Here is a 576,716-nt window from a genome sequence, read left to right on the forward strand (position 1 = left end):
GGGAGAGAGAGTGACGACAGGGAGAGAGAGTGACGACAGGGAGAGACAGTATTTTAGGTTAAGAGGTCAAGTTGCTTCCGGGAAAATTGTGTCCCAAAAGAGACTCCCCCCACAGTGCAGGGCTGCTTTTAAGGGTTAAACTAGCTGGTATGTAAGGCTGTAAATCTCTTGGTGCAGCGCCTCATACCTTCCAATGTGATTAATGTTCTCTTCAGCAGTCTCCTATCCACACGTGTGCAGGCCTCCCTCGTATTGTGCTATCATTCCGGAGGCCCGTCAGCTGTCCTGTGGTGATGAGATGCACTCCCTGATCTATTGCCCGTGTAGCTGCAGAGGTGAAGGGGAGCCGCTCACAGCTGTTTCTGTTTGCTGCTGGCCCGGGCGGTTGTTTCCGGGAGCGGTCAGCAAGGGGGTGGGGAGGGGGCGCAGCAAACCCTTCACATAGGCAGCCCTGGCTGGGGGTGAAGATGACTGATAATGGTGGTTGCGGCTGGCCAGACCTGCGCCGCGACCACCGCTAGGCTAGCATAAATAAATGTTTTAAGTAAATCTTATTCAGCAGGAGTGTACCGCCCTCTAGTGGCTGCCGCCCATAGGCAGCTGCCTAAAGCTGCCTAATGGTAGCGCCGGCCCTGGTAGTAGTCCTTTTTGTAGTGATAGTCAGTGCAGCACACAGCTTCTGGTTTGTAGAGCATTACTGTACTACATTATGCAGTGTAATCACTGGTGCCAAAAAAAGCATGCTGCACTGCCCTGTACCCCTGCTGCTGCCGGCTGCTGTGTCTGTCACACTGTATGACAGGCAGCGGCACCGGCAGCATGAAGCCTCCTCCCCTCCCCTTGGTGATAGCTGTGTTGGGCACTGAAAAGTGGGCAGTGCTACACGGACTGAGAGGGCAAAGCTACACTGATGGGACGGAGCTACATGGGCGGAGGTGGCGGAGCGACACAAGACCAGCAGACAGACTTCCATAGATGAGGACATGCTGCCCCAGAGCCTGCCAGCCAGACTGTGATAAGTGAAGGAGAGTGAGTGAGAAAGTGTGTGTGTGTGTGTGTAATGTAAGTATGTATGTATGTATGTGTGTTTATGTATGTATGTATGTATGGGTGTGTGTAATGTACGTATGTATGTGTGTGTGTGTTTATGTATGTATGTATGGGTATGTGTGTGTGTGTGTGTGTGTGTGTGTGTGTGTGTGTTTGAGAGGGCAAAATTTTAATAAACTGCACTTCTGTGGGTGTTATGTGTAAGTGGCGCTTTTACTTGGGGAGTTATGTGTAAGATGCAGTACTACTGGGGCATTATGTGTAAGCTGCACTACTACTGGGGGTGTTATGTGTAAGCGGCACTACTACTGCGGGCGCTATGTGTAAGCTACGCTACTACTAGGCATTATGTGTAAGAGGCGCCACTACTGGGGGCATTATGTGTAAGCAGCGCCACTCTGGCAGCACCACTACTGGGGGCATTATGAATAAACAGCACTACTACTGGGTGTTAGGCGCGGCGGTCTTCGGCCGTGCCCTGACTGAGCAGCAGTCACGGCCGCCGCGCCTCTCTCCTTCCCTGTCCCCCGCACGGCGCCTAGCAATGCCAGGACGCCGTGCGCACGATAGCTGCCGGGTCCCTGGCAACGCAGGACGCCGTGCGTGCAGGGCTGCCGGGTGCATAGCAACGGGGACGCCACAGGTGGACCGCGTTCCCCGTTGCTAAGAATAGTTAATTAGGTTGCTCGTGCAGCAGGGCAGCTGCACGGCAACTAGTAATTAGTGTCTGGGGGCTGGTCCTGCTGGCCCTCCTGTTATTGGCCAGCAGGGCCTTTTTATGTGAGCCAGCACACTGCAGCCCCGCCGGTGATAGCTTCTTGTATGCTGTACCTGCCTTGCAGAACTCTGTTCCTGTCAGCCGTGTTTGGTGGATCTTGTTCCCTGCCCTCTGGTACTTTGGAGGTCCGAAGCCGGTCCTGGGAATCCTTCTAGTCCTTGCGAACCTGTTTCTGTCATCTGGGGTTCTCGCCCGGTTTCGTGAGTAGCGGCTTCTGCCGCGTGTTGCGGCCTATGCCGCTTAGTGTTAACTTCTCTGTAAATTGGTGCATTTGCAGAGGTTTCCGCTTTCACTGTCCTTCCCGGAACTCGGCGGTGCCGTGTGGGGAAGTGGACAGTGGTTTCTTTGTAGTTCTTTTCCTTTGGCGGCGTGCCGCACATACGTTTAGTTTTTAGGTAGTTATAGCCCCTAGCGTGGTTGTTTCAGTTAGAGGTCCCCTTGTTATTACCCTGTCTCAGTTCACGCCTTGTCTCTCTTTAAGACCTGAGGGGACATCGGAGTTGGGCAGACCTAATCCGCCCTTCAAACGCAGCTGCCATGGGCCCAAGAAACCATAGTCGTTCAGGCGTGAATTGATAACACGGGTAAGACAACGGAGGTAGGGTGCTAGGGGCTATTTCCTTCCCATTTCCCAATCCCAGCATTCCGTCTTGGTGCTCAGGACTCACTACATAAGATCTCCCCTGTCCTGAGCATCAGGATCGTAACACTATCACCGGCCCAAAAAAAAAAAAAGGGGGGTTAATTTTTTCCGTTGTATTGATGGGCTTGGAAATTCGGCCTCATGTATCCGGCAGGTTTAGGGCCAAACCCCAGTCAGCTTTTGGTTAACCAAATACAGGAATTAACTCAGATGGTTCAGGACCTTACTCTTCGGGTGAGATCGCAGGAAGATCTTTTGCGAGCCTCCCCGAGTATGGTTCCAGAACCAAAGATGCATTTACCTGACCGTTTTTCAGGTAACCGAAAGGATTTTTTTAATTTTAAGGAAGCTTGTAAGCTTTATTTTCGTTTAAGGCCCCGTTCTCGAGTCTCAGGGGGTCGGGATTGTGATGTCTCTACTTCAGGGTGATCCACAGACCTGGGCGTTTGGGCTAAGAGCGGATGATGCTGCTTTATTATCAGTAGACGCCTTTTTAAATCCTTAGGCCTCTTATATGACGACCCAGATAGAGAAGCATCAGCTGAGAGTCACCTGCGTGCCCTTAAGCAAGGCAAAAATCCAGCAGAGGTGTATTGTACCGAATTTTGCCGTTGGTCGAACGACTGTGGCTGGAATGACCCAGCCCTGCGCAGTCAGTTTCGCCTCAGTTTGTCGGAAGTTATTAAAGACAGTCTCCTTCAGTACCCCGCTCCTGAGACTCTAGGCAAACTCATGGAGCTCGCTATTAAAATTGATCGTCATCTCCGAGAGCGGAGGGCTGAAAGAGGAACAACTTTTAGGCCAAATCCATGTGTATATACTTTTCCTGAGGACGTCGAGGAGCCCATGCAAATGGGTCTCTCCCGGCTGTCCCCAGAGGAAAGAACCAGAAGGTTAAGTTCTGGTCTTTGTATTGTGGTGGTAAGGGACATATCGCACGTAACTGCCCGAACAAGCCGGGAAACGCTCTGACCAAGTGAATTGTGAGGGGGTTCACTTGGGTCTGTAGTTAATCTCCTCAAATAATTCTCTATTAGTTCCGGTAAAGATTTCCTTTGGCAGCCTCAGTTCGTTGGTGTCGGCCTTCGTCGACAGTGGAGCTGCAGGAAATTTTATGGATTTAGCTTGGGCTAAGGCTTTAGGCCTTCCACAGATACCCTTAGATAGACGTATCACCATGCACGGCTTGGATGGGGGTCCGCTTTCCAATGGGGTTATTACTCACTGCACACCTCCAGTATTGCTGACAGTGGGGGCCCTACATTCAGAAGAAATAGAATTTTACCTTACACATTGTCCGGCAGTTCCAGTAGTTTTGGGTCACCCCTGGCTTGCCTTTCATAATCCCACCATAGATTGGCGGTCTGGGGAGATTTCCCAATGGGGTCCTTTTTGTGTTAAGGAGTGTATTTCCCATCCAGTCCGGGTTGCGGCAGTTACCCCAGATCTTATTCCTTTGGAATATCAGGATTTTGCTGATGTTTTCTCCAAGGGTAATGCAGACGTTCTGCCTCCCCATAGGTCCTATGACTGCGCTATAGATTTAGTTCCCGGGGCCACTTTACCTAAGGGGAGATTATATGCCCTCTCTGGGCCAGAAACCACGGCTATGGATAATTATATCCAGGAAAGCCTGAAAAAAGGCTTCATTAGGCCATCGAAATCTCCTTTGAGTGCAGGATTCTTTTTTGTTGAGAAAAAAGATGGGTCGCTCAGACCATGTATTGGTTTTCGGGCTCTGAATAAAATTTCTGTTAAAAACACCTACCCTTTGCCTTTGATTTCAGTACTTTTTGATCAGTTACGCTCTGCCGTTATCTTCTCAAAAATCGATCTTAGAGGAGCTTACAATCTCATCCGAATAAGATCTGGGGATGAGTGGAAGACGGCTTTCAGCACACAGTCGGGTCATTATGAATACCTGGTGAAGACCTCATCAATGATGTTCTTCGTGACTTTCTTGGAAAGTTCGTTGTCGTTTATTTAGACGACATTTTGATTTATTCTGAGTCTATGGAACAACATATTACCCATGTGCATCTGGTTCTTCAAAAACTACGGGAGAATCATTTATACGCAAAACTAGAGAAATGTGATTTTCACATCACGGAAGTGTCTTTTTTGGGATATATTATTTCTCCCCAGGGGTTTTATATGGAACCGAAAAAACTCCAGGCCATCCTTAATTGGGCGCAACCCACGAATTTAAAAGCAATTCAGCGCTTTTTAGGGTTTGCAAATTATTATAGGCGTTTCATTCATGCCTTTTCTGATTTGGTCGCTCCAATTGTAGCCTTGACTAAAAAAGGAGCAGACCCTTCCAATTGGTCGCCAGAAGCGGAGTATGCCTTTCTGGCCATGAAGCAGGCCTTTGTCTCGGCTCCTATTCTCAGACATCCTAACCCGGAGCTCCCCTTTATAGTCGAGGTAGATGCCTCAGAGGTTGGAGTGGTGGCTATCCTTTCTCAGGAAGATCCGGAGTCTCAGGAATTACACCTTGCCTTCATGTCCAGGAAATTCTCCTCCGCAGAATCCAACTATGATGTTGGTAACCGAGAATTGCTGGCAGTTAAATGGGCTTTCGAGGAGTGGAGGCATTGGCTGGAAGGTGCTAAGCATACCATTACAGTGTTTACTGACCATAAGAACCTGCAATATATTGAGTCAGCTAAACGGCTTAATGCTCGGCAGGCACGTTGGGCATTGTTTTTCACTCGTTTCAGGTTTATTATCACCTTCAGACCCGGTTCCAAGAATACGAAAGCTGACGCCCTGTCACGTTGTTTTCTTCCAGTTCACAATAACCATCCTGCCACCACACCCATAGTTCCATCATCTATCATCTGGGCAGGCCTCACACAGGATTTATTTACACAGCTGGTTCACCTTCAACAGCAGGCTCCCAAAGCAACTCCTGCTGATCGTCTTTTTGTCCCTGAATTCCTGAGAGGCTCTGTACTAGCTGAGTTTCATGATAACAAAGTGTCTGGTCATCCAGGTATCACTAAGACCTTGGAACTAGTATCTCGTTCGGTGTGGTGGCCTAGTCTCTCTAAAGATGTTAAAGAATTTGTCCGTTCCTGTCAGGTTTGTGCTCAGTTCAAGGTTGATCGAGCGTTGCCAGTCGGGCAACTCATGCCTCTAGCCATTCCTCTCAGGCCATGGTCACATATATCCATGTATTTCGTGGTGGACCTTCCTCTTTCAGCGGGCCTTCAAATCATTTGGGTGGTGGTAGACCGTTTTAGTAAAATGGCTCATTTCATTGCTCTCCCCCGGTTACCCTCTGCTCAAGGGTTAGCAGTTTTGTTCCTCCGCCATGTGTTCAGGCTCCATGGTTTACCCACGGATATTGTCTCTGATCGGGGTCCGCAATTCATCGCACGATTCTGGAAACGTTTTTGTGCCTCTTTGAATATGAAACTTTCTTTTACATCTGGATATCATCCCCAGTCTAACGGGCAAACTGAACGTGTAAATCAGTCATTGAAACAGTACTTACGCTTATATTCGGCCAAACTTCAGAATGATTGGTCTGAATTTCTGCCGTTGGCCGAGTTTGCTTATAATAACTCTTGTCATTCCTCCACCAAGGAATCCCCGTTCTTTTCAGTGTTGGGTTTCCATCCTAGAGCAAATTCTTTTTACCCTCATGTTCCAGTCTCTTCGTTGACCCTAACTTCCCGTCTTAGAATTATTTTGAAAAAAGTTCACCTTGCCCTCAAGAAGGCTGCCTTCCGAGAAAAGATTTTTTCTGACAGGTTCCGGCGCCCATGCACGTTTAAGGTGGGAGATAAGGTGTGGTTGTCAACCCGCAACGTCAGGCTCCGACAGCCCTCGGCTAGATTAGGACCCAAATTTATTGGACCATTCCTTATCATTAAAAAGGTCAATCCAGTTGCTTTTCGATTACGTTTACCAAGATCACTAAAGATTGGCAATACTTTTCACTGTTCCCTTCTGAAACAGTATTTTTCCTCCAGGAGATTTCTTCGGAGGGCTTCCCGGAGTAGACTTCCGGTGAATGTGCAGGGGCAGCAGGAGTACTTGGTGGAGAAAGTTTTAGATTCTAAGATGTCTCGGGGCCGACTTTATTTTTTGGTCCACTGGAAAGGCTATGGCCCTGAAGAAAGATCTTGGGTGTTGGATAAGAATTTACATGCTCCTAAGCTTAAGAGGATATTCTTTCAGGAGTTTCCTCAGAAACCTGGCTCTAGGGGTTCTTTAACCCCTCAAGGGGGGGGTACTGTTAGGCGCGGCGGTGCGCCTGCTCTCTGACAGAGCTGCGGTCACGGCTGCAGCGCCTCTCTTCTTGTTTCTTCTGCATGGCGCCTAGCAACGCCGGGACGCTAGGCGCGCGCTAGCCGCCGGCTCCCTGGCAACGCTAGGACGCTGTGCGTGCAGGGCCGCCGGGTCCTTAGCAATGGGGACGCCACAGGCGGACCGCGTTCCCCATTGCACTAATCAGCATTCACCTGTTGTCCCCTGCTCGTGCAGCTAAGCAGCTGCACGACATTTGTTCATTAGGCTCTGTGTTCCTATTGGAGGCTTCCCTCTTATATGCCTCCTCAGTGCCTCACACTAACGCCGGTGATAGCTTCCTGCATGCTGCTCATGTTTGGTGAACGTCTGTTCTTGGTCTGCCGTATCCGGTCCGTCCTGCTCCCTGAGTTCCTGTATCTTGGAGTTTGCTAGCCGGTCCCGGGAATCCTTCTGGTCCTCATTTACCTGTGGCCGTCGGTTGGGGTTCTCACCCGGTTTCGTGAGTGGCAGCCTTGCCGCGTGTTGTGGCCTAGGCCGCTTTAGTATTATTTTTTGTACTGGAGCATTTGCGGAGGTTTCCGCTTCCATTGTCCTCCCCGGAACTCGGCGGTGCCGTGTAGGGGAGTGGACAAGTGGTATCTTTTGGTTGTTCTTTTCCTTGGAGGTAAGCCGTGCATACTTTTAGTTTTAGGTTAGCCAGTAGCCCCTGGCCTTGTTGTTTCAGTTAGATGGCCCCTTGTTATTACCCTGTCTCAGTTCACTCTTTGTCTCTCCTTAAGACCTGAGGGGGCATCGGAGTTGGGCAGACTTAATCGGCCCTTCAAACGCGGCTGCCATGGGCCCAAGAAACCATAGTTTCGCAAGAGTGAATTGACAGCACGGGTAAAACAACGGAGGTAGGGTGCCAGGGGCTATTCCCATTCCCTTTCCCTTTCCCAGCATTACGTCCTGCTGCTCTGGACTACTATATAAGATCTCCCTGGTCCTGAGCATCCGGGTCGTAACACTTTTAAGATGGGAGATAAGGTATGGTTGTCAACTCGCAACATCAAGCTCCGACAACCCTCGGCTAGATTGGGACCCAAATTTATTGGACCATTCCTTATCATTAAGAAGGTCAACCCAGTTGCTTTTCGGCTACGCTTGCCGAGATCTCTCAAAATTGGCAATACTTTTCACTGTTCTCTTTTGAAACAGTATTTTTCTTCCAGGAGATTTCCTCGGAGGACTTCCCAGGGTAGATCTCCGGTGGATGTTCAGGGGCAACAAGAGTTCTTGGTGGAGAAGGTTTTAGATTCTAAGCTTTCTCGGGGTCGGCTCTATTTTTTGGTCCACTGGAAAGGTTATGGTCCTGAAGAAAGATCTTGGGTGTTGGATAAGAATTTACATGCTCCTAAGCTTAAGAGGATATTCTTTCAGGAGTTTCCTCAGAAACCTGGCTCTAGGGGTTCTTTAACCCCTCAAGGGGGGGGGTACTGTTAGGCGCGGCGGTCTTCGGCCGTGCCCTGACTGAGCAGCGGTCACGGCCGCCGCGCCTCTCTCCTTCCCTGTCCCCCGCACGGTGCCTGGCAACGCAGGACGCCGTGCGTGCAGGGCCGCCGGGTGCATAGCAATGGGGACGCCACAGGTGGACCGCGTTCCCCGTTGCTAAGAATAGTTAAATAGGTTGCTCGTGCAGCAGGGCAGCTGCACGGCAACTAGTAATTAGGGTCTGGGGGCTGGTCCTGCTGGCCCTCCTGTTATTGGCCAGCAGGGCTTTTTTATGTGAGCCAGCACACTGCAGCCCCGCCGGTGATAGCTTCTTGTATGCTGTACCTGCCTTGCAGAACTCTGTTCCTGTCAGCCGTGTTTGGTGGATCTTGTTCCCTGCCCTCTGGTACTTTGGAGGTCCGAAGCCGGTCCTGGGAATCCTTCTAGTCCTTGCGAACCTGTTTCTGTCATCTGGGGTTCTCGCCCGCTTTCGTGAGTAGCGGCTTCTGCCGCGTGTTGCGGCCTATGCCACTTAGTGTTAACTTCTCTGTGAATTGGTGCATTTGCGGAGGTTTCCGCTTTCACTGTCCTCCCCGGAACTCGGCGGTGCCGTGTGGGGAAGTGGACAGTGGTTTCTTTGTAGTTCTTTTCCTTTGGCGGCATGCCGCACATACGTTTAGTTTTTAGGTAGTTATAGCCCCTAGCGTGGTTGTTTAATTTAGAGGTCCCCTTGTTATTACCCTGTCTCAGTTCACGCCTTGTCTCTCTTTAAGACCTGAGGGGGCATCGGAGTTGGGCAGACCTAATCCGCCCTTCAAACGCGGCTGCCATGGGCCCAAGAAACCATAGTCGTTCAGGCGTGAATTGATAACACGGGTAAGACAACGGAGGTAGGGTGCTAGGGGCTATTTCCTTCCCATTTCCCAATCCCAGCATTCCGTCTTGGTGCTCAGGACTCACTACATAAGATCTCCCCTGTCCTGAGCATCAGGATCGTAACACTGGGGGCATTATGTGTATAAGCAGCACTACTATAAGCAGTGTTATGTGTAAGCTGCGCTACTACTGTGGCATTATGTGTAAGAGGCGCCACTACTGGAGGCGTTATGTGTGAGCGGCACCACTCTGGCAGCACCACTACTGGGAGCATTATGAATAAGCGGCACTACTACTGGGGGCATTATGTGTATAAGCAGCACTACTTGCGGTGTAATGTGAATAAGATTGTGCATTTTAAACGGGGGTACTATTGTGAGACCACACCCCTTTTTGATGTGCACTGTCCCTTTGTAAAGTATGGGAGGGCGCAAATTTAGAGTTTGCAGGGGGGCGCCGGACACCCTAGCACAGGCCTTTGCTGCCACAAATATTTTTTTTGCAATTGTATTAATTTCTTTGTTAAATATGAGGGCTACTAATGCTTTTTGTTTAATACATGAGCATAATAATTTGATATTGGGACTGGATAGTGAGAAATAGCCCTTATTAAATAAAAGTGCTAGTTATTTGCTATCATGATTGGTTGTGTGGGAGAAATAGGCCAATTTATTAAATGTGAATTCTATTAATTTTGGGTGTGGCTGGGGGGAAAGAGGCATAATTATAATATGTAGAAACTACTGCTTAAATCAGGCATTTCCAACCTCGGTCCTCAATGCACACTAAAGCCCCATACACACTAGACGAGAAAGTTAAAGATATCGCTCAGAAGGGCCATTCTGAGTGATATCTTTTACTATCTCGTCTATTGTGTACACTCAATATCGTTAACGATGTGCGCTCATGCGCACCGTTAATGACCCCCTCCCTCGTCTGAACAGTCCAGCCAAGGGAAGACATCGTTAACGAGTGCCATGCTGCAGCACGGCCTCTGCTCCCCCGCCTCGTTGCTCCCTTCATGCCAGCACTTTACAATGCCAGCACCCTGCCGGGTTCCCGCTGCAGCCAATATCACAGGGTACACACATGGACTAGTGTAATATTCAGGCTTCAGCAGATGGTTAAATAAAAATAACTGAGGTACTAATTAAGTCACCTGTGCTCAAACATGGATATCAATAAAACCTGGACTGTTAGTGTGCCTTGAGGACGAAGGATGGGAATGCCTCGCTTAAATATTGGAGTTGGTTAGGGGGAGGAATGCCTAGAGCAGCGATTCTCAACTTATGCCCTAAAGTTTACCGGTCATGTCTTCAGTATTTCTGTCTGTGGAAGCAGATGGGATACTTACTGACCCAGCAAAACAGATGAACTCACCTGTGGATGATTAAAGACATCCACAAAACATAAGCTGTTTGTGATACTAGAGCACAGGTTCTCAAACTCGGTCCTCAGGACCCCACACAGTGCATGTTTTGCAGGTCTCCTCACAGGATCGCAAGTGAAATAATTAGCTCCACCTGTGGACCTTTTAAAATGTGTCTGTGAGTAATTAATACACCTGTGCACCTGCTGGGTTACCTGCAAAACATGCACTGCTGTGGGGTCCTGAGGACCGAGTTTGAGAACCACTGTACTAGAGGACCAGAGTTGAGAACTACTGATAGAGTATTTAATCATTGCTGAGCTCTAAAGTAGCAAAAACTCTCAATATATACAGTTTTCCAAACTCCACCATTACAGTCCAGGGGGTATATTTACTAATATTTGTGTTTTAGCCGTTTTTATGGGTGTTCGAACGCGAATGGTATCGGGTGCATTTTACTGCAACGTTTTGAATCCTGATCCGGTAATTTACTACGCTGCCGAGTTTGCAACATTCGTCTTTTCCGATGTTGATGTGATTCGTAATGTCAGGCAGTGTTTTACGGGAGTGATGAGTAAAACGCTGCCTGACAAAACACAAGGAATCCCGGCCGGATCTGTGAGATCTGTGCAGGGCTTCATTGTGCACCTTTAAAAAAAAAATTTAAGTGTTAAAAATCAAGAAAAAAATTGCATGGGGTCCCCCCTCCTAAGCACAACCAGCCATGGGCTCTTTGAGTCGGTCCTGGTTGCAAAAATATGGGGAAAAAATTGACAGGGGTTCCCCCATATTTTAACAACCAGCACCGGGCTCTGCGCCTGGTCCTGGTGCCAAAAATACGGGGGACAAAAAGCGTAGGGGTCCCTTGTATTTTTAACACCAGCACCGGGGTCCACTAGTCAGAGAGATAATGCCACAGCCGGGGGACACTTTTATATAGTCCCCTGCGGCCCTGGCATTAAATCACAAACTAGTCACCCCTGGCCGGGGTACCCTGGAGGAGTGAGGACCCCTTAAATCAAGGTGTGTCCCCCTCCAGCCACCCAAGGGCCAGGGGTGAAGCCTGAGGCTGTCCCCCCCATCCAAGGGCTGCGGATGGGGGGCTGATAGCCATGTGTAAAAATTTGAATATTGTTTTTTGTAGCAGTACTACAAGTCCCAGCAAGCCTCCCCCTCAAGCTGGTACTTGGAGAACCACAAGTACCAGCATGCGGTGGAAAAACGGGGCCGCTGGTACCTGTAGTACTACTACAAAAAAAATACCCAAATAAAAACAAAACTCACACACCTTGAAAGTAAAACTTAATTACATACATGCACACCTACATTCACACATACTTACCTATGTTCACACGAGGGTCGGCCCACTTCTTCAAGTAGAATCCATGGGGTACCTGAAAATAAAATTATACTCACAAAAATCCAGTGTAGATCGGTTCTCTTCTGAGCTTGTAATCCACGTACTTGGCAAAAAAACAAACCGAAAAACCCGAACCACGCACTGAAAGGGGTCCCATGTTTACATATGGGACCCCTTTCCCCGACTGCCAAGACCCCCGTGACTCCTGTCACAGAGGGTCCCTTCAGCCAATCAGGGAGCGCCACATCGTGGCACTCTCCTGATTGTCTGTGCGCTCCTGAGCTGTCAGTCAGGCTGCGCACGGCAGAGATACAATGTAGCGCATAGGCGCTACATTGTATCCAATGGTGGGAACTTTGCGGTCAGCGGTGAGGTTACTCGCGGTCAACCGCTGACCGCAACGTTCCCACCATTGGATACAATGGAGCGCCTATGCGCTACATTGTATCTTCAGTACGCAGCCTCAATCACACTACAGGAGCGCACAGCCAATCAGGAGAGTGCCACGACGTGGTGCTCCCTGATTGGCTGAAGGGACCCTCTTTGACAGGAGTCAGGGGGGGGGGGGGTCCCAGCAGTCGGGGAAAGGGGTCCCATGTGTAAACATGGGACCCCTTTCAGTGTGTGGTTCGGCTTTTTCGGTTTGTTTTTTTGCCAAGTACGTGGATTACAAAGAGGACAGAAGCTACCCTGGATTATGTGAGTATAATTTTTTTATCAGGTACCCCGTAAAGTCTGGACCGAGCCTCGTGTGAACATAGGTAAGTATGTATGTATGTAGGTGTGCATTTATGTAATAAAGTTTTACGGTCACGGTGTGTGTGTCCTGTTTTATGTTGAGTATTTTTTTTGTATTAGTACTACAGGTACCTGTTTCCCCCCGCATGCTGGTACTTGTGGTTCTCCAAGTACCCGCTTGCGGGGGAGGCTTGCTGGGACTTGTAGTACTGCTACAAAAAACAATATTATATTTTTTTCACGAGGCTATCAGCCCCCCATCTGCCACCCTTGGATGGGGGGGGACAGCCTCGGGCTTCACCCCTGGCCCTTGGGTGGCTGGAGGGTGGACCCCTTGATTTAAGGGGTTCCCACTCCTCCAGGGTACCCCAGCCATGGGTTACTAGTGATTTAATGCCAGGGCCACAGGGACCAAGATAAAAGTGTCCCCTGGCTGTGGCATTAACTCTCTGACTAGTGGAGCCCGGTGCTGGTTCCAAAAATACGGGGGACCCCTACGCCTTTTGTCCCCCGTATTTTTGGCACCAGGACCAGGCGCAGAGCCCGGTGCTGGTTGATCAAATATAGGGGAACCCCTGTCAATTTCCCCCCCCATATTTTTTCAACCAGGACCGGCTCAAAGAGCCCGAGGCTGGTTATGCTTAGGAGGGGGGACCCCATGCAAATTCCCCCCCCCAGTTTTTACAGTAAACAGACCCTTTCCCATAGATAACCATGCACAGATCTCACTGATCCGTGCATGGTTATCCAAACTCGACTGGAAAAAGCAGGTCTATTTTTTTGCTGCTTTTTTTAACGATTCGCAAAAAAATACACTCGCACTTGAGCATTCAGGGACTAACACCCAAATACGAATGAATAGTGAATACCCGTGTTTGTATGAAATAACAGCCGTGTTTGACCGATGGTCTATTCATTCGTATTTCTGAACTTTGATAATCAAACCATTACGAATAGCCCAAACACTGCCGAGATTTGTGCTTAGTGAATTCCCGTGTTGGGACTTAGAAAAAAAAGAACACAAATCGGACAAACTCGGATTTTTAGTAAATATTGGCCCAGGTTTTAAGAATACAGTATCAATGTTTGAGCACGGGTGACTTAATTAGTACATCAGTCAATTTGATTTAACCATCTGGACTAAAACATGGATATCCTTAATACCTGGACTGTAATGGAGGAGCTATAACTACCACTTTCAGTCATATAAGATTTAGGTTTATCCATCACTCTTCAGAAATTTGCCCCGATCACTAAACTGTACTTGCAGTGATAAGATATGTACAGTAGTATTTAGGCTACTTACCATTCTTTTCATGGCTGAACAGCTGCACCGAAGTATAGGTGTCCAAGCTCTCATACATCTTTGATGGATTGGAGAAATTGCCAGATCCCCAGACACCTGGGTTGGGGAATTGTGCAAATTCAACATGTTGAATTTTCCTGATTTGCCGATCCTCACCAAAAAATTATCAGGATTGGCAAATCTGGGAATTTTAACAAGAAGAATTTCCCTGACAGACCACTGGTCATCAATGGCTGCTGATCAGTCGGATGTGCAAAATGGATCAGATTTGGGAAACCATTGCAGATGTATGGGGCCCTTTAGTTTGCACAAGAAAGAGAATCAAAGGAGAAGATTATACTGAAGACATCTTTCCAATGGGGCTTTTCATAGGAAAGAGCTGATTACGCCACCTGACATTTCTACTGTGTTAAATAGGACTACTTTATATTTATGTAGAAACAGTCCTTTCCCGCATGAATATATCAAAGAATACCGTATAATACCCCAGCCTGTATCTATATAAGTTTCAGTATCATTTGTGACATAGGGGCCTTTTCATGGCCATAAGTAACAGGTGTGTCAGATGTATTAAGCCTGGAGAAGTGATAAAGCAGTGATAAGTACAAGGTGAAAACGCACCAGCCAATCAGATTCAATATGTACATTGACAGTTAGGAGCTGATTGGCTGTTGCCTCTTATAACTACTTTATCATTTCTCCAGGCTTAATACATTTGCACCACGGTGTTATTATTACTGCTGATCATTGTAAGAGAAAATCCTTTATCTTTATAATTTACTAGAAAATTATTGTCAAGGCGGCTGAGTGTTACTGACCCAGGAGTGTAAGGGTGAAGCTCCGGTGCTGGGAAGTATGTTATGTGCACATCAGATAGCAGGAGACATGTTTTTCCGGAACCACCTACCTTTTCTAGCATGTCTAGAGTTGTTGGTCAGATTTGGAGGAGGCAAATGACACTAAATAAGAAGTCCCTGTGCTCCTTACAAAGGTCTAGGGTAGTGGTTAGCAGCATCAGTCCTCAAGACACAAAGTCTAGACTCTAGATGAAAGGATACCCATGCTTGAGCAAGATGCTTAAATCAAAATAGGAGATACTAATTAAGTCACCTATGCTCAAGTATGGCTAACTTTAAAACCTGGACTGTTAGTGTGCCTTGAGGACCGAAGTTGGAAGACACTGGTTTACGGTGACATGGCTATAAAAAGATGTACAAAACAATAGGTGTGTCATATTGTATATTATGTCAACATTTAGAATGACAACAAGTTGACATTATGGTAGTCAAGCCCGGGATCAGGATCGGAGGGATTGCGGGATTTTGGCCAAAAATTGGCCGGGATTCAGTACCAGGATTGGAAGCCCCAATCCCAGGGAATTCGGGATTCGCCAGCCCTTGTTTTTTCAACGCCGGACAGCATCGAGTGTCCTCAGGAGGCTTAGACGCTGCCCAGCTCCCCATGCTGAGCTCCCCCTGTCCCCGGCTGTGCGCAATGTGCAGTGTAATGTCAACTGTCACGCTGTGCCACCTGTCGACCGGACCTCATTGCCTGTACAGCCCTGCACCTCACCTCTCTGCAGCAAGAGGACTCCTCTCCAGTTTGGATGAAGGTGAGTTATGTGGGCTGGGCTGTGCCAGGAAGGGGGGGGCACGCATTGAAAATAAACTAATCCTGGGATTGATCATTTTTCAATCCCGATACCTTAGTTGATATGGTCTGAAAGTCGACATGCAAAGTCAACATTGCTGGAATGTAGACAATGTGTACAATGCGATTTTGTATAGAAACTTAAGTCTAAGCCTAAGCCTAATTGAAGCCTTAGCCTAAATTGTGTGTCAACAGCCAGATGTCACGATCCGGGTATCTGGACGCCATTACTTACCCTTCAGATGCCTCCTGAGGCTGGCTCAGCGTTCCAGGACCGGATCCCATCCGTTACACTGATGTCCACATTCCTGCCTCCTCTCCTGTCACTCTGAGACGCGGTCACCGCGGCGCCATGTAACATCTGGAATGGCGTTCCCCGCGGCCTCCACCGCTGTCCCTGAGTTCCTGCATGCAGAGTGTCAGAGTGGCGATTACGTCAGCCGCGGCCTCCGCTGTGCCCGCGTGGTTTAGATGTGCAATCATCAGTCTGGCGTCTCCTGTCTCCTGTGGCCGGCGCCGCCATTGCTGTTTCAATTCTCACATGGATTACAAACCAAACTTCCCTCCAAGTGTCTGCATGGGCGCAGCCATCTTGGATTTTGTCATCTGATCATTTCCACCAATCTGCTGTCTGTATTGTTAATCTGCATAATTGCCTAGCCAACCCCTTCCTTGCTGCAGGTATAAATATGCTGTGCCTGAGCAAGGAAGGCGTCAGTGCTTTGGTTGTCTAACCTAGTTCCAGTTTGTCTCTCTCCTGTGGTTGTCTTCCAGGTTCCAGCTCCTGTCTCCAGACTTCTGCTATGGAGACCCGCACCAGCATTCTATCTGCGGTGTAGCCTGACTCTCCGATCCATTCTGGACTCACCTGTTTCCAGCTACAACAATCACCTGCTTCCAGCCCAGCTTCCAGCAGTGTACAGCTTCTCTTAAAGGGCCGGTGTCCTTTCTGCAGTTTACCACTCTCCACCGGTATTATTATTTCACCACTCTCAAACAATCACCTGCTTCCAGCCTAGCTTCCAGCAGTGTACAGCTTCTCTTAAAGGGCCGGTGTCCTTTCTGCAGTTTACCACTCTCCACCGGTATTATTATTTCACCGCTCTCAAACAATCACCTGCTTCCAGCAGTGTACAGCTTCTCTTAAAGGGCCGGTGTCCTTTTCTGCAGTTTACCACTCTCCACCGGTATTATTATTTCACCGCTCTCAAACTCCAAACTTCATTATTATTTCATCGCTCTCAAGTTCGTTTATTATTTAACTGGTTCCAGCCAGTATCCACTCCGTACCAACAACAGTCTGGTTCCAGCCAGTATCCACAGCAGCCGTTTTACCTTCAGCAGCCCAGCCTTTCCTGGAACATCAGCTGGTACGATCCTGGGTTCTCTCCATTGCTACAGTCAGGCCTGGTAAGGACTTTCCAACTAGAAGATTATAAGAACTGTCTCACACTACCAGTGCCTGTGGCCCTTGCCACCCTGTAGTACCCAGGAATTGTATTTATCCTCTGTTGACTTTTATGTTTCCTTTTACTGCTGCTGTGTTACGGAGTTTGTCATAATAAACATCATTGACTTTTATCCTGGTTGTCGTGGTCACGCCTTCAGGCAGTTATTCTACATGTTACTTACATGTCTAGGGGTCTGATACAACCTCCCAGGTTCCGTTACATCTCAGCCCCTACAACTGAGGCTGCCTCCCGTCAGCTCAGGCCCTCAGTTGTGACACCAGAGGGGTAAACGCAACAGGGTCCGAGTTGCCGGAAGTGTGGTACTTCGAGTGAGAATGCCTATATTTTTAAAGCGGCAATCATTTACAAGGCAGAACCAACCTGATTTTGCCATGTAAATGATTGCTGCTTTCAAAATACGGGTATTCTTGCCCATAGTCCCGCACATCCGGCAACTCAGACCCTGTACCCCTCTGCCTGTCAACAATCACAATGTTGACATGCTGAAATTGTTAACATTATCATGCCGATATAGTGACTTGTACACGTCATAAACATGCACCATACATACAGTTGTGTACCGTGATGCGTAAGATAAGTAATTTGGAATAAAAGTAAAAACAATGGAAAAGCTCTTTGCTTTAGCTGTTTAGAAAGCAAAAGCAGGGTTTGGTAGATGAGTAATACCCCTTTCACACCACAATCCCAGGTCACTGAGGTGAACATGGGTTTCAAGCTGTGTCCCAGTGGCTTGAAACCCATCCACACCACAGGCTGGTTATTGCTGGAGCTTCTTCTCTGCCGGCAGTGAGACGGCTCTCCATAGGGTTTGAACGGGACCCAGGTCGGACTAGTCACTGGACCCGGGTTAAGCGTTTCACACCAAATCGTGATCTGTGTTTTTGCGGTGGTGTGAAAGGGTTATTGTAGTTAATTTTTCCTCGATAGTGCAGGGAAGTAGAGAGCCTGGCTGGGCCCAGGTATTGTCCAGGGGCCTAATCACAGGAGACGTGGTCATGCACCCTTAGAAAAAAATACTGAAACAAATGGTATTTTAAGCGCCTCCATGGCCACACTGCAGCCCAGCACGCATCAGCGTGTGCTGGGCTGAGGAGAAGAGCTGCATCTACTGCCCCTCCATCAGTCCTAGTCCCAGGTAATTTGTACCCTCCCTCCCTCTCGACACTACTGTGTGTCCCACCAAATCAAGAAATGCACCTATACACCATGTACTATTCATATACTGTACCTACCTACTTGACTCCATTCACTGGGGGATATTCAATTGTTTGAAAAGTCGGTTGGGTGTCTGTTTTTGCAGTCTATTAGCTAGGAAAAAAGACACCCAACTGACTTTTCAAACAATTGAATACCCCCACTGTGTCATAATACCAGTTTTGCTCTTTTCAACTTATTCCCGAACTGCAATATCCGTTGCTGAATAATTACTGTAGCTGGCAGTACACGTGTTCAGACTCGCACATTGGTTTTCAGCAAACACTGGCCGTGATTAATCTGCACCTACGGCATCAGAAGCATGACATTTGTATGCATGAAAGACCCGCCATTTTGATAAGGAAGCAGACATGACAGTTAGCCATACAGTCATTCTTAAAAGCTTCGTTTTTTTTATTTATTATTTTTTTAATAATATTATCTATTTTAAATGGTGTCTTGTGTCAAATGTAACTGTTACAGGTATTTAATTAAACACAACAAATGGAGAACAGGTGTTAGGAAACATGGTAATAAATTAGGATATAACTTACAAAAGAAAAGCCAAACATTTTAGTAACAGTGTACCAAATTAATACGGAGTACAAAATAAAAAGCAACTAATCACGATAATACATGGGTAATTCCATTCTGTAATGTTAATGATAGCTATATGATGTTCACTCGATTAATAAAGTTGATATTGAAATTGACCATTTTTAAGATTTACGCACATTTAATAATTAAACATTTGCCAAAAGTGGAATGGAAGTTTTAGCACCAAAAAGATGTCTCTTTCTTTTTCCTTTTTTTTTTTGTACAATACTTCCAGTTCCTAAAACTAATCGGCCCATTAACCCCACAAATTTGTAACATAACTTTATTTTGTTCCAATGTTTAAAAAAATAATTAAAAAAACCCAGAAAGTAGCTTTTGTACCATGTTAAGATTCTGTAGCAGCAGCATAATTATAGTTTAATTTTATTACATTCTAATATTGGGAACAGTTTAATTCTGAGACAGACTTAGATTTTTTTGCCTTAATAACAGATCCAAATCTTTTTGTTTTTTATTCTAGACAATTCTCTATTATTTCTCGTTTGCTGTTGTTTGAAGGAGTTTCTCAAATGCCAACCTCAGTGTGGCTTTACTCAAGACACAAATACATGACTCCCAATTTTTAGCACCAGGGATAAAGCGAAATATATTGATAAAAACTGTTAGTATCAGTTTCCTTTGAGGTAATATTAATTTCATCCAACTTTAAACATAAGATAAACTCAATTAACAATTATAATGCAAGCAAACCCTCATGTTACAAATTACACTTTCTACTAGAAGGATAAAGGAACCCGAAGCCCCTCAACTGTATACCGCTACAACATGAAATGAATGATCAATCCTATTTGAAACATTGTACCAAAAAGTAGCATCATTACTTTCATAATGTCATAAATGATGTATCTGCCTGGAACGATTAGTAATGTACCTCATATTCTTTATTGTTTACTTTACTTCACATTAGTAAATACTGAAGTGAACATAACGCATCTCACTTTTATTAATACATTTATTTAGTACTGAAAAAAGATCGGTAAGTTCTCTTTGTGCTTGTTAGGGCGTGTGGAGGACACCATAATGCTATTTTGCATAAAACAATGGTGAGAGTAAGTACAGCGAAGATGACTGTGCCAGTATATGAGGAGCAGAATCTATGATTTGAGATAAAGAACTGGGCATAATCTTTTAAGCTGCTATAGAAATTCAGTTCTCTTCCTAGCACAAATGTTTACTGAAAACTAAGCCTGTGTGGAACCCAGAACATTTCAGTTCCCTAACACAGTACTGATCAGACCCTTCTAGCAAAGAGGGCTTTCTGCAATAACCATGTCTAACATTTACGTGATCACCTCAAATGACCAAGGGCTCTTGATTATTTCCAGAACTCCTTCCATGCAGTGCTGCCATCATATCGGCAAGAACATCCTTGCAATAGTAACTTGCCGTGCTGCTCAAGCGGTTTCAGTGTGCCATTACTCTGGGACCCCAAGTGTCAGCATGCCATTACTTTGGAACCCCAAGTGTTAGCATGCCATTATTCTGGAACCCCAAGTGTCAGCATGCCATTATTCTGGGACTCCAAGATGGGAATTCAATTGCGGGCGGGAAACTAAAACAACATTTTTACTGCAAGCCAAAGGGATGTGCTATTCAATTTGAAGGACAGAAATTAGGACATGGTGATTTCTACAGAAATCACTGCATCTTTTTTCAGCAACCTCCAGAGTCTGTTTTTTTTTCTAAAATAGTTAATTTTAGTAAAAATCACCAGGACTTACTCTGGCACCCCAGCATCACCCATCAAAATCGTGACTGTCTTGTTTTGGTTGAGAGGCATACGAGATGTGAACATGACTGTATGGTTTTCAAAGTATTAGAGGATTACTCTGGACATTTTGTCCCAATGTGTTTTTTTTCTAAAGGCATTTGGACTTGGAAGGGTTCACTTGCAATTTCATGACATACTTCATTAATTAATGTTTAGAAACACTACAAAAAATCTGTAATTGGCTTTAAAGTGGTTTACTGGGTCCTCTCTAGTGAGACTTGGAACTCAACGTAATAGAAACTATTGAATTGATTTGATGAAAAGAGGGACTGAAAACATGTCTCTAAGTTTTCCTAAACTAAGTGGTTTACAGAACTTTGTTACATATTGCTTCAGTGTCATGCCACCTTCACAACATTACATTAGTGTGTAAATCATGTTTAATCCTACGTACAGTTGGAAAGATGATGACGCGTGACTCAGAATACAGAATAGGAGGTTACGGACAATGGTATATAAATTTTTAACAGCAATTATATCACTAAACATGTGCAAGACTGGTGCAAAAATCTGATTGCACCAGGAAAACCCTAAAATCACCCCAAAAGTCACAAAATGATGCACACGGAGCACAAATGAAATAAAGTGCTTTAGGGAAAAGACATACTGTACAACTTTGTTTTGAACATGTACTATGTTAAATAGATGCTCCAATATTTAAGAGACAAGCTTAGATTTTATTCTGATGACACTAAATGGTCATCAATAGCTTCTCTTACAAATATTCATAAATGGTATATCTATAGCAGAAAGTGAGGTGCTTGTGTATAATCTCTGTATATATTATGTCCACTCTAGTGTCTGTAAAGGTACATTAAACTTCCAGACAAATAGGGTCCCCCTTCATTGAATTTTTATCTAGAAAGATCTTGTTATTGGATATATATCCGACTGAATTATGGGGCAGATGTTTTAAGCCTGGAGAAGTGATAAAGCAGTGATAAGTGGAAGCTGATAACGCACCAGCCAATCAGCTCCTAATTGTTAATTTACATATTGGAGCTGATTGGCTGGTGCACTTATCGCTGCTTGATCACTGCTTTATCACTTCTCCAGGATTAATACATCTGCCCCTACGTTCCTAGAACAATTAAATTTGTAATTCTGTTATTAACGCATTTAGAATTTTAAATTTACCTTCTTTAAGACTTAATCATTTATGGTGAAATGACAATGGTTTATTTGTGTAACTGGCAGCCATTCACGGTACAGAGTAGACTGTAGGGCAGGCTTTTTCAACCAGTGTGCCGTGGCACACTAGTGTGCCGCGATCAGTTGCAAGGTGTGTCACACGCGGAGCCAGAGCAGCTTCCTGCACCTTCAGAGTGAACTGTTGGCCCGGGCTCTTCTTAGAGGATCAGTCGTGCTCCGGCCATGACGTATGCCTTGAAGACGCGGCGGTGTGATATCATAGGTCACGGCCGCCGCGTCTCACCATCCAGCCAGCCCACCCGCCTGCATACACATCTTCCAGTTCCTGCCTGCATACACAGCTTTCCTTGCCCACCCATATCCACACCTGCCCGACCGCCTGCTGCTCAGTATTCGCAGCAATCCACTATGAACAACCCCCACCACTGTGGGACAGGGAGGAGGACAGCTGACCTGTAGGGGCTAATATTTTTTTTTTTTTTTGGGGGGGGGGGGGGGGTATTCTCCTATGGGGAAAAATAGGATTTATGTGGAGAGAATAAGGATTTATGGGGGGAACAATGTGAATAATTCATGTGGGGAGCAATAGGATTTATATAGGGAGCAATATGATTTATGTGGGGAGCAATGTGATTGTTTTTTCTGTGGAGGCCAATGTATGTCTGGATTTTTTTTTACTATGAGGACCAATGTGTGTTTTTTTGTTTTTTTTTTCTGTGGGGAACTGATGGTGCGCCTTGGCAATTTTAAAATATTGTTCGGTGTGCCGCGAGTAAAAAAAAGGTTGAAAATCACTGCTGTAGGGAGTTACAAAATGTAAATGGCAAATTGGTTTAGGAATTATTGAAAACTTCTCATTGAACAATGAACGGATAGAGAGAAGACACAGAAAAGTACAATAATCTAGAAAAAATATTTTTAAAACCTGTTTTAAATATATTTATATTACCTAATAAGAAAGATAGCACCAACGCCAACTGTTTCCTATATTTTTCACATTAGCAAAATAGCTGACTGCAGGCAATGTGTTATTTTTTTTTCTTTTCTTTTTAATAGACATTCAAACATTCTTTCTAAGCTGGCTTTCAGCTACTCTGAGTGAGTTTTATACCTGCCATATGTCCTCTATGCAGGTATTAAATGATGCACCTGTGAATACTGACAACTGTATACCATTATATACGTAATTTGCTTCACAGCGGTATTACAGAAAAAACTATGAAGAAGAATTCAGGCAGAATAACAAAATACACCTATTTCAGTTCTGATTTATAATTGCTTCTTAAATAACATTTCAAAGCCCGTTTTTATAACTTAAATTGTGGTGCTGTAAAATTGAGATAAAATAATTATAACTTTTTGCTATGACTTAAGAATTTTCTCTCTTTTAGGCACAACAGCTACATAAAAAAAAAAAAAAAAAGTTTTAAATACAAATTGATTCAGTGTCATTTTGCAAGTCCATCATAAAAATGGTTCAAGGAGGTAAGCTCGGTGATTGTGGTAATCGGGGGAACACAAACGTCCCATAGTCTGCTTTGTTAGACTGTTTCAAAGTGTTCCAATTTGGCTCTTCTCCTTGTTGGGGTGTCCAGCACTTTGGATAATAAATTCACTTCACAGAAGTTAAAAAATACTGCAATCCTGTCAGCTGCGGCTGACGAGTGGTTATGTTGTACACAGGGCTATCCCTTTTCAAGGACATTTATCTCATTCCCCTCTGTGTCTCTCTGGGTTGTGGACTCTCTCCACAACAGCGGATAACAATGCTCTCTCTTCCCCTTGCCATGCTGTGGGTCAGTGTCCTTGGCAAGTTTTGCAACACATTTGCCTGAAGTATGCGCGACTGCAGAACTTGAACTTCAGCACCAGCGGGCAATATGCCACTTTGTTCACATCTTTGCATTCTGTGGGGAAACAAAACATGAAAAGAATAATTAACAAGCCCCGGTATTAAAATGTTTTGTTTTTTAAATACTGTGAACCATAAATAGACTGGTTTTATATATGAAGATTTCTACTGTAATAGGTTGGACATTTATTCATGTACGGTATATGTGAACTTAAACCTGAAGTAACATTATGACAGAATGCAGCAAACCTTTTACGTTCAACGCTGTAAAATGAGGGAGAGGAGAAGAGGGGTAGCATCAATCAGAAGACACAATAAGCACAATAACTGTGACTGTAGCTTCTTATTGGTCCTCCCACTAACACCCACCCTCGGCAGTGGCATTAGTACCATAGGAAGAAAAGTATCGACAGTCGCTCTGTAGACGGTTACTTTAACTGATCCTGGAAATCATCTGGAGTTATGCGGTTTCTTGTTATAGGCCATAAAACTGTATTTGCTGAATACGCATCTACTTGTATATGATACAACATCCTTCACCAATCAAATCATTGTAATTGCTCGCACCCATAAAAATGGAAGAGAACAAACATTACTGTAAGAAGAAAAAGGGGATAGCAGAGCAGAGGACAGGTGCAACTGTTATCTTTACTAGAACATTCTTGTAACAATTGTTTTATCTTCACTGTTATTTAGGTTGCTATAGAAGCTTCTCTATATAATGTAAATTGCTTTATTTCTGCTGTATTTTGACCTCTATCTGCATTCTTAGTCATGTATCAGGCTCTGTTTATTTTTGTTGCCCAGGGACACGCTGCCAGCGTCGGGTTGCTGTGTCATGTGCATGACACTTGCACCCGGTTGGCACCCTGCAGTACCTGGAACGCTTCTCTCAAGCTGGAAAGGCTGTTGCTGGGTCCCCATTGCCGGCAATGAAGACCATATCGCTGTCACCATCTATAGATGGTGGCAAGATAAGCTTATGCTGTTTGTTGTCTAAAAGGAGGCTATAACCCCCTTCGTGAATGATAAAGGGGTCTCTTTTTAATAGGTGCCCTTCATTTGGAATCACATGGACATGCCTGGTAGAGAGTCATGGGCCGTTAGGGAGTTTATGGCACCCCTTCTGAAATGTCATGTTTCGCTGAACCTCTCAGAGAAACAACATAAAGAGTAAACACTTGATAATAACATATTTATGTATATTTTCATTCACGGTAACTATTTGCTGAATTTAACAAGTTGAATAAAACAGTGAATGTGGCATGCACAAAAGTTTGGGCACCCTTCCAGTAGATTCATTAGAGGCCTCAAATTTGGACCCATTAGGCCTTAAATTAAGACAGATGTAGACACTGCTAAAGTAGAAACAATGCTGTAACCCATCGAACCTCTCAGGATGTACTGCCCACTCTCCACAACCATAAGTGCCTCTATGCAGCTAAGGAACTGAAAATAAAAATAATTGACTCTTATAAAGCAGGGAAAGACAGTAAAAAGAAATCTAAACACTTCCAGCTTGCAATTTCCACTGACAGAAACATCATCAAGAAAAATGGAAGTTAAGAGGAACTGTGGTAGTCAAGGCAGGGTCTAGAAATCCCAACAAATCTGATAGGACGGCTCGTAAAGTGGTCCGACAAAGCAAAATGCACTTATCACTGCCAGGGACCTGCAGATGGTGTAGCTGCTACCAGAGAAGAGGTCCCCAGGTCCATAGTACGAAAGTTGCTGCCAGCAGTAAAATCTTTTGTATGGTTTCATCAAATGTCAGCACTCAAAGCCTGAAAAATTATGCTGCTCAAAGCTTCATGGACTCAAGAATCAAAAATGAAACTTTTTGGTCATTTGTATAAAAATAGGGGACACATTTGATGAAAACAGCACCTTGGCATCTGTGTAGCGTGACACAGAAAATAATGGCTGGATGGATGGAAGATTTGGTTCATCTAAAATACACCCAGATGTATCATCGCTTGGAAAGTGATAAAATGGAGAGTTAAAAAGTACCAGCCAATCATCTCCTAACTGTCATTTTTCAAACACAGCCCGTGACAAGGCAGTTAGGAGCTGATTGGCTGGAACTTTTTCACTCTCCATTTTATCACTTTCCATGCGATGATGCATCCACAATCCTAAAAGTTACTGCACCAGAATGAGTGAATCTGAAAATAAGAGATATTTCAGCAAAGCACATAAAAAATACCTCAAAGTCAAGTATTTATTAAAATTAAGGTTTTGGAACGGTCTTGACAGTCTGCAGACTTACATATTATTGATAATCTGTGAGGAGATGTTAAACTTACAGTGTATGCAAGAAGACATCTGAATATTTCTGACCTAGAAGACTTCTGCAAAGGAAAGTGGGGAAAGTATACAGCGGCAATAGAAAGCCTTTGAGCCGGCCACAGGGAACGCTTGGAAACTGCGATTTCGGGACACACTGTTTTGTATGTTCTTTCCGCACCAGTGTATTATTGCATTTCTACATTTTGTAATTTCCTGTCTCTATTCCCCTTATTCAGTTACTTTTTTTTTCTTTTCTTTTTTTTTTTACTATATTTTAATATCTTCTTAAACCGAACAACTCAGAATGCTACCACCAATAGCTAATGATATAGACCAAATCAAAATGAGAGAAAAAAAAAATGACAGTAGCAAGCCCAATGAAACATTAGCAGACACAGAAGCTCTGCGCACAAAGGCGCAGCTGCAATTCTATCCACCTCTGAAACAGGCACTATGGGGGTTTATTGAGAGATGGACGTAGATCATGCTTCCGCAGCAAGATCTGTGTCCATCTACTCACATGCTGGGGGCAGCCCAGCACAGGGCAAGGACGCCCAGCATGTGTGTGGCGCCACCCCACGATTTAAGGTCGACCCATGCCTGCGCCAATTTTTCTCGGAGCAATGCGTGTGACGTCACGCTGCCACTCCTAAAATGCTCCCGGCACGCTCTTGCAGTGCCGTGTACCCAACCATAATGCCCACCATAATAATCTTGCGGATGCATCCTTCGAGGATGTGCCCGCAATGTGAATGACTGTACAGGTGCAATGTGGCTGCTCCGTGTGCTCAGTTTGTGGATGTTCGACAAACTAGGATGCGTCCGCATCAGCGGCCAACTCTGAATAAGACCCTATATGTGTGTTTCTTTATTTCTACTTCTTTCTAACAAAACACATAATTGGAGCAACGGTACTTGAGCTTCTGCATGCAACTGTAGGTGTATCATGAGGCCCAAATGAGATGAAATGTCAGATAAATGTGTGGAAGTGTAAATTAACAGGGGCGGCCAAACACTACAGCAGGCTGTGCTTACTTGTGAAGGCCACACCATGTCCGCCCACAACAATTTTACAGTTTCACTCATATTTTGTTCTTGTTCAAGCGCACAGAGGAGCGCTGCAAAATGTAGTGTGAATTAACTTTGCAGCTGTAACGATTAGAAGACACAACCACCGAGTTTTACCACAGAATGTCGCACTGTATTTGTGAGCTCATGTTTGTATGGGATTTATTGTCTATGAATAGAGCAGGAAGGACGACTGCCAATTCTGCTTTATGTCTATTTGACAGTTGGCTTGAACGTTTGAGCTGCATTCTGATGCTCTGGCTACAGGTTGGTCTGGTCCTGCGAATGTTCTAATGTTAGTGAATGCTTCTCTAGTGAATGTTCTAATTGGCCAAAAGCTCTAGGTCCAATCACATCAACACTGCTTACACAGGAATAGGATTCGGACGAAAAGCAAATCTAACAGGTGCTAAATCCCCCACCTCACACACAGTTTTACATATCTACAAAGGGCATGTACAGTAGATAGCAATGACTTGACCATAGTGTAGGGCATGGGTCTTCAACCTGCAGCCATCCAGCTGCTGTGGAACTACACATTCCAGCATGTCCTGCCACAGTTTTGCTATTAAGGCATGCTAAAACTGAGGCAGGGCATGCTGGGATGCATAGTTCCACAGCAGCTGGAGGGCCACAGGTTGAAGACTCACGTTGTAGGGTATACAACAGTATCTGTGCAGGTGAATAAAGCAGAATGGTGGCAACACAAGATTATTTACCCTGCAGTTAAATAATAAATTAAGGTGACCTGAACTTTATATAAAATGCAGTGTACAATTCCCCATGTACAAGAAACAGCTAACATGTACACATATGGGGGGGCGCAGATTCAGTTGTTTTTCCCTGTGGCTGCCACTAGATGGCGTTCGACAGAGCAATTCATTTGTTGCTCCGCTCCAGCACAAGTGCCGCAGGGAGACACAGTTCTGTCCGTCTATTTGGGCACGACAAGTGCTATAATTAATGGGCGTGCAGAATAATAGAATTGCTTTATCAGGTGGTCATTATTTATTGTGGCTGTTATCGCCCCCAAAACGTCATGCATTTAATACGCACCTATGAGCTGGGAAAAATCCATCTTTCTTGCTCTCATGTACATTTTTATTTTTACTTCATTTTCATTTTGTGGAACCAAATGCATTAAACAGTACATAAACGGGCAGTATAAAATCCTGTAGAAGTAAAGTCACAACAGCACAGTACAGAAGTCACTCTTGAGCTATTTTTTCTTATTTTTTTTTAAATAAAATTGCTTCAATCCTTCATATATTCTCCATTGTTCTTATAACACGGCTGCTTGTGGCTTCAGTAATATTTAAAGTATTCGATGAAGAATGACTGTAGCTATGAAATAGTTTAGTCTACTCCAGACCCGTCTTGACTCACCATTTTGAAGGAAATGAGAACCAGTGATGTGCGTGTTTTTCGTTGTCTCATGTCTGCTTTATTAATTCTTTCTATTACTTGCTTTGCTTACCTGCTCTGGTACACGCACTGTTTACAGAGTTTAGACCAGACACTACCGGGCTCCACGCAGTGTACAGAATGGCAGCTACTGAGGAGATCCGCAATACTCACCCTCTGTGTTTGAGATCGGGCTGCTGTCACATTTGCTTTCACACTGCTGCATTGACGGAGGGCGAACAGTTTCCGGACAGTCGCTAGATGCTTGCCCCGTATATGAGAGACACTGTACGGTTCTCATCTGCTGTCCCAGACCGCAGTGTGCAGAGCACTAATGAATACAGCAAGAGGAGGATGTTATTATATGTACCATTAACAATGACTTAAGATGGATCCTTTGTACAGATGTGTCCACATAAACCCATCCTGAAATTGCACCAAATAACCCCGTATAGCGTGACACAGACTTGCCAACTTATCTGAGCCAAAATATGAATCCTACCTAGTACACTATAGGTACACTAAGATGCAAAGCTGAGGTAAAAGTAAACAATCTACAGTAAACAGGCAATCGATACGTCCAATAGGAGTGACCCGCGCCATGCATTGTGCTTAATCTGTGACTTTATACCAGTTCACTATAAGCAAAGTAAGACACAAAACTGATGGAAAAGTATGCAGTGTGAGTAAAAGGCAAACGCCATGCATTGTTATGCGTTATCTGCAGCTTTACACCAATTCCTTTGCAGCAAAAAAAAAATAATCCTAAATAACTAGGACACTACTGCAAATGGAAACTAACATATGGTGCAATGTCAAGGTGTATGAGGACCACATCGAAATCTACTTAACAACAAACAGCTTTGCTAAAAGGACCGTATAGTGGCCCTCATTCCGAGTTGATCGCTCGCTAGCTGCTTTTAGCAGCAGTGCAAACGCTAAGCCGCCGCCCTCTGGGAGTGTATCTTAGCTTAGCAGAAGTGCGTACGAAAGGTTAGCAGTTCTGCTATTAAATATTTTCATGCAGTTTCAGAGTAGCTCCAGACCTACTCCTACCTTGCGATCACTGCAGACAGTCTAGTTCCTGTTTTGATGTCACAAACACGCCCTGCGTTCGGCCAACCCTCCCCCCCCCCCCGTTTCCCCAGCCACTCCTGCGTTTTTATCTGACATGCCTGCGTTTTTACACACACTCCCCGAAAACGGTCCGTTTCCGCCCAGAAACACCAACTTCCTGTCAATCACTCACGATCAGCAGTGCGACTGAAAAGCGTCGCTAGACCTTGTGTGAAATTGCATCGTTTTTTGTGAAAGTACGTCGCGCGTGCGCACTGCGCCCCATACGCATGCGCAGAAAAGCCGATTTTTAGCCTGATCGCTGCGCTGCGAACAACGGCAGCTAGAGATCAACTCGGAATGACCCCCAGTGATAGACAGATACAACCACATCAATTTTAATTCTTTATGTGATCTGTAATAGAATCCCATTACAACCGGAATTGGTAACCTCTTTATAGGGACTGCTCCAAAATAGATAAAAATATATTCTTAATAAAATAAAAAATAAAATAAATAACTCCATACATACTAAACATGCTGTGGCTCAAGAAGATTTTAGATCTGTACACGTCACTAATACCACAATAATCAGTGAGAAACAGGTAAGAACTGAATGATGCCTAGATTACATAGGGTGAATGGTGCAGACTGATGTGAGAAGATAAAGCAAGACATTTGGCTTACATGAGCGCGTCAATTAAATAAATTCCCTTAAATGTTGAAAACCATTTACATTGAAAGCATCCAGTGCAACCCAAAAAGTGTAAAGTACACTATCAGTGAGATCAGCATTAAAATTAACTACAGTATACTTGGCTTTCACAATAAGTGCAATACAGATGATGAGCTTGGACATCCTGACCTCCTGGATGTCAAATGCATCTTGTAAGAATGCCCAGTCACTTCCCATTTATACCCAGTGGTGCAACTATGACTGATCACACGCAGGGAATGTGGACGGACTATATATAAAGTACACTTGGGGCTAGTTGACTGTTGTGCGTTCTAGCAACAAAATGAATATTCTTCAGAGGAAATATTAATGTCTTGAGAGTATGTCAGAGGTCAATACGCAGGAAGTGGTGGCTTATGGCTTGTGTACCGCTCATCGTCAATGGCTGCTCTTGTCTTCCTCTACACTGAGAGGCTGTGCAGCTCTGCTGCTATACCGTGATGGGGCATACTGAATACTTACATCGATCTGCATCAAACATTATAAGAGTCAGGGGTAGTGACTGTCCAAAATAAATATTTTCAGAGATCTGAGCAAAATAGTGCTCAAGACGCCATGTACTCCCTGCTTTGAGGTTTTCTCTAGAAGGTTGCTAGAACAGATCTGAGCAGTGGTACCTAACTTAATAGTGTTATTATTCATAGTGCATTAGATGTCTTTTTTAAATTCACTTTATTTGCACTCCCTTTTAGATTCAACTCATACTGATGTGTTCTTCGTTTTCAGTTACTATACTGTCCATGGAATAAATGACTAGAAATGTGAAACAAAAGTATATACAGTATACAAGATTTCATTCTGAATCTCATGAAGCTACTGTCGAACACAGACAATAGAACTCTTTATTTAAATGTTCTAAAGGCCAAAGCGCTACATTTCAGCGAATACTGATTTTGTTACTTACCTGTCCCCATTCTCCAGTAATCCATCGGGGAGGCGGACAGCGCCCCAAGCTGCAGCGTATACGGACTGGAGGCTTGCTTTCTTCTGGACAATTTGTGGAAGGAAAGGTTTTGGAGAGGTCGCTGCTTTTGCACTGAACTATCCGGTGTTTAAACCCAGGACCGCATTTGGGAGTACACTGCAATAAACAAGAAACACATCGGCTTAACGGTAATATCACGTTTACCTGCATTGCACGCGTCATGTATAAAGTGACTCTGCATGTTGTTTCATTAACACTCATTTGTCTTCTCTAGTACAAACTAGTGTTGGAGATAAACCTCCTACTATCAATCTCCTTCAATGGTCTGTTCGTTACCCTTTGTTTACCAATCGATTGGGAATCCCAGGAAGCAGACACCACACGCAGTTATGTCCACCAAAATGAGACTCGCTCTACTTTATTTAGCATGACATTATATAGAGAAAAAAGGTGCTTGCATGAACACTTGATACACGTCACATTTCAAAAACAATAATGCATCTCTTCTCATAACTCCTCTCAGGCTGACACCCTCCTACGTGTCCTTCAGGAGAAGTCTAAACACAAGAGACTGTCTAATAACATGTTTTTAAGACTTATAGCTATGACCTTGCTTCGCACAGAACGTACTAACTGTGAAATGTCAGCATTATTATGATTTAACCAGCAAAGCATACTTCTACTTCTCTACATCATGGCTTCTACTTAACAAAATGGCTGACACTGCTTAAGCTAAATACATCTATCTTCATCACTAAGCAGAGACTTTTCTTGAGAGCTAAGAAAATCTGAAGATGCAAAAGAGAGAGAAGCCTGAAATTATTGGATAGATGCATGAGAGCCAATGCATACAGCAAACTGGTCTTTAACATGAAACCTTTAGCTGTTCCACTGCTGCGTAACAACATTTCTCTGAGGATTTGTATTGTATACTATTAGGCTATGCCCACTTGTCTTTGAAGCACTTTGTTTTTCTTCTAGAGCTCTACAGATTTTTCTTGTAAATTGGGTTATGTTGATAAGCCACTTGTACCATCTGTTTGAGATTCTAAAAGTCCTATTGAAGCTGTCTTGTCATACAGTACATCTAATTTCTGACTTACTCCCCTGGTCTGCCTTTGCCAGAGATACTACATGGTCTAAGGTCAAACTCACCCAGCAGTTTAGCAATGCTAACATTGTTTACTGCATAAACAACTGACATAATAGCCGCAATACAAGTGATCTAACAGACGACACATTTCATTTATTCATAAAATAAACATTTTAGAACCGTTTCGTTAAGATATCAGATTGATCCTTTTTTTTTTGTGGCTTCACCTTTAAATACGGCATGAAAAGTAATTTCTAGAAAGAGGACAGCAGCGCTTGAGGCTGGTTAAAATGAAAATATGGGATGTGTAATATGAGGGAGATTACTGGGCGCTACAACTAGTAATGGAAGGCAGATTAATAGGACTCATTTTCCCTGGCTGCACCGAAGGGGAGTCACAATGCCTTATCCCAGGGGTAGGCAACCTGCGGCTCTCCAGCTGCTGTGGAACTACACATCCCAGCATGCCCGGCCACAGTTTTAGAACTTCCTAACAGCAAGCCTGTGGTAGGGCATGCTGGGATGTATAGTTCCACAGCAGCTGGAGAGCCACAGATTGCCTACCCCTGCCTTTTCCTAAACCAAAATCCTATTAACAACCAATGATCAAAGCATAAAGTTTCCAAATTACTTTAATGTAAAAATCACCAAATCTATTTTTTTTTTCAGTCTAAATTTGTAGACGTTAGAAGGTTCTTTCCTCACTTATCTAATTATGCATATTCCATGACTGTATTTATATATGTGTGTCTTTTTTTGAACAGCAGTTGTTCTGTCAATTATTGCATTGATAACAGCTGATTAGACCAATCTCATAGCCACAAGTTTTCCAAAGCTCAGAGATTGAAAGCAGGTTATTAGGGAGAGGCTGGGTGTCAGTGCTTCCTGAATGGCAGGATTCCCGGAAATTGGGCAAATATGTTTTTGTGCTAGAGGGGTGTCTAATAATATTACAGAGCTCTTCCTTAAATCATACAACTATCATAATTTCGCCGCCAAGCAATTACATTTGAAGTAATTTTCGTAAATATTAGATTCTTGTAGAAGTTCCATTTGCTTAGATAATGATCACTAATGCCTGATTCTGTGAGTCGCACACATCAGTGTCTGCGACATTGGGGGTCATTCCGAGTTGATTGTAGCTGTGCTAAATTTAGCACAGCTACGATCATGAACTCAGGCATGCGGGGGGATGCCCAGCACAGGGCTAGTCCGCTTCGCATGTCAGTGCCCCCCCCCCTCCCCGCAGAAGTGCAAAGGCATCGCACAGCGGCGATGCCTTTGCACTTCAAGAGTGGCTCCCAGCCAGCGCAGCTTTAGCGTGCTGGCCGGGAGCTACTCATCGCTTCCCGGCCCGCAGCGGCTGCGTGTGACGTCACGCTGCTGCTGCGGGCTACCTCATGGTCTGCCCAAGCCTGCGTTGGCCGGACCGCGCCCATGAAACGGCAGCCAAACGCCGCTGTTTCGCCCCCTCCCGCCCATCAACCGCCTCTGCCAGTCAATCAGGCAGAGGCGATCGTAGCGCAGAGACGGGCAGCCGGCGCATGCACAGTTCTGACCCGATCGCTACGCTGCGTAAAAATGCAGCGTGCGATCGGGTCAGAATGACCCCCTTTATGCTAATACCAGTACAAAGACCTTCCCTGGTGTACATCCGTGTGTCCAAATGTGCAGGGACTGGGATGCCCACACGAAGCGCCTATAGATGCTGCATTAGTCTAGTGTGTCTTTAGCCCTATGGCAAGTGCAGTTTTTCATGGTCTCCATGAGCAAATGTGCATCTCTGTAAGCAAACTCCTTTTGTGGCATATCCGTGACATTCCTGCGATAATTCCATATGACCCAACATCTCCATACTCCCGTGATAAGATAGCGACAATCCCATAAGACCCAACATCTCCATGCACCCGTAACATGCCTGTGATATTTCCATAAGACCCAACATCTCCATGTGCCCATGACATGCCAGCGACATTCCCATAAGACCCAACATCTCCATGTGCCCATGACATGCCAGCGACAGTCCCAGAAGACCCAATATATTCGCCTTTAAAGCCGCGAGGGGATGATCTAGAACTTGCTTTGGGGGAAGAGGTGGGGTGTTTAAGAATTAATATAGACCCCCTCCTCTCTCTGCTCATCACTCCTCCCACTTCCAGTCCTGCCCCTGGGCCCCTCTCATTTTCAGTCCCAACTCTTATGGATCCTGCACGTCCCTACACAATGGGAAATATCCATTGAGTCATGAGTTTACCCCTCTATGCTCTTCTACACCCCTGTATGCTCCTCTATCCTTCTCTACACCCCTCTATCCTGCTGTACACCACTCTATGCTCCTCTATCCTGCTCTACACCCCTCTATGCTCCTCTATCCTGCTCTACACCCCTCTATGCTCCTCTATCCTGCTCTACACCCCTCTATCCTGCTCTACACCACTCTATGCTCCTCTATCCTGCTCTACATCCCTCTATCCTGCTCTACACCCCTCTATGCTCCTCTATCCTGCTCTACACCACTCTATGCTCCTCTACACCACTGTATACGCTCTAAACTGCTCTATGCTCCTCTAAAAGGCAGATGTCATATATTAAAAGTAAGTCGCTCGTAGAGCGCCCAATGGAGCCTGCCACCTGAGTGTAATATTATGTGGTCATCTGGCCATAGGCGCAGCTCACTCTCTGCTCGGAGCTACACTGTTGCAACGGAACAGTGCAGTGTCAATAAAAAAAACAGACACTGTGCTGGCTGTACAGGGGGAGACCCTGTCTGCTACCCCCCCCCCCCCCCCCACTGCCCTGGTAGCCACCCCCATTACCTATCAGTCCAGGAACACCCTTTTCATTTCTGCTACCGTGCTTCTAAATTTAATCTGCAACTCTGTATGAAGAAAATTGGGATGCAGGTGCAGTGCGATTCGAAAAACATTGCTCCACTGCATCCAACGTCACCATTATAAATATATACAGGGTGATTCAAAAGTCACAGTACACCCTTTGGTTTCAAAAACTGTGCAGGAAATGGGAAAACTGAATACTCCAGTAAGGTATGGGTGAGGTAGGCTATCTTTTAGGGTATGTACCAAACATGGGTGCCATATTGAAATCAGCCATCTTGAATTTAAGTCAGTTTTTTCAAATGGAAAGGAGGTTGTGTAATATGTCAAACAACATTAAAATATGCTGAAAAGTTTATTGCTGAAAACAGATTTGAAATAGCAGTTATGGTTCAAAAGTACAACATTTTTTTGTTGCAGGTAACTGAAGATGACTTTGACAAAAGAGAAGAGAATTGAGGTCATTTTGATGTCTGGAGAACGAAGTTTCTGTGTCATAGCTGCAGATTTTAACAACCAGCACCCAGAAAGACCTACAATTTCACATAACACTGCAGGGGCCTAATTTCCATATTCTGAGGAACTGGGACTGTGGCTGACAAATTACGGATGGGTCGTTCAAAAAGTGCTACTGGTCTTTCTGGGTGCCGGTTGTTAAAATCTGCCGCTATGACATGGAAACTTCCTTCTCCAGACATCAAAATGACCTCAATTCTCTCCTCTTTTGTCAAAGCCATCTTCAGTTACCTGCAACAAAAAAGTGTTGTAACTTTTGAACCATAACTGCTATTTCAAATCTGTTTGCAGCGATAAACTTTTCAGCAAATGATGTTGTTTGATATGTTACACGACCCCCTTTCCCTTTGAAAAAACTGACTTAGATTCAAGATGGTCGATTTCAAGATGGCGCCCATGTTCGGTACATACCCTAAAAGATAGCCCACCTCACCCATACCTTACTAGAGTATTCAGTTTTCCCATTTCCAGTTTTTGAAACAAAAGGGTGTACTGCAACTTTTGAATAACCCTCATTACAATCTATAATTGAGAGCCAGGCTTCACTGTAAATGCCGATGTCCTGTCTAAAGTCTACTTTTTAATATTCATAATGAATGCCAGACCAGCCCTCACGTCCTAAAACGCAACCTGTTCAGCATAGTCTGTCTCCAGCTGCTTCATTTTCAGAACGGAGGAACACAACGTTACTGGGTTTTCCTCTTACTGGTATTGTCTGTGTCGCACCTACCAAGCTAAATTAAGAATTAAAGGAACATGTCTGACAAACACCCAGAATTCTATAATCCCAAATTCCATAAATTGATTTCTAAATAAAGAGCAGACTTGTAGCTGTTAACATTCCCAAAATATTTTGGTTCTTCTTGACCGCTATTCAGCCTGCACCTTTAAGTAACCAAGCCATGGCTCTGTGTCCCAAGTGTACAAATGTTCCAGACTAGAAAAACTTTATATATTTATCTAACGCTGAAAAGCAAGTGTGATCCCCCACAGGTCTGGTATGCATGGATGTTTTTACTGCACCGTGCCAGTACATTGGCATTTTCAAAACTGCTTTCATGTGGCACCCACTTACCACATTTTTTAGATAACAATGTTTTATTTAAATTCTTTTTTTTTCTTTTTTTTGGTTGACAGTTCAATCACACTCCTTAGTATTTTGGTAACCCAATCAGGACAGAAAAAAAAGAGAGGAATTTAAAATAAATCTGCCTTACGTGCGCACAGAATGCAGTTGTATTATTATAATGGGGTACAGTGTAATATAATGAATGACTTATTATGAAATGACAGCTATGTTTCGGAGTGTGCATGTTGAGAAAAGACAATCTGATCTGCTTTTTCTCAGACATGGATTTCATCAATAGCCAGAGTTATAGTTATCTCTCCGGTACACTGCTGTCAAATCGTTACTTTCAGAGTAATCTTTGTTTTCGGAGAAATATACATCTATCTGGGCTTCTAGGAAATACAGATCGCTCTCTCCTACTGTTTTCAGGAACCTCAACTAGGATCTGCAAGCCATGCTAGACTGCAGATAGGCTATTGGACATGTTTACAATCTGCTTAGGGGTCTGGGGGAGGTGGGCACATGATAAAACAGACGGCAATTGAAAAGGGGTTAAATGGTTTAAGGAGTTTTATGCTATTCACATGAAGTAAATTATTGGTATAGTATTAAACCAGCTTCCCAGAAGTGTTCTTCTGATAAGTGATTAGAAGATAGATTACTGGAAGCAGATGTGCGTAACCTTTCATCTGCTTCTGTGTACCTATGTTTTACTGTTCAGACGGTCCTAAGGACTGAAGCTTTAAATTGGTCACTGAGCTCCAAGGTGACTTCTAATGTCCTTGGGCCTAATTCAGATATGGATGGGGTGCAATCGCTAATGCTTACTAGGAAGCAGCAGAGATGCACTAGTATGGTAATGCAGCAGGAGGCGTCTGATATAAGTTGATGACTCCTGCTTGCATTAGTGATCCTTGCAACACAGGGCCAAATTTAGACTGGATCGCTGCAGCTGCAACAATCGCAGTCTACTCAGCAGGTGCAAAAGCATCGCCACTGTGTGATGCTTTTGCACCCTTGCGGGGGGGTAGGGCCAGACATGCGGGGTGGACTAGCCCTGTGCTGGGCGTCCCCCCCGCATGTCTGAGAAAATGTTCGTAGATGTGCTACATTTAGCACATCTACGATCAGATCTGAATGACCCCCACAACTGCAGTTCCTACAGAGAGGCCAGGAAATCTCTGTCTTCTGATGGAGAGCCTGGCCTCAGCACTCCCCGAAAATGCCAGCGACTTGTTTTTGTTTATGAAACGGAGGCCGTCACTGCCCCCTCCACACCCCCAAATATCTGCAGACTGTCAATCTACTGATGTCTGCAGCTATAATGCGTCCAACGACGAAGGACTCGTATTGCACATACGCAGTACAGGTCCGGAGCATGTGCAAAGTACCAAACAGTACTTTGTGCCTATGATCAAATGAGATTTGAATTAGTCCCCTTATTTTACAGTAAGGAGCTACATTATTCTTTATACTTATAAGGACTGTTTATGAACTATGGAGATAGCAATTCAGAATTTTTGTCTGTTTGCTCCGGCATCACGCAAAAACTAGGGGATGAATTGGGATCACATTTTTGCTATTGATAAAAAAGATCTTCCTAAGGCGCTGCAAAATGGAGCAGCAGTAGACAGTACAAATAGGTCACCAACCTACAAAGACAATATGTAACAGAAAAATACAGTCTCACTTTCTGCGCTCCAAATGTCCCCTTGTTTTAAACGATCCTCACAGCGATGTCATGATATGATTCAGCTGACCACACATGAGAGGCTGCACATCGGTGTGAAATACACTGTTAAATCTTGACAAAGACGCCGCAGAGCGTCGAAACGCGTTGATACAGTGCAATATTGATGTCCAAACCAGTTCATCCATTGAGGGGAGCATATGACATTTTTTTGATATCCGGATCATTTTATGTCAGTTGAATTCCATCTCTGTTCCCCTATTTGGTATGACCGGTTGTCCATTTGTATTTTATTTGTAAATTTTAATAAAAAAGGGTTTTCTTTGCCCTAATTGGCTTCCTCTTTTAATTTCATACCCACCATATGAGTGATATCCATACTCATTATACAGGCTAAAGAGGAAACAATATCCACGGAAAATAAACCTTTATGTGCTTTCTATCTCATATTTTCAAGTAAGCATACACGTAAGGATTTATTACCGTATCTCCACGGCATCACTTTGGGTGACCCCATAAGAAGGTGGACGTCTTATCTCTTTTCTGGGACCATCTTCATCACCTAGTTTTCCCTCTACACAGTGGAAAGAACTGTAGTGCCCATACAGGATTACACTATTGTATTTTGTTTCTCTTTTTTTCATGCATATCATGACATCGCTGTGAGGATCGTTTAAAACAAGGGGACATTTGGAGCGCAGAAACTGAGACTGTCTTTTTCTGTTACACATTTTTGCTATTGTATAGCTTAGTGATCTAGAAAGTAACTGAGGTATGTATGATCCCAATGTAAGATCATGGAGAGGAGCAATAAAGAAAACACCAGACGCTTCACACTCGCCGCATGCAGTGTGCAGGTTCAAGTGCAAAATTACGATACGTACATAAATATATATATATATATACATACATACAATATATACATATATTGCACACGCTGAAAAATGCTTAGTGCTGCAGATTTAGATCTCAGTGCCAGCTGCTTCTCCCATGGGCAGCTTTACGTGGCTTGCTCAAGAGAGTTAGTAGCCCAAGCATCTTTTTGTGTTAATCCCTGATGGAAAAACTGCAAATATTGATTACAAAGACATTCAGTGATCAATGTGTACAATATAAAATATACATCACAATATTAGATGGCACTATTGACTTTGTAAAATTATTTCCGCTAAACAATAACAGAAAGCCATGAACAAACTCTGGTGTATAAATAAATCAGTAGGTCCAGGGTCCAAACATACCAGCACACCTCTTCATTAAAGTGAAGTCCACAAAATTTAAAATCACATAAAATTGTTCTGTTGAAGTAATTGAAACTTGTTTTGCAGTTTAATGAAGAGGTGTGCTGGTCTGCTTGGGTCTTGGACCTAGAGCATTCTTTCTAAAAATGTGATGGCCCTACATCCGATGATTATGAGACATTGATATAGACACAAGCGTGTGTGGCTTTCTCTAGATTTATATATATATATATATATATATATATATATATATACACACACACACACACACACACACACATACATACATATGTATCTACATACATACATACATACATACATACATACACACACACATACATACATATATACATACATACATACACACACATACACACACACACACACAAACACATGCATACATACATATATTTTTGTTAAATAATGACTTGCTTTGACATATGCTGCTGGGCATGGCGTTTGATCCATGTCCAGATGTGAAGAGATAGTAAACCAAAGGCACACCTGAGGCCCATTAGTCTATACACCGTTCTATGCACATACTGATGGCTGAATAAGAAAGTGCACCTTTCCTTTCCCACAGTGGCGGCAGCCATTTAAGTTTAATCATAATTTATGAGACAGGAGCTTATAAATTCACTGGAAACCAGTGGTGCAAGTGTGCGGGTACGCTTAGGTACGGCAAACCCTTAAGAATTTGGCAGCGGGTACCACCCGCCACACACTTTGCACCCATGACCGCCATTACCACAATTAAAATGCGCCCCTGAGCAACAAGTCCATAATGCTTGGCAGCATGACGGCACCTCCCACTTTGTCAGGGTTACTGGGGGTGCAACGGCTACGTCATGATATCACATCATGCTTCCTCCTCTGGCGGCCGTGGCTGGCGTGAAGCGAGGAGCCTGGGTGCACTTTCCTGCGGCGTCCCTTGCTGGGTGCAACAGTGCAGCTGTTTCAGCACTGAGCGGCTTTTGTTGTTCACAGGCTGGGCATGTCTCTGGCTTCACTGTGTGTCTGGTTATTAATTTCTAATATAATGTGGACACTACTACATATTTCTATTATTATGGGGGTATTACTATATATTTCTATTATTATGGGGGTATTACTATATATTTCTATTATTATGGGGGTATTACTATATATTTCTATTATTATGGGGGTATTGCTATATATTTCTATTGTAATGTGGACACTACTATATATTACTATTATAGCAGGTGCACTACTACAGTATATATTCCTGTTATAATGGAGACACTACTATATATTACTATTATTATGGGGGTATTACTATATATTTCTATTGTAATGTGGACACTACTATATATTACTATTATAGTAGGTGCACTACTACAGTATATATTCCTGTTATAATAAAGACATTACTATATATTGTTATTAAATTGGTGGCTACTATATATTTTATTATACTGGGGGTATCACTATATATGGAGGCATTACTATATATTTCTAGTCTTGCCTCCAGAGTGCAAAGAAAAGGGGCTGTCATGTGGCCACGCCGTTAGTGTCATGTGTTCACCCACTCACAACACATTACCACACCCATTTTTTCGGCACTCAGTACCACTATGAAAAACTCATGCAGCCATTTTGTAACATCAGTGTTTCTGAAAGTACATTATGAGCAGTAGCATCACTAATGCACAAAGTGTTTCATTGGCTCCAAGTATTGTTAAATATCACAAAATGGCTACCCCCACTGTGCATACGTAGATGGCCAGCGCATTTTAACTAAAACCACTTTTAGGCACAGCCATGTTTAATGCTAACAGTCTACTGCAGGGGTTAAACTATTACCAATTCAGACTGTGGGGGAGATGTATGAAGCCTCCTAACGAGTGTAACAGTTGCCAATAGAAACCAATGAGCTTCTAGACAGCAATTCTAAAGTACATTCTATAAAATGATAGGTAGAAGCTGATTGTTTGATATAGGCAACTTCTCCATTCTTTAATAGGATCTCCCCGGTTATGTCATACTGCCTTAGTATATTTACTGCAGGTCTAAAAATGAAGAGCTCTCAATTTATTCTGTATCTGCTCATACATCAACCTTCAGGAAATAAGTGCTAAATGCATGAAAAACCTGAAAAAGTGTCCGTTAGGATGTGTAAAGACGGTTGGTAACTTGTTTCATTTGTGTAACAAGTCTTTCCTAGCCCACGGCATCCGAAGACGTTATTGTCAGGAATGTGTGTATCTGTAGTTTATGTAAGCACGTTCTACAATCTGCACAAGACTTGTATGTGCACCATACAGCATCACCTAAACTCCGCCATTACAGTCCAGGTTTTAGGAATACGGGCGGGATGTAATAGGGTCAGAGATTTTTTTTTTACGGGACAAACTCACACCTTCTTACACATTAAAAAGTGTGAGTTTGTCCCGCAACTCGCACAATGTAATAGCCTGCGGGTTTGTAAGCTCCAGTTTTTTTGCTAGTAAACGCAAACCGTGCAATTCGAGATTCATTACAAGATGTGAGGTATGACAGAAGCATGCACAGATCAGGGAGATCCGTGCATGCTTCTGTCTATTAAAGTTAACAAAGAGTTAAATATAAAATAAAAACAACGTGGTGAGTGGATGTTCCCGTGTCTCTTTTGCTGCCGAACTCGGACTTCATTACATCCCCCCCTTAGGCTGGGTACACACTTGCCGATGTCAGTGACATTGCGCAAGATCCCGCTGCAAACAATATCGTTCATACACAATGAATGATATTGTTTGCGTCTCGTCAGTGACAGCATGCACCCACATACAGGTGCATGTCGTCCTGTACAATGGTGGTCATTCCGAGTTGTTCGCTCGCAAGCTGCTTTTAGCAGCTTTGCACACGCTAAGCCGCCGCCTACTGGGAGTAAATCTTAGCTTATCAAAATTGCGAACAAAAGTTTCTCAATATTGCGAAAAGATTTCTCTGTGCAGTTTCTGAGTAGCTCGAAACTTACTCTGCCAGTGCGATCAGTTCAGTGCTTGTGTTCCTGGTTTGACGTCACAAACACACCCAGCGTTCGCCCAGGCACTCCCCCGTTTCTCCAGCCACTCCCGTGTTTTTCCCAGAAACGGTAGCGTTTTTTCGCACACACCCATAAAACGGCCAGTTTCCGCCCAGAAACACCCACTTCCTGTCAATCACATTACGAACACCAGAACGAAGAAAAAACCTCGTAATGCCGTGAGTAAAATTCCTAACTGCATAGCAAATTTACTTGGCGCAGTCGCACTGCGGACATTGCGCATACGCATTAGCGACTAATCGCTCCGTTGCGAGAAAAAAATAACGAGCGAACAACTCGGAATGACCCCCTATACCTTTAGATTTCAAGTTTAAAACTAAAGATATTGTACCTCGATAATGACCCGCGGGAGCATCCTTAACGATATAGAGTATACACACTTGCCGATGTATACGATATAGCGTCCGATTCGCCAGTACGGACGATATATCGGGTACACATCGGCAAGTGTGCACCCAGCCTTAATTTGTGTTCTAACATTGTACTTTCCAAGTAATGTGGATACACCGTAAACAATTGTTTCATTTATAGAAACAACTTTTTTTTATTAATTTATTTTTAATTGCATCTACAATTAAGCTAATCTCTACATATTAGTGTGCTTCATATTTACTGAAAATGAAATGATCACAGAGTAAACAGGAACAGGCAGACGGATGGAGTGTGTGAAAAGACCATTAAGTTCTTCTCTTTGGATGAATCACAGCTAAAACATTAACTACTGTGCATTGTGACAGAAAGGCTGGCAGTCTGTGACAAAGCATGCCGTTCTTACCTCAGACCAGTCCAAAGCAATCCATTGAGGGGGACAAGACTGATTATTACACGCTTCCTTCTCTATTGGCCGGTGTGTCAAGCAGCTGATGTCGTCCAGCGTCTCCTCTTCAGAAGGTCCGATCCGCCGAATGCAAAGCACTGTGCGTGTGCGCATTCCCCCATCGCAAGTCTTACTGCACTCCGACCAGTCACCGATAAACCACCTAGAGAAAGGAGGACACAAATGTAAAGGAGCTGGGATGTCAAGGCAGTGTCATACAGACTGGCAGAGAAGGATGGAACTTTCCCAAGAAAACATTAGAACATGACTAGGTGAACTTGTCTCATAATTACTTATTCTTTGTTTAATTGTATACGGGCCCATGGACTCACAGTTCTGTTACTTCTCTACACAGGTTATGATCAAACCTCTCTGTCTGCTCTAGGTCATACTCTTAGGGGTGTATTCAATTGGTGTCGGATCCTCTCTGACGGAGAGGATCCGACACTTCACTATTCAATTTACGACTTGAATTGAATAGACCCCATAGAACTTTGCAGATCTTGCCGTGCTCTATCTACAATGGAGTGACACATATCTGAAGCCATTAGGCTACAGCCTTAAGATGGGTTGGGTATGGGTGACCGGCGCTTGGGATCCCGCCGGGCACCATACTGACGCTGGGATCTCAGGGATTATAATGCTGATAGCAGAGAATCCCCTTGCAGGCTCGCTGCGCTCGCCACAGGTTCTATTTCCACTCTATGGGTGTCGTGGATCCCCACGAGTGGGAATAGTCCCTGCTAGTCAGAATGCCGACTGTTGGGTCTGTGAGGGGGCGGGATGTAGTCGTCGGTATTGTGATCATCGGTCTCCTGGCGGTCACATAACTACATCCCCTTAAGATACTGGGGCAGATGTATTAACCTGGAGATGGCATAAGGAAGTGATAAACCAGTGATAAATGCAAGGTGATACACGCACCAGCCAATCAGCTCCACATCCTACATTTGATATCGGCAGAGCGTAGCCAATGAAGTACGTCACGTGTCGTGCGCTGGCTTGGTGGGTATATGTAGTAGGTGATAGGCCAACTGCACACATATCACTCGTTGCTGTCATGGGTAAATGTGGTAATTTATCAGCGTTGTGGTAATTTATCAGCGGGCCAAGGGTGGTAGTATTTCTGAAACAGTGCAGTGTGTGAGCTGTTCGGGAGCTGCTGTGGTGAAGGTGCATCGTCACTGGACAAATGGCATCATTGCGAATAACAGATGTGGAAACTGCGGAGCACCACATGCCACTGATGTGAGAGGTGAACGTCGGCTAGGAAGGTGCGTGAGAGCCGACCGACACACTGCAGTGGAGCAGCTCACTGTAAAAATGAACCTGGGGGCTACCAGACGTGTGTATAAATGACAGTTCAGCAAACCCTGCTGCGTATGGGGCTTTAAAGCGGTTACTCTGGCTATTAGCTGGTGGTCATAATAATGTCACTCGACCGTGTATATTCTTCTATTAGAATGAGTAGGTCTTTAAATTTATCAGTATTTTAAGTGATTATTATTATTTTTTTTTTCTTGCTTATGTATTCAACAGTGATGTCCGCGATTCAAGCTTTGGGTCTCAGGTATGTGCAGGAATCTCAAAATGGTAGGGAAACTTTCATGTCTGCATTTATTTTGTCTACCGTGTATGTACTGGCTGTTTTATGCATGTCTTGTGTTTCCCACTGTCCGGTGCTATGGAGCACTGTGGTGTCTTACACATTTACTGTGACACTAATCTGTGCAATAATCTGAAATGTATATGAAAAAAATCTGTCATGCCGGGAGGGATATAGGTCAGGGTGGGAGAATTGCTTAGGTCACATGACTCTCACTTTGTCAGCGTTCCAGTGCATTCTAGAAACTGAAAAATCAACTGGAGGGCATGTGCATTTTCCAAGAAACGCTAACCTCTGCTCTGACTGCTCAGTATAGAACTTGCCAATAAAATGATATCATTGTCGTGTTCATGTATCACCGGCACAGGATAATGCTGACTGATGACTTCCGTTACACATATAAGGCCTGGCGTGTTCATATTGTCAGCAATATAGCATAAAATTGATTTAACCTTTTCACTGGTAGACAGGTTGTGACTAGGTTCCGTGATGGGTCTCTTATCACAATAAAGGAACAAAGAAAACATGGGAGCAATGCTGTCTAAAATCTGGGAACAAGCCAGAAGTATTACATTTGACATCTATTCTGTCATAGATAATATTTTATATTGTGTTTCTCCAGCTCGTAGATGGAAATGTGTAATAAACAGACTGTCAGCTTTATTCAATGTGTATTAGAGTATAACACTCTTCATTATCAGATGCTGACGGTACCAATGAGAAGGCAGACTGATACTATACTATGGTACTGTGGGGGTAATTCAGACCTGATCGCACGCTGCCGATATTCGCAGCGCAGTGATCAGGTTACTACTGCGCATGCACTGCAATGCGCACGCGCGTTGTACGGGTACAAACAGCGACAATTCCATTCGCACAGCCGTTCGCAAGGAGATTGACAGGAAGAGGGCATTTATGGGAGTCAACTGACCGTTTTCTGGGAGTGGTAGGGAATACATAGGCGTGTCCAGGCGTTTGCAGGGCGGGTGTCTGACGTTAATTCCGGGACCGGACAGGCTGAAGTGATCGCAAGGGCTGAGTAAGTTCAGACCTACTCAGAAACTGCAAAAAACTTTTTCGTCCCGCTCGGCTGCACATGCGATCGCACACTTGCAAAGCGAAAACACACTCCCTCGTGGGCAGCGACTATACGTTTGCACGGCTGCAAAAAGTAGCTAGCGAGCGATCAACTCGGAATGAGGGCCTATGTGCACTGCAGGGAGGGCAGATATAACATGTGCAGAGAGAGATAGATTTGGGTGAGGTGTGTTCAAACTGAAAACTAAATTGCAGTGTAAAAATAAAGCAGCCAGTATTTACCCTGCACAGAAACAAAATAACCCACCCAAACCTAACTCTCCCTGCACATGTTATATCTGCCCCACCTGCACTGCACATAGGGGGTAATTCCAAGTTGATCGCAGCAGGAATTTTTTTAGCAGTTGGGCAAAACCATGTGCACTGCAGGGGAGACAGATATAACATGTGCAGAGAGAGTTAGATTTGGGTGTGGTGTGTTCAATCTGCAACCTAATTTGCAGTGTAAAAATAAAGCAGCCAGTATTTACCCTGCACAGAAATAAAATAACACACCCAAATCTAACTCTTTCTGCACATGTTATATCTCCCTCCCCTGCAGTGCACATTGTTTTGCCCAACTGCTAAAAAAATTCCTGCTGCGATCAACTTGGAATTACCCCCATAGTTTTGCCCAACTGCTAACAAATTTGCTGCTACGATCAGGTCTGAATTACCCCCTGTATGTATTAAACAACGACACATCTGCAGAAACAGCAGCATCTTGTCCAGCCCAGCGCCAGATGCAATGTTACATGTCCAAGATTGTCTTACAGATTCATTGGGAACGTTATTGGAACCATATGATATGGTCACATATTCCAGAATTATTCCTGTAAAATAAAAATTTAAAAGAAATGAGATGTTGCCTTATATTGTACGTAGTGATAATAAGGCATAGTGGGCACCGAGCAGGGTAACTGGGACACACTTCAGTGATTGCCTGAATAGATGACACTATATGTAAGGAGTGCGAGTCCCTGGGGAGAGATTTCTGGCTGCGCACACCTGAGCTAGAGAGAGACGTTGCCCCACTAAGGTTCAAGAGAGGCTGCTTCCAATAAAATGATTCCAAATGTTTCTTGAGACACTTCATCCTTCACATGTGCAAAAGGAGGAATATGGTTTAGCTGGACAGATTTATCATGTTCAGGGACTGTCAAAATCCTCAGCTTTATAAATGGTAAACAGCCTTCAGCTTCAGACAGAAGCACTCCAGCAGAGACCACAATAAATCCTTAAATTAACAACAAAACCTTCTCTGAGACTTAAAGTCAATTCCTTGTTACTACAAAACACATTTTACTCTAGGACCCCAAGGGCCTCTGTTTGTGTGCACTGGACTCAGCCCCTCCCGATACAATCTGTCTCCACAAACATGGATTTTCTTAGTATAATCTTAAAGGGCTTTATAATATATGTACACATGAAGAGTACCTGTCATCTACATGTCTGTAACCATTTTCTGGCTCATTTTTTGTATGGATTTCCCTAATTCCTAGTAAACTGATAATCTGCTTTCTCAGAATACTGATTCAGTCCACATTATGACTGCCTGCATGAGGCACAGTAGGTACAGTATGATACAACAGGACTGCCTGCATGAGGTATGTTAGGTATGATACAATAGGACTGCCTTCATGAGGTAGTTACATAAATTACTAAAACAATTTACCCCAACCTGTTTCCCACCTGTTAATCTATCAATATAAAAACGGATTTACGAAAAATTTCTTTTACATTTTTATTTTACTGTGGTGAATTGCACTGTATGTCCCAGCATAACTCTGGAAGGCCTGGAGCAATTTACACCAAACTTGGTACACATATGACTTACAATCTGGAGAAAAATACTGTGGGGGGTAAGATATGTGACATGTAAAAATCCACAGTTTTCGGGGCCGCTGAGATGAATAGTGACACTCCTGATGCCGTTTCAGTCCAAGTTCAGCCCCCACCAGCATGGGGGGTGAGGAGGGGCAGTGAACTTAAACTTGAAGATTTCCATGCGGGCGAAGCCGTGGGCAAAAAGGTAGTATATATATACACACAAAGATATATATATATATATACACACAAAGATATATATATATATATATATATATATATATATATATATATAGCAAATACCACTGACTCATCTCATCACAAAATCTTCTGAACCATATGACATTTGGACAGTAGCTTGCCTTTGTGACGCAGGCACCCACTAAGAAGGGATTTTTCAAAATTACACCCACATAGGGGTTAAAAGGGGTGAGATGATTATTGGAAATTCCCACCTCACAGAGGAGAGTCATGGTGCCGGCAATACCAAGTCACTGAGGAGGGGGAGCACAATGCTCTGTTCCTGGAAAGCTTGATCGTCAGCAACTGCTTATCTGCTGTGTAAAGGGTACCAACAGCTCTCCCAGTGACCTTAAGTGCTGTGCAAAAATCTTTACCTTTTTACCTCACAGGAGGAGCCCTAAGGAGAGTGAGAAGCTAAGCAAGGAGACCTGGGGCCCATTGAAATAGAGTCAACCTGCAAACCTTATATATTTAACATACAGCAGGCGGAGCTTGGCCTGTCGTCCCAGCATCTACAGCACTGAGCATAGCAGCATCAGAGGCAGGACGGGGCAGAGAAGGAGGCGGATTATTCTCCACATCACCAGCATTTTGACAGCATCAATCCGGGGAAGCTCAGAGGTGCGGCCTGACAAGATTGGCATTATTCTTTACATTCCGTAGTGTAGCACGGGTATTCAGCTAGTAAACTATAAAATGGAGGCTGAGCTTCCATGTAAACAAGCCATTGTGGTAAACTTATGGGACTGTATTGTACTGATCTGGCAAGGTACTATATCATATTCATTACACTTTATAAGCATAAGTAACAAATAAAAAGTATGCAGTCAAAGAGTAAAGTAACAACACTTTTGAAAACACCTACAGGCAGTGGTGGCTTCAGAGGTGGGGCTGCAGCACAGTCCAGAATTCAAATAGGGAAGGCCCACCTACTGCAAGTGACATGTTATATGAAATACGTCTTTTATATATATATATATATATATATATATATTCCTTATTCGACTACGTTTGACCTCAAAAACTGCTGCACTGGAGGTCCCTGCACATAGGAGGGGTTAGGTTCTGGAACCCCACCGTAAAGTGAACATCATGAAACAGAACACTACTTTTTCCCATTGTAACTGCGGGTGGTCTTCAGGTTGCCGACTGTCGGGATCCCGGCGCACAGTATACCGGCGCGGAATCCCGACAGCCGGCATACCGACAGATTTTCTCCCTCGTGGGGGTCCACGACCTCCCTGGAGGGAGAATAAATAGCGTGGCGCGTGTAGCGCGCCACCGTGCCCGCAGCGTGGCGAGCCCGCAAGGGGCTCATTTGCGCTCGCCATGCTGTCGGTATGCCGGCGGTCAGGCTCCCGGCGCCGTTATGCTGGTCACCGGGAGCCCAGCCGCCGGCATACCATACTAAACCCGTAACTGCAGCCATAGGCGTGCTAGATCACTAAGAGGCTTACAACAGTGTAAATGTATAGCAATCTCTACATGGCGCTGTATTCTGGTTGAGCACATCGGGTAGAGAAGAAAACACAGAAAGGACGGAGTATTCGCCGAACACCATGAACATCTATATAACCGAACACCGCCGTATTAGCGCATCACCGTAAAGCAGGGCCCTCCTGTATTTATTCATTTATTTTTTAACTGCAAGATGAACATACTTTCATAAATCATTGCTTTCTACCAATAGTACCAGACCCTGAGTAAATTCTTAACTGCACTAACATAACTTCTCTGTGTCATACAGGTTTTGGGCATTGTTTATCTGTTGGCGTGGGCACATGTTTTTAAGTAAAAAATATATATATGTATATACGTTCTGTGGCCTTAATCACTGAAGTTTTAAAAGGTTAAGTGGGTTGGGGGTTAGGGGGCTAATCACAAGATCAAACTGCCCATTAACGTTAATAGAGGATTCATGGATGGGCCTCTACAGAAAGATACACATGACTAATGACTCTATTGCCCTCTGATTTTTAAAGACTAATTAAACAGTCCACACGAGACCTTATTGTGGATTTATAGTGTAAAGAATTTGCACTACAGAAAAAAAAAATATTTTTAACTCCATTATGGGCCTTTGTGATCGCATTTTCTAGTGGGCACTGAATATTTGTCTGAATTTATAGCAGAGAAACAGGTGACTTGTGTTTTGCAGGTGTTGCTGGAAATACTTCTCTCATGGTGATTAATAACGCTCCCATCTGACTGGTTCCCACATCTCTCTATGGTAGTGATTGTCCATACAGCCTAACAAGAGACTGTGCTACTTACTCAGGTGGACAAAGCTCCGTGTTACAGTCCCTCTGGTTCTCCGGAGGTTTGCTGTCCAAATCACAGTAATTATTCTGCACAACAGAGTTGTCATCCAGTCTTTTACACACCACTTCTTGCTTCTGTATACCTGAAAAACAAGGCTTTTAATCAGATTAAAAACACCACACAATGGTCAAGGTCTGCAGGAACATCATAGTTATGTACCACATTGGCTTTCTGATGCAATCTAGCCAGACAAAGGTCTGTTGTAGTACTTAGGGGTCTATGTACTAAGCATTGGAGAAAGATAAAGTAGACTGAGATAAAGTATTAGCCACTCAGCTCCTAACTGCCATGTAAAATGGCTTATGCTGATTCCCGGGCGCCACAAGGCAGACGGTAATCAGCGTTGGGACTGGCGATACCCGCGATAACCTCATTCTGCCCCAACACTCGCCCGCCTGCACCTCCCGCCCCCCCTGCGCGCTTCCACGCCAGTTTAAAAACACCCTCCCCAGGGTGTGTGTTTAAATTTAAATTTAAAACCCACCACTGAAGGTGTTAAGTGGAATTCATTGTTTTCCTTATGCACAAGAGTTGCTGCAAAGTTAATTGTAAAATATATGAAATATTTTCACTAGATAATTTAGCGACTTATAGATATTGTAGTCTAACCATTACTCAGAGAACATTTATTTAAAGAGAAATATAAAAAAAGAATGAATTTACTCAAGTGAATTAACTACTGTCATAACGGTAATGCGTGTAATAGTGGACACTGTTGTACTTTACCTGTACACACATTAAAACAAACAATTGTGCAGATCTTTCAGACAATAATTTTCCTCAAACATGTAACTCAATAAATATATAATATTATTCTTTTATTTCCAGTGACCAAAGCGCACAAATCTATAATAAACGCATTTCAACTGTGATAAAGAAGCTGTGTAATGGAAACACTGACTTTTCCACTACAGCTTTATTTCATCAGGATGACCGCAGACCAGTAACCATTACATAGCAAAATGTTCATGGCCCTGTCACTGTCTAACAGTGACCTACTCCCCAGTCACAGGCCAGTTTTCCTGGTGTCTCATCAACATACTGCAAATCCCCCACCCCCTCCAAAAAGTCATTTTATACCTGAGACTCCTCCTCCCCTTCCCAGACTGACAGGCAAATGACCTTACAAGTTCCTCACAGCTGCTCTGTTTGATTAACCACATGCTTTCAGCTGTACCAGGCTGGAGACAGGAACTGCACTGAAATTAATCAAGCAAGCAAGACACACATTTCCTATCCTCCAAATGCATGGTTTTCCTAGGCTTACCAGATAAACGCCCCTTGTTCCTTTCTAGCACACAGCCTCTAATGCTACACAACATATACTGCCCAATAGTATGTGTTTCAAAACTTGGACTAAATGCCACTTAAATTCAGTTTTAAATTCAATTATTTTTTGTTTATTTATACAGAGTCCACCAAAGTAGGAAAGAGTTATCACCATGGGGTATTGCATGTATGAGAGATGGACAGAGTATTACGGAATTCTATAAGATGTACAAGTGAATTATCTTGTTGCTGGAGCTAACAGAATGAATGCAGCAGTTGGAACAAGACCAAGATAGGGCACTGGCTAAGGCAGAGCTTGAGAGAAACAGGACAGGATCATAATAGTCGGGGTCAGGGCGGCCAGCAGACAAAGTGAGGTCGGTATACTATACAAATTCTAGATCATTGCTTGTGGCAAACAAGGTGGAATCCAGAAACAGGCCAAGATTGGAAAGCCACAATCTGGGTCACCAACAGAGAACACCACACAGGAACGTTGCTTGAGCTACCAGATATCGTGATGAGAAAGCCGCAGCACTGGTGAGAAATAGGCAATCCAGGAGAGGACACTGCACTAGGTTTCCATAGTGACCAGCCGAGAAGCTGTAAGAGCCCTGACATTAGAGTGCTGTAAGCCAGCAGTCATTGCTAAGTGACAGCCACGAGTGTGTGCTTGACAGGCCAAGTACATGAATGCAGTTATGCAAAGTCACTGGGGATTTGGAAACTCCCATAAGAAAAATGTTTCTTTTTAGTTGGTTTGTCTGTCTCGAACATCAGTAAATGGACATATTTCCATCATGTTAGCATGTTTGTGAAGGTAAAGTCAAATTAAAAGCAGTGAAACCATCAAAAGTTGTTGGGAAAAAAAGAACATTTATAGGCACGGTAAAGCAGTAAACCATTCTCTTCTGAGCAGCTAGATGGAGAAACTGGACAGGTTATTTAGTGCAGACTTACCTAGATCTGAGCGACTGTACTAATGTATAACAGTTGACTAATACAAATACATCACAGCTGTTAAATGCTGGATATGTACAGTACAGTATGGCTATCAGAATAGTCTCCGTGTTTATCAACAAACTTTGGATGCTGCGTTTAACCGTTTTGAAATGATAAAATACAAGCAGGAGCTGGATCTATCGTCTCCTAAATGGCGGAATGTACAGAAAAAATATTAATTACTCACAAACAGTAGTGATATATAGGGGGTGAATCAATTAAATATGAAGGCCGCAATGTGCCATCCCCATCACAGTAATACTATATTTTAATTTGCACCCCATAGAGAAGCCCAGGAGAAGTGGTGATGATATACCTACTCTATATGGTGAATAAAGTATGTATGAGCATGCAGGTACATTTAGCCTAATTGAATTACACCCATAATGCAGTGTTCACATTTATTTAACACATAGTGATGTACAAAATGTGTGTAGTGTGCCGGCCAAATGTAGAACAAGGCAAATATTTCAAAGAACAATTCTGAAAAGGTTACTCATGTGTACTAAGAAACTAATATGCTGTGTGACTCAGCAATGTGTTTGGTGAATAGGTTTTATTTTAGACTGTAAAAGATAAATTTGTTGAGTTAGCAATTGGTGGGCTACAAGGTGCCCCCTACTATAAATAATGAAGCAAATGCCTTCATGTTTGTGACTGGTATAAAACAACAACCTGACAATATAAAATGTCATTCTTGTATGTAAAGTCGAGCTAATCATATGGGTGTGGTATGCATCAGCTCAACACGAGAATGTCAACGCGGTCGTAATGTCAGCATGCAGCATGCCGACAGTGACCATACCGCCATTCATCATGTCTACATAGGTATATCGACACAACATCTGTGATGGCCCAGTGGTCACTTATCCCTTCTTCTTGTAGAGGACATACAGCAGAGGCAATGCTAATATATTTCTTAGAGGACATACAGTAGAGGTAAGGGTGGTATTCTTCATAAAGAACATACAGTAGAGGCAGTGTTTATATTCTTCTTAGAGGACATGTACAGTAGCAGAGGCAGTGCTTATATTCTTCTTAGAGGACAGGTACAGTAGAGGCAGTGCTTATAATCTTCTTAGAGGACTTGTACAGTAGTAGAGGCAGTGCTTATATTCTTCTTAGAGGACATGTACAGTAGAGGCAGTGCTAGTATTCTTCTTAGAGGACATGCACAGTAAACATAGAAACATAGAATTTGACGGCAGATAAGAACCACTTGCCCCATCTAGTCTGCCCCTTTTTTATCTCAACCCTTTTTGAACCTTAATTTTTTGTAAGGATATTCATATGCCCATCCCAAGCATGTTTAAATTGCTCTACAGTTTTAGCCTCTACCACCTCTGATGGGAGGCTATTCCACTTGTCTACTACCCTTTCTGTGAAGTAAGTTTTCCTTAAATTTCCCCTGAACCTGCCTCCCTCCAGTTTTAGTGTATGTCCTCGAGTTCTAATACTCCTCTTCCTTTGAAGAATGTTTCCCTCCTGAACTTTGTTAAAACCTTTGGTATATTTGAAAGTTTCTATCATGTCCCCCCTTTCCCTTCTCTCCTCCAAACTATACATGTTAAGATCTTTTAGCCTTTCCGGGTAAGTTTTGTGATGTAGACCATGCACCATTTTAGTTGCCCTTCTTTGTACACTCTCTAATGTATGTATATCCTTCTGGAGATATGGTCTCCAGAACTGAACACAGTATTCAAGATGCGTCCGTACCAATTTCCTATACAGTGGCATTATCACTTCTTTTTTCCTGCTACTGATTCCTCTCCCTATGCAACCAAGCATCTGACTTGCCTTTCTCATTACTTTGTTGCATTGCTTTCCTGCCTTTAAGTCACTTGAAATAGTGACTCCTAAATCCCTTTCCTCCTCAGTAGTTTCCATTATAGTACCCTTGATACTATATTTAGCCTTTGGGTTTTTGAGACCCAAGTGCATGATTTTGCATTTTTTAGCATTAAACTGTAGTTGCCACGTTCTGGACCATTTTTCAAGCCTAGCTAGGTCATCAATCATTTGTTTTACCCCTCCCGGTGTGTCTACCCTGTTGCAAATCTTTGTATCATCTGCAAAAAGGCATACTTTCCCTTTAATACCATTTGCAATGTCCCCAACAAAGATATTAAAGAGAAATGGTCCGAGTACAGATCCCTGGGGTACTCCACTGGTAACATTTCCTTCCAAAGATTGCACTCCATTTACTACAACTGTCTGTTTCCTATCCTGCAACCAGGTTCTTATCCATTTAACGGTTTTGTAATCCACCCCCACGCTTTCAAGTCTATTTAGCAGTCTGCGATGTGGGACAGTGTCAAATGCCTTGCTGAAGTCTAGATATGCTACATTTACAGCTCCCCCTTGATCTATTATTTTCATCACAGAGTCAAAAAAGTCAATAAGATTTGTTTGGCATGATCTCCCACCAGTAAATCCATGCTGTTTTGGATCCTGTAAGTTGCTTGATTTAAGATATTCCACTACTCTTTCTTTTAATAGTTTTTCCATTACTTTCCCTACTACTAATGTAAGGCTTACTGGTCTGTAGTTACTTGCTTTTTTCTTGCTTCCACTTTTGTACAGTGGAACTACATTTGCTCTTTTCCAGTCCTCTGGAATGGCACCTGTATTTAGTGACTGGTTAAATAATTCTGTTAATGGTGCCACCAGCACATCTTTTAGCTCTTTTAGTATCCTTGGGTCTATCCCATCTGGCCCCATTGATTTTTCCACTTTTAGTTTTGAAAGTTCTGTTAAGACCTTCTCTTCTGTAAATGTAGTTTCATCTACCTTATTTTTATGAATGTCCATGCAGCTTAACTGTGGCCCCCCTTCCCTTCTCCTTCTGTAGTAAATACGGAGCAAAAATAATGATTTAGGTGATCTGCTATTGCCTTGTCTCCCTCCACCAAATTCTCACTCTCTGTCTTAAGTCTTATTATTCCTCCATTTGATTTTTTCCTTTCATTTATATACTTAAAAAAAGTTTTGCCCCCTTTATCTACGGACTGGGCCATTTTCTCCTCAGCTTCTGCCTTTGCACGTCTGATCACTTTCTTAGCATCCTGCCGTCTGTCAAGATACACCTCTTTGTCATTATTATTTTGAGTAGTGGAGGCAGTGCTTATATTCTTCTTAGAGGACATGTACAGTAGTAGAGGCAGTGCTTATATTCTTCTTAGAGGACAGGTACAGTAGTAGAGGCAATGCTTATATTCTTCTTAGAGGACATGTACAGTAGTAGAGGCAGTGCTTAAATTCTTCTTAGAGGACATGTACAGTAGTAGAGGTAATGCTTATATTCTTCTTAGAGTACATGTACAGTAGTTGAAGCAATGCTTATATTCTTTTTAGAGGACAGGTACAGTAGTAGAGGCAGTGCTTATATTCTTCTTAGAGGACATGTACAGTAGTAGAGGTAATGCTTATATTCTTCTTAGAGGACATATACAGTAGTAGAGGCAGTGCTTATATTCTTCTTAGAGGACATATACAGTAGTAGAGGCAGTGCTTATATTCTTCTTAGAGGACAGGTACAGTAGTAGAGGCAGTGCTTATATTCTTCTTAGAGGACATGTACAGTAGTAGAGGTAATGCTTATATTCTTCTTAGAGGACATATACAGTAGTAGAGGCAGTGCTTATATTCATCTTAGAGGACATACACAGTAGTAGAGGCCATGCTTATATTGTTCTTAGTAGAGTAGTAGGTTCTTATTCTTGTACAGTAGTAGGTGCAGTGCTTATATCTTTCTTAGAGTACATGTACAGTAGTAGAGGCAATGATTATATTCTTCTTAGAGGACATATACAGTAGTGAAGGCAGTGCTTATAATCTTCTTAGAGGACAGGTACAGTAGTAGCGGCAGTGCCTATATTGTTCTTAGAGTACATGTACAGTAGTAGAGGCAATGATTATATTCTTCTTAGAGGACAGGTACAGTAGTTATGGCAGTGGTTATATTTTTCTTAGAGGACAGGTACAGTAGTAGAGGCAGTGATTTTATTCTTCTTAGAGGACAGGTACAGTAGTAGAGGTAGTGCTTATATTCTTCTTAGAGGACAGGTACAGTAGTAGAGGAAATGCTTATATTCTTCTTAGAGGACATATACAGTAGTAGGGGCCATGCTTATATTGTTCTTAGTAGAGTAGTAGGTTCTTATTCTTGTACAGTAGAAGAGGCAGTGCTTATATTCTTCTTAGAGTACATGTACAGTAGTAGAGGCAATGATTATATCCTTCTTAGAGGACAGGTACAGTAGTAGAGGCAGTGCTTATATTCTTCTTAGAGGACAGGTACAGTAGTTATGGCAGTGCTTATATTCTTCTTAGAGGACAGGTACAGTAGTAGAGGCAGTGCTTATATTCTTCTTAGAGGACAGGTACAGTAGTAGAGGTAGTGCTTATATTCCTCTTAGAGGACAGGTACAGTAGTAGAGGAAATGCTTATATTCTTCTTAGAGGACATACATAGAGGCAATGCGTATATTCTTTTTAGAGGACATACAGTAGAGATAATGAATATACTCTTCTTAGAGCACATACAGTAGAGGCAATGCGTATACTTTTCTTAGAGGACATACAGTAGAGGAAATGAGTATACTCTTCTTAGAGGACATACAGTAGAGGTAATGCTTATATTCTTCTTAGAGGACATACAGCAGAGGCAAGGGTATTATTCTTCTCAGATTTACATATAGATTTACAATGCTGCATTACAAGAGATCTCAATGAGCTAGAAATGTGCACTCTCACTTTATTATTGTAATATTTGATGGGTGAAACTGTAAATATGATGTGTTGCATAAATCGAGATTTTGGTCCTCCACATTCCATAAACTAATTACTTTTCAAACTAACTGCATATTATTAGTCTCATTTTTCAAATACACAGATTTGGTTTTGTGCCGGCCTACCATTGTACCAGTGCCTACCTTTTGGGAGTCAATTATGTTGGTCACCGGATGCATATCTCCCCTGGCTCCTGCTGGCTTCTAGATTTGACTGACTGTTTTCGGAATTCTACATTTTGTTTACTTCTGGGCAAAGGATCAACTCCGAGATCTCACTATTCCGTGATCAGGACAAAAGGTTAGCTTTATGTTTAGGGATGCTACATATATTGCCATCAAACAGACTTGTTTAATTAATGTCTGGTGTGCACAGGAAGAAATGCTTCCCCCAGATTAGATTAAATCCTTTTCTTACTTATTTTTAATTTTAATATGTTCCCAAAATGTGTGCCTACTGTTGGGTACTTCAAGTATACTGTACAGTGTGGTAGAACGGAATATTTAAGCAATATTATGCTAACAGAACAAGTCACTAAGTTTCCATAAAAGCTAAGCTCATCTCCTGTTCTAAGGCCTCCTTTCCTCTAGAGCTTGTCTGAGACCATGATTTCCCTCCAGATAATCGGAAAAACATTGCTAAATAAATTAATTCAAACTCTCAGGGAAATAATTACAAGCAGCTACACAACAAACACAGAGTTTTTCAATCCACCAGATTTATGGCTTATAATAAAACAGTGTCTTCTTGAAGTCAAAAGTTAAGTGATTATGTGACAGTTTCTCCTGCATGGATAGCAGATGTTCCTCAAAATTCCATCTCAGTTTCCATGACTTAAAATGTAAATTATGGGACACCTTAAACATCCATTTTAAAGGGCAGCCGCAAAAATAAATGTTGGTATAGGATTACAGTTCTGTAGAATAACAATGCCAAAACCTGGTGAATTGTGCATCAATAAAACCATAACAAGCTGGTTTACCCCAGACATTCCTTCAGCCAGCCTCATCAAGTCATGGCATGCTCATCCTTTGGCCAATATCTTTGCCTTCTCAGTGGAAAAAGAGGCTTTAGTATTTTATTTTTTTCCTATATACTAATTTATAAACACAATTTTCATTAAATGAGAGTTTAGGGGCATCATGATGTATCTTCATTTTCTGGACTTCATTTTCTTTCTTTTTTTTCAGCGCTGTCCTTAGGTCGGAATGGAAAAAGTTGCTAATGAATTTAATAGCAACATAAGGGTAAAAATGTGTTTAAAAAAATTTAGACAGTAACATTCAGATGCAGGTAGTGGTTCCATGGCCAATATTTGAAAATATAAAAATTCAATATTCTGTTAAAAAACAGGGGTACAGACGCAAGTAGATTTTATATGTCAACTAGCTATTTTCTTTTTTCAATTTGTAAAGTCTGAAGATTCAGACCTGATCGCTGGGCTGCTAACTTTGCTGTCCTGCGTTCAGATGGTCGCCGCCCAAGGGGGAGTGTAAATTCGCCGTGCAAGTGTGTGATCGCATGTGTACGCAGAGCTGCAAAAATCCAGTGTGTGCAGTCTCTGCGCAGTCCAGGACATACTCCTCCAGTGCGATGAGAATAGGCTGATCGGGGCCGAAGCTGAGGTCACACACCCTCCCTGAAAACGCCTGCATTTTTCCGGACACTACCCGTAAACGGTCAGTTACCAGCCACAAACTGTCAATCACCACAGCAGCGATCAGGTCTGAATCACCCCCAAAGCTTTAGAATGTGCTGTATGGAGTAAGGCTGAACCAGCCCAGTTCGTGTTATCGTGTAGCATAAACCTAAGGTATACATATATGAAAATTATATACCTCTATAAATGTGTTTAAGTGTTTTATAAACAAAGAATGACATGAAACCACAGACTGAATGCTGTACACTATGTATACTGTCGAAGGATTTAAGATGGCCCTGTCAGCCACATATAAACTTGGACTGATGTCTTTAATTCACCCAGGAAAATTCTACAACAGTACAACATCTTGGTGGGAGTTGTATCAAGCCTCGCAGAGAGATGAAGTACCAGCCAATCAGCTCTTCTTAAAATCAGCTCCCTTGTTACAGGCTGCGCTTGAAAAATGACAATTAGAAGCTTATTTGTCGGTACTTTATCTCTCTTGACTTTATCTCTTTCCATGCTTGATACATTCCCCCCCCCCCCCCCCATGAGCTTATTTAAAACTCTGGAGTAATATGCTACAAATATATTGTTATTGCGCATAGAAACATACTGTTGCGAGTGTTTAATACTGTACGTAAAAAAATACAGAGATGGACTATTTTGATTTCCTTACATAACGTCAGAAAATACGAATACACAAATGATGCTGACACTGTATATGTAGAAACGCCTGCAAAAATATCTGTATAAATGGTGATTTATGATGTCTGCTTATAACTGGTGACTTCTGATGTCACATTAATGTTCATTAAGAATAAGTATGTACTGTAAGGAAAACGCCTGCGCTACTGTAAATTAGACTGTATACTGCATGTGATCCAATAAAAGCGCTCGGCTTGCAGCCTTGTACCTTTGATGGTCACAGAACCAGGGCATTAGGGGTGGAGACGTTGAAGGGAGCTCCGCTAAGCCTGACATTGAGCATCTCCTTATGGTACAAGCTGCAGCGGAGCATACAGAGGGGATCGCTGTAGCGGCAGGGTGTTTGCAGAATGTGAGCCTAGCACATGAATGCACCTAGGCAATAACAGTTTCAAACACACAAAAGTGTCACATGTATGAAGACAGGAACAATGGGCCTAATTCGGACCTGATCGTAGCAGCACATTTGTTAGCAAAAGGGCAAGACCATGGGGGTAATTCTGAGTTGATCGCAGCATCAAGTTTGTTAGCAATTGGGCAAAACCATGTGCACTGCAGGTGGGGCAGATATAACATGTGCAGAGAGAGTTAGATTTGGGTGGGTTATTTTGTTTCTGTGCAGGGTAAATACTGGCTGCTTTATTTTTACGCTGCAGTTTAGATTTCAGTTTGAATACACCCCACCCAAATCTAACGCTCTCTGCACATTATATCTGCCCCACCTGCAGTGCACATGGGCCCTCATTCCGAGTTGTTCGCTCGGTAAAAATCTTCACATCGCAGCGATTTTCCGCTTAATGCGCATGCGCAATGTTCGCACTGCGACTGCGCCAAGTAAATTTGCTATGCAGTTACGAATTTTACTCACGGCTTTTTCATCGTTCTGGCGATCGTAATGTGATTGACAGGAAATGGGTGTTACTGGGCGGAAACAGGCCGTTTTATGGGCGTGTGGGAAAAAACGCTACCGTTTCCGGAAAAAACGCAGGAGTGGCCGGAGAAACGGAGGAGTGTCTGGGCGAACGCTGGGTGTGTTTGTGACGTCAAACCAGGAACGACAAGCACTGAACTGATCGCAGATGCCGAGTAAGTCTGAAGCTACTCAGAAACTGCTACGAGGTGTGTAATCGCAATATTGCGAATACATCGTTCGCAATTTTAAGATGCTAAGATTCACTCCCAGTAGGCGGCGGCTTAGCATGAGCAAATCTGCTAAAATCCGCTTGCGAGCGAACAATTCGGAATGACCCCCATGGTTTTGCCCAACTGCTAACAAAATTGCTGCTGCGATCAACTTAGAATTAGGCCCCATGTGCACTGCAGGTGGGGCAGATATAACATGTGCAGAGAGAGACAGATTTGGGTGGGGTGTGTTCAAACTGAAATCTAAATTGCAGTGTAAAAATAAAGCAGCCAGTATTTACCCTGCACAGAAACAATATAACCCACCCAAATCTAACCATCTCTGCACATGTTATATCTGCCCCACCTGCAGTGCACATGGTTTTGCCCATCTGCTAACAAATTTGCTGCTACGATCAGGTCTAAATTAGGCCCAATGACCCCTTGCTCAGAGATGTCTCCTCACTTATAAATGATACTAAACTTTGCAGCATTTTATAAAACACTGCAAGCATAAACAAGAGAAGAGGGGTTCTAACCTGGGTGTAGGGGTTCGGTATGTCTTTTCCACAGTCATGTAAAGCACCATGGGGCAGATGTATTAAGCCTGGAGAAGTGATAAAGCGGTGATAAGTACAAGGTGGTAACGCACCAGCCAATCAGCTTCTAACTGTCATTTTTCAAACCCGTAATGATTGGCTGGTGCGGTATCATCTTCCACTTATCACTGCTTTATCACTAGCTTATTACTTCTCCAGGCTTAATACATCTGCCCCCATTGTTGAAGATGCTAAGCTGGCAGAGTTACAATGCTTTAAACGGCATTATTTGCAAGTAGGCATGCCGTGTTGAACTAACATTGCCCCTGTTCTCATTGTTGACATTATTGGGTTGATTTAATTAGCCGCAAAGGGGTGGTGGTGGTGGGGGGGTTTAGGGCATACTTGCCTACCTGACCCTCTTCATGAGGGAGAAAAGGCTCTGTTCCTGGACTTTCCTGGTAATGTATGATTGCCAACACCTTTCTTATCAATTAACTAGCTCACCACAGGTGATGGCAATCATACATTACCAGGAAAGTCCAGGAACAGAGCATTTTCTCCCTCGTGGAGAGAGTCAGGTAGGCAAGTATGGGTTAGGGCACAGGTTCTCAAACTCGGTCCTCAGGACCCCACACGGTGCATGTTTTGCAGGTCTCCTCACAGAATCACAAGTGACATAATTAGCTCCACCTGTGGACCTTTTAAAATGTGTCAGTGAGTAATTAATACACCTGTGCACCTGCTGGGTTACCTGCAAAACATGCACTGTGTGGGGTCCTGAGGACCGAGTTTGAGAACCACTGGGTTAGGGGCAGCAACCATGTTCCTCTATTTTGTATTTTTTAATAAAGTTTTAGCTATGAATTTGAATAAGAACAGGACAGGCACCTGTTACCATACACTGCTCCACCAACCCACCTATTACACACCTAATTCAGGCATCTACAGCACAGGTTCTCAAACTCGGTCCTCAGGACCCCACACAGTGCATGTTTTCCATGTCTCCTCACAGAATCGCAAGTTAAATAATTAACTCCACCTGTGGACCTTTTAAAATGTGTAGGTAAGTAATTAATAAACCTGTGCACCTGCTGGGTTACCTGCAAAACATGCACTGTGTGGGGTCCTGAGGACCGAGTTTGAGAACCTGTGGGATAGACCATGGGAATCTCCTTTGCAAGGAAGGTTTAAAAATTTTATATGAATATTAAAGTAAACAGAAAATTACTGTATTTGCAATGCACATTACATTAGATTACAGCTGATCTTAACATCTGCTGCTGAGATGACAAGACAACTTGCTTATGTATGCAATTGCATGTAAATTGGATAAATGGACTGGTTTGGCTTTCATTTAACATGATGAAAGCAGATCACACTGAGGCTGTTAAAGCAGAGTACTATCAGATGGGGGATATGCTACATGCAGTTATTGCCGGCAGACACACTGCAGCTGGGAGCAGGATGAGCAGAGTATAAGTGAAAGGCAATATTAATTGTACTACTGCTACCGGTGCTATTGTTGGGTTTTTAAAATAACACAAATAGAAATGGTGGCCCATATTTATCACACAAGAAAAGTTAAGAATTGGGCAAAAACATGTTGCAGGTGGGACAGATGTAACATGTGCAGAGAGAGTTAGATTTGGGTAGGGTGTGTTCAAACTGAAATCTAAATTATAGTGTAAAATTAAAGCAGCCAGTACCGTGCATAAAAACAGTATAACCCACCCAATTGTAAATCTCTCTGCACATGTTACATCTGCCCCACCTGCAGTGCAACATGGTTTTATCCAATTGTTAACCAGTCTGAAGTGGCAATATACTGTGTATATATATATATATATATATATATATATATATATATATACACACGCACACACATACATATGTCCTATATGAGATACATGAGGAAGAAAGCCAAGTTATTATTTTCAAGTCTTAAAAAAACTAAGATGACTTCTACTGTGCTAACAGAGTCCCTACTGCTGAAAAGAGGACATCCTGTAGTTCTATAACACTGTATACACTTTATTAAGGTATGCTGAACTACGGGTAACACACCTATTAGTAATCATTCTTACAATGCCCCCTTTATGTTGTTGAGTTTCCAGATTCTTAATGGCTGGGGTTAGTCTAACTAGTAGCCAATAAGATTATCAGAATGGTCAGATCTGCACCTGTCCACTTACGTTGCGTGTGATGGGGCAGCGTCCGAGTTGGACGGATGCGCAGACAGCGAGTGTTTGCATATAGCACAAGTGCAGATGTGCGTTAATGCGCTTTTGCATATGTCTGTCCTATTGAGAGTCGGGCGGAACGTGGCTGGATCTGTCTTTCTGTAAAATAGGACATTATGGGGTGCAAACAATGTGAGCGCACGGAACCGCCCTGACTTGTGGGTGTGTTGTGGGCCTGTATTAATAGCTCTGTGCGGTTCTGAGTTGCGTGCATGGGGCAGGGAAGCCTGTTTATGACGGATCTCTTGCTCCTAGCATGGGGCTGGTACAAGTGCTGACACTTGCGGCGGATGCACAGCCCCCGCATGAGTCCTACGGATTTTAGCATTAGCACACGGCAGATAAGAGAAGAGACAAAAGCGCCTATATATTTAACATAGTGCATACATTCATAGGGGGGTATTCAATTGTTTGAAAAGTCAGTTGGGTGTCTGTTTTTTCCTATCAGAAAAAAACCAGACACCCAACTGACTTTTCAAGCAATTGAATTCCCCCCCATAATGTTTAACCTGGCAAGCACTACTATATATCTGGTAATGTTTTATATCTATACTATGTACTACAGATGAGTACATTCCCCCCGTGTATTTACCTCTGCTTTAGTACAGAGTTTATACTGATAATCTGTGCCTCATTGTCCCACTCTTACGGCTTGTCTCCTAGTATTACCGATGACTATATTTATGTGTAATCGTCATACAATTCATATGCCTAGAGCTGCATGTCACGGAGTTTCGCCCAATGAATTGCATATGTTCTCTAAACAACAAACATGAAACTGGTAATAACGGTGTGGGTCTGTGGGATTTGCAAGTTCAAATGAGCTGCAGTTTACTTTATCCACTATTATTTCATACCATGTATTTGAGCTACTGAACAGCTGTCCGACGGTCACAACATAAAGAGTCAAAACAATCTGAGCTTCCATTGCTTATAGAAATCCACTAATCTGCAATACCCCAAACAGTCGGCTCTTTGGAAGGAAGCATTATCCCGTCTCGGTATTTTGCCAAAGGTTATAGTTACAAAACAAATAAAGAATTCCATCGGGCCAGTATGCTTTTAGCAAAACGTCACAAAGGAGTCCGAGGCTTAAGGGCCAGCTGCTGGTGTTGTGTCTGTCAAAAATGACAACATGTAACAGTCCCACCCGAGCTATCCTCCTGGTGATGCTGTTCCTGTGCACTGCGGCCTGATGCAGAGTTGTACACAATACCAAATGTGGCCAAATATTGAGATTTTTAGCATACTGCTTATGCATCGCAGCCTGCATACATACAGTTTCTTATATAGCGCAGCATATTCCGCTGCGCTTTACAATTAGAACAACAGTAATAGAACAAGACTGGGTAAAAACAGACAGACTTATGGGGCTCATACATATAACCCGTAGGCCAATTACCAAGGAATCCAGAGACAACCACAGCCTCCCAATCTACACGTGAGCATATATGGTAATTCCTAAGCGACAGTGATGCAGTTTCCATATGGTAAAAGGATAATAAATCTTTGCCAGTCGCTAGAAATAGGGACCTGAGCCCCAGTTATCTTGTCCACTATACTTCATGCACCTGTGCTTCCTTGTATCATACCTCCTGCATGCTAATGAGTGTGTTAAATTACTTTCCTAATATGTTTTATATAAGGTTCAATATTATGCCTAGTTCCCTTACCTGTTATGACTTACATACAGTATAATGCTCAGTTTCCCTTACCTATTATAACTTACAAAACAGTATAGTGCTCAGTTCCACTACTTATTATAACTTGCATAACAGTATAATGCTCAGTTTCCCCTCCTATTATAACTTACATAACAGTATAATGCTCAGTTTCCCCTCCTATTATAACTTACATAACAGTATAATGCTCAGTTTCCCCTCCTATTATAACTTACATAACAGTATAATGCTCAGTTTCCCCTCCTATTATAACTTACATAACAGTATAATGCTCAGTTTCCCCTCCTATTATAACTTACATAACAGTATAATGCTCAGTTTCCCCTCCTATTATAAGTTACATAACAGTATATTGCTCAGGTTCCCATCCTATTATAACTTACATAACAGTATAATGCTCAGTTTCCCATACCTATTATAACTTACATAACAGTATAATACTCAAATTCCCCTCCTATTATAACTTACATAACAGTATAATGCTCAGATTACCATACCTATTATGACTTATGTACAGTATAATGCTCAGTTTCCCTTACCTTTTATAACTTATATACAGTTAAATGATCAGTTTCCCTTACCTATTATGACTTATGCACAATACATTGTAATGCTCAGTTTCTCTTACCTAAAATGACTTATGTACAGTATAATGTTCAGTTTGCCGTATGTATTATGACCTATGTACAGTATGATGCTCAGTTTCACTTACGTATTATACGTATAAAGAAAAATAACGGCGCAAAGTTATCAGAATACAATATTAAGAAATATTAAAGGATCAATTTAAGAAAAAATGCACATAATAATAATAATAATAAACAAATAAAAACAGTTAAAAAAGTATAAGTCTGTCAATCACTGGACATAAATTCATTAACTCAGACCTCTGGGCTTATGAGACTTAAAAGGGCAGTTCAATTAGAACGGCATATAGCCTTATAAAGATGTGTAATCCAGCTCTAGTACATGTATTACTGGCACTGTGGTTGTCCTTAGTAGGATCCTAATTAGCGATGGTCCCAAACTGCTAGGACTTCAACGCAGAGATCACTGGGAACCTTAGACTTGTTCTCTTTCTAAGCATAGTTCTTTTAAGGATGATCCACAGTTACCGGGTTACAAAACCTGAGATGATGCTCGCAGCACCAATTTAACCGGTGAACATAAAAACTTTCTACTGGTCACCATCTTGGATATGATGTATGCACAATATAATGCTCAGGTTCATATTGTACAGTATAATGTTCAGTTTCCCACACCTTGTATGACTTATGCACTGTATTATGCTCTATTCCCTGTACCTATAATAACTTCTGTACAGTATAATGTTCAGTTTTCCTTACATATTATGATTTATGTGCAGTATAATACTTAGTTTCCCTTACCTATTATGATTTCTGTACAGTATAATGTTAATTTTTCCTTACCTATTATGGCTTATGTACAGTAAAATGCTCAGTTTCCTTACCGATTATGACTTAAGTGCAGTATAATGCTCAGTTTCCCTTACCCATAATGACATATAATGTGTAGTTTCCCTATAATGACTTATGTACAGTATAATGCCCAGTTTCCCTGACCCGTTATGACTTATGTACAGTATAATGCTCAGTTTCCTTTACCTATTATGACTTATGTACAGTATAATGCTCGGTTTTCCTTACCTATAATGACTTATGTAAAGTATAATGTTCAGTTCCCCTTACCAATGACTCACAGTATGTACAGTATTATGCTCTGTTTCCCTTACCTTATACTGTGTGTATAGTATTAAGCTAAATGCCCCACTATTTTTACATTCATGTAAGTTTGAACAGGAGAACTTGGGCAGATGAAGATTTTCTTCGCAATATGCTTTATGTCACCATTGTACGGTGCTCAATGTCTTCATGGCACATTATCAATAAACAATAATCATTTTCCCTGCTATAGAATGCTGGCAGTAGTGTCCTTTACTGTCATGAGTGACTAACAAGGCGCCTGCTATCTGTACTGTAAATGCCTACAATCTCATCATCTGAGTGGTCAATGAGGAAGAATAATAAGTAGCATTCTACTCTTTTAGCTTGAATTTGTCACTCAGACAGGATTATTTAGCTTGTCAGAAAAACTGAAAATTAATAATTAAGGGGCCATGTTCTTTATTATCAGAAGACAATGAATTGCTCTACTTACTAGTCCATTCTCACAGGTGCCTAAGCCTTCAAGAGAAACTTCAGGCAACATGCCTTTGTAGACCAAACTCCCAAATAGTAGAATGGCTGAGGTCTCATGCCCACGACCCCCACACTTTGGAAGACAGTTCCCCTCCTCAGTACCTATACAGGACATCTCTACAAGCAAGAGCCTGGAGAATTTGTCAAACAAAGGCTAGGTACACACTTGTATAGACGGGCAATCGGGCGGATGGTTGGACCAAATTCCCATTAGCCTGGACCATGCCCAATTGCCCGTATACACCAGTCCGATGTAATGAAGGATGGAAAGATCACTATTCCATCCTTCATAACAAAGCACCTGGCCTCATGCAATATCTTCTGGTTGGCCATGCAGCATGTCCGACCGGGAGACGTACATATGACCCATGGGAGTGCACTGTAGTGGGTACACACTAGGCTGATATTGGCACGATTTGTCGTGCCAATATCAGCCTAGTGTGCAGTGATCGCAAAATACGCGCTATAGCGCATTTTTACGCGCTACAGGCAGTGAGGGACTCGGTTTTTAAAAATGAGCGGGTCCCGCAGGACGCGCTGTCGCTCACTGCCCTGTGCGCCTCAACCAATAAGGTTCCTCATTGCCTGTTTCTGCATCCAATCGCTGCCGGCAATGTCTCTTCTTCCAATCGCCGCCGACAGCGTCTCCCCAGCCAAGCCCGCCTTAGGCATTCCTCCTCCCTGCCCGCCAGCGTACCGCTCCAGAGACTGCACAACAGGACATGATTTGATTCCTGCTGGTCCTTGCTGGGAATATGGCAGAGACGCTGCAGCGGGCAGCGGGCTAGGATCTCTGCCTCCGGAACTTACTAGCAGCCGGGAACATCGCGGTGACACATGAGGTACAGCAGACACATGAGGGGCAGGGAGACTGTGCTCACTTGTGAGCAGCAAACCCACCTCATCCAGTACACGGCGTCTCTGGCTGCATGTAGTTGTGCTTGTAAGGAGCTAACAGAGGGAGGGAGTAGGCGGGTAACAATGCAAATGGTGGGGTTGGGGCAGTGCCCATCATACACTCCGCTCATACCCCCACTCTGCCCAATATACACCCCCCCCAGTACCCCCATAGTGGACAACATATATCTACCCTCCATACCTGCAGTGTCCAACATATGCATCGCCCATACCCACATGGTGCCAAGCATAACTACACCCCCACAGTGCCCAGCATACACACTCCACAGTGCCCATAACACCCTCCATACCCACACAGTACTCCTTACACACCCTTCATGCCCACACAGTGCCCATAACACCCTCCATTCCCACACAGTGCTCATTATAGACCCTTCATACCCACACTGTGCGCAGCATATGTACACCCCCCACCCACCAGTGCCAATAATAGCGTCCATACCCACACAGTGCACAGCATACACCCCCCCCACCCACCAGTGCCATTAATAGCGTCCATACCCACACAGTGCACAGCATACACACCCCCACCCACCAGTGCCAATAATAGCGTCCATACCCACACAGTGCACAGCATACACCCCCCCCCCACCCACCAGTGCCAATGATAGCGTCCATACCCACACAGTGCACAGCATACACACACCCCACCCACCAGTGCCATTAATAGCGTCCATACCCACACAGTGCACAGCATACACACCCCCACCCACCAGTGCCAATAATAGCGTCCATACCCACACAGTGCACAGCATACACCCCCCCCACCCACCAGTGCCAATGATAGCGTCCATACCCACACAGTGCACAGCATACACCCCCCCCACCCACCAGTGCCATTAATAGCGTCCATACCCACACAGTGCACAGCATACACACCCCCACCCACCAGTGCCAATAATAGCGTCCATACCCACACAGTGCACAGCATACACACCCCCACCCACCAGTGCCATTAATAGCGTCCATACCCACACAGTGCACAGCATACACACCCCCACCCACCAGTGCCAATAATAGCGTCCATACCCACACAGTGCACAGCATACACACCCCCACCCACCAGTGCCAATAATAGCGTCCATACCCACACAGTGCGCAGCATACACCCCCCCACCCACCAGTGCCAATAATAGCGTCCATACCCACACAGTGCACAGCATACACACACCCCACCCACCAGTGCCAATAATAGCGTCCATACCCACACAGTGCACAGCATACACACCCCCACCCACCAGTGCCAATAATAGCGTCCATACCCACACAGTGCACAGCATACACACCCCCACCCACCAGTGCCAATAATAGCGTCCATACCCACACAGTGCACAGCATACACACCCCTCAGTGCATCTAATACCCTCCATACGCAAATGGTACACCCCCACAGTGGCCATAACACCCTCCCTATCTACACAGTGCTTATTATACACCCTTCATGCCCACACACTGACCAGCATACACACCCCACAGGGGAACAGTACTAAATCCCGCTGGACAGGATCCGGGCGGTCGAAATACTGACGCCGGAATCCCGACCACACAATCCTGACAGGGGTGACGAGCGGAACGCAGCCCCTTGCGGGCTCGCTGCGCTCGCCACGCTGTGGGCACGGTGCCTCGCTGCGCTCGCCACACAAATTTATTCTCCCTCTATGGGTATTGTGGACACCCACAGAGGGAGAATATGTCGGGATTGTGCCGGTCGGGATTCCGGCGACGGTATTTCGACCGCCAGGATTCCGTCCGGCGGGATCTTGACCGCATACCCCCACAGTGCCTATAATACCTTCCATACCCAGATGATACACCCCCACAGTGGCCATAACACCCTCCATACCCACACAGTGCTCATTATACACCCTTCAAGCCCACACCATGCACCGCTTTGTGTACACTCCCCACAGTGCCCAGCATACACACCCCACAGTTCCCATAACACCCTCCATACCTACACAGTGCTCATTATACACCCTTCATACCCACACAGTGCCCAATATATATATATATATATATATATATATATATATATATATACACACACACACACACACACACACACACACACACACACACACACACACACCTCCTCAGTGCCCATAACACCATCCAACATCCCAACTGCTATCCACCCTTACCCCCCTCCCTACCCCCATCACTGCCCCTAGTATTGCCTGCCCCCAACCCCCTCCTTTCCCCCAGTATTGCCCAAATTTATATCTACCCTTCCCCCTCTATACCCTCAGCACTGCCTGCACCTAACCACTTTCTTGCCTGCCCTCACCCCCATAATATGTGATGGGACCCAGAAGTAGTGGCGTAGGACCCAAATTTCTTAAAGTGAGGGGTCCCTGGGACCCCAAATTTTTTTTGCTCGGCGCAATCACTGGTGTGTACCCGGCCAAAAGTTGATTGGAAGAGAGTGGTCCTATGCAGAGTATTTCCCTGGTAGGCCAGGTAAGTAGGAGTTACAAATGCCTATTGTCTTCTATTCCACTATAATTTTTGTGAAAGATCCTGGAAAAACAACAGGAAGAAAGATGTGGCAAATACACAGTGGGCTCCTAGAGCTGCAGGTATAGACCCAAGAGATGACCTGTAGTTCTATGATCAGCATAGATGGAAATGGATGTATGAATCAATCAATCAAACAAACAAACAAACAAACAAACAAACAAACAAACAGGTACAGTATCTTACCTCCAGCACAGGTTGCTGAACACTCAGACCAGGGAAGGTGATGCCAAGAAAATCCCACTTCATTATCTCCGCTGCCTGTTCGGGTGATGGGGACATTAAATTTATATCTGATTCCCATGTTCTGTTCTTGAAGGAGAATCTGTCAGAAAATGATGGGGAGAGCTTGTGAGACTCAACTGATCAAGGGGAAAAAAAAGTTTGTATTTTTCTGATGTCTTTAAAAAGGAAGACAAATCCAAACAGATAAGTGATTATGTATTTCTAAAGTAGATTTTTTGTAATAAAACACAAGTACACTTTTACAACCTTTGTTATTAATATTTTTATCTGTTATCATTCTGTGTGTATTGGTTCTTCTAGTCAAAACAAATTACCAAGTTAAGCAATTCTTTGCAAAGCCAAAAGAATATCTCTGACGTAGAGATCAGTGAAATTTCCTGCTTCCCTGAAAGAGTGAGGGTAACATTTACTGACCATATAAGGCCAGTTGTACAACTGCGAACATTAGTCAAAAGTATTTGTAATGTTCACTAAGGCAACGGGAAAATTTCAGGGAAAAGAACCCAGGCGTTTCTGAAATCATCTACTGTAATGCTGTAATACCTGCATCTAGCCAATATTAGCACAGGCTGCTGTATCCTAGCTATGAATCAAGACTCCATTGCTAGGACAGGCATTCACACTCCTGGAAACACTCAGTATTTACAATGTTTCGTTACCATCACTATCAGGCTTTCGCTTGTTGGTCCTAAGGCTTCTAGAGATTCTGGTTCATCGGTTGGGCGTTTGTAATGGAACGCTGTCCCAACAACATCAAATTTCCTCGGCCAGTCAATTGTCCAGGCACCATTTATAAAATAGTCGTCTGCATCAGATTTCAGAGCTGAGCAAAACAAAAACAAAAAAGAAATAAACATTTCACTACTAAAGTAAAGCACAAATAAAACCGTTATGCTTTAAATATAAAAAGCAACAACTATGTTTCGATTAGATTTCACCTCTTATTTAAATCCCTTAAAGTGAATAGAATCTCCCAGCCACGCTACAGCATTTGATGTGATTGACAGTGGATTCAGCCTATCAGACCAAAGAGAATAAGCTTGTATCTTAGCCTGGTGTTCTCCCTCTTCTGCCAGTTATGACTTGATTGCCGCAGAATCCCCCAGCTAATTGCAATATAAATGGCATTTCTTCAATGCTGCCTATGGCTTGCCATCCCCATAAGCTGGAAATATGCTGCGTTATCTTCACTTATCTGATATTGCAGTCTATCCGGCTCAAAAATTAGCCGATAGTCAACAATAATCCAACTGAGGACAACCATGCCACTATGAAGCGCATGTTAAATGTTGCTGGGCTGCTATTTGTCTGTGTGAATGGGCATCTTCCAAACTGATCATCAGGAAACATTAACATCCAAATCTATGCCTCTCCCCACTGTGCAGGACTTTAAAAGAAAGCCAAATTGGGGTAAAACAGTTACCTACAGCATGGGACAACATTGGCCTACAAGGGTAAAGTGCGTGCCCCTCTTATGTGTATTCCTTGCAGTTATGGTGTATTACTAAGTATCACCCAAATGCTGCAGGTCAGTGCATGATCGAGCCCTGCAGCATTACTAAGACAGAGGCGGGTCCTTATTGCATGGTGCTGAACAGTGTTGCCCATCAGGGATTCTCATTGATGCCCTACAGAACGATGGGAAAAGGATGTAGGGTTGGCTAGTATTTCCAAACAGTTGGGGAAGGGAAGATTAGTACATGTGTGGGTGGATAACATAAAATGTATAATATGTGCATGCTACAACACCACATTGTCTCACACTGCACTTTTATATGTGCACAATGTATTATTAGCAGTAATATGACACTTTCATCACTGTCTAATTTTTTTAAATTAAATTTTAGCATGACAACAGATAAATATGGAATATAGGGGGAGATGTAGCTAATTTTAGGAAGAAAGAAAGCGGAGAAGTTTCTCATATCAACCAAACATCCTCTAACTGTCATTGTATAGGCTTGTGTTAGGAAAAGCGGATGGTTGCTATGGGAAACTTCTTCACTGTATTTCTCTCCAAAATTTTGAGAAATCTTCCCCTTAGAGTTATTCTACTATTAAGGCTTATTTTGTTTTAAACACAATGGAGCTTGCTATGAAATAACCTATTGTCAAGGGTGGAATTCAAAACATCCTTTCAACCTTACCTATGTAGTTCTTTGACATAGCAACTTCTTTAATCTCAATGTGAACTGAACCTCGTGGAATTTGAACGACTTCCATGTAGCCTAGAAGGCAAAGTTTAGCATCTGAATTTTCAGCCAGGTAACATTTATACAATAATTTATTCAGCACTGACACTTATAAAGACTACAGATTCTAAGGAGGGCTCCTGAACTGCTCTGCTGTAGACCATCCAGAAACAGGACATCGTTAGGTAAACAGGACACTCATTTACCGTCATGAATCAACAGTTTTCTACAGCAGAACTCAAGAAACAGGATACAGCTAGAATCAGGACACTCAGCCACCGTCATAAATCAGGACACTTAGCCACTATCATAAATCAAGACACTCAGCCACCATCATAAAACAGGACACTCAGCCACCATCATAAATCAGGACACTCAGCCACCATCATAAATCAGGACACTCAGCCACCGTCATGAATCAGGACACTCAGCCACCGTCATGAATCAGGACACTCAGCCACCGTCATGAATCAGGACACTCAGCCACCATCATGAATCAGGACACTCAGCCACCGTCATGAATCAGGACACTCAGTCACCATCATAAATCAAGACACTCAGCCACCATCATAAAGACACTCATCCACTATCATAATTCAGGACAGTCAACCACCATCATAAATCAGGACACTCAGCCACCATCATAAATCAGGACACTCAGCCACCATCATAAATCAGGACACTCAGCCACAGTCATAAATCAGGACACTCAGCCACCATCATAAATCAAGACACTCAGCCACCGTCATAAATCAGGACACTAAGCCACCGTCATAAAACAGGACACTCAGCCACCGTCATAAAACAGGACACTCAGCCACGTCATGAATCAGGACACTCAGCCACCGTCATGAATCAGGACACTCAGCCACCGTCATAAATTAGGACACTCAGCCACCGTCATAAATTAGGGCACTCAGCCACCATCATAAATCAAGACACTCATCCACTATCATAATTCAGGACACTCAGCTAACTCATAAATCAGGACACTCAGCCACCGTCATAAATCAGGACAGTCAGCCACGGTCATAAATCAGGACACTCAGCCACCTCATAAATCAGGACACTCAGCCACCGTCATAAAACAGGACACTCAGCCACCGTCATGAATCAGGACACTCAGCCACCGTCATGAATCAGGACACTCAGCCACCGTCATGAATCAGGACACTCAGCCACTGTCATGAATCAGGACACTCAGCCACCGCCATAAATTAGGACACTCAGACACCGTCATAAATTAGGACACTCAGACACCGTCATAAATCAGGACACTCAGCACCATCATAAATCAGGACACTCAGCACCATCATAAATCAGGACACTCATCCACTATCATAATTAAGGACAGTCAGCCACCATCATAAATCAGGACACTCAGCCACCATCATAAATCAGGACAGTCAGCCACGGTCATAAATCTGGGCAATCAACCACAACCAGAAATCAACAGTAAAAAATTACACTTATCTGGTCATGGGCTATGGAATCATTAATGTGGCAACACATAAAAACAAATAAAACATTTTTTTTTATGGCATGTTGTCTCAAAAAAGAATTTCAAAATTGTATACAATCCTAATTCTAACTATTCACAAAAAAAAAAAAAAAAAAAATAACAGGCCTGTTGTATTAACAATATATGGCCCTAACTGTGTGGAGTTTGTATATTCTCCCTGTGTTTGCGTGGGTTTCCTCTGGACACTCTGGTTTCCTCCCACAATCCACAAATATACTAGTAGGTTAATTGGATACCAACAAAAATTAACCCTAGTGTATAAGTGTGTGCATGTATATGGGCATAGGCATGTGCAGGCCATTTTATTAGGATGTGCACCATTAGAGGGTCATGTCTATCACCGCCCATTAGGCGTGTCTATCACCGTCTATTGGCCCTCAAAGTTTAATACCAGGCATACTTTAGCAACTTAATTCCTTTCAAGATCTCATTTTGTTTCTTAAGCCTCTCCGTAGAATGATCCCCACTGAAAAAGCACCCCAGGCCTGATACAGCAGAGCTGAAAGAGCACCCCTGGACTGATACGGCAGAGCTGACATAGCACACATGGACACTCTCCACAGTCAGAGTGAAGATGGTGCCGATCACGGGGACCTTTATAGAGAATCCAGCAGCAGGAAGATGACGTTTGGCCTCTCTTTGGGATCCAAGTTTGGTGGGAAAACACGAGCCGGACTTGGATCCCGCCTCGGATCTCGATGTTCAGGTGGGTCCGGTATAGAGCCTTGCAAGAACTTGTGTCCTGCTTTCAGTGACCTTCTTTACTGGGATTAGATAATCTAAGCCAAACATTACTACCCAACACCCTGCAATGCTTCAGGCGGACACGTAATCAAATTATGCACATAAAGAAACATTGCGGGTCTACATCTTACAGGCATACTCTCTTGGAATGTCTGGGAGAAAAGGGAACTCTATCAAATGCCCTGTTGAAGTGGATGTGGAGTTTGATAGGTGTGATTCACTGGAAATTAATATTTGTTATTATCCTTTATTTATATCGTGCCACAAGGGATCCGCAGCGCCCAATTACAGAGAACATTAATGGAAAATCAAAACAGGACAATAGTGACTTACAGTTAAAGACAATATAGGACACGTACAGGGTAAATAAATACTGACATAAGTATCAGGGTGGTCGAAAACAGCGGGATTAGGTGCCATCGAAGATGGTTTAAGTAAGAGAAGGATAAGCACATGAAGGTTGGGGCCCTGCTCGCGAGAGCTTACATTCTAAAGGGGAGGGGCAGACAGACAGGGGTGACACAGATGGAGTAGACAATTGAGTCATTATGCAACACTCCAACCCCAAGGTTTGTGGCCAAGTTGCTGAAAATCTCATCACCAGCCCCTTGCATTTGCCAATTGGACATAACCTCCAAGATGTGGCAAAAGTAAGGTCCAGATGTTTCCCGTTAGTATATTACCCATCTTGTTTCAGTAGTCTTCCCGCTTATGGGTTACAAATGTGTTGCAGATAAAAAATAACGACCAGTATGGTCATAAACGGCATTTGTGCTGTGTGTCATGAAAGCCGAAGACTAGCTGGATTGTATCACTGTGCGTTACACAACAATCTAAAACAGATGATTGAGAGGCAAATGAGTCTCCTGGGTTAATTACCTCTTGTGGGTCTCTATGCATTAACATGTTTAATCTATTTTAAATATTGCTCCAAAGCTAAAGACTTTGATATTATTTTGAAAGGAACATTAATGAGCAACGGGGCATAAATAATACCAAATAAGCAATACGTTACAGATCACTGCCTAATAAATGTCAGGCTATTAAGAAGATATCCTGCTGAAATATTGCTGTGCTTCTCCACAGCCTGTAAATAACGTAGGGGCTATTACATGTGTCTGGGAGAATTCTACCCCTGAGACAGTTGCCATGTGCTGGCTCGCCTTATCTCTGTGAGGCACTCTACAAACAACGGTGCATGTTTAAATTATCCTATAAAAGCAGAAAAGCTGAGTTGGTTAATGTTTCTGAATCATTTATTTGGCACCATCAAAGCTTATTCAGATATTCCCAGTGTTGCTGTAATCTCCCTAGGCATACCTACAGTTCATAGCCTATTCCCAGCTACACGCATTCCTTTTAATTATATACATTTTTATTGTGCTTCTCGCTCTACGTTGCCACTAGTACAATGTGCAAAAGTAAGTTTTTTAACTGTTTAAAGATGCCGCTTCCTAAGTTGCTTTGTTCGCTATATTTAAAGGAGAAATAATATTGAATATGAAATACAAAACATGCCTGCGTTTGTATTTATGGTTATTGCCCCTTTCAAATCCTGCGGGCGAAGCCGTGGTGGCTTTGAAAAGTGCTGTTTAATAAGTTTACTCTATGGACTCAACCACCTACTGGAATACCAATAATCAAAGTTTATGCAGCCAAAGCAGGATCTATGGGGGTAATTCCAAGTTGATTGTAGCAGGAAATTTTTTAGCAGTTGGGCAAAACCATGTGCACTGCAGGGGAGGCAGATATAACATTTGCAGAGAGAGTTAGATTTGGGTGGGTTATTTTGTTTCTGTGCAGGGTAAATACTGGCTGCTTTATTTTTACGCTGCAATTTAGATTGCAGATTGAACACACCACACCCAAATCTAACTCTCTCTGCACATGTTATATCTGCCTCCCCTGCAGTGCACATGGTTTTGCCCAACTGCTAAAAAATTTCCTGCTGCGATCAACTTGGAATTACCCCCAATGTACAGTCCGTACATAAATACTCCAGCCGATTTCTGTAGTATAACAGCTAAATACTGCATTTATTACTAATGCCCCAGAGTTCCTGGTCCCTCTCTTTTCTATGCTTTATGTTACTTATAACCGTTGAACCAATCCTTCTGTAAAGAAAAAAATAGATATGAGAACCCCTGTAAAAGGCGCCCTGGAAGCTGCCCGAGCCGTGATTCACCACAATTGAATCTCACCAGAATTCAAAGTTTAAACAAATTTGACAAAAAGAATGTGTGGGACTCAAACAAATACAGGCGCTAGGATATTAACGTGATTGGTATTTTTACAATACGTTCCTCAATGTTCTTCTTTGACAGGACCTCCCTTTCACTTGTGTCGATGTCACCATGAAAAGAAAGGATTGTAAAAATGTGTGTCAGAGTCTTTAATAGTCCATGGTTATCTTTTCATTAACTGAACATATCAGACAGTGAAGAACGTGATTATTTCACCAGAGAGGCGTACCCCAACTCACTTTTCCAAAGAAAAGATTACACTCATAAAGGTATCTTTCATCCACCACTGTGTTAGACAGAATCACTCCCACGGTTAAACCCTTTTGCACGTGAAGAAGATGGGCATACCTCACTCACAATAAAGGAGGCTGTTTCAAACGCATCAAGGTTTCTTTTGCTGATAGTTCTTTCTTCCTCCTAAGCAAAAAGTCCTTCCCTCTCGTATGGGTGTTGCCGTGAAAAAAGATATATATATATATGTGTGAAATCGTTTTCACATGTACACCACTCATCTATAGTGTAGGTTAATAGGTGGTAAAGATTCTTTAACAGTCCATAAAATATCTTTTGCTTCTGGACTTATCCTACAGTGAAAGACGTGATAATTACACCAAAGAGGCGTACCCCAACTCACTTTCCCAGAGAGAAGGTTAAACTCATAAAGGTATCTTTTATCCACCACTGTGTTCGAAAGATTCACTCTCACGGTGACCCTTTTTACATGAGAAAGATAGGCATACCTCACTCACAATAAAGGAGGCTGCTTCAAACACGTAAAGGTTTCTTTTACTGCTGATACCTTCTTCCTTCTAAGCAAGATGTCCCTCCCTCTCGTGTGGGTGTTGCCGTAAAAAAGGGAATATATATATGTGTGATATCGTTTTAACCAGTACAACACTTCGCTACACAATACAATATTTTCTTTCCTCAATGCATGCACTCATCCTTAAAGGAATAGAGATCACTCTCCACGCGGGGGTGTACCTTGACTCACTCTTTCTATAGAGGGGAAAACGTCCATCAAGGTATCTTTTTTATTCCACCGCTCTGATCAAATCGTAAGCCCACTTTACCCAAAGGGAGGGAAGCGTACCTCACTCACACAAAAGAATGCTGATGGAAGCACATCAAGGTTTCTTTGTATTTAGTGAGAAAAATATCAGGCGTACCCTACTCACAGGAAAGATGGTTATGGGTAAGCTCATCTGGGTTTCTTTGGGAGACTGACCAGGATGAAAGAGAAAGTTCCTGTCTCCGTGTGTATTGAATCCACCGTAGTGGCAAGTATTCTCAAAAAAATGTGTTCCAATCACAATAGATCCATATGCAAAAAACACAATTTTTATTTGTTAAAAAATACCCCACATCTTCGGGGAGACATACAGCTAACAGAAGAAATTCTTTTTAAAAAACAGGAGTCTAAAAAAGGACTGTAGCAGCAAGACTCACAATAAAAAATAAATCAAAAAGAAAAAGACATAAAAATTTTTTAAAATCCGTATATACAAAAAAATCCTTGGAAAAGTACTTGATTCATACCTATGTAATAGATCCACACTCTCAGCTGGTACGCCTGATATTTTTCTCACTAAATACAAAGAAACCTTGATGTGCTTCCATCAGAATTCTTTTGTGTGAGTGAGGTACGCTTCCCTCCCTTTGGGTAAAGTGGGCTTACGATTTGATCAGAGCGGTGGAATAAAAAAAGATACCTTGATGGGCGTTTTCCCCTCTATAGAAAGAGTGAGTCAAGGTACACCCCCGCGTGGAGAGTAATCTCTATTCCTTTAAGGATGAGTGCATGCATTGAGGAAAGAAAATATTGTATTGTGTAGCGAAGTGTTGTACTGGTTAAAACGATATCACACATATATATATTCCCTTTTTTACGGCAACACCCACACGAGAGGGAGGGACATCTTGCTTAGAAGGAAGAAGGTATCAGCAGTAAAAGAAACCTTTACGTGTTTGAAGCAGCCTCCTTTATTGTGAGTGAGGTATGCCTATCTTTCTCATGTAAAAAGGGTCACCGTGAGAGTGAATCTTTCGAACACAGTGGTGGATAAAAGATACCTTTATGAGTTTAACCTTCTCTCTGGGAAAGTGAGTTGGGGTACGCCTCTTTGGTGTAATTATCACGTCTTTCACTGTAGGATAAGTCCAGAAGCAAAAGATATTTTATGGACTGTTAAAGAATCTTTACCACCTATTAACCTACACTATAGATGAGTGGTGTACATGTGAAAACGATTTCACACATATATATATATATATCTTTTTTCACGGCAACACCCATACGTGAGGGAAGGACTTTTTGCTTAGGAGGAAGAAAGAACTATCAGCAAAAGAAACCTTGATGCGTTTGAAACAGCCTCCTTTATTGTGAGTGAGGTATGCCCATCTTCTTCACGTGCAAAAGGGTTTAACCGTGGGAGTGATTCTGTCTAACATAGTGGTGGATGAAAGATACCTTTATGAGTGTAATCTTTTCTTTGGAAAAGTGAGTTGGGGTACGCCTCTCTGGTGAAATAATCACGTTCTTCACTGTCTGATATGTTCAGTTAATGAAAAGATAACCATGGACTATTAAAGACTCTGACACACATTTTTACAATCCTTTCTTTTCATGGTGACATCGACACGAGTGAAAGGGAGGTCCTGTCAAAGAAGAACATTGAGGAACGTATTGTAAAAATACCAATCACGTTAATATCTTAGCGCCTGTATTTGTTTGAGTCCCACACATTCTTTTTGTCAATCCTTCTGTAAGTCAGTGGTCAACAAATTTCCAAATGAAAATCCAATGTATAAGCAGGTTCTTTATCGTATGGAGTAAGTGCAGTGTGAAAGTGCCCAGCCAATGCTACAGTACATGCACCATCCAGTCTCACGCCAGCAGGCAACAAATATGGTACAAGTGTGAGCAACAATTCCCGACACACTATCGAAACACACTAAGCTGCAACACATCCAACGTAATCGGTACACGACTATATAACGGTTTAACTCCATATAAAGTGATACCGATGGATGGATGGATGGAGTACAAGCTTTATGAAGACACAAATAACATTACATCACTGAAGAATAATCTGCTGCATATACTTACCCCCTCTTGGCAGCGAATCATTGAAGAATCCCTCTATGGCTTCACAAGTGCTTCCATCTCCCCCACACACTCGGCACCTGTCTTCTTTAGCGTCGGAACCCAAAATGTTATCGCAGCCTACATGCTAAGCAGAAGGGGTGTAACACAAGGAAGCGTCAACGACTGACAAAGAAACAATGATAATACATACGTTAGTGTGCCTTGAGGACCGTGGTTGGGAATGCCTGGTGTAGATGCTCGGTGATATATGTATGCAGACCCCTTTATCAACAGCTTGTTTAGCAGTGCTCCTTGCAGTGATCGTGTAGATGCTCTGTGATATATGTATGCAGACCCCATTATCAACAGCTTGTTTAGCAGTGCTCCTCGCAGTGACTGTGGGAGTAGATGGTCGGTGATATATGTATGCAGACCCCTTTATCTTGTTTAGCAGTGCTCCTCGCAGTGAACGTGTAGATGCTCGGTGATATATGTATGCAGACCCCTTTATCAACAGCTTGTTTAGCAGTGCTCCTTGCAGTGACTGTGGGAGTAGATGCTCGGTGGTATACAGTATGTATGCAGACACCTTTATCAATAGCTTGTTTAGCAGTGCTCCTCGCAGTGACTGTGGGAGTAGATGCTCGGTGGTATACAGTATGTATGCAGACACCTTTATCAATAGCTTGTTTAGCAGTGCTCCTCGCAGTGACTGTGGGAGTAGATGCTCGTTGGTATATGTATGCAGACACCTTTATCAATAGCTTGTTAACAGTGCTCCTCGCAGTGACTGTGGGAGTAGATACTGGGTGATATATGTATGCAGACACCTCTATCAACAGCTTGTTTAGCAGTGCTCCTCGCAGTGACTGTGGGAGTAGCTGCTCAGTGATATATGTATGCAGATCCCTTTATCAACAGCTTGTTTAGCAGTGCTCCTCGCAGTGACCGTGTAGATGCTCGGTGATATATGTATGCAGACCCCTTTATCAAGAGCTTGTTTAGCAGTGCTCCTCGCAGGGACTGTGGGAGTAGATGCTCGGTGGTATACAGTATGTATGCAGACACCTTTATCAATAGCTTGTTTAGCAGTGCTCCTCGCAGTGACTGTGGGAGTAGATGCTCGGTGGTATATGTATGCAGACACCTTTATCAATAGCTTGTTAACAGTGCTCCTGGCAGTGACTGTGGGAGTAGATACTGGGTGATATATGTATGCAGACACCTCTATCAACAGCTTGTTTAGCAGTGCTCCTCGCAGTGACTGTGGGAGTAGCTGCTCAGTGATATATGTATGCAGATCCCTTTATCAACAGCTTGTTTAGCAGTGCTCCTCGCAGTGACCGTGTAGATGCTCGGTGATATATGTATGCAGACCCCTTTATCAATAGCTTGTTTAGCAGTGCTCCTCGCAGGGACTGTGGGAGTAGATGCTCGGTGGTATACAGTATGTATGCAGACACCTTTATCAATAGCTTGTTTAGCAGTGCTCCTCGCAGTGACTGTGGGAGTAGATACTGTGTGATATATGTATGCAGACACCTCTATCAACAGCTTGTTTAGCAGTGCTCCTCGCAGTGACTGTGGGAGTAGCTGCTCAGTGATATATGTATGCAGATCCCTTTATCAACAGCTTGTTTAGCAGTGCTCCTCGCAGTGACCATGTAGATGCTTGGTGATATATGTATGCAGACCCCTTTATCAATAGCTTGTTTAGCAGTGCTCCTCGCAGTGACTGTGGGAGTAGATGCTCGGTGGTATACAGTATGTATGCAGACACCTTTATCAATAGCTTGTTTAGCAGTGCTCCTCGCAGTGACTGTGGGAGTAGATACTGGGTGATATATGTATGCAGACACCTCTATCAACAGCTTGTTTAGCAGTGTTCCTCGCAGTGACTGTGGGAGTAGCTGCTCAGTGATATATGTATGTAGATCCCTTTATCAACAGCTTGTTTAGCAGTGCTCCTCGCAGTGACCGTGTAGATGCTCGGTGATATATGTATGCAGACCCCTTTATCAATAGCTTGTTTAGCAGTGCTCCTCGCAGTGACTATGGGAGTAGATGCTAGGTGATATATGTATGCAGACCCCTTTATCAATAGCTTGTTTAGCAGTGCTCCTGGCAGTGACTGTGGGAGTAGATACTGGGTGATATATGTATGCAGACACCTCTATCAACAGCTTGTTTAGCAGTGTTCCTCGCAGTGACTGTGGGAGTAGCTGCTCAGTGATATATGTATGTAGATCCCTTTATCAACAGCTTGTTTAGCAGTGCTCCTCGCAGTGACCGTGTAGATGCTCGGTGATATATGTATGCAGACCCCTTTATCAATAGCTTGTTTAGCAGTACTCCTCGCAGTGACTGTGGGAGTAGATACTGGGTGATATATGTATGCAGACACCTTTATCAACAGCTTGTTTAGCAGTGCTCTTCGCAGTGACTGTGGGAGTAGATACTGGGTGATATATGTATGCAGACCCCTTTATCTTGTTTAGCAGTGCTCCTCGCAGTGAACATGTAGATGCTCGGTGATATATGTATGCAGACCCCTTTATCAACAGCTTGTTTAGCAGTGCTCCTCGCAGTGACCATGTAGATGCTCGGTGATATATGTATGCAGACCCCTTTATCAACTGCTTGTTTAGCAGTGCTCCTCGCAGTGACCGTGTAGATGCTCGGTGATATATGTATGCAGACCCCTTTATCAATAGCTTGTTTAGCAGTGCTCCTCGCAGGGACTGTGGGAGTAGATGCTGGGTGGTATATGTATGCAGACACCTTTATCAATAGCTTGTTTAGCAGTGCTCCTCGCAGTGACTGTGGGAGTAGATACTGGGTAATATATGTATGCAGACACCTCTATCAACAGCTTGTTTAGCAGTGCTCCTCGCAGTGACTGTGGGAGTAGATGCTCGGTGGTATACAGTATGTATGCAGACACCTTTATCAATAGCTTGTTTAGCAGTGCTCCTCGCAGTGACTGTGGGAGTAGATACTGGGTGATATATGTATGCAGACACCTTTATCAATAGCTTGTTTAGCAGTGCTCCTCGCAGTGACTGTGGGAGTAGATGCTCGGTGGTATACAGTATGTATGCAGACACCTTTATCAACAGCTTGTTTAGCAGTGCTCCTCACAGAGGGCCTAATTCATACCTAATTCAATGGATCGACAATGCTATGGCCGACAGTCATTATGTCAACACCGAATGGTCGACATGTATTAGGTTGAAGGTATAAAAGGTCAACAGATGAAAAGGTTGACATTGTTTAAAGTTGACAGGTACAAAAGGTCGACACTACAATGGTCGACACACGTTTTTTGGGCCAAATCCTGTTTATTTCGTGTTATTTAACCATCATCAGTACAAAATCAAGTAAATGTTGACTAAACAAGTGAAAACCTCAAAAAACATCTGTCGACTTTTTGTACCCGTCGACCTCAAGTACTGTCGACCTTTTGTACCTGTCGACCTCAAGCACTGTCAATCTTTTGTACCTGTTGACCTTTTGTACATGTCGACGATATGGTATCGACCTACTGACTCTCGATCAATATACTGTCGATCTATCATATGGATACAGATTACCAGGTACTAGGAATATAATGTTCAATCTGTGTTCCAGAGACAAAATGAATGAATAACAAATGTGGAGGCAGTAACCTTGCACTCTCCGTTGATGCAGATATCCAGGGAATCAGCGTTGCAGCGAGTTCCATCTATAACAGCAGGGGCCCGCTCAGTGTAGAAATTATAGCCCTCAGCCAAACAGTTTAATGCGCACGATTTAACACCACCTGTGATTGCAAAATGGACAGAGATATTAATATTTTATAAGCAGCCTGTTACACTTCAAACCGCAAAACAGCCATCGCAGGGGAACACGTTACATTTAATATACTTAAGCCACAGCTATAATAATTTCTCTTCAACTTAAACAGTTGCATATTCAGGTTTTAGTACGAGCAGCATTGCATTCTGCTTTTACACAGCCTCTTACACAAATGACATCAATAAAATAGAACTCAGTAATTTGTTGAAGGTTTCCGTGAACATGCAAAAGAATTACCAACACCATGACAGCAATCATACATTAAGTGTGATTGCACCCAGTTTAATGACAACAGAACAGACTTGCAGCAAAATAATGAGTTGGCAATTATCTGCGTTTATAGCTTTATGCTACCTGTGTGATTTCAGCGCAACGTTCAATCAATTATGCCATAGGGGAGAATTCAATTTGCATCAATAATTTAACGGGGACTAAAAACCAGGGTAGCCTGGAGTTTTTTCACTTCGGACTATTCAATTACAGCCAGTTTTTTCCCCCGTCCGTTAAATTATTTGTTTTTGGGCATTAACACATAGAATCCCGGATAAGTTTCCGGACCTACAGTATATGTTAACACTGTCGCGGTGCCCAAAAACAGGCTATTTAATGCTCAGGCTCAACTTCAGGGACAATTGAATAGTCCCGGGGGATCAATTAGCCCATGGTAAATTACTGCGGCTAATTGAGTTGTCCCCTTAATGAGGCGGATTCTCAAGCCTGGAAATGGATTTGACAAGATATTGGTAGGGGACGCAGTCATGCACAATCAAGTTACAATTCTGATGGATGGTTTAAGGGGTACCCGGCAGTCTATTAGTATGGATATCCCACTAAGCAGATAGATAGGATAGGACAGAATCCCAGTGTGTAAGCATCTTCTTGATTTGTCTGTTAACAGTTACTTGTATAGCGCAGCAAATTCTGATTCACTTTTAAATTGGGAGCAAAGCCGTAATAAAACTGGGTAATAACAGACATACATAGAGGTAAGAGGGCCCTGCTCGCAAGCTTATAATCTTTAGGGAAACAGGCAATGATACACAAGAATAAGTGCTGTAATATTGCAACTGGTCCAGCCAGATTGCAGAGGTTCTTGGTGTGCTGTATGTTCCATTCACACAGCAATATTGGCCTAGGGTCATTAGGTTGTCTGAACCATATTAAGGCTACTGGTACATGAGCGCTTTGTTGTATGGGTTGGGTACGATATTACAGTGCTCACCATCTCAACGATCAGGATACCAGAAGAAAAATCCTGACGGTAAAAATGCTGATGAATTTTGGAGAGTATTGTAACCATAACCCACCCACTCCCACAGCCTAACCCTAACCGCCCCCTTCAGCAGCATAACCCCAACCATCCCCTCTCCCTAGTACCTAACCCTAACCCTTACCATCGGGATTTATCTGAATTTTCACCATCAGGATTCCGCTGCTAGTATTCTGACCGTTGGGGACCCATACAATTTAGCCATAAGAAATACATTCTACTTGGTACATAGCAACGATTTGCTAAAAAGCATGCCACAATGGCCTACAGTGCAAGATACACCCACAAAACCAATTCTGCCCCAGGCCCCTTATATTTATAGATCTTTCAGAAAGTTGTTAACCAAAGTTACATCTTGGATCACTCTGTGCTTTACACTGTGACTTATAAACTGGCCTGTAGATTTATAAAGCTCTCACATATGCAGAAAAAATCAATATATTTGAATACTGTGTAATAGCAATAGAGAGGAAGGTAGCACGACCTATTCAGCAGCACAATATTGTGGCTTGATGATAGTAACTTGTACTGTAAAGATCAGCATATCCATATAGTGGGTTGTCTAGCTGAATTTAGGGAAAAGTACAACCTGCTGACTAAATGCAGTTCTAGTAATACTGCACTGGTTACATTGCAAGTACTTGTCCATAAGGAACTTATAATGTCAGAGAGGCAGCTTTAGATCTTTGTGGAATATCACGGAATTGCCCAACGGCTTAGTCTTCTCAACCTCAAAACAATTAAAATCATGAAAGAATCTTCCATGGATTCAGGTCACCCAGAAAGCGTCAAGCCAATCCACAGAAGGCTGTGCAAATGCAACTGGTGGAAACGGTCTCATTCTAGGTAAGGTACTGATTAATTGTCCTCCTCATTTACAAATTCCTTACCCAATTGTGACCTGATCTGTCCTTTTTTGGCCATGTGTTTCACCTCATGTCACCTCATTCTCCAGTTCACCAGACAGTGGAAGTCAATCAGCGAGTTTTATAAAGACATTACGTGTAACCTCAGCCCACTAGACAAAGAATGTCACTTATGTAAACGTTATGGCTATAGAATTAAAGCAGAAAAAATTCCAGCCATCCAGTTAAAGGTGCAGTCCTCCTGGAAGCAGAGGTCTTCAACTACTGACAAAACAAAGGATAACAACTCCATACTCTCTAGTCCACAGTACCTACATCATGTAACCGAACGGGCTATGGGCACCCCAGGATTAACACTGCAAGAAATCTTCCCACAGCTATTGTATACAGAGCTGATTTGAGAAGGCCTGAAGCATAGTGTAGCCCAATTGGGGTAACCCCCACTCCCTTCATGATTGCCAAATGCCCCTAATGTAAACAGACAGTTCTAGGTTTTAATGATTTGTCTGCAGAAATTACTATCAATGGAAATGTTTGTACCAGTCAATACTCACAGGTCACAGAATCATTTCATTTGTTCTGAGGATAAGATGCAATTCTCACTAATACCTCTATTTATTTGTATTACCTTGATGATAGTTGTGTTTTAAATCTATACTAAATATTAGCATATAATTCCATTATAGTGAGCTCCTGAGGTCATGATATGAGTTGCAGCATTGAGCGTTGCCTTTAATTCTATAGTAGCAGACACCTACTGTAGCACATTTGTTTGCCCAGCCTGATTCTCAGATGGTAGATAAATAAAAGTGGGCAGAGGTTCGGAGTCGGCTATGGGGCATCACAGCAGAGCAGTCAGAGGACTAAAGTGAAGTGACGGGAAACAATATTTTTATTTTTTAAGACATCATAATTTAAGAAACACATTTCCTTCTGATTTCTTTGCTTTCCGCATATTGGGGGTAATTCCAAGTTGATCGCAGCAGGAAAGTTTTTAGCAGTTGGGCAAAACCATGTGCACTGCAGGGGGGGCAGATATAACATGTGCAGAGAGAGTCAGATTTGGGTGTGGTGTTTTCAAACTAAAATCTAAATTGCAGTGTAAAAATAAAGCAGCCAGTATTTACCCTGCACAGAAACAAAATAACCCACCCAAATCTAACTCCTTCTGCAAATGTTATATCTGCCCCCCCTGTAGTGCACATGGTTTTGCCCAACTGCTAAAAAATTTCCTGCTGCGATCAACTTGGAATTACCCCCATTGGGCCTGATTCAGATGCAATAGCAACTTCAGTGGGGTTGCAACTGAGCGATTATCGGCAGAATGTGCATGCGTCGCGGCCACAGTGCGTGTGCACCAAGGTACCTTTGTGATGCCGCTCACAAGGAGGAATCAGTTGCAGAGTGATTGACATGAAGAAGCTATTTGGGGGAGGTAACGGTGAGTGTCTGCAAAAATGCAGCCGTGTCGTGGCCACCATCTCATACGCATAAAACATGGTGCCAGCGTCGCAGCTCCTGCGGCTAATCTACACAGCAATGGAGGCACACAGGGAGTCGATGTTCCTTGCATATGCATTGTGGTTGCAACGGAGTATGCAGATGCTGAGCATGTTGCAATGGCTTTAGTGGGCGTCTCTGTTCACTTGTGGGCGGCTGCTGCACCGCCATACCACTGCAAAAGATCGCTATGGCGTCAGCATTGCAACTGCATCCGATTGAGGCCCATACAGCGCTGTACCGTCTATTCTGAAAGATATCACTGCAGCCCCAAGCTCATCATAAACTGACAACATAGAAGAGATTTATATTAATTATAAAACCCATTTAATCATTTATCACGTATGATGATTTTCACCATGGCCCAGTAAATACGTTTTTCAGTTACAATAAGTTCCACTTTAAATGAAACACTAGAAATGAGGACGGATTCCGGGTAAATTCCTGTTTTCTCTGTGCGCACTGTAAAGTGTATTCTGCGAATTATTAAGTCAATGGAAAAGCACATTAAAAGCATGACCTAATCTTCCTGTATATAAAGGATCTGGGACGCAGCACACTCAAATGTTACAACATTCAGACCAGTTGAGCTTACAGATCTTCTTTCCCTCAAGCAGACAGCACTGTGTCTGTCTAATAGCAAAAGAAAGGATTATGAGCTGAATCTTAAATCATTATCAGCTGCTTGCATGGCAGGCTTCGGGATTAAAATTCTGCTCTTTGTTCAGTATGCAACATAAGAGTGAGTTTATCCCCCATACAAATCAACAGGTCTTCTCTGGATGAACCCATGGAACTTGGCTAACATTCCTATTTGGTCACACACCAATTATCATAACCAATTATCACAATTTAGCACATGATCACAATCCCAAAACATAAAATACTGTTTTGTACTTGATTCGGGATGTGGTCAATTTACCTACAATCAAAATCCCGACGGTCAAAATCCCAAAAAGGCCAAAACCCTGACATGGTCAAAATACAGACAGTTAAAATACCGACAAGGTCAAAATACCGGCATTTAAAATGTCGACAGGTCAAAAAGTCAACATGGTTTTTTCCATTGAAACCGACTTGTTCATACTTTACCATTCCAGTGGACCTGGAGGGGGAATATAACAGTGTGCCAAGCGTAGCAAGGCACCGTGCCCGAAGCATGGCAAGCGTAGTGAGCCACGCAAGGGGACGCGGTACACTTATACGGTGCCCATGTCGACCTATTTCAACATACATAAAAATGTGTTGACTTTTTGACCCATCAACATTGTAAATGTCTGTATTTTGACCTTGTCGGCAATTTGACCGTAGGTCAATTGTTGTTGGGATTTTGACCGTCAGAATTTTGATTGCAGGTATTTCATTCCAAACCCCTTAATCAATTTCAATAACAAAAGCCTTATAATTAATGGCATGCCCATTTGCAAATACCCCTATATGTGGCAGGCAGGAGAGCAGCCTTCATATTGCAGGTTATGTAAAATGTTGGAAGATTCAAGAATAAATGCCGAAAAGGAACAGCTGGTAAACCTCAAATATTAAAGATGATGTGAAGATACAGGTGTGTCCACATACATCTTTCCTAAAAAAGCCCCGTTTAGGGTGTCACAGACTTTGCGTCTTCCTGAATACCTAGTACACTATAAGTAGCAAAACTAAGGACAAAGCAGTTGATGTACAGATGTGTCCTCTTACATCCTTGCTGCAGTCACGCTAAACAGACCTTGAAGTCGAGCCATGCCGTGGCGGGATGGTAGCTCGGCGCTACCGAGTCACACGGCATTCATGCATTATGTGTAGCGCGACTTGTAGCGCACGGAGCAGAGATGTAAGAGGACACATCTGTATCAGGCAGAGAAAATGCTTAATCTTTCTTTGCAAGGAAGTGGCTGAGCATTACGGTATTACTGAACTTCAAATGTAACCATAGGTGTTTGCAGGAGATAGATGCCTCCTGCTCAGATCTGTGCGTGCTGCGTCCAAAGATGCGGAATCAGATCACTATGGGTGCCCTTGGCCAGCCTGCGTCATCCGATGCTTACTGGGTGTCAGAACTGCTCTGCCGGGTCCAGGGAGTCTGCCTACGATGACAGGCACTGGATAAATGGTCCTAGACACTGCCCCTGCTCCACCCCACAGCAAGCCAATGAAGCTCAGGCTAAGGGGGAACTGTGAGCTATCGGCCAGGACCTGATCGGCACATGCGCAGACCTACAGCCATCAGGTTTGCTTACAGATCTAAATCAGGCCCTATATGAGAACTAAGAAGCAAAACTAAGAGAAAGTAGGAAAATTGAGGAATCGGTAATCACGCCATATGGCGGAAAGAGGGTAGGTGTATGAGGACACATCTGTAACATCCGACAGGTTGTCCTCCGCACCGTCCAATCGAGAGGAATCAGGTCACACACCAATCTATAGCAGTATGCATGTTTCTCTGATGCTAGTTTTCCAGCATTAAGGGGGACATGTACTAAGCAGTGATAAGAGCGGAGAAGTGAGCCAGTGGAGAAGTAGCCCATGACAACCAATTAGCTGCTCTGTTTATGCTTATAGTATGCAAATTATAAATGTTACGTCAGTGCTGATTGGTTGCCATGGCCAACTTCTCCACTGGCTCACTTCTCCACTTTTACCACTGCTTAGTACATGTCCCCCTAAGTTTTCAGATGTTCAGCATCCTGTATAGAGTCAGTACCAGTAGCACAATGAACCTGTAGGAGTGTCAGGGCAGGGTCCCCCAGCTGTATATTTCAGGTGCATGGACAACCCTTGTAACACTGGTTATTAGTGCTAAAATCTTGGCAGCAATAAATCAGAACCTGACTCAGAGTCATCTATGCACAAGAAGGTGCGCCGAGTCATTAGCATATTTTTGCGAGTCTGCCGACTACAAAATCGCAGCTGCGCATGCAAATGCACATCTCTGAATCAGGCCCTTAGGTACAGCTAATTCTTAAGGTGGGTGCACACTGATAACTATATATGCAGATCAACTGATCTGCAGATATATCTATGGACGGATCGGGCAGAATGCTGAGCATACACACTGCCCGATCTGTCGGGGACTGATGTCATGACCTGCCTGGGCATGTACACACGCCCGCCCAGTTCAGCTGTCAATCACCACGGGCGCCTCAGCATGTTTACGGGCGGTCAGCTGATCGCCTGTACACACACAGTGATGCGCCAATATATCGGTAGATATATTGGCCGTCGACTGTGCTGCAGGGCCAACGCGATGTGTCTGAGAACGACGGAGTTCACAGACATATCGCCCCTACACACTGCCCGACGGACCCGCGATATATCAACCGTTCAATAGAACGGCCAATATATCGGCCGGTGTGTAGTGATTATTAGAGTTTTGAATATGATACTATGGTGCAGATAAGCTAAGCCTAGGAGGGTGATAAAGTGGGCGGAGACAAAGCATCAGCCAATCAGCTACTAATTGCCATGTTGAAGTCTGTGTTTAAAAAATGACAGGAGCTGACTGGTTGGTAATTTATCTCTCTACACTTTATCACTCTCCAAGGCTTAGTACATCTGCCCCTTCATTAGAAAAGGGGTGTAGTGAGGTCTGAACATAGACATATCGGCCACAATAATACCTTACCTCCAGTGTAGGGTTTCCAGTTGTAATATTTCCCTCGAAAAGGCATATTATCAAAGTCTGCACACTGCTTTTCTCTGAAGTCACGAGACCCGGATGGACAAGGCTAAAAATAATAAAAACAAAACAAAAAACAACAGGTATATTATAATAATCATTCACTATGTCGTATCAGAACATCATATAGTGGAGTCGGGCCCAGTGATAACCAGTACCATCATTCAGACCTAATCCCTAGGGCCTAATCAATTGATTTTAAATGAAGTGTACTCAGTATATATGACTTACATTTTCAACTTTGTGCATTAGGAAAGCTTACATTGTTTTGATTGTACTTGATAGCTGCAGTTACTATTCTGTTATTCTTCCACTTAAACTGCTTCAGGCTAGAAAATATATAAATGGGAAACCAAATGGCCCAGTACCAAAAAAATATTTACAGGCTAATCTGAATCAGGCACAGCATATTCTTCCTAATTCCTCCAGGCGTATTCTACAGTAGCTCAAAAGCAACAAGGAAAAGAAAGCATCATAGCGCTCCTCGTACAATAATACATGTATAAAAATCCTTGGCAAATGAAAACATACAATGCATAAAAAAATAAAAGTCTTATCTGATGGAACAACGGACACTGGACACCTACAGCCATCATCACAAGTTCTAAACCACAATATACCAACGCGTTTCGTCCTGTCCAACACTTGTGGACAGTACGACTTCCTCAGAAGTCATACATTTTTTTTTTTATTACAGGGCCATTTGGTTTCACACATACAGTATATACAGTATATATATATATATATATATATATATATATATATATATATATAGTTATATGAACAGCCCGGCACTCTCTTAAATACTGAGATGCCCCGGTGCCCTCAGAGTAAATGGAACACTGTACAAAGAAAACTGCGGCACTCAAGGACTGCTGAAAAGTCACTGTATTAGATACAATACATCATTCATCGACGTTTCGGGGAATTTAACCCCTTTCTCAAGATGTGGAAGAGACAAGAAGAAAAAGAAAAACCCACTCACCTTTATAGGAGGAAGAAGAACCCGCCACAGCACCCGTGCGTGTAGACCCGGAGCTCCGTGTCCGGCGTGTGGGAGGCGCCTGGAGATGACGTGCCGTGACGTCCGTGCTGAGCGCGGAAGTCCGTTGCCTAGCAGCAGCAGACGCTGTACCCGCAGGCCGGAGGCTGGAGAACGGGGAGAGAGAAAGGACATAAAGCATAGCGCAATGCTCAAAAAACATAGTGTCTACATAAAAACACCAATCTATAACAGAATGGAGTAGAAATACCGACCCAGCACCATCTATGACTTGGATACATAGATGGTGCTGGGTCGGTATTTCTACTCCATTCTATGTTTTTTGAGCATTGCGCTATGCTTTATGTCCTTTCTCTCTCCCCGTTCTCCAGCCTCCGGCCTGTGGGTACAGCGTCTGCTGCTGCTAGGCAACGGACGTCCGCGCTCAGCACGGACGTCACGGCACGTCAGCTCCAGGCGCCTCCCACACGCCGGACACGGAGCTCCGGGTCTACACGCACGGGTGCTGTGGCGGGTTCTTCTTCCTCCTATAAAGGTGAGTGGGTTTTTCTTTTTCGTCTTGTCTCTTCCACATCTTGAGAAAGGGGTTAAATTCCCCGAAACGTCGATGAATGATGTATTGTATCTAATACAGTGACTTTTCAGCAGTCCTCGAGTGCCGTAGTTTTCTTTGTACAGTATATATATATATATATATAAAATATTTTCTTTCACGTTGGTGTTTGTTTTTGAGATACTGCACAAGGAGATGCTTGTTGTTGTTTGTGTTTTGTTTTTTAGATTTATTTAGCCTACAACAGGGTGTGCAAGTCGGGCTGTCCCTCTTACACAGTGGAGGGTTGGACTACTACATTCTAGACTGAATTTGGATTTATTCATTAGCACCACAGATTTGTATTATAACAGTGTAATTCTAATGTAATTTTACATAGCATGATTGTGGAGAAAGCCACTTTGTAAGCTTTCTCCACGGTGGTTCCCAATGTTTCTTGAATCACAGCGCCCTAGGGTATCAACGTTGGTTTTCATGGCCACCCACCCATAGGCTAGAAGTTTCTTATTGAGAAATACATTTTACAAAATTACATTCTGTAAATTGTGCTTGCCCGTCACCCTGAGCGTCAGTTATATGGCGGCGGACAGGGCTGCACTTCTGTTCGTCCACATATTTTATAATTGCCAGCCACCAGCACTGGTTTTGCCTCTCACAATGACCATAAATAATTTGATTTTGTCATAGACCACCAATCCGTGGCATCGCTGCAAGTGCCACAGCACCCAGTTATTAGGAACTACTCGGCTAAATCAATCTTCATGATACAGAGACTATAAATTCTCTAGGGATCATTACTGGTTCCTATTGAAATGAGCGGCTGCAACCTAATAAATAATGCTCTTAGGGCTTTTAAAAAAATGCCCACCTCTACTGGATATAGGTGTCAGGTCCTCTGAACGCCTTTAGATGGTCCCGTAACACTGTGCATCAACTGTTAAACCTCACAACAGCAAAAGAGTTGGCAAGCAGACTAAACTGTATCTTTAGTAATATTGGGCAGGCATAATACGATAGAGGTTATATAAACAGTTCTAAGTGTTACACCAGTTCCTCAACAGCTTTAATCTCCAATGCATGTCAAGGATCCCTTGGCAATTAATCCATCAGGTATCTCCTTATAAACACACATAAAAAACAGATGAAGAATCTCAAACGTAAACAGAGTTTTGGAGAAGCAGTTAAAGTTCTGCAGGGCCAGCTGTTTCTCAGTCTGTCCTGAGATGTGCCATTAGCCTCCTGCTAAGGGAATTATCCAAATGCTGTGCAACATAATGAAGCCCATCAACTACCAGTATAAATAATTTTATGAGGAACTCAGGAGAAAAGAGCGAGTTTCATGTTCAATATATACCTCAACCCACTAAAACTCTGTCCAGACCTAAAATCTGAAGCAGTGATTATTGATGAGGAGTGAAGTCTATGGTTTCTTTACAGGCAACTGTTGTTGGTATATGAAGAAGCACTGCCGTGCGGAGTACGGTGATCCCAGAGTGTCTTCTGCCAAGAGTTATCACGTCATTAGCCGGGGGCAATATTTAATGCATTGAGCTCTACCCTTTTGTGTAAAAAGATATATACTGTATATACACACACATTAACAATCTTATGCTCTATCTATATATATGATTTATATGTATAAATATAAGTCAGTCGCTTGTCCTGAGATGGATATGGACAGTGGGAGAGGCACCGTCCTCCAAAGGCTCTTTTTGCAGAGACAGGCCAGAGCAGGAGAGGGGACCAGTGACGGCATAGGTATTACACACACACACACACACACACACACACACACACACACACACACACATCTAACTGCAAGTCCTACTCTACCACCTAGACTTTTAAAAGCCTAGCCACTGCTATCACATCAGAGTCAAATTGAAAATATGCTTCCAGGGTTAAAAGCTCACCTGCCAACTAACTTATGTCTTTTATAGGTGAGACAGTCACCAACACCTCAATACATCAGTACATAAATAAATAATAATAACCTGTGTCAGCTGCTTCATTTGTGGTAATTTAGAAGCTGTGTTCAGACCGCCAGCTATGAACACGGTTTATTGGCACATGAGCGCGCATAACCTATGTTCATGTGCGTTCTGAAAGGTGGCAGGTATTTCAACCCTGGTAGCGACCCGGTATTTCAACCCTCGTAGCGAGCAGGGTTTAATTCCTTTTCAACCCGGCTCGATGTGCGGTGTGAACAGGAGCCGCGTCGATGTGACCCATTTCCCGGTAACTGTGTGTGTATTGGCTGCGCTTGGAGATCATGTGATCTCCAAGCGCCGTCACCGCTGACGTCACAAAACCAGCAATATGCCAGGTTGCAGACAGCGGTGGCGGGGCGCCTGAGGCTGGTCGCATAATGAGAGCTCTCGTGTCAGGCTCCCGGGTGTGACCCGTCTCAGGCGGTATGAAAGGTGTATAAGTGCCTGTGTTAGTGACATTTACATGTATGAAATGGGCACAGTAGCACAAAATAGTTACACTTGGACTGTAGTAAATTACTTTCACTGCATAGGTGTACTGAAAATAGTGGAGCACTCTTTGTGTCGGCAAGTGGGTCTCTTTTCCTCTGCTGTGCCATCTTTCCAGTGACATCTTTGGGAAGATGGTGCCATACTGTGAAGGCAATGACTGTAGCATTGCGCCAGAGCCTTTGCTCTCTTGTGCACAGGCGCCATCTTCCTGAATATCACTGGAAAGCTGGCTCCGCGGAGGAGGGACTTGCTCAGAAGTGGGAGCCCGCTGCTCACGATACACGTCCGTTTGCATTTTTATCAAAACAGCGTCCACCTCTGAATAGCCCCTAACATACGGTACGTTGCTTAGCTACATGAACATGGCATGGTGACGCGATGTGCGTGTATGACTAATAACACTGATGCAATAAAGTTTTATAAGATGAAACAATATTTTTACGTTTGCTTAGAAAACCATAAACGTCACCAGTGATCTGTGTTCTCAGCGGCATCTTCTTCCACTGCTGACAGTGGTGGGGATCGAGTTACAGCCATTGCCGCTAGACAATCTCTGAATCAGCAAGCTATGGTTTCCTCCCTATAACAAGTCTTGAGTGTTCTGGCTCTGCACAGTTGTTTCAAGCTTTATTTAAATCAACAGTCAAAACATTTGCTTAGACTGAACTAGCAATAGTCACTGGAGAAACATATTAATTCTATCGACGTGAGTTTTTGCAGATTTTGTAATACCTTTTATCATGCCTCAATACAAATTGTACACAGCTGTTGTGCACCAGCTCTTAAAGTTCATGCACCAGTGATTCCCCCTTCATATGATTATGCATTATAGAAAACTCATGTTTCCCTAGATGCAGTGAGGCTACTGTAGAAATGAGGGAGGAAAACAGGAAACTTGTCTAAATGGAAAAAATATAAATATCAAGAAAAGTCAAAAGGATAAAAAAAAAGCCCAAAAATGGTAAAGATTATTCTGGACCTTTTGGGAGGCACAATAGTATTGGGATGGGGGAAATTACAGGCTAGACGCAATAAATGAAACAATTCAACTAAAGATGGGCATATAAAGTACACGCCGATACTAAGGGGTATTATGTGCGGGTTCCATGAACTGGCGCAATCTTGCCGATTAAGGACCCTATTCAGTAAGGATTGCAAATTCTGCTTATTAGCAGAATTAGCAATCCTTTTGATGGCATGCTGGGGGCTGCCTATCGCAAGGCAAGGCTGCCCAGCATGCTAACCGCCGCTCCCCATCCCGCGCGACCACGCTGAAATTGGCAGGTCAATATGCTGACTGCATACATTACTGCTTACTACAGTAAGGAATCATCGGTCATCTTCTTGTGTACCTCTATAGGCTGCGTGGGGATCACATCACTGCTCGGTGCCTCCACAACAGATCTGAAAGGCTCTCCGATGCACTCCGCTGAGAAAAGAATGCTCCACTTGAGTGCTGTCCACTGGAGTGTAATGCTTGTACTAGCAAGACACGGCTTTTACTAGCAAGACACAACCAGTAAAAGCATTGCCCCTTTAAATATTGGGTAGAAACACAATCAGAAGCAATGGGTTTATCAACGCAACACTTCATGACTAAACCCCTTAGTGTGAAGGTTGTAAGGTATTATAATCTTTTATTTATAAAGCACTGACATAGGGCCTAATTCAGACCTGATCGCTGCTGTGCGTTTTCGCACAGCATCTGATCAGGTCTGAACTGCGCATGTGCTGGCGCCACAGTGCGCCGGCGCATGACAGACAGCTGACGGCCATCTCAGCCCTGCGATCACTTCTGTCTGATTGACAACCAGAGGCATTCGCTGGGCAGGGGGGCGGGACGGCGGCGCTTCGCTGCCGTTTTAGGGGCGCAGTCCAGGCAACGCAGGTGTGCCTGGACAGTGTGGGGGGTGGGCCACGGTGGCTGCGTGATGTCACAAGCACCCGCTGCAACCCGGACAGCAACGACTAACTCCCTGCCAGCGCGCAGGAGCTGCGCTGGCTGGGAGCTACTCTAAGTACAAAAGCATCGCCGCTGTGTGATGCTTTTGTACTTGTGCGGCGGGGCAGAGCCAGACCTGCGGGGTGGACTAGCCCTGTGCTGGGTGTTTCCCTGCATGTCTGAGTAACTGTTCGTAGCCGTGCAAAATTTTGCACGGCTATGATCAAATCTGAATAAGGCCCATAGGGGGTCATTCCGAGTTGTTCGCTCGCAAGCGGATTTTAGCAGATTTGCTCATGCTAAGCCGCCGCCTACTGGGAGTGAATCTTAAAATTGCGAACGATGTATTCGCAATATTGCGATTACACACCTCGTAGCAGTTTCTGAGTAGCTCCAGACTTACTCGGCATCTGCGATCATTTCAGTGCTTGTCGTTCCTGGTTTGACGTCACAAACACACCCAGCGTTCGGCCAGACACTCCTCCGTTTCTCCGGCCACTCCTGCGTTTTTTCCGGAAACGGTAGCGTTTTTTCCCACACGCCCATAAAACGGCCTGTTTCCGCCCAGTAACACCCATTTCCTGTCAATCACATTACGATCGCCAGAACGATGAAAAAGCCGTGAGTAAAATTCCTAACTGCATAGCAAATTTACTTGGCGCAGTCGCAGTGCGGACATTGCGCATGCGCATTAAGCGGAAAATCGCTGCGATGCGAAGATTTTTACCGAGCGAACAACTCGGAATGACCCCCATAGTACACAGCACTGCACAATCAGGAGATCATTAACACAAGCAAATTACAAAACAGAACGTAGAAATGGTCTTGCCTAAATGATCTTGGGGAACATGAAAAACAGAAGGTAGCTGAATAGTAATTGTAGTTAGTAGGGGAAATGAATGTGACTACTGTAATACTGTAAAGTAGCGCCATTATCAGCTCCTAATATTAAAGCAGCCACTGGCAGGTAGTGCATCAGTGATGGAATGTGGAGAAGCCCCGGACAGCGGAGACATGAAACATGGACCAGTCACCGTAGAAATCTTAAAAGACTCAGCGGCTGGCACTCATGACCGTCCTACACCATTTATTACAACTGATCCTTCTTCCTCTTCTGGTTGAAGAACAGGTTTTTGCTTTTGTGGTGCTAGATACAGTACTATTAGCTGTGTGGCAGGTGTTTTTCTTTACTGACGTTCTCGCTGATGGGAGAAAAACCTGGACAGTGTTCGCTGACAGCTGCGGTCACCATGGAAAGATGTAGATGGCAACAGCAATGACAGTCGTTATCCGCCCCTTAACAGGGCTCCGGCGTGCCTTGTGCCCCCCCCCCAGTGGGTGAGAGCTCCTACCAGCTGTACAGGCTGCATAGACTGAGCACCAAAAAACACTCTGGCCAGGCCTGTAGTAGCGATACTAGCTCCAGGGTGCTGTTTCAGGGGCCAGATACAGGTCCTGAGGGTCTGCGACATTGCTGCCCCCTATGTGACGACACTGCTCACACATCACTCTGGTTGCTCGCATTGGATCCAGCTGCTGACCTGAGATGGTATCCAGTGGATCATTGAAATAATTTTGTCCTCAATTAAATGACCACGCTCCTGTGTCTTTTCCTGCTCCCTTTATTAATTATGAGTAGTTTAAAATGTGTGGGGAGTTGAGGATGTGGGGGTATGGCCCCATGCTGGTCTAAATGACAGCCATATCTATATGCTGTTCTCCATAAATTTGCACCGGTTTACTCCAGGTGCCCCGTCTCCCTCCCACATTCCAAACACAAAGAGGGCTGGCTCCTGACAAAATTAACCCTACTGTTCATGGGATAGAGGATTTAGACCGTAAGCTCCGACGGGACAGGGAGTGATGCAAATGATTAAATGTTCTCTGTAAAGAGCTGCGTAATATGTTGGCACTATATAAATAAAGGGTAATAATAATAATCATCAGCCATGTGCCATGTGTTCCACAGCTTTCTGCAAAATATATTGTAGCATCTGACAAGTGTGCACAGACCTAGTGACGATGAAAACAAATGTCTCCCAACAAGCTTAATACAGCTGGATGATCCATGCCAACTGGACTCATGACAAAAGGACAGGCTGATCCAGACAGTTTTCTTTTTTTTTTTTTTACTTTTAGCAGCGGCATTAACAAACCCATTATATAGAACACTACAAATAAATAGCAAAAATGTAGTCGTAAAAACTAGATGAGTCAAAGTGGATAATCATTAGGTTGAAGAAAGTATAAGTTATAACAAGTGTTGGCACTTTTACTGTATGCACTGCACCGATTAGCAGAAGAGCAGCTTCCTAAGGTTAGTCTAGCTCTTCCTACAAGAGCAGGATCAAGGACAATCTCGTGTTCATCACTTGGTCTCTTTGCGTTTCTCATGTCCATAGTTTGGCAAGCATCCGATGTTTATGATGGTTACAAGACTAATTTCAAACTGGTCTACTCAGAATTAAGCAAGTTTGGGACACTTTGTGCAAATGAGAATACTGAGCATTGAATGCATCAGGTTTTCCATAGAGAAAATGACCGTACTGTTACTACTGAGATGGTAGGTGCTCAGTTTGGGCTAGCACATTTGCTGTCCTTTAAAAAAAATAAAAAGCAAAACTACAGTGGACTTTTTACAGATCACTTGAATCAGACTTAGGTTGTAGTTTAAAAAAGTTGACAGACATTCATGATGTTGACATTGTCGATAGGCAATGAAACAGTGAAATGTCGACATTAGGATTAGGCTGCAGGCAGGAGGGTTAGGCTGTCTTTAGTCTGCGTGGGGAGATTAGGGTTAGGCTGTGGATGAGGGGAAGGAGGGGTTTAAGGTTAGCACTTGAGGGAGGGTTAGGGATAGGGATTAGATTTATTGGAGAAATGCTCACCGGAACTCCAGAGGATCGGAGGTCTGACCTGGAAGTGACGGTCACATGACCACCAGGGCCCAGAAGACGCTGCTGGAACCACAGCAGCTCCACAATGAGAAAATAAGTCACCGCTGGGTCATCAGGATGATATGTCATCATTCTAACATGCTGATATTCCAACATTGTCTACATGATGACTGTAGATATGGTCAACATGGACATGTTGACATTTTCATGTCGATGTAATGAATGTTGACATTATGACTTTACGCATATCATAATCAACCCATCAGACTCTGCTACAAGCAAGTGTAGACGGTTGCGATTTTGCATGCAAAGGTAGCACTACCAAGACCTTCGTCCTTTACCTGGCCATCTCACCAAAGCTACCATGTCCCTGCTTCTTTAAAATAAAAATATCTACTTTACCTTTCACTGATGCGTTGCAAAGAGAGTCACTAGGGTTACGGCAGATATGCACACAAAAATCTAGTTGTTCAACCTAATCAACAAGTAACTGAATCAGGGGTACATACTGGACATATCCAATTGTTCTGGAATTGGGCCAAATGCCCAGTTTGCATTCAATGTAGTCATCAGGCGAACCAGATTTTCCTACATGCCCCAATCAAATCCAATCATGATTTCATCAGGCAAATCCAACAGTCTAAAATCTGAAACAGCCAGATTTCTATGTGTCTACTTTAAGTTTTAAATATCTTGCTCAGCTCTCCAATTCTCATGGCTGCTTGTAGAAACAGAAGATGGTTGGTGTCATAGGGAGCAATGATCCCTAGGGTTGTTTTATTTTCACAGCTGAACATTATATGCGCTCATGAAAAAAGAGCCATTACATAAGGGGTTGCCAGAAAAATAAAGAGAGGAGATATTTAATAAAGTTAAATCCCTAAATAGGAATAATTTGTAGAAGGCATGGAATGCATTACATAAAAATGATGTGTGCCATTGAATTGAAAATATTAATTAATTTAGCATTATCCTGTTATTTACCGAGCAAAGACTATTTGTCAAAGCATGACTACAGTATTGTCAATACTTACTTAATGATAGTTATACAGTAGTAACTGACTCACTATTGTAACATATAACAATATCCTTTCAAACTCCTTGGTAATTACAGCTTATTTGTGTTTTATTTCCTACCGCAGCATGTCAAGTCTGTGGATTTGGAAGGTGAAACGATCGCACTTTTGAAAAATATGAGAAACATACCAAAATGCTAAGGGAAGTCTCAATATTTGTGAATTACACCATAAGACTAGTAAAACATTGTGTTCCCTGAGCAGTATGATGCTGCCTTTGGTATGTGGGACTTAGCTGCAAAGGAAAATTACAGAGGAAAAAACAAGAAGTAATAATTCCTTTTGGGTATAGCCATTAAAATGCAAAGGTTACTTTATGAAACAAGAAAAACTCTCAGAAACGTAACTAGTATATTCCAAAAACAATTCTCTTTAAAGCAAGGGTTTTTAGTGTAATGTCTGCCTTTAAACTGATCAATGCTGAGTGCAAAGGCAGTGAAAATGACTATAGTTATTTACTAATATTGCTTTAACGTGTATATTTGCACTAAACCTTTCACAGTCTTCAGTAACTTGCACTAGACAGAATAAAGCGAACGCCTCTGATAGATTTCTGTGGGTAACTGCACTTTGGTGCTACATAACCAGTCGTATTAAAACTAATGTGTTTAACAGGCTAATATTTTTTTCCAAAAATGTTGCCACAATGTTCTATTTTGTAAAAATAATAATAATAATAATAATAATAATGAAAAAGATATTTATATAGCATCTCTCTCCCAATAGGGCTGCTTTACATTTGCCTTTACAACACAAAATACAACAAGGGACATTACTGAAATGGTTTCGTAAACAGGTAAAATTATTTATATAATCGCTATTTAAGGCTTAATTAAGTTTAAATAGCTATAATTTACATCATGTAATAATAATAATAATAATAATAATAATAAAAAAACACATAAATTTTGAGATCATTTCTTAGATAATATAGTTTTACAGTTTAAGTAGAGCACAATCGTGGGTATGCGGCAGTAGCGGTCCCGGATCTCCTCCTCTTAAGACTCTGGCTTCGAATCACCCGCTCGGTCACCTCCGCGTCCCGGCTCGCGTCTCCCGGGTTACAGTCCCGACAACATGTAGACTCGTGCAGGATGTAACAGCCTTCATTTGTATAAAACAAAATAATAAAACCATGTATAAAATATATATATACCAATCTAATCATTACATTTAGAAGACATTCCTCCGACTTCTAAATGTAATAATTAGATTGGTATATATATTTTATACATGGTTTTATTATTTTGTTTTATACAAATGAAATATTCTGGATGTCTGTATAAGTATTAACAGTGGATTGGGAATGATATCAGGTGTTGATTGTTATATTTAAATGATCCTCCATTGCAACTAGCCACGCCCATTGACGAAGGCTAGTGCCGAAACGCGTTTGGGGAGAGAGACACCGAGCCGCGGTTACAGCCTGCACAAGTCTACATGTTGTCAGCACTGTAAGCCGGGAGCCGAGACGCGGAGGTGACCGAGCGGGTGATTCAGAGCTGGAGTCTTAAGAGGAGATCCGGGACCGCTACTGCCGCATACCCACGATTGTGCTCTACCTGGGCGATGACTGATGTGACATGCTGTATTATTGTGTTTTTAATGTACGTTTAACTTTCAAGTAAACTGGGATCTCTTAAAAAAAACGTCATTACACTATCTACGCTCCTTTTTATTTCTGTTACTATATATATATATATATATATATATATACACTGCTAGAAAATAAATAAAGGGAACACTTAAACAACACAATATAACTCCAAGTCAATCACACTTCTGTGGAATCAAACTGTCCACTTAGGAAGCAACACTGATTGACAATCAATTTCACATGCTGTTGTGCAAATGGAATAGACAACAGGTGGAAATTATAGGCAATTAGCAAGACACCCCCAATAAAGGAGTTGTTCTGCAGGTGGTGACCACAGACCACTTCTCAGCTCCTATGCTTTTTGGCTGATGGTTTGGTCACTATTGAAAGCTGGCGGTGCTTTCACTTTAGTGGTAGCATGAGACGGAGTCTACAACCCACACAAGTGTCTCAGGTAGTGCAGCTCATCCAGGATGGCACATCAATGCGAGCTGTGGCGAGAAGGTTTGCTGTGTCTGTCAGCGTAGTGTACAGAGCATGGAGGCGCTACCAGGAGACAGGCCAGTACATCAGGAGACGTGGAGGAGGCCGTAGGAGGGCAACAACCCAGCAGCAGGACCGCTACCGCCGCCTTTGTGCAAGGAGGAACAGGAGAAGCACTGCCAGAGCCCTACAAAATGACCTCCAGCAAGCCACAAATGTGCATGTGTCTACTCAAACGATCAGAAACAGACTCCATGAGGGTGGTATGAGGGCCCGACGTCCACAGGTGGGGGTTATGCTTACAGCCCAACACCGTGCAGGACGTTTGGCATTTGCCAGAGAACACCAAGATTGGCAAATTCGCCACTGGCGCCCTGTGCTCTTCACAGATGAAAGCAGGTTCTCACTGAGCACATGTGACAGACGTGACAGAGTCTGGAGACGCCAAGGAGAACGTTCTGCTGCCTGCAACATCCTCCAGCATGACCGGTTTGGCAGTGGGTCAGTAATGGTGTGGGGTGGCATTTCTTTGGGGGGGCCGCACAGCCCTCCATGTGCTCGTCAAAGGTAGCCAGACTGCCATTAGGTACCGAGATGAGATCCTCAGACCCCTTATGAGACCATATGCTGGTGCGGTTGGCCCTGGGTTCCTCCTAATGCAAGACAATGCTAGACCTCATGTGGCTGGAGTGTGTCAGCAGTTCCTGCAAGACAAAGGCATTGATGCTATGGACTGGCCCGCCCGTTCCCCAGACCTGAATCCAATTGAGCACATCTGGGACATCATGTCTCGCTCCATCCACCAACGCCACTTTGCACCACAGACTGTCCAGGAGTTGGCGGATGCTTTAGTCCAGGTCTGGGAGGAGATCCCTCAGGAGACCATCCACCACCTCATCAGGAGCATGCCCAGGCGTTGTAGGGAGGTCATACAGGCACGTGGAGGCCACACACACTACTGAGCCTCATTTTGACTTGTTTTAAGGACATTACATCAAAGTTGGATCAGCATGTAGTGTGTTTTTCCACTTTAATTTTGAGTGTGACTCCAAATCCAGACCTCCATGGGTTAATAAATTTGATTTCCATTGATAATTTTTGTGTGATTTTGTTGTCAGCACATTCAACTATGTAAAGAATATTTCATTCATTCAGATCTCGGATGTGTTATTTTAGTGTTCCATTTATTTTTTTGAGCAGTATATATATATATATATATATATATATATATATATATATATATATATACACATATATAATTGCATAAGGTCGGTCCAGTCTCCTCAGTGTGCACGCAGTGGAAGTGGGGGCAGAGCCGTGGACTCAAAGAGAGCTGAGACGTCCCTCTGATATTGACGGTCGCTAGAACATTATCTTCTGGTAGCCTCCCAGCGTGTGTTTCTGACTGGTCGCATCAGAACCATGTTAGGGAAAGACCAGCAAGTGCACACCTCCCATTCGTCCATATTTCAGCGGAACGACACACTTCTCCACCTAAAACATATCACCACAGGGGGCGTGAACTCGGGTTACGCTCTTTAGCGCGCCTATCTGGAACTTCTAAAAGTTGGGTGGTATGTATGTGGTTAATGGCCAATAAGTGCACGTAAGCAGGAGTGAAAAAAAAATAAAAATCTCCCTACATATTTTGCATTTGTACATGCATTTAACTAGTGTTGTGGTGTGTTAGTTTAATGACACTTGAGCAGAAAGGCTTTGGAACATCTCTCTGAATTCTATCTGCTCTGTGTACTTTAAAGACTCCTCCACCCCATGCTCACATGGCATGCTGAGAGCTGGAAGCCTGTGTCTGTGTAACTGGCAGACATATTTTGTAACATCCAGGAAACTACTGAAAAGGAGATAATGGCCCTCATTCCGAGTTGTTCGCTCTGTAATTTTGTTTGCATCGCAGCGATTTTCCGCTAATTGCGCATGCGCAATGTTCGCACTGCGACTGCGCCAAGTAAATTTGCTAAGAAGTTTGGTATTTTACTCACGGCATTACGAGGTTTTTTCTTCGTTCTGGTGATCGTAGTGTGATTGACAGGAAGTGGGTGTTTCTGGGCGGAAACTGGCCGTTTTATGGGTGTGTGTGAAAAAACGCTGCCGTTTCTGGGGAAAACGCGGGAGTGGCTGGAGAAACGGGGGAGTGTCTGGGCGAACGCTGGGTGTGTTTGTGACGTCAAACCAGGAACGAAACTGACTGAACTGATCGCAGTGGCAGAGTAAGTGTGGAGCTACTCAGAAACTGCTAAGAAATTTCTATTCGCAATTTAGAGAATCTTTCGTTCGCAATTTTGCTAAGCTAAGATTCACTCCCAGTAGGCGGCGGCTTAGCGTGTGCAATGCTGCTAAAAGCAGCTTGCGAGCGAACAACTCGGAATGAGGGCCAATGATTGGTAGAAGAACAGCCAAGCAAAACAGCTATCAGATATATGCTTAAAGTGTTCTTAATGTGCTATTTAATAATCATTTAAAAGAAATAAACCATGGTATATGGGATTGCTGCTTTAATCAGCAGGGACACGGGAGACTTCTAAACTCCCACAGGTCAGTAGATTTAGTAAAACCATGTAGTGCAACGCAGCAGAGTGTTACGTCTATCACACAGCTGCTAGTGACATTTTTCATTTCCTGGCTTTTAGTCTGCATTAGGAATTTTCTAAATTAATAAGCATTGCTTCATAAGAATGCACAGCCTTCTAAAACACAAGAAAGAGTGGCCTGGAGGAGTAATGTAATTTTCATGTAAGAAGAACAGTCGGGGAAGGGAGATGAATTAGTTCATTCGAGAGAATTAGGAGGCTTTTTTTCCCCTTTTTACAAAGAGCAGAATCAGCAAAGAGTTATGTCTTTAAAAATTATTAAAGAGATGATGAATGCTGACACTGTGCATAAACGGTTGGAGAAAAACAGCAGGTTTAAGCAACACATTTGTCATGCACACGCTGTCATGTTCTCAGACGGATAAAGCTAGCATTAATCAAGTGTGGGGTGCCGAAATCCCAACAAGCACCTCACTCGGTCATAAGCGGTTCATGCCTCAGTCTAAAAACCCGACTCTGTGGAACAAGCCACAAATAAGGCAGCGGCTGCAGTTAATGTATTAAAAGTAAGCTCACAGAATAGAAAAACCTGTCCCATTAGAATACATGTCCGACACTCAATGGCGACTCTATGCTCACTAACATTGTGCTAGGCACAAACCAACAAACATCCATGTTCTTCTTCCTCTCTCATTGGACACTGCACATGTCTGGACAGCACCATCATGTTAATCATATTTTCTGCTACAGGCACCTAGTATATAGTAACTCAGGGTCGGACAGGCCCACAGGGGTACAGGGGAACCATCGGTGGGCCCTACTGCCTAGTGGTGCCCAACCTCCTTCTCTAGGGAAGAGGTTCCAGACTGTGCACTATACATTATGCATATGTTCCATTATAATGTACAGGGCTATGGTGTATTTTCTATCATGCATTGCTGTTATTAATCTGCTATATTATCATTGCATGCACCGGTGTGCACTGGCAATATTGACTATATATATATATATATATATATATATATATATATATATATCTATATCTCTATATCAAGGGCCCCTGCCCATGCAGTCTCTAATGGTTAGGTGAACCAATGTAGTGGTTGGCCACACCTCTATGCATGGTGCATGGGCCCCTACCACTGCATTCCCCTGGTAGGCCCTTCATGTCCCAGTCCGACACAGTAATAACATATACTATTTAAAAATAACTACATATACAGTAGTACTAGCATCATTATAAACCTTTGCATATTACCCTTACTAAATAAGCACTTAGGGGCTTATGTATTAATACTGGCACAATTATTAACGGTCCATATTGCTACAGACTTTTTCATTTTGATTTAAGGTTTTTGTGCGCTATGTACTAAGTGTAACTTGCATGGACAGCGGATGAGATAACCACCCTGCGAGTTATATCCTGGCCACATCGGGGGAGAGTCTTTCATATCTTTCCAGAGCCGTATGGAGGCTGCAGGAGAGATTACTCCTTCTGAGGATGGAGTAAACCAGTGATCTCAAGGATCCCCAACAGTTCAGGTTTTCCAGGTCTCCTCACAGAATCATAAGTGAAATAATTAGCTCCACCTGTGGATCTTTTAAAATGTGTCAGTTAGCAGGGCCGTAACCCAGGTGTGTGGGAAGTGCAGGGTAGGGGGCGCTGTTGGCAGCACTTGTCAATTATGAATTATCTAATTAATTTAACTTGCAGCTTCCCGCCTTTTTGAAGCCCAGCATCTTTTGACCGCCCTCGTCTCCTACCCCCACCCATTTTTTTGCTAATACCTATGCAGCATTCATGGACTTCCATGAATTCCAGGCTGGAGAGTTTTAACTATTTGAAGCTTACCTTGTGAGGGGGTGATCAGCGTTGCGGCTGGGAAAATCCATGTAGTGTGTTGTTTCAAGGGATGGGATGTGTAGCTACACACTACATGGATCTGCTCGATTATGGTGCTGGCTATTTTTAATTTTTTTTTTTGAAGGTAGCTTCATTTAGTTAGAAATCTAAATTTTTATGCGGGATCAAGTAGCTCGGTGAGTCGGGTGTTTGTCTGGGATGCAGCAAGTTGTGAGTTTGAGTCCTGGGGGAGTTTGGGAACCACTGGCATAAACCAACAGAAAAGCTTAGCTTTGATAATAATGGGGACTGTGGTCTATAGCACTTTTTGCAGACGTTTTCTGTGAAATATCCTGCATTAGGGCTGCTAGTACATAGTGGGGACACATAAATGTAGGCAGAAACTGAAGTCTCTACATCATTTTAAGGAAGAAAAAAAAAGAGAATATTCATAAATAGGCCCCTATAACCTCTAAGAAACATATCTTCTTATTGTTCTTTTCTGGAGAACTTGAGTGATTTGAACATTCTAGGACAATAAATAACGCTCCATATAAATATACAGAGAAACTGGAGAGAATTTCACTTTGGAGAGTTTGTTCTTATTAACACTTTACCAGATGTCAATCTCACCTTGTTATAACATAAATATGAAAATGGCGAACATTTCAAATGATCAAAATCCTAATTATTTCATTTTATACCTGTTCCAATTAAATTGCGGTATTGTAGCTTGGAATATTTATTTAAAGTTAGTACTATGGTTCAAGGAGTCAGAGAATAGGCTACCGAAACCAAGATCAGAAACGCAGTCAGAATTACTGAATCCTCTTTTGCATGAATTCATTTATCTTTTGCTGAACATACCAGTTATTATAGTAAAGTTGGGTGGTATCTGACAGCAGAGGTGAAAGGGTGCCGCACTTACTGTATCTGCCACTGCGCGCAGCCATGAATGGGTGTATAGGGAGGTATGAGATAATTTTAGAAGTTGTAATTAATGTATCAAACAATTCATTGGAATATTCCAGGAACTGGGTTCGTGACTATTAAAAATATATACTGTACTTTTTATTCTAGGGATGGGGCGTTTTACTAATAGTTTTAGGCCACAGTGCTCCCAAAACATTCAGGACAGACCATGGATCCGCGGAATGACAAGCCAGACCTCAAGTACAGAACTGAACAATCAGGAACCTCAAAAGGCCCATGATATTTAGGGTGGTGCACACATGAAAGCCACTAAACTAAATATGCTAAAGGATGGCTTATGCCAAGCACTAAGGAACAATAAATAAACAGGATATTAATCTTTTTTTGCCATAGTATTTAATGCCAGGAACGGGCTGGGCTGTCTGGTTTCCTGATCCTAACCACGTATGTGTGAGTAACTCTGAAGACCAAAGTAAGATATAAAGATAATGCTGGGATATGCCAGTGGTTCGAGGAGAACAATGAATAGTGGTGAGCGTAACATGTGCATACACCTCTTGGTGGGAATTTCCGCCAAACCTTCAAACTCCAAGCACTCACTGCTACCTACTGTGTCAAGCCTTTAAAGAGCAGGTGCCCATAGCAGCATCTAGTCTACACATTGCAGTGCCTGATAAGACAGTGTCATAGTTGTTGTTTCACTTATAATAAAGGGAGCTTCCACTGCTGGGGAGAGGTAAGGGGTGCACTCCTACATGGAATAATCCGATCATTTGTTGACCAATCCAATGTAACCAACAAATTGCTTTTATGTACAACTTCCAATAAGGGGCTCAACGCTAATTGCTGATTGATTGCTAAAGATCATTGTACATTTGCACCTTGTAAGTGAACAACACCTCATGCGTCACATTAACTGAAGCAATAACATAGGGCTGCTATTTGTTTGCATGCTTTCACGCTTCTGCTTTTCCCAAGTTCCAACATTTATTAAATTGGAACAACAGGCCTCTCATTCAACTATTTTATTTTTTGCAGTGTGCGGATGTAATTTCCTTTACCCCGGTGTTTAATGACATACCACATGCATAGAAGGGAAAGGGAGGAGAGTTGCGTTGCGGCAGGAGGAAATGCTGGTGCCTGCCAATCAAAGAGTTCTTACCAGTGAGTAATGCAGTGAACATTGCTAACAGTTACTTACATCAGTGTTACATGAGCGGTACCGCTTTCTCTCTCCCAGGCAATATTTTCCTCCACCTGAAGGCCTGTAAAAAACACACTGTGCATTACTTCTGTATGCCTTGCATCTTAACAATATCATCAACTGGACACTGTGATATTCAAATAGAACAACATTATTGTAAATCAGACTTCACCATGCACTAGAGGTGGCGGTAATAAAAAGACAATATGACCTTTTCTTATTGACTCTTCCAGCCCCCCCGCATGGTTGAAAAGGGAAAAGAGTCAGACTGGCAGAGACTATAAAAGACAAACACGTATCCTTGTGTTTCAGCTAACTCCCCGTCTCTGGGTGATATTTGGGATAATAATACTATAATGCAATTAAATCTAGCTGTACGAGTTGTGCTTAGCATGACAACGCAAAGGTGGTTTTGATTTTCTAAACTTTCTACTGAGAATAGACATATAAGAAAACTATTCAGGAGCAAAGCAGAGGTGGCCATTTACTTGTGACACTGTATAGGCAAACACAGGGGGAAGTTCCAGTTACCCGCAACACCCCAGCTAGATGCTCAAATAATGACCACCTAGCAGTAGTGTATAATACGAATTTGCTAGAGCTGTGATCACATTATTCAGCATAAGGGACAGAACAGAACTACAGCAGGGTCTCCCACCAAATCTGGTGTGTGTGTGTGTGTGTGTGTGTGTGTGTGTGTGTGTGTGTGTGTGTGTGTGTGTGTGTGTGTGCGTGTGTGTGCGTGTGTGTGTGTGTGTGTATGAGCGCTCAATCAGCACACCAGCCCTACTGCTGCATATAACCGATTATGGCCCTTTATACTGTATGACTGAAGTATTATATACACCGTCCTCGCCATGGTTTCATGGATTGGCCACAGGCATTCTAAAATCAAGCATTTAGAACCACCCGTCTAGAAATCCTGCATTTGCCCCTGTAAAAGGAAATGAACTGATATTGCACATGCCTTTTACATTATTTAGAAGAAAAATACTGAATGTATATGAGCAGGTCAAGAATAATCCAATATCTTTGGTCACTATTCACCCCTAATAAAAGGCAACAGATACTTCTGTATATTTAACCAACCATATATTCGTATAAGCATTACTTGCACAGATGACTAGTTTAATAAATGACAAGTCATTAGCTCACTGTAAGGCAACTTCTGTACCGTGAGCATGGTCTGTATAGGTTATGGATCTCATATCGGAGTTGAGTGTAAGCATATGCATCATACTGTATGCATCAATACGTGCCTTAAAGAAAAGGAGAGCTGATGTGATCGCTGGGCATTCTGGCTGCACTTGTGGCCAAATTAGTAGAGATTTTGGAATGTTTATTGGTGTCCCAGAATCCATTACCAATATATGATTACTGCAATTTATTAATCAATAATTATATATGTAGGACTTCAAATCTATCCTACAGTATGCCGCTGTTCCATCATTTTCTACAATCAATATCTGAGCATGTTGCAGCTCATGAATGACCAGCCTTCACAGATTGGCCAAAATGATAACATTTGCAAAAAAACATGAAACCACAAATCTAGACAGGATCCAAATGGTCTTTAGGTTGGCTCAGGCTTACTTTAGCTACTTACGCTGGACTGTCACAGTGTCTTATAGATGATGAGACGCCCCCACCGCAAGTCCTGGTGCACTCTCCCCATACTGACCACGGACCCCAATCTCCGTCTATGCTCTTCGGCCAGGTCCCAAAGCTTACGCATTCCCCCTGATAACACCACTAAAAAGAAACAACCCAGAGAGGACACGAGGGTTAGCGTAATGTGTAAAAGGACAAATAGATGCTCAAACAGTGTTCCAATACATGCCTTAACAATCTATGGGATACTAATACAACATTTTTTTCCCTCCTCTTTTCTCTTCTTTTAAAACGATGGGGCGAAAATAAATATGTAATCTGTAAATGTTCTACAATTATCACCGGAATGGTCATCAGCTCTCCAGGATGGGCTCTTGTGATCATCACTTTTAAAATACATTGTGCGCTCCAGTGGTTCCCACACGCTTGTGAATCACGGCACTATAGAGTATCAGCATTTTCATGGCACCCATAGGCTAAAACTTTCTTACTGAGAAGTTCATAAAAAAAATATTAACTTAAGAAAATTGTGCTTATCTGCACCCTTAGGTTAATTTATGGGGCGGTGGTAAAAATAAGAATTTACTTACCGATAATTCTATTTCTCGTAGTCCGTAGTGGATGCTGGGAACTCCGTAAGGACCATGGGGAATAGCGGCTCCGCAGGAGACTGGGCACAAAAGTAAAGCTTTAGGACTACCTGGTGTGCACTGGCTCCTCCCCCTATGACCCTCCTCCAAGCCTCAGTTAGGATACTGTGCCCGGACGAGCGTACACAATAAGGAAGGATTTTGAATCCCGGGTAAGACTCATACCAGCCACACCAATCACACAGTACAACTTGTGATCTGAACCCAGTTAACAGCATGATAACAGAGGAGCCTCTGGAAAGATGGCTCACAACAACAATAACCCGATTTAGTTAACAATAACTATGTACAAGTATTGCAGACAATCCGCACTTGGGATGGGCGCCCAGCATCCACTACGGACTACGAGAAATAGAATTATCGGTAAGTAAATTCTTATTTTCTCTGACGTCCTAGTGGATGCTGGGAACTCCGTAAGGACCATGGGGATTATACCAAAGCTCCCAAACGGGCGGGAGAGTGCGGATGACTCTGCAGCACCGAATGAGAGAACTCCAGGTCCTCCTCAGCCAGGGTATCAAATTTGTAGAATTTAGCAAACGTGTTTGCCCCTGACCAAGTAGCTGCTCGGCAAAGTTGTAAAGCCGAGACCCCTCGGGCAGCCGCCCAAGATGAGCCCACCTTCCTTGTGGAATGGGCTTTTACAGATTTTGGCTGTGGCAGGCCTGCCACAGAATGTGCAAGCTGAATTGTACTACAAATCCAACGAGCAATAGTCTGCTTAGAAGCAGGAGCACCCAGCTTGTTGGGTGCATACAGGATAAACAGGGAGTCAGATTTTCTGACTCCAGCCGTCCTGGAAACATATATTTTCAGGGCCCTGACAACGTCCAGCAACTTGGAGTCCTCCAAGTCCCTAGTAGCCGCAGGTACCACAATAGGCTGGTTCAGGTGAAACGCTGAAACCACCTTAGGGAGAAATTGTGGACGAGTCCTCAATTCTGCCCTGTCCGTATGAAAAATCAGGTAAGGGCTTTTATAAAGATAAAGCCGCCAATTCTGACACGCGCCTGGCCGAAGCCAGGGCCAACAGCATGACCACTTTCCATGTGAGATATTTCAAATCCACAGATTTAAGTGGTTCAAACCAATGTGATTTTAGGAACCCCAAAACTACATTGAGATCCCAAGGTGCCACTGGAGGCACAAAAGGAGGCTGTATATGCAGCACCCCCTTGACAAACGTCTGAACTTCAGGAACTGAAGCCAGTTCTTTCTGGAAGAAAATCGACAGGGCCGAAATCTGAACCTTAATGGATCCTAATTTTAGGCCCATAGACACTCCTGTTTGCAGGAAATGCAGGAATCGACCCAGTTGAAATTCCTCCGTTGGGGCCTTCCTGGCCTCGCACCACGCAACATATTTCCGCCAAATGCGGTGATAATGCTTTGCGGTCACATCCTTCCTGGCTTTGATCAGGGTAGGAATGACTTCTTCCGGAATGCCTTTTTCCTTCAGGATCCGGCGTTCAACCGCCATGCCGTCAAACGCAGCCGCGGTAAGTCTTGGAACAGACAGGGTCCTTGCTGGAGCAGGTCCCTTCTTAGAGGTAGAGGCCACGGGTCCTCTGTGAGCATCTCTTGAAGTTCCGGGTACCAAGTCCTTCTTGGCCAATCCGGAGCCACGAGTATAGTTCTTACTCCTCTCCGTCTTATAATTCTCAGTACCTTGGGTATGAGAGGCAGAGGAGGGAAACACATACACTGACTGGTACACCCATGGTGTTACCAGAGCGTCCACAGCTATTGCCTGAGGGTCCCTTGACCTGGCGCAATACCCGTCCAATTTTTTGTTGAGGCGGGACGCCATCATGTCCACCTTTGGTTTTTCCCAACGGTTTACAACCATGTCGAAGACTTCTGGGTGAAGTCCCCACTCTACCGGGTGGAGGTCGTGCCTGCTGAGGAAGTCTGCTTCCCAGTTGTCCACTCCCGGAATGAACACTGCTGACAGTGCTATCACATGATTTTCCGCCCAGCGAAGAATCCTTGCAGCTTCTGCCATTGCCCTCCTGCTTCTTGTGCCGCCCTGTCTGTTCACGTGGGCGACTGCCGTGATGTTGTCCGACTGGATCAGCACCGGCTGACCTTGAAGCAGAGGTCTTGCTTGGCTTAGGGCATTGTAAATGGCCCTCAGCTCCAGGATATTTATGTGAAGTGATGTCTCCAGGCTTGACCACAAGCCCTGGAAATTTCTTTCCTGTGTGACTGCTCCCCAGCCTCGCAGGCTGGCATCCGTGGTCACCAGGACCCAGTCCTGAATGCCGAATCTGCGGCCCTCTAGAAGATGAGCACTCTGCAACCACCACAGGAGAGACACCCTTGTCTTTGGTGACAGGGTTATCCGCTGATGCATCTGAAGATGCGATCCGGACCATTTGTCCAGCAGGTCCCACTGGAAAGTTCTTTGCGTGGAATCTGCCGAAAGGGATTGCTTCGTAGGAAGCCACCATTTTTCCCAGGACCCTTGTGCATTGATGCACTGACACTTGGCCTGGTTTTAGGAGGTTTCTGACTAGTTCGGATAACTCCCTGGCTTTCCCTAGGAATAGAAGACGTGTCGTCGGGATCAGCCACGGGGCAGAAATGAGGAGCCTTTTGCCCGCTTGCCCTTATGGGGCCGAAAGGACTGCGCCTGATAATACGGCGTCTTCTTATGTTGAGAGGCTACCTGGGGTAAAAATGTGGATTTCCCAGCAGCTGCCGTGGCCACCAGGTCTAATAGACCTACCCCAAATAACGCCTCCCCTTTGTAAGGCAATACTTCCATATGCCTTTTGGAATCAGCATCACCTGACCACTGCCTCGTCCATAACCCTCTTCTGGCAGAAATGGACAGCGCACTTACTCTTGATGCCAGTCGGCAAATATCCCTCTGTGCATCACGCATATATAGAAATGCATCTTTCAAATGCTCTATAGTCAGTAATATACTGTCCCTATCTAGGGTATCAATATTGTCAGTCAGGGAATCCGACCAAGCCACCCCAGCACTGCACATCCAGGCTGAGGCGATTGCTGGTCGCAGTATAACACCCGTGTGAGTGTATATACATTTTAGGATATTCTCCTGCTTTCTGTCAGCAGGTTCCTTAAGGGCGGCCGTATCAGGAGACGGTAGTGCCACCTGTTTTGACAAACGTGTGAGCGCTTTATCCACCTTAGGGGGTGTTTCCCAACGTGCCCTATCCTCTGGCGGGAAGGGGTATGATGCCAATAACCTTTTAGGAATTATCAGTTTTTTATCGGGGGAAACCCACGCTTCATCACACACTTCATTTAATTCCTCAGATGCAGGAAAAACTACAGGCAGTTTTTTCTCACCAAACATAATACCCTTTTTAGTGGTACTTGTATTATCAGAAATATGTAAAACATTTTTCATAGCATCAATCATGTAACGTGTGGCCCTACTGGAAGTCACATTCGTCTCTTCATCGTCGACACTGGAGTCAGTATCCGTGTCGGCGTCTGTATCTGCCATCTGAGGTAACGGGCGTTTTAGAGCCCCTGATGGCTTTTGAGACGCCTAGACAGGCACGAGCTGAGTAGCCAGCTGTCTCATGTCATCAACCGTCTTTTGTAAAGAGCTGACACTGTCACGTAATTCCTTCCAGAAGCTCAGCCACTCAGGTGTCGACTCCCTAGGGGGTGACATCTCCATTACAGGCAATTGCTCCGCCTCCACACCATTTTCCTCCTCATACATGTCGACACAATCGTACCGACACACAGCACACACACAGGGAATGCTCTGATAGAGGACAGGACCCCACTAGCCCTTTGGGGAGACAGAGGGAGAGTATGCCAGCACACACCAGAGCGCTATATATATACAGGGATAACCTTATAGAAGTGTTTTTCCCCTTATAGCTGCTGTTTTATTTATACTGCGCCTAATTAGTGCCCCCCTCTCTTGTTTTACCCTTTTCTGTAGTGCAGGACTGCAGGGGAGAGTCAGGGAGACGTCCTTCCAGCGAAGCTGTGAGGGAATATGGCGCCCGTGTGCTGAGGAGATAGGCTCCGCCCCCTTCTCGGCGGACTTTTCTCCCGCTTTTTGCTGTATTCTGGCAGGGGTTAAAATACATCCATATAGCCCTGGGGGTTATATGTGATGTATTTTCGCCAGCCAAGGTGTTTCTATTGCTGCTCAGGGCGCCCCCCCCCCAGCGCCCTGCACCCTCAGTGACCGGAGTGTGAAGTGTGCCTGAGGAGCAATGGCGCACAGCTGCAGTGCTGTGCGCTACCTTGGTGAAGACTGATGTCTTCTGCCGCCGATTTTCCGGACCTCTTCTTGCTTCTGGCTCTGTAAGGGGGCCGGCGGCGCGGCTCTGGGACCGGACTCCGAGGCTGGTCCTGTGTTCGGTCCCTCTGGAGCTAATGGTGTCCAGTAGCCAAGAAGCCCAAGCTGGCTGCAAGCAGGCAGGTTCGCTTCTTCTCCCCTTAGTCCCTCGATGCAGTGAGCCTGTTGCCAGCAGGTCTCACTGAAAATAAAAAACCTAAAACTAAACTTTTACTAAGAAACTCAGGAGAGCCTCCTAGAATGCACCCTTCTCGGCCGGGCACAAAAATCTAACTGAGGCTTGGAGGAGGGTCATAGGGGGAGGAGCCAGTGCACACCAGGTAGTCCTAAAGCTTTACTTTTGTGCCCAGTCTCCTGCGGAGCCGCTATTCCCCATGGTCCTTACGGAGTTCCCAGCATCCACTAGGACGTCAGAGAAACGGGGTTGCGCTTCTGCGTGACCACATATTTTATGATTGGCAGCCATCTGCACTTTAAATATTCTGATTTGGTTGTGGACCACCAACTCGTGGCATTTCATGTGCCCTGTGGCACCACAGGTTACCACGCCACCTAGTTTGAGAATACTACAGATTGTAATCTTGTGAGCCCTCTCTGCCCAGCCTTGTCTTAACAATGCTTTTTTCCCAGTTGTAAAGCGCAATGAAATATGCTGACACTATATAAGTAATTGTTAATTAAAATAGTAAATACTAGCACCTACTAAACCAGTTTTAATAATGGCCCTCATTCCGAGTTGTTCGCTCGCAAGCTGCTTTTAGCAGCATTGCACATGCTAAGCCGCCGCCTACTTGGAGTGTATCTTAGCTTAGCAGAATTGCGAACGAAAGATTCTCAAAATTGTGAATAGAAATGTCTTAGCAGTTTCTGAGTAGCCTCGACACTTACTCTGCCGCTGCGATCAGTTCAGTCAGTTTCGTTCCTGGTTTGACGTCACAAACACACCCAGCGTTCGCCCAGACACTCCCCCGTTTCTCCAGCCACTCCCGCGTTTTTCCCAGAAACGGCAGCGTTTTTTCACACACACCCATAAAACGGTCAGTTTCCGCCCAGAAACATCCACTTCCTGTCAATCACACTCCGATCACCAGAACGAAGAAAAAACCTCGTAATGCCATGAGTAAAATACCAAACTTCTTAGCAAATTTACTTGACGCAGCGCGAACATCGCGCATGCGCAGTTAGCGGAAAATCGCACCGATGCGAAGAAAAATAACGAGCGAACAACTCGGAATGAGGGCCAATATTCTTATATTAATCTTTTGCAAAAGTCCCTAAATTCATATGCCTAATACTGAATGAAAACAATACATTTAAGCAAAGCAAGTTATTAATAAAAGTTTGAAGAAGACTCCACAGGCGCTGTTATGTACATAAATAGCTTATTTCTGCACATACACAGAGCTATGTGTATCTCCAGATATGTGAGCCTTCGCGACAGTGCCGTAACTAGACATTTTAGCTCTGTGTGCAAGAAACGGCACTGACGTCCCCCCTTGTGTAAAATAGGGGCAGTGCGCGCAGTAGGCGCGCACAAAAAAATATAGGGGCGTGGCTTCATGGGGAAGGTGTGTGGCCACAAAATAATACCAATTCGTATTACGGTGCACAGTAGTTTCCATTATTCAAATTACGCTGCACAGTAGCGCCACTACACCAGGTAGAGCCCCTTTTACACATTACGGCGGACAGATTCCCCCTTTTACACATTACAACAAACAGTCCCCCTTTTTACACATTACGGCAGCCAGTCCCCCTTTTTACACATTACGGCAGACAGCGTCCCCTTTTTACACATTACGGCAGACAGCGTGTCCTTTTTACACATTACAGCAGACAGCGTCCACCTTTTTACACATTACGGCAGACAGCGTCCCATTTTTACACATTACAGCAGACAGCGTCCCTTTTTTACACAGTACGGCAGACAGCGTCCCCTTTTTACACATTACGGCAGACAGCGTCCCCTTTTTACACATTACGGCAGACAGCGTGCCCTTTTTACACATTACAGCAGACAGCGTCCACCTTTTTTCCACATTACGGCAGACAGCGTCCCCTTTTTACACAGTATGGCAGACAGTGTCCCCTTTTTACACATTACGGCAGACAGCGTCCCCTTTTTACACATTACGGCAGACAGCACCCCCTTTTTACACATTACGGCAGACAGCAGCCCCTTTTTACACATTACGGCTGGATAGATAGACAGACAGACAGAATAGTTGATACTTACCATCTCTCCGCTGGCTGAGGCAGTCAGGCTCCTCGGTGCTGGCAGCTTCGGAGGCAGGGGAGAAGAAGGAGGAGGGAGTGGGACTCGGGAGCCACAGCAGCGCAGTGTAATTGCTGGCGGCGCCGCATGTAGCTGTCCCTCTCCTTCCGCATTGGCTGGCCACCGCCGATGTGAATGCTGGGATGAGGGGAGGGAAGCGCATCCCAGCATTCACAGCAGCGCCGGCCAGCCAATGCGGAAGGAAAGGGACAGCTGCAGCGGCGCCGCTACCAATTACATAGCGCTGCTGCGGCTCTGGAGTCCCCCTCCCTCCTCCTCCCCTGCCCCGGAGCTGCTCCTCTCCTCTCCTCCGGCGCACACAGCACAGGCGGCTTGTAATGAGTCAATTTGACTCATTACAAGCCGCTGACATGGAATGCTGGCAGTTGCGCCCTCAGGGCGACTGTGCTGTGTGCCAGGCACACACGCAGTTACGGCTCTGCTCCACAAGCCTAGTTTAAGTCAAATCATCAATGTGTACTTGCTCTGTGGAATGTGAGCCCTGTTGGCCATTTTTGAAAAGCAGAACCGCCAATGTGGAATACGCTCCTCCTAACAGGCGTGTTCTGCTGGGCTCGCTTTGTGATCATGTGCAGATCAAGAGCACACAAGATGCGCTACGCAAACGCACAGCACTCACCCTGCATCAGCCTCACACTGTGGATCATGATATAACACAAGATTAGCACCCTCTAAACCAGGGGTGGCCAACCAGTCAGAGACAAAGAGCCAAAACATCTTGTTAGGTACGTCAAAGAGCCGACATCAAGCCGAAGGCGCGTTTGCAAAAATGGGGTGTGGCCTTGTGCCTGCTAGGCCACACCCCTGGTATAAAATACAATGAAAATGCCAGATCCACATAAAATATATTTTAAAGCCAGATCCAACATAAAATACATTGAAAAAGACACTTCCACATAAAATAATAAAAAATAAATAAATCCAGATCCACATAACATATATTGAAACAGCCATATTCACATAATACACTTCAGCTCCTCCATGTGTCACTCCAGTCAACCTCCTCCTGTGTCACTCCAGCCAGCCCATGTGTGAATGTATGTGTGAATGTGTCACTCCTGCTAGTACCCTCCTGTGTCACTCCAGCCAGCTTCCCCATGTGTCACTCCTGCCAGCACCCTCCTTTATCACTCCAGTCACCTCCCCCATTATGTCTCTCCTGCCAGGATCCTTCTGTGTCACTCCAGCCAGCTCCCCCTTGTGTCACTCCAGCCCACCCTCATACTGTATGTTACTACAGCCCAGTATCTGGCTCCCTCAGTTTTCAGTCGCCGTACTGCTGCTGCCTGTGTGTCTGGCTGGAGTTCACCGGTTTCCAGGATCTGTTGTGGCCAGGTGACTGAGTGTTGGGAGCCACATTTGAATAAAGAAAGAGCCGCATGTGGCTCAAGAGCCACGCGTTGGCCACGGCTGCTCTAAACTAAAGCCTCAACATTCTGCTTTACTGCGCTGTGCAACGGTGACATAATGACTTCCTTTGTTTTTATAGAAATAGATTATTTTCACAGCTTCACACTGATAATGTGCTTCTCGTCACCTTTCCTCCAAACCAACGCTCTGGCTGTTGACTCACTTTAATTGGAGCTGTTGCAATCTGTCAAAGTTTTGTTTACAGAAAACTCCTTTTTAGAAAGAAAAACAAAGTGTGAAAGTGTTGTGCAAATTACTGCGAGCGGAGGCAGGTGCTTCATCAGCAATCTACATGGGAGTGCTGACTACAGCGAGAGTTATGCTCACCAAGATATCTGCCATGTTTGGACCATGACTATGGGACAGGGACGTGCGGTGAGGTAAATGGCTCAGGAGGCACTGGCTAGTACCAGAGCCAGATTTACAGCCAATATATGGGCCAAATGGTTCATGGGGGTATTATAGACAGGTGCAGTAGTATATACTGCTGGAAGTTTGGCGAGTATTGATCAGAGATGTACAGAAAAGATAGGCAGAGGCGGCACTGCCACACCTGCCATAGACTTTTTACTCCAAAGATTATAAAAATCATTAGAATAATAAAAAGAAGATATTTCTAATATATTCTTTGTATTTGTCATATACTTTATATAGTCAATCCTCTGGTTTAAATGTTAGTATGGCAGGAAAGGCTCTGCCTCACCCCACCGCACGCCACTGCTATGGAGGTGTGGTATATTATGTCGCCATTCATTAGGGTGACATGAGAATGTCTGCATGTGCATTAATGATGCCATTACTAAAGGCCATTACTCACTTCTCATTCTTCTGGATATTTCTGCTGCTTTTGACATTGGTGACCACTCTCTTCTCAAACAAACACTGCAATCCCTAGGTCTTCACGACTCGGCCCTCTCTTGGTTCCTATCCTACCTACCTATCTAATCGCTCTTTCAGTGTCTGTTTCTCTGAATCCCCCTCCTCTTTGCTACCTCTTTCAGTTGGAGTACTGCAAGGCTCAGTCTTAGGTCCTCTGCTTTTCTCAATCTATACCTCATCTCTTGGTAAACTAATCAGCTCTTTTGCATTACAGTATCATCTGTATGCGGATGATATTCAAATCTATCTATCCTCCCCTGATTTGTCTTTACCTGTATTGGGCCGTGTAACTGAATACCTCTGCTGTTTCATCTTGGATGTCATCTCGCCACCTCAAACTTTCCAAAACTAATTAAATAACTAAAAAAGTTAATTATATTTCCACCAGCCAATAGCTTTTACCTATCTAATATTTCTATCACTGTTTAGAACTCTACAATCAACCCTACCCCACAAGCTCGCTGCCTAGGTGTCATACTTGACTCTGAGCTGTCCTTTGTTCCCCACATTCAATCTGTCTCAAAATCATGTTACATGCATCTAAAAAAACATATCCAAAATATGACCATATCTTATTTATTTATTACCAGTTATTTATATAGGACACACATATTCCGCAGCGCTTTTACAGAGAGTATTTGGCCATTCACATCAGTCCCTGCCCCAGTGGAGCTTACAATCTAGTTTCCCTACCACATGTACACACAGACATTCACGCTAGGGTTAATTTTGTTGGGATCCAATTAACCTACCAGTATATTTTTGGATTGTGAGAGGAAACCGGAGTACCCGGAAGAAACCCACGCAAGTACGGGGAGAATATACAAACTCCACACAGTAAGGGCCATGGTGGGAATCAAACCCAAGACCTCAGTGCTATGAGGCAGTAATGCTAACCATTACACCATCCGTACTGCCTTACACAAGACACTGCAAAAACCCTAATCCATGTTCTCATTATCTCCCGCATTGATTATTGCAATAGTCTTCTTACTGGCCTTACCAAGAAGGCACTCTCACCATTAAAATCCATTCTGAATGCAGCTGCAAGGCTAATCTTCCTCGCTAGACATTCATCGTCTGCAGACCCACTATGTCAGTCCCTCCATTGGTTACCTGTATTCTACCGTATTCAATATAAAATACTTTTACTTACACACAAGGCTATTAACCATACTACACCAACATACGTCTCTTCTTTATCTCAAAATATCAAAATATCTCCCAACCCGTCCCCTTCGCTCTTCACAAGATCTACGTCTCTCATCCACACTCATTACTTGCTCCCATGCACTATTGCAGGACTTTCTTCAGGCTGCACCCACTCTGTGGCATGTCCTACCACGCACAATATGACTCTCCTCTAGTCTCCAAATTTTCAAGCGTTCCCTGAAAACTCACCTATTCAGACAAGCTTATCAAATTCCAGAACCACTCACATTACCTTCATAAGGTTTCCTATCCAATCAATCCCCACAGTACAGTCCACACATATCCTCCACATATTTTCTGTTTCTCCACTTTCCCTTCCTCCTGACCCTGGTTCATCATTGCTGTGCTGTGATATCATGCAGCTCACCAAGAACCTTTGCAATCTGGTGGATAACTATGCAAGAGATAGCACCAATCCTTGTGTATCAATGCCTATATCCCCATAGATTGTAAGCTTGCGAGCAGGGCCTTCCTATCTCAGACTACCCAGTTTTGTCTAATCATTGTGTCTGGTTGTAAAGTGCAACAGAATTTGTTGCGCTTTATAAGAAGCGGTTAATAAATAAATAAATAAATAAAATTAACCACATGGACGCTGATGTAATGTTGACATTGCTGAAATGTCGACAGTATCTTCTTAGTAATACCATAGATATGCCTCAATATACTCCTCTATTTATTTTTAGTGCGATTCTGCTGAAAGTTGTACTATAAATATACAAAAATTAAATAATGGTTACTTGAAGAATGTATTGCATATAAAATAATATTAGAGCATTACCACATAGAAACATAAGTAAAATGCTTTGGAATAGAATAGAAACTAACCGCGACACCAACCATGGGCACTGCCTGCCTCACTGCACTGAGGATCCTTTCCCAACAAAGCATTATCTGTGTGGAGCTTGTATGTTCTCCATGTGTTTGTGTGGGTTTCCACCAGGTGCTCCACTTTCCTCCCAAAATCCAAAAACATACTTCTAGGTTTATTGGATTCTGACAAAGAAGTAACTCTAGTGTGCGTGAGTGAGTGAATGCAGGGCCGGTTTAAGGCTTGTGGGTCCCAGGGGCAATGAAGTTGTGTGGGCCCTTACTAATAAGATTGCTAACAAACACCCTTGACCCCCCTATGCGCAAAACTGGTACTGCTATGCCCTTGTGGTAACACACACACAACCACACACATATACGTTTAAAAATATTTAAAATATATGTATACATACGGTATATACACACACATATATATTTATATATATGTGGTAGGCGGACACAATGTATATATGTGTGTGTGTATATACATATATGTGTGTGTGTGTATAACATATATATATATATATATATATATATATATATAAATAAATACATACACATAAGAGAGGGTACAGTATAGACATATGAGGCTAGGTGGACTATGTGTGTAAGTATATATACAGTATGTATATATATATATATATATATATATATATATAGAGAGAGAGAGAGAGAGAGAGAGAGAGAGAGAGCGAGCACAGTGTTTGTGTATATGTATACAGTAGAGTCAAAAGTTTGGACACACTTTCTCATTCATTTGAGTGGGGGAGGGCACAGCATAGGGAACAACAGACCCCCACAGATTATGGAGTACTGCAGCAGCTTCCAGCGCACAGCCTCTATTCTGCCCCCCCCCCCCCAGTCCACCCACACACTAACCAGAAATAATCATGAACTCCCATCCACAGAGCTGAGAGCAGCGGCGGCCAGCACCCCCTCACCCGCACCAGTTAGCGTGAAAGCCGGTACATCCTCCTCTACGCCTCCACAGAACAGCAGAAGCGGCGGTGGGTGGCACAACACAACCCCTTCCAGCAGCACAAAAACAGCAGCAGTCTGCGCTGATGATCTGCGGTAAATACGTGGGGCCCAACCAGTAGAATGGAGATAGGAACATACGCTAGTTATGCCAATGTGTGGGGTCCCCTAATGTGCGGGGGCCCAGGGACGATCGCCCCTGTCGCCCCTCCCATAATCCGGCCCTGAGTGAATGAGTGAGTACACATATTGTAGGGAAAATAGTGGAGAAATTTCCCATAGCAACCAAAGCTTTTAGCTATTATTCTGTAGAATGTACTTGATAGATTCTATTTGTCAATGGTGGCTATGTTCAACTTCTTTACTTTTTAGAAGGTTTGATATTTTTCCCATTGTAAGCACCAGGCGGCTTGTAATGAGTTAATTGACTCATTACAAGCCGCTGACATGGAATACTGGCAGTGGCGCCCTCAGGGCAACTGTGCTGTGTGCCAGACACACCTGGCACACACGTAGTTACGGCTCTGCTCCGCAAGCCTAGTTTAAGTCAAATCATCAATGTGTACTTGCTCTGCGGAATGTGAGCCCTGTTGGCCATTTTTGGAAAGCAGAACCGCCGATGTGGAATACGCTCCTCCTAACAGGCGTGTTCTGCTGGGCTCGCTTTGTGATCATGTGCAGATCAAGATCACACAAGATGCGCTACGCAAACGCACAGCACTCACCCTGCATCAGCCTCACACTGTGGATCATGATATAACACAAAATTAGCACCCTCTCAACTAAAGCCTCAACATTCAAAGGGCACACCTACTGTTTCACTGAGGAAGACCCATCTAGACCTATTTATATAATAAAAGAAAAGCATATGTCATGAAAAATAACAGGGAAAGCTTTTTTGGAACTGTGTACCACATATAAAGTGGCGCGACAACTCCGTGAAATACACCCACCCGGACAAGATAGAGATGTAGTTAAACATTCAACCCCACATTCTTGGATTCATCTTGTTCACTGCTGGTAGCATGAAAGGCTCTTTGTAATTCAGCTCACTGCCAAACAAATAACAGCCGCTTGGGTGTTCTAAGAGTTTTTCTTGTGGTTGAATAATGAATGATGAAACGAGAGAGAGCGGGCACTTTTCATGTCTTCCCAACAATTGAACCCGTAGCGTAACCCCGGGCCACAGAAAAAGACAAGCCTCCAGCAGCCATGAGACTGCGACAAAGGATCAGAACGGTCTCACCAGGTCACATACAGTAGCACAACATCCAGGCAATTGGTTATGTGCAAATTTAATTACGTCAGCCTGGAGTGCACAGTGAGAAAAAAAAAATGGAAGGAGACAAGTGGACACTGAGGGTGAGAGTCGGTCATTGGGATCATGGCCAAGTTCCCAGATGAGGCAGCTAAGGGATGCCAGGGAGAGAAAAGCCGCCATTCATAAAACTCAGAACAAAGTAAGTGCAGCAGCAGAATAGACGGCACAGATTCATGAGAGAGTCCAGAACACACTGGTGGTAATATAACTGCATTACACTGCCCTGGTGCAATGGGAATAAAGGCATAGCCCGAGAAGTGGAGCAAACTACAACAAACTAACACAATGGGAAAAGACATAACTCTAACAGGAGCACCATAGAACTGCACTTATTTGAGCAAGGTGTTCCACAGGCGGAATACATAAGATTTACCGGCAGATGAGATGCCTGCTGTCAGGTTACAGACAGTGGCACCCCGTCTGTCGGAATCCTGGCAGCAAGTCCCCGGTGTGCGCCACGCTCCGGGCCCGGTGACTCGCTTTACTCGCCACAGGGTAGATTCCCACACAATTGGTGGCGTGGAACCACTAACCGAGTGGGGAAATTCTGCGTTTGACAGGCTTACGGCCGGTAGCATTTCACTGGCTTTCAGGATTCCGACGTCGGTCTCTTGAACGCCGGGATCTCGACAGCTGGTATATTAACTGCATCTCCCACAGGCATATAATGTGGCACAAGACACCACACTGCAGACAAGAATAAAGTATAAGCTTTAAACATACTAGGCCTGTTTCAGATGGAAAGTGAACGGTAGCCAGAATTACTGCCTTATGTTAATGCGACCATCCATCTCTCTATGTGAGAATCTGTGCGGTTTCACGCGTTCACATCACAGACCACTGATATTCCAGCCGCAGTCATAGCAGTCATCAATGATTTCATCAGGCTGGGTGCAACAGATCCATCCAATCATGCCTGAAACAAGCACGGAAGTTGGGCTACGCTGCTTTACTGTGTGTCCGCATGGTGACTGCCCAGAGATGAAAGCTAGTCATCTGGCCTCGTAGCTCCGGTGCTCCTTGAAGCTGCGGACACTACATGCGATGAACGAGCAGACCTAGTTTGCTGGTTTTTTTTAACGAATGCGCAGTCTGTGGAAATGCATCCGTCTAAGGGCAGTATCCAATTACCCATGATGAAACATCGGGAGCGAACAGTAGGAGTTTTTCATGATTTTTCACCAATTTTTTTTACGGGGTATCCAATTAGATCTCCTGCAAAAATCAAACAATTTCATGTGAAAACACACGGGTTCAGTGAAACCTATGTGTCTTCACCGCCGTAGACCCGAAAAGCCGTCGCTTATCGGGATTTTATTTCACCTGCCTGAAATAGGTGAAACAAAATACCGATAAGCCACGGCGACCCCTACATTCAGTGTCCCAGGATAGTCTCAGCAGCAGTAGCCTGGGACTGCAGGGAGGGCGCCTGGGAGCCGGAAATCAGTGCCGCCCGTTACCCCCGCCTGTGCTGCCTCGTGGCGCAGAACTGACTGCGACCCTCGACCCAGGCACCTCCCCCCCCGGTGGTGTTCTTGTGACGGGGGAGTGCCGCAACGCACAACCCTCCCTCATGTGATGGGGAGCCGAAGGTGTGCTGGCCGGTGCTGCAGCAGGTAACAGCATCCCAGATAAGCCGCAGCTCGTGCCAGCTTATCGGGGTTAATAGGATAGCCCCGGACAACATCATTACCCACAGTAATGTACCGCGGGTAATTGGATATTCCCCTTAAAATCAGTCCCACTGTCATTATATTGGTGCTTTTGGAAAGAGAGTTGTAGTAATGTCCCAAAATCGAAGACCTAAACAGCGCACAATGTTACTGTCCTTAAATGGAAAATGCCATATAAATAAAAAAAAAAAAAACATATTACTCATGCAGATAGGTAAATAAAAGGACACATTTATTATGCATCTATATATAACAAATCAAAAGTCAGGTCCCGTGCAACTCTGCTAGCGTTGGGTGTTTTTTTGTTTTTTTATTGCCTGAGGACGAGGAGACTGTTCTGATTGGAAAAATCTGCGGCTGCCACGTTGTAGCACTTCATATACAGAGTCAGAGACTCAGTTGCACACAGTATATGCAACCTCACCACATTGCGTTGTGACTAAGACACATTTTTTTCAGACGCCCAATGCTAGCAGAGTCACACTACCTGGCACGCTGAGAGGGGCTGTTTGGAGCAACTGAGGCAATGATGTATGAGGACACATCTGTATAGTCCACCATTAACATGGATATTACCAGTCCCTTCGCTCTGTAATAGGGTCTCTTGAAGATGGTGTTGATGAGCTGGAGGTGGAGTTGAACAAAGGAGAAATGGATCCACTGAAGGTGGCACACAGTTTACTGACAGTCCAGGTAATGTCTTCTATCTATTCCATTAAAGGGGAACATTTATGGACAATCTCTGAACTGTAGCCGAGCCTCGCAAACATGAACAGACATCAGCTTGTGTCTGTCCTCCCTCTCAGTCCGAACCACAAATCCCAACTAACGGAATATCCAGAAGACTCCATAATTTAATGGAGTTGTCCAAGACTCTCTCTAGTAAAGTGAGCGGAGTCTTGAAAAGACAGTTTGAAACATAGATTGTGACGGCAGATAAGAACCACTTGGCCCATCTAATCTGCCCCTTTTTACCATATTTTTACCTTAAACCTTATTTGATCCTTATTTCTGTGTAAGAATGTCCTTAAGTCTATGCCATGCATGTTTAAATTGTTCTACTGTCTTAGCCTCTACCACCTCTGATAGGAGACTATTCCACTTGTCCACTACCCTTTCTGTGAAGTAAATTTCCTCACATTTCCCCTGTACCTCCCTCCCTCCAGTTTCAGTGCATGTCCTTGTGTTCTAGTACTTCTCTTCATTTGAACAATGTTTCCCTCCTGGACGGCTGCGGAGAGGTGAGGTACGCTGCGGAGCAGTACAGGCGGTGAGGTCTAGGCGGCAGGCGGAGCAGTGTGACTTCTGACTTCACCTCACGCTGCACAGTGCACACAGCCAGGGGCAGGGGGAGCCGGGCAGCGTCTGAGTCTCCTGAGGATGCTCAACACTGCTTGGCATTGCAAAAAAACAAAGGGGCTGGCCAATCCTGAAATCCCCGGAATTAGAGCTTCCAATCCCGGGATTGAACCCCGGCCAATTTTTGACCAAAATCCCATTATCCCACCGATCCCGGGTTTGGCCACTATAGCCTGCATGTACCAGCCCCCAAAGCTCTGGTCGGTGGGAAAGAGCCCACCTTAATAAAATATTTTCTGTCGGTGTAGCTATAATGGGAATCCTGGTTTTGTGTCTCAATGTCATGTTCTCATCGCATTGCACCAATATATACCTCAATGGGGTAGGAAAATAATGTTCAGAAGTCATTGCACAGCCTAAATTGGACACCGATATAAGAAGATAACCTAACGGTATCATTATAGAATTGAACGGTCAAACAAATATTTGTATTATGTCTGAAAATATCTCCTCAATAAAATAAAGATACGACACTAGCACCTAACTGAAACTGATACGCAATAACGGAAATGATTTAGCAGCACCAACTAGAGATCTCTGTACAAACATATAAATAAGTATGCTTTAAGTAGGTCTTAAATGGCTTTTGTTACATGCAGTAGGGAGCAGTTTGCAAGCTATACTTCTGATTGTTAGGCATGTGGACTTAAATACATTTCATCACCCAATTCAGCACATAAGCTGCCAGTGACAAACACAAACCCGGATTAAACTCTTCCAAAACTGCTAGCAGCACTTTGTTAAACTAAACTATAAATGACCCTTGGTTACCAGCTGAAACCTAAGACTTTTTAAAGGGAGTTATTTTTCATCTCCTTTTGATTTATAGAATGTTTGCCTGGTGGATAAAGCAAAGTTCTCAATCACGTTCTAGATTGTTATGTGCATACTTCCGTATAACTTATTGTTTCAGATAAAGCAAAAATTACGAGCTTTTATAGACGTGACTATAAAATACAACAAATACTGTAAATAGCCAATAAATCTAAAAAAGTACTTCATTCAATACAAAAAGACTTCATGTAACCTCTAATATATTTGCTGAAAACAATACAACTCCACTTGGGATACGGTCCTTAGGTCGACCTCACTTAGGTCAACTCTCAATAGGTCGACCACTATTGGTCGACACCTGAAAAAGGTCGACATCATTTTTTTGTGTTTTTTTTTTTTAATTCTTTAATTTTTTTAACTTTTTCATACTTTACGAACCACGTGGACTGTGATTGGGAATAGTAAGCTGTGCCGAGCACAGCGGGGCCAGGCACCTTCGCGAGCCATGAGAGGGGACACGGTGCACTAATTGGGGTTCCCGGTCACTTTACGAAGAAAACGACACAAAAAAACCCCAACAACCTCATGTTGACTTTTTTCCATGTCGACCTTTTACCATGTCGACCTGCCAACCTTTTCCAGGTGTCGACCTAATGCCTGCCGACCTAATGAATGTCGACCTAAATTGGGTCAACCCAACAAACCCATTTCATTCCCAGTGTAGACCATGGAATCTACTTATTAGACAAGACAGTCTATATGATGCTATTGCAAACAATTATGTGCCAGGGTACAGCAATAATGATCCAAACTAAATCAATAACCATTAGTTTTCTAACAAGTTGTATAGCTAAAACAAAACAACTGTATACTGCTGCTGATCCACCTTCAGATAACTTGGCTTTATAATCTTTCTAACTTCCTTCAATGCTTTTCAGACATGTCATTATATCATCAAGCAGAGTTGTTTGTTTACATTACACCACAGTTCCAGGTGCTTTCTGCCTTGGATGCAATTATATCCAGGAAAGGAATTCTAAACAGCAGTACAATATTGTGTCCATACGAGGTGCCGATGGTTAAGGGGTGTGCGTCATCTAAAAGGGTCACCAAATCATCTATGAAGATAAGCCAACGTAACAGAAAAGAATGGATAACTGTAAATAAGCTAGACTTTCCCTGTGCCACTGGGCAAATATAATGAACTGGTTTGCATATGAAACTGTATCCAGAGACAGCTTTGTGTTTTATTGAAGGCCAACAAAAATAACTTGTCTGCTGATACAAAGGCATGGCTGAAAAGCAGAGATGGAATCTTTGGGGGGAGGCAATGCATTCAATGAATATTACAAGAAGGCAAGTAACAGGCCAATAAACTAAAGTCATTCACAGGTGGAAGACCCATTCACGTATAGTGAGCCCTTTGTATTACTGCCAGTGTTGATAACATGCTGACTGGACCAAGTTGTGAGATCCATACAGAAAATGACTGTTTACTGTTCTCTATAATACACTGTTTAATGACCAAACAATTCATTGAGCATCCCTTCCTAGAATACAGTATCCCAAGTCAGCATAGAAAAGCCATTAGAAGTGGCACAAGGTCAGGGCTTCTGTCAGCAAGGATTAATAAGGTTTGACAGCTGCCCAAAAGCTTTCATTCTCTTTATTTAAACATTAGGTTGCAAGTCAGAGTGCAGTATAATCTTTGCTGAAACTAGCCCAGCTAATATAGCAGGATTCAGTGCAAGAAAGAAGTGACTGCCGCCATTGTTACCACAAATCCAGTCTAAAAGCTCCACATTTGAGTGGCTGGATTAAAAGCAATGAAGCCAGGCTGGGCTGATTGGTTAAGATTGTTCCCTTAATAAATATTTATTTGTCAATATTTCTTTATTATCATTTATTAATATGAGCTGCCCTTTACTATTGGGAAAATAAGATTTTACTTACCGATAAATCTATTTCTCGTAGTCCGTAGTGGATGCTGGGACTCCGTCAGGACCATGGGGAATAGCGGCTCCGCAGGAGACAGGGCACAAAATTTAAAAGTTTGACCACTAGGTGGTGTGTACTGGCTCCTCCCCCTATGACCCTCCTCCAAGCCTCAGTTAGGATACTGTGCCCGGACGAGCGTACACAATAAGGAAGGATTTTGAATCCCGGGTAAGACTCAAACCAGCCACACCAATCACACCGTACAACTTGTGATCTGAACCCAGTTAACAGTATGATAACGTAGGAGCCTCTGAAAAGATGGCTCACAACAATAAACAACCCGATTTTATTGTAACAATAACTATGTACAAGTATTGCAGACAATCCGCACTTGGGATGGGCGCCCAGCATCCACTACGGACTACGAGAAATAGATTTATCGGTAAGTAAAATCTTATTTTCTCTGACGTCCTAGTGGATGCTGGGACTCCGTCAGGACCATGGGGATTATACCAAAGCTCCCAAACGGGCGGGAGAGTGCGGATGACTCTGCAGCACCGAATGAGAGAACTCCAGGTCCTCCTTAGCCAGGGTATCAAATTTGTAGAATTTTACAAACGTGTTCTCCCCTGACCACGTAGCTGCTCGGCAGAGTTGTAATGCCGAGACCCCTCGGGCAGCCGCCCAAGATGAGCCCACCTTCCTTGTGGAGTGGGCCTTGACAGATTTAGGCTGTGGCAAGCCTGCCACAGAATGTGCCAGTTGAATTGTGCTACAAATCCAACGAGCAATCGTCTGCTTAGAAGCAGGAGCACCCAGCTTGTTGGGTGCATATAGTATAAACAGCGAGTCAGATTTTCTGACTCCAGCCGTCCTTGAAATATATATTTTCAATGCTCTGACAACGTCCAGCAACTTGGAATCCTCCAAATCGCTAGTAGCCGCAGGCACCACAATAGGCTGGTTCAGGTGAAACGCTGATACCACCTTAGGCAGAAAATGAGGACGCGTCCTCAATTCTGCCCTGTCCGAATGGAAAATCAGATATGGGCTTTTATATGATAAAGCTGCCAATTCTGACACTCTCCTGGCTGAAGCCAGAGCCAGTAGCATGGTTACTTTCCATGTAAGATATTTCAAATCTACCGATTTGAGTGGCTCAAACCAATGGGATTTGAGAAAATCCAAAACTACATTGAGATCCCACGGTGCCACTGGGGGCACAACCGGGGGCTGTATATGTAGTACTCCTTTTACAAAAGTCTGAACTTCAGGAACTGAAGCCAATTCTTTCTGGAAGAATATCGACAGGGCCGAAATTTGAACCTTAATGGACCCTAATTTGAGGCCCATAGATAATCCTGTTTGCAGGAAATGTAGGAATCGACCCAGTTGAAATTCCTCTGTCGGGGCCTTCCTGGCCTCACACCATGCAACATATTTTCTCCAAATGCAGTGATAATGTTGTGCAGTCACCTCCTTCCTGGCTTTGACCAGGGTAGGGATGACCTCTTCCGGAATGCCTTTTTCCCTTAGGATCCGGCGTTCAACCGCCATGCCGTCAAACGCAGCCGCGGTAAGTCTTGGAATAGACACGGTCCCTGCTGAAGCAGGTCCCTTCTTAGAGGTAGAGGCCATGGATCTTCCGTGAGCATCTCCTGAAGTTCCGGGTACCAAGTCCTTCTTGGCCAGTCCGGAGCCACGAGTATCGTTCTTACTCCCCTTTGCCGTATAATTCTCAGTACCTTGGGTATGAGAGGCAGAGGAGGGAACACATACACTGACTGGTACACCCATGGTGTTACCAGAGCGTCCACAGCTATTGCCTGAGGGTCTCTTGACCTGGCGCAATACCTGTCCAGTTTTTTGTTGAGGCGGGACGCCATCATGTCCACCATTGGTCTTTCCCAATGGACCACAATCATGTGGAAGACTTCTGGATGAAGTCCCCACTCTCCCGGGTGAAGATCGTGTCTGCTGAGGAAGTCTGCTTCCCAGTTGTCCACTCCCGGAATGAACACTGCTGACAGTGCTATCACATGATTTTCCGCCCAGCGAAGAATCCTTGCAGCTTCTGCCATTGCCCTCCTGCTTCTTGTGCCGCCCTGTCTGTTTACGTGGGCGACTGCCGTGATGTAGTCCGACTGGATCAACACCGGCTGACCCTGAAGCAGAGGTTTTGCCAGGCTTAGAGCATTGTAGATTGCTCTTAGCTCCAGTATATTTATGTGAAGAGACGTTTCCAGGCTTGACCACACGCCCTGGAAGTTTCTTCCTCGTGTGACCGCTCCCCAGCCTCTCAGGCTGGCATCCGTGGTCACTAGGACCCAGTTCTGTATGCCGAATCTGCGGCCCTCTAACAGATGAGTACTCTGCAACCACCATAGCAGAGAGACCCTTGTCCTTGTCGACAATTTTATCCGCTGATGCATCTGCAGATGCGATCCGGACCATTTGTCTAGCAGATCCCACTGAAAAATTCGTGCATGGAATCTGCCGAATGGAATCGCTTCGTAAGAAGCCACCATTTTTCCCAGGACTCTTGTGCATTGATGCACAGACACTGTCCCTGGTTTTAGGAGGTTCCTGACTAGTTCGGATAACTCCCTGGCTTTCTCCTCCGGAAGAAATACCTTTTTCTGAACAGTGTCCAGAATCATCCCTAGGAACTGCAGACGTGTCGTCGGGATCAGTTGGGATTTTGAAAAATTCAGAATCCACCCGTGCTGTTGGAGCACTACTTGAGTTAGTGCTACTCCGACCTCCAGCTGTTCTCTGGATCTTGCCCTTATCAGGAGATCGTCCAAGTAAGGGATAATTAATACGCCTTCTCTTCGAAGAAGAATCATCATTTCGGCCATTACCTTGGTAAAGACCCTGGGTGCCGTGGACAATCCAAACGGCAGCGTCTGAAACTGATAATGACAGTTTTGTACCACGAACCTGAGGTACCCTTGGTGTGAAGGGCAAATTGGGACATGAAGGTAAGCATCCTTGATGTCCAAGGACACCATAAAATCCCCCTCTTCCAGATTCGCTATCACTGCTCTGAGTGACTCCATCTTGAACTTGAATTTTTGTATGTACAGGTTCAGAGATTTCAGATTTAGAATAGGTCTTACCGAGCCGTCCGGCTTCGGTACCACAAATAGCGTGGAGTAATACCCCTTTCCCTGTTGTAGAAGGGGTACCTTGACTATCACCTGCTGAGAATACAGCTTGTGAATGGCTTCCAATACCGTCGCCCTGTCGGAGGGAGACGTTGGCAAAGCAGACTTTAGGAACCGGCGAGGGGGAGACTTCTCGAATTCCAACCTGTAACCCTGAGATACTACCTGCAGGATCCAGGGGTCCACCTGCGAGTGAGCCCACTGTGCGCTGAAATTCTTGAGGCGACCCCCCACCGCCCCTGAGTCCGCTTGTAAGGTCCCAGCGTCATGCTGAGGCCTTTGCAGAAGCCGGGGAGGACTTCTGCTCCTGGGAAGGGGCTGCTTGGTGCAGTCTCTTACCCTTTCCTTTGCCTCGGGGCAAATATGAATGTCCTTTTGCTCGCTTGTTCTTATAGGAACGAAAGGACTGCGGCTGAAAAGACTGCGGCTTTTTCTGTTGGGAGGGGACTTGAGGTAAAAAGGTGGACTTCCCGGCTGTTGCCGTGGCTACCAAATCCGATAGACCGACCTCAAATAATTCCTCTCCTTTATACGGCAATACTTCCATATGCCGTTTGGAATCCGCATCGCCTGACCACTGTCGTGTCCATAGACTTCTTCTGGCAGATATGGACATCGCACTTACTCTTGATGCCAGAGTGCAGATATCTCTCTGTGCATCTCGCATATAAAGGAACGCATCCTTTAATTGCTCTATAGTCAATAAAATACTGTCCCTATCCAGGGTATCAATATTTTCAGTCAGGGAATCCGACCAAGCCACCCCAGCACTGCACATCCAGGCTGAGGCGATTGCTGGTCGCAGTATAACACCAGTATGTGTGTATATACTTTTTAGAGTATTTTCCAGCCTCCTATCAGCTGGATCCTTGAGGGCGGCCGTATCAGGAGACGGTAACGCCACTTGTTTGGATAAATGTGTGAGCGCCTTGTCCACCCTAGGGGGTGTTTCCCAGCGCGCCCTAACCTCTGGCGGGAAAGGGTATAATGCCAATAACTTCTTTGAAATTAGCAGTTTTCTATCAGGGGTAACCCACGCTTCATCACACACGTCATTCAATTCCTCTGATTCAGGAAAAACTACAGGTAGTTTTTTCAGACCCCACATAATACCCCTTTTTGTGGTACTTGCAGTATCAGAGATATGCAAAGCCTCCTTCATTGCCATGATCATATAACTTGTGGCCCTACTGGAAAATACGTTTGTTTCTTCACCGTCGACACTGGATTCAGTGTCAGTGTCTGGGTCTGTGTCGACCGACTGAGGTAAAGGGCGTTTTACAGCCCCTGACGGTGTCTGAGACGCCTGGACAGGTACTAACTGGTTTGCCGGCTGTCTCATGTCGTCAACCGACTTTTGTAGCGTGCTGACACTATCCCGTAATTCCATAAACAAAGCCATCCATTCTGGTGTCGACTCCCTAGGGGGTGACATCACCATTACAGGCAATTGCTCCGCCTCCACGCCAACATCGTCCTCATACATGTCGACACACACGTACCGACACACAGGGAATGCTCTGATAGAAGACAGGACCCCACTAGCCCTTTGGGGAGACAGAGGGAGAGTTTGCCAGCACACACCCAAGCGCTATAAATATATATAGGGACAACCTTAATAAGTGTGTTCCCTTTATAGCAGCTCAAATATTATAAATATCGCCAATAAGTGCCCCCCCTCTCTGTTTTTACCCTGTTTCTGTAGTGCAGTGCAGGGGAGAGTCCTGGGAGCCTTCCTCGCAGCGGAGCTGGGCAGGAAAATGGTGCTGTGTGCTGAGGAGAATAGGCCCCGCCCCCTTTTCGGCGGGCTTCTTCTCCCGGTTTTTTTGGAACCTGGCAGGGGTTAAATACATCCATATAGCCCCAGGGGCTATATGTGATATATTTTAGCCAGAATAGTTATATTACATTGCTGCCCAGGGCGCCCCCCCCAGCGCCCTGCACCCTCAGTGACCGCTGGTGTGAAGTGTGCGGAGAGCAATGGCGCACAGCTGCAGTGCTGTGCGCTACCTCATGAAGACTGAGACGTCTTCTGCCGCCGGTTTCTGGACCTCTTCTCTATTCGGCATCTGCAAGGGGGTCGGCGGCGCGGCTCCGGTGACCCATCCAGGCTGTACCTGTGATCGTCCCTCTGGAGCTAGTGTCCAGTAGCCTAAGAAGCAAATCCATCCTGCACGCAGGTGAGTTCACTTCTTCTCCCCTAAGTCCCTCGTTGCAGTGAGCCTGTTGCCAGCAGGACTCACTGAAAATAAAAAACCTAACAAACTTTTTCTAAGCAGCTCTTTAGGAGAGCCACCTAGATTGCACCCTGCTCGGACGGGTACAAAAACCTAACTGAGGCTTGGAGGAGGGTCATAGGGGGAGGAGCCAGTACACACCACCTAGTGGTCAAACTTTTAAATTTTGTGCCCTGTCTCCTGCGGAGCCGCTATTCCCCATGGTCCTGACGGAGTCCCAGCATCCACTAGGACGTCAGAGAAAACAGTAATAAAGCAAGACTGAGTAATAGCAGACAGACAGAGCGGTAAGAGGGCCCTGCTCGCAGGCTTAACGATCTATAGGGTACAATGCAGAGTAAAAAAAAAAAAATCAACTGTGATTGTCATGATGCCATGTTTTGTATTTACTGTATTTTAGCACCGAACCATAAAACACAGCACTATTTCTTATACTGAAAAAACAATCATTTTGTTAACTTTTCACAAATTTGATACAAAACCACTAATCTGGTGACTAGTATGAAAATCTGACCCCAACCTGGTAGCAGCTCATGTGAAAAACGGATTCCCCCAAACTGATGGCAAGAATGCAGAGTGCCCCAGCTATCTGGTGGTTAGTGTGAAAAAGTGACCCATCATCTGGTGGACAGTAAATAACAAACATTCTGGTCAAAGGCGAAGCTACCATAGGTGCAGGCAGTGCAGCTGCTATGGGGCCCAGAGCTGAGAGGGGCCACCTTCCCTGTCAAAGTTACATGTGTTATATACAAGGGCATAGCTACCATAGGTGCAGGCAGTGCAGCTGCTATGGGGCCCAGAGCTGAGAGGGGCCCACCTTCCCTGTGACAGTTACATGTGTTATATACATTTTTTACCATTGGGTAGTACGTAGGGGTTCTTTCAAACTTTTTCCTTGGGGCCTGCAATATATCTAGGTATGCCCCTGGACCTGCTCATTGCAGTGTGGTATAAAATGAACTGGAGGGCATTATGATGTTATATAATATGAACCGGGGCACTGTAATGAGGCACAATATGGGGTGCACTATATATCATAATGTGAATTGGGGGTACAGTGCGGTATAATGCGTACTGGCAGCTCTGAAATGTGACATAGGGTGAACTTAAGCACTACTACGATTCATAAAAGAAACTAGGGCACTACTATGGGCATAACATTAAATAAGGCTCTACTATGGTTCAGAGAATGACCTAGGGCACTATTATAGGGCATAACATTAACAACTGCTGCAGAGAAGTGTCTCTCTAGAAGCATTGGGACGGGGTCCCTTCAAAATGTTGCTAAAGAGCCCACAAAGTTCTGGCTACACCCCTGATTCTGGTGCTAAACATTCAGAGGTGGATTTAGACCTCATGGGGCCCTAAGTAAGACACCGATTTGGGGCCCCCCTTCCTCAAACAATTTTCAGTGTGCAGTACAGTAGTGTTGACTGCAATATATCCCCCCCCCCTTACTGATTATATTAGCCTAGAGGGTCATGACTGGTCACATACACAGTACTGCAGGACTGGAGACACAGGCGTGCGCAGGAGGCGGCACATAACAGCTGTCTAATCACTGATAGCCTGCTGGGAGAATTCAGCCAGCCCAGCTCTCGGACAATTTTCGATGGTCCGCTAGAAATGTCCTTTATACAGACTTGTAGGTGTCCCCCCTGGGTCCAGCAGAGCCCCCCTGATACCAACAGGGCCCTTTGGTTTCATTGTGGTAAATCCTCCTTTGCTAATATGCAAAGCCGAAAATCAATCTGGTAGCTAGTGTGCAAGGTAAGCCCCTCATTAGTATGCAAGGTTACCCCATCATTAGTATGCAAGATTACCCCCTCATTAGTATGCAAGGTAAACCTGCATTTTGTGAATTGATATACAGAACAGATCCGCAATATGGGGTAGTATTTCAAACACACCCCAGTATGCAAAACAGACGTCAATACAGTCAGTGGCTAGCATGAAAAAGATACCACCTAACTCCATATAGTAGCTAGTATGCAATTCAAAGCACACGCAAAGATAAACATAGATAGATACTTGCCCCTTTTTCAATGCTCCCGGTCTGACACAGGGTCCCTTCTGCGGCAGGAATGCTGTTGGTAACACATCTGTTACTTTTGCTCAGACACCAGAGCTCTCTACACACTTCCTAGGAAAGAAGGCAGAAGCAAGTTGGTCAGAATTATAGATACAAAGTCATTATGGGAATGGACTGGGTATTCGTCAGAACCACAGTGCCTGATATTTATATAGCACCACCTGAGCATTTACCGTACCAGCTTTGTCACCTTGTTAGTAAATTGTGACGTTAAAAACATGTCATTCCTATAGGACGCTTAAAATAGTTACAAACTATTGCGGAAATCGCTATTCAGCTATGTGCCCATTGTGCGCATGTCAGAGGACGGGGGTGGCATCGTAGCATTTTGGAGGTGATGACGCAGTGCTGTGGGGGCACAAACCAGACAACGGAGGCGTGTCCGGACCATTTGCGGGGCGGGCCGCAGCCTGCATGCAGCCGCTGCGACCCAAAAGATGGCGCCCAGGCGACTACCTTCCAGGCTAGGCTGCGAATGCAGACTGCTACCTATAATATGCAAGCGCTTCGCCTGCTAGAGAAAGGGGTTTTAGTTTTGCAAATCACGCTGAATCAGGCCCTTAGCCCATTGATTTGAGTTTGCTGATTTCTGTAACAGCAGTGTCTATTTGTTTAGGAATTCATTCTTTATACAAAACACTGACGAGTTGACGTAGAAAGCCAGGGTCATCTGTTCAAGCACCTTATCCTTATTCTCACCATAATTAGTCATCTGTCAATCATTCTATTGTCTGGCGCTGTAGTCAATGGAAAAGCCAAATTAGCAAGAGCCGACTGATGTCACCAAGTGTTTGGAACCACTCGAGTTGCTATTTTGGCTCATTTCCAACCACAGTTTACTACTCATAAAATGAGTCCACATCTTATTCTGTGACGGGGTAGTGGTATCTCTAAAATAATAATCTAATGGCCGCAATGTAGCACAAATCAATACTGTAGTTGTATTTGTTAATATAGTATGTATACTTCTGTTTTGTATGATTACCACTCAGTGAACCTGTATTGGTGGTGCCTTGAAAATAAATGTTGTTGATACACTAGTAATTCAAAATAAAATAAAAAATACACCCTGATTTATTTACTGCAGAGCAATTTTATATGACGTTGTGCCTATATTAACATACCGCAAATAGACAGTTGCCGACAGTCGGCAACCTGAAGACCACCTGTTCTTAGTATATCAATGTGCTCTTGCTCTATACAGATAAAAAAGAAGCACAGCACTGAAAGCAATGACTGAACCCCAATACCTACAGTTCTGGGGTGGAGTAAAAATGTTTCTATTTTAAACCAATTAAACGTATCTTTGTGGGGTTTTGCTGAATGGGGAATGACTTCCATTATATACACAGCCCCTTACCCAAAGTCACAGTTACGGAAATCTGCCTGTGTTCTATGTTGGCCCCATCTATGCAACTGCGCCGTCCCCTGGCCTCTGAGTACATCTATTTGTGAAAAAATCACAGGATCCATCTACAGTACATTCAGAATTGCATACAAGCCCATTATTTCCACCAGTTTTGCTCAGCCAGCAATAAATACCACCTAGCATTGCTGATTGTTGCATGACATTGTTGAAACATTAACACAGTTGCAAAATAAACAGTAAAACAGCGCCACAGGTGGTCACTTTAGGACGCAAAATGGTAGACATTCGTAGCCTTCCTGCACGAGTCATTTCTCTCTCCTATTCTCTTTCTCCTTCCCTGAACAAGCCACTTCCCTAGACAATGGGGTATAGTCAATTCATGTCAGATCCTTTCCGATGGAAAGGATCCGACATGTGAGTATTCAATGCCGCGGCCAAATCCTGTCGGATAGGGCCGTTACCGACAGGATTTGGCCATTCCCGACATGCCAACCCGACTTTTTTTTAAAGTCAGATTGACATTGTCGAAAACAGTGTTAAAACCTGTCGGATTTAGCCGCGTTTCCGACAACACATGTGGATTGGCGGCTTCACATGCTTTCCGACAAGTCGGGAATTCCCGGCTTGGCAGGAAAAATGTGCCGGCATTGAATAGGTCGGAAACTGCTGTCTTTCCGTCAAGATGGCAATTTTCAACATGAATTGAATATCCCCCTATGCCTCCCTTACTTCTGCTCTTGATTCTGTTGCTGCAGCGACCACTTTTCACCCTCACAGATCAACACCTTGACCCTGACATTCCAAATTCACCAGATATCTGAAAGAAAAATTCATGCACTGCCGAGCGACAGTGGAGGAAATCACTAAGGCAGACTTCCTCCATTTCAAATGTATGCACTCATCCTACAGTGATGCCCTTTCCCTCCCTAAACAGTCATAGTTCACGAACCTCATCACCTCCCAGTCTTCAAACCACCAGCATCTCTTTACCACTGTCAACTTTCTTCTCTGCCCACCCCCACCTTGACTCCCCTTTTCACTCTCTGCCCTTGACTTTGCTACCTAATTCACAACCAAAAATTGACACCATACGCCAAGACATCACACCAGACCTTCAACAACCCACCCCCTCGTTTCCCTGACCACTCTCCCCATCCATCTTACCAACTATGACTTTTTTCCCCTGTATCTGGAGATGAAGTCATGGCCCTCATCCGGTTCTCCACCCGTCTCTACCTTCCCACTAGAACCTATCTCCTCCTTCGCTGCCTGTTCCCATCTTGACAACTTCCTCAATATCTCCCTCTCATCAGGCACTGTCCCCTCTGCCTTTAAGCATGACCTTGTCTGTGATCCACCATATGCTCCTGCAAACCTTTCCCTCCATTGGTCTGCGTGGTACTGCCCTCTCCTGGATGGGATGTCTTCCTACCTCTCTGACCACCGTTCCGTCTCAGTCTCTTCTCATGAGTCCACTTCCCCCGCACCTCATCTAACAGTAGGTGTCCCCCAAGGTCCTGTCATCGGACCTGTCCTTTTTCTCTAGATAAGTCACTTAGGTGAGCTAATTAGCTCTTTTGACTTCCAATATAATGTATATGCTGATGATAGCATGGATGGTGCAATAGGCAGCACAGATGATGTAATGGTTAGCATATATAGATTGTAAACTTGCGAGCAGGGCCTTCCTAGCTCTATGACTGACTAACTTATTACCAAGTCTTGTTTTTTCACTGTTGTTTCCAATAGTTTTGTTCTATGTTATCACTATTTCCAGTTGTAAAGCGCAATGGAATTTGCTGTGCTGTATAAGAAACTGTTAATAAATAAATTACTGCCTCTCAGCACTGAGGTCCTGGGTTTGATTCCCACCATGGCTCTAACTGTGTGGAGTTTGTATATTCTGCACGTGCTTGCGTGAGTTTTCTCTGGGTACTCCGGTTTCTCCCACAACCCAAAAATAAACTGGAAGGTAAATTGTTTAAAAAAAAAAAATTAACCCTAGTGTGTATGTGTGTGCGTGTACATGTGGTAGGGAATATAGAGTGTAAGCTCCAATGAGCTAAATATTCTCTGTAAAGTGCTGCGGAATAAGTGTGTGCTATATAAATAACTGGTAATAAATTTAACTTTCGTCCCCTGACCTCTCCTCCCTCAAATCACCAACTGTCTGTCTCTCTGCTATCTTCTTGGATTTGGATGTCCCAACGCTATCTTAAACTTAACAAGTCTTATGCTGGCCATACATCAGACCAACTTTCCTACAAACACTAAAACGCTGCCCCACACACCTAACCAACTTTTTCCTCAGACTAGTCATCCTTTTCATCGGACCAGCCAACTTCTGTCCAACTTGTGATGTCACAGATGTAGGTGGACAGTGTCTGTCTACTTCTATTTTTTTATTTAAAAGAAAAAAATGAAAGAGAATCTAAAAACTTGTTTCTTGCTGTATGTGTGTGTGTGTGTGTGTGTCATACAGTATACTTTATAATTACCATACCCTGTAGTCTACCACCATTTTCTCTCACTGTATTCCCAACCCTATTCAGTCCTCGAAGGCATACATTCTACGTCCATATACCCAATGCTCCTCCTGTACCCCATATACTCCACAGTCCCCTTTTACCTACATTCATCGTTCTCTCCCAGGACCGACATATACGCTGTCCTCCCCCGTTCCCTAATACACTACATACTCTATTGTCCTTCCTGTTCCACCAACCTCTCCTGTACCCCAGTCACCATTATTCCCCTGTGCCCCCATACACCCCAGCACCAATTCCCCCCATGTACCCACCCAATATAATCCAGCCACCATACTCCCTGTACAGCCATATACCCCAGCCATCATCCTCTCCCTGTATCCACATAAAATACCAGTACAGCCCAGTGATAGCCTATGGGCTCTCGCCCCATATGCTGTGCTCTCAGGCTGCCCCTCCAGCTGTGGCTCCTGATTTCTAACATGTCAGCACCCAGTTGTGGCACTGCTCCCGCATCCCAATACCTCCAGAGCCCCCACTGCTATCAGGAGCCATGTCCCCTCTGCGCCTCGCTCACCACATGCCCACTTCATTCAATGCCTAAACCAGCAGCCGGATCCCCGGATGCCACCTCACCCCAATCACTACCTCTCTGTGCCACCTGTGGGTATCAGTTCCAACTGCACCGCTGCCACCCACCTGCAGCAGCACTTCTGGTCCAACTACTGTCACTTCTGGAAATCCTGGGCTGACAGGGGCAGCCCTGGCAGCGCCTCCTATCACGCTCCACTAGCAGTGAAGGATCCCAATGCTGAGAGGAAAAGCCCCTGCAGTAGGTGCTTGTCTGTCAGCAGGTGAAAGGTGGGGATTGGGGGGGGGGGGGGGCTGTTTGCTGTCAGTGTGTACGGGGGGGGGAGGGGGATTTTGGGGTGCTGGTCAACAGCAGCTCTGATCCTCCCCTCTCTTCGCTTCCAGGTGATCCCGGGCTTGCAGGGGCAGCCCAGCAGTGACAGGCAAGAAGTAGGCGGACACTGCCGCCCAGTGTACAAGTGCAACTACTTATCGTTCAGTTGGGGGGAATGCTCCCCTTACACTAGAATGATTAGTTGGTAAAAATCGAACTTGTTTGCTTTCCCCAACTAGTTGGACAGACCGTTTCCTGACATTTTTTCTGCGTGTGGGAGCAAACGGCTGATTATTGTTTGCTCCCACACTGATAGATTATCATTCCAACCAGCCAATTAGTTGGCTGGTTGGAACGATATCGTTCTGATGTATGGCCAGCACAAGACTGAGCTGATCATCTTCCCTCCCTCCCGCATAGCTTCACCTCCCACAATTTCATTATCTATTGATGGCACAACTATCTCTTCTAGCCCCCAAGTGCGCTGTCTTGGAGTAATTCTTGATTCCCCCTCTCCTTCAAACCACACATTCAGTGCCTCTCACACTACTGCCGCTTCCATCTCAAAAATATTTCTATGATCAGACCCTTTCTTACCCTGGATGCTAATAAGACCCTAATCCACTCACTGGTCATCTCCAGATTCATGCAAAAGAAATAAAGTGGAGCTCCAATGTTGGATAATTAAGCACAGTTAAAGTGCTATTTGTTTGTAACTCCAATTGTGGACTTCTGGATTTAGAGGTAAGCCAGTATTAATTTAGCAGGATTTTCTGAAAGTACAATGGGCCTAATTCAGACCTGACCACTAGGGTGCGTTTTTTGCATCCCTGCGATCTGGTAGTCGCCGCCTACAGGGGGAGGGGGTAGTCGCAGTGCAGGGGTGCGATCGCTTGTGCAGAGAGCTGCACAAACAAAAGTTTGTGCAGTCTCTGCACAGCTCAGGACTTACTCAGCCGCTGCAATGATCCGGCCCGGAGCTGATGTCAGGAACCCTCCCTTCAAACGCCTGGACACGCCTGCGTTTTCACGGACACTCCCTGGAAACAGTCAGTTGACTCCCATGAACGGCCTCCTCCTGTCAATCTTCTTGCGATCGCCGGTGCGATCGCTTTCATCGTCCATCCCGTCACAGTCCGTCACTCCCCGTCGCTGGCAGGGCCTTGTGCCTGCGCAATGCAGCGCTGGCGCATGCGCAGTTCATACCTGATCGCTGCTGTATGAGAACGCACAGCAATGATCGGGTCTGAATGACCCCCAAAGAGCAGCTTGTTAAATGCTCAGCAAACCCGCAGAGCAAGTGCTTTGCTACTACCTCCCCACCGCCAGTGTTGGCTCACCACTACAACTTGCTGGTCTCAGCACGGCCGGCACTCTGTATGTTGGTCCGAGGCTCGGGGTGGGAGCGGCGGTCCTGCAATGTCCACGGGGAGGGAGGGTGCAGCTCTCAGTTGAAAGCTGTGGCGGGTGATGAATAGCAACCTCAAGCCTGTGTGTGGTCTAAGCAGTGTAACAGAGGTGAATAAGTCCCTTTCTCCGTTATCACAATATGCACGGTTTCATCAGAAGGTCACCTTCTGATGAAACCGTGCATATTGTGATAACGGATAAACGTGTAAAGGGACTTATTCACCGCTGTTACGCTGCATATTGTCGGTTGCCATAGCAGCGGGGGGTGGAGCCGGAGCAGGGGCGGGAGTGGAGGCCTCTCCCTATGTAGTAAACGGGTCCCGGGTCGCATCGACTCGGGAACCCGTTTACACTGCCACTGACCCGGTATTCATCCTGGGAATAAATCATCTTATTACCAGGCGACCCGGGAATTCTCCAAGGACCCTTTCACATCGCACACAGATCGCAAAAATAACCCGGTATCGACCCGGCATATTGCAATGTGTACGGGGTATTCGTGACCTATTTTTTATAAAACACATAGGTCCAGGAACTTATCCTGGATCCTATGTGTTATCGCCTGAAAACGGGTAATTTTTCTATGGTAAAAACGGGCTCTAATTGAATAGATCGAAAAAATTTTTTTGCTGTAAGGTCGTTTTTAAAGGTACGAAAAATGTAATTCTAGCCTTCATCTCTCTCCACTTTATCACTTTCCAAAGACTGAAAGTTATGCTAATAAAAACTAATTTTTGGGAAGGTAGTAAAGCCTATTTTCTTAGAATGATTCCTGAAAGCAATATGCACTTTGTGGACCACATGAAATACATTTGTGAGCCGCTCGTGGCTGTTAGAATGGTCCTGAAATATAAAGTTATGGTAACTTTTTAGATGCATGATTTAAACTAATAGCATAGTTTACTTTATATATTTTTTTCGTTACTGTTAGGTAGCTTAATAAAACGTGAGAATAATAACAGGCAGTGGATAATAAAATATATTACTGTGCAGTATAAATCAAATTGCTTCCTGAAATTTATGCGATGACTCTTTCAACATCCAGGCAAGAGGCTGAAACGACTTTGAACAAAAAAATGTCTGCCAGGTGTGTACAAAATGCCTTGACAAGACTGACAGCAATTATGCATAAATAACGCAACACCGATGGCACAACCTACTCAAAATAATTATACTTTTAATGAAACAAGAACAAAAAAATAAATATAAAAGATCAGAAAATTAAATAAACTACATGGGTTTTGGAAAGTAAATAAAAATCCTGACATTACATGAAAGTGGCAAAGACAATTAACCAGTACATAACACGGTAAACTTAACATTAGTCAATTATAAACAAATGAAAAAAGAAAGTCTGGGACGAGTTAATTATAATGCCTAGAGTTTCTGTGCCCCGGAGGAAATACTCAACTTACTGCAGCCTTTGTTCTAGGAGAGAAGTCTTCTGCAACTGGCTCGATTCTCATTATCCTATCAGTAACATCTTTTAACAGCTGTTATGAATAAAACAGCCTGAAGCCATTGCAGAAAGTCGGCCCACAAAGGTCAAACGAGCAGCACATTTTTTTTTTCTTTAAGACATAACATTATCTGGTAGCATCACAGCTGAACTTACTGTAGTCGTTCCAAGATGTAGCACTTATGTTAAACACTTAGCAACCAGAAGTATTTTTAAAAACCGATGTATGTCTTAAAGGAAGGGAAACTCCAATTATATATTATGGACGATAGGTCATATGTTCTACTTCAACAAAGGCTGGTATAAAGTTTTGAATTTATATAATAATTTGCTATGGTCTTTCCCGTCTCCAACATGCATGCGCAGGGTGAGCCTGGGCGCACATTGCCTGTCCAATGGCTCCTACTGCAAGGGAGACTGCACAGACCTACAGGATGGAGCAGGGGGTTGGGAAAAGCAGCAGTCAGAGTGGGGAGTGAAACAGCAGAAAGTGTGGAGTGGGTGGAATATTAACAAGTAAATAAATTAGTAATCCACCCAGGGCCGGTGCAAGGTCTCTCTGCACCCTAGGCAAAGCTTAAATCTAGCGCCCCCTAACCTGCAAAGCCACCACCACCTCCCGTGAATTGCATCATTATACATATACAGAGAAAAGAGGCAACACTCAAGGACTTCGAAAGTGATAAAATATATTGTAAACAAGTCACTATATTTTGTGACTTTATTCACAATATACTTTCACTTTAAAAATCCTTGAGTGCTGTAAATTCTTTATATACTGTATAATACTGTATATGGGATCTGGTGAGGATATTTAACTGGGGTTGGGTATGGGATGCCGCCGTCAGAATACTAACAGCAGCATCCGGACCACCATAATACCAACATTTTGAATGAATTTCATGAACCTTGCCCCTCACCCTAACCCTCCCTCCCAGCCCTAACTCTCACCAGCATACTAACATTCAGGATGCTGGCTGTCGAGATTTCAGCGTTGGTATTCTGAAAGGTGTCAGGATTTTGGCGTCTGTATTCTGAATGCCAACAACCCGTCTGCTGGACTACATCCCTGTAATTGTATGTATATACATACATAGATACGTACACAGACATACATATATTTGTATGCTCCTTATTTTGTTCCAATCTCCCATCTGTAAGTTCATTACTAACCCGCACACAGAGACATCCTTCAGTTTTTTGCTAGATGAATTCAGTGGTGCCCTCCAGTGGCCGGCGCCCCTAGGCAGCAGCCTAAATCTGCCTAATGGTAGAGACGGCCCTGAATCCACCTCTAGGGTTTGACTATTTAAATGTCTTGAAACAAAGTCAGTCCCCAATTTATCAAGCTTTGGAGAGTCATAAATAGCACAGTGATAAAGTACCAACCAATAGGCTCCTTACTTCCATGTCACAGGCTGTGTTTGAAAAATGACAGTTAGGAGCTGGTTGGCTGGAACTTTATTACAGTGCTGTTTATCACTCTCTAAGGATTGATAAAGCTGGGCCTAGCTTGAAACGGGAAACACTTTGGCATACCTCCAATCAACACTCTTGATCAGTAAGGGATGTTGACTTAGACTAGGATGACCTGTCCAGGAGAGTCCAACACAACCCTCAATTGCCCTCGAACTCGATAGTTGTGTTAAGTAGAGCTTTGGCTGCCCAGCACTGGACACACTCGTCTATGTGAATACTCCTTGATCAGTACTGGATAAGATGACGTGGAGGGGCCAGACAGTAGCAGAGATGAGGTCAGACATTACGTTACTGGACACAGTACTTACAGAAAACACAGAAACATAGAATCTGATGGCAGATAAGAACCATTTGGCCCATCTAGTCTGCCCTTTTAGTGTGTGGATTATTAAGTATAAATAAATTCAAAAGAAGACCACATATTGGTGGCACACCCTTTAAAAACCTGGAATGACTAAAATATGATGACAAATATAGCCGAGGCGTCACTACCACATATGTAGCTCTCGCAGAGCCTACACCACTTTCAATGCTGTGTAATACAACAGACTGTCCTGTGATCTCCTTTGATCTTCCATACCTACCAAGGGGTGCAGTTGGTTTGCCGGCCGACGGCATACCGACAGCGTGGCGAGCGCAAATGAGCCCCTTGCGGGCTCGCTGCGGGCACGGTGGCGCGCTACGCACACCCCGCTATCTATTCTCCCTCCAGGGGGGTCGTGGACCCCCAAGAGGGAGAAAAGATGTCGGTATGCCAGCGGCCGGGATTCCGGCGCCGGTATGGTGGTCGCCGGGAGCCCGGCCGCCGGCAACCCGAAGACCACCCCTACCAAGTTTAAGGGGAGAAGTATCGAAGAGTCCAAATAGGACAAGTAGAGAAGATAGCAACCTAACTAGCTTATACCTACCTATTATTTATCTAGCATATGCTATCAAATGATAAGTTGATTGGCTGCTACATGCAACTTCTCCACTTGTCTTATTTATAAGAACTGACCCTACCCATATTGATTGTGAAAATGCTGAGTGGCCCAGTGACAAATTCTAGGCATATGCCCTGAATTACTCTCTTATACCCCTTTCACGCTGCCAATGTCGGATATCCCACCCGGGAATTGGAAGCGGGCCCTTCCCGGGTGGGATCCGGCATTGGCAGCTGCTGCAGGCTTTCCCGACCCAGCAATAAGCTGGGCGGGTTGCCACAGCAGCGGGGGGGGGGGGGGGGGGGGGTGGAGCCGGCGGCGGCGCTGGGAGGTGAGCTCATCCCCGCGCCGCCTCTCACTATCTAGCAAACGGGTCCCAGGTCGCATCGACCCGGGAGCCCGTTTACGCAGCCACTGACCCGGTATTCAACCCGGGTATAACACTGCTTTATACCCAGGTTGAATTGCCGAGTCAGGCGACCCGCGATTTCGGCTATGCCCCTTTCACACTGCACGCCGACCCGGCAATACCGGGTTATTTGTGCGGTGTGAAAGGGGTATTATATTGTTTGTTTGTATTTTAACAAGGCCATATGGAGAGCAATAAGAAAATGACACCACCCAAAATGCAGAATGAGCTGTAGAAATGAATGCACGCTACTGCCAACACCACCGCAGAGTGGCGGGTCAATCCAACAGTACAAGTGTACGGACAAATGAGGTTGGGATAAAAACAAAGGTGTCACCCTGGGGAAAGTATATGAGAACAAAAGGCTTTGTAATGACCCAATGGTTTAAAATGTACATATTATAATAAGAGGTCTTTAAATATCTGTATAAGCATCGCATAAAAAAAAAGAAGTAAGACATGTACTTATAATAAACATATTAGTCTCAATGACATATCTTCTAACATGACCTCTTTCACCATTTAACTAGCAATGTTTTCAATCTTTTTAGCAAATGCTGTAAGATGTGCTCAGTTAAATTAAGTTGTATGTGTTTTCTGGTTAGATGTTTACTGCAATTGCACCATAAGTGAAGTGTACCACCTGTCATGGTGAATTTCCATCATTAGTACAGTATGTAGCAGGGGTGGGCAATTATTTCAGCTGGGGGGCCGCTTAACACTTCCAGTGAATGTTTGAGGGCCACACACAAGGGCGGGGCCTAATATGAATGACAAATATTTGTAGGAGTAAGTCCTGGGCTGCGCAGAGACTGCACAAAGTAGATTTTTGCAGCACTGCGTACACATACGATCGTACACTTGCACGGGTGAATTTACACTCCTCCTGGGGGCGGCGACTACCCGAACGCAGGACAGCAAAATTTGCAGCACAGTGATCAGGTCTGAATCAGCCCCTTAGTCAGCAGTTGCTGCAAAATGAGACCCGTTATAGGGCCCAATTCTGACCCGGTCGCTGCTGTGTATTTTCGCACAGCGGGTGATCGGGTCTGAACTGCGCATGCATTGCAGTGCGCAGGCACGTCGGTCCGCCGCGCTGGGGAGCGTCGGGCAGTGATGGGATGGTGCGAACAAAGCGATCGCACAGGCGATCGCAAGGTGATTGACAGGAAGAGGCCGTTTGTGGGTGGCAACTGACCGGTTTAGAGGAGTGCACGGAAAAAGCAGGAGGGACCAGGCGTTTGGAGGGAGGGTTTCTGACGTCAGCTCCGGCCCCGATCATCGCACTGGAAGAGTAATACCTGGGCTGAGCAGAGACTGCACAAACTTCTGTTTGTGCAACTCTCCTACACATGCGATCGCTCCCCAGCACAGCGATTACCCTCCCCCTGTAGGCGGTGACTACCTGATCGTAGCAGTGCAAAAATCACACCCTAGCGATCAGGTCTGAATTAGGCCCATAGTTATATATATATATATAAAACTATAAAAACATAGTAATATATATATATATATATATATATATATATATATATATATATATATAAAACTATAAAAACACACACACCACAATATACATTACACCGCATACGTAGTTTTTTACAGGCAAAATACAAATGTCTAAAAACACATCCAGTAATAAAAAAATAAAAATAAAAAACTGCTGAAAACAAACAAACAAACAAACAGCATCCTGTGTAATGCTGTTATAAATCATATTCACAGCTGGTTACTAGCTCCCCCCACCCGCTTGCCTGAACCCACATAGCAGTCTCAAACCTCCCCTCTCCCTTAAACCCATATAGCAGTCTCTACCCCCCTTCCCCCACCCCTGAACCCATATAGCAGTCACTACCCCCCTTCACCCCCTCCCCTGAACCTATACAGCAGTCTCTACCCCCCTTCCCCTGAACCTATACAGCAGTCTCTACCCCCCTCCTCTCCTCCCTCCTCCTCCTCCTCTCCCTCCCCCCCGGACCCATATAGCAGCTTTACCTTTGATGCATTTTTTTCACAGTGGCAGATCTGCTGCCCAGATTATCCACCGCCTTCTGCCGAGATCCGCTGCCCGCTGCGCAGAGCCGCTGCTGCTACCCGCTGCCCTCTGCACGCTCCTGCCGTGGCTCCACCCCCTATGCCGCCCAGCACCTGATGTCACAGAGGAAATCCCGGTCAGCAGACCGGGTACTTCCTCAGCGGCGCAGCATCTCGGAGCTTCGTAGCGCAATGACAAGCGGCTCAGCCGGGCCGCTTGTCATTGCACAGTGGTATGGGACAGCGGGCCAGGCAGAATCGGTTCGCGGGCAGCATCCGGCCCGCGGGCCGCATGTTGCCCACCCCTAGTATGTAGACTGTAGGCTATCATTTATGAGTATGTGTGAACTGTGTGGAGTTTGTATATTCTCCCCGTACTTGCGTGGGTTTCCTCGAGGAAATCCAGTTTACTCCCACAATCCAAAAATATATTGTTGGGTTAATTGGCTCCCAACAAAATTAACCCTAGTAGGGAATATAGATTGTAAGCTCCACTGCGCCAGGGACTTGTGAATGACCAAATATTTTCTGTAAAGCGCTGTGGAATATGTGTGCGCTATATAAATAACTGGCAATAATAATAATGTCAAGATTTATATTATGAATCACGTTCAAAATATTTATATTGATGGCACATTAACTTTGTTTGGACAAACAGACTCTCCAGATACTGTAAATACAATGAGGTTATTCTATTTCATAAACATTGATATAAAATAAGGTATCCGTTCACATGGTCGACCATGCTATGGTCGACAGTCATTAGGTCGACCACTATTGGTCGACATTGACATGGTCGACATGGACACATGGTCGACACATGAAAATGGTCGACATATGAAAGGTCGACACATGAAAAGGTCGACATGAGTTTTTTTACTTTTTTTTCTTTTGGGGAACCTTTCCATACTTTACGATCCACGTGGACTACGATTGGAACGGTAATCTGTGCCGAGCGAAGCGAAGGCACCATGCCCGAAGCATGGCGAGCGAAGCGAGCCATGCGAGGGGACGCGGTGCACTAATTGGGGTTCCCAGTCACTTTACGCAAAAAACGACACCAAAAAAAGTTAAAAAACTCATGTCGACCTTTTCATGTGTCGACCTTTCATGTGTCGACCATGTGTCCATGTCGACCATGTCAATGTCGACCAATAGTGGTCGACCTAATGTCTGTCGACCATAACATGGTCGACCATTCATACCGGAACCATAAAATAAGATCATACTTGCCTACTCTCCCAAATACTGCAGAGACACCTGATTTTAGGCCAGTCCCCTGCAAGAGTGGGCACACCTCCCTCATCCCATCCACTTCCTAGTGGAAGTGGGCATAATGAGGATATAAATAACGAGAATCAGGGGTCCCGAAGAGGAGGCGGGGCCTAGTGATGTGTTTCTATGAAAACACTTTTTGGCTCAGCCCCTATGCAAATATACACCAATTGAAGCAAATTTCCCACAAGGGGGCAGGGCCTAATGACACGACTAGCCCGACACCATTGCCGCCCACCTGCATCTCCTCTCTGGGCTTCTCCCGAGGGGAAGAATATAAGTAGGTAAGTGTAAATAAGACTATTGGGGAAGCGGTTAAAGCATGATACACCTAGGATTAAAGCTAACAAAGTTCATCGAAACACAGAAGTTAATTCAGGTTCAGTAAGTGAACTCAGAGATCATTCATGTAAACTTAAACTTTACAGAATGGCGTAGTGGCAGGGTTCTGTGGAAATGGTTAATTAAGGTTAGGGATAAAGGGTTACCAAGCAGGGATTAATCAAAGCACATTTCTTAGAAAGTTCACAGTAGCAGTCACATTACAGAGTGACAAAAAAGAAATAGCTGGCAATTATATTTCTACTGGAGAGAGAACGCTTGTGAATTGACAGCAGGAAAGCATGCAGGATGTAAAAGGCTTTTAAATATTACATTATCGGTATAGAATCTCTCATCACAACATGAAGAAAATGATTCATGGATTTAAATTTGACTGGCATAGACTTGCAAACAAATTCCATACTGCTACAAAACACTTCTTAGGAAACACTGGTAAGTATGTGTTGTATACACTCGAATTCACCAGGTTTAAATAAATAAGATGTGTCGCAGAAAAACTATTGATGTATCATAATGTCCTTATCATCATTCCTGTTCTATATCCTGGACCTTTATTTAGACTTGTCCAGGATATAGCACAAGAGTGTTGATATTGTAAGTGTGTATCTTCAGTAAACTGATGTCATGTAAAGGAAGTCTTAGATTTTCAGCACTACTAAGGAAACCTCCCATGAAGTGTATTGCAGTCTAACTATGCATCAATACAACTGTTCTGTATGACCACCAAATCTGTGCCACACACGTCTTCTGGGCAGGGCAAACAAATGGACCACACTGTGACTGAACGGCTTAAGAGGTCAGCGAATCATAACATTTTACTTTCTGGCTGATCAGAGCCAATTGGCTACTGTTTCTTAGTGGTGATTGTTTTAATGGCCACACATAACAGCTACAGCCTGCAGCATATTTAGAAATGACATCTAGACAACACAAACAAAGCTGTGTCACTCTCATTAGAAATCATAAGTACCAAAAAGCAATACATTTAGGGGTCTATTCATGAAGGAGTGAAAAGAGTGGAGAAGTGAACCTGTGGAGAAGTTGCCCATGGCAACCAATCAGCTGCTCCGTACAATTGTATAGTATGCAAATTATAAATGTTACTTCAATGCTGATTGGTTGCCATGGGCAACTTCTCCATTGGCTCACTTCTCCACACTTTTCACTGCTTCATGAATAGACCCCTTCGTAGCTTAAATTCCAGTGATTGTTACTGAGAGTTGGGGCCAATGCACAGTCAGACACTAAAAGGGGAGTTGGACAAAATCACATAACACTGGTTGAAACGGGATTTCCACTCATTCTAAAATGACTACCAATGATGAGATGCCGTAGATGTTGTACATTGGTGGCATAGTACCTACGGCTAAAGCAGCTGCGGAGTGTGCATGTTTGAAGTTAAACCATCTTTGGCTCAACCATTGATCGTTTCCAACCATCGAAGGCAGAGTCGTCAATAAACATAAAAGGCACAAATTAACATAAAAGGCACAAAAAACACATGCCTATGTCTTGTGTCATATAAGGTTATTCAAGGACTGGAGCCAGAACAGGCATACTAGCTGTTAATGGACTTCAAGTGGGACCAACAGAATGAATTGATTTGTTTCCGCAATGAGCGGAAATCTCATCAATTTGACAGGAAACAAATTTAAAAAAAAAGAAGTTCTCTCATTTGGCTGTGAAAGCATTTGTTATGAAAACCTGAACCTAAGCCCTTTATTATTCCAAACCAATCTAAAAATCATATTACCAATTAAAAAGGAAACCTTATCTTAATGTAATAAGAACATCTGGAAAATATAAAGAGGCGGGAAAGGATGTAGACATTTATAGATACCATGACTACACCCCAGAAGATGGTGTTCTTTGTTTGGTTTTTTGACTGTCTACCACTAATTACTAATGACAACACAGATTTTATAAGCATTGTGAATAAGAGAACTGAAGTGTGTCAAGGAAAAATCATGAATATATAATTGCCACAGTCATAGAAAACATATTCTGTTTGAAATGCAGCCAGCGAATGTCAACATTAATTATGGATCTTGAGCCAGAGTTGAGAGGTGGGTGAGATACGACTGTGCTATTCATGCAACAGAAATCTCATTCTAATTAAAAAAAAACCTATATATTACATTTGACTAAAGTGAATTTTCAGCTTCTCCCTTAAGTTTCAATTCTAAAGAGTAGTAGTCTTTTTGATAGATATATATATATATATTTTAGTAGGGTTTTTTTCTTTCCCTAATTAACACTTTTTGGCAACATTATATGGTAAGTGCCCTCTCTCCACTAATGAGCACCCCAGCTGATACAAGAAAGAATGTGAGTGCAACCTCGGCTACTGATGAAAAAGCAGGAAAAAAGCCCAGAAAAAAACAAAAAGCAAAAGTTTGGCCAGCCTGTTAGGCAGCAAGACTTAAACATAAATAATAAAAACATAATAAATTTGCAAAAATCTAAAATAAAAAAATTCAAGTTGTAATTATGGGGTATTGAGTGTAGAATTTTGAGGGGGAAAATTAATGTATTCCATTTTGGAATACGGCTGTAACATAACAAAATGTAGAAAAAATGAAGCGCTGTGAATACTTTCCGGATGCACTGTAGAGCTCAGTTATTCACTCCAGCATTCCGAACTGTTATTATATAACAGGTAAAAATGAAAAAAAAATCCCAGATGCGCTGTCAAAGCTGCCAGTAAGGGATTGTCAATCCCAATTTAGAAATCACAATAAAACAAGAAAACTGGCGCTGTGTTGTGTCTCCAATAATATAAACGGATGGATAAATGAAAAATTATTTATTACCATTAATATAAATTGATTTTTTTTTTCAATTGAATAAACATGTATAAATACTGAGAAGTAAAATTAATGTAAAACTGCTCTCCTTCTAATCCACAATTGGATCCCGGACAGTTAATGGCAATTGCTCCCAATGGGTGCCGAATAGAAACAGCTGGTATTACCCGTGGTATATGGTGATATCCATTGATGGAAAGTTCAGCAGACAAGCTGTAGTTGTATAGCCAAATGTAAAAGTCCATATCTGGATCCTTTGCGCAAGTGGAGAAGGGCAACGGCAGTTCAATGGTCCACTGAACTGCAGTTACCCTTCTCCCCCTGCGCAAAGGATCCAGATATGGACTTTTACATTTGGCTCCCGGGATTGCACTTATTTCTTGGACCGATTTCAATTACAGTACCATTTGGAAAACACCCAGTGGACTCCACCAATACAGCTTGCCTGCTGAACTTTCCATCAATGGATATCACCATATACCACGCGTAATACCAGCTGTTTCTATTCGCCACCCATTGGGAGCAATTGCCATTAACTGTCCGGGATCCCATTGTGGATTAGAAGGAGAGCAGTTTTACATTCATTTTACTTCTCTGTATTTATACATGTTTATTCATGTTTTTTAAAAATCAATTTATATTAATGGTAATAAATAATTTTTAATTTATCCATCCGTTTATATTATTGGAGACACAACACAGCGCCAGTTTTCTTGTTTTCTTGTTATTATATAACACATATATATTTAGTTGAATCAGCTTTAATTGTAACTTTTTCTTTATTTCTTTAGTCAGTAGATACATAATTGTTTAGACCGGATGATCCCTAGTCTTACACTTTACAGACTGTATAGCCAATGAGCATGCCGCACCATTCTATTCTATGGCTCACGGGCACCCCTACTGTCTAGCTTCACTGACTATCCCTCTCACACACTGTAGTTACCATAACAACATGTGACCCTCCAGCCACTGCATGACCACACATCCCAGCATGCCGTACCACAGTGTTATTAGGGAATGCTAAAAAGCGACAGGACATGCTGGATTTGCAGCCTCACAACAGCCAGAGAACCACACCTTAAACATACATGTTGGTTAGTTATTAAATCCTCACATCATGCACCCGTATCCCTGTAACCCAGTCCATGCGTGTGCTCTTTAATACATTTGAGTAATCTAATCGCATCTTGGGAAGCATTTTTGGGCGCCAATATCATCAAACAGTAGCACTGGAAATGCAATTGTTGATAAATGGGCCCCATAGACGGGATGCAGTCATGATCCCGCCTGTCGGGATACCGGCAGTCAGATTACTGGTTCCGGAACTCTGAAACCTATTCAGAATGCCGACACCGGCATCCCGAATAGGTAGACATCCCGGCATCGGAAACCCAAGTCGGGATGCCGGACGTCCTGACACTGCGCCGCTGAATAGGTAAGCCGCGGGGGGAGGTTAGGTTTAGGCTGCCGGGGGAGGGTTAGGCTGTGCCCTGGGAGGGTTAGGTTGCGGGGAGGTTAGGGTTAGGCACCACCCTCCGAGGGTTAGGATGCACGTGGGAGAGGGTTTAGGCAACGGGGATGGGAGGTTAGGTTTAGGCACTTACAAGGGGAAGGTTAGGGTTAGGCATTGGGCAGGGAGAGCCATGGATAGGGGGGTAGGGGAGAGGGTATAACACCCCTTACCAACCGCTGCTGGCTTCTTCGCAATTGGGATCCCAACGTAGGCATTTCGACCATCGGGATGCCGGTTGCAGGGCTCTCCCTACTGCATCCCCATTATTATACCTGATCACTTCTTGTGAGGGCAGCCTCAAGGGATGGTGATGGTGGAAGCCTGACTAGTAGGGGAGATTTGCATATGACTGAGTTTAATTATTTATATTTTTCTGTTTCTTCTTCATTTAATTAAGGTGAGATTGAGGAATGCGCACCAACCGCCATCAGAGAGGGAGGCATCCTCAATGCCACCCATCAGGTACCCCACCACAGTAGGAGAGGCATGAGTCCCAACCCTCCCAAAAAGGCACAAGCCCTCATCCACCACAGAGAGGCAAGACAGGCACCCTCAGCACCCTGGACAGGATAGGCACCTCAAGCAAGACAGACGCACCTGGCACCCCAGGCAAGACATAAGCCCCCGGCACCTTGGGCAAGGCAGACGCCCCCACCACCTTGGGCAAGGCAGGTGACCCCAGCACCCCATGCAAGGCAATCACCTTTGGCAAGCAGGCACCCAGGGCAAGGCCGGTGCCTCCAGCACCCTGAGCAAGACAGGCACATCAACACAGATGCATGTGCCCTCACCATCACCACCAGAGACGCATGCCCCACCACCATTAGAGAGCCATGCGCCAACACCACCATCTTTAATTAATGTAAGGATGAGGGTTGCACCCCAACCATCACTGGAGAGGGAGGTATCCTCACTGCCAACAGAGTCAGGTACCCTTACCACAGTGGGAGAGGCATGAGTCCCCACCACAGCCATAGAGGCACAAGCCCCCACCAACCCTGAGAAGGCAAGCGCCCCAGCACCCCAGGCAAGACAGGCACCCCTGAACCCCAGGAGACAGGCATTTCCATCACCCCCAGCATCTTCAGCAAGACAGGCACCCCTGGCACCTTGGACACCCTAGGTGAAGCAAGACATGCACCCCTGGCACCTTGGGCAAGAAAGGCACCCTGGCACTTCAGATGAGGCAGGTTCCCCCAGCACCCTAGGCAAATCAGGTGCACCCAGCACCCTGGGCAAGACAGATGCCCTCACCATAGAAGCATACACCCACAATCATCTGAGCTGAATGCCCCATTACCTTCAGAGAGGCATGCACCTCCACCACCATCTCTAATTAATGTGAGGCAGAGGGATGTGCCCCAACTGCCAACAGAGAGGAAGGTATCCTCACTGCCACCGGAGAGTCAGGTGCCCCCACCACAGTGGGAGAGACATGAGCCCCCACCACCCCCAGAGATGGTGGGGGTCATGATTCTGCCACTGTGGTAGTGGAACGTGACACCAGCACACCAGGCAAGACAGATGCTCCCTGAATACCAGGAAAGAAAGGCACCCCCAGTAAGGCAAGCACCACCAGCACCTCAGACAAGACAGGCACCCCTGGCACCCTACCACCTCGGGCAAGACAAGCAACCCCAGCACCTTGTACAAGGCAGGCAACACTGGGAAAGATAGGCACCCCTGACACCCCGAGCAAGGCAGGTGCCCCCACCACCTTGGGCAAGACAGGTGCCCTGCCATAAAGGCATGCACCCCAACCATCATCACCTAAGAGACATTCCCCACCACCATCAGAGAGGCATGTGCCACCACAAACACCGGAAAGGCATGCACCCCACCACCATCAGAGAGGCATGCGCCCCCACCACCATCAGAGAAGCATGTGTCCCCACCAGCAACATTGGAAAGGCATGTGCTCCCACCACAATCAGAAAGGCATGCACCCCCCCCCCAGCACCATCACAGATGAATGCGCCCCTACCACCAACACTGAAGGCATGCACCCCCCGCTATCAACATTGGAAAGACATGTGCTCCCACCACCATCAGAGAGGCATGCACCACCACCATCGGAGAGCTCCTTGCAAACACATAGGAGGGAATTCAAATGTTTGAAAAGTCAGTTGGGTGTCTGTTTTTCCCTGTCTATTAGATAGGAAAAACAGACTCCCAACTGACTTTTCAAACATTTGAATCTCCCCCAATATGTACTATTTACAAACACTTTTTTTTAAATTAAAATGTTTGTTACATAATGATACTATATGCTTTCTGTTTTTTACATATGCCGAAATATTTTTTTGGGAACAACTGTTTCATTGGAAGCATCATTAAATGGGTCAGATAAGCATATATGTATAATATATATTTTTTAAATGGGTCAGATAAGCATATATTTAATCGGTCACAGAGGTAGTCTGTGACCGATTAAAAAAGTTAAAGATTAATAAGTCACCTGGTCCAGATAGAATTCACCCGAGAGTTCTTATGGAGTTGCATGCTGAACTAGCAAGACCTCTATATTTGATCTTCATGGATTCGGTTAAATCGGGTATGGTTCCCAAAGACTGGCGTATAGCGGAGGTAGTGCCGATATTCAAAAAGGGGAGCAAAGCTGAACCAGGTAATTATAGACCTGTTAGTCTTACATCTATAGTGGGGAAAGTATTGGAAGGTATTCTAAGGGACGGTATTCAAAAGTTCCTTGAAGCAAATAAGGTCATTAAAAGGAACCAACATGGATTTGTGAAGGACACATCATGTCAAACCAACTTACTTGGCTTTTATGAAACAGCAAGTGCGAACCTTGATCAGGGTAAGGAGGTGTATGTAATCTTTTTAGACTTTGCCAAAGCTTTCGACACTGTACCACACATGCGTCTTATCTATAAGCTACAAGAAATAGGGCTAGGGAGCACAATATGCACTTGGGTCAGTAATTGGTTGGATAATAGGGAGCAGCGCGTTGTGGTCAATGGATCATTTTCAAATTGGACTAAAGTACTAAGTGGTGTGCCACAAAGGTCTGTACTTGGACCACTTTTGTTCAACATTTTCATCAATGACCTAACAGTAGGTCTAGAGAGCATGGTGTCAATTTTCACAGACAATACAAAATTGCGTAAGGTTATAAATACGGAGGGGGATGCTGACTCTCTTCAGAACGACTTAATTAAACTGGACGCATGGGCAGAAAAATGGAGAATGAGTTTCAACACAGACAAGTGTAAGGTAATGCACTGTGGGGGCAAGACCAGAAATTACACCTACATACTAAATGGGGTAATACTAGAGGATTCTGTACTGGAAAAAGACTTAGGGGTTCACATATATAACACATTAAGCAGCAGTACCCAAAGTAGGAGTGCAGCAAAGAAGGCTAATAAGATATTAGCATGCATAAAACGGGGAATTGATGCAAGGGACGAGAGTATTATACTCCCATTATATAAATCACTAGTGAGGCCACATCTTGAATACTGTGTGCAATTTTGGGCACCATATTACAAAAAGGATATCCTGGAGCTAGAAAAGGTTCAGAGGCCGGCGACCAAACTAATTAAGGGCATGGAGACGCTGGAATACGAGGAAAGGCTTGCAAGGCTAGGCATGCTTACATTGGAAAAGAGGAGACTAAGAGGGGACATGATCAACATCTACAAATATATAAGGGGTTAATATATACAGAGCTTGGGAGGGACCTGTTTTCCATAAGATCAGAACAGAGGACACGTGGTCACTCGCTTAGGTTAGAGGAGAGGAGTTTCCGCACATTGAGGCGAAAAGTTTTTTTTACAGTAAGGACAATATGTGTTTGGAAATCCCTGCCTGAGAGAGTAGTAACAGCGGACTCAGTCAACACCTTTAAGAATGGGTTAGATAAATTCCTATTGGATAAAGATATTCAGGGTTATGGTGCGTAGGCACGCATTATAGTTAATATAACTAGTCTTAACATAAAAATAACTAGTCCTATACTAAGACTGCATAGGAGACCACTAATAGGTTGAACTCGATGGACAGTTGTCTTTTTTCAACCTTAGTTACTATGTTACTATATATTCATTATTTCCAGTCATAAGCAGTAGCACACATACAGCTTTCACACTGGAAATTAAGAAGCATTTGGGGGATTATAGGTAACCAGGCTTATAACCGATTACCAGTTCTTTTATCTTATTTATTATTTATTACCAGTTATTTATATAGTGCACGCATATTCAGCAGCGCTTTACAGAGAATATTTGGCCATTCACATCAGTCCCTGCCCCAGTGGAGCTTACAATCTATATTCCCTACCACATGTACACGCACACACATTCACACTAGTGTTAATTTTTGTGTTGGGAGTCAATTAACCTACCAGTATATTTTTAGATTCTGGGAGGAAACCGGAGTACCCAGAGGAAACCCTCGCAAGCACAGGGAGAATATACAAACTCCACACAGGCCATGGTGGGAATCGAACCCATGGCCTCATTGCTGTGAGGCAGTAATGCTAACCATTACACCGTCCATGCTAACCCAATCTTAGAACCAATTACAAAGCCCCTATAGTGTGCTATCACATAATTATGTTTTTGTCTGTATACCAGACTTTACCATGTCTCAGTAAAGTACTAAAAGTTGGGCTGCTTCTCAAATAAATTGGATAAAGTTTTCATACATAAAGAACTGGAAACAGTTTTTGGAACAAAAGAGCCCAAAAACTGCTCTGTATTGCTCACTTTACATTAAAAGATACAAGGTGTCATGTTACTATGATGAAATTCATCCCAAGTATTGTATGTGTCAGGGTACAAACTGCTTATTTAGCAGTCCTTTCACTGCACATTTTACCATGGCCGCTAGGGAACATATCCTGCAGGTGCGAAGTCCGAACTTTGCTGTTTTGTATGAGGACTACAGTGTAGAGGATTAATAGGGTAAGTATGGCCTGCCCTACAGAATGATGAGAAGACACAACAAAGGAAATAGATGCTTCTTTATATCTGGTCTGTCATGTTATGTAGGGCAAATATGGTAAAGCCTGCCATAACCTGCGAATCAGGATACCACAACATTGACCATTTAAGGATTTCCATCTGTGCGACAGGTCAAATATTAATTCATATGAATATGATCAATAACACCCTGAAGGCGTTGGGTATGGTATGTCGGCGGCCGGCATACCAACGCTGGGATCCCGGACGCCAGAATGCTGGCAGGAGGGCGCGTGCTGCGCTCGCTACAGGTTCTGTTTCCACTCTATGGGTGTTGTGGACACCCACGAGTGGGAATAGCCCCTGTTAGCCGAGATTACGGCTGTTGGCATCGTCAGTGGTTGGGATTTCGGCTGTTGGCATTGTCAGTGGTCGGGATTCCAGCGTTGGTATCCTGACCGCCGGGCTCCCGACTGCTAGCAATGTAACCGCATCCCCGATAGGAATGTTTAGGTGTTTTGAACAAATGAGAAGCTGACACTGTGTAGTTTAGTATTAGAGATTCCAAGGACTGACAGAACTATTAAAAAAAATAGAAAAGTAAGTGCACACTCCAAGCATCAAGAATACTGATCATTGAAACAAGCTTGATAAACGCCTACAATTAACATAAAGCTCAACTGAAGTTCTCAGCACAAATTTGGCCAAAATAAATGATGAATTGGTGTGATGGAAAGGACAGTCTGCACTTCCACCAATACTAGTGAAAGATAAAGAGGTCTAAAGTGCGTCAAACAAATATTGGTGAGAAGAAATAATAATAATTTTATTTATGTACTGCTATTTTTCCAATAGCACTCAAAGCGCTTGAAGTATAAAGTACTTTGGGGGTCATTCCGAGTTGTTCGCTCGCAAGCTGCTTTTAGCAGCTTTGCACACGCTAAGCCGCCGCCTACTGGGAGTGAATCTTAGCTTATCAAAATTGGGAACGAAAGATTAGCAGAATTGCGAATAGACACTTCTTAGCAGTTTCTGAGTAGCTCCACACTTACTCGGCATCTGCGATCAGTTCAGTGCTTGTCGTTCCTGGTTTGACGTCACAAACACACCCAGCGTTCGCCCAGACACTCCTCCGTTTCTCCAGCCACTCCCGCGTTTTTCCCAGAAACGGTAGCGTTTTTTCACACACTCCCATAAAACGGCCTGTTTCCGCCCAGAAACACCCACTTCCTGTCAATCACACTCCGATCACCAGAACGAAGAAAAAACCTTGTAATGCCGTGAGTAAAATTCCTAACTGCATAGCAAATTTACTTGGCGCAGTCGCACTGCGGACATTGCGCATGCGCAATAGCGACTAATCGCTCCGTTGCGAGAAAAAAATAACGAGCGAACAACTCGGAATGACCCCCTTTGTACAATTATTGGTGAGATATAAGGTAGAGATGTGCACGGACCCCTATGTTTTGATTTTGGTTGTAATTCATTGTGTTTTGGTTTTATCATAACCACCCTCAAGTGTTTTGGTTCGGATTCAGATTTCGGTTTGAATTTAAAATAGATTAAAAAAACCCAGCTAAAATCATATAATTTTTGCAATCCAAAACCTAAAATTTAGATTAAAAATCCAAATTCCAAATTATGAGAAGATTTGAACCGAGACTCTGGGATCTCCTCAAGAGATCTGTACCGGGATTTGGTTTGGTTTAGATCCATAAAATTTGGGTGGATTCTGGAGAACCACACAACACCTCTCTAGTATAAAGAGCTTCATACAAATACTCTCGAGAAAAAATGTGGTGTAAAGTGCTTCAAACAAATATTGGTGAGAAATAATGAGGTATAAAGTGCTTCATACAAATATTGGTGAGAAAAAATGTGGTGTAAAGTGCTTCAAACAAATATTGGTGAGAAATAATGAGGTATAAAGTGCTTCATACAAATATTGGTGTGAAATAATGAGGTATACTATAAAGTGCTTCACACAAATACTCTTGAGAAATAATGAGGCAAAAAGTGATTCATACAAATACTCTTGAGAAATAATCAGGTATAAAGTGATTCATACAAATACTGGTGAGAAATAATGCGGTATGAAGTGCTTTATACCACCTAGAAATCAAACTGCAGAGTACATTTAAGAATTACTTCACAAAACCAAACGTTCATACAATTATATTCACATATCATAATCATCTGTACCCATATATCTGTTCATTATCAAAAAAGTTATACAGGAAGTACCAGTAATCGTCAGAAACTCCAAGCAAGTTCTCCCATTGTTTTGCTTCATTAAAATGTTAGTCCCATAAAATAACTTTCAGTCATATTGAAATCTTACTTCAATTATTAGTTTTGAATACTACTTACACTGAAGTTTTATGCAAAATTTCTCAAAAGAATTAATTTAATACATTTAATGAAAGGAAATATGGTCATATTATCACACATATAGTAACAGTTCTATATGAAACAGAAGGGGAGGGGGGGGGGGGGTTGTGCAGAGTCCATTCCAACACAGTGGCCCTTATTCCGAGTTGTTCGCTCGCTAGCTGCTTTTAGCAGCATTGCACACGCTAAGCCGCCGCCCTCTGGGAGTGTATCTTAGCTTAGCAGAATTGCGAACGAAAGATTAGCAGAATTGCGAATAGAAAATTCTTAGCAGTTTCTGAGTAGCTCGAGACTTACCCCTACACTGCGATCAGTTCAGTCAGTTTTGTTCCTGGTTTGACGTCACAAACACACCCAGCGTTCGCCCAGACACTCCCCCGTTACTCCAGCCACTACCGCGTTTTTCCCTGAAACGCCTGCATTTTTCCGCACACTCCCATTAAACGGCCAGTTTCCGCCCAGAAACACCCATTTCCTGTCAATCACACTCCGATCACCAGAACGATGAAAATCTTCGTTAGGCCGTGAGTAAAATACCAAACTTTTGTGCTAATTTACTTGGCGCAGGCGCACTGCGAACATTGCGCATGCGCAGTTTGCGACAAATCGCTCCGTTGCGAAAAAAACTAACGAGCAAACAACTCGGAATGAGAGCCAGTATGTGAATGGAAACTCCTTTCATATCATACTTGCTAAGTAAACATGCCCCTGGAGATAGTCACATCTAGTCGGTCACCACCTATTTAATCAGTGTAAAGATGACAACTTCTTACCCCATATTTACATTGGCGTGATGTTGCTCCATATTGAAAGCGACACTGTTCATCTGCATCATACACCTGACCTGGAGCCACTGCAGGGTACACAAAGTCACGTTTTGGAGGTTCGTTGTCGAGGCATGTACCACGGCCTGAACTGGGTAACACAGAACAGGATTAGGATGGGTAGATTGGGGGATATACGGATCAGTCTCATATAACAGTAGTACTACTCACTGAGAAAGATATGAAACCTCTCACTGGCTCCAGTAGAAATAAACACAGAAAACAGGGGAAAAAGTAAATCATTAACCAACACAACTTGAAATATCTCACATACTTGAAGAGCCTAGAAATTGTTGATTCTGAAAAGACACCCAATTTCTTGGTATCTTCAAACTAGGGGGTTGATGTACAAATGTGTCCTCTTACATCTTTGCTCCGTGCGCTAAAAATCGCGTTACACATGAGTGTGCCGTGTGACTCAGTAGCGCTGAGCCTCTTTTATAAATTTTTTCCGCAAAAAATGCATCTTAGACGCACAGTAGTGTAATAGGACACACAAGCAGCTTCTGCTGATTAAAATGATATTCGGCATGCCTATATTCTGTGTGTAACTGCGAGTGTATCTGCATACAAAATGATATGCTATAGTGTTTGCTATCTCATTTGCAGTAAGCTCCGATAGAGGAAAAGTGGAGGTGTTGTCCTTAGCAACTATCAGATTCTAGCTATCAGACTACATAGACTGTACTAAATGATAGCTAGACTATGTGATTGGTTGCTATGGGAAATACCTCTACTTGTCATCAAGGTTTGATAAAATCTCCCTCTTAGCATGAACCAATCAGATCCAAGATGGGAACACAATGAAACATATACCTGTAATAATATGTATTTTGGATTTAGATAGAGTCGCAATTACACACAGGATAAGACGCATTTTCGTGGAAAAAAATGAAAAAAACGACGCCTGGCGCTACTGAGTCCCACCACGGCATGGCGCAACTTCAGGGGCTATTTAGCGTGATGTATGAGGACACATCTGTACTGTATCAAGCAGTACAGACTCAACTTGCACCTAATTGAATTGACCCCTTAATGTGATTTTTTTCCAAATAAAATACACTCTGAAGAGCCATTGTTGGACATTTATAGAAACAAGCGGCAGTGAGAAGTGTTGATTAGGGAGCAGAGAGAAAGGGTGCACACAGGGCCGGTTCGAGGGCCCTCGGCGGCCAGGGCAGGGGCGTGGCTTAATACAGGGGGCGTGGCCAGTTACGCCCCCTGTACAGTAGAAGCGCCGCTTAAATGCTGAGCGGTGCGCGATGACGTCATCGCGCACCGCACAGCAAAAGGTCCTCTCCACGAAGGGAAACTAGACGCGTAGCGTCTAGTTCCTTTCGCGGAGAGGACCTTTGCTGTGCGGTGCGCGATGACGTCATCGCGCACCGCTCAGCAAAGGTCCTCTCCGCGAAGGGAAACTAGATGCTACGCGTCTAGTTCCCTTCACAGGGGACCACAGCCGCAGAGCCGGGGGACACAGCGGGCAGCGGAGGGCAAAGCAGTGACGGATCTTGCCATGGTGCGGCGCCCTCCGGATGGCGCCAGCCCCCCGGGCAAAAGTCCTGCTTGCCCGTGGCAAGATCCGCTACTGTGTGCACAGTAGCTAAAACATAATTGTATGTTCCCAATTGCTACTGTTTGGGATTTGGGTTGTATAGGGGAAGAATTTGTAAGCAAACCATTGTCATACAATTGTCATTACACTATGTTACAATGGGGGAAATTTACTAAGCTCCCGATTTTGACCGAGATGCCGTTTTTTCATCAAAGTGTCATCTCGGTAATTTACTAAACTCAAATCACGGCAGTGATGAGGGCATTCGTAATATTTTGAAGTCCTAGGAAAAAAATCACGAATGAATACACCATCGGTCAAAACGCGGCTGTTTAAGTATGAATCTCGGTCATTTACTAAGAAGTGCAAAGCAAAAAAAAAACAAACACTGCCGTGAAAAATTACAACTCGTAAAAAAGTGCTAAAAAAAAACAGACCTTTATTTTTTATTCGTGATTGGATAGGCATGCACGGATCCATGAGATCCGTGCATGTATATCAGTGGGAAGGGGTGGGAAAGTGCTTATTTTTTTTAAAAAAATTGCGTGGGGTCCCCCCTCCTAAGCATAACCAGCCTCGGGCTCTTTGAGCCGATCCTGGTTGCAGAAATATGGGGAAAAAATTGACAGGGGTTCCCCCATATTTAAGCAACCAGCATCGGGCTCTGCGCCTGGTCCTGGTTCCAAAAATACGGGGGACAAAAAGAGTAGGGGTCCCCCGTATTTTTAAAACCAGCACCGGGCTCCACTAGCTGGACAGATAATGCCACAGCCGGGGGTCACTTTTATATAGTGCCCTGCGGCCGTGGCATCAAAAATCCAACTAGTCACCCCTGGCCGGGGTACCCTGGGGGAGTGGGGACCCCTTCAATCAAGGGTTCCCCCCCCCCCAGACACCCAAGGGCCAGGGGTGAAGCCCGAGGCTGTCCCCCCCCATCCAATGGGCTGCGGATGGGGGGGCTGATGGCCTTTGTTGTAAAAGAAAAGATATTGTTTTTAGTAGCAGTACTACAAGTCCCAGCAAGCCTCCCCCGCATGCTGGTACTTGGAGAACCACAAGTACCAGCATGCGGCGGAAAAACGGGCCCGCTGGTACCTGTAGTACTACTACTAAAAAAATACCCAAAAAAACACAAGACACACACACCGTGAAAGTATAATTTTATTACATACATACACACATACATACATACTTACCTTATGTTCCCACGCAGGTCGGTCCTCTTCTCCAGTAGAATCCAAGGGGTACCTGTTGAAGAAATTATACTCACGAGATCCAGGGGTCCAGGGTCCTCGGGGAATCCCGGTGTAATCCACGTACTTGAAAAAAAAAAAAAACGCAGAGCCGAGCCACGAACTGAAAGGGGACCCATGTTTTCACATGGGTCACCTTTCCCCGAATGCCAGAAACCCACTCTGACTGATGTCTAAGTGGGTTTCTTCAGCCAATCAGGGAGTGCCACGTTGTAGCACTCTCCTGATCGGCTGTGTGCTCCTGTCCTAACTGACAGGCAGCACACGGCAGTGTTACAATGTAGCGCCTATGCGCTACATTGTAACCAATGCTGGGAACTTTCTGCCCTGCGGTTGACCTAAAGTGACGTCACCGCTGAGCAAGAAAGTTCCCAGCATTGGTTACAATGTAGCGCATAGGCGCTACATTGTAACACTGCCGTGTGCTGCCTGTCAGTTAGGACAGGAGCACACAGCCGATCAGGAGAGTGCTACAACGTGGCACTCCCTGATTGGCTGAAGAAACCCACTTAGACACCAGTCAGAGTGGGTTTCTGGCATTCGGGGAAAGGTGACCCATGTGAAAACATGGGTCCCCTTTCAGTTCGTGGCTCGGCTCTGCGTTTTGTTTTGTTTTTCAAGTACGTGGATTACACCGGGATTCCCCGAGGACCCTGGACCCCTGGATCTCGTGAGTATAATTTCTTCAACAGGTACCCCTTGGATTCTACTGGAGAAGAGGACCGACCTGCGTGGGAACATAAGGTAAGTATGTATGTATGTGTGTATGTATGTAATAAAATTATACTTTCACGGTGTGTGTGTCTTGTGTTTTTTTGGGTATTTTTTTAGTAGTAGTACTACTACAGGTACCAGCGGGCCCGTTTTTCCGCCGCATGCAGGTACTTGTGGTTCTCCAAGTACCAGCATGCGGGGGAGGCTTGCTGGGACTTGTAGTACTGCTACTAAAAACAATATCTTTTCTTTTACAACAAAGGCTATCAGCCCCCCCATCCGCAGCCCATTGGATGGGGGGGGACAGCCTCGGGCTTCACCCCTGGCCCTTGGGTGGCTGGGGGGGGGGGGGACCCCTTGATTGAAGGGGTCCCCACTCCCCCAGGGTACCCCGGCCAGGGGTGACTAGTTGGATTTTTGATGCCACGGCCGCAGGGCACTATATAAAAGTGACCCCCGGCTGTGGCATTATCTGTCCAGCTAGTGGAGCCCGGTGCTGGTTTTAAAAATACGGGGGACCCCTACTCTTTTTGTCCCCCGTATTTTTGGAACCAGGACCAGGCGCAGAGCCCGATGCTGGTTGCTTAAATATGGGGGAACCCCTGTCAATTTTTTTCCCATATTTCTGCAACCAGGATCGGCTCAAAGAGCCCGAGGCTGGTTATGCTTAGGAGGGGGGACCCCACGCAATTTTTTTTTTAGATTTTACAGTGTTTAATTAAAAAAAAAAATGAACCCCAGCACGGATCACACAGATCCGGCCGAGATTAATTGTAAAAAAAGTCGGCAGTGTTTTGCTAATCACTGCCGTAAAAAAAAAAAAACCACGAATGACATCGACATCGGAAGAAAAGAAAAACCCGAATACGGCAGCTAGTCGTAATAAATTCAAAAAGTTGCAGTTTTACACTTTCGATGTCATTCGTGATTGAACTTTGACCTTTTTCCGAAAATTACGAATGTTAGTAAATTTACCCCAATGTACGCACTGATGATGCATGAGGGTTTTAATTGTTCCTCTAAAGGTATGTTCAACAAATGAGGCTGTAGTAACCTTATATATACAGATATACCAGCCATATTGTGTAGCAACACAGACCAACTACTCAGCAGAATTCAGACTACATTTAGGCATGGAAAGAATGTTCCCATCTCCTTATTAGTTTAAGGAGCCGTATGACTTTACTTTGAAGATGTATACTTAAACTCCTTCATCTCATAATAAATTCATCACTGCCTCCAGCAGTGTCATTAAGTCCCCAGCACAGTGTTTATTATTACTTACTTATACCCCTTTTCCAGCTAGAACCTGGGTCCTACCCGGGTAACTGAACCCAGGTTTCAAGCTGTCTGACAGCGGCTTGAAACCACGTTCACACTGCAAGCTGGGTCCGGGTTAGTGGTGGGTATTCTCTCTACCGGCGCTTGGAGATGATATCATCTCCAAGTGCCGGTGATCCGCCATTCTCTCTTGTAAAGGGACCTGGGCAGTGGTGCAAGTATTCAGGTACGCTCGTGTACGGAGTACCCTTAAAAGTTTGGCAGCAGGTACGCAGTACCACCCACTGCACACTTTGAACCTGTGACTGCCATTACCGCAATTATAATGCGCTGCCAAACAACAAAACCATGGTGTTTGGCAGCATGACGGCACCTCCCACTTTGTCAGGGCTACTGGTAGCGCAACGGTGATATCATTAGATCACATCACGCTTCCCCTCCTGGGGGCCGCGGCTGACATGAAGAGAGGAGCCTGGGGACTGAGCTGGGTGCCTTTGCCTGCAGCGTCCAGCTGTTTCCCTTCACTCGGCTCGAGTTACGCATCGGCACTGAGCGGCTTTTGTTCTTCACAGGCTGGACTGCTGGGCATGTCTATGGCTCCACTGTGTGGGGTAATGAATTTTTTAATATAATGTGGACACTAATATATATTTCTATTATTATTTGGGCATTACTATATATTTATTTTGTAATGTGGGACATTACTATATGTGTCTATTATTATGGGGGCATTACTATGTCTTTCTATTGTAATGTAGGGCCCTACTATATATGTCTATTATTATGGGGCATTACTATCTATTTATATTGTAATGTGGCAGAGGCATCACCGGGTCTGGTTACACCCGGTGCGCACTCTGCACCCTCTTAAGTGTGGAAGCATGCTCGCTGGTGAAAATGGGGCAAGGCTTAAGTCAGGTGCGTGACTTCAAGGGGGAACCCAGTGACATCACTCCAGGGGCAGCCTAGCATCATCCGAAGAAGCTGTGCTATCCCAATTGACCAGTAAATGTGCAGTATCAGCGCCTGGATCACAGGAGCCGAGCTCCTGTGAGTGTGAGAGGCAGACATTTTGGTGTCACCCCCTTCGAGGGTGACACGCGGCCCGCAACCCCCTTCTGACGCCACTGTAATGTGGGACACTACTATATATTTCTATTATACCAGGGGCAATATTATATTATATATTCCTGTTACAATGGGGGCATTACTATGTATTTTTATTAAATGGGGAGCATTACAATATATTTCTATTATACTGGGGGGCATTACAATATATTTCTATTATACTGGGGTTATTACTATATATTTCTAGCCTTGCCTCCAGAGTGCAAAGAAAAGGGACTGTGCTGTGTGGCTACACCCCTAGTGTAATGCAACTCCCCCTAGTGTCATGTGGCCATGTCCACTCATGACATGTGACCACGGCCATTTTCCGGCACACTCAGTACACTAAGAAAATGTTTCTACTTGCACCACTGGACCTGGGTCACCCATTTACACTGCACCCTTACCTGGGTAAGGGACCCTTTTCCAATGAGCTGCAACCCGGGCAGACAAAAAAAAAACACCAGAACAAAAAAGCAAGAAAAGCCATAAAGATAAAGGGTACTATTCATAAAAGGTGACGTGCAGATTAATAAATGACCATGATCTGAGGGTAGAAAACATCTGCATTTATAGTGCATTTCTCTACATTACTACTGCATAGTCTGGCTGTCAGTATAAAGCTTGAACCTCTTTAGAAATTAAACATAAGTGTACAAAAAAAACATATAGTAAATCATCTACTTTAACAAAAGAAAAATAACTGTTAATACTTTTACCCAAACTCGTGAATGCAGGCAGCTCAGTACACAATACATCATCATATCATTTGCAGTAAGTTTCGATAGAGGAAAAGTGGAGGTGTTGCCCTTAGCAACTATCAGATTCTAGCTATCAGACTACATAGACTGTACTAAATGATAGCTAGACCATGTGATTGGTTGCTATGGGAAAGACCTCCACTTGACATCAAGGTTTGATAAAATCTCCCTCTTAGCATGAACCAATCAGATGCATGATGGGAACACAGTGAAACATATACCTGTAATAATATGAATGGATTATAGTTACTTTTGAAACTGGGCACAATGCTGGAATCCCATTTCTCCAATAGTACAATTTACAGTACTTTTTTTTTTATCTGTTCCATAAGAATCATATAATTTATTTACAAGTAGTTCCCAGAAATGCATTCTGGGTAACTGTTACAGCTTCAGACAGGTCTAGTCTAAATGCCTGACTTAAACCCAGATTTATCAAGCCTTGGAGAGTGATAAATTGCATGGTGATAAAGTACCAACCAATCAGCTCCTAACTGCCATGTTACAGACTGTGTACAGACTGTGTATGAGCTGATTGGTTGGTACTTTATCACTGTGCAATTTATCACTCTCCAAGGCTTGATAATTCTGGGCCTTATTTTTTTATAATTAAAATGATAAAAGTTGTAAACACGGAATCCAACCCACTTACAGCTGTAGATGAAGGGCATAGCTCAATATTATATGCTGTGCATAGTTTTATCCAGTACATGTTCTGTACGTACCGTGTGGGATTAAATCTATGGACGCAGTCTGACAAATAAAGTGATATGCTATAATCTGCTTTGTTGGTTTATTTAGATTTTACATATTAAGTACTGCAGCTGGAACATCAACCATTTTTTTAAATAACCATTGTTGTGTTGGAAGGCATTCTGAAATTAGTTAAATTCTACTCTGCAGCCCGCACACTACCTCACAAGTGTAATCTTCTAAAGACTCTAAGGAGAGAGTAAGGCTGGGTAGACACTAAGCGATATATCGTTTGTACAGTCGATGAAGGATATATCATCCCGGCCATCGTCTCGTTTGTACAGAACCGGTCCTAGGCATAGGCAAACTAGGCAAATGCCTAGGGGTACAAGCAGCTTCTGCGGATTAAAATGATATGCGGCATGCATATATTCTGTGTCTGACTGTGGCTGTATCTGCATACGAAATGCTATGTTACAGTGTATTCCTAGAAATCATTGTAATGTAGCATTTCGTATGCAGATACAGCCACAGTTGCACACAGAATATAAGCATGCTGCGTATCATTTTAATCAGCAGAAAGGGCACTACTGTGTGATCTAATGTCAATAAAGAGCAATATGGTGTGGTGTATTGTGAATAAGGGGCAATTCAGTGTGATGTAATGTGAATAAGGGGCACTACTGTGAGGAGTAACGTATTTAAGGTAAAGTGGGACTACTGTGTGATGTAACGTGAATACGAGACACTATTGCATGATATAATGTAAATAAAATTGCACTATTGTGTGGCATAATTTGAATTGGGGGTACTATTGTGTGGCCTTGCCCCTTTCCAGCAAGAACACGCCTCTTTTTGGGGCACTGTTCCTATTTAAAATATAGGGGGTAGGAGCACCAAAATGGGAACTGCTATGGGTGATGTTGCTGAGAAAGGGGTGCAGGGCAGAGGCGGAACTAGTGGCAGTACTAGGAGGCACCAGCCAAAATCTTGCCTAGGGCATCATATTGGTTAGGGCCGCCTCTGCGTGTGTAGATCAGATATGTCTGTGAGTGACGTTGTTCACAGACATACTGTATCATGTTAGCTGTGCAGCTAGGCAGATGCCGATATATTGTTACATCTGCCTGTGTGTTTGAGCTACCGACTGACCCATATGCCGGCCGCAGGTACCAGAGACAATGATATCCCTACCAGTTCCAGGTTTTCGAACATGTTGGATTTTGCCAATCATCACACACAATCAACGGCAAAACATTGTTGACGATAGAGTGTTCATATATAGGCCCCTTTAGTAATTATGCTACCTGTTCGCACAGACAGAAATCCTAAAAACAGGAGCTCTTGTAGTACTGAATTTGGGTAACACTGGAATACAGCTAGTGTATAATAGATGTTTCAGTTCGATTCTATTTAAGGCTACTTTAGAATATCAGTGGCCCATGGGCAACAGTAACAGTATTACCATACCTCCAAGGTAAGGAGCTAAAGTTTATATGGAAATATGAAATGCATTCAACCATAAATAATACATACTATTAAGTATTTCCACTAGTACATTTATTATTACTAATAGTGAGGTTTTATTTTTTGGGGCATTTTTTAGATGGATTAAAGCTTTTTTTAGGGATAGTGAGCTTTGAAGAGTTCATAATTTGGACCAGATAGACAAATGTACGCCTGCATTCGCACTGCACACGCTTTAAAGATTAGTGTAAACATGGGCGATGCAGAGTCATACATATATTAATTGCATCCACATATACAACATAAGAGGCGTTAATGGCTTGTAATGGGGCTTAATAGGCATAGTTCAATGAGGGCGTGTTTATGCAAATGCATCCTATGTAGAGTGCGATGTAAGCTAAAAATGCCTATCTGCATCCTAGACAGCTAGTATAAGGTAGGGGATCCAGTCACATTGTCGACAGCTACCATGCTGTTAGGTTTAGGCACCGCTTGGAGGGTTAGGGTGAGGTTACGATTAAGTTGCAGGGGGTACGAGATGGTGCATTAGGTATTATGGGGAGGGTAAGGGTTATACACTAGGGGGTGGGGAGTTAGGGTTAAGCAACTGGGGGTGGGTGTTAGGTATATTGGGGGGGCCAGTCTTAGGCACCTGGGGGTGGGGGTTAGGCACCTAGGGGTGGGGTTTAGGGTTAGGCACTAGGCGGAGGTTAGGATTAGGCTGCAGGGGATAGCGGTTAGGCACAAGGGGAGGTTAGAATTAGGCTGCAGGGGGTGGGGCTTAGGTATTATGGGGAGGGTTAGGCACTAGAGGGAAGTTAGGATTAGGCTGCAGGGGGTGGGGGTTAGGGTTAGGTACTAGGATGAGGGTGAGAGTTAGGTGTGAGAGTTAGGAAGAGGGTTAAAATACTTACCAAAACCACTGCTCTGTTAGGGACTTGCCCAATTAATGAGGTCACCTGGACGCGGTGGGCAGGATGTTATTTATGGCCATAACTACGTGAAGAACCTCGCTCAAAATGCTACATTTTATTGCAATTATTTTTATTAATAAACCGGTAGTGTTTGAATTGTGCACCTGCAACCTTGTCTTTGTATAGAGTACTGAAAGGTCTCCGCAGGGTCACACCTCTCATTACTGGTGTCCACCCCAGGACCCCTCCCCTGAAACCACTGCTCTCTCAGAGGTCTGCACTGGAAGTGATGGTCACATGACTGGGACCTGGAAGCCACTGAGACCAGGTAAGTGACTGCTGGGCCACCAGGGATGTTAGGTCAGTATTTTATCATGTAGACATTATGAATGTCAATATTCTCATGTGAGCTTGAAGCATGTTGATATGGTAGCTGTCAACCTAATATAGCACACCCTAAGGTAGGTGTAAGCCTGAACAGAAAAGGACTAGTAGCATACAGGATGCATCTTGTGATGCAAACGCATAACTAATTTCAACAATGAACTCTGCATAAAGCGCCAATGTGTATAGCATGGAAAATGATATAAACAGCGGGATATAAAAATGGATGTAATATAAAATTTAAGACCAGGCATGATTTGCATTTAATATTTTTGGACGTTTTATATCCAGCAGGAAAAATTTACAATTTTGAAAACCCACCACTTAGTAGATATATTGTACCTGTAAGTCACTACAAGGAACTCATGTATCACACCCATCACTGTAATAATCACTCAGACCAACATAACCATCTAACTTTATTCTACCATCTGACCATGCTCCTAAACCCTGTGGTGTTGATTCATCTTTAATCCTGCAATTTTATAAATTTTTAATCTGCATATCCCCTAAAAAAAAAATATAATCCATGAAATTCATTGGTGCTGAATAAATAATCTGCGGCAGGCTGCAATAGTCTGTGCTGTGAAAGTTAGATTTATGCAGGTCTTTCTAATTCTGTGTATAAGGTTATCATAACCCGAGTCAGAGAATTTATATTTCCCACCACTTGGCAGGAATAACATTTTGTAACTCGTGTATTTTGGCCCTTTCTTTACAGAACTGCTTCAAGTCGTTGATGTTTTTGGCTGCCATTTCTTGTATCAGGTCATGCCACAACATTTCAATAAGGTTAAGGTCAGGACTCTCAGTCCTCCATCCAAAAACAAATTTTTTCTGCTACAGGCATTTGCCTCTTGCGCTTCTTTTTTCAGAAACTTCAATTGATGGGTCAATACCATGACCGGTTCCGGTTAAATTTTAGTGGCACAATCCAGATGTCATTGTTTGATCAATGTCTATGAGCCACCAGCAAATAGTCTCCAAACTATAATCTCCCCAACATCTTGCTGCACAGTTAGTATAAGGTGCTATAGACCAGGGGTCCTCATGTATCACCAACAGGCCATGTTTTGTGGAGGTCTTTAATAATTCACGGGTAAGTTGATCTATTTTGCTGGGTCAGTAATTATCCCACTTGCTTTCACAGACAGAAATCCTCAAAACATGACCAGTTGGGGGAACTTGGCGGTCAAGATTGAGAACCACTACAATGGAGCATTCTTTCAATAGCCTTTGGGAATGTCATTGGCAGACGTGAGTTAGACTGCAATCTTCATTTTGGGGAACAGTGGTTTCTTCCATGATACTGTATCTTCCCCTGCACATTATTCATGTTTGAGATGTTCTTTATGCTGGACACATAAACCCTGAAGTTAGCCATTGCAATGGAGAATTGCTGCTCAACTATTAATTAAGCTAAGCCGCTCCAGGTCTACAGCACATCATACTCTTGTGAGAAACCTATAGTGGATGACACTCATGTGAGCTGTAATGGAGACATTGGATTGTGTATGGTATATTTATATATTATCTGCATTACAGAGGATTTATGGAGCTAATGTTTACATAACTATACTGAAAAAAACATTCATATTAATATAATGGTTTGCTAGAGAGAACTACAGTAAGGAACACATCCCTTCCTCCTATAGGCAGAGGACAACCTTATAACTACATTTCTCCGCCTAGTAGTTCCTCATCACAATGTGCACTGTCATTAGGCTCTCTTCCTGGATCTCCCCCTTGGCGCTAAAGGTAAGTATGACGAGGAACGGTAACTCTAGCTACTCTAGTAAAAAAAAAAAGAAAGAAGTGGGAAACATTTTAAATCAATCAAGTGGGGTGTGAATGAGTACAAAGGAATGTTACAACAGCTAACAGTATGAGTCATTTAATGGAAACTTATTGTGGATGGAGTTAATCATTAAAGGACCACTATGGTTACATATAGGAACCCCTGATGTTACAACTAGGGGGCGATATTGAGGATTTAAACAACACATTACTTGAATAATTTTGGTAATGTAAAAACTGCAATGACGAGGAGCTAGTGCCCTCCGCTAAGGCCATCCAGTGGAAAAAAGATCTATGCATCTGATATTTGACACATTTGAAACAACTTCACCAAATTGAACATTTTTACATGCTTGTTTGCTAGTTTTCCATTTGTGAGTTCCAAAAAAATATCCAATAATACACCTACGCTGGCATACGCTAAATGCCAAGTCAGAAACATTGCTGAATCCAGTCCAGAAGTTGTGGTATGTTTTCCTGTGCCATGTCATTTGTTTATAGCCAAGAAGGTGCAAGGGAGATACAAATGTCTAGACTGGGGAAATGTAGTCTCAACATGGACAGCTAAGTCACTTGTTGGAACTGGGCACCAACCCTCATTCCCCGAGTATCTGATTAAAAATAATAATTATGACAAAAATCCCTAAACAAGTGACAAAATATAAAATTCTACTGAATCACAAATGCTTAGTTCCTCCTGTGTTTACAATAAAATGGTTTCCAAAAAAATGTTTCCACATAAACTCTCGTTTTCTTCCTGATACCTCAATGTTTGCCAAAATAAATCTTAGAGAACAAGCTACTTTCTACATTTTGGGATCATCAGCCAGAAAATTAATCAGGCTTTGCCCTACAGTCAACTATATTTTTGGCATAATTATATATATTATTTCTTTTTGTAAAGACAGAAAAGATTCCACAGAACCACATAAACCGTTTTCTTTATGTAGTGAACAGAATTAGAATGAGTCTTTTTGTCATCTGTACATCTTTATACATTAATTAGAAAACAGTCAAACTTTTATTATGCTTAATTAGTGATTTTGTCTGACCTTAAAAAATAAGGCCCAAACTAACAAAACATTATTAACACCACTTATTTTAAAGAAAAATAAAACCACTAATGACTGCTAATATATACCGAAACCTGACATTACCTGAAATCAGAAGAGAATTCAAACACAGAACCATAATCTGATGTAGGTAGCAAAATTTGACCAAAAAGGAATAGTTTGTGAGATGCGGGCTGTTTGGGAATTCCTGTAAGACTGAAAGTATTTTTAAACGGACCTGGGGGTAAATTTACTAAGGTGGGAGCTTTTTAGAACTAGTGATGTTGCCCATAGCAACCAATCAGATTCTACTTAACATTTATCAAGCTGCTTCTAGAAGATAATAGACAGAATCTTATTGGTTGCTATAGGCAACATCACCAGTTCTAAAAAACTCCCACCTTAGTAAATTTACCCCATGGTTTTGCCTTGTAAATGATTGCCGCTTTAAAATTATGGCAGACTTGCAGGAATTCCCGAACAGCCGCAGGCAATGACATTTTGCCCTTTATGCTTATGAAACCCTTTAATGAAAAATAAACGCAAGCATAAAAATAATATATGTATTCACGCATGTAGTAAATTACCATATGATATAGTATTAGTGATTTTTTTGCATACGTCACGGGTTGCATGCACATCTTTGCATAACTCAGAATGGTAGACCTCTCAACCGATACTCTGAGGCCCCTTAATGGATCTTTCTGGGTGGCAACAAGATGAGAACAGTTTTGTGGGTGTGTTCAGGTGTATCGTGGGCATATAGTTAGTTACTTGTTATCCTGAGTGCCAATGATAGTGATGACAGCTGCTCTTGTGAGTTGGAGTATGCAATTGTGTAGATGCATATGTCTTAGGATACAGGTGGATCATCACATCAGCATTCAGTGAGCAGCACTCCAGGGTAGCGTTTGTTGGAGGTCAGCCTTTTGCAGCGTTTGTTGGAGGTCAGCCTTTTGCATTGTCTCCTCTGAGCAGTCAGGATCCAGTACTGCCGAAGCCGCGTCACCACGACCTCCGACCCAGTCAGCCAGACTTGCTACTGAGCATTTGCTAGTCAGCTTCTTCAGCGTCATCCTCCATTGTGGAAAGATGTGACCCCACATGTCTCTCCTCTGCAGAGAGGGTGAGTTACACCAGAGACCCTGCAAGTGCCACTGTGTCACCACCACATGTTAGTGAAGCTATGTGCCTCACTGAGCAGCACACCACTGGTATTAAATCCCCACACAATCCTGGCTAGATCTGTTGAACCAGCTACATGCATTGTATGCCTATTGCATTAGCCCTGTGTTATTCAGCGACCTGTTCTATCTGACTTATAGACCACAACCTGGTTAAATTATTTATCATGTGGTCTGACCTCCATCACATACCGCTGTCACCTATATCCTCATCTATAGGTCCTGCCAATAGCGTTCGCATTACGTGTGTCTCAAAATCAGACTTGCGGGGAAATCAAGTACCTGCGGTAATTTACCAGAGGCTAATTGATCCCTCAGGACTATTCAATTAGTCCTGAAGGCAGCCCGCAGGCTTCAGTTAACAGGGATATTTTTCAGGTCTGAGAAGACCCAAAAAGAAATCTCCGATAAATTGCCTGTTTTTTGGTGTCACAAACCCGTCAACACATAGGCCCTGGAACTTAGGGCTTAATTCAGACCTGATCGCTGTGCTGAAAACTACACTGTCCTGAAATCAGATAGTCTCTGCCCAGGAAGGAGTGAAAATTTGACCCGTGCAAGTGTGCAATTGCATGTGTACGCTGTGCAAAAATTCCCCCCAGTCAGCGGACAGCTGCAAAACCGTTCGCATCACACTCCCCATCGAATGTCTTTCCCATCCTGTGCAGTGTGTGCAGTCTGTGCGTAGCTTAACACTTACTCCTCCAGTGTAAAGAAATCAGGCTGATCGGGGCCGGAGCTGACGACGCACACCCGCCCTGAAAATGCTTGGGAACTCCTGTCTTTTTCCAGACACTCCCAGAAAACTGCCAGTTACCACCCACAAACATTACCACCCACAAATGTCCTCATCCTGTCAATCACCTTGCGAACGGCGCGTGTGATTGAAATTTTCGCACCATCCTGCCGCTGTTTGGCAATGGGCCTGCGCACTGCAGTGTATATGCATGCGCAGTAGTTCGATAATCGCCCACTGTGCGAAAACGCTTAGCAGCTATCAGGTCTGAATGGGGACCTTAGCCCGGATTCTACGTGTTAACAATCGAACACAGTTAATTTACCAGGCGAGAAAAAGGGGCTACCACCCTTTTTCACACCCAATAAATTAACGGGTCTAATGTCCCTATCTTAAACTAAAGATGATGTTAACTGAAGTCAAGTGTCATAATGAAGCAACTAAAATGATGAAGGGGTTACCTTTTATCCAGAACCCACTGTAGGGATAGATTTGCAACCCACGGTTTCGTTTATTAACTAATAACTGTTGCTATTATAATAATTATGCTACGGTTGGAAAAAGTAACTGTATATGTATACAAAATAATGTCATTTAGTGATGCATATATAAAGTGATGCGCATTGTAAATTACCTGTCGTTGATCAACCAATAGTTTAGGTACCCTTTTTATAGAGACCTCACAGAAAGCAGTCTGAAAATCTCCGTATACTAACTCCACCTACGTGCTACTTTAATTTACAGATTTTATTTGTTAACATGAATACAAAGGTGACTAACATTCAACATGACACGTCACACTTGTGGTTTTTCAAAACCTTACATATGTTGTAACCATTCCATCACTTTCATTAGAGGGTAACTAGAGCTACAACACAGGATTTTAATATGTAAAGGATGCCTTGCCTGTCTTGGTTTTCAAGAAATTGTTCATTGTGAAAGTTCACCGTGCTTCAATTGTCCAAGTCTGGCGTCATTTTGACACTTTCCTGTTGTTGCCTTGTTAACTGTGTTATTATTCTGTGTGATAAGTTTTTAAAACCCTATGATTGTAAAGAGAATCATAGCAAAACATATACATTGCATTATTTTATTCAAAAAAGATTAACTCCCCAGAACATTTTTCCTAAGTGCATGAGCCTATAAGCAATAATCAACGAACTGACCTAAAGAAAATTAATAGTGAATATAAAGTACGTTGTAACAGACCTAAAATGTTTCTTTTGCTAAAACAGTAAAAAAAAAATCATATAATATTAATGGTTTAAAATGTGTTGAGATTTCATGACTTCTAGGTTTAGGTTTGTGAACAGTTTTATCAGATCCAACTTTTTACGGTCAACTGGTTAAACATTGTAAATCCTTGACAGATATATAGTTAAAACATTTAAATATAGAAAGCAAAGCGTACTCACTCTAGGAAACTGGTGATATATTCCCTGCTACAGGCCGACCAGGAGAAAGGGTTTGTGTTAGACGTAATGTGAGCAGCCATTAACTTGGCGGCTTCATGACCTTTGGTCCCACAGGAGTTTCCGATTCCATCATGATTCATGCCAAAGCTAGAACATACAAGATAGGACATACGGAGATAAGTGAGAGGGTACTGCGTCTGTATAACACCTTTACCAAGAGCCAATATCAGAGTCTCATCTTCATCTCCATAATTATCCGTAACTGCAGTAGTCACTACAAGCTCCTGGAAACATATACATATCTTTAAGTGTTTATAGTCTGTATGGAATAACATCAATATCTTCAAGAGGACATGACCTCGAGAATATATATTTGTACTACAGCTCTAAGAAAAATGTGAACAGCTCCGTCATCAACGTCTAAATGATGATTTCACTGCATATTTAAGAATACCACAGACCATAATATACATATTAGTTGCTGAATTATTTTATAGTCAGTAAGCTTGAGGTCAGAGGTTTACAAATATAAAAAAGTTAACAGGGGTGTATTGTTAAAAATAAGAGAAAGTCTATTAACAGCTGCCATCTTTTTTTCCCACGCTACCCACAGTGCACTTTGTTTCTGAAGTAGCAAACAGTGGGGGAGATTTATCAAAGCTCGGTCGGAGAGACATTCAGACCTGGTCACAGTGGCAAAATCTGTCTCTAACGGGCAAAATCATGTGAAGTGCACGGGGGGGGGGGGGGGGGGGGCAGATATAACATGTGCGGAGAGAGTTAGATTTGGGTGGGTTATATTGTTTCTATGCAGGGTAAATACTGGCTGCTTTATTTTAACACTGCAATTTAGATTTCAGTTTGAGCACACCCCAACCAGATCTAACTCTCTCTGCACATGTTATATCTGTCCCACCTGCAGTGCACATGGTTTTGTCCATTAGAGCAAAATTTTGCTGCTGCGATCAGGTCTTAATTAGGCCCATAAATTGGAGAGATTTAAAGTACCAACGAATCTTGTAACTGTCGTTTACAGGCTGTATTTGAAAAATGACAATTATACTCCTTTCAGACAGGAAAAACAACCCGGTAATTTCCCGGCACGCTGTCCAGCAGTGTCCGCCTGCTTCTGTCACCTGCACTGCTGGCTGAGCTGACTTTGTCATTCCAGGATCCCTGGCAGCGGCGGCAGTACTGTGGAGCAGGTTCAGGGGTCACACCGCTGCCCCCACCCCCGTGATCACGGCACCCCCACACCCCACCCGCGATGAGAATGGAGGGACGGAGACGTCGGGCGAGGGGGGCTGTCATTGAGGAGGCGGAGTTTGTGTCACAGAGAGATTAGTCACAGAGAGAGAGTGAGTGGGAGGAGGGAGGTAAAATCGGAATGGAAGAAAAAAAAGAGAGAGAGAAAGGAGGAGTCTCCGGAAAGCAGCCTGAAGTGCTTCAACAACTGGTGTCTTCCCCTTAGGACTGCGCCCAATTCTGCTATTACTAATATTACTGTAACGGGGAGAGGGCTCTGGCTACAGGGACCCGGGATAGTTACCCTAGGAGTCTGTACATCAGGGAGAGGGTGCAGGAGACCGGGGTGCATGTGAGGACAGTGGGGAGACACGGTGTAGGCTGCAGTTGATGTAGAGGGAGCAGGGTCTGCACCTTACCATATAGCTGCTGCACATACTGTTGGGATCGCTAGATGTGAGGGTGCCGCTGATTTTTAGTCATCGCTCCCTGTTTTTTCCCACTCTCCTATAAGCAGCGGGCTCTGTGCCAATGGCCCCCGGTTGCTGAGTGCAGAGCATCCTTTGTAGGAGAATCTTCCCTGGTCATGTCAGGCTCACGTACTCCTAAGTCCCTGCCCTCCTCCGGGCAGAAGTCCCTGCATGACATAAAGCACCCCCTGAGCTGCTCCCCTGGGGCTGAAGAAGATGCACAGGGGTGGCCACCAGGAGCTGGAATCGTTTGCACATATACCAATCGCACAGGTGACTGTATATCACTTCAAAAACCCCCAATATTTCATTCTAGGAATATTTATTTTGTAATTCGGGGGGGTGCTACCACAGGCAATATAGTCTATAGCAAATAACAAAAGAAAGCAAACAGGAACTCGTCCTAAAGTGGTGCACTAATTATATATAATATTAAAATATAACTTTTAATTCTATATTTTATAAACTTTAGCAAAATATTAAAAACAAGAATGGTGAAAGATAAGAAATTGTGATTAAAAATGTATTTGCTGCGCAATGCGTATCACTGTATTTTTCCGTCAATAAATTTGCTGTGATAAGCCAAAAGTTGCGTCTGCGTGTTCAATTTCTATTAGTTCCTATGGGCTGTCAGAATTTGCACCTTGATTGTCTCCTGATTATCAAAGAACCAGTTTCATGTACATGTACTCTGTATGTATACACAGTTCAAAGTGTTGCAACTATGGGGGTCATTCCGAGTTGTTCGCTCGCAAGGCGATTTTAGCAGAGTTACACACGCTAAGCCTCCGCCTACTGGGAGTGAATCTTAGCTTCTTAAAATTGCGAACGATGTATTCGCAATATTGCGATTACAAACTACTTAGCAGTTTCAGAGTAGCTTCAGACTTACTCGGCATCTGCGATCAGTTCAGTGCTTATCGTTCCTGGTTTGACGTCACAAACACACCCAGCGTTCGCCCAGACACTCCCCCGTTTCTCCAGCCACTCACGCGTTTTTTCCGGAAACGGTAGCGTTTTTATCCACACGCCCATAAAACGCTGTGTTTCCGCCCAGTAACACCCATTTCCTGTCAATCACATTACGATCGCCGGAGCGAAGAAAAAGCCGTGAGTAAAAAAACTATCTTCATAGCAAAAATACTTGGCGCAGTCGCAGTGCGAACATTGCGCATGCGCACTAAGCAGAAAAACGCTGCGATGCGAAGAAAATTACCGAGCGAACGACTCGGAATGACCCCCAATGTATCCATTCTATTTAGTTATATGATATCAGGGAGTACTGATTTGTATCAGTTATAAATATGTAACCATTTCATACATCTCCAAGTTATGTTTTTTACTTCTGCAAGTATTGATGTTATTATCAAATGCAGGTAGATCAGATCAAACAATGATATTATTAATAATATCTCACTTTGTGTCATATATGTTCTCTCTCTATTATATATGATCCCTGTTTGCACTAATTATATATTATATTACCCTGTGAAGAATAAATTAATAAAACCCTGCATGTGCATGTATTAGTTAATTTGTCACTACTATTGGCGTTAATATCTGCTACTAACGAGTATCACACAGTGACATTGGGGGTAATTCCAAGTTGATCGCAGCAGGAAATTTTTTAGCAGTTGGGCAAAACCATGTGCACTGCAGGGGAGGCAGATATAACATGTGCAGAGAGAGTTAGATTTGGGTGTGGTGAGCTCAATCTGCAATCTAATTTGCAATGTAAAAATAAAGCAGTCAGTATTTACCCTGCACAGAAACAAAATAACCCACCCAAATCTAACTCTTTCTGCACATGTTATATCTGCTCCCCCTGCAGTGCACATGGTTTTGCCCAACTGCTAAAAAATTTCCTGCTGCGATCAACTTGGAATTACCCCCATTGTTAATACAAATGATGCTGCAATCCCGAGGGGGTTAAATAATGACATCTTTATGTTCTGCTGATAAATAACGGCACTCAGAGATACTCATAATCAGAATGTATAATTAATATCAGTATATAGCAGCAGATACATTTTTAATCTCAATTTCTCAACTTTCACCATTCTAGTTTTTAAAATTTCGCTAAAGTTGATAAAATGAAGAATTAAAAGTTATATTGTAATATTATATATAATTAGTGCACCACTTTAGGGCGAGTTCCTCTTTGTTTTCTTTTGTTATTCACCAGGAGCTGGATCCAGCCCATCGAGTGGGGGACAGTTTTGAATTGTGGGGAATAGGTGGCTCCCTGTCTCACCTGCTGGCACCCACACCTCTACCCACCCCAACACACACACCCCATAGAATAGTGACACAACCTGCCATCAAATATATATATAGGTGTTGGCACTCACAAAGTAAAATCAACATCCTGCTGGGGTGCACCTCAGGCATATCCACAGAGTCCATCCATAGTAAGCCATGTATATCCAAAACTAGAGAGAACACTCACCAGTCTTCTTTATTTAAAGTTCCAAAATGTTTAATTAACTTACAGCATGGTGAACACAAAAATGTGACATTTGTGTGTTCACCATGCTGTAAGTTAATTAAACATTTTGGAACTTATACACACACACACACATACATACATACACACACACACACACAAACACATATATGTGTGTGTGTGTGTGTGTGTGTGTGTGTGTGTGTGTGTGTGTGTGTGTGTGTGTGTGTATATATATATATATATATATATCTATATCAACATCTAGCTCCTTCCCTGCCTGTATCCGCCCATATATATAGGAATACCAAGAATCACCTGTCCGCATCCCCCACCGCAGGTGGAAATAGGTGAGTATTTTTTTTATTTTTTACAGGTTCCCTAATGGATTCTACTGGACAAGGGGTCATGAATGGAGGCGTGGAATGTAGGTAAGTATATGTAAGTGTGTAAATAAACTTATACTTTCAAGGTGTGTGTGTGTGTTTGTTTGTGTGTATTTATTTCTATATTTCTTTTACTGTGGAACTACAAGTACCAGCGGGCCCATTAAATAAGTCAATTTAATAAATGTATGGTGGTGAAAGAAAAGCCCAGTTTCACTGAAATAAAGACACTTCTGCATGTTTTAAATTAAAAAAACAAACCCAAAACTGAAGCACTGTAGGCAGGCACTGTCTGCCTACTTCAGTGACATCACAGGTTGGACAGAAGTTGGCAGGTTGGTTGGTCTGATGAAAAGTTGGTTAGATGTGTGGAGCACTGTTTTAGTGGAACAGACAAGTTGGATGGTTGGAAGTTTGGAGTGTTGGAGAAAAGTTGGTCTGATGTATGGCTAGCATAACTCATTGGCCATGGTTAATGCAATGCAGTGAGCAGTTGCCACCCATTTTTCATGACCTCATCTCTGTGTGCCATAAAAAAGGTCCATTTCTTATGACACACAGTATATTGCAGTGCTGACCCGCTTTTAGTTAGAAAGTGGTCAACTTGTGAATAAAAAGTTAAAAACGGTCTAATGTGCTGTGTAAAATGGGGTTAGGAACCTTGACCCGGATCCCACACGGGTTGAAAAATCGGGGAAAAACCCGGGATTTTGAGATTTTTCTGTCTGAAAGTGATATTAGAAGCTTATTGGGTAATACTATATCTCTATCTAAGCTTTGATAAATCTCCCCAAGTATTACAACACAACATACTGCAACCGCATGTCCTGTGGTATAAATCATTCTGTCATTGAATGTTAAAATTATTAACTGACAGTAAAACCAGTGGAGAAGATCAATCAGCATGGAGTTAACATTTATCAAGTACATTCTACAAAATGATAGGGAGCAGCTGATTGGGTGCCCCAAAGCACCTAAAAACATTGGGGGTAATTCTGAGTTGATTGCAGCAGCAAGTTTGTTAGCAATTGGGCAAAACCATGTGCACTGCACGGGGGGCAGATATAACATTTGCAGAGAGAGTTAGATTTGGGTGGGTTATTTTGTTTCTGTGCAGGGTAAATACTGGCTGCTTTATTTTTACACTGCAAATTAGATTGCAGATTGAACACACCCCACCCAAATCTAACTCTCTCTGCACATGTTATATCTGCCTCCCCTGCAGTGCACATGGTTTTGGCCAACTGCTAACAAAATTCCTGCTGCGATCAACTTGGAATTTCCCCCATTGTACAGTATATATAAATTACAGTACATTTCCTTCATTTCTTTCCCCACCTTCACAACATCATCCTAATTATCACTCACCTTTTTTGGAATAGGCTTATTTTTCCCAACATTTTCAAATAAATATTTTTTCATCCAAAAACATTGTATTATATGTTACCCTTCATTGTTAAGAAGCAACCACTTAGAGCGTGCATTCCTAACCCCAGTTCTTAAGGCACACAAACAGTTCCGGTTTTAGTGACATCCATGCTTGACCACAAATGACTTAATTAGTAATTAATAGCTCAGTTATGTTGTTTACATAGTTACATAGTTGGTGAGGTCGAAAAAAAAGACAAAATGTCCATCGAGTTCAACCTGTATTATAAAATTATATATCAATTAGCTGCTGTAACCTTGGATATGTCTTTCAGTTAGGAATTTATCTAATCCATTTTTAAACTTATTAAGTGAGTCCACCATTACTACCTCCTCTGGTAGAGAATTCCAAATACTTACTGCTCTTACTGTGAAGAATCCTTTCCTCCGTTGGGTATGAATTTTTTTTTTCTTCTAACCTCAGGGGGTGCCACGTGTCCTGTGTAACGTTGTTGTTTTTTTTGGGGATAAACAGATCGCCTGATAAGTCCTTGTATTGTCCCTTAATGTATTTATAAATAAGTGTCCCCTCTCAGCCGCCTCTTTTCCAGTGTAAACATATCTAACCTTGTAAGTCTTTCCTCATAATTCAGTGACTCTAACCCCTTAATCAGTTTGGTGGCTCACCTGTGAACCTTTTCGAGTTCAAAGATATCTTTTTTATAGTGAGGAGACCAGAACTGTGCACAATATTCCAGGTGTGGCCGCACCAATGATTTATACAGTGGCAGGATTACACTCTCATCCCTTGTCTCCATTCCCCGTTTTATGCATGCTAACACCTTATTTGCTTTTGTTGCTGCATTTTGTCATTGCGTACTGCTACTAAGTCTATTATCGATGAGCACACCCAAATCCTTTTCAACTACCATTATCCCTACATTTTCCCCATTTAATTTATAGGCTGCCCAATTGTTCTTAGTACCAAAGTGCATAACTTTACATTTTTCTATATTGAACCTCATTCTCCATTTGTCTGCCCAGACCTCCACCCTGTCTAAATCATTCCGTAGAGACTCAACATCCTTGTATGAATTTATTACTCGACACAGTTTAGTATCGTCTGCGAAAATTGACACTATGCTTTCCAGGCTTACTCCTAGGTCAGTAATGAATATGTTAAACAGCAATGGTCCGATTACTGAACCCTGCGGCATTCCACTAAGCACTGTGGCCCATTCAGAGAACATCCCATTAATCACCACTCTCTGTTACCTGTTGTACAGCCAATTACTTACCCAAGTACAAATAGTGTTTCCTACCCCAAGCTCTCTCAATTTGAAAAAATGTCTCTTATGTGGCACTTTGTCAAAAGCCTTAGCAAAGTCCAAAAAGACCACATCCACTGCTTTACCCTAATCAATATCATTGCTCACTTTCTCATAGAAGCTTATTAAGTTAGTTTGACATGAACTGTCCTTCACAAAACCATGTTCAGTCCTATTAATAACCTTGGAGGTATCCAAGTACTCTAGTATACTATTGCTTAATATACTGTACCTTCCAGTATTTTCCCCACTATAGATGTCAAACTTACCAGCCTATAGTTGCCGGGATGAGTTTTAATTCCCTTTTTAAATATTGGGACTACCTCTGCTATATGCCAGTCCTTCTGTATCATTCCTGATGTAATTGACTCACTGAAAATCAAATATAGGGGCCTCGATAACTCTGAATTAAGTTCCATAAGAACCCTGGGGCGTAGTCCATCCGGCCCAATAGATTTATTTATCTTAATTTTACTTAGTCTCTCCTGGACCACTTCCTCATTTAACCAATTAACTATCAACGTGTCGATATTATCGCTTATGTTGTGTACTTCTCCCATCAACCGGTCCTCTCTCGTGAATACTGATGAAAATAATTTATTCAATAAATCTGCTTTTTCCCTATCATGATTAATCAAGACATCCAACTCGCCCTTTAGGGGTGCAATATTCTCCTTTTTTAACCTTTTACCATTTATATACTTTTAAAGAACTTTTTGGGGTTTGTTTTACTCTCCTTTGTGATTTGTTTTTCATTTTCTATTTTGGATGCTCTGATTTCTTTTTTGCATTTTTTGTTACCTTCCTTGTAGAACTGGAATGATTCCGCCTTCTCGTCAGACTTAAATGCTTTGAAAGTACGCCTCTTTTTATCCATTTGTTCCTTGACATTCTTATTAAGCCACATCGGTTTGCATTTACTACTCCTATTTTTGTTAACCTTGGGAATGAACAAATGAGTGCACTTATTGAGCACAGTTTTAAAAATATCCCACATTTCAGCTGTATTCTTACCATGAAACACAATTTCCCAATTGATGTCCTTCATTGCTTGCTTCAGCAAGTTGAAATTAGCTTTTTTAAAGTTAAAAGTCTTAGTTAGACCCTTATAGTGTTGTTTCTGGAAGCTGATATCGAATGTGATCATAATATGACCGCTATTTCCCAAAGTCTCCCTTACTTTAGTATGTGATATTATCTCCGCATTATTAGTTAGTACTAGGGGGGTCATTTCGAGTTGTTCGCTCGTAATTTTTTTTCCGCAACGGAGCGTTTAGTCGCTAATGCGCATGCGCAAAGTCCGCAGTGCAACTGCGCCAAGTAAATTTGCTATGCAGTTAGGAATTTTACTCACGGCATTACGAGGTTTTTTCTTCGTTCTGGTGATCGTAATGTGATTGACAGGAAGTGGGTGTTTCTGGGCGGAAACTGGCCGTTTTATGGGTGTGTGTGAAAAAACGCTACCGTTTCTGGGAAAAACGCGGGAGTGGCTGGAGAAACGGAGGAGTGTCTGGCCGAACGCTGGGTGTGTTTGTGACGTCAAACCAGGAACGACAAGCACTAAACTGATCGCACTGGCAGAGTAAGTTTCGAGCTACTCAGAAACTGCACAGAGAAGTCTTTTCGCAATATTGCGAATCTTTCGTTCGCAACTTTGATAAGCTAAGATTCACTCCCAGTAGGCGGCGGCTTAGCGTGTGCAAAGCTGCTAAAAGCAGCTTGCGAGCGAACAACTCGGAATGACCCCCCAGGTCCAGTATAGTCCTATGTCTAGTTGGTTCCTCGATTACCTGGGACAAGTAATGATCTTTAAGCATGTTTAAGAACCTGTTTCCCCTAGCTGTATTTACTGTTTCGGTGTTCCAATTTATGTCCGGGCAATTAAAGTCCCCAATGACAATGACCTCCCCCATTCCTACAGCTTTTTTGATTTGCTGTATCAATATCAGGTGGTTTGTAGCATGTCCCTATTAAAAGCTTTTTTGTATCTTTGCTCCCACTTGAGATCTCAACCCATAATGACTCCACGTTATCTCCAGTCCCCTCGTAAATTACCTCCTTTACATATGGTTTTAAGAATGGCTTAACATAAAGACAAACACCCCCTCCTTTTTTATTAGTCCTACCGGTATCTCTCCTGAAGAGGGTGTACCCCTCCATGTTTGCCGTCCAGTTGTGAGAATTGTCCCACCATGTCTCTGTAATGCCTATGATATCATATTGGTCATTAAGTGCAATCGTTTCTAATTCCCCCATTTTACTTGTTAGGCTTCTTGCTTTTGCAAGTATACACTTAAGTTTAGTACTTCCCTGATCTGCAAGTTTTGTTGTAGATGTTTCCTTAGGAACTGGAGTTTTCCTTAATTTACCATCGCTGTCTATTTTTTTCCTTCCCCCCTCTCCACCCCCATACTTTATACAGCCCTCTTTTCTACTCTCTCTAGATGTCATACTAACTCTTTCTTGTCCCTCACCCAAGGCACCTAGTTTAAAATCTCCTCCAACCTTCTAACCATCCTTCCCCGGTTCCCGGTGGGTGGGATCCCGGCGGTCAGAATACCGATGCAGGGATCCTGACTGCCAAGAATGCCAACAGCTGCGCCAAGGCTATTCCCACTCGTGGGTGTCCACGACACCTATAGAGTGGGAGTAGAACCTGAGGCGAACGCAGCGAGCCACCGAACCCGCAGCGTGGCAAGCCCGCAAGGGGCTTTCAAGCACATGCCCTGCTGCCGGCATTCTGGCGGACGGGATCCCAGGGTCGGTATTCTGACCTCCGGAATCCCGACGGCCGGGATTCCATTACCAACCCGATTTAACCATATGTGCTCAAGCATGGTTATCAACAAAACCTGGACTGTTGGTGTGCCTTGAGGACCAAGAAACACTTACTTCATGACCACTGAAAATCCGTCTGTCTGAAGCAGCATTTAATACATGGTCAATAAACAGTGTATTCTAATATCCTTATAAAATACAGCACAGTATGCATATGCCCTATAACAGCAGCACTGTGACTACATGTTTGTATTGACGTGTAGCGTGGTGTTCCTGAATAACTCACATTTTTCTGCTAACACTGACAATGTATATCAAAAACTCTATCTGTGATTACTGCATGCTTGCATCCGGGCCTGCTGCTTTGAAGATAACATACAATTCTATGTTCTTGGTTGATCCTATCATTCTAGGAAACAAGATAACCTTGAATAAAAGTTAACTAAGGACAAGAGGTCTGATTCAGATGTGATGGCAGGTGTGGCACATAACACAAAGTACTGATGTTGGGTTCTATGGCATGTGCAGGACCCATACTGCTTATGTGCAGTACATGTCTGTGACGTCGGACACAGATGGCAGCAGTCAGTAACAGTCTGCTGTCGTTTGGGGGAAGTGGCGGACACAATTTCCCAAAACTAAGGTGAGTTACCTCTGTTATTTGCTGAGTGTTAAAGCCAAGATCTCCATCAGAAGATGGAGATTTTCTTGCATCTTAGGAAAAAACTGCAGCAGCTGGCTTGCGCAACCAAATGGGTCATGCAGCCGGCCGTTGGTGTTGTAGGCGTCCTAGGACACAGCATGGATCACTAATGCAAGCAGGAGGCGTCTACTTACTGTATATCAGATGCCCCTGCTGTATTACCATACTAGTGCAAAAGATTACTATCAGGCCTCAATCAGTAGATATATGTGGCAATTATATTTTCCATCATGTAAGATTATATTTATTAAGAGAAAATAGAAAGGGAAATGTGTGCAGAGACCAATCGAATGGATTATTAATTCTTATGGCTAACGCTCCTTGCGTTTCACACTGGAATATATCTGTTTATATCAGCAATGGGTTTCAAAACATTCAAAGAGTGAAGAAACTACAGACTGAGTTGTTTTTCATCGATATTAAATGCACTTTTTGTCCCTTAAATTTCTCTCATTATGGGGGAGATGCATCAAGCCTTGGAAAGAAATCAGGTGGACAAAGGTAAAGTACCACCCAATTAGCTTCTGTCATTTTGCAGGCTGCGTTTGAAAAATGACAGGAGATGATTGGTTGGTACTTGGGGGTGATTCAGATCTGATCGCTGGGCTGCTAATTTTGCAGTCCTGCATTCAGATATATTCGCCGTGCAAGTGTGCTATCCCATGTGTACGCCAAGCTGCTAAAATCCACTTTGTGCAGTCTCTGCGCAGACCAGGACTTACTCCTACAGTGCGATCCCATCAGGCTGATCGGGGCCATAGCTAATGTCAGACATCCTCCCTGAAAACGCTTGGGAACGTCTGCGTTTTTTCCGGCCTCTCCCAGTAAATGGTCAGTTACCACCCACAAATGGCTTCCTCCTGTCAATCACCTTGCGGTCGCCCGTGTGATCTGATTTTTCGCACCATCCCATCGCTGACCAGCGATACCCTTTGTTGCTGTCCGACGCGCCGGCGCATTGCGGTGCAAATGCATGCGCAGTTAGTACCTGATCAGATCTGAATCACCTCCTTTATCTCTCTCCAAGGCTTGACACATCTCCCCCTATATCTTCACAGAATCAGCTACTGTGCCACTTGCAAAGGCATTAAGGTAACAGTCACCAGCGATAAATTGTGGCAAACAAAATAATAGAGAAATGAAGCATTATAGCCTATTAATTTTGGGAAAGATTTCCACAACCAAATAAAGCTGATGTTTGGAAATTGTGTTTTGTAATATGAACTATATACAAGTGTTAAATAAGTTCTATATTTGCATGTTTCCTAATAATATTGAAGTCTGATTTTTGAGCCTATATAACTTTAACAACCGCGGTGTCTAATCTCTTTAGTTGAATGAAATTATGTTTTATAGGTTTATAAAGTTGCTTTGAAGTTTTAAAAAAGTAATTATGATGCCCGATTAAAACTTAAAACTTGATTATTTGACTTTACCAGACAAAACAGAATCTTTTGAGTCATAACATCCTGTCACCGTGCTGCACCGAGAAGCCAGACAACCATAAATGCCTCAGACGCAATGTAGATTATATCTGTGTGCCCACATTAGAGATTCCTGCAGTAAACATATAATTATCATTGGGTACACCACATCCTCTTGTGTGTCCAGACTGTCATGTCATGGCGGACCAAGCAACTAAAGTGAGAATGTCTATCTGTCTGTGTGATGTATAGTATGCAGCCTGGCACTTGCCACATTACAGGTGTCACTGACAAATGCCACACCAATGCCAAGGTTCTGTGCAGAATTACAGTTCCCTAGCTAACATGTTATGCGATATTTCTAAAACCTGTTCCAGAAGAAAAACATGCTGTAATCTACAGCACCAAATCAGATAGCTGCTTTCATTTTCTAAAAGAATATAGATCAATGACAGCTAGGTGTATATTTACTAAAAGTTAATTTTTCCATTGATTTCCAATCGATGAAATCAATGTTGTGTTTTAGGGACTAAAGCACACATGTACTAACATTTAAAAATGTATATAAAAAAATGATGTTAGTAAAGGTTTGTCATAGCCCCTGAAACACAGCATTGGTTTAGATTGATTTCAACAGTTTAAAACGGATGAAGATTGACCCTTAGTAAATATTCCCCCTTAGAATCTGATTGGCTGCTATGACATACAGTGGGGTATTCAATTATCCACAAATTAGCGGCAATTTTGCGCCCGAAAATCTTTTGCGGCAATCGGCCGAAAATTGCCGCGAAAACGCTCCGTTTTTCGACCTATTCAATTCCGACCGGGTTTCACGTGAAAATTCTTGCAGTGAAAAGTGCAGGTGAAAATGGGGAAATCAGCCTGTACCCCAAAAAATGCTAAACTAACATAGGAAAACAGAAGAGAAGTGTGTTAGAGATCACATTAGAGCGTTTTGGGGGACTTAAATTGTGTGAAATGGCTGTTATATGCATTTTTTTTTAAAAATGCAAAAAAATTATAGAAAGCTATTTTTTTTTAGCAAAATAAATGCTCTCATTAAATTTGGGGTACATGAAAATGGGTATAAGTATATATTTGGGTCATTTTAGGGTACTTTAAAAAAAAGTGGAAACAGACTGATTACTCCCATCTGCAAGCCTAAAAAACACCTGTCCCACTCATAAAGCACCCCAATATACCTGTCCCATACCTTGAACCCCAATTTCCATGACTTTTTACTTTTTCACCCCAAAAATGACATGTCATTATTGGCCAATTAATAATAATTAAAAACTTCAACGTGCCTAATTAGTCATTAAGGGGGGTGTCCCAGGAGTTCTGTACCATATCCAAACATTTTTACCTTAAAATAGTGACTTTTCCCAACTTTTCACCTGCTTCAGAGAAGGTGAAGTGAAATTAGTGAAAAAATGATCACCGATAAATTTTCCAGGATAATTGAATAGCCTGTAATTGCGTTTCACGTGAAAAGTCCTTTTTTTCACCCGAAAACCGGACTTTTCACGTGAAAAGTCCGTTATCACTGCTAATTGAATATACCCCACAGTTTCCAAAGGAAAAAATTTTCATTCAATAATATTTATTTACTTTTTTTTTTTTTTTTTTAAATCATGACACTATTTATATAATATTGATGACCATTCGATTATTGTAGTGCACCATTTGCACTGAAGAAACTTTGTACCTGTACCCGGTGGAGTTGGGTGGAGCAAAGGAGTTCCTTTCCAAAGTAAGGAGGGGATACGGTCGTTGGGTCAACACAGCTTAGGTCAACAGTCATTAGGTCGACCACTGAAGGTCGACATGCATTAGGTCAACATGGTCAATAGGTCGACATGGTCATTAGGTCGGCAGGCCAAAAGGTCGACATGAGTTTTTCACATTTTATTTTTTTTTGCTTTTTTTCATACTTAACGATCCATGTGGACTACGATTGGAACGGTAACCTGTGCCGAGCGAAGCGGTAGCAGAGCGAGGCACCTTGCCTGAAGCATGGCGAGCGAAGCGAGACATGCGAGGGGACACAGTGCAGTAATTGGGGTTCCCCGTCACGTTACGAAGAAAACGACGCCAAAAAAGGTTTAAAAAAAACATGTCGACCTTTTGACCTGTCGACCTAGTACAAGTCAACCTAATGACCGTGTCGACATAATGCCTGTCGACCTACCATGGTCGACCTAATGACTGTCGACCTAAGTTGTGTCTACCCAACGACCCCTACCCGTAAGGAGAAGGCACATCGATGAGAAAGAGAAGAGGCTTTGTGTAGCACATACAGTGCACTTTGTAATGAAACACATAATCATTTATAAGCAATTTGTTTTTATGTATAAAAATGTCCCAATGGGCTTTACTTTTATCAGACAGGGCAAACCCTCCACTCTGTTTGGTGGATAGCACCAGCTATGTACCAGGGGAACAGGAAACCAGACATTTATTACACACTATTCACCAATCAGAGAACTGGAAGCTGCCTGCTGGGATGAAGGCTTCAGATTTACTGAGCAGATGGCTTCCAATGATTTCATTGGTGGTTCATGCTTGTCATTCACCAATCAGTGTGTCAATAGGTCCAGACACACTGATAGGTTAATGGTCATTTTAAATCCCCCTATGAGTGCCCAAAGCCATCTACTCTGCATCCCCAGCATTGTCTAAATTTTCTTTAGACCACCAAGAGACCGCAAATGACCAGAAGAAGGGTGACTGGTCCATATTGGTCTGCATTGTGTCACCACCAAAGATTTGAGGGAGTTTTGCATTATGAAGCGGACAGAGATTTGGGGGGCAGAGCCGGCCTTAGCTATAGGCATTCTAGGCAAATGCATAGGGCATCTAGAAAGACTATGGGGCATCCCAAGTGTAAGGTGAACCTGCCTCTCCCCTCCACCAGCAAAATGTATTGAAATAATAGAAGTGTAGATGGTGTTGTTAGCGGTGCGGGAACGGAGACGAGCAGTGCGGGACGGCGGGGGGAGGGGAGAGAGAGCAGAAGAGTGACACAGTGCAGCAGCAGCCAATCTGTCTGTTGTGATGAGCGTACAGGGAGGAGGGGCCGTGGGGGAGCCGAGGCCGACGGGGAGAGGCTACAGTGATTGTGTACACTGCTGCCCCTGCCGTCCCTTCTCTGTCTCCTCACGCTGCAGCAAGCAGGCCGACGGACTCCAAAATACAGTATGTGTCAGCATGTCTGCCCCCCTCCTAGCTAAAGTGTATGCCATGTCCCCCCCTCCCCTCCAAGCTAAAGTGTGTGCTATGACATTCCCCCCTCTCCTTCTAGCTAAAGTGTATGCCATGTCTCCCCCCCTCCCCTTCAAGCTAAAGTGTGTGTGCCATGTCATCCCCCCCCCTCTCCTCCTAGCTAAAGTGTATGCCATGTCTCCCCTCCTAGCTAGTGTGTATGTGCCATGTCTCCCGCCCCCCTCCTAGCTAAAGTATATGCCATGCCTCCCCTCATAGCTAAAGCGTGTGTGTGTGTGTGTGTGTGTGTGTGTGTGTGTGTGTGTGTGTGTGTGCCATGTCTCCTCCTCCCCTCCTAGCTAAAGTGTTTGTGTGTGCGCCCCATGTCTCTCCCCCTCCCCTCCTAGCTAAAGTGTGTCTGTGCCATGTCTCCACTCCCATATCCTCCCAGCTAAAGTGTATGCCATGCCTCCCCTCCTAGCTAAAGTGTGTGTGTGCCATGTCTCCCCCCTCCTCCTAGCTAAAGTGTATGTCATGCCCCCCCTCCTAGCTAAAGTGTGTGTGTGCCATGTCTCCCCCATCTCCTCCTAAAGTGTATGCCATGTCTCCCCTCATAGCAAAAATGTGTGTGTGAGTGCCATGTCTCCCCCTCCCCTCCTAGCGAAAGTATGTGTGTGTGTGTGTGTGTGTGTGTGTGTGTGTGTGTGTGCCATGTCTCCCCCCATCTCCTACCTAAAGTGTATGCCATGCCACCCCTCATAGCTAAAGTGTGTGTGTGCCATGTTTCCCCCTCCCCTTCTAGCTTAAGTGTGTGTGTGCAATGTCTCCCTACATCTCCTCCTACCTAAAGTGTATGCCGTGCCACCCCTCATAGCTAAAGTGTGTGTGTGCCATGTCTCCCCCTCACCTCCTAGCTATAGTGTGTGTGCCAGGTCTCCCCCTCCCCTCCTAGCTAAAGTGTGTGTGTGCCATGTCTCCCCACCTCCCCTCCTAGCTAAAGTGTGTGTGCCATGTCTCCCCACCTCCCCTCCTAGCTAAAGTGTGTGTGTCATGTCTCCTCCCCTCCCAGCTAAAGTGTATGCCAATTCCCCCATACTAGCCAAAGTGTGTGTGTGCCATGTCTCCCCCCCCCCCTCCCTTGCTAGATAAAGTGTGTGCCTCCCCAGTGTGTATGTCACCATCGCCCCTCCCCCAGTACGTTTGTCACCAAATCCCTCTTCTGGCCCCCGTATGTGTCACTATATCCCTTAAAGCCCCAATGTGTACGTCACCATGTCCCCCCTAGACAGGGACAGCTCGACGGCCATTTGAGTGGAGTTGCGGGACACATCACTGATCTGGCAGGAGACCTCCAGTCACATGAAGATGGGATCCAGACACAACCCACAGCTTGGCGGTGGTGAGCGGAGTTAAGCATTTGTCACATGTGCTCACACATATCTATCCCTCTGGAGCTTCCACTGAGAAAGCATGTTCCCTGGACTAGGGGGCACCGCCAAAATCTTGCCTAGGGCATCAAATTAGTTAGGGCCGCCTCTGAGAACACCTATCCTTATGTATCAATGCCTACTTCCCTATATATCGCAGGCTTGCAAGTAGGGCCTTCCTTCCTCTATGACTCTATGACTGTTATTACCCAGTTTTGTTTTATCCTTGTTGTTTCCAATTGTAAAGTGCAACTGAATTTGCTGCACTACAGGTGAAACTCAGAAAATTAGAATATCGTGAAAAAGTTAATTTATTTCAGTAATTTAACTTGCCAAGAAAAAGATGAGAGACATGAGACCGAACAATGCAGAAGAGCTGAAGGCAGCTATTGAAGCATCCTTGTCTTCCATAATACCTCAGCAGTGCCACAGCCTGATAGAATCCATGCCACGCCACATTGAGGCAGTCATTCTTGCAAAAGGGGCCCAAACCAAGTACTGAGTACATATGCATCAAAATTATAAAAAATAAAGGCTTCAAATATCTCACTTTGCATATAATGAGTCTATATAATATATTAGTTTCACCTTTTAAGTTGAATTACTGAAATAAATTAACTTTTTCACGATATTCTAATTTTCTGAGTTTCACCTGTAATTTAGAAACGGTAAATAAATAAATATAAAGCCACAGGAGATAGATTTGGAGGGGGAACTGCACTATATAGCCACCAAATGAATGTGAGTCTCCACTGATAAGCCACAGACAGAGCAATTTGACAACAGTTGCACAGCACAGCTAAAAGAGCCTCGGACAGCTGTCCTTCAAGCCAAATGTTGCCAATTCCCCCTGTGTTAACCAAACGCAAACTCAATTAAGTTCAAAAGTACAAAAATATATCAGAAAAGAAAACCTAGTTATTTATTTTAGTAACACTCTGATCAATAGAATGGAGTCTGAATAAAATAACAAAAAAATAATATTTTCATGTAGGCACAGAACATACCAGGGTAGATTCTAACAAGGTTATTTGAGATTCTGCTAAAGAGCAGAACGCAGAGGCCTGAACTGCACTTAAGGAACGTGTCAGTCCTTTAGGAATTTGGAAGGCATTTTATTGCATCAGGAGTCTTTAAAGCAATATTTCATCTCAGCCAAAATAATTTACTATAAGATTAACACTGACAAATTTGTGTATGCATGTGTTTTCTCTCTCCCGGCTTTTCCAGACAAGCCATTCCCTCCACCAGAACACTCAACTTGCAAAGTACAAATGTGCATTGTACTGAGGGTGCTTTTTTTCCTTACGATTATGGGGAAGATGTATCAAGCAGTTTAAATAGGTTGACATGGCACAAGTCGACACATGAAATTTTTTGAACTTTTTCATACTTTATGATCCACGTGAACTACGATTGGGAATAGTAACCTTGCCTAAAGCATGGCGAGTGAAGCGAGCCATGCAAGGGGATACGGTGCACTAATTGGGGTTCCCGGTCACTTTACAAAGAAAATGTAAAAAATATATAAAAAACCCATGTCAACCTAATGATCGTGTTGACATAATTACGTGTCGACCTATTTCAGGTGTCGACCTAGTCACTGTCGATCAATAATGGTCGACCTAGTTACTGTCGACTCTATGATCCACACCCTTCTCCACATGTCCTCTCTTTATACTGCTTAGTGGGGGTCATTCCGAGTTGATCGCTCACTAGCAGGTTTTAGCAACCGTGCAAACGCTATGCCGCCTCCCACTGGGAGTGTATTTTAGCTTAGCAGAAGTCCGAACTAAAGGATCGCAGAGCGGCTACAAAATTATTTTGTGCAGTTTCAGAGTAGCTTCAGACCTACTCAGCGCTTGCGATCACTTAAGACTATTCAGTTCCTATTTTGACGTCACTAACACGCCCTACGTTCGCCCAGCCACGCCTGCGTTTTTCCTGGCACGCTTGCATTTTTTCGAACACTCCCTGAAAACGGTTAGTTGACACCCAGAAACGCCCACTTCATGTCAATCACTCTGCGGTCAGCAGTGCGACTGAAAAGCTTCGCTAGACCTTGTGTGAAACTACATCGGTCGTTGTAATAGAACGACGCGCTTGCGCATTGCGCCGCATACGCATGCGCAGAAGTGCCGATTTTTTTGCCTGATCGCTGCGCAGCGACCGAAAGCAGCTAGCGATCAACTCGGAATGACCCCCAATAAACTGTGGTTCAAAATGCAATCCATTATACAAATGTAAGTACTGTGTGGTATAGGGTACAACAATAAAATGGGTGGTATTCATGTGACCGCCGGTCAGCTGATCGACAGTCACATGACCTCCTCCGTGAGCCCGACGGCTCACTATCCTGATGGTCGGCATGCCGACCAACAGGGACTATTTCCACTCGTGGGTGTCCACGACACCCATAGAGTGGGAATAGAACCCGTGGCGACCGCAGGTCGCCACCGAGCCCGCAGCGTGGCGAGCGCAGCGAGCCCGCAAGGGGCTTGCTGCACTCGCCCCTCCCCGCCCCGCCGGGATCCCGGCGTCGGTATGCTGCCGGGATCCCGGCGTCGGTAAGGTGACCGGCGGTCAGGAGACCGCCGGTCACCAGTACTACACCCCAATAAAATGTACCTTGTAATGGAAAAACTAGCTAAATTATGATAACATTTACTGTGTGAAAATTGGTGGATAAAAGCGGTGCTGTAACACAAAGTTTCTTTTTCTAAAATATCCTGGATAAAACACAATGTGATTTTTTGCTGTCTGTGAATAGTACTTTAAATTGGCACCAGCATGATTCCTTATCCTTTATGTTTTCTGTGATGTCTGTAGCTGTTTTCGTGTGGGTTCAAATTCCGCTGAGGTTCTAAAGCTGTGAACATTAGCAAATTGGCATCTAATTACAAGTCTCCGGCTACATTTCCAATGCATTTGCATAAATTTTATATATCCTTACGCATTTCAAATACAAACATGCTTATTACTATTGATATACACGTTGGAGTCACATTATTATGACCACCTCCTACATTTGACGTCGGCAGCGCGTAGCCCATGAAGTACGTCACGTGTCTTGTGCTGGCTTGGTGGGTATATAAGGTGTGCGATAGGCCGTCTGCACACATATCTCTCGTTGCTGTCATGGGTAAACGGGGCGTTATATCAGAGTTGCAAAAAGGATGATTATGGGCTTTTGGGCCAATGGTGGCAGTATTTCTGAAACAGTGTTCACGTGCTGCTGTGGTGAAGGTGTATCGTGACTGGACAAATAGCACCATTGTGAATAACCAACATGGAAACTGCGGAGCACCACATGCCACTGCTGTGAGAGGTGAACGTCAGCTACGAAGGTGTGTGACGGTCGACCGACACACTGCAATGGAGTAGCTCACTGTCAAAATGACCCTGGGGCTATCAGACGTGTGTCTAAAATGACAGTTCAGCCTGTCTAACTGCTGTCTGTGCTGCACACGGTGGTTATTCAGGCTATTAGCTGGTGGTCATAATAATGTGACGCAAATGTTTATGTAGCATATTGGGATGTCACAGCCAGAGCCGGCCATAGACATAAGCACCCTAGGAAATGACTAGGGCATCCAAGCCCAGGGCTGATGACGGTTTGGGGCACATGGCTGGCGGCTCTGGCTGCCACAATTGGAGCTCAGCTCTGATCAGGCGGCTCAGCATGTAGCAAACAGCGGGAGCAGGCAGTGGGCTAGCGGTGGTTATGACACCTGGAAAGCGGCTCTGGCTATTGCAATCAGAGCTCAGCCCCAATCAGGCAGCCCAGCATTCAGTGGGCTGCCGGTAGCAAGGAGGAATCAGTGGACAGTAAGTAAAATGGACGCTGGAGGGCTGCGGCGCATGGGCCTTTGTGGAGTCCAGCAGGCTGCACTGACTGCCTGCAGCCCTCAAGCAAGCACAGGAAGGAGCCGGGAATTGGCTGCCGGGGCAGACGCAGCTGCATTCTTATATTGTGCTTCAGCTTTACAGGCTGGTTAGCAGCTCTTAAGAGTGAGTTTTTTTATTAAATGTTTTGACTAATTAACAATTCAGCTCTGCAGATATGAGTAAGGGGTGCTGAGCTGACTGCTGTGAGGGGTGCTGGGTGTTGCTGGCTGGTACTGTGCTCTATGCTGCTGAGTGAGGGGTGCTGTGCTGGGTGAGGGGTTCTGTAGGAGGTGTGCTGTGCTGGGTGAGGGGTTCTGTATGAGGGGTGCTTTGCTGGGTGAGGGGTTCTGTAGTTGAGGTGCTGTGCTGGGTGAGGGGTTATGTATGAGTGGTGCTGTGCTGGGTGAGGGGAGTTGGATGAAGATTGCTGTGGGTAAGGGGTGCTGGGTGTCACTGCTGTGATCTGTGCTGCTGGGTGAGGGTGCTGTGCTGGGAGAGGGGTTCTATATGATTAGTGCTATGGGCGAGGGGTGCTGTATGATGATTGCTGTGGGCGAGGGGTGATAGGTGTTGCACGCTGCTGCAGTGATCTGTGCTAATTGGTGAGGGTGCTGTGCTAGGAGAGTGGTTCTGTATGAGGGGTGCTGTATGATGACTGTTGTGGGTGAGGGGTGATAGGTGTTGCACGCTGCTGCAGTGATCTGTGCTAATTGGTGAGGGTGCTGTGCTAGGAGAGTGGTTCTGTATGAGGGGTGCTGTATGATGACTGTTGTGGGTGAGGGGTGATAGGTGTTGCACGCTGCTGCAGTGATCTGTGCTAATTGGTGAGGGTGCTGTGCTAGGAGAGTGGTTCTGTATGAGGGGTGCTGTATGATGACTGTTGTGGGTGAGGGGTGATAGGTGTTGCACGCTGCTGCAGTGATCTGTGCTAATGTGTGAGGGTGCTGTGCTAGGAGAGTGGTTCTGTATGAGGGGTGCTGTATGATGACTGTTGTGGGTGAGGGGTGATAGGTGTTGCACGCTGCTGCAGTGATCTGTGCTAATGTGTGAGGGTGCTGTGCTAGGAGAGTGGTTCTGTATGAGGGGTGCTGGATGATGATTGCTGTGGGCGAGGGGTGATAGGTGTTGCACGCTGCTGCAGTGATCTGTGCTAATGTGTGAGGGTGCTGTGCTAGGAGAGTGGTTCTGTATGAGGGGTGCTGTATGATGACTGTTGTGGGTGAGGGGTGATAGGTGTTGCACGCTGCTGCAGTGATCTGTGCTAATGTGTGAGGGTGCTGTGCTAGGAGAGTGGTTCTGTATGAGGGGTGCTGTATGATGACTGTTGTGGGTGAGGGGTGATAGGTGTTGCACGCTGCTGCAGTGATCTGTGCTAATGTGTGAGGGTGCTGTGCTAGGAGAGTGGTTCTGTATGAGGGGTGCTGTATGATGACTGTTGTGGGCGAGGGGTGATAGGTGTTGCACGCTGCTGCAGTGATCTGTGCTAATGTGTGAGGGTGCTGTGCTAGGAGAGTGGTTCTGTATGAGGGGTGCTGTATGATGACTGTTGTGGGCGAGGGGTGATAGGTGTTGCACACTACTGCGTTGATCTGTGGTGCTCGGTGAGGGGTGCGGTGCTAATGCAGGGGTTCTATATGAGTGGTGCTGTGCTGTGTGAGGGGTGGCAGGTGTTGCTGGCTGCAGCTGTGATCTGTGCTGCTGTGTGAGTAAATACGTCATAAGCCAATGTGTTATTTTTGGTGTACGTGTATAAACACTAAGGGGTCTATTTACTAAGCCTTGGATGGAGATAAAGTGGACGGAGATAAAGTACCAGCCAACCAGCTCCTAACTGTCATGTTACAGGCTGTGTTTGAAAAATGGCAGTTAGGAGCGGATTGGCTGGTACTTTATCTCCATCCACTTTATCTCGCCCAAGATTTAGTAAATAGTCTCCTAAACTTGGGGTGGGATTATCTGCTAGGGGGACCCAACTAAAATATTCCCTAGGGCATCAAATTGGCTAGGGCCATCTCTGGTCACAGCGGATGTGAAAGTGACTGTTAGGCCACATAGACAGCCCTTCAACAGGTTCCTGAATTTATTGGTATCAACAGAGGTTAACAGTAGGAACTCAGTGGTAATACACACACCAATAGCAGTAGTATTGCTAATACCGTGATGGCAATGCAGTATAACACAGTGGTAATGCAGGGGTTAACATCAGTCATATTAAGCAGTTGGCAATAGAAGGTATCTGGGTGTCTCACCTCAGGGCCATAGTACTGCTGACACTCTTACACAGTAAAGATGCCTGCAGCCTGCACATGTGCAGTAGCACATCAGGTTTGAGGTTGCACCTCCCAGCAGACTCTGGGTACTAATGCCCGGAGTGTAAACAGCATAGGAGACAGCGTGGAGTGCTGCTCTACCAACAGTTATTGATTTAATTACTCTTGTTTTAACACGTTTTAAAGATTATTGTAGCCTTCAACCACACTGAAATGCAGCAACCATGGGCCAGACTAAAAAAGGTCACCACATAAAGATAGAACCTTCATCCTGATAGCATCATGATGTCCAACTGGCCATACAGTCAGTCATAACTCAAAAATATTTCTATTTTTCTCACAAAACGAAGCAATTTTTCAAATTACACATTTTTAGGAAGACATTTGGGTCTGACAGAGTAGTGGGTGTATACACCCACTTGGCACTGGCCACACCTCCTTTTCTTCTCACAGTAGGCCATTGATTATTTTCAGACCTAGACCCATGCGGCCCTTAATCTTGCCCTGCAGCAAGAAAGGACTTTTATCCTTGTTTCAATAATCATGGTTCTCAAAAAGAAACCTTGTTTCTGCATGGCTCTAATGTGTGCATGATAGCAACTTCTAAATTTGCCTTACACAGCCATCTGCTTCTCCGCCAGTATCATCATTCAGCTTGGAGAACATATGAGCACTGGCGATATCTAGGCACATAATCCAAGGTGCACACTGACACCAAGGCTGATTTGCACTACACCTCCACTCTAGCGCCCATCTAGACATTTACTTATACTCTAAGAACTTTTGAACATCACTTTTGTTTTCATTCCTCAGATAACAGATAATATCAGGAAATATATCATTGGTACGGCCCCATCTGAAATACTGTGTCCAGTACTGGAGACCACATATCCAGAAGGATATAAATACATTAGAGACTGTACAAAGAGGGGCAACTAAAATGGTGCATGGCCTACATCACAAAACTTAACCCGGAAAGACTAAAGCATGTATAGTTTGGAGGAGAGAAGGGAAAGGGGGGACATGATAGAAACTTTCAAATATACCAAGGGTCTTAAAGTACAGGAGGGAAACATTCTTCAAAGGAAGAGAAGTATTAGAACTCGAGCACATGCACTGAGACTGGAGGTAGACTGGTTCAGGGGAAATTTAAGGAAAAACTACTTCAGAGAAAGGGTAGTGGATAAGTGGAATAGCCTCCCATCAGAGGTGACAGAGGCTAAGACAGCAGAGCAAATTAAACATGCTTGGGATAGGAATAGGAATATTCTTAAAAGAACGAAGGTTCAAAAAGGGTTGAGATTATCTAAAGGATAAAAAAAAAGGGGGAAGACTAGATGGGCCAAGTGGTTCTCATCTGCTGTCAAATTCTATGTTTCTAAATAATGGAAAAAAAGAAAATAAGAATATGGTCAGAAATAGTACCTACAAGGCAAAGTGTATAATACAATGGTATTCCATCTAAATGTACTTTAATATCTAAATTGTAATAATTGTGACCCTAACAATTCTGTGTTCCAGGTAGATGGGTTCTTTTTACCTTGCATATAACAACAGATACAGTCCTCATACACCTAGCCCCAATACCCCATGTGGTGTAGCCATGCCGAGTGGTGTAGCGTCTTTTACACGTCTGAGATTGCACTGATTAGTTTGATGTACGACACTTGTATATGAGACTGCATCACAAAGCACAACGGAACTTGGAGTGAAAAAGAGCCGCTGCCACTGTATCGCATCACTTCCTATTCAGATTCAGACATAGTCGCATGCAGATATACAAGTGTTGCATATCAAATTAATCAGTGTACCCTTGTGAAGTGTTAGTGAATAAGGCAAACATTTGTGTAAAATAATGATTGGCGCAAGCCGAGTTGAGGACACATCTGTAAGCTCACATTTGTGCAATGGATTCAATTGCATCTGCAAAGCATATCCATTGTTATATCTAAGTGCCGTGGGAATTAATAATTCTGGCTGGACAGAAGGTGGAGTTTTTCTTCAAGACCAATTGATGGTAAAGGATGAAAATGTCAATGGTGTATATTTTTAGAGGGGAAAAAAATAAATTAAATGTTTATCCACCCACAAAAATAATACACTGGTAACTGGTTGTGGTAGAACATTAATATATGAATGGATTCAATATCGAGAAGCAGGAAGCCCACACTTGCACTTATGGTGGCTTCTTTATTGACCCATCTCCCTAAGATAGAACATGTTAGTGGACAGAGTATTAATAGAACATTGGAGTGTATGAAGCATTCAGTTAGCATCCTGAAAGTTCTACCTTTTATAGTATATTTTCCATGCAACGCTAAGACACGATTCTCATTTAATACAAACTGAACCACATCACAGAAACAAAAACTGTTTTTCTAAGCTTCACATTTATGACATTTCAGCCTACTTATGCAATAAATCATAATGGCTGAAACCCCAAAGAAGTATTCTGTTCACATTTACAGAACGAGAATGTTTTTCTAACAGAAACAGACACAAGACATAATAATCAAATATACCGCGTAAGTAGCTAGACAGGCAAGTGGTAATTATTCGCACAAGTGAAAAAATGAATGGCTGCCTCTTTGTAAGGTGAAAATACAAGCGGAGGATACAAGCTGCACACGGACGGAGGTGGTCGGATGTTTTTATGTGGTAATCGTATATTTTCGGAGAGTAAGAAATAGCCATCATGACTGCAAACGGCAGGCACACAAGCTTCCAAGAAAATGTACTACTCATTTAAGAGACAACTTTCTAGGACTAGAAAATGTAACAGTGCTGCAAAATTTCAGCTAAATTGTAATGTGACTTAGGGCTCCTATGTTCGGGCACTGGAATCTAGCGGCCAATAAACATTGTCCAAGCTTCCTAATGCTAATAGTCCTAAAAATAATGTAAGCGAATAGATGCGTACCGTGTGAATTCTGACAAACATTTGTTATGAAAAATGCTAGTGTTAACACTCAGCACAATTATAATGACATTCTGTGGGCATACTCGGACAGTACATAGTACTTTAAAAACACACTTTATAGACTTTGTGAAAGATTCATCAAGTTGGAGAGAGTGATAAACTGGAGACAGATAAAGTACCAAACAATAAGCGCCATTTTCAAACACAGTCTGTAACATAACAGTTAGAAGCAGATTGGTTATTTATTTATTCACAGTTTCTTATATGGCGCAGCATATTCCGTTGCACTTTACGGTTGGAACAACAGTAATAGAGCAAAACTGGAAAAAAACAGACAGACATAGAGGTAGGAAGGCCCTGCTCGCAAGCTTCCAATCTATAGGGAAATAGACATTGATACACAAGGATAGATGCTACCTATTGTCTAATGGTCCACCAGATTGCAAAGGTTCTTGGTGGGCTGTATGATATGGTCACCCAGCAATGTCGGCCAAGGGTCAGGAAGGTGTGAAAGTGAAGAAAGATAAAATGTGAGGTTATGTGTGGACTGTACAGAGGGGATGTAATTAGATTGGGATGCACTGAAGGTAATGTGGGTGGGTCTGTAAATAGATAAACTTGACTGAAGAGGTGATTTTTCAGACAACGTTTGAAGGTTTGGAGACTAGAGATGAGTCTAAAGGAGGGTAAAGATTGCTTAGAAGTTAATCACAGATCTGTCCGTGTGTATGCCCCACAGCGATAGCGATGCACGGCCCCCACACGTCGCTATCGCTAGTGCTGGACTGGCCTAGATCTGCAGGCACAATCTTCCACATCGCTTTTTTCACCGTTGGGTGAAATGAGCGACCTACCCCCCCCCCGTCCCCCTTTGCTCAACACATTGCTGAGTGGGGGGAGAGATGTGCGCTGAGCGGGGGGAGAGATGTGTGCTGAGCGTGGGGAGAGATGTACGCTGAGCGTGGGGAGAGATGTGCGCTGAGCGGGGGGAGAGATATGTACTGAGCGGGGGGGGGGGGAGAGATGTGTGCTGAGCGGGGGGAGAGATGTGTGCTGAGCGTGGGGAGAGATGTACGCTGAGCGGGGGGAGAGATATGTACTGAGCGTGGGGAGAGATGTACGCTGAGCGGGGGGAGAGATATGTACTGAGTGGGGGGAGAGATGTGTGCTGAGCGGGGGGAGAGATGTGTGCTGAGTGGGGGGAGAGATGTGTGCTGAGTGGGGGGAGAGATGTGTGCTGAGCGGGGGGAGAGATGTGTGCTGAGCGGGGGGAGAGATGTGTGCTGAGCGGGGGGAGAGATGTGTGCTGAGCGGGGGGAGGGGTGTGTGCTGAGCAGGGGAGAGATGTGTGCTGAGCGGGGGGAGAGATGTGCACAGAGCGGGGGGAGAGATGTGCGCTGAGCGGGGGGAGAGATGTGCGCTGAGCGGGGGGAGAGATGTGCGCTGAGCGCGGGGAGAGGTGTGTGCTGAGCGGGGAGAGAGATGTGCGCTGAGCGGGGGGAGAGATGTGCGCTGAGCGGGGGGAGAGGTGTGTGCTGAGCGGGGGGAGAGGTGTGTGCTGAGCGGGGGGAGAGGTGTGCGCTGAGCGGGGGGAGAGATGTGCGCTGAGCGGGGGGAGAGATGTGTGCTGAGCGGGGAGAGAGATGTGTGCTGAGCGGGGAGAGAGATGTGTCCTGAGCGGGGGGAGAGATGTGCGCTGAGCAGGGGGAGAGATGTGCGCTGAGCAGGGGGAGGTTGCGCTGAGCGGGGGGAGAGGTGTATGCTGAGCGGGGAGAGAGATGTGTGCTGAGCGGGGGGAGAGATGTGTGCTGAGCGGTCTGTGCTAGATCGCTCAGCACACAATCTCATGTGTGAACTGGCCTTTATTGTGCATGGGAGGTCTTTGCTGCTACAGACGTTTTGAAGCCCCATTTGTAAAGGAGCTTTGAACAGTATTATCTAGACTCCTTAGAAAATATTTCATAAGAGCCATATACACGAACCGCTCAGCACACATCTCTCCCGCAGCTCAGCACAGCGCGATGTATGCTGAGCGATGCGGGGGAGGACGGGGGGTGAAATGAGTGACGTGCTAGATTGAACCTGCATGCAGGCCAATCTAGCACTGGGGCCGCGCATCGCTATCGCCGTGGGGGGTACACACGAGTGATCTGTGCTTAAAATCGAAGCAATCTAGTCAGATTGCTCAGATTTTAAGCATGGATCTCTCTCTCCCTCTCTCTCTCTCTCTCTCTCTCTCTCTCTCCTTGAGTACCCCCTTTATAGCTTTGTGCTTTAGTGGTATATTCTACATGAAAGTAAATTTGATATCCAGGTGAAACAGAGTAGGTGTGGTAAATGAGGCAGGAAGGCGCTATGCAACCCCTCATGTTTCCCCATTTTGTATGATTGCTATAAGCTTTGCACATGATCTGAATTGTATGATTGTACCTACTCTGAGAATCTGCACATGTCCTGTCTTGACGCGCAAACTGTCCTCACATAATTTGTATGGTCACATCTTTTGTTATATTTGTTTTAATCTGTTCCTTTCTTTGCCTCTCTGGGGCTGCTGAACTTGTGGCACATTATAAATAAACTATGATGATGATGATGATGATTTGTAAGGCATCAAAGTTACTGGACATAGGGAAGACAGAGCATGCATAAAATAGGGACTTAGCATACAGACAGCAGGGATGGCAAAATATTGGGTGAGTTCCATGGGGAGGGGGGCACTGGAGGGGGCATGGCCATGCCCCAGGCCTGCTGTATATTACTATGGTGCACACTGGGACATGAAGTCTAGCATTGCTGGGGACGTGGTTGTGTAATGCCTGCACAAGGGCACCTATAGAGTTCTTAGCCTGGGACATTTGAACCCACTCCCTTATCACTGCTCCCCTGATACAAGCTAGATAAAATCACTGTAGACCTGAAAACACGTATATGAAATATTAAAACATCCAAGATGTTAGTTACTCACTCTAAGGGGCCCATTTATCAACGAGTGATAGAATGATAAAACTTGTTTTTTTTTATGATCAATGGTGCTCCAGCCAATCCCAACTGTCATTTTTCAAACATGTGACTGTTGGGAGCTGATTGGCTGGTGCATCATTTATCACACGGAACAAGTTTTATCATTCAAAATGAGTTTTATCCCTCGTTGATAAATTGACATCACACCCTTCAAATTAGATTTATGCTGGAAAACTCATGGAGTTGCATTTATTCTCTTCTCAAAAATTACAAGGAAGGGTCAAGGGACCCCATGCTAAATATAGATATGTACCCAATGCTGACTTTAACATTAAAAAAAGTATATGGCCCATCAATTCACTAGGAAATTCTCCATGCCTCAGTGATGACTACAACCTAGTGAAAGGTCCATTTCACAAAATGGTTGCGTCACTTATGTTTATGGAAAACATCCATGCAACAGTAAGTGGGAGATCCTACAGCATAACAGTTCGGAACATTAATTTTGACTATTATCATGGATCTCTTGATGTAAAAGCTTCACACAAGTCTCAATACACAAAACTTAAATCCATAAAACCCAGTTGATTATGGCTACAAACAGGAAATGTCTTATTACATTCCTCACCTGTTTATAACCATACAGACATAGCTATTCCCAATTAAAAAGGAAATATACATTTAAAAAAAAAAATCAAGAAGTCAAATGATTGCTGAACGTTCAGTTGTTACAGAAATGTTTGCACATTTAACTCAGCAACAAATGCTCAGACGTTGTTATACATAACCATAAAGATTCAACCGCTAGTAATCAAGTAATAATCGTTGCAATTAAGTATAATGCTTTAACCTGCTGTAAATTTAAAAAAAAAAGCACTGCAAACTGTTAATATTTATGTTTATTATCCAATATTCTATGTGAGGGACATTTAGAATGTATAGTGATTGTAACCTATATTATAAATATATTTAAAACTGCCAAAAATAATATCACACCCACTGTGTTTGCATCATGCTCCAGTTTTCACTGGACACCCAGTGGACCCTCTAACATTAACACCTCCCAGCTATGAGCTAACTACTTTCTAATTCCTGTATGCTGTTACTTTGCCATCTGATCCCATTTAGTGATTCCTTGACAGCTTCCTGTGTGGTACTGTTTTCAGTGTCAGACGTTCCCGCTGCAACCTCATTTCGTAATGTACCTTTTTTCTTTAGTATAACACAAGTCTACTGGCCTTTAGAGTTAATTTGTTCAGTGCAGCTATGACAATGGTGCAGCAATTGTGTCAGATGTTTCAGGAAAACAATATCACACAATTCTTTAAAATGAGTTTAAAAAGACATACATGTCACTGCCTGTTCTTCCCCCAGGAATTTCCTTACTCTCCAGACATAGGTTTCAACTCTTTCATTAATCAATCTAATGTTTTGCAGCAGTATGAAGACCAGACCAAATAACATAATGCAGACTACAGTATCTGAATATAAAATAACTGTGTCTCGAGCTGCCATTACCACCAGCGAGCTTTAAAAAAAAAAAAAAAAAAGACATATAAGGAAAAAATGCATAGTGTAAGGGCATTGTCGTTTAAGAATCTAGGTCAATTGATTTTTCATATGCTGAAAAGTTTATATTGAAGGAACCCACTTGTAATGTAGCCACAAAGTTGTTAGGAGAAGGTCCTACTATGCCTGGACTTCCTAGGACCTTTAGTTGCCTAGAATTTTGACAGCAGATAAGAACCACCAGGTCTGCCTTAAACGCACACGCACATACCGTATCCTTATACACTAGGGTTCTTTCTTTGTTGGAAACCAATTAACCTACCAGTATACCTTTGGATTGTGGGAGGAAACCGGATTACCCGGAGGAAACCCATGTAAGCACAGGGAGATTATATAAACTCCACATAGTAGCCCTATGGTGGGAATTGAATCCAAGACCTCAGTGCTGTGAGGCAGTAATGCTAACCATTAATAACCATTACACTATCCGCATTCCTATAATAAGCCACAATGACAACATGGAGCAGATAGGTGAATGGTTCAAATTTCCTGCACTTTGTATGTGTACATGAAACATTCAACTGGACATAAGTCATGCCCAAGATAACCAGTAGGAACTCTTTACTGATCACCACAAGCAACCTTTCCCCCCCCTACCATTGCAACATGGTTCCTGCTATTTTTGCTATAGGCTGTCAGGCACATTGAACTGAGAGCAGGTGTGCAGGTAATGGTGGTGTGCTGGAGAGGACCTCCAAGGTCTACACGGAAAGAAGCTATCTACCTACCTAAACGTGTAATTAAAAAGTAACAAATCACTAAATGCAAATATGTAAAGACGTACAGATCTATGTAAAGTATACACTCATGTGCCACAAAAATGGAGACAACTGTCTACTTAGTAACACATAATAGTTAGCATTACTACCTCACAGCACTGAGGTCATGGGTTTGATTCCCACCATTACCCTAACTGTGCAGCGTTTGTATATTCTCCCCGTACTTGCGTGTGTTTCCTCCGGGTACTCCGGTTTCCTCCCACAATCAAAAAATATACTGATAGGTAAATTGGCTCCCAACAAAAAAATTAACCCTAGCACAAATGTGTCTGTGTTTACATGTGATAGGGAATATAGAGTGTAAGCTCCACTGGGGCAGGAACTGATGTGTATGAGCAAATATTCTCTGTAAAGCGCTGCGGAATATGTGTGCGCTATATAAATAACTGGTAATAAATAGGTCCTCATGTCAATCGGATTACAGCAACAACATGACAGGGCATAGACTCCACAAGCTTGCTCAAGTACTACTGTATATAGATAGTGTAGACCAGTGGTTCCTAAATTCGGTCCTCAAGGACCCCTAACAGTTCACGTTTTCCATGTCACCCGGCAGGTACACGGTGTAATACCAACAATCACATTTTAAAAATCCACAAATTACCTGGATAAAGTGAACGGTTATGGGTCCATGAGAACCGAGTTTGGGAATCACTGGTGCAGACTATGCCTCCTGAATAATGGTTCACTATTCCCTAATATTTGTTGCTGGTGGAACCCTGTCATTAATGGCATGTTGAACTTCAAATCCGGTGAACGAAATGGCCAAATCAAGAGTCCAAACTCAGAGGAATACTCCAGCAGAAATAATCTGGTGGTTATAGACCTGTGCTTGTGGTGTACTGTCATGCTGAAGGAGTCCACTTCCGCCTGAGTAAATGCCTGACAGATCCGCTGATCTGTGATGTCTGCAGATGTATCAGGAGTTCTAATGCATGCCAGCTAAAAACACCACACACCATAACAGAGACACCACCGCCCTGGACTGTCTCTTGTTGGCATGCGGAGCCTATTGCCTGGTATTTTTTTCTCCACATATGTAATCATTCATCTGCCCAAAACAGATGGAACCATGGCTCATCTAACCAGGCTACACGATTCCAATCATCTTGTGTCCAATGATTGTTGCATGTGAAAATCCAAAATTCGTATATGATTTCGGAAATAGAGTGACCCATCTCCCAGGTACCTAGAATCAAACCTCATTCAAAGCCGCTTCACTGTGATTTATATGACAATGGATTGAAGATATTGCTACCTAAATATAGTACTTTAATTGCAGAAGATACCATTTAATTCAGGGGTAGGGGGCATGTACAGGGAATGGAAATGGTTTTTTACACAAGTGCATTTTATTTATTACAGTATTCTGAAGATGATATTATCATGATTTAAAAGTTTAATAAACTATTTTAATTATGCATCACTCTGCTTAAGAAACACATCTGTTTGGATCACCACTTGATCACCAAAAATTAACTGTGAATATTTGACCATATAAAAACTTATCAGCAGAGCTTTTGCAATAGGCTTTAATGCGACATTAAACAAAGATTGTGTCCGTAAGCATAACAGCATTTATGGTAAGGCCTGGAAGAGATAGAGGAGGGTGAAAATGTGACTGACACCTCCAGTGTAAGATACGGAAAAGGAAGCATTTTCCAGGGTAAACTAAATTCTTAAACAAGAGGTCATGAACTGAAAGCTGCAGGGGGTGAAATAGGAGCATAAAGCAAACCAACTGTGAGCTCTACAGACACTGCTAGCACTGGAGGGAAGAAAAGATTTCCTGATAAACACAATAGTGACACGTTAGTGCACAACTTATGGCAGCCGACTGCAATGTAAAAGCTCAGACTGTTCGTTTGTGTCTTGGTTGTGACTGCTACTGTCCCAATAGGATAGCTATTCACGCAAATAAATGATTGCTATGCACTAAGTAAATGTAACTTACATTTGTAAAGCTAAGTAAAGTAAAAGTAAATGTAACTAAGTAAATGTAACAGAATAATCCTAAAACAAAAATTGTACCCCATGCCCAAGACCCCACTGGATAGGGTAAGCGGGACTCTCACCACTACAATCCATTCTGAATGCAGCTGCGAGGCTAATCTTCCACGCTAGACGTTCATCGTCTGCAGATCTACTCTGTCAGTCCCTCCATTGGTTGCCTGTATTCTACCGTATTCAATATAAAATACTTTTACTCACACACAAGGCCATTAACCAAACGACACCAACGTACATCACTTTGCTTATCTCAAAATATCTCCCAACCCGACCTCTTCGCTCTTCACAAGAACTGCGTCTCTCAACCACACTCATTACTCGCTCCCACTCACGATTGCAGGACTTTGATCGGGCTGCACCCACTCTGTGGAATGTGGAATGCCCTACCACGTACAATAAGACTCTCCTCTAGTCTCCAAACCTTCAAGCGTTCCCTGAAAACTCACCTCTTCAGGCAAGCCTATCAAATTCCAGAACCGCCCACATAACTTTCATAAACCTTCCTATCAAATTGCATCCACTCTGCACAGTCCACACATATCCTCACATGTCTTCTCATTCTTCACTTTCCCTTCCTCCCGACCCCGGTTCATCATTGCTGTGTGACCATATCATACAGCCCACCAAGAACCTTTGCAATCTGGTGGACAACTATGCAATAGTATCAATGCCTACTTCCCTATAGATTGTAAGCTTGCGAGCAGGGCCTTCCTACCTCTATGACTGTTTGTTATTACCCAGTTTTGTTATATCATTGTTATTTCCAATTGTAAAGCGCAACGGAATTTGCTGCGCTATATACGAAACTGTTAATAAATAATAAATAGCACACACAGCTGCCCCCGGCAGTCTCATGATCACCATGTGTCATTGTCGACAACATCCATCTCCCAACAATCTACAGTCAAGCTGCTAGCCCTGAAGGAACTCAGACTGCAAGATATGGGGAGGGTGGGGAAAGATTTTGTCTTCAACTGCAGGGGCTGGAGGACATGCATGAAAGGGGAAACATTAAATCTTGCTTAATATATTGAAGTAACTATTATACTACTAGTAATATAAGAGGGGACATTTATCAAGCCATTTAAATAGTAGAGAAGTTGACCATACAGCAACCTATCAGCTTATGTCTATCATTTTACAGAATGTACTTGATAAATGCTAGCTAGAACCTGATTGGTTACTATGGGCAACTTCTCAACTTGTCTTTTTCTCTCTTTAGAAGGCTTGATATATCACACCCATGATATTTCTGTACACAGTGTGTAAAACAGGAGCTTGAAGTACTGTAAGTGCCTTTGGACAACTTGCCCTTACTATATCCTCTCCTCATCCATGCAGCAAACAAGAGAGTGAGGGCAAAGCGAGAGGGGGTGTTCTAAACAGGGATAGATCCAATAACTATATTTTGTTTGGCTGCTTTATTATTTGTTTCAGGCCTCAAGAGTCCTAGTGGATTCAGAACCCACAAAATGACTGACAGTCACCACTGTGTGGTATCAAACTACAAGTCTCCAACGAGCTGAGCCACAGAAAAGGAAATTCCACCATTTCCACCTTAACACAGGTATAATAGCACACGTAGTAATGATGTCCTCACATCTTAGACCTCCACCCTTAAGTGTCGTGTGTTCCGTGGGGGGCAGGTGACGTTACGGAGCCCTGTGGCTGGAAAACAAATCGCCACCGCTGCATCAACATTCAACTATAAGGAATATTATTTTATTAATGGACCAACTTGTCGCTAATAATTAAAATTGAAGGGCGGAAACTGTGAATATCAGTTTGCCTTTCACAGACAGGTAGGGCAAGCTCAGCAGTAGCTAGCTAAAGGAAATACTTTGGACATTTGTAATTCAGACACAACTGTACATTTAATAAGGAAAAATAATAATTAGGCAGCACTTGACTGATGCCATCAAAAGGGTGTAGTATGGTATGCCGGCGGCCGGGCTCCCGGCGACCAGCATACCGGCGCCGGGAGCCCGGACGCCGGCATACCGACAGTGTGGCGAGCACAAAGGAGCCCCTTGCGGGCTTGCTGCGCTCGCCACGCTGCGGGCACGGTCTCCCTCCAGGGGGGTCGTGGACCCCCACGAGGGAGAATAGCTGTCGGTATGCCGGGTGTCGGAATCCCGGCGCCGGTATACTTTGCGCCGGGATCCCGACATTTGGCATACTGAAGACCACCCCATCAAAATAATCATCTCTGTTTAAAGAGTACTCTATATTACATAAGTGAGGACTTACCGATTTACAGAAGTCATACAAAGAAATGTGGACGTTTTTGGAGGAAAATAACCAATAAGCCACACTAATCCCACCTAAGGTGTGTATGACTGCAATGCCGGGACTTCTGTGCCCCATATGCCCCAAACAGTTTATTTCAAAGTTTTTTCCGCAATCTGTACACAATCTTGTGGGACTTTTACTAAATATATATCAGAGGGTAATCATAGAAATTGATGCCAGCAATCCTGTTTCTGTGGTCATTTTATAAACTGCTTTAGCTCAACATATACATCTAACAGGATGAATCAGCCAGTGAATACAAAATACCTACAAATTAACAATTTTAGGTTGGGGGGAAATTCTGGATAATTCAATTATTCCCCCCCCCCCTCCCCCGTTTTCATGCAAAAATACAAAGGATCCTGAATCAAGTTCCCAGATCCATGTGCTTTCGCGTCATAAAAAAGGGTCAGTTATCGCGGGGGGGGGTACTTTTGGGGCTATTTCATTAACCCCCGAGGGATCAATTAGCCACCGTAATTTAGCTGTGGGTACTTCAATTCCCCCCATAATGTATTAAAACACGCTTTAAACTTCACAGCCAATCATAACAAGTGTCTCATTTTATGCTTTCTTTCATTCATTCATTCATTCATTATTCCTGTCACTGGACTTGTGTCCACATGCTGCCTTTGTGCTTACAATCACTGGTGATCTCTGCACCTCTACTGGTACTTGGTTGTGAAATTCTACGTTACTTAAATCTTTAAGACAAAATATTATTTTAAGAGCAGATATAGTAATGATGATGATCAGTGGTGGATTTTACCTAATGGCCCCCACATAAAAAGCCACCTCAGCGTCAGTGAGACAGGTGCAGTCCATGATTGCACTGGCTTCACTGTGACTGGCAGTGACTTCTTATTGGAAGTGCAGCCTGTCACTCACAGACACTACAGGCAGTCCCATTGGGAGGTGTTTTCTTCCTCTGGGACTGCCAAACCAGGCTGCGATTAGCAGAGCGTGTGCTTCCAGTAGGAAGTCACTCCCTGCCTTTCGCACATCCCTAGTTGGCTTCTACGGGCTGCAGCCAATGCAGTCCTTAGTAGCTGGTGTTTTGCGCATGCCAGATCCATTGCACAGGTGCCAGGACCAGAATGTCTCCTCACCTCTCCTCTCTGGGCATGATGGTAGCGGCAGCCTCCCTCCTACAAATAGGAAGGAAAAATGTCTGCTTCTACTTTGTGCAGCAGATAGGTACATTTTAACCAGCACTCACTCACAAGACGCGGGGAGCTGAAAATGTTAACAGAAACCTCCACGCAACTTCTGATCAGGGGTTCACTATGGTATGCCGGCGGTCGGGCTCCCGGCGACCAGCATACCGGCTCCGGGAGCCCGACCGCCGGCTTACCAACAGTGTGGCGAGCGCAAATGAGCCCCTTGCGGGCTCGCTGCGCTCGCCACGCTACGGGCACGGTGGCGCGCTACGTGCGCCACGCTATTTTATTCTCCCTCCAGGGGGGTCATGGACCCCCACGAGGGAGAATAAGTGTCGGTATGCCGGCTGTCGGGATCCCGGCGCCGGTATACTGTGCGCCGGGATCCCGTCAGTCGGCATACTGAAGACCACCCCTGATCAGAGCTGGTCTTCAGACTTTAAAATATATATATATATATATATATATATATAAAATTTAAATAAAGTAACGTATCCAAGATCATTTTTTTTATATTCTCAATAATGCAGCATAGTTCGGACTGTTTTAGTTCTAAAGGTGGAAAGAAAACCTTCTAAAGTTTACATAATAATAATAATAATAATAATAATAAAAAATAAATTTAACCAAAGCAGCAAAAAGCTCTATAAAGAAGTGACATATCCCAATCCAGGGGTGTTCGACATGCAGCCATCCAGCTGCCCAGTAACAGTTTTAGCATGACGTAATAGCAAAAATGTGGAAGTGCATGCTGGGATGTGTAGTTCCTCAGCAGTTAGAGGGCCGCATGTTGAAATCCCCTGTCCTAATTGATCCTTCTTTTCTCCCTTTGCATCTATAACACAAATTTTTTAGGATATATTTCACCATTTCTCAAAAATCTCTTATTCTAATAATAATCTGCCATTGGAATTTTGCTTTCTGTAGACTGAGCACGGTTTCATAACAGGGGTAATATATCAAGCAGTAAAATAAAATGCAGAAGTGGACCAGTGGAGCTGTTGCCCATAGCAACCGATCAGCTCTGAGGAAGCATTTATCAGGTACATTACTACAGTATATAAAATGATAGCTAGAAGCTGATTGATCACTATGGCCCACTTCTCCAATATCTTCTGCTTGATACATCAACCCATCAGTACTGTGTCAAAGTATCACTATTCCAGGTGAATATTAAAATAAAAATACACCGCTGTGTGTGTGCAAATGAATGCCCAGGAAGGGTGCAATAATATAGGATTAATATATAGAATCCTTGCCCTGGACTTTAACCTTAAGGGCCCTACACACTTACCACCGCCAAGCTGCCCGACTGCGGATACGGCCTGCATGCATAAGCGACAAGGCACCAAAGATTAACGAGCGTGGGGCCGCGCATCGTTAATCGTTGGTGCCTACACACTGCACGATTTGAACAAGTTCTCGTTCATTAATGAACGAGAACGTTCATATCGTGCATTTTATCTGCCAGTGTGTAGGGCCCTTTAGTGTTAGGGACCCACCATATGAAGTCACGTGGTCATGGTTGGTGGGTCCAAAATTATGCTAGGCACCTCAAATTTATGATATATTGCAGAATGTATTATAATTATTCTGACTGGCAGTGTTTAGTATTTAGAGTGTGTGCTTGCATTTTCTCTTTGTTTCTGGGTGGCACTACAAGTCTCAGCATGGTAGCTTGTCTTATTATGTTTATAATTAGGTTTGTGCAGTCCAAGCCCACCTTTTAATATATGCAATATAGGATTTCCATGATACTTCCCATTTAATAAGCCAACATTTTAAAAACAGGGACTTAAATGCACAGTTAGCAAAACTGCCAGAATAAGACTGCGGTGGTGATTAAACAGATACTGAATACAGCCACACTGAGGATGCTGACAGTGAAATGCACGGCAATGAATAAGCTGGAATTGGAAATGACTCTCTGGAACAATGTAAAACAGATTGCATAATAACATATTTTGACTTTTTTTTCCAACTCACTTGTGACCAATCTCATGTGCAATGGTAAATGCAGAACCCAAGCCAATGTCTTCATTAATGCTGCAACTCCGCTCCGGCTCACACATTCCAGCCACTGAGGCCAAGCCTAAATAAACAGAAGGAGACACAAAGGGTCAGGCCAAGGTGTTTCAGTCTTCTAAATGCTTGGATTCTTTTTAATAACCTCCACATATAGAAGGAGCAGTTGGCAAAAGGTTAACTTTCGAGCCATTTACAAAATCACTGGGGGGAATTTCACATTGCAGGCTAGACATTAATATTTTTTGAACTGCAGTCAGTGCTGGAAAATGTCTAGACTAGGGGTTAGATTTATAAATTTTACTTCTGGTAACTTGGGACCACCTAGTAACTTGAGCCAGAAGAGGGAATTCAACAAAGTATTTCTACTTTAACATTCTTGAGGCAGCAGAAAGAAAAAAAAGAAAGAAAAAAAAAAACTCAAGTATCCACATTATTTCTCTAAAAGAGATCTGTTTAAGTTTAATGCGTTCAAAAAAACATAAGCACGTTTTTATGTCAAAAGAAAAAAAAACTCCTAGTAGAAAAAAAAGACAATAAAACAAGACCAGCAGAATAAACTGAATTTTTTTTTTTTTTTACATTTTCTTTGTAAATTAAACACGAGGGAGGAACGCATGAGAAAGTAAATCATTCGGTATAAGATCATCATAATGTGATAACAAAAAGGGGGACAGCATTCCACATACGACCATGAACAGAAAGAAGAAATAACCTGCACAATCATCTGTCTGACATTGGTCCAATGAAATGAAATACTGTATGTGTGAGTAATTTACTGACGTGTGTGAATGTGCTGTTAGCCATAGTACACAATCAGACACCTGCATCTTTGCACTACATGATCAAAGATAAGCTGCTACAGGTCAACGTACGTCCGCATTCAGGTTAGTAAATGACCCACTCCAAACTTATTAGTGCACAATAAAAGCTATATATATATATATATATATATATATATATATATATATATATATATATATATAGTGGCCCATACGTGTGGAAACACCCTTATAAAAAGGAAATGTCTAAGGAAATATTAATATAGTGTCTAGTACAGTGGTTCCATGCTTTTTACAGAGCCATAGAGTATCTGTATTTTTTTCACGGCCAAATGTTTCGCATTGAGAAGTTTTGAATTTAAATTGTCCTTAGGTGTAATTGTGTGGTGAGGGACAAGATTCGCTTCTGCTTATTTTATGACTGCCAGTTACCAGCACTATAACACTGCCTATAACACTGATCATATATCATTTGAATTGGTCCTGGACCACCAGTCCAAGGCACCCCTGCAACTGCCCTGATGCACCCCAGGGTGCCATAGCACACTGTTTGAGAACCACTGGTCTAGTGTCTACACATGTGATATGGGAGTGGGGGAAACTTTTTAGGGTATGTCACCAGCATGGCGGCCATATTATGACAATCTCTATCTATTGATCTATCTATCTATCTATCTATCTATCTATCTATCTATCTATCTATCTATCTATCTATATTTCAATCAGAATTTACAAATAAAATACATAGGTACTCTCTGTAGGTTAGTGAATGACCCACACAATATTTACTAGTAGCATAAAATGCATTTTTTTCATATAAATATTACACTAGGAAGTTACAGAAAAACAGCAAAAAAAAACTTACTGCTTTATAAAACCAAAACACTACATGGTAGAAAAAGTACAGTAATAAACAGAAATAAGCAGATAAACAATATTCTCAAACAACTCACATAACTAATATTTCAGGGTACATGTGTTTCGCAAAACTAATGTGTCCAGTCCAACTCTTCTCTATATTCTTTCTGCTTTGATTTTACATTTTTTTAATAATATTAATAAGATTTGGCAGGTCTGTCTGTTACATTCTACTCTTCTTTTTCTACATTCTGGAGAAAACTTTATCTTTTTTTGTTATCCAAATTGGATGTTCTCTTGACCCAGTCTAGTCACACCGAAGCTATTCACCGTCTTGTCTTTAATGACTTTTTACCGATACATTTTTATTGACATTTGTATTTGTCTTGGATCCTCCTCTACTGTAGTTCAATTCCTGATCCACACTGCCATCCTTGTGTCCCTTCCATATACAATACTTTCAGTCACAGCATTAAATATATGTCTACAGTTCAAAACCACACTGCATTTACATCATGAACATCATTGCCATATGTGAGAGGTGACATCCAATAGGACAGACAAAGAGGAGTAAGTGTGAGATGCTTAGTTTTAAAGTGAGGTTCACTTATTTCCCAAAGGCCTGTTTTAGCACAGAATAAACATATAAATAGTGCGCAATCAACAAATAAAGCAGCCCGTATTATTGTTTACAGAGGTCTCTCAAACAGTAACCTCCAAATACAATCTGTGAAAAAGCAATGAAACTAAATACAATGGTGCTGAATTTGAACCATATATAAAGAGGAATAAATAATCACCATTTCAAGTTTGTTCTCAATGTCAATCTGCTCTCATCTGGGAATAATAATCCATAAAATAAAGATTTTTTTGTTCTTCTTTCACCTCTATTCAGAAGTGGAATCTGATAAAACAAGAAAAACTGTGCCCACTTTGCGTCAAAACTTAGTTTGGGGCAAGGTGTAGTGGATACACAGAAGGCAAATAATAGTGTAATACCGTAATGTACTTAAAAATAATTTTTTATTGCTAGATCATTACACTCACAATTAATCAGTGTATATAGGCATATTACCATTCCATCACCAGGCAATTTCAGGATCCAAATGATCAATTTGAGGATGCTTTTCCTGGTTGTCACACAGACCTAATGAAAATAAGAACCTGTGTCCACTGTTCTTCTAGCACTCACATAGAGGCATATATAGTGGATGCACAGAGAGAAAATAATGGTGCAATACCCTTTAAATAAAAAAGGATTTTTAATACAACACTGCACTCAATATAAAAAATGAAAGGAAGCATATAATACATCACTCCACACTGAGTCCTCTCTGGTCTAAAGGGAGCATTTCCAGGGTTCCCACGATGAATAGAAAGGGAAATGACACAACCCGGGTAAAGGTGTCAGCCACCGGAGATCTCCACAGTATGACCGTCCTGGACTCCAAACCACACGGTGCTTACTGTGTGATTTGGAGTCCAGGACGGTCATACTGTGGACCAGAGAGGACTCAGTGTGGAGTGATGTATTACATGCTTCCTTTCATTAGGTCTGTGTGAAAACCAGGAAAAGCATCCTCAAATTGATCATTTGGATCCTGAAATTGCCTGGTGATGGAATGGTGATATGCCTATATACACTGATTAATTGTGAGTGTAATGATCTAGCAATAAAAAATAATTTTTAAGTACATTACGGTATTACACTATTATTTGCCTTCTGTGTATCCACTACACCTTGCCTCAAACTAAGTTTTGACGCAAAGTGGGCACAGTTTTTCTTGTTTTGTCAGATTCCACTTCTGAATAGAGGTGAAAGAAGAACACAAAACTCTTTATTTTATGGATTATTATTCCCAGATGAGAGCAGATTGACATTGAGGACAAACTTGAAAGGGTGATTATTTATTCCTCTTTATATATGGTTCAACTTGGAACCATTGGGTGGTACACAGGGGGACTAACACTTTTGCCTTGGGACCTACAATATATCTACTGTAGTTATGCTCCTGGACATTGCAATCTGTTATAAAATGAACTAGAGGGCATTAATGTTACATACTATAAACTGAGGCACTGTAATGTGGCACAGTATGAAGTGGAAGCATTATAGTGTGGAATAATATGACCTAGAGCAGGCCTGGCCAACCTGTGGCTCTCCAGATGTTGTGAAACTACACATACCAGCATGCCCTGCCACATTTTTAGCATTCCTTAATAGCAAAACTGTGGCAAAGCATGATGGGACTTGTAGTTTTACAACAGCTGGAGAGCCACAGGTTGGCCAGGCCTGACCTAGAGGAACTGTGAATTGGGGTTATGTGTTGCATAATGTATACTGGTGGTCCTACAATGTGAAATAATGTGAACTAAGGCACTACTATGGTTCAGAAAATGAACTAGGGCACTACTATGTTGCATAAAAGTTAACAATCTGCTGCAGGGAGGTGTCTCTCTAGAAGAATTGGGTCAGGGGCCCCTTCAAAATGTTGCTATGGGGCCCACAAAGTTCTGGCTACGCCACTGATTGCGGGCCCTTTTCGTCCAATGCCTTTTCACCTTTTTGTTTTAAGAGAAAAGGCCAGTACTGAAAGTAGGGTGGTAGGGAGTAGTACAGAGTCCCATTAAGATACATTGTTGTGGTACTCAGTACCACCAGCCCACAGCTGGGGCATAATTTCTAAGGGGCATTTTTGTGTGTGGGACATAAAATGGTGTCATAACTGTATGTGGCATAATATGTAATAGGCATTACGGTGTATGGTATAATATGTAAGGCATTACAGTGTGTGTCATAATGTGTAAGGGGCATTACGGTATGTAGCATGTGTAATGGGTGTTACGGTGTCTGGCATAATATGTAATGGGCATTATGGTGTGCGGCATAATGTGTAATAAGCATTACAGTGTGTGGCATAATGTGTAATGGGCTTTACGGTGTTTGGCATAATGTGTAAGGGGCATTACGGTGTGTGGCATAATGTGGTCATGCCCCTATTGTCATGTAGCCACTCCCCTAGTTTTGTGTGACCACGCCCCCTCATGACATGTGACCACGCCCATTTTTACTATTAGTACCACTAAGAAAAAATTTATACTGCAAAAGGCATTGGCCAAAAATGCCTCAATATCGGTGAAAACAGCCCGCGTTTTCACCGGCGCAGGTGCAAAAACATGTGGATCCGCAGATCCACGTTTTTTTGTTTCTGACTAATGTTTTGCCTAGGAGAAAAAACGGTCCTGCTGTTGCATAGGGCGAATCCCCATTTACCCTAAAAATACCTAAGAGCTCAGTTGTTTTGCCTAGGCGAAAATAACTGAGCTAATTAAATACCCCCCTAAGGCCCAAATGTATTAAGACTTAACAAAAGATAAAGCAGAGACAGATAAAGGGGGATACACACGGAGCTAAGCAATCTGACTAGATTGCTTAGATTTTAAGCACGGATCTGCCGTGTGTATGCCCCCAAGCGATAGCGATGCGCGGCCCCACGCATCGCTATCGCCGGTGCTAGATTGAGCCTGCATGCAGGCTCAATCTAGCGGGTCGCTCACTTCACCGCTGTGTGAAGTGAGCGGCCCCCCGTCGTCGCCCCCCCTCGCTTAGCACATCGCGCTGTGCTGAGCGGGGGGAGAGATGTGTGCTGAGCGGTCTGTGTTAAGATCGCTCAGCACACATCTCTCTTGTCAGTACCCCCCTTAAAGAGTGATAAATGAATAAATGACCAGCCAAAACAACTCCTGTCATTTTTCAAACATAGCCTGTGACATGGCAGTTAGGAAGCTGATTGGCTGGTCATTTATCACTCTTTATCCGTCTCCGCTTTATCTCTTATTAAAGCTTAATACATTTGGGCCTATGGATCAAGTAGGTTGGGTGTCTGGAGTATGAACTTTATATTGAATGACATTACTTTCTGAAAATTAATTTAAAATTTTTTTGATTGGTTGCTGAATTGGGTATATGAGGAGAACAACGTGACACACCCTCTCCGTTCTACAGTTATGATAGTGGGTGTGACGGTATCTCACTTGTGAATCAGTAATGGAAACTCTTCTGCCTTTGAGATAGCTGGGACAACTTTAGAAGCAATGCTGGGTATACATTTGGGAAGCGGACGGAGAATTTTTCTTGTATACTCTGAGTGAAACTAGTTTTTCCATTTGTGACTGCTGTGGGTCATCTCCTACAGAGCCGGAAGGAGAAGTGATTAGAGGGATTGGGAAGGTTGGAGCCCAATGGGATTAGAGCAGTTACTGTATCTGTTATAGCCAGTGAGCAGTTCCAACAATATTGCAAAAAATGAAGTTGCCCATTAGGCAGGTGGTGTGTTGGGGGCACTGCATTGGCTCTTCAGGCAGAGTACTTGTATTGTATGGGGGGCATCTGGAATATGACGTCTGTTGGGTTTTGTCCTGACACTGCTCAATGTATGAGTGATCTGTGGGCTCTGTCTAGGGTTAGAGCTAGGTCAGAAGCATGAGGAAGATTTTCCTAATGAGAACCCTTAGTAATTTATAGGACTTGTGTATTAGCCTTCCTGGTCATATGTTTTATACAGATGTTACTTTGTCTGGATCTGTTTTTGATATCCTTACATTTTCTGGATTGCTTCCTCTTGCAGAGAGGCAATCTCTAGTTGTGATTGATAGTGACATAACTCTTTTTTTTTTTTCTTTTACTTCTAGTGCCAAGGTACCAAGTCTATTTTATGTCTTGTAAGAGAGTATTTATCAGTTTGTGTTCCCTTGGGCTCAGGTCATGGCCTTCGGGTGGGGCAGACTTGGGGACCCTCTTCAGCTCATTACTGGAGTGGGCACAGTAAGGGTCAGTTTTTATCCCTTTGAAAAAACGTCATGCGTCTTGCGGCACAGCTTCTTTGATTTGGTGAAATATTTTCACTGTTACTGCACTATTGGTATAGATTCTTTACTGTTATTACTCGCACATGAAATAAATAACAGTTGCTTCTGCATTTAATTAATCTTGCTCTCTTAGAGGTACATGTATCAAAGCTAGCTTGGAGAGAGATAAAAAGAGATAAAGTACCAACCAATCAGCTCCTGACATTTTTCAAACACAGCTTGTAAACTGACCATTAGGAGCGGATTGGTCAATACTTTATCTCTCTCCAATCTTTGATACATACTGCATGCTCCTTACAGTTACACAACTGGTCTGACAAAGTAATTTTTTCATCTCCTGGGCCTGCACTCAATAATTACTTTCCATTCTCCTCCCATACTATACTTCAATGTGTGCTTATCATCTATACTCTTTGAAGGCAGCCAATTCACTAGGAACTAGAAACATCACTGGGACCCAAGGAAGGGTTCTAGGCTTGCATGTGATGCATGCTGAAGTGATGTTACAGTACTTGCTCCTGGTGAATTGATAGGTTGTGCTCTGCGGAATATTTGCTCAGCCGGGACAATTTCTGTCTTCACTCTGTAGGCAATGAGTAGGGTTCAAAGAAAACATCTTCCCTAGCAATACAGAAAAACAACTAACTTACTGAAATACACAGCCAAAGCAGTCAATCCAATTAGCTGTGATATCATCGCAGCTGCAATTCATCGTGACAGGGGCTGCACTTTACGGCGGGCCAAATTGGCACAAAACTGCTCGCTACCTCATAGAGGTCCAAACAGTTCTGTGCAAATTGGGGCTGATTCGAGCCCGCAAAGGGTGCAAGATCGGGTGCCGTTGCCGGCATTTAAACGCCGTTGCAACGGCACTTCGCACCCTTCACAACTAATTGGATTGACCCCAAAGCTTGTTGTTATGGCAGGCATTGGGTATGACTCTCCCTTTCTGACACATTTATGTTAGCAAATCCGTTTTTAATGATCTTCATGGCTATGAAGATAAAGGGATACGGTCAGGATCCTGACAGTCGGGATTACAGTCAGAATACCATTAGCGGGATCCCACCAGTTGGAATCCCAACAGATCCCGCCATTAGGTACAGGGAGCTGGAGTTAGGTGCTAGGGGAAGGGTTAGGCTGCTGGGGTGGGGGAGGTTAGGTTTAGGCTGCAGGAGGGCCAGTTGGTGTTTGGCTGTGGGAGGAGTGGGTTAGGGGTTGGGATAGGGTTTAAATACTTACTGGGATCTATTGGGATGCCGATATCAGCATCCGGACTGTCGGGATACTGAATGCAGGGATTTCGTACCCAACACGAATTAAAATTAAATAGAGAAAGAGTATGTGGTATAGTTGATGTAAAGTATAAAAACAAGTTCTATGTTACTGACTTACATGCTGATTTTACACAATAAATGGAACAACTGTATTTTACAGGGGGGGGGGGGGGGGGGACTGAAAAGACCATACATTACCATTTACTGCATTTTAGTTCTTGGAAAAATACACACTTGGAAGAGAGCATACCCAAAGGAGAAGTGAACTCCTTCATCACAGAAAGACTGAATGGGCCACTACAGAATAATCCAATGCCATGATTGTTCTAAAGGCAGAATAAGCTGTAAAGAGGTCAGCGCATGATCTGATTGGCATGTATTACGTTTCCTGTTGAAGGAACCTGTGATCTGTTACAAGCTGGCAGATGAACGAAAGATATTCCTGGTTTTTCAGACTGAGAAGTCACAGTGTTAGAATGCCCGGCCTATTGAGTTAACTCTCGGCTGAATGAAAAGTTCCACTCATGTTAGCCTGGTCTCGGTATACTGCGGGGCCGCCAATGCAAAACAGAACAGACACTGATTTAATCAATACAGTTAAGACAAACTTTGCCTCCCATCACATGTTGAGACTGCAAGTTAAGGGAGTAGCAGTAACTAAACATTACCACATTTGCTGCTCTGCATAACAGGACGGCCAGTCTGGTAGCCTTCCGACTATATATGGAGTTTCCAGGTGTTCCCGCTTCTAAGTTTTGTTATATATATATATATATATATATATCAATGCCCAACAAGCAGCGGAACTTGGAGACTAGGCACAGCAATAAGTAAAAAAACTGTGTTTTGATCCATCACTGAAAAGTGTGACCAACGTTTCAGGCCGTGATGCCCCTGTGTCAAGGTGATACTTTCATTGCATGTATATATATATATATATATATATATATATATATATAAATTCCAAAAAAGAAGGCACTCTGGAGACATCAATTGTAGCAAAAGTAACGAAAGTGTATTCAGGTCGGGTCACGACCTGAATACACTTTCGTTACTTTTGCTACAATTGATGTCTCCAGAGTGCCTTCTTTTTTGGAATTTGCATTATTACTGATGTGGCACCGGAGCAAGCTGTCTTTATAGTGGAGTGCCGGCAATATATGGTGATATATATATATATATATATATATATGTTTTCTCCCAACCCCACCCCTCCCGTAGCCTAACCCTACCCTCTCCCAACCACGCAGCCTAACCCTTACCCAAAGGTAACCTCCGGGATCTGTCGGGATTCAGGCTATCAGTCTTCTGACAGTTGCCAATTTGACAGCATCCCATTTTTACTATGTTATTCTTAGAAACTTCAGCTGGTGTTTTAGTTTCTCATATTAATGTAAACAGCTTGGCACAGTATTATTATGCTGGATGCACACTAGGCGATATATCGGCCGTACGAGTGAATGGCCAATATATCGCTAGCTGGTTGGCGGTTGTAGATAATATGTTTGTGAATAATGTTATGCACAGACATATCGCTGGGCTGCACAGCTGGCGGCCAATATAGCTTCAGATATATCAGCACATCTGGCTGTCTGTAAGGGCAGTCCGCCGGTCACCCGTAAACTCGCTGCAGGGGCTGGATAACAGGACTGACACATCGGGCAGCGATCGGTAAGTGTATATGGTGTGGAAACGTCGGCAACGGTACCCCATCTCACCCCCGGGTTTTTGTACTCAGCCCTATAGGGCTGCAACCAAAAATTCAAAGGTTGGTGGCTACCGTAAGTGCAGCATTTGGCTAAATTAATTGACCCCTTAATTTCATTTGCCATAGAAAAAATAAATAAATTAATAAACATTAAATGCTTGATACTTACAATAAAACCTTATTTTATTGATGTTTTAAATAAGTCTATTACTCCAAAACGGGCAGACCAGATGGGCCAAGTGGTTCTTATCTGCTGTTGAATTCTATGCTTCTATATAACCGAGGTCTACTGTACTAACCATACAAACCCTATGGCTGTTAGGTTCCTGGTGCTCAGAACAAGGGAGATGTTATGAAGTGAGTCCAGAGCACCAGGACGTAATGCTGGGAAAGGGGAATGGAAAGGGAATAGCCCCTGGCGCCCTATCTCCGTTGTCTCGCCCGTGCTGTCAGCACACTCTTGCGAGACTATGGTTGCTTGAGCCCATGGCAGCCGCGTTTGAAGGGCGGATTACGTCTGCCCAACTTCGATGCCCCCTTTGTTTCCAAAGGCTATGATGGTGATAAAGTCGATGTATATATCAAGGAAATACAAGAAATGAACAGACAAGACCTTTTGAAACCAAAAAGAAAATTTCAAGAAGATTCATGTACGTTACCTTTTATAACATCATTTAATGGTCAACATAAGGAAATGGAATCAATTGTCAAAAAACACTGGCACCTTTTAACCAGAGATCCGATTCTTGAAAAAATCCTACCGCAGAATCCAAAATTTATATATAGAAGAGCACCAAATTTAAAACAAAAGCTAGTAAAAAGTGCGATTGCACCTAAAAAATCTAACAGAATAAAAACAAAAGGGTTTCACCGATGCGGTCTGTGTTTGATGTGTAGGAGTCACACCAAACAGCCCAGTAAAACAGAGTAATTTAAGTCCAATACCACTGGGAATACGTACAAAATTTCTGAATTCATTACGTGCAATACAAAAAACTGTATCTACTTGATGGAGTGTAGCTGTAAATTACAGTACATTGGTCGGACCACCAGACCCCTTAAGGAGCGATGGGCAGAACATACCCGAAACATAAAAAAGGGTTTTGAAAATCATTCAGTTTCAAACCACTTCAAGACAATTCACAGGAAAAACTGTAATGCTTTGGAGAAAGTGATAGGTATCAAAATGGTGCAGAATCACTGGCGAAATGGAAATCTGGAAGAAAGTCTCGCACAAACAGAAATGAGGTGGATTTACAATATGGGGACTTTATCCCCCAAGGGACTAAATCTGGACTTTGAACTGAAATGGTTTTTATGACAAATGGTTTTTATGACAAATGGTTTTTATTATTAATTAATTTATTATCCATTAGTATTATTAATTTATTATCCATTAGCATGTTTCTGTAATGAACTCTTTTTAAAATGCATGTTTAGGAGAAATATCCTGCACCAATTGATTGGAGGTATTATTGTTGAGGTTTTAGTTCCTTTCCTGTATAATTTTTATTCATCATTCCCTTATCTAAACATTCCCCTATCTAAACAGGAGCAGGTGGAACGCATAATGCGTTTCAAAGCGGGGAACGTCAGCAACCGGAAGTACGGACTCTGCAAATCACTGCGAACCTAGGCGGAAGCGGAAACAGCATGCGTTCCAGCATATGGAACGCATGCTCCGCGATGGGCCGAAAGGTACAGCGTGAACGGCCGGCGGAAGCGGAAGTGAGGTGTGCGTTCCACGAGCTGGAACACACGCCGAAATGCAGCGCTTTAAACATTTTTAAACCATTTTTAGAGCAATAATAAAATGCATTTTAAGTTGCCATTATACCAGGGGATATTAAGTCACCACAAGCCATCTGTAATAATAGTTAAGCACCAGGTAATCGCTGGAGGGAATCATAATTGCTGCCAGGTCCAGTCTGAACCAATCACACCACAGCACTGGGTTTAAATATTCCCAGTTCTTCATTCCACCACACACCTTGAGAAAGGCTCCTTGAGAGCAGAAACGCGTTGGTGCTGTGGGACAGACTGCGACAGATCCAGCAATAGTGAGAGTACCAAGGATTACCACGGCGAGAGGAGGAGCAGTGCTGAGATCCCGGGAGGTATCTGTTTACCACCTCACAAACGCTATAGGGTAACCATTGCTTGGGGACCCCACATATTCTGGTACGCATAATTGCCCCACTAAAAGTTGGTGGAATTTTATATCATTTTTATCACTGTATATCATTCATGTATTGCTCATACGCATAATAAAAAAACTGTACTTCACTATATTTCCTCACTTTCTGTTTTTTGAGGGAATGAAGAGGAACCCTGCTCTGTTTTAAAAGGGAGAATCTCTGAACACAAAAATTATATTTTAAATAACCCTTATTACCCCGGGGTGCGCCCATCTGCATCTTGTAAATTGTCTAGATACGTTCTTTGGAAGTGGGGGTGACCACTTCGGCTGACGGTGCAGCACTGCTGACTTGGAGCGCTGGTTGGAAAACGTTTTTTTAAATAAAATAGGAATGAACCACTACCTGTGGTTCATAACAATGGCTTGAAAATCTGACACAGAAAGTTTCCAATGCAGAGTCTCCCCGAGATTCCAAAATCCAACATGTTTTGAGCGTTACTGAGAAAGTGACACATTTGCTTTCTGATGGTTCAATGTACACAAACATTGTTTCATACACAAAATTATTGTTTTTAAATGGTATAAAATGACCCTCAGGCTGCGTGTAAAAGGTTTGTATGAAACATAAATCCAGTTAGTGCTTAGAATTAGGTCCCATCCCCAAGACACTGTTTTTTTTCTTTATCAAGTGTCGGATTATACAAACCCATCATTTTGGATCGGGTTTCCTACTGATATTTAAAAGGGCAGTGCTTTTACTAGCCATGACTTGCTAGTAAACACAATGCCCTTTAAATATCGGACTTAAACCCGATTCAGAATGACGTGTTGTACAATCGACACTTGATAAATAAACGGGATCCGTTTAATTTGCCGGCTGTCGGGTTCTGGCGGTACACGACACCCATAGCGTGGGAATATATCCTGTGGCGAGGGCAGCGAGCCACCGTGCCCACAGCGCGGTGAGCGCAGAGAGCCCGCAAGGGGACTCTTTACGCACGTCCCACTGCCAACACACTGACGGCCAGGATGCTGTCGCTATATTGACAGCCGCCATCCCAGACGCCGGTAAATCATACTGAATCCAATAAAGCCCTCTATCTCATTATGGCTTGCAAATATTCCAAAATATAGAAAAATCTGCTATCCAAAATAGTTCTAGTCCCAAGCATTTCGGATCTGGGAGACTCGACCTGAAACACTATAACTATAACTTAGAAACATACTGTAGGCATCGCCGGGGTAGGGTTAGGTTTAGGCGCCATGGGGGGAGGGTTAGGCTGCGGAAAGGGGTGTGTTAGGTTTAGGCACTAAGGGGGAGGTTACGCTTAGGCACTAAGGGGGGAGGTTAGGGTTAGGCTTCAGTAAGAGAGGATTAGGGTTAGCGGGGAAGGAGGGGGAGTTTCAATACTTACCTCGCTCCTATCAGGATAGTGACCTGGAGGATGGCGTCGTCGGGATTGTGAACACCGGCATCCCATCTGCCGGGATCGTATATCAATCCCGTAGCAGGAGCACAATACACACATACAGACATGGGTAATCCATATAAACAGCAGACCTTTTCTAGCACTTGATATATAATTATCTACAGGAATGATTGAGCAGCTACCATTGTTTGTTTGCATGCGTAATGCATATGCCTGCTGTTCTGCATAAGCGGAAATTACATTAACACGTCCTTACCAAAACTTGCCTATGGGAAGATGCCCCATAACTCCTACTTGCCACCTCTCCATCCGTAAGGTTTGATACATGCAAAATGCCTGCTGGTCTGCATAGCCATATACGCGTACGCTTTTTCAGCATGCACAAGGTGAATCCCCACGTTATATACGTTATGCAGACTGAATTAACATGATGTTAAAAAAACATCCTGACAGTTTTCAAACACATGGAAACCAGAGCGAAGGGTGTGTTGTGCAGGCAACATGTCATCTCATGTGCGATTGCTGAGCCACTGTCAGCTTAGTAGTTTTTCAACTGGAGGAGCTGGAATCAAACACTAAAGAACACATCACAAAGTTTCAGAGATACATGTGAAATATGCAGGACACTTACCCAGAGTACCGCATGGCTTGTTCTTGTATGTGCAGATGTCATACCTGGTAATAGATAAAAGTGGACATGACAATCACATTTAAAGCAAAAAGCATGAAGCTCACAGCAATATTGCATTAGGTATTAAACAAACAAACCTTAAATGTTACAAGCTAAAAAAAATAATCTATATCTATCACCACCATACGTACAAAAAACATATTATTTTAGGTGCATACTGTATATCTATTCTGGATGCATTGCTGCTATGCTTGAGCTGCATTCCATTCAACTGCAAATGTAGCTGAAATGCAACTTTAAAAAGGTGTGTCAGGGGTCACTTTGTGGAGTGCAAGCTTTCTGACACTTAAGGATGTGCAGGATCATTTTTACGACAAAGCAGCTTGCCATATTTTGTTCTGATTATGCTCTGTCAAGCATTCACCCTATGATGCCCCAAGGTGCTAGGGTAAATGGCCCTTGAAATAGACATAGGGAACAGTGATCCTTTAGTCCGAATCAGCTCAATACAGCTCAAGCAAAAGGGAAAGCAAGCTGAAAGCTCATCTGCCGACACGTTGTACACTTAGGGGGTAATTCAGATCTGATCGCTGCTGTGCGGGCGATCAGATCGGAACTGCGCATGCATACAGGCACGACGGACGGCTGCAAAGGGGATTGCCGGGGTCTGCCATGGGTTTGTGCGAAGGATCCATTCGCAGTCGTTCGTGAGGAGATTGACAGGAAGAGGGCGTTTGTGGGTGGCAACTGATCGTGTTCAGGAAGTGTCTGGAAAAACGCAGGCGTGTCCAAGCGTTTGAAGGAGGGTGCCTGACGTCAAATCCGATCCCAAACAGGCTGATGTGATCGCAGCGGCTGAGTAAGTCCTGGGCTGCGCAGAGACTGCATAAAATCAGTTTGTGCAGCTCTGCTACACATGCGATCGCACACTTGCACAGCGATTTAACCCTCCCCCTGTAGGCGGCGACTATCTGATTGCAGGGCAGCAAAAAACGCAGCCCAGTGTCAGATCTGAATTACCACCCTAATTGCACCTTTCACCTTTCAGCACCATGCATTGCAGCACAAGCAAAACATAAAAGCAAAACATAGCCGTGTAAATCAAGAAAAGTACAACTGGTAATTGGGAAAAAAAATAATCTTAAACTATTATATATATATATATATACACACACACACACACACACACACACACAGTAGTGCAAGGGAATTTGCGATGCCTTCAATTTAAATTAGCCAAATAATTACATTTAATATGAATATTACATGTAAACGTGAACACACCACAGGTCCCTCATATCACAAATGTTAGAGGGAGTCAGAGAATGAACAATGGACCATTAAACCTATACCGACTGGAGAAAGTTGACAACTAATGTGTTTTTGTTTCAGAAATGCGTACAATACATATGCATAACACAGACTGCGGGGTCAATCTTATTCCCTGCAATGTTTTCGAGGGTGTGAGTAAATGCAGCGCTATGCCACAATTACGGTACCGCCGACTTGCAGATTTGTGTTCGCAGCCTCATAGGGGCTCTAAAAGGGCATGTGAGGCGTGCAAGTTTGGGTGCAGTTGCTGGTGTCTACCCTTTGCACCTTTGTGGGGAATAGGATTGACCCACTGTCTAAAATGTATTTTCAAAGAGATACAGAAGCCTGAGTAATCATTTCATATACATAATTTCATTTTGTGCATTATATACATATATACAGTATATATATATATATATATATATATATATATATATATTAATATATATATATATATATACACATACATATATAGTACAGGGAGAGAAAGAGAATAAATAAAAATGGAAGAGCGCATGGCCCTTTCGTTGGTTACACAAGACGGAAGTTGAAATCATTTTCGAATCCTTTGTAGCTTTTAAACATTGGGTGGTATTCTATTAGGTGCGGTGAGTTACCGCACGGTAATGACAGGCTTTTTAGCCCGATAATACTATCGGGCTATCCAATCCCATTTTTACCGTGCGGTAACTCACCCGCTATCGTCCGATAGCACATGGGGTCCGGGATAACATCGCGGACCCATGTGTTCGTGTCCGATAACTAGAGATGAGCGGGTTCGGTTTTACTCGGGGCTCGAAATGGCATCTTATTGGATCACGGATGTCACGCGTTTTGGATAGCCAATAATAAAAACCCGAAATACCCGAGTAAATCCGAGTAAAACCGAACCCGCTCATCTCTACCGATAACAGGACTCCTGGGGCTGCTTATCTGGGATTCTGCTTCGGATGCCTGAGGCACGCGAAACAGAATCCCCGATAAGTGCTGGCTTACGGGGTTAATAGGATAGCCACGGGGGAATCCTCCAGCTACTGTAACTCACCGCAGCTAATAGGATACCACCCATTGTCTCATTTAAGTACAACCTTTAAGTAGGGTAATGTAATTTCAAGTAGATTTACTACCAGAGCAAAGTGTGTCTATCTATTATACCCCTTTTACACCAAAATCCCGGGTCCGATCCGGGATTTTGAACACGGGAGTTTCTCGGGTCGGACCCGGCTTCATACCCCATTTACACTGCTGTGGTGCCTGCTCCCAGCACTGCAGCAATGATGGCAGACGGAGCAGCTGTGTTTCAGTTCCTGCTGTTCTATACAGCAACAGAGAGCTTGAAGCAGCTTCTAACGCTGTGCTACCTACTGCAGAGCTGGAGGAGGAGGGCACAATTCTTGGCTGAGAGAGCTAGATCTCGATGCCAATATTTGTGCTGGAGGAGAGCGCTGATATCATCCAGTATTACCTCCGTTTTGAGATTGTCCACCATGCGAGTTTGCAGGATGTGGGTCAGAGACCGTCTCTTTCATGCAAACTGTGGAAGCTTATCAGGAGGAGCAGTGGATGGCCCACTTCAGGATGTCACGTGCTACCTTCTACTACATATTGGATCTGCTGGCACCTGCACTGACTACGCAGACCACCAACTACCGGCAGCCCATCGCCCCAAACAGGAGATTAGCCATTGCCCTTTGGTGGTATGCTATACCCGGAGAGTACCGAACACTCTCCTGTTTATTTCGGGATTCGAGTTGGCAAAGAGTCAGGCTGAGGGTGAAGCTCTGGCTCACACTACGTGTCAGCAGTGTCTTGGTGCAGATCAGGCTGTGAGCAGACTGGGGATATTGTATGCAGGTCAGGCTGCGGCTATAATGAAGGGAGCAGGCTACAGAAGCTGGATAAACGCTGCTGTGATGCTCCATGTGCACTGTCTGTGGGGCACTGACAAATGACATCTGTGGGAGCGTTTACACTGCCACAGAATCCGGGTCCGACCCTGATCATTTCCCGAGGTGGATTACCGGGAAACAGGACCCGGGTTATTTTTTTAGAGCCCACTTCGACCAAGCCCTGACCCGGATTGACTCGGCAATAACCCGTTAATTTCTTTGGTGTAAAAGATGAAGAATGAGTATATCAGTTCCCTACTAGCCAACCTCTACAAGACCACACCATATTAAACTTAAGCTATAAAACTTATTAGAGCGTACTATACAATTGGCACATAATAGCAACTCCTGTCATTACAGGACTGACCTAGCTGTTTGGAGCTGGAAGAAATCTTTGCCAAACTGCCCCGTACACTGGTAAACTATAAAACATTTGGAAGGAACTTGCATTGTTTTGCTAGAGCATTGCTTATTTGGTCACAGTTGTGTACTGAAGTTCCAATGGTCAAACCACAAATCAGTTTAATTATGTGCCAGCAACTGGAGTGTCTGCGTTTTCAGCAAGCTGGTGTAAACCGCAAGCTACAAAATGCTTACAAAGTCTGGCCTCACGCCAACTGGACAAGGGCCAGTGCAGAGGGGAAAAAAGGAAAGACGGCTCTTTGTAATGACCTGCTGTTGGGGAAAAAAATGTTTTTCTGTTTCTATTAACCAGTAACGCTATTCATCAATGATGTCTATGGGGGAGAGTTAGCAAACATTCTAAAGAGAGCAAGTGGAGGCGTTACCCACAGCAACAAATCATATCCTATCTATCATTTATCTAGTACATTCTACAGAGTGGTAGAATCAGATTGATCGCTATGGGCAACTTGGCGTCTTTAGAAGGTGAGATATATATCTCTATATTCTTATATTAATTACCACACATGGCTTTATTGGGCCACATTATTTCTAAAGAAGCTGCATACCCTCCACCATGACCCATTTCACTAAGTGCAAAGACAGCGGCGCTGATATCCTAGGCAATGTATGAGCGGTCAGTGGCACTGACCTTTCCGACACTTCCAACTATCAATTTTGACAGCAGCAGATATCATTTCCCATTAACCACAGCGGCGGCTGCTAGGGTCCGGGTTCTACAGGAGATCTTGCAATAGTAGTGAGATCTCGCGCATGCCCAGTGAGCAGGGCTCTGCCGGGGATCGCCAGAGGGGGGGGGGGGGGGGTTCACTCTCCCACTCCGGCATATAAGATATTAATATAGCTCAACGGTAATGCTTCCTGCTTCTCCTCCGTAAACAGTCGAAGTAGGAAGCACTATAGCGACACAATATGTGCCGCTACAATACAGCTCTCCCACAATGCTCTGTTCAGAGGTGGGGCTGCAGCACAGTCCAAAATTAAAATAGGGGAGCCACACCAACTGCCAGTGAGTCCTGGCCGGAGATGTTTGTCAGTGTTTGGGGTGGCAGATGATGTGGCTCCACTATTTGAATTGGTTATGGAGCAAAAGGTCAACAGTGAAAGGTCTAGGTCTAGGTCGACATGGTTGAAATGTCGAAGTGGAAACTGTCGATACATGAAAAGGATGACATGGGTTTATGTGTGTGGGAAGGGGGAGGGGGGGGTGGTTATAAAAATTTCCCTTCCAAACCAATTAGTGCACAGCGTCCCCTCGCATGGCTCGCTTTTCAGATTACCGTTCTGAATTGTAGTCCATGTGGATGGTAAAATATAAAAGGGTCCATAAATGAAAAAAAAAAAAAAATCATGTCAACCATTTTATGTGTCAATGATGTTCAAGTTGATACATTATATCGACGTTTTGACCATGTCGACCTATTGCTTATCGACTTGCCATACCTTCAAATTTTGGACTGTGCTGCAGACTCATCTCTGGAGCCGCCAGTGGTAAGGAAGTCCAGGAACAGAACATTTTGTACCTACTGGAATGGGTTCATGATGGAGGGAATGAAGCTGCACACTCCACTGATTGGACCTAATTCAGAGATGTTCCCGACGATTTATGTAAATCTCAGATGTTAGGTGATCTGCACATGTGCAGATCTGTTTCTGTGATGGTTGCAGTGCCACTTAAGCTGCAGCATGATTGAGATGCTGGGGCCGTTTGGGGGCGAGTATGGGGCAGCGTCTCAGAAAACAGGGGCGTGCTAACACAAGACACCTCCTGCTGATATACCATATTAAGGCTGTGCAACAGTGCCCATCTCTGAATCCAGCCCTTAGTGGACGGAGATAAAGTACCAGCCAACCAGCTCCTAACTGCCATGTTTCAGGCTGTGTTTGAAAAATGACAGGAACTGGGTGGCTGGTACTTTGTCTCCCAGTCTTTACTTTTAGGGTGGGCACACCCTTCCGGCCAAATCGTAATTACATATTGTCCATTTTGGGCCGCGTGTAGGCCCAATTGCGCACTCCCTCAGGTTGCATACCATATATTCTACACGACTAATCAGGAGATATCGATCTAGTGCAGTTTAACGAAGGAATGAACAAGGAAACGTTTCGTCGTTCTTTAAATAGTTTTAGTGTGTATGAGCAATATGGTATGTCGGCCCGTCGGCCAGCATATCAGCCAGGAGAACTTCATTTTGATCATTTTGATGTGTTCTCGGCCTTAGACGAGTAGATTTCAGTCAGACACTTGTATTTAAGTCATGAAATAATTCCTTAAAAATGCACAACAGAAGAAGAGAGAAGACTGGGGTTAAGAAGAAAGGCGGATTCTAAATGAGGAAAAGAAGAATATATATATCTCTTAGAAGTCCTGTGGTACCCCGAAGGCTTTTCTCCCTTACTGACAAAATGGTTCCATTGCGAAAAATGGTTTTAAATATTTTAATTACTGCATCCTGACAGATTTAACTTTTATTGGCTCTGCTAAGGCTGTAAGTTCAAGATTTAGATAACGCCACAAATGAACAAATATAAACCTTTTAATAAAGTAAAATGGCATTCACCTGAGGGAATAAATAAAAGCCTTAAAGGGTGGTTGGAGGTTAGATAGGGATGGGTATGATATGCCAGTGCTCAGCATGAAGACCGTCAGAATCCTGTCAGCGGAATCCTGACGGATTTTGGTAAGTATTATAGTCCTAATCCTAACCCTCCCGCAGCCTGACCCCAACCGTCCCCTCCCGCAGCCAATTCCCCCTAGAGCCTAACCCTAACCCCAATAATTATGGTCAGGATGTTGATTGTCGGGATTCGACTGTTTGCACACCGAGTGCTGGGATTGATATTGAGTACATCCCATTCATTGGCGGATTTTGCCTATGGGCTGCAGCCACCCCCCCCCCCCCCCCCTCCCCATCCCCCCAGGTACAATCTGCCACTTCAGCGTCACAGAGTCTGGATCATGGTAACATAGAATTTGACGGCATATAAGAACCTCTTAGCCCATCTAGCCTGCCCCTTTTGGATTAATAGATTTATTTAAAATATAAAGATTATATATAGGTTTTGTTACAGTATTTGATTACTTTATTCTAGGACACATGCAATTAAGGGGTTCATTCTGTCCTTGTGTTCAACACATGCATATAAGCTCATTGGAAACACTGAAAGCGCAAAACTTGCAGTACAGGTTGAGTATCCCTTATCCAAAATGCTTGGGACCAGAGGTATTTTGGATATGGGATTTTTCCGTATTTTGGAATAATTGCAAACCATAATGAGATATCATGGTGATGGGACCTAAATCTAAGCACAGAATGCATTTATGTTTCATATACACCTTATACACACAGCCTGAAGGTAATTTTAGCCAATATTTTTTATAACTTTGTGCATTAAACAAAGTGTGTATACATTCACACAATTCATTTATGTTTCATATACACCTTATACACACAGCCTGAAGGTCATTTAATACAATATTTTTAATAACTTTGTGTATTAAACAAAGTTTGTGTACATTGAGCCATCAAAAAACAAAGGTTTCACAATCTCACTCTCACTCAAAAAAATCCGTATTTCGGAATATTCTGTATTTCGGAATATTTGGATATGGGATACTCAACCTGTATTGCATTTAACAAACTTACATCAAACGTGTTTCACATGAATTTCCACATACGTTTTAACTAGCATTAAAAAAGCAAATACAACAAAAGTAGGGATCTAGAATTCAATTAAGAAACTAATTGGACCCAATTATTCAATGACTTCTTCCATGCACACATGTGGACAAGGATTCGCACCGTCATGGAGATAACCAAGCCTGGTTTAACAAGTCCTAATAGCTGCCGTGCCACGTGTCATGCAATTCTCCATACATGTTTGCTGCACAAAGTTCTGTAGATCATTTTTACATTCCAGGGACAAAGGTGTTAAACACTGAACATTTTGTCAGCGGGAGTGTGGTGGATATGCAAACCATAACCCCCTATTTAATAGCATTGTGTGCTTTACATGGAACACAATCTTTTCAACAATAAAGAAAACAAACTTTTTTTTTTAGTCCTCTGCCTAAAACGCACTGTCTGCCTGATAGCATAGAAAGTGGTTCACCACAACAGCACTCCTACACCCAAAATAAAATATCCCTTCGGTTTTATGCCTGCCTCCTAAAAGAAATTCAGACTCCAGCCAAAAAGGAGGAAATGTAGAATATAATGTATGTTATAAAAAAAATGTTTCTATATTAGTTTTGTTTGAATTTAAAGACTGCCACAAATATCCAAATGTCAGGGCCATAAGTAGGGTTGTGTGGTAGCAGGCTCCACAGATGTGGCTCTGGAAGAAAAGAAAAAAGAAAAAATTAAAATAAAAAAAAAAAATATATATATATATATATATATATATATATATATATATATATAAAAGTTTGGATACACTTTCTCATTCAGTGTGTCCAAACTTTTGACTGGTACTGTATATATATATATATATATATATATTGTGACAAGAACACTGGAATAGTGTTTGAGGGCAGGTATGTTTGTCCCAGGTTCTTGTCTTACATGTACAGGTTGAGTATCCCATATCCAAATATCCGAAATACGGAATATTCCGAAATACGGACTTTTTTGAGTGAGAGTGAGATAGTGAAACCTTTGTTTTCTGATGGCTCAATGTACACAAACTTTGTTTAAGACACAAAGTTATTAAAAATATTGTATTAAATGACCTTCAGGCTGTGTGTATAAGGTGTATATGAAACATAAATGAATTGTGTGAATGTAGACACACTTTGTTTAATGCACAAAGTTATTAAAAATATTGGCTAAAATTACCTTCAGGCTGTGTGTATAAGGTGTATATGAAACATAAATGCATTATGGGGGTCATTCCGAGTTGTTCGCTCTGTATTTTTTTCTCGCAACGGAGCGATTAGTCGCTAATGCACATGCTCAATGTCCGCAGTGCGACTGCGCCAAGTAAATTTGCTATGCAGTTAGGTATTTTACTCACGGTATTACGAGGTTTTTTCTTCGTTCTGGTGATCGTAATGTGATTGACAGGAAGTGGGTGTTTCTGGGCGGAAACTGGCCGTTTTATGGGTGTGTGCGAAAAAACGCTACCGTTTCTGGGAAAAACGCGGGAGTGGCTGGAGAAACGGAGGAGTGTCTGGGCGAACGCTGGGTGTGTTTGTGACGTCAAACCAGGAACGACAAGCACTGAACTGATCGCACTGGCAGAGTAAGTCTCGAGCTACTCAGAAACTGCACAGAGAAGTATTTTTGCAATATTGCGAATCTTTCGTTCGCAATTTTGATAAGCTAAGATTCACTCCCAGTAGGCGGCGGCTTAGCGTGTGCAAAGCTGCTAAAAGCCGCTTGCGAGCGAACAACTCGGAATGACCCCCTATGTGCTTAGACTTGGGTCCCATCACCATGATATCTCATTATGGTAGGCAATTATTCCAAAATACGGAAAAATCCGATATCCAAAATACCTCTGGTCCCAAGCATTTTGGATAAGGGATACTCAACCTGTATTAGGAAAATGAAAACTTCTAGGAAAAGGTTCTGACAAAACAAAACATTTTCCTAGGAGTTTTCATTTTCCTAATACATGTAAGACAAGAACCTGGGACAAACATACCTGCCCTCAAACACTATTCCAGTGTTCTTGTCACATATCCCCCTCCCGTTTCGACCTAGGGGCCGGAACACTTGTAGCCCCCAAACAGAAGATGCGGGACAATGCATCTGTATTGGCCAATTGTGTACCCGGTCTATGTTCGACAGTAAATTTAAAATCCTGCAATGCTAGAAACCATCTAGTTACACAAGCATTTTTGCCTCTATTTACATCCATCCATTTTAAAGGGGCATGATCTGTCACTAGTCTGAATTGTCTACCCAAGAGGTAATATCTCAAGGTATCAAGTGCCCACTTAATGGCCAAAGCCTCCTTTTCCACAATGGCATACCTTTTTTCATGCACATTGAGGTTCTTACTCAAATAAATGATAGGGTGTTCGTCCCCATCTCTGGTTTGGGACAGCACAGCCCCTATCCCTACCTCTGAGGCATCTGTCTGTTCCACAAATTCTTTTGAAAAATCTGGTGTTATCAATACAGGTTGTGAACACAAAGCCACTTTTAACGCTTGGAACGCTTTTTCTGCATCAGGGTTCCATTTCACCATATTTGACTGCTTCCCTTTGGTAAGGTCTGACAACGGCACTGCTGTGGTCGCAAAATTGGGAATAAACCGTCTATAGTACCCAGTTATTCTCAAAAAAGCCCTTACCTGTTTTTTATTCACTGGACGAGGCCAGTTTTGAATAGCATCAATTGTATTCAATTGGGGCCTAATCAGACCTCTACCTATGGTGAAACCCAAGTATTTGACCTCCTCCATTGCGAGGCAGCTCTTCTTTGGGTTAGCAATTAACCTTGCCTCTCTGATTGAGTCCAGTACTGCTTGTACTTTAACCAAATGGGACCCCCAGTCTGTACTGTGAATTACCACATCATCCAAATAGGCAGCTGCATTTTTTCTATGGGGCCTCAAAATTTTATCCATTGCCCGTTGAAAGGTTGCTGGAGCCCCATGCAACCCAAAGGGTAACATCTTATACTGGTACAGCCCCTCCGGAACCGAAAAGGCTGTTTTTTTCTTTTGCGCTATCAGATAAAGGTATTTGCCAGTAACCTTTGGTCAGGTCCAACGTGGTGAGAAACCTTGCTGATCCCAGCCTTTCTATAAGCTCATCCACACGGGGCATGGGGTATGCGTCAAACTTGGACACCTCATTTAACTTACGAAAGTCATTACAGAAGCGAATGCTACCGTCTGGCTTCGGGATGAGAACTATGGGACTGGACCACTCACTGTTAGATTCCTCTATGACTCCAAGTTCTAACATGGTTTTAACTTCTTTAGAAACAGCTTCTCGCTGAGCTTCAGGAATCCTATATGGCTTTAAATGGACCCTGACCCCTGGTTCTGTGACAATATCATGTTTTATTATGGTTGTTCGGCCAAGCAGCTCTGAAAATATCTCCCTATTTTGGATGAGAAATTCTTTAACCTGATTGTTCTGATCAGCTGATAATGTCTCTGACACCTTTACTGCGGGAAGCAACCGAGGTGAAGACACCGAAGGGCAAGGCTCCGCTGACAGAGACAACCTATCTTTCCAGGGTTTGATTAAGTTAACATGGTAGATTTGTACGGGTTTTCTCTTTCCCGGTTGGTATACTTTGTAATTAACCTCATTCACTTTTTCCCTAATCTCAAATGGACCCTGCCATTTAGCTAAGAACTTGCTTTCCACAGTGGGTACCAAAACAAGAACTCTATCTCCACGAGCAAATTCCCGTATCTTGGCACTCCGGTTATATACCCTCTGTTGAGCACTTTGGGCCTGTTCCATGTGCTCTCTGACAATAGGTACCACGGTTGCAATCCTATCCTGCATTTGTGTTACATGTTCAACAACGCTTCTATAAGGAGTGGGCTGTCCTTCCCACGTCTCTTTGGCAATGTCCAACAGCCCTCTGGGGTGTCTACCATACATCAAATCAAATGGAGAAAACCCCGTAGAGGACTGAGGAACTTCTATGATGGCCATTAACAAGTAGGGCAACAAACAATCCCAGTTTTTCCCATATTTATCAACAACCTTTTTTAACATACTTTTTAATGTTTTATTAAACCTTTCCACCAACCCATCAGTTTGGAGATGGTAAATGGACGTCCTGAGGTGAGTGACCTTAAATACTTTGCACAATTCTTTCATGATCCTTGACATAAATGGAGTACCTTGGTCAGTCAAAATTTCTTTTGGTATTCCCACTCTACTAAAAGCCTGCACCAGCTCCCTAGCTATCGCCTTGGTTGTGATAGTGCGTAAAGGGACAGCCTCAGGATATCGAGTGGCATAGTCCATTATTACCAGGATATACTGATGGCCCCGAGCGGACTTTAACAAGGGCCCCACGAGATCCATGGCTATTCTGTCAAATGGGACCTCTATAATAGGCATGGGAACTAGTGGGCTCCTGAAATGGGGTCTAGGGGCATGATACTGGCATTCAGGACAGGAAGAACAACATTCAGACACTTCTTTATAAACCCCTGGCCAAAAGAACCTTTGTAAAACTCTTTCAGTGGTTTTTTCTGCCCCTAAATGTCCTGCTGTAACGTGACTATGAGCTAAATCTAGTACCGTTCTCCGATAAGGCTGGGGAACTACCAGCTGTTCCACCACATCCTCACCCTTTTTGACAATGTGGTACAAGAGCTCATTACAGATGGCCATATGGGGATACGTAACCCTGTCACCTGGTACCACAGGTTCCCCATTAACAATCTTAACATTCTCTCTAGCCTTTATCAAGGTAGGATCCTTTAACTGTTCAGATGCAAACAGATCCTTCTTTACCTCCAGGTCAGGCACGCTTTCAGTTCTAACTACTATGTCTCTGTTCCCAGCAAGAGGGTCCTCACTGGACTCCCCATCTGTCACTTCCCCAGCCAAACTAGCAAAAGGCAAAGGGTCAGAAAGTTCAGAAGACACACGTACATCCATAAAATCACCGGTATTATCAACTGGCTCTTTACTTCTCACATCTGTTGATAAACGTGATTCCCGCAGTTTCCAAAAATTAGGAAAATGCCTCCCTATTATGGCCTCATGCACCAAGGTGGGGACCAGTCCTACTTTAACCATTGCTGACCCACAACAAGTTTCTATATTCACTTCAGCAGTGACATAATGTTGGGTATCCCCATGTATGCAAGTTACCCCAATAGGTATTTGCTGGACCTTTAAGGGGTTCACTAACCCAGCTTTCACGAGGGTAACTAAATTTCCTGAATCTAGCAAGGCCTCTACCCGGTTACCCTCTAAGAACACGTCACACATTTGTTTTTCCAACTCAGGTGAAGGTACCACAGTACAGGCTAACCTAGCAAAGAAAGATATTCTGCGACATTCAAACGCAGCATCACATTGCATGGGTTCTTGCGTGACTGGGCAATTGGCAATAACATGACCTGGCATACCACACCTAAAACATTTAACCACACGATTATCAACCCGTTTGAGCAGCATACACCGTTCTAGCCCCATTGGCCTGTCTCCAGGGCCAGTTTTTACAGTCTCTCCAGCCTTGCGTTCTCTTAATCGCCCAGCAACGTTTTCCCACAGAACAGTCTTACCAGTCTTTACTGAAGGGCGCTGTCGAGGATCTATGGGTTGCTGGGTGGTCATCAGTAATTCCTCTGCTGCCAAATACCTCTCTACCATGTCCACTAATTGGTCAGCAGTACCCGGGTTTCCATGGCTCACCCACTTGCGCAGGACCATGGGCAAAGATCTCAAATAGCGGTCCATGACGACTCTTTCAACCATCTGGGGACCAGTTAATGTCTCTGGCTGTAACCATTTTTTGTTAGCTGAATAAGGTCGTGCATCTGGCAGCGAGGAGGCTTCTCCATGGCGTACACCCAACGGTGCACCCATTGTGCTCGTACTGACAGCGTGACTCCCAGGCGGGTCAGGATCTCAGTCTTTAGTTTATCATAGTCCCGAGCCTCAGCAGGGCTTAAATCAAAGTACGCTTTTTGGGGCTCATCTGACAGAAAAGGTGCCAGCAGACTGGCCCACTGTGCTTTCGGCCAGTTCTCACGCTCGGCAGTCCTTTCAAACGTGGTCAGGTAGGCCTCCACATCATCAGCCTCTCATTTTCTGCAGGAAGTGACTGGCCCGTATAGAACTAGAGCTGGTCGGAGCACTGACGGCCACATCTCCAATCCGGGCTGCAAGGCTCTGCACCACTGCTGTTAAGGCCTCTCTATCCTGACGCTGTTGCCTGTAAAGTTCGTCAATAGCCACCTGCTGCTGTCTCCTATTTTCCTCCATTGCCACCTGCTGCTGTCTGTTGGCCTCCTGCTGTAGTCTCCAGTTTTCCTCCATTGCCACCTGCTGCTGTCTCCTATTTTCCTCCATTGCCACCTGCTGCTCTCTGTTGGCCTCCTGCTGAGCCGCTGTAGCTTGCAGCAAGGCTTTAAGCAGTTCCTCCATGTCGACAGATTTTTCAGGCGGCTTTGTAGCTGCTTTCACCCAGGACATATATCAAATCCTCAGGGGTGAATCTCAGCAACTTCACACTGGGCTGTATCTGCATAAACCACCGTTTTCTGCATGCCTCATAAAGCTGCTGCTTTCACTTATGCGCAGAACGGAATGCTCGCATTCTCCACCAAGATGTAACACTGTAAGGGAACAAGGTTCCGTTTCGTGGGGTAAATGGCAGCTATGCAGCAGCTGAGGAATCACACAAGTCCAGTGTGTGGTGTAACTGGCCACGACCAGTTTTATTAAACAGAAAACAAAACAAACATCAAAAGAAAATACCTTGCCTGTCCGGCACTAACTAACCATAAGACGTTCCTAACTATCACTAAACAAAAACACAGAGTTCTCCAGTAAACACTGTATAGCTCACTTGTATAAGGAAGCTCCTCTCAGAGATTCTGCAGTCTCTCCCCAGGCAATCTGCCCACACTAATTGTTATGAGCCACGGCTGTGGCTCATTCCTGTTTTGCATTTTTGTTCTGTATTTTATGTTATACTTCTGTTTATGTTCCCCGTGGGTGTCATGGGGTGCTCGGAGCTCACCCTTAAGGAGGGGATACTGTTATGAACCACAGGTAGTGGTTCATTCCTATTTTATGTTTATAAAGTTGTCTTGCATGCCAGGATTTCCCGTTGCTCTGTTTTAGAATACTCTTGTCTGCTGCCGCTGGTGAGTCTGTGTAATTGCAGCTTGTTCCCATGTGTTCAGCCTCACCTGGCTGCTAATTGCATCTTGTCAGTTTAGAGTCATGCAACAGGGCAGCTGCATGGGATTATTAATTAGGCCTCTCTGTTATATGCTGGCTGACTGCAATTCACAGATGCTGGTGATATTTCTTGGTTTTCAGTCTGCTTGAAGTCTGACCTGGGTTCTGCCAGTCCCTGAGCTCCTGTATAGCAGTGTCTGACTAGCTGCTTCCTGTGTTGATTCCTGTGTCAGTCCCTGTGTCGATTCCTGTGTCTGATCCCGTGTCCTGCTGTGAGGCGTTCCTGCCCTGAGGTCCAGTGGCTTTGCCTATCCCTGGTCAAGTTCCTGGTTTCCTGGTGTCCACCGGTCTGTCGTTTGGGATTCTGCCTGTCCTCCAGTTCTGAGAGTGTGTGTCGGCATCATTAAGGGTTCCTGTCCGTTTGCCAGTATTCGTACCGGTTCCGTGAGTAGCGGCTCTGCCGCGTCCGTTGGCCTAGGCCACTGTATTTCATTATTGTTTCTGTCCCTGGTGTTTTGTAGAGGGTTCTGCTTATGCTGTCACCGCCGGTACACAAAGGTATTGTGTCGGCGTGTGATCAGCATTTCCTTTGTTGTTATTTTCCTTTGGCGGTTTCTCCGCACATACTTTAGGTTTTTAGTTAGCTTGTAGCCCCTGGCCTGTTTGCTTAGTTAGAGGGCCTCTTGTTATCATCCTGTCTCGGATTTCCCTTTGTCTCTCACTAAGACCGGGGGGCATCGGAGTTGGGCAGACATAATCCGCCCTTCAAACGCGGCTGCCAAGGGCTCAAGAAACCATAGTCTCGCAAGGGATTTCTGACAGCACGGGTGAGACAACAGAGTTAGGGCGCCAGGGGCTATTCCCTTTCCATTCCCCTTTCCCAGCGTTACGTCCTGGTGCTCTGGACTCACTTCATGAACATCTCCCTTGTTCTGAGCACCAGGAACCTAACACTAATCAGGCTAGCAGCCCTAAAAGGCTCTTGCACAGCTGAAAGCCCTGATTAGCCCTCTGTGAGGCAAAAGACCTGAACTGGGCCCAATGTCTGGAACTTGCCCTATCTCTCTTTCAGGGCCCTTATCCAGCTTTTCCAATACACTGAAAATGTTCTGACAAAACAAAACATTTTCCTAGAAGTTTTCATTTTCCTAAAACATGTAAGACAAGAACCTGGGACAAACATACCTGCCCTCAAACACTATTCCAGTGTTCTTGTCACAATATATATATATATATATATATATATATATATATATATATATACACACACACACACACACACACACATATACACACACTTTGGAGTATAAACGTTTAAAAGCACACAATTTGCAGAAGAGATGACCAGTGTTTTTTTCTTCAATTCAAAAATGTTATACCTTTGTTCTGGTTGTATTAATCTCAGGATCTTTTACAGAAAGAAATACTGAAACAGTCAGATGACTATTTCTAGCATAACAAAGAACCATCTAATTACGGGCATGAAAATGTAAATCATTTTTGGAATTTATCTAAAGAAAAGTGTACATAGAACGGAAAACAGAGTTTGTTGTATGCCAAAAATATTTAAAAACAGTTTGTTTAAAAACTATTTGCAACAGGATTAATAATATGGCAATATTCTGTTGTCTGGATCAAAAGTACACATATAAATATAAATTTAATACTGTATGTATTTAAGTAAAGAAAAACAAAACATGACATCATATAAAAATCTGATCCAGGAGATCACAGGGAGGCTTATTAAAGGGTCCAAAATAGCAGTGACATGTCCAAATACCTCCGGACTCCAAACAGGGACAATTTAAGACAAGCACTTGCTGCAACCAACAGACGCATTTTGTGAGAAGCCCGGCTCATTCAGGGTCAGTTCTGACACTTTCATGGCCCGCCGAAATAAGTACAGTTGTGCGGTATGCATCCATTCCCGTCATTATGGTAGGGAGGGTAGGATTAATTGTTGTGGGGAAGTGTCATGGTGTGAAGAAGGGAATGAAGGGGAGCAGTAAACCCCAAAGTGACAGCATGCTAGTGGGAACCGGCTTTATGGACATTAAAAAAAAATATCAGATGTTAAATTTAAGGCAAGATTATTGAATGGAACCAGAGGACTGCTATTGATGTGCTTAAAATATTATTACATTTTTTACACTGTGTGAATGAGGAGAATGAACCGATTTGTGGATCAACAGAGTTCAGTATGATTTTCCGGCAGTCGGAATGCCGACATCGCCATCCCGGCCGCCAGTATGATGGCAGCAGGGAAGTAGGAGACTGTGGAAAGTGCTTCACTCGGCTGTTCAAACAGCCCGACAGACGGAGGCGGCCAGGGATGATGCGGGAGCGCGCATCACTGCTGATCGCCCGCCCATACACACTGGACGAGTTTGAGCTCACAGTAGCTCAGAATGCCAAAAGTGAGCTATTTTGAGCTCAAAATCGCCCAGTGTGTATGGGCCTTTAGCATGCCCATTTTTCCTGCTTCCAAAACATCAACTTCAAGAACGGACTGTTCACTTGCTGTCTAGTATATCCCACCCTGTGACAGGTGCCTTTGTAACAAAATAATCAATGTTATTCTTATTCACTGTTTTAATGTTATGATTGATGGGTGTGTATAAATATACACACACAATTTCCTTCTTATATTTTATTCTTTCTTAGAAATTGGATTTTATTTCTTTATGCATCATGGCTACACTTTTGTACTATACTTGTTAGTCACATTTGGAAAACGTTTAAAATATCAGGTGCGAAGCAATACTCCTATACCCACAGAGCAACACGTTATACCTAACACACAGACATTTTGCACTGTTGAACTAACAAGGCCAAACCACTGCACTGAATAGAAAATAAACATATGTTCTGGAAAGATATAAATAGGTTTTTCAGCAGAAAATGCCAAATCGAGCCTGAGGAGACATATTTGGACATTGCTTCTATTGTTCTAGAAAACTTTTCGCATCCCATTCCCTTCAACAAGCCAAAATGTATTTTATGGAATCATACCACCTAATAAAGACCTGTTCGGTTCTGGCATACCCCAATAATGTTTTAATTGTAAGTGTTGTACTTGAGATTCCAAAATAACGTATGGGGTGACCTAATTCCACAGGAATTAATATAATGTAAAGTTGTAGAACTTTGGCCCACGGCAAACGCAGACAAAGAGCTTCTGTCTGAGTTCTGCGCAATTCTGTTCTATGGCTCCAGAAACGACTAATGTCATGCTGATATGGAAAAGCCAATGTGCAGAAAATAATAGGAGTCACGTCAGCATAATACATCCGTCTTCTGATTAAATTCTGTGGAAAGTGCACTAAGACTGAGTTTAACAGCTCTGAAGTAACTCGTTTCTATAAACACTCTGAAAATGCCAAGACTCTATTGTTTCCTGCACGCTCATTAAAATAAAGGAAAAACTGTGAAAAAAAAAGCAGTGTATGTTTTATGACCTTGTCCCAAAGGAATCCCGTTTGACCTTTCTGATCTACTTAATATCCAGCTCCACCACTGAGGTTGCGGAGTGCGCAGAAATTAACTCACACAGGAAAGAGGTAGGAGTCAGTTTGACCTTTCTGTCATGTTAACACATCTCTATTCTCCCTGTGTTGGCAGTGTTGTCTTCCGACTCAGCAGGGAACCAGGAGACACTTCTCCAAGAAATTAGTCACATTGGACACATCCTGTGAATCTCCGACCATAGGTCACTTTGCCTGAGAAATAGGATATATAATCTGACTGAACTTGACATTGATATGCGAGAGAAGAGAGTCCTGTAAAGAGATTACTCTAGCATATGGTTGGTGCAGTGAGCGAGAGCATGACTAAACTATTTGGCTTAAGGAGAATTTTTATGTTGATCTGCTACGGTACAGGGTTAAATCTATGTATGATATTGTACACATCATGCTTAGGTGACTGGCATTCCCGCCTGTTCTGCTCTGTAGTTCCAAACCAACTAAGGATAGGAGGGACGGGGACCAGACACAAGTTTATTAATGATAGGCATTATGGGACTGATTCGGCATGAGGAGTCTGATATAAGTAGACGCTTCTTGCTTGCATTAGTGATCTTCGGATTCAGCATCGGATCACCTGCGACACCATCGGCTGGCTGCTTGACCCCATGGGGGTCAGCCACCGCGGATCCAACAAAGAGGCCAGGAAATCTGTTTCTTCCAACAAGAGATCCTGGTCTCATCACTCCCTCAAAAAGGAGGAGACCCTTCCCCGCCCCCAAATGGCAGACTGTCAATCACTGCAGCTGCATTGTGACAGATGTCGCAGTACGGTTTTGGCGTATGCACAAAGTACCAAACATTGGTACTTTGCGGCATGTGCCGCAGATCCAACGGCACCTGAACAAGCTCTATGTGCACGTTAGGTTGGAGAGTTTGGTTGTTTCCAGCCAAATCAGTAAGCCACTGATTGACCCTTACCTTGTCTCTTTTTTGCTCTTACATATGAGCTTTATTCAGTATACTTATATCATTTATGTCTGTTAATTAGACCAGTACTTTATTGCAGTGTTTCTGTCTCTTTTATTAATCTGCATCTAGAATTCTATAGAAGTTTTTACAAAACTCAGAACAGCGATAATCCCAGATTTTATCCCTCTTCTGTCTGCACTAATCACCAATCCCCTTCTCAAGTCCCAGATTGTTTAGGAGAATAACACAAGGTTCTCCGAGCAGTAGATCAATGGCTAACAGTGTCCACTGAAAGATTTATGTGGCTGTCCGTCTCATTTCATGGTCTATAATGTATATCAGTGTCTTAACTGGAAATAACTCCTATGGTCCATAATAAAATAATACACCATACAGTATTACAGATCTGTCCACATACACCTTTCCCAATTAAAGTCGTATGGCCAAATTAGCCAATCAGTGGAATCTGCAACATAGACACGCCTTGTGATTTTTCTTAAGATAAACTACTGTAACCTCTTACGTTATACAAATTCTTTTGTGGCAAAAAAACATAAAATTGAGAATCTATCCAATCGCTACTTGTGGTGGTATGAGGACACATCTGTTTATCTAGGCCTTTGGCCTGTCATGCCTATGACTGGAGTGCAGGCCAACGTCTGACGAATTACCCAAACCTTACATTTTTAAATATTTGGAGCGATGATGGTATTGGAAAGTACCTGTATGCTGCTGTAAGGCAAATTATTTAGCTATGAACAGGGGCGCCAAAGGGGGGAGGGACAGTGTGCCAGGGAGGCATGAGTACACCCACAAGATGACACCATCACGGCCACTTTGGAGGTGTAGCTCCATCAGAGTTCCTCAGTATTCTCTTAACATCGATGATACCAAAAATTATTGCTTTGCCATTACTAATGACTTATTTTTAATATTAAGTTGAATTAAAATTTGCATTGCTCATCGTTCCCTTTTGTTCAGTGTAATTACATGTAAAAAATTGATTTTTCACATTATTTTTAGTCAGTCTGTGACAAAAACTCCTCTCACACGTCACGGTCGCCACAGGCTCGACTACTACCACTGCGGCACCCACACACAGGGACTATAAATGTGCATGTGAACAGTGTGAACTGCTCAGTGACAAGTTGGATTGTGTGTTCTTGAAGAGCCAATTAGAAACAAGCATCATTAGGAGAAAACACCAACAGCAGAAAAAGATCAACCTCCCACCATCGATGGCAAAAACACTGCGCATCAACCACAAAACATTGGAGTGGATTGTAGCACCTACCAACACATTTAGATTGGTCACAGATGTATAACACCACTACTGAAATTCCTATAACCACTTGATTGGGCCCCATTAATTACATTTAGGATGCACACTATTCATATAATAGGAACACTCAAAAGTACATGCTAAACTGCTAACACTCGCTTGATTTCCCAACAAAGTACAAAATGTTGTAAGCGAAAAAATCCGCCAAGACAACCTGCCAAATGCGCTAGTGACTTAGTAGCTTTTCTGGCAAGACGGAGCACACGTTCAGTTCTTAAAACATTTACATCTGCCAAAACATGAATGAATAAACAAATTTAAGCGTGCTGGCAACAGAGGTAAAAAAGCAAATGATACTAAGAGAGACAGACTCGTATTCGCAAACATTCCAAACCTTCATACCAGGTTTTCCTTATTTAACAGTTCATAAACAACTGATAATGGCTGGTGATGGGGCACAGCTCTGATCGGATGAACACAATGACATGATGTGAGGAGTAGAACATTTCAGACTGTTTGTATTACACAGCAGATGCTCTAGAGTGGTCTCTAGACTACAGCATTGGTTTCCATTACCTTGGAGATAGCCAGTGCAGCCTGGAATTGCTCCTGTTACATACACACAATGAAGGCTGCAATCTTATAGGCTGAACCAAATTTCATGGGAAAGCATCCATCTATCCATTGGTTCCTAGTTACAGGACATAAAGGGCCTGATTCAGAGGGGCACGCAGCCACTGAAACACCCACTTGCAACAACGCTATTCAGTCTTGGTGCATATTTAGATGCAGCATCGGTCACAACATGGAAGCTTGCATTGGCAGGTGCAATTTCTCCATCTGAAGATGGCGTCCAGTGTCAGCGCTACAGTGTCTTTAGATACAGCCACTGTCAGCAACACACCCTTGCCTACCTAGACACACCTCTGTTACCTCCCAGGAAGAGTCACTGAAAGTCATTCGCTCTGCTTACAAATTTATCCTGCGTCTTAGAGCTGTAGCCGTTGGGACGCATGCAGGGGCAGATCGGGGGATGGGATGGCATCAGTGCAGCGGCAGCAACACATCAGGCAGGATGAGACAGGAAACTGCTGCTGAGCAAGGGAGGGAGGCTGCGGCCACCGACAGTGGACAGGAAAGTAATGTTATGGCACCCGCACGGTGTGGGAGGGTGATCACTACATATATATATAGCTGTCTTGATAAAGGGGAGAGATCCCCGAAACGTTGGCATACCGGCAAAGGTGTTGTCCATTATTTCTGTCTGAGTGACTCCATTGCCTTGAATCTATATATATATATATATATATATATATATATATACATACCCCTGGACAACTGTACAGTGCAACTTAAATGCATGCAAAGACCTAAAATAATGGCTGCTTGCATACTCTGTATCTGGACCAAAATGTCAGCCTTCACTGCGTACTGATCACAGGCCCTATTTTGTCCATCAGATGCATTCTTAAAAGTAGCTTAATAAGATACCCCAGACACATCTAAGCAAAAATATTTAATAACACCAACAAGCCACTATTTAGCCAGGGTGCCGTCTGGATCTCGACTGTCAGAATACCAACACTGGGATCCTGTCAGTCACAACCCTTATGGATCCAGATGATAAGTACTGGACTTGAGTTAGGGTTAGACACAAGGTAAGGGTTAGGGTTAGGCTGTAGGTGGGGATGGTTAGGATAAGGCTGCGGGAGCAGGTTGTTAGGATTAGGTTTAGGGCGATCCATCAGGATACCGACAGCTAGGATTTTGTACCCAACCCATTTAGCAAATGCAATTATACCATCAAAGTGGAAAGTTTATATTACATATTCTCACAAGTAATTTATGTGAATGTACAGTATTACTGCATATAGGTAAAAACAATTACAGATGTATTTTATTTATCATAAACCATCTCACTTAAGTGAAGCAGCAACAGGAAAATACTTTATTCTGTTTAACTTCCCTCTTGCAGTTAACAAACATATTTCTACACTTAATGACTTTGCTGAAGGATGTTTGGCTGTTCGGAAGGCCTGGATTTCCATTCAGGACGAAGAAGGACCCCAGCAAGTAAATCACAGTTAGGATTTAAAATACCATAGGTAAGGTCCAGGAAACAAAACATTCTTTGCTGGATTAAAGAATTTACAGAAAGAAAGGAAGAAAGTTGCATCTACAGTATTCGGCGATTCTCACACCTGCGAGCGCCACGTCAGTCATTTCTACACCAGAGCTTTTTCAACCAATTAAATGCAGACTTCGTAGTCTGTTTTACAATCACTTGATTTTCTGAACTGAGGCAAGTGCTCGCATACTCTGCGTCATGACATATGATAATCAGTGAGTCATGCAGCGTTGTGACAGCTTACTGGAAATGTTCGCATTTTAAAATGGACAAAAATATTCCGTACAAAGGTGTTGCTTGTCTTGTAATCAGCTATGATTCTCAATAATATATATACAAATCATACATACATATAAATACATCTTGACAAAGGTCCAAACGAGGACCGAAACGTTGATACGACTCTGTCTGGTATGAGACTGTAATTAAAATTCTGCTTAATGAAGACTGGTGAGTGCTCCCATTTTTTGCTTGTGGATTGAACTGGTGACCCCCACTAGGTCTCCAGTGTTGGATGGCACCCCAGCAGAAATCCTAAGACGTGAGTGTGGACCCAACGTCTGGTACAAGTACATCAAGATATGGTGACACACCATCCATGTGACTAACATAGATACTGTATGCCATGGAAAATAAGGTATATTCTAAAAATAATTGCAACACCCCCGTTTATAAAAATGTGTTATTAAAAATGTAGCAATGACACGACAGTAACCCCAGCTGATCAGGGAAACTCACTCCCACCGGCGCTCCTAAGTCATGGACATGGTGGAGAAGGGAGGTGCACGGTAAGCTGTGAGTTTCTAACACAGATGCTGAATGGACAAAGCTCTGTCCAATTAGCATCTATTTTAGAAATTGACACTAACTGGAAAGAAAAATTGTTGCAGTGCAGGCAGGAGAGGGCTCCCCCAAACTGCAGGTGGTTCCTAGTATGGGACAAACCGGTTCTGGAAGATTTTGGAAAGGACTTGTCACCTAAATAAAAACTGTAATTTTTAGCTGGATTATAATTTACAATATTGTAATAACTTAAACAAAGAAACTTAAAAAACCTAACCAACTACTATAATACTCCATATATCACGTTGATTGTATAATTTACAATACTTAAGTTCTGGCGACATGACTTCTGTTGTATAAAGCCCATCTGTCCCGATTATGTGACAGGGTCCCAATTCTGGGACCAGTTACAGAATTAAAAACTAGTTGTGAATGGGCACCAACATCGATTTAGAGCTATCTCCAGGGACGTGTGGGGTGGGATATTGGCGGAAGACTAGTGCTTCGGACATGCTCTACCTGGCCCCGCAAGAGTAACCAAATCCCCCACGTAACAACCTTTTTGATGTGGTCGTATCCCAATCTTAAAAACGTAAAGGTTGGTTGTTAGGATACTGTACGTGATAAATTGAGGTGCCAAAAAAATCAACTATGAGATAGGTACGCACCCATACACACCAAGCAATTTTATGCTCAGTGTGTACTTTTTCTTGATCTCATTAAAGAGAATCGGGAGGTCAGGAACGACATATAGCATGTGCAGTACGCACTATATCGCCCTCCCAATCTGATCAATGTAGGAGCATTTGAAGATTTACATCTGCATCAAATGCTCCTGGTAAAGCCATTTTCTGCTTCAGATGCTCCTGCATACAGACTATGCAATTCTCCAGCCGATCAGCCAATTATCAGCTGATTGGCCACATAACTGGGCAGTGTGTACACAGCTTTAGTTTTCTATTACCTAGGCGTCCCATTAAGCAAGCCGTGAAGACAAATCACTTTTATCAAGTGTTTAGAGCCAAGGCATCAGCCATTGGATGGGTAAGGCATAACATTTAGAAAATCTTGATGATGATGTATTCTACAGCAAAATATACAAATAAATAGTATGAGGACATCAGGTACAGTTACACCTTCCCCTATGGCTCCTTCAATCCACCCTGGCCACTCTTCCCAGCTCAACCGCTGTGGCCTGGATGTGAGTACCTGTCTATATACCCTAACCCTCACCCTTATACTTTAACCCTTAAATCTAACCCCTAACGCGAATACCCTTTTAATTGTAACACTAATACCCTAACTTGAATACCCTGACAATAATACCCTAACACCTAACCCCTAACGCTAATACCTTCATCCTTAATCCTAATAACACTAATACCACCACACTCACCCTTAATCCTAACCCTAATTAAATCCCTAACTCTACTCTAACCCCTGACCCTAATAACCTTACCCTAAAAGGGCAGACTAGATGGGCCAAATGGTTCTTATCCAAATTCTAGGGGGTATATGCAATTGCGGTCGAATTCCCGAAAATGTCGAAAAACGGGACATTTTCGCCCAAATTTTTTTTTCGACAATGCAATTCAGTACTTTTCGTCAAAAAAACGGACTTTCCAAATTCGATTTTTTGAAATTCGACATTTGTCAAATTCGACATTTCTGCAATGGTACAAATGCGGCAATTCGACAAAAGTATATTCAATTGAAGATTGTAAATTCGACAACAGTGCTTTTAGACAGTAAACTCGTCATTTTCAATCGGCCAAAGTTTTACTCTCACGGTGTGCGTGTCCTGTTTTTATTTGGGTATTTTTTTCCAGTAGAACTACAGGTACCAGCGGGCCCGTTTTTTCACCCACATGCTGGTACTTGTGGTTCTCCAAGTACCAGCTTGCGGGAGAGGCTTGCTGGGACTTGTAGTTCTTCTGGAAAAAACAATATTCTTTCATTTTTCAAAAGGCTATCAGCCACCCATCTGCAGCCCTTGGATGGGGGGGGGACAGCCTCGGGCTTCACCCCTGGCCCTTGGGTGGCTGGGGGGGGACCCCTTGATTGAAGGGGTCCCCACTCCTCCAGGGTACCCCAGCCAGGGGTGACTAGTTGGATATTTAATGCCACGGCTGCAGGGCGCTGTATAAAAGTGACCCCCGGCTGTGGCATTATCTGTCCAGCTAGTGGAGCCCGTTGCTGGTCCAAAAAATACAGGGGACCCCTACTCTTTTTGTCCCCCGTATTTTTTGCACCAGCACCAGGCGCAGAGCCCGGTGCTGGTTGTTAAAATACGGGGGACCCCCTGTCATTTTTCCCCCCGTATTTTGGCAACCAGGACCGGCTGAAAGAGCCAGAGGCTGGTTATGCTTAGGAGGGGGGACCCCACGCAATTTTTTTTCGGGTTTTTTACCGTTTTTTAAACATTTTTTAAAATCTAATCAAAATCCGTCAAATCGGCCGTTTTTCGACAGCGGGACTGTTGAATCCATTTTTTATTGAATATGTAGAATTCCGGCACCCACCTGCCGGAATTCGACGGTCGAATTGTGTCGAATTAAAAAACGGGCGAAAAATTGACGCGATTCGCCGGCAATTGCATATATCTTTATGTCTCTATTAATTAAGTAACATTTTGAAAATAAAATTAACAAAATCAAAAAGTGGAGGCGGAACAACGGTCCTGGTAACGTACACTGTTGCGTTACTACCAATGCACTATGAGATGTGTTGCCTTGTTTCCATCTTAGCTGAAAGATTTACAAATGTAAAAAAAGAACAATTGTACAATCTTCCGTTAGTTTGCCTGAAGACATGTCCAGTTCCTCCCCTCATGTTATCTTTCTCTTATTTTGCATACACCGCAGTCTGCTCAGACGTTGCTCATCTTCTCAGTCTGGAATGTTGGGTCTTTTGAAAAGACATAATTTGAATTCCATTGAAAAAAGATGTACGAGGTCATGTTCTCTCTGAGGCAAACCCTGGCCTAGTCTGAAACTTACTTAATCATGCAACAGCTGTTTTACATCTCTGCCCTCAGATGGACGTGACTAGCCAAATTCAGCTTGTTAAAGTGGAACTAAAGCCCCCAACTAACACCGACACCGATTATAAATATACTAATACACCAACACTTTACACTGACATCAAATGTACAGTCACAGAGTTTGCTGACTAAAGACTGTAATATAAAAATTTAAAAAAAAACAACACAAAATGGCCACCACTCTATTTTATACTGTATAATGAAATCAAATAAAATTTGATATTGAAAAAGAAAATTCTGAGGGGTATATTTACTAAAGTGTGGGTTTTTAGAAGTGGAGATGTCGCCAACAGCAACCAGATTCTAACTATTATCTTCTAGAAGGTGCCAGATAAATGATTAAGTACAAAGATGATTTCTAGAGCAAGCGGGACACACTTTGAAAATGGAGGAAAACTAGAAAAGTAACATAAAGTACTGTGTAGCTTTTTTTGTTGTTGAACCGATGAAAACCCCATGTTTAAGAATTTTGATATTAAGCGATTTTTCCTTGGTTTGGTTCTTCAGGCTGCTTTGTCACACAATATCATGAGCAGAGAGGCTTTGGAATACCCTTCTGAACTCTATCTGCATTGTGACAGGATACTTGCCTAGCTCTTGGAAACACCCAAATGTGGGGGGAGAGTCTTCAAAGTAGACAACCTGGCTTTTCCCAGCACTTATAGCCAAAAGAGGAAAAAAACAACCAAAAACAAAACAAAACACTAACTCGCTAAATAAAGAGGGTAAACTAAACTGAGCTGTATGTTTTTCTTTTTTTCTGTTTCTGTGTTAGAAACAATTAGCAATAAATTCACAAAGCTATTTGTATTTCAAGAATATATTTCTAACCAGATTGAAACTCGATCAACTGTTTATTAACAGTGCTGACTTTGTACAAAACCACTAAAGAACAGCATGATACATATCTTGTACATTGTGATACAATTCAGAGTGGCAGTGCCAGGGATAGCTGCCACCTGTGTACTCAGATGCGCTGATTCTGCCATGGAATTTCACACAGGGTCTGTGGTTATGCTGGTCATGGAAACAATGGAATTAGGAAAAAGAGACGTATTCTCTAAGAGAGATAAATTAAATAGGACTTGTAGTAGACAGTTTGCCAGAAGTCTTCACGCCGTGTGGCACTTTCATAGATAAGAAGTGTTTAAAATAGTTAAAAAAAAAAAATATTACACTTGTCAATATTACCCTGACTTTCCATAGCCACTTTCTTAAAAAGGAAGCGAACATAGCTATGGTCAACTACGATTTCTATCTGCGAGATCACGCATAGGCCCAAATGTATTAAGCCTTAACAAAAGATAAAGTGGAGACGGATAAAGAGTGATAAATGACCGGCCAATCAACTTCCTAACTGCCATGTCACATGCTTTGCTTGAAAAATGACAGGAGCTGGTTGGCTGGTCATTTGTCACTCCTTATGCGTCTCAACGTTCTCTTGTTAATACATTTGGGCCATGGTGCCCCACAGCCACAGTATAACTGAAATGCAGCAGCCATTTGGTGGGTGGAGGGTAGGGTGGCCAATCCCGGGATCGGCATGGCGGGATCCTAGGATTTTGACCTAAAATTGGCTGGGATTGAATCCCAGGATTGGCGCTTCCAATCCCGAGGATTTTTGGATTAGCCAACACCTTTTTTTTTCAAATGCCAGGCAGTGTTGAGCATCTCAGCAGACTCAGACGCTACCCGATTTACTCTGCCCAGCCCCCCCCCCCCCCCCGCCCCCGGCTGTGCACACTGCGCAGTGTGACCTGATGTCGGAGGTCACGCTTTCTGGCCAGACGTCAGCCACACGTGCCGCCTCACCGCAGCAAGTGTGTGTGTGTGTGTGTGTGTGTGTGGGGGGGGGGGGGGGGGGGGGGAGACATTGTAGAATTTAATTTTAAAACAAACCAATCCCAGGAATCCTGGGATTGATCTTTTTCAATCCCGATTCCCATTACCCGGGATTGGCCTCGCTAGTGGAGGGGGGTGGCTATGGGGACAGATTTATAAAATGGGGGTGCATGTGGCCCAGGTTTGTAGGCGTGCTGAGGCCAGGTCTTCCAACACATACTTGAAGTTCCTCATTCTGAGTAAGCTTAAACTTAAAATAGGCGTCGGAATGGGCGATAACTGCGACCATCGCAACCAATGCTGATCCAATGCTGCAACTTTGTACGCAGCACTCGGGTCTACACAGAAGACACAGCAGCGATGCAAACAGCCTCCACTTCTAAATCAGGCCCACAGATCAGAAAAATAAAAAATGATAAAGTATTCCACATCACTGTCCTAAATATGTTACTCCATGTGAATACGGTAACCAGCAGGGTTTACCTAGGAGACCAGTCAGCCAATCACAAAAGCTTTGGACTCACACTGCCCTCCTATGCTCTTTACAGAGGATACAGTAGAACTGTCAGCACACTCAACTAAGTAGTTGCATATAACATTGCTTTTTTCTGGAATATTATTTATCCAATACATATATGTTCATATTAAAAAAAATACTATTTGTTTTGTACTATCAAAGAAAGCTCAGTATACTCAATTAGTAAATTAACATTATTTTGCAATAAGAGGATAATGATAGGCATAAAAGCAAACTGCAATTTAAGAAGGCCTGGGTGTATGTACAGTATCTGAGTTTTAGTCCTGAAAAAGACTATGGAGGGCTTTCGATTATTGCGAATTTTTCGACCAGTCGAAAAAACTGCACTAACTCGACCATGTGTATTCAATTGCGGGTGTATTTGCCCATTTTTGAATCCCTTTTGCCCATGTAGTTTCACTTTTTTTCTTTTCTTTCGAATCAGCATGGGCGAAAAACGGACCCAAAAATGGGCGAAAAAGCCCGCAACTTCACTCGCCACCGATCCACGTGGTTTTCGCCCGTGCCAGATATTTCGACCACTCGGCACAGGCATTGAATATGGCAAATCGCCCTAAAAACGACAGATAATTGCTGTTTTTTCGACTGGTCGAAAAATCCGGCAATAACTGAATACCCCCCTATATGAGTATGGGCCTAATTTATGTTTGTACGCACTTGCCTACGCAGCTGCAAATTTTTAGGCTACGGAATTGATAATAATCGCAAGTGAAGTTGCCACCCAGAAAAGAAAGATAGATGTCCACCCATTCACAACTGCGTACACATACACGCAGGCGTACACATGCCTATACGTAATAACGAGGAACACTAACTGCTAGGGCAACCCTATGGCTACGTAGACTGGACACGGCAGTAGTGACATAGGTACTGTTTTTATACATACATGATCGGAGCTGACAGCACATACACGCCCCGGAAACGGCCATGACACGTCTGATTTTGCTGCCACTCCCCATTGCCGCCTGCCAATCACTGCTATAAGAATCACAGTACGAGAGCAAACACGATTGCGGCGCATGTGCAATCTGCCGATAATCACTCCATTGTGTGAACATCGGAATTGCGTTCAAAATATGAATTAGGCCCATTGTCCAATAGTCAACATACGAGTATCGGCAAAGGGGTAGATGCAATAGAACAGATCTGAAAATCATGAAAGAGGTTATTACCAGGATTCACATTCCATTATATTGTATAGGGGATGGCAATACAAGAGCTTTGTTGGGTGTGTGACGTTTGTAGAATAAAGGATTAAAATGTAAAAAAATAAACAATATTTAAAATAAAAATATAAATCCATGCAGAAATTAGCTATTTATTTTTATGACAGTGACAGACCCTACTGTCAGGATATTTATACCATACCACAAATCATTATACATTGCCTACTTACTATGTCTCTATACACTTTGAAGAGAGACTTCATTTCAACAAAACATGAGTGTTAATAAACCCTTGAACAAACAGACATGCAATAAAATACAATAACAAATCCTTTAAAGGAGGTTCCTATTGTAGAACTTGTCATTCTACTTTATGTTATATCCCAAATAATTACCGAATTAGACATCAAATAAGTTAAACAAATAAAATAAATGGCAGTTATCCAAAAAAATACCCGTATAAACAGAGCCGTACCTAGCCATTTTGATGCCCTAGGCAAAATTTTGGCTGGTGCCCCCTAGCACCGCTGCTAGTTCTGCATCTGACCCATCAACACTCAGGCAGTGGGGCCCACCAGGGGGGTTACCCTGTGCTCCTGTGGGCCAGTTCAACCCTGCATAATTCCACACAGTAATGCCCATAATACACATAATTCCACATAGTTATGCACCTTACATATATGCCCCACATTAGTAATGCCCATAATACATATAATGCACCTTACACATATGTCCCACATTAGTAATGCCCATAATACATATAATGCACCTTACACATATGTCCCACATTAGTAATGCCCATAATACATATAATGCACCTTACACATATGTCCCACATTAGTAATGCCCATAATACATATAATGCACCTTACACATATGTCCCACATTAGTAATGCTAGTAGCTTTCTTTATAAAAACTTACTTTTGCTTGCTGGCAAGCTTGTAGTGCGTGCACCCATGCAGCTGCCTGGATCCGTGACTGTGTTTTGTGATATGGGGGTGGCAGGATGGGTGGGCGAGTGCGTGCTTGCACCCGTTAAAGGGGCACCCGTACAAGGGATGTGACCCCACAGGGTATGCCGTCCTTTGCAAGCCTCATTCTTTATCTTCGCTTGCTGGTTGGACACAGATAGCAGCAAAGTCCAGATACTGCCATACTTGCTGGTTATACAAAAAGACCAGTATCAAACATGTAGCAATTGTCCATTCTCTTCACTATTCAGTGTGTTTGCTGGTGTCTGTTACTCCTGGCAACTGCATGCCTTTTATTTTATACTGCGGGAGCGATATGCTCTACTCTCCAATCTGACGCATCTGCACTGACGTTTCTTATAGAAATAGCGCAACGCAACTTACTGACCATGTTACAGTGCTGGGGGCAGGGGAATTTTATGGCATGGACTGACTGAGAAATAAAGTTTTGGGAGAACACTGACCATGTTATATCCCTGCAGACACCTGGGGTTTGCACAGGGATAAGGGAAACACACAGGATGGCAGGGTCCCCCTCCCCCATGTGCACAAGCAGTATAGGTGATGTCAGATTTATGTGGAGCAGACTTCCAAAATACACATGTGGTATCATAAGGAGCCATCCAGTAATAACCTTATATAGTCAGTGAAAATGTCACAGGTCCAGGAATTGCAGTTACCGGGCTTCTGCTGTCTGAGGTCTCACAAGTCATGGGCATTCAAGCATGTCAGAGGAAGTTTAAGGGACTGTCTGCATTCTATTTGAAATGAAAACAGCAGCGTATAGAAGTATACTGATTGAATACATTTGGAAAGAAACAGATAGTTTGCATACTGTGTCCCTCCCAGCATGACATACCGCAGGGACATGCTTGGATGCCCCTAGAAATGCTTGGATGCCCTAGGCAAATGCTTAGCCTACCTATAGCTAAGGCCGGCTCTGCGTATAAAGTGTTTGTCATTTTCTTGCAATAATACAATACATAACTGTAGTTTGGCATTCACAAAGTGTATGAAGCAAAACAGGACTGATATGCAATAAAATGTCCCAAGCATATTCAATTGCTGTGATCGGTGGCACAGATGTGCCCTCATACATCTAGCCTCAATATGCTATGCATTGTGAGATGCCTGGCGTGAGTGATACGACAGTTCCCGGGCAGATCTGCTAACGTCGGAAGTCTATTTTTGCAAAATAAGCAACTTATTTGCATCACTGTGTTACTGCGGCTGTATCTGCATCCGAAATGCCACGTTACACGTAGCATTTTTTATGCAGACACCGCCGCAGTCACACACAGAATATAGGCATGCAGCATATCATTTAATCAGCATAGTCTGCTTGTACATTGTATTGGCACAGCAAGACAACCGGCATTAGTAAACGCTTTCATAACTAGGCCCGACTAGAATGACTGTTTAACGTAACTGCAGGAAGGATGTAGGAGAACACATCTGTATGTCTATGGTCCACATACAGAAGCTTCTGTAAATCACATGTATCATGTATATAGAACTACTCAATCCATCTAGTATCTAGACAAATCCTCTGCAAAAGCCACAGTATGGCAGGCAGTATTTTGTACTTTCCCGCTCGTACAAAAAAGACCCCACTGTATACATGTAACAGTGCTGGATAAACAACTGGGCAGACAGGACGGAGGCCCAGAGCAGGGGCGGATTGGCATGCCAGGACGCCGGACCAGATTCCGTTTGGCTGTTCCGGTCGTCCCCTCAGTGGCTGCCCGTCATACTCCATGCCGGCGCGTTTGGAGCTGAGCGTTTAAGATAAATTAAAAATGGTCGCCGGCGAGGCTGCTACGCAATGTGCAGCCGCAGCAGCCCCCTCCACATAAGCCAATGCAGGGCCTGGTCATCAATCTCCGCCTCCGGATCCGCCTCCAGCCCCAGCAGCCGAAACAGGAGCCGGCAGTAAGTGCCTGCGATCACACAGCAGCTGCCGCGGCTCCTCTTACAGGAGGACGGGCAGTCAGAGCGGGAGCACCGCCTCACTCAGGTCCCTACAGTGGGAGCAGGAACCGTGCCTCAAGCACAGTGAGGAGATACAAGAAAAGTGGGCTTGGCAGCAACTACTGTGGTGACATTGGAACAAGCACTGCACGTTTGTCGGGTAACAGTCACAGCTGCGGTGAGGTAATGGTCGGGGGTCGGAGTCTGGGATCCCGGGTGAGTGAGTGAGCAGGTGCCGGGCTCTGACAGGTCCCTCGGTAGCCACTGGCTCAGTAATCCCTGTAATGCAGGTGATAATAATGCTCCAGCCATAATCCTGGAGATCTCAATATTAAAATACCATTCTCACAAAGCCAAAAACCCAGGTCGACCTGGGTCAGCCGTTAGTGTAAACACCTCTCAAAAAAATAATCCAGGTCGATTTAACCAGCAATCCTATTCGGGTCTCGACCACTGGTTGAACACGGGTAAAGCACATTATCAGGGGCAGTTTAAATGGGTAACCTAGGTCTTCTGACCCGGGACGTGTTTACAGCAATGAGAGAGCCCTATACCTCCCAAATTCAGCGTCCTGCGGAAGGTTGGGGGACAGGGCACACGCTGTCTCCGCTGCTATGTATACAGCAGCGGTGCCAGTGGGGAAAGTGAATGGATGCCGCACTTATGACGCGGGCTGGTGGCAGCACCGCAGCAGTTACTGTAGTAGTGACACAATGATATACTGTAGTAGTGTGCCTAATTATTACTGCATATATAGTAGTGCGCCTGTTTACAACGTAGTTGTATATACTTGTGCTTATTTACTGTATGTATGTATGTGTGTGTTTGTGTGTATGCGTGTGCTGCGCTGCTCACAACCCCTGGCCGCCATGTGTGTGTATATCACTCCTTGTATGTGATTTTGTGCTGCCTGCTGCAATGTGTGTAGTGTGCTCTATGAAATGTGTACTGCCCTCTGCCGCCATGTGTACTGGACTGTATGTAGTGTGTGCCGGTTGACGTCACGTGTGTAGTGTGCTGTATGTAGTGTGCCCCCTGCTGCCGCCATGTGTGTAGTGTGCTGTATGTAGTGTATGCCCTCTTCTGCCGCCATGTGTGTAGTGTGCTGTATGCAGTGTGTGCCTCCTGCTGCCGCCATGTGTGTAGTGTACTGTATGTAGTGTGTGCGCTGCTGCCATGTGTGTAGTGTGCTATATGTAGTGTGTTCCCCCTTCTGCTGCCATGTATGTAGTGTGCTGTATGTAGTGTGTCCCTGCTGACCTCATGTGTGTAGTGTGCTGTATGTAGTGTGTGCCTCCTACTGCCGCCATGTGTGTAGTGTGCTATATGTAGTGTGTGCCCCCTGCTGCCGCCATGTGTGTAGTGTGCTGTATGTAGTGTGTGTCCCTGCTGACCTCATGTGTGTAGTGTGCTGTATGTAGTGTGTGCCTCCTACTGCCGCCATGTGTGTAGTGTGCTGTATGTAGTGTGTGTCCCTGCTGACCTCATGTGTGTAGTGTGCTGTACGTAATGTGTTCCCCCTGCTGCCACCATGTGTGTAGTGTGTGCCCCTGCTGACGTCATGTGTGTACTGGACTGTATGTAGTGTGCCCCCTGCTGACCTAATGTATGTAGCGTGTCCCCTGCTGCCGCCAGGTATGTAGTGTGCTGTATGTAGTGTGTGCCCCTGCTGACGTATGTGTGTAGTGTGCTGTATGTAATGTGTGCCCCCTGCTGCCACCATGTGTGTAGTATGTGCCCCTGCTGATGTCATGTGTGTAGTGTGCTGTATGTTGTGTCTGTCACCGCCATGTGTGTAGTGTGCTGTGTGTGTAGTGTGTGCCTCCTGCTGCCATGTGTGTAGTGTGCTGTATGTAGTGTGTGCCCCCTACCGCTGCCCTGTGAGTAGTATTCTGTATGCAGTGTGTGCCTCCTGCTGCCACCATGTGTGTAGTGTGCTCTATGTGTTGTTGTTTTTTCCTGTGTGGGCCATTGTGTATAATTTTTTACTTTTTGAGGCCAATGAGTATTCGTTTTATTTTCCTGTGGGGAACAACATGTTTTGTTTTTCCTTGTGCAATGTGTTTAGTCTGTGCATGCACAAGAGTTGCACCGTGTCTATGTCCCATGTGGTGTTCGTGTTGCAGTACAGAGTCAGACGCACGCACCGAGAAGTGTATTAGACGTTTGCACGTTCTTGGGCCGTTACAGGGGGTTGGCTAATCAGATGCAGATATAGCATAGTAATGGGCATGTTGCTAAAAGTGGCTGCATATAGAAACGGGATCGGTATGAAATACCTCCAATCAAAATCCTGACGTTCAAAATCCCGGCACCAATTGACAGATGGTCAAAATCCCGACAAGGTCAAAATCCCGACATGGACAAAATACCGACATTTAAAATACTGACAAGGTCAAAATACCGACAGGTCAAAATACCGACATGCTGTTTTTGTTGTTGTTTTTTTGTGTATGTCGACATAAGTCAACATAGTGTACCGCGTCCCCTCGCATGGCTCGCTGCGCTCGCCATGCTTCGGGCACACTATTATATTCCCCCTACAGGTCCACTGGGATGGTAAAGTATGAACAAGTCGGTTTCAATGAAAAAAATCATGAAAAACGCATGTCGGTATTTTGACCTGTCGGCATTTTACATGTAGGAATTTTGACCTTGTCGGTATTTTAAATGTCGGTATTTTGTCCATGTCGGGATTTTGACCATCGGTCAATTGGTGTCGGGATTTTGAACGTCGGGATTTTGATTGGAGGTAAACTGACTGCATCCCATAGAAACACTGCATTGCTGACATTGGAGGTCATACTCAGACAGGTGTTCTGTGCCTAGTATAGGGCTTGTGCAGGTTATATTTGTGCGACCGACGGTGGCATCTAAAGATGCACAAATCATGATTGCAAGTTTGCAACACCTGTATACACTGACAGAGGCGTCTCAGTTCTTGCACAGTCAGATGCACGGATGTACACCAGGGGAGGGCTTTATAGTAGCATTACCACAAAGTTGAAGACACAATTGCAGTAAAAAAAAGCAAGGATGCTGCAACTGCGTACAACTCAGAATCAGGCTTTATGAGGAGTGATCCCGCCCTCTTGATAGACCCCACCCCCATTAGGGCTGCTTCCATAAATTTCCCGGGCTGGTTTTTGATCCCAATCCGCCCCTGGCCCAGAGGCACTGACACGTTTGGGGGGTAGGGGCACAGTGGCAAATGTATACTAGAGTTTCTCTATGGCTTAATGTGAACTATGGACACTACAGTGTGTTTAGCACATTTGCAGCACTGGGAGTATTTACACATTAGATTTGTAATAACATAGCAACATATCATATTGACAGTTCTACTGGTAGGGGCACCAACAAGTTAGTTGCCCTGGGTTCCCCACAAACATTACAGAAATAGTAATTAAAGGATTTCTGTAGCATTTACCTCCATTTATATGGTAGGTATGGAGGCAGCATGTCACAGCGCCTCCTGCAGTTTAATTATTGCTTCAAGATGATAAAAGTGCTGATGCAGAATTGCATGTAAATCTGTTTTTCCAGATTTGTAGCATTGTGCATGCTTCATAGCCAAGCGCATGCGTCTACAGGTGAATCCAAATTTTATGCATCTCCACTTGCGGATGAATGGTCAACAGATTTCAGGCTGGAAGTGATGGTGTTTTTTTTTTGATCAATTGTTTTAATAGGTGCGGTGCAATCACATCGATGAGTACAACTCAAAATAAGGGTACATAACTGCATTTAGGCCCTCATTCCGATTTGTTCGCTCGCTAGCTGCTTTTAGCAGCATTGCACACGCTAGGCCGCCGCCCTCTGGGAGTGTATCTTAGCTTAGCAGAATAACGAACGAAAAATTAGCAAAACTGCTACAAAATAATTCTTAGCAGTTTCTGAGTAGCTCCGGACCTACTCACATATTGCGATCAGCTCAGTCCGTTTAGTTCCTGGTTTGACGTCACAAACACGCCCTGCGTTCGGCCAGCCACTCCCCCGTTTCTCCAGACACTCCCGCGTTTTTCCCTGACACACCTGCGTTCTTTTGCAAACGCCGGGAAAACGCTGAGTTGCCGCCCAGAAACGCCCCTTTCCTGTCAATCATTTACCGAACAGCAGTGCTACTGAAAAGCGCCGCAGGATCCACAGCAAAACTGCTAAGTTTTGTGTTAAATAACTAAGCGCATGCGCCCTGCGTGCCTTGCGCATGCGCAATTTGCAACAAATCGCAGCATAGCGAAAATCGGCAACGAGCGAACAACTCGGAATGACCCCCTTAGTTCCATGGGTGCCAACTAGTGTATAACTTTTACTTAGTCTGAAAATGTTTATATTAGAGATTGTCAAGAAATCCGAACCCACCTGAATTTTGTGGATCCGAACCAAAACAAAACCCGGTTTGGATCACCTAAGGAGACCCAATGGAAACCGAATCAGGTTCAGATTTTCCCATGGTTCGGAATTTGTTTTCTAAATCTGAATTTTAGGTTTTGGATTGGGTGGTTTTGCAAAACCAAAACATGACGATGAAATTAGAACCAAAACACGAGATACCGCGCACATCTCTAGTTTATATTATATGTGATGTGAAGCGGGTTAATACGATTGCATTTTCTGTTGGTGTCCCTTTACTCATTAATAAAAACTGTGCACAGCAAATGGAAGAAAAGGTCATCATGACCTAGAGTATAGTAGGCCCACAAAGGCTATTCCTAGACGGAATAAATGGGAATCGGAGATCAGTTTCTTTGTTTGTCCCCCGGTGAAGGCACTGAGCAAACAGTCCTTTATAATAACAGTAAAACATATAGTAAAATCAGGATTTATATGTGTCAAAGCAGTATTAGTAGTTTATCACTCTCCAGGCTTAGTACATTGGCCCCTGGGCCTGATGTGGTTGGAGGCGCTATCGCTGCTGCTTACTTGGAAGCAGCAGCAATGTACTAGTATGGTATTGCAGCAGCAAGCATCTGATATACTGTAAGTAGACGCCTCCTGCTTGCATTAATGATCCGTGCTACATTCTAGGATGCAGCAACGGATCACCTGTAACACCATTGGCCGGCTTCTTGACCCATTTCGGTCACTGTAGTTCTTACCATGAGGCCAGGAAATCTACATCTGAAGAACAGAGATCTTGGCCTCGGCTCGTCCCATCAGTACTATTCGCTATGTGCTGGACATCCAACCACTTCTGAATCAGGCCCATTTTAAACACATGCCAAGTCCTTAAAGTAATATGTACACAATTTCCAGTCAAATACTGGCCGATAATACAGGTGTTTTGCAATGATATAGCAAATTCATCCACAACAATGTATGTCCCAGGTCACAGTCCATCGTACATACGAAAGGCTTCACATCCTCACGTTGGGCGGGATGTACTAATGTACATTGCCGCCCTGCGCCACGATGCTGATCGCATATGTACTAACATATGCGATCAGCATTGCGGAGGATAAAGCTGCAAGCTGACTGCAGCGAAACGCGTCAGGTGTACCAGGGACCCCCGCCAGGAATTGATCTGAAGGAGGACCGAACCATTCCCCAAACTTTGTCCAGACGGCTCTTTTAAACTCTCAGACTACACACAGCAATAATCGCATAAAGGACTGTACCAACCGTAACGCATGAGGAGCTCTCCACTAAAGATTCCGGAGCACACTACCCTCTAACGGTAATTAGTACATCCAATGGATACTGCCTAACTCTGAGACTGTTGTCTATGCTGGACTACAACACTACAGGGGAAAACATCTTGGAACGGTCACCGCATAAACTCCACAATTCCACACTCTCTACCTGGCGAATTGGGTAACCCTTTAGAATTGTTTTTCGAAACATAGAAAATATACCATTTGTTTCTGATATTTAATTTTATGTATTTAGTTTTTAATATATACCTACTGTACCAATTTTAGGAATAAAACTGTGTTTTAATTCATTATATCACTATTGTTGAATTCATCAAATTTAGCGCAGCCTCACCACCCTTTTTCTCTGTACTGTATACGGGAGTGACTTCCCCTCTCCTGAGACTGCAGCTCGGTGAAGTATCTCCTACCTAAAGCGCCCGAGTACCCCTGGGTAACCAATTTTTCTCCAGTCAAATACTGGCCGATAATACAGGTGTTTTGCAATGATATAGCAAATTCATCCACAACAATGTATGTCCCAGGTCACAGTCCATCGTACATACGAAAGGCTTCACATCCTCACGTTGGGCGGCATGTACTAATGTACATCGCCGCCCATCGCCGCCCTGCGCCACGATGCTGATCGCATATGTACTAACATATGCGATCAGCATTGCGGAGGACAGCTCTTCCGATAAGAGCTGTCCACCGCGATGCCCAGCGGCAGCCTGACTTCCGGGATTCGGCCCCAGGAGTCAGTCTGCGCATGCGCGGGGTGACGGGGGCGGCCGCAGGGCATGCTGGGAGGGATCCGATCGGATCCCTCACACAGCGCCGCGGAGAGAAGCCCATAGGCTTCTATGGACTATCGCCAGCTAAAGCTGGCGTACCCCGCCGCGGCGCTGTCCTGCTGGCCGGGGGTTAGTACATCAGGAAAATGCGGTAAACAGGGAGTTTACCGCATTTTCCGCTTAGTACATCCCGCCCAGTGAATTTCCCCATGAGCCACATCAAGTTCGGACATGGGTATTAACAGAAGGCGGCTGTGACCGTTTGCAAAGAAGTGACCTTCTATTGGGAAAGTTGGCATACAAAGTGGGAGAAACAAAATGAAGCTTTTGTAACTAGGGAAAAGGTAAGCCATTGTGATGAAATGGTTATAATATCTCTTTTCTGTCTATTATTTTGTTCATTGGCTGACAAAAGGGTGTGTAAATGGGCGGCATTTATTATAAATAAGAGACAAGCGGTTCAGGGTCACCAAACTAGCTCAGATTTATCTTACTGGCTATCCAAAACATGTGACAACCTGATAGCCAGTAAGATGCAGTTTTTGAGATCCAAATATAACAGATATCCAAACATAACAGATTAAATCCGAACCGCTCATCTCTATTATTAATATTAGCTTGACATATTGAAAAGACAGTAATATTGTGATTTTGGTCGTATGTTATTGTTAAGGGCCCTAGACACTGTGCGACCCTCAGCCGAGCTGCCCCGACCGCCGATACGGCAGACGGGCGACCCGGCGGCGGGGAGCAGGTGACGGGGGGAAAACTTCACTCCCCTCGTCGACCGGCTCCATAGCAGTGCATGCAAATATGGACGAGATCGACCATATTGGCCTGCATGCACAAGCGACGGGGCACCAACGATGAACGAGCGCAGGGCCGAGCATCGTTCATCGTTGGTGCCTCCACACTGAAAGATATGAACAGTATCTCGTTCATTAATGAACGAGATTGTTCATATCTTTCAGTAATATCGCCCAGTGTGTAGGGCCCATAAGGGATGTCAGATGGCTGTTCTGTCCATTGGGTGCAGTGTAAGATCCAGGTGTTGGGTGCCTGCTATGTTTTGTGCAACTAGAGAGAGTGGAGGAGGCAGGACAGAGAGTCTTGTAAAAATCACTTACAATGCCCAGTGGCAAATTTTTCCCATGAGGCACGTGTTTGGGGGCGGCACTTGGATGCTTGTGTTGGTACTGTCTTCCCAAAAAGTACCAGTAACTGCAAAATATTTCCACTGTACTGTACCATATGCCATCTTGAATGGAGTGTAAACGGGTAGGACATGCACCTACTGCCCCTGTAAGCTGTCCTACTTAGTAAAAATGTATACATAATTTAAAAAAAAAAAAATCATAATGGCATTTTTATTATTATTCTATTAAACTGGCTATTATCAAATGAGGGTTTATAACCAATCAATCAAAATAATAAAATTAGGCAGGCGGGAGGCAGCCATTCCTGTTGTGCCTAGGGGCGCCCTCAAACCTATACCCCCCCCAACCCCTGCCAATGCCATCAAAACAGGTTAGTTCGTTTAAAAAAACTAGGACCTAAATAGAAATGTGGCGCTAGTGGTCTTTGGAGAAGAATGAATACATGCACCGTGGTTCTATTAAAAACAATAATACATTTATTACAATAAAAATAAATTAGTGATATATAACGATAAATAAGTCATAAGTATCCACATGGAAAGATAAAAAATTGTCAGTCTCTGTTAGGACCCGTCAAACTCCTCATTCAGGATGGTAGGGCTGTGGATAACCCCAATCTTTCGGAACACACACCTGATTTGTGCAATAAGCAGTTATCTGCAAAGTTCAAAATCCGGTATATTACCCAGCAGGTCCGAGATGATTACTCCAGTCTGAGGTATGCAGTCCGTACAATCCAATAGCAGATGGAATTTGATTGGTACAGATAACCTGCTGAGACTTGGGATCAAGATGTTCCTCTCTGAACTTTTAAAGCTAGTTTTCGGAGCATCATACACACTAAAAAATATCGAGTGCCATTCAGGATAGCCGAATGGCTACACTTTGACAATATTTTGGCAAAAATGTATAAACACAGGTAATTATTGCGATATCTGATCCGTTGCACATTAATATAGATGGCTGACACGAAATAAAAAAGCATGCCCCGTTTCTGCATGGTTTACAGAAAATTATTTTGATAGATAGGCCCCAAAATGTTCTAGGACATTGGCAGATAACATTTGACTGTCCAGGCACACCCATGTGGTCCTACGCCATAGAACTGAATTCCTTTAGATGCCTTCTATCACTATTTGGCACAAATTGTGCAATCTGGCAATTACTGTACTATCATAGGCCTTGGTAGTTAAAATCCATTGCCCAGAGGTGATCTGAACAGCAGAGAAATATATGTAATAGATATATGTAATAGATATACCACTCTTGGGTGTGTAGTCATGCTCTTATATACGCATGCCTTGGTGCGAGCTGTGGCACAAAAGGCCAAAGGCCAACTTGAGAAAGTCTACAACCTTCTACATCCAGTGTCACTTTACATTAAGGTACTGTCATACAAAATCCACCATAGTGCAGATGGTGCTTCTATCCATGGTTCTAATGCTTACCTGGACACTGCCAAAGAAATGTATATGTCAGCTTTTAAAGTCAGAGTCTAGGCACGATAATAGTGTTCATATAGCAAATCTGGAGGTCACACTGTGCATCAACCCCAAGCAAACAAGAGGGTCCACAATGTTAGGAAGATCTAACGTTACAACTTGTCATATCGACCAGAGGTCATACAGACTATCTTGGAAGGGTCTCTAGAACATCCTGACATCTTCATACATACAAGAAGTTCAATTTGGTGCCGCACAGGACTGTTTTGGTAATCTTCATAATGGGCTCTTATGAAGTTTGTCCCTTGTAAACCAACAGTGCATGTACATAAAAGATGCCTGAGATAGGTATCCAAGGAATTTGTTTTGTTGGTGGTGCACCCATAGTCAGTGATACTTATAGAGGTTTCAAAAGGAAAAAGAAAGACTCTGTGTTGGGGCACTCTTTAAAATAAAACTTAACTTTTAATTAGTATACGTTAAAATTTATGGTACACAAACAGACACATATATAATACACTGAGGAAGGTTGTGGGTTAGAACCTTCCTCCAATGATATCGCAAATCTGTAACCAAGGTTTGGAAAACAAATGGCAGATTCTAAAATATCAAAAACTAGGAGTAACACATTCTCCAAGTATTTTAGGTGTCAGTGGCACCAGAGGTGAAAATATAAAAAATTGAGATTCCAAATAACCGAAAATTCAAATATGTAACACAGTGGCATATATTGTAGAAATTATGACTGAGAATTAGTCAAATTTAAAATGTCAACTGTGATGATATCTCCTGGTAAAGATAAATTGGCCATTTAAAGAGCTAAGGACATCAGAATTAAATAAATTATATACAGATCTCTGTCAGGTAGTTTGTAATAAAGATAGATAAACGGATGAAAAGGGTAGGGTTCAAATGTTGCTCCACCACTTCTGCTGTTCACACAGAATCAGGAGTGTTATATTACTGCACCCAATATTCCCTAGCGGTCTCCCATCTAGGTACTAATAGAGCTGCTCACTGCTTAGCTTCCAAGATCAGGCGAGATTGGGCGTGGCCAGTGAGATATGACAGTAATATCCCAAGAGTTGTGAATGAGAGAGTGTTTGGTTATTGGCGCCCACCAGAAAAGAGGCACTTCTGCTGTCCAATATTTATGCACAGATTCTCTGTTACTTTATGCATTGCAGATAGATAATTGGCTGGAATTAGGATGAGAGAGTGCCGGAAAGAAGTGGATACATAAGAGTGTATATGTTCAGGACCCGTCTTCTGCTGTCCACTGTCATATACTGATATAGCGGACAGTGGATGAGAGAGGCGGGTTGCCTTTGTCCATAGAGAGTAGTTGGGATGGAAGGTTATGAAAACAGTGAATAGAAATGACACAATAATCACAATATAATATTACTGCCAAAACATGATGCTATTGATAGATGTTCAAATACAGTATATCCACTTAGGCAGAGTGATTATTAGTAGAGAAATTCGCTGTACATGATATATGGTATAACTGAGGAGCATAAGTGAGCTAATATAGGTATTATATGGGTGACAACTGTTGAATAAATATCTCACAGTATATCGTGATTCCTAAAAGAAATGGATGTTATACTGATAATACACGGATAAATGCATAATTGCTTCAAAAAGGGGTAAAAAAATCGAAGCAACAGGGATGACAAGGAAAATATTAGATTTTTAGCTCTATGAATGGACCACGATAAATTGCAAATTCAAAATAGTAAATAATTTAACAGCCAAAAGTGGGCATGTATACGATACCAGGAGGTGCGTGGGCTGAACCGTGCACTGTTCAGCGCCACTTTACACAGACGGCCGTTTCACCCGGAGGTGGCTTGTTCACTGTGCACACAGTGAACAAGCTAACTCCAGGTGAAACGGTGGCGCTGAACAGTGCACGGTTCAGCCCACGCACCTCCTGGTATCGTATACATGCCCACTTTGGGCTGTTAAATGATTTACTATTTTCAATTTTCAATTTATCGTGGTCCATTCATAGAGCTAAAAATCGAATATTTTCCTTGTCCTCCTTGTTGCTCCGGTTTTTTTACCCCTTTTTGAAGCAATTATGCATTTATCCGTGTATTATCAGTATAACATCCATTTCTTTTAGGAATCACGATATACTGTGAGATATTTATTCAACAGTTGTCACCAATATAATACCTATATTAGCTCACTTATGCTCCTCAGTTATACCATATATCATGTACAGCGAATTTCTCTACTAATAATCACTCTGCCTAAGTGGATATACTGTATTTGAACATCTATCAATAGCATCATGTTTTGGCAGTAATATTATATTGTGATTATTGTGTCATTTCTATTCACTGTTTTCATAACCTTCCATCCCAACTACTCTCTATGGGCAAAGGCAACCCGCCTCTCTCATCTACTGTCCGCTATATCAGTATATGACAGTGGACAGCAGAAGACGGGTCCTGAATATATACACTCTTATGTATCCACTTCTTTCCGGCACTCTCTCATCCTAATGCCAGCCAATTATCTATCTGCAATGCATAAAGTAACAGAGAATCTGTGCATAAATATTGGACAGCAGAAGTGCCTCTTTTCTGGTGGGCTCCAATAACCAAACACTCTCTCATTCACAACTCTTGGGATATTACTGTCATATCTCACTGGCCACGCCCAATCTCGCCTGATCTTGGAAGCTAAGCAGTGAGCAGCTCTATTAGTACCTAGATGGGAGACCGCTAGGGAATATTGGGTGCAGTAATATAACACTCCTGATTCTGTGTGAACAGCAGAAGTGGTGGAGCAACATTTGAACCCTACCCTTTTCATCCGTTTATCTATCTTTATTACAAACTACCTGACAGAGATCTGTATATAATTTATTTAATTCTGATGTCCTTAGCTCTTTAAATGGCCAATTTATCTTTACCAGGAGATATCATCACAGTTGACATTTTAAATTTGACTAATTCTCAGTCATAATTTCTACAATATATGCCACGGTGTTACATATTTGAATTTTCGGTTATTTGGACTCTCGATTTTTGATATTTTCACCTCTGGTGCCACTGACACCTAAAATACTTGGAGAATGTGTTACTCCTAGTTTTTGATATTTTAGAATCTGTCACTTGTTTTCCAAACCTTGGTTACAGATTTGCGATATCATTGGAGGAAGGTTCTAACCCACAACCTTCCTCTGTGTATTATATGTGTCTGTTTGTGTACCATAAATTTTAACGTATACTAATTAAAAGTTAAGTTTTATTTTAAAGAGTGCCCCAACACAGAGTCTTTCTTTTTCCTTTTGAAACATCTTCATACATAGGGCTGACATCTCTATTCTCTGCATCTATAGGGCAAGATCACCTTCTGTAAAATGTAGAGCCAAGAAGTGATCAAACTTGAGGTCTAAAGGTGGCTAAGTTGGCAAACAAGGACCAACTTGTGTGCCATGACTGATATGTAAGCCACAGGCACAAAAAAGCATATTATAAAAACGGCATCTAGGGAGAATAGTGAAAACTGGGCCATTGCATCTTAAAAGTCTAATCTGGAAGCCTTGTGGCTGTTAATAATTGAGCCTTTAATCTGAAAAGAGGTTCCAAAAACATAAGACAGGCTCTAGAATTGAATCAACTGAGTCAGATCATTCTGGATATAGTGTACTAGCCACAGCTGAGATAGGTCCAGCGGTGCCTGGAGATACAGTAGCACCTGAATGGGAAAATATACACCAATATGTAAAAAGACAGTATGCAATACACAATGGAGAAAACCTCTCTGATATTAGACAGTAATGTTATAGAGGACATAAATGTAATTTAAATGAAGCTGCAATTCATATGCCAACCAAGTAGAGAAAAAACACCCTAGACCTCAGAGCATTTGTTTGCTATTTTGTTACACTGGATTGGCCCTGTCTTATTTTAACTACTTCCCAGTGAACCTCATAAGCCATATCCTGTGGTTAATGGCCTGTTAAGATTTTAGAGCTTCTGTAGGTCTACTGTAAATCACAGATCACTTCTGGAGCATTGAAAAGCCCCAATGAAAATGTTACCCGGATGACGGAACATGAAACCTTACACCTTACCTTTCCAGGCTAATAAACTGGATACAGTGCTCACACTGAAAACAGATGTTGGAGATTTTTATCAGCTCCAAGGTCAAAACAAAGCAACGATATCCAATGTGGAAGGCAGTATAGAAACGTGATTGATTAAAGGAACACTTTGAGGGATGGCTGATTGCATCTGGAGACTTTTGGGCCTTTGACGTAAACACAGTGTTCTGTCTGATATGGATAACGATCGCTAAACACTCCATCTCCCCCAGACATCTTATAACAAACACAGATCTCTGATCACACAGAAGACACTAGTGGTTGACAGAAGAATTGCGCACACTACATAGAAAATAGGCCAATAAATGTACAAACCCTTCTTCAGAAACACAACACAGACAAAACTATATAAAATTAAAATGTAATGTAAGGAATTATTAAATCAACTTGTAATAGCCAAAAAGAACACTCATTTACATAATTACATATAAGTACGGGAAAACAACTCTCATTATATTCAGTGTTCGATAAAGAAACTGAAATAACAGAAAGCATTGTGACATACAGTATGACTTTGAAAGTGAAGAGCTGGTAAAAGGAGTGTTATGGTAGACTTACCATTGTTAACTCTCTTTCTGTGAGGTACATTGGGTTCCACAGGGAAACATCGGGGTAGAGTGGATCTTAATCCAGAGGCACCAACAGGATAAAGCTTTAGGCTGTCCCAGGATGCATTGGGGCCTCCTCTATAACCCCGCTTCCAGGCACTGTGAGCTCCGTTTCGTTAACCAGTCCAATGCAGGAGCAGGTAAGAGAGAAGGTAGATGTTAGTCACATAGAACCACATTCTCACGACAGGAGAAGGGACAAGCGGCTAATGCCATACAAACCCATAGAAGCTAGGTGTGTTAGGGTGGGTGCCCTGTGGAACCCAATGTACCTCACAGAAAGAGAGAGTTAACAATGGTAAGTCTACAATAACTCTCCTTTTCTGCAACACGTGACATTGTTTTCCACAGGGAAACATCGGAGCTGGCCTAAAGCAGTTCCTTATGGGAGGGGATGCGCCTTACCGGGTATGAGAACCTGGCGTCCAAAGTAAGCATCATGGGAGTATCAAAGGCATAAAACCTAATAAATGTGTTCGCAGAGAACCACGTAGCCGCCTTGCACAACTGTTCTGCGTACATGCCACGACGAGCCGCCCAAGAAGGTCCAACAGACCGAGTAGAATGGGCATTAATAGCAGCAGGAGCTGGGAGACCAGCCTGCACATAGGCTTGTGCAATCACCATTCTAATCCATCTGGCAAAAGGTTTGCTTATTCGCAGGTCAATCACGTTTGTGAATACCAAACAAAACAAAAATGGAATCTGATCTCCTGATAGAGGCAGTAATCCACATATATACGGGGATCCCGTACCACATCCAAAGGCCGCTCTTTGGAAGACAAATCAGAAGAGATAAAGGCCAGAACCACAATCTCTTGGTTAAGGTGAAAAGTTGACACCACCTTAGGTAAATAACCTGGGCGAGTTCTAAGAACTGCCTGGTCACGATGAAATGTTAGAAAGGGTGGATGACAGGACAATGCGCCTAAGTCCGATATCCTTCTTGCAGAGGCAATAGCAAGTAAAAACAAGACCTTGGCTGTGAGCCATTTAAGGTCCACCATCTCAAGAGGTTCAAATGGAGACTCCTGCAGGGCATTCAGGACAACAGACAGATCCAATGGAGCCACAGGAGGGACATAGGGAGGCTGAATCCGTAAGACACCCTGAGTGAATGTATGAACGTCAGGTATAGATGCAATTTTTCTCTGAAACCATACCGACAAGGCAGATATGTGAACCTTGAGGGAGGCCAGACGAAGGCCTAAGTCCAGGCGTCTTTGCAGAAAAGCCAGAATTCTGGAAGTTCTGAATCTGTATGCATCATAATTCTTATCAGCACACCAGGTGAAGTAAGAAGTCCAGACCCTGTAATGAATCCAATCAGATGACGTCAGCTGTAGATGACTGAGGAGGACATCATAGGAGTGTGCCAGAATCAGCAAGTCATACAGATACGGGAGGATCTTGACTCCCTGGCGACGGAGATGGGCCGTCATTACAGCCATGACCTTGGTGAAGATCCAAGGAGCCGTAGCCAGTCCAAATGGCAGAGCCTGGAACTGATAGTGGACTTTGCCAATAGCAAACTGCAGATACTGCTGATGTGACATGGCAATAGGTATATGCAGGTACGCATCCTGTATATCCAGGAATACCATATAGTCACCGGGTTCCATAGCCAGTATAATTGAGCGCAGTGTTTCCATACGGAACTTGGACACTCTCACAAACTTGTTCAGTGATTTGAGGTTGCGTATAGGCTGGAAAGACTCTTTGGGTTTCGGAACTAGAAACAGGGTCGAGTAGTAACCTCTGCCTTTCTGTCTAGAGGAACCGGCACTACCACTCCTGTATTCAGGAGAGAACGCACAACCTTTTGCGCCTTTAATGGATCCGAAGGGATAACCGTGGTGCAAAACTAGCGAGGGGGACGTCTCTTGAAGGAGACTGCGTACCCGTGAGAGACAACTTCTCACACCCAGGGGGAGGCCTGCCCCGTCATGCGGCAGGCTTGTCTTGTTTAGAAGCAGGCTGATGGGCTGCTCAGGACTGCTTTGCCTTGGACTTAGTGGTTTTGGGAGCACGATATTGTCTCGGGTATGCCTGACCTTTTGCTTTCCCTTGAGTCCAAAAATAATGTAAAGTGCTACCTTTTGCCTTCTGTGCAGAAGGATTAGTATTTGGGAGAAAGGCAGTCTTAGCAATTCAGACTCCGTTTTATTTAGGTCTTCCCAAAACAAAATGTCCCCCTTAAAGGGGAGTACCTCCAAGGTCTTTATGGAGTCTAGGTCCACCTTCCATGACCTCAACCACAGAATACGGCAAGCCAGGACTGACGTAGTCGATGCCTTGGCTGCCAACACAATCACATCAGAGGACGCCTCCTGAATGGGTGTAGTAGGGTATGCCGGCGGCCGGGCTCCCGGTGACCAGCATACCGGCACCGGAATCCCGACTGCCGGCATACCAACAGCTGGGCGAGCGCAAATGAGCCCCTTGCGGGCTCGCTGTGCTCGCCACGCTGCGGGCACAGTGGACCCCCAAGAGGGAGAAAAGATGTCGGTATGCCGGCGGTCGGGATTCCGGCGCTGGTATGCTGGTCGTCGGGAGCCCGGCCGACGGCAAACAGAAGACCACCCCTCCTGAATGTAATAGGCGGCAATAATAATGTGAGACAGGTATTGTCTGGCATTGTCAGATATATCCTCGGGCAGTTCTTCCTCTAATGCCTGAACCCGTGCTTCAATTCCTTTTGCAGCCCAAGAGACCACAATAGTGGATCTATGTACAGCACCTGTAAGGGAGTAAATAGATTTCAGGCATCCCTCCACACGCATCTGTCGGTTCCTTCAGTGAAGAGACAGTGGTGACAGGCAGAGTGGACAACACCACTAGGCGGATGACATGAGAATCCACCGGCGGTTAATTTCACCCACTTGTTACATAACTCTGCAGGGAGAGGATAGCGAGCCAAGGCCCATTTAGACAGAGGGGATTTCTTCCCTGGATTAGACCATGGTTCCTGCCTGATGTCCACCAAATGGTCAGAATAAGGTAATAGATTTTTAATCACCTTCTGCCATTTAAACAGAACAGTTTTTTTAGCCACAGTAGTGGAATACTCATCATCAGTGATTTGTAGGATTTGCTTGATAGCAACCACAAGGGCAGGGGCAACAATTTGCAATGGAGAATCCTCGTCAGAAACACCTGATTCAGTGTCTGACAGGACAGCATGCTCACCCTCCTCTACAGATGAAGCATCTGAGAGATTCGTGGATTGTGAGGAGGAAGAAGCCCGCTTAAAAGACCCAGAGACACTAGACTGACCTGGAGTAAATTTTTGTCTGACCAGGAAATGATTTAATTGCTGCAACTAGTTAGACAAATTTTCCACCACAGGCGGATTAACCATAGGGACAATTTGTGGCTGTAATGGGACAGGTGTTCCACCAGAGTACCCAGTAGGTTAGTGAACGCAGCCCAGGGTGGCTACTGATTGGTTACAGGAGCTGCGGACTGACTGGGAGATGTATGATACATAGTACATAGACCATCATACACAGCTTACCCCTCTGGTAAATCTTTGGAACATGCCCTGCATGATGTAGGAGCGTCCACAGACTTACTGCCCTTCTTGTTAGACATTGTACACATATGCAACAACAGAGCAAATTAGTACGATAAAGCCAGACAGAGTACAATACCTGCAAATAAATCCGTTAGTATGTGACTGTAGACACAGTACACAACACCAGAGAATAAATCTGGTAATATGTGACTGAGTACACAGTAGAATATACGTATTAGGTAAATACTATGACGCACTATATATATTACCCTGACGCACAAAGGGCCTAATTCAGAGGTGATCGCAACAGCAAATTTTTTAGCAGCTGGGCAAAACCATGTGCACTGCAGGGGGGGGAGTGGGGGGGGGGGGGGCAGATATAACATGTGCAGAGAGAGTTAGATTTGGGTGGGGTGTGTTCAAACTGAAATCTAAATTGCAGTGTAAAAATATAGCAGCCAGTATTTACCCTGCACATAAACAAAATAACCCACCCAAATCTAACTCTCCCTGCAAATGTTATATCTGCCGCCCCCCCCCCCCCCGCATTGCACATAGTTTTGCCCAACTGCCAACAAATTTGCTGCTGCGATTAACTCTGAATTACCCCACTAGTCCCTTAGGATACAGAATATAGTCATAGATATATCTGGGAAACACTGAAAGTGAAACCACACAGCAGATACAGGCACACACAGTCACATGGAGTGCAGATAATTATAATGACAATAAAACTGCACTGGACTAGTATATATATATATATATATATATATATATATATCGTGCAAAAAAAGCTGCGGCACTCAAGGTCTTTAGAAAAAGTCAAGTGTATTCAAATAGTCAGAAACATTCCATCGACGTTTCGGGGACTCCAACCCCTTTGTCCAGATGTGTACAAGTGTACACATCTGGACAAAGGGGTTGGAGTCCCCGAAACGTCGATGGAATGTTTCTGACTATTTGAATACACTTGACTTTTTCTAAAGACCTTGAGTGCCGCAGCTTTTTTTGCACGATATTGAAATTTACACTGAAGGCACCAGGGCAGCGTTTGGATCTGAAAACAGAGTGCCGGGCTGATATTGCTGTGTATATATATATATATATATATATATATATTTATATAAAACACAGCGCGGTCCTAGACCGGAGGTATATGTCAGGGTACACTTTTTCTTAACTAACGCTGTCTGTATAAAGACATGTAGAATACTCAAGTGTTAGTAAAGTCACAGTGCTGTATACAGGCGGTTTTACAAGGGAGACCTTGCCCTGCAGTCCCAGAGACTAGCCGCAACTATGCTTATAAGATGACACCCAGCATCTTAGTCAGTGATTGAAGGAGAGAGAGAGGCAGCTCCAGGGCGGGAAAATCTGCAGTAGGTGTCGCCCTGGGCCAGGGAAAGGCTACAGGTCAAGCGCCAGCTCCTTTATGCTGGACTTCCACCCCAGGTACTAGCGAGCCTTATTAAATGGGGCGTTAGTACACCCGACCTGTGCTCTATTGTCCTGTGGTTTAGTGGGGTCCCTGCTCAGTGACAGTGTCCATGCCAGCGCCGCGAACCGTCTCCCTAGGTCGCGGAGGGAACGCAATTTAATGGCGGGTCCCGCCTGGGGGACCCTCTTACCTCCTCCCTGTAGCAGCCACGCGAACCAGGAGAGCGACTCTGACCTTGTGCCTAAAGCGGGAGTATGTGACGCCACTTGGGAGGTGATGGAGCGGCAGCGCTGAAGTGTCACCATGACATACAGTGCTGACAGCCCAGTTTTGAAGACATTTTCTGTCAGAAAAAGCTTTTTCAGGGCTGCCCAGTGCAGCCCACCTGTTAAGTGACCTACTGCTGCAGACACCAACTGAAACTGAGCTCACAGTGCCTGGAGGCGGGGTTATAGAGGAGGCCCCAGTGCATCCTGGGACAGCCTAAAGCTTTAGCCTGTTGGTGCCTCTGGATCAAAATCCACTCTACACCCTATGTTTCCCTGTGGAAACCAATGTAACCTGCTGCAGAAATAACAAACACTGATTTCTGTTTTATATAAAAGAGTAGACCTGACACTCATGGAATAAAACTGCATTTAACTATTCCACTCCCGCAAGCTAGACAAACATGAACATGTCATTTAAGAACAGGAATCAGTCAGTTTACAATAAAATACATATGATGCTAAACCAAGTATACATATAAAATCCTGTATATACTATCTGTATAATAAGAGGTCATCACTTCATTAGGAGGACTTGTCTGTTAGAAGCAATAACTCACCCTTACTGTAAACTATTATGGATATTAGAAATCAACTCAGATTTCTGGGACCTGTATGAAAGCGCTCAGCCTTGTGCCTTTATATGGTCACAAAATTGAAAATCCTTATAATTCACAGAAGTAGCTATGTTATCCTATACATACTGTTCTGTATTAGAAAACATCAGACTGTACTATACATCTAGAGCATGATGCAGAGATGAATGTACGTCAATTTGCAGAGCATTATATTCACACTGAGCATGTTTTGGAGCTGCGTACATGCAAGGGCAATGCAGCCACACATGTTCCCATTACATCTCCACTGGCCAATAAGGAGGGGTAACTTGACTGTAATAGGGCGTTCTCATGTAGGCAAAACACGGTAAAAACATGTTGACAAAACTGCGCACCATGCAGAGTTGGACCTAAACATATATATATACACACCTATTTCTAGTAGTCTGATTTACACAAAGTATAGCCCGGTTTATGTGTGCACCAGCCTACAGTATACTTGGTGTAAAATCAGGGGTAGCAACCTGTACCACTCTAGCTGCTGTGGAACTCGGCATCCCAGCATGCACTGCCACAGATTTACTGTTAGGGCATTCTAAAAAGGTGGCAGGGCATGTAAATCCTCAAAGCCCTCACAACATCCAAGGACTTTGAGGTAATTAAGGAGTCAGTAGCCACTGGCACCACAATAGGTTGGTTGATATGAAAGGCCGACACAACCTTTGGAAGAAACTGCTGACGCGTCCTGAGCTCAGCACCATCTTGGTGGAAAATCAAATAGGGGCTCTTACAGGACAATGCCCCCAATTCAGACACACGCATAGCCAAAGCTAATGCCAACAGTGTGACCACCTTCCAAGTGAGAAACTTGACCTCAACCTCCAGTAGAGGTTCGAACCAATCTGATTGCAGGAACTGCAACACCACGTTAAGATCCCAAGGTGCCGTAGGAGGCACAAAGGGAGGCTGGATGTGTATAACCCCTTTCAAGAAAGTCTGAACCTCAGGGAAGGAAGCCAACTGCTTCTGGAAGAAAATGGACAAGGCCGAAATCTGGACTTTAATGGAGCCCAAACGTAGGCCCACACCTGCTTGCAGGAAGAAGAGAAACCGCCCAAGTTGAAACTCCACCGTAGAAAACTTCTTGGCTTCACACCAAGACACATACTTTTTCCAAATGCGATGGTAATTTTTAGACATTACTCCTTTCCTATCCTGTATCAGGGTAGGAATAACCTTTTTCGGAATGCCTTTCCGAGCTAAGATCTAGCATTCAACCTCCATGCCATCAAACGCAGTCATGGTAAGTCTTGATAAGCGAACGGCCCCTACAGTAGAAGATCCTCTCAAAGAGGAAGAGGCCTCGGATCTTCCAGCAGTAACTCCAGAAGATCCGCGTACCAAGCCCTTCTTGGCCAGTCTGGAGTAATGAGGGTCACCCGAACTCTTGTTCTTTTGATTATTTTGAAAATCCTTGGGATGAGCGGAAGTTGAGGGAACACATACACTGACAGTAACACCCACAGAGTTACCAGGGCGTCTACCGCCACTGCCTGTAGGTCCCTCGACCTGGAACAATACCCCTGAAGCTTCTTGTTGAGGCGTGAGGCCATCATGTCTATTGGCGGTACACCCCAAAGACTTGTCACCTCTGCAAACACCTCTGGGTGGAGGCCCCACTCTCCCGGATGGAGATCGTGTCTGCTGAGGAAGTCCACTTCCCAGTTGTCTACACCCGGAATTAAGATTGCTGACAGCGCCACAGCATGCTTTTCTGCCCCGAGGATGATTCTTGTTACCTCTGACATTGCAGCTCTGCTCTTCGTTCTGCCTTGTCGGTTTATGTAGGCCACTGTCGTTACATTGTCCGACTGGACCTGAATGACCCGATCTTTTAGAAGATGAGCCGCCTGTAGAAGACCGTTGTACACGGCTCTTAGTTCCAGTTTAATGTTTATTGGAAGGCTGGATTCCAGACTTGACCACCTTCCTTGGAAGTTTTCCCCCTGGGTAACTGCTCCCCAACCTCTGAGACTTGCATTCTGAATCCCAAACCTGCGGCCCTCCAGTAGGTGAGAAGTTTGCAGCCACCAGAGGAGCGAGATTCTGGCTTTCGGTGACAGACGTATCCTCTGGTACATGTGAAGATGAGACCCTGACTATTTGTCCAGGAGATCCAGCTGGAAAGACCGTCCATGAAATCTTCCGTACTGTAGAGCCTCGTAGGAGGCAACCATCTTCCCCAGAAGGCAAATGCACTGATGAACCAATACTCGGGCTGGCTTCAGTACATCCCGTACCATTGATTGGATCACCAATGCTTTCTCCACCGGATGAAACACCCCCTGTACTTCCATGTCGAGAATCATCCCCAGGAAGGACAGTCTTCTCGTCGGTTCCAAATGTGACTTTGGAAGATTCAGGATCCAACCATGATCCCGGAGCAGTCGAGTTGTGAGAGCAATGGACTGCAACAACTTCTCCCTGGACGATGCTTTTATCAGCAGATCATCCAGATATGGAATTATGTTCACACCCTGCTTGCAGAGTAGAAGCATCATCTCTGCCATTACCTTGGTGAACACCCTCGGTGCCGTGTATAGGGCAAATGGCAGCGCTTGGAATTGATAGTGACAGTCCAACAGCGCAAACCTGAGATAAGCCTGGTGTGGCGGCCAAATAGGAATGTGAAGGTATGCATCCTTGATATCTAAGGATACTAGGAATTCCCCCTCCTGCAGACCTGAGATCACCACTCTCAGAGATTCCATCTTAAACTTGAATTCCCTCAAATATGGATTTAACGATTTGAGGTTCAATATTGGTCTGACCGAACCGTCTGGCTTCGTCACCACAAAAGGTTTGAATAGTAACCCTTGTTTTCCAGGTGAGATGGAACTGGAACAATGACATTTGCCCTTTCCAATTTTTGAATGGCTTCTTGTAAGATAGCCCTTTCTGTCAGCAAAGCTGGTAAGCCTGACTTGAAAAATCTGTGAGGTGGGAGCTCTTGAAACACCAGTCTGTACCCATGAGATACAATATCTTGTAGAACAGAATATCACAGAGTCCTTGCCAGAACTGGAGATGGTAAGTCCATATGCCACAGCTAACCGCTGAGGAGAGGTATGAACTGGTACTGCCCAGCGGATGGTGTACAGAGGCTGGAGAAAAACAGATGCACAGAAGTAGATAGTACTTGGTAATTGCAGAGAGTTCCGGATGGAACCGGTATGAATGAAAGGTGTGCAGAACTCACCACTGTAGATTTTAGAGTCCGATGGTGAGCATCGATGGACGCTTTGGTTCAATGGTAGAATGGTCACTGATGCAGATGATATAGGAATACAGCTGATGACGTTGAAATAAACTGAAGACACTGTGGAGCACCGCTAGGAGAATACCAGCGACTCAGGAGCACTGTGGAAAGCTGCTAGGCCGTGGTAAGTACGCTGTGGAGTATGGTGAGCAATGCTGCAGAAAGGAGGAGTTGAAAACAATACCACGACACCGCTGGAGGCTAGAAGCGAAGCAGGACCAACGCTGGAAGCAGGAAGCTGGTGTCTGATCGTGGAGAGTAATCAGAAGCAATGCTGGAACACTGCAGAAGTCAGGCTGCACCGCAAGAAGTCAGGCTGCACCGCAGGATGGAAACAGGTGCGGGTCTCTTAGTGGAGCTGAATCACAGGAGCTGGAATATCTGGAGAAACAAGCAGTAGAATCCAAGAGCAGAAGAGACATCTGTATAGATTAGACAACCAAAGCACTGACGATTATCCAGCCCAGGAGCAGGATTTTTATACCAGCTGGGAAGCAGGCATTGGCTGGATAATTAGGCAGAGTCCAGAGTGCAGCGGATAGGTTGTGAAATGACATGTGATGAGGAAAAACATGGCTGCGCCCATGTTTGCATTTGGAGGTTAAGTCTGTTTGTATATTCCATGTGGTAAACAGCAGTAATGGCGGCGGAGGCACAAGGTCCTTCATGGTCTCCACCATGAAACCCGCAGAATCCTGTGTGACGTAAAAACAATTCAATGTCACTACTTCTATGCATAGTATCGAAATCCTCTAGTAACGTGCCTGACCCCTTTACTATGGCTTTAGAAATCCATGCACAAGCAATAGTGGGCCTAAGCGCCACGCCTGAAGCAGTGTATATGGATTTGAGCATAGTCTCAATTTTGCGATCTGACGGTTCTTTCGAAGCGGTAGACCCAGGGACAGGTAAAACCACCTTTTTAGACAATCTGGAAACAGAAGCGTATACTATAGGAGGGTTTTCCCACTTTTTCCTATCCTCTTCAGGGAAGGGAAAAGCAACCAGAACTCTCTTTGGGATCTGGAATAATTTCTCTGGGTTTTCCCAGGATTTTTCAAATATAGCGTTTATATCCCCAGACGCAGGAAAGGTGAGGGAGACTTTCTAATTGTCAGTAAAATAAGCCTCCTTGACCTGTTCAGGAACTCTGTCAGTAATGTGTAAAACATCCCTAATGGCCTCATTCATTAGTTGTACCCCCTTAGCAAGGGATGTCTCCCCCCGCAGTATGTCCCCATCACCATCAACCGTATCAGAGTTGGTATTCGTGTCGACTTGCATTACTTGGGCAAGAGCATGATTTTAGGGGCATACACTAGGGGACTTAGATGAGGTAGTGGGAGCTGAATACTACAAAACCTCCACAGATTGTTTTAAAACCTGTGTTTCAGTCTCATAATGAGCTATCCTAAATGAAATCTGCGATATCATACCCTTAATAGAAGTCATCCACTTGGGTTCGGGTTCAGAGGGCTGAGACAGTGACAGTGTATTGCATTCCTGAGTACATGGAATAGACTCTTCTGGAGAAGATACATACTCTACCACACAAGATACGGAGTCCCTAGACATGGTAATGTGGGATATACAGCATACACACACATACACACACAGGAAAATGTCAGACACAGTTTTCCCCAGTACCTTCAGAGAGACACAGAGTTATGGAACCAGCCCACACAGCACCCCAGTAGACAGATATATAATAAATGCCTGGCGCTGACTGTGCAACCTTAAAAGATTACACAGTAATGTTAATAACAACCCCCCCCCCCTTCTATAACCCCCCTGGTACCGCACAGGATAGCTGGAGTTATGTGGAGGATCAGCGCTCCCTTTCAGCATCTCAGTAGTGTGATCTGCAGGGAAAAAATGGCGCTGGTGAGTGCTGGATCCACTCTGCGGAGGAGCTCCTCCCCCAAAAAAGGTGCGTCTTCCCGCACTTTGCAAGATTATACTGGCCTGAGGTAAATGTTGCTAGCAGTAGTACAGTGTCCCTGATAGCTGCTGTGACCAGTTTGCGGGTGTTTGCGCTGGCCCAGGGCGCCCCTCACAGCGCCGCACTCTGTACCTCTGAGTCCTCTGGAGCACAGCCGCAGTGCTGCGCTCCCACCCTGATGCCGCCATTCTCACCGGATCCCCGCTTGTCGGGTCACCGGTGTCCAACTCACCACCGACGTCTTCTGGCTCTATTAGGGGGTGGCAGCAGTGCTACGGGAGCGAGTGGTCACCTCGGGGGCTTGCGATCGACACCCTCAGGAGTTCAGTGTCCTGTCAGCGGAGCTAGTGGCCATTAACCTCAGAGTGTTGGACACTACTACCCCCCCTAAGTCCCACGAAGCAGGGAGGCTGTTGCCAGCAGCCTACCTGTGCCTAACTCTAATAAAAATAAGAAAACTAGAAAAACTCCTATGGAGCTCCCCTAGCTGTGACCGGCTCCTCCGGGCACATTTTCTAAACTGAGTCTGGTAGGAGGGGCATAGAGAGAGGAGCCAGCCCACACTATTAAACTCTTAAAGTGCCCATGGCTCCTGGTGGACCCGTCTATACCCCATGGTACTAATGCGAACCCCAGCATCCTCTAGGACGTAAGAGAAACAGACATACCTCCTACACCAGCCGGTTTCCTTTTAAACCCACACTAAAACTAGGGACATGCTTGTTTCACAGAGCCAGCAAAACAGGATATCCCAGGGGAGCAAGCTGGGAGATGTAGTCCTTCCAAGTAGTAACTGTTACAGAAACAGGAAATCACATAGGAGCATGCTAGGAGTTGTAGTGAAACTAGACAGCAACTGCTGCGGAGACAGAAAGTGCCAGCACAACCTTAACCCAAAGGAGAGATCACCAAGACTGCAGGGCTCCATTTTAGAACAATCAGGTTAGTAAACAAAACGACGCCCTCCACAAAAGTCTAAAACCTTCACACATGCGATTCAGAATCAGACCCGGTTTTGTGTTATTTATAACGGCTGTCACAACAGTGGGTGGGCAATGTATACATTTTACATTTGAACCATTGAACTACTCTATCAGAAATGTGTTTCCAGGAACAAGCAAACAAGTGCTGAGTGCCTTCACTCTAGATAAGAGAACGCTGACACTCTTTAGGATAACCCAAAGAGTGGAAAAGATAAGTAGTGTTTTAGCAGTGGTCCAGAGAGTGATTTCAGCTCGCTGACACGGTTACCCCCATTGCAATCAACATTACAGCGATTCTTTCATATAAACTCATCAAGCAAACAGTTTTCTTCTCGAATCAAGAGAAGTAAAACCATTGTTGCAAAATGGATCCTGTACGTTTCCTATGTAGTGGGACAGATTTATAAAAGAAGACACTCAAAGGCTGAATCCTGTAACCAAGGACCCAATTCAGCAAGGATTGCCAATCAGCAGAACTTGCAATCCTTTGGATCGTATATCACATGCTGGTGGTTGTCCATCCCAGCATGCTAACAGCACCTCCCCTGACAACCCCCCACCCCCCCAACAACCCCCTCCCCCCGACCATGCTGAGATTGCGGTGCGACTGCAATTAAAGCATGATCGGTGAAAATTGGATAGCCTCTTGCCGGCGTAGGAGACCCGCCGCCCGTTCGCACCGCCAAGGTATCTTCCTCCCAGACCCAGTGCCCCATGCTCACAAGGTGCATGATGATGAAGTCTACAAATTTGCTGCGATTTCCTGGCAAGTTTGCCTACCAAAGGTAATACCCAGCAATTTGGAGAGTAAAAGACTCTGCAGCTGGCAAAGTGCGGTAAGGTTTAAAATCTGCACATCAGAGGATTGGGCTGGCACGTAGCATTTGTTAAAAAATAAAAGTGAACAAAAGAAGAGTTTCAAACAAACATACAACCCACCCTTCTACCCAACTTAGGGGTAAATTTACTAAGCTCCCGATTTTGACTGAGATGCCGTTTTTTCATCAAAGTGTCATCTCGGTAATTTACTAAGCAATAATCACGGCAGTGATGAGGGCATTCGTAATTTTTTGCAAGTCCAAGAAAAAAATTACGAATGAATACACCATCGGTCAAAACGCGGCTGTTTAAGTATGAATCTCGGTAATTTACTAAGAAGTGCAAAGCAAAAAAAAAAAAAACACTGCCGTGAAAAATTACAACTCGTAAAAAAGTGCAAAAAAAAAACAGACCTGCTTTTTTTTTCCGTGATTGGATAGGCATGCAGGGATCCATGAGATCCGTGCATGTATATCAGTGGGAAGGGGTGGGAAAGTTGTTATTTTATTTAAAAAAATTGCGTGGGGTCCCCCCTCCTAAGCATAACCAGCCTCGGGCTCTTTGAGCCGATCCTGGTTGCAGAAATATGGGGAATAAAATGACAGGGGTTCCCCCATATTTAAGCAACCAGCATCGGGCTCTGCGCCTGGTCCTGGTTCCAAAAATACGGGGGACAAAAAGAGTAGGGGTCCCCCGTATTTTTAAAACCAGCACCGGGCTCCACTAGCTGGACAGATAATGCCACAGCCGGGGGTCACTTTGATATAGTGCCCTGCGGCCGTGGCATCAAAAATCCAACTAGTCACCCCTGGCCGGGGTACCCTGGGGGAGTGGGGACCCCTTCAATCAAGGGGTCCCCCCCCCAGCCACCCAAGGGCCAGGGGTGAAGCCCGAGGCTGTCCCCCCCCCATCCAATGGGCTGCGGATGGGGAGGCTGATAGCCTTTTGTGATAATGAAAAGATATTGTTTTTAGTAGCAGTACTACAAGGCCCAGCAAGCCTCCCCCGCATGCTGGTACTTGGAGAACCACAAGTACCAGCATGCGACGGAAAAACGGGCCCGCTGGTACCTGTAGTACTACTACTAAAAAAATACCCAAAAAAAGACAAGACACACACACCGTGAAAGTAAAGATTTATTACATACATGCACACAAACATACATACATACTTACCTTATGTTCACACGCAGGTCGGTCCTCTTCTCCAGTAGAATCCAAGGGGTACCTGTTGAATAAATTCTACTCACCAGATCGCGGGTCCCAGGGTCCTCGGGGCATCCATTTGTAATCCACGTACTTGCATAAAATAAGAAAACGGAAAGCCGAGCCACGAACTGAAAGGGGCCCCATGTTTTCACATGGGACTCCTTACCCCGAATGCCAGAAACCCACTCTGACTGATGTCTAAGTGGGTTTCTTCAGCCAATCAGGGAGCGCTACGTTGTAGCACCCTCCTGATCGGCTGTGTGCTCCTGTACTGAGTGACAGGCGGCACACGGCAGTGTTACAATGTAGCGCCTATGCGCTCCATTATAACCAATGGTGGGAACTTTCTGCCCTGCGGTTGACCTAAAGTGACGTCACCGCTGAGCAGAAAGTTCCCACCATTGGTTACAATGGAGCGCATAGGCGCTACATTGTAACACTGCCGTGTGCCGCCTGTCACTCAGTACAGGAGCACACAGCCGATCAGGAGAGTGCTACAACGTGGCGCTCCCTGATTGGCTGAAGAAACCCACTTAGACAGAAGTCAGAGTGGGTTTCTGGCATTCGGAGTAAGGAGTCCCATGTGAAAACATGGGGCCCCTTTCAGTTCGTGGCTCGGCTTTCCGTTTTCTTATTTTATGCAAGTACGTGGATTACAAATGGATGCCCCGAGGACCCTGGGACCCGCGATCTGGTGAGTAGAATTTATTCAACAGGTACCCCTTGGATTCTACTGGAGAAGAGGACCGACCTGCGTGTGAACATAAGGTAAGTATGTATGTATGTTTGTGTGCATGTATGTAATAAATCTTTACTTTCACGGTGTGTGTGTCTTGTCTTTTTTTGGGTATTTTTTTAGTAGTAGTACTACAGGTACCAGCGGGCCCGTTTTTCCGTCGCATGCTGGTACTTGTGGTTCTCTAAGTACCAGCATGCGGGGGAGGCTTGCTGGGCCTTGTAGTACTACTACTAAAAACAATATCTTTTCATTATCACAAAAGGCTATCAGCCTCCCCATCCGCAGCCCATTGGATGGGGGGGGGACAGCCTCGGGCTTCACCCCTGGCCCTTGGGTGGCTGGGGGGGTGGGACCCCTTGATTGAAGGGGTCCCCACTCCCCCAGGGTACCCCGGCCAGGGTTGACTAGTTGGATTTTTGATGCCACGGCCGCAGGGCACTATATCAAAGTGACCCCCGGCTGTGGCATTATCTGTCCAGCTAGTGGAGCCCGGTGCTGGTTTTATAAATACGGGGGACCCTACTCTTTTTGTCCCCCGTATTTTTGGAACCAGGACCAGGCGCAGAGCCCGATGCTGGTTGCTTAAATATGGGGGAACCCCTGTCATTTTTTCCCCCATATTTCTGCAACCAGGATCGGCTCAAAGAGCCCGAGGCTGGTTATGCTTAGGAGGGGGGACCCCACGCAATTTTTTTTAAGGATTTTACAGTGTTTAATTTAAAAAAAAAAAAAAAAAAAAGAACCCCAGCACGGATTACACAGATCCGGCCGAGATTCATTGTAAAAAAGTCGGCAGTGTTTTGCTAATCACTGCCGTAAAAAACTGAAAAAAAAAACGAATGACATCGACATCGGAAAACCCGAAAAGGCAAAATACGGCAGCTTAGTAAATCCATCGTAACAAATTCAAAAAGTTGCAGTTTTACACTTTCGATGTCATTCGTGATTATTCTCCCACCAAATCGGGAGACTTACGAATCTTAGTAAATTTACCCCTTAGAGTTAACAGCCCCAATGCTGAAAAGCATTGGGTATTTCCTGGTGCACATGGGCTGTGGGTACCATGGTAATAATGGGGGTAATTCTGAGTTGATCGCAGCAGGAAATTTGTTAGCAGTTGGGCAAAACCATGTGCACTGCAGGGGAGGCAGATATAACATGTGCAGAGAGAGTTAGATTTGGATGGGTTATTTTGTTTCTGTGCAGGGTAAATACTGGCTGCTTTATTTTTACACTGCAATTTAGATTGCAGATTGAACTCACCACACCCAAATCTATCTCTCTCTGCACATGTTATATCTGTCCCCACCTGCAGTGCACATGGTTTAGCCCAACTGCTAACAAAGTTCCTGCTGCGATCAACTCAGAATTACCCCCAATATTATGCTCCCTTATTAAATTAATTGCATTAAATTATTGCCTTCTAATGTAATGAAAGTATTGCCTACTTATATAAAAAAATAAATGAAATATTTCTCCATACTAAAATTGATAATAAAATAAATGTCTTGCCATATTGTCAAAAATAGGATTTTAATTACCTACCGGTAAATCCTTTTCTCGTAGTCCGTAGAAGATACTAGGGATGCATTTAGTACCATGGGGTATAGACGGGTCCACTAGGAGCCATGGGCACTTTAGGAATTTGATAGTGTGGGCTGGCTCCTCCCTCTACGCCCCTCGTACCAGACTCAGTCTAGGAAACTGTGCCCGAGGAGACGGACATACTTTGAGAGAAGGATAGATAAGGATAGTGGTGAGATTCCGAACCAGCACACACAAAACAAGAGAAAAACCATGCTAACCAAACTTGGAACAGGAACAGCAGCGACTGTACCAAACAACAATACTTAACAATGTAACAGAAAAGGATTTACCGGTAGGTAATTCAAATCCTATTTTCTCTTATGTCCTAGGGGATCCTGGGGATCCATTTAGTACCATGGGGAAGTACCAAAGCTCCCAAATCGGGTGGGAGAGTGCTGAGGGTCCTGTAGAACTGACTGACCAAACCGAAGGTCCTCAGAGGCCAAAGTATCGAACTTGTAAAACTTAGCAAACGTGTTCGAACCTGACCAAGTAGCTGCTCGGCAGAGCTGTAAAGCCGAGACACCCCGGTCAGCCGCCCAAGAAGAACTCACCGACCTAGTGGAGTGGGCCTGTACAGATTTTGGAACTGGCAAGCCTGCTGTGGAATAAGCATGCTGGATAGTAAGCCTGATCCAGCGTGCAATAGACTGCTTTGAAACAGGACACCCAATCTTACTGGGATCATAAAGAACAAACAGCGAGTCGATTTCCTGTGACGAGCTGTTCTCTTCACATACACCTTCAAAGCCCTCACAACATCCAAAGACTTTGTAGTAACAGAGGCGTCGGACACAATCGTAACCACAATTGGTTGGCTGATGTGGAATGCTAACACCACCTTAGGAAGAAATAGCTGACGAGTCCTGAGTTCAGCTCTTGTGAGACAACGCCCCCAGTTCCGACACACGTCTTGCAGAAGCCAAGGCCAACAGTGTGATGGTCTTTCACGTAAGATATTTTACGTCTACTTCCTGAAAAGGTTCAAACCAGTCCGATTCGAGGAACTGCAGCACCAAATTGAGATCCCAAGGTGCTGTGGGAGGCACAAAGGGAGGCTGGATGTGCAGAACCCCTTTCAAGAACGTCTGGACCTCAGGAAGAGACGCCAATTCTTTCTGAAAGAAAATGGACAAGGCCCAAATCTGGACTTCTATGGAGCCCAGACGTAGTCCCACATCCACACCCGACTGCAGAAAAAGCAGGAAACGTCCCATATGAAATTCCACTGCAGAATATTTTCTGCTCTCACACCAAGAGATGTATTTCTTCCAAATACGATGGTAATGTTTAGACGTTACCCCCTTCCTGGCTTGGATCATAGTCGGGATGACCTTGTCAGGAATCCCTCTCCTGGATAGAATCAGCCGTTCAACCTCCATGCCGTCAAATGAAGCCGTGTCAAGTCTTGAAAGACGAACGGCCCCTGTTGCAGGAGATCCCCGCGAAGAGGTAGAGGCCACGGATCTTCCTGGAGCATCTCCAGAAGGTCCGCTTACCAGGCCCTTCTTGGCCAATCCGGAGCAATGAGAATTGCTTGAGAACTTTTTCCCTTTTTATTCTTTTCAGAATTCTTGTAATCAGCGGAAGTGGAGGGAACACGTACACCAGCTGATAGACCCATGGAGTTGTCAGAGCGTTCACTGTCCCTGCCCGTGGGTCTCTCAACCTGGAACAATACCGCTTGAGCTTCTTGTTGAGACGAGAGGACATCATGTCGATTTGTGGACATCCCCATCGACGAGTCAAGGACCTGAACACCTCCGGGTGAAGGCCTCACTCCCCCGGGCGCAGGTCGTGTCTGCTGACAAAGTCTGCTTCCCAGTTGTCTACTCCCGGAATGTAGACAGTCGACAATGCCACAGCGTGTTGTACTGCCTAGAGGAGAATTCTTGATACCTCTGACATTGCTGCTCTGCTCTTCATTCTTCCCTGTCGGTTTATGTACATTACTGCTGTCACATTGTCCGACTGAACCTGAAAGGCCCGATTTTAAAAAAGAAATGAGGCCTGCAGAAGGGCGTTGTATACAGCCCTGATTTCCAGAATGCTGATTGGAAGGACCCCTGGGTGACCGCTCCCCAACCTCTGAGGCTTGCGTCTGTGGTTAGCAGAATCCAATTTTGAATCCCGAACCTTCGGCCCTCGATTAGGTGAGAAGTCTGTAGCCACCACAGAAGGGAGATCCTGGCCTTTGGCGATAGACGGATCCTCTGGTGCATATGAAGATGCGATCCGGACCATTTGTCTAACAGATCCAGCTGGAAGGGCCTTGCATAAAACCTTCCGTACTGAAGCGCCTCGTAAGAGGCCACCCTTTTCCCTAGAAGGCGAATGCATAGATGTACCGATATTCTGGTTGGCTTCAGGACATCCAGAACCATCGACTGGATTACCAACGTCTTATCCAATGGAAGAAAAACTTTCTGCGACTCTGTGTCCAGTATCATTCCCAGAAATGGGAGCCTCCGAGTTGGCTCTAAATGAGATTTCGGAATATTTAGAATCCACCCGTGATCCAGGAGTAGTCTGGTTGTGAGACCAATGCTATCCAACAACCTTTTCCTGGATGGTGCCTTTATCAACAGATCGTCCAGGTACGGAATTATGTTCACTCCCTGTTTGCGAAGGAGAAACATCATCTCTGCCATCACCTTGGTGAACACCCTCAGTGCTGTGGAGAGACCAAATGGCAGGGCTTGGAACTGGTAGTGACAGTCCTGTAGTGCAGAGCGTAGATAAGCCTGTTGAGACGGCCAGATCGGAATGTGAAGGTACGCATCCTTGATACCCAGAAACTCTAGGAATTCCCCCTCTTCCGGACCTGAGATCACCGCTCTCAGAGACTCAAATCTTGAATTTGAACACTTGTAAGTACGGGTTCAACGATTTTAGATTCAAAATCGGTCTCACCGAAACGTTCAGTTTCGGTACCACAAACAAGTTTGAATAGTACCCGTTGTTGCACAGATGAGGTGGAACTGGAACTATGACATGAGTCTGTACCAGTTTTTGAATGGCATCCTGTAAGGTTATACTTGCCTCTTGTGAAGCTGATAACCGGATTTGAAGAAACTGTGAGGTGGGAGCTCCTGAAACTCCAGTCTGGGAAATAAGATCTATGACCCAGGGATCCTGGCATGATGTTGTCCAGATGTGACTGAAATTCTTTAGTCGGGCTCCCACCTGCCAGTCTTCCAGGCCACGCGATCCACCGTCATGCAGAAGGCTTTGAGGAAGCAGCACTGGAGCTCTGTTCCTGAGAACCGGCAGCTGCTGGTTTGCTTGGTTTACCTCTAGCGCCTCTGGTGGCAGTAGAAGATCCTCTGACTTTGCCCTTAAACTTGGCAGACCGAAAGGACTGTAAGGTTGGTCCTGAGTAGGTCTTCCTGGTTGGGGAAGATGCAGAAGGAAGATATGTGGACTTACCCGCAGTAGCTTTGGAAATCCATTTGTCCAGTTCATCTCCAAATAAGGCGTCTCCTGTGAAGGGTAGTCCTTCCACGCATTTCCTGGAGTCCGTGTCCGCAGTCCACTGGCGTAACCACAAGCCCCTGCGTGCTGACACTGCCATAGCAGTGGCACGTGCATTTAGAAAACCTACTTCTTTTATGGCTTCCACCATAATGTTTGCAGAGTCCTGTATATGTTGCAGGAGTAACACAATCTCCCCCCTAGATAAGGAATCCAACCCTTCAATAAGATTACCCGACCATTTAGCAATGGCTTTAGTAATCCACGCACATGCTATAGTGGGTCCTGAGCCACCCCAGCAGCTGTGTACAAGGATTTGAGTGTAGTCTCAATCTTACGATCAGCAGCTTCTTTCAGGGAGGCTGCACCAGGGACGGGTAAACCAATCTTCCGTGACAACCTGGACACATATGCATCCACTATCGGTGGACTTTCCCATTTTTTCCTGTCCTCAGGAGGAAAAGGAAAAGATGAGAGTAACCTTTTAGGGATTTGAAATTTCTTATCAGGATTTACCCACGGTTCTTCAAACAGGGTATACAATTCCTTTGACACAGGAAAAGTGACTGAGGACTTCTTTTTACATTAAAATAAGATTCCTCACACTCCTCTGTCACCTTATCAGGAATTTGTGGCACTTCTCTGATAGCCTCTATAAGAGCCTGTATTCCCTGTGACAGAGCAGCGTCCCCCCTCTTCTGACTCCACCTCCCCCTCCTCCATGTCTGACCCCTCAGCGTCAAAGTCAGACTGCAGGATATGGGCCAGAGTTCATTTTTGTGGACAAATGGCAAGGGACTTAGACGCTTGTTTGGGGACTGAGTCTCTGTTCATAATCTCATCCACAGACTGTCTTAAGTATTGCGTCTCTTTCTCATTGCGGGACAATTTATTAGAGATATTAGAAATCATTCCTTTGAGGGAATCCAGCCACACTGGTTCAGCCCAGCTGGCCTGAGAAGGTGCACTACACTGAGTACATACTAGTGAGCTCCCTGGGGAAGAGGAACACTCCGCCGTACATGAAACACACTCTTTGCCTGACATTATGTAAATGTGACAGCACACACAGGAAAGGTTAAAAGCACAATTAACCCAAAAAGAGCCCTTCCAGGGAGACACAGAGTATTTTTGAGCAAGCCCATAGCGCCCTTATCGCTAATGCCAAGCTTAGCCGGGTCGCAGACTAAGTACCCAGATTGGGGACTTAGTACACTAATATCGCTCCCCCACTGGTACCGCTGGAGTCACACCAGAGGAGCTGCGCGCCCCTTTCAGTCAGCATCTGTTTCCACTGCAGAGGGAAAATGGCGCTGGTGAACTGCTGGATACTCCCATAATGAAGCCCCGCCCCTTCAAAGGCGCACGGTCTTCTCGCTTTTTTTATACTGGCTGAGGTGATTTTTGTGCTTAAAATGGAACAGAACCGTTTTAAGGCTATGTTTGCCAGTTTGGGTACTGTGTACAGTGTACTGAGACGCAGTTGTGTACTGTGTCTGGAGACACAATCCGCCCCGGTTAGAAGCCGTGCATCTCTGTACCCTCGTGCCACCATAATGGCCGGCGACCCGCTAGCCAGGACGCCGGCTTAGTACTCACCACTCTTCTGTCTTCTGGCTCTGTTAGGTGTGGCGGTGTGCTGCGGGAATGTACGCTCGCCGTGGTAGGTCTTGCGAATAGTTCCCCAAGGAGCTAGTGTCCTGTCAGCGGGGAACGTTTGGGAGGTTGGGCCATTCCCCCCCTTAAGTCCCACGAAGCAGGCAGGATGGTGCCAACCAGTCCTGCCTGAAAATAACAAACCGAAAAATAAATGCAGAAAACTCTTCAGGAGCTTCCATAAGCGTGACCGGCTCCTCCGGGCACATTTTCTAAACTGAGTCTGGTAGGAGGAGCATAGAGGGAGGAGCTAGCCCACACTATCAAATTCTTAAAGTGCCCATGGCTCCTAGTGGACCTGTCTATACCCCATGGTATTAAATGGATCCCCAGTATTCTCTAGGACGTAAGAGAAATGTAGTGCCCATTATGTGAAGAATAAAAAATTGCCACCACTGAAAAAAAAACATAAAAAAAAACTTCTGGACCAAATGGAATTGCAAGAAAGAAAACCATGGCCCCAACACGACTTGCTAAGAAGAGCTCTGGCAACGCAATTACTACTTTTAATAGGCAGTTACCAATTTTATTAGGCAGCAAAGTTAATTAATAGCTGAATAGCCAATCAAGCAAGGGCTTTGCCTATTCTCCAAGATACGACAACAAATCAAAAGCTGTCAGGACAGTTATCTCTGTCATTGCAGCCATCTTGCCTGCCACAACTACGTCTATTGTTTTTCATTTTCCTTAGATATATTTGAACTCTCTGACTATCATACTCAGCACGTTGTATCTTTAAAATGTGACAAATCGGAATGGCGGCTTGAGGCATGCACATTCACACAAATGCGCCAACTCTTTTGGCTTACAATATACATTAATTTGCAGAGCTGCCATGACTCAATAAACACCCCAAAAAAGAATATTTAACATGAGCACCACATTACAGTCTAATATCCAGTGACATGATGCCCACTTCAGTCATGAATGTCCACTGTTTCAGCCTCTTTTGGACAATGCCTTTAAAAATACAGGCCCTCATTTATAAAACCTTGGAGAGTGATGAATTGCACCGTGATAAAGTACCAACCAATCAGCTCCTGACATGCTACAGGCTGTGTTCGAAAAATGACAGTTAGGAGCTGGTTGTCTGGTACTTTATCACCGTGCTATTTATCACTCTCCAAGGCTTGATACTGTAAATCTGGGCCACAGTTGGCAGTTTCAGCCAGAGGGCAGTAAAACCTTGAAATACTGTATGGTAACTGGTAAAATTCAGGCAATAGATATTTTTATGCAGCTATATTTATACTAGATTTTTTTACTTGAGATGTTTGTACTAGAGCTTACTTAGTGCAATATAATTTAGTATGGCTTTAGCAAGGGGAGGCAGTAAATTGACCGCCTGTCGGTATCCCGGCGGTCAAGATACAGACGCCAGAATCCCGACACGGCTGAAATACCGGCGGTCGGAGTCCTAACCACCGGCTGGTTACCCCTCTTGGGTGGTGGTCCACGCCACCACCTGGAGGGGAATAGAAGCATGGCGAGCGGACACGCTGCGTTCGCCGCCGGGATCCCAGCTGTCTGGCTCCTGGCGTCAGCCTCTTTACCGCTGGGATCTCGTACTGATCCCTTAGCTAGTACAGCCTGCTCTTATTTTAAGAAACCTGGTGAGAACACTGGCTAGCAGAAAAACAATGTATGTAAGATGTTCTGAAAATCAGTCTCAAAATTTAGCTGATAAACTTACATTTCCTTGCAAGTTATATAAATGTCAGTCATTAAAGTTTATTTACAGAATAAGCAAATTTGCACTTTTCCATAAATAACCCAAATAAGGCATATTTGGTTCAGCTTGTGAGTGGCTAGTACTTGTTACATACGTGCCTACTTTTCAAAAAGCATTTCAGGGAGATGTGAAAGTAACACCTATCAGTACGGACGTGTACTGCTACATCTGAGAGGCGTGTCATAAAAATTACTTACATCCAAATGTAAATAAACCCCAAAGATAGTAAGAGCTACTTGCTCCAAGGTAGGTAGCTCTTAGCTTAGATATATTTAAGCATAGAGCCATTATCATGTGGCTCTTTGCTGGGTAATCATAGACCCAGATTGGGGTTATGGAGGTATGGGAAACCTGGATTGGCTGAGCTGGAAGGCTTCAGTGTGGCATACCTTTACATTCTATTAACACTACCACTTACGAATTTCTTTAACACTATTTCTTATTTTAATTACATCTCATTTTTGTATCACTTTCTTTATAGCTTCGGCTTCCTAACACTAATTTATTAACACTTTAGTTTTTTCACTGGTATGCTGCCCTGGGCTTTCTGGCTTATGCTGATTTTTGGGGTGCCACACCCTGCACCTAGATATAGTGCTAGGGACCCCCAATATACATAGAGGCCTTGACGCGGCTTGGGGGCTTAATCATACATTTGCGCAAATATATGTAACCGAGATCTCTGAATTCAAATATTGTGTGGCATTTATATCTTGTTACTGCTATCATTCAGGGTGCTGGGGGAAACAAAATGCTTTTTTTCTTGCTTAGAAATACCCCTCCCTTTCAAAGCACCTGAATGATATCACTAGGCTAATTGAGCATCTGTCACTATACATGTCTGTTGTAGAAAAGACACTGATATTTTGTGGGATTTGTTTGTGTATTGTGTTTTACAAGTGGTTCCATATACTGTAAGTGGCCAAGAGAAACCTTATTTAAAATGCATGTAGCCATAGGCATCATTGTGCCTTATAACCAATGCCGGCAAATGGCACTGATGTTCCCATTTAAATGTATGTATCTCCGATTTCTTTTTTCCCCCCCAAGAATGTAACAGCTGCATAAGGGGCGGAAGGTGCAATCAAGGAGATTGCTGGTATATTCAGGGAGTCAGGGAGATTGCTACTGTTTCAGGGAGTCTCCTGCAGAATGAGGGAGGGTAGTCAACTATGACTTGTTGCAGTAAACAAATTGCATAATAACTCAGTAATGGTCACTTGCAAAACTGCAAAAATGAGACCTACACAGTGGAGACCTGTACTATGTATAGCTTACACGGGGTAATGCAGCATCTGTTGAGAAGCAGGATTGCGAATCGTCTAATGGGTGAGCTGGTGGTAGTTCTTCTACAGCCGTAGTCACATGTTGCCTAGGTTACATAAGTAACTTCTGAAACACACATTCAATTGCAAGTACATGGCAGCGTTTCATTTTTTTTAATTAATGGAGTTTATCTGGATTTCTTGTTCTGTACTGTTTCACTATCTCATTTTGGGCATTAGAGGAATGTCATCGTACTTGGCTCTGGACTGCTGTGGAAGATGACTTCTGTTTTATGACTGGTGAGTAAAGAACATCTATTCAGCAAGTCTCTCTTCGGTCATAAACTTGGAGTCAGCAAGCAATGGAAAGAGGAAGAGTTCCGGCAGGATTTATGTGCAGGAGTCATGGTAATTAAACGTTACGGCTCTTTTCATGTTCGCCATGGAATGAGGCAATGCAGTTGATAACCATGTTGATGCTATGCACTAGGCCATGTTAATTGTATTCTTCTCTTTTATTTATTTTTTATGATATTAGGTGTTAATGCATGAGGTAATGTGGTGGCCTCTCGCAGCTATTATCCCTACACTGCAGAGATAGATAGATAGATAGATAGATAGATAGATAGATAGATAGATAGATAGATAGATAGATAGATAGATAGATAGAATAAAACCGTAAGGGTCTTGTCTGTACATAGCAATTTTTTTTAGAAATATACTGTACTTCTAGGGCCTGTTTATGAACAGGCAGTCCATCGTCTTTTTGTTTTGCAAAAATTCCAAGGGACTCCTGACCTAGACTGACCAGTTTGGGGCTGGTTAACATTATGGCAGTGGGATCCCACGCTGTGTGTCCTGCTATAGCATCATCAGCCATGGCTGGTTATTGGAAAATAGAGGGAACCCCAAGTCATATTTTCCTCCTATTTTACAATAAAAGACCAGGCTCAGAGGTCTGGGGCTGGTTATGGATTTAGGGGGCACACTTTTTTTAAAACTATTTCTATGCTTTTACACACAACGAAGGATACACAGATCTGTGCAGTGCTCAGGGCTATTGTTTGGGCAGTTTTGCTGGTGGTTTTCTAAAGCACAGCTGCATAAATCCAGGGTTCTTTTCTATTCTTTCTATGGTCTAAAACATCAATGGTGCTTTATATTCCATTCTACTCTATTCTAAAGTGTGCTTTCTCAGCAGTTTTGGCCTTAGTAAATAGTCTATTTGCAAGACCACTACAATACCACTGGGATTCAGAACCCGCTGCTTTGTAAATTGTGCCTGCAGTCTCAACCAATTCCCTTTGGATCTTCTGAAATCTGTGTAACAAACTGTATCACCCATACTGGATAAAATCTTCCTCTAGTACTGTTCCTAAACTGTTCAAACACACAACAAACCTACCAATACTGAAAATGAACTAAATGGAGAAAGCATTTCCCTGTAGCTTCCATCATATCTGAAATGTCACCTTTGCTGCCAAAATGCTTCAGTGACTCCACTTCTAGATCAGTGGTTCCCAAACTTTTTTGAATCACGTCGCCCTAGAGTATTAGATTTTTTTCACAGCACCCCTAGGCCAAAAGTTTCTTATTGAGAAATTTAGAAAAAAAAATATTAAATTAAGTAAATTGTGTTTATATGCCATCCTTAGGTTCCGTTATGTGGTAAGGGACAAGATTCACTTCTGTTTGTGCACATATTTTATAATTGGCAGCCACCAGCACTGGTTTTGCCTATCACATTGACCATAAATAATTTGATTTGGCCCTAGACCACCAAGCCAAGGCACCCCCTGCAAGTGTCCCGCGGCACCCACACAGTTTGAGAACCACTGTTCTAGATACTGATAAAGTGAGCTAGTCTCCTCTTGCATTTTTGCCATTAATTTTGGCTCCATGGTACTGCTGTTTTTAGGTTCTTGCCATCTCTCTGTAATTCACCCATTACAATCTCCTTTGAGGATGATCTAGCAGTTACGGGTCTACCTGCTATACCTCTGGAAGCTGAGCTACAATCTTTTTTGCTTTAAACACTGTCTTTCGGCTTCCTCATCAAATCTTTGGCCTGTAGCTATATTTGTCATCAGCAAACTACCCCTCAGGATCTAACAACAATCACCAAAGTGCCTGACAGGAATGTTTAAGTGGATGCTCTTCGATGCCTGAAGTGTAATCGTACCCCTAACCCTGGACATGAAGTACCATTAATAGTCAGTTTCCCAGGCTCATTGTCTTGGTGTAGTAACTGATTAGACACTCGCGCTTCCACCTTACGCATTCAAAACAATTATAAATCATGCTGTTTTTCCTCATTCAGAAACACTGCCAAGATGTACCCTTCTTTTTCTCATATTTACTACTGTAAACTATTTATATTTGATCTCCCAGATTCCAATCTTGCTCCTCTGAACTCCATGCAAAATGCTGCTGCGTGAGTCACCTATTGTCCTGCCTGTTCTGTGCTCTTCTAAAATGACTGTTAGCTCCATGTCACTCCTAGGATAACCTACAAACTTCTACTACTACTTGTACAGAAAACCTTACATTCCACGGCTCCTCCCACATTTATTCAAACACAGATTTCTACCTCTAAACTTGGGCACTTTTTATGCTCTTCCCGCTATTACCGCTCTACTCTTCCTGAAGCTCTTTACTCTCACTTCTCCCGACCTCTGGAATTCTCTGCTACTAAAGTCATTTGCAGGGTCAACTCCTCTAGAATGTCACAAAAACATTTGCTTCACTCAGTAACCCTCTACATGCACTTATGCATATTTTGACTTAGGGCACGATTCACGGTTGCAAGTAATCTACATACACTGACGATATTCACGTAGTTTAGCGATTATTTGCAACTGCAAAAGTTATGAAACCCCTATGGGCCATGTATTACACTGCGTGTACACACAAAAGGTGCTGTTGCGATCGATTCAGATGGTATCAGAAAGGTGGCAGAAAAGTGATGGCCGTTCCTTGGCGATGGCCAGAAATGCAGGCAAAAATGGGACGTTCAGTGGGCGTGTTATCGGAGTGTTGCAGATGGGTCAATGCAGGTGGCTGCACAGGCACACACACACATTAGGTCGTGGTCAGATGGAGAAACTGCACATGCCGTAAGATGCGACTGATGCTGGAATATTAGGAGGCACCAATCGGTATTATAGCCTGCACTGGCGCTAAAAGTGAGCGTCTCAGTCCTCACACAGTCACGGATGTACAGAAGGAAAGGAGTGTGCATGATATTTGTATAAACTCACAGACGGGGTCCTCCTTTACACGCTGCTGCATTCACTTTTCCGTGCAACTCAGTTCCTTATTGTGGCTCTATATACACTTAAAGGCAGTCAATACTAATTTCCTATTGTTACTGTGAAACAAATTAAAATAATAAGTAAAGATAAATACAACCTAAAGTTGTGTACACACTGAGCGATATGTCATCTGATCTGGCGGATTTGACCGACATATAGCTCACTTCAGCGCATATTGGACAGTGTGTATGCCCGATATGCAGGTGGCTGTGGTCGCTAGTGACGTCGACAGGTTTGAAGAGCTGCACATAAAACCTGACAATGGGGGTAATTCTGAGTTGATCGCAGCAGGAACTTTGTTAGCAGTTGGGCAAAACCATGTGCACTGCAGGGGGGGCAGATATAACATGTGCAGAGAGAGTTAGATTTGGGTGGGTTATTTTGTTTCTGTGCAGGGTAAATGCTGGCTGCTTTATTTTTACACTGCAATTTAGATTGCAGATTGAACACACCCCACCCAAATCTAACTCTATCTGCACATGTTATATCTGCCCCCCCCCCCTGCAGTGCACATGGTTTTGCCCAACTGCTAACAAAATTCCTGCTGCGATCAACTCAGAATTACCCCCTATATCGCTAACGAAAACATTTATGCTAATAAAGGAAGGAACAGTGATCACTCCGTCCCGCTGTGAGGACGATCGGGATGCCAGCGGTCAGTAATGTGACGCTGGCATCCCGAGCGGCGTAGGTATGTGGACGCCGGCATTGTGTCCTTCTTCAGGATCTCGGCGTCTGTATATTGACCACCTTGATCCCATCTGTCAGGAAGCTAACTGCTTCCCCAGTACTCTGCTCATGGCATAAAGCAGTGCCATATGCAATATTTAGGAAGTACATAAAATGCTACTCTGCTCAAAAATTTAACAATGTCATGCTCCACTAGGATAGGCTTCTAGAGCTGGGAGGAGCCTAAGGCATGCCCTGGCTCCTCCTCATAGCCCCATACTTCCTGACTGACCACAAACCAAAGCTACTAGCTGAGTACAACAATAAACTCCGTTGCCTAGTTCAGTATAATCTAGCAGGTGTCTTTCATGTTTCTACCCACTGTTCAAAATCTGGAGATTAGGGTGGGAATGTGCTGCGCTTCCTCCATATTTGCCCCTATAGGTCCATACCTGCACTGTATGTAGGTGACAGGTGACTCTTTCTATGGGCAGGATGCATCCCGCACTCATCACAAGCATAACAGCATTTATTAATGATGTATTCTTGAAGAAAACCTAAAAGAACAGCTCTCCAGGATAGCAGGACTTTCGGTTTAAAACCTTGGATTCCTTCTGCGCATGTGTTGAGTGGTACACACTTCACGGGGCGTGCTAGGAGGGATCCGATTGGACCTCTCTCAGGTGGAAACACGAAGGTAAGCTCATAGGTTTCTATAGGGTAACGCTAATCTAAAGAGGCGTTGGCCACTGCATCCAAGTTCTGGAAAATATTGCATTCCGGGGCTTGGTGTATATGCGGTAAGCAGCCAAACCTCTGAAAACTGCATTTTTCTGAGGTCTGACCGCAAATTATGCTTTGATGCATCCCATTCTTTGTCTTTACCTTCTGTTCACAATTTTAACCCTCACAGCCTAGAATGTTACCCGCTGTTCCAGCTTGCTTTTACAATATAGTTACATAGTTAGTGAGGTTGAAAAGAGGCAAAATGCCCATCGGGTTCAACCTGTATTCTGTATTAAGCTGTGCATATTATAATGTACCTACTGAAGTATTTGTTTAGTACTATTTGACAACTATGGGGTAAATTTACTAAGATGGGAGTTCTATTTAAGATGGGATGTTGCCCATAGCAACCAATCAGATTTCAGGTATTATCTTCTAGAAGGTGCTAGATAAATGAGAAGTAGAATCTGATTGGTTGCTATGGGCAACATCCCATCTTAAATAGAACTCCCATTTTAGTAAATTTACCCCTATGATTCTTACCACTCCCAGATATTAATGTCACTATGTTAAATGCTATAACCCTGGATACCTTTTCCAGTTGTCCAATCCATTTTTAAATACATTTACAGAGTCCGCCATTATTACCTTCTCCGGCAGGCAGTTCCAAATCTTTATTGACCTTACCGTGAAGAACCCTTTCCTACGTTGTGTACGGAATTTTCTCTCCTCTAGCCTCAGCGAGTGCCCACGTGTCCTATACAGAGTTCTTTTAATAAACAAATCCTCTGCTAACTCCTTGTAATGACTCTTTACATATTTGAAGATATTAATAATGTCTCCTCTTAGACGCCTCTTTTCTAGAGCATACATATTTAACCTAGTAAGCCTTTCCTCATACTCCAGTGTCTCTAACCCTTTAATCAATTTGGTAGCCCGCCTTTGAACTCTTTCTAGTTCCCCGATATCTGTTTTTATAATATGGTGCCCAAAATTGAACACAATGGCCCTCATTCCGAGTTGATCGCTCGGTGACGATTTTCGCAGTGCAGCGATCAGGATGAAAAATGGCATTTTTGCGCATGCACATGGTACGCAGCGCGCATGCGCTAAGGTACTTTCACACAAAACTTTGTAGTTTTACAGAAGCTCGAGCGACGCTTTTCAGTCGCTCGAGTGTTCGTTGTTTGATTGACAGGAAGTTTGTGTTTCTGGGCGACAACTCAGCGTTTTCAGGAAGTGTGCTAAAAAACGCAGACGTGCCAGGTAAAAACGCAGGAGTGGCTGGAGAAACGGGGGAGTGGCTGGCTGAACGCAGGGCGTGTATATGACTTCAAACCAGGAACTAAACAGACTGCAGTCATCGCAAGCTAGGAGTAAGTCTTGAGCCACTCTGAAACTGCATGAAATTTTTTAGTTGCAGAACTGCTAACCTTTCGATCGCACTTCTGCTAAGCTAAGATACACTCCCTGAGGGCGACGGCCTAGCGTTTGCATTGCTGCTAAAAGCAGCTAGCGAGTGATCAACTCGGAATGAGGGCCAATATTCGAGGTGTGGACGTACCAAGGATTTGTACAGTGGAAGGATTACATGCTCGTCCCTTGTCTCAATGCCCCGTTTTATGCACGCAAGCACTTTACTTGCCTTTTTTGCTGCATTTTGACATTGTGTACTGTTATTAAGCCAATTATTTATGAGCACCCCCAAATCTTTTTTCCACCACAGTTACCCCTATATTTTCCCCATTTAGAGTGTAGTGAGTCTGTTTTTTGTCCCAAAATGCAGAACTTTGCATTTTTCTATATTGAACCTCATTCCCCATATAGACGCCCATGTGTCAAGTTTAAATAAGTCATTCTGTAGAGACTCCACATCGCTTTCTGAATTAATTACCTTACACAGTTTAGTATCATCTGCAAAGATTGACACTGTGCTTTCCAGGCCTAGATCATTGATAAATATATTGAACAGTAGCGGGCCAAGTAAGGACCCTTGTGGTATTCCACTGACTACTGGTGCCCAGCTGGAGAACATCCCGTTGACCACTACTCATTGTACTCTGTTATTCAGCCAATTACCAATCCATGTACAAATAGTATATCCTAGGCCAAGTTCCCTTAATTTTATGATCAGTCTCCTGTGAGGCACTGTATCGATGGCTTTTGCAAAATCTAAATACACCACATCCACTGCTTTTCCCTGGTCAAGATTCTTGCTTACTTCCTTGTAGAAGCTAATTAAGTTGGCTTGACACGATCCGTCCCTTACAAACCCATGCTGTCTCTTGCTAATAATCTTAGTAGTCTGCAGATATTCCTCTATGCTATCCCTCAAAATTACTTCCAATATTTTACCCACTATAGAGGTTATACTAACTGGTCTATAGTTCCCAGGATGATTTTTAGTTCCCTTTCAAATAAAGGCACTACCTCAGCTATGCGCCAATCCTTTGGTACCATGCCTGATGTAATTGAACTATGAAAATCAAGTATAGGGGTTTTGCTAGCTGCGACCTAAGTTCCATAATAACCCTCAAATGAAAACCATCTGTGCCTGGGGATTTATTAATCTGTATGTTGCTTAGTCTCTCCAGGACTACTTCCTCACAAGCATCAAGCCAAGACAATATAGCTAATTAGACTATAAGCTCCTTAGGGCAGGGACCTATTCCTTATTTTTTACCTATGCTAGGTAATAGTACAGATGTGTCCTCATACATCTTGCCTCAATACGCCACGCAGCGGGAGATGCCTGGCGTGTTTGAGCTGACAGGTTCACTAGCTTCAGGCATCTTTTTTTTTTTTCGAAAATGTGTCTTATTCGCATTGCTAGGAAAACACTGTACTGTAGAATTTCATATGCAGGTACAGCTACGGTCGCACACAGAATATAGGCATGCTGCATATAATTTTAATCAGCAAAAGCTGCATGTGCGGCATACCTGCATCGTTTTGCAAAAAAGAAGCATCTTAATGGAATAAAGATGCGCGATAAGATGCTCGGTGCTACTGAGTCATGCCACGGCATAGCGTGACTAGAATGGCTGTTTAACGTGCAGGGAGGTCAGATGTAAGTGGACACATCTGTATTTTTTGCTCTACCCAGTTTGTTATTCATGTCAATTTGTAAAGCTCGGCATTCCCTTTGGCACCATCTAGATGGGAATTGGCAGATGTCTATTCACCGACATCTCTGTATACAACAGCGGTGAGGAGAGTGTCATCTCTCTGTAAGAAAGGGTTACATCCAAGCTTAATTAAAGCTGCTTAGAAAAGGACTGAGAGGGGGGTCTTTGTCCGCTTAAGCAAACCAAATTACATTGCTAATGAAAGCAAGATGACAACCAACACCACAGATTGTTTAGAAGTGTGGGTGATGAGACCATATTTTCTTTTGTGACCTAAATCCTCCTCTCTCTGGGTTTAATCCAGCTTTTAACAGAGGAAGCGTAAGGTTTGTGCGACAGGTGGAAATGCTGCAGGCTTGTAACCGAGAAGGAACGAAGAACTACATGTGGACACGTATCTTTCATAATGGGAAAAAATCCTCCCAAATATTCCACAAATGAAAAAGGATTTAGCAGAATAGTTTTAGCAGTAAAATGCTAATAGCATAAAATAATTACGCTAGCATTTACACCTTACTATACAGATTAGGCAACAATTATTACTCATCATTTATTATTATGTGACACCATGACATATTCTGTAGTGATCTGAAGTAATGGCTGCTAGGTACAAAAAACAAAACAAAAAAACAATAGCCCAGATTTATCAAGCCTTGGTGAGTGATAAAGTCCCAGCCAATCAGCTCCTATCTGTCATTTTTCAAACACAGCCTGTAACATGGCAGTTAAAACCCCCTGCATGTATAACCAACTGATTATCAGAGAGTATGCTGGGACGTTTCACAACAGCTGGAGACAGTAGAGTATAAATTTTGCACCCGCCTGCCAAAAAAATTTCTTGTGCCCACCTCCCATAAATTAATTATTATTTTGACCTACATGCACATTGCAAGGGGTTTCATGCCCAGAGCTCATGCTCGTTGCCAGGGGTTTCATACTGGGTGTTTCATGCTTGTTGCCAAGGATTTAATGCTTGTTGCCAGGTGGTTCATGCTTATTGGCAGGGGTTTCATGTTTTAAAGCAACACCAGCGTTCCCAGAATCCCGGAACTTCCAGATAATGCTCTAAGTGCCGTGCTTCCCTGATAGACACTAGAGGTCCAGTAGGACTTTTAGCATCTTTCTCCTCCTAGCTGGCAGCCATTTTTGGGGGGACATTTTCAGCACACTTCCATGCAGGCGGCCAGACTGCATGGAATCGGCATAACACAGGCGCCAGCGTCCCCAAGCCACCGCGTGGTCTGCAGGGGCTATAGCTACACCACTGGCTGGAGGGCCACAGGTTGGCCATGCCTCGTATAGACTGAAGATAACACTGTGGCAGGACTGAGTCTGGACACTCGTCAGCAAATCAGACTGTAGCATTTACAATTATAGCACATGGTCGATCGTGCTCAAAGAAAAATCATTTTGGAAAGAGAGGAAAGTTCTATCTCAGTTTCCCACAATATTAATACAGTGCCCCATCCTTCACTGCACATGCTCCTATGCCAATCAAGATAAAATGAGGAGAGAGGTCATGACTTCCATTCTATTTTACTAATTTCCCTGTGTAACCTAAATTATATGACAAGGTTCACCAACTGAGTAATGGTTCACTTGGTTCAGTAAAACATGTGCTTTCAAGCCAAAAATTATCCCATGCTTCTCTGAAATAAATTGCCCATACACATAAAATGATCCTATTGCTGCTTATGCAACTCTGTAGTAAATCTATCCCCAGTACTATATCGCAGGGCTGGCCAAACCGGTCCTCGAGATCTACCAACAGTTCATGTTTTCCAGGCCTCCTGGAGATCTGTAGAATTGTCAGTTAGGAATGAATGCAGCACATCTTAATTAGCAATGACTACACCTGTGCACCAGCTAGGTGGTCTGGAAAATGTGAAATGTTGGTCGATCTCTATAGATTGTAAGCTTGCGAGCAGGGCCTTCCTACCTCTATGACTGTTTGTTATCACCCAGTTTGTTATATCATTGTTATTTCCAATTGTAAAGCGCAACGGAATTTGCTGAGCTATATAAGAAACTGTTAATAAATAAATAAAATTATAAAATAGATCTCGAGGACCGGTTTGGCCAGCTCTGCTATATCGTAATACATCCATAATCCCAAGAAGCAAGATGTTGTGGGCAGCCAGGTCCATAAGCCCACCAACTTTATGACCAGTCATTAATTCTTGGTTTCACCGTAATAAAGAATGGCATATAACAAACCAATAAAGTTGTAAAGACAACAGTGTTTTTCCTCTTAGGGTATAACTAATAAACAAATACTACCACAAAATCAGAGATCTGTGTTTATAACTACAGCGTAACACAAAATTATAGACAAATAAAAATCACCATAACGTCCCTTAATGAAGGTTCCTGTGATGGAGTCCTCAAAGCGAATGTTCTGATGGAATTTCTCCAGAGTATAGTAACATGTAAGGGAATAAAAATAAAGACCAATGTGTAGTAGATTCCTTTTATGTATCCACAGTTCTTAGTGTATTTTTTATATGATAAAGAGGTGGCTTAGGAGTGTACCCCACTCACACTTTGATTTAGAAGCTGTAAGCCCATCTAGGTTTCTTTGCCCAATGCCGTGGCCTCGCCCACTTGAACTACGCCCGGCGTGATGTTTTAGGATGGAAATATATATAAATGAAGCGTACCCAAGAACTCACACTCGCAAGGTGGGTGTTAAACACATCAAGGTATCTTTAGTATGGAAAGGAGTGAAATATGGGTCTACTCAAGTGTACCCCAACTCACAGTGCTCGGTGTGATGATACTCCCATAAAGGTATCTTTCAGTTCGGTTTCCCGGACTGTGTTCATAAAGTGATAATGTTGGCTCCCCAAAGAAACTCACTCTCCTCAAGTGGAAGCAGGGGGGTACACAAATTTAATAAAAATCACTAACATGAACACTTAAAATGGAGTCCATCCATAAATAAACAAATAGAAAAATAGCAGCAAAAATCGGCAAAGGGGTTAAAAGTTCCAAAGCAGAAGAAAAGTTTTTGTTTGAAATATCCAATAGGTAAATAACTACTCACACTCCTGTTGTCAACAGGAGTGTGAGTAGTTATTTACCTATTGGATATTTCAAACAAAAACTTTTCTGCTGCTTTGGAACTTTTAACCCCTTTGCCGATTTTTGCTGCTATTTTTCTATTTGTTTATTTATGGATGGACTCCATTTTAAGTGTTCATGTTAGTGATTTTTATTAAATTTGTGTACCCCCCTGCTTCCACTTGAGGAGAGTGAGTTTCTTTGGGGAGCCAACATTATCACTTTATGAACACAGTCCGGGAAACCGAACTGAAAGATACCTTTATGGGAGTATCATCACACCGAGCACTGTGAGTTGGGGTACGCTTGAGTGGACCCATATTTCACTCCTTTCCATACTAAAGATACCTTGATGTGTTTAACACCCACCTTGCGAGTGTGAGTTCTTGGGTACGCTTCATTTATATATATTTCCATCCTAAGACATCACGCCGGGCGTAGTTCAAGTGGGCGAGGCCACGGCATTGGGCAAAGAAACCTAGATGGGCTTACAGCTTCTTAATCAAAGTGTGAGTGGGGTACGCTCCTAAGCCACCTCTTTATCATATAAGAAATACACTAAGAACTGTGGATACATAAAAGGAATCTACTACACATTGGTCTTTATTTTTATTCCCTTACATGTTACTATACTCTGGAGAAATTCCATCAGAACATTCGCTTTGAGGACTCCATCACAGGAACCTTCATTAAGGGACGTTATGGTGATTTTTATTTGTCTATAATTTTGTGTTAAAGCGCTGTGGTTATAAACACAGATCTCTGATTTTGTGGTAGTATTTGTTGTTTTGGAGATGTGGTGATGTCACAATCCTGACTGTAGGTTTCATATTTGGTGACTTACCCCTGCCATCTGTCCCGGATCCTGTGTCTTTTTACTCACTGAGTTAAACAGTTTGTCAGCACTATGGGGGTAATTCCAAGTTGATCGCAGCAGGAATTCTGTTAGCAATTGGGCAAAACCATGTGCACTGCAGGGGAGGCAGATATAACATGTGCAGAGAGAGTTAGATTTGGGTGTGGTGTGTTCAATCTGCAATCTAATTTGCAGTGTAAAAATAAAGCAGCCAGTATTTACCCTGCACAGAAACAAAATAACCCACCCAAATCTAACTCTCTCTGCACATGTTATATCTGCCCTCCCCTGCAGTGCACATGGTTTTGCCCAACTGCTAAAAAATTTCCTGCTGCGATCAACTTGGAATTACCCCCTATGAGTTTTCCTGAGTTCTTTGCCTGAAAGGTAATAGTTAATTAGCTCCACCTGTGGTGATCTCCTGTGTGAGGCTGAATTCAGTAATATGAAGTTCAGGCTTCAGTGTTCTCTCGGTCTGCTAGGCCTCATTCTACATCACAGCCTAGTCTGGAGTAGTCACATGACAGTGACTGTTCACCTGATCCAGAGTTGTCCAATCCTCTGCCAGCCTGAGACTCTCTGCATCACCTAATCCTGCTCACCAATCACCAAGAACCAGGAAGTATAAGTTTGGAGGCTGAGTTAGAAACTGGGCCAGTTCCTTGTGTCACACTCACAGCTATGTGTGAGTCTTCAAGCTGAGCTCCCTAAAGGTAACCTTTATACTCTAGTTCCTGTGAAAACTCTGTTCCTTGTTACCCTGTTTGGTTTACTTTTGTGTTGCCACTGATGATCACTATTTCCACGAGTCTCAAAGTAAAGGCACAGCTGCAGTGGTTCATCTTAAAGGCACAGTATTATATTCCATAGTCTCAACTGAAAACCACAGCTGCCGTGGTTCATCTTTACTGCTGTTGTAGTTGTGAGCTCCCGTATCCCTGCAGCACCTCCGTGCCTCAGCATCTCCGTGCCTCAGCACCTCAGTGCCTCAGCATCTCCGTGCCTCAGCATCTCCGTGCCTCAGTATCTCCGTGCCTCCCAGCACCTCCGTGCCTCCCAGCACCTCGTGCCTCCAGCATCTCCGTGCTTCCAGCATCTCCGTGTCTCGGATCCTCGTGCCTCCGTGCCTCAGCATCTCCGTGCCTCAGCACCTCCGTGCTTCCAGCATCTCCGTGTCTCAGCACCTCGTGCCTCCAGTACCTCCGTGCCTCCAGCACCTCGTGCCTCAGCACCCCCGTGCCTCAGCACCTCGTGCCTCCAGCGTCTCCGTGCTTCAGCATCTCCGTGCTTCCGGCATCTCCGTGCCTCCAAGCACCTCAGTGCCTCCAAGCACCTCAGTGCCTCTACGCACCCCAGTGTCTCTACGCACCCCAGTGTCTCCAAGCACCCCAGTGTCTCCAAGCACTTCCGTGCCTCCTAGCACCTCAGTGTCTCCAAGCATCCAGTGCACTTTAGCGCAGTTGTACCTGGTATTCACTGATTCATCAGCGCCTTTCCAGTTCTGTCTTTCAGGAGACCTTCAGCGTTCACACGTGCCCCCTGTCTGCCGACCTAATCCTGCATGGGGAGAACCTAGATTCGGCCATCTCTGCTGCGGTTCCTCTTCCCAGTCACTGGAAGAAGCCCCGAGTCCACAACACTCCCAAACCAGGTCAGTGGTAGTATTCATATAATTCTCCAGTCGCCCGCACAGACTTCACTAACACCGGGTTCACAAAACCTCAGTCATGACAGGTGACATCTCATGAGGTCTGCTATACCATAGCTGCTGCGCGCCTGTTCTGGAACACACCCTAACCATACTGTATAACTAATAAACAAGTTGTTTCATGGCCACCAAGAGTTACTGCAGCGCACTCTACACATCTAATCATCCGATCTAGACACAGTTATTCATTACATTTCCTGAGTCTAGTAAGAGCAGTAATGAAATACACAGCATCCTGTACTGATTTGAACCTCATCCTGTGTCACTAATGCAGGTGTTTCGGAGCGCGTTATCAGCCAGGCTCGCTGGAACAAGGCAGAACCTAAAGCATTCAAGCGTTCAACTATCAGACACTTAGCGTAAAGAAAGGCTATATTAAGCAATGTGGAAAGGATAAAGCCTGAATGAACCTTTCTATTCTCCGCTTTATGTGACAACATACTGGTGACCTTCAGGTCCTCTACGAACAAAAAACCTCACCTCCAAGATCTTTTCTCTGTTTCACACTTTTCTTTCCAGTTTTTGATCCCAAAATTAAATAGAGGCTGAAACTGTGTTTTACGTGATTTACAGAGTGTATGAAAATTCTTCAAGACCTGTCCATGTTACCATGAAAGGCAAGAATGCTCAGAATATCTGAGAAGCATCGCAAGTTACATTTCAACTAGGTTTATAGACTGACCAGGCCCTCCTCCAGGTTCTGTAACAAAGGGTTTAGTGCTAGCATGTGTGAGCGTGCAAACACATTGCCAATATGCAATAACACAAAACAGTTGTATCAAACTCGCAATCAGGCCACACAACAAGTGCCAAGACAACTTTCTTCTTGCGCTGTTTAGGAGTATTGCACCAGAAATGCATGGATTTTAAAGATACGCCTTCTGACATTATATGTAGCACTGACACAAATGTCAAAGCTTTTATAATAACATAGTTTACATAGCACCAAGCTGTAACCCATAGCAACCAGTTATATGTTCTCATCAGCATAACTTGCATTAGACTAGGTAAACTAATATTTAACTGGTTGCTACAGACAATGTACAAGAGATAACCCCCATGGCTCATTTAGCCAGGATTATACAGACCAGAAAGTCTATTTCTGTATGTCACCCAGTGATATAGGGGTCATTGGGGTCTATGTACTAAGCCGCCTTGTAGAGAAATAAAGTGGACAGAGATGTGGGAGATGTACTAAGCAGTGAAAAGAGTGGAGAACTGAGCCAGTGGAGAAGTTGCCCATGGCTACCAATCAGCATTGAAGTAACATTTATAATTTGTATATTATAAAATTATACAGAGCAGCTGATTGGTTGCCATTGGCAACTTCTCCACTTTTTTTCACTGCTTTAGTACATGATCTCCCCCTGTACCAACCAATCATCTCCTAACTGCCACGTTACAGGCTGTGTTTGTAAAATGGCAGTTAGGAGCTGGTTGGCTGGTACTTTTGGGCAGATGTATTAAGCCTGGAGAAGTGATAAAGCAATGATAAGTGGAAGGTTATAAAGCACCAGCCAATCAGCGCCTGTCAATTTACATATTGGAGCTGATTGGCTGGTGCCTTGCGCTTATCACTGCTTTATTACTTCTCCAGGCTTAATACATCTGCCCCACAATCTCTGTCCACTTTCTCTCTCTCTGGCCATATAACAACTGCTGGTAGAGAGAGAGAGAGAGAGAGAGAGAGAGAGAGAGACAACAGCAGGATCACTGTTTGCTGTCAGGGCCCCTGGGATCTATTAGTGATGCCGATGTCTTCTGACCACACTTACATGCTTACAAATGGTTACATAGTTACAGGGCCGTAACTACGTGTGTGTCAAGGGGGCTTGGCACACAGCGCAGTTGCCCTGGGGGCGCACGGCCAGCGGCATGTAATGAGTCAAATTGACTCATTACATGCCGCCTCTGAACTGCGCTGTGCGCCGCACTGTGAAGAGAGAAGACAGGAGCGCCGGGCAGCGGAGGAGGAGGGAGGGGGAGCAGAGAGCCGCAGCAGCGCTATTTGATTGGTAGTAAGCGCCGCTGCAGCATCCCCCTCTCCTTCTGTATTGGCTGCCTGGCGATGCTGGGATGCATCCCAGCATCCACAGCAGCGCCAGGCAGCCAATACAGAAGGAGAGGGGGATGCTGCAGCGGCGCTTACTACCTATCAAATAGCGCTGCTGCGGCTCTCTGCTCCCCCTCCCTCCTCCTCCTTCTCACCTGCCTGCACCGAGAGGAAGCTGCACGAGGAGCCTGTCAGCGGGGAGAAGGTAAGTATGTCTCTCTCTCTCTCTCTCTCTCTCTCTCGGACACCGTCTTCTGCAATGTGTAAAAAGGGGTCCCATCTGCCGCAATGTGTAAAAAGGGGTCCCATCTGCCGCAATGTGTAAAAAGGGGTCCTGGCTGCCGCAATGTGTATAAAGGGGGCCTGGCTGCCGCAATGTGTAAAAAGGGGTCCCATCTGCCGCAATGTGTAAAAAGGGGTCTTGGCTGCCGCAATGTGTAAAAAGGGGTCCCGTCTGCCGCAATGTGTAAAAAGTGGTCCTGTCTGCCGCAATGTGTAAAAAGGGGGACTGGCTGCCGCAATGTGTAAAAAGGGGTCCCGGCTGCCGCAATGCGTAAAAAGTGGTCCCATCTGCCGCAATGTGTAAAAAGGGGTCCCGTCTGCCGCAATGTGTAAAAAGTGGTCCTGGCTGCCGCAATGTGTAAAAAGGGGTCCCATCTGCCGCAATGTGTAAAAAGGGGTCCTGGCTGCCGCAATGTGTAAAAAGGGGTCCCGGCTGCCGCAATGCGTAAAAAGTGGTCCCATCTGCCGCAATGTGTAAAAAGGGGTCCTGGCTGCCGCAATGTGTATAAAGGGGGCCTGGCTGCCGCAATGTGTAAAAAGGGGTCCCGTCTGCCGCAATGTGTAAAAAGTGATCCTGTCTGCCGCAATGTGTAAAAAGGGGGACTGGCTGCCGCAATGTGTATAAAGGGGGCCTGGCTGCCGCAATGTGTAAAAAGGGGTCCCGTCTGCCGCAATGTGTAAAAAGTGGTCCTGTCTGCCGCAATGTGTAAAAAGGGGGACTGGCTGCCGCAATGTGTAAAAAGGGGTCCCGGCTGCCGCAATGCGTAAAAAGGGGTCCCATCTGCCGCAATGTGTAAAAAGGGGTCCCGTCTGCCGCAATGTGTAAAAAGTGGTCCTGGCTGCCGCAATGTTTAAAAAGGGGTCCCGGCTGCCGCAATGCGTAAAAAGTGGTCCCATCTGCCGCAATGTGTAAAAAGGGGTCCCGTCTGCCGCAATGTGTAAAAAGTGGTCCCGGCTGCCGCAATGTGTAAAAAGGGGTCCCATCTGCCGCAATGTGTAAAAAGGGGTCCTGGCTGCCGCAATGTGTAAAAAGGGGTCCCGGCTGCCGCAATGCGTAAAAAGTGGTCCCATCTGCCGCAATGTGTAAAAAGGGGTCCTGGCTGCCGCAATGTGTATAAAGGGGGCCTGGCTGCCGCAATGTGTAAAAAGGGGTCCCGTCTGCCGCAATGTGTAAAAAGTGGTCCTGTCTGCCGCAATGTGTAAAAAGGGGGACTGGCTGCCGCAATGTGTAAAAAGGGGTCCCGGCTGCCGCAATGCGTAAAAAGTGTTCCCATCTGCCGCAATGTGTAAAAAGGGGTCCCGTCTGCCGCAATGTGTAAAAAGTGGTCCTGGCTGCCGCAATGTGTAAAAAGGGGGACTGGCTGGGGGCGTGGCCACGGCGGCAGAGGACTAGGCAGCAGGATCGAGGAGCTCCCTGGATAATTAATCCTGTAACAATCCTGGGGCCCCGATCCTGCTCTCCTCTGGACTAATCTCCTGCCTGGCGGTGCTGGGGAGGCGGTGGAGTGTGTGTGCGAGCGCTCCCGGCTCGCGTCGGCGGCCGCCCGGACTCCGGGCCTAGGCCGCAGCTCAGTCCCCGGCCTCGATTTTGAAGCTCCGCCGGGCGCGTGCGCGCGCGCACACGATCGAGCGCCCGAGGCGGACGCGGCGTCCAGCGGCACAGGAAAGGAGCGGCACCCCACTCCTGCACCCTCAGGGCCACATCCTGATACCCTGAAGGCTGGTGCAGAGAGGGAAGGAGGGGGAAATCCTTGTGCTGGGCGGCCATTTTACCTGCAGCTCCCTGAGGCACTGAACACAGCAAGGTGCAGTGTGGGTGAAGACTGCACTGGGCTGGAGGATTGATACTGTCCCAGCTGCCCTGCCTCCAACTGCTTATACTGCTGGAATACCACACACTGGACATATTTATTTATACCATTGGACCCCCCAGGTCCCCCTTCTCCCTTCTCCCTTCATTACAACATCTGGCTATCCCAGTGACTGGCGTGCTGCTGTTACTGCATTTACCATCCACTGTTATACTTTTGACACTGAATAACGGGACTCTCATTACTGCTGGACCCCCACAAGATGGTGAGGGGCGGCCAGAGTGCGGCCGCGGCTAAATTGGAGAAGTTTGCCCGACAGCCTACATCTCAGTCGACGCAGTCATCTCCTAAGCCTTCCCCCCCTGCCAGAATGGATCCACCGGCTGGGGCCGACTCGGGGGCGAATACGCAGCCGTCTGCACCCTCCATCCAGCAGGTCCTGGAGGCCATAGCGGCCAGTGAGCAACGCCTATCGGACAAGATGGAGAAGGTGCAGTGCGATTTATCACTGCTACGACAGGACGTCCAACGAGTACGGGAGAGGGTGGGCGAAACTGAGACAAGGGTCTCCAACCTGGAAGACCTCAGCGGCCCTCTGCAACAATCGGTGTCTGCAGTTACACAGCAAGTCACAACGATACAAGCCAAACTCCTGGACATGGAGGGCAGACTCCGCAGAAACAACGTGAGGTTCGTAGGCCTCCCCGAAAAAGAAGAAGGGGCACACCCCGAGGATTTCCTGGAATCCTGGTTAAAAGAGGCATACGGTGCTGAATCCTTTACATCTCAGTTTGCAGTGGAGCGGGCCCACCGCGTGCCCTTCCGGCCTTTACCACCAGGTGCCCCACCACGAACTTTTATAGCAAAATTCCTGCACTACAAGGACCGGGACTCCGTCCTGCGCCTGGGACGTGTGAAGGGTCCCCTGATACGGAATGGAATCCGGGTGTCGGCATTTCCGGACTTTGCAGCGGACGTCCAAAAAGACCGAGCACAGTTTCTCCCCATAAAGCGACGCCTTCGGGACCTGAATATATCCTATTCAATGCTGTTTCCCTCCAGGTTGCGAGTGGTGGCGGTGGTGGCGGACGGGGAGACTAAATTCTTCAGCTCGCCCAGGGAAGCGGCTTCCTGGTTGGACAGATACGCTCCGGGGGCACGCCAGCTGGCTCCAGACTGACATCGGGTCGCCTTCCTTTATGGGCCTACAACTCGCAAGTATAAGTCCAGGGAGCTTCCTCTCGTTTAGCGGTTCTGGACTTTGCTGAGAAGTGTTATAAACGTATAAACGCATAAGGGTTTAAATATTGGGGTTGTTTGATCTGTACGCCTAGTACAGTGTTGCCGTAGGCTTTGGGTTCTCCAGGGCTAGAGTTCGGTTAGGGATTTAGGTATGCCACAGTTCGGGGAGGTATACGGGGAGGGGGGATGCAGGGGGGCTGCTGTTGGCCCCCCAGTAGTTTTTCTGTTTTATGTTTTGAATTTAAGAAGCCTACATATTAGTCATTCGGAGGGTGTGGTGGGGTTGCACTGTTTCCAGGGGTTTGGCTTGGGGTCCGGGGCCGGTGGACGGCGCGACTAAGGAGCCGGGGGGTTGGGTGGTAGATAGGAGTGTTGCGCCCCAGCTGATGACTTGGCGGACATGCCTCCCTTAAAAATCTTGTCGTGGAATGTCCGAGGCATTAACAACAAAGTAAAGCGATCCTTAGTGTTTAAGATGATCAAGAAATATTGCCCGGATATTATCTGTTTAACCGAAACCCATTTGGAGGGAAATAGGCTGTTGTCGCTCCGTAGGCCTTGGGTGGGCTGGGCATATTATTCCTCGCACTCCTCCTATTCCCGGGGGGTGTCGGTAATGATTAAGAGGACTGTGCAGTTTGAGATGATTAGGGTAAATACAGATCCACATGGTAGATACGTGTTCATAGAATGTAAATTGTTCTCACGTAATTTTTTCCTGTTGTCTGTGTATGTTCCCCCCCCCGTTTTCATATGATGTCCTGCAAAAGGCCGCCTTATTTGTTGCCTCCTCCCCACGTACCCCTGTCATCTGCTTGGGGGACTTCAACGCTGTGTTGGATGCCTCCTTAGACAGATGGAGGGCTCCCCGGGATCAAGGGACGGGGGGCGGTTCAGCCTCATCGGGATCTAAATTCGCAGACTTTCTAGACGGTATGCAGTGGGTAGACGTCTGGAGAATTCGGAATCCTAGTCTTAGGCAATACTCCTGTTATTCGGGTACACATGGCTCTTTTTCTAGAATCGACCTGGCCCTGGTCTCGCCTGGGCTTTTGCCTGGCGTGACGGATGTCCGTTACGAGGCACGGGGGGTGTCAGATCACTCGCCCCTGGTGCTCTCAATAGATGGGGAATGTCAGAGGGGACAGTCATATTGGCGGCTACACCCTTCCTGGTTGGCCCAGCTGGGCGAATGCCCGGAGTTGGTGTCCACATGGGAGGGATTTTTTGCAGACAATGTGGGATCGGCCCCGGCCCCGGTTGTCTGGGACGCGTTCAAGGCGTATTTGCGAGGTACAATGATCGGCAAAATTGCAGCCTGCAAGGTGGCTAGAAGGGCGACGGAAAGACAGCTTGAGACTGAGTGTAGAGATCTGGAGATGCGTTACCTGACAGAGGGTACTCCTGAGATGAAGGCCCGCTGGCTTGCGGCTCAGGAGGCCTGGCTGGCCCACCTTTCAGATATAAATGCACGTTCCCTTTTGTTTAGGGCTACTAACATATATATGCAGGCGGACAGACCAGGTAGCCTGATGGCCCACTTAGTGCACTACGATCGACCTGGGACCACGATAGCGCAAATGCTTGACCCAGGCGGCTTCACGGTGGATGCCACCCCCGACATCGCTCAGATGTTCCTCGGCTACTTCAGAGAAGTATACGACAGTAGACTGACATGCTCCACGGAGGAACTAGACTTGTACCTGACAAACATTCCCCTTTCTAAACTCTCCCATGAGGCCAGGGACGCATTGGACGCACCTCTGACCCTGGAAGAGGTGGTGTCGGCGGTGGAGGTGTCTCCTAGAGGTAAATCCCCGGGTAGTGACGGTATTCCCACGGAACTATATAAACAGTACATAGAGTTCTTTGGTCCCCAGCTGCTTGACACGTATGTTAAAATGACTGCCACTAACAGCCTTCCTCCCTCAATGTCCGAGGCGATCCTTATAATGCTTCCAAAGCCTGGTAAGGACCCCAAGTTGTTGGACTCCTACAGGCCGATCTCCCTCATCCCCACTGACGCCAAGATCCTGGCGAAAATTCTTGCGGTCCGACTCAACCTAGTAATTGAATCTATAATTCATCCGGATCAAACCGGCTTCATGCCTGGGAAATCCACATCCATTAACTTGCGCAGGCTATACACCATTTTGCAGGCCCCCCGCGACTTCCCCTCGGACGCGGCTGTAGTCTCATTGGATGCAGCCAAGGCATTCGACAGCGTTGAATGGCCTTACCTGTGGGGAGTCATGAGGAACATGGGCTTCGGCCCAAACTTTATTCAATGGATCAAACTACTATACCAGAATCCACGCGCCAGGGTCTTGGTGAACGGCTACATTTCCTCCTCCTTCCCTTTGACACGGGGCACCAGACAAGGATGCCCCCTCTCTCCTGCCCTGTTTGCCATAGCCATAGAACCCCTCGCTTGCCTGATCAGATCGCACCCGGACATTGGGGGAATAGGTACCGGCCCCTGTACTGACAAGATAGCCCTTTATGCGGATGACTTGTTGTTATTCCTTCAAGACTACGCAGTAGAGATGCCCACTGTGCTGCGGGTCATCGAGACATTCGGTGGGTACTCGGGTCTCCGCATAAATTGGACTAAATCATTTATTATGCCCATTATAGGCCCCCTCCCTCAGGTTCCGAAAATATCCCTGCCACTGTGCTGGACAGTTCAGTTTAAGTACCTCGGAATTCTAATTACAAACGACCCATCAGACTTTGTGCCCTTAAACCTCGACCCCCTAGTACAAACAGTAGTGCGCAAATCTAGAGCCTGGGGTAAGCTACCACTGACAATGACGGGCAGGGTCGGCCTTATTAAAATGGTAGTCCTGCCTAAACTATTGTATGTGCTACTACAGTCCCCTGTATTCATTTTTCCAGCCTTCTTCAGGAAATTAAATAGCGTCCTGTCCTCCTTTGTATGGGCCAATAAAAGAGCTAGAATTAAATTAACCACCCTCACCAGACAAAAAGGGGACGGCGGTCTGGCCTTGCCCCACTTCCAACTATATTATTATGCTGCTCAGCTATCACATATCAGTATGTGGCTTCGGGAGGGGGGGGGGGGGGGCTGGGCTGGGCCGGGCGTTCCTTCAATGCTATTACCCAGACCTTTCCCCGGCACAGGTCCTGGTGGGGGAAAACCCTTCCAGATTTTAACCTCCTATTGTCTTTCAGGCGATGAGAATATGGCTAGCATTGAAGGGCCTACTCGGGTATGAAGGCATGGACCCTGATACTCCCCTATGGCACTCCACAATGCTTAATGAACTGAGGTCCCTAGAGGGCGGGGAGGTATGGGCTCCGTACTCGATAGACTCACTGTCCCAATTATATAGTGACGGTTCATTGAAATCATTTCACCAATTAAAGGAGGAGTTTGGACTCCCGAACTCTTACTTCTACAGATATTTACAGCTCAGGCACGCCTTGCAGGCGCAATTTGGAGACTTCCCCCCGGCGCTCCTCCCATTTCCCATCAAAACATTTCTACAATCACTGGGTCGAGTCAAGGTGATTTCCTTCACCTACTCATACCTCCTTTAAACAATACATGCAGACCCGCTCTCGAATCTTCGGGCGAACTGGGAGTGTGACTTGGGTCCCATAGACGGGGAAGACTGGGAGGGCGCTCTGGGCAATCCGAGCCAGGTCACCAAATCGCTACGGTTTCAGCAGATACAGCTTTTCATTCTGCATAGATCATACATGACACCGAGCAGGCTGGCCAGATTCAGGTCTGATAATGTTGATGTTTGCCCCAAGTGCGGGGCTGCCGGAGGCACATTCTGGCACCTCATATGGGAATGCCCGTTGCTACAGGTGTTCTGGGCTGGGGTCAGGTCGATTCTGGAACACACGGGAACACAGAGGGGAATGCTGACTCCGAGATTTTGCATTCTGGGGGTGGGTGACTCGGATTCTGGGTCTAGATGGGAAAATACGTATGCCCGCAGCGTATGCGCACTTGCAAAAGTGTGTATCGCGCGGACATGGATGGCCCCCAGCCCTCCCACAATACCTGCTCTTAAAAGTTTGATCAATGATACCCTATTAAAAGAACGATATGTATATATGAAATATAATGCCCTTACCAGATACGAGAAGATTTGGTCTCCTTGGATCACTTCCACATACTCCTCCCTTGCCCTTCAAATGTAGCGGGCACTGGCCATTGCTGTGGAAGCGCTGTTTGGGCCCCGGGGCGTTGGGCCGAACCCTTTACCTCTCCTAACACAGTTGCTTAAATATTTAGCTGTCGCACCACACCATGCACACATCAGCTTGACTAGGCTTGAGTTTGTTTAGAGGGTTAGTTCGGGGGTAGTGGGGTTGTGGGCTATATACGGCTCACTAGACGGGGTAATTACACTTAAGGTGGGGGGAGAAAACTTAAAAAATGTTAAGTATGTGAATCATGACTTGGCTACAGACTACAAACAATATGTATATCGCGGGAAGACCGCACGGAAATGGTAATATGGGGAATATCATTCATGCATGTATAATACCATAAAGTTAATATGAATGACTGAATACTGTGATTATACACTATGACCAGTAACGTATTCTGAAATGTCTGTATCTCTAACTTTGTGGTGAATAAAAATTACTCTATTTAAAAAAAAAAAAAAGGGGGACTGGCTGCCGTAATGTGTAAAAAGGGGTCCCGGCTGCCGCAATGTATAAAAAGTGGTCCTGTCTGCCGCAATGTGTAAAAAGTGGTCCTGGCTGCCGTAATGTGTAAAAAGGGGGACTGTCTGCCGCAATGTGTAAAAAGGGGGATGCTGTCTGCTGTAATGTATAAAAGGGGCTCTACCTGGTGTAGTGGCGCTACTGTGCAGCATAATTTGAATAATGGAGACTACTGTGCACCGTAGTATGAATTGCTATTATTTTGTTGCCACGCCCCTTCCCGTGAAGCCACGCCCCTATATATTTTTCGCGCGCCTGCGGCGCGCACTGCGCCTATCTTGTGCGGGGGGGGGGCGCCAATGTCTGTTCTTGCACACATCGCTAAAATGCCTAGTTACGGCACTGCATAGTTACGAAAGGCACCTTATTAGTCAGCGAAAACAGTTTTGGGATCACACAAGTGTCAAAATAATGCTGAAGGTCTATTATCTAAAGCAATAGGTATACATCATTTGTTTCACGTCTCTTTAAATTCTGTACAACTCCAGACCAGTGGTCATACTGGCTTACATAAAAGGCATTACAATTATTCTTGCCAGTAGGAGAATAGCATAGTCTAGCAAGACACAATACTGCTCTTCGTGTACTATTTACACAAACAATCATTTAGTAATATACATGTATGGCATCTAACAGTCACAAACCTGGCGGCGGCATAGGGTAAACTGGGTCAGAAGACACAGGACCTGATCTGCACTTAAGCTACCATCGGAGATGTATGTAATCATCAGTTTGGGTACATCTCTGAATAAGTGACAACGTTTTTTCCCCATATTTTGGAGAACCATCTTTAAAATATCCCACAGAACATTAAAAAATCTTCCATATCTCCCCATATTCCTGTTGTATTTCTCGCCTTAGTGGTCACATTCCTGGGAATGACCTTTGTTACCTTTTATCTTCTGGCTTTCAGACCTTTCTGAATATTAAGGGCCCCGTACACTAGTACGATTTTACACCATTTCATACAATTCCGATATATCCGTCTGATATACAGTATTGTATGAAATTGTGTACAATCGTATGTGTTTTAGATCGTATCCAATCTGATGCGCGTCCCCGTGGCTGTCGGATAGGATCCCCTAGGTCGTTGGTGCTGCACTAATGATATATCGGAATTAGATGCAATCGGATGAAAAAAAATAAGATTTTACTCACCGGTAAATCTATTTCTCGTAGTCCGTAGTGGATGCTGGGACTCCGTAAGGACCATGGGGAATAGCGGCTCCGCAGGAGACTGGGCACAACTAAAGAAAGCTTTAGGACTACCTGGTGTGCACTGGCTCCTCCCACTATGACCCTCCTCCAGACCTCAGTTAGGATACTGTGCCCGGAAGAGCTGACACAATAGGAAAAGGATTTTGAATCCCGGGTAAGACTCATACCAGCCACACCAATCACACCGTATAACTCGTGATAATATTCCCAGTTAACAGTATGAAATATAACTGAGCCTCACTACATATGGCTCATAACAATAACCCTTTAGTTAGGCAATAACTATATACAAGTATTGCAGACAATCAGCACTTGGGATGGGCGCCCAGCATCCACTACGGTCTACGAGAAATAGATTTACCGGTGAGTAAAATCTTATTTTCTCTGACGTCCTAAGTGGATGCTGGGACTCCGTAAGGACCATGGGGATTATACCAAAGCTCCCAAACGGGCGGAAGAGAGCGGATGACTCTGCAGCACCGAATGGGCAAACTCTAGGTCCTCCTCAGCCAGGGTGTCAAACTTGTAGAATTTAGCAAATGTGTTTGACCCCGACCAAGTAGCTGCTCGGCAAAGTTGTAGAGCCGAGACCCCTCGGGCAGCCGCCCAAGAAGAGCCCACCTTCCTCGTGGAATGGGCTTTCACTGATTTAGGATGCGGCAGTCCAGCCGCAGAATGTGCAAGCTGAATCGTACTACAGATCCAGCGAGCAATAGTCTGCTTTGAAGCAGGAGCACCCAGCTTGTTGGGTGCATACAGGATAAATAGCGAGTCAGTTTTCCTGACTCCAGCCGTCCTGGAAACATATATTTTCAGGGCCCTGACTACGTCCAGTAACTTGGAGTCCTCCAAGTCCCACGTAGCCGCAGGCACCACAATAGGTTGGTTCACATGAAAAGCTGATACCACCTTAGGAAGGAATTGGGAACGAGTCCTCAATTCCGCCCTATCCATATGAAAATCAGATAAGGGCTTTTGCATGACAAAGCCGCCAATTCTGATACACGCCTGGCCGACGCCAAGGCCAACAGCATGACCACTTTCCACGTGAGGTATTTTAGCTCTACGGATTTAAGTGGCTCAACCCAATGCGACTTCAGGAAATCCAACACCACGTTGAGATCCCACGGTGCCACTAGAGGCACAAACGGGGGCTGAATATGCAGCACTCCCTTAACAAAAGTCTGATCTTCAGGCAGTGAAGCCAGTTCTTTTTGGAAGAAAATGTACAGAGCCGAAATCTGGACCTTAATGGAACCCAATTTTAGGCCCGTAGTCACTCCTGACTGTAGGAAGTGCAGAAATTGACCCAGTTGAAATTCCTCCGTTGGGGCCTTCCTGGCCTCACACTAAGCAACATATTTTTGCCATATGCGGTGATAATATTTTGCGATCACATCTTTCCTAGCCTTAATCAGCGTAGGAATGACTTCCTCCGGAATGCCTTTTTCCTTTAGGATCCGGTGTTCAACCGCCATGCTGTCAAACACAGCCGTGGTAAGCCTTGGAACAGGCAGGGCCCCTGCTGCAGCAGGTCCTGTCTGAGCGGCAGAGGCCATGGGTCCTCTGAGATCATTTCTTGAAGTTCTGGGTACCAAGCTCTTCTTGGCCAATCCGGAACCACGAGTATAGTTCTTACTCCTCTCCTTCTTAGTATTCTCAGTACCTTGGGTATGAGAGGCAAAGGAAGGAACACATACACCGACTGGTACACTGAGGGTCCCTTGACCTGGCGCAATATCTTTTTAGCTTTTTGTTGAGGCGGGACGCCGTCATGTCCACCTGTGGCCTTTCCTGTACAATCATTTTGAAGACTTCTGGATGAAGTCCCCACTCTCCCGGGTGGAGGTCGTGCCTGCTGAGGAAGTCTGCTTCCCAGTTGTCCACTCCGGGAATGAACACTGCTGACAGTGCTAACACATGATTTTCCGCCCATCGGAAAATCCTTGTGGCTTCTGCCATCACCATCTTGCTTCTTGTGCCGCCCTGCTGGTTTACATGGGCGACCGCCGTGATGTTGTCTGACTGGATCAGCACCGGCTGGTGTTGAAGCAGGGGTCTAGCCTGACTTAGGGCATTGTGAATGGCCCTTAGTCCCAGAATATCTATGTGTAGGGAAGTCTCCTGACTTGACCACAGTCCCTGGAAGTTTCTTCCCTGTGTGACTGCCCCCCAGCCTCGAAGGCTGGCATCCGTGGTCACCAGGACCCAGTCCTGTATGCCGAATCTGCGGCCCTCTAGAAGATGAGCACTCTGCAGCCACCACAACAGCGACACCCTGGCCCTTGGAGACAGGGTTATCAGCCGATGCATCTGAAGATGCGACCCGGACCACTTGTCCAACAGATCCCACTAGAAGATCCTTGCATGGAACCTGCCGAATGGAATTTCTTCGTAAGAAGCTACCATCTTTCCCAGGACTCGCGCGCATTGATGCACCGACACCTGTAATTGTATTAGGAGGTCTCTGACTAGAGATGACAACTCCTTGGCCTTCTCCTCCGGGAGAAACCCTTTTTCCTGTTCTGTGTCCAGAACCATACCCAGGAACAGTAGACGCGTCGTAGGAACCAGCTGCGACTTTGGACTATTCAGAATCCAGCCGTGCTGTTGTAGCACTTCCCGAGATAGTGCTACTCCGACGAACAACTGCTCCCTGGACCTCGCCTTTATAAGGAGATCGTCCAAGTACGGGATAATTATAACTCCCTTTTTTCGAAGGAGTATCATCATTTCGGCCATTACCTTGGTAAATACCCTCGGTGCCGGGGACAGACCAACGGCAACGTCTGGAATTGGTAATGACAGTCCTGTACCACAATTTTGAGGTACTCCTGGTGAGGAGGGTAAATGGGGACATGCAGGTAAGCATCCTTGATGTTCAGTGATACCATGTAATCCCCTTCGTCCAGGCTTGCAATAACCGCCCTGAGCGATTCCATTTTGAACTTGAACCTTCGTATATAAGTGTTCAAGGATTTCAATTTTAGAATGGGTCTCACCGAACCGTCTGGTTTCGGTACCACAAACATTGTGGAATAGTAACCCCGGCCTTGTTGAAGGAGGGGTACCTTGATTATCACCTGCTGGAAGTACAGCTTGTGAATTGCCGCCAGTACTACCTCTCCTCGAGGGCAGCAGGCAAGGCTGATTTGAGGTAACGGCGAGGGGGAGTCGCCTCGAACTCCAGCTTGTATCCCTGTGATACTACTTGCAGAACCCAGGGATCCACCTGTGAGCGAGCCCACTGGTCGCTGAAGTTCCCGAGACGCGGGGGAAGATTTTTGATCCTGGGAACTGGCTGTCTGGTACAGCTTTTTCCTTCTTCCCTTGTCTCTGTGCAGATAGGAAGCGCCTTTGACCCGCTTGCTTTTCTGAAGCCGAAAGGACTGTACCTGATAATACAGTGCTTTCTTAGGCTGTGAGGAAACTTGAGGTAAATTTTTTCCTTCCCAGCAGTTGCTGTGGATACGAGGTCCCAGAGACCATCCCCAAACAATTCCTCACCCTTATAAGGCAGAATCTTCATGTGCCTTCTAAAGTCAGCATCGCCTGTCCACTGCCGGGTCCCTAATACCCTCCTGGCAGAATGGACATTGCATTAATTCTGGATGCCAGCCGGCAAATATCCCTCTGTGCATCCCTCATATATAAGACGACGTCTTTAATATGCTCTATGGTTAGCAAATAGTATCCCTGTCCTGACAGGGTAATAGACCACGCTGCAGCAGCACTATTCATGCTGAGGCAATTGCAGGTCTCAGTATAGTACCTGAGTGTGTATATACAGACTTCAGGATAGCCTCCTGCTTTTTATCAGCAGGCTCCTTCAAAGTGGCCGTATTCTAAGACGGCAGTGCCACCTTTTTTGACAAACGTGTGAGCGCCTTATCCACCCTAGGGGATATCTCCCAACGTGACCTATCCTCTGGCGGGAAAGGGTACGCCATCAGTAACTTTTTAGAAATTACCAGTTTCTTATCGGGGGAACCCACGCTTCTTCACACACTTCATTCACTCATCTGATGGGGGAACAAAACACTGTCTGCTTTTTCTCCCCAAACATAAAACCCCCTTTTTTTTTTTTTTTGTGGTACCTGGGTTAATGTCAGAAATGTGTAACACATTTTTCATTGCCGAGATCATGCAACGGATGTTCCTAGTGGATTGTGTATATGTCTCAACCTCGTCGACACTGGAGTCATACTCCGTGTCGACATCTGTGTCTGCCATCTGAGGTAGCGGGGGCGTTTTTGAGCCCCTGATGGCCTTTGAGACGCCTGGGCAGGCGCGGGCTGAGAAGCCGGCTGTCCCACAGCTGTTACGTCATCCAGCCTTTTATGTAAGGAGTTGACACTGTCGGTTAATACCTTCCACCTATCCATCCACTCTGGTGTCGGCCCCCCAGGGGGCGACATAACATTTATCGGCATCTGCTCCGCCTCCACATAACCTTCCTCCTCAAACATGTCGACACAGCCGTACCGACACACCGCACACACACAGGGAATGCTCTGACTGAGGACAGGACCCCACAAAGTCCTTTGGGGAGACAGAGAGAGAGTATGCCAGCACACACCAGAGCTATATATAATGCAGGGATTAACACTATAACTGAGTGATTTTTTCCCAATAGCTGCTTGTATACACAATATTGCGCCTAAATTTAGTGCCCCCCCCCCCCCTCTCTTTTTAACCCTTTGAGCCTGAAAACTACAGGGGAGAGCCTGGGGAGCTGTCTTCGAGCTGCACTGTGAAGAAAAAATGGCGCCAGTGTGCTGAGAGAGATAGCCCCGCCCCTTTTTCGGCGGACTTCTCCCGCTTTTTTTATGGATCTCTGGCAGGGGTATTTTACACATATATAGCCTATATGACTATATAATGTGTAGATTTGCCAGCCAAGGTGTTTAATATTGCTGCTCAGGGCGCCCCCCCCCCTGGCGCCCTGCACCCATCAGTGACCAAAGTGTGAGGTTTGCATGAGGAGCAATGGCGCACAGCTGCAGTGCTGTGCGCTACCTTGTGGAAGACCGAAGTCTTCTGCCGCCGATTTTCAGGACCATCTTCATGCTTCTGGCTCTGTAAGGGGGACGGCGGCGCGGCTCCGGGACCGAACGATCGAGGTCGGGTCCTGTGTTCGATCCCTCTGGAGCTAATGTTGTCCAGTAGCCTAAGAAGCCCAAACTATCTCCAGTCAGGTAGGTTCGCTTCTTCTCCCCTTAGTCCCTCGTAGCAGTGAGTCTGTTGCCAGCAGATCTCACTGAAAATAAAAAACCTAAAATATACTTTCTTTTCTAGGAGCTCAGGAGAGCCCCTAGTGTGCATCCAGCTCAGCCGGGCACAAGATTCTAACTGAGATCTGGAGGAGGGTCATAGTGGGAGGAGCCAGTGCACACCAGGTAGTCCTAAAGCTTTCTTTAGTTGTGCCCAGTCTCCTGCGGAGCCGCTATTCCCCATGGTCCTTACGGAGTCCCAGCATCCACTTAGGACGTCAGAGAAAGTGTGTTTTTTGTGCATGTGATATATCGCATGCGATGTATCACAGGGAAGTTTGACTGGCATTCTCAGGACACTTCCAGCCCCCGTAGCCCTCTATCCAGCCCATCAGATATATCTCATTGTACAATTGTATGCCGTACGATATATTGCATGCGATGTATAGCGGTTTCATCAATCGCATGTGATATATCTTATGCAAAAATAGCGCAAAAGTACCAAATCATATGGAATCACTCCCGGGAAAGTCCCGGGGGAGTTCAAGGGAAATTACATCCGACTTCAGCCTCAGACATATCGTCGTAGTGTATGGGGCCCTTAAGGTATATAGATTATGGGGGTATCCAATTAGCTGAGCTCATTTTTACGCACGGGAAAACTGGGCATTTACCACAATTTTTGCCCAAAGGTCATTTATGGGCTATTTATTTATAGCCTGTCTTTCCGTGCCAAAAAATTAGCCCTAAACGTCCGAAAACACTTAAGGTCTGCGAAAAAGCAGCGGACGTGTGTTTTCATGGCAGCGCTACTGAAAAAATTAGTACTTCTCGGGGATTTAGTGTTGCCCGCCTATGGCAGGTGAAACCAAATCCCAGATAAGTGCCGGGCGAGTCAATTAGCAGCAGTAAATTACCGCAGCTCATTGGATACCGCCCGATATTTTAAATCACGGAGCATTTTCCATTACATTTCAGGATTGTACTTGTACTTTTGCTTTGTACTATGGTCCTGGCTGTGGCGGAGAATTCTTTGATAGAACATGTTTTTTGTTCATCAGTGTATGTTTTAAATGACCCGTTCCCTTTTTCCACTGTACATGTGTTTGGGTCATTAGAGTTGGAGCATTCTTTGATGGAAACGAAGGTGGGCCACAGTATGGATGACAATGAAGAAAATATCACAGGTTCTTGGTGTGTGTTATTGTCATCAGTTTGCATACTTGTGCACAGGACTGTAATTTCAGTTGCTAGGAGGGAGGTGGGGTGTTGATGGAAAAGAAAACACAACATGCAGGACGTAGTGGGCTACAAAGACCCCAAAAATCTTATTTAAAAAGCAATAAACCAAAAGGATTAGTCATAAAGTTTTGTACGTAGTTAGAAAACTCATCACATCTCTTTTCTCACATTTTTTTGTCTTCGATTACCAAACTAACACAAATGACTTGTTCAACTCTTATATTATTATATTATATTATTTCTTATTCTTTTATTTATTTATTTTTTTAGTCTTGTCTTTTTTTCCCAATCCTTGGCTGTGACACAAGAAATCATTTGCAAGATGTAAAGTGACCCATGAACTTTTCATTGGTTTCTCTTTAAGGAATGCAAAAGATGTATGAATCAGATCACTGCAGAAGGTAAAGGACCAGGAGAAAAAAACAATGCTGAAGAAAAACAAATGTGCTGTCCTTATGGACATGTGCCACTGTGGGCCTGATTCAGAGCACAGTCGCTGACTTTCTGGCTGCTCCATCTGGGAGGAGACACAGATTGGTACAGCAGCGGGCAATGGAGGAAGCATGGCTTGGCATAGGGGACAGGTAGGGGGTGTGACATGGCACAGTAGGCTGTGGGTAGGGACGTGGCCACGCGATCACGTCATTGTAGCCATGCTATATAATACAGAGATTGTACGGCAGGAGGCGTGTCTGCAATGATGCAATACAGCGTGAATCGCATCATCAGCCGCCAAGTCCATCCACTTAACTTGGTAAAGTGGGTGGACTGGGCGGCTCCGGGAGACTTGCCCACTCACGGCAACCCGATTTTCGTGAGCCTCACGGCCATTCCAGGTTAATAGGCAGGTAGGATTCAGAGATGGGCACTATGATGATTTTGTACGCAGTGGAGCGATTATTTGCTACTGCTCATGCTTATAAGTCGCACTGCACATGTGCCGCAATGGTCTTGCTATGGCATTCGCAGGCAGGATTTATTTGTAAAGTGACTGACAGCCAGGGACGGCTTCGGGGAGGTAACAGGGGAGTGGGGATGCCAGCACAGGCATGTCGCAACCCTTTCTAGGCCATCTTAATTCCTGCAGCCATAGGGCTACTCAGATGGTGGATGTTCCCCCGATATGTGTCCAATGGTTGTGTCTTAGTATGCAAGTGATAGGTCACAGACGAGGATTACGGGCTTCCCTATACAACGCTCGGCGGCTGTGACATTTGAATATTATTGCATGCCCGCTATGTCCAAATTTGCAGCTGTGAATGCATTGTCTCACATGCCTGAATCAGGTCCGGTGTGCGCTTTGCTGTACTGCACATAGAAATGCACGTCTAAGGAGCAAACTAGAAGACACAAGATAGAACCCGATCTAAGGAGCAATCTAGAAGACACAAGACAGAACCCGATCTTAGGAGCAACCTAGAAGACACAAGACAGAACCCGATCTAAGGAGCAACCTAGAAGACACAAGGCAAAACATGATCTTAGGGGCAACCCAGAAGACACAAGACAGAACCCAATCTCAGGGGCACCATAGAAGACACAAGACAGAACCCGATCTTAAGGGCAACCTAGAAGACACCTGACAAAACACAATCTAAGGGGCAACCTATAAGACACAAGACAAAACACGATCTTAGGGGCAACCTAGAAGACACAAGACAGAACCCAATCTCAGGGGCACCATAGAAGACACAAGACAGAACCCAATCTTAGGGGCAAACTAGAAGACACAAGACAAAACACAATCTAAGGGTCAACCTATAAGACACTAGACAAAACCCGATCTTAGGGGCAACCTAGAAGACACAAGACAGAACCCGATCTTAGGAGCAACCTAGAAGACACAAGACAGAACCCGATCTTAGGAGCAACCTAGAAGACACAAGACAGAACCCGATCTAAGGAGCAACCTAGAAGACACAAGACAGAACCAAATCTCAGGGGCACTATAGAAGACACAAGACAGAACCCGATCTTAGGGGCAACCTATAAGACACCAGACAGAACCCAATCTTAGGGGCAACCTAGAAGACACAAGACAGAACCCGATGTTAGGGGCAACCTAGAAGACACAAGACAGAACTCGATGTTAGGGGCAACCTAGAAGACACAAGACCGAACACAATCTAAGGGGCAACCTATAAGACACCAGACAGAACCCAATCTTAGGGGCAACCTAGAAGATACAAGACAGAATCCTTGCACCGAGGGAAACGGCTGTCCCCTCCTGTGCATTGCAAAGAACACCTTCAGAATGACAAACTCTTTACCCTATTACCACATTTTAAAAAATCTTGTTACACAAAAGTAGGTGCATTGGTGCTCCTACTCCAAACTTTTACAGGAACACTCCTTAATCTGCCCAACTCCTACCATTTGCTAGGGTAAACTTCTGCAAATTATCTTGCTTATTAAATCTAGATCTACAGCTGTAGTTGCACAGCACCTCCAAAAATTACTTTCTGGTTTGCATCATCGTTCTGCACTTTGTCAATGAGACCCTTTTTGTGTAGTTGTGTTGCCAATACTACTTCTATTTGAGAAATGTTCAGGAAGCTCTAAATTACCACCACAAGATTCGCCAGTTCTGCTGTTTTTAAACGTACGTACGTACGTACGTACGTACGTACGTACGTAAATCCATGGACCGTAAATCCATTTGTTATTTTGTATTCAGATCTATAATTGTGTTATTTTGTATTCAGATCTACAATTGTATAAATGTAACTCTCCATCATCTGTCAGACATCTCCCCCCTGGCCCAAAAAAAGGCCGACATCAAGATGTGAAAATGCCGACGTGAACAGCATGTAGGTCACATATACAGCTCCCATCATTTTAAAATAAAAATGTGGGTTATACATTTCTGAAGTTTGCTAAGGCCATAAAATACACCGTAGATTTCTATTAGGCCAATCTTACTAACTTCTGAGCACCGGCTGCCACATGACTCCTGCAATGGTAATAATAAAAGTGAAGCTTGGTACAATATATCTAGATTCATGGAACTCCTATGGACATATCAATACTTGTAAAGCTGTTCCCACAATAGATAACTTAAACATTTCTAGTAACGGTAATTAAAGAAACAAACAAACAAACAAACATGTTTAAATAGGCCCTATGAAGTATTAAGTAAGCCACCACAAAGTGCAAATAAGTAACAAAAAAGCTCACGCATTAACAGAATTATTAACATTTTATTTAAAGTCTGATCCAGTAAACATTGGTCACGCTCTTTACTTGCAAGACTGATCTCACAAGATTTATAAATGTATTACACATTAAACAGCAGAGCCGTAACTAGATATATTGGTGCTCTGTACCAGAAAGACAATTGGTGCGCCTCTCCCCCTTCATCCATACCTAAAATAGGGACAGTGCCTATACGCTGTGGGCCAAGCAGACAGCTCTACAGCAGAGGAGCAATTGACAGGAGGCTCCCAATTGCCCCCCACGTGGGACGCTCGGCCCCTGGGTGGGACACCGGGACAGTCCCAAAAAATGGAGCCGCCCATAAAAATTGGGACAGTTGTATATGTGTATATGTGTATACACAGATAAAGAGCTTTATTTCCCTAGAAAATATAAGTGGTGATTTAGTCTAGAAATCCCTTTCACTTATATTTTCCCTTTACCTATATATTGGGGCACTCTGTACAACACTGCCTTATACTTAATTTTCTACACTAGTCTAATTTTTTTTTAAACTAGAAACTCATGTAAATCCAGTTGTAACTGATGTATAAAATGTATATGTAAGATAGCTGTAACTTGGTAGCTTTGCTGCTGGTTACTGTGACATCACACACCTATCCTGTGACATCACTAGCCTGTGACATCACAATGCTTCATCCTGTAACATTCTATCTACAGCTGCTAAAGTTTCCAGTCAGCATGCAGGAAGACAGGTAGGAGGAGGTGAGTCCTACTTAGCACGGTATGATGGAGGGGGGTAAGGAAGACAGAGTGAAGTATAGTCCGCTGAAAGGCAAAACAAGATAGACAGAACAGGGAATATAGGTATAAGGACATATAATTAGGAGAAGCTCAGGAAGGAATGACATATTTAGGAATAAAAATGTAGCCCTACAGAAATAAAGATGGCAGTATGGAGGATAAGCACACATACAGGGGATGCAGATAAGTCTCTATGAGGCAGGATCTTGCTTTGGGATGAAAAAGTAAATAAAATAGATAAATGGCAAATTGATACATTTTAAAGTATGTTTGGTTTAAGGAAAATTTTAAAAGTGGTTGACTCGTAGACATTTTATTGTACTTCTATTTCTATTGTACTTAAATTAGTACTATGCTTAAGGATAGTCTTTTGTGTTTTTTCATCATCTGGCAAAGTTCTGGCAAAGAGATTTGCAGAGTGTCGGGTGACCGGCAAAGAGATCTGCAAAGTGTCAGTTGAAGACGACGGGAGGGGTCGCTGAGGCAGCAAGGACTGGAGGACAACATGCAGGAGGTAAGTTACAATACTTGTGTAATTGTGTGTGTGGTGGGGGTTATTGAGAGCACAGTACAAAACAGAGACTATAGTATGGTGGGGGAGATTGGACAATACTAAACATGCAGAAGGGGGCAGCTCAGTATAGGACATACAGATGGTGTTTGACGGGCAGGGGCAGTGCTAGGGTGATCGGCGCCCCCTTGCAAACTATAAATTTGAGCCCTTCCATACTTTGTAAAGTGACAGCGAGCTTCGTGAAGAAGGGGTGTGGTCTCACAAAGAGGGAGCGTGGCAACACAATAGTACTCCCAATTTAAATTACGACACACAAAAGCACAATCTTAGTCATATTACACCGCACGTAGTGCCTCTGATTCATAGTACGCCACATAGTGTCCCTTATTCATATTACGTTACACAGTAGCACCCCCTAGCCACATTATGCTACACAGTAGTGCCCATTACACACATAATACCCACAGTAGTAATGCCCCATACAAATAATGCCCACATTAGTAGTGCCACTGATACACATAATGCCCACAGTAGTAGTGCCCCTTATACACACAATGCCCACATTAGTGGTGCCCCCATACGCATAATGCCCATTGTAGTAGTGCCCCTTATGTACATAATGCCCATAGTAGTGGTGCCCCATATATACATACTGCACACAGTAGTGCTGCCCCATATACACATAATGTCCACAGTAGTAGTGGCCCCTGTACACCTAATGCCACACAGTAGTGCCCTTTATACATAATGCATAATGTCCACAGCAGTAGTGCCTCTTATACACATAATGCCTACAGTAGTAGTGTCCCTTATACACATAATTTAATTTGTAATATAAAAGATAGCTACAGCAGCTCTATCTTTATGAGTGTAACCTGCACACTAACACTAGGGAAGATAAAATCGGGAGCAGATGACTTGGGTCTCTATGAGACAGGATATTGGTTTTAGATTAAAAAAGTTAATAAAATAGAAAAATTGCAAATGAATACAATTGAAAAGTACATAACAAAATGTAATAGTACAATTATACACATAGTATGTCTGATCAAGAAATTCTGGTTGTTTAGATCATCATCTGGAAAAGTTCTGGCAAAGAGATTTGCAGAGTGTCGGGTGACCGGCAAAGAGATCTGCAAAGTGTCAGTTGAAGATGGCGGGAGGGGTCGCCGAAGCAGTAAGGACTAGAGGATAACATGCAGGAGGTAAGTTACTATACTTGTGTAATTGTGTGTGTGGTGGGGGGAATTCAGAGCACAGTACAAAACAAAGACTATAGTGGGGGAGAGTGCACAATACAAAACATGCAGAAGGGGGCAGCTCAGTATAGGACAAACAGATGGTGTGGGGACAGGAGGTGGTGCTAGGGTGTTTGGCACCCCCTTGCAAACAATAAATTTGAGCCTTCCCATACTTTCTAAAGTAACAGCAAGCTGCCTGAAAAAAGATGTGTGGTCTCACAAAGAAGGGGCGTGGACACACAATAGTACTCCCAATTCAAATTACGCCACACAATAGCACAATCTTATTCACATTACACCACACGTAGTGCCCGATTCATAGTATGCCACATAGTAGTGTCCCTTTTTCACATTACGTCACACAGTAGCGCCCCCTAGTCATGTTACAATACACAATAGTGCCCATTATACACATAATGCTTACGGTTACAATGCCCCTTACAAATAATGCCCGCAGCAGTAGTGCTGCTTATACATATTATGGCCACAGTAGCCCCCCTTATATTCATAATGTCAACAGTAGTAATGCCCCTTATACACATGATACGCACAGTAGTAGTGCCACTTATACACATAATGCCCACAGTAGTAGTGGGGAGCCTATTTTTCTCTGTTCGTTTCCCTTAATGTCAAAATTGGATAAGCCGCTCCTCTGGAGATAGTGGAATGGATGACCTTTTTATCAATGAACTGGGGGCAGATATACTAATGCTGGAACAGTAATAAAGTGGAGAAAGAATAACTAACAACCAATCAGTTACGATTTGTCATTTTTCAAGCACAGCCTGTAACATGGCAGTTAGGAGCTGATTGGCTGGTACTTTATCTCCATTTTATCACTCTGCAGGGCTTAATACATCTCCCCCATAGAATAACCAAATGATGAAATGGAACAATATGGTATAAATTATGTAAAATAGAGATGTAACAAGTGACTATTTCCCTATCTTTGCATATAATAAAGGTGACATAGCCCTTTTTCCTAGAGTTCTTTTCCTTACCGCACATAGGGCCTGATCCAGATGCGGATGCAAAGCTGCTGTTGCATGCAAGTGGCTCAATGATTTTTCACTGTGCATGCGTGTAAGCTGCACTGCGCACAAGGGGCCTAATTGAGAGTTGATCGCAGCAGCAAATTCGTTAGCAGTTGGGCAAAACCAGGGGGGTAATTCAGATCTGATCGCAGCAGCAAATTTGTTATCTAATGGACAAAACCATGTGCACTGCAGGGGGGCAGATATAACATGTGCAGAGAGCGTTATGGTGCCCATACACTTATAAGATAATCGGTGCTATCCTTCGATTTCGACCACATCTGTGAGAGAAATCGGAGGATTGTATGCACATTTTAGTACCTTGAGACGTGATGCGCGGGCACGCCGGTCGAATATTGCGCCTCAAGACATTATGTGCTGCACTTAATATTTATCGCATCGCACTGCGATCGCATGTGGTTTCAAACCCACATGAGATATATCGCACTGCGATGTGCGATGGGCACCCGCCAGGAGCGGCCAGAGGCCACTCCCACTCGGCGGTGACGTGCCCATCACGTGATTACCATACGATCTATTGCATGATCGCATGGTAACAACTTTGGCAGTTCAGGTGCGATTTGATCGCACCTGAACTGCTGGTGCGATGCCCCGCATTGTCGCGTCACAGGGCATCGCACAAGTGTATGGCCAGCATTAGATTTGGGTGGGTTATTTTGTTTCTGTGCAGGGTAAATACTTGCTGCTTTGTTTCTACACTGCAATTTAGATTTCAGTTTGAACACACCCCACCAGCAAATTTACAGCAAAATGTGTATGTGGTTCTGGTTTAATACAATGTATCAATGCTAACTTAGCATGATTGATTTTAAGTGTACTAATAAATTTTAATTTTTATTACTGTATACACGCTCTCTTTTACTACGTGTATAAATTACCCATTGCGACCTGTGTATCTGCTGGAGAGCCCTCTGTGTCTAGGAGACTTGCTCAGCCTACAACTGCTCAGCAGTGGCGTCAGAAGGCGGGTGCGGGTGGTGCGGCCCGCACCCAGGTATCACCCATGGAAGGGGTGACACCAAGTGCTGGCTCTTCTGCAGTGACAGGAGCCGAGTGCTGCAGTGTGATAATCCTCTGCAGCACTAGGCTCCTGTCACAGAAAAGGAGCCAGCACTGCACGCTGCCTAGTCTCCAGGGGCAGCCAGCATTTCAGAGGAAGCTGGATACACGCACCCCCCGGAGTGAAGCAGAGGAGACACGCACGCCCACGCCCCTTCTAATTAGACCACGCCCCCTTTCCATCCGCCCGCTGCTCCGACGGGGTGAGTGTGGGAAGAGGGAGTGGGGGTGGGGGGTGTAGTGATGCAGAGTGCGCACCGGGTGTACCCACACCTGGTGACGCCTCTGCTGCTCAGACTCACTCAGGGTGGACTGCGATGCAATTGAGAATGGCAAAAGATTGCAGCAACAATCACTTTAACGGCCACAACTGAACTAGGGGGGTAATTCCAAGTTGATCGCAGCAGGAATTTAGTTAGCAATTGGGCAAAACCATGTGCACTGCAGGGGAGGCAGATTTAACATGTGCAGAGAGAGTTAGATTTGGGTGTGGTGTGTTCAATCTGCAATCTAATTTGCAGTGTAAAAATAAAGCAGCCAGTATTTACCCTGCACAGAAATAAAATAACCCACCCAAATCTAACTCTCTCTGCACATGTTAAATCTGCCTCCCCTGCAGTGCACATGGTTTTGCCCAATTGCTAACTAAATTCCTGCTGCGATCAACTTGGAATTACCCCCTAGGCCCACAATTACGCCATTATATTTTACTATTGTATTGCATTTAACAACTAAGGGGTCAATTTAATTAGGTGCGAGTTTGTCTTACAACAGCCGCACTTTCCAATAGCCCAAACTCGCTCAAAAGTGCCCGCAGCATTATCTGGCCACAAAAGGTGGGAGTTGGGGTGCCGTTGCCAGTGTTGAAATGTCGCAGCAATGGCAACTCGTACCTAATTGGATTGACCCCTAAATGTTAGCAATTTATAGCTTTTATTATTTACTGGTCAAATTTCTTTTCTGAAGGTACCCATTACTATAAGAAAGAACTTATTTATTATTATTATTTATTACCATTATTTATATAGCGCACACATATTCCGCAGCGCTTTACAGAGAATACTTGTCCATTCACATCAGTCCCTGCCCCAGTGGAGCTTACAATCTATATTCCCTATCACATGTACACACAGACACATTCACTAGGGTTCATTTTGTTGGGAGCCAATTAACCTACCAGTATATTTTTGGATTGTGGGAGGAAACCGGAGTACCCGGAGGAAACCCACGCAAGTACGGGGAGAATATACAAACTCCGCACAGTTAGGGCCATGGTGGGAATTGAACCCAAGACCTCAGTGCTGTGAGGCACTAATGCTAACCATTACACCGTCCGTACTGCCCAACTTATCCCCCCAATGTGTGTATTGTATAAAAACAATAGGCCCTTTGGGTTAACTGTCCTTATTTTAGGCATTTTCCATGCCCTTAATAGTTACAGTAACATATTTACATAGAGAGATTTTTCTCTCTACACAACCACACCACTGTTTGCAGTTTGTCTCTCTGCTTGTTCATCCACTAACAATGTTTTTTTTAATCTTTTCCTCTTAGTCTATACAGCAGTTGACCTTTAGCAAGTATAGGCAGGTATAGGTAAGTATAGCACCCCTCCCATTACCTATAGCTCCCGTGGGGGTTAGATTTAGACCGCGGGTGGGGAGAGGTTAGGGTTAGGCCATGGGTAGAGTGGGTTGGGGTTAGGCACCCCCGGGGGTGGTTAGGCTGCAGGGGAGGGAGGGTTAGGTTTAGGCAGCAGGGACGGAGGGTTAGGATTAGGCAGCTCTGCGGTTAAAGTCAGGCACAAAGGGGGAGGTTAGTGTTAGGCTATGGACAGGGAGGGTTAAGGGGGTGGTGAGAGGAGAGAACACTCCTTTACTCACCCCCAGAGGCGTCAGAATGGGTGGGGCAAGGGGGCAGACCCCAAAAACAAGAGAGGCGAGATGTGCGGTCAGTTTAAAAACCACACATTACAACCTCCGTGCAGCGCAGGGACTAGGCAATGGCGCTCCCTCACCCCTAGATCCCAACAGAGCAGTACCAAACTGCCGCAAATCGTGGGTGTTTTGGGGGCATGGCCTAATGATGAGAAGTGCCCGCCTCCTGTGCTACTGTGTAATCAGGGCAGGTACAATAGTGTCTCTCTCCCTAACACTCTTTCTCCTCTCTCTCTCGCACTCTCTTTTCTCTCTCTCTCTCTCTCTCTCGCTAACACTCATTTTCCTCTCTCTCTCCCCCTAACACTCACTCGCTCCTCTCTCTCTCCCCAACACTCTCTCTCCTCTCTCCCCAACACTCTCTCTCCTCTCTCCCCAACACTCTCTCTCCTCTCTCCCCAACACTCTCTCTCCTCTCTCTCCCTAACTCATCTCTCCCCAACACACTCTCCCCCTCTCTTTCCTTAACACTCTCTCTCTCTCTCCCCCCAACACTCTCTCCTCTCTCTCAACACTCTCTTCTCTCTCTCCCCAACACTCTCTCCTATCTCTCTCCCCAACACTCTCTCCTCTCTCGCTTCCCCAACACTCTCTCTCCTCAACACTCTCTCTCCTCTCTCCCCAACACTCTCGCCAACACTCTCTCTCCCTAACACTCTCTTTCCTCTCTTAGTCTCTCTCTCCCTCTTTCCCTGACAATCTCCCTCTCACTTCCCACCTCCTCCCCACCATGGTGCTGCCTCCATTTTGTCCCTGTAGTATGGCCTCCTTCTCCCAGGGGGCACCAAATAAGGATTTATCTTGCACCCCCAGCCCATAAATGTTCTGACGCCCCTGCTCACCACTGTCGGTGTTTTTTGCACCGGGATCCCGGCGACAGTATTACGATAACTGGGATCCCATGCGCCGGGATATCATACTGATCCCTCTATTAGTACACCTCTTAATGCCCAGAGGGAAGGGCGATCCTGAGGCCATGGTTCCCCAGAGGTTTTCCCCCAAGGGGGTTTTTCCTCTCCTGAGTGCTGAAGGATGACTCTTCGTGAGTCCAGAGGTGTAGCTTTTATGCCATAATTAATCTCATGCCTGTCCCTGCAATGTATAAGAAGTAAAATAATTGCTAATGCGATCACTTTACTTCTGGGTTTAGACCCCGGCTGCGCTAGTTCACATGTGCATTTGTCAGACTGCATATGTGAGAGCAGACAGTAATGCAGAGGGATCCCAAGGATCCCTCTCCAGGGAAGAATTGCATAATGTAGCCCACGGGCTACAAACGCCATTTAGAAATGGCATTAGCTGCCGGGCCAAGCTAAAGGTGCATACACACAGCGTGTATGCACATCGATGATCGCTGACATCGCTGGGCTGTAAATCACTCAATGCATACACACCGAGCTATTTTCCCCCCTGCCCAGTGATGTCAGCGGGGGTGAGCGGCTTTCCATAGCAGGCGCTATGAAAAGCCGCTCACCCCGCCGTTCATGAAGCGGGAGCGCGCATCAGCGCTCACCGCTCATGGCTTGTGCAAACACACTGGGCGGCTTTGAGCTGAAAGCAGCTCAACACACCAAAAGTGACCTGCTTTCAGCTCAAAATCGCCCAGTGTGTATGGGCCTTTAGAAATGCTTTGCATTCTGGAGCTTGGTGAGTTTTGCAGTTTACCAACTGCCGTAGAATCTTTTTGTGGCTGCCTTTGTGATCGCAATAGGAGGAATGCACTAAATATCTCCAATATCCATTGCAGTCCCCAATACATACATTCAGGGCCTGTTTAATATTTGTGGGTAGTCTCCAAAACTGACTGTTTTGTGAGACGTGTCGCAACTATTATTTGTTAAATATTCTTCATAATAAACTTTTTATATATTAGCATAAACTAAAAATGTTTTTATGTATTCATTGACTGAGTCTCCGTTCTTTATTGCATGCTAAATTCACAGGTTATTACTCTACTGTCCTGCTGGTGCTCCTGACCTGCTGTATAGCAGCGAGACATATATTTTATATACAGCACTCTTGGGGAGATGTATCAAGCCTTGGAGAGAGATAAAGTGGAGATGTCCAAAGCAACCAATCATCTTCTGTCACTTATCTAGCACAGTACATGAAATGATACCTGTAGTTAGAAGCATCATTTGCTTTGGGCAAATACCCAACTTTATCTCTCTCTGCGGCTTGATACATCTCCCAGAAAATATCATGTCTCCTTTTCACTTTTCAACAAGTTAAATTAATAATTGACAGCTATAAGTGGGGCCCAACACAAATTGGGGGTTAGCAAATTGTTAGCATTAGCCACAATGGTAGTAAGCAAGGCCAATGCAGCATGGTAGGCAGTCACAGCACCAGCAGAAGGATCCTGTCACAGGAGGTGGAGATCACACTAGTGGGTGAGGTATTGCACTGGTAGGCAGTCACCGCACCAGCAGGAGGATCCTGTCACAGGAGGTGGAGATCACACCAGTGGGTGAGGTATTGCACTGGTAGGCAGTGCTCTATTGAAAATGTTCCTCCCAAGATGGTCGCCGCCTCAGAGGAGACAGTTACTAAAGATACTAGAGGAGGTCTCATAACTGTCATAACTGTCTACAGCCATTTTTGGAGGGTCGTTTTCAGTAATTTGAAAGCAGGCAGGCGCGAACAGCACTGCGGCCCCCGCCTGAACATTACAGTACTTGCATCTAGGTGAGGAGAGAGGCCACCGGCTCTGTCCTTCCAGCAGCGCAATCGGCCCCCAGCTCCAGCCAGCACAGACAGTATGATCAGGTCAGCAAGACAGAGGAGCTCAGAGAGCAGAGACACCCTGCCCCCGCTCACTGGCTGCCCCAACAGAAGGCCGGCACCCTACTGTGGTAATGGCACTACTGTATTTTCTCCTACATCTGTGTGGTGTGTGAGAGTGTGTGTACAGTGTGCTGCTGTGTGAGTGTGTAAAGTGTGCTGCTGTGTGACAGGGACACCACTGGGTTGCCAGAAGCGGGGCCCAGTGATATAAGAGGCCAGGCAGGTAAGCAGAGCAGCATCATGCTGCAGGTGAGATACTGGGCGGGAGGTGATGGAGTCGCTCCCCTGCTCGCTGTGTGTGCTGGGGGCCTTGCTGCTGGCCTGTGCCAGAGCCTCCACCTCAGCCTCAGTCTGCTGCCCCTGCTCCAGCCCACTCCTATCCTCACTCTCTGCTGATGTCCAGAGCCCGTTTCTGCCCGCGGTGCTGCTGCCGCTGGAGGGTGTCGGCTGCAGAGCCGGCCCCTGGTCATCCTATGGAGCTCGGACGAGGTGAGCTGCATCCCGGAGCGGGGGCCGGTGCCGGATGGATGCCTCTAACCTGGTCAGCGTTCTGGCTCAATTTCCTGCCAACGGACCACATAAGGACCCCTGGCCAGGGGCCGCAAAAGGATGCGGTAGGGGCCGCAAGTTTAACACTCCTGCTGTATAGTTATTAGCGACAGAAGGGGTTGGGGTAGGAAACAGGGACGGTCAGGAGATGCTGGTTTCAAAAAGGGGGGAAGCTGCAAGTGAAAGTAATTAAAACAGGTAATTGACGAGTGCCGCCAACAGCGCCCCCTAACCCGCAGCACTATGTGCAGTGCCCCCTCCACACACACCTAGTTACATCCCTCTTAAACAGACATGACCTGGTATCTGTATTAGCATCAGCGTCACACAAAGACAAAGCAACAGTATGTACAGTAATTTAACATTTTTAATGGTGTTTCAACTTGCGTAGCAACCAGGGTTGAACACAGCTTCAACCCATGTCGTAGTGCAGTGTGAACGGGTCAGCCTGGCCGATGTGACCCAGGTCCCATTCACACTATAGGAAGAGCTGGCGCTTGAAGATGATGTAATCCCCAAGCTCCGCCTCTGCAGTGATGTAAATGACCTGGCAACAAGCTGGGTCGGGGCCTGCCAGTCTGAAAGGGGTCTCAGCCGGGTCGTGCCTTGGATGTACCAGTGTACAAATCCCGGGTGCGACCCGGCATTTGTTGTATGAAAGGGGAATACTAGGGTGCTGTGCTAGAGGAGGACATTTATAACTCAAGAATAATGATAATACTAACAAAAATAATAATATAATTAATAATAGTTAATGTTCATAATGGGAGGTTATGCTAGCCAAATGTTATAACAATTTAATTGACCGCCAAACTGCACAGATCCAGCCAGTCATATACTATCCCAAAATACTGACTATAAAGCAATACATCCAAACGCACCTACAATTTAATTCAGCCAATGCTTTCACTCAGCTCTGTATCTGGGAGTCCAGGACTGGACTAACTAAAACTAATACTCGCATACAAGAGCCAGGAGCTCGGAGCAAAGACAAGGCTGGGGTAACTTGTCAAGAGCCTTCGCCAGCCATGGGCACCAATGAACAAACTTTGTAGGCTGCTGAATCCCTCAACAGTTGCCCCTAGCATGTGTCACCCAGGCCAATCAGACTTCATGATTGTGACCTCCCCTAAGCGCTAATAGAGGTCATCATCAGGCATAATTTTGTATTGTCCCTGATCAAATACCATGCAATCAGATTTTAATCCTTCTTATTGTGGTTGGTCAATTAGGTAAAAACAAAAACAAACAGTCAAACTAGTTGGCAAAAATGCCACCTTGTGCCAGAATAGGTAATTAAGAGCTGTCAGTATCAAGGAGTTCATCCATCTCTTCATTTAATTATTGAGTTGTTTTTTTCTCCCCTTAATTTGCTGTCACTCAGAATTTGTTGTAGGTGATATTACTGCAGTGGTGTTACACTGATAACATCTATACCGCAAACTTCTCCAAGTTATTTTTGCAGCTAAATTATAAAAACATATTCTATATAAACCTATATAATTTGGCCAAATTTTTTTTTTAATATATACATACATATATATATACAGTATATATATATATATATATATATACACACACACACACACACACACACACATACACACAAACACAAACAGATGTGTATATTTAAGGTTTTATATATATTCTCTTAGAATTATAGGAAAAGCACTCATGATTAAGTAATAAAACAGAATCCAGCTCTCCATTTCACCTGAAAATTATTTAGCTTACGCATGTTCTGCTCCTATAAAATTTTCAATAAAAAAATAGCAAGCATTTTTCATATGCAAAAATGCAGACTACTCAACTGGCCGCTGTCCAGGGTTTGGGAAATAAATTAGTGAATGTTATAACAGACATCCTATATTGGTGCCACAAAACACATTTCCTCAGTGAAACCTTTGAATGTTATGATTTGTATGACTCACAGTGAGATATAGTTTGTAGGAAGGTGAGTGACAAAAATCCTGCAGACATATTATTCATTCATATTCTCTCCACGTAAGTCATCATGCTGAGCCTCAATGAAAATATGGCAAAATAATTCAGAAGAATTTAATAATATGGAAAAAAGTGCCCGCTTTCGCTCCGTGCCTCAAACATTCATCTAGAAAACACTCTAGATTTTATTTATAAATACATTCCTTTATGACAGTAGAGGAAAAACTGTATTTTTACAGAGATCAGCAGCATTGTAACTACTGTAGGTGCATAACAGCTGTCTGGAAACCAGGCTAATAAAATAATCATAAATTACCAAACAGTACGCTATTTTACTAAAAACTAAATAAAGACAAAATAATTTTTAGCAATTACGCCTAGGTCCCGGTGTTTAGATTGTCGGGATGGGGGGCAGAGTGCAATGAAGCCCCTTACGGGGTCGGTGGCTCGCCACAGATTCTAATCACACTCTATGGGTGTCGTGGATACCCAGGAGTGGGTATAGTCTGTGTCAGTCGGGCTTGCGGGATTCCGGCGTCGATATAGTGACCGGCTTACATAGGTGACCAGAGACAGAGTGGAGTAAACAGCAGACGCATGACAACCCAAGGATATCTCAGGTGGATGCAGGACACACACATAGCAATACTAGCATTCTAGTTGTAGAACCTAAATGTACAGATGTGTCCTCATACACTATTGCTGCAGTGACACCGAATAACCCTTCTCGGCACGCCATGCCCTGTGCAACTGTTGGCGCCGATAAATTGCAATGTGATGTGGTAAATATGATTCAGCCTCAGTCGCACACAGGTGTATAAGGAGCGCAGATCAAATTAATTAGTGCAATCTCGTGAAGCGGTTTTGTCGTAACGCATTGTGATTTAAAGCACTTTCACACACCACAAAACGCTATACAACTCGGCGCAGCTCAATCGCACCAGGCATTTCGCTCCACAAGGAGTGTGGACGCTAGGTGTATGAGGACACAGCTGTATTGTTTGAAATTTAGGAGAGGGAGATGAACTACAGAGAGAGCTTTAATAACATCCATGATTTTCTATGATTTTAAGGAAAAAACACACAGTAAATTACGTGCTATTTACAAAGGATGTTTTAACTTGTGTACCTGATTGGGATAATTATAGTGCCTATAATAGCTGTACCAACGCACCAGAAACAGAGATAAGAACTTTCTAAGTCTCAGTGACAGAACAAAGGATTTGTGTCTGAACATTTACTTCTGCCTGTGAGAAAGTGACTGTAAATCCATAAAGCCATGGCTCGGAGTCCCTGGTATCCTATTAGCACATACAGAGGTATTAACGTTTATAGATGTACTTGCAACCACTGACAATAAAATGGTGCCTTGTGGGAAACCGCTAGACAGCCAGACTTGTGCGGATTCTCTTAACTTGATCCTATATAAGCAACACAGTGCATGAAAATATCTTGCATCAGGACTTTCTTTAGCTTAATACCAATGGGCAGTCCCACGATGACCGCGTCAATCTCCTGTGCACATACAGTTGTGTACACATACACATAGCCTAAATTCGCCATATGGCGTGAGACACGTGGCGTGACTGAGTCGCACAAGCTGTGTAGTGTGGCGAAGAGATACTCGCAGTGATGCACAACAGAACTTGCCTTGAGAAAAAGCTGCAGCCATTGCACCGTAGTGCTTCGTATACAGATTCAGACTCATTTACACACAATGTACTGTACAAATGTCGCTCATCAAACTGACCAGTGCCGTCTAGCTCAGTAGTTCTGCCTTCCGGTTGTTTTATATGTGCAAATAAAGATACACATTTTGAGCGAATAAGACACCGAGGGGTAAATGTACTAAAGCTTCTAAAAATGAAACGGTGATGTTGCCCATAGCAGCCAATCAGATTCTGTCTATCATTTCTCTATTGCATCCTAGAACATGATAGACAGAATCTGACTGGTTGCTATGGGCAACATCACCTCTTTTCATTTTTAGAAGCTGTAGTAAATTTACCCCTCAGTGTGGCCACGTCGCCCGGGACCTGGCGCCCCCGAGAAGGGCTGTTTGGCACGACAGAAGCCACAGTGTATATATTTCAGGGGCGTTTCTAGAGAGGAGGTGGCCTGTGTGCAGGCTCCGCCTAGGCCCCCCTCCTCCATAGCCGGCAGTGCTTAGCTCTGGGCACTAGTGTCCCTAGCGCCGTCCCAGAGTCTACAGCGCATGAGCAGATCTCCGGGAAAATGGCGCGGAGGGCCACTTTCCCAGTGATTTCTGCAGCGCTGCTGCTGCGCCACAGGACTCCGGAGGGTAAGTATTAAAAATAATGGGCGCAGGGTGTGCGGTGTACACTGCACCCATTATAAATACACCAGTGATATATTCATTTAAAGCCCGTCCTGACCGCATCCATCCTGCTCTGACCCACGCTTACAGTTATGAGCACAGGAACGCACAGCAGGAGAGTTGCATTAGCTAAATGAAAGACCAGTATAAATGTAAATGCTTTTTGGCTCAAAACCAACTAGAAAGAATAATAAAAGATTAAAAAAAAAAAAAAATAATACAGATTTTTCCATTACTTTCCTTTAGAAACTTGTTGCTCATAACATAATAGTACATCTGTGTCTTTGACTATTTTAAATGAAGGCAAACAGCTTTAAAATGCTAGATTATTTATCCTTCTAGAAAAGTCATCATGCGGCCTAATATATCACAGACACAATAGATGAAGCATCGCACAGCCAATCGGATAAGCAGCAGACCGGCTCCTACCTGGTGATGAGAACTGCATTGTCGTGGTGAGCGATGCCATTCTCTGGAATGGTGTTTCCGTCACTCTGGTGTGAGAGAATAGATTTCTGCCACTTACAGAAGCTGTCCAGGGACTTGTCCGCATGGTGGTTTATCTCCAAGTTTGGCTGCAATACAACAAGCATACCAGGAATGTTCCAAGCAAATTACTAAGGTCAGTTGCTAAGCCTTTTGAAGACTAAAATGAGACTATAATTAGAAGCAGTGGTTTCTAGGAATAATCTCTCCTTGCCAATATTTATCTCTATAAAATCTGACCCAGAGTTCAGCCAGCGTATTACTGAACAGACATGTTGTGTGTTCCAAATGGAATTGTGATTATGTCAATACAACAATTTCCCATTATCAGCTAAGGAACATTTAACACATCGATAAATCCGTAATACGTCTACTGACAGAAGCTGTATAAATAGCAAGTGACATTCACCATGCAATCATCTGCAAAGAAAAATAATAGCATTTTATGAAGAGCCCATTAGAGAATGCATGCTAGAAATAAAACCAGAGAGCAGAATAACAGATATCCTACCCAGCAAGAGTTGTTCTCAGGGAAACGATCACTTATTAGATACTGCAGGTCAGAAGGGGACTCCCAATTCAGCCACAGGTGAGTCAGCTGACCACCTATAGCTGAGCTTGTGGAGACTGAATTGGCAGGCAATTACGTTCCTCATTTACCAAAGACCAGCATTGTAAATCTGTTCAGGCAATGAATTTCACACAGTGGCCCAAAATAATTAATCATAGTCTTAGTTTGGCCAAGTTAAACCTTGAATTGTGTTTCTAAGTAGTTAGGCTTACCATACTATCCCTTTAACCACTTGCCTAGCAGCAGGTGCCTTATCTGATCTGGTCGCACAGGATGCAATCATTCAGATACACAGTGTGTGCAGCTGCAGGGAAGAGAAACTTCCCGCAGCTGCCGCTCTCAGAGGGACCTTGCGGGCCCTCTGCATCCATGCACTCTACCCCAGTGTCTGCTGTGCTGTCGATCACTGATCAGTCAGCATGGCGTGACCACCACTAGCAGCTACAGACAATAGCAGCCGCTGGGGAAGTGTAAATTAACCCCCTCACCACCACCACCCCCCAGCTACCCCAGTGTGTACCCGGTGGCTGCGCAGCAGTGAAAAGGAAAGTTGCGATTGTGGCGAAGATCTGATGATGGCGAACTGATGTTCTGATATTTGAAGAAAAAAAAATTGGTTTTACAAAGGCCGTCCAGCATCTGTGAGACCGCCTCCTGATGTGTCCGCAATTAGATTGCGGATGTATTGGAACTAAGGTTGACCCCTGGCAGGGGGGTCATCCCCCATTTTTTTGATTGGAGCGGCTGCGTATGACGTCACGTGGCCCCCCTGAAAACGGTCCCAGCGCACCCCCGTTCAGGATGCCCCACCTCCCAGAGGCCGCCACTGTCAATCACACTGCCGTCCTGGAAGCAGCCACAATGTGTAAAGTTGCGCATCTGCACAAGCTGCAACTGACCGTGCGACTGCATCCAGGTCTGAATTAGGCCCCTGGTCAGGACTTTTATTAATGACCTCAAAAAGGAAGGACTGCTAACCACAACACAAACCATGCTTTCAAGAGTGGCAGACACATTTACTACTGTTTTTGGGTTCCAAATGCAGTAGAAGAGTAAGTTATATATTTATTCTTTTAATGGATAACAGTGTCTCAAATCCAGGAAACACTCAAACTTGTCCAAAATATGGTTCCTATGTTCCCTGCTAGTTTAGCGTTAACCACGGTTTTGCCCATGTCCTTTTTTAACATGATGGGGTAAATGCAATATCCTGCGAGATGCAGGCAGCTGCAGGGTGCGGACTAATAGCCAAAATGATTTAATGCGCCAATTATTTAAAAGGAAGAACTACAAGAAACACTGACCACACCGGCGCTGTCAAATAAAAGCGGTTGTTCAATGGAGAGCGTCAAACTCTAAATAAGTAGGCAAAAGGAGAACTGCACTAACTAACAAAAACTCAATAAAATAATCCAGTTCTTATTGGTTAATATTTACAGCATTATAATACAAACTTGGTCAATATAAATATTTTTAATGTTAAAAATAAAGGGCCTAATTCAGACCCGATCGCAGCTGTGTATTTTCGCACAGCGGGCGATCAGGTCTGAACTGCGCATGCGCTGGGGCCGCAGTGTGCCAGCGCATGCCAGAGAGCCGATGGCCATCTTAGCCCAGCGATCGCATTTGCCTGATTGACAGGCAGAGACGGTCGCTGGGCAGGAGAGGGCGGGCCAGCGGCATTTGCCCGCCGTTTTGGGGGCGCGGTTTGGGCAGCGCAGGCGTGCCCGGACCGTGCGGGGCGTGGCGGCTGCGTAACATCACACGCAGCTGCTGCGACCCAGGAAGTGACGAGTAGCTCCTCGCCAGCGCGCAGAAGCTGTGCTGGTAGGGAGCTACTCCTCAGGAACAAAAGCATCGCCGCCGTGTGATGCTTTTGTACCTGTGTGTGTGTGTGGGGGGGGGCAGAGCCAAACATGCGAGGTGGACTAGCCCTGTGCTGAGCGTCCCCCCCGCATGTCTGTGAAACTGATCGTAGATGTGCTAAATTTAGCACATCTACGATCAGGTCTGAATCAGGCCCAAAGTTACATACATAATCAATATAATCATCGTCACAAATTAATTAAAGTACCGTTAATATTAACCAATAAAAATTGGATTATGTTATTGAGTTATAAATGGAAGAACTAACCTGGTTTTGCCATAAATCTAGTGGCTAAATTGGTGACTTCTCGCAGCTGTCTGCAACTTTTATCGTTACCAAGATATGTTTATTTTTCTAGAATTCAGACACCTGAGGGTAAACTGTATTTACTAAAGTGCGGGTTTACAGAAGTGAAGGTGTTGTCCATAACAACCAATCAGATTCTAACTATTAACTTCTAAAAGGTGCTAGATAAATGACAAGTATAATCTAATTGGTTGCTATGGGCAACATGTCCACTTCTATAAACCTGCACTTTAATTAATATACCCCCTGGATTAACAATATTAATATGTCAATGAAGCACTATTTAATTGGAGCCAAGTACCTGGAGACAGATAAATAGACAGACAGATAGACACTTAGATTGAATTTAAGTATTTAAATGCCATCTCTCACCTGATCTTCTGTGAGGACAATCAGACGGGTCACTATGATATTCACAACGTTTCCTAGGCTGGAATCACGGTAAAGTTTGGCAACCTGACCTCCAGAAAAGAAGAAAACACACAAAGTCAGACAATGAAACAACGGAGCCACTGATTATTGTTTAGGAGAGAAATACAATTTTCCAAGCAACTTGCAGATAGCTAGAGGTGAGGTTGAAAGGTACAGTAGTACCATGGGCCTAATTCAGCATGGGTTGTAGTTGTGCGAAAAATCGCATGCGCAAGGACTTAGATTGTGATTGCATGCCATCGCAGTCTAAGTGCCGGCATGGGGCGTTCACAGGGCAGCATTGCAGCATTTTCTGGGCATCAACGCGGCATTGGGGGGGAATGGACCGAACAACGGAGGCGTGTCTGGACTGTTTGCTGGAGGGGGGGGGGGGGGGGGGCACGGCGGCTGCATGACGTCACACGCAGCCGCTGCCACCCAAAACATGGCAGCCTGGCGACTGCATTCGCAAGGCTACGAAGGCAGGGGGCTACCCTAAAGATGCGAGCGCTTCGCTGTTTAGTGAAGCGCTCGCATTTTAGCAGGGGATGGGGGATCCAGCATGCAATGCGGCCTTGCCCTGTGCATGATAGTGGAAGGAGTTGTAGTTTTGCGATTTTTTGCAATACTACTATTCATGCAGAATTAGGCCCTAAGGGTTGAACGCAAATGTATTAGCAAAGTAACCGCAAATCTACACACAAAAAAAAAAACACGCCCATAGTGCAACCTAACAAAAATAACATCCAAATACACAAAAGAGGAGTCACACTGAATGATGCACTTACCAACATAAGCTAAACAAAGGAATAAACCTAAAATTCAGAATGAATGTACCTGGGTCCTGGGCGGTGCATACGCATATATGCAGATAGTCAAGCACAAAGTACAGAAAAAGTCCACGCAGATTCCGCGTGGCTCAATACCTACCCACAATCTGCATGGACTTTTTCTGGACTTTTTGCCTGGCTATCTGCAGATATGCACCGCCCAGGACCCAGGTACATTCATTCTGAATTTTAGGTGTATGCCTGTTTAGCTTGTGTTGGTACCGTAAGTGCATCATTCAGGGTGACCCCTCTTTTGTGTATTTGGATTTTTTTATTATTAGTTTGCACTGTGGACGTGTTTTGTTTTGTTTTTTTGTAGATTTGCGGTTACTTTACACATTTGCTCTTGCTAATACATTTGCGTTCAACCTTGAATTAGGCCCTAAGAGGGTCATTCCGAGTTGATCGCTAGCTGTTTTCGTTCGCAGCGCAGCGATTAGGCATAAAAGCGGCACTTCTGCGCATGCGTATGCGGCGCAATGCGCATGTGCGACGTACTTTCACAACAGCAGAAGTAGTTTCACACAAGGTCTAGCGATGCTTTTCAGTCGCACTGCTGGCCGCTGAGTGATTGACAGGAAGTGGGCGTTTCTGGGAGGTAAGTGACCGTTTTCTGGGAGTGTGCTGAAAAATGCAAGTGTGTCAGATACAAACGCAGGCGTGCCTGGGAAAACACAGGCGTGGCTGGCCGAACGCAGGGCGTGTTTGTGACGTCAAAACAGGAACTAAATAGTCTGAAGTGATCGCAAGCTAGGAGTAAGTCTGGAGCTACTCAGAAACTGCTCGAAAATATTTTGGAGCCGCTGTGCGATCCTTTCGTTCGCACTTCTGCTAAGCTAAGATACACTCCCAGAGGGCGGCGGCTTAGCGTCTGCACGGCTGCTAAAAGCAGCTAGCGAGCGAACAACTCGGAATGAGGGCCTAAGTGCGCAGTTGTCAGCATACTTAGCAGAAATACAGTACAAACAAATAAACATAAAGACAGTTGCAATTAAAACAGAAAAGGATTTCTACAGAGATTACAGGCAGAATGGAGAAGCCACAAGGAAGCACTTCATGATCTTACTTCCTTTCATCACTTGCTAGATGACAGTCAGTGGTTGCAGACTATACCTTCCTGACTTTGATGGCACAAAACAAGAACACCTGCACAGGGCAGGAAGCTCCTTCCATGTGGAGGTAACTCTAGCAAGCATGATAAATGACGGGGTGACCTCAGTGTTTCCCCAGCCACTAGAGCAGCACAATGAAGGAAGTATTCAGGATGATAAAAGGAAAGCAACAGGTAATTGACACTTGTAAAAACTAACAGAGGAGTCAGTGTATTGTGCAGAACTAGCTCTTGCTGATCAGATCTGGCAGGCACTTGATGTTACAAGCCACAAAGTGCTGTTACAGATAACATCAGCTACTTAACTGGAAACCTTCCAAATCTTCTTTTCGTATTTCTTAAAAAAAACCTTATATACTTATATTCTAAGCAAACTTTTTATAAAAGGGAGTGTATGTTTGCATTGGGCTTTGGCTCTATGTTATACAGACAATATATCATATTTAAGACTCTATATTGGCCTATGTACATAAACAAAATACATTGTTTAATGCATCAGTCTTTGGTCTTTAAATCAGCACCATAACATAGTTTATATTAGTGGTAGGCATTCCTAGGGGATGCAGTTAAAATACCGGTTGTCGGGATACCGGCGTTAAGGCATACTTGCCTACCCTCCCGGAATGGCCGGGAGGCTCCCGAAAATCGGGTGACCCTCCCGGCCCCCCGGAAAGGTGGGCAAGCCTCCTGCTTTCCCCCTCGGCCGCCCGCAGCAGAGAACAAGTGGGCGGCCCGAGGGGGTCCGATGATGCGATTCGCGCTGAATCGCGTCATCGTAGCTCCGCCCCCGCTATGCAGCGCCTCGTTTCTCGGCACAGCACAGCGGGGGGGTGGAGTCACGATGACGCGACCCTGATGAAACGCCCCCGGACCGCCCATCCTGCTGCCGGCCACGCCTCCATACCGCCCGTCCTGCTGCCGGCCACGCCCCCATACACCTACAACGCTGCCTCCTCCCGGAGGAGGAGGCAGCAAAGTAGGTAAGTATGCGTTAAGGAGACCGACGCAGGAATCCCGACAGCCGGTGTAATACCGCAGGACGGAATCCCGATCTCCGCAGGGTATCCACACTCGGTTGGTGGGTCCACACCACCAACCGACTGAGAATATAACCTGCGGCGAGTGAAGCGAGCCACCGGGCCCGAATCGTGGCGAGGGGACTCGCTGCTGGGATTCAGACAGACGGGATGCCGTTGTTGGTATACTGACAGTTGAAATCCCATCTGCTGGTACAACATATGGTTTCCATTCCTAGGGATTACCGCACACAAGGTGTCCCTCCAGAACGTTTTAAGTGCACCCGTGGGATCAGGACCTCTCCTGTTAGGTGAGGTTCTCCTCCCTTCCGACTCCACCTACTTCCTTCACAGAGGAGACCATTTTGCAACTCTAGACACTCTCTAAACTTAAGAACCCAAGCCTGGCCTGCATCTCCAGCAAAGCCTGGGCTTCTGGTGACTCAGGGGTAAATTTACTAAAGCTTCTAAAAATGAATAGCAAGCAATCAGTCGGTCTATCAATTTCTAGGATGCAATAGAAAAAAATGATCGACCCCTCAGTGAGCACTGCCACCATCTGTCCTGCTCGCAGTTCAACAACAGTACAACATTATGAAGCATATTTCTGTTTCTAGACTTCAAATGATCTCCTTACAGTTGTGTCTTCATACATCATTGCTGCACATGTGCCAAACAACCCCTCTCAGCACACCAGGTCACTTGAGACTCTGCTAGCATCGGGTGTCTTTTTTGCCCAACATGCGTCATTGCGACACAATGTGACTAGGATGTACCAGGAGACTGTGCTGATCCATTTGATATGCGACGGATACTCTGAATCTGTATACGTGCTACAATGTAGCAGCTGCAGCTGTTTTCCTATACAAGCTCCGTATACAGACTCAGTCACACACAATATATAAATTTTGCATATCAAATTAATCAGCGCAGTCTCTTGGTGCGTCCTAGACACATCGCGTTGTGACTAAGACACATTTTCGGCAACAAAAGACGCCAGACGCTAGCAGAGTTGTCCAGAACCTGGTGGCTCACTCACGCCACGCATCCCACGCTGTGTGTTGTATTGAGGCCAGATGCATGAGGACAAATCTGTAACCTGAGCAAACTAGCTTCAAAATATCTTTAGTACCCATCTATTATTACTGTATATGCATGTACTGTATATGTTGTAATGCTTGCAATGTTGAACGCCTGGCACCCAAAGAGAAAAACAGTGTCTATCTCTTGTATATATAATGCTGTGAGATATTGTAGTTTTAGATGAATACTAATAACAAACAATGTACTTCTTCTACAAATTGCTTCAAAGTGATTACATGATGCAACATCCTTTTTTAGCTGCAGCCATTTTTTTATTTACCTGATAGTGATTTTCTATCTAGTGTACAATACAGCACTACCTCAGGTTGTCAGAGGTACTGCAGCATATAATAGAGCTATTTCTATCTAGTGTACAATACAGCACTACCTCAGGTTGTCAGAGGTACTGCAGCATATAATAGAGCTATTTCTATCTAGTGTACAATACAGCACTACCTCAGGTTGTCAGAGGTACTGCAGCATATAATAGAGCTATTTCTATCTAGTGTACAATACAGCACTACCTCAGGTTGTCAGAGGTACTGCAGCATATAACAGAGCTATTTCTATCTAGTGTACAATACAGCACTACCTCAGGTTGTCAGAGGTACTGCAGCATATAATAGAGCTAGCACTTCCAATAAAGTAACTATAAAAGAAAATGCATAACAAACAAAGAGGCATTGGGGAAAATATTTCAGACTATGAGGTCTATTTACTAAGCCTTGGACGGAGATAAAGTCCCCGGAGATAAAGTACCAGCCAATCAGCTCCTACCTGCCATGTCACAGGCTGGGTTTGAAAAATGACTTTATCTCCAGTGACTTTATCTCCATCCAAGGATTAGTAAATGTCCCCTTATGGCTATTCTTGGGGTGATTATCAGAACAGTGCAGTTAGTTTTAGAATTTAAACAGTGATGAAGGGGTCAAACTTACAATATTCATTACGCTCAGTATGTAGTGTTCAATATCTTTGCGTCCATGATATCCCACCATCATTTTGTCAGCCACTACTAGTGTTTCCACGAACCGTTCAATGCTGACCGATCTCCTCTGCCGGCGCGGACCATTATCTGTGTCGTTATCTGATGGCACCGTAGGTTTAGACAATGTATAGTTTAACCACCAAGGCTTGTGGTTTCCAGTGAGATCTTCTAGGAAAAATGGATTAGTATGAGATGTACTATCATGCACTCTAATTGCTGCCTGTTAGGAATTCAGTTTGATTTGGAAAAGAAAAACAAATTTAGGGGTCTATGTACTAAAGCCTCGGAGAGAAATAAAGTGAACGGAGATAAAGTATCAGCCAACCAGCTCCTAACTGCCATTTTTTTTAACACGGCCTGTGACATGGAAGTTAGGAGCTGATTGGCTGGTACTTTATCTCCCTACACTTTTACTCTGTCCAAGGCTTAGTACATAGACCCCTCAGTCTTCAATCTCCCCTTTTTTGGTAATAATTCTAGCAGGACCACTATATGCCCTTACTATCCCAGGATGATCCAGGTATTAACAATGCGAATATTCTTACTTATATTGCACCTGGAGCATGGGGTGGTATTTGTCTGATACAGATGTGTGAGCCCAACGTAGTGAGAACATTACATACTCTAGCAATGACTTCTACATTTACACTATAAATCCAGATCCAATTCAAATACAGTAAAAAAGTCCAACTGTAAAAAACTGTATACGGAATAAAAAACTATATACAGAAAGTCATAACATAAACCATTGTATCATTGCAATAACATATAAGGGGAATATTAGACAAGTTTCCAGCATGGTGCATACCAGGGGTGGACAATTCTTTCAGCTAGGGAGCCGCTTATCAGATTGTGTGGAACATGTACATGAGGTGCGTTGGAAGTGGACGTCTACTGTGATCACCGACGTGCGTATTTAGGACCAACCAGATGCAGTTGACAGATACGCTGACAGGGTTCCGAGTGGGAGACTCGTGCAGAGTTGTATACATTGAGTACATTTATGGACATGCTGAGCCCGTGCCAATCCCAAGACTGTCAATTTAACCCATTTAGCGAGTAGAAATGTTGAGCTTTGAAATCTGAATGTAAAGATAAGAGTCTGGGTAACTGCAACCTATGTGAAACCCAGGGCCAGACTGACCTGGCAAATTCCAGAAGAGCTGATGGGCCGGTCTGGTCAACAGAGAGCCGAGTAGGCCGCATGCAGCGCAGCTTCCGGCTCTCTGGTTCGTCCCCCACCGCCGCCCGTAGTGACCCGTTGCTAAGCAATATGGGGGTGTGCCATGAGTCCACGGCCCCCTGACTCGCGACACCCTCACCTTAGTCATTACAGCTCAACCCCGTTATCTTCGCGTGCCCCGTTGCTGAGCAATATGTGGGGCGTGTCGCGAGTCCATGCCCCCTGACTCGCGCCACGCCCCCATTAGCAGTGTCCGTGCACCCACATTTCATGTGCGCGCACACGGATGCCAGGGCTCAAAACGAGGTCCCAGTCCGTCCCTGGTGACACCCCATGTGTAGTAAGAGGGTCAAGGGTCATAAAGACTGACCCAATGTTGGGATATAATCTGCATCGCCACATGTCTGTCAGCCCCTCCCCTTTAGAATGTAAGATCTCATGAGCAGGGCCCTCTTTCCTCATGTGCTTTCCTTCCCTTACTTATCCTATCTTCTACTGCACACTTCCTACAATGACACCTAACCCTTTGGTTTCTGCCGCCCTGATCCATATTTGAGTTTTATGACCACTGATGCAGCAATGTTTACATACCATGTAGTTGTCCTGCATTGTCTTGTGCTGAAAAGCTGGACACCAAAACTAAACTTTAACCCAAACATAGCCTAGATACACAAGAGAGACTAAGGCTGGCAATACAGCCAATAGACAAGAAGGCACATAGCCAAACCGATAGTTGGAGAGCCTCTATGCATTATACGATGTACAGAGGCAATCTCCATTCACAGCCTGAAGTTGGCGGACCAATGGTTGAGTAGATTTGAACCAAACCAGGCTGTGAACGCTCTTCCTTCAGTACTACAGACAGAACGATAACCATTCAAACCGGTTGCTCGGTCGGCTGGTCTGAACTATTATTGTGCAAAATACAGTGCATCCGGAAAGTATTCAGAGTGCTTCACTTTTTCCACATTTTGTTATGTTACAGCCTTATTCCAAAATGGAATAAAATCATTTTTGGCTTCAAAATTCTACACAAAATATCCCATAATGACAACGTGAAAAAAGTTTTTTTGAGATTTTGACAAATTTATTAAAAATAAAAAAACTAAGAAATCATATGTACATAAGTATTCACAGCCTTTGCCATGAAGATCAAAATTGAGGTCAGGTGCACTCTGTTTCCACTGATCATCCTTGAGATGTTCCTACAACTTAATTGGAGTCCACCTGTGGTAAATTCAGTTGATTGGACATGATTTGGAAAGGCACACACCTGTCTTTATGGGTGGTCTTCAGTTCGCCGGCTGTTGGGATCCCGGCGCACAGTATACCGGTGCCGGAATCCCGACACCCGGTATACCGACACGTTTTCTCCCTCTTGGGGGTCCACGACCCCCTGGAGGGAGAATAGATAGCGTGGCGCGCGTAGTGCGCAACTGTCCCCGCAGCGTGGCGAGCGCAGTGATCCCGCAAGGAGCTCATTTGCGCTCGCCCAGCTGTCGGTATGCTGGCGTTCGGAATTCTGGCACCGGTATGCTGGCCGCCGGCATATCATACTACACCCGTCTATATAAGGTCCCACACTTGACAGTCCATATCTGAGCACAAACCAAGCATGAAGTCAAAAGCACTGTCTGTAGACCTCTGAGACAGGATTGTCTGGAGGCATAAATCCGGGGAATGGTACAGAAAAATATCTGCTACTTTGAAGGTCCCAATGAGCACAGTGGCCTCCATCACCCGTAAATGGAAGAAGTTCGGAACCACCAGGACTCTTCCTAGAGCTGGCCAGCTGTCTAAACTGAGCGATCGGGGGAGAAGGGCCCTAGTCAGGGAGGTGACCAAGAACAGATGGTCACTCTGTCAGAGCTACAGCATTCCTCTGTGGAGAGAGGAGAACCTTCCAGAAGGATAACCATCTCTGCAGCAATCCACCAATCAGGCCTGTATGGTAGAGTGGCCAGACGGAAGCCACTCCTTAGTAAAAAGCACATGGCAGCCTGCCTGGTGTGTGCTAAAATGCACTTGAGGGACTCTCAGACCATGAGAAACAACATTCTCTGGTCTGATGAGACAAAGCTTTAACTCTTTGCGTGAATGCCAGGCGTCATGTTTGGAGGAAACCAGGCACCGCTCATCACCAGGCCAATACCATCCCTACAGTGAAATATATGGTGGTGTCAGCATCATGCTGTGGGGATGTTTTTTAGCGGCAGGTACTGGGAGACTAGTCAGAATAGAGGGAAAGATGAATGCAGCAATACACAGAGACATCCTGGATGAAAACCTGCTCCAGAGCGCTCTTGACCTCAGACTGGGGTGATGGTTCATCTTTCAGGAGGACAACGACCCTAAGCACACAGCCAAGGTATCAAAGGAGTGCTTCAGGACAACTCTGTGAATGTCCTTGAGTGGCCCAGCCATAGCCCAGACTTGAATCCGATTGAACATCTCTGGAGAGATCTGAAAATGTTTGTGCACCGACGCTTCCCATCCAACCTGATGGAGCTTGAGAGGTGCTGCAAAGAGGAATGGGAGAAACTGCCCAAAGATAGGTGTGCCAAGCTTGTGGCATCATATTCAAAAAGACTTGAGGCGGTAATAGCTGCCAACGGTGCATCAACAAAGTATTGAGCAAAGGCTGTGAATACTTATGTACATTTGATTTCCTAGTTTTTTATTTGTAATAAATTTGCAAAAATCTCAAAAAAACATCTTTCACGTTGTCATTATGGGGTACTGTGTGCAGACTTTTGAGGGAAAAAAATTAATTTATTCCATTTTGAAATAAGGCTGTAACATAACAAAATGTGGAAAAAGTGAAGTGCTGTGAATACTTTCCGGATGCACTGTATGGCCAGCTGTGGGTAGTCAATACAAACCCAGCTTGAGAGAAATGCAAGTGTAAAGGTGCCCATCCACTAGTACGAGGTATCGCATGCGATAACCCGCCAACTCACCCAGCAGCTCCCGGGAGGCTGGACCGCATACGATACATCGTATGCTGTCCTTTTGCATATGATGTGTCGTATTCGCTCCCATTCATGGCTGTGGGATCTGACAAATCCTTGCGGCAGCCATGCTGATCTCCAGATTTCGGTTCCAAGCGCATTGGATCGGAGCTAAAACACACACGATTTATCAGCCCGATGGGTCGAAATCATGTGAAAAGGGCCATATCGTATAAAAGTGTATGGGCACCTTTAGAGTACCTGCATCACACCACATTGGATAAGGAGCTAAATGGCCAGTATGCCAGAGCAGATATCTACTTTCATAAATGAGGCTAATGGAAGTGGGATAATGACTACCTGCACTCAGCCCTCAGCAAGCAGCGATTGTTCCTGTCTGTGTTTCTCCAGTAACAAGAGAAATATGGCTCAGGACTTTCTGGCATTTTACATAGGAATTTCATCTGACGAACTACAAGCTCCACAATTATCTTACCTTTCACACCGCAGTGCCCCTGGTTGCTGGCATATCGCTGATGGAGGGTAGACTTTCTGTAAATAACATGAGGGTGGCCCCTCTCGGAGTTAAAGTGATTGGAGTTTTCTGTGACGTTGTCTAAAGGCTCAATAAAATACTCTTCATCTTCAGTAGCGATTACGCCATGCTTGGATGGAAAAGAATAGGAAAAAAAGGGATTTAGACAAACTGGAGAGACTTGTGCTATTTGCATTATAGCGGATGACGTCTGCGAAATGTAACGTAAATGTGGATATTCTTACATTTTTCTTATTACAGAACAATTGCATTCATCACCCTGCAGTCTGTTCTGTAATTAACGGTTTATCCACCCTCCCAGTGATAACATGGATAGTGCCAAAGCTTCAGGTTTCCTCTCCGAGCACAATGGCTGGCCCCAAGTACTAGTAACAGGATGAGTTACAGCTTAAAGTGCACACGTACCCTCCATGCATGGAAGCAGCCACTTTATAACCCACTGAATTTTCACAGAGACTATCCATTCATTGCATCCTTGTGAATAGCGCTTTTGCCCACAGTTGGCAGCACCCACTGCAGGTGCATTTTAATCACCCAATAACTAAGTTCCGGATTATCTAGGGCTATCCAAAAAGTCTGGGTCTGCTACTGACACTAGAGGCACGGGGTTCTGCAGTCTTAAATTATGGGGTCATACATCAGCAATCAATTTGGGCAATTTTGAGTTTTGAAGGTGATTATGTAACAAAATCAGCAATGTATGGGGTTCACCCAGGGGCGTAACTCCCAGAGGCAATAGAGGCGCCTGCCTTCGGGCTCGAAGACCTCAAGGGTCACCTGCAAGTACAGCAGCACCTGTGTGGTTTACAGCAGAATCCAAGTGTGACCACTGCTCTTCCAATGGAGCTCTGTCGCGCACCCGCTGCTGCTGCAGAGTTAATTGTCTCTGTCCCAAGATCCCTGCTAACACCTGCAATAGGGGAAAGGACAGTTTCCACCTGATATCACTCAGCCTGCGCTGCAGCAAGCGATGGTGCACCTGCCACTGCTGCTAGACTGTTAGATGGGAGCCGCCGGTGAACGCTGATTCTTCAGCTGCAGATGGCTGAATCTCATGAGTCTGACCCTGGCTCACCAGCCATTGTCACACAGCGTAGCTGAAGCCCTGCCAATTCACTGCTCCGTTCCCTGTAGACCATCTTAGAGTGATATCTATATAATTCTGTAAGGTGTGCGTGTGTGTGTGTGTGTGTGTGTGTGTGTGTGTGTGTGTGTGTGTGTGTGTGTGTGTGTATGTGTGTGTTTGTATATAAATATATACACACACACATCATATTTGTTTTTCCATTTTTTAAGTGGGGGGGCACCAAACTCCAACTTGCCTCCGGGCGACTAGGATGAACTTACGCCCCTGGGTTCACCGATCACCGATTCTGAACAGAAAGTGAATGGAATCAATAAATCAGGTTGTCTAACATACTGGATTTCATCGACCAATCGAGGCTGTAGCGTGCTAGAGTATGGTAATGATACAGTCAAAACAAGGAATGGAGGACTGCGCTGTTATGCTTCGCCTGATCAACTTAAGCTGCTATGGAGTAGGGGAGAGGATTTCCACTATCCTCACAAAAGTGCAAAGAAAAAAAGGGGGATGTCTCCCAGCGCTAGCGTTATCACCTGATCAACTCATTCCGAGTTGTTCGCTCGCAAGCTGCTTTTAGCAGCATTGCACACGCTAAGCCGCCGCCTACTGGGAGTGAATCTTAGCTTAGCAAAATTGCGAACGAAAGATTTGCAATATTGCGAAAAGATTTATCTGTGCAGTTTCTGAGTAGCTCGAGACTTACTCTTCCAGTGCGATCAGTTTAGTGCTTGTCGTTCCTGGTTTGACGTCACAAACACACCCAGCGTTCGCCCAGACACTCCCCCTTTTCTCCAGCCACTCCCGCGTTTTTCCCAGAAACGGTAGCGTTTTTTCACACACTCCCATAAAACGTCCAGTTTCCGCCCAGAAACACCCACTTCCTGTCAATCACACTCCGATCACCAGAACGAAGAAAAAACCTCGTAATGCCGTGAGTAAAATACCAAACTTCTTAGCAAATTTACTTGGCGCAGTCGCAGTGCGAACATTGCGCATGCGCAATTAGCGGAAAATCGCTGCGATGCGAAGAAAATTACCGAGCGAACAACTCGGAATGAGGGCCATAATGTGTAAACTGGGGACTCTGCCTGCCATAATGTGTAAAATGGGGACTCTGCCTGCTCTAATGTGTAAAATGGGGACTCTTGCCTGCCATAACGTGTAAAATGGGGACTCTTGCCTGCCATAACGTGTAAAATGGGGACTCTTGCCTGCCGTAACGTGTAAAATGGGGACTCTTGCCTGCTCTAATGTGTAAAATGGGGACTCTGCCTGCTCTAATGTGTAAAATGGGGACTCTAACTGCCGTAATGTGTAAAATGGGGACTCTTGTCCACCGTAATGTGTAAAATGGGGACTCTTGCCTGCCGTAATGTGTAAAATGTTTCGGTGTTTCTCGCCCCCAGTGTAACTAAAATGGGGGTGTGACACATGGTCATGCTTCTACGAATGTCATACTGAAGGCAGGCGCACAGAAATGGGGCGTGGCCTTGTGCCAGTTAGGCCAAGCCCCATTTTTGCCCGCACGAATTGATACCGTCTCTTGACTACAAGTATTTTTCGTCTCTTTGCCTCTGACTGGTTGGCTATCCCTACTGTAGGGCATAATGTATCAAGGGCATTGCGGTGTGTGGCATAATATGGTGCAGGGGGGCATTACTGTGTGGGGCTTAATATGGTGGAATTTATTTATTTTTTCCTGTGGTGGTCGTGATCTGTTGGTGCAGGGTCAAAAATCTGGGTGTAAGGTAGTCTTTTCAGACGAGGCCTCGCTTATTGTAGCAAGGCCACGCCCATTTTAACGAGGCCACGTCCCCTTGCTGGGAGCGCGCACAAATTTGTTGTTTTTATATGTATGGGGGGAGGGGCGCACGTTTTTTTTTTATGTCAATGGGGTGGGGGGGGGGGCATTTTTAGATCTCGCACTGGGAGTCAAATTGCCTACAATCAGCCCTGGCAAAAACCATAATGCACTGCCACTGGGGCAGACTTAAACATTTAATGAGAGATTTAGATAAGTCTGAGATGCTCAGAGGGGAGTAGCGTACTGCATTTTTCTTTAACTTTCACATCGCAGATAAAGTGATGCACCACTCACAGTGTACTTATACGCTGGGCTGAGACTTGAGCAACAGTGTATGAGGATCCACATCTGTAGCTAATATCTAAATTGCAGTGTCAAAATAAAGCTGTCCAGCATTTGTGGACTACATGCAAAAACAGCCAGTATTTACCCTTCATGCAACACAAAATGTTATTCACCCCTTACACTGCCACATTTATCCAGGTGCAAAGTAACTCCTTTGGGAAATGTGCCTGAAGAAAATGCTATGAAATATGCTAGCATGCTAATTATTTATTATTATAATAAAAAAAAATAATGTCATTAAATTATATATATATATATATATATATATATTTAAATTATTTTTTTTAAACCTATTAACTTAGTGGTATAACACTGGGCCTAATTCAGATAATCAGATTAGAACTGCGCATGCGAATGATCCATTGTATAACACGGGGCCTAATTCAGATCTGATCGCTGCTGTGCGTTTTTGCACAGCGAGCGATCAGATCCGAACTGCGCATACATATGCATCGCAATGCGCCGGCGTGTCGGACGGCTACAACGGGCATCCCCGGTCAGCGATGGGATGGTGCGAAAGATCCATTCGCACGGGCGTTCGCAAGGAGACTGACAGGAAGAGGCCGTTTGTGGGTGGCAACTGACCATTTTCAGGGAGTGTCCGGAAAAACGCAGGCGGGCTCAAGCGTTTTTAGGGAGGGTGTCTGACGTCAGCTCCGGCTCCGATCATCAGGATTCTATCGCACTGGATAAGTAAGTAACTGTTCCCAGAGTTGTTGTTTTGGAGGTTTGTAAAATAAATTAAAAAAAATATATACGCTTTTTGAATTTATTGCTCTCCTAAATAATTCTAGCAGACATTCATTAATAAAGAATTATTTCATCTGAAACGGAAGAAAAAATCTGAAAGGTGGAATCATTCATGAAAGAGAAAGGAAGCAAAAATATGTGCTAAATAGGATTAGGAACACACCACTGAGCAGGCCTAATGCGGTGCCCCATTCATTAAGAAAACTGTAGTGTACTTTCCACACATGACAATTTTAGTATGACTCCGAATCCCAAGAATAGCATGCAGCTTACTCCAAAAGGTGCTGCTGTGCGAGAGGATTAGGGCACACAGTACGCTGTGTTAACATCATCAGCTTCGGAAACCTATAAATGGCTGCTGAAGACTTAATTCCTCCATTCTGTACATACTACTCGCTCTAAGCCGAAACACTCTGTTCATCCACAAGCAATATGCACAGAATGATCTGTGGGGTTACAGTCAGTTATTGGCTGCAGTATAAGCAATAATCCAAGGCAAAGGTTAAGCAGGAGCACCTGGCAGAGCATCATGGGAGATATGGTTCAGCCACAGCAAAAGTTTAGTGCATTAGCATTACATATCAGTAAGAGTGCGGATCTAGTACTGGTACTATAAATCATTGTAGAAGATATAAAAAAACACAACCACACAGTGCAGTAGAATGAAATCAGGTCCATACACAGATAGCACTGAACATAATAAAAATGAAATAAAAAAACGATGTTCAGGTAATTCATATGAAATACTTGCATTCTATACAGGCAATTATTTTATTTTTTCACCTGCAGATTACTTTGAAGCCCTACTGAAGCTTTTGCTAAAACACATATAGATATGTTCTCATACATCTTGCCTCATACTCCATGCAGCGGGAGCTGCCTGGCGTGAGTGAGTAGACAAGTCCTGTGCAACTCTGTTAACGTTGGGCATGTTTTTGTGCCGAAAATGTGTCTTGTTCGTATTGCTATGTTAATAAGACGCACAAGCAGCTTTTGCTGATTAAAATGATATGTGGCATGCCTATATTCTGTGTGCGACCGCTGCTGTATCTGCATATGACATGGGGGGGTCAATCTGACCCGCTCGCACGCAGCGTTTTTTCGTTGCGGTGCGAACAGGTGCACAATGCGCATGCACGGTGGCCGCTGTGCGCGTGCGCAACGCTGCCCAGCGACAGAGGTCGCCGGGTTACGTCGCATCTAAAGAAGAAAGCGGTCGCAGGACGGACTGCAAAGAAGATTGACAGGACGGAGGCGTGGCTGGGCGGATCCGGACCGTTTGGAGCCGTTTTCGGGGAGTGGTGAGTATAACGCATGCGTGTCCAGCAGAACGGAGGGCGGAGGAGTGACGTCAAAGCCGGGCCCATTATCGCTGGATCCATCGCACAGGGTAAATATGTCCAGCCCTAGTCTTGTTTTGCTTGAATTTTTATTTAGCTTAGCAGGGCTGCACAAGCGATCGCATCCCTGCTAAGCTAAAATACACTCCCCCATAGGCATGGACTATTGATCGCAGCAGCAGCAGCAAAAAGTTGCTGGCTGCGATCAACTCGGAATGATCACCATGGTACATTACAGTGATTTCTAGGATGCCGCATTTCATTTTAATCAGCAAAAACTGCTTGTGCGACCAGTTCTCATCGATGTTTTGAATAAGAAGCATTGTAATGGAAAAAGTTGCACGAAAACATGCTTAGCGCTACCAAGTCACGCTACAGCATGGTGTGACAAAAAAGCCAGTTTAACGTGCAGGGAGACTAGATGTAAGTGGACACATCTGTAATCCATGCTCTCATTATCTCCCGCATTGATTACTACAATAACATCCTGACTGGTCTTCCCAAAGTGAGACTCTCACCACTACAATCCATTCTGAATGCGCTGCGAGGCTAATCTTCCTCGCTAGACGTTTATCTGCAAATCCGCTTTGTCAGTTCCTCCATTGGTTACCGGTATGCTACCGTTTTAAATATGAAAAACTTTTACTTACATAAAAGGCTATTAACCCAACTGCACCAATATACTGTACATCTCCTCACTCATCTAAAAATATCTCCCTACCCGACCTCTCCGCTCTGCACAAGATCTGCGTCTCTCATCCACACGCATTACTTGTTCACACCCAAAATTACATGACTTTATCCGGGCATCACCCACTCTGCAGAATGCCCTCCCACACACAATAAGACTCACCTCTAGTCTCCGAACCTTTAAATGTTCCCTGAAAGCTCACCTTTTCAGACAAGCATATCAAGTTCCAGACCCCAGTAACCTTCAGTGCTTCCCTATCTAATTACATCCTCTCTGTACAGTACACATAACATCACATATCTTGTCTTTCTTTACTCTCACACCCTCCTGACCCTTGGCCAACATTGCTGGGTGATCATATCAAACAACCCATTAAGAACCTAGCAATCTGGTGGACCTTTATGCAATAGATAGCATCTATCCTTGTGTATCAATGCCTGTTTCCCTATAGATTGTAAGCTTGCGAGCAGGGCCTTCCTACCTCTACGTCTGTCTGTATTTACCCAGTTTTGTTCTATTACTGTTGTTCTAATGGTAAAGCGCATTAGAATATGCTGCGCTATATAAGAAACGGTTAATAAATAAATAATGGATAAATAAATAAATAATAATAAATCTTTACTGTAGCAGACAGAAGAGGACATCTCCCTGTGGGATACAAACTTCTATGCATGAGAAGACAGAAGTGGAAGATTTTAAGTGAAAGCTGCTGATTGGATGGCCACAGCATCTGTTCTATAATCAAACCAGGAGCTTCGTGCATGGACATACCTCCCATCCATAGATATAAGTCAAGCTGGGTATATACTATACAATTATCTGGCAGATGATCTGTCCAATGTGGCTGGTTGGAATGAAAATCTGGTAATTGTATAGTGGAGTGGTTCTCAAACTGTGTGTCGTGGCACCCTGGGGTGCAGCGAGGCTCTTGCTGGGGTGCCTTGGATTGGTGGTCCAGGACCAATTCAAATTATTTATGGTCAATGTAAGAGGCAGAACCAGGGCTAGTGGCTGCCAATCATAAAATATGTGGACAAACAGAAGCAAATCTTGTCCATGACAACACAATTGAACTGAAGGATGACATATAAACACAATTAATTAATATTTATCGAATTGCAGTGCGATCGCATGTGTTTTTAAAAACACATGCTATATATCGCACTGTGATGTGCGATGGGCACCCACCGGGAGCGGATGGAGGCTGCTCCCACTCGGGGGTGACGTGCCCATCAAGTGATTACCATGCGATCTATCGCATGATCGCATGGTAATCACTTTGGCAGTTCAGGTGCAATTTCATCGCACCTGGACTGCCGGTGCGATGCCCCGCGATGTCGCGTCGCAGGGCATCGCACAAATGTATGGGCACCATTACAGTAAGTCTTTATGCTCTCTTGCCTTTCTCCCCACACCTATGTTTTTTTATAGATCTTGTTTTTTTTATAGATCTTGTTTCTGTTAGATCTATGTTTTTTTTATACTGTACATCTTGTTTCTGTTAGAGACACAACAAATAGTCAGTGAAATAGTGGAAAAGAGCATATGAGATATAAAGAGAACCCAGTTTGGACAATAGGAAATCATTTATTGCGTGACAGTGAAGAGAGAGATGAGGGGAAAGGGGTTGGGGCTAGCATGGCAGAAAACAGGTAGAGGAAGGGTGGGGGGGATGGCTGAGAAAGGGATCCAAGGGGACAGAGGAGAGACTTAGGGGAACAGCTGACTTTAAGAAATAATTGTGAAAATATAGAAGACCAGGGTTCAGAAAAAGGGGAATAGGAGGTTATGGAATATGTCTAAAGGTTCCCAAACCTTCCTAGAAAGAGTCAGAGGAGTTCTCCTAATAAAATCCATCAAATACATGTACCAATTCTGTGACCTGACGGTATATAAAATAAGGGCAAAGGATTGTTTCCAGGCAGCATCGATCTAGCAGGTGACAGCTGATACAAAGGCCCAAATGAAAAAGACTCATATTTTCTGGTCCTGGCACAATTACGGCAATATAGCAGCTAGACTTAAAATGGCAATTAATTTTAAGGCAAGAACAACCTGATTTTCCCTAAAAAAACGAATTGCTGCTTTAAATCAAATGTTTAGATCTCCAGGACCAGAAAACTAGAGCCTTTTACATTTGGGCCAATATGTCTAAATAACTGGATGATACAGGAGAAATAAATTAAAAGTTATAGAAATACTTTGTGCGCAATACAAGCAGCTGATAAAGTGTAACTTTCCTATGAGGTCTCCTCCACCCCTCACCACATGTGCATAGAAAAAAAAGGTAATTTTGAAGAGTCCACTTAGCCAGCGCTATCCATTATTCCCTTGATCTTTTTCACTCCGTGCACTTTTCAGTATTGGAGTGTCGAAGTCAAAAATATTACATAAAAAGAACATACAAACTACACACATTATGAGTCGCTATACTTGCAAATACGCGCAGCAAGCACAGCAATATATGGTAACACACGCATTTACACGGACATGCCACAGAGAAGGATTTGACACTTATTTCATGCAGTACATAATTATAATAATATCAAGCGCCAGACATCATGATGATTTAAAATTATATAATGAAGTAATGTCATGTATGTGTATTATTTGAACGAAACCAGATACACCTGTCATATTTGGTATTAAAGCAAGCAGATCAATGTGTAGATTCATTTGAAACTTGTTATTAAATTGTAGGACATTGCAACAAATAATTATGATTAAATGTATAAAAGCTAAAATCACTTTTATTAGAACAATAGATATTCCAAACAGGTAGTGGACAGGAAGCTCAGGCCAGCCCTTTGGATGTCTTCAAGGCTGAACCTGATTAGCATATACAAAGAGACTAGTGACTCATCATGAATGAGTAAGTTCCCTCCCCCAAACTAGATAACACATTGCTGATCACACAGGAAGCCAGTTGCTGTTTTGGACTAGACGATGATGGAGTTATTGCCAGATCAGTTCCTGTATTTATTTGCTGAGAGAGAGAGAGATATTAAGAGGAGGGTGCATTGAAAGATATGGTAATTGTATCGCTGGCCTGTAACTGTATGTAACTGTATGTAACTGTATGTTTTAACTGCTTACTGTGTGAGTGTAACCATGTAACTATAGGTATACTGTACTTTGTAATATATTGAATCCATATCCTTTTAATAACAAATATATACATCAATGAGCTTTGGAACTCAGATAATGTGTGGGTGTATTGTTTTCTCTTATGGGATGCAGTGTTTTGCGATGTACAGCGCACATTTATCGTATATGGTAATAAGATGCGCCTGGCGTCTGCAGTATATATTAGAGTGGGCATTTTAAATATTTGTGAGGAAACAATTTGGCATTCTCAGATGGGGGCTGGTCCGCGATATCAGGGTCTTAATGATGCACTGCACATTACAAACGCGGCTGTGATTGACCGGCTCCGATGGACGCATCGCGACGCTGATGAATAACATCCACGTGTATTGTTGTGTTATCAGTAAGCCAATGATATGAAATTTCAAGGGACAATGCATTTCTCATAATATTTAAGATGCTAAAATGTATTTTTATTGTTGCAAAACAAAGTTCAAATAAGTCATATTGTGTTTGATTCAGATTGGATTGTTCATCTGTTAAGTAAGTTTAAAAGTACATTTAAAAGTTGCTGCATAGCCTTGATATAGTTTTTTTTTAACTCAGGCCTAAAATAACTTCTGGTGCTTGTATAATGTGTGATTTCTTTGTGACAAAGGAAGCCGCATGGTCTGTCCTCCATTTTGGACTAACCACATGGCCTGTCCACCATTTTGTGTAAACCTCATGGATGTGGAAGGGGGAGAAGCAGTGGCTATTTTAGGAAGGTCATTTTCTAAATAGCTGATTTTCACTCTGCTCAGAACAATCAGTTTCCTTGGTCACATCAAACACCATTTATGAGTTACCAATGCATTTATTTAACCCATGCCATAGTCAATTAAATAGTTTCAATTGGGCCTAGTGAGAGTAAATGGTAAGATAAATGCTTGGCTTGGGGTAAGAAATTGTACACAGATAGAAAAAGGAAAGAAAGGGTTTTTTTTTTCTCTCTTTTTCCTTCCAAGACTTGTAGAATCTGCTTCCTATAGGATAGCCATTGAAATGCAAATTAACCTGTGTAACAGTTTTTTTTAGCAGTGGAAAAGCACATAGCTTTGATATGCAAATAAGAGGTAAGGTGTCTCATAGGAGACCAGTGAATGGTACATATATATAATATTATTATAATTATGTGTATATTTATATCAGTGTATGTTCTGAAAGATAGCTATCCAATCTGAATCATATCATTTAAATTATTGATTATTGCTAGAGTCATTATAGACCTGTGTGAAATAAGATACATTTGCTGCTATATAGGTAAATTTGAAATAACAGTATTTTAAGGAAGTAAGTGTAAAGACACAAACGCAGGTCTGCATAAAAGTTTATACAGAACAAGTTGTGTCTAGTGGGCAATAGTAATTAGTATTGTTCACATTTATAGAGCTGTGTGATTTGTTTTATTGCGGACGCAGGGTTTTGTACACGTGTCTCGGACAAAGTAAAGGACTGCGCACGCAGCGTAAGAGACATGCACGGTCGCGTGTGTACGCATAGTGCGTAAGAATGTGGGCGCTAAGTACAAATTACACAATAGTGTTGTTTAGTTCAAAGGTGGGCAGCTTTGAACCAGAGGTATTGCAGAACTTAAGGATAAGGATATGTCTGATAAAATCCAGAAAAGAAAAGGTCAGACATACAAAGTGTTTAAACCTGTGTCAGCAAGAGGGGTTGGTGAGTTTGATCCTAAGGTATTGCAGGTGGTATGTCTAACCAAAGTCATATAAGACAAGAATGGAAATATAAGAACTGTTTGAACTTGTAGCAACAATAAACAAGCAGCAAGAAAAAAAAGAGAATGCAAGTACACCGCCTTATGTAGATGTGGGAGCAGTTACGGCCAGCATACAAACTATAGAAAATAATAAAAATATGAAAAATATGACTGTAACCTATATATGTACTAATAAATGTTGAAGTTTAATTTAGGAGGAGAAGGTGACCTGATTGTTTTCAGCCATTTCTCATGCACCCAGAGGAGTATCCAACCGGTAAAAGAAGAGCAGTAGCCTGTGGGGGAAGTGGCTGAGACCAGTGGAACAGGTAAGTATGGTATCATTCGTGTACATATATAGTAAAACCCAAAAAAATAAAAAAAATAAAAAAAAATCAAGAAAGTAACGTCAGAAATGGAAAAAAACCTGTCCGCACATTAGTATTTGCCAGTAGGAAAGCGGACAGAGACAAGGTAACACCCGGGTATTTCTTTCAGTTACCACATAAGAAGTATTCATTCCTAGTAATGCCCCTAGTCAAGATGAGCTCGGAAATGTTTGTTGGACCATGTACAGACCCTTAATACAGGATGAGAAGGGTTGAATGAATACTTCGCATGACCTAGAAGCTTGTTAAACTTTTTTTGTTGTTTTTGTCTCTTGCAGTAATAGAAAACTCTCCATCTGGATAAGACCACTGGTAAACACTAATTCGGCAAATGGGAGGTGGCTGTCTCTGTGCAAATGGACGGGCTCAATAAGGCATTGAGTGTCAGGGTGCAGACTTCTTTGCAAAATTGGAAAGGGGTCACAGTAGCTAATCTTAGATAGTGTGCTATTGAACATCACAAGAATAGTGCTAGGCGCAGAGAACAACAGGTGGAGAGGTTGAGGACGGTAAGTATACTGGCACATACAGGAAAGACCCATCAGTCCAAACCCCAGATCCCTAATGGTCAATAATATGTTACACTTGTAGGAAGGAAGGGCATTTTGCCAGAGATTGTAGGAGTAGTAGGACACATAGTCAATATAGATCCCCTAGACAGAAAACACAAGCCACATTATTAAACACATAGACGGGACCAAGGGACATATAGTAAGGAATCATAAGCCATATAGAAAACACAGATTTGGCTAATGGGAAGAACAAAATAAATGCAACATTACCCTTTGACAAAACTTGCTGGGGTTAAGATGGGGCCTCTAAACTTTTGCTTTTTTTTCCTAGCAGAAATGGCCCCTGATTAACTTAATTTTGTTAGATATGATATACTGTGCTCCCGCTCAGGAAGTACAAAGTATGTTAGACACCCACGAAGACTAATGTCGCATTCTACTGTTCTAGATGCATGTCCATCACAGGTAGAGGAAATTATCTCACAGATACCGGGTTCCCTATGAACTTAGGATGGACAGTACACTGGATTGATGGCTGGGATAGTCCCAATAGCGATACGACAAACACAGAAATTTTTTTAAGGCGAGTAGACCAAGTAGAGAATCACTTCCCCGTAGTGCCCAATCAAATTTTCATAAAATCTTCACCTCTACAAACTCATGTTATAAACCTCTATTCTGTTTCTCTACAGTTTTCCTCTTCATCTTTTGCGTTCACACAGGGTGGTACAATACATGGACCCAATTACAGTTCAAACTCCACATGCCTAGGTCCTTCAGAGTTCTGCCCGAACCCAGTATATCTCAACAGCACGATTACACCAGTATTACTGCAGTGTGCCTTGTCATGCACAAAGGGTGGAGAATGGGAATACTGGTGAAGGGAAATTTTGTAAAGACACTGATATGCCTGTTGGTGAATGGCAAACCTGACATTTTCTTTTTCATTTTCTCCTTCTTTTTCTCCTCTAGAGATGTTTCTTTTTTCTTTTTTTTTGGAGTTATGCTCATGGCACTCTACATTGCAAACACACGATAGTTAAATTAAGATACAAAAATTTGTGTTCCCTACAGGAAAAGGCAGTCTGGAGGACAAAGGGGTATGGCCAGGAGTCCTCAGGACTGTGGACAGGTGGACACGGTAAGCCAGTAGCCCCCAGAGCATACCTTCCAAGTCTAGCTGAGGTGGCACACGGTCTGACTCATCTAGGCAAAGATGGTAGGTGCAGGCTGATGAGAGTCTACTGGTGTGCACCAGGATTCTATTCTCATGCAGGTAAGAGAGCAATGACCTGTCTTGCTTGCTTGAGGAAGAATATTGGTAAAGCAATACCAACAGAGCCATCCCATATCCCTCCTGCAGACGGATCTTTTCAGGAAATACAAATCGACTTCGTACAGTTAACACCCTTTAGGAATTATTGTTATGTATTGGTGTGCACTGATGTTTTCTCAAACTGGGTAGACGCATTTCCTGCCGCCACGGATGCTGCTGTGTTTACCGCAAAGAAAAATTGCGCAGAAATTTGTGTGTAGGTAATGGTACCCCTAGAAGTAGGAGCAAAGCTTGAAATTTTACTACTGTGATCATAGATACTGCCACTAGTATTATGTAGCATCAGAACCACTCCCTGATCTTCACTTAACGAATCACCCTCTTCGAAATTTGTTTTTGTTTTTATTTTGGTATTTTTGTCTTTTTGGGTTGTTTTTGGAAGACAACCTCATGTCATGATTGATCCGCACAATGATCAGAAATACACCAATGAGGTGACAGTACAGTACCTTATTGAGATGAGCCAGCATTTGAGAACTTGACAAAAGAACTTGAAACTGTTGATTGCTGGTATGTCAAATACTAACTGTCTTGATTGTGAACCAAGAGACTGTGTGATTGTTCTTACGCTCAGGTTGCCTAATAGACAGGTGGGAAGGACCATACCAAGTTTTGTTGACAGCACTATCCTAGTGAAAGTAGCCGAGAGAGAGACTTGGGTCCACGATTCCCATTGCAGGAAAGTCGGTAGTCCGGAAGGAACTCGTAAATGGAGTGAGATCGCAAAAGTATCACCAGAGACTCTGTTCCGTGAAGACTGAGAGGCGGCACTGTTGAACACTACCTGAGCGTACTAAAGGATTGCAGAAAGACCAGTCATTGTAATTGATTTGTTATGAACAAGAGTTGTTTTGTTCTATTTCTCTTTTCTCTCTTTCCCGCTGACAAACATTTTTCTCTGACGTCCTAGTGGATGCTGGGAAATCCGGAAGGACCATGGGGAATAGCGGGCCCCGAAGGAGGCTGGGCACTCTAGAAAGATTTATGACTACCTGGTGTGCACTGGCTCCTCCCACTAGGACCCTCCTCCAAGCCTCAGTTAGATTTTGTGCCCGGCCGAGGTTGGATGCACACTAGGGGCTCTCCTGAGCCTTTAGAAAGAAAGATAGAAATTAGGTTTTTTATTTTCAGTGAGACCTGCTGGCAACAGGCTCACTGCAGCGAGGGACTAAGGGGAGAAGAAGCGAACCTGCCTGCTTGCAGCCAGCTTGGGCTTCTTAGGCTACTGGACACCATTAGCTCCAGAGGGATCGACCGCAGGCCCAGTCCTTGGTGTTCGGTCCCGGAGCCGCGCCGCCGTCCCCCTTACAGAGCCAGAAGCAAGAAGAGGTCCGGAAAATCGGCGGCAGAAGACATCAGTCTTCACCAAGGTAGCGCACAGCACTGCAGCTGTGCGCCATTGCTCCTCACACACACTTCACACTCCGGTCACTGAGGGTGCAGGGCGCTGGGGGGGGGCGCCCTGAGAAGCAATAATAACACCTTGGCTGGCAAAAATACCACAATATATAGCCCCAGAGGCTATATATGTGGAAAATACCCCTGCCAGAATATAGGAAAAAGCGGGAGAATAGTCCGCAGAAAAGGGGCGGAGCTATCTCCTGCAGCACACTGGCGCCATTTTTCCCTCACAGCTCCGCTGGAAGGAAGCTCCCTGGCTCTCCCCTGCAGTCTACACTACAGAAAAGGGTAAAAAAGAGAGGGGGGGGCACTAAAATAAGAATTTACTTACCGATAATTCTATTTCTCGGAGTCCGTAGTGGATGCTGGGGTTCCTGAAAGGACCATGGGGAATAGCGGCTCCGCAGGAGACAGGGCACAAAAAGTAAAGCTTTAGGATCAGGTGGTGTGCACTGGCTCCTCCCCCTATGACCCTCCTCCAAGCCTCAGTTAGGATACTGTGCCCGGACGAGCGTACACAATAAGGAAGGATTTATGAATCCCGGGTAAGACTCATACCAGCCACACCAATCACACTGTACAACCTGTGATCTGAACCCAGTTAACAGTATGATAACAGCGGAGCCTCTGAAAGATGGCTCACAACAATAATAACCCGATTTTTGTAACTATGTACAAGTATTGCAGATAATCCGCACTTGGGATGGGCGCCCAGCATCCACTACGGACTCCGAGAAATAGAATTATCGGTAAGTAAATTCTTATTTTCTCTATCGTCCTAGTGGATGCTGGGGTTCCTGAAAGGACCATGGGGATTATACCAAAGCTCCCAAACGGGCGGGAGAGTGCGGATGACTCTGCAGCACCGAATGAGAGAACTCCAGGTCCTCCTTAGCCAGGTTATCAAATTTGTAGGATTTTACAAACGTGTTTGCCCCTGACTAAATAGCCGCTCGGCAAAGTTGTAAAGCCGAGACCCCTCGGGCAGCCGCCCAAGATGAGCCCACCTTCCTTGTGGAATGGGCATTTACATATTTTGGCTGTGGCAGGCCTGCCACAGAATGTGCAAGCTGAATTGTATTACACATCCAACTAGCAAAAGTCTGCTTAGAAGCAAGAGCACCCAGTTTGTTGGGTGCATACAGGATAACAGCAAGTCAGTTTTCCTGACTCCAGCCGTCCTGGAACCTATATTTTCAGGGCCCTGACCACATCTAGCAACTTGGAGTCCTCCAAGTCCCTAGTAGGCGCAAGACACCACAATAAGCTGGTTCAGGTGAAACACTGACACCACCTTAGGGAGAGAACTGGGGACGAGTCCGCAGCTCTGCCCTGTCCGAATGGACAAACAGATATGGGCTTTTTGAGAAAAAAACCACCAATTTGACACTCGCCTGGTCCAGGCCAGGTCCAAGAGCATGTTCACTTTTGATGTGAGATGCTTCAAATCCACAGATTTGACTGGTTTTAAACCAATGTGTTTTGAGGAATCCCAGAACTACGTTGAGATCCCACAGTGCCACTGGAGGCACAAAAGGGGGTTGTATATGCAATACTCCCTTGACAAACTTCTGGACTTCAGGAACTGAAGCCAATTCTTTCTGGAAGAAAAATCGACAGGGCCGAAATTTGAACCTTAATGGACCCCAATTTGAGGCCCATAGACACTCCTGTTTGCAGGAAATGCAGGAATCGACCGAGTTGAAATTTCTTCGTGGGGCCTTCCTGGCCTCACACCACGCAACATATTTTCGCCACATGTGGTGATAATGTTGTGTGGTCACCTCCTTTCTGGCTTTGACCAGGGTAGGAATGACCTCTTCCTGAATGCCTTTTCCCTTAGGATCCGGCGTTCCACCGCCATGCCGTCAAACGCAGCTGCGGTAAGTCTTGGAACAGACATGGTACTTGCTGAAACAAGTCCCTTCTTAGCGGCAGAGGCCATAAGTCCTCTGTGAGCATCTCTTGAAGTTCCGGGTACCAAGTCCTTCTTGGCCAATCCGGAGCCATGAGTATAGTTCTTACTCCTCTACGTCTTATAATTCTCAGTACCTTAGGTATGAAAAGCAGAGGATGGAACACATACACCGACTGGTACACCCACGGTGTTACCAGAACGTCCACAGCTATTGCCTGAGGGTCTCTTAACCTGGCGCAATACCTGTCCCGTTTTTTGTTCAGACGGGACGCCATCATGTCCACCTTTGGTAATTCCCAACGGTTTACAATCATGTGGAAAACTTCCCCATGAAGTTCCCACTCTGCCGGGTGGAGGTCGTGCCTACTGAGTAAGTCTGCTTCCCAGTTTCCATTCCCGGAATGAAACACTGCTGACAGTGCTATCACATGATTTTCCGCCCAGCGAAAAGTCCTTGCAGTTTTTGCCACTGCCCTCCTGCTTCTTGTGCCGCCCTGTCTATTTACGTGGGCGACTGCCGTGATGTTTTATCCCACTGGATCAATACCGGCTGACCTTGAAGCAGAGGTCTTGCTAAGCTTAGAGCATTATAAATTTACCCTTAGCTATATTTATGTGGAGAAAAGTCTCCAGACTTGATCACACTCCCTGGAAATTTTTTCCTTGTGTGACTGCTCCCCAGCCTCTCGGGATGGCCTCCGTGGTCACCAACATCCAAAACTGAATGCCGAATCTGCGGCCCTCTAGAAGATGAGCACTCTGTAACCACCACAGGAGAGACACCCTTGTCCTTGGATATAGGGTTATCCGCTAATGCATCTGAAGATGCGATCCGGACCATTTGTCCAGCAGATCCCACTGAAAAGTTCTTGCATGAAAACTGCCGACTGGAATTGCTTCGAAGGAAGTCACCATTTTTTTACCATGGCCCTTGTGCAATGATGCACTGATTTTAGGAGGTTCCTGACTAGCTCGGATAACTCCCTGGCTTTCTCTTCCGGGAGAAACACCTTTTTCTGGACTGTGTCCAGAATCATCCCTAAGCACAGGAGACTTGTTGTCGGGATCAGCTGCGATTTTGGAATATTTAGAATCCACCCCTGCTGTTGTAACAGTATCCGAGATAGTGCTACTCCGACCTCCAACTGTTCCCTGGACTTTGCCCTTATCAGGAGATCGTCCAAGTAAGGGATAATTAAGACGCCTTTTCTTCGAAGAAGAACCATCATTTCGGCCATTACCTTGGTAAAGACCCTGGGTGCCGTGGACAATCCAAACGGCAGCGTCTGAAACTGATAGTGACAGTTCTGTACCACGAACCTGAGGTACCCTTAGTGATAAGGGCAAATTTGGGACATGGAGGTAAGCATCCCTGATGTCTCGGGACACCATATAGTCCCCTTCTTCCCGGTTCGTTATCACTGCTCTGAGTGACTCCATCTTGATTTGAACCTTTGTAAGTGTTCAAATTTTTTTAGATTTAGAATAGGTCTCACCTAGCCTTCTGGCTTCAGTACCACAATATAGTGTGGAATAATACCCCTTTTCTTGTTGTAGGAGGGGTAATTTAATTATCACCTGCTGGGAATACAGCTCGTGAATTTTTTTTTTTTTTTTTCCATACTGCCTCCTTGTCGGAGGGAGACCTTGGTAAAGCAGACTTCAGGAGCCTGCGCAGGGGAAACGTCTCGACATTCCAATCTGTACCCCTGGGATACTACTTGTAGGATCCAGGGGTCCTGTACGGTCTCAGCGTCATGCTGAGAGCTTGTCAGAAGCGGTGGAACGCTTCTGTTCCTGGGAATGGGCTGCCTGCTGCAGTCTTCTTCCCTTTCCTCTATCCCTGGGCAGATATGACTCTTATAGGGACGAAAGGACTGAAGCTGAAAAGACGGTGTCTTTTTCTGCAGAGATGTGACTTAGGGTAAAAAACGGTGGATTTTCCAGCAGTTGCCGTGGCCACCAGGTCCGATGGACCGACCCCAAATAACTCCTCTTCCTTTATACGGCAATACACCTTTGTGCCGTTTGGAATCTGCATCACCTGACCACTGTCGTGTCCATAAACATCTTCTGGCAGATATGGACATCGCACTTACTCTTGATGCCAGAGTGCAAATATCCCTCTGTGCATCTCGCATATATAGAAATGCATCCTTTAAATGCTCTATAGTCAATAAAATACTGTCCCTGTCAAGGGTATCAATATTTTTAGTCAGGGAATCCGACCAAGCCACCCCAGCTCTGCACATCCAGGCTGAGGCGATCGCTGGTCGCAGTATAACACCAGTATGTGTGTATATACTTTTTATGATATTTTCCAGCCTCCTGTCAGCTGGCTCCTTGAGGACGGCCCTATCTATAGACGGTACCGCCACTTGTTCTGATAAGCGTGTGAGCGCCTTATCCACCCTAAGGGGTGTTTCCCAACGCGCCCTAACTTCTGGCGGGAAAGGGTATACCGCCCATATTTTCTATCGGGGGGAACCCACGCATCATCACACACTTCATTTAATTTATCTGATTCAGGAAAAACTACGGTAGTTTTTTCACATCCCACATAATACCCTCTTTTGTGGTACTTGTAGTATCAGAAATATGTAACACCTCCTTCATTGCCCTTAACGTGTGGCCCTAATAAGGAATACGTTTGTTTATTCACCGTCGACACTGGATTCAGTGTCCCTGTCTGTGTCTGTGTCGACCGACTAAAGTAAACGGGCGTTTTAAAACCCCTGACGGTGTTTTTGAGACGTCTGGACCGGTACTAATTGTTTGTCGGCCGTCTCATGTCGTCAACCGACCTTGCCGCGTGTTGACATTATCACGTAATTCCCTAAATAAGCCATCCATTCCGGTGTCGACTCCCTAGAGAGTGACATCACCATTACAGGCAATTGCTCCGCCTCCTCACCAACATCGTCCTCATACATGTCGACACACACGTACCGACACACAGCACACACACAGGGAATGCTCTGATAGAGGACAGGACCTACTAGCCCTTTGGAGAGACAGAGGGAGAGTTTGCCAGCACACACCAAAAACGCTATAATTATATAGGGACAACCTTATATAAGTGTTTTCCCTTATAGCATCTTTTTTATATATTTCTAACGCCAAATTAGTGCCCCCCCTCTCTGTTTTAACCCTGTTTCTGTAGTGCAGTGCAGGGGAGAGCCTGGGAGCCTTCCCTCCAGCCTTTCTGTGAGGGAAAAAGGCGCTGTGTGCTGAGGAGATAGGCCCCGCCCCTTTTTCGGCGGCCTCGTCTCCCGCTCTTTACGGATTCTGGCAGGGGTTAAATATCTCCATATAGCCCCCGGAGGCTATATGTGAGGTATTTTTAGCCAAAAATAGGTTTTCATTGCCTCCCAGGGCGCCCCCCTTCCAGCGCCCTGCACCCTCAGTGACTGCCGTGTGAAGTGTGCTGAGAGGAAATGGCGCACAGCTGCAGTGCTGTGCGCTACCTTAAGAAGACTGAGGAGTCTTCATGCCGCCGATTCTGGACCTTCTTCTTGTTTCAGCATCTGCAAGGGGGCCGGCGGCGAGGCTCCGGTGACCATCCAGGCTGTACCTGTGATCGTCCCTCTGGAGCTAATGTCCAGTAGCCAAAGAAGCCAATCCATCCTGCACGCAGGTGAGTTCACTTCTTCTCCCCTAAGTCCCTCGTTGCAGTGATCCTGTTGCCAGCAGGACTCACTGTAAAATAAAAAACCTAAGCTAAACTTTTCTAAGCAGCTCTTTAGGAGAGCCACCTAGATTGCACCCTTCTCGGCCGGGCACAAAAATCTAACTGAGGCTTGGAGGAGGGTCATAGGGGGAGGAGCCAGTGCACACCACCTGATCCTAAAGCTTTACTTTTTGTGCCCTGTCTCCTGCGGAGCCGCTATTCCCCATGGTCCTTTCAGGAACCCCAGCATCCACTAGGACGATAGAGAAATTTAGGCGCAGTATACAATTATAGAAAAAGCAGCTATAGGGGACATAACTCAGTTAGTCCCTGCATTATATAGCGCTCTGGTGTGTGCTGGCATACTCTCACTCTGTCCCCCCAAAGGGCTTTTGTGGGTCCTGTCCTCTGTTGGAGCATTCCCTGTGTGTGTGCGGTGTGTCGGTACGGCTGTGTCGACATGTTTGATGAGGATAATGATGTGGAGACGGAGCAGATGCCTTTAGAAGGGATGTCACCCCCTGCGGGGCAGACACCTGAGTGGTTGAGCTTATGGAAAGAAATGAGTGCACGTATAGACTCCTTACATAAGAAATTTGACGACATGCCAAATGTGGGACAGCCGACTTCTCAGCTCGTGCCTGTCCAGGCGTCGCACAGGTCATCAGGGGCTCTAAAACGCCCGCTACCTCAGACCGCAGACCCAGATGTCGACACTGATACTGACACCAGTGTCGACGACGATGAGTCTAACCTGATGCCCACTAAGGCCATTCACTGCATGATTGAGGCAATGAAAGAGGTGTTACACATTTCTGATATAAATACAGGTACCACTAAAAAGGGTATTATGTTTGGGGAGAAAAAACTACCCGTAGTTTTTCCCCCATCAGATGAATTAAATGAAGTATGTGAAGAAGCGTGGGCTTTCCCTGATAAAAAATTGGTAATTCCTAAGAAGGTATTAATGGCGTTCCCTTTCCCGCCAGAGGATAGGTCACGTTGGGAAACACCTCCTAAGGTGGATAAAGCGCTCACACGTTTGTCTAAAAAGGTGGCACTACCATCTCTGGATACGGCCGCCCTCAAGGAACCTGCTGATAGAAAGCAGGAGGCGATCCTGAAGTCTGTATATACACACTCAGGCATTATACTTAGGCCAGCTATTGCGTCAGCTTGGATGTGCAGTGCTGCCGCTGCGTGGTCAGATAAACTGTCAGAAAATATTGACACATTAGACAGGGACACGATCCTGCTAACCATAGACCATATCAAAGACTCAGTCTTATATATGAGAGATGCACAGAGGGAAATCTGCCGACTGGCATCTAAAGTAAGTGCATTGTCCATTTCTGCTAGGAGAAGCTTATGGACTCGCCAGGGGACAGGAGATGCAGATTCTAAAAGGCACATGGAAGTGTTGCCATATAAGGGTGAGGAATTATTTGGGGATGGTCTCTCGGACCTAGTTTCCACAGCAACGTCTGGGAAGTCAGCATTTTTACCCCATGTCCCCTCACAGCCTAAGAAGGCGCCGTTTTATCAGGTTCAGTCCTTTCGGACCCAGAAAAACAGGCGTGGAAAAGGCGGGTCTTTTCTGTCCAGAGGCAGAGGTAGGGGAAAAAGGCTGCAACAAACAGCAGGTTCCCAGGAGCAAAAGTCCTCCCCCGCTTCTTCTTCCAAGTCCGCCGCATGACGGTGGGGCTCCACAGGCGGAGCCAGGTACGGTGGGGGGCCGCCTCAAGAATTTCAGCGATCAGTGGGCTCGCTCACAGGTGGATCCCTGGATCCTTCAAATAGTATCTCAGGGGTACAAACTGGAATTCGAGGCGTCTCCACCCCACCGGTTCCTAAAATCTGCCTTGCCGATTGCTCCCTCAGACAGGGAGGCGGTGCTAGCGGCAATTCACAAGCTGTATTCCCAGCAGGTGATAATCAAGGTACCCCTACTTCAACAAGGCCGGGGTTACTATTCCACACTATTTGTGGTACCGAAACCGGACGGTTCGGTGAGACCCATTTTAAATTTGAAATCCTTGAACACATACATAAAAAAATTCAAGTTCAAGATGGAATCGCTCAGGGCGGTTATTGCAAGCCTGGACGAGGGGGATTACATGGTATCCCTGGACATCAAGGATGCTTACTTGCATGTCCCCATTTACCATCCTCACCAGGAGTACCTCAGATTTGTGGTACAGGATTGCCATTACCAATTCCAGACGCTGCCGTTTGGACTGTCCACGGCACCGAGGGTATTTACCAAGGTTATGGCGGAAATGATGATACTCCTTCGAAAAAAGGGAGTTTTAATTATCCCGTACTTGGACGATCTCCTAATAAAAGCGAGGTCCAAGGAACAGTTGTTGGTGGGAGTAGCACTATCTCAGGAGGTGCTGCACCAGCACGGCTGGATTCTGAATATCCCAAAGTCACAGCTGGTTCCGACGACACGGCTACTGTTCCTGGGTATGATTCTGGATACAGTCCAGAAAAAAGTGTTTCTCCCGGAGGAGAAAGCCAGGGAGTTGTCATCTCTAGTCAGAGACCTCCTGAAACCAAAACAGGTATCAGTGCATCGCTGCACGCGGGTCCTGGGAAAGATGGTGGCTTCTTACGAAGCAATTCCCTTCGGCAGGTTCCATGCCAGAATCTTTCAGTGGGACCTGTTGGACCAGTGGTCCGGATCGCATCTTCAGATGCATCGCTTAATAACCCTGTCTCCAAGAACCAGGGTGTCTCTACTGTGGTGGCTGCAGAGTGCCCATCTTCTAGAGGGCCGCAGGTTCGGCATACAGGACTGGGTCCTGGTGACCACGGATGCCAGCCTTCGAGGCTGGGGGGCAGTCACAAAGGGAAGAAACTTCCAAGGACTATGGTCGAGTCAGGAGACTTCCCTTCACATAAATATTCTGGAACAAAGGGCCATCTACAATGCCCTAAGTCAAGCAAAATCCCTGCTCCTACACCAGCCGGTGCTGATCCAGTCAGACAACATCACGGCAGTCGCCCATGTAAATCGACAGGGCGGCACAAGAAGCAGGATGGCGATGGCAGAAGCCACAAGAATTCTCCGATGGGCGGAGAATCATGTACTAGCACTGTCAGCAGTGTTCATTCCGGGAGTGGACAACTGGGAAGCAGACTTCCTCAGCAGACACGACCTCCACCCGGGAGAGTGGGGACTTCATCCAGAAGTCTTCCAGATGCTGGTAAACCGTTGGGAAAAACCACAGGTGGACATGATGGCGTCCCGCCTCAACAAAAAGTTAAAAAGATATTGCGCCAGGTCAAGGGACCCTCAGGCGATAGCTGTGGACGCTCTAGTGACACCGTGGGTGTACCAGTCGGTTTATGTGTTCCCTCCTCTGCCTCTCATACCAAAGGTATTGAGAATAATAAGAAAGCGAGGAGTAAACACAATTCTCGTGGTTCCGGATTGGCCAAGACGAGCGTGGTACCCGGAACTTCAAGAGATGCTCTCAGAGGACCCGTGGCCTCTACCGCTCAGACAGGACCTGCTACAGCAGGGGCCCTGTCTGTTCCAAGACTTACCGCGGCTGCGTTTGACGGCATGGCGGTTGAACACCGGATCCTGAAGGAAAAGGGTATTCCGGAAGAAGTCATTCCTACGCTTATTAAGGCCAGGAAAGACGTTACGGCAAAGCATTATCACCGCATATGGCGGAAATATGTTGCATGGTGCGAGGCAAAAAAGGCCCCAACAGAGGAATTTCAGCTGGGTCGATTTCTGCATTTCCTGCAAGCAGGAGTGAATATGGGCCTAAAGCTAGGCTCCATTAAAGTACAGATCTCGGCTCTGTCGATTTTCTTTCAAAAAGAACTAGCTTCAGTACCTGAAGTTCAGACATTTGTGAAAGGAGTGCTGCATATTCAGCCCCCGTTTGTGCCCCCTGTGGCACCTTGGGATCTCAACGTGGTGTTGAGTTTCTTAAAATCACATTGGTTTGAGCCACTTAAAACCGTGGATCTAAAATATCTCACGTGGAAAGTGGTCATGTTATTGGCCTTGGCTTCAGCCAGGCGAGTGTCAGAATTGGCGGCTTTATCATGTAAAAGCCCTTATCTGATTTTCCATATGGATAGGGCAGAATTGAGGACTCGTCCCCAGTTTCTACCTAAGGTGGTGTCAGCTTTTCACCTGAACCAGCCTATTGTGGTGCCTGCGGCTACTAAGGATTTGGAGGACTCCAAGTTGCTAGACGTTGTCAGGGCCCTGAAAAATAAGAATTTACTTACCGATAATTCTATTTCTCGGAGTCCGTAGTGGATGCTGGGGTTCCTGAAAGGACCATGGGGAATAGCGGCTCCGCAGGAGACAGGGCACAAAAGTAAAGCTTTTACAGGTCAGGTGGTGTGTACTGGCTCCTCCCCCCATGACCCTCCTCCAGACTCCAGTTAGGTACTGTGCCCGGACGAGCGTACACAATAAGGGAGGATTTTGAATCCCGGGTAAGACTCATACCAGCCACACCAATCACACCGTACAACTTGTGATCTAAACCCAGTTAACAGTATGATAACAGAGGAGCCTCTGAAAGATGGCTTCCTAAACAATAACCCGAATTAGTTAACAATAACTATGTACAAGTATTGCAGATAATCCGCACTTGGGATGGGCGCCCAGCATCCACTACGGACTCCGAGAAATAGAATTATCGGTAAGTAAATTCTTATTTTCTCTATCGTCCTAAGTGGATGCTGGGGTTCCTGAAAGGACCATGGGGATTATACCAAAGCTCCCAAACGGGCGGGAGAGTGCGGATGACTCTGCAGCACCGAATGAGAGAACTCCAGGTTCTCCTTTTGCCAGGGTATCAAATTTGTAAAAATTTACAAACGTGTTCTCCCCTGACCACGTAGCTGCTCGGCAGAGTTGTAATGCCGAGACCCCTCGGGCAGCCGCCCAAGATGAGCCCACCTTCCTTGCGGAATGGGCCTTAACAGATTTAGGCTGTGGCAGGCCTGCCACAGAATGTACAAGTTGAATTTTGTTACAAATCCAACGAGCAATCGACTGCTTAGAAGCAGGTGCACCCAACTTGTTGGGTGCATACAGTATAAACAGCGAGTCAGATTTTCTGACTCCAGCCGTCCTTTAAATGTATATTTTTAAGGCTCTGACAACGTCCAACAACTTGGAGTCCTTCAAGTCGTCTGTAGCCGCAGGCACTACAATAGGCTGGTTCAGGTGAAACGCTGATACCACCTTAGGGAGAAAATGCGGACGCGTCCGCAGCTCTGCCCTATGTCGAATGGAAAATTAAATAAGGCTTTTATAAAACAAAGCCGCCAGTTCAGATACTCTCCCGGCCGAAGCCAGGGCCAGTAACATAGTCACTTTCCATGTGAGATATTTCAAATCCACATTCTTTAGTGGTTCAAACCAATTGGATTTGAGGAAATCTAAAACTACATTTAGATCCCACGGTGCCACCTTAGGCACCACAGGAGGCTGTATATGCAGTACTCCTTTGATAAAAATCTGGACCTCAGGGACTGAGGCCAATTCTTTTTGGAAGAATATTGATAGGGCCGAAATTTGAACCTTAATAGATCCCAATTTGAGACCCATAGACAATCCTGATTGCAGGAAATGTAGGAAAACGACCCAGTTGAAATTCCTCCATCGGAGCACTCCGCTGCTCGCACCACGCAACATATTTTCGCCAAATACGGCGATAATGCTTCGCGGTGACTTCCTTCCTTGCCTTTATCAAGGTAGGAATGACTTCTTCTGGAATGCCTTTTCCTTTTAGGATCTGGCATTCAAACGCCATGCCGTCAAACGCAGCCGCGGTAAGTCTTGAAAAAGACAAGGACCCTGCTGAAGCAGGTCCCTTCTCAGAAGTAGAGGCCACGGATCGTCCGTGACCATCTCTTGAAGTTCCGGGTACCAAGTCCTTCTTGGCCAATCCGGAGCCACTAGTCTTACTCCTCTTTGCCGTATAATCCTCAATACCTTTGGTATGAGAGGCAGAGGAGGAAACACATATACCGACTGGTACACCCAAGGTGTTACCAGCGCGTCCACAGCTATTGCCTGCGGATCTCTTGACCTGGCGCAATACCTGTCCAGTGTTTTGTTGAGGCGAGACGCCATCATGTCCACCATTGGTTTTACCCAACGGTTTAATAGCATGTGGAAAACTTCTGGATGAAGTCCCCACTCTCCCGGGTGAAGGTCGTGTCTGCTGAGGAAGTCTGCTTCCCAGTTGTCCACGCCCGGGATGAATACTGCTGACAGTGCTATCACGTGATTCTCCGCCCAGCGAAGGATCCTGGCAGCTTCTGCCATTGCCCTCCTGCTTCTTGTGCCGCCCTGTCTGTTTACATGGGCGACTGCCGTGATGTTGTCCGACTGGATGAACACCGGTCTTCCTTGAAGCAGAGGTTCCGCCTGGCTTAGAGCATTGTAGATTGCTCTTAGTTCCAGAATGCTTATGTGAAGAGACTTTTTCAGGCTCGACCACACTCCCTGGAAATTTCTTCCCTGTGTGACTGCTCCCCAGCCTCTCAGGCTGGCATCCGTGGTCACCAGGATCCAATCCTGCATGCCGAATCTGCGGCCCTCCAATAGATGAGCCTCCTGCAACCACCACAGAAGGGATACCCTTGTCCTCGGCGACAGGGTTATCCGCAGGTGCATCTGAAGATGCGACCCTGACCATTTGTCCAACAGATCCCTTTGCATGGAATCTGCCGAAAGGGATTGCTTCGTAAGAAGCTACCATTTTTTCCCAGGACTCTTGTGCATTGATGTACAGACACCTTTCCTGGTTTTAGGAGGTTCCTGACCAGGTCAGATAACTCCTTGGCTTTTTCTTCGGGAAGAAAAACCTTTTTCTGAACTGTGTCCAGAATCATCCCCAGGAACAGCAGACGAGTTGTCGGCATTAATTGGGATTTTGGAATATTCAGAATCCATCCGTGCTGCTTTAGCACCTCTTGAGATAGTGCTAAACCCATCTCTAGCTGTTCTCTGGACCTTGCCCTTATTAGGAGATCGTCCAAGTATGGGATAATTAATACGCCTTTTCTTCGAAGAAGAAATATTATCTCGGCCATTACCTTTGTAAAGACCCGAGGTGCCGTGGACAAACCAAACGGCAGCGTCTGAAACTGATAGTGACAGTTTTGTACAACGAACCTGAGGTACCCCTGGTGTGAGGGGTAATTGGAACGTGGAGATACGCATCCTTGATGTCCAAGGATACCATAAAGTCCCCTTCTTCCAGGTTCGCTATCACTGCTCTGAGTGACTCCATCTTGAACTTGAACTTCTTTATGTACAGGTTCAAGGACTTCAGATTTAGAATAGGCCTTACCGAGCCATCCGGCTTCGGTACCACAAAAAGAGTGGAATAATACCCCTTCCCTTGTTGTAGAAGAGGTACCTTGACTATCACCTGCTGAGAATACAGCTTGTGAATGGCTTCCAAAACCGTCTCCCTTTCTGAGGGGGACGTTGGTAAAGCAGACTTCAGGAAACGGCGAGGTGGCTCTGTCTCTAATTTCAACCTGTACCCCTGAGATATTATCTGCAGGATCCAGGGATTTACCTGCGAGTGAGCCCACTGCGCGCTGTAATTCTTGAGACGACCGCCTACCGCCCCCGAGTCCGCTTGCGAAGCCCCAGCGTCATGCTGAGGCTTTTGTAGAAGCCGGGGAGGGCTTCTGTTCCTGGGAAGGAGCTGCCTGTTGCTGTCTCTTCCCTCGTCCTCTGCCTCGTGGCAGATATGAATAGCCCTTTGCTCTCTTATTTTTAAAGGAACGAAAGGGCTGCGGTTGAAAGGTCGGTGCCTTTTTCTGTTGGGGAGTGACTTGAGGTAGAAAGGTGGATTTCCCGGCCGTAGCCGTGGCCACCAAATCCGATAGACCGACCCCAAATAACTCCTCTACGCATCGCCTGTCCACTGTCGTGTCCATAAAGCTCTTCTGGCCGAAATGGACATAGCACTTACCCGTGATGCCAGTGTGCAGATATCTCTCTGTGCATCACGCATATAAAGAAATGCATCCTTTATTTGTTCTAACGACAGTAAAATATTGTCCCTGTCCAGGGTATCAATATTTTCGATCAGGGACTCTGACCAAACTACCCCAGCACTGCACATCCAGGCAGTCGCAATAGCTGGTCGTAGTATAACACCTGCATGTGTGTATATACCTTTTTGGATATTTTCCATCCTCCTATCTGATGGATCTTTAAGTGCGGCCGTCTCAGGAGAGGGTAACGCCACTTGTTTTGATAAGCGTGTTAGCGCTTTGTCCACCCTAGGAGGTGTTTCCCAGCGCTCCCTAACCTCTGGCGGGAAAGGGTATAAAGCCAATAACTTCTTTGAAATTAGCAGTTTTTTATCGGGGCACCCCACGCTTCATCACACACGTCATTTAATTCTTCTGATTCGGTAAAAACTACTGGTAGTTTTTTCACACCCCACATAATACCCTGTTTAGTGGTACCTGTAGTATCAGCTAAATGTAACATCTCCTTTATTGCCAAAATCATATAACGTGTGGCCCTACTGGAAAATACGGTTGATTCGTCACCTTCACCACCGGAATCAGTGCCTGTGTCTGGGTCTGTGTCGACCGACTGAGGCAAGGGGCGTTTTACAGCCCCTGACGGTGTTTGAGGCGCCTGGACAGGCACTAATTGAGTGTCCGGCCGCCTCATGTCGGCAAACGACTGCTTAAGCGAGTTGACGCTATCCCGTAATTCCACAAATAAAGGCATCCATTCTGGTGTCGACCCCCTAGGAGGTGACATCCTCATATTTGGCAATTGCTCCGCCTCCACACCAATAACGTCCTCATACATGTCGACACAGACGTACCGACACACAGCAGACACACAGGGAATGCTCTATACGAAGACAGGACCCACTAGCCCTTTGGGGAGACAGAGGGAGAGTCTGCCAGCACACACCAAAAAGCGCTATATATGACAGGGATAGCCTTATGATTAAGTGCTCCCTTATAGCTGCTTTTATATTAATATATTGCCATTTATTTTGCCCCCCCTCTCTGTTATACCCTGTTTCTGTAGTGCAGTGCAGGGGAGAGACCTGGGAGCCTTCCTGACCAGCGGAGCTGTGACAGAAAATGGCGCCGTGTGCTGAGGAGATAGGCCCCGCCCCTTTTTCGGCGGGCTCGTCTCCCGCTATTTAGTACATTTAGGCAGGGGTAAATATCTCCATATAGCCTCTGGGGCTATATGTGAGGTATTTTTAGCCTTTTTAAAGGTTTTCATTTGCCTCCCAGGGCGCCCCCCCCCCCAGCGCCCTGCACCCTCAGTGACTGCCGTGTGAAGTGTGCTGAGAGGAAAATGGCGCACAGCTGCAGTGCTGTGCGCTACCTTAAGAAGACTGCAGGAGTCTTCAGCCGCCGATTCTGGACCTCTTCTTGCTTCAGCATCTGTGAGGGGGCCGGCGGCGTGGCTCCGGTGACCATCCAGGCTGTACCTGTGATCGTCCCTCTGGAGCTTCATGTCCAGTAGCCAAGAAGCCAATCCATCCTGCACGCAGGTGAGTTCACTTCTTCTCCCCTCTGTCCCTCGTTGCAGTGATCCTGTTGCCAGCAGGAATCACTGTAAAATAAAAAACCTAAGCTAAACTCTCTAAGCAGCTCTTTATGAGAGCCACCTAGAATTGCACCCTTCTCGGCCGGGCACAAAAATCTAACTGGAGTCTGGAGGAGGGTCATGGGGGGAGGAGCCAGTACACACCACCTGACCTGTAAAAGCTTTACTTTTGTGCCCTGTCTCCTGCGGAGCCGCTATTCCCCATGGTCCTTTCAGGAACCCCAGCATCCACTTAGGACGATAGAGAAATATATATTTCCAGGACGGCTGGAGTCAGAAAATCTGACTCGCTGTTTATCCTGTATGCACCCAACAAGCTGGGTGCTCCTGCTTCTAAGCAGACTATTGCTCGCTGGATTTGTAGTACAATTCAGCTTGCACATTCTGTGGCAGGCCTGCCACAGCCAAAATCTGTAAATGCCCATTCCACAAGGAAAGTGGGCTCATCTTGGGCGGCTGCCCGAGGGGTCTCGGCTTTACAACTTTGCCGAGCAGCTACTTGGTCAGGGGCAAACACGTTTGCTAAATTCTACAAATTTGATACCCTGGCTGAGGAGGACCTAGAGTTCTCTCATTCGGTGCTGCAGAGTCATCCGCACTCTCCCGCCCGTTTGGGAGCTTTGGTATAATCCCCATGGTCCTTCCGGAGTTCCCAGCATCCACTAGGACGTCAGAGAAAATAAGAATTTACTCACCGGTAATTCTATTTCTCGTAGTCCGTAGTGGATGCTGGGCGCCCATCCCAAGTGCGGATCGTCTGCAATACTTGTAAATAGTTATTGTTAACTAAAGGGTTATTGTTGAGCCATCTGTTGAGAGGCTCAGTTGTTTTTCATACTGTCAAACTGGATATAGTATCACGAGTTGTACAGTGTGATTGGTGTGGCTGGTATGAGTCTTACCCGGGATTCAAAATCCTTCCTTATTATGTCAGCTCGTCCGGGCACAGTGTCCTAACTGAGGCTTGGAGGAGGGTCATAGTGGGAGGAGCCAGTGCACACCAGGTAGTCATAAATCTTTCTAGAGTGCCCAGCCTCCTTCGGGGCCCGCTATTCCCCATGGTCCTTCCGGAGTTCCCAGCATCCACTACGGACTACGAGAAATAGAACTACCGGTGAGTAAATTCTTATTTTTTTTCAGGATATTCTATTTTTGCAAGGTTTTTTATGAGGAGTCGAGTGTGGGACTGGAACTGGTTCTGGAGGAAGGAGTGATTTCCTTATAGGATCCCAGGATTGGCCGATCAGTTTGTTAAAATCAGAGAAAAATCGAAGGTCTAGTAGTTATGGAGTTCGGAGGTAATCAGGAACAATCAGACAATGGCTATTCACACATTGCAGATAAAGAGCTCATTAATATATGTGGAAGAAAGGTTTATGAGTGGCTCTCCCCGAACTCCAAAGGTTTATGTTATTTAGGAAGGAAACTACTTATAACCCTGGTTCAATTATTAAACAGACCTAGCATACGTTCCAGAAATGGAAACAATGTTCAGAAAATGATAGGAATATGTAGATCATGAAAATTTTATATGTCACTTTCACGATTTGTTTGTGTCTTCTTCATCTACCCAGCAGAACCTCAATCGAATCCAAACATCAATGTACAAAGACGTAGGTACATGTATGTGTGAAATGTTCATTTAAATCAGACATTATAGGCCAAAGCACTGTCCCAGCATACTCTATAGGTTGAATGTTGTCCCACACCCAACCAGTGGTCCCGTGACCGCCGAGTGCATATAGAGGATGTCTCGTCCTCCTCCCTGTCTTCCCCAAATATAGACAAGTGTCTGATTTGCAAAATTAATACATACTTGTGTCTAGGTCACCGATTATTGTATGAAATATTTTTTTTTTCTTATGTTAATAATTGATGGCAGTTAGTGTTTGCTGCCAAAGGGTGGACTGTCGAAGTCAACAATATTACATAAAAAGAACATACAAACTACACACATTATGAGTTGCTATACTTGCAAATACGCGCAGCAAGCACAGCAATATATGGTAACACACGCATTTACATGGACATGCCACAGAGATGGATTTGACACTTATTTCATGCAGTACATAATTATAATAATATCAAGCGCCAGACATCTTGATGATTTAAAATTATATAATGAAGTCATGTTTGTGTATTATTTGAACGAAACCAGATACACCTGTCATATTTGGTATTAAAGCAAGCAGATTAATGTGTAGATTCATTTGAAACTTGTTATTAAGTTGTAGGACATTGCAACAAATAATTATGATTAAATGTATAAAAGCTAAAATCACTTTTATTAGAACAATAGATATTCCAAACAGGTAGTGGACAGGAAGCTCAGGCCAGCCCTTTGGATGTCTTCAAGGCTGAACCTGATTAGCATATACAAAGAGACTAGTGACTCATCATGAATGAGTAAGTTCCCTCCCCCAAACTAGATAACACATTGCTGATCACACAGGAAGCCAGTTGCTGTTTTGGACTAGACGATGATGGAGTTATTGCCAGATCAGTTCCTGTATTTATTTGCTGAGAGAGAGAGAGATATTAAGAGGAGGGTGCATTGAAAGATATGGTAATTGTATCGCTGGCCTGTAACTGTATGTAACTGTATGTAACTGTATGTTTTAACTGCTTACTGTGTGAGTGTAACCATGTAACTATAGGTATACTGTACTTTGTAATATATTGAATCCATATCCTTTTAATAACAAATATATACATCAATGAGCTTTGGAACTCAGATAATGTGTGGGTGTATTGTTTTCTCTTATGGGATGCAGTGTTTTGCGATGTACAGCGCACATTTATCGTATATGGTAATAAGATGCGCCTGGCGTCTGCAGTATATATTAGAGTGGGCATTTTAAATATTTGTGAGGAAACAATTTGGCATTCTCAGGAGGTACAATGGCCCTCATTCCGAGTTGTTCGCTCGCTAGCTGCTTTTAGCAGCAGTGCAAACGCTAAGCCGCCTCCCTCTGGGAGTGTATTTTAGCTTAGCAGAAGTGCGACAGAAAGGATCGCAGCATTGCTACAAAAAAAGATTGCAGTTTCTGAGTAGCTCGGGACTTACTCCTAGCTAGCGATCACTTCAGTCTGTTTAGTACCTGTTTTGACGTCACAAACACGCCCTGCGTTCGGCCAGCCACGCCTACGTTTCCCTAGTCACTCCTGTGTTTTTATCCGACACTCCTGCGTTTTTACACACACTCCCCGAAAACGGTCAGTTACCACCCAGAAACACCCACTTCCTGTCAATCACTCTGCGGCCAGCAGTGCGACTGAAAAGCGTCGCTAGACATTGTGTGAAACTACTTTGGCTGTTGTGAAAGTACGTCGCGCGTGCGCACTGCGCCCCATACGCATGCGCAGAAGTGCCGCTTTTTTACCTAATCGCTGCGCTGCGAACGAAAGCAGCTAGCGATCAACTCGGAATAAGGGCCAATGTCATAAAAACAATGAAGAAAAAATGTATATAGTGAAGTAACGTTTTAATACAAACACATAAATAACATATTAGGATCAGATTTGACACAATCCTTAGGCAGCATATGAGACGGGTAGTTAGCAGAAAAAATTGGAACTGTGGCCAAACAGTCCCTATGTGTTCAATATGGGAAGTCCGGATATACCCACACGAATCACGATCGTAACTGCTGCTTCCCGGTCACAATGCTCCGCTCACTGTCGCCACCACAGGAACACAAACGCGTTTCTACCCTGTGCTGGGGTCTTTCTCAAAGTTCAGGTCAGATTTCCCATATTGAACACATGCGCTTATAGGGACTGTTTGGCCACAGTTCCAATTTTTTCTGGTAACTACCCGTCTCATATGCTGCCTAAGGATTGTGTCAAATCTGATCCTAATATGTTATTTATGTATATGTGTTTGTATTAAAACATTACTTCATTATATACATTTTTTCTTCATTGTTTTTATGACATTGTACCTCCAATACTGAAAAGTGCACGGAGTGAAAAAGATCAAAGGAATAACGGACACAGGAGAATGTTTGGGAGAGAAAAGAAAATATCTATATCTATGTCCAGAAGGGTATAAACTAGACCCCACACTTCCCAGGGTGGTATAAGTCTCCTCCATCTATGAAGAAATGAGCCATCTGGTAACATCGGGAGATAATCTAGAGGGGGCATAGTACTATCGATATAACAGTGTGTAGCTATTCTCATTAATTTTGACACAGATTACACGCTTGACTGCAGGGTCAGTACGCCAAACCTTCAACTCAAACTCGTCTACTTTACTACGCTCCACTGAAACAACCTAGAGGAAACACATGGTATATGACAGTAAGTAATGTATTCTCCAGTAACTAATGCACAATGCTAATCCTCATATCCCTGCTCTACTAACATTAGAATTGTACTCCTCACCTATTCCTGCCCTGGACTGTATCACTTCCAACATTATTAGTATCTTATTATGTGTTACTTACACAGATCAGTATGGACATGGCACACCTCAACTTCACTTCACCATGCAGCAATTTCTTTCTGATTTTGAACAGAACCATCATTTTCATAACAGAAAACAAACACTGCTGGTCTGGTCTCTGTTTTGGTTTTTCATCTTGGTAAAGGACTCTATGGGATCTACTCATGAATCAATGAAAAGTGAGGGGAAGAGAGCCAGTGGAGAAGTTGCCCATGGCAACCAATCGGGGTTGAGGAAATGCATTCTATAAAATTATACGTAGCAGCTGATTGGTTGCCATGGGCAACTTCTCCACTGGCTTACTTCTCCACACTTTTCACTGCTTCATGAATAGACCTCTTTATTAGCTTGTTCCTCCTGCCATTTTCTTTTCTGTAAGAGAAGAATCAGGCTCATATGTTCAGAGATGTATGAGACTGATCTGGAGAAGTGCCTGAGAAAAGGGGAATGATGAGACATTTCTACAGACTCCAACACTCCACAGCCCTGCATGGCCATGTTTTCCCATATTTCATAGAATTTGATGCCAGATAAGAACCACTTGGCCCATCTAGTCTGCCCTAAACAGCAATGAAGAAGGGTCAGCAGCAAGGACATCTTTAAGGGAGGACAACCCATGCATTTGCACGGGGGACTACCCAGTCTCTCATCAAGTGGGGAGCCAGTCAGAGACGGATCACCCATGATGAGAAATACATGCAGATACTTATCCATCATGCAATACCGTCTGATTGGCTCCAAATTTATTCTGCAGCAGAACAATGACCCTAAACATACAGCCAATGCCATTAAGAACTATCTTTAGCATAATGAAGAACAAGGAGTCCTGGAAATAATGCTATGGCCCCACAGAGCCCTGACATCAACATCATCGTGTCTGGGATTACATGAAGAGACAGAAGGATTTGAGCAAGCTTACATCCACAGAAGATCTGTGGTTAGTTCTCCAAGATGTTTGGAACAACCTCCCTGCCGACTTCCTTCAAAAACTGTGTGCAAGTGTACCTAGAAGAATTGATACTGTTTTGAAGGCAAAGGGTGGTCACACCAAATATTGATTTGATTTAGATTTCTCTTCAGTTTACTCACTTTGCAATTTGTTATTTGGTGAAAGTAAAGTATTAACACTTCTATTTTGGAAGCATTCTTTCTTTGCAGCAGTAAAAGTTGAGAGAAAAGAGGGTAGGAACATATGAAGTGGGAGGTGAGAAGGGCACAGGGCCCCTAAAGAAGGGGCGAGCCCACAGTAAATAGCCTCACACTATAGGGGTTGGAGCTGGGTGCAGGGAGGAGGAGAACCTTGGAGGCAGGAGGAAAAGGACTGTAGGGAGGGAAGAGGTGGAGCAGCCGGAAAGAGGATTATCTCCATCCTGAAAGTGCCTGTAAGCTTATATGGCGGCTGCACTGCGCCCTGTGACTGGTGCCAATCAAATATTTGAGACCCCCGCGCAAATTGCGATCCAACCTGAATTAGCATCTATGCACTTAGAGCTCTCACACAACTGTACAGAGTGTACGTGTCCTCTATAAGCCAATTCCTTATATCATAAAGAATTACGGTGCAGATTTAACAACGAGTGATATTTTTGTTATCACTCGTTACTAATCTTAGATGATTCTCCAGCCAATCAGCTCCTGTCATGTGTTTGAAAAATTACAGTTAGGAGATGATTGGTTGGAGCACCATTTAAGATTCGTTACTTGTTGTAAATCTGTCCCTACATTTACTATATGGAATCAACAAGTGTTAGTAAAGCTGAGTAATGTTAATCGTACAAAATATAATGGAAGCGAATGGACCTGTACATTTACTGATACGTTGCATTTGCTTAGTGTCAATTTCGGTATGCGTTCAGGATCCTGGCTGTCGGGATCCCAATAGCCGTAATACCGACACCGGAATCCCGCCAGCCGGCAGAATACCGACGCCGGAATCCCGAGGAGATCAGGATCCTGATGACTATATCTCGACAGTCAGGATCCCGAAGGTAAGTATGCACTGCTGCCTTAAGTTTAGCGTTCGGGAGGGGTAGGTTAAGCTAAGGCACACTCCGGGGGAGGGGGGGTTAGGGTACATTATGTTGCAGAAGAGGGGGGGGAGGTAGTCTTAGGCACTATGGGGGGTGGGTAAGGTTTAGGCTGTGGGAAAGGGAGGGTTACGTTTAGGCACACTCCGGGGGGGGGGGGGGTTAGGGTACGGGGTGGGAGAGGTTAGGGTTATGCTGCAGAGGGGGGGGGGGGGGGGGGGTTAGGGTTAGGCACTATGGGGGGTGGGTTAGGTTTAGGCTGCGGGAAAGGGAGGGTTAGGTTTAGGCACCACCGGGGGGAGGTTAGGGTTAGGCACGAATAGGGGTGGTTAGGGTTAGGCTGCGGAGTGGGAGGGTTAGGGGGTAGGGGAGGGTGGTTAGGGTACCCCTTGTTGGCACTGTCGCGATCGGAATACTGTCATCGGTATGCTGAACGCCGGCATCCCGACCACCAACTTTTCATACTGAACCCTCAATTTCAATGTTTCCTGTAGCATTCAGAAGCATCAATGCTCATTACAACATAATAGGAGCATTTTCAGTACATCGATTCAGATTTGTATATAGAACAGATGGTTTCTGTACAAATCTGATGGCAGGGGTAGTGTGCATGTGCAGAACGAGTCCTGTGTAATCGCTTGCCGTCCCACTCTTAGCCGCAACGTGATTGACATGCTACGGTGTTTGGTGGGCAGAGCCGGGTGGCAACCGGGACCATTTTACCAATGGTCACAAGATGATTTGTACTGTGTGGACAGATGCTGGCAAGAGGCGTCTCTTTCTTACAGACTCCTCCTGCAGCATTAAAACATTAGCTGTGCGGTATTGCGCTGCAGCTTCCCTGCTGTGCAATGCCGTATATATCAGAATCAGGCCATAGCACATTATGCCGCAGGGACGCTTCAAATGTTCTGTAAGGCAGAAAAATAGTTTTGTCTATACTATTAACAGGTGTTTTTTCAACATCAATGTGTACAAGCTGTATTTCGTAATGTGTATAATTATGAATGTCATACATTTCCTTACAGAAATGTTAGTGGTCTTCCTCCCTAAACCACAGCACCTACATAAGAGTTACAATTAAGACAGGATCCTACAGTGGTGATGTACTGTTATAATATGTAGCAGCAGCTTAAAACATAACCAAAAAAAGCATGTGACACTCGACAGCTATTGTGAAAGTCATGCTCTGACAGCAGAGAAAGGGCAGGGTGTTCCTATTCATCATTGGAAGTGATCTGTTTACAAAATGAATGAATCCGATTAAATTCAAAACATGAAAATATGGGAAACGACTGCCGGTCATAGCACCAGCCTGCTCTGTGTTATTACATCCAGCCTGTGGCACGTTCCTCTACATTACAGAGGGTACGAGTGACCCCTAAAACTGTCATTGATCAACACTGCAAACAGGTCTTTTGTACACTAACTTAAGGGGGGATTTAGGTACATTTAGCACACCTCTGACTCCCTAAGAATGTCATTGTATCTGGCTGGCACATACCATATATTTAGTGTAGTTTGAGGGGCAAGTTTCCAGTTTAGGGGTCAATTCAATTGTGGGTGATGCAGACAAGGCAATCTATGCTCACATATGCTGCACTTACGGTAAAATATTACACACCCCTATAGGAAACTGGGGCGATTTTGGTGTGCCATTGCTGGCGTCTCTACGTCGTTGCAATGACACATGCATTGAATCAACCCCTTAGGGGGCAATTCATGTGTTTTTTGGGTGAATAGTGGCTAATCCTATCTAAAGTCCTGGTTAGTGCACCCAAACCACAGACTTTTGAGCATTTCTTTTTGGCGCCTCAGAAGGCATTAATGAGAAATGCCTCTTCCACGGTTAATGGCCGCCGAAAGGAGCAACAATTGAATTATTCTGTTTTGAGCCCCCTAGTGGTAGCCACGGAGGAAAACAATTGAATCGACTGAGGTAAATGCACAAACAAGTAACAAAATAAGCACAATATTTATTTACTGGTTAAAGTAAAAATGAATGACTATTACTTTAATTAAAATTGTAGACGGCTAATACACTGCTATCTGCCACAGGACAGTTTCATACAATATGAAGTGTGGCAGACTAGATTCAAATAAATTGTATACAGGCACTGCAAGAATTAAGATCACGGAGCTAATAATAATAATAATAATAATAATACTACAAGATATCACAATATTTTCAGTCATTTATATAGTGTACGCATATTACTCAGTGCTTTGCAGAGAACATAGGGGGTCATTCCGACCCGATCACTCGCTGCAGTTTGTCGCAGCGATCGGGTCGGAACTGCGCATGTGCCAGCGCATGGCAGCTTTCGTTACCTAGCGATCGCCTCTGAAACAGAGGCGGTCACTGGGCGGGAGGGGGCTGAACGGCGGCTTTAGGGGGAGCAGTCCGGCCAACGCAGGCGTGGCCAGACCGTTGGGGGGGTGGGCCGCGGCAGCTGCGTGATGTCTCACGCAGCCGCTGCGGTCAGCGGGAGCGACGAGCAACTCCCGGCCAGCCGCAGGAGCTGTGCTGGCCGGGAGTTACTCCTCAAATACAAATGCATCGCCACTGTGCGATGCGTTTGTATTTGTACGGGGGGCGGCACTGACATGCGGGGCGGACAAGCCCTGTGCTGGGCGTCCCCCCGCATGTCAGGGAACATGATCGTAGCTGTGCTAAATTTAGCATAGCTACGATCAACTTGGAATGACCCCCGTAGAACATTCACATCTGCTCCTGCCGCAAGGGAGCTTACAATCTATAATCCCTATCATATAGACACACATATATATTGGTGTTTATTTTCTTTATTATTTTGCATCAACATCAATTAATCCATCAGTATGTTTATGGAGTGTAGGATGAAACCGGAGCACCTGGCAGTAACAGGGAGCTTAACTCATAGTGGGGCATCCAATTACCTGCGGTCGATGTCCACAGGTAATTCTATTGCCTGGGGCTATCTTATTAGCCCCGATGTGGCAGGCTCCCCCCCTTATACCGCCCCGCACCTCCCTCCCCCCCTCCAGATGCCAGCATGTTTTGATTTATCCCCGATTCCATGTGTTTTTGCACAATAGCGGGTCCATTTTTGGCCGATGACAATGGACCCTAATCGGATACTGTGATAATGATCATCGGTCATTTATTGCGATATCCGTCTTTCACCAGTCGATAAAAGGACTGCATCTAATTGGATACCCCCCATAACCTCCATGCTATAAGGAAGTAATAACTGCTATACTATGTCTAGTACTAGAAATATGTTTCAATATAGTACTAGCATCACAGTAAAGACATTCGGATGTTATGGAGTGGAGTTTAGGTTCTATGTTTGCTTGTTCATAGAAAAATGTTGAATAAAAAGCTTACCCTTAAATAAGTGATGGAGACCTGGTATATCTAATGACCTGCAATGGATTTTTTTATTTCAGGCAGCTAAGGGCAAAAGACAAATCTGGGAGACAGATTGTCCTTCTTAAGCAGCAAATATAACACAAAATGCAATGGAAATTACACTTTGAGGTTCCCAGCATTTGCCCAAGTGTCCCGATCACGCCACCAATTATCCAACACAATAGGTAAGCAAGCTGCACTGAATTCATGAAAGGATGATGGCAGAGACTCTGCCTGCTACCCCGAAATACAGCATGTTTTATACACAATATGGCAACAGTCCAAAACACAAAGTAGGAAAAACTTTCTATGAAAATTTATTTTTATTACCAGAATAGTGAAGAGCTTTGAAGTTTACCTGTCACAGATGTAGATTATTTTAAAAGTCCAATATGATGCACTACAACCACATAATAAGAATCTATATGCAGTGCCTAATTCCAACATAGATAATGATTGGTTCCAGATTGCCTTATATATATAGTCCCTTATAGTCTCTAGGGCTAGGCAGTCAAAGACTCGTCTATGACATATATAGGGCGAAATTCAATTGTTCTATCATGCCCCATCTCCAGTCTAAAGTGACACAAGATCGCGGTGTGATATTCAATTGCTTTTTTTAACGTGCACATTGCGCCCAAATGGTCCAGTTTTATCCGTGTAAAGCAGCTAAACCAGACTAAACAAATGGGCTCGATGTGAAAAAAGTGACAAACAGGTCTCTTTTCGCATATTTTGCATATTTCAGCTCTCCACCCCCGGTGCCTGTGATCTGAAATTCCGGCATTGGTAGCTGTTCGCGCCCAGAGTAATGATTAAACTGCTCCGTCATGTGTCCGGTAGTGACAGCTGCTGGTAAAAACAATTGAACTCCACCCATAGAACACAAGGGATCCGGTCTGAAGATCGACAGTATCCAGGTCGACAATGTTTAGGTCGACCACTATAGGTCGACAGTCACTAGGTCGACATTATTTCAAGGTCGACAGGTCAAAAGGTCGACATGAGTTTAAAAAAAAAAAATTTACTTTTTTATACTTAACGATCCATGCGGACTACTTGGGAATAGTAACCTGTGCTGAGCGCAGCGGTAGCAGAGCGAGGCACCTTGCCCGAAGCATGGCGAGCGAAGCGAGCCATGCGAGGGGACACGGTGCACTAATTGGGCTTACCGGTCACTGTACGGAGAAAACGACACCAAAAAAACATGAATAACTCATGTCGACCTTTTGACCTGTCGACCTAGAAACCCTGTTGACCTTCAAACCCTGTCGACCTAGTGACTGTCGACCTAAACATTGTCGACCTAGACACTGTCGATCCAGTTTTATCCGTGTAAAGCAGCTAAACCAGACTAAACAAATGGGCTCGATGTGAAAAAAGTGACAAACAGGTCTCTTTTCGCATATTTTGCATATTTCAGCTCTCCACCCCCGGTGCCTGTGATCTGAAATTCCGGCATTGGTAGCTGTTCGCGCCCAGAGTAATGATTAAACTGCTCCGTCATGTGTCCGGTAGTGACAGCTGCTGGTAAAAACAATTGAACTCCACCCATAGAACACAAGGGATCCGGTCTGAAGATCGACAGTATCCAGGTCGACAATGTTTAGGTCGACCACTATAGGTCGACAGTCACTAGGTCGACATTATTTCAAGGTCGACAGGTCAAAAGGTCGACATGAGTTTAAAAAAAAATTTTTTACTTTTTTATACTTAACGATCCATGCGGACTACTTGGGAATAGTAACCTGTGCTGAGCGCAGCGGTAGCAGAGCGAGGCACCTTGCCCGAAGCATGGCGAGCGAAGCGAGCCATGCGAGGGGACACGGTGCACTAATTGGGCTTACCGGTCACTGTACGGAGAAAACGACACCAAAAAAACATGAATAACTCATGTCGACCTTTTGACCTGTCGACCTAGAAACCCTGTTGACCTTCAAACCCTGTCGACCTAGTGACTGTCGACCTAAACATTGTCGACCTAGACACTGTCGATCTAATGATCCACACCCAGCACACAATATGAGAGGGCACAATATAGTGTACTGGAGAACTCTACTGAAGAGAAATATAAATTAGGATTAAGGGGAACATTTACTAAGCAGTGATAAGAGCGGAAAAGTGAGCCAATGAAGAGGTGCCCATGGCAACCAATCAACACTGAAGTAACATCTATAATTTGCATACTATAAAATGATACAGAGATGCTGATTGGTTGATGGGGCAACTTCTCCACTGGCTCACTTCTCTGCTCTTATCACTGCTTAGTAAATGTCCCCCTTAATCTGCCTACTTGCAAATGTAGAAGGCCCAGTTTAATTGGGTATCATTAATGCATCTGCATGTATCCAGGAGACTATCTGAAGATACGCTCAAAGGAAATTAAGATTTCTATTTAAGAACATTCTAAGTACATTGCCACAGGAGCACTCCATGTGGTCAATTCTATTCACCGACAGTTGAATAGTGCCGGGAGTTAGCTCCCGGCACTATTCAATACAGCGCCAAGTGACACCAATTGTCGGGAATTCTTCTCTTACCCCCCGGGGGATGAGAGAGGAAATACGACAAAAGTGCTGCCGCGCGGCCGGCGCGAGGCTGATTCTGTCGGGAATCAGCATCGCGGCGGGGAGTTAAGTCGGAGAATGCCCGTTCTCCCGAAAATTCAACCTGTTAAGTCGGCGAGAACGGGCCTTCGCCGACTTAACATGAGCTGAATTGAATAGCGACGGGAGCTAACTCCCGGCGCTATTCAACTGTCGCTGAATAGAATTGACCCCCATGTGTAATAAAAGACTAAAAACATATCTCCTCATGTATAAAATTCAAATGACTGGTAACTTATGTGACAGCCGTGACTAAAATCAATCTCCAAATGCAGAGGCTACCCTACGTGTTTCAGCACTAAACTTCCTGGACCACTGGTATACACTGAAGTGGACTCCAGCATAATTTCCATTATCCAGAAACTCCACCTCTGTATATGTTGAATTACATTATGGATATCAGATAAACTACTATTCATTTGACTTCAAAGTGTTTTAATCTTGAGCCCTTACATACTTATCCTTATATCAACCATCTTCAGATAGTTTGGAGCCACCACACTATTTATTGGACCCTGTTGGTGATTCCTCTTGAATAGAAGCTGATACATTAAAGAATCACAGAGAAGCTTGATCGTCTACATTTTCAAGTACAGTATACAGATCAAATTGTATTTGATATATTCCACAAGAGAACATAGTAAACCATATTACGCTCTTGTGTTTAACTTGCATGTCTATATAATATATACATATACTAAATACATTATATATGTATATATACATATACACATTTACATAATATACACTACACACATACAAATATATGCATGTACATGATATAGTCAGCCACGGTCCAATATAATGTGATGATGCAGCACATGAAGTCATGAGGAACTAGTGACATCACTGGTTGCATTCTCATAAATGTTGCTTAAATTGCACAATTTAAAGTACAATAAATTTATATCATCACCCTTTAAATTGCAGGAAATAAAATGCAGTAATGGGATTTAATATGGAATATTATACAGTTCACAAATGAAATTTAGCTGTAAAGTGACAGAAATACTCACCAAGCCATTGCAGTTACTTAGAGCCACTTTCGTTGTGGTGTTTTGGTCCTGTAAATATCCTGTGTAGTGACAGTTCTCTATGAAGTCGTGCTTAAACTCAGGACCATCCTTCCCCCAGTACTCTACTGTAAAGTGTTTTGAGACCAGATCCGTATTTAGAGTCAGGTTTAAGTGAAAGTGCTTGCCATAGGCAGAAATTTTAAAAAATAATTTAGAAGCTTCCTGCTCTTGGTCTTTAGGGTCTGTACTCCTCTTCCTCCGCGAGTGTTTTTCATTCTTCACAGTAAAGCTGATGAAGGCCCCTTTGCGGTCAACCCTTATAGGAACCGTCAGCTGGTAGTGTTCAAGGTAAGACAGGAATTCCCCTTTGTGATCGCAAGCCAGGACAATCCATAAAGGGAGCATGCAAAGGAAAAGGAGAGTAACAGGGAGTAATACTAGACCATTACAACCACTAACACTTTACGACATGTATCATCAGCCTCATAATCATATTAAAATAGAGAAAGGGCAATGACAATTTAATAGAGCATATCATTATACTGACCATGGCTTTTGTCCAACTAAAAGTGTCGAAAACGCGTGTATTCTTTATATGTTGATGTATCTCAAATTTGTACCACAACTTTTCTTTAATGCTCCTTGTACAAGGTAGTTAAATGGATTCTGAATTAAAACTGCATAGAAGCCACAAAACTAATTTGGGCAACATATATTAATATGGTACTAGAAACCTCCAGGTTCGTTATATGGCATAAGTTGTGCATAAAACAACTCATTAAACTAAATGTTATAGGTGATCCGTGGATACTGTAAGAAGTTAGAACACATGCAATGTGCTATAATAATACTTCACTACTCATGTCTAATAGTGGAACCCTACCTTGAGAACTAAAGGCGAGTCTGCTGTCCCTTTGAGATTCCGCTGAAACCATGGCAAGGCCCAATATCCAGGTCAACGTCTTCCACAAAAGTTCCATAATTTGGAAGCAAAGCAGATGGGCGCTCCTTTCTCTTCGTTGTCAGTTTTTGTGTTTTTTGATTTCCTTGTCAGGCTACCTCTGTCCTACAGTATTAGCTCTATCCCAGAACGGCACCATAACCAAGTACCCTTCTTCCTTCCTCAAACGCCACCACCCTGAGGAGAGGCTTTGCAGCTTACCATGAAGGGATTGTTTACTTTTTAACACAAGCTCTCCTCCAGAACATTATCCCCTCTTGCTTTTCCACTTTCATTTTTTTTTTAATCCAGTTAAAAAAATATCAGAATTAAATATTTTTAAAAAAATTGGAATTTTCGGAAGGAAGTGTAAAATAATCCTTTGTGCAACTTGTCAAGTATCATATGAGAAATGCTTTAAGGTTGTGCCATTTCTGTACCTGCGAGAGAGAAAAAATGAATTAATGTAAGGTTAAATTTCCTTTGTACATTCTGCAACAGATGGGAGAAAGCAGGCAAACACAGTCCTATGTGACAGGATGATGAAGTCTCAGCGGTCGTAGCTTACAAAATATGGGGTAATTCAATTAAATCAGTGTTGTTTTTCATAGCCTAAATAAACATTTAAAAGACTAAACATAATAGGCTAATCTAAATAACGTGTCAAAGTCAGACAGCTCATTTTTCATTAGCTGCAAAAGGAAAATTATATAATTAATTTTCCCTTTTTTTGGGTGGGGGGTGGGGGGGAGGAAAGATATCTGATTTCACAACACGATAATAACTGTAACCGTACACTCCAAGAAGAAGGGAGGATTAAGATTTCCAAATCTCTGTATTATTTTTAATGATGTAGATTCCTGTGCTGGCTACAGATTTTCTTTTTTAATCTAGAGGCGAGCACACTGTGGCGGAGAACTGTAAAGCAGAATTCTCTTAATTTGCATAAGGATCATGTAATGTCAGCAAATAAATGACATTTGCAGTGGTTCACTGCATACGGCTGCTTTGTAGCTGCGGTAATTGTTCACACTGTGCAGGCCGGTGAAATCAGACCTAGGTCAAATCCAAGCTAAGCTGGTGAGCTCTTCAAAGAGGAACAAAAAGATTTTCAAAATGCACTATTAATAAAAAGATTTGACTGACTGGTTGCAAAATTGTGAATACCATTGCTGCTAGCAACACTTTTTCAGGGGCACAACCTCTTATGAATGAGTTAGTGTCAGTAGTCCTTAAGGGTTCACTATGTTATGCCGGCGGTCGGGCTCCCGGCGACCAGCATACCGGCGCCGGGAGGCCGACCGCCGGCTTACCGACAGTGTGACGAGCGCAATTGAGCTCCTTGCGGGCTCGCTGTGCTCGCCTCGCTACGGGCACGGTTGCGCGTATTTTATTCTCCCTCCAGGGGGGTCGTGGACCCCCACGAGGGAGAATAAGTGTCGGTATGCCGGCTGTCGGGATCCCGGCACCGGTATACTGTGCGCCGGGATCCCGTCAGTCGGCATACTGAAGACCACCCGTCCTATACACGTCTCTATTGTATAAGCCATAACTTCTTATGTAAAGAAGCTTATTTGCATAAAGGGGGACATGTACTAAGCAGTCGAAAAAAGTGGAGAAGTGAGCCGGTGGAGAAGTTGCCCATGGCAACTAATCAGCTGCTCTGTATACTTTTATAGTATGCAAATGATAACTGTTACGTCAATGCTGATTGGTTGCCATTGGCAACTTCTCCACTGGCTCACTTCTCCACTTTTATCCACTGTTTAGTACATGTCCCCCTATAGTCAGTTGCAGTTAAGGGGGAAGATTTACTAACGAGCAGAGTGTCAAAACTGCTGATCGCTGTTGGTTTTGACCGATGGATTGAGGGCCTAATTCAGACCTGATCGTAGCAGCAAATTTGTTAGCAGATGGGCAAACCATGGGGGTCATTCCGACCCGATCGCTCGCTGCAGTTTATCGCAGCTCAGCGATCGTGTAAGATCTGCGCAGGAGGGGGTTGGATGGAGGCGTTTAGCCGCCGTTTAGGGGGTGCGGTACCGTTGAGGGGGCGGGCCGTGGCGGCTGTGTGACATCACACGCAGCCGCTGCGACCCAGGCAGCGAGGAGGTTCTCCCGGCCAGCCACAGGAGCTGCGCTGGCCGGGAGTTACTCCTGAAATGCAAAAGCATCGCCGCTGTTTTCTGTGGGGGGGTGGGGGCGGCGGCACTGACATGCGGGGTGGACTAGCCCTGTGCTGGGCGTCCCCCCTCATGTCTGAGTGCCTGATCGTAGCTGTGCTAAATTTAGCACAGCTACGATCAACTCGGAATGACCCCCCATGTGCACTGCAGGTGAGGCAGATGTAACATGTGCAGGGAGAGTTAGATTTAGGTGGGGTGTGTTCAAACTGAAATATAAATTGCAGTGTAAAAATAAAGCAGCTAATATTTACTCTGTACAGAAACAAAATAACCCACCCAAATCTAGATCTCTCTGCACATGTTATATCTGCCACAACTGCAGTGCACATGGTCCCTCATTCCGAGTTGTTCGCTCGGTAAAAATCTTCGCATCGCAGCGATTTTCCGCTTAATGCGCATGCGCAATGTTCGCACTGCGACTGCGCCAATTAAATTTGCTATGCACTTAGTAATTTTACTCACGGCTTTTTCATCGTTCTGGCGATCGTAATGTGATTGACAGGAAATGGGTGTTACTGGGCGGAAACAGGCCGTTTTATGGGCGTGTGGGAAAAAACACTACCGTTTCCGGAAAAAACGCAGGAGTGGCCGGAGAAACAGAGGAGTGTCTGGGCGAACGCTGGGTGTGTTTGTGACGTCAAACCAGGAACGACAAGCAGTGAAATGATCGCAGATGCCGAGTAAGTCTGGAGCTACTCAGAAACTGCTACGAGGTGTGTAATCGCAATATTGCGAATACATCGTTCGCAATTTTAAGATGCTAAGATTCACTCCCAGTAGGCGGCGGCTTAGCATGAGCAAATCTGCTAAAATCGGCTTGCGAGCGAACAACACGGAATGAGGGCCATGGTTTTGCCCATCTGCTAACAAATTTGCTGCTGCGATCATCTCTGAATTACCCCCTTAAAGCGGCAATAGAAATGAATGCTAAACAAGCCTGGTTTAGCATTTTAAAACTATCGCTCAAAGCCACTGATGACCAGAAGGTTTCACAAAGCTCTAGCTAATAAATGTATACCACCTGGACTCTAAAGTATTAAAAAGCTCAAAAAAATTCTTATCAATTTGCTCTGCACATGTAATAAGAACCGGAAAGCAGGGTTGCCTATGCGTCAGGAAAAGCCCAATGAAGCAGTAAGAACGTATTACTCAGCTGTTTCCGTGATATTTTCTTGATAAATTATGGTAATAGGAGGTTATCACTGCAATAAGTAGGAACGGGAAACCAAACCTATCCACACTTTTTAATAAATAGATCGGCTAAGCTTTGAAAGCTTTCTCAGTCACTTATATAGGAATTAGGGATAGAATGGGGAGTCGGTGGTTAGAAATCATTGACATTCCTGATCCAATGAAATGCATTTTCCATGGAATAGTGGGCTTTTGATGGCCATCGAATTCTGCTTTCTGATGGCTGATTGCTTGTATTTAGCTGCGGAGACACAGAAGTGGTGTCAGCAACACAGTTCATGCATGTTTGCACAAAGCTCCGCCTCCGGCTGCTAGTGTGTGCAGTACAGGTTGAGTATCCCATATCCAAATATTCCGAAATACGGAATATTCCGAAATACGGACTTTTTTGAGTGAGAGTGAGATAGTGAAACCTTTGTTTTTTGATGGCTCAATGGTGGTCATTCTGAGTTGTTCGCTCGGTAAATTTCTTCGCATCGCAGCGATTTTCCGCTTAGTGCGCAATGTCCGCACTGCGACTGCGCCAAGTAAATTTGCTAAGAAGTTAGGTATTTTACTCAGGGCATTACGAGGTATTTTCTTCGTTCTGGTGATCGGAGTGTGATTGACAGGAAGTGGGTGTTTCTGGGCGGAAACTGGCCGTTTTATGGGTGTGTGCGGAAAAACGCTACCGTTTCTGGGAAAAACGCGGAAGTGGCTGGTGAAACGGGGGAGTGTCTGGGCGAACGCTGGGTGTGTTTGTGACGTCAAACCAGGAACGACAAGCACAGAACTGATCGCAGATGCCGAGTAAGTCTGGAGCTACTCAGAAACTGCTAAGAGGTGTGTAATCGCAATTTTGAGAATCTTTCGTTTGCAATTTTACTATGCTAAGATTCACTCCCAGTAGGCGGCGGCTTAGCTTGTGCAAAGTTGCTAAAAGCAGCTTGCGAGCGAACAACTCGGAATGACCACCAATGTACACAATCTTTGTTTAATACACAAAGTTATTAAAAATATTGTATTAAATGACCTTCAGGCTGTGTGTATAAGGTGTATATGAAACATAAATGAATTGTGTGAATGTAGACACACTTTGTTTAATGCACAAAGTTATAAAAAATATTGGCTAAAATTACCTTCAGGCTGTGTGTATAAGGTGTATATGTAACATAAATGCATTCTGTGCTTAAATTTAGGTCCCATCACCATGATATCTCATTATGGTATGCAATTATTCCAAAATACGGAAAAATCCCATATCCAAAATACTTCTGGTCCCAAGCATTTTGGATAAGGGATACTCAACCTGTATAACCATTGATGGTTATACAATCGAATGATTTTGGATGCGATAGTAACTAGCCATCGCATAGCCATAACATGATGTCAGGTAAGAAGTTAGAAAACCATGCCATGCTGATAAAGTGACATTCCAATATCCGTCCCTAATAATAATACATATCGACATAATTCATAAGCTAAGCAGATGATCACTACCTTACAAAGACCGTCACAAAGAGGATGGAACAGACTGTCTCTAGGTGGCTCATCTGCTCAGATTATTTGGTGGATAAAGCTGTGTACTCGAAGATAACATCTCTGGCAATTTACTGTCACAAATATTTAATTAAGACTATATATTTTAGTGTGAGTTTTGGACGGAGGTCCACCCTCCCAATTCTGAGGGACAACCAAAAAAAGAAGGGGCAAGTTCCCTAGTTTGTTAAGCACCTTGCATGACTTCCATCACATGTGAGGTATGGATGGGAGCTGGCTAATGGTATAATGGCATTCGTGCACTAAAGTATATTACTGGAGTCAGAAAAAAGTAAACCACTAATGGAGAAAGGCAGGAAACCTATGTCACAGTATGGAAACTGTCACAGATGCCATTCTATATGTAAATATTACAGGTTGCGCTTTGAGGCATACTGTAGGTGCATTTTCATGCATAGGTGCATTCACCTTTAATGCTTAGATACATGTAATTACCACCAGGCATGAAGATGGCCATAACAAGCAAGTAAGTGAGAAAATGTCACAGTTTTTTTAACATAGAAGCAACATGGCCAATAATCCCTATAGGCACTCCATTTCTCAATACTTACTCTATGCATTCGTAGAACGTTAGGAAATATCCTCAGTGGTTTTAATACTGTACTAAAGGTTTCAAATGCTGCATTCTAGGCCTCATTATAAATACTGACCACTACATAAATGCAGACTGCTTACACAACTTAAACAAGTAAACAAAAATAGACATGCCATGCTATATAAATTGCATAAGTGCAAGAGTTTGCATTTTTAAATGAATACGGAGGCTGCTTTGCTATGTAATAAGCATTAGTTCCAAGGTCAAGAAAGACCAAGATGATTTCATTTTACAGCAAAGATTGTAGGGTTTTTTTTTCTTTCAATTTTCAATGTGCTGTCTGTGACTGCAGCTAAGGGGTTTAGCAGCTTGCCTAACACAACAGCGTGAGTCTATTATATCACTGGCAAAGCTGGGAATAGCATCACTGTATTGTTCAGTCTGTACACTAGGCAAGATCCCAAAAAGCAATAGTAATCATTTCACACTCATTCTGCTAGGCTAGAGCCTTTGTACATGGAGATACTGAATGGGGTGTTTCACAGCTGACCTGGTCTCCTCTCTTCTCCCATTGGATGGGTGGCATCAGGACCTTATAAATGCAGTCAGCGACAGTAGCTGGTTTACGTGCCAGCGTGCACAAGTTTCATCTGCGTTTTTGAAATGACTCAAGACTTCAATTAACCTTATTCCTTTTATAGACTGTTGTCTTCTCTAATGTCAGTTATTCCTAAACAGAGAGGTTCCTCCTGATTAAGCAAAGAAATCATTCTGAAAGTTAATCCTAAACCTTTGACATGATCGACAAAGTAACCAAGACCTGCGCTGGACAGAGTGTAATGTGCTCTGGCCGATATAATGCCTCGTCTAGGAATCTTTTTGTAGCTGGAAAACAGCTACAGAGGTAAATTACGTTTTTAGGGTCTTCCTGTTGAGGCAAGTTTTACGTGACATAATCAATGCTCTCATTTCAACAGAGAAGCTGTTCCCTGATGCATACCGCAGCAGTTTATTATAATATGCTGAGCTTCTCCAGACATCCTGGCCCATCTTTATAAATAAAAAAAGGCATATTATACATTTTTGGGGGATTTTCCTTTATTCTTGTCTTATTTTTTCTTTCAAACAAGCATCCAGCATTGCAATATTATGTCTCTATATTCAGGCCAAACAACAATAGCATGACTTGTAAAGAACAATGAAAGGGAATCAAAGCACATCCAAAACTACATACTGTATACAAGGGAGAGCAATTATGAGAAAGCAGTTACATGTATAAGCGTTCATTTTAATTTTTTCATTGCAAAACTGCCAGGGGATTCTGTAGACACATCCAAATTGTATGTTTTGAAGCCAGGTGGTGCCTGTGGTGTGGCAAAGGGAGGCAGGATTAGGCATGGCTTAGGTCGTCAGTATCAGGGGGGCAGTAGAATGCAGAGAATAATAGCCCTTTCACACCGAGCCCCTGAACCTGGGTTATGGCCGGGGCAACCCACATCCTGCCTTGGTGGGAAACGCGCTACCCAGGAACTTGACCTAGGTTGAACCGCTGACTGACTAAGGCAGTCTTCAATGTGAAAGTGCGACCTGGGTCACACTAAAAGTATGCAGAGAGGCGGATCACCAGCGCTTGGACATGATGTCATCTCAAAGTGCTGGCTGGGCACCACCCAGCAATAACCAGGGTCCTGCCTGCCACGTTAACATGGTTTCAAGCAGCTGGACATGGCTTGTTCAATAACCCAGGCTGGACCTGGGTTATTGGTGTGAAAGGTGAATTAGTATAAGTCTTAATTGTTTCCATCTACATTCACCGTTGATCTAATAATGTTTTAAGTGGGATACCAGTGGAGATGTTGCCCATAGCAACCAATCGGAATCTAACGATCATTTATCAAGTGCAGTCTATGAAATGATAGCTAGAATCGGATTGGGGTCTATGGGTGACACCTCCACGTGTCCTCTTTAGAACATTTGATAACTGTTTCCCCGAGTTACAGTATCTGTGTTTTGTACATTTTTAGGTCGATTCGTGAAAGAGGTGAGAGGGGTACCAGTCATTTGTGGCACCAGGCAGCAAAATGCTTAGGCAAATCCCAGAGCTGTGCTGTTAGTGAATGTAAGAATGCATTTCTTAAGTGGCATAATGCAAAACTAACGGGATGATCCGATTTTCGCACCCCACCCCCCAACGTACAATGACGTGATTAACATCATCATGGCGTGGGGATAGAGTCATGATGAAACAAGTTTGTATCAAAACACAATCATCATGGCACCAGAGCGCCCCCTTCAGGAGGGTTGCCTACTCTGCCGGGAGTCTGTGAGAACTTCCTGAAAATAAGATTTTACTTACCGATAAATCTATTTCTCGTAGTCCGTAGTGGATGCTGGGGACTCCGTCAGGACCATGGGGAATAGCGGCTCCGCAGGAGACAGGGCACAAAAATAAAGCTTTAGGATCAGGTGGTGTGCACTGGCTCCTCCCCCTATGACCCTCCTCCAAGCCTCAGTTAGGATACTGTGCCCGGACGAGCGTACACAATAAGGAAGGATATTGAATCCCGGGTAAGACTCATACCAGCCACACCAATCACACCGTACAACTTGTGATCTGAACCCAGTTAACAGTATGACAAACGTAGGAGCCTCTGAACAGACGGCTCACAACAATAACAACCCGATTTTTTTGTAACAATAACTATGTACAAGTATTGCAGACAATCCGCACTTGGGATGGGCGCCCAGCATCCACTACGGACTACGAGAAATAGATTTATCGGTAAGTAAAATCTTATTTTCTCTGACGTCCTAAGTGGATGCTGGGGACTCCGTCAGGACCATGGGGATTATACCAAAGCTCCCAAACGGGCGGGAGAGTGCGGATGACTCTGCAGCACCGAATGAGAGAACTCCAGGTCCTCTTTAGCCAGGGTATCAAATCTGTAGAATTTTACAAACGTGTTCTCCCCCGACCACGTAGCTGCTCGGCAGAGTTGTAATGCCGAGACCCCCCGGGCAGCCGCCCAGGATGAGCCCACTTTCCTTGTGGAATGGGCCTTGACAGATTTTGGTTGTGGCAAGCCAGCCACAGAATGTGCAAGTTGAATTGTGCTACAAATCCAACGAGCAATCGTCTGCTTAGAAGCAGGAGCACCCAGCTTGTTGGGTGCATACAATATAAACAGCGAGTCAGACTTTCTGACTCCAGCCGTTCTTGAAATATATATTTTCAATGCCCGGACCACGTCCAACAACTTGGAATCCTCCAAATCGTTAGTAGCCGCAGGCACCACAATAGGCTGGTTCAGGTGAAACGCTGACACCACCTTAGGCAGAAAATGAGGACGCATCCGCAGTTCTGCCCTGTCCGAATGGAAAATCAGATATGGGCTCTTATATGATAAAGCCGCTAATTCTGATACTCTCCTGGCTGAAGCCAGGGCCAGTAGCATGGTTACTTTCCATGTAAGATATTTCAACTCCACCGATTTGAGTGGCTCAAACCAATGGGATTTGAGAAAATCCAAAACTACATTAAGATCCCACGGTGCCACTGGGGGCACAAACGGGGGCTGTATATGTAGTACTCCTTTTACAAAAGTCTGGACTTCAGGAACTGAAGCCAATTCTTTCTGGAAGAAAATCGACAGGGCCGAAATTTGAACCTTAATGGACCCCAATTTGAGGCCCATAGACAATCCTGTTTGCAGGAAATGTAGGAATCGACCCAGTTGAAATTCCTCCGTGGGGGCCTTCCTGGCCTCACACCACGCAACATATTTTCTCCAAATGCGGTGATAATGTTGTGCAGTCACCTCCTTCCTGGCTTTTACCAGTGTAGGAATGACCTCTTCCGGAATGCCTTTTTCCCTTAGAATTCGGCGTTCAACCGCCATGCCGTCAAACGCAGCCGCGGTAAGTCTTGGAATAGACACGGTCCCTGCTGAAGCAGGTCCCGTCTTAGAGGTAGAGGCCACGGATCCTCCGTGAGCATCTCTTGAAGTTCCGGGTACCAAGTTCTTCTTGGCCAATCCGGAGCCACGAGTATCGTTCTTACTCCCCTTTGCCGTATAATTCTCAGTACTTTTGGTATGAGAGGCAGAGGAGGGAACACATACACTGACTGGAACACCCACGGTGTTACCAGAGCGTCCACAGCTATTGCCTGAGGGTCTCTTGACCTGGCGCAATACCTGTCCAGTTTTTTGTTGAGGCGGGACGCCATCATATCCACCTTTGGTTTTTCCCAACGGTTCACAATCATGTGGCAAACTTCTGGATGAAGTCCCCACTCTCCCGGGTGTAGATCGTGTCTGCTGAGGAAGTCTGCTTCCCAGTTGTCCACTCCCGGAATGAACACTGCTGACAGTGCTATCACATGATCTTCCGCCCAGCGAAGAATCCTTGCAGCTTCTGCCATTGCTGTCCTGCTTCTTGTGCCGCCCTGTCTGTTTACGTGGGCGACTGCCGTGATGTTGTCCGACTGGATCAACACCGGCTGACCCTGAAGCAGGGGTTTTGCCAGACTTAGAGCATTGTAAATCGCTCTTAGCTCCAGTATATTTATGTGAAAAGACATCTCCAGGCTTGACCATACTCCCTGGAAGTTTCTTCCCTGTGTGACCGCTCCCCAGCCTCTCAGACTGGCATCCGTGGTCACCAGGACCCAGTCCTGTATGCCGAATCTGCGGCCCTCTAACAGATGAGCACTCTGCAACCACCACAGAAGAGACACCCTTGTCCGTGGTGATAAGGTTATCCGCTGGTGCATCTGCAGATGCGATCCGGACCATTTGTCCAACAGATCCCACTGAAAAGTTCGTGCGTGGAATCTGCCGAATGGAATCGCTTCGTAAGAAGCCACCATCTTTCCCAGGACTCTTGTGCACAGACACTTTTCCTGGTTTTAGGAGGTTCCTGACAAGTTTGGATAACTCCTTGGCTTTCTCCTCCGGAAGAAACACCTTTTTCTGAACCGTGTCCAGAATCATTCCTAGGAACAGCAGACGTGTTGTCGGTGTCAACTGAGATTTTGGAAAATTCAGAATCCACCCGTGTTGTTGCAGCACTAATTGGGTTAGTGCTACTCCGTCCTCCAGCTGTTCTCTGGACCTTGCCCTTATCAGGAGATCGTCCAAGTAAGGGATAATTAATACGCCTCTTCTTCGAAGAAGAATCATCATTTCGGCCATTACCTTGGTAAAGACCCGAGGCGCCGTGGACAATCCAAACGGCAGCGTCTGAAACTGATAATGACAGTTTTGCACCACGGCCCTGAGGTAGCCTTGATGTGAAGGGCAAATTGGGACATGCAGGTAAGCATCCTTTATGTCCAGGGACACCATAAAGTCCCCTTCTTCCAGATTCGCTATCACTGCTCTGAGTGACTCCATCTTGAATTTGAATTTCTGTATGTACAGGTTCAAAGATTTCAGATTTAGAATAGGTCTTACCGAGCCGTCCGGCTTCGGTACCACAAATAGCGTGGAGTAATACCCTTTTCCTTGTTGTAGGAGGGGTACCTTGACTATCACCTGCTGAGAAAACAGCTTGTGAATGGCTTCCAATACCGTCGCCCTGTCTGAGGGAGACGTTGGCAAAGCAGACTTTAGGAACCGGCGAGGGGGAGACTTCTCGAATTCCAACCTGTAACCCTGAGATACTACCTGCAGGATCCAGGGGTCCACCTGTGAGCAAGCCCACTGTGCGCTGAAATTCTTGAGTCGACCCCCCACCGCTCCTGAGTCCGCTTGTAAAGCCCCAGCGTCCTGCTGAGGGCTTTGCAGAACCCTGGGAGGGCTTCTGTTCCTGGGCAGGGGCTGCTTGCTGTCCTCTCTTACCCCTTCCTCTGCCCCGGGGCAGATATGACTGTCCTTTTGCCCGCTTGTTCTTATAGGACCGAAAGGACTGCGGCTGAAAAGACGGTGTCTTTTTCTGTTGGGAGGGGGTCTGAGGTAAAAAGGTGGATTTTCCGGCAGTTGCCGTGGCCACCAGATCCGATAGACCGACGCCAAATAATTCCTCCCCTTTATACGGCAATACTTCCATATGTCGTTTAGAATCCGCATCACCTGACCACTGTCGCGTCCATAAACTTCTTCTGGCAGATATGGACATCGCATTTACTCTCGATGCCAGAGTGCAAATATCCCTCTGAGCATCTCGCATATAAAGAAAAGCATCCTTTAATTGCTCTATAGTCAATAAAATACTGTCCCTATCCAGGGTATCAATATTTTCAGTCAGGGAATCCGACCAGACCACCCCAGCACTGCACATCCAGGCTGAGGCGATGGCTGGTCGCAGTATAACACCAGTATGTGTGTATATACTTTTTAGGGTAGTTTCCAGCCTCCTATCAGCTGGATCCTTGAGGGCGGCCGTATCAGGAGACGGTAACGCCACTTGTTTTGATAAGCGTGTGAGCGCCTTATCCACCCTAGGGGGTGTTTCCCAGCGCGCCCTAACCTCTGGCGGGAAAGGGTATAATGCCAATAACTTTTTTGAAATTAGCACTTTTCTATCTGGGTTAACCCACGCTTCCACACATACATCATTCAATTCCTCTGATTCAGGAAAAACTACAGGTAGTTTTTTCACCCCCCACATAATACCCCTTTTTGTGGTACTTGCAGTATCAGAGATATGCAAAGCCTCCTTCATTGCCGTGATCATATAACGTGTGGCCCTACTTGAAAATACGTTTGTTTCTTCACCGTCGACACTAGATTCAGTGTCCGTGTCTGGGTCTGTGTCGACCGACTGAGGTAAAGGGCGTTTTACAGCCCCTGACGGTGTCTGAGACGCCTGGGCAGGTACCAACTGGTTTTCCGGCCGTCTCATGTCGTCAACTGATTTTTGTAATGTGCTGACATTATCACGTAATTCCATAAACAAAGCCATCCATTCCGGTGTCGACTCCCTGGGGGGTGACATCACCATTATCGGCAATTGCTCTGCCTCCACACCAACATCGTCCTCATACATGTCGACACACACGTACCGACACACAGCAGACACACAGGGAATGCTCTTATCGAAGACAGGACCCCACTAGCCCTTTGGGGAGACAGAGGGAGAGTTTGCCAGCACACACCCAAGCGCTATAATATATATGGGAACAACCTTATATAAGTGTTGTATCCTTATAGCAGCTTAAATATATAAAATATCGCCAAAAAAAGTGCCCCCCCTCTCTGTTTTACCCTGTTTCTGTAGTGCAGTGCAGGGGAGAGTCCTGGGAGCCTTCCTCACAGCGGAGCTGAGCAGGAAAATGGCGCTGTGTGCTGAGGAGAATAAGCCCCGCCCCCTATTCCGGCGGGCTTTTCTCCCGGAGTTTGAGATATCTGGCATGGGTTTAATACATCCATATAGCCTCAAGGGCTATATGTGATGTATTTTTTAGCCATAAAAGGTATTATACATTGCTGCCCAGGGCGCCCCCAGCAGCGCCCTGCACCCTCCGTGACCTATGGTGTGAAGTGTGTGACAACAATGGCGCACAGCTGCAGTGCTGTGCGCTACCTTCATGAAGACTGAAAAGCCTTCTGCCGCCGGTTTCTGGACCTTCAATCTTCAGCATCTGCAAGGGGGGTCGGCGGCGCGGCTCCGGGACGAACCCCAGGGTGAGACCTGTGTTCCGACTCCCTCTGGAGCTAATGGTGTCCAGTAGCCTAAGAAGCCAATCCATCCTGCACGCAGGTGAGTTGAACTTCTCTCCCCTAAGTCCCTCGATGCAGTGAGCCTGTTGCCAGCAGGACTCACTGAACATAAAAAACCTAAAAACTTTTTCTAAGCAGCTCCTTAAGAGAGCCACCTAGATTGCAACCTGCTCGGACGGGCACAAAAACCTAACTGAGGCTTGGAGGAGGGTCATAGGGGGAGGAGCCAGTGCACACCACCTGATCCTAAAGCTTTATTTTTGTGCCCTGTCTCCTGCGGAGCCGCTATTCCCCATGGTCCTGACGGAGTCCCCAGCATCCACTTAGGACGTCAGAGAAATGTAAAACTCCAGTACAGGATAGCAAAAATACCTTCAATTTTAATTTATTTTTTTATTTATTTTTTAGCAAAATTACATGTCAACAAATTTGCCAATTAAACAACAAAACTGTATGTAAACATCAAATCTGTCATGACAAAAAGATTTTGGTATAATTTACTTAAACCTGGTACATCAAACAGGGGTCACTGATTTAGTAGCAATTCACAGCAGACCGTACACATGGAACGTGGGTCCTAATTCAGACCTGATCGCTGTTGTGAGAAATCGCATAGCGGCCGATTATCGAATGACTGCGCATGCATATATGCAGGTGCGAGCCTAAACAGCGACAGAGTGGTGCGAAAAGTTAGATTGCTAGGCGTACGCAAGGTGATTGACAGGAAGCGGACGTTTGTGCTTGGTAACTGGCCGCTTTCTGGTGGTGCCAGGAAAAACACAGGCGTTCCCAAGCGTTTTCTGGGAGGGTGTGTGACATCAGCTCCGGCCCGATCAGCCTATTTGTATCGCACTGTAGGAGTAAGTCCTGGGCTACGCACACACTGGAAAAATCATTAGATGGTGAGTTGCGAACGGATTTGCAGATGTCTGCTGTCTGGCGGAGTTTTCGCACGGCGTACACATGCATTCGCACACTTGCACGGGGCGGGATTTCACTCTCTATGGGCGGCAACTATCTGATCGCAGACCTCTGTAAATTTGCAGAGGCACTATCAGGTCTGAATAAGGCCCATGATGCAAGAGAACAGGACTTGCTGGGTCTAGGGTCCATCCCGCATTCACAGGGAACACTCGCAATCTCGTCCCATTTTCCTCATAGTCTTCAGTGTATCTCATCTGCAAGTAATATGGGGTCTGATTCAGGTCCCAACGTACTTGCTGGTCATGTCGCAAAGTACAGATGTTCGGCATCAACCAATCAGCTCCTAACTGCCATGTTACATGTCGTGTTTGAAAAATCATAGTTAGAAGCTGGTTGGTTGGTACTTTATCTCCGTCCACTCTTTCTCTCTCCAAGGCTTAGTATACAGACCCCCTATGTCTTGGAGAATAACAAAGTGGCGAGAGATAAACTATCAACCAATCAGCTCCTAACTGTCATTATTGTGATGTAATATTACAATTAAGAGCTGATTGGCTGTTACTGTATCTCTCCACTTTATCACTCTCCAAGGCTGGGGCTGAAATGCCGGCGGTCAGTATCCCGAGTACGGGATCCCGGCCGCCAGAATCCCAGTGGGGGAGGGGGGCTGGTGTAATGGAGCCCCTTGCGGGCTAGGTGGCTCGCTGTGCTCGCCACAGGTTCCATTCCCACTCTATGGGTGTTGTGGGAATAGCCCCTGTTTGTCTACATTTTGGCTGCCCGCATTGTAAGCAGTCGGGATTCCGGCATTGGTATCCTGACCACTGGGATCCCGACCGCCGGTAGAGCCACTACATCCCCTTAGTACATCTCCCCTAGAGAGAAATTAATAGAAAAGTACAAATTCCAAGAAAATGTATCTACCATGTTTCTTCTTCTAGGTATAAGCAGCATCTCTGGTTCTGATGTTCAATATTCATTGGCTAGTAGCCTCTAGAATTCCCCAGCTAGTACTGCAGATATCAACATGAAAATAAAATAAATGTGTTGAGATTTTTTTTAGAAAGTCTAGGGGAACATGGAAACGGTGGGTGGGTATCTGGTACGGGTGTGGTATGAGGTGCCGGCGGCCGAAATGCGTCCATTGACCAATTATAATAAGCCAAAGGATATGCCACTGGTGAAGACGGAACAATAGATAAACATTATTATTTATAAACAGTCTATATAGAGCCACTATAGTCTTATTTCCAAATAATTAAAAGGTAAAAATTGGAAATAAACTTTGCACCTTACCCTCAGGCAGCCTGGTTAAAAGAAGTGTCACCCATACCTCACCAAATGAACAGAAAATTTTATTATTTATAATTGGGAGCTGGGCACAATTGAGTATTAGACACAGGTTACTAATAAGTGCCACTCCTCATCAAGGTTCTCAGTAATTCAGACCTCAAAATAAACAGAATAATAGAAAAACATAGGGGGCGAGTCACCATGAATCGCAATTCTGCTAAAATCGCTATGAAACTATGAAGCGATTTTAGCACATGTGCGTATGCGTGTATGCCGGTACGAGCATGTGCAAGGTCTTCAACTCTGTTCTCTTCAGAACGCAGTCTAAGACCTGGAGGGGGGTAGGAACGGGGTCATGTTTTGTGGGCGTCAACACCGTGTTTTGTGAGTGTTGACGCTCCGTTTAAGATGCCCGGTCCAGACAACGGAGGTGTGTCCGCACCGTTGCTGGGGCAGGCCACAGCGGCTGCGTGACTTCACACGCAGCCGCTGCGACCCAAAAAATGGATGCCCTCTGGCTGCCTTCGCAACTAGGCTGTGTAGGCAGGGGGCAACCTTAATCATGCGAGCGCATCACTGTATACTGATGCACTCGCCTGTTAGTGCTGGGGCGGTGGGGCAGGATCTGGCATGCTTGGAGGCCTTGCCCTGTGCTGGGCGGCTTCCCCACCCCCGCATGTTAGAATAGTGAGTTGTAGTTTTGCGATTTTTCTCTGTGTATGCTTAATCATAGTATACAATTAACATAATTATGCAAAGAAGTCAAAGGGTAGAGGGCTCTGCTCGGAATAGCTTACGGTCTACAAGGGATATATGAGTAGACACAATAGGGAGAAGAGAACAAAGTAGTAGAGGGAAAAAGCAGGCGAGTTAAGAAGTGGCTATAATGGGGGGAAAAAATAGGTTTAAGGGAGTGCCTGAAGGCTGGGAGACTGAATGAAAGTCTTATTGTAATTGGCAGAGGGAAGCACTTAGAGAGGTGAGGGGTGTCAAGGTAGGGTTTCTTTAGAATAGGAGAGACTACGCATGTTTCAAGAATGAGTGGAAGGTGCCAATGTAGAATAATAGGTTGACTGGGTAAGTAGTGTAGGAGCAGGCATCAGGAGTGAGATACCAAAGGAAGTTGGAGGTAATGGGGTCAAGGTGGCAGGTGAAGACAATAAAGAAGCAGGACATGATCAGTAGTCCAAGAAGAAAGTGGAGCCTGAAGGGATGAGAGGTCATGGAAGATGGACTCCATTTTGTAGGTAAAGTGGGTGGCTAAATCAAGCGCATTGAGGAAGAAGGGGAGAAAGGAGAAAACTGAAGGTGGTTAAGAGGCTTCAGGGGTTGAAGGACAGGGAAGAGATGTGGATCTTACAGAAAGACTGTTTAGTATGTAAAATAGTTGAACTATAGAAGGAGAAAATGTATTTGAAGTGGAGGAAGTTGGCAAGACAGTGTCAATTCCTCCAGACAAGCTCAGGAGAACGGTTAGAAAAATGGGTGAGCGTACCAAGATTGATTAGGGGATGTAGAGGTGGGCATGGCCGACGGGACAACTTAGTCAGTGCAGAAGGGGATGGTAATGAGGCAGAAGGGAGCCTAGAGAGGAAGGGAAATTGTTTCAGCTACAGCGTCAGGATTGTGCCAAGTATGAGTGCCCTCTGGGGAGGAGTAGGGAGGAGAAAGGGACATGCTAAAGGTCATCTACAGATGTCAACTTCTTCCATTCTCCTGTACGGACCTGTTCCTAGTTGGCAGAGTACAATACCCCTATCCTGATGGCTAGCATACAATACAGACCCAATTTGTAATAAACTTGACCATCACAGGCTGCTAGTACTACTGACCAGGCAACAGGGATAAGCAGGGAAACTGAATTAGTGGGACATTAGACCACTGTACTAAGCAGGACCACGTAAAATGTATAGCCCTGGAGTCCAGCTCAGCACATGGAAATCACATTAAAAAGCAAAGCAACATCAAAGGTGTACAGGAGCTCTTCCGATGATCTAAACAGCACTCCATTTATTGATTTATTTGGAAGACACCCTGCTATAAGCATTTAATATAGAACGCTTGCTGTGGCACGTGCAGTTCAGCAGTAGCACTCACTACAAAAGGCAGCTACAGTAACTATGCCAGAAAGCTTACAAACAAGCTACAGGCAGAAATACAGATTCAGCCACCACAAACAGCAGTAAGGAAACAGTAATTGAAGGGTCACTGCCAGATTTAGGGTGTCATGCCTTACAAGAGGAAAACTTTCATCTGCTCTTTGAAAGAAGTTATGAACACTGCCTCAAGTATCTTTATGGAATAAGTGCTCTAGGGACGGGATGTAGTTATGTGACCAGCGAGGGACATGATATGATGAGTGAAATAGATGGAAGTGATTGAAGACTTCCCTTTAAAATGTTCAGTGCTTCCAGTTCCTGCCTGTCTCTCCCATTAATATGTAGGCAACCACACAAAGCCACTTGCTCAAAGTTGAGTGTTGAAAAGGTGAAGAACAGCAGATTTATGTCCACTTGACACCACAGATATATTTTCTGATTCATGGACAAATCCCAGGAGCTCATTAGCCTAAACATGTACTGATAGCACATAATTATTGCAGATGAACCATATAGGTCCCGCTGAATGCAAGTGCGTCTCTGCAAGTTACTTGTGATACAGTAAGCTTCAGCTGTATAAGGACACATCTGTAGCTTACTGTATCACAAGTAACCCTCTACAGGCTCTTTCTCGGGGGTAAATACCATTTTTAAAGCAGCAATTATTTACAAGGTAAAACCAACCTGGTTTTGCATTGTAAATGAGTGCCGCTTTAAAAATACAGGCATTCTCAAACAAACTCCCGGAACCTATTACATTTACACTGTGCTGCAGCCCCACCTCTGGAGAAACCACGGCTTATACATAAATAATTTTTGACTCCTCCGAATTAGGTGAGAGCCCTTTTGAGTCATATCACGATGTTCTGCAAAAGCTATTAATCTCAATTACCTTCCCTCTACACCAGGGCTGGCCAAACCAGTCCTCAAGATCTACCAATAGTTAACATTTTCCAGACCAGACAGGTGTAGTCATTGCTAATTGTCACATTTTCAAACATGTGGTGCATGCATTCCTAACCGACACATTCTACAGATCTACAGGTGCTCTTGAAAACATGAACTGTTGGTAAACCTCGAGGACCAGTTTGGCCACATGTGCTCTACACAGTCAATACATAGCTTTACATATGTTCTCTTTCTACACTCACAACCTACCAACGCCGGGCTAACATTGCTATGGGACTGGATCATGTAACACAATTAGAACCTCTGCAATCTGGTTGGACCCATTTGCAACATGTAGCACTTCTTTGCTCCCTACAGTCAAACCTCCCAACATTTGGATACACTATTATTCAGTGGTAATCAAGTGCGTCACCAGAAGGTTTTACCATGGCCGTAGATATTGTCTGCATTCTGTGCAGCCACAGCAAAACCTGGTGGTGACAGTAGAGTACACCAGCACAAGTCTGAAAGTTGGGGTCATCTAGCGTCTATTGAAGTGAATTGGTAAAAATTCTGGTTATGTCTTTGTGAGAAGACAATATTCCTACCAACCCTAACTTCTAAGGGGTAGAAATGTTAGCTGTCTATATTCTCAATGTCCAACTGGTACTCAGCAGCAGACTAAATGTACTGTACATGTTGGCATCAATGGCTACTTTCAAAAGGATGCTGGTTAATCGTCAAAGGGAGCTGCATGTTGGTCAAATGGGTGCTGCATTACACAACTATCAAGTGATGGCTATTTATTGGAAAAATAGAATCTGCAATACATTGTCATTATCTGCATATAGGTAGGTGGCACAACTTTAGAAAGGTGTGCTCTAAAACATCCACCGTTTCATTGCCATTTTTAAAATGATTTTTACAAAGAAAATTATATATCTGTGTGACTTTACTTGCCCCCGACCACCTGCTTATCTGTTACCTACATGGCTGTTGTATACCAAACCGAAGACAAATTCCTAGTATACGCAAGTATACCTGGCCAATAAAGCTAATTCTGATTCTGATGTTATACTTTACCACTCACCAAGTGCTCAAAAAATACCTACCTCTCTAGGTAGAATGTGAAATTAGTTTTTCTGATCAGATAATAGAATATCATCATCTCTGGGGAGTCTGTCTTTATAGTTGCATACAAGAATATTAATAAACATTAAAAGTGTGCATACATCTCAGAAGAAGAAAAAAAGGTGAACTCCTTGCACAAAATAGATTATAATCAAGAAAAGATTCACATCTGAAAAGATACATCAGAATTTCTATCACTTTCAAGCCAATATGCTGAGAATGCGACTCCATATTAGTTACTGAGGAGAAGAGTTAGAAAACCTTCTAAACAGGGCAAAAGGAGGTGTTGCCCACAGCATCCAATCAGGATCTAGCCATCGTTTTATAGAAAAAACCCTAGAAAAATGATAGCTAGAATCTGATTGGTTATTACTGGGAACATCTCTTCTCCACACTTTAGAAAATGTGAGAAATCTCCCCATATGTAGGTTTAGTTACAGACAATCAAACCATGTAATCAATTGTATTATGGGATGAAGAATTTCAAGTACAGATGTGTCCTCATACACCTAGCCTCAATACGCCATGCAGCATGAGATGCCTGGCGCCAAAGAGCTGCTCCGACCTCTGTAGTTTTTTTCGCCTGAATTTGTGTCTTATTTGCAACAAGATGCAAACAAAAGCTTAGCAGGACTGCACTGATTAATTTGCTATGCAACATTTGTACATCTGTGTACGTCTATGGGCGGGAGGCATGAGGCATCGCATGCATCCTGACACTCATCACAAGCATAACGCCATTATGCTTGTTAATTAATGCTGTATGCTTGAAGAAAATTGTAAAGTACGGCTCTCCTGGTAAGAGCTGTGCTTTGCTATAGAAGGACTTCCGGGTTTAGGACCCGGGATTCCTTCTGACCATGCGTAGAGTGGCGCATGTGCCCTGGGGAGTGCTGGAAGGTATCCGATTGGATCCCTCTCAGGAAAAAAACATGAATGGAGGCCCACAGCATCCAAGCTTGGTGAACATGCGGTAAGCGGCCAAACCTCAGAAAACTGCATTTTCGTAGGTTTGACCACAGATAAGGCTTTGCTGCATCCCGCCTTAAATCTGTATATGTAACACAACGGAACTTGGCGTGAAAAAAAGCCACGGCCGCTGCATTGTATCACTTCCTACACACATTCTATCAAACACAAAAGACCCATATCTAATTAATCAGTGCTGTCTCGTGAAGCTTTTGTCACATTGCAAAAGTTTGGCATGACAGCAGCAACAGTGGGGATGCGTTTAATTTACCGGCTGTCGGGATCCTGGAATGCCGGCGCAACAGAGCTATTCCCACTCGTGGGTGTCCATGATGCCCACAGAGTGGAAACAGATCCTGTGGCGAGTGCAACGATCCACCGAGCCCACAGCGTGGCGAGCACAGCGAGCTCGCAAAGGGACTCTTATTGCTCGCCCCGCTGCCGGCATTCTGGCGGGCAGGATGCAGCTGTCGGGATTTTGACAGCCGACATCCCGTCCGCCGATAATCCATACTGAACCCCAACAGTGTATGAGGACACATCTGTATTAGGCAAGGCCAGTGTGCTGAAGTCCCCACTAAGGCCCTCATTCCGAGTTGTTCACTCGTTGACGATTTTCTCTATTTTGCGATTAGTCGCTTACTGCGCATGCGCAATGTTCGCAGAGCGCATGCGCTTAGTTATTTTACTCAACAGTTAGGTATTTTACTCACGGCTTTTCGAGGAATTTTCTTCGTTCTGGTGATCGGAGTGTGATTGACAGGAAGTGGGTGTTTCTGGGTGGAAACTGACCGTTTTATGGGTGTGTGTGAAAAAACGCTGCCGTTTCTGGAAAAACGCGGGAGTGGCTGGAGAAACGGGGGAGTGCCTGGGCGAACGCTGGGTGTGTTTGTGACGTCAAACCAGGAACGAAACTGACTGAACTGATCGCAGTGGCAGAGTAAGTGTGGAGCTACTCAGAAACTGCTAAGAAATTTCTATTCGCAATTTTGAGAATCTTTCGTTCGCAATTCTGCTAAGCTAAGATTCACTCCCAGTAGGCGGCGGCTTAGCGTGTGCAATGCTGCTAAAAGCAGCTTGCGAGCGAACAACTCGGAATGAGGGCCTAAATGCAATAATATGCATACTGTAACTTTACATTTCTTATGCAGCCCCCGAAGCGTATATGAGGTCTCACCTATGGACAAAGGGAAATTTCCCTTCAGAGCCACTGCTATAAACACTATTAAACAGCTAACAGATATAGACAACCCTACAGCCTCAAGTAGTGTGCCCGATAACGTAAAGTGTCAAAACTTTTTGTTTCGGTTCCACCATTAGGAAGGCTGCACACCGGCCCAAATCCATGTTATAATAGAATGTTCTTTTATAACGCTAACGCATTCTAGACCTAAAACATGGCCAATGGTTCTCAGCAGCCAATCTAACGCTACTTTCTTTTTATCTGTGCGGAGAAAAAAGCGGATAATGAAAAAAAGGAGTGTCAGATTGCATTTTCAGTGATGTGCCTAACTAAAGTAATTAGTGGTCTACTGAGGGAGACAGAGAGCCATGAAATGTAATTGGTCAGGGGTGCTAGCAGAACTATCTTTTGTTTGTAAAGTGAACAGCTAATTTAGGATTCAGGGACATCTGTGCACAAAGCCACTTATTCAGAAATAAAATACAAAAACATACGGGAACTGTTAAAAAGTTATGGGGGGGGGGGAGTAAGAAAAAAATTTGATTCAATAGTAAAAAACAAATGTTTGGCTGTTTCAAATTAATAAATTAATTGATTGGGTACATGGGAAAACTGGTTACCTCATATTTAAAGCACCACCACTAGAGTTTAGTACTAGCAGACTCACAAGGGGTTTGATACATATTAGTTCCATCTTGGATTGTCAGCCATGACAAATGATAATATAAAAGATGAGCAATGTTAAAGTTTTCACACTCTTAAGTGAGAATGGGTTAATGAGCACTGGTGATTTACTGCCAAGACATTCTCTCCAGGTATTTATCTCTGCTGTCAACCAAGTGGAATACACCAAGGGTGAACGAGGGTCATGTTTGAGTCTCCCAAAAAAGGATTACCTTTGAAAAAGAATGCAAGAAAGACACCACCTGTTCTCATAAAGGTTGCTGTCCACATCTGTATGCATTTACAATTCTGCCTCCAAGGTAAATATGCCCCAGTGTACAGATACCGTAAACCATTCTTTTCTTTCTATATATGTATCTATCTATCTATCTATCCTGTACTATCCCAGTTCTCTAGACATACGTCTGCTGCAAATGCTTCTGTTTTGATAAAAAAAAAATGTATAAAAAAGAAGAAAATGTAAACCGAACACACATTTTTTTTTCTCTCTTTCTTGCATACTGTAGTAAATATTGGAAACAGATTGCTTCACCAAGCTCCCCCTTCTTAAGCCACTGCCAAAAGGAAGTCTGGGGAAGCACTCAACTAGTATGGATATTTAAGAGTGGAGCACTGTTCTGGAATAGAAGAGAAGAAAACAAGGTCGGCCAGTAAAATTAATATTTCAAATGGTATATATACCCAAATGATCATGATCATTTTCTATTATTGGTTAGTAAAGTAAAAGGTTTAATTAGAAGGAACATTGTTGTATGCAGGACATTTTAATTTGCTGGCATAGCTGGATCATATTTTAGGTAAGTCTAAAATCAACCGTACCTTATCAGACAAAAGTTGTAAGCCAGATCTGAAGCGTCATTCGTCCAGAACACCTGATGGCTGGATCTCATTGAGGGCGGCATGTACTAAGGCCAGACGGCCTTTAGACGGCATTACCCAATAGAAGCCTATTTCCCCACCCCCCACAGCGCCTGTGACATTCTGTGCATGCGCAGAAGGAATCTCAGTTCTTAAATCTGGAAGTGCAGAGTTCACAAAGGAGAGCTCTTATCAGGAGAGCTGTCCTTTGCGATACCAAATCGTATTTCTAGGTACATACTGGCATTATTAACGTCAGCATGTACCTGATAAGTGGCGGGATACAGTAGTACATCCCGCTCTCAACGTGGCCAAATTGTCAAGTATCCTAGTGACAAGCAGGCCATCGGGTCTATTCAATGCCTGTCGGAATTGCCGTCAAGACGGACAGACGTCAGGTTCCGACTTTTTTGGTCGAATCAGGATTCGACCTTTTCATTGGAGTTGTTGTTTTACCGACTTGTCGGAGAACACGTGTATCCACGTATTTTGTCGGCTTTGCGGGCATTTCCGGCAAGTTTTTGGCCCGTTTTCAACAATGCTGATCCGACTTTAAAAAAAAAACAATGGGCAAAACCGTCGGAAATGCCCGGAAATTGAATACTACACTGTCGGATCCTCTCCGTCGGAGAGGATCCAACAGGCATTGAATAGACCCGCATATATCTTAATCCTAATTCTGGGCCTAATTCAGATGAGGTTCAGATGAGGTTGTTCTTGTGATTGCTGTTACTATCTTTTGCCGGTCACAATTGTGACTATATTTTAATATGGGCAGAAGCTAACCTGAGCATAGGGACGCTCACTGCTGTCACATAATTTCCGTCCGACGGTGTACAAGTGCTGATACATCGGTACCATTGTCGCAGATTCTGAGTACCTCTGTAGACGCACAGGCTGAGCTGCTCTCCTGGGACGCAGATGGATCTCCAGTAGTAAGATCACAACTGCTAATTTATGCTCGCCCAGAAAACGCTGTCTGAACGGTCATGACACGCATGTGTTTACCCGACCACTCCCGTTACCACCCCCACCGCTGTCTACGTGTCACTCACTCTGCGACTAATTCCTCCGTGCGACCGCCATCGCATCTCACTAACTGCTGGTGCGCACTGCGACTCAGACACATGTGCAATAAGAGAACATTGACCAATTTGCGTACAATGGGCCTAATTCAGACCTGATCGCAGCAGCAAATGTGTTAGCTAATGGGCAAAACCATGTGCACTGCAGGGGGGGGGGGGGGCAGATATAACATTTGCAGAGAGAATTAGATTTGGGTGGGTTATTTTGTTTCTGTGCAGGGTAAATATTGGCTGCTTTATTTTTACACTACAATTTATATCTGCCCCCCTGCAGTGCACATAACAAATTTGCTGCTGCGACCACATCTGAATTAGGCTTTTTGTGGTGACGTATCCTCGCCAATATATCCTCGCACCCCTTCATGGCGAGTCAGTAAGTGGGTGAAGATTTCTTGCCGTAAAAACAGCAATGTGCGCATCTGAACATCTCGGTGGCACATTGTGGTTTACTGAATTATCCCATAAAATTGTACGATATACATTGCTACAATCTGAAAATATCCCTTCTGTTTAGCCAACTTAAAGGGCCAGTACATGGCAAGAAATGATATACTATAGAGCAGGCATTCCCAACCACGGTCCTCAAGGCACACCAACAGTGCAGGTTTTAGTGATATCCAGGCTGCAGCACAGATGGTTAAATCAAAATAACTGAGCTACTAATTAAGTCGCCTGTGCTGAAGCCTGGATATCACTAAAGCCTGCACTGTTAGTGTGCCTTGAGGACCGTGGTTGGGAATGCCTGCTATAGGGTTATATTCAATAAGAGTCGGGTCCATTCCAACATGCAGCTGTCGGAATGGACCCGACAACCCCTATTCAAAGAGCGTCCAAATCCGACTGTCGGATTTGGCCGTTCCCTGTGTCCTGTACTGCCACTGCTGTCAGCGGCTGCCGGGTGCGCTAACAGCAGCGGCGGAGGGAACAGTGTGGCCCTACTGAATAGGTCGGAACCTCTTCCGACCTACTCCAGTCGGAAAATACATGCCTACCTGACCCTCTCCATGAGAGAGATAATGTTCTGTTCCTGGACTTTCCTGGTAATGTATGATTGCCATCACCTGTGGTGAAACACCTTTCTTATCAATTACCTGGCTCACCACAGGTGATGGCAATCATACATTATCAGGAAAGTCCAGGAACAGAGCATTTTCTCCCTCATGGAGAGGGTCAGGTAGGCAAGTATGGTCGGAAACTGCCGTCTTTCCGACAAGATGGCAGTTTCCGACTGTTATTGAATACAGCCCATAGAGGTAAAAGGCACTTTTTAGTCTTACTGACTTTCCAGGTTTGTGTTATCAAGTATGACCTTCCCCACCCATTACAAATAAGGAAATACATATCTCACGGTTCTTAGGCAATCACCAAAATTCTAAGAACATGTGTCAAACAGGCTGAAATATCAAATCAAAGAATTTCAAATATAGTTTTTGCACTGCCGATACGACAATCCCTGCAGTGATGCAACATACAGTAAATAGACCTTATTCTCCGTTCTTGCGCAGCTTTCTAACCATGGTACAGTAGCTTTCAGCAGTGGGATAGGACACGCATATTGTGTAGACCTAGTATAACCCTGTTGATTTTTACAATAATATTTAATAGTATGTAGGCTTTACTGGGTCAATGTGTCCTTTAACCTCTTCACTGCTGAGCCTGTTTTGGCACTTACTGGGCAGGTGACAACACACGCAAACATTTTAAACCTTGGTCTTTTGGTTTATTTCTGAAGACCTTGAATTTCCTGAGAATAGCATTTATCGGCATATTTCTCCTCACACAGCAAAACCAATCCACCCAAAATAGCCCCAAAAAGTATGTGTTTGTCATTTTATATTCAACTTGCAAGAAAGTGAACTTAGGGGCTAATTCAGTAAGGATCTCTGATGAGGGAAGGGGAAGGCTGGCGATGTGGAAAATGGGGGGCGCTACTCCCCCATTTTCTGGGAGTGGCAAGGCCAAGGACTGCGTCACCAGACGCAGTTACCTTGACCTTGCAAGCCGCACTGCAATGGCAAGGCAGAGAAAACATATTCAGCCTGCCGTTGGCAGATGAACATCGTGACCATCATTCATCGGAGATGTGATTGCAACACAAATGCAATCCTCCTGCATTTGCATTGCTAAGGATTGCAAATGCAAAGCTGCTGCGAGCAGCTTTGCATTTGCAATCCTTAGTGAATTAGGCCCTTAGAGCAAATGTGTCAAATTTTTCTTTCAACTGCCACCAAGAAATACTTTGTGGTTCTTGCTTTGAAGTTAATCCGCTTTTCCAAAACATCAAAACCTGGATTCTATACACAAGTGTTTCTTAAAATGTGTAGGAATAATATGATACCCAACAAGTTATGCCATTTTAAGAACTAGACAACCAACCAAGTGAGTTTACCGATATAGGCATTAAAACCCTCCCCCATTTCTAGATTTCCTCACAACTGCTGTAGTATAAGGTGTTATTATCTTGTGATCATCAGTCAATAACTACTAAGGCATACCCTCCAACTGTACCTTTTTGCCAGGTACAGTACTTTTTTTTATGGTCTGGACCGTTTTTTGACTCTCCAAACTTCCATTGAAAGTAGAGGAAAGGGGGCGTAGCCACACCCCCTTTACCCATGACCACGCTCCCTTTCCTAATTTGTACCTATTTTTATGTGTAAAATGTTGGAGGGTATGCTAAGGGGGCACATTGTATATGTGGGACTAACCTCTTTCACACCATGATGCCCCTAATTGTGCACATGCCAAGATGGGAAGACTGTACCCTCCCAAATCAGTCGCTTTACTAGGATTTCTACTGTGTGGGATGACAGTGTTGGGTGATCACCAGACAATAACCCATACGAGGCTACATCATTTGAAAGAGCGGACTCTCCTCTTTCGAATAAGCATGCTCCTGAGTTCTATAGAGCCAGAATGGGGAAATATACCTCTATGCCCGGAATTCATAACAAGTTCTGCAGTGTAGGTGTGTTCTCTTGTAACTGCTCGTAATCGCTACAGATTACTGTCTCAGAGGTCCTTCACACCATGGGCGGGATGTACTAAATTGAAAATGCGGTAAACCCCTGTTTACTGCATTTTCCGAATGCACTAAGCCCCGGCTGCCGGGACAGCGCTGCGGAGGGGAACGCCAGACAGTACCCCATAGAAGCTTATGGGCTTCTCTCTGCAGCACTGGTGTGAGGGATCCAATCAGATCGGTGGTATCGGTGCAGTGGGCGGTGATGTCGTTTAGTACATCCCGCCCCCTGACTCTATGGGTGACAGGATGGAGGAAAGTGAATACATAATAAAAAGTTAAATTGAAAATAATAATAATAATAATAATAATAATAATAATAAAAAAAGCCCTTTAATCTGAATCCAACTATTTGCTCATTTTGTGGGCACAGCAATATATCAAAACACCATTACTGAATCAATTGAGTCTTCCTGATTCTCTCGCCCAAGCAACATCCTGCGCCCTTCTTAATTCATAAAATGATGGCTCCAGAAAAGAGTGTTACAAAGCAGCGGAGCACGGGGAATAGACTGAAAGAGCACAAAAGGGAGACATAAAAGCTGCTAGGCGTAGCTAAACCCATGTGGTAGAGAGGATAACGTCACCCCCACAAAAAGCTAGAGGAGCATAGAGGATAAGGGATTCCCGTGGCGCAACAAAAAAGGCTGCTGGCTCGTTGCCAGAGCTGGTAGACAGAATCTGCACTGATCCATATATAATATTAAATTAATGATGAGAAACCCAATATGAACTTGCAGATTTCTGGTGGAAACATAAAACCCAGTTATGATTGTTTTTCATTATGCTGGCTGTATAATTTATTTAAAGGCACATTCACTGTCACAAACATATGCTAAAAATTACATCTATTATTCAGCCTCAGCTTAAGCAAAATGTCTTTAAATTATATTGTTGAACATTTCAATAAAATAAACCCTGACATCTTTATGAGAATATTTTACATGTCTGACCCAGATACTGTCCTTCTAAGACCACCTCATAAATCACATCCATTGCTAAGGCATAAGGCTTTGCTTAAATGGACCCCGTCTCCTATACACGGCGGGGGCAGACATTTTCTAGGCTAAACCAATATACAGAATATCTATACATTGGGAATTAGAGACAGCACAGAGGGATGAGGCGCAAAGTTCCTAGTGACATCACCAAGGCAGGAGGCGCAAAGTTCCTAGTGACATCACCGAGGCAGGAGGCACCAAGTGCCTAGTGACATCACCAAGGCAGTAGGCGCAAAGTTCCTAGTGACATCACCAAGGCAGGAGGCACAAAGTTCCTAGTGACATCACCGACCGAGGCAGTAGGCACAAAGTTCCTAGTGACATCACCAAGGCAGGAGGCACAAAGTTCCTAGTGACATCACCAAGCAGGAGGCACAAAGTTCATAATGACTTCACAGAGGAAGGAGGCACAAAGTTTCTAGTGAGATCACCGAGGCCGAAAGCACAAAGTTCCTACTGACATCACCAAGGCAGGAGGCACAAAGTTCCTCGTAACAGCACCAAGGCAGGAGGCACAAAGTTCCTAGTAACAGCACCAAGGCAGGAAGCACAAAGATCCTTGTGACATCACCAAGGCAGGAGGCACAAAGTTCCTAGTAACGGCACCAAGGCAGGAGGCACAAAGTTCCTAGTAACAGCACCAAGGCAGGAAGCACAAAGATCCTTGTGACATCACCAAGGCAGGAGGCACAACGTTCCTAGTAACGGCACTTAGACAGGAGACACAAAGTTCCTAGTAACGGCACCAAGGCAGGAGGCACAAAGTTCCTAGTAACAGCACCAAGGCAGGAGGCACAAAGATCCTTGTGACATCACCAAGGCAGGAGGCACAAAGTTCCTAGTAACGGCACTTAGACAGGAGGCACAAAGTTCCTAGTAACGGCACCAAGGCAGGAGGCACAAAGTTCCTAGTAACAGCACCAAGGCAGGAAGCACAAAGATCCTTGTGACATCACCAAGGCAGGAGGCACAAAGTTCCTAGTAACGGCACTTAGACAGGAGACACAAAGTTCCTGTTGACATAACAGAGGCAGGAGACAAAAAGTTCCAAGTGATAGCACTGAGGCAGGAGGCACAAAGTTACTAGTGACAACACAGAGGCAGGAGGCACACATTTCCTAGTGATAACACTGAGGCAGGAGGCAAAAGTTCCTTTTGACAGCACAAAAGCATGAGGCACAAAGTTCCTTGAGACAGCAATGAGGTATGAGGCACAAAAGTCCTAGCGACAATACTGAAGCATGAAGAATAAAAATGGGCAGATGTTTTAAACCTGGAGAAGTGATAAAGTGGAAGGTGATAATGCTCCAGCCAGTCAGCCCCTACTGCCATTTGTCAAACCCAGCTTGTAACTTTTTAGTTAGGAGCCGATTGGCTGGTGCGTAATCACCTTCCACTTTATCACTTCTCCAAGCTACATACATCTGCCCCAAAGTTCCTAGTGACAGCACCGAGGCATGAGGTGCAAAAGTCCAAGTGACAGCACAGATGTACAAAGAAGTTCTTAGTGACAGCACTGAGGCACTGTTTGTTACAATTATCTGTATTCATGCATTAAAAGAGACCAACAAATGAAACTGATCCCTCGCACCCCAAGCTCAACTCACCCTTCACTTACTCGTAGAGACGTAAACCATAGGGGTGTCCACTGGAAGATGAATGGACAAGCGCCAATGAAGTGAATATATACAGTATCTTTGAAACCGCAGTGCAGCTTTAATCTTTACAACAATGTAACGTGAGTCCTCCTAACAGATAAAAAGTCAGATGAAACAAAGACAAACATTGGGGCAGATGTATTAAGCCTGGAGAAGTGAAAAAGAAGTGATAAGTGGAAGGTGATAACGCACCAGATCATTACAGGTTTGAAAAATGACAGTTAGGAGCTGATTGGCTGGTGCGTTATCACTTTCCACTTTATCACTGCTTTATCACTTCTCCAGGCTTAATACATCTGCCTCACTGTCAGTTACTGAATGCACTGAACCAACATTCACTGTCTTTGTTAAGAAAGATGTGAACTCTTATATTTTGTAGTTCTTGGCAACTCTATTACCAGCAATGACATCAGCCAAATATTTCCTGTACCTGTTCATCAATCTCACACATCGTCTTGAAGGTAATTTTGGCCACTATTCGTTTCTGAACTGCGGTAAGTTACTCATATTTTCAGACCGTCAAGCATGAACTCGCAGCCTCAGGTCATGACACCATATTTCAGTTGAGTCAAGGTCTGGATTTTCACTCAGCCATTCTAAGCAGCTAAATGTTCCATTCTGTTGTAGATACACACGTGCCTTTAGAGCATATTATTCTTATTCTATTAAGGTTCAGCCTACTAACAGATACCCTAGCACCTGTAGACTGAGCTGCTCCTGTAATGATTCCAAGATATCCGTACTGTGAGGACAAAACGCATCTCTATGGATGGTAGAAGGTTAATTTGTCTAAAAGTAGTTTCCTGTTTTCTCCAAATCAAAAGCTTCTTATTAATGCAATAGTAATAATAGGGTTGGGTACAAAATCCTGGCAGTAGCATCCCGACAGCCAGGATAAGTATCCTGACGGATCCTGGAAAGTATTTTAACCCTAACCCACCCCTCCGCAGTCTAACCCTATCCGTCTCCTACTGCAGCCTAACCCTAACCCCCCCTCCACCAACACACACACACACACACACACACACACACACACACACACACACACACACACACACACACACACAAACAACTGGGCAGGCATTTACATGTGCCCTCCTAGTTGGAATGTCAGTAAGTGGACACTGCAGCAAGTGTAAGGACGGTCTGCAGACCACTAGTACATACAGCTCGATGCGCCTATATATCTGCAGATATATCTCCATCGACTGTGCTGCTACGCCGACACTATATGTCGGAAGGACGTAATTCACAGACATATCGGTGGTACACAACCACCGACGCACCCCGCAATATATCAGGCATTCAATTGAACTGCTATGTTGGTTAGTGTGTACCAGCTTAACCCTAACCCTCCACATAGTGCCTAACAATAACTCCTGTACTTACATTCGGGATCCGTCGGGATTCTGCGCATCAGGATTGCGCAGTCGGCGTTATGACTACTGGGATCCTGACAACATCCTGTAATAATATTGCTAATAAAATGTATATTGAGAATGACCTTTTCTTATCAGTCTCATCCATTTTTTGCTCCCACAGGCTATTCTTATGCAACAGGGCTAATTCAGAGTTGCCAGCGGCCACATCTGCGATTTTCCACACTGCATATGTGTCCGAGGCAAACATAGGCATCTCCACGGGCTACTGAAAGTGGCACGTAACTGAGCACCTCCACTTACTCAGTGCTCTTCCCAGCCTGGTGGCACTATGAAGCAGCCGGATGGGGGCAGACTGAATACAAATTTCTCTGACGTCCTAGTGGATGCTGGGGACTCCGTAAGGACCATGGGGATATAGCGGCTCCGCAGGAGACAGGGCACAATAATAAAAGCTTTAGGATCAGGTGGTGTGCACTGGCTCCTCCCCCTATGACCCTCCTCCAAGCCTCAGTTAGATTTTTGTGCCCGGCCGAGAAGGGTGCAATCTAGGTGGCTCTCCTGAGCTGCTTAGAATAAAAGTTTAAGTTAGGTTTTTTTCTTTCAGTGAGACCTGCTGGCAACAGGCTCACTGCTACGAGGGACTTAGGGGAGAGAAGTAAACTCACCTGCGTGCAGGATGGATTTGCTTCTTAGGCTACTGGACACCATTAGCTCCAGAGGGAGTCGGAACACAGGTCTCACCCTGGGGTTCGTCCCGGAGCCGTGCCGCCGACCCCCCTTGCAGATGCCGAAGTTGAAGAGGTCCAGAGTCCAGAAACAGGCGGCAGAAGACTTTCAGTCTTCATAAGGTAGAGCACAGCACTGCAGCTGTGCGCCATTGTTGTCAGCACACTTCACCAACAGTCACCAACTGTCACTGAGGGTGCAGGGCGCTGGGGGGGGCGCCCTGGGCAGCAATGTATAATACCTTTTTATGGCTAAAATACATCACATATAGCCCTTGAGGCTATATGGATGTATTTAACCCCTGCCAGATCTCACAAACTCCGGGAGAAGAGCCCGCCGAAAAGGGGGCGGGGCCTATTCTCCTCAGCACACGGCGCCATTTTCCTGCTCAGCTCTGCTGTGAGGAAGGCTCCCAGGCTCTCCCCTGCACTGCACTACAGAAACAGGGTTAAAACAGAGAGGGGGGGCACTTATTTGGCGATATGATTACATATATAAAAATGCTATAAGGGAAAACACTTGTATAAGGGGTTGTCCCTGTATAATTATAGCGTTTTTGGTGTGTGCTGGCAAACTCTCCCTCTGTCTCCCCAAAGGGCTAGTGGGGTCCTGTCCTCTATCAGAGCATTCCCTGTGTGTGTGCTGTGTGTCGGTACGTGTGTGTCGACATGTAGGAGGACGATGTTGGTGAGGAGGCAGAGCAAATTGCCTGTATTGGTGATGTCACTCTCTAGGGAGTCGACACTGGAATGGATGGCTTATTTAGGAATTACGTGATAATGTCAACACGCTGCAAGGTCGGTTGACGACATGAGACGGACGGCAAACAAATTAGTACCTGTCCAGGCGTCTCAGACACCGTCAGGGGCTTGTAAAAACGCCCATTTACCTCAGTCGGTTGACACAGACACAGACACGGACACTGACTCCAGTGTCGACGGTGAATAAACAAACGTATTTTCCTTTAGGGCCACACGTTTCATGTTAAGGGCAATGAAGGAGGTGTTACATATTTCTGATACTACAAGTACCACAAATAAGGGTATTATGTAGGGTGTGAATAAAATACTTGTAGTTTTTCCTGAATCAGATAAATTAAATGAAGTGTGTGATGATACGTGGGTTTCCTCCGATAGAAAATTATTGGCGGTATACCCTTTCCCGCCAGAAGTTAGGGCGAGTTGGGAAACACACCTTAGGGTGGATAAGGCGCTCACACGCTTATAAAAACAAGGGGCGTTACCGTCTCCAGATACGGCAGCCCTCAAGGAGCCAGCTGATAGGAAGCTGAAAAATATCCTAAAAGTATATACACACATACTGGTGTTATACTACGACCAGCAATCGCCTCAGCCTGGATGTGCAGCGCTGAGGGGGCTTGGTCGGATTTCCTGACTGAAAATATTGATACCCTTGACAGGGACAAGATTTTATTGACTATAGATGCATTTCTATATATGCGAGATGCGCAGAGGGATATTTGCATTCTGGCATCAAGAGTAAATGTGATGTCCATATCTGCCAGACGAAGACACGACAGTGGTCAGGTGATGCAGATTCCAGACGGCACATGGAAGTATTGCCGTATAAAGGGGCGGTCCATCGGACCTGGTGGCCATGGCAACAGCTGAAAAATCCACCTTTTGTTACCCCAAGTCACATCTCAGCAGAAAAGGACACAGTCTTTTCAGTCTCAGTCCTTTCGTCCCCATAAGGGCAGGCGGGCAAAAGGGCCAGTCATATCTGCCCAGGGGTAGAGGAAAGGGAAGAAGACTGCAGCAGGCAGCCCATTCCCAGGAACAGAAGCCCTCCACAGCTTCTGCCAAGTCCGCAGCATGACGCTGGGGCAGTACAAGCGGACTCAGGTGCGGTAGGGGGTCATCTCAAGAGTTTCAGCACGCAGGGGGCTCACTCACAAGTGGACTCCTGGATCCTACACGTAGTATCCCAGGTGTACATTGGAAATTCGAGACGTCTCCCCCTCACAAGTTCCTGAAGTCTGCTTTACCAACGTCTCCCTCCGACAGGGAGGCAGTATTGGGAACAATTCACAGGCTGTATTCCCAGCAGGTGATAATCAAAGTACCCCTTCTACAACAAGGGAAGGGGTATTATTCCACACTATATTGTGGTACTGAAGCCAGACGGCTCGGTGAGATCTGAAATATTTGAACACTTACATACAAGCGTTCAAATCAAGATGGAGTCACTCAGAGTAGTGATAGCGAACCAGGAAGAAGGGGACGATATGGTGTCACTGGATATCAGGGACGCTTACCTACATGTCCAAATTTGCCTTCTCACCAAGGGTACCTCAGGTTCGTGGTACAGAACTGTCACTATCGGTTCAGACGCTGCCGTTTGGATTGTCCACGGCACCCCGGGTCTTTACCAAGGTAATGGCCGAAATGATGATTCTTCTTAAAAGAAATATGGACGCTTTCCTGATAAAGGCAAGGTCCAGAGAACAGTTGGAGGTCGGAGTAGCACTATCTTAAGTAGTTCTACGACAGCACGAGTGGATTCTAAATATTCCAAAATCGCAGTTTTTTCCGACGACACGTCTACTGTTCCTAGGGATGATTCTGGACACAGTCCAGAAAAGGATGTTTTCTCCCGGAGAAGAAAGCCAGGGAGTTATCCGAGCTAGTCAGGAACCTCCTAAAACCAGGAAAAGTATCAGTGCATCATTGCACAAGGATCCTGTGAAAAATGGTGGTTTCTTACAAAGCGATCCCATTCGGTAGATTTCACGCAAGAACCTTTCCGTGGGATCTGCTGGAAAAATGGTCCGGATCGCATCTTCAGATGCATCAGCGGATAACCCTGTCTCCAAGGACAAGGGTGTTTCTTCTGCGGTGGCTGCAGAGTGCTCATCTATGAAAGGGCCGCAGATTCGGCATTCAGGACTGGGTCCTGGTGACCACGGATGCCAGCCTGAGTGGCTGGGGAGCAGTCACACAAGGAAAAAATTTCCAGAGAGTGTGATCAAGTCTGGAGACTTCTCTCCACATAAATATACTGGAGCTAAGGGCAATTTACAATGCTCTAAACTTAGCAAGACCTCTGCTTCAAGGTCAGCCGGTATTGATCCAGTGGGACAACATCACGGCAGTCGCCCACGTAAACAGGGCGGCACAAGAAGCAGGAGGGAAATGGCAGAAACTACAAGGATTCTTCGCTGGGCGAAAAATCATGTGATAACACTCTCAGCAGTGTTCATTCCGGGAGTGGAAAACTGGGAAGCAGACTTCCTCAGCAGGCATGACCTCTACCCGGGAGAGTGGGGACTTCATCGGGAAGTCTTCCACATGATTGTAAACCGTTGGGAAAAACCAAAGGTGGACATGATGGCGTCCCGCCTGAACAAAAAACTAGACAGATATTGCGCCAGGTCAAGGGACCCTCAGGCAATAGCGGTGGACGCTCTGGTAACACTGTGGGTGTACCAGTCAGAGTATGTGTTCCCTCCTATGCCTCTCATACCAAAAGTACTGAGAATCATGAGAGGGAGATGAGTAAGAACGATACTCGTGGTTCCGGATTGGCCAAGAAGGACTTGGTACCCGAAACTTCAAGAGATGTTCACGGAAGACCCGTGGCCTCTACCTTTAAGAAAGGACCTGCTCCAGCAGGGGCCTTGTCTGTTCCAAGACTTACCGCGACCGCGTTTGACGGCATGGCGGTTGAACGCCGGATCCTGAAAGGGCATTCCAGATGAAGTCATCCCTACCCTGGTCAAAGACAGGAAGGATGTAACCGCAAAACATTTTCACCGCATTTGGTGAAAATATGTTGCGTGGTGTGAGGCCAAGAAGGCCCCTACAGAGGAATTCCAACTGGGTCGTTTCCTACATTTCCTGAAAACAGGACTGTCTATGGGCCTAAAATTAGGGTCCATTAAGGTTCAAATTTCGGCCCTGTCGAATTTCTTCCAGAAAGAACTGGCTTTAGTGCCTGACGTTCAGATGTTTGTAAAAGGGGTACTGCATATACAGCCTCATTTTGTGCCCCAGTGGCACCTTGGGATCTCAATGTTGTTTTGAGTTTCCTAAAGTCACATTGGTTTGAACCACTCACCACTGTGGACTTAAAATATCTCACATGGAAGGTGACGATGCTATTAGCCCTGGCTTCAGCCAGGCGTGTGTCAGAATTGGCGGCTTTATCATATATAAAGCCCTTACTTAATTTTTCATTCTGACAGGGCAGAATTGAGGACTCGTCCTTAATTTCTCCTTAAGGTGTTTTCTGTTTTTCACATGAACCAACCCATTGTGGTACCTGCGGGTACTAGGGACTTGGAGGACTCCAAGTTACTTGACGTTGTCAGGGCCCTGAAAAATATGTTTCCAGGACGGCTGGAGTCAGAAAATCTGACTCGCTGTTTAGCCTGTATGCACCCAACAAGATGGGTGCTCCTGCTTCTAAGCAGACGATTGCTCGCTGGATTTGTAATACAATTCAGTTTACACATTCTGTGGCAGGCCTGCCACAGCCAAAATCTGTAAAAGCCCATTCCAAAAGGAAGGGGGCTCATCTTGGGCGACTGCCCGAGGGGTCTCGGCTTTACAACTTTGCCGAGCAGTTACTTGGTCAGGGGCAAACACGTTTGCTAAATTCTACAAATTTGATACCCTGGCTGAGGAGGACGTGGAGTCTCTCATTCGGTGCTGCAGGGTCATCCGCACTCTCCCGCCCGTTTGGGAGCTTTGGTATAATCCCCATGGTCCTTACGGAGTCCCCAGCATCCACTAGGACGTCAGAGAAAATAAGATTTTACTTACCGATAAATCTATTTCTCGTAGTCCGTAGTGGATGCTGGGCGCCCATCCCAAGTGCGGATTGTCTGCAATACTTGTACATAGTTATTGTTACAAAAATCGGGTTATTCTTGTTGTGAGCCATCTTGTCAGAGGCTCCTTCGTTGTTATCATACTGTTAACTGGGTTCAGATCACAGGTTGTACGGTGTAATTGGTGTGGCTGGTATGAGTCTTACCCGGGATTCAATATCCTTCCTTATTATGCACGCTCGTCCGGGCACAGTATCCTAACTGAGGCTTGGAGGAGGGTCATAGGGGGAGGAGCCAGTGCACACCACCTGATCCTAAAGCTTTTATTATTGTGCCCTGTCTCCTGCGGAGCCGCTATATCCCCATGGTCCTTACGGAGTCCCCAGCATCCACTACGGACTACGAGAAATAGATTTATCGGTAAGTAAAATCTTATTATTAATTGCAAAGACTCTGGAATATCCAGCTATGTCGTGCCAAGCTAACACGAATAGAAGCGCAAATGAAGTGTTCTCCCTGATTCGTCCAAACTTCAGCTTAGGAGAGACTGTATGAAGCCTTTTAAAGAGTAGTGGAGATGTGGTCCAGCAGCCAGTGGGGATGTTGCCAGACAGCCAATCAGATTCTAGCTAGCGTCTATCAAGTACAAAATATAAAATATATGAAGCTGATTGGTTATTATAGGCAACTTTCCCACTCTTTAAAAGTCTTGATCCATTTCCCCACCATTCCCTACTAGTGAGAAACCAAGCATATAGTGGAATAATGGGGGTCATTCCGAGTTGTTCGTTCGTTATATTTTTCTCGCAACGGAGCGATTAGTCGCTAATGCGCATGCGCAATGTCCGCAGTGCGACTGCGCCAAGTAAATTTGCTATGCAGTTAGGTATGTTACTCACGGCATTACAAGGTTTTTCCTTCGTTCTGGTGATCGTAATGTGATTGACAGGAAGTGGGTGTTTCTGGGCGGAAACTGGCCGTTTTATGGGTGTGTGCGAAAAAACGCTACCGTTTCTGGGAAAAACGCGGGAGTGGCTGGAGAAACGGAGGAGTGTCTCGCCGAACGCTGGGAGTGTTTGTGACGTCAAACCAGGAACAAAACTGAATGAACTGATCGCAGTTGCCGAGTAAGTGTGGAGCTACTCAGAAACTGCTAAGAAGTGTCTATTCGCAATTTTGCTAATCTTTCGTTCGCAATTTTGATAAGCTAAGATTCACTCTTAGTAGGCGGCGGCTTAGCGTGTGCAAAGCTGCTAAAAGCAGCTTGCGAGCGAACAACTCGGAATGAGGGCCAATGTACAGAAAATCTGTGAGAGGACTGAGTAATAGCATGGCCCAGCTGAGCTAATCTGTATGCGCACTTGAAGCACTGAAAGTGCCTAATAATGAGGCATGGAGAGCATATCTGCTACATACGAGCCTACTCTCCCAAAATGGTTGGTTCTAAATCCAAGTGGGGTAAGGGACCTTTGCCGTCACCAGTGGGTGGAGCCACATCACCAAGGGGAGGAGCCACGACCGAACAGGGTACCCGAAAAGTACCCTTGCGGGCTCGGTGGCTCAGTGGCTAGCTCCGCTTCCCTCGCCACCGGTTTACTAAAGGTAGTAGTTGGTGGCGTGGATAGTAGAAGAACTATCCTGCTGACCTAGCCCCTCCCCCTGGTGACATGGCTCCTCCCCCTGACACCATAGGTCCCTTAGGCCACTTGGATCTAGCATCTATCCTCCCGAAATGGGAGAGCATTCAAGTCTCTTGGAGCTACACCTCGTAAGCCTGGTGCCGCCCACTTCCCCAGTAAAGTGAATGGTCGATAACGCGAGTCAAGTCATTGTAGCTACGTCCCTCGCTTTACAATGCTAATAATATCGCCATTTTATAGCGGGGCCACAGTGATGCAATCCCACCGGCATGGCGCCCACAACGCCCGCCTATGCCGCACACGCCCTCTGCTGTGCTGTGCTGACCTGGCTGCCCCTCCGGTAAAGTCATCAGGTTTGGTCTGCACTCTCTGACTGTCTACAGATTCGGCACAGAAGGGTTCCCACCGGTCTAATGATATGTCACACTGAGTGGGAGGAATTAAAACGAGATTTATGGTAAGAACTTACCACTGTTAAATCTCTTTCTGAGAGGTACACTGGGCTCCACAGGGAATGACATTGGGGTGTAGAGTAGGATCTTGATCCGAGGCACCAACAGGCTCAAAGCTTTGACCTTCTTCTCAAGATGCATAGAGCCGCCTCCTCTATAACCCCGCCTCCGTGCACAAGAGCACAGATTTTGTTAACCAGTCCAATGCAAAAGCAGGTAAAAGAGACGACAACCGATAGTAGCCACATACACCACATTCTCACGACAGGAGAAGGTGTCAGCGGCTAATGCCTTACCAACCCAAAGAAGCTAAGTGCGTCAGGGTGGGCGCCCTGTGGAGCCCAGTGTACCTCGCAGAAAGAGATTTAACAAAGGTAAGTTCTTACCATAAATCTCATTTTCTGCTGCGGGGTACACTGGGCTCCACAGGGAATGACATTGGGGATGTACTAAAGCAGTTCCTTATGGGAGGGGACGCACTGTAGCGGGCACAAGAACCCGGCGTCCAAAGGAAGCATCCTGGGAGGCGGATGTATCGAAGGCATAGAACCTTATGAACGTGTTCACTGAGGACCACATAGCCGCCTTGCACAATTGGTCAAGGGTCGCACCACGGCGGGCCGCCCAAGAAGGTCCAACCAACAGAGTAGAATGGGCCTTTATGGTAGCAGGAGCTGGAAGGCCAGCCTGTACATAAGCATGTGCAATCACCATTCTAATCCATCTGGCCAGGGTCTGCTTGTGAGCAGGTCAGCCACGTTTGTGAAAACCAAACAGAACAAAGAGAGAATCTGACTTCCTGATGGAGGCAGTTCTCTTCACATGGATACGGAGAGCCCGTACCACATCCAAAGACCGCTCTTTGGTAGACAATTCAGGAGAGGCCAAGGCCGGAACCACAATCTCCTGATTAAGGTGGAAAGAAGACACCACCTTAGGTAAATACCCGGGACGTGTTCTAAGAACCGCCTAATCACGGTGAAAAATCAGATATGGTGACCTGCAAGACAAGGCACCCAAATCCGACACCCTTCTAGCAGAGGCAATAGCCAGCAGAAATAATACCTTAAGAGAAAGCCACTTAAGGTCTGCAGATTCAAGAGGCTCAAACAGAGACCCTTGCAATGCCTCCAATACCACCGACAAGTCCCAAGGGGACACAGGTGGGATATAGAGATGTTGAATCCGCAATACACCCTGAGTAAACATATGTACATCAGGTAAAGTCGGAATTTATTCTCTGAAACCAAACTGACAAGGCAGAAATATGAACCTTGATGGAGGACAGACGAAGGACAAGTCCAGGCCCTGTTGTAGAAAAGCCAAAAGTTTGGCCGTTCTAAACTTGTAAGCGTCATGATTGTTAGATGCGCACCAAGCAAAGTAAGAATTCCAGACCCTATGGTAAATCCGAGCAGAAGACGGTTCCCGGGCCTTCAACATGGGTTGAATAACCGCCTCAGAGAATCCTTTGGCCCTCAAGACGGAAACTTCAAGAGCCACACCGTCAAAGCCAACTGGGCTAATTCCTGATATACACAGGGGCCCTGAACGAGGAGATCTGGCAGCTGTGGAAGTAGAAGAGGATGCTCTATCGAGAGACCCTGAAGGTCTGAGAACCAATGCCATCTGGGCTACGCTGGAGCGATTAGAAGTAGGATTCCTCCTTCTTGCTTGAACTTCCTTATTACTCTGGGCGGGAGTGACACCGAAGGGAACACGTATGGCAGCTGAAAGTTCCATGGAATTGCCAGTGCGTCCATGAATGCTGCTTGAGGATCCCTTGTCCTTGCTCCGAAGACCGGAACCTTGTGATTGTGTCGAGACGCCATCAGGTCCACATCTGGAAGGCCCCACTTGTCCACGAGGAGTTGAAACACTTCTGGATGGAGGCTTCACTCTCCGGCATGTACGTCCTGATGACTGAGAAAGTCCGCTTCCCAGTTTAGGACCCCCGGAATGAACACTGCCGATATGGCTGACAGATGGCGATCTGCCCACTGAAGAAGCCATGATACTTCCCCCATTGCCATGCGGCTTCGAGTGCCGCCTTGATGATTGATGTATGCCACCGTGGTGGCGTTGTCCGACTGTACTTGAACAGGTCTGTTCTGTATTAAATGCTGGGCCAAGTTCAATGAGTTGAACACCGCCCGCAATTCCAGAATGTTTATCAGGAGGAGAGACTCCTCCTTGGTCCACCGACCCTGAAGGGAGTGTTGCTCCAGCACCACGCCCCAACCTCTCAGACTGGCATCCGTCGTTAGAAGGACCCAGTTGGAGATCCAGAAGGGACGACCCCTGCTTAATCGTTAGTCCTGAAGCCACCAGCTCAGTGACAGACGGACCTCCGGAGACAAGGAGATCATTTGAGATCTGATCCGGTGAGGCAGGCCATCCCACTTGGCAAGAATTAGCTTCTGCAGAGGGCGGGAATGGAATTGAGCGTACTCCACCATGTCGAAAGCCGACGCCATGAGACCTAGCACTTGCATTGCCGAATGTATCGACACTTGCGGACGAGATAGGAAGCATCGAATCCTGTCCTGAAGCTTCAGGACTTTCTCCTGAGACCAGAACAACCGCTGGTTGTGAGTGTCCAACAACGCCCCCAGGTGCACCATGCTCTGAGCAGGGACTAGGGAAGATTTCTTCAAGTTGATGAGCCACCCGTGGGCTTGCAGAAACTGGATAGTCAGATCCAGATGGCGTAGGAGAATTTCTGGGGAATTTGCCAGGATCAACAAGTCGTCCAGGTACGGTAGGATCCTGACCCCTTGATGGCGGAGTACAGCCGTCATTACCGCCATGACCTTGGTGAAAACTCGCGGAGCTGTGGTCAAACCAAAAGGTAACGCCCGAAATTGATAATGGAGGTTGCCAACCGCAAACCTCAGGTATTGCTGATGCGACACTACAATGGGAATATGCAGGTAAGCATCCTGTATGTCCAGGGAGACCATATAATCCCCAGGTTCCAAAGCCAGAATAATAGAGCAAAGAGTTTCCATCCGAAACTTGGAGACCCTCACAAATTTGTTCAAGGACTTGAGGTTGAGAATGGGCCGGGAGGACCAATTCGGTTTCGGGACTAGGAACAGCGGTGAATAGTACCCCTTGCCTCTCTGAGCCAGAGGCACCTGTACTACCACTCCTGTGTTCAGCAGGGACTGTACCACCGAATGAAGAGTTACTGCCTTCACCTGATCCGAAGGGACATCTGTCAGGCAAAATCGATGAAGGGGATGATGCTTGAAGGATACGGCGTAACCTCTTTCTTTCCTGGATTTCCCCAGGACTCCTGACATATGTCAACTAAATGGTCAGAGTGAGGTAAAACTTGTTTAACCACTTTCTGACGTTTAAACCTGTCCGGTTTCTTAGGGGCAGCATCAGGCTCCTGTTCATCATCAACTTGAAGAATGAGCCGGATAGCCTCCAACAGGTCAGGAACATCCACCTGTGAAACAGCTTCCCCATCAGAAGCATCGGGATCAGAATCTGTGGGGTCAGTATAAACGCCATCCTCATCAGACGAGGTGTCTGGGACGTTGGTGGATTGTGAGGAAGTAATTGCCTGCTTAGAGGACCCTTGGTCTTAGGCGGGCGAGGGTTAGACTTCTGAGTAGTCAGTGATTGGTTCAATTGCTGTAACTGATTGGACAGTTGATCTGCCCACGGCAGGTTAACCGCGGGTGACCATAAGCAGTTGTACCGGCACAGGAGGTCCCATAGGGGGCATTAGTCTAGTTACCAGCGTATTCAATAGCATGGAGAAGGTAGCCCAAGGTGGGTAATTTGAACTCCCGTTGCTACAGTCCCACTGGGGGGTAAGGAACCCCCAGAACCTGAACCCTCAGCTGCTATGTTATCCTCAAATGTGTCTGTAGCGTCAACACCACGCAATGTGGGATCAACCCCAGCACCGTTGCCCTTTGTAGCTGACATAATCAAAAGCTCAATGCAAGGCGACACAGTACAATATCAGCAGCACAGTATCTGACAAGAACCCCCTGTGCAGTGTATTTCAGCACAAACAGGGAATTCTAGAGCACAGGTTCTCAAACTCGGTCCTCAGGACCCCACATGGTTCATGTTTTGCAGGTCACCTGTAGATTTTTAAAATGTGGCAGTTGGTGATACACAGTGCAGCTGCTGGGTGACATGGAAAACGTGACCTGTGTGGGGTCCTGAGGACCGAGTTTGAGAACCACTGTTCTAGAGGTATATGGTGACTAAAAATCACAGAGGAAAATACACACAGGGGGTCATTCCGAGTTGTTCGCTCGCTAGCAGATTTTAGCAGCATTGCACACGCTAGGCCGCCGCCCTCTGGGAGTGTATTTTAACTTAGCAGTATTGCGAACGAAAGATTAGCAGAATTGCGAAAAGAAAATTCTTAGCAGTTTCTGAGTAGCTCGAGACTTACTCCTACACTGCGATCAGCTCAGCCCGTTTCGTTCCTGGTTTGACGTCACAAACACGCCCTGCGTTCGGCCAGCCACTCCCCCGTTTCTCCAGACACTCCCGCATTTTATCCTGGCACGCCTACGTTTTTCCGCACACTCCCAGAAAACGGACAGTTTCCGCCCAGAAACACCCACTTCCTGTCAATCACACCCTACGATCACTTCAACGATGGAAATTCTTCGTTCGGACGTGAGTAAATCTACTAACTTTTGTGCTAAAATACTTAGCGCATGCGCACTGTGTACCATGCGCATGCGCATTTTCGCCTAAATCGGCAACTAGCGAACAACTCGGAATGACCCCCACTGAGTATATCCTGTGAACTACTGTACCTATATTATGATAAACCTGACGCACCTAGCCCCTCAGATTATAGAATATAGGGATAGCAATCTGAGTGAGATACACGAAATGGAGGTCACACAGCAACTATATGCACACACACAGAGTCACAGTTTGTGCAATGCAGAAATTATGACATGCAATAAAACTGCACTGGACTAGCAATACACAGTAGTACTAAGTATAGCTATACACTTAATAGATATAACAATGCACAGTAAAGACTGGATGTATATCACAGGGTACTTGTACTAAATAACCCTGACAAAATGCACTCTTTCTTAACTAACACTGTCAGCAGACATGAAGAATACTTAAGTGTCCTGTAAAATGCACAGCGCTGACAGGCAGGCGGCTTTACAGAGGAGGATTTACCCAAACAGTCCCAGGATCAGCTCTGCTTGCTATAATGGTGCCCAAACGCTGACAGGGAGTGAGGGAGAGAGAGATATGCAGCTGCAGGGTGGGAACATTTACTCTAAATGGCGCCCAGGGTCTGGGGGAGGGGCTACAGGTCAAAGCCTTATCCCCCTGCTGGACTTCACCACCGGGTACTGGGGGCTTAAATAAACGGTTTTATGAGAAAAAAAAACGACCCGTGCCAATGCCCTGATGGTCTAGTGGGGTCCCTGTACTGCCACAGTGTCCGGTGGGAGGAGGGCTGCGCGGGATTGCGATGTACAGCGGATCCCGCCGGGGGGACCCACTTACCTGCTCCCTGAGTGCGGCCACGCGATCCAGGAGAACAACGGTCGTGTGTGTGACTAATTGGAAGAAAAACTGGAGCCTCCGCTGTAGGTACCCGGCAACCAGGGCGCGGGAGTGTACAGCGCCGCGGGGGGAGGTGATGGAGCTGCAGCAGGAGATGTCTGACTGACATCTAACACAGTCAATGTCTCTGCTGCAGCCCTTGAAGTCTTCATTTTTCTTTAAAAGCTTCTTCTCAGGGCTGCAGGAGCAGCCCCCGTTGTATGCCTGCTTACTGCATGGCACCAACTACAAAACTGAGCTCCTGTGCACGGAGGCGGGGTTATAGAGGAGGCGGCGCTATGCATCTTGGGAAGCAGTTCAAAGCTTTGAGCCTATTGGTGCCTCGGATCAAGATCCTACTCTACACCCCAATGTCATTCCCTGTGGAGCCCAGTAGCACCCGCAGCAGAAATAAGGAGTAGGACAGACGGTGAGTGAGGGGGGATCTAATGAGAAGCAAGAACTAGTGCCTGCTGCCACAATTCCCGGCTGTCAAATACGGACAAGGAACGAAAGGACAGCTGTGTGGTTTGGAAAAATGCTGGGTGGTGCACCCGTGAAAAAGGCCCTGGGGAGAACACTGTTTTTGCGGTTGACTCTGAATACAGAAGGAGATACGCATTTATTTTCATGCACACTATGTGGGCCAAAGATGCAATTCTGAATCCACCCCAGTGTGTTCCCTACAGTGGACTCAGAAGGTATACTTCTTGCAGAATACAAGTACTAGCAATATGGACCTGACCAGAGCCGGCCCTAACCAATATGATGCCCTAGGCAAGATTTTGTCTGGTGCACCCTAGCACCACCGCTAGTTCCGCCTCTGACCCTGCAGTCCTTTCCCAGCACCATCACCCCTCACCCAAAGCAGTCCTTATTTTGGTGTTTCTACACCCTATATTTTAATTAGGAACAGTGAGCACATTCGGCACACAGCCCAATAAGGGGTGTGTTCTTGCTGGGAAGAGGCATGGCCACACAATAGTACCCCCAATTCAAATTACACCACACAGTAGTGCAACTTCATTCACAATACATCACACTGAATTGCTCCTTATTCACATTACACCACACCATATTGCTCTTCATTCACATTAGACCCCACAGTACTGACCTTTCTATACGTTACACTACACAGTAGAGCACCTTATACACATAATGCCATACATTAGTAATGCATTTATACACATAATAGCACACAGTAATGCCCCTTACACATGACACATTATTAATGTCCTTATAAACATAATGCACGTTACCCATTATACCTACCTTTATTAATGCCCTTATACACATAATGTCCCTTACCCATATGCTGCGCTTTATTAGTGCACTTATACACATAATGACACACACAGTGCCCCTTACACATTTGCCGCACATTATTAATACATTTATACACAACATACATAATGCCCTTTACACATATGCCGAACACTACTGCACAATCAATCTAACCGCACACAGCACTCACATGGCCGCTAACTCTGTGACCTCTGCATCTGCTTGGATACAGATGTGTCCACATACATCTTGCATCAATACGCCATGCAGCAGGAGATACTTGGCGTGAGTCAGCTGGCAGCTCTGCTAACATTGGGTGTCTTTTTTTATGAAAATGCATATTATTTGCAGTACTATGTGGCTAGGACGCATAAGCAGCTTCTGCTGATTAAAATGATATGCAGCATGCCTATATTCTGTGTGCAACTGTGGCTGTATCTGCATATGAAATGCTGTGTTACAGTGATTTCCAGGAATACACTGTAACGTAGCATTTCGTATGCAGATACAGCCGCAGTCACACACGTAATATAGGCATGCTGCAGATCATTTTAATCAGAAGCTGCTTGTGCCCCTAGGCACTTGCCTAGTTTGCCTATGCCTAGGGCCGGCTCTGAACCTGACACAAGCCAGGTCTCAGTCAGACCCTGCTCCACATTTCCCCGCTAGATTTACCAGTCCTCCTACCCTGTTAGGGTGCCTTGAGGACTGTATTTGGGAACCTTACAGGGCAGGATTAGGGGGTCACATGAGCCTCAGGTCGGAATGTACTACACATCACATTTACGATAGGATACATTCCGCCACTTTTTGGGTACAAATTGGTTTTAATAACACCAGTATGTACCTAGAATTATAAATACAACTGCAAAGGAGAGCTCTTCTGAAAAGCAGTGATAATATGACTTCTGGGTTTATGACTCAGGAGTCCTATCTACACATGCTCCATGGGAGACACTGGAAGGGATCTGACTGGATCCGTCCCAGAGTACGTGGTGAAAAAAAACTCATAGGCTTCAATCAGGCAACGCCATCTACAGATTTGCCTACCGGGTCCAAGCTCCATAATAGATCGCATTCTGGAGCTTGGTACATATCCAGCCTTGGAGCAGAAAATGTTCAAGGGTCTGTACTGAGAATGGGAGGAGTTGTGACTAGTTTGTGTGGGTGTGGCCAGTCTTAGTGCCCTATCAGCCACACTGTCTCCCTAAGTACATAAAAATAGAAAAAATGCATAGATTTGTGACAAAACTAGAAAAATTATTAGTTGGCCGGCTGTGTGCCAACTAGGCAGATGGTCATCATTATGCTGCCATGATGATGGGCCTATTTTTATGTGGAGGCCTAGAGCTGTAGCTCCATCCACCCCATTGTCATTCTGGCTCTGGAGCCTTGGACTTACTGTGATTACTGTTTTAAATAAGAATTTACTTACCGATAATTCTATTTCTCGGAGTCCGTAGTGGATGCTGGGGTTCCTGAAAGGACCATGGGGAATAGCGGCTCCGCAGGAGACAGGGCACAAAAAGTAAAGCTTTAGGATCAGGTGGTGTGCACTGGCTCCTCCCCCTATGACCCTCCTCCAAGCCAGTTAGGTACTGTGCCCGGACGAGCGTACACAATAAGGGAGGAATTTTGAATCCCGGGTAAGACTCATACCAGCCACACCAATCACACCGTACAACTTGTGATCTAAACCCAGTTAACAGTATGATAACAGCGGAGCCTCTGAAAAGATGGCTCACAACAATAATAACCCGATTTTTGTAACTATGTACAAGTATTGCAGATAATCCGCACTTGGGATGGGCGCCCAGCATCCACTACGGACTCCGAGAAATAGAATTATCGGTAAGTAAATTCTTATTTTCTCTATCGTCCTAGTGGATGCTGGGGTTCCTGAAAGGACCATGGGGATTATACCAAAGCTCCCAAACGGGCGGGAGAGTGCGGATGACTCTGCAGCACCGAATGAGAGAACTCCAGGTCCTCTTTTGCCAGGATATCAAATTTGTAGAATTTTACAAACGTGTTCTCCCCTGACCACGTAGCTGCTCGGCAGAGTTGTAATGCCGAGACCTCTCGGGCAGCCGCCCAAGATGAGCCCACCTTCCTTGTGGAATGGGCCTTAACCGATTTAGACTGTGGCAGGCCTGCCTCAGAATGTGCAAGTTGAATTGTGTTACAAATCCAACGAGCAATCGCCTGCTTAGAAGCAGGCGCACCCAACTTGTTGGGTGCATACAGTATAAACAGCGAGTCAGATTTTCTGACTCCAGCTGTCCTGGAACATATTTTCAGGGCCCTGACAACTCCTAGCAACTTGGAGTCCTCCAAGTCCCTAGTAGGTGCAAGGCACCACAATAAGCTGGTTCAGGTGAAACACTGACACCACCTTAGGGAGAGAACTGGGGACGAGTCCGCAGCTCTGCCCTGTCCGAATGGACAAACAGATATGGGCTTTTTTGAGAAAAAACCACCAATTTGACACTCGCCTGGTCCAGGCCAGGGCCAAGAGCATGGTCACTTTTTATGTGAGATGCTTCAAATCCACATATTTGACTGGTTTTAAACCAATGTGATTTGAGGAATCCCAGAACTACGTTGAGATCCCACAGTGCCACTGGAGGCACAAAAAAGGGGTTTGTATATGCAATACTCCCTTGACAAACTTCTGGACTTCAGGAACTGAAGCCAATTCTTTCTGGAAGAAAATTTACAGGGCCGAATTTGAACCTTAATGGACCCCAATTTGAGGCCCATAGACACTCCTGTTTTCAGGAAATGCAGGAAACGACCGAGTTGAAATTTCTTTGTGGGCCTTCCTGGCCTCACACCACGCAACATATTTTCGCCACACGTGGTGATAATGTTGTGCGGTCACCTCCTTTCTGGCTTTGACCAGGGTAGGAATGACCTCTTCCGGAATGCCTTTTTTCCCTTAGGATCCGGCTTTCCATCGCCATGCCGACAAACGCAGCTGCGGTAAGTCTTGGAACAGACATGGTACTTGCTGAAGCAAGTCCCTTCTTAGCGGCAGAGGCCATAAGACCTCTGTAAGCATCTCTTGAAGTTCCGGGTACCAAGTCCTTCTTGGCCAATCCGGAGCCATGAGTATAGTTCTTACTCCTCTACGTCTTATAATTCTCAGCACCTTAGGTATGAGAAGCAGAGGAGGGAACACATACACCGACTGGTACACCCACGGTGTTACCAGAACGTCCACATCTATTGCCTGAGGGTCCCTTGACCTGGCGCAATACCTGTCCCGTTTTTTGTTCAGACGGGACGCCATCATGTCCACCTTTGGTATTTCCCAACGGTTTACAATCATGTGGAAAAAACTTCTCAATGAAGTTTCCACTCTCCCGGGTGGAGGTCGTGCTGAGGAAGTCTGCTTCCCAGTTTCCATTCCCGGGATGAAAAACTGCTGACAGTGTTATCACATGATTTTCCGCCCAGCGAAAAGTCCTTGCAGTTTCTGCCATTGCCCTCCTGCTTCTTGTGTCGCCCTGTCTGTTTACGTGGGCGACTGCCGTGATGTTTTTCCCACTGGATCAATACCGGCTGACCTTGAAGCAGAGGTCTTGCTAAGCTTAGAGCATTATAAATTTACCCTTAGCTCCAGTATATTTATGTGGAGCAAAGTCTCCATACTTGATCACACTCCCTGGAAATTTTTTCCTTGTGTGACTGCTCCCCAGCCTCTCAGGCTGGGCTCCGTGGTTACCAGCATCCAATCCTGAATGCCGAATCTGCTGCCCTCTAGAAGATGAGCACTCTATAACCACCACAGGAGAGACACCCTTGGATATTGGGTTATCCGCTGATGCATCTGAAGATGCGATCCGGACCATTTGTCCAGCAGATCCCACTGAAAAGTTCTTACGTGAAATCTGCCGAATGGAATTGCTTCGTAGGAAGCCACCATTTTTACCAGGACCCTTGTGCAATGATGCACTGTTTTTAGGAGGTTCCTGACTTGCTCGGATAACTCCCTGGCTTTCTCTTCCGGGAGAAACACCTTTTTCTGGACTGTGTCCAGAATCATCCCTAGGCACAGCAGACGTGTCGTCGGGATCAGCTGCGATTTTGGAATATTTAGAATCCACCCGTGCTGATTGTAGCAGTATCCGAGATAGTGCTACTCCGACCTCCAACTGTTCCCTGGACTATGCCCCTATCAGGAGATCGTCCAAGTAAGGGATAATTAAGCCGCCTTTTCTTCGAAGAAGAATCATCAATTCGGCCATTACCTTGGTAAAGACCCCAGGGTGCCGTGGACAATCCAAACGGCAGCGTCTGAAACTGATAGTGACAGTTCTGCACCACGAACCTGAGGTACCCTTAGTGAGAAGGGCAAATTTTGGGACATAGAGGTAAGCATCCCTGATGTCCCGGGACACTATATAGTCCCCTTATTCCTGGTTCGTTATCACTGCTCTGAGTGACTTCATCTTAATTTGAACCTTTGTAAGTGTTCAAAAAAAAATTTTTAGAATAAGTCTCACCTAGCCTTCTGGCTTCAGTACCACAATATAGTGTGGAATAATACCCCTTTTCTGTAGTAGGAGGGGTAATTTAATTATCACCTGCTGGGAATACAGCTTGTGAATTTTTTCCCATACTACCTCCTTGTCGGAGGGAGACTTGGTAAAGCAGACTTCAGGAGCCTGCGAAGGGGAAACGTCTCGACATTCCCATCTGTACCCCCGGGATACTACTTGTAGGATCCAGGGGTCCTGTACGGTCTCAGCGCCATGCTGAGAACTTGTCAGACGCGGTGGAACGCTTCTGTTCCTGGGAATGGGCTGCCTGCTGCAGTCTTCTTCCCTTTCCTCTATCCCTGGGCAGATATGATCTTATAGGGACGAGAGGACTGAGGCTGAAAAGACGGTGTCTTTTTCTGCAAAGATGTGACTTAGGGTAAAAAACGGTGGATTTTCCAGCAGTTGCCGTGACCACCAGGTCCGATGGACCGACCCCAAACAAGTCCTCTTCCTGTATACGGCCATACTGTGCCGTTTGGAATCTGCATCACCTGACCACTGTCGTGTCCATAACATCTTCTGGCAGTTATGGACATCGCGTTTATTCATGATGCCAGAGTGCAAATATCCCTCTGTGCATCTCGCATATATAGAAATGCTCTATAGTCAATAAAATACTGTCCCTGTCAAGGGTATCAATATTTTTAGTCAGGGAATCCGACCAAGCCATCCTAGCTCTGCACATCCAGGCTGAGGCGATCGCTGGCCGCAGTATAACACCAGTATGTGTGTATATACTTTTTATTATATTTTCCAGCCTTGTCAGCTGGTCCTTGAGGACGGCCCTATCTATAGACGGTACCGCCACTTGTTTTGATAAGCGTGTGAGCGCCTTATCCACCTTAAAGGGTGTTTCCCAACGCGCCCTAACTTCTGGCGGGAAAGGGTATACCGCCCATAATTTTCTATCGGGGGGAACCCACGCATCATCACACACTTTATTTAATTTATCTGATTCAGGAAAAACTATGGTAGTTTTTTCACATCCCACATAATACCCTCTTTTGTGGTACTTGTAGTATCAGAAATACGTAACACCTCCTTCATTGCCTTTAACGTGTGGCCCTAATAAGGAATACGTTTGTTTATTCACCGTCGACACTGGATTCAGTGTCCCTGTCTGTGTCTGTGTCGACCGACTAAAGTAAACGGGCGTTTTAAAACCCTTGACGGTGTTTTTGAGACGTCTGGACCGTACTAATTGTTTGTCGGCCGTCTCATGTCGTCAACCGACCTTGCAGCGTGTTGACATTATCACGTAATTTCCTAAATAAGCCATCCATTCCGGTGTCGACTCCCTAGAGAGTGACATCACCATTACAGGCAATTGCTCCGCCTCCTCACCAACATCGTCCTCCTACCTGTCGACACACACGTACCGACACACAGCACACACACAGGGAATGCTCTGATAGAGGACAGGACCCACTAGCCCTTTGGAGAGACAGAGGGAGAGTTTGCCAGCACACACCAAAACGCTATAATTATATAGGGACAACCTTATATAAGTGTTTTCCCTTATAGCATCTTAATATATATATAAGCATATCGCCAAATTAGTGCCCCCCCTCTCTGTTTTAACCCTGTTTCTGTAGTGCAGTGCAGGGGAGAGCCTGGGAGCCTTCCCTCCAGCCTTTCTGTGAGGGAAAATGGCGCTGTGTGCTGAGGAGATAGGCCCCGCCCCTTTTTCGGCGGCCTCGTCTCCCGCTCTTAACGGATTCTGGCAGGGGTTAAATATCTCCATATAGCCTCCGGAGGCTATATGTGAGGTATTTTTAGCCAAATTAGGTATTCATTTGCCTCCCAGGGCGCCCCCCTCCCAGCGCCCTGCACCCTCAGTGACTGCCGTGTGAAGTGTGCTGAGAGGAAAATGGCGCACAGCTGCAGTGCTGTGCGCTACCTTTAGAAGACTGAGGAGTCTTCTGCCGCCGATTCTGGACCTCTTCTTACTTCAGCATCTGCAAGGGGGCCGGCGGCAAGGCTCCGGTGACCATCCAGGCTGTACCTGTGATCGTCCCTCTGGAGCTGATGTCCAGTAGCCAAGAAGCCAATCCATCCTGCACGCAGGTGAGTTCACTTCTTCTCCCCTAAGTCCCTCGTTGCAGTGATCCTGTTGCCAGCAGGACTCACTGTAAAATAAAAAACCTAAGCTAAACTTTCCTAAGCAGCTCTTTAGGAGAGCCACCTAGATTGCACCCTTCTCGGCCGGGCACAAAAATCTAACTGGCTTGGAGGAGGGTCATAGGGGGAGGAGCCAGTGCACACCACCTGATCCTAAAGCTTTACTTTTTGTGCCCTGTCTCCTGCGGAGCCGCTATTCCCCATGGTCCTTTCAGGAACCCCAGCATCCACTAGGACGATAGAGAAAAGTAGTTTTTGAATAGTTATGGGTGGCCACTGGAAAATTTCTAATCCTGGTGCCAAAATGGAACAATATATTTGCCACTACAAAGTGCCAGGGTGCTGCAGGATGGGGGTGTATTTAGACCATGGGTAGGGAGTGGCAGACACATTTCCTCAATATAACGAGTGTCAACTAAAGTCCCCAACTCAATGCTGAAATCAGGGAGGATCATGACTCATTTGTCAGAAGGCTAGATCATGGCATACAGTACAACAGGAGAAGAGCATCTCTAGCCCATGAGACGTAAACCATTTCATGGTACTGCATTCTCACAAGCTTAAGAGGGAAATTCAATGGGGTATTTTTGTGCGATCATGCCCGATCTTTAAAACAACGAAACAGCTCCGACGGGCACCCATTACTTACAGGCGCCCAAAAATCTATTGAATTCCCCTGAAAAAAGAGTTTGTTTAAAAACTGAATTTTGTGCTACCAATGCTCTGGATACAAATGGCATATTGCATATTGGGGGTCATTCCAAGTTGATCGCTCGCTAGCTGTTTTTTGCAGCCGTGCGAACGCATAGTCGCCGCCCACAGGGGAGTGTATTTTAGCTCTGCAAGTGTGCGAACGCCTGTGCAGCCGAGCGGTACAAAAACAGTTTGTGCAGTTTCTGAGTAGGTCTGAACTTACTCAGCCGTTGCGATCACTTCAGCTTATCAGGGGCCGGAATTGACGTCAGACACCCTCCCTGCAAACGCTTGGACACGCCTGCGTTTTTCCAACAACTCCCTGAAAACGGTCAGTTGACACCCATAAACGCCTTCTTCCTGTCAATCTTCTTGCGATCGGCTGTGTGAATGGATTATTCGTTAAATCCATCACCCAGCAATGATCCACTTTGTACCCGTACGACGCACTTGCGCATTGCAGTGCATACGCATGCGCAGTAGTGACCTGATCGCTGCGCTGCGAAAAACGGCAGTGTGCGATCAGGTCAGAATGACTCCCATTGCTTCCATAGTATACAAGACTTAGGGGGAAATGTATTAAACCTTCAGCTTCTAGATAGCATTTATCAAGTACATTCTATAAAATGATAGGTAAAAGCTCACTGGTTGCTATCAGTAATTTCTCCACTGATCTACCTCTAAGGGGGAGATGTATCTCCCCCTTAGCAACCAGCTACCTGAATGCAGTGATGCTATAGTAAGTATATCTGCTGTATCTTTATGGCCGTATTGCCTTGAAGTCAGTGGTGGAACTTGTGAGTGGTGGGCCCAGGTGCAAAAATATATTTTGTGCCCCCTCCTCCACCCCAACTCAACTTCACAGTATGCTACACGGCAGTGGGTGACAGGGAGAGGCAGTGGGCGACAGTGTACGGCAAGGGGAGACAGGGTGACATCTGAAGGCAAGGGATGGCAGAGGGTGACAACAGAAGGCAAAGGGTGATAGGGGGAGGCAGTGGGTGACAAGAAGAGGCAGTGGATGACAGAGGTACAAGCACAGAGTCCTGTGCAGTGCAAAGAACAGGGGCATGTACCTTGGTGGGGGCAGGAACACAGTGGCCTCCGCTCTGTCTGTGACAGGGGCCCCTACCTTGTGCTTTCCCCAGTGTGGCACTCGGTCAGGCAGGCTATGACAGTGCCAGTTATATTGGTTGTGAGATGACTTTCATTCCCAGACAGCAGTGAATCAGAAACATGTACAGCTGTCTGTTAATTAGGGCAGTATGTGGCTGTGATCGTCAGCACTGCTAGGTGGCAGGACTCCTCTATCAGTCCAGCACACACCAGATCAGCCCTAACTACCTAAGGTAAGCGGCAGGTCTCTCAGGCAGTGGGGCCCACCCTGCACTGGGCCATTCATCTGACATTGCTCAAAATGGCCTGCGGGGGTGCCAGGGGATAATTAATTGCTGGTGTGGGCAGCAGTGTGCCCCTTAGTCCTAATGTGCCCCTGTGCAGTGCACCTGCTGCCCCAACAGTAGTTCCACCTCTGCTTGAAGTCCAGACCGTGTTTAAATGCGCTGTGCCTTTAAAACAGATTTCAAGCACTTTTATCATTTTAACATACGCATTTGTCCCAATAAAACCAATGCTTGCAGATAATGTGGTAAGTGTGCAGACAGACAGCTAGCACAGGATCCTGTCAGGAGCCCGATGGAAGGGATCCCAGCTGTCAAAATACTGACACCAGTATCTCAACACAGCTAAGAAGACTAGCGCTGGAATCCCGAATAGGATCAGAATCCTGGCGCTGGAATACAGACACCCGAAATCAGAATCGCTACACTCCCGACGAGTAAGCCTCAGGCGGATAGGGGGTTAAGTTTAGGTTGCAAGGGGAGGGTTAGGGTTGACCTGCATGAAGGGGGGTTAAGGTTTAGGCTGAAGGGAGGGGGGTTAGGTTTAGGCACACCAAGGGAGGGTTAGGGTTTGGCTGCGGGGGATGTTAGGTTTAGGCTGCAGAAAGAGAGGGTATGGGGGCCGTTTGGGGGAAGGTAAGTATACTTAGCTTCCCCCTGTTGGCATTCTCACTGTCAGGATGCCACCGTCAGTATTCTGACCGCTGGCATCACATACTCACCCCGCTAGCACGCCTGTTTCTGGTCTGGACAGTTGGTAAGGTTCATCAGTAATTGAACACACAGGCATCAATGTACATGTAATACCAAGCACAATGCACTAATAAGGGGCAGATGTATAATAAGATTGGTTTGTACACGTCTCTATGGTGCGTTAATAACACATTCCTATGCTGTTATTGTAGCCTGAATCATATATTTCCTAAGGCAGAGGTAGTCCACATGCGGGACTCCAGCTGCTGTGGAACTACACATTCCAGCATGCCCTGACATACTTTTAGCATGTCCTAATAGCAAGATCCACAGCAGCTGAAGGAACGCATGTTGAATACTCCTGTCTTAATGCATACCTAACAAATGTCCCGCAGTGGGAGGATGGGGGCAAGGAGAGCCTGGAGCAGCCCAGTATCTCGGAGAATGATGGGTACGCCCCCACAGTGATGAGAACTGGAGTGCTAAAAAGCTCCTCCCCCTTTCCCCAAGGCTCTGCCCCTTTTGCAGTCCCGCTCCACAACTATATAATATATTGGCCACGAAGGATCGCAACGAAAATCAACGTACACCCAATTAATCATTTCATGATTGGTGTGTGGCCGTATCTGATGTGCTGCCCATCATATTAGACGATGCGACCCGCGTTGCGGTTTGCTAATAATAATACTGTAACAATATATTGTGCCATCTTACAGCGGATCGTGCAGTGTATATGTGGGATTGATAAAACGTAAAATCTTACCAGCCTGTTGCAGGATCGCTTCAGTGTATACCCAGCTTAAGGGGTCTATTCATGAAGCAATAAAACGGGTGGAGAAGTGAACCAGTGGAGAAGTTGCCCATGGCAACCAATCAGCTGCTCTGTATAATTTATAGTATGCAAATTATAAATGTTACTTCAATGCTGATTGGTTGCCATAGGCTCACTTCTCCACACTTTTCACTGCTTCATGAATAGACCCCAAAGTCACTTTCTCACCTCAACAACGACAAATGCAAAGAACTAATAACACTTGCGATAATCAGGGAGACCGCTGTGGAGGGCGGGAGGAACTCTAGATCCACACCTGACAGAAGCAAATGAAATATCAGGGTAATAGGTTGGCCATGACAAAGCATAACTGCATACGATTAAACAAATATTTTGATGCTCCCTGCGAGCCAGTGCATGCACAGACATACTAATAAAATAGAACAGATTTGGTTAATTGACCTTTGTAGTCAGAAGGTCATCAGGCTATGTAAACGTATATAAGGTTCCCAATAAAGGTCTTCCCATATGTAATGCAGAACTTCTCGGAACTACTCATCTTAAATTAACTGACTGATGTCATATTAAATATTTAGCTCAAATTGCATCATCGGATTCATTATTAGATGATGACCACTCACACGCATCTAAGATAACTGCAAAAAGCGTTAATGGAACAGAGACAGAAACAGTACTTTCTTCTTCTGCATGGTGACTGTCCAGTATATACTGGTGTTCGTTTATTATTCTGTAACTACTCTGCTCGTTTAGAGTTTTGCTATTTGCTAAATTAAAGGGTTAGCATACCTAAAGGCCACTGCTGTCTTGGCAGTATCAGTGAGATCAATTTGTCCAACAACACAAGGTTAGTGTAAGCAAGATTAAAATCGAAATTCTACCCAACAGTAGACTGGTAGAGAAACAATTCCGGAGCAGACAGTTCTTAGAATTTGCTATACATGATGTAACGATAGCACCAAAAGGCCATTTCCATCTTAATTCTTCTTGAATTCCCTTATTTTCATAAAGTGGAGAAAATTGCAACCACATACAGGAGGGAAAGGGGGGCCGTAGTCTAGCCTAGCTCCAGCTGATCTTCCATTTACCATCCATCAGCAGTGCTAAATCTATTTGGATAAAACTCGTGTGACCCAGACAGCTGGCACCATCCCAAACTGCCTTACACACCGGCAGCTCAGATAATAACAATCCTTCTCTATGTTCCCTCACCCTCTACAGTGTAAGACTGGAAGAAATTAGCAGAGCCACAATATAGGAAAAGAAAAAAAAACTTTACATACAGGTACAGGAATTTAGGCTCAGGCCATCATTGCGTCTCATGTAGAACTACAACTCTCATCATTCTATGTATGCCAGTGGGTGCTACTCTGACAACAGCCCTAAAGCCAAATAGTTGTCAATGAGTGAATTAATCAGCTGTCAGACAAGTGGAGCGAGCAAGTTTGCATGCTACCTCTACAGGCGACCAGGTTATGTCAATGCACTGGCAGTATGGCACCTATAAATTGCCGTTAAAACATACAGCTGGAAAAGAGAGAATTAAAAACCGCTAATAACCACCATAAATTATTCTTTACAGTCACAGCAGGGCTGGCTGGGTTTGTCAGACCGGTAGAATGCTGGCACCCAAGTAGCTTGTTTCATTATAGAGAGGGGGTGAGTGTGGGGGTTCAACCTCACATAACCCCACTATTTAGGCACTCTCCAATTCAGCACTCAGTAGACAAAACCTGCGCTCCCCATGATGACTGTACTCTTGCAATGCAAATACATCTGACTCTGTAGTGTTAAAAGGCTCATAGCTCCCAAGTGGCCAGAAAGAGGGGAAAAAAAAAATCAAAACCACACGCTAACATCTCTTTGATTAGTCTATTAAGAGCTTAACATATCCTAGAGCATCAGACTGAGCGCACACATTAATGCTGCCCCTCTGAGTCCAGACACAAACTATGCACTTGTCTGACTTTTCCTTTTCTTTTTTTTACATGCAGCATTAATGTTGCCATTATTTCCACTTCTGAAGTACTGACATTTATATCAGTTTTTTATTATTATTTTACTATTTTACTACAATTAGATTGCAAGCTTCTTGCCATTTCAACATTATTCAGCATTTTATTTTAAGGCTATGCAGAATTAGAAATAATTCCAGCAACAGCAAGACCGGCAGTGCTGAAAGCGTGTAATAAAAACCCTGAAACACCTTCTGCAAAAGATAACAGCAGGACACATCTGATGATAAGGCAATAAGCAAAACTGACATCACATAGCATTGCCACCTGATGGGCTCCAAATCATGGGTGCAATAAGCCAATGCCATGGCAGGGATTGAGTGAATGACACCAATCCCTACTATGGCAGACAGGAGAGCCCATTGGAAAAGTTTCCCAGCCAAAGTCATGCATAGGGATCAGACAGGACATAATGAAACAGATAAATGGGGGCAGAGGTGGCAATTCTCTCTTACCGTGTTCATGTTCTATTAGCAGGTTCCTGACCAGTCACTGTGCATTCCATGTGCAGGCACCAGGCATATCCTCCAGTAGCATCCATCAGCACTGTCCTGGTGCCCTCATCCTATGGGACTTATGCTGGGATGATGATGATAATAATAATTATAATTATTATTATAATTTAAAGAAAATAAAAATAATAATAATAAGGATCAGAGCAGGGGTGGCATTATGCCTGCCTTATGCTTCTAGCTGGGTGTCAGTGTGTTTCCTTGGTATGAGCAGCAGCTTTCAGGGCAAGTGCATGTGTGTGTGGAGGGAGAGAGCAGAGAGCCCTGTGCAGCAGCAGCAGCAGCAGCGGGAGCAGAGCTGGGCTTGGAGCGGCCACTCATATCTCACTATCGGCCCCCGGCCAACTTTCACATCAGTTTTTTTGGCAGCTCAGCAAGTGGGAGGGCAGGAGTGACGTCACCAGTGTGCTCACCCCCCATACCTCCCTCTCTCCGGTGCGCATGCGCGTCCTGCACGTGGAGGGGGATGGGGACGGAGGGGTGCAGTCAGGGGAGCTGTCCGCTGTCCCCTATATAGGCGTATGGGAGAAGGGACCGCTGCTCGTCGCGGTACCCCCAGTTAGGACCCTGGCTGTGGCCAACGGTGCAGCGACTTCCGAGGGCTCCGGGTCTGTGTGTTAGTGCTCAGTGTATCTGCCTGCCCTGGTCTGATGCAGACTCGTGTGTAATGCTGTATGCGGATTCTGTACCTCCTGTCTTTTATTCCCTATCATTTATTGTTGTAGATCTGTATAAATTATTTTTCTTTCAGTCATTAACTGGTATCCAGAAATCCTGACATTAGTTTGCAAATGTTTGTATGTTTATAAGATATACAGCCTTATCTTGGCACTATAGCTCAGCTCCCACTGTGCTGACGCCTATGCATGCAGTGTTTACATATGGATAGAGATATTATATATATATATATATATATATATATATATATTCTGATTTCCACGGTTGTGAATATAAATGTGTTAAGAATTTGGTAAATCTATAGAGATGTAAATTTTGAGATGTCTTAATGTGAGTAAATGTTAATCCATGGTTCTTGGCGCTATCCGAGGAGCACCCGTAGCAGATCGGTAAAAAGTGACAGGACCCTTTTTGCAGTTTATGAAATACTACACACTGGAGGTGCAGTCCAAATTGTGATCCGTTTGGCCATTATCATTCACGAAACGCAAGCCACACATCAGTAATGACATCATTATGTCAAGCCCCTTTTCATCCCCTTAGGGGAGGCTTATAAAATTCTAATTACGTAGTTTTCCTATAACCATACCTATGTTACATTGCATCTTCCTAACATATCGGGAAGTAAGAGAACTAGTGATGAGTCTGTGAGTGAGGGCTTTTGCATATATATCTATATCTTACTATCCTTTTCTCATACGTTCTAGAGGATGCTGGGGTCCACTTCAGTACCATGGGGTATAGACAGTTCCGCGGGAGCCATGGGCACTTTAAGACTTTTTCAGAGTGTGAACTGGCTCCTCCCTCTATGCCCCTCCTCCAGACCTCAGTTTAGAAAATGTGCCCAGGCAGACTGGTCGCACTCTAATGGAGCTCTATTGAGTTTCACTAAAAGACTGTAAGGTTTTTTATTTTCAGGGAGACTGCTGGCAACAGTCTCCCTGCTTCGTGGGACTTAGGGGGAAGAAGTAGGAACCAACTTCCTAAATAGTTTCATGGCTCTGCTTCTTGCTGACACCATTAGCTCCTGAAGGGTACTGAACACTAGCTGCGGCTGTGCGCTCACTCCCACAGCACGCTGTCGCCCCCCTAACAGAGCCAGAAGTCAGAAGACGCGTGAGTATTATTACCGGAGACCTGCAAGAGGGACCTCCGGTAATCGTGACGGCTCAAGGTACCGCGCAGCGAGCGGGAACGCTGCGCGGACATGCTATCCATACACAGCGCACAGCAGGGCGCGGGGGGGGGCGCCCTGGGCAGCATGAAAACCTACTCTGACTGGCAAAAAGGAAGCATATTGGGCCATGGCACAAGCCTACACCCCCGCCAGTATAAATATTACCTCATGTTTTCTGAGGGGAAACGCGCTATTGCAGGGGGCGGGGCTTCCTCCTCAGTCAGCCAGCGCTGCTCAGTGCCATTTTCTCCAGGCAAGCTGCAGGGAGAAGACACGCTGGCCCTCCTCCACGTCTGAATCAAGTATCAGGGTGTATATTAAGGGGGGCAGAGTGAAAAGTGGTGCTTAAATTGGCATATGAAAGCGCTAAAAATCTCTGTACATACACAGCGATTTTTTACATTGGTGCTGAGCTGTGAACTGGCAAGTCCCTTCTGTGTCCTTCTGACAGATTTACTGTGGGTCTGTCCCCTATAAGCCCGGAGTGTCTGTGGTGTGATTGTGCACATGTGTGACATGTCTGAGGCAGGGAGCTCTTCCCCTGAGGGAGCCATTTTAGGGACACAGAGTTGTAATGTGGTGGCGCTGCCGGCACACCATGAGCCTGAATGGGTGAAAGAATTACGTGATAGTGTGAATCATATCAGTACGAGATTGGGTAAGTCTGAGTCTCATGCAGAAAGTTGGAGAAAATCTGTCGAAGTTGTGATTTTTCAGAGTTCTGCTTTTTCATCCACAGGGGATCCCTCTGGGTCACATAAAAGGTCATTTGCACAAGTAGTACAAACTGATGCCGACACGGACTCTGACTCCTGTGTCGACACTAGTGATTCCAGGGTAGTAGATCCAAAGTTAGCAAAAAACATACAATACATGATTATTGCTATAAAGGAGGTGTTAGAAGTTACAGAGCCCCCACCTTTACCACAGGAGAAGGCTTACTTTTATAAAGAAAAGATTAATGTAACTTTTCCTCCTCATGAGCTGAACAGTCTCTTTGAGGGTGTCTGGGCAAATCCCGAAAAGAAATTCCAGATTCCCAAAAGAATTCAGGTAGCTTATCCTTTCTCTGCAGAGGATAGGAAAAGGTGGGAGTCACGTTTAACAAAAAAGGTGATTCTCCCTGTGCCTGGGACGGCTTCACTTAAGGAGCCGGCAGACCGCAAGTTGGAGACTACGTTGAAATCTATTTATGTGGCCAATGGGACACTACTCAGGCCTACCATTGCCTGTGCATGGGTGAGTAGGGGTGGTCTTCTGTATGCCAAATGTCGGGATCCCGGCGCACAGTATACCGGCGCCGACACCCGGCATACCGACAACTATTCTCCCTCGTGGGGGTCCACGACCCCCCTGGAGGGAGAATAAAATAGTGTGGCGCGCGTAGCGGGCCACCGTGCCCGCAAGGGGCTCCTTTGCGCTCGCCACGCTGTCTGTATGCCGGCGGTCGGGCTCCCGGCGCCGGTATGCTGGGAGCCCGAGCGCCGGCATACCGTACGACACCCGTGAGTAGTGCTATTGAAAAGTGGTCAGAAAACTTGTCATCAGAAATTGACACAATAGGTAGAGACGAGATACTCCTACCATTAGGTCATATTAAAGACGCTGCTGCGTATATGCTAGAAGCCATGAAAGATATTGGTCTCTTGGGATCAAGAGCTGCTACCGTGGCAATCTCAGCTTGCTCATCTTCAAGATCAACCCGTACAGATCCAGTCAGACAATGCAACAGCAGTCGCGTACATAAACCGTCAGGGCGGAACAAAAAGCAGAGCGGCAATGGCAGAGGTGACAAAGATCCTCCTCTGGGCAGAAAGACATGCAAGAGCTCTGTCGGCAATTTTCATTCCGGGAGTGGACAACTGGGAAGCAGACTTCCTCAGCAGACACGATCTCCATCCAGGAGAATGGGGCCTCCACCAAGAAGTCTTCGCAGAGGTGACAGGTCTTTGGGGAGTTCCTCAAGTAGACATGATGGCATCTGGTCTCAACAAGAAGCTTCAGAGATATTGTTCCAGGTCGAGAGACCCTCAAGCAATTGCAGTGGATGCACTAGTGACCCAGTGGGTGTTTCGGTCGGTATATGTCTTCCCTCCACTTCCACTCATTCCGAAAGTTCTCAAGCTCATAAAAAGAACAGGCGTTCGAGCGATCCTTATTGTCCCAGACTGGCCAAGGAGGGCTTGGTATCCAGATCTTCAGGAGTCACTCATAGAAGATCCTCGGCCTCTTCCTCTTCGCGAGGACCTGCTGCAGCAGGGGCCGTGCGTGTATCAAGACTTACCGCGGCTACATTTGATATCATGGCTGTTGAGCGCCGGATCCTAGCCCGAAAGGGTATTCCCAAAGAAGTCATTCCCACTCTTATTCAGGCCAGGAAGGGAGTAACGTCTAAACATTACCACCGTATTTGGAGAAAATTTGTGTATGGGTGTGAAACCAAGAAGGCTCCAATGGAAGAGTTTCAGTTAGGACGTTTTCTCCAGGCAGGTGTGGAGACGGGCCTACGATTGGGTTCAATTAAGGTTCAGATTTCGGCCTTGTCCATTTTCTTTCAGAAACAATTGGCCTCCCTTCCAGAAGTTCAGACATTCGCGAAAGGGGTTCTGCACATCCAACCTCCATTTGTGCCTCCGGTGGCACCATGGGATCTTAACGTGGTGTTGCAGTTCCTTTAATTGGATTGGTTTGAACCTCTACAGGAGATAGAGTTGAAGTTTCTCACTTGGAAAGTGGTCATGCTGTTGGCCTTGGCATCCGCAAGGCGGCTGTCTGGGTTGGGGGCCTTGTCGCACAAGAGCCCTTACTTGGTTTTCCATGAAGATAGGGCTGAGTTAAGGACTCGTCAGCAATTTCTTCCAAAGGTGGTTTCTTCTTTCCATATAAACCAACCTATTGTGGTGCCAGTGGCTACTGACCCCTTCGCTGCTTCATAGTCTCTGGATGTGGTCAGGGCTTTGAGAATCTATGTCGCAAGTATAGCTCGGATACGGAAAACAGAGGCTCTGTTTGTCCTGTAAGCTCCCAACAAGATTGGGTGTCCTGCTTCTAAGCAGACTATTGCGCGCTGGATCAGAGGTACGATTCAGCAAGCTCAGTCTACGGCAGGATTGCCGGTACCGAATTTGGTGACTGCCCATTCTACTAGGAAGGTGGGCTCATCCTGGGCGGCTGCCCGGGGGGTCTCAGCATTACAGCTCTGCCGAGCAGCTGCTTGGTCAGGAACAAAAACGTTTGCTAAGTTTTACAAGTTTGACACCTTGGCCAATGAGGACCTACAGTTTGGTCATTCGGTGCTGCAGGGTCATCCGCACTCTCCCGCCCGTACTGGAGCTTTGGTATAACCCCATGGTACTGAAGTGGACCCCAGCATCTTTTAGGACGTATGAGAAAACAGGATTTTAATACCTACCGGTAAATCCTTTTCTCCTAGTCCGTAGAGGATGCTGGGGTCCACTTCAGTACCATGGGGTATAGACGGTTCCGCAGGAGCCATGGGCACTTAAAGACTTTTTCAGAGTGTGAACTTGCTCCTCCCTCTATGGCCCTCCTCCAACCTGTGTGAAGCTGGGTACACACTATGCGATATGCTCCATGAGTGACATTGACTTGTGTTTTCCCCACCCTTCCAGGTGGCCAACCTAGTGCATACACACTGTACAATAGTGCAATATTGCACAGTGACGTCATGCCGCATCCGGTCTGTACATGCAGTTATGGACGATACGTCCAAATTGTGCTGCATGCATAGCCAACAGCAGGGGATGATAACAATGCGCGGGAGCGTGCATCGTTCGTAGCACAATGAGCGATATCGTTTAAAATATCACCTGGTGTGTATGCACCTTTATTTATGAGTGTCCCGGTATGTATTGCTAAATAATGTCAATTCCTATTTCAGCACTATAGCTGACCTACACAGTCATACATGGGTGGAAACGGTATCTGCGCATATAGCATGCGTTGATCCCACTCCCCATATCAACCTTTCATACAGCTACCACAGAGTCAGAAACTAAAGATGGCTGCCGGATATCATGGATCTGCACGACAGAACAGAAGCTCAGGGGCTTACAGCAGGAGGTTAGGAGCAGACAGGCTCTGGGAGCTATCCCACCACACCTGGGGAAGAAAAGCCATAGGGAGACCTCAGGAGGCAGCAGAGAAGCCATATTACAAAATCTAAGATGGCTGCCAAATGTTTTCAGCACATGAGATCAGAAATGAACAGGGCTGCAGAGGCAGGCACACAGCCCCAAGGAGCTGCAGAGCTCCCCAAAGATAGTAGGTGACTGGATTCGGGGAGAGGGGTAATATGAGTTCATTTAAGCACACAGGATATATAGGGTTGTTTATTAAGCCTTTGAGATAGCTAAAACAGACAGAGATAAAGTACCAGCCAATCAGCTATTAACTACCATGTTACAGGCTGTATTTGAAAAATGACAGGAGCTGGTACTTTATCTCCGTCCACTCTATCTCGCCAAGGTTTAGTAAATAGACCCCATAGGCTTGAGAGCACGAATACCTGTGTATTACTCCATGCTTGTCCGGGCTATGCCCTCCTGACTAAGCCTTGGACGGAGATAAAGTACCAGCTCCTAACTTTCAAACACAGCCTGTAACATGGCAGTTAGGAGATGATTTGCTGGTGCTTTATCTCCGTCCACTTTATCTCCAACCAAGGCTTAGTAAATAGACCCCTTAAAGTTTATCAATGCCTATTTTCCCAATAGATTGTAAGCTTGTGAGCAGGGCCCTCCTACCTCTAGGTCTGTCTGTAAATACCCAGTTTTGTTCTATCACTTGCCAACGGAATATGCTGCGCTATATAAGAAACTGATAATAGGGGAGTGGCCTAGCTGTGGGGGGAGATAGATGTGTTGGGCCCGGGCTCCTGCATCAGATCGGTCTTATAGCCCCCTCTGCCCTTTTTCCTGCCCCTTGGAACCCACCACCTGGTCACTGAGACCCCCCTGTACTGGGCGAGGTGGGTCGCGGAGCCGGCGGGTGCCCCCTGTGCCCGTGCGGGTTGCGGCCTTCCTGCCTGGAGGGAGCCGGGGACTCACGCTGGACACTGCCCGGACCGGAAGTGACGCAGCGGGGCCTTGATAGGGGCGGTGGACCTTCTTTTACCTCCCCTGCAGCCCCCTCGCCTGCTACGTGCCTGCCCGACTGGTGCGGCTTCCCTGCTGCTAGCCGCGGCGCCCGCTGAGAAGTCCGGCGAAGCGGGATAGAGAGTGCGCGGCTGCGCCTTCCGACCTGACCGTGGTGGATGCTACTTCTTGCCTCCGGCGTCAGTCTCCCGCTCTCCGCTGCCGCACGGTGCGGGGGGCCCCGGGGCTGCCGGGACGAACACCACTACCACCAACATTACTGGAGGGAAGACAGCACCACTACTGCTGAGGCCTGGGGGCGCCATTTTACTACCTGGCAAACGGCCAATATAAGGGGCTGCTGCTTTCTGAGGCGATCTTGCCCTGCTCTACAGGTCAGTTTATTCAGCCCTGCCCAGCTCCTCCACTCCTTGGTGACTGTTATGCTGTTTTAAAAGGGGTACATCAGGCATCGCTATTTGGAAACCCTAGGTGCTTGTCTTCACCCCTCATCTTTATCTGATTATCTCCCCCTCACTGCACTCGATTGCTGGGGCCACAGGGAGACCCTCCTCTTTCCGGGCCGAAATGATGTAACCATCCACGTGATGTCTTGATTTCTCCCTCACTCCTGATGTTGTGATACCGCTCCTAGCATATATCAAGCTGACATAAGTTTATTTCTCCTCCTGTTTCCGATTTCTCTTGTCAACGGCTACTGCGGTGAGGTATACTTTCCGGTATAATGCCGCCTAAATGCCAGAAAGACCAGACCCTGGTCCGCCCGGTCGCTTTCTTCAAACAGTCCCCCGCATCCCAGGGCCTGAAAGGTCCTACTATATCGGATTCCCTCTCCAAGCACTCCCCAGAAAGTGACGACGTGTCTATGACTCCCCGTGTAAGCCAAACAAAACTCTCAACTGGATGACGATGCACCCCTCACACTCGGCTCTATGCGGCAACTTCTGGCTTCTTTCAAAGATGATATTACGATGGAAGTTAAGACGGCGTTCCAGTGCTGCCAGCAGACGGTCGATGCCATAGGCCAACGTGCAGATCACCTCGAGAATAATGTGAGGAGGTGGTGAGGTCCCACAATGAGGTGATTACTCTACTCAAAGAGCTACAAGCTGAGGTCGCGGACCTGAGACGGAAGACCTGTGACCTCGAGGACAGGTCACGCCGTAATTATGTAAAACTCTGCGGTATTCCAGAAACGGTCTCCAACTCAGACCTCAAACAATTTGCGACAGACCTCTTCATGAATCTCCTTCCTACCAATTCTATTGATGATTTCCTCATTGATCGTATCCATCGCCTCCCGAAGGCTAAAAACGCCCCGAAGGACGCTCCGAGAGACACATTGATGAGGATGCACTATTTCCATGTCAAGGTACAAATCCTGCGGGCAGCTATGCGACCAGATCTACCGGCCACAACCTTGGGAGATCTACAAGTATACGGAGACCTCTCAACGGCTACTCTGGCTATGCGACGCTCATTCTATCCGGTGACTGCAGCACTAAGGAGAGCTGATATTCTTTACCGTTGGGGGTTTCCGACCAAATTACTTTTTAGACGGAACGGCGTTACGCATGCGACAACCACGCCAGAGGCTGGACTGAAACTGTTGAATTCCTGGAAATTGGAGGATACCTCCGAAAAGACACCTACAACCCTCAAATTGGCTCAAGAGTGGTCAATTGCCGGCAACTAACTATGAAGAACAACTGCTACAACCAGGTTGTATGTCACAGCTGGACTTGATTTTCTTATTCATCTTTGCATTAGCGTAGGCCGTTACTCTTTTCTCCCGGTCAATGCTTCGGATAGTCATTGAGCAAGGTATTTATTCATGTATACGTGAGGTATATGTTTAGTTATGGTTGTTCACATTGTGTTATCTTTTCCATGACCTTACTGCCCCGTGTCTACCTTTACTCTCCTTCTAATATCCTTGCTTCTTCTAACGCTATCTACGATGACCTCTAGCATTGACCGGGAACTTGCACTTATTCTATGTCTCCTTGATGTTGCTGCTATATGCTGATTGTTATAGGAGTGAGGAAGGGTATCTCCCCACACCACACCACGACCCCATGTGTTGCCTATTTAGGCAACCCTGTTTGGCACCCTTGCTCCATTTCCTCCGTTACTATTTCTCCCCCCCTTCCTGTCTTTCCAAGTTTTGGTACACAAGTACTCACGTATGTCCCGTTGTACAGTTTATGTGTGTAGATTGAGTTTTGCATTGTCAACTGAAATGCCTAATGGTTAATGTTCTCTCCCTGAACGTGAAAGGGCTGAATTCACCCAACAAACGGCGGCTAGCCCTACGCCATTTTGTAAAATGTAAAGCACAAATAGTGGCCTTACAAGAGACCCATTTCATGTCTATTTCACCACCCTCCTTTAAGGACAACAAATTCCTCACCTGTTATATGTCCAACGGTCCAAAGAAAAAAGCTTGGGTTGCTATTTCATTTTCTAGTGCATGAGATTTCTCTCTAGACCATCAAATTACAGACAAGTAGGGTAGATATCTCATCCTGACTGGTAAACTGAAGGACAAGCCAGTCACTATAGCCACACTGTATGCACCTAACACCAAATAAATACCCTTCTTTAGGAAATTCTTTAAAACCCTTCAGATACACTTATCGGGTGCTTTGTTATTGTTGGGGGACTTTAACATGGTCCCTGACCCCACGGTAGATAAATCCTCGACCCGTTCTACCTCCAGTGCAAGCTCGCTGCGGGATAGCTCCCATTCCTTCCGGAATATATTACATGAGTATGACCTCTACGATGTCTGGAGGGCTAAAATTCCGTCCTGTAGGGATTACTCGTTCTTCTCCCCGGTACATGGCTCTTTCTCTAGGATCAACCTAGCAATATCGGATAAGTGGACCCTTCAACAGATTTTGAAGGCTTCTATCCTGCCAGTATCATGGTCCGATCACTCTGCACTCTCTATCCATTGGAACCTCCGTCGCACTAAAACCTCACCTACCCTATGGCGTCTTGGAGACTATCTCCTCACAAATGCGGACGCTAAACGATCTATTACGCAGGCCCTTTCCATGTATATCAAAACCAATATTCCGGCTGACACGTCCGTATTTACGCACTGGTGTGCCCTCAAAGCGGTGGTTAGGGGAGCGGCAATTCAGGCGGCTGCCTATATCCGTAGAACCTCCCGGGAACAACAGATAGAACTCGAAACCCGCCTTAAAGATTTAGAAACCCAACTTAAGTTGAAGCCGTCTAATAAGAAAATATATCGGGACCTGACTCGGGTCAGAGATGAGATAAACAAATTGGCCCTAACTGAGGTTCACAAAAACCTTTTCCGATTTCGACAAAAGTTTTATACGCAGGGGGACAGGGCAGGTAGAATGCTTGCCCGCAAGTTGAGGGGGAAGAACGCTAAGGAGAGGGGGAAGTCCATTATCAATTTAAATAACATCGAAATAACAGACCCGTCTGCAATTGCTGGTGCCTTTGCCACATACTACTCCACCCTCTACAACTTAAAAGACGAAGCATCTATCCCACAACCTACACCAGCTAATATTGTGGCCTTTTTGAAGGATATTCATCTCCCCTCCCTTGACTCAACCACTCTACAGGCTTTAAACCAACCCTGGTCCCGTACAGAAATTAATCAAGTTATTGACTCACTCCCGTTGGACTTGACGGGTTCATAAATCAATTTTATAAATGCTTCAAAGATTCCCTTACCCCTATTCTGGACGAAGTCTATAATCATGCTTCCTCTGTCGGGAATTTCCCGGTAGAAATGTTGGAGGCTCGTGTAGTTGCCTTTCCCAAACCAGGGAAGAACCCCGCTATGATGCCTAACTATCGCCCCATAGCTCTACTAAATACAGACTTAAAAATCTATGCAAAACTAGTAGCCAACAGACTCAACCCTCTCCTCCCCTCTCTCGTCCATTGTGATCAGGTGGGATTTGTCCCTGGCAGACAGTCCCCCGATAACACTAGACGAGTTATAAATGTGCTGGACGCCTTCTCTGCATCAGACACTCCCTTATTGCTTTCATTGGACACGGAGAAGGCGTTCGATCACCTTCATTGGGGGTATCTGCAGGCGGTTCTCTGTAAGTCTGGTCTTACTGGCAGAGTTCTCTCCTCCATTTTAGCTTTATACTCTAACCCCTCAGCAAGAGTGTGTGTGAATGGACTCCTGTCTTCTTCCTTTTGGATCACGAATGGCACACGCCAAGGGTGCCCCCTATCCCCGCTAGTATTTGCTCTTGCAATAGAGCCTTTGGCTGAGAAAATAAGATCTTCGACCCTAATTAAAGGCGTAGATTATTTAGGACAATCACATAAGATATGTCTATTCGCGGACGATGTCCTCCTGACACTCACTAATCCTACTATTTCCCTGCAAGCTTTACACACACTCTTGACTGAATATTCAGTAGTATCTTATTACAAACTTAATAACACCAAGACAGAGGCTCTCCCTATTAACATTCCACCCCCCTCTTATCCGCGTTGAAAGCTACTTACTCGTATTCCTGGCAGGATAGAAGCCTCAAATATCTGGGGATTCATATCTCCGCTAACTATCCCCCGCTATTACGTAAATTTACCGTTCTGGTCTCTGACTGGATGATGCATCCTGTTTCATGGTTGGGGCGAATAGCTGCACTGAAGATGACAGTCCTCCCCAGGCTCATGTATCTATTTCGGGCCATCCCTATTCTCCTACCTAACTATCTTCTGTCTAAATTTAATGCTATATTCAATTCTTATGTATGGAAAGGTAGGAAACCGAGGTTAGCCAGAACAATGATGATCCGGCCCAAACGAGAAGGAGGTCTAGCATACCCAGATATACATTCCTATCAATTAGCATGCCGACTTGCACAAATAGGAACCTGGTATTCACATCCCGCACATAAACCGTGGGTACACCTCGAACAAGGGCTCGTTGCCCCACTCCCCCTGACAGATGTTCTGTTACTCCCGAAGACTGAGGGTAAATTATTAGCCACTAGATCTCTCACTGTCCAATCTACTCGGAAGGCTTGGTTGGAGGTGGTGCATAGAGGAAGCGATATAATTCTCCCCATCCCTGCTCTCTCACTGACAGGCATATCCTCCATAATTCCTGACCTGAGATTCGACTCCTGGATACTAAGGGGAATTCTTTCCATACAGGATATAATAGTAGACAATACTCTCCTTTCTTTTGCCCAAATACAGGAAAGATTCCCGTTGCCGCACGGGGAATTTTATAAATATTTGCAACTCAGACATTGGCTTCACGGGGCCTCCTTTCCCCCCCACACCCTATCCCCATTACCTAAGCTTATCCGGAGTTTCCTGGATACTGGGGAGGGCAGGGGAGGCATCACTAAATGGTATAACTATATTATCAACCCCCAACCACTACAGAAAGCCCCCTTTCAATTGAAATGGGAGGCGGATCTTAGGTGCTCCGTCTCGGAGGAGGAATGGGAGACGATTTTCCGAACCTGCTGTAAAGTATCTAAATGTATATCACACACAGAATTATTTTATAAACTCCTCCATCGTTTATATTTTACCCCATCCCGCTTACATGCGATGTAACCCTCCACATCCAATCTCTGCTGGCGCAACTGTGGTAATGTCGGAACCTTATTACATATTTTCTGGGAATGCCCAACGCTTACCCCGCTTTGGAACTCTGTCTTTCACCTTATAGGATTGGTGCTAGGCCGTCATATAACTCCTCACCCACGACTGGCTCTCCTCCACCTATAATATGGCGACTTGTCGCCGGGCGATCGGTACGTCCTGGGCCATATACTTATCTCCACCAAACTCCTAATTGCCCGTCAATGGCGCTCCCCCGGGGTCCCCCATATAACGGCGATAGCAATGGCTGTACAGTCACATTGCGAATTTGAAACAGCAGGAGTGGCCTATTCCTCTACCCCGTCCTGCCCTCTTCTTCGCTGGTATTCGTGGTCTACCTACTGGCATGACCGCCCGCCAGATGCCATACACACTTACGATACATAGAAACTTAGATTGACAAACTAACATGTAACTGCTGTTGGATGGATTTGGCTTCACGTGGTTTTCCTGTTTGATTTTCTTAATAATCTCTGTGCAATTATGTTTTTGTTGAATAGTCTGTGTACCCCACTCCAATTTGCTTTTGTTCACCTACAAAATAACAGAAACGTGGAACAGAAGGTAGGGAAAAAATACAAACCTACAAAATAATAAAAATTAATATTGGGGAAAAAAAGAAACTGATAATAAATAAGTGGTTACACAAATGCTAAGCCAAGCTTATTTGGCCTTGAAACTGTTGCAGCTTTAAGTGCATTGATCAAAGCTGCTTTGACAAACCATGGGTTCCCCATCCATCTACACTGCTTGTAGATGCCTCAAGCTCTCTACAACAATGGATCAAACAAAGTTAAATATGCGGGCCAAATGTCCCAACTGTTCGATATCATCTTCCTGGCCGAAAACATGCAGGGTACACAAAACATACTAAATAAGCTCCACACAAATGCAGCAAATCTTGGCTTACAAATAAATGTGTAAAAAAAAAAAGTACATTTTTACTGAAACTACTGTGCAGCTAAACATCGATGGAAACATCATTGAATAAGTGGATACCTTTAAATACCTGGGTTCAACTATAAATGGTCAACAGATAGCTGGTATAAACAATATCTTAAGTCATATAGGTTGTGCTACAGGTGCCTTTGCATCTCTGAAAAAAGGTCTATGGAACCATCAGGACATTTCCATTGCCACAAAAATGAAGGTATTCAACGCATCTGTTAGAACAATATAACTTTATTAAATTATAGTTCAGAATCATGGACAATCCTTAAAAACGACCTAACAAGGCTGCTACGTTTCCAAATGAGGCGCTTACGAAATATACTACAAGTAAAACTAACAGACCACTGGAGAAATTAAAACTATGCCAAGACCAACTCACAATTGAATCCTATATTAAAAGTCAGCATTTAAAGCGGTTTGGACAGGTCTGCAGAATGGAGCCTAAAAGAACACACGGATGGATGGAAGATAGCATGTGATGTGCCAAAGTAAACATGGATAAAGCAGATTGCCCAAGACCTTCAACCATTGCACTTCCATATTGATGATGCCAAGCAATCCAACCTAAACCAATCACAGTGGCATGCGTTTTTTAGAGATTCCCTGCCTATGGATGTCAGAGTGCCGGCAAGCTTACCCTATCTGTGCTAACTACAATTAAGTCTTAAGATAAGTCATTAAGTCATCTACACTGCATGTTTTGCAGAAAACTTGTGGTGCCAGCAATTCTGTAATTGGCCTATACATGTACAGCCACAAACTACATTTCTCTTTCTAGCCTTTCTTTCTCTTTCCTTTCTATTTCTCTATTTTTTTTTCTTTCTCTGTCTGTCTATCCTGACAAAGCTAAATATTTATCTTATATAATACCCTTTATGAGGTCTAAGAACACTGTACGCTATTTACGTATGAAGTACCGTAAGGGTACGCTCGTTGCGTAACAATCGCTTAGCCGTAGTCGAGACGCTCAAGCGTCACGTTCGCTCACGGCCAAGAGATCACAGGCAGGCACGCTATTGGCTGCTGACTAACGTAATGATTCGCTATAGCGTAGCGGACGCTCGGGACCACGAGGAGATCACCAGCGGCGCTGACGCTCACAATGTTAAACCTTTAAATCTAAACCATAAACAGTGTATTGTGCAGTAAAACCTTAGTGTAATGACAGAGTGTAAATGCAACACAGTATAACCTTATTACCTTTAAAGCTGTTCTAGCGTCACCGACGCTCTGAGAATACTTAACACTATAAGAAATACACAGATACCGTGCTTAGGGTCCAACGCCTAATATATATATTTTGAATGATATACTTGCAAAAGAATTAATACAAATACAAATCATACACTACAATATAACATAGACTACCTAACCAGATAACTACACAGGAAATATACTACAATTACTATTTAAGAGAAAATAAGAGAGAAAGAGGAGAAGAGAGAGAGAGAGAGAGAGAAATTGGCCCACAATAACAAGAAGATCAATATAGTTGCGGAGAAACACTTACGCACAAGGGGAAACGATCGCATGCGCCTCGATATCCAGCTCCCGATTATCAGCAATGAGAACCGTTGAAGAGAGTGAACTGGATATGGTCGGCCTGCCTATTTATGCCCCACACACAATGCAATTCAATGGTCCCTACAATCTCATTGTTCATTGGACACAGGAATTCGGCTTCGCATTATAACAAAAGGTCATAGGTTGATTCATACAGGTGGGCTGTGACTGCTTCCAACTGTTCAGGTGGGTGGGATACTGGGTTTCCCGCCGCATGACTAAATAAGAACAAATAATAGTAAATGGACATAAACTTCTTATGTCCATAACTATTCGCACGAGCGATTAATCCGCTCCAAACCAACACCGGAATATCGCTATTTAAATACTCTTCCGATGGGTACCAAACACCACTGTATGACCCCTGTTAGACCCTTCGTACAATACAAAGAGGGATCTCTCTGTTCAGGAACATGCTATGTTAACTAAACTTTCAGAATCTATCAAAGGGACCATGATCTACAAAATACATTATATAGTGAAAATATGTAACGATTGAGTCGCACGCTACGATCACATAAACTCTACCGTAAATACGCATACCGTGCGCCTGCGGGTGCCCGCGACTGTGAGTATGCGCACGTACGGGAGAGCGTACGCATGCGCAGCACGGACCTGTGTGAGGTGCAAATATGGTAGTGTGCATAGAGATATTTTTCTGACTTTGACAGTCCACCCTTTGGCAGTCAACAATAACTGCCACCTTCTAAAACATTTCAAAAAGAGAAAAATATATGTCAGGGGTTAATACATTTACATGGTTGAGTAGGGGAGGAGAGGAGAAGGTAGGAAAAAGGGTATGACCTAGTGAGATAGCAGAAGCATGTGTGTATGAATCCGTGCTTGGGGGTCATGTATCATCGTGCCGTACGTGTTTTAAATCAAGCTTCGAGGTATTGCGAAGTATACATTTGAATTCCTTCTTATCCCGTGGTACGGGTCTGTGGATGGGCTGTCAAACTTTACCGAGCTCTTTTCGGCTTTGGTTGTAACAAAATGGGGGAGCACATTTTAGTTGATGATACATGAATGGGGGAGATATGTGATTGCTGATATCTGTGCCTGTATTCCCTATCGACTATGTGTGTCATTACCTGAGGGTTGTAGAAATGAAGAAAAGACATAATTACGGTAAATGCGGTGGTATTCTATGTCAGGTAAATGTACATTCGTCGATTGAGGTCTTGTTTGGTGTCTGTTGAATGCAGTCTTCTTTGTGCTTTTGCCCATAAGGTGCGAGCAAAAGCTGTCAATGTCCATAGATTTACAAAAGTGTTGGGCTAGCGTAATTTTAAAATTTCTAGGGAAACTGGGGATCCATGGCATAGTTCATCAAAAATCTGTGTATCAGGTTGTCAAAACTTCTTCTTTAATTCCTCTGTTGTCTGTATATCGGCTCATCAAATTCCTCGTCCAAGTGGGTCTTTTTACCTTGGAGGAAACGGAAAAACAGGTGAAAGAAACGGACCGTAGAAATCGCATTTTCATCACATCATTGTTTCTACCGTTGGGTCATAAATCAAGTCCATTGGAATTACAGTTTCCTCACTCCTTAAACTCATTACCCTAGTACGACGATTGCACCTCATTAAAGCCTGACCGCATCTAAATATCAAACCGATCGTTATGATAACACCTAAGATACATAGGAGAAACTTCCCAACATCCATTATGACTCCTTGAGCCCAGTCTCCTAAACCAGAGAACCAATTTCGCGGGTTCAACCATGACACCCAACCAGTCAGCTCATTACCTACAGCAGCAAGAGTGAGATTGTGTCTCCTGCGAAATTCCCACTTCAGTTGGAGAATATCGTCCATCTTTTGGTCTATGACCTCGACCGGGTCCTCGGTGCTATTCGTAATATATGTGCAACATTTCACGCCGTATTGTGTTGCCAGTGTGACACAATATCCGCCTGTCACTGCTGTGAGGTAATTAAGAACCATTCTATGCTGTACCAGTTCTGTTTTATAAGCCTGAAGTTCTCTTCCAGTATACCTAAACGTGTCATCATACATTTCAGTGATATTATCTAACAAATTGGCGAGCGCAGATATGTATTTATAATTCAACACTCCTCTAGCGGTGCGAGTGATATCTAACGCGATTAGAAACTGAATCCCGGTGGATTCATGGATCATGTCAGAGGCCGGATGCTCTGTTCTTTCTATCAGGTGCCGTTTAACTACGTGCTCGTAATGGGTGTGAGTATAAGGAGTTTGGGCAACACGGTGTATGTCTTTCATTTTGTCATGTGATACAGTCATTACTTCAGGCAGTACTTTTCCAATATAACACAATCCTTCAGAGTTTGGGGCAAGCCACTTATACGCCTTTCTCCCGCATATGAAATATGCATCATCGGGGAGAACATATGGGACGGAGTAGGACATAACCATATTACACACCTTCCATGTGAAATCTCCTAACCCTAATTCTTCCATCTGCTTAGTACACGTATCAGGTTGTACGATATGTGCACAGTATCCTGGTGATACCTCTCCAACTCTCGTAATCCTATTTCCTAAGGTATACCTATACCGGAAAGATTTTCCTCTACTGGCTATGTGGCGTATAAGCTCTGTATCTGTAGGCATTCTATCTGCTCTATGTGAAAAGGTCATGGTTTGATTACTCCATGACACTTCCCAATTTCCCGGCTTTCGGGGATTGGAGATGTTAAAGCATAATAGGGACCTATCCACATGGTATTGGTGGAGCTTCAAACTTCTTTATGCACCCATCCTCAATGACATTGGCCCTCATTCCGAGTTGATCGCTCGGTATTTTTCATCGCATCGCAGTGAAATTCCGCTTAGTACGCATGCGCAATATTCGCACTGCGACTGCGCCAAGTAATTTTACAATGAAGATCGTATTTTTACTCACTGCTTTTTCATCGCTCCGGCGATCGTAATGTGATTGACAGGAAATGGGTGTTACTGGGCGGAAACAGGCCGTTTTATGGGCGTGCGGGAAAAAACGCTACCGTTTCCGGAAAAAACGCAGGAGTGGCCGGGGAAACGGGGGAGTGTCTGGGCGAACGCTGGGTGTGCTTGTGACGTCAAAACAGGAACGACAAGCACTGAACTGATCGCACAGGCAGAGTAAGTCTGAAGCTACTCTGAAACTGCTAAGTAGTTAGTAATCGCAATATTGCGAATACATCGGTCGCAATTTTAAGAAGCTAAGATTCACTCCCAGTAGGCGGCGGCTTAGCGTGTGTAACTCTGCTAAAATCGCCTTGCGAGCGATCAACTCGGAATGAGGGCCATTGTTACAGAGCCGACAGATACAGTTTTCTTCAGCTAACAATCCTTCACAATTCCTTCTATGGTCAATGCTATCGGATCGTTTTCTGATACTCGCCTTTACTTGTTGGTTAAGTTGTTCTTGGAAAACTACGCCTCCATCTCTGTCATCAGAACCCATTCCAGAACCTCTCTCGACCTCCATGGTACTCTCGCCGAAACAGACTGCTCTGGTCAACATCATGGTCAACAGGAAAATCCGGATCACAGTCTCTTGGGGCAAGTCCATCTTGTAGGAGGAAACGGAGAAGAATGAGAAGGGGGAAAAAAAAATAATTTGAGGGAGAGGGGATGGGAAGTTGGAGAAAAACAATAAAAGGGAACAGGGGATCGACAACTGCTTTTGGTCTTGTGATTTTCAATGCTCAGGTGCCGCCTCAATCCTCCTGGAACAGACACTCCAGTGATACAACCTCTACCATCTGTTCCTTATCACGGGGCCTCTCTGGATCAGCAACCTTCTTGCAGTGGGACGAATAAACCCAAGTCTCTCTCTCAGCAACCTTCAATGCTGTAGTGCTAGTCAATAAGACCTGGTATGGTCCTTCCCACCTGTCAATAAGGCAACCTGAGCGTAGAAAATTCCGTATCATTACATAATCCCCAGGTTCAATGTCATGACAATTACTATCTGGTAAATCAGGAATCACTAACTTCAGATTATCATTTTGATTCCTTAACTGTTTACTCATGTTAATCAAGTATTTTACAGTCACTTCATTGTTACACTTCAAATCATCCTGAGGGTTAATCATAACATGCGGTTGTCGACCAAACAAGATTTCAAAGGGAGACAGATTAAGAGGGGACCTGGGAGTGGTTCTGATGCTGTACAGTACAATGGGTAAAGCTTCTGGCCATGTCAATCCTGTCTCTGCCATCACTTTACTCAGTTTATTTTTAATAGTGCTGTTCACTCTTTCCACTTTCGCACTCGCCTGTGGACGGTATGGAGTGTGCAGCTTGCTATCAATTCCCATCAATTTACACATTCCTTGGAAGACATCACCTGTAAAATGGGTACCCCTATCACTTTTGATAATTCTAGGGATACCATATCTACATACAAATTCCTGCACAATTTTCTTAGCAGTAAACATAGCGGTATTTGTGGCCGCTGGAAATGCTTCGACCCAATTTGAGAAAACATCTATACAAACAAGTACATATTTCAAATTTCGACAAGGGGGTAATTGAATAAAGTCAATCTGTATTACCTGGAAAGGGCCGCCGGCAGGTGGGATATGAGATGGTTCTGTAGGTATTGCCTTTCCGATGTTCTTTCTCAGACAGGTAAGGCATGACATTGCCCTTTTACTCGCATGAGATGAAAATCCTGGGGCACACCAATATGCTCTTACCAACTTGCACATCCCTTCTTTGCCCAGATGAGTCAGCCCGTGAGCTCCCTCAGCTAAACATGGAAGGTATGCTCTGGGGGCCACTGGTTTACCGTGTCCATCCGTCCAGAGTCCTGAGGACTCCTGACCATATCCTTTTGCCTTCCAGACTGCCTTTTCCTGTGTGGAACACAAATTTTGCATCTCACACAACTTCTGTGTGTTGATGGTATTAAATACCATCAGTTGTGTGGTGTCTGTCTGTCTGGGAGTAGCAGCTGCTAATTTAGCAGCTTCGTCTGCTCGGCTGTTACCAAGTGATACTGGGTCTTGGCTATATGTGTGTGCTTTACATTTGATAACAGCCACTCTGTCGGGTTCCTGTATCGCTGTTAGAAGCCTTTTTATGTGAGCTGCATGCGCTACCGGTGTACCAGCTGCCGTCATGAAATTTCTGAGGCGCCATAGGGCTCCGAAATCATGGACTACCCCGAATGCGTATCTAGAATCGGTGTAGATATTGGCTGATTTGCCTTTAGCCAATTCACATGCTCTGGTTAGGGCGACCAGTTCGGCAACCTGGGCTGAGTGAGGTGGGCCTAGCGGTTCCGCTTCTATGGTGCCTTGGTCATCTACGACTGCGTATCCAGTACACAAGTCTCCCGAGTCTGACTGTCTATGACAACTACCGTCCGTGTAGAACGTAAGTTCTACATCTTCCAGTGGGTTGTCACTGATGTCAGGCCTTGCGGTAAAATTTTGGGTCAAATATTCCATACAATCATGTGTGTCTTCCTTTGTATTAAATCCTCCTTCCCCACCACTCTCATCCTCCACCCTTTGTGCCTGTCCAGGCACACCTGGGAGATATGTTGCAGGATTTAATGCACTGCATCTCCTTATGGTGATGTTTACGGGGGCCATTAGTGCCAATTCCCATCTTGTAAACCGCGCTGATGAGACGTGTCTGGTTTGGGCAGAATTTAACAAGGCTGACACTGCATGTGGTGTATGAATTGTGAGGTTGTGACCTAGCACGACGTCTTCGCTTTTCGTTACTAGCAATGCTATCGCAGCAACGCTTCGCAAGCATGTGGGGAGGGATCGCGCTACCGTATCTAGCGGAGTGCTGTAATATGCTACTGGCCTGCTGGCATCACCGTGCTTTTGGGTTAGTACGCCTGCCGCGCAACCAGCACTTTCTGTTCCGTATAGTTCAAAGGGTTTCCCATAGTCTGGCATACCTAATGCTGGTGCCTGCGTTAGGCACTGTTTAAGTCTCTCGAATGCTGTCTCAGACTCGTCTGTATGCAAAATCCGATCAGGTTTGTTTGAGGAGACCATCTCCTGCAAGGGTAACGCTAGAATGGAAAACCCTGGGATCCAGTTACGGCAATACCCACACATTCCTAAAAATGTTCTGATCTGTTGCTGGGTTTGGGGCAGAGTCATGTCACTAATTGCTTGAATTCTATCAGCGGTCAGGTGTCTCAGTCCTTGTGTTAGACAGTGTCCCAAATATTTTACCTTAGTTTGGCATAATTGCAACTTGTCTTTGGAAACCTTGTGTCCTGTGTCTGAAAGATGAAACAGGAGCTGTTTCGTATCCTTCAGGGATGCTTCCAATGAATCAAAACACAGTAGTAGATCATCCACGTACTGTATTAATACTGATCCACTCACTGGTTGGAAAGACTGTAAACAATCATGCAAAGCCTGGGAAAATATACTTGGGCTATCTATGAATCCTTGTGGTAATCGAGTCCATGTGTATTGGACTCCTCTGTATGTAAATGCAAACAAATATTGACTGTCAGGGTGCAGAGGTACCGAAAAGAAAGCGGAGCAGAGGTCAATAACAGTGAAAAATTTCGCAGTGGGAGGGATTTGCATTAGGATGACAGCTGGATTTGGCACTACGGGGAACTGACTCTCAACTATTTTGTTAATCCCCCTTAGATCCTGCACTAGCCGGTAACCCCTCCCCCCACTCTTTTTAACAGGGAAGATGGGACTATTGGCAGTGCTGGACGTTCTTACCAGAATGCCCTGTTGTAGCAAGCGCTCTATTACGGGATACACTCCTAACTCCACCTCTGGCTTCAGAGGGTACTGTGGGATTTTTGGAGCTATCCTACCATCTTTTACTTGTACAACTACCGGAGCTACGTTTGCCATTAATCCAGTGTCCTGTCCATCTTTAGTCCAAAGTGACTCTGGTATCTGGGATGTCATTTCTTCTACTTGGGAGGGAGTCCTATTTGTCATAATGGTATGTGACATTAATTTTGATGGGGAGTCTAACATGTCTCGTACTTCCTGAGCGTGATTCTCAGGTATGTCCAAGAATACACCTTCAGGAGTACAATAAATGACGCACCCCATTTTACACAGTAAGTCTCTTCCCAGGAGATTAGTCGGTGCCGATGCAGCCAGCAAAAAGGAATGCTTGGTATGTAAAGGCCCTATTGTAATCTCGGCTGGTTTGCTAACAGGGTAGTGCTGGACTACTCCCGTTACCCCTATGGCTGGAATTGTCTTACCAGTGGTTCTCATGCCCACTGTCGAATTTATCACTGATTTGGCCGCCCCTGTGTCTACAAGAAAGTTTAATGATTTACCAGCTACATTGATTGCAATTTCTGGTTCACTTCCAAGGCTTGCAATCAATTTTACTGGCTGCAGATTACAGGTATGGCCACACCCCTATTGGGTATGGTGACCTCCCTGAATCCCGCTGGCAGCAACTACTTGTGATGGAGTTAATTGGGAGCTACCAGAGGCTTGCCAGTCTCTGTTCGGGGGATATCTTTTTGTTTCCCCTGTATGTGGCTCATAACTCCGTTTCTGCGGACCCTGATCCCAATGTCGTGTGTCGTGTCGTTGTCTAGGGGGTTGGTATGAGTTTCGTGAATTCTTCACTCTACAATCTCGTGCCATGTGTCCCTGTTTATGACAAGAATAACAAGTAACCATATTTGACTTACCCACAGGGTTTGGTGATATAAACAAAGGCTGCCTTGTGGTCAGGGCCTGTATACTTACTGCCATTAACTTATCACCTTGTTGTTCCCTGTGTCTGGTGATGTTCCTATCGTGATCAATAGCAGCCTCTCTCAAAGTAGCCACAGACAGACCTCGCCAACATGGTTGTGTGGTCTGTACCCTAGTCTTCAATGACTCTTTTAAACCATCCTTCAGTACCGATACTGCTACTTCTCGATGGTTTATGTTTGTTTTAATGTCCTCTATGCCTGTGTATTTTGCCATTTCTGATAATGCTCTGTGAAAATACTCTGCAGCTGTTTCTGACTCCTTCTGTTTAATGGAGAATATTTTGTTCCATTTAACTACGGCTGGGAAATACTCCTTTAACTGTAAACTTATTCTTTTTACATTGTCTTTGTTGTACACTTCTGTAAGAGGTACATCCTGATCTAATCCACAGTCAGCTAAAAATTGAGCTGCGTCGACATTGGAGGGTAAACATGCTCTCAGCAATATCTGCCAGTCTTTATTGTTGGGCTCTACAGTGTTACCTAGGTCTCTGATGTATTTTTGGCTGGCAACTAAGTCTTTTCTAGGGTCAGGGAATTCAGACACTATGGTCCTTAATTCCATTCGGGAAAATGGGCTGTACATGGCAATGTTCCTAACAGGAGTGACTCCTGAAGTGTCTGTTTTCCCATTTGGAACTACTATTACCTTAACAGGATTAACTCTAACAACCTCATTCTGTGTAGATTCTACAGGCTGTGGTGAAATAGTTTCAGCATAGTGTATGGTGCCGTACTTACCCGTTGATACGACCTCACCTATCCCTCCGCTAGGGGCCTTTGTTACTAATCTCGGGGGTGGAGCTGTGCCTACTGTGGTCTCTGCTATGGTGGCTGCTGGAGAGAGCGCTGAAATTGTTGCCGATTCGACCTCTTGATCACACTCCTGAGGAAAGTTCAAAACAGGGTACAACTTGCACGGGTTAATACTTGCATTGGTTAATTGGTTAACATTATCTTTAACATTTACACAGTTGCTAAGTGTTTGTTTGTTACACCTTAATGCGTCATTCTCCGCAACCAATTTTTCTCCCGATATATATGGTGGCGGTGGGGCCGTGGCTATCAGTTTTCTGATCGAGCCAGATCCCGCCGCCTGAGCCAATCCTCTCTGTATGTCACCCTCCTGTTGCCACAACTGTAAATAATCATAATGCTTGATTCGTCTCTTTGCTGATTTAATGAGACATATCCTTCTCCTTAAATTCGTTAACACTTCTGTGCTGAAGCTACCTACTCTTGGGAATTTCTCCCCGTCATGTACCGTCATTCTCTCCCATTCATCACATAAAGCTTCTGTGTGACTTCCGTATTTCTCACACATTACGTACCTTGCCGACCCGACTGGTCGGTTCACTGAATCAACCCGAACCGAGGTTGATCGCCCCCTACCTGAACAAGTGGCCCCCATAGTTCGAAGGTGTTGCTTTATTCAGCCAACCCTTACGCAAACCAAAATGTTCAAAATAGGCTGACGGTGGCGGTTTACCGAGTACCCCACTCACTCGCCCACGCCGACCAATACGACCTGATCACACCGATTATGGTGCTGGCGTACTCGACCCAGGGCCCCTGCGACCTGAACCTCTATTTACTGGAACCTGTGAGGGTGATCCGAAGAACACTTACTCTTTCCAGTAACTATTGGTTGTTGGATAGTTCCTGAGTGAGCAGCGAACCTCCCTTAAAATAAAAAAAATTACACAAATCACGTTAGAATGTACAAATAGCGTTTATGACCTTCGTACACAAATAGTACCGGTCAGGTTTACTAATGCACACAATTACGTGCGGTACAATCGTTCAGCACATAAGCAACTAATCTTATGTACGGAGCGACCAGTGGAATCGAAAATTACGGCTGCGAATTCCTTCAGCCAGAGCTTGTATGGCCTATATGGGTGTTGCACCAACCCTTTCTTGGTGTTGTGCCTGTGGACTGTATAGCGGACTTCCTTGTCTGCTGTACCTGAACCTGCTGGTCTGCTATGACCTCCTGGTCTGTTACAGTATGACCTCCTGGTCTGCTACACTCTAATGCTCAAATTGTATGTTTTAACCAGGGATGCCTCCCTAGCCACCATGTACGTCACTTACACGCATGTACCTCACGAGAACTCGACTTTTCTTGTGGTTCAACCTCAAAAATTGTAAAAACAAACACTCACTCACCACATATACACTTTTGTTTCTATTTCTATTTCTGCGCAGAAATTTCGCTTTAGACCAGATGTGTTACAAATTAGGAGAAGGATCTGTTAATTTAAATTTCGAATGTTAAAATAGATTTGCGCGATTTACCGCGTTGCGCTATTTATCGCGTTGAAAAAAAATTAACACTTGTGATTTGAGTTACGTGGGCGTACCCGTACGCTCCGTTGCGTAATATACGCTGCGTGCGTCGGCCCTTGGGTTGCGTACGCAAGTCTCAGTCACTTGTTAGAGACACGTGTACGCAAAGCAAAGATCCACCGTAACACAATTTATACGTTTATCAATGTAGATGATCCTTTATCATCTACCGCGCACCACACTGACTTCGCCTTGTCTCCCAGGCAAAACTGTGTGTTTGTCTATACTTTAACTATGTTACCTTTACTCTTAAACTATGAAATAGCGGCAAATCTCTCTTAGCACGTTTATCAACTATAAAACTGGCAAACAGGAGAGTGATATATGAAAATACACAAATGAAAAAAAAAGAAATGCAGATATGCGTGCGTGTGTACGCAAGACAGAAAAATAAACAGTTTTAAAAGAGACTAGCGTGTTGTTCTTACCTCCGGTTCCCGGATTCCTTCAGCACCCTTTACTAAGAGAAGCAGACGCTTATCCAAACAGCACTACGAGGAATATGATCTCCCGCCCTTTGCTGCTGGATAATGTCTGCTGAAATTACCTAGTGCAGATATGTGAAGGACAGGACGAGCCCGCAATTGACAAAGCTAAATATTTATCTTATATAATACCCTTTATGAGGTCTAAGAACACTGTACGCTATTTACGTATGAAGTACCGTAAGGGTACGCTCGTTGCGTAACAATCGCTTAGCCGTAGTCGAGACGCTCAAGCGTCACGTTCGCTCACGGCCAAGAGATCACAGGCAGGCACGCTATTGGCTGCTGACTAACGTAATGATTCGCTATAGCGTAGCGGACGCTCGGGACCACGAGGAGATCACCAGCGGCGCTGACGCTCACAATGTTAAACCTTTAAATCTAAACCATAAACAGTGTATTGTGCAGTAAAACCTTAGTGTAATGATAGAGTGTAAATGCAACACAGTATAACCTTATTACCTTTAAAGCTGTTCTAGCGTCACCGACGCTCTGAGAATACTTAACACTATAAGAAATACACAGATACCGTGCTTAGGGTCCAACGCCTAATATATATATTTTGAATGATATACTTGCAAAAGAATTAATACAAATCATACACTACAATATAACATAGACTACCTAACCAGATAACTACACAGGAAATATAATACAATTACTATTTAAGAGAAAATAAGAGAGAAAGAGGAGAAGAGAGAGAGAGAGAAATTGGCCCACAATAACAAGAAGATCAATATAGTTGCGGAGAAACACTTACGCACAAGGGGAAACGATCGCATGCGCCCCGGCCCTCGATATCCAGCTCCCGATTATCAGCAATGAGAACCGTTGAAGAGAGTGAACTGGATATGGTCGGCCTGCCTATTTATGCCCCACACACAATGCAATTCAATGGTCCCTACAATCTCATTGTTCATTGGACACAGGAATTCGGCTTCGCATTATAACAAAAGGTCATAGGTTGATTCATACAGGTGGGCTGTGACTGCTTCCAACTGTTCAGGTGGGTGGGATACTGGGTTTCCCGCCGCATGACTAAATAAGAACAAATAATAGTAAATGGACATAAACTTCTTATGTCCATAACTATTCGCACGAGCGATTAATCCGCTCCAAACCAACACCGGAATATCGCTATTTAAATACTCTTCCGATGGGTACCAAACACCACTGTATGACCCCTGTTAGACCCTTCGTACAATACAAAGAGGGATCTCTCTGTTCAGGAACATGCTATGTTAACTAAACTTTCAGAATCTATCAAAGGGACCATGATCTACAAAATACATTATATAGTGAAAATATGTAACGATTGAGTCGCACACTACGATCACATAAACTCTACCGTAAATACGCATACCGTGCGCCTGCGGGTGCCCGCGACTGTGAGTATGCGCACGTACGGGATAGCGTACGCATGCGCAGCACGGACCTGTGTGAGGTGCAAATATGGTAGTGTGCATAGAGATATTTTTCTGACTTTGACAATCCTTTTCTTTTTCTTTTTTTCATTGTCTATCTGCTCCTTTTTTTTTTTTTTCTATCTCTTTCACACTCTCTGGGCAAATGTAATGGCCCACAATTTGTGGGGGTCAGCACAGTTCCGGTGATAGAGTATTTTGTTTTAAATTTGCAATCATTGCAAATGCAAAATCATGTTGGTTTTGCTTTTAAACTAATTGCAGCTTTAAAGACTATGGGGTATATGCAATTACGGTCGAATTCTAATCCTAATCATAACCAGCCTCGGGCTCTTTGAGCCGGTCCTGGTTGCAAAAATACGGGGGGGGAAATGACAGGGGATCCCCCGTATTTTAACAACCAGCACCGAGCTCTGCGTCCGGTCCTGGTGCCAAAAATACGGGGGACAAAAGGCGTAGGGGTCCCCCGTATTTTTAACACCAGCACCGGGCTCCACTAGCTAGAGAGATAATGCCACAGCCGGGGGACACTTTTATACCGGTCCCTGCGTCCGTGGCATTAAATCCCCAACTAGTCACCCCTGGCCGGGGTACCCTGGGGGAGTGGGCACCCCTTAAATCAAGGGGTCCCCCCCCTCCAGCCACCCAAGGGCCAGGGGTGAAGCCCGAAGCTGTCCCCCCCCCCATCCAAGGGCGGCGGATGGGAGGCTGATAGCCAAGTGTCAGAAAGAAGAATATTGGTTTTTGTAGCAGAACTACAAGTCCCCGCAAGCTGGTACTTGGAGAACCACAAGTACCAGTTTGCGGGGGGGGGGACGGGCCCGCTGGTACCTGTAGTTCTACAAAAAACAAAAAAAAACAGTACACACCCCGTGATAGTATAATTTTATTACATACATGCACACCGACATACATACTTACCTATGTTGACACGAAGAGTCGGTCCCCTTCTCCACGTAGAATCCACGGGGTACCTATAAATAGATATGCTATTAGCAATCAAAAAAACACAAAAAAAACATGTTTTTAACATTTTTTATTAGATCGCGACAGCAAAATGAGGCGGACTGATATTGACGAAATGACTGTCAAAAAGCACTGTTGTCAAATCGACATTCTTCAATTGAATATACTTTTGTCGAAAAGCCGCATTTTTACCATTGCAGACATGTCGAATTTTGAAAATGTCGAATTGCAAAAAGTCGTATCTGAAACGGCAGGTTTTTTGACAAAAAGTACTGTATTGCATTGTCGAATCCAATTCGCCAGGTTTTTTTTGTCGAAAATGCCCCGTTTTTCGACATTTGCAGCAATTCGACCGCAATTGCATATTGCATTATAACCCTGGAAATAGGCCGATTCCCACCAATCACGAGCCAATTTAAAATAATCAGACATTTCTCAGTTCTGTATCGCAAGCAGCGTCGTATCTTTGCAATAGCAGTTTTATTCCCTGCATGCAAAGTAAAATAACATTTTCTCCCTTAGTTTATCAAGGTGAAATTTTATACTCTTTGGGCCTGATACTAAGTCACACGGAGATGCGGCTATGGCAAAAGACTCAGCCAGCTGTTCGTCTTATGCGAATATAGCGGACAATTTCTTGAAAACTGATACATACCCTTGCTGCACCTCACTGCTGTGAAAATCCATCTTACGCACCATCAAAACTTGGACTAGCCGTATGGCAGATGCTGGCACAAAATGCCCGCCTCTGTCTATCCAACCCCTAGTTGCCTCCCAGGTACGCCTTCTAAAATCCACACTCCCTGCACCCATATTCTTGCTAGGTCTCCGTGCGGTAACCACGGGGATGCTTGCACAGTGTGACTCAGATGCACATACCGTATTTTTAATTACAGCCAACTACATGTAAATCAGCATTGTGCTTTGTTAGCCTGAACTCAGTAGCAGGCCCTTTGGCTGTATTTGCTCCTTATTTTAAATGATGTCAGTTAATCCATTATAAATAAATAGCCAGGTGTTACAGCAAAAGGTTTATAATAAGATTTTAAACCTACCGGTAAATCTATTTCTCCTAGTCCGTAGAGGATGCTGGGGACTCCGTAAGGACCATGGGGTATAGACGGGCTCCGCAGGAGATAGGGCACCTAAAAAGAACTTTTACTATGGGTGTGCACTGGCTCCTCCCTCTATGTTCCTCCTCCAGACCTCAGTTAGAGAACTGTGCCCAGAGGAGATGGACAATACAAGGCAGGATTTAGCAATCCAAGGGCAAGATTCATACCAGCCCACACCAATCATACCATGTAACCTGGATCATACATAACCAGTTAACCATATGAACAACAACAGTAACGGTCCAAGACCGATTTCAACTGTAACATAACCCTTATGTAAGCAACAAGTATATACAAGTCTTGCAGAGTTTCCGCACTGGGACGGGCGCCCAGCATCCTCTACGGACTAGGAGAAATAGATTTACCGGTAGGTTTAAAATCTTATTTTCTCTTACGTCCTAGAGGATGCTGGGGACTCCGTAAGGACCATGGGGTTTATACCAAAGCATCCAATCGGGCGGGAGAGTGCGTATGACTCTGCAGCACCGACTGAGCAAACGCTAGGTCCTCATCAGCCAGGGTATCAAACTTGTAGAATTTAGCAAAAGTGTTTGACCCCGACCAAGTCGCCGCTCGGCAAAGTTGTAATGCCGAGACGCCTCGGGCAGCCGCCCAAGAAGAGCCCACCTTCCTAGTGGAATGGGCCTTAACCGAATTTGGTACCGGCAATCCAGCCGTAGAGTGAGCCTGCTGAATCGTATTACAGATACAGCGAGCAATAGTCTGCTTCGAAGCAGGTGCGCCAATCTTATTGGCCGCATACAGGACAAACAGAGCCTCTGTTTTCCTAATTCTAGCCGTCCTGGCTACATAAATCTAAAAGGCCCTGACTACGTCCAGGGATCTGGAATCCTCCAGGTCACTTGTAGCCACAGGCACCACAATAGGTTGATTCACATGGAATGAAGAAACCACCTTAGGCAAAAATTGCGGACGTGTCCTCAATTCAGCTCGATCCACATGAAAAATCAAGTAAGGGCTTTTGTGTGACAAAGCCGCCAATTCTGACACTCGCCTTGCCGATGCCAAGGCCAACAACATGTCCACCTTCCAAGTAAGAAATTTAAACTCAACCTTGTTAAGCGGTTCAAACCACTGTGATTTTAGAAACTGCAACACCACGTTGAGGTCCCACGGTGCCACTGGATGCACAAAAGGAGGCTGGATGTGTAGCACTCCCTTTATAAACGTCTGGACTTCTGGAAGAGAAGCCAATTCCTTCTGAAAGAAAATCGAGAGGGCCGAAATCTGAACCTTAACAGAGCCTAATTTCAGGCCCATATCCACTCCTGTCTGTAGGAAGTGGAGAAAACGACCCAGATGAAAATCTTCCGTAGGTGCATTCTTGGTCTCACACCAAGACACATACTTTCGCCAGATACGGTGATAATGCTTAACCGTCACCTCCTTCCTAGCCTGTATTAAAGTAGGGATGACCTCTTCCGGAATCCCCTTTTTCGCTAGGATTCGGCGTTCAACCGCCATGCCGTCAAACGTAACCGCGGTAAGTCCTGAAATACACAGGGCCCCTGTTGCAACAGGTCTTCCCTCTGAGGAAGAGGCCAGGGATCTCCTGTGAGCATCTCTTGTAGATCTGAGTACCAGGCCCTTTGAGGCCAGTCTGGGACAACGAGTATCGTCTGTACTCTTCTTTGCCTTATGATCCTCAACACTTTTGTGATGAGAGGAAGAGGAGGAAACCCGTAGACCGATTTGAACACCCACGGTGTTATCAGAGCGTCTACTGCCACTGCCTGAGGGTCCCGAGACCTGGCACAATACCTCCGAAGCTTTTTGTTGAGGCGTGACGCCATCATGTCTATTTGAGGAGTTCCCCAAAGACGTGTTATGTCTGCAAAGACTTCTTGATGAAGTCCCCACTCTCCTGGATGGAGATCGTGTCTGCTGAGGAAGTCTGCTTCCCAGTTGTCCACTCCCGGAATGAAGACAGCCGACAGAGCGCTTACATGATTTTCCGCCCAGCGAAGAATCCTGGTGGTTTCCGCCATCGCGACTCTTCTTCTTGTCCCGCCTTGGCGGTTCACATGAGCCACTGCTGTGACATTGTCTGATTGAATCAGAACCGGTAGGTTTCGAAGAAGACTCTCCGCTTGTCGAAGGCCGTTGTAAATGGCCCTGAGTTCCAACACATTGATGTGTAGACAGGACTCCTGGTCTGACCAAAGTCCCTGAACGTTTTTTCCCTGTGTGACCGCTCCCCATCCTCGGAGGCTCGCGTCCGTGGTAGCCAGGATCCAGTCCTGACTCCCGAACCGGCGTCCCTCCAGCAGGTGAGCACTTTGCAATCACCACAGGAGCGACACTCTGGCCCCTGGGGACAGAGTTATTTTCCGATGTAAGTGCAGATGGGACCCGGACCACTTGTCCAGAAGGTCCCATTGAAAAGTCCTTGCATGGAACCTTCCGAAGGGTATGGCCTCGTAGGCCGCCACCATTTTTCCCAGAACTCGAGTGCATTGGTGAACTGACACCCTTTTCGGTTTTAGCAGGTCTCTGACCAGGTTCTGGATGTCCTGGGCTTTCTCTATTGGGAGGAAGACCTTCATTTGTTCCGTATCCAGTATCATACCTAGGAACGGTAGTCGAGTTGTCGGAATCAACTGTGACTTCGGTAGATTTAGAATCCAACCATGTTGCTGGAGCACTCTCAGAGAGAGTGCCACACTGCTCAGCAATTTCTCCCTTGATCTCGCTTTTATCAGGAGATCGTCCAAGTATGGGATAATTGTGACTCCATGCTTGCGCAGGACCACCATCATTTCCACCATTATCTTGGTGAAAATCCTCGGGGCCGTGGAAAGTCCAAACGGCAACGTCTGAAATTGGTAATGACAATCCTGTACAGCGAATCTCAGGTATTCCTGATGGGGGGCATATATGGGGACATGAAGGTACGCATCCTTTATGTCCAGAGACACCATAAATTCCCCCTCCTCCATGTTGGCTATTATCGCTCTGAGTGATTCCATTTTGAATTTGAATCTTTTTATGTAAAGGTTTAGGGATTTCAGATTCAAAATAGGTCTGACCGAACTGTCCGGTTTCGGGACCACAAATAGGGTTGAGTAATAACCTCTTCCCTGCTGGTGCAGGGGAACCTTTATTATCACTTGCTGTATACACAGCGTTTGAATTGCAGCTAACACTAAATCCCTTTCCGATGTGGAAGCTGGTAGGGGCGATTTGAAAAATCGGCGCGGGGGCACCTCGTCGAATTCCAGTTTGTACCCCTGGGAAACTATTTCCAACACCCAGGGATTCAGGTCTGATCTGACCCAGGCCTGACTGAAAAGTCGAATACGTGCCCACACCGGTGCGGACTCCCTCAGGGGAGCCCCAGTGTCATGCTGTGGGTTTTGGAGCAGCCGGGGAGGACTTTTGTTCCTGGGCACCTGCCGAAGCAGGTGCTCTTTTGCCTCTGTCCTTACCTCTGACGAGGAAAGAGGATCCCCGACCTCTTTTGCGACCGAAAGGACTACATCTGATAGGGTGTTACTTTCTTTTGCTGTTGGGGAATATATGGTAACAAATTTGATTTACCTGCTGTAGCTGTGGAAACCTGGTCCGTCAGCCCATCCCCAAACAATACATCACCCTTATAGGGTAGTACTTCCATATGTTTTTTGGAATCCGTATCACCCGTCCATTGGCGAGTCCATAAGAATCTTCTCGCTGAGATAGACATGGTATTGGCCCTAGAAGCCAGCAATCCAATGTCCCTTTGAGCATCCCTCATAAATAAGACTGCGTCTTTTATATGGGCTAGAGTTAAGAATATAGTATCCTTATCCATATTATCAAATTGATCTGTCAGCTCATCTGTCCAAGCTGCAATTGCGCTACACACCCATGCCGACGCAGTTGTCGGTCTTAGCACAGCCCCCGTATGAGAATAAATACACTTTAAGGTAGTTTCTTGCCTGCGATCTGCAGAGTCCTTAAGGGCCGCTGTGTCAGGAGACAGTTGCGCCACTTTCTTGGACAAGCGCGTCAGGGCCTTGTCCACAGTGGGGGATGATTCCCAAATCTCCCTGTCCTGCTTAGGGAATGCCATATAAATTCTTTTGGGGATCTGCGGTCTCTTTTCCAGAGTCTCCCAAGCTTTTCCAAAGAAATCATTTAATTCATGAGATGTGGGAAAATTAATAATCTGTTTCTTTTCCTTAAACATGTGTACCCTTGTGTCGGGGACCAAGGGTTCATCCTCAATATGTAACACATCCCTTATTGCCACAATCATACACTGAATGGTTTTATTCACCCTAGGGTGCAATTTTACTTCGTCGTAGTCGACACTGGAGTCAGAATCCGTGTCGGTAGTAGTGTCTTGTGTTAAGGGACGCTTTTGAGACCCCGACGGGCCCTGTGAGTCGGTCCAATCCGAGGATTGACCCCCTGATGTCCCCCCTAATTCAGCCTTATCAAGCCTTTTATGTAAAGATGCCACACTTGCATTCAACATATGCCACATGTCCATCCAATCCGGAGTCGGCACAACCGACGGGGACACACCACTCATTTGCTCCACCGCCTCCTTGGAGAAGCCTTCCGCCTCAGACATGTCGACACACACGTACCGACACCCCACACACACAGGGATTAACCTATAAGGGGACAAAACCCCAACCAGGCCCTTAGGAGAGACAGAGAGAGAGTATGCCAGCACACACCAGCGCTTAAAAACACTGGAATATATATACCAGATAGCGCTTTTTATATATATAGCCTTAATTCCCACTCACTGCGTCTCCAAAGTGCCCCCCTCCTCTTATTTCCAGCCTGTGAAGGTTCAGCAGGGGAGAGATCAGGGAGCCAGCTTTTCTCATGCAGTTTCTGTGGAGAAAATGGCGCTGGTTAGTGCTGAGGATCAAGCCCCGCCCACCCGACGGCAGGCTTCGGTCCCAGTAAACTTATATAAAAAATGGTGGAGGATTTGTGGATTTACTGTGCCACAGCCTAATCCTGCTTATTGCCACAAAAAGAGGAATATTGCTTCCCAGGGCGCCCCCCCCCCTGCGCCCTGCACCCTTCAGTGCCTGCTTGTGTGTGTGTACTGGGAGCAGTGGCGCGCAGCTTACCGCTGCGCGCTTACCTCATGAAGATCTGATGTCTTCTGCCGCCTGATGTCTTCTTGCCTTCTCATACTCACCTGGCTTCTATCTTCGGCATCTGTGAGGAGGACGGCGGCGCGGCTCCGGGACGAACCCCAGGTGAGGCCTGTGTTCCGACTCCCTCTGAAGCTAATGGTGTCCAGTAGCCTTAGAAACAGTGCCCAACTTGACAAGCCAGCTCTGTTTCTCTCTCCTCAGTCCCACGATGCAGGGAGCCTGTTGCCAACAGGACTCCCTGAAAATAAAAAACCTAACAAAATTCTTTAAAACAGAAAACTCTGGAGAGCTCTCTGCATTGTACCCTTTCTCCTCTGGGCACAAGATCTAACTGAGGTCTGGAGGAGGGGCATAGAGGGAGGAGCCAGTGCACACCCATAGTCAAAGTTCTTTTTAGGTGCCCTATCTCCTGCGGAGCCCGTCTATACCCCATGGTCCTTACGGAGTCCCCAGCATCCTCTAGGACGTAAGAGAAATATGATTTCACTAAATATAACTATTAATAATTGTAAAACCTATTGTAGTGTATAGAATGCAGCGTGAATACATGTGTCCTCGTACAACTAACCCTTTTGCATCATAAGGCGGCAGACTCCTGGCACAACTTAGATGCTCTGCCATGGGTAATGATTTCCATGCTATTGACTATTCTTTACAGAATTTACAGTGTTTTAACTAGGTACTAGAGTACTAACTAGGTAATAGTGAATTTAGGATTAGTATTTCTTTTTTGTCACAAAGTATAAAGTAGTAGGGTAGGCATAACAATTCTTGGCGCAAGTCGCTCATAAGGACTTCTGTCTTTTACCTTTTTACCCATACTGTGTACTTTTCTTTTTTGTGTCTAAGGGGTCTATTTACTAAGCCTTTGATGATGAGATAAAGTGGACGGAGATAAAGTAACAGCCAATTAGCATTTAACTGCCATGTCACAAGCTGGGTTTGAAAAATGACAGGAGCTGATTGTCTGGTACTTTATGTCTGTCCACTTTATCTCCATCCACGGCTTAGCAAATAAATGTTCGATTTGGGTTTTTTGGTGATTTTGCATTTGTCTATTTACTAAAGTTAAAATCTAAAGTGTAAAATCGAATATAAAACTAAGGGGGGATTTCAGCAGTATATGGTCCTGAGATGTGATGGGATACGGTCATTAGGTCGACCACACTTAAGTCGACATGGTCATTAGGTCGACATGCGGTTTTGATTTTTTATAACTTTTTTTAATGCTTTTTCATACTTTATTATCCACGTGGACTAAGATTGGGAATAGTAACCTTGCCCAAAGCATGTCGAGCGAATCAAGCAATGCGAGGGGACACGGTGCACTAATTGAGGTTCCCCGTCACTTTACTAAGAAAACTACACAAAAAAAGAAGAAGAAAAACTCATGTCGACCTAATGACCATGTTGACCTAATGCATGTCGACCAATAGTGTTCGACCTAATGACTGTCGACCTAAGTGTGGTTGATTTAATGACCCATACCCGATGTGATTGTATCTCCCCATCTGCCCCCACACTGCACGGGCCAGGGAGATGCAATCACATCTCACTGATGCAACTGCATCTGCCTGACAGGCAGAGCTGTTTACGGGGTGGTGTTGGGTGGGCATGGTGATGAAAACAGGGGGCGGGTTCGGGGCAGCCGTGTGACGCACGCAGCCACTGCGACCTGGAAAATGTCCGCCCTGTGCCTGCTTTCACAGCCTGGTTGCAAAGGCAGGGGGCATCCACATATCAGCAATGCAGCATCGCTGCCGGGTATTGGCATGCTGGGCGGCCCCCAGCATGTAATCGCAGCCAGTGTCAGCTTAATGAGGGCCTAAATCCCACTCAAAATCGAATATTGGGAAAACATCTGTACTTCTACATAGACAAATATAGAATCCCCTGATTTACTACCATTAAAATTGAACACAAATTCCAAAATAAACTAATAACAGGCAGGTGATAAAGCTTCATTATGGTGACTATAAATGTAGAGATGAAGGACGCTATGCCGAGGTTTTTGCAGTTAAGCGCAAACGCCAAAGTCTAATAGTTGTGCCAATTGCAGCACTTATTTTTATGCTGAGTGATTAACAGGCACCGTTTGTGTGCGTTGTGGCAAAAATGCAGACGTGACGCTGTCATTTTTGGGGCATGTTGCTGGGTGTACCTTCAGATCAGTACTCGGAATGTCTCTGGCCTCTCTCTTCTGGCTGCCATGCTGTGTGCCTGTTGCACACAATAGTAGCCGTTGGGGAAGTGTAAATTAACACCACCCAAGCCTCTCCTGTGTATCTGGTCACTCCTGGCTTTTAAAATGATAGTCGCAATGTTCCAATGGTGACGACCGATGTTGGGAGAAAATGATACTTGTTTGTTTACAAATAGCAAATATATAAATAATGATTTCAGAGGGTTTTTGGGAGGAAAGAAAATTGTCCATTAAGTGGTTAATCGAGGTGATGATTATGGAAGGATCTACGTGTGCGCTTGGAATGTGTATGCAGTTGCTGTGCCTTTGCGGTGGCTCTGCTGGGCATCTCTGCACTTTTCAGGGCTGTTGTTTTTTTTTATAGTTTTGAACATTCTCAATGTGCGCAATCGCAGCGGCAATCTCCATAGAGTCTGTTGATGAATCAGACCTGATATTAATAATACTGTAAAGACTCCATGTGACATGTGCAAATGACATGATTTTAGATGTTTTTTTATCAATTTTAAAAGAAATCAAAAAACACTTGAGGGACTCTAACATGTGGTTCACTGTGGCTGTAGGAATTATGGGCCTCATTCAGAGATGGACACACAGCAATTCCTGCATCATTGGATTCCCTGCCCCCGAACGGTGACAGGCTGCAGTTTAGGGGACACCGACGATGCAGAACACGTTCTGCACATGCACAGAGCGGGTCCTGTGCATGTGCAGGTGCCCCACCATCGGAGATGTACGCAAACCAGAATTACAGGAACCACAGCAGCTTCTTGTATGCGATATTTCTCCGGCTGGGTCCACAGGATAACATTGGGATATGCTGGAGCGTCAGCGTCTTAGCACCAAATCGATCACGAGCTTTGTGGCCTCCCAGGATGCACCAGGCTCGTCCATATAATCCTGCCCACTGACTCAGTCAAATCAGTTTCTTTATCATCCACTAGGGGTCACTGGAGTACTCTTGGGATATGGACGGGCTTCCGTAGGAACAGCACTGAATATTTAAATTTAGAACACTCCACCCCTCCATATCCCCGAGTACCTCAGTGTTTTTTCTGTGCTCGAAGTAGTAACAGCTCTGTGGCTGAGTCCACAATTACTTTGAATTTTTATTTTTATATTTTTCTATTCTATACATCCCTTTTCCCCTTCCAAAAGGCAGGGTCAGGGATAGTGCAGCTGCTGATAGCAGCAGGGGCGTGTCGGGCCTCTCTGAAAGAGCTCCCTCACAGCCACACACACACACATCCTGCAGGCTGGCCGGCGCTTACTGAGAAGCCCCGTCGGAGCCTCATCACAGAACAGCAAAGTGCAGGTATGTGAGGGGAGAACGGGGCGGTCAGCTTCCGCTGCCGCCCGAGGTGTGGGGAAAGCGCTGAGTTCTTTCGGCTGACTGATGCCGCCGCAGCTGCTCCGGCCGCCGGGTATCATAGCCGCCCGCTGATCCGGCCGCCGGGTCTCATAACGCGCTGCTCCGGCCGCCGCTTCTTACAGCCCCAACTGCTCCGGCCCCGCGTCTCGGATCGCCGCTGGTCCGCCCGCCGCTTCTCCCGCTGCTCCGGCCGCCGCTTGTACAAACTCTGCTGCTGCCGGTAATCATAGCGCTAACACGCGCTCCCAGTCTTCCAGGTCCCGGCGCAGGGGTGCCCGCTGCCCGGCCCGCACTGCACGCAATGGAGCAGATGCGAGGGGGGGGGAGAAGGGACAGCAGCAACATCAGGCTGTTGATAGTATGGCACACATTTATATAGATATATAATGATGTTTATACTGGCAGGGAGGCTGTTTATAAGATCAGTATGAAACTTCACTGTGATTATATGTATAAGCATGGCAGCCATTTTAACATGCTTCCTGTGTCTTCCTGCTGTGATTCCAGAACGTTCCAGTACTACATCTCTACTACACCGGAGGCGCAGGGGTGTTAGTGGGAATTTGGGATCACATTTCATAGTACTGGCCACGTGTACTGCACTTGGCCAGATATATATACAGAGACACCTTACTACTATTTTACTGAGTCGTGCAAGTGTCTGTTTTTTGTGTATTGTATTGTCTGTCGCCATAATGAGTAAGGCACCAGCAAAAACTAAAAAGCATAATTGCAAAGCAGTGTGTTACCGGATGGATCTACCACATGTACAGTATGTTTTGTGGATTCGGTTCAGAATACCATTTCTGCTCCAGTTTTACAACCAATGTCCTCACCGGACCCTCCGTGGGGTATGTTAGTTAATGTACTGGATAGGTTACAATCAGAATTGACCGCCGCTCGTCAGGAGCGGGAAACGGCAAGATCTGAGTCTAGGGTGAGACCGCCAGAACTACCGGAGGCATCTCAGCCTTGCGTAAGGTCCAAATCCATTTTGGGTAAACGGGATAAATTTCATATGTCTTATGATTTTCCAGTTTCTGCTATGTTGCATTCTGACGATTCCATGCCAGACCTCACGGAACAAGATGAGGGTGAGGAGGGCGAAGTGGAGTCAGATGGCGAGGATTTTAACAGTTCCGGCATTGATGATCTCATCAGAGCGGTACGTCAGTCTCTGAAGTTTACTGAAACTGAGGAGCCTCTCAGAAATGATCAGGTCGTATTTACTAAACGACAAAAAACTCCAATAAGTTTTCCTGTGTCGGAATCTCCTAATCAGATGTTAGTAGAAACACGACAGAATCCAGATAAACGGTTTTCTATACCTTGCAGATTTAAGTCTAGTTACCCGTTTCCAGACTCGGTAACGTGTACATGGGAGAATCCACCAATAGTTGATTCTTCAGTGTCCAAGCTTACCAAGAAATTAACCATACCAGTGCCAGCAGCTACTACGCTTAAAGATCCTTCAGATCGCAAGATAGAAACTATGCTAAAATCAATGTATGTAGCAGCAAGTGTGATGCTGAGACCTGGATTGGTTGGCATTTGGGTCACTAAGGCGCTCATAATATGGCTTACAGAACTCAAATCTGCTTTACATGACGAAAACCTGATACTTCTTGTAAATCAAATGAGTGAAGCTGTAGAGTATCTCTGTACAGCGTCTACTGACGTCTGTCAGCTCACTTCTCGTATTTCATCGTCGCTAGTTACGGCACGAAGAGCACTCTGGCTGCGTGCTTATCATGCGGAGGCAGAGGTCAAACGAGGTATAGAGGCGTTGCCTTACGATGGCAAGAAGCTGTTTGGTCCTGAATTGGACGCATGGATTGCTGAGGCTACGGGAGGTAAGTCTGTTTTCTTACCATTGCCTCCACCGGTATCAAGAAGGAGGTACGCTGGACCTTCGTTCAAATCCTTTAGACCTCAGTCCTTTCGAGGACGTGGCAGAGGAACAGCCACGCCTGCTAGACGTGGTCGCGGACGTGGTTTCCAACAAACCAACACAACTCGCCAGGACGCTAAGGTCACCGACAAGCTAGTGGCATGACGGGCTACCAGCCCATCTCGGTTCTCCGATTGTGGGAGCACGCCTTCAGACGTTCCATTTGGCGTGGTTCCACACATCCGCGGATGGGTGGATCCGCAATTTAGTGTTAAAAGGTTACAAAATAGAGTTCGACTGTCTTCCGCCTCTGCGGTTTTTCAAGACAGGATTGCCTCTGTCGGACGACAAGAGGACGGTTCTGCAAATTGCCATTCAGTCCCTACTGGATTCAGCAGTTTTGATTCCGGTCCCTGTACACCAACAGGGTCAGGGTTACTATTCAAGTCTGTTTGTAGTACCGAAGCCGGATGGCTCAGTCAGACCAATATTGAACTTAAAGGGTCTCAATCAGTACGTAACTTACTACAGATTCAAAATGGAGTCTCTGCGTTCGGTGATTGCGGGTTTAGAGCCAAAGGAATTTATGATTGCGCTAGATCTCAAGGATGCGTACTTACACATTCCAATTTGGCAGCCTCATCAGAGATTCTTACGGTTTGCAATACGCCAGAACCATTACCAGTTTCAGGCTCTACCGTTTGGCCTGTCATCAGCGCCTCGGGTATTCACCAAAGTGATGTCTGTGATGATAGCTCATCTCAGATCCCTGGGAGTGACAATAGTTCCGTATTTAGACGATTTGCTCATCAAAGCTCCGTCTCAACAGATACTTCTCCAACATGCGCTGCTAACATACGATGTACTGGTTCACCACGGTTGGATTGTCAACTTCAAGAAATCACATCTAATTCCGTCTCAACGCCTTCAATTCCTAGGTATGATTCTCGATACGGTCAATCAAAGAATTTACCTACCACAGCAGAAAGTACAAATTCTACGCCATCTAGTACAATTAGTGCTCAAGCCACGCGCAGTGTCGGTACACTTGTGCATTCGCCTCTTAGGCACAATGGTGGCAGCTTTCGAAGCGCTTCAGTTCGGAAGATTTCACTTGCGTCCATTTCAACTGAATGTGCTCGCCCAGTGGTCGGGCTCGCATCTGCAGATTCACCACAGGGTGAGGTTGTCGCCAAGGGCAAGAGTATCTCTGCTCTGGTGGCTCAAGGAACAGAATTTAACCGCAGGAAGACGGTTCGGAGGCTGGAATTGGATAATTCTAACTACGGACGCCAGTCTCAGAGGTTGGGGAGCGGTAATTCAAAATTGTCAGCTCCAGGGTCTCTGGGCGGATCACGAAAAATTGCTGTCTATAAATGTCCTGGAACTCCGCGCAATTTACAATGCGCTACGACAAGCAGTGCACATGCTTCGCTCTCAGCCTGTCCAAGTGCAGTCAGACAATGCGACGGCGGTCGCATACATCAACAAACAAGGAGGAACGAGAAGCCGCATGGCAATGCGGGAAGTAGCTCGTATCCTCAATTGGGCGGAATGCCACCAGGTGATGTTGTCGGCCGTGTTCATTCCAGGAGTGGACAACTGGGAAGCGGATTATCTCAGTCGTCGGGATTTTCATCCAGGCGAATGGGCATTAAATCCAGAAGTGTTTCATATGTTGGTTCAGAGATGGGGTTATCCTCAGGTGGACCTGATGGCGTCTCGACACAATCACCAAACGTTCCAGTATGTGTCCAGAACAAGAGATCCAAAGGCAGTGGCGGTGGATGCTCTCACTGTCACGTGGCCATACAGTCTTGTGTATCTGTTTCCACCGTTTCCGTTGCTCCCTCTGGTGCTAAAACGGATCAAAAGAGAGTCTGTCACAGTCATACTAGTGGCGCCTCATTGGCCTCGGAGAGCTTGGTTCTCGGATCTCCGAGGACTACTCGCAGACGATCCTTGGCCGCTCCCACTACGTCCAGACCTGTTACAACAGGGTCCGTTCCTTTACCCCGATTTAGCGCGGCTGCGTTTGACGGGGTGGCTGTTGAGACCGCCCTCTTAAGAAGAGAGGGCATTCCAGATTCGGTTATACCAACCATGTTACGAGCTAGGAAGCCGGTTACGGCAGCTCATTATTACAGAATATGGCGTGCCTATATAGGTTGGTGTGAAGCTCGGAAGTTTCCAACATCATCTTTCAAGTTATCCCGCCTTTTGTTGTTTCTACAAACAGGGTTAGATGGAGGACTGCGTTTATCTACACTAAAGGTGCAGGTATCTGCTTTGTCAATTTACTTTCAAAGACGATTGGCTCTATTGCTGTCTATACGCACTTTTCTCCAAGGTGTCCTCAGAGTACAGCCTCCATTCATTCCACCTACAGCGCCATGGGACTTGAATCTGGTTTTAGAGTTCTTACAGTCTTCATATTTTGAACCCTTACAGCAAGTGGATATAAAGTTTCTCACTTGGAAAACAATTTTTCTTCTAGCCTTAGCTTCGGCAAGGCGTGTTTCGGATTTGGGTGCCTTGTCATGCAAGTCACCGTATTTGGTGTTTCATGATGACAGAGCGGAACTTCGGACGAATCCCGCTTTCTTACCAAAGGTAGTGTCATCTTTTCACATCAATCAACCAATAGTAGTTCCTGTGTTGACGGCACATTCTGGAACTCTGGATGTGGTACGCGCATTACGCATTTATGTATCCCGAACGTCTTCAGTTCGTAAGACAGATACGTTGTTTGTTCTCTATGATGCTGCCAAGATGGGTTGGCCAGCGTCTAAACAAACCTTATCCAGATGGATAAAACTGACCATACGTCAGGCTTACCTTCATGCTAGGTTACAACCGCCTACATCAGTAACCGCTCATTCCACACGTTCTGTGGGAACTTCATGGGCAGCTGGTCGGGGAGCTTCTACGACGCAGCTTTGCCGTGCGGCTACATGGTCTTCAGTGCACACGTTTGTGCGCTTTTACAAGTTTGATACGTTTGCGGCATCAGCATCTAGCTTTGGCCGCCTAGTGTTACAAGTGCCAAACAGCTCTCCCGCCCACGGGGGAAGCTTTGGTACGTCCCAAGAGTACTCCAGTGACCCCTAGTGGATGATAAAGAAAATAGGATTTTGGTACTTACCAGGTAAATCCTTTTCTTTGAATCCATAGGGGGCACTGGACGCCCACCCAGAGCAGTTTTACCTAGTTGTGGTGAGTTCTGAGGATCTTATGGTAACACACTTTTATCGACTGGTTCAAATTACAAGTGCTGGTTAGGGTGTCAACTGTTTAGTTGTCAGTAACGTTATGTGTCAACTTCGTTATTGTCCGTTATGTTATATGTAATACTCCAAACCTCTCTATAGTTCCTGTTCGGCTCAGTAAAAAACACTGAGGTACTCGGGGATATGGAGGGGTGGAGTGTTCTAAATTTAAATATTCAGTGCTGTTCCTACGGAAGCTCGTCCATATCCCAAGAGTACTCCAGTGCCCCCTATGGATTCAAAGAAAAGGATTTACCTGGTAAGTACCAAAATCCTATTTTTTTGTTTGGTGCGGCAGGAGTCGGACCATGGTCACAGGGCTGCTGTGTTTGGCAGCCCTAAGCTTTAATTTTGATTTATTTTTATAGTCTTACTATGTTTTGAGTGATCTTTCCTAATAGCATCTTACACGCATATTGGAAAGAGTCGCTCCAACAACTCTGCTGGGTCGCAACAACGCTTACCCACGGTACAAGTGCTATCTCGACGGGCGTCTGTGTCGGATGTTACTAGCAGGTCCAGCAGACGTTACCAGGCTGTGGCCGGAGCACGGGGAGAAGGTAAGGCATCGGTTCTGCTTAGAGGGGGAATACGGACACAGCCGCACTGATTTGGGAGGAGACTACCAAACAGTAGCTGGCGCGCCATCACCACGGGTGATCTAGCGCTAGGCCTTAGGGATCATAAGGCGCCAGGATTAGTTTGAGGCCACGATCCCTAGGGTTGATGTCAGCAGTGGGAAGTCAGACGCTCTCCTGGTCGCCCCTCCCCCCAGTTCATGACCAGTTACCGTGCGTCTCCCGCCATGAACTGATTGCCTCACTTCCGTCTCAGACGCTACCACGAGGGGACTCGGTCGCAGCATAGGCCACTGCATCTGTATACACTAAGGTTTACCGCTAAGAGACTGGGTCGCAGACATGAGCGTCTGCATGCACTAAACGTTAACTGAGCATCTGTGTCCATTAAAAAATACTGGAGCGGCAGTGTACACTAGTAGCGTCTGGATCCACTCAGCGGTTTGCTAACGTATTGATCGATCCTGGAAGTGGGGTGAGTCTCCCTGTATCCCACTCTACAGAGTAAGGGTTAAACAGCACTAAATTTCTATCTACTGTGTTAGTATGAATAGTTAAGTTACTCATACGTCCCAGAGGATGCTGGGGATGCTTCAAGAACCATGGGGTATAGATGGGATCCGCAGGAGACATGGGCACTTTAAGACTTTAAATGGGTGTGAACTGGCTCCTCCCTCTATGCCCCTCCTCCAGACTCCAGTTAGATTCTGTGCCCAGAGAGACTGGTCACACACTGAGGAGCTCTCCTGAGTTTCTCGGAAAAAGTATTTTGTTAGGTTTATTATTTTCAGGGAGACCTGCTGACAACAGGCTCCCTGCATCGTGGGACTGAGGGGAGAGAAGCAGACCTACTTCTCTGAGTTCAAAGGCTCTGCTTCTTAGGCTACTGGACACCATAAGCTCCAGAGGGTTCGATCACTTGGTCTGCCTAGCTGCTTGTTCCGAAGCCGCGCCGTCACCCCCCTCACAGAGCCAGAAGACAGAAGCCGGGTGAGTATGAGAAGATCAGAAGACTTCAGTGATGGCAGAAGACGCGTTTGAGGTACCGCGCAGTGGCCGCACTGCGCGCCATGCTCCCACACATTACATGGCACTGCAGGGCGCAGGGGGGGCGCCTTGGGCAGCATGAAAACCTCAAAAAGCACTGGCATAAGATAAAACAGTGCCTAGGCACTAGTTAAGGGACACCCGCCAGTATAAATATAAATTTAAGCGGGACTGAAGCGCGCCATGTAGTGGGCGGGGTTTAGCCCACACAGCTCTGACCAGCGCCATTTTCTCTTCACAGAAGCTGCAGAGACGCTGGCCCTGACCTCCACACTGCTGTGCAAGTAACAGGGTGCAAAACGGGGGCGGGGGGCACAAGTGATTTGGTGCTAATTGATTTTATATATATATATATATATATATATATTTCTCTGACGTCCTAAGTGGATGCTGGGACTCCGTAAGGACCATGGGGAATAGCGGCTCCGCAGGAGACTGGGCACAACTAAAGAAAGCTTTAGGACTACCTGGTGTGCACTGGCTCCTCCCACTATGACCCTCCTCCAGACCTCAGTTAGAATCTTGTGCCCGGCTGAGCTGGATGCACACTAGGGGCTCTCCTGAGCTCCTAGAAAATAAAGTATATTTTAGGTTTTTTATTTTCAGTGAGATCTGCTGGCAACAGACTCACTGCTACGAGGGACTAAGGGGAGAAGAAGCGAACCTACCTGACTGGAGATAGTTTGGGCTTCTTAGGCTACTGGACACCATTAGCTCCAGAGGGATCGAACACAGGACCCGACCTCGATCGTTCGGTCCCGGAGCCGCGCCGCCGTCCCCCTTACAGAGCCAGAAGCATGAAGATGGTCCTGAATATCGGCGGCAGAAGACTTCGGTCTTCAACAAGGTTGCGCACAGCACTGCAGCTGTGCGCCATTGCTCCTCATGCACACCTCACACTCCGGTCACTGATGGGTGCAGGGCGCTGGGGGGGGGGCGCCCTGAGCAGCAATATTAAACACCTTGGCTGGCAAATCTACACAATATATAGTCATATAGGCTATATATGTGTAAAATACCCCTGCCAGAGATCCATAAAAAAGCGGGAGAAGTCCGCCGAAAAAGGGGCGGGGCTATCTCCCTCAGCACACTGGCGCCATTTTTTCTTCACAGTGCAGCAGGAAGACAGCTCCCCAGGCTCTCCCCTGTAGTTTTCAGGCTCAAAGGGTTAAAAAGAGAGGGGGGGCACTAAATTTAGGCGCAATATTGTGTATACAAGCAGCTATTGGGAAAAAATCACTCAGTTATAGTGTTAATCCCTGCATTATATATAGCTCTGGTGTGTGCTGGCATACTCTCTCTCTATCTCCCCAAAGGACTTTGTGGGGTCCTGTCCTCAGTCAGAGCATTCCCTGTGTGTGTGCGGTGTGTCGGTACGGCTGTGTCGACATGTTTGAGGAGGAAGGTTATGTGGAGACGGAGCAGATGCCGATAAATGTGATGTCGCCCCCTGGGGGGCCGACACCAGAGTGGATGGATAGGTGGAAGGTATTAACCGACAGTGTCAACTCCTTACATAAAAGGCTGGATGACGTAACAGCTGTGGGACAGCCGGCTTCTCAGCCCGCGCCTGCCCAGGCGTCTCAAAGGCCATCAGGGGCTCAAAAACGCCCGCTACCTCAGATGGCAGACACAGATGTCGACACTGAGTATGACTCCAGTGTCGACGAGGTTGAGACATATACACAATCCACTAGGAACATCCGTGCATGATCTCGGCAATGAAAAATGTGTTACACATTTCTGACATTAACCCAGGTACCACAAAAAAAAAAGGGGTTTTATGTTTGGGGAGAAAAAGCAGACAGTGTTTTGTTCCCCCATCAGATGAGTGAATGAAGTGTGTGAAGAAGCGTGGGTTCCCCCGATAAGAAACTGGTAATTTCTAAAAAGTTACTGATGGCGTACCCTTTCCCGCCAGAGGATAGGTCACGTTGGGAGATATCCCCTAGGGTGGATAAGGCGCTCACATGTTTGTCAAAAAAGGTGGCACTGCCGTCTTAGAATACGGCCACTTTGAAGGAGCCTGCTGATAAAAAGCAGGAGGCTATCCTGAAGTCTGTATATACACACTCAGGTTCTATACTGAGACCTGCAATTGCCTCAGCATGAATAGTGCTGCTGCAGCGTGGTCTATTACCCTGTCAGGACAGGGATACTATTTGCTAACCATAGAGCATATTAAAGACGTCGTCTTATATATGAGGGATGCACAGAGGGATATTTGCCGGCTGGCATCCAGAATTAATGCAATGTCCATTCTGCCAGGAGGATATTAGGGACCCGGCAGTGGACAGGCGATGCTGACTTTAGAAGGCACATGAAGATTCTGCCTTATAAGGGTGAGGAATTGTTTGGGGATGGTCTCTGGGACCTCGTATCCACAGCAACTGCTGGGAAGGAAAAAATTTACCTCAAGTTTCCTCACAGCCTAAGAAAGCACCGTATTATAAGGTACAGTCCTTTCGGCTTCAGAAAAGCAAGCGGGTCAAAGGCGCTTCCTTTCTGCACAGAGACAAGGGAAGAGGGAAAAAGCTGCACCAGACAGCCAGTTCCCAGGATCAAAAATCTTCCCCCGCTTCCTCTGAGTCCACCGCATGACGCTGGGGCTCCACAGGTGGAGCCAGGTGCGGTGGGGGCGCGTCTCGGGAACTTCAGCGACCAGTGGGCTCGCTCACAGGTGGATCCCTGGGTTCTGCAAGTAGTATCACAGGGATACAAGCTGGAGTTCAAGGCGACTCCCCCTCGCCGTTACCTCAAATCAGTCTTGCCTACTGCCCTCGAGGAGAGGTAGTACTGGCGGCAATTCACAAGCTGTACTTCCAGCAGGTGATAATCAAGGTACCCCTCCTTCAACAAGGCCGGGGTTACTATTCCACAATGTTTGTGGTACCGAAACCAGACGGTTCGGTGAGACCCATTCTAAAATTGAAATCCTTGAACACTTATATACGAAGGTTCAAGTTTAAAATGGAATCGCTCAGGGCGGTTATTGCAAGCCTGGACGAAGGGGATTACATGGTATCACTGGACATCAAGGATGCTTACCTGCATGTCCCCATTTACCCTCCTCACCAGGAGTACCTCAAAATTGTGGTACAGGACTGTCATTACCAATTCCAGACGTTGCCGTTGGTCTGTCCCCGGCACCGAGGGTATTTACCAAGGTAATGGCCGAAATGATGATACTCCTTCGAAAAAAGGTAGTTATAATTATCCCGTACTTGGACGATCTCCTTATGAAGGCGAGGTCCAGGGAGCAGTTGTTCGTCGGAGTAGCACTATCTCGGGAAGTGCTACAACAGCACGGCTGGATTCTGAATAGTCCAAAGTCGAAGCTGGTTTCTACGACGCGTCTACTGTTCCTGGGTATGGTTCTGGACACAGAACAGGAAAAAGGGTTTCTCCCGGAGGAGAAGGCCAAGGAGTTGTCATCTCTAGTCAGAGACCTCCTAATACAAATACAGGTGTCGGTGCATCAATGCACGCGAGTCCTGGGAAAGATGGTAGCTTCTTACGAAGAAATTCCATTCGGCAGGTTCCATGCAAGGATTTTCCAGTGGGATCTGTTGGACAAGTGGTCCGGGTCGCATCTTCAGATGCATCGGCTGATAACCCTGTCTCCAAGGGCCAGGGTGTCGCTGTTGTGGTGGCTGCAGAGTGCTCATCTTCTAGAGGGCCGCAGATTCGGCATACAGGACTGGGTCCTGGTGACCACGGATGCCAGCCTTCGCGGCTGGGGGGCAGTCACACAGGGAAGAAACTTCCAGGGACTGTGGTCAAGTCAGGAGACTTCCCTACACATAGATATTCTGGGACTAAGGGCCATTCACAATGCCCTAAGTCAGGCTAGACCGGTGCTGATCCAGTCAGACAACATCACGGCGGTCGCCCATGTAAACCAGCAGGGCGGCACAAGAAGCAGGATGGTGATGGCAGAAGCCACAAGGATTTTCCGATGGGCGGAAAATCATGTGTTAGGAGTGGACAACTGGGAAGCAGACTTTCTCAGCAGGCACGACCTCCACCCCGGAGAGTGGGGATTTCATCCAGAAGTCTTCAAAATGATTGTACACCATTGGGAAAGGCCACAGGTGGACATGACGGCGTCCCGCCTCAACAAAAAGCTAAAAAGATATTGCGCCAGGTCAAGGGACCCTCAGGCGATAGCTGTGGACGCTCTGGTAACACCGTGGGTGTACCAGTCGGTGAATGTGTTCCTTCCTTTGCCTCTCATACCCAAGGTACTGAGAATACTAAGAAGAAGAGGAGTAAGAACTATACTCGTGGTTCCGGATTGGCCAAGAAGAGCTTGGTACCCAGAACTTCAAGAAATGATCTCAGAGGACCCATGGCCTCTGCCGCTCAGACAGGACCTGCTGCAGCAGGGGCACTGCCTGTTCCAAGGCTTACCACGGCTGTGTTTGACGGCATGGCGGTTGAACACCGGATCCTAAAGGAAAAAGGCATTCCGGAGGAAGTCATTCCTACGCTGATTAAGGCTAGGAAAGATGTGATCGCAAAATATTATCACCGCATATGGCAAATATATGTTGCTTAGTGTGAGGCCAGGAAGGCCCCAACGGAGGAATTTCAACTGGGTCGATTTCTGCACTTCCTACAGTCAGGAGTGACTACGGGCCTAAAATTGGGTTCCATTAAGGTCCAGATTTCGGCTCTGTACATTTTCTTCCAAAAAGAACTGGCTTCACTGCCTGAAGTTCAGACTTTTGTTAAGGGAGTGCTGCATATTCAGCCCCCGTTTGTGCCTCTAGTGGCACCGTGGGATCTCAACGTGGTGTTGGATTTCCTGAAGTCGCATTGGGTTGAGCCACTTAAATCCGTAGAGCTAAAATACCTCACGTGGAAAATGGTCATGCTGTTGGCCTTGGCGTCGGCCAGGCGTGTATCAGAATTGGCGGCTTTGTCATGCAAAAGCCCTTATCTGATTTTCATATGGATAGGGCGGAATTGAGGACTCGTTCCCAATTCCTTCCTAAGGTGGTATCAGCTTTTCATGTGAACCAACCTATTGTGGTGCCTGCGGCTACGTGGGACTTGGAGGACTCCAAGTTACTGGACGTAGTCAGGGCCCTGAAAATATATGTTTCCAGGACGGCTGGAGTCAGGAAAACTGACTCGCTATTTATCCTGTATGCACCCAACAAGCTGGGTGCTCCTGCTTCAAAGCAGACTATTGCTCGCTGGATCTGTAGTACGATTCAGCTTGCACATTCTGCGGCTGGACTGCCGCATCCTAAATCAGTGAAAGCCCATTCCACGAGGAAGGTGGGCTCTTCTTGGGCGGCTGCCCGAGGGGTCTCGGCTCTACAACTTTGCCGAGCAGCTACTTGGTCGGGGTCAAACACATTTGCTAAATTCTACAAGTTTGACACCCTGGCTGAGGAGGACCTAGAGTTTGCCCATTCGGTGCTGCAGAGTCATCCGCACTCTCCCGCCCGTTTGGGAGCTTTGGTATAATCCCCATGGTCCTTACGGAGTCCCAGCATCCACTTAGGACGTCAGAGAAAATAAGATTTTACTCACCGGTAAATCTATTTCTCGTAGTCCGTAGTGGATGCTGGGCGCCCATCCCAAGTGCGGATTGTCTGCAATACTTGTATATAGTTATTGCCTAACTAAAGGGTTATTGTTATGAGCCATCTGTAGTGAGGCTCAGTTATATTTCATACTGTTAACTGGGTATAATATCACGAGTTATACATTGTGATTGGTGTGGCTGGTATGAGTCTTACCCGGGATTCAAAATCCTTTTCCTATTGTGTCAGCTCTTCCGGGCACAGTATCCTAACTGAGGTCTGGAGGAGGGTCATAGTGGGAGGAGCCAGTGCACACCAGGTAGTCCTAAAGCTTTCTTTAGTTGTGCCCAGTCTCCTGCGGAGCCGCTATTCCCCATGGTCCTTACGGAGTCCCAGCATCCACTACGGACTACGAGAAATAGATTTACCGGTGAGTAAAATCTTATTATAAAGCACTAACAGGTCTGGGCAGTTTTTTTACTCGCTTCAGTACCGGGATAGGCGCTGGGTTGTGAGCTGGCAGAACTCCCTCTGTGTCTCTCTAACAGGCTTCGTTGTGGGTCTGTCTCCTATAGCCCCAGTGTGGTTGTGTGTGTCGGTACGTGTGTGTCGACATGTCTGAGGCTGAGTGCTCTTCCCAGGAGGAGGCTGGAGTGGGGACAGAAAAGACTGTGAGAGTGACCATGTCGGCACCGCCGACGGATGATTGGGTAAATATGTTGAGTGTTTTGAACGCAAATGTGACTCGGTTGTCTAAGAGGTTTGATAAATCTGAGTCTAAGAACCAGACATGGAGAAAATCCATGGAGGATGCATTGTCACAAGCTCAGACCCCTTTGGGGTCACAGAAACGTGTTTTTACCTAGATAACAGATACCGACACGGACTCTGATTCCAGTGTCGACTATAGTGATGCCAGATTGAATCCAAAACTGGCTAAGAGCATTCAGTATATGATTGTGGCAATAAAAGAAGTGTTGCATATAACAGAGGACCCTGCTGTTCCTGATACTAGGGTCCGTATGTATGTATAAAGGTAAGAAACCTGAGGTAACGTTTCCTCCCTCTCATGAACTGAACGCTCTTTTTGAAAAGGCTTGGTAAAATCCTGACAAGAAGATACAGGTTCCCAAAAGAATTCCAGTGGCATATCCGTTTCCTTTTGGGGACAGGGAAAAGCGGGAGTCAACCCCCACGGTAGACAAAGCTTTATCGCATCTATCCAAAAAGGTGGAGCTTCCGTCTCCTGACACGGCAGCCCTAAAGGATCCTGCAGATCGTAAGCAGGAAAATACGCTAAAATCCATTTATGTCACTACGGGTTCGCTACTCAGGCCTGCCGTTGCTTCGGCATGGGTGAGTAGCGCTATTGAAAAGTGGGCAGATAACTTGTCATCTGAGATAGATAACCTAGACAGGGATAATGTGCTTTGGACTCTGGGTCATATCAGGGACGCTGCAGCATATTTAAAAGAAGCTGTAAGGGATATTGGCCTTTTGGGATCAAGGGCCAATGCCATGGCAGTCTCAGCAAGGCGAGCATTGTGGATTCATCAATGGAATGCTGATGCTGACTTTAAGAAGGCGATGGAGTCGTTACCATTTAACGGTAGTGTCTTGTTTGGTGACGGCCTCACTGACCTGGTATCTACGGCTACTGCGGGTAAGTCGTCATTTTTACCTTATGTTCCTGCACAACAGAAGAAAACGCCCCACTACCAGATGCAGTCCTTTCAGCCCAATAAATACAAAAAAGGACGAGGGTCCTCCTTCCTTGCTGCGAGAGGAAGGGGAAAAAGATCACCGGCTGTGGCAAGTACCCAAGAGCAGAAGTCCTCTCCGGCTTCTACCAAATCCACCGCATGACGCTGGGGCTCCTCTGCGGGAGTCCGCACCAGTGGGGGCACATCTGAGGCTCTTCAGTCAGGTCTGGGTGCACTCGGGCCTGGATCCTTGGATATTAGAAATAGTAGACCAAGGGTACAAATTAGAGTTTCAAGACATGCCCCCTCACCGATTTTTCAAATCAGCCTTGCCAGTTTCTCTTCCAGAAAGAGAGGTTGTATGCGCTGCGATACTAAAGCTGTGTCAAAATCAAGTCATTGTCACGGTACCCCCGTCACAACAGGTTCTCCTGCGCAAGCAGGGAGTCACAATTATCCCGTACTTGGACGATCTCCTGATTAAGGCGAGATCCAAGGAACAATTGCTGAAAAACGTTGCACTCTCTCTGACGATTCTGCAACAATATGGTTGGCTCCTAAACTTGCCAAAATCACAGTTGGTTCCGACGACACGGTTTTCGTTCCTGGGTATGATTCTGGATACAGAATTACAGAGAGTTTTTCCTCCAGTGGAAAAGGCTCTGGAAATACAGAACATGGTAAAACAGATTCTGAAACCGGCAAGAGTGTCGATTCTTCAATGCACTCGGTTGCTGGGGAAGATGGTGGCGGCCTACGAGGCCATTCAGTATGGCAGGTTCCATGCCAAGGTGTTTCAGTGGGACCTGCTGGACAAGTGGTCCGGGTCTCACCTGGACATGCACCGGAAAATATTCCTATCTTCCAGGACCAGGATCTCCCTTCTGTAGTGGCTGCACAGTTCTCACCTTCTGGAGGGACGCAGGTTCGGGATTCAAGATTGGATCCTGGTGACCACAGATGCAAGTCTCCGATGCTGGGGAGCAGTCACACAGGGGAGTAATTTTCAGGGAAAATGGTCAAGCCAGGAAGCTTGTCTGCACATAAACATTCTGGAATTAAGGGCCATTTACAACGGCATTCTGCAAGCGGATCATCTTCGCGGTCTGCCCGCCTTGATTCAGTCAGACAACATAACAGCCGTGGCGTACATAAACCGCCAGGGCGGAACAAGAAGCAGAGCGGCAATGGCCGAAGCCACGAAAATTCTTCGCTGGGCGGAGAAACATGCAAGCGCTCTGTCAGCGGTCTTCATTCCAGGAGTGGACAACTGGGAAGCAGACTTCCTCAGCAGACACGATCTCCATCCAGGAGAGTGGGGTCTTCATCAAGAGGTTTTTGCAGAAGTGACAAGTCGTTGGGGAATTCCTCAAATAGACATCATGGCGTCCCGCCTCAACAGGAAACTTCAGAGATATTGTTCCAGGTCTCAGGACCCTCAAGCGATGGCGGTGGACGCCCTAGTGACACCGTGGGTGTTTCCGTCGGTATATGTGTTCCCTCCACTTCCACTCATTCCAAAGGTGATAAAGATGATAAGAAGAACAAGGGTTCAGGCGATACTCATTGTTCCAGACTGGCCAAGGAGGGCATGGTATCCCGATCTTCAGGAATTACTCATAGAAGATCCCTGGCCTCTTCCTCTACGAGAGGACCTGTTGCAACAAGGACCGTGCGTGTATCAAGACTTACCGCGACTGCGTTTGACGGCATGGCGGTTGAGCGCCAAATCCTAGCCCGGAACGGTATTCCCAGTGAAGTCATTCCCACACTTCTTCAGGCTGGAAAGAAGTAACGGCAAAGCATTACCACCGTATTTGGAGGAAATATGTGTCTTGGTGTGAATCCAAGAAGGCTCCTACGGAGGAATTTCAGCTGGGGCGTTTGCTCCATTTTTTGCAAGCTGGCGTGGATGCGGGCCTAAAGTTGGGCTCAATTAAAGTACAAATTTTGGCCTTATCGATTTTCTTTCAGAAAGAATTGGCCTCCCTTCCAGAAGTTCTCCTTCGTGAAAGGCGTACTACACATCCAACCTCCCTTTGTGCCCCCAGTGGCGCCATGGGATCTGAATGTGGTGTTGCAGTTCCTGCAATCTCATTGGTTTGAACCTTTGCGTAAGGTTGAGTTAAAGTTCCTTCCTTGGAAAGAAGTCATGTTGTTGGCCTTGGCTTCCGCAAGGCGGGTATCTGAATTGGCGGCTTTGTCTCACAAAAGCCCCTATTTAATCTTCCAGTCTGATAGGGCGGAGTTGAGAACTCGTCAGCAATTTTTGCCAAAGGTGGTTTCATCGTTTCACGTAAACCAGCCTATTTTGGTGCCTGTGGCTACTGACGCTTTGGCTGAATCGAAGTCTCTCGATGTGGTCAGAGCTTTGAAAATCTATGTCGCCAGAACGGCTCAAATTTGGAAAACAGAGGCTCTGTTTGTCCTGTGGGCTCCCAACAAGATTGGGGCTCCTGCTTCCAAGCAGACTATTGCACGTTGGATCTGTAATACGATTCAGCAAGCTCACTCTACGGCAGGATTTCCGTTACCAAAATCTGTGAAGGCCCATTCTACCAGAAAGGTGGGCTCATCCTGGGCGGCTGCCGAGGGGTCTCGGCATTACAGCTTTGCCGAGCGGCTACTTGGTCGGGATCAAACACCTTTGCGAAGTTTTACAAGTTTGATACCCTGGCTGAGGAGGACCTCTTGTTTGGTCAATCGGTGCTGCAGAGTCATCCGCACTCTCCCGCCCGTTCTAGGGCTTTGGTATAAACCCCATGGTTCTTGAAGCATCCCCAGCATCCTCTAGGACGTATGAGAAAATAGGATTTTAATACCTACCGGTAAATCCTTTTCTCTTAGTCCGTAGAGAATGCTAGGCGCCCGTCCCAGTGCGGGCTGTATCTGCAGTTTGGTTGTAGTTATGCTCATGTTGAGTTAAGTTTAGTCAGTCTGTGACTGATATTGGTCATGCCGTTGCATGCGTTGTTGTTGAATGCCGTGATTTACGGCGTGTTTTGAGTTGTGAGCTGGTATGCAGTGCCGTTTCTAGCGGCGGGCGAGCCGTGCAACCGCACGGGGCGCCCGCCGTGGCACTTTGTGACCACTGCTCTCCTCCCTCTCTCTCCCCCCGAGCGCTCCTGCTCGGGGGGCGGGGCTTCGCGGAATGACGCGTTTGCGTCGTGACGTCACGACGCAAACGCGTCATTTTGCGAAGCCCCGCCCCCCGAGCAGGAGCGCTCGGGGGGAGAGAGAGGGAGGAGAGGAGGACTGGAGATAACCATCGACAGAGGAGGCGGCCGGCGCGCGGGACCCGAAGAGCGGCAAGTTGTAAGTATTCATTCTCTCTCTCTCTCTCTCCCCCCCTCCCTCCCCCCACTTGACACCTGCCGCACTGTGTAAAATGGGGATACCTGCCGCACTGTGTAAAATGGGGATACCTTCCGCACTGTGTAAAATGGGGGCACCTGCCGCACTGTGTAAATGGGGATACCTGCCTCACTGTGTAAAATGGGGACACCTGCCGCACTGTGTAAAATGGGGGCACCTGCCGCACTGTGTAAAATGGGGGCACCTGCCGCACTGTGTAAAATGGGGGCACCTGCCGCACTGTGTAAAATGGGGGCACCTGCCGCACTGTGTAAAATGGATACCTGCCGCACTGTGTAAAATGGATACCTGCCGCACTGTGTAAAATGGATACCTGCCGCACTGTGTAAAATGGATACCTGCCGCACTGTGTAAAATGGGGATACCTGCCGCACTGTGTAAAATGGGGACACCTGCCTGCCGCACTTTGTAAAATGGGGACACCTGCCTGCCGCACTTTGTAAAATGGGGACACCTGCCTGCCGCACTTTGTAAAATGGGGACACCTGCCTGCCGCACTTTGTAAAATGGGGACACCTGCCTGCCGCGCTGTGTAATATGGGGACACTTGCCTGGTGTAATGTGTAAAAAGGGGACTTTTTTATTTTTATTTTTTCCCCCTGTGGTGGGTGTGATATCAGACGAGGCCACGCCCACTGTAATGAGACCACGCCCATTTCAATCAGACCACACAGCCTTGTCGGGAGCGCGCGCGCATGCTTTTTTTCTGGCTATATGGGGGGGGCACGCAATTTTTTTTTATAGCAATGGGGGGGGGGGGGGGGCGCATTTTGAAATCTCGCACTGGGAGCCAAATTGTCTAGAAACGGCCCTGCTGGTATGTATCTCACCTTAGTTTAAAAAATGTTAAATAAATCCTTTTCCTCGAAATGTCCGTCTCCCTGGGCACAGTTCCTATAACTGGAGTCTGGAGGAGGGGCATAGAGGGAGGAGCCAGTTCACACCCTTTTAAAGTCTTAAAGTGCCCATGTCTCCTGCGGATCCCGTCTATACCCAATGGTTCTTGAAGCATCCCCAGCATCCTCTACGGACTAAGAGAAAAGGATTTACCGGTAGGAATTAAAATCCTATTTTAGTGCTTATTGCATATGAGATTTGTAAAGTACTGTGGTTTTTCTCCGCAATTGCGTCTGAATACATTAAAATAACTGTATAGTACAGAAAACAGTAAATGTACGCCTACATACTTGAAATATGTTTGTAGTTGATAATATGCTCATATGACTAATAATATCACGTGGCTGACTGCTAGTGTGATTGCTGACTTTATATATGTTTGTCAGTGTTTTTTCTGAACCTCAATGCTGGTGCTTGGGTTGGGGTCAGATTGATATCACTTTTTATGCAATATAAAGTGTTTTCAGTCTCAGATTGTGTAGTATACTGTGGAAGAGTTGATTATTTATCATGTCTAAGAGCGGCAAAGATGACGAGGTTACAACAGTAACACCAACACTCAAAACATGTTTATCCTGCAAGGTGGGGTTAGTAACTCAATCTTTGGGAAATAATGGGTTGTGTGCAAATTGTTTTTCATTTCAGCAGACTGCAAGGCAGATCCCTGTTCAACAACAAATAGATCCACCTTGGGCCATATTTGCACAGACTCTATCCATTATAGCTGACAGGTTGGCCCCGGCAGCTCCAACCGCAGGAATAGGGTACATGAGTAACCCATACATGCAGCTCCCATATTATGGTATAGTCCTTACAGCTTCTACAAGTCAACAAGCTGATAAACCAAGGGTAAATATATCATCTAATGCACAGGCTACACAGGATGATACAACAGATGATGACTCCATATACTCTACTTCTCCTTATGAAGACCAAATAGAGGGTTTCAGCTCAGAAGATATAGCTGAGTTAATTGGAGCAATGAAGGCTATTCTGTCTCTAGAAGATTCAGTTGAGCCAGTAGTTAAAACTAAAGCACCTGTGTTTAAACGTCCCAAAACAGTGAGGGTTGAGTTTCCAGGGTCAGAAGAACTGAGAGAAATTATGGAGGAACCTTGGGCTACGCCCAAAAGAAATATAGAATCCCAAGAAAATGGGATTCATACTACCCTTTTCCAACTGGGGACTGTTTAAAAAGAGAAGTGCCTCCTAAAGTAGATACCCACGTCATTCGACTTGTCATCAACATCATTAAATGATGTCACAGACAGAAGAGTGGATGGTTTTTTGAAAAACATATTTTCTCTGTCAGGGGCAGTCATAAGGCCTGCTATGGCCTCAGCCTGGATGGCAAAAGCGGTAGAGATGAGCGCCTGAAATTTTTCGGGTTTTGTGTTTTGGTTTTGGGTTCGGTTCCGCGGCCGTGTTTTGGGTTCGAACGCGTTTTGGCAAAACCTCACCGAATTATTTTTGTCGGATTCGGGTGTGTTTTGGATTCGGGTGTTTTTTTCCAAAAACACTAAAAAACAGCTTAAATCATAGAATTTGGGGGTCATTTTGATCCCAAAGTATTATTAACCTCAAAAACCATAATTTACACTCATTTTCAGTCTATTCTGAATACCTCACACCTCACAATATTATTTTTAGTCCTAAAATTTGCACCGAGGTCGCTGTGTGAGTAAGATAAGCGACCCTAGTGGCCGACACAAACACCGGGCCCATCTAGGAGTGGCACTGCAGTGTCACGCAGGATGTCCCTTCCAAAAAACCTTCCCCAAACAGCACATGACGCAAAGAAAAAAAGAGGCGCAATGAGGTAGCTGTGTGAGTAAGATTAGCGACCCTAGTGGCCGACACAAACACCGGGCCCATCTAGGAGTGGCACTGCAGTGTCACGCAGGATGGCCCTTCCAAAAAACCCTCCCCAAACAGCACATGACGCAAAGAAAAAAAGAGGCGCAATGAGGTAGCTGACTGTGTGAGTAAGATTAGCGACCCTAGTGGCCGACACAAACACCGGGCCCATCTAGGAGTGGCACTGCAGTGTCACGCAGGATGGCCCTTCCAAAAAACCCTCCCCAAACAGCACATGACGCAAAGAAAAAAAGAGGCGCAATGAGGTAGCTGACTGTGTGAGTAAGATTAGCGACCCTAGTGGCCGACACAAACACCGGGCCCATCTAGGAGTGGCACTGCAGTGTCACGCAGGATGTCCCTTCCAAAAAACCCTCCCCAAACAGCACATGACGCAAAGAAAAAAAAAGAGGCGCAATGAGGTAGCTGTGTGAGTAAGATTAGCGACCCTAGTGGCCGACACAAACACCGGGCCCATCTAGGAGTGGCACTGCAGTGTCACGCAGGATGGCCCTTCCAAAAAAACCTCCCCAAACAGCACATGACGCAAAGAAAAAAAGAGGCGCAATGAGGTAGCTGACTGTGTGAGTAAGATTAGCGACCCTAGTGGCCGACACAAACACCGGGCCCATCTAGGAGTGGCACTGCAGTGTCACGCAGGATGTCCCTTCCAAAAAACCCTCCCCAAACAGCACATGACGCAAAGAAAAAAAGAGGCGCAATGAGGTAGCTGTGTGAGTAAGATTAGCGACCCTAGTGGCCGACACAAACACCGGGCCCATCTAGGAGTGGCACTGCAGTGTCACGCAGGATGTCCCTTCCAAAAAACCCTCCCCAAACAGCACATGACGCAAAGAAAAAAAGAGGCGCAATGAGGTAGCTGACTGTGTGAGTAAGATTAGCGACCCTAGTGGCCGACACAAACACCGGGCCCATTTAGGAGTGGCACTGCAGTGTCACGCAGGATGTCCCTTCCAAAAAACCCTCCCCAATCAGCACATGATGCAAAGAAAAAGAAAAGAAAAAAGAGGTGCAAGATGGAATTATCCTTGGGCCCTCCCACCCACCCTTATGTTGTATAAACAAAACAGGACATGCACACTTTAACCAACCCATCATTTCAGTGACAGGGTCTGCCACACGACTGTGACTGATATGACGGGTTGGTTTGGACCCCCCCAAAAAAAGAAGCAATTAATCTCTCCTTGCACAAACTGGCTCTACAGAGGCAAGATGTCCACCTCATCTTCACCCTCCGATATATCACCGTGTACATCCCCCTCCTCACAGATTATCAATTCGTCCCCACTGGAATCCACCATCTCAGCTCCCTGTGTACTTTGTGGAGGCAATTGCTGCTGGTCAATGTCTCCGCGGAGGAATTGATTATAATTCATTTTAATGAACATCATCTTCTCCACATTTTCTGGATGTAATCTCGTACGCCGATTGCTGACAAGGTGAGCGGCGGCACTAAACACTCTTTCGGAGTACACACTTGTGGGAGGGCAACTTAGGTAGAATAAAGCCAGTTTGTGCAAGGGCCTCCAAATTGCCTCTTTTTCCTGCCAGTATAAGTACGGACTGTGTGACGTGCCTACTTGGATGCGGTCACTCATATAATCCTCCACCATTCTATCAATGTTGAGAGAATCATATGCAGTGACAGTAGACGACATGTCCGTAATCGTTGTCAGGTCCTTCAGTCCGGACCAGATGTCAGCATCAGCAGTCGCTCCAGACTGCCCTGCATCACCGCCAGCGGGTGGGCTCGGAATTCTGAGCCTTTTCCTCGCACCCCCAGTTGCGGGAGAATGTGAAGGAGGAGATGTTGACAGGTCGCGTTCCGCTTGACTTGACAATTTTGTCACCAGCAGGTCTTTCAACCCCAGCAGACCTGTGTCTGCCGGAAAGAGAGATCCAAGGTAGGCTTTAAATCTAGGATCGAGCACGGTGGCCAAAATGTAGTGCTCTGATTTCAACAGATTGACCACCCGTGAATCCTTGTTAAGCGAATTAAGGGCTGCATCCACAAGTCCCACATGCCTAGCGGAATCGCTCCCTTTTAGCTCCTTCTTCAATGCCTCCAGCTTCTTCTGCAAAAGCCTGATGAGGGGAATGACCTGACTCAGGCTGGCAGTGTCTGAACTGACTTCACGTGTGGCAAGTTCAAAGGGCATCAGAACCTTGCACAACGTTGAAATCATTCTCCACTGCACTTGAGACAGGTGCATTCCATCTCCTATATCGTGCTCAATTGTATAGGCTTGAATGGCCTTTTGCTGCTCCTCCAACCTCTGAAGCATATAGAGGGTTGAATTCCACCTCGTTACCACTTCTTGCTTCAGATGATGGCAGGGCAGGTTCAGTAGTTTTTGGTGGTGCTCCAGTCTTCTGTACGTGGTGCCTGTACGCCGAAAGTGTCCCGCAATTTTTCTGGCCACCGACAGCATCTCTTGCACGCCCCTGTCGTTTTTAAAAAAATTCTGCACCACCAAATTCAAGGTATGTGCAAAACATGGGACGTGCTGGAATTTGCCCATATTTAATGCACACACAATATTGCTGGCGTTGTCCGATGCCACAAATCCACAGGAGAGTCCAATTGGGGTAAGCCATTCCGCGATGATCTTCCTCAGTTGCCGTAAGAGGTTTTCAGCTGTGTGCGTATTCTGGAAAGCGGTGATACAAAGCGTAGCCTGCCTAGGAAAGAGTTGGCGTTTGCGAGATGCTGCTACTGGTGCCGCCGCTGCTGTTCTTGCGGCGGGAGTCCATACATCTACCCAGTGGGCTGTCACAGTCATATAGTCCTGACCCTGCCCTGCTCCACTTGTCCACATGTCCGTGGTTAAGTGGACATTGGGTACAACTGCATTTTTTAGGAGACTGGTGAGTCTTTTTCTGACGTCCGTGTACATTCTCGGTATCGCCTGCCTAGAGAAGTGGAACCTAGATGGTATTTGGTAACGGGGGCACACTGCCTCAATAAATTGTCTAGTTCCCTGTGAACTAACGGCGGATACCGGACGCACGTCTAACACCAACATAGTTGTCAAGGACTCAGTTATCCGCTTTGCAGTAGGATGACTGCTGTGATATTTCATCTTCCTCGCAAAGGACTGTTGAACAGTCAATTGCTTACTGGAAGTAGTACAAGTGGGCTTACGACTTCCCCTCTGGGATGACCATCGACTCCCAGCGGCAACAACAGCAGCGCCAGCAGCAGTAGGCGTTACACGCAAGGATGCATCGGAGGAATCCCAGGCAGGAGAGGACTCGTCAGACTTGCCAGTGACATGGCCTGCAGGACTATTGGCATTCCTGGGGAAGGAGGAAATTGACACTGAGGGAGTTGGTGGGGTGGTTTGCGTGAGCTTGGTTACAAGAGGAAGGGATTTACTGGTCAGTGGACTGCTTCCGCTGTCACCCAAAGTTTTTGAACTTGTCACTGACTTATTATGAATGCGCTGCAGGTGACGTATAAGGGAGGATGTTCCGAGGTGGTTAACGTCCTTACCCCTACTTATTACAGCTTGACAAAGGGAACACACGGCTTGACACCTGTTGTCCGCATTTCTGGTGAAATACCTCCACACCGAAGAGCTGATTTTTTTGGTATTTTCACCTGGCATGTCAACGGCCATATTCCTCCCACGGACAACAGGTGTCTCCCCGGGTGCCTGACTTAAACAAACCACCTCACCATCAGAATCCTCCTGGTCAATTTCCTCCCCAGCGCCAGCAACACCCATATCCTCCTCATCCTGGTGTACTTCAACACTGACATCTTCAATCTGACTATCAGGAACTGGACTGCGGGTGCTCCTTCCAGCACTTGCAGGGGGCGTGCAAATGGTGGAAGGCGCATGCTCTTCACGTCCAGTGTTGGGAAGGTCAGGCATCGCAACCGACACAATTGGACTCTCCTTGTGGATTTGGGATTTCAAAGAACGCACAGTTCTTTGCGGTGCTTTTGCCAGCTTGAGTCTTTTCAGTTTTCTAGCGAGAGGCTGAGTGCTTCCATCCTCATGTGAAGCTGAACCACTAGCCATGAACATAGGCCAGGGCCTCAGCCGTTCCTTGCCACTCCGTGTGGTAAATGGCATATTGGCAAGTTTACGCTTCTCCTCCGACAATTTTATTTTAGGTTTTGGAGTCCTTTTTTTACTGATATTTGGTGTTTTGGTTTTGACATGCTCTGTACTATGCCATTGGGCATCGGCCTTGGCAGACGACGTTGCTGGCATTTCATCGTCTCGGCCATGACTAGTGGCAGCAGCTTCAGCACGAGGTGGAAGTGGATCTTGATCTTTCCCTAATTTTGGAACCTCAACATTTTTGTTCTCCATATTTTAATAGGCACAACTAAAAGGCACCTCAGGTAAACAATGCAGATGGATGGATTGGATACTAGTATACAATTATGGACGGGCTGCCGAGTGCCGACACAGAGGTAGCCACAGCCGTGAACTACCGCACTGTACTGTGTCTGCTGCTAATATATAGACTGGTTGATAAAGAGATAGTATACTCGTAACTAGTATGTATGTATAAAGAAAGAAAAAAAAACCACGGTTAGGTCACTGGTATATACAATTATGGACGGGCTGCCGAGTGCCGACACAGAGGTAGCCACAGCCGTGAACTACCGCACTGTACTGTGTCTGCTGCTAATATATAGACTGGTTGATAAAGAGATAGTATACTCGTAACTAGTATGTATGTATAAAGAAAGAAAAAAAAAACACGGTTAGGTCACTGGTATATACAATTATGGACGGGCTGCCGAGTGCCGACACAGAGGTAGCCACAGCCGTGAACTACCGCACTGTACTGTGTCTGCTGCTAATATATAGACTGGTTGATAAAGAGATAGTATACTCGTAACTAGTATGTATGTATAAAGAAAGAAAAAAAAACCACGGTTAGGTCACTGGTATATACAATTATGGACGGGCTGCGGAGTGCCGACACAGAGGTAGCCACAGCCGTGAACTACCGCACTGTACTGTGTCTGCTGCTAATATATAGACTGGTTGATAAAGAGATAGTATACTCGTAACTAGTATGTATGTATAAAGAAAGAAAAAAAAACCACGGTTAGGTGGTATATACAATTATGGACGGGCTGCCGAGTGCCGACACAGAGGTAGCCACAGCCGTGAACTACCGCACTGTACTGTGTCTGCTGCTAATATATAGACTGGTTGATAAAGAGATAGTATACTCGTAACTAGTATGTATGTATAAAGAAAGAAAAAAAAACCACGGTTAGGTCACTGGTATATACAATTATGGACGGGCTGCCGAGTGCCGACACAGAGGTAGCCACAGCCGTGAACTACCGCACTGTACACTGGTTGATAAAGAGATAGTAGTATACTCGTAACAACTAGTATGACGACGGTATAAAGAATGAAAAAAAAACCACGGTTAGGTGGTATATAATACAATTATGGTTGGACGGACTGCCTGCCGAGTGCCGACACAGAGGTAGCCACAGCCGTGAACTACCGCACTGTACACTGGTTGATAAAGAGATAGTAGTATACTCGTAACAACTAGTATGACGACGGTATAAAGAATGAAAAAAAAACCACGGTTAGGTGGTATATAATACAATTATGGTTGGACGGACGGACTGCCTGCCGAGTGCCGACACAGAGGTAGCCACAGCCGTGAACTACCGCACTGTACACTGGTTGATAAAGAGATAGTAGTATACTCGTAACAACTAGTATGACGACGGTATAAAGAACGAAAAAAAAACCACGGTTAGGTGGTATATATTATAATACAATTATGGATGGACGGACTGCCTGCCGAGTTCCGACACAGAGGTAGCCACAGCCGTGAACTACCGCACTGTACACTGGTTGATAAAGAGATAGTAGTATACTCGTAACAACTAGTATGACGACGGTATAAAGAACGAAAAAAAAACCACGGTTAGGTGGTATATATTATAATACAATTATGGATGGACGGACTGCCTGCCGAGTTCCGACACAGAGGTAGCCACAGCCGTGAACTACCGCACTGTACACTGGTTGATAAAGAGATAGTAGTATACTCGTAACAACTAGTATGACTATGACGACGGTATAAAGAAAGAAAAAAAAAACCACGGTTAGGTGGTATATAATACAATTATGGATGGACGGACTGCCTGCCGAGTGCCGACACAGAGGTAGCCACAGCCGTGAACTACCGCACTGTACTGTGTCTGCTGCTAATATAGACTGGTTGATAAAGAGATAGTATACAATACTACTAATATACTGGTGGTCAGGCACTGGTCACCACTAGTCACACTGGCAGTGGCACTCCTGCAGCAAAAGTGTGCACTGTTTAATTTTAATATAATATTATTTATCATGTACTCCTGGCTCCTGCTATAACAACCTGCAGTGCTCCCCAGTCTCCCCCACAATTATAAGCTTTATATACAATACATTGATGTGCAGCACACTGGGCTGAGCAGTGCACACAGACTGAGTCACTGTGTGACTGTGTATCGTTTTTTTCAGGCAGAGAACGGATATATTAAATAAAACAAACAACTGCACTGTCTCTGGTGGTCACTGGTCACTGTGGTCGTCAGTCACTAAACTCTGTCTGCACTCTGCACTCTCTTCTAATCTACAGTATCACAGCAATCTCTCTCTCTCTCTCTCTCTTCTAAATCTAATCTAAATGGAGAGGACGCCAGCCACGTCCTCTCCCTATCAATCTCAATGCACGTGTGAAAATGGCGGCGACGCGCGGCTACTTATATAGAATCCGAGTCTCGCGAGAATCCGACAGCGTCATGATGACGTTCGGGCGCGCTCGGGTTAACCGAGCAAGGCGGGAAGATCCGAGTCGCTCGGACCCGTGAAAAAAAAAGTGAAGTTCGTGCGGGTTCGGATTCAAAGAAACCGAACCCGCTCATCTCTAAAAAGCGGTAGTTGAATGGGCTGAAGAATTAGAGAATGGGCTTTTAGCACCTACTAGGGAACAGGAGTCCCATATAACTCATATGAAACAGGCTGCGCTATTTCTAGAAGAAGCAATGGATATGGGTACGATTGCTTCCAAAGCATCAGCCCTAATGGTAGCTGCTCGCAGAGCAATTTGGCTACGTACATGGAAAGTTGATTCAGAATCCAAAAAGGTTCTAGAAGCTTTGCCTTTTGTTGGGAACATTCTTTTTGGTAAGGAATTGACAGAGATTCTGGAGTCAGAAGCTGAATCCAAGAAGGTTAAATTTCCTGCCAGTTATACTCCTAAGCCTAAGGGTTCAGGATTTAGGCCATTTCGGTGGCAAGGTAAAACAAAAGGTAAAAATGAGTTTAAGCAAACCCAGCACAATAAGTCTGGTAAGACAAGGAAGCAGTGGGCAACTAGAGGGCCAACTTCCAAACCAGAACAGGCGGGCGCCCACTTGGGGGACTCCAAGGTAGAGGGCCGTCTTCAGTTTGCACACATATGGCAGCGGTCGACAATAGATGCTTGGGTGCAAGAAGTGGTATCTCGGGGTTATGTTTTCCCATTCAAAAAGCAGCCTCCTCGAAGGTTTTTTTGTATCAGCCCGTCTCACATAGAGACGAGGGCCAGGGCACTGCAAGAAGCAGTTCACAAATTGCTGCAGTCAGGAGTAATTGTCCCAGTACCTCCGGAACAATGGGGGAAGGGGTTTTACTCCAACCTATTTTTGGTCCAGAAGCCAAATGGGTCGTTTCGACCCATCCTCAATCTCAAAATGTTAATCAAATACATTTGGGTACCAAGGTTCCATATGGAAACATTACGTTTCATAATTTTGGCCATGGAACCAGGGGATTACATGGTATCTCTGGATATACAGGATGCTTACCTGCATGTGCCAATAGCATTGTCTCATCAGGGTTACCTCAGGTTCGCTATCCTCCAGCAACATTTTTAGTTCCAGGCCTTACCCTTTGGCCCCCAGAGTATTTACCAAGATCATGGTGGTTATGGCAGCTTATCTCCGCAAACAGGGGATAAGGATTTTTCCATATCTCGACAATCTTTTAATCCTGGCACAATCCCAGGAATTGCCCTTGAGCCATCTCCAACAGACAATAACTTGTCTACAGAAGCATACAAGTCGTCTCTGATTCCATCACAACGGATGATTCACTTAGGGGTTGTATTGGATTCAGGTCTGCAGAAAATAATTTTACCTGTGGAAAAAATATCCAAGGTGCAGTTAATGGCTCAGGAATTGTTGCACAGTCAGACAATATCCGTTCACACGGCAATGCGAGTGATGGGATTGATGGTGTCAACATTCGACATGGTGGAATATGCACAATTCCACTCAAGACCTTTGCAACATCTGATTCTAACCAGATGGAATGGAGTACATCAGACGATAAAAAAAACAAAAAATGGTACTTCCAGTAAAGGTCATTAGCCTGGTGGCTACAGACATCCCATCTAGACAAAGGGAGACCCTTTTGGATATCCGATTGGGAGATCCTGACAACGGATGCCAGTCTTCAGGGTTGGGGAGCAGTGTCCGGAAAATTATGGTTCCAGGGACAATGGACAAAAAAGGAAAGTTGCCTGCCAATAAATTTGTTGGAACTACGAGCCATATACATGGCACTGATTCAGACAAAGGACTTTCTGAAAGGAAAACCAGTCCAGATCCGCTCGGACAATGCAGCGGCAGTAGCGTACCTCAACCATCAAGGAGGAACTCAAAGCCAAAGAGCAATGAAGGAGGTAAGTCACATATTAAAATGGGCAGAACTCCATCTTCCAGCATTGTCCCCAGTGTTTGTTCCAGGAGTCCTAAACTGGGAAGTGGGCTTATCTCAGTCGGCACACCATTCAAGAAACCGAATGGGCTCTACACCCGGAAGTATTTCAGACGCTAGTAGACAAGTGGGGGTTGCCAGAGATAGATCTCATGGCGTCCCGTCTGAACCACAAAGTTCCTGCATACGGGTCAAGAACAAAAGACCCAGGAGCGATCCTGGTGGAACACTGTCAGTGAAATGGGACTTTCATCTGGCTTATCTGTTTCCTCCAATCTCCCTGCTACCCAGGGTGGTGAGGAAAATAAAGCAAGCAAAGGGTGCCGTGATTCTAATAGCTCCAGCATGGCCCAGAAGGCATTGGTACATAGATCTGCAGAGGATGTCGTTGGATGCGCCAGTACTGCTTCCTCAACGTCCAGATCTACTAATGCAGGGTCCCTGTTGTCACAGGCATCTGGATCGGCTGTCTTTGACGGCGTGGCTGTTGAAACCTCTATCCTAAAATCAAGAGGTTTTTCACAACAGGTAATTCAAACAATGCTTAGAGCAAGGAAACCTTGCTCTGCTCGTGTTTATCACCGAATATGGCGAACCTATATTCATTGGTGCAGTGAAAGAAATATGGATCCAAAATCTTTCAGAGTATCCAGAATCTTAGATTTCCTTCAGGCAGGAATGGATAAGGGTGATTTTGAAATGGATATCCTAAACTGAACACAAAATCACTATTCAAAATCGAACAACAGCAAATTTGATTTTTAAATACATTTCAAAATCGAATCTTAGTAAATGTGGGATTTGAGTGAAATAGAATGTTGATTTGATTTCAGTCAGTTTAAATTGAACTTAAAATCAAATACAAAATCGAACTTTAATAAATATACTAGTGATGAGCGGGTTCGGTTCCTCGGGATCCGAACCCCCCCGGACTTCACCCTTTTTTGCACGGGTCCGAGCAGACTCGGATCCTCCCGCCTTGCTCGGTTAACCCGAGCGCGCCCGAACATCATCATCCCGTGGTCGGATTCTCGCGACATTCGTATTCTATATAAGGAGCCGCGCGTTGCCGCCATTTTTCACTCGTGCATTGGAGATGATCGTGAGAGGACGTGGCTGGCGTCCTCTCAGTTTCTATGTTCAGTGTGCTGCAAATATCTGTGCTCAGTGTGCTGCAAATATCTGTGCTCAGTGTGCTGCAAATATCTACGTTCTCTGCCTGAAAAATGCTCCATATCTGTGCTCAGTGTGCTGCAAATATCTGTGCTCAGTGTGCTAATTGCTTTATTGTGGGGACTGGGGACCAGCAGTATTATATAGTAGGAGGACAGTGCAGAGTTTTTCTGACCAGTGACCACCAGTATTATACGTTCTCTGCCTGAAAAACGCTCCATATCTGTGCTGCATTGTAGTATATAGTAGGAGGACAGTGCAGAATTTTGCTGACCACCAGTATATATATAGCAGTACGGTACAGTAGTCCACTGCTCTACCTACCTCTGTGTCGTCAAGTATACTATCCATCCATACCTGTGGTGCATTTAAGTTTTGCACAGTATATATATATATAGTAGGAGGACAGTGCATAATTTTGCTGACCACCAGTATATAATATATAGCAGTACGGTACAGTAGGCCACTGCTCTACCTACCTCTGTGTCGTCAAGTATACTATCCATCCATACCTGTGGTGCATTTAAGTTTTGCACAGTATATATATAGTAGGAGGACAGTGCATAATTTTGCTGACCACCAGTATATAATATATAGCAGTACGGTACAGTAGGCCACTGCTCTACCTACCTCTGTGTCGTCAAGTATACTATCCCATCCATACCTGGGGTGCATTTAAGTTTTGCACAGTATATATATATATAGTAGGACAGGGCATCATTTTGCTGACCACCAGTATATAATATATAGCAGTAGGGTACAGTAGTCCACTGCTCTACCTACCTCTGTGTCGTCAAGTATACTATCCATCCATACCTGTGGTGCATTTAAGTTTTGCACAGTATATATATAGTAGGAGGACAGTGCATAATTTTGCTGACCACCAGTATATAATATATAGCAGTACGGTACAGTAGGCCACTGCTCTACCTACCTCTGTGTTGTCAAGTATACTATCCCATCCATACCTGTGGTGCATTTAAGTTTTGCACAGTATATATAGTAGTAGGCCATTGCTATTGATATATTACTGGCATATAATTCTACACATTAAAAAATGGAGAACAAAAATGTGGAGGGTAAAATAGGGAAGATCAAGATCCACTTCCACCTCGTGCTGAAGCTGCTGCCACTAGTCATGGCCGAGATGATGAAATGCCATCAACGTCGTCTGCCAAGGCCGATGCCCAATGTCATAGTAGAGAGCATGTAAAATCCAAAAAAATAAAGCTCAGTAAAATGACCCAAAAATCTAAATCAAAATCGTCTGAGGAGAAGCGTAAACTTGCCAATGTGCGATTTACGACACGGAGTGGCAAGGAACGGCTGAGGGCCTGGCCTATGTTCATGGCTAGTGGTTCAGCTTCACATGAGGATGGAAGCACTCATCCTCCTGCTAGAAAACTTAAAAGAGTTAAGATGGCAAAAGCACAGCAAAGAACTGCGTTTTTCTAAATCACAAATCCCCAAGGAGAGTCCAATTGTGTCGGTTGCGATGCCTGACCTTCCCAACACTGGACGGGAAGAAGTGGCGCCTTCCACCATTTGCACGCCCCCTGCAAGTGCTGGAAGGAGCACCCGCAGTCCAGTTCCTGATAGTCAAATTGAAGATGTCACTGTTGAAGTACACCAGGATGAGGATATGGGTGTTGCTGGCGCTGGGGAGGAAATTGACAAGGAGGATTCTGATGGTGAGGTGGTTTGTTTAAGTCAGGCACCCGGGGAGACACCTGTTGTCCGTGGGACGAATATGGCCATTGACATGCCTGGTCAAAATTAAAAAAAAATCACCTCTTCGGTGTGGAATTATTTCAACAGAAATGCGGACAACTGGTGTCAAGCCGTGTGTTGCCTTTGTCAAGCTGTAATAAGTAGGGGTAAGGACGTTAACCACCTAGGAACATCCTCCGTTATACGTCACCTGCAGCGCATTCATCAGAAGTAATTGACAAGTTCAAAAACTTTGGGTGACAGCGGAAGCAGTCCACTGCCAACTAAATCCCTTCCTCTTGTAACCAAGCTCCTGCAAACCACACCACCAACTCCCTTAGTGTCAATTTCCTCCTTAGACAGGAAGGCCAATAGTCCTGCAGGCCACGTCACTGTCAAGTCTGACAAGTCCTCTCCTGCCTGGGATTCCTCCGATGCATCCTTGAGTGTAATGCCTACTGCTGCTGGCGCTGCTGTTGTTGCTGCTGGGAGTCGATCGTCATCCCAGAGGGGAAGTCGGAAGACCACTTGTACTACTTCCAGTAAGCAATTGACTGTCCAACAGTCTTTTGCGAGGAAGATGAAATATCACAGCAGTCATCCTGCTGCAAAGCGGATAACTCAGGCCTTGGCAGCCTGGGTGGTGAGAAACGTGTTTCCGGTATCCACCGTTAATTCACAGGGAACTAGAGAATTGATTGAGGTACTGTGTCCCCGGTACCAAATACCATCTAGGTTCCATTTCTCTAGGCAGGCGATACCGAAAATGTACACAGACGTCAGAAAAAGAGTCACCAGTGTCCTAAAAATTGCAGTTGTACCCAATGTCCACTTAACCACGGACATGTGGAGAAGTGGACCAGGGCAGACTCAGGACTATATGACTGTGACAGCCCACTGGGTAGATGTATTGCCTCCCGCAGCAAGAACAGCAGCGGCGGCACCAGTAGCAGCATCTCGCAAACGCCAACTCTTTCCTAGGCAGGCTATGCTTTGTATCACCGCTTTCCATAAGAGGCACACAGCTGACAACCTCTTATGGAAACTGAGGAACATCATTGCAGAATGGCTTACCCCAATTGGACTCTCCTGGGGATTTGTGACATCGGACAATTCCACCAATATTGGGCGTGCATTACATGTGGGCAAATTCCAGCACGTCCCATGTTTTGCACATACATTGAATTTGGTGGTGCAGAATTATTTAAAAAACAACAGGGGCGTGCAAGAGATGCTGTCTGTGGCCGAAGAATTGCGGGCCACTTTCGGCATTCAGCCACCGCGTGCCGAAGACTGGAGCACCATCATCTGAAGCAAGAGGTGGTAACGAGGTGGAATTCAACCCTCTATATGCTTCAGAGGATGGAGGAGCAGCAAAAGGCCATTCAAGCCTATACAGCTACCTACGATATAGGCAAAGGAGGGGGAATGCACCTGACTCAAGCGCAGTGGAGAATACGTTGTGCAAGGTTCTGCAACCCTTTGAACTTGCCACACATGAAGTCAGTTCAGACACTGCCAGCCTGAGTCAGGTCATTCCCCTCATCAGGCTTTTGCAAAAGAAGCTGGAGAGATTGAAGGAGGAGCTAAAACAGCGATTCCGCTAGGCATGTGGGACTTGTAGATGGAGCCCTTAATTCGCTTAACCAGGATTCACGGGTGGTCAATCTGTTGAAATCAGAGCACTACATTTTGGCCACCGTGCTCGATCCTAGATTTAAAACCTACGTTGTATCTCTCTTTCCGGCAGACACAAATATGCAGAGGTTCAAAGACCTGCTGGTGAGAAAATTGTCAAGTCAAGCGGAACGTGACCCGTCAACAGCTCCTCCTTCACATTCTCCCGCAACTGGGGCTGCGAGGAAAAGGCTAAGAATTCCGAGCCCACCCGCTGGCGGTGATGCAGGGCAGTCTGGAGCGAGTGCTGACATCTGGTCTGGACTGAAGGACCTGCCAACGATTACTGACATGTCGTCTACTGTCACTGCATATGATTCTGTCACCATTGAAAGAATGGTGGAGGATTATATGAGTGACCGCATCCAAGTAGGCACGTCAGACAGTACGTACGTATACTGGCAGGAAAAAGAGGCAATTTGGAGGCCCTTGCACAAACTGGCTTTATTTTACCTAAGTTGCCCCCCCCTCCAGTCTGTACTCCGAAAGAGTGTTTAGTGCAGCCGCTCACCTTGGCCAATATTTACTAATATTCGTGTTTGTGTCGGATTGTGTAGTGTTTAAACTCGTCTTGTATCGGGTGCATTTACATGCAACTTTTTGAAACTATATACGCCAAGTTACGAAGCAGTCGACTTTATGCTTTTCGTGTTTTCCGATGTCGATGTCAGTCGGGGTTTTTTGGCCCATTTGCGGCCGTCATTGTTGTTTGCGTACGTGTTTTTGGTTTTTTTGGTGTGTTTTTTTCTAAGTTAAAAGCGGCAGGGTTATTTTTTTCCCGCGGTCGCATTTTCATTTTTAGTTTCGTTTTTCCTCCCCGTTCGTGATTGGTTGTGTTTCAGATGGTAGGAGTGTCTGTGCGCAACCATATAAATACGCCCCAAACCGTCCGCACCTCGTGGGTTTAGTTAGTGGTGAGGAGGGAGGTTGTGTTGTGGAGGTTGGTGAGTAGTTGGTTTGGTGAGGAGTTTTTTGGCCGATTTCTGAGTGTAGTATTGTGTTTGAAAGTAGTCTTGTCATTTTTGTAGTCTTGTTTTTTGTGGTTTTTTCTCATTTGGTCCAAGTTTTTTTTTATAGTCCCTTGTCACTGTGTGTGTGTGTGTGTGTGTGTGTGTGTGTGTGTGTGTGTGTGTGTGTGTGTGTGTGTGATTGGTGCAGTGGTAGTTGCGGAGTGTGTTGTTTGTCTTTTTATTTTTCTGTTAAGTGTTTAGACACACAATTATGTGTGACTCACAGGTGGGTGAGGTGGAGGGTGTGAGTGAGGGGGAGGAGGTCGGTCAGGTGGAGGAGGTGAGTGAGGTTAGTGAGGTGGGTGAGGTTGCTGCAGCAGCCTCGAGTGACAGTGATAGTGACAGAGTGCTCCGCAGCCACGCACCACTACTAAGACTGGGCGGAATGTCAAGTTTACTTATGCAGAAAATGTGGCATTGGTGCGGGAGCTGATGAAGTATCAGCGGCAGCTATTTGGCCCTGAGTCCGCCAAGGTGCCAACACAGAAGAAGACAGTGTTGTGTGCGAAAGTTGTTGCTGCTGTCAATAGTGAGGGGGTGGTCAAGCGGACGGAGGACACGTGCCGCAAACGGTACTATGACAAAGCGACGTGTCAAGTCCAAAATGGCCAAGGAGGCGAAGTCGGCTCGAAAAGACGGTGGTGGCCAGCCCTATATTGCAAGATATCTGGAGTATGAAGAGCTCATGCGGAGTGTAATACCTCCTGAAGTAGTCTCTGCAACCCATGTCCGGGATTCAGATAGGCCCAGGAAGAATGGTGAGCATGTGTATTTGCATTAACATTCTATGGGTTTTTTTTAAATTTAATTCTAATGTGTGTCATGTGACGTTGCATATTACTCCCATCTTCAAGTGTGTGTCAGCAAATACCTTGTTTTTGGTAATGTTTTATACAAAAGCCAAAGTAACATCTTACTTTATTGTATGTCATGGGGTTTTTTTTTCACTATATTTTCCATGTTTGAGGCTGTATTTGTACCCAGATACAACACTGTTTTTTATTTTTTTTATTTTTTGGTGTTGTATTTTTGGTTGCCTCATATAGTGGTAATGTGTGTTTGGAGTGCCACATCACAGAGCAATTTCTATATTGCATATGTAATATTTGACCTTTCATTACCAAATGAAGATGTGTGTGCTTTTGGTTGTTATTGATTGTATTTTGACTTGTGTCCTATGTCTGTTTCCTGTACATGTTTTCCTGTGTTGCACTTTCCATAGTGCATATGGCTATTAGACAATCTTTATTGTTTTATGTAGTGGTTTCTTGGTTTACGGTCCTTATGTTTTTAAAAAATGCAAAACACGCTCTTTTTATTTAATTAATGTTTATAAGCATAATGGGTGGATGTATCCACAATAGCATGATTACATGATTTCTTATTTTGGTTTTACAGTGTTGGAAAAAAGCAGTACTGGTTGTCCAACAGTAACTCCCATTACATTTGATGATGTTGACGCGGCGGAAGCGGGTAAAGTGTCCATTGTAGTATAGGGTATGTTTGTAAAGGAATGACCATAACAACATTTCACTTTCAATACTAGGTCCATCAAAAGAAGTCTGGAGCAGCAGAAGTTGGACTTCAGTAACACAACAGGCAGAAAAAAAATGGGGCAGCAAAGAAAGCAAGGTCTGATGTCCAGGGCCAACCACAGCAGGCTACCCCGCCACGAAGATTATTGACAGTATGTTCGGGCCCCACACTCCAAATTTTGGACACACCTCCAAGACGTGAACCACACTCCCCTCAGCTTGATTGTGAGTATCAAACTGTAAAAATGTTAAAAAAAATATATTAATCAAACTTTTACTTAAACACATTAAGTCCAAACACATCAAAATATGATATACTTACCGAAGTCAGTAAAAGATGAAATGGAATCCAAGCAAAATGGCCTTGTCCACATCCTGTAAATATATGTATGTCCACTTCAGCCATACAGTAGCACATTGTGTGTAAGATGCTGCAACAGAAACTCATGTTTATTTTGTGAAAATAGTATGGTAATTTTACAATTTAACACATGTGTGTTTGAACTAACATGGCCAAATACATATAAAAACATTACTATGTTTGTTTAAATACAAATATAAGGTAACACATTATGGATTTCAAAGTGTTTTTATGGTGGAGTATGTGTGATCTACAAGAAAACTAATGTGTTTGCTTTCACAATGAAGTAACCAGACCCATTTGCCACAAACAGGCATATGTATGTATTTAAGTTATGAGTGATGATGTTGCTATGCAGGATATCTGTAAGCAACAGTCAATGACATGTGTTCCATGTGTAGTGATTTGTTAGAATTGATCAAACATATGGCTAGCTAATGTGTTTTTTTTTTTTTTAAATGTCTGCTTCTAGTCCTGGTAACAGCATCCCTCCGCAACATCAGCAAACAGGCAGCAGTTCTGGTACATAGACTATAACATTACCTCAGTTTTATAATAGCGGAACAAATACATAACTGAAATTAGGCATATACCCCCTTGGATGAATGACACATGCCCCAAAAGGGACCCATGTTCATACCCCATCAAGCAAAGGACGACACAAATTCACTGCCAATCCAGGAAACTCACACGGATACTATAGGAAAAGGAACACATTCATGCAAAAGCTTTTTCACATGAGAAGAGATATATCTCCACCCCAGAGCCAAGATAGTGTTCACACAACCGTGCAATATATATAATGCACGGTTATACACACACGAGGCCAAATGACACAATAAATACAAATAAATGGTGATATGTAATTCATTGCATTCACCAACAAGATCCACATAAATATTTTTCCTCTCATTATTTCACGTCGATTTTATCCACAACAAAACACTCAAAGCATCAGACATATGAACCAGACTTTATTTGATTGACAGCTGTGGGATGACAAGCACCCAATTGGAAAAGGGGGCGGTAATAACTCATAGCCAATCACACCGTTGACATTAGCTTAAATGGCACCGAGATTTGCAGGAATGTAATCCTAGAAAAAGGCTTTTGAGCTGAAACGCGTTGGAAACCTGAGACCTGACATACACAAATACTCCATTCACTTTTTTAGCACACCCTTCTCCGGCCGGAGAAGGAGAGACAAACAGCTTCGGAACCGTTTCGCCCACTCACGTGACACTGCACGTGACGCCGGCATCAGGAAGGAGCAGACGAGGCCCCGGAAGCAAGTGTAAGACGCGCTGCCTGCCACAGAGACGGGAACCGGCGCCACAGAAGAAACACACGGAGGCGACGCAGGAAGCGGGCACGGGACTGCAGACACCGGCGGCAGGCGCTCCAGGCCTGCCCCCGGCGGTAAGTGAGACCTCACAGCCCCATACACGCTACCCATAACCGAGGACGTTACACAGAGTCTGACAGGCGGAACGCCGCAAACTGTCACACTCACAGAACAACATAGAAAAAACTAATCAGAAGCACATAGGCCCACCACACCTATGGTAAAGGTGACCCAATAACAGGGTACACCCGACATTAACCCCTAGCTGGGGTCCTTCTGTGAAGGTATACCATCAGGAGGGTATACACATAAAGAGTGGTCTGCAAGACACACCTGATAGTGGTAATTGGACACATTGACTATTAAGGGCCTTAACACAGGTGTACTACATAGGAGGGTACACCCACAAACGGTAGTCTGCAGGACACACCTGAAGAAAGGCCACCCATTTAACGCATAATAAATATACACAACCAATTCCATGTCTCATGAGATATCATTGCACTTACATTAACCCCCCCCCCGGCTTTTACTTCCTTCCCCCCTCCCCTCCATTTGTGCACCCCCAGAGCGCGCTGACCCACTTCTTCCAAATAGCCACAACAGGAGGTAGGACACCTCCAGGTCAAGCAGCACTCATCTTCAAACTTCCCCTAGTGAGCGCAATATCTCTCCATTTCCCAAGCAGTTCTGGTATGACTACTCCAAATATCACGCCAATGTCATCACCACCAAGACGCTCCACCAGAGCACGCCAACATGACAGTGGTAAAGGCAAAGGGCAGGACAAGCAGCCAACCAAAGTCAATTAACATTGAAAACTCACATTTTTTATTTCAGAGAAGTAAATAAAAATACTTCGTAAGTGTATGTTTGTTAAAAAAGATATAACACTTAGCTCCTTGACAATTTGAACAACATCATTAATTAGAAGTGGTACAAACAGCAACAGGAAATTCGTATGCACATTTATTCTGTACCATTTTTGCTATTTTTTGGAGGACGGAAATGTTTGTGATGCACATAGATGTTAGCAGGAAGTAACCAGACCACTTGATTTTTTTCTAATCATTACTCTTTCTAGATTCCAATCAATCTCAGATCCTGCACACACAATAATTGGCAGCCAGCAAGAATGTCTTTAGCAGGAAGTAACCAGACCACTTGATTTTTTTCTAATCATTACTCTTTCTAGATTCCAATCAATCTCAGATCCTGCGCACACAATAATTGGCAGCCAGCAAGAATGTCTTTAGCAGGAAGTAACCAGACCACTTGATTTTTTTCTAATCATTACTCTTTCTAGATTCCAATCAATCTCAGATCCTGCACACACAATAATTGGCAGCCAGGCATAATCATCCATGACCAATGCAACTTACAATGTGAATTAAAACTGGTTTACATTTCTTCTGTAGACGACTTTACAAGAAAAATACAATAGAGTTGTGTAAAAGTGTCCTAATATGTTTGTGTACATTTATAATTTTTCATAACCAAAATTAATGACATTATTGTTGTGGCATGTTTGTGTGTGTAAAAAATGAGTAATCATATTTAAAAACCTGAGGCACAACCCACAAAATAAAAAAGATTTTAACTTTTAACACTAATGTGTGTATTGACTTTTAAAAGTCCAAATTTACTCCAGCAAATATAAGGCAATAAATTATTTTGGATGAGACAAGTTTGTGTCCCTTTTATAGGCATGATAAGTCAGGTGTGAATGATTTGTAAGTGTCAGCACATGTAAACACGGCTGAAAAAAGCAGGTCTATTTTTTGCAGATTTTTTTAACGAATCGCCTAAAAAATACGACCGCATTTGACCACTCAGAGACTAACACCCAAATACGAATGAATAGTGAATTCCCGTATTGTATGAAATAACAGCCGCGTTTGACCGATGGTCTATTCATTCGTATTTCTGAACTTTGCTAATCAAACCATTACGAATAGTCAGAACACTGCTGAGATTGGTGCTTAGTGAATTCCCGGATTGGGATTTAGAAAAAAAAACACAAATCGGACAAACTCGAAATCTTAGTAAATATTGGCCCTTGTCAGCAATCGGCGTACGAGGCTACTTCCAGAAAATGTGGAGAAGATGATGTTCATCTAAATGAATTATAATCAATTCCTCCGTGGAGACATTCACCAGCAATTGCCTCCAGAAAGTACACAGTGACCAGAGATGGTGGATTCCAGTGGGGACGAATTAATAATCTGTGAGGAGGGGGATGTACACAGTGAAAGGGGTGAGAAATCGGACGATGAGGAGGAGGTGGACATCTTGCCTCTGTAGAGCCAGTTTGTGCAAGGAGAGATTGATTGCTTCTTTTTTGGTGGGGGCCCAAACCAACCAGTCATTTCAGTCACAGTTGTGTGGCAGACCCTGTCGCTGAAATGATGCGTTTGTTAAAGTGTGCATGTCCTGTTTATACAACATAAGGGTGGATGGGAGGGCCCAAGGACAATTCCATCTTGCACCTCTTTTTTTCTTTCATTTTTCTTTGCATCATGTGCTGTTTGGGGGACTATTTTTTGAAGTGCCATCCTGTCTGACACTGCAGTGCCACTCCTAGATGGGCCAGGTGTTTGTGTCGGCCACTTGGGTCGCTTAGCTTAGTCACACAGCTACTTCATTGCGCCTCTTTTTTTCTTTGCACCATGTGCTGTTTGGGGACAATTTTTTTAATCTGCCATCCTGTCTGACACTGCAGTTTGTGTCGGCCACTTGGGTCGCTTAGCTTAGTCACACAGCTACCTCATTGCGCCTCTTTTTTTCTTTGCATCATGTGCTGTTTGGGGACAATTTTTTTTAATCTGCCATCCTGTCTGACACTGCAGTGCCACTCCTAGATGAGCCTGGTGTTTGTGTCGGCCACTTGGGTCGCTTAGCTTAGTCACACAGCTACCTCATTGCGCCTCTTTTTTTCTTTGCATCATGTGCTGTTTGGGGACAATTTTTTTAATCTGCCATCCTGTCTGACACTGCAGTGCCACTCCTAGATGGGCCAGGTGTTTGTGTCGGCCACTTGGGTCGCTTAGCTTAGTCACACAGCTACCTCATTGCGCCTCTTTTTTTCTTTGCATCATGTGCTGTTTGGGGACAATTTTTTTTAATCTGCCATCCTGTCTGACACTGCAGTGCCACTCCTAGATGGGCCTGGTGTTTGTGTCGGCCACTTGGGTCGCTTAGCTTAGTCACACAGCTACCTCATTGCGCCTCTTTTTTTCTTTGCATCATGTGCTGTTTGGGGACAATTTTTTTTAATCTGCCATCCTGTCTGACACTGCAGTGCCACTCCTAGATGGGCCTGGTGTTTGTGTCGGCCACTTGGGTCGCTTAGCTTAGTCACACAGCTACCTCATTGCGCCTCTTTTTTTCTTTGCATCATGTGCTGTTTGGGGACAATTTTTTTAATCTGCCATCCTGTCTGACACTGCAGTGCCACTCCTAGATGGGCCAGGTGTTTGTGTCGGCCACTTGGGTCGCTTAGCTTAGTCACACAGCTACCTCATTGCGCCTCTTTTTTTCTTTGCATCATGTGCTGTTTGGGGACTATTTTTTTGAAATGCCATCCTGTCTGACACTGCAGTGCCACTCCTAGATGGGCCAGGTGTTTGTGTCGGCCACTTGGGTCGCTTAGCTTAGTCACACAGCTACATCATTGCGCCTCTTTTTTTCTTTGCATCATGTGCTGTTTGGGGACTATTTTTTTGAAGTGCCATCCTGTCTGACACTGCAGTGCCACTCCTAGATGGGCCAGGTGTTTGTGTCGGCCACTTGGGTCACTTAGCTTAGTCACACAGCTACCTCATTGCGTCTCTTTTTTTCTTTGCATCATGTGCTGTTTGGGGACTATTTTTTTGAAGTGCCATCCTGTCTGACACTGCAGTGCCACTCCTAGATGGGCCAGGTGTTTGTGTCGGCCACTTGGGTCGCTTATCTTAGTCATCCAGCGACCTCGGTCCAAATTTTAGGACTAAAAATAATATTGTGAGGTGTTCAGAATAGACTGGAAATGAGTGTAAATTATGGTTATACAGGTGTTTTGTAAAAAAACACCTGAATCCAAAACACACCCAAATCCGACTAAAAATTTTCAGGGAGGTTTTGCCAAAACGCGTCCGAATCCAAAACACGTCCGCGGAACCGAGTCCAAAACCAAAACACAAAACCCGAAAAATTTCCGGTGCACATCACTAAAATATACCCCTAATAGTGTACTTATTCATGTTTGTTTGTAAGTAAAGCAAAAAAAGCAAGTACCTTTGTGTCTGGAACAAACCATGGGGTATATTTACAAAGATTCGTGTTTTGTCCGTTTTGAAGGGTGTTTGAACTCGAATGGTATCGGGTGCATTTTACTGCAACTTTTTGAATCCTGATACGATCACTCACTAAGCTGCCGAGTTTTGCACAATCGTTTTTTCCGATGTCGATGTGATTCGTAATATCAGGCAGTGTTTTACAGGAGTGATGAGTAAAACACTGCCTGACAAAACACAAGGAATCCCGGCTGGATCTGTGAGATCCGTGCAGGGCTTCATTGTGTACCTTAAAAAGTTAATTAAAGTCTTTAAAAATCTGAAAAAAATTGCGTGGGGTCTCCCCTCCTAAGCACAACCAGCCTCGGGCTCTTTGAGCCGGTCCTGGTTGAAAAAATATGGGGGGAAAAATGACAGGGGTTCCCCCATATTTAATCAACCAGCACAGGGCTCTGCACCTGGTCCTGGTTCCAAAAATACGGGGGACAAAAAGCGTAGGGGTTCCCCGTATTTTTGAAACCAGCACAGGGCTCCACTAGCCAGGTACATAATGCCACAGCCGGGGGACACTTTTATACTGGTCCCTGCGGCCCTGGCATTACATACCCAACTAGTCACCCCTGGCCGGGGTACCCTGGAGGAGTGGGAACCCCTTAAATCAAGGGGTCCCCCCCTCCAGCCACCCAAGGGCCAGGGGTGAAGCCCGAGGCTGTGCCCCCCAACCAAGGGCGGCGGATGGGGGGCTGATAGCCTTGTGAAAAAATGTGAATATTGTTTTTAGTAGCAGTACTACAAGTCCCAGCAAGCCTCCCCCGCAAGCTGGTACTTGGAGAACCACAAGTACCAGCATGCGGTGGAAAACCGGGCCCGCTGGTACCTGTAGTACTACTACTAAAAAAATACCCTAAAAAAAACAGGACACACACACCGTGAAAGTATAAGTTTATCACATACATGCACACCTCCATACATACATACTTACCTATGTTCCCACGAAGCTCGGTCCTCTTCTCCATGTAGAATCCTTGGGGTACCTGAGAAAAGAATTATACTCACATAATCCAGTGTAGAATCCGACCTTTGAATAATCCACGTACTTGGCAAAAAAATAAAACGGAAACCCGACCACGCACTGAAAGGGGTCCCATGTTTACACATGGGACCCCTTTCCCCGACTGCCAGGACCCCCTCTGACTCCTGTCAAAGAGGGTCCCTTCATCCAATCAGGGAGCGCCACGTCGTGGCACTCTCCTGATTGGCTGTGTGCTCCTGTAGTGTCTGTCAGGCAGCTTACGGCACAGATACAATGTAGCGCCTATGCGCTCCATTGTAGCCAATGGTGGGAACTTTGCGGTCAGAGGTTGACCGAAAGTAACCTCACCGCTGACCGCAAAGTTCCCACCTTTGGCTACAATGGAGCGCATAGGCGCTACATTGTATCTGTGCCGTGTGCTGCCTGACAGACACTACAGGAGCACACAGCCAATCAGGAGAGTGCCACGACGTGGCGCTCCCTGATTGGCTGAAGGGACCCTCTTTGACAGGAGTCAGGGGGGGTCCTGGCAGTCAGGGAAAGGGGTCCCATGTGTAAACATGGGACCCCTTTCAGTGCGTGGTCGGGTTTCCGTTTTATTTCTTTGCCAAGTACGTGGATTATTCAAAGGTCGGATTCTACACTGGATTATGTGAGTATAATTATTTTCTCAGGTACCCCAAGGATTCCACATGGAGAAGAGGACCGAGCCTCGTGGGAACATAGGTAAGTATGTATGTATGGAGGTGTGCATGTATGTAATAAACTTATACTTTCACGGTGTGTGTCCTGTTTTTTTTAGGATATTTTTTTAGTAGTAGTACTACAGGTACCAGCGGGCTCGGTTTTCCACCGCATGCTGGTACTTGTGGTTCTCCAAGTACCAGCTTGCGGGGAGGCTTGCTGGGACTTGTAGTACTGCTACTAAAAACAATATTCAAATTTTTTCACAAGGCTATCAGCCCCCCATCCGCCGCCCTTGGATGGGGGGGACAGCCTCGGGCTTCACCCCTGGCCCTTGGGTGGCTGGAGGGGGGGGACCCCTTGATTTAAGGGTATGACTAGTTGGGTATGTAATGCCAGGGCCGCAGGGACCAGTATAAAAGTGTCCCCCGGCTGTGGCATTATGTACCTGGCTAGTGGAGCCCGGTGCTGGTTTCAAAAATACGGGGGACCCCTACACTTTTTGTCCCCCGTATTTTTGGAACCAGGACCAGGCGCAGAGCCCGGTGCTGGTTGATGAAATATGGGGGAACCCTTGTCATTTTCCCCCCCATATTTTTTCAACCAGGACCGGCTCAAAGAGCCCGAGGCTGGTTATGCTTAGGAAGGGGGGACCCCACGCAATTTTTTTTTCAGTTTCTACACTAAACAGACCCTTTCCCATAGATAACCATGCACGGATCTCACTGATCCGTGCATGGTTATCCAAACTCGACTGGAAAAAGCAGGTCTATTTTTTGCTGCTTTTTTTAACGATTCGAAAAAAAACAGACCCGCACTTGAGCACTCAGAAACTAACACCCAAATACGAATGAATAGTGAATGCCCGTATTGTATGAAATATCAGCCGCGTTTGACCGATGGTCTATTCATTCGTATTTCGGAACTTTGCAAATCAAACCATTACGAATAGTCCAAACACTGCCGAAATTGGTGCTTAGTGAATTCCCGGATTGGGATTTAGAAAAAAAAAACACAAATCGGACAAACTCGAATTCTTAGTAAATATTGGCCCATGTTGCCATGCAAGGGGAGCAAATACATTTATATTTTCTCTGTGCAGGGTAAATACTAGCTGCTTTTGCATGTAGCCCACAAATGTTAGACAGCTTTATTTTTACACTGCAATTAAGATTTCAGTTTGAACACACACCACCCAAATCTATCTCTCTCTACATCTGCCCAACCTACAGCGCAACATGGTTTTGCCCAGTTGCTTACTTTTGCTTTACTTCCGAATATGCATCAGGTCCTAAGTTTGAGGATTAGTCATTATCTCACAAAAGAATTGGTATAAAGTAGCAGATTTGACACATTTGAAATAAAAGTTGCAAGTCATGGTTACATTTCAAAGTCTGTGACACAGCAAATAGCCCCATTTTAAAGATAGGTGAATGTGGACACATCTGTGTTGCTATCAGTTACTGAGTTCACCTTATAGTGAAAGCTGTGCAGCGTAAAGCACCATGGGCAATTATACAATTGCCTATTATTATGCAAATAATGTCCATGTATGTTTCAGCATCCTAGAAACACTCCCTTTGGAAATAATGAGCAAATCTATAGTGAACAGTATTTTTGATACTGTTAATATTTGGCAGATTTACAGTAGCGCATGCGGGAGGGGGAACTGAGTAGCCAGACCCCTCCCCCCCTCCTGACAGAGGAGAGAGATCGGGTGCGATATTACAAAGCCCAGTGCATTACAATCTCCTCATTTTGGACTAACCCCCTCCCAAAAGACCCGCTCTCTCTCATTCCCAGCTACAACACGCAGTAGGTAAGATTTGTGTCTGTGCAATGTATGCATGACTGTGACATAATACATGTGTGCGTGTGTATATGTATGTGTGTGTACATTATATGTACTGTATGTGTGTGTAATGTATCTTGTCACATATACTTGTATGTGTATGTCTATACAGATGGAGCCACGCTACTCGTGGCTCCGTAGGCGCCGGATCACCTAGTCACGCCGGGAGTGCACGTTTGCGATGGAGCCGCTATAGACGAGTGCAGCTCCATCTGTAAATTATGGCAGTATTTCTGAAACAGCGCAGTTTGTGAACTGTTCGTGTGCTGCTGTGGACAAGTGACACCATTGTGAATAACCAATGTGGAAACTGGAGCATCACATGCCATTTATGTGAGAGATGAACATCGGCTATGTGTCACGATCCGGGTAATTCATCACCATTTCTTACCTTCCAAGTGTCTCCTGAGACTGGCCCAGCGCTTCAAGACTGGATTCCACCTGCGCTGTAGCACGCTGTGTAACATGCCCTCAGTCTCTCACATGCTAAAGTTCAAACAGACTTTCCCTCCAGATTCAAACATGGGCGCAGCCATGTTTGGATTCATCACATGTTGCTTTACAGCTTATGAGCTGCACTCTGGACTCTGCCTGATTACCCAGCCAATACCTGCTTCCCAGCTGGTATAAATATCCTGCATCAAGGCTGCCTAATCGTCAGTGCTTTGGTTGTCTAACCTGTACACGTCTCTCCTGCTTGTGGATTCTTCTGTTTGTATCTCCAGGTATTCCAGCTCCTGTGATCCAGCTCCACTAAGAGACCCGCACCTGTTTCCATCCTGCGGTGTAGCCTGACTTCTGCAGTGTTCCAGCATTGCTCCTGATCACTCTCCACGATCAGACACCGTCTTCATGCTTCCAGCGTTGGTCCTGCTTCGTTTCCAGCCTCCTGCGGTGTCCTGGTATCGTTGACAACTTCACCTTTCTGCAGCACTGCTCTCCATACTCCACAGTGTACTTACCACGGCCTACCAGCTTTCCACAGTGCTCCTGAGTTGCTGGTATTCTGCTAAGCGGTGCTCCACCGTATCTTCAGTTTTCTTCAACTTAATCAGCGGTATTCCTATATCGCCTGCATAAGTGACCATCCTACCATTGAACCACAGCGTCCATCGATGCTCACCATCGAACTCTAAATCTAAATCTACAGTGGTGAGATCTGCACACCTTTTCATTCATACCGGTTCCATCCGACACTCTCTGCAAATTACCAAGTACCATCTACGTCTGTGCATGTGTGTTGCTCCAGCCTCTGTGCACCATCTGCTGGGCAGTACCATTCATGCCTTTCCTCAGCGGTTAGCTGTGGCATACGGACTTACCATCTCCACTTCTAGCAAGGACTCTGTAATATCTGTTCTGCAAGCCACAGCACTAATTACCCTGCGCTTCTGGGAACTGAACTGGAACTTACCATTGCACATCTCCTGTGACGTTTTGCATATCAAAGGTGTCTTTAAGCTGTGTGTTCAATAAAACTGACTTTACCTTTTACAACTTAGTTGTCATGGTCACGCCTTCGGGCAACTGGTAATAGTGCTCCTGTATGTCAAAGAACCCGATACTACCTCCCCGGTTCACTTACACGTCAGCCCCTACACCTGAGGCTTCCTCAGGTCAGCCTCAGCCCTCAGTTGTGACAGTTTGAAGGTGCGTGAGGGACAACCAACATGCTAAAGTGGAGCAGCTCACTATCAAAATGCTCCTGGAGGCTACCAGACGTGTGTAAAACGACAGTTCAGCCCATCTAGCTGCTGTCTGTGCTCCAGTTACTCTGGCTATTCGCTGGTGGTCATAATAATGTTACTTGACTGTGTGTGTATATATATATATATATATATATATATATAGACCCTGGCAACAGAGCGGGAAAAGAGGAGGATCGGTGCAGTATGTCTTGTGCCGTCCCCACCTCCCCATTCTGGACAGTCATGCAAGAAGCTGCTGGAGCCAAAGGAGGAGGCCACGTCCAGGTGCGTCACATTCACCCAGGGCACAAGAACAGCAGAAGCAAGGGCTTCCACCAATCCTCTGACCCAGTGGCGACGGGAGGTCCATGCCCGGCAGCCACTATCTAGTGCACGAATGTGTCTTCAGGGGCGGATTGCACGGCTATCATCATCCCTCATCTGGAGTTACAGCATCAGCCAGAACAACCATGGTCGGTGCCTCGCATCTATCTTGTCCACTATCACCCTGTACCCTAATAGTACCTGTCACCCTGTTCCCCTATTGTACTTGTCGCCCTGCTCCCCTTTAGTACCTGAAACCCTCATCCCTGTACCCCTATATTACCTGAAATCCTCATCCCTGTACCCCTATAGTACCTGAAGCCCTCATCCCAGTGCCCCTGTAGTACCTCTCACCCTATGCCCCCATAGTACCTGTCACCCTGTACCCCTATAGTACCGGTCACCCTCATCCGTCATCCTGTACGCCTATAGTACCTGTCACCTTCTTCCCTGTCACCCTATGCCCCTATTATACCTGTCACCCTCCCCTGTCACCATGTGCATCTCTTTAGTACCCGTCACCCTCTCCCATGTTACCCTGTGCCTCCATAGTACCTGTCAGCCTCCCCTGCCACCCTATGCCTCTATAGTACCTGTCACTCTTGCCACCCTGTGCCCCTATAGTACCTGTCACCTTTTTTCCTATCAGCCTGTGCCAATTAGTACTTGTCACCCACTCCCCTGTTACCCTCCCCACCTCTATAGTACTCATCACCTACCCTTTCACCATGTGTTCCTATAGTACCTTTCACCATCTCCCCTGTCACCATATGCCCCTAAAGTACCCATCACTCTCCCATGTCACCCTGTTGCCCTACAGTACCTGCCACACTGTGTCCATGTAGTACCTTTCCTCTGTCATCCTGTGCAGTGGTAGCAGAGCAGCTACGGGGAGACCATGCCCGGCAGCCACTATTCCCTTGCACAACTGCGTCTTCAAGGGTGAAATGCACTGGCTGTCATCATCCCTCATCTGAAGCCACAGCATCAGCCAAGACTACCATGGTCAGTGCCTCGCATCTACCCATCTCCTTCGCCAGCGCCTTCTTCGCAACTGCCTTCTCCTCTGCCACTTCTCTTTTGTCACCTTTGTCTCCTCCCCTCCCTTTGCCTTCTTCTCCACCGCCTTCTTCTCCCTTGTTACCTTCGTCTCCCCTTCTCTTGCCGTCTTCTTCACCACCTTCTCCTTTGTCACAGTTGTCTCCTCCCCCTCTCTTTGTCTTCTACATCGCCGCCTTCTCCTCCCCCCTCCCCTCCCTTCGTCTTTATCGTCATCTTCTTCTTCACCTCCATCCCCTCCCCCTCCCTTCGTTGTCTTCTCTGCCTTCTTTTTCATCACATTCATCTCCTCCCCCTCGCTTTATCTTCTACTTCGTCATCTTCTACTTCGTCACCTTCATCCTTCCTCTCCTTGGTCACCTTTGTCTTCACTTTTCTTCCCCTTGTCAGTCTTCTTCGTTGTTGTCATCTTCTTCATTGTCACCTTTCATCTCCTCCTCTTCTCCCTCCCTTCATTTTTGTTGTCTTCCACTTCGTCTCTTTTGTCTCCTCCCACTACCTTTGCCTTTTACTCCACCTTCTCCGTCACCTTCATTCCCCCCCTTTGTCTTTTCCTTTATTGTCATCTTCTTCTACTTCGTCACCTTTGTCTTCTTCCCCTACCTTTTGTCTTTGATCTTCTTTGTCTTCTTCTTCACCACTCTTCTTCTTGTCTTCTTCTTTGTCTTCTCCTTCGACATTGTCTTCTTCATTGTCTTCTACTTTGTCACCTTCATCTCCTCCTCCTCCCTTCATCTCCTACTTCACTTTTCATCTTCTATTTCACTCCTTATTCTTCCCTTTATACAATAAAAATTGTTGTCCTGTATTAATCTTTTACAACATTTCCCTACCAATTCTTGATTTAATATTACTCGGAGGCATCGATCCATTTTCATAACTTCTCCATTAACCCCTGTAATTTATATTGTCAACAGGTTCTAACCCTGATTATCCTACACCTTTTACTATACTATACTTTCCTATCCTATACTACCAAGATTTGGTCCAGAATTCTTGCAAAGTTGTCCTATAAGAGGAACAAGATGGTGGATGCCTCATGACTCACAAAGAATCATTCGTCAGCATTCAGAAGAGGCAAAATTCCCTGTTGAGGAAAACTCTTGGGACCCATGGCTAAGGGACTGCCAATCCCTCTGGGCATTAAGAGACTATGCAGAGTTTTCCCAAACCACTCACGCCCTAACCTTGCATAACCCAAATCTGCATTTTGACCTTTTTCTTGATCGGTGAAGAACGCATCTGAACATCGATGGCGCGCACATGTCCATGGTGAGAAAGAGAGATAAGAGAGAGATGGTGGAGTAGGTAACGGAGCAAGCAAAAAACAAAATAGGGATAGAGGGGAAGAGTGGGTAGGGGAGAGGAAAGGGGGAAGTGTATAGGGGAGAGTGAGACAAGATTGGGAGAGAGTTGAAGTGGGTAGGTGAAAGATAGACAATGTAAGGAAAGAGAGGTAGTGGACAGGGAAGAAGAAAAAGAGACAAGATAGGAAGAGAGAGTGAGGAAGTGGGGACAAGATAGGGGGAGAGGGAAAATGAGTAGGGGAAAGATAGAGACAAGATAGCGAAGGAGTGAGTGGGTATTGGAGAGAGACACAGGATAAGGAAAGAGACAGGTGGGGGAGGGGGGAACCTAGCACCTCCTTAGTATTTAGGGCTTCATTTAAGAAAGAGTCATAACCCTTTTAGCACTCAATTCTGGTGCTAAAAGGGGTTAGGACTGCAGTGGAAGAAATAGGGGTATGTCCCAGGCCTTTCCAGTGGCTGACAACCAACTTTAAGTGCATCATTAATATATATGGCTACAGCCATGAGCGCCAGACAGCTCACTTCCATTTGCTATTGCCATTTATAATATTGTTTTGGAAGATGACCTCTCCAGTTTAATTCCAGGTGAGATGGGGATTGGGACGCTATGCTAGGCACCCTGGGACTTTCTGCTATGTCAGCGTTGTTTCAAGAGATAGGTTTTATATTTACATAATTTACTCCCTCCAGGATGGCTCAATTTAGAGTTAACTTGTGTAGTAGCGTATCAACAATGGGTGCACATGGAACCCTGGGTCTAGGCGGTCCACAAAACATACCCTGCACTCATTAAATGTTCTTCCCTTGTGCAGCATCTTAGGCCACTTTCACCAATGCCATTTTCCATACTGTGTGTGCACGTGCGGTAGACTAGCACAGTGTGCATACATTAGCATGGGGGGGGGGGGTTGCTTTGACACTGCACACTGGCCCCATCCCCTCATACGACGCCCCTGGTACAGGACTGATAGTGTATGTCTACATGCTTGCTGTACATGGCATTAGCCTCTGCCTCTAATAACAGGTCCTTGAACATTTTCAGCTCCAGACCCGTGAGGCCTTTAATCCAGTTCTGTAGCAAGAAAGGAATTTGTATAAAATGACACCACAATGCGGTGTGAGTTTTACTTTTTAAATGAGAAATATTATATCTATGGCATAATATAAAAATTACAGAAGTTGTACTAACATTAAAATATCTAAAAATTCACGGAGATATGGGGCTCAAAAGTCATATATTCTCCGGCTCTTAAATAATTATTTGCTAGTTCAGGAACCTTTTGTGCACTTGATCTTTGACACTGGGGAAAGGAACAATGGGGGTAAGACCTGATCGCTCGCTAGCGTTTTTTGCAGCGCTGCGATCAGGTCAGAACTGCGCATGCGTATGCACTGCAATGCACAGGTGCGTCGCACAGGTACAAAGCGGATCGTTGCTGTGCAATGGGTTTTACGAAGAATCCATTCGCACAGCCAGTTGCAAGGAGATTAACAGGAAGAAGGAGTTTGTGAGTCTCAACTGACCGTTTTCAGGGAGTGGTTGGAAAAACGCAGGCGTGTCCAAGCGTTTGCAGCGCGGGTGTCTGACGTCAATTTCGGCACCGGACAGGCTAAAGTGATCGCAGTGGCTTAGTAAGTCCTGGGCAACTCAGAAACTGCACATGATCTCGGCTGCACATGCGTTCGCACACTTGCACAGCTAAAATACCCTCCCCGGTGGGCGGTGACTATGCGAACGCAGGACTGCAAAAAACAGCGAGCGATGAGGTCTGAATTACCCCTAATGTTATAGGCTTTCCTTATACTTGTAGTAATGACTTTCTTTACTGCAATGGATGTGGAGGCAAGACTATTGCAGACTTGAGACTATCCTCTTCTTTCTCAGGCAACTCTAAAAAAAAAAAAATGTGGAAATTGGCTATAACAAGTATACATTTTTTTGCATTTTTTTCCGTTGATTAGATTGTATCTAAAACTAGAGATGTGCACTTGAAATTTTTCGGGTTTTGTGTTTTGGTTTTGGGTTCGGTTCCGCGGCCGTGTTTTGGATTCGACCGCGTTTTGGCAAAACCTCACCGAATTTTTTTTGTCGGATTCGGGTGTGTTTTGGATTCGGGTTTTTTTTTAAAAAACACTAAAAAACAGCTTAAATCATAGAATTTGGGGGTCATTTTGATCCCAAAGTATTATTAACCTCAAAAACCATAATTTCCACTCATTTTCAGTCTATTCTGAATACCTCACACCTCACAATATTATTTTTAGTCCTAAAATTTGCACCTAGGTCGCTGGATGACTAAGCTAAGCGACCCTAGTGGCCGACACAAACACCGTGCCCATCTAGGAGTGGCACTGCAGTGTCACGCAGGATGGCCCTTCCAAAAAACACTCCCCAAACAGCACATGACGCAAAGAAAAAAAGAGGCGCAATGAGGTAGCTGTGTGAGTAAGATAAGCGACCCTAGTGGCCGACACAAACACCGTGCCCATCTAGGAGTGGCACTGCAGTGTCACGCAGGATGGCCCTTCCAAAAAACCCTCCCCAAACAGCACATGACGCAAAGAAAAAAAGAGGCGCAATGAGGTAGCTGTGTGAGTAAGATAAGCGACCCTAGTGGCCGACACAAACACCGTGCCCATCTAGGAGTGGCACTGCAGTGTCACGCAGGATGGCCCTTCCAAAAAACCCTCCCCAAACAGCACATGACGCAAAGAAAAAAAGAGGCGCAATGAGGTAGCTGTGTGAGTAAGATAAGCGACCCTAGTGGCCGACACAAACACCGTGCCCATCTAGGAGTGGCACTGCAGTGTCACGCAGGATGGCCCTTCCAAAAAACCCTCCCCAAACAGCACATGACGCAAAGAAAAAAAGAGGCGCAATGAGGTAGCTGTGTGAGTAAGATAAGCGACCCTAGTGGCCGACACAAACACCGGGCCCATCTAGGAGTGGCACTGCAGTGTCACGCAGGATGGCCCTTCCAAAAAACATTCCACAAACAGCACATGACGCAAAGAAAAATTAAAGAAAAAAGAGGTGCAAGATGGAATTGTCCTTGGGCCCTCCCATCCACCCTTATGTTGTATAAACAGGACATGCACACTTTAACCAACCCATCATTTCAGTGACAGGGTCTGCCACACGACTGTGACTGAAATGACGGGTTGGTTTGGACCCCCACCAAAAAAGAAGCAATTAATCTCTCCTTGCACAAACTGGCTCTACAGAGGCAAGATGTCCACCTCATCATCATCCTCCGATATATCACCGTGTACATCCCCCTCCTCACAGATTATCAATTCGTCCCCACTGGAATCCACCATCTCAGCTCCCTGTGTACTTTGTGGAGGCAATTGCTGCTGGTCAATGTCTCCACGGAGGAATTGATTATAATTCATTTTAATGAACATCATCTTCTCCACATTTTCTGGATGTAACCTCGTACGCCGATTGCTGACAAGGTGAGCGGCGGCACTAAACACTCTTTCGGAGTACACACTTGTGGGAGGGCAACTTAGGTAGAATAAAGCCAGTTTGTGCAAGGGCCTCCAAATTGCCTCTTTTTCCTGCCAGTATAAGTACGGACTGTGTGACGTGCCTACTTGGATGCGGTCACTCATATAATCCTCCACCATTCTTTCAATGGTGAGAGAATCATATGCAGTGACAGTAGACGACATGTCCGTAATCGTTGTCAGGTCCTTCAGTCCGGACCAGATGTCAGCATCAGCAGTCGCTCCAGACTGCCCTGCATCACCGCCAGCGGGTGGGCTCGGAATTCTGAGCCTTTTCCTCGCACCCCCAGTTGCGGGAGAATGTGAAGGAGGAGATGTTGACAGGTCGCGTTCCGCTTGACTTGACAATTTTGTCACCAGCAGGTCTTTGAACCCCAGCAGACTTGTGTCTGCCGGAAAGAGAGATCCAAGGTAGGCTTTAAATCTAGGATCGAGCACGGTGGCCAAAATGTAGTGCTCTGATTTCAACAGATTGACCACCCGTGAATCCTTGTTAAGCGAATTAAGGGCTCCATCCACAAGTCCCACATGCCTAGCGGAATCGCTCCGTGTTAGCTCCTCCTTCAATGTCTCCAGCTTCTTCTGCAAAAGCCTGATGAGGGGAATGACCTGACTCAGGCTGGCAGTGTCTGAACTGACTTCACGTGTGGCAAGTTCAAAGGGCATCAGAACCTTGCACAACGTTGAAATCATTCTCCACTGCGCTTGAGACAGGTGCATTCCACCTCCTATATCGTGCTCAATTGTATAGGCTTGAATGGCCTTTTGCTGCTCCTCCAACCTCTGAAGCATATAGAGGGTTGAATTCCACCTCGTTACCACTTCTTGCTTCAGATGATGGCAGGGCAGGTTCAGTAGTTTTTGGTGGTGCTCCAGTCTTCTGTACGTGGTGCCTGTACGCCGAAAGTGTCCCGCAATTCTTCTGGCCACCGACAGCATCTCTTGCACGCCCCTGTCGTTTTTTTAAAAATTCTGCACCACCAAATTCAAGGTATGTGCAAAACATGGGACGTGCTAGAATTTGCCCATATTTAATGCACACACAATATTGCTGGCGTTGTCCGATGCCACAAATCCACAGGAGAGTCCAATTGGGGTAAGCCATTCCGCGATGATCTTCCTCAGTTGCCGTAAGAGGTTTTCAGCTGTGTGCGTATTCTGGAAAGCGGTGATACAAAGCGTAGCCTGCCTAGGAAAGAGTTGGCGTTTGCGAGATGCTGCTACTGGTGCCGCCGCTGCTGTTCTTGCGGCGGGAGTCCATACATCTACCCAGTGGGCTGTCACAGTCATATAGTCCTGACCCTGCCCTGCTCCACTTGTCCACATGTCCGTGGTTAAGTGGACATTGGGTACAACTGCATTTTTTAGGACACTGGTGAGTCTTTTTCTGACGTCCGTGTACATTCTCGGTATCGCCTGCCTAGAGAAGTGGAACCTAGATGGTATTTGGTAACGGGGGCACACTGCCTCAATAAATTGTCTAGTTCCCTGTGAACTAACGGCGGATACCGGACGCACGTCTAACACCAACATAGTTGTCAAGGCCTCAGTTATCCGCTTTGCAGCAGGATGACTGCTGTGATATTTCATCTTCCTCGCAAAGGACTGTTGGACAGTCAATTGCTTACTGGAAGTAGTACAAGTGGGCTTACGACTTCCCCTCTGGGATGACGATCGACTCCCAGCAGCAACAACAGCAGCGCCAGCAGCAGTAGGCATTACACTCAAGGATGCATCGGAGGAATCCCAGGCAGGAGAGGACTCGTCAGAATTGCCAGTGACATGGCCTGCAGGACTATTGGCATTCCTGGGTAAGGAGGAAATTGACACTGAGGGAGTTGGTGGGGTGGTTTGCGTGAGCTTGGTTACAAGAGGAAGGGATTTACTGGTCAGTGGACTGCTTCCGCTGTCACCCAAAGTTTTTGAACTTGTCACTGACTTATTATGAATGCGCTGCAGGTGACGTATAAGGGAGGATGTTCCGAGGTGGTTAACGTCCTTACCCCTACTTATTACAGCTTGACAAAGGCAACACACGGCTTGACAAATGTTGTCCGCATTTCTGGTGAAATACTTCCACACCGAAGAGCTGATTTTTTTTGTATTTTGACCAGGCATGTCAATGGCCCTATTCCTCCCACGGACAACAGGTGTCTCCCCGGGTGCCTGACTTAAACAAACCACCTCACCATCAGAATCCTCCTGGTCAATTTCCTCCCCAGCGCCAGCAACACCCATATCCTCCTCATCCTGGTGTACTTCAACACTGACATCTTCAATCTGACTATCAGGAACTGGACTGCGGGTGCTCCTTCCAGCACTTGCAGGGGGCGTGCAAATGGTGGAAGGCGCATGCTCTTCACGTCCAGTGTTGGGAAGGTCAGGCATCGCAACCGACACAATTGGACTCTCCTTGTGGATTTGGTATTTCGAAGAACGCACAGTTCTTTGCGGTGCTTTTGCCAGCTTGAGTCTTTTCAGTTTTCTAGCGAGAGGCTGAGTGCTTCCATCCTCATGTGAAGCTGAACCACTAGCCATGAACATAGGCCAGGGCCTCAGCCGTTCCTTGCCACTCCGTGTGGTAAATGGCATATTGGCAAGTTTACGCTTCTCCTCCGACAATTTTATTTTAGGTTTTGGAGTCCTTTTTTTACTGATATTTGGTGTTTTGGATTTGACATGCTCTGTACTATGACATTGGGCATCGGCCTTGGCAGACGACGTTGCTGGCATTTCATCGTCTCGGCCATGACTAGTGGCAGCAGCTTCAGCACGAGGTGGAAGTGGATCTTGATCTTTCCCTAATTTTGGAACCTCAACATTTTTGTTCTCCATATTTTAATAGGCACAACTAAAAGGCACCTCAGGTAAACAATGGAGATGGATGGATACTAGTATACTTATGGATGGACTGCCGAGTGCCGACACAGAGGTAGCTACAGCCGTGGACTACCGTACTGTGTCTGCTGCTAATATAGACTGGATGATAATGAGATGAAATCAATATATATATATGTATGTATATATAATATCACTAGTACTGCAGCCGGACAGGTAGATAATATATTTATTAGGTAATGATGACTGATGGCGGACCTGCTGGACACTGTCAGCTCAGCAGCACCGCAGACTGCTACAGTAAGCTACTATACTATAGTAGTATGTACAAAGAAGAAAAAAAAAAAACCACGGGTAGGTGGTATACAATTATGGATGGACTGCCGAGTGCCGACACAGAGGTAGCTACAGCCGTGGACTACCGTACTGTGTCTGCTGCTAATATAGACTGGATGATAATGAGATGAAATCAATATATATATATGTATGTATATATAATATCACTAGTACTGCAGCCGGACAGGTAGATAATATATTTATTAGGTAATGATGACTGATGACGGACCTGCTGGACACTGTCAGCTCAGCAGCACCGCAGACTGCTACAGTAAGCTACTATACTATAGTAGTATGTACAAAGAAGAAAGAAAAAAGAAAAAACACGGGTAGGTGGTATACAATTATGGATGGACTGCCGAGTGCCGACACAGAGGTAGCTACAGCCGTGGACTAACGTACTGTGTCTGCTGCTAATATAGACTGGATGATTGATAATGAGATTAAATCAATATATATATATGTATGTATATATAATATCACTAGTACTGCAGCCGGACAGGTAGATAATATATTTATTAGGTAATGATGACTGATGACGGACCTGCTGGACACTGTCAGCTCAGCAGCACCGCAGACTGCTACAGTAAGCTACTATACTATAGTAGTATGTACAAAGAATAAAGAAAAAAAAAACCACGGGTAGGTGGTATACAATTATGAATGGACTGCCGAGTGCCGACACAGAGGTAGCTACAGCCGTGGACTACCGTACTGTGTCTGCTGCTAATATAGACTGGATGATAATGAGATGAAATCAATATATATATATGTATGTATATATAATATCACTAGTACTGCAGCCGGACAGGTAGATAATATATTTATTAGGTAATGATGACTGATGATGGACCTGCTGGACACTGTCAGCTCAGCAGCACCGCAGACTGCTACAGTAAGCTACTATACTATAGTAGTATGTACAAAGAAGAAAGAAAAAAAAAACCACGGGTAGGTGGTATACAATTATGGATGGACTGCCGAGTGCCGACACAGAGGTAGCTACAGCCGTGGACTAACGTACTGTGTCTGCTGCTAATATAGACTGGATGATTGATAATGAGATGAAATCAATATATATATATGTATGTATATATAATATCACTAGTACTGCAGCCGGACAGGTAGATAATATATTTATTAGGTAATGATGACTGATGACGGACCTGCTGGACACTGTCAGCTCAGCAGCACCGCAGACTGCTACAGTAAGCTACTATACTATAGTAGTATGTACAAAGAAGAAAGAAAAAAAAAACCACGGGTAGGTGGTATACAATTATGGATGGACTGCCGAGTGCCGACACAGAGGTAGCTACAGCCGTGGACTAACGTACTGTGTCTGCTGCTAATATAGACTGGATGATTGATAATGAGATGAAATCAATATATATATATGTATGTATATATAATATCACTAGTACTGCAGCCGGACAGGTAGATAATATATTTATTAGGTAATGATGACTGATGACGGACCTGCTGGACACTGTCAGCTCAGCAGCACCGCAGACTGCTACAGTAAGCTACTATACTATAGTAGTATGTACAAAGAAGAAAGGAAAAAAAAACCACGGGTAGGTGGTATACAATTATGGATGGAATGCCGAGTGCCGACACAGAGGTAGCTACAGCCGTGGACTAACGTACTGTGTCTGCTGCTAATATAGACTGGATGATTGATAATGAGATGAAATCAATATATATATGTATGTATATATAATATCACTAGTACTGCAGCCGGACAGGTAGATAATATATTTATTAGGTAATGATGACTGATGACGGACCTGCTGGACACTGTCAGCTCAGCAGCACCGCAGACTGCTACAGTAAGCTACTATACTCTATAGTAGTATGTACAAAGAAGAAAGAAGAAAAAAAAACCACGGGTAGGTGGTATACAATTATGGATGGACTGCCGAGTGCCGACACAGAGGTAGCTACAGCCGTGGACTAACGTACTGTGTCTGCTGCTAATATAGAGTCTAGACTGGATGATAAATTATTGATAATGAGATGAAATCAATATAATATCACTAGTACTGCAGCCGGACAGGTACTATATATATTTATTATGTAATGACTGATGACGGACCTGCTGGACACTGTCAGGTCAGCACAGCACCGCAGACTGCTACAGTAAGCTACTATAGTAGTATGTATAAAGAAGAATGAAAAAAAAAAAAACCACGGGTAGGTGGTATACAATATTATATATATATATATATATTATATACAATTATATATATATATATATATTAAACTGGTGATGATTGATTATTAAACTGGTGGTCACTTCAGGTCACGTTGCAACTTGCAACTAGTACTCCGAGGCCTAAGCAGACAATCACAAAATATATTATTATACTGGTGGTCAGTGTGGTCACAACAATGGCAGTGTGGCACTGACTGGCAGCAAAAGTGTGCACTGTACGTTATATGTACTCCTGAGTCCTGCTCTCAGACTCTAACTGCTCCCCACTGTCAGTGTCTCCCCCACAAGTCAGATAATACACTTACAGTCACACTATCTATTATCTAATCTATAAATATCACTTCAGCAAGTAGTATAGTAGTATACAGTATAGTAGTACTCCTCCTAATAATGCTCCCCAAAATACTGTGTCTCTCTCTTCTCTAAACGGAGAGGACGCCAGCCACGTCCTCTCCCTATGACTCTCAATGCACGTGTGAAAATGGTGGCGACGCGCGGCTCCTTATATAGAATCCGAGTCTCGCGATAGAATCCGAGCCTCGCGAGAATCCGACAGCGTGATGATGACGTTCGGGCGCGCTCGGGTTAGCCGAGCAAGGCGGGAAGATCCGAGCCTGCTCGGACCCGTGTAAAAAACCTGAAGTTCGGGCGGGTTCGGATTCAGAGGAACCGAACCCGCTCATCTCTATCTAAAACATTTTAAACTTGCTAATTTAGCAATTTTTTTTTCTATTTTGGCCCATGAAAGAAATGTCCACCTCAATTTTATTTTTGTTAATTAAAGTATAAACATTTAACATCTCATTCAAATCCATTATCCATGTAGCTAATGAACCACCGTTCCTGTAGTGTTTCCTATGCACACTCTACCTCTCTGTTACCCCTATCTGCCTCTGGATTAGTCTCTGCCTGCCCTTTGCACCTCTTGATACTAATTCCCTTAGGCATGTAGGTTGAGAATTGTTTCAATTTTAGCTTGCTTTTTTTGAAGTCTTTTAATGCTCATGCGTATCTTTTTTTTCTGTCTCCAGTCTGACTTGACCCCAGCCCCGTAACAGGGCACCAATGCACCCTGTGCTTCCCCTTCCCCCTGGACAGTGCTCACGCCGTCATTACTAATCGCCTCTGGGTGCAGGCGTGTGGGTTTCAGGAGAGGAGGGTGGTGGGGGCGGTAGAAGAGTGCTGGCAGGAAATTTCCTGAGAATGGCTTCGATTGTGGAGGTAAAGTCAGTGGTAGGAAGGGAGGTGAGGGTGGGGGAGGGGAGGGGGGGGAATATGTCTGTTCTCCCTTTCCTCCACACTAGGTGTTTGCCTATGTTCAAACTGCGACTGTCCATCTCGGGATATGCCAACCTCTTATTATATAATGATTACGTTTTTTTCTCATACGTCCTAGAGGATGCTGAGGACGACATCAAGACCATGGGGTATAGATGGGATCCGCAGGAGACATGGGCACTCTAAAGACTTTTCATTGGGTGTGAACTGGCTCCTCCCTCTATGCCCCTCCTCCAGACCTCAGTTTTAGAAATGTGCCCAGGTCGACTGGATGCACTCTGAGGAGCTCTACTGAGTTTCTCTGAAAAGACTAATGTTAGGTTTTTTATTTTCAGGGAGATCTGCTGGCATCAGACTCCCTGCTTTGTGGGACTGAGGGGGCAGAAGCAGAACCAACTTCCTCAGAGTTTCATGGCTCTGTTTCTGGCTGACAGGACACCATTAGCTCCTGAAGGGAACTGAACCTTAGTCGTGTCTAGATGCTCACTCCCACAGCACGCCGTCACCCTCCTCACAGAGCCAGAAGTCAGAAGACAGGTGAGTATGAGAAGAATGATCTCCAATCAAGTGACGGTTGAGGTGCGGCGCGGCTGGCGGGAGCGCAGCGCGCCATTGCTGCCCACACACACAGGCACTGCAGGGTGCAGGGGGGGGGGGGGGCGCCCTTGGCAGCAAGTAAAATACCTCAAACTGGCTAAAAGGGGGGCATAAGATGCCGCTGGCACAGCCCTACCCCCACCAGTATAAATATTGTCATGGATACTGAGGGGCGGAGCTTCTTCCTCAGGTAGCCAGCACACTACTCTGCACCATTTTCTCCTCAGGCTGCAGAGAACACGCTGGTCCTCTCCTCCACTTCTGACAAGTACAGGGTGCTATAAAGGGGGGGCACAAAGCGATTGTGGTGCATTTGATAGTGTATATTACTATTTAAAAGCACTTTTGGGCTGTGGATATACTGTGTTCACAGGCAATACTGGCGCTGTGTTTGTGAACTGGCTGCTCCTATCCTGTGTCCCTCTTGACAGATTTCACTGTGGGTCTGTCCCCAAAATAAGTCCCAGTGTGTCTGTGAGTGTGGTGTACACGTGTGAGGCATGTCTGAGGCAGGGAGTCCCTCCCCGGAGGAAGCCATTTTAGGGACACAGAGTTGTAATGTGGTGGCGCTACCGGCACACCAAGAGCCTGCATGGGTGAAAGAGATACGTGACAGTATGCATCTGATTAACCGTAGATTAGATAAGTCTGAATCTAAGGCTGCATGCTTGAGAAAATCTGTGGAAGATGTGATTTTTCAGGATGCTGTTATTCCTTATGCGGGTGGCCCCTCTGAGTCACATAAGAGACCATTTGCAAATACCGACACGGATTCTGATTCTTGTGTCGACAATAGTGAATCCATAGAGATAGATCATAAATTGGCAAAAAGTATACAATATATGATTGTGGCTATAAGGGACGTGTTGGAGGTTACAGAAAGCACTCCTGTACCTCAGGAGAAAGCTTATTTATGTAAGGAAAAGAAATCCAAAGTCACGTTCCCTCCTTCACACGAACTAAATGCTCTGTTTGAATGATGTGGGTGAATCCTGATAAAAAATGTCGTATTCCCAAAAGGATTCACATAGTTTATCCTTTCCCGGTTGAAGACAGGAAAAAATGAGAGTCACCCCCTGTGTTAGACAGTGCACTTTCCAGGTTGACAAAGAAGGTAATTCTCCCTGCTCCTGGCACGGCTTCTCTTAAAGAGCCGGCAGACCGCAAAATGGAAACGACATTGAAATCCATTTATGTTACCAATGGTACACTGCTCAGGCCCACTATTGCCTGCACATGGGTGAGTCGCGCTATTGAAAAATGGTCAGAAAACGTGTCATCAGAAATTGACATGATTGATAAAGATGAGATACTCCTTAAGTTAGGGAATATCAAGAACGCTGCCGCCTACATGCTTGAAGCAATGAAGGATATTGGACTCTTGAGTTCACAAGCCGCTACCATGGCAGTATCGGCTAGGTGGGCATTATGGATTCGCCAGTGGAACGCGGATGCAGATTCCAAAAGAAACATGGAGGCTCTCCCATATAAAGGTGAGGCCTTATTTGGCGATGGCCTGGATGCGTTAGTCTCGGCGGCTACCGCAGGTAAGTCAACATTTTTGCCCTCTGCGCCTGCACCGGCAAAAAAGACCTATCACCCGCAAATGCAGTCCTTTCGGCCCAATAAATACAAAAAGGCGAGAGGTTCCCCCTTCTTTGTAGGTAGGGGAAGGGGAAAGAAGCCCACACCGGCTCCAGGTTCCCAAGAGCAGAAGTCTACCCCTAATTCTGCCAAATCCCCAGCATGACGATGGAGCTTCCTTGCGGGAGGCCACTCGGGTGGGGGCACATCTCAAACTCTTCATCCAGGATTGGATTCTGTCTGGCCTGGATCCTTGGGTGTTGGAAATAGTGTCCCAGGGATACAAACTAGAGTTTCAAGACGTTCCCCCATGCCGATTTTTCAAATCGACCTTGCGAGCTTCTCCGCCAGAGAGAGAAGCAGTAACAGCGGCAATCCAAAAATTATGTCAAGACCAGGTTATAGTCCTGGTACCGTTGTCACAACAAGGGTGGGGTTTTTATTCAAGCCTCTTTGTTGTTCCGAAGCAGGACGGCTCGGTCAGACCGATCCTAAATCTAAAAGATCTGAATTTCTTCCTGAAAAGGTTCAAGTTCAAGATGGAATCACTTCGGGCGGTGATTGCCAGTCTGGAGGAGGGGGACTACTTAGTGTCGGTGGACATAAAGGATGCTTACCTGCATGTTCCCATTTATCCTCCTCACCAGGCTTATCTGAGATTCGCGATTCAGGATTGCCATTAACAATTCCAGACGTTACCTTTCGGTCACTCCACGGCGCCGAGGGTATTCACCAAGGTGATGGTGGAGATGATGGTCCTCCTTCGTCAGAAAGGAGTCAATATAATCCCTTATCTGGACGACCTCCTGATAAAGGCGAGATCCAGGGAGCAGTTATTACAAAACATATCCCTCTCCCTGTCAATACTCCAACAACACGGGTGGATCATAAATTACCCAAAGTCACAGTTGGAACCGACGACAAGGTTGTCTTTCCTCGGGATGATTCTGGACACAGAAGTTCAGAGAGTATTTCTTCCGCTGGAAAAAGGCTCTGGAAATCCAGAAAATGGTAAAACAGATATTGAAACCATCAAGTGTGTCGATCCATCAGTGCATTTGGTTGTTGGGGAAGATGGTGGCGGCCTACGAGGCCATACAGTTTGGCAGGTTCCATGCCAGAGTATTCCAGTGGGACATGTTGGACAAGTGGTTGGGGTCACACCTACACATGCACAGAAAGATAATCCTGTCGTCAAAAACCAGGATTTCGCTCCTGTGGTGGTTGCACAGCTCTCACCTGCTAGAGGGACGCAGATTCGGGATTCAGGACTGGGTCCTAGTAACCACGGATGCAAGTCTCCGAGGCTGGGGAGCAGTCTCTCAGGGAGAAAACTTCTAGGGACGTTGGTCACAACAGGAAGCCTGCCTTCACATAAACGTTCTGGAGCTAAGAGCCATTTACAACGGCCTTCAACAAGCGGTACATCTTCTTCAAGACCGTCCCGTGCAGATCCAGGCGGACAATGTAACAGCAGTCGCATACATAAACAGGAAGGGCGGAATGAAAAGCAGAACGGCAATGGCAGAGGCGACAAAAATCCTCCGCTGGGCAGAAAAACATCTACAAGCTCTGTCGGCAATATTCATTCCGGGAGTAGACAACTGGGAAGCAGACTTCTTCAGCAGACACGATCTCCATCCACGAGAGTGGGGCCTCATCAAGAAATCTTCGCAGAGGTGACAAGTCTTTGGGGAGTTCCTCAAATAGACATTAAGGTTGTCTCGTCTCAACAAGAAGCTTCAGAGATACTGTTCCAAGTCGAGAGACCCTCAAGCAGTAGCAGTGGATGCACTGGTGACCCAGTGGGTGTTTCCGTCAGTGTATGTTTTCCCTCCACTTCCGCTGATCCCAAAAGTACTCAGGATCATAAGAAAGACAAGGGTTCGAGCAATCTTCATTGCCCCAGACTGGCCAAGAAAGGCTTGGTACCCAGATCTTCAGCAGTTACTCATAGGAGATCCTCGGCCTCTTCCTCCTCGGGAGGACCTGCTGCAGCAGGGGCCCTGTGTGTACCAAGACTTACCGCGGCTACGTTTGATGGCATTGCTGTTGAGCGCCGTATCCTAGCCAGGTAGGGTATTCCTAAGGAGGTCATCCCCACCCTTATTCAGGCCAGAAAGGGAGTAACGTCAAAACATTACCATCGTATTTGGAGAAAATATGTGTCTTGGTGTGAATCCAAGAAAGCTCCTACGGAAGAGTTTCACTTAGGACGTTTTTTTCATTTTTTGCAGGATGGTGTGGAGACGGGCCTACGATTGGGATCAATCAAGGTCCAGATTTCGGCCTTGTCAGTGTTCTTCCAAAAACAATTGGCCTCTCTTCCAGAGGTTCAGACCTTCGTGAAAGGGGTTCTGCACATCCAGCCTCCATTCGTGCCTCCAGTGGCACCATGGGACCTTTAACGTGGTATTGCAGTTCCTTCAATCGGATTGGTTTGAGCCTCTACAAAAGATAGAGTTGAAGTTTCTCACTTGGAAAGTGGTGATGCTTTTGGCATTGGCATCCGCAAGGCGGGTGTCGGAATTGAGGGCCTTGTCTCACAAGAGCCCTTACCTGATTTTCCATGAAGATAGGGCAGAGTTGTGAACTCGCCAACATTTTCTTCCAAAGGTGGTTTCTGCTTTTCACATAAACCAACCTATTGTGGTGCCAGTAGTTACTGACACATTCACTGATTCAAAGTCTCTAGATGTGGTTAGAGCTTTGAAAAACTATGCTGCTAGAACAGCTCGTATACGGAAAACAGAGGCTCTGTTAGTCCTGTATGATCACAACAAGATTGGCTGTCCTGCTTCCAAGCAGACTATTGCACGTTGGATTAGAAATACGAAATACGATTCAGCAAGCTCATACTACGGCTGGATTGCCGTTACCGACGTCGGTAAAGGCCCACTCCACTAGGAAGGTGGGCTCATCCTGGGCGGCTGCCCGGGGGGTCTCGGCAAAGCCGAGCAGCTACTTGGTCAGGGTCAAACACATTTGCTAAGTTCTACAAGTTTGACACCTTGGCCGATGAGGACCTAAAGTTTGGTCAATCGGTGCTGCAGGGTCATCCGCACTCTCCTGCCCGTACTGGAGCTTTGGTATAGACCCCATGGTCTTGATGTCGTCCCCAGCATCCTCTAGGACGTATGAGAAAATAGGATTTTGATAACCTACCGGTAAATCCTTTTCTCCTAGTCCGTAGAGGATGCTGGGCGCCCGTCCCAGTGCGTACTTTACTTGCAGTTTAGTTATTACAGTTACACAAGTTGTGTTATCTTGGTTTCAGCATGTTGCTGCAATTAGTTCATACCTGTTGGCGTGCGTTATGTTGAATGCCATGTGTGCGGCATGGTTGAGGGTGTGAGTTGGTAGATATCTCACCACTAGTTAAGTAATTCCTTTCCTCGAAATGTCAGTCTCCCTGGGCACAGTTCCTACAACTGAGGTCTGGAGGAGGGGCATAGAGGGAGGAGCCAGTTCACACCCAATGAAAAGTCTTTAGAGTGCCCATGTCTCCTGCGGATCCTGTCTATACCCCATGGTCTTGATGTCGTCCCCAGCATCCTCTACGGACTAGGAGAAAAGGATTTACCGGTAGGTTATCAAAATCCTATTTTTATTTATTTTAAAGTCAAGTTATATATTACCTGGATAGAGTTGATTCCACTGAAGTGCCTCATCAACCCTCTAAGAGTGAGTACCAATCTCCGAATACCCACGAATGATTCTAGTAATGAAGTCATTAGGACAAAAGGGCTAATTCAGACCTGATCGCCTTCTGTGTGAGAACGCACAGCAGCGATCAGGTCTGAATTAGCCCCAAAGTAAGTCGTCAAATGAACAATATTGACCATGTTCCAATACAACTATAAGGACCACACCACAATTATCAAACCATTTGGTGGTAATTTATAGACAACTTGTCTGTCTCCTAAAGTCCTATGTCATGTCATGATATCTGGTTGTGTTATTTTTATACTTCTGTAAGGTCATTCTTAAGGTGTGTACACACGGTAAGATATTTTCTTCCGATTCTGACTATATAGTCAGAATCGGAAGAAAAGATAGTGCAGATCGCAAGGTGACAGTCACCTTGCGATCCCGATCCGATGCCGATGCGCGGCCCCGCGCGGTCGGCATCGGCAGAAAAAATAGGCTGTGCAGGCAAGTCAATCCTGGCTATCTCTATAGAAGAGATAGTCAGGATTGACATCGCACATAGCCAGCATCGCAAGCACACTCATTATGTGCTTGCGATACTGGCTAAGTGCCGACCCGGCCCCCTGTCGCACGGTGAGAATCGGATAAGTCCGAATCTCACCGTGTGTATGCACCCTTAGGGTGTGTACCCACGGTGAGATAAATCTGTGAGATTTTGACTATATAGTCAAAATCTTATGAAAAGTTAGTGCATATCTCATGGTGCTAGGCAGCTTGCGATACAGATTCGATTCCAATGCGCGCTCGGTATCGTAAGGCTAGATAGACTGTGCAGGCAAGTCATCTTGACTATCTAGTGTACAATTTAGTACAAAGTATAGTCAAAATTGGCACTTAGCCAAAATCGTACATAGACAAAATCTCAAGCACAGATAGTCAAAATCTGTACAATCTGTGCTATCTGGGCTCTGTGGGAGTTCAAGGGAAATCGCATTGTCAAAATCCAACATAGCAGGGATCTCACCGTGTGTACACACCCTCAGGGTGTGTACACACGGTGAGATCCTTGCTATGCCCGATTTTCACTTTGCGATTTTCCCTTGAACTCCCTGGAGCCCAGATAGCACAGATTTTGACTAACTTTTCTTGAGATATGGACTATGTGTGCTTCCGATTTTGGTTTATGTGAGATTTTGGCTTGTGTGAGATGAACTAGATAGTACACCGATCTAGCAAGGATTGACTTGCCTGCACAGTCTATCTTTTCTTGCGATACCGACCTGGCGGGACCGTGCATCGGGATCGAATCGGGATCGCAAGTGGCATAACACCTTGCGATTTGCACTAACTTCTTGCGATTTTGACTATATAGTCAAAATTGAAAGAAAAAAATCTCACAGTGTGTACACACCATAAGGATTACAGCAAATCCTTTAAAGACGTTCACACAGGCCCGGCACTACCCGCTCAGCAAAGGGATGCAAAGCAGGTAGGCGCCAGGGTTAGAGAGGCGCTCTCCCTGCTTTGCATCCCCGCCGCTGCGCCTGGGCCCCTGCTGCTGCTGCCGGCTGCTGTGCCTGTCACACTGTTTGACAGGCAGCGGTGCCGGCAACATGAAGCTTCCTCCTACCTCCCCTGACAGTGTCATCTTCAGTCCAGCGTCTTTGTGTGTCCAGCCCGAACAAGGGGTGGAGCTTACCAACGCTGAGGGGCGGAGCTACACAGGACCATGGCCATGCTGCAGAGGAAGACAGAAGGCTGAATACAGAGCCAGCCGGCCAGCCAGATGTTGAGTTGAGGGAAAGTGAGTGAGAAAGTGTGAGTGTCTACAGAATGTGTGTATTTGTACTGTAGGTGTGTAATGTATGGACAGTATGTATGTGTATGTTTGACTGTGCAGCATAATGTGTGTAAGCGGCACATGTAAGTGTCACTGGTACAGGGGGCGTTACGTGTGTAAGCGGCACTGGTACAGGGGGCGTTACGTGTGTAAGCGGCACTGGTACAGGGGGTGTTACATGTGTAAGTGGCACTGGTACAGGGGGTGTTACATGTGTAAGTGGCACTGGTACAAGGGCCGTTGCTTGTGTAAGCGTCACTGCTGCAGGGGGCGTTACGTGTGTAAGTGCCACTCCTACAGGGGGCGTTGTGTATAAATGGAACTACCACAGGGGGCGTTACGTGTGCAAGTGGCACTACTACAGGGAACATTATGTGTAAAAGCATTATGTGCGCTGTCCCTTTGTAAAGTATGGGAAGGCGCAAATTTATAGTTTGCAGGGGGGTGCCAAACACCCTAACACCGGCCCTGCGGTTCACATATTATTAGTGTTTGATGGATGACAGTCTGATAATATATATTCTGTAGATTGCTAAATACCATAAATTAAAAGTGACAACTGGATCAAAAATCCACTTTGGATGGACATAGCGTATAGTTCTTACAGAACCCGTGGGGTACGTCTAAACAAACACACACAAAGTAGGGATCATATCACATAAACAGCTTGTTTGCAACAGTGACCGACTCTAGTTGCCAAGTGTCATCGATACATTGCAATGTACCGCTTGACCCTGGT

The 576,716-nt window shown here is 45.1% G+C and overlaps 1 protein-coding gene and 2 pseudogenes across 1 annotated transcript; 1 reads left to right on the forward strand and 2 right to left on the reverse strand.

Moving 5' to 3' along the window:
* Positions 1-18,626: 18,626 nt before the first annotated feature.
* On the reverse strand, positions 18,627-470,650 carry ADAMTS6 (ADAM metallopeptidase with thrombospondin type 1 motif 6). Its single transcript, XM_063963153.1, has 25 exons — positions 470,224-470,650; positions 411,699-412,195; positions 410,816-411,180; positions 367,570-367,738; positions 362,890-363,104; positions 357,873-357,956; positions 354,700-354,845; positions 234,748-234,791; positions 221,014-221,119; positions 182,400-182,546; positions 166,036-166,177; positions 139,477-139,584; positions 112,427-112,572; positions 110,818-110,881; positions 92,201-92,303; positions 84,777-84,910; positions 81,130-81,253; positions 73,467-73,547; positions 71,979-72,142; positions 71,260-71,398; positions 50,374-50,503; positions 43,305-43,509; positions 31,020-31,196; positions 28,498-28,654; positions 18,627-23,617 (listed from the first exon to the last, which is right to left on the reverse strand). The coding sequence occupies exons 2-25, from the start codon at positions 411,793-411,795 to the stop codon at positions 23,508-23,510; spliced, it is 3,357 nt and encodes a 1,118-aa protein (XP_063819223.1). The 5' UTR covers positions 411,796-412,195; positions 470,224-470,650; the 3' UTR covers positions 18,627-23,507.
* Positions 277,367-277,485, reverse strand: LOC134947495 (5S ribosomal RNA; annotated as a pseudogene).
* LOC134947502 (5S ribosomal RNA) lies at positions 279,058-279,176 on the forward strand (annotated as a pseudogene).
* Positions 470,651-576,716: the final 106,066 nt, after the last annotated feature.

This window comes from Pseudophryne corroboree, chromosome 1 (genome assembly GCF_028390025.1).
Source record: "Pseudophryne corroboree isolate aPseCor3 chromosome 1, aPseCor3.hap2, whole genome shotgun sequence".
NCBI lineage: Eukaryota > Metazoa > Chordata > Amphibia > Anura > Myobatrachidae > Pseudophryne > Pseudophryne corroboree.

Excerpts from the sequence above, each read along its gene's own strand:
- ADAMTS6 (XM_063963153.1), bottom strand. The coding sequence starts at position 411,795 with ATGGAACTTTTGTGGAAGACGTTGACCTGGATATTGGGCCTTGCCATG. Across the intron at positions 81,254-84,776 it reads GCATCAACGGAGAGTGCAAG|CATGTAGGCTGCGATAACAT; the intron begins GTTACTGCCTCC and ends CCTTCTGCTTAG. Across the intron at positions 73,548-81,129 it reads TGATTCGCTGCCAAGAGGGG|GCTACATGGAAGTCGTTCAA; the intron begins GTAAGTATATGC and ends TTTGCCTTCTAG.